Below are 576,716 nucleotides of genomic sequence, written 5' to 3'. Positions count from 1 at the left end.
TGTTATTCATCGACTTTAGCAAAGCTTTTAATACGGTCTCCCACAGTATTCTTGCCTGCAAGTTAAAGGGTATGTCTACACTGTGAAATTAAGTTGATTTTATAGAAGTCGATTGCTAGAAATCTATTTTATAGTCGATTGCGTATATCCACACGAAGCTCATTATGTCGGTGGAGTGCGTCCTCACTACCATGGCTAGCATCGACTTATGGAGCAGTGCACTGTGGGTAGCTATCCCACAGTTCCCACAGTCTCCATTGGAATGCTGGGTTAAGCTCTCAGTGCCTGATGGGGCAAAAACATTGTCACAGGTGGTTTTGGCTACATGTCGTCAGTTGCCCCTCCCTCTGTGAAAGCAACATCAGACAATCGTTTCATGCTTTTTTCCCGTGCAGACACCATACCATGGCAAGCATGGAGTCCGCTCAGCTCAGCCCACCGTTGCTGTTGAGTCCTGGGTGCTGCTGTCAGCAGAAGGACTGCTAACCATCATCATACACCGCTTCCACTGCAATTCTGCTCTCCTGCTCCCCAGCGACGAGCTCAGGGGATCCGTTCTGGTCCTCCTGGGTGCTGTACAACTGCTAACCGTCATCGTCCACCACTTCCGCTGCAACCCTGCTCTCCTGCAGATGCCATACCACAGCAAGAATGGAACCTGCTCAGCTCACCGTCACCACTGCTGTTGTGAGCATTGTAAACACCTCACACATTATCCTGGAGTATATGCAGAACTGGGCTAAGAGACACCAGCACGAGGAGGATTTTGATGAGGACATGGACACAAGACGTTCCTGAAAGCACGGGCTGTGGCAATTGGGACATTCTGGCAGCAGTGGGGCTGGTTGATACAGTGGAACGCCGATTCTGGGCCCGGAAAACAAGCATAGATTGGTGGGACCACATAGTTTTGCGGGTATAGGATGATTCACAGTGGCTGCAAAACTTTCACACGTGTAAGGCCACTTTCCCCTGAGAGTTGCTTTCCCCTGCCCTGAAGCACAGGAACACCAAGATGAGAGCTGCCCTGACAGTTGAGAAGCAAGTGGCGATAACCCTGTGGAAGCTTGCAACGCCTGACTGATACTGGTCAGCTGGGAATCAATTTGGAGTGGGCAAGTCTACTGTGAGGGCTGCTGTGATCCAAGTAGCCAATGCAATCATTGACGTTCTGTTATCAAGGGTAGTGAAATGTGCAGGTCATACTGGATGGCTTTGCTGCAATGGGGTTCCCTAACTGTGGTGGGGTGATAAGATGGGGACATGCGTTCCGTCTGCCACCTTGCCAACCAGTACATAAACCGCAAGGGGTATTTCTCAAGGGTGCTGCAAGCACTGGTGGACCACAAGGGATGTTTCACCGACATCAACATGCGATGCCCGGGAAAGGTGCTTGACAGTCGCATATTTAGGAACTCCAGGCTGTTTGAGCAGCTGCAAGAAGGGACTTACTTCGCAGACCAAAAAATTACCATTGGGGATGTTGAAATGCCTATAGTTATCCTTGGGGACCCAGCCTACCCCTTGCTCCTATGGCTCATGAAGCCTTACACAGGCAGCCTGGACAGTAGTAAGGAGCAGTTCAACTATAGGCTGAACAAGTGCAGAATGGTGGCAGAATGTGCCTTTTCATGTTTAAAAGCTCGCTGGCGCTGTTTGCCGACTAGGTCAGACCTCAGCACAACCAACATTCCCATTGTTATTGCTGCTTGCTGTGTGCTCCATAATATCTGAGAGAGTAAGGGGGAAGACATTTATCACGGGGTGGGCAGTTGAAGCAAATCACCTGGCATCTGATTTTGAGCAGCCAGACACCAGCGCGATTAGAAAAGCACAGCAAGGTGCGCTGCGCATCAGAGAGGCTTTGAAAACCAGTTTCATGACTGACCAGGCTTCAGGATGACAGTTGTGTGTGTTTCTTCTTGATGAAAAACCACCCCCTTTGTTGATTTTAATTCCCTGTAAGCCAACCACCCTCCCCCCTTTGAAATAAAGTAACTATCGTTTTGAAACCATGCATTCTTTATTAATTAAAAAAATGAGATAGCGGAAAAGGTAGCCCGGGTGGGGTGGGGGAGGACACTACAGTGCTAATAAGCGATGGTCACATAAACACCACCCTATATCGGAAACCTACTGACCGCTATTCCTACCTACATGCCTCTAGCTTTCATCCAGATCATACCACTCGATCCATTGTCTACAGCCAAGCGCTACGATATAACCGCATTTGCTCCAACCCCTCAGACAGAGACAAACACCTACAAGATCTCTATCATGCATTCCTACAACTACAATACCCACCTGCTGAAGTGAAGAAACAGATTGACAGAGCCAGAAGAGTACCCAGAAGTCACCTACTACAGGACAGGCCCAACAAAGAAAACAACAGAACGCCACTAGCCATCACCTTCAGCCCCCAACTAAAACCTCTCCAACGCATCATCAAGGATCTACAACCTATCCTGAAGGACGAGCCATCGCTCTCTCAGATCTTGGGAGACAGACCAGTCCTTGCTTACAGACAGCCCCCCAATCTGAAGCAAATACTCACCAGCAACCACACACCACACAACAGAACCACTAACCCAGGAACCTATCCTTGCAACAAAGCCCGTTGCCAACTCTGTCCACATATCTATTCAGGGGATACCATCATAGGGCCTAATCACATCAGCCACACTATCAGAGGCTCGTTCACCTGCACATCTACCAATGTGATATATGCCATCATGTGCCAGCAATGCCCCACTGCCATGTACATTGGCCAAACTGGACAGTCTCTACGTAAAAGAATGAATGGACACAAATCAGACGTCAAGAATTATAACATTCAAAAACCAGTTGGAGAACACTTCAATCTCTCTGGTCACTCGATCACAGACCTAAGAGTGGCTATACTTCAACAAAAAAGCTTCAAGAACAGACTCCAACGAGAGACTGCTGAATTGGAATTAATTTGCAAACTGGATACAATTAACTTAGGCTTGAATAGAGACTGGGAATGGATGAGTCATTACACAAAGTAAAACTATTTCCCCATGGTATTTCTCCCTCCCACCCCACCCCCCGCTGTTTCTCTGATATTCTTGTTAACTGCTGGAATTAGCCTACCTGCTTGTCACCATGAAAGGTTTTCCTCCTTCCCCCCCCCCCGCTGTTGGTGATGGCTTATCTTAAGTGATCACTCTCCTTACAGTGTGTATGATAAACCCATTGTTTCATGTTCTCTGTGTGTGGGTATATAAATCTCTCCTCTGTTTTTTCCACCAAGTGCATCCGATGAAGTGAGCTGTAGCTCACGAAAGCTTATGCTCTAATAAATTTGTTAGTCTCTAAGGTGCCACAAGTACTCCTTTTCTTTTTGCTCTCACTCCAGTAAGTGAGGTGTGCACAAGGAGCTGAAGTGAGAGGGTGTGCTGCTGGAGGACTGAGGAGTACAAACGCTATCTGGCATCAGGAGGAAGGTTCTGGAGTAAGGATACAGAAGGTGTTGGGAGAAGGCCATGGGGAAGTAGCCCAGGGAGTTGTAGCTGTCACACAAGTGTTACACAAAACACTATAGACAGCTGTGATCCACAGGGCCCTGAGCTGGAACCCAGACTAGAGGGTGAGCGTGGGTTCCCCCCTCATCCCCCCAACTCCCTATTGGATACAGGAGGAGTTGACTTGGACTGTGGGTCCCATCAGAGGGGAAGGTCCCTGGCCTGTCTCCCAACCCACTAGGTGGACCAGCAGAGACTGTGGGGATTGTTCTCCTTCCTTTTCCCCATACTGGCCAGTGATGAGGTTAGCTGAGTGAATGGTAGATTTGAGCCACAAAAGTGGCCAAACTGAGGGCTGCTGTGAATCTCTGAGGCAAGCAAAATCCACTAAGCGCAGGATTCACCAAGGTAGAGGAGGAACTTTGTCACACCCCGCCTGCTTGGGCATCTGGGTGAGGTGGCTATGGAACATGGGGAAGAGGGTAAGCAGTTATACAGTGGATGCAGTGGGGGTCTGTGCTCTTGTTGGCTTTCTTGCAGCTCCAACAGATGCTTCATCATGTTCATTTGCTCCCCCATTAGCCTCAGCATTGCCTCTTGCCTCTGCTCTTCACACTCACTTAATTCTTTCCTGACCTCTGTCACTGAATGCCTCCATGCATTAAGCTATGCCCTATCAGTGCGGGAGGACTGCATGAGCTCAGAAAACATGTCATCGCAAAGTGTTTTTTTCACCTTCTAATCTGCGATAACCTCAGGGACGGAGATGATAGGGGGAGTGTAGAAACATTTGCACCTGGGGGGAGATAAAAAGGGAGAATAAAATTGGGTTGGCTTCTTACGCCTTCATAACATGTTTTTAAATGTTTTCAAACTGCAGCACCAGCACCACTCTTTCCCAGAGCAAGCAACAGGTTGGGTTTCGCATTTAAAAGGAGGGGCTGCAGTATTCAGGTAGATGTGCAGCACACACCTCCCCCCACCCCATCGCATGGCTATTCTCCGGGATGATACCTTCACCCGTCACTTGTCTATTCTCTGGGATGATCCCTTTTAGCCAAGTGCAAACAGCCCAGCATGAACGGGCTCCTTTTACTGTTCCCTTACAAAAATTCCCCTATTTCAACCAGGTGACCATGAACACTATTGCTTTTAAACCCTGTATTGTAGTCACAAATGTGCACTCAACAGAGGTGCTTTCTCCGGCTTCAGGGTCAGGGATCCTGCCTTGGGAGGGTATTGGCTCCAGAGTGATGAAAAGGTCTTAGCTGCCGGGGAGAATGGATTCACCGCTTGCCTGCTGTGCATTCTCCTCCTCTTCCTCATCCACAAAATCCACCTCCATGCGGTGTGAGACTCCCCCCTTGCAGATGTCCACATACAGTGATGGGATAGTGGTAGGGTCCCCCCCTAGACTGGCATGCAGCTGTTCATAGAAGTGGCATGTATGGGGCTCTGTATTGCCTCCTTTGTCTTTTAGTAGGCTTGTCTGAGCTCCTTAACTTTCATGCGGCACTGCTGTGTGCCCTGGTGTAGCCTCTGTCCAACATGCCCTGTGAGATTTTGGCAAATATATTTGAAATTCTTCTTTTAGATCGGAGTTCTGCCTGCACAGATGCTTCTCCCCATATAGCAATCAGATCCAGTGCCTCCCTTTCGGTCCATGCTAGAGCTCGTTTGCGATTCTGGGACTGCATGGTCACCTGTGCTGCTGAGGTCGCCACGCTGACCAAACAGGAAATGAAATTCAAAAGTTCTCAGGGCTTTTCCTGTGTACCTGGCTAGTGCATCGGAGTTGAAAATGCTGTCTAGACCGGTCACAATGGAGTACTCTGGGATAGCTCCCGGAGGCCAATACCATCGATTTGCGTCCCCACTACCCCAAATTCAACCCAACAAGATCGATTTTAGCACTACTCCTTTCATTGGGGAGGAGTATAGAAGTCAATTTTAAGAGCCCTTTAGGTCGACGGAACGGGATTGGTTGTGTGGACGCATTCATTTTTAAATTGACCTAATGCGGCTAAATTCGACCTAAACCTGTAGTGTAGGCCAGGCCAAAGAAGTATGGGCTGGATGAACAGACTATATGGTGAATAGAAAGCTGGCTAGATTGTCAGGCTCAACGGGTAGTGATCAATGGCTCCATGTCTAGTTATCAAGTGGAGTGCCCCAAGGGTCAGCCTGGGGCCGGTTTTGTTCAATATCTTTATTAATGATCTGGAGAATGGCATGGATTGCACCCTCAGAAAGTTTGAAGAGGACACTAAACTGGGAGGAGTGGTAGATACTCTGGAGGACAGAGATAGGATACAGAGGGACCTAGACAAATTAGAGGCCAAATGGGGCCAAAAGAAATACGATGAGGTTCAACAAGGACCAGTGCAGAATCCTGCACTTAGGACGGAAGAATTCCATGCACTGCTACAGACTAGGGACTGAGTGGCTAGGCAGCAGTTCTGCAGAAAAGGACGTAGGGGTTACAGTGGATGAGAAGCTGGATATGAGTCAACAGTGGCCTTCTTGGCAACAAGGGCACAACGGGCATTTTGGGCTGTATAAGTAGAAGCATTGCCAGCAGATCGAGGGATGTGATCACTCCCCTCTATTCAGCATTGGTGATGCCTCATCTGGAGTACTTTGTCCAGTTTTGGGCCCCATGCTACAAGAAGGATGTGGAAAAATTGGAAAGAGTCCAGCGGAGGGTAAAAAAAATGATTAGGGGGCTGGAGCACATAACTTATGAGGAGAGGCTGAGGGAACTGGGATTATTTAGTCTGCAGAAGAGAAGAATGAGGGGGGATTTGATAGCTGCTTTCAACAACCTGAAAGGGGGTTCCAAAGAGAATGGATCTAGACTGTCCTCAGTGGTGGTAGATGACAGAACAAGGAGTTATGGTCTCAAGTTGCAGTGGGGGAGGTTTATGTTGGATATTAGGAAAAACTTTTTCATTAGGAGGGTGGTGAAGCACTGGAATGGGTTACCTAGGGAGGTGGTGGAATCTCCTTCCTTAGGAGGTTTTTAAGGTCAGACTTGACAAAGCCCTGGCTGGGATGATTTAGTTGGGGATTGGTCCTGCTTTGAGTATGGGGTTGGACTAGATGACCTCCTGAGGTCCCTTCCAATCCTGATATTCTAGGATTCTCTGACCCCAAGTCACCCTGCAGGAAAATTCAAAAGCTCTTCTCTTCTCTTTTCCAGAAGAAGAACCTGAGCTTTTGATATGCCCTGTGCAGGTTCCAGGGCGGCTGAGGCAATGCGTGTTACTCAGCTTCCTGGGTTCACCAGTAATTGCCCTGGAGTCTAAGGAGATTAATGATGAACCCAGGAAACCGAGTAGCAAATACCATCCCCTCAGCTGCCCCAAAACCTGCATGGGGCATAATAAAAAGCAAAAATGCCCACGCCAAAGCTGCAACTGGGGTCTGGTAGCAGCGGCTGTGCTAGGGGAGGCTGAGGACCTATTATACCCACCGCCCATGCCCCAACTTCTCCACGCTCAGAGGCAAGCTCCCCACAGAGCACAACACATGAACACAAAGCAGCACCAGACCCTGCCAGAACAGATGCAAAACCTGCAGACATATCTCCACTACTACAGAGATCAACAGTCCCCACAACACACCTTTCAAGATCCATGGGTCATGTCTACCATACATTTGGTGTACCTTATCCAGTGCACTAAATGCCCCAACAACAATTATGTAGGTGAAACCAAACAATCACTATGCTCTCGAATGAACTCACACAGGAAAATGATAAGACAAAACTGCCTATCATCTGAGGGTGAACGCTTTTCACAAAGCGATCACTCTGTATCTGACCCATCAGTCCTCATCCTCAAAGGAAACCAGCACAACACTTCCAAAAGACGAGCCTGGGAGTTTAAATTGGACACTCTGTTGGACACTAAAAATCATGGACTGAACAGACACACTGAATTTATAGCTTATTACAACAATCTGTAACCAACTATCCCCCTCTTTTTGTCTTATGATTGCAAAGGTGTTAACGGGCTGCTCTGCCTTGAATAATCCCTTACAACATGTGCTAACTACTTATGCTAAACAAACTGTTTCACCTTGTATTTTCTCTCACACCGGGAGAACCCTTCCCAGACCTGAAGAGGATTCCTGTGTGGCTTGAAAGCTTGTCTCTCTCACCAGCAGAAATTGGTCTAATAAATTACAATATCTCACACATATCCTTATGTTCACAGTGGCAACCTCCACACTTTAGCTTCTTTCCTTATTAAAAAGCATATTGCAGTAATGGTCCTAAATGCTGCAGGAATATCCTTGCAAACTATACTGTTTGGAATTATTAATGGAAATGCTCTACTCTGGGGTTATTTTAATTAGGGTTATCTCTGGAATCACCAAGAAAGTAAATGTTTGATACAGACATGCCATTTACCTGTACATTTTAAATGTTATACAGCTTCCCAAGGCTAGACAGAGAGAGAAGAGGGAAGTAAGCTGGTGCACTCTGGGAGCAGAATGCCAATCACAGACGAGGCTGCCAGAAAGCCTGTTGCGTTTTTTTTCACAGGCAGCCCAATTCCTGGCATGACTACAGATGCCACTCCCTGCTCAGTGCTCTCTGGACCTTGTATTACACCATATGGCCATGTTTTCCTGTGAACTAGAACTCATTAGAATGAGTTGTGTCTGGGTCACATATACTACATTGTATGACACTGATGAATTTCATATTGCCTGATCCAAATGCTCTAGATCGCGGGTTCTCAACCTTTTTCTTTCTGAGGCCCCCACACCATGCTATAAAAACTCCACAGCCCACCTGTGTCACAATAATGGGTTTTCTGCATATAAAAGTCAGGGTCGGCATTAGGGGGTAGCAAGCAGGGCAATTGCCTGGGGTCCCATGCCACAGGAGTCTCCGCAAAGCTACATTGCTCAGGCTCCAACCCCACGTGGCAGGGCTTCGGGCATTCTGCCCTGGGCCCCAGTGAGTTTAATGCTGGCCCTGCTTAGCGGCCCTCCTGAAACCTGCTCGTGGCCCACCACCTGGACCACTGGTTGAGAATCACTGCTCTAGATTAGCGGTTCTCAAACTTCATTGCCCTTCATTGGGCCGCGAGCGGGTTTCAGGGGGGCCGCCAAGCAGGGCCCTTAGGAAAGAGTAGTTTTGGCTTCTGCTACATATGGTGGTGGTAGACTATGCCACCCAATACCCAGAAGCTGTCCCCTTGCATTCAACAATGGCAGCCGCCATAGCAAAGGAACTCTTAGAAATGTTTGCTTGAGTCAGGATACCAAAAGAGATTCTGACAGACAAGGGTGCCAACTATTCATCCCAACTAACAGGACCTTGAAATCGATGCTCCATAAATTTGTAGAGGATGATCCACGGCATTGGGATAAATTGTTACCTGCCTTGCTGTTTGCGATACAGAAGATCCCCGTGGATGCTTGGGGTTTCTCCCTATTTGAACTGTTGTATGGAAGGCAATCCAGGGGGATCCTGCACCTCCTTCACGAGTCCTGGGAGGAACAAGAGTCCCGGGTTACCAGGTCCATTCCACATATATTACAACTGCGAGCATGCCTTAAGAGGTTTGGAGGGTTTACCAGCGAGAACTTAATGAAAACATAACAGACCCAGGAGCAGAAGTACAACCAGGGCGCCTATCTGCGGACCTTCGAACATGGTGATCGCGTCTCCTGTTGCTACTCCCGTCAGCAGAATCCAAATAGCAGGAACCGTTTGAAGTAGTCTGAAGAGAGGTACAGTTGCCCGGATGGCGGCATGAGACCTGGGTGTACCATGTCAACTTCTTAAAGGCCTGGAAAGCCCTGGAGGGCATGCTAATTGCCCCTTACCCTTACCTGAAAGAGGGCCAGATGCCTTGAGCCCCCTCGACACATCAACAATTGACATTGGGCAGGAGCTCAATGAGGAACAACGACAACTGACCCAGGCTATCGCCCCACCCCAGGCACACAAAGATGGCGTACCATCACATAGCCACCAGTCCTGGACGGATGTGTGATCATCACCGATCATTGCCCCGTAAGATGTGAGGGATCATAAAGGAAGAACTTAAAGTGATGCTAGCCTTGGGGAGAAATTCCATAGTGAGTGGAGGAGTCCTATCATTCTTGTTCCCAAGCCAGACAGGTCCACGAGGTTCTGCACAAATTTTCTGAAAGCAAATGCAATCTCCAGGTTTGATGCATACCCTATGCCATGGGTAGATGAGTTACTGGAACAGTTGGGGAATGCCAAGTTCATATTTACTCCTGATCTCACAAAAGGATATTGTCAAATCCCCCTGACTCCGACATCCCGGGAGAAGACAGCCTTTGCCACCTCATTCGGCCTCTTCCAATTTATGACCATGCCATTCGGGCTATATGGGACTGCTGCAACCTTTCAGAGGCTTATGAACAGTTACTGCGGCCACATGAGCAATATGTGGCTGTCTACATCGATGATATAGTGATATACAGTACCAGCTGGAAGGACCATCTTAGACACCTCACTGCTGTGCTGCAAGCCCTTGGAGAAGTTGGGTTGAAGGCCAAGCGCTACAAGTGTCACCGAGGGCAAAAGGAGGTAACAGATCTGGGGTACACGGTGGGCCGTGGGCAGCTGTGCCCACTCATGGATAAGGTCCAAGCCCTGAAGGACTGTAAAACCCCCATTACCAAGAGGTAGGTGAGAGAGTTTCTAGGCCTGGTCGGCTATTACAGATGCTTTGTTCCGGAATTTGCCACATTAGCAGCGCCAACAGACCTGACGAAAAATTCCCAATTCAAGAGGGTACAGTGGCCCCAGGACTGTATGTTTTCCAGGCCTTGAAGGCGCGGTTAAGTCAGGGGCCAGTCATTTTTCACCCAAATTTTGCAAAAAGGTTTATACTCCAGACCAACGCTTCAGAGGTAGTCCTGGAAGCTGTCTTATCGCAAGAGTATGACAAAGAGGAACACCTGGTGTTTTACCTGAGTAGAAAGTCATTCCCTCGTGAGACCAAGTACTCAACAATCGAGAAAGGCACTAACTGTGAAATGGGCTGTTGAAGCACTACGATACTACCTGCTTGGGAACCACTTCCAGCTCATTACAGATCACAAAGTCCTCCAATGGCTCCATCCCATGAAAGACACTAATGCCAGGATTACAAGATGGTACCTTGCCCTCCAACCCTACAATTTTGGGGTACTTCACCGCCTAGGCCAAGCCCATGCAAATGACGACTTCTTTTCCTGAGTAGGAGGGGAAGGGGATGAGGCAGGACTGCCATCTGGTCCAGACTTGAGGAGGAGGGTGTGAGACAGGGTGTACCAGCCCCACACTGGGCCAGCGGGGCGGACCAATCATTGTGGGCCCAGGAGGCCATGCCTGCTATTCCCTGCTGCATATGCTCCAAGTGGAGAACTCAGATAAAAGGAGGCAGCCCAGGCTGGAGGGAGGGGGGGGGAAGGAGAGGTGCAGGAGGAACAAAGGAGGAAGGGAGTACACTCCTGGCTCCTGCAGAGGTACCTGCAGCACCCCTGGGGGTAAAGCCCAGGGACAAGGACTACCCGCTGGCTGCAGAAACCACCATGGAAGACAGGCCCCCGCCCGTTGAGGAAGCTGCCTAAATTATGCCCCAGTCCTGAGAGACGGGAGGCCTATAGACTGAACCTCAGAAAAACCCCTTCGCCTAGCAACCTGGATGGTGCTTGAGGACAGGCACAAGCGTAAAGCCCCACAAATAGTTTGTTTACAAAAGCAGCACCAGGTTGGGGTGGAACAGAGACAAACAGGAAGGGCCCCCCCCCTTTTTTTTTTTAAATGCTGGTTGCAACACGCAGTGATTCCTTCCAACCACAACCAGGGCATGCTCAGAAAAGCATGGTTGTGTGACCTAGAATTCATCAAAACAGGCAATTAGTTGAATTGCTTACGGTTTAAGGGCTAGCATTTAAAACATTGCCCATTTCCCATAGGAGACCGTATGCAATATCACTCTCCTGAGGGTAACAGAGGCGGAAAGGGAGCAGATGCTGCAAGCATCTGGGTACAGACCTGGTCCTTATGCTGCAATGCTCTGTGGTGCAATGGTGCCAGAAGAGTTAATACTGGAGTGAAACGGGAAAGTGTCCTACCGTGGAGGATTCCAGGGCCATCCCCATGCACATAAACAGTCTTTTTTGGAGAGCATCCTCTCTGCGTAACTGGAGTGGCCACTGATACCCACAACACCCACTTTTTGTTCAGATTAAACATAAAAAATAATAGCATGAAACCTCTGCCGTTTGATTTGAAATGTGTACACAGCAGAAGTGCCTTCCCTGGCATCACGCTCTGCCGACAATTGGTCCTGTGAGGGGATGGGCTCCAGAATTTTAAAAAAAGTTCTTAGCTGTCGGGGAGAATGAATCCTCCACTTGCCTGCCTCACATTCTCCTTCTCTTCCTCTTCTTCAACAATGCCCTCCTTGTTGTTGCTTGAGGTCATTGGGGGTTCCTAGGAGGTATCCACAAAGTATTTTGGGGTAAGGGTAGGGTCGCTGCCAAAAATCACATGCAGCTCCTCATAGAAGCGGCATGTCTGTGGCTCAGAACCAGAGCGACTGTTCACCTCCCTTTTTTTCTGGTATGCTTGCCAAAGCTCCTTTATTTTCATGCGGCACTGCTATGTGTCCCTGGTGTATCCTTCTCCCCCATGCCCTGTGTGATTTTGGCATAGATGTCAGCATTTCTTCTGCTGGATCAGAGCTCTGCCGGAACAGACTCTTCTCCCCACCCAGCAATAAGATCCACTAGCTCCGGTGTGCTCCATGCTGGAGTGCGTTTGTGGCCTTAAGCTCTCCATGCTGATCAAACAGGAAATGAAAATTCAAAAGTTCCCAGGGCTTTAACAGGGGGTGGCTGTTTCCTGTGTACCTGGTTGACCTGCAGTGGAGTTGAAAGTGCTCTCCAGAGCGGTCACAGCAGAGCACTGTGGAACACCTCCTGGAGGCCAATTCACTCAAATTACACAAAATAGCATCTACACTATCCGCATGTCGATCTGTGGATGTCAAATCAAGCACTATGCCTCTCACGGAGGAGGAGTACAGAAGTCAACTTTACTAAGGCCACTTAGGTCGGTGGAAGGGATGCAGTAGTGTAGACACGTACATTATTAACTCGACCTAACGCAGCTTATGTCGCCCTAACTTTGTAGTGTAGACCAGGCCTAAATCTTGAGGAAAATGAAACTTATCTTTAGTGGCCTCCACCTAACAAGCAATCCTTACCACTGCAGCAACATTCCCTAGTAACACAAACAAACAATCTGCATTGGTCATAAATAAATAGAGTAGATGAAAAAATATTCAAACCAATTTGTTAATGAAAAAATGTATGACATACATGCAAACTTGTCTATTCTCTCTTGCTTTCATAGACTCCTCCAAAGACACTTAACGTTGGGGAAAACGCACCATCAGATTGTAATTTTATATTATACCGATTTATAAAGTAAAATTAAATTAAAGAAATCTATGCAACTAAAGAAAACTATGAAACATTTCAATTGACCCGAAACAAGTTTTTCAGAATTTTGTTTTGCAGAAAACCGATTTTTTATTCCAAAAATCAGAAACACAATTTCAAGCTGTCAGACTACTACACACTATTCATCAGCCTGCAGCACCGATCAAAACTCAGAAATTGAGTCAGCCATATTTGCCTGTTATGATAAATATCACCACATTGATTCTAACATTTCTGATTAAGTAGTTTTACCTGAAACTACTGGATATCAAAATGTGGCTGCCTCTCCAAATTATGTGAAACAGTAAAACTTCCCATCAGAGGCAGTCATTGTACAGTCTCTCTCCTCCTGCCCTCCCTCCAGCTCCTTGCTTTGTTTGTATTACCTGCCATCCAACTTGCCTTACTGGGGGAGAAAGTGAGCCATTTGATTCCCTTTCCACACTCCCCAATTTGCCCAATCAATTCAGGTCTCCTCCGCTGGAAGAGGATCACATCTTACCTCTTCTCCTCCCCCAAGATTGAAGAGAGGTTAGGCATAGATCTTTTGCTCCTTTTTCATTAGGAGGTGGGACCCTGCCACACATCTTCACATGTTGGCAGATATGTAGGGTGTACTGTCTTAAGCTCTCATGCCCTTTCCTCCAAACATGAGGAGTTGTTGGGGCACATAGTAAAGATAGTCAGCCACTCAAGCAGGAGTACTGGATGAGGTTGGATTTTCCTCTCATTAGTGGGGCCTGAATGGTTCATATGATCATGTACCTACCCCATGCCCCAAATACTTCTTGGAGAAACATGACCAAGTGTCTTCTTTTTTTTGACCCCTACTTTGATCAGGCAGCAGAGTAGAAAATGTTCCAGAATAAAAGTTTGGGGATGGTTGAACCCCTGCTCTCCCAGTCCTACATGTACCTTTCTTTACACAGAACAGCTTGCTATTTTGACTGATGGGACTTAAAACTCTTCACTCAGTACCTTGAACTTAACTCCCACTACATACAAGACTGATCTTTCATCTACTAAACTACATTCAAATATCTTGCTAGTACACTTCTGAAAGAGGAATTTTTAATCACTAACTCCAGGGAAAATAGCACCTGCTCCCCAAACAGTGCTTAAGGGAAAGTCTATATAGTATCTCCCCACATAAAAGTAATAAACCTATTTATAATCTGACATTTAGCAAACGCTTCTGCTCCAGCTTTTTTCACAGCTTCCTCAGCATCTCATTTCAGCTGCCTTTTCCTGAGCAGTTCCAGGGATTTCCATAACATGAAAACTAGTTTCACCAAAGATTTAATGATCTGTCTTAATCTGTATTTAAGTAATGCTCTTTGTACAAGTTCCTCTTATATAAAAGCACACTGGTCTGGCTGGTACTATTAGAAAATTAATATATCCTGTATGAAGACATTTTTGTACTGCTTGTAGGAAGTCAACAGCAGGCTTCTATCAACATAGATACACCAGAGTCAGAATGGGAGGGTAAAACATTTCAGACAATGCCACAATTAGTATGGTAGATGCCAGATATTTTGGGTGGTCTTCATAAAACATCTGACCATTTTACTTAAAATCTACAGTGCACAAAATTCACCCTTTTAAGTCATTGACTTCCCAGAAGTACTACTTGCCAATAATAAATTAGCAGCATACTTAATTAGGAGTTCTTTAGTCAGTGATAGATGCTTTATGGGATGTAACACAGCTGAGATGTTTTCATTTGATTAATTTTTTTTAAGTTCCTAGAGTACAAAGCTTGCATAGCTCTTACAAAAGCCATTTGCCTTTAAGATGCACTTTGACAGCTGCAAAACTCAGCACATTGTGCAGATTTCATGAGAAAACAACCTATGCATTCTAGTATAAGCTTCTTTTACTTCCACATAAGGAGCTTCTAATATGTAATCATGTTTATATGTTTCATATTCCTCTGTACTACATTTATAGATTTACAGATGGGCCTGCACAAACTCCATCTGAAGTTTTTTTTTTGAAGTCAAGGGTTTTTTATTCATCTTTACATTTAAAGTTACAACGCCTTCTTACCCTCTTCTTCACTGCAATATTGACCTCTGTCAGCCTCCCAGACAGACTCACATAGGCTCTGTAACCTAGGAAACTGCATATAAAACTACCAATTCCATGTTTAGCATGGAGCAGAGAGGAAATATTTCTCTTTAGAATTTAGAATCTCTGCAAAATAAACAAAAGGATCACAACTCAATACACCAAACTGAAGTGTACCATGCAGTCCTAGTACCTTGTTAAATGAACCAAATACCATGTTCCTACGTGTTCCACGTACTTTACGTGCAAATAGCACCAGCGGCTGCGATGGAATAGTAATTAGTATTCATCCAAAAAAATCTAAAGTTCACAATTTTTTACAATAGTAAATTACAACACAGGATTATAAAGTTGCAAGTCTGACAATACTGAAGTGACTTAAAGAATTGTCTGACATTCTCAGTACATATTATTTAATAAAAACAAACAAACAAACCCACCACTGAGATGGCTCTCATCTGTTTTTCAAAGGTGTGGTCAAATATTTGTATGCAGCTCTCCTCTTACAGCTTTGTCACTTACACGTCTCCACTGCAGTTTTCAGATATTCCTGATTCAAGACTTCCACATTCTTTTAATGGTAAAGGACCTTTATACTCCACCTGAAGTCAATCTACTTGTGAATCAAGATTACCAACTAAAAACATGTAATAAGTCACCTGGGTTTGCTAATATTTTAATAGTTACATAACTATCTTTTGACAAAATGCTGACATATTACTCCCCTCATAGATTTGAACTATGTTTAAATATTTATAATTGCCATGAATAACTGAAATTAAGCTCTGGTTGTCTGGTAGCCAGATTCATGCAGTGTTATAGCCATGTTGGTCCCAGGATATTAAAGAGACAAGATGGGTGAGGTCATATCTTTTATTGGACCAACTCTGTCAGTCAGAAAGAGAAACTTTCAAGGTGAAGAGCTCCGGGTAAGCTCAAAAGCTTGTCTCTCTTACCAACAGAAGTCGGTTCAATAAAAAACCCAAAAACAAAACATACCTCATCCACCTTGAGACTAAGATCTATGACAGTTGTATGCCAAAGCATTTGCATGGTTTCCCAATTTTAGTATATCACATTTGACCACATCAAAGTATTTCTGCCCTCCACTTTCACCTATTCATTTTAAAATGCAGTTTTACTTAAAAAAAAAAAAAACTTACCAAAAAAATGACACCTTAAACATATGGAACAATTTTATCCCCAGGTATTTAGTTGTATCTGCTTTTAGTGGCAGACATTTTTGTTGCTTTTTAGTTCTGTTAGCTCTACTAACTAATAGTGAGCTGGATTCTGTCACTTCTTGTGCATGAACAGAAATGTAATAAAGTCAAACCAGTTAGCTATGTAAATGCTTTGATGGCAGTAAGGCTGCACAGGTTTTAGCAAGGATCTAATTTGCCCTGAAGAACCTTTGTTGTTGCAATTTTGAGAAAAAGCACACAAACTAAACCTGAGTGTGCAAGGCTGACCAGAAACACTTATAAATTGAATATAGAAGTCTATTGAGAGCTCCCTAACATAATTTTAATCACTTTTCAAGTTATAAGTACACTAATTCAAGTTTAGAGTAGGGCTGTTGGTTAATCGCAGTTAACACAAGCAATTAGCTCAATAAAATTAATTGTGATTAAAAAAATTAATTGTGATGAATTGCAGCTTTAATTGCACTGTTAAACAATAGAATTCAAATTGAAATTTTTGGATGTTTCTCTACATTTTCAAATATATTGATTTCAATTACAACAGAATACAAAGTGTACAGTGCTCACTTTATTTTTTATTACAAGTATTTGTACTATAAAAATAAGAAATAGTATTTTTCAATTCACCTCAGGCAAGTACTGTAATGCATTCACTACCATAAAAGTGCAACTTACAAATGTAGATTTTTTTTTTTTGGTTACATAACTGCACTCAAACAAAACAATATAAAACTTTAGATCCTACAAGTCCACTCAGTCCTACTTTTTGTTCAGCCAATCACCAAGACGAACAAGTTTGTTTACATTTATGGGATATAATACTGCCCACTTACTTACAATGTCACCTGAAAATGAGAACAGGTGTTTGCATGACACTTTTGTAGCCGGCATTGCAAGAGATTTACGTGTGACATATGCTAAACATTTGTATGCCCCTTCATGATTCAGCCACCATTCCAGAGGACATGCTTCCATGATGAGGACACTCGTTAAAAAAAAAAATGTATTAATTAAATTTGTGACTGAACTCTTTTGGGGGAGAATTGTATGTCTCCTGCTCTTTTACCCATATTCTGCCATATATTTAATGTTATAGCAGTCTTGCCTGATGACCCAGCACATGTTGTTCGTTTTAAGAACACTTTCACGGCAGATTTGACAAAATGCAAAGAAGATGCAAATGTGAGATTTCTAAAAAGATAGCTACAGCATTCAACCCAAGGTTTAAGAATCTGAAAAGTCTTCCAAAATCTGAGAGGGACGAGGTGTGGAGCATGCTTTCAGAAGTCTTAAAAGAGCAACACTCTGATATGGAAACTATAGAACCCGAACCACCAAAAAAGAAAATCAAATCATCTGCTGGTGGCATCTGACTCAGATAATGAAAATGAACATGCGTTGGTCTACACTACTCTGGATCGTTATTGATCAGATCCAGTCATCAGCATGGACACGTCCTCTGGAATAGCGGTTGAAACACGAAGGGACATATGAATCTTTAGAGCATCTCGCACGTAAATATCTTGCGACGCCCGATATAACAGTGCCATGCGAATGCCAGTTCTGACTTTCAGGTGACATTGTAAACAAGAAGCGGGCATCATTATCTCCTGCAAATGTGAACACACTTGTTTGTCTGAGTGACCGGCTGAACAAAAAGTAGGACTGAGTGGACTTGTAGGCTCTACAGTTTTACATTATTTTGTTTTTGAATGCGGTTATTTTTGTACATAATTCTACATTTATAAGTTCAACTTTCATAATAAAGAGATTGCACTACAGTACTTGCAATGCAGGAATCGAAAAATACTATAGTTTTTTACAGTGCAAATATTTGTAATAAAAATAAATATAAACTGAGCATTGTATACTTTGTATTCTGTAGTGGAATTTAAATCAATATATTTGAAAATGTAGAAAGCATCCAGAAATATTTAAATAAAAAAGGTATTCTCTTATTGCATAACAGCACAATCACAAATTAATTTTTTTAAACTCGGGCTGTCAAGCAATTAAAATCAAAACTTTCACATTTTAATTCACAAACCTATTTAAAAAACAACCTATTTTAACTTTACTTTTTCCAGTGGATTTCACAGCAGAGTTTTTAACCCTCAGCTGTTCATTTGACACGTCAAATCCCATCCCTGCCCCAAAGATACAATTTTCTGTAAAATTTTTCTACACCTCATTTACTCCCTTCCCCTTCTGACCTCTCACCCTCCCCCACCAATTTCTTAGCTTTGAGGTTATGGAAGTTCCTTTTGTGAAATCCACTACCACCACCCCCAAGCGCCCACACATATCAGGAGCAAAGTTAATGATGTAACATCCAACCCACACCACACAAATGTAATTCATTTTAAGGGCTTTTTTTTAGTGTTTATATGCACCATAAAGTGGAGTGTATTTAAAATGCAGTGACATATCTAACAGTAGCACAAGTGAATTTGTGCATCACCTAGCACAAAGGGGACACAATCCCCATGGGGGCTTCTGGACTCTATTGTAATAAAAACTAATAAAAAGCTTCCACACAAGACAGTGAACCCAACACCACTGTCAATGTACTAAAGAACCAGCAAGTGAGGGTACCTAGATACTAACTTAACTTGTCATTATACCAGATATGACAAGTTAAAACAAACAAAATGATTAAGAGTAAATTAGATTTTTTTAAAATGTCAATTTAATATGTGTTAGCACCAGAGGCAAGAGAATTATTATATTTGACTGAATTCCTTTAGCTTTTTTTGTCACTTAAAACCAAAAAATGCTGCAAGGTAAGCAAAATGTCAAACAAGATATCCCATTGGTTGGTTTGTGTTGCAATTCTCATAACACAGATGCCTTTCCAGTACCTTCCCTTACAGAGAAGCCAGACTGGAAAGATCTATATCCTCACTTTTGGTATAATACAGTACACGGGGAAAATATGAAAGCATCGTTGTATCACATATCAAGTTCCCCTAAGATTATATGCTGCAATGCAATTCATGAAGTGCCAGAACAGACATGCTGTTTTACAGATTTACTTACAAAACCCTACCAATTCCTTCATGGGCTCACTTAACTATTCAATTTATTAATCAAAATGGACAAAGGAAAAACGTAATACTGATCTCTTGGGAGAGATTTTATTAACTTACAATAGACATTCTAGTTCTCTGTACGTCAAGTCTGCCACACTTTCGGAAATATGCTTTATTGTTCATATACAAAACTACATGATGCTTTTTAATAAGCACCAGAAACCATGAAGACTTAAGTGTTACAGTATATTTTGTAGTGATTGTTATATTGTCCTGATATTTAACAGGTCAAATCGGCAAAGCACTTCTAGAAAGTTGCTGGGTTTGTTCAAACGCACTATTTATGCAGTATGATTGGTATGCTCAAATCCATTCATTATACTGCAGATTAAAGGTCTCCAATAAAAAAAAAAGACCATTTCAATACATTCCTCCACATTATCAGTGCTAGAAAGTCTAGTCATCATATTTATCTTTACTGAAGCTAATATGAATATATAATTAAAATAACTGCAGATTTTATTCAGAAGAATCTATTTTCCAACAAAAAAAACCTTTGTTTTTGACAATAATGAATGAGTATATTGTAAGTGACATTCTGCACCAAAAGCTGGAGGGCTGGGACTGCAACTAAAAGTCTACATGTCAGCAATACAGACACTTTTACATGAACTCTGATCATTTTTAATATTAACATTAAAGACCAGGTGCTTTAAAGTTTGTGCGCCTGTCAAGCAATTAAAACCTCCACACACAAAAAAGAGGAAAAAACCCACAGAACACAGTATTTCAGAGAATATAACACATTAGACACTTCCATGACGTCTCAGATCAGATTGGCAACTGAAACTTAACGTCCACCTGAGCTTGCTTTGCTAAGGTCACTATTTCTGAAAGTTTCACAACCTGAGGAGGGAAAAAAGGAAATAAAGTTAAAGATAATTACAGAAATATTAACAGTTTAACAAATGACATTACTAAATTTTAGGAGTTCGACTAGACAGTCTATGTTACGAAGTGATGTCAGAAAGAGCTTGCCATAAGAAAAAAAAAGATTCATAGATTTAAAGGCCAGAAGAGACCATTGTGATCATGTAGTATGCATGACACAGGCTATAGGACTTACCTGAATTTAAGTTCTGCTTCAAGTCCAATACCTTTGGTTGAACTAGAGCATCTTTTTTAGAAAAAGAGTTAAGATTCTGGATTTAAGAAGTTTCCTGTGATGGAGAATTCACCACAACTCTTAAGTTGTTCCAATTGTTAATTACCCTCACTGTTAAAATATGCACCTTATTTCTAGTTCACATTTGTCTAGCTTATATGCCAGGTGGCCAGCATGGATTACTAACAGATGTTAATGATGTTGTTTGTTCATAACTTTATAAAACCAGAAAATTGTGGATAAGTAATCTACATAATCATGTGATCCTATTACTGTCACCCTCATTTTCCCTCTTCCATTTGTTTTTACACCTACTTGCTGCATCATGTCTTAAAACAAAGTTCTACAGGGAGTTAGGACTTGTCTATGAAGAGTTGTACCTGAAAGTTGCATGTGTGGACATTCTTATTCAGGAACAAGCCACTTCCTGTTTAGTTTAAGTCACGTTGAAAGTGGGTTAAACTAAACAGGAACAAGCCACTCCCATTCCAAAACAAGAGAATGCCCACACATTGCACTTTAAAATTAATGCCCTACCTGAATCCATGTTAACTTTCAAGTGTAGCCAAACTCTTATTTTTTATATACATTTATACAGTGCTCAGAACAATAGGCCTCAATCAAACTGGGGCCTCAGGGTATTTTTTTTTTTTTTAAAACACAAGTAAATATTCTCTGGAGAAATGTATGTTATTTTTAAACTACTAGTACTTTTTAAAGTGATTTACCTGTTGGTATATAGAATATAATTTTAGATTAACAAAAATTAATTTGGGTCATGTTAACGTTGACAGACTTATTTCTTCATTTATAAAACGGTACCAGTAATTTTAGATGCTGGGCACCTTATACAAATGCAATATAGGTCTAAAATCCAAATTCTCTGCTGCAAAAGCATTCTAATGATCAACCAAGGGCTCGATCAGCTTAACAGGATCTTCACTGTGCCCTTAAACTCAGAGTTTTGCGGATCAGGGCGAGCAGCTTTTCACTGAACGCAGCTAGTTCTGGAGAGTTCAACCCCAGGAGCAAACACTACAAATGATTCAGATTATACACTGATAGCATCCTTGCTTATTAGGGAGTTCAGATACTTATCTTGGCCTTGAACTACTATAAGTGTTGACCTAAAAGTACACTATCAAGGAGGGGTGCACCATTAGAAGTGCAGCCTTTCAGATGAGATTTTAACTTGAGATCCCTTCTGCCCATCTACAAAGTTAAAGATCTCTTGGCTCTTTTATAAAAAAAAAGTAATAATCTAGTCAATATTTCTCTCTAGCAATATAGAGCAGGTTCCTAGTTTGGGGTAAAATAGATTCTGCCTACAAAGTAGATTCTCCCTACCAGTTACTTACAGCTTTGTGAAATACTTTGGATACATAGTGTCAGGCATCTTCAAGGCTTCAAATATTTTATCCTAGACTACGGTTTTAAGTTGACTTGGGGAAGAGACAACTTTACTAAGACTTCATGTTAAAGCATAGCATCTGTTATGAAGAGTTATGCAAAAAGCTCTTTCTTGCTCACCATTTTAGCAGCTTCATCCAAGTCATCACAGGCAAGGATTTTGAGGCCACTAGCTGTTATTAAAGCTTTGGCATCATCAACTCGTGTACCTGAAGAAAGAGAAGTAGTTTTAAACAGAATTCAGTACTCAATGAAATAATGACCTGCTAACTACCAGCTTCAATCAGAGACAGTGTGAGCTGGTGATGATTAATTTTCCAGGACAGATCTACCAAGACATCTCAAAATTGAGATAAGTACAGTATACACTAGAAGGCTTTTATAGTAGCAGCAAGTTAGATTTGCTGTTCTAAAGTATCAACTAAAGAGTTACCAAAAAAACCAATATAGTAAGAAGTAAATACTGAATAGTCATCAAGAAAAACACTGGATTTTAGATGTCAATATATATTTCTCTTTACAAAATATTCTTGTTTACAAGCAATTTTGCTATACATTAAGTGAACTGCTAAACACGGTGATCACTATTATTAGTATACATAAATCCAAATACTTAGATTTACACAGTTGTGAAGAGTGCTCACCTTGTAACCGTACAACAATAGGTATTTTTAGGTCCAAATCCTTTACTGCCATAATGATTCCTTGTGCAATAACATCACACCGCATAATGCCTCCAAAAATATTCACCAGAATAGCCAGTACCTACATACAGAAAGCAGCATGTAAGGTTATATATTTAATGATAGAATACACATCAAGTCCACCATCCTACTAGATTATTATGAATTTTAACATGCAGCAAAACAGACCATCACATCAGATAAAAAAAGGGATTCATCCAAATCAAATGGGCAACAAATCAGTTCTAAAAATTCAAGCTCCAGAAATTCAATGCTAAGCAGATAGTTTAAAGAAAAGGAGTACTTGGGGCACCTTAGAGACTAACAAATTTATTAGAGCAGAAGCTTTCGTGAGCTACAGCTCACTTCATCGGATGCATCCGATGAAGTGAGCTGTAGCTCACGAAAGCTTATGCTCTAATAAATGTGTTAGTCTCTAAGGTGCCACAAGTACTCCTTTTCTTTTTGCGAATACAGACTAACACCCTGCTACTCTGAAACCTGTCAGATAGTTTAAGAAAGCCTTCATTCATATTCTATATGAATTCAGCAGACAAGTTACTAATCTCTAAAATAAAATACATCAGAATCCTGTTCATCGGATTTCATTGGGACTGGGTCCAGAACAGATAATCAAAAATTCAGCTAATCTGGAGTACGGGACAGTGTGAGGCTGCAGCACCATCTAGTGGCCAACATGAGAGATTGCCCACTTCTTGACAATGTGCACGGTTAAGTTTATACGGTGAGTCGGATAAACACAGTTCTACTGTACAGCAAGACAATTATTGCAGGGTATAGAATCATAGGACTGGAAAGGACCTTGAGAGGTCATATACTTCAGTCCTCTGCACTCATCGCAGGACTAAGTATTATCTAGACCATCCCTGACAGGCATCTAACCTGTTCTTAGACATCTCCATTAATGGAGATTCCACAACCTCACTGGGCAATTTATTCCAATGCTTAACCACCTTGACAGGCAGATTTTCCTAAAGTCCAGCCTGTTTGCACTTGCTGCAATTTAAACCCATTGCTTCTTGTCCTATACTCAGAGGTTAAGGACAGCAATTTTTCTCCCTCCTCCTCGTAACCTCTTATATACTTGAAAACTGTTATGATATCCCCTCTCAGGATAGGTCTACACTATCTGCCGAATCGGCAGGTAGCGATCGATCCCTGAGTGCTCTCCCATTGACTCCGGAACTCCAGCGCCATGGGAGGCACAAGCTGAGTCGACAGGGGAGCGGCGGCAGTCGACTCACCACCATGAAGATGCCATGGTAAGTCAATCTAGCGACTTCTAACGGAAGAGGAGAAGGACCTTGGAGTATTGGTTGATCATAGGATGACTATGAGCTGCCAATGTAATATGGCTGTGAAAAAAGCTAATGCGGTTTTGGGATGCATCAGGAGAGGCATTTCCAGTAGGGATAAGGAGGTTTTAGTACCATTATACAAGGCACTGGTGAGACCTCACCTAGAATACTGTGTGCAGTTCTGGTCTCCCATGTTTAAAAAAGGATGAATTCAAACTGGAGCAGGTACAGAGAAGGGCTACTAGGATGATCCGAGGAATGGAAAACTTGTCTTATGAAAGGAGACTTAAGGAGTTTGGCTTGTTTAGCCTTACTAAGAGAAGGTTGAGGAGAGATATGATTGCTCTCTATAAATATATCAGAGGGATAAATATAGGAGAGGGAGAGGAATTATTTAAGCTCAGCACCAATGTGGACACAAGAACAAATGGGTATAAGCTGGCCACCAGGAAGTTTAGACTTGAAATCAGACGAAGGTTTTTAACCATCAGAAGAGTGAAGTTTTGGAATAGCCTTCCAAGGGAAGCAGTGGGGGCAAAAGTTCTATCTGGTTTTAAGATTCTACTTGATAAGTTTATGGAGGAGATGGGATGATGGGATAATGGGATTTTGGTAAGTAATTGATCTTTAAATATTCAGGGTAAATAGGCCAAATCCCCTGAGATGGGATATTAGATGGATGGGATCTGAGTTACCCAGGAAAGAATTTTCTGTAGTATCTGGCTGGTGAATCTTGCCCATATGCTCAGGGTTTAGCTGATGGCCATATTTGGGGTCGGGAAGGAATTTTCCTCCAGGGCAGATTGGAGAGGCCCTGGAGGTTTTTCGCCTTCCTCTGTAGCATGGGGCATGGGTGACTGGAGGGAGGCTTCTCTGCTCCTTGAAGTCTTTAAACCATGATTTAAGGACTTCAATAGCTCAGACATAGGTGAGGTTTTTCATAGGAGTGGGTGGGTGAGATTCTGTGGCCTGCGCTGTGCAGGAGGTCGGACTAGATGATCAGAATGGTCCCTTCTGACCTTAGTATCTATGAATCTAGGTACGTCGACTTCAGCTACACTATTCCCGTAGCTGAAATTGCGTACCTTACATCGACTCCGCTGCCTAGTGTAGACCAGGGCCAAGTCTTCACTTTTCCAGACTAAATAAACCCAATTTTTCCAATCTTCCCTCATAAGTCATGGTTTTCCTGACCTTTAATCATTTTTGTTACTGTCCTCTGGACTTTCTGCAGTTTGTCCACATCTTTCCTTAAATATGCCACCCAGAACTGGACACAATACTCCAGCTGGGACCTAATCAGCAAGGAGTAGAGTGGAAGAATTACTTTGTGTCTTGCTTACAACACTCCTGCTAATACATCCCAGAATGATGTTTGCCACTTAAGCTTCAAAGATGTTCCGTGATTTATTTTTGGTTTTGGAAAGGTTCTATATTTGCCATTTAAGACATCAAGAGTAGCAGGCACGAATAACCATTCCCTTTATAAAGAAAAAAACATCCTGATTTGTAAGAAGTTAACTGAAATAAGATGCAAACCAAAAAGAACCCTTTTGATCTCTAACAAGAATGTAAAAATAACTGCACCATAACTTTTCCTGATAGTCTTGCTCAACCAATTTTCTGGGGAAAGCACGTACTTTTATTCAAAGAGATTAAATCTCAGCTACTAAAATCAATGTCATAACTGTTCCATTTGCCAACAGTTTGGCCTTCCAGTTTAAGACAATCCTGCTAGAAGTATTCCCCAAACTAATACTTCGGTGTGTCACCTGTAAGATGAACTCTGTTGAAGGACCTACATTAAAAGAGAGCATGAGCATGCTTTTTTAGACTGAAGGTCATTAGCTTTACCACCATGTCTTTGCAGACTACATTTAATGTTAGAAGTTAAATTATGAGTAAAAGGGCTAGGGCACAGGAAAATGACACATTCTTCTTGAGCTCTATTATACAGTCTGTATGAAGCTACTGCAAATGACCAGTACACCAGGACAAAATGCCCACTCAATAGAGAGAGTGTTAAAATAAGTTCTCTAACATAAGCAATAGTCATTTTCAAATACTTCAGCATATTGCAATGTTCATTCTTTTAACTTTCCTAGATAAGGGATACAGCAGCTACCATACTGATGTCTTCAGCACCGGAAAGTATGCTTTACCACAATATACAGGTGGTAGGGAAAGCAACCAAACAGGCCAACAAACTGACTTTAGAACAAAGAGAAAAACTACATTTTAAAAAGTAGTTCTTCAGCATTTTAGCTTCCTTTAAACAAAGTCAAGTTTATGGAAACCGTTTTAAATTATTTTAGTCAAAAGGAAAAAAAGTTATGATCTTCTCCCCTTAAACAAGCCTAGATGGCAAAGAGCCCAAGGCTAAAGGACTGTGAGGTTAAAAGTACTTTCAGAACTTGACTGCATGTCTCAGAGGAAGACAAGGGGGGTGAGTTAACATCTATTATTGGACCAACTTCTGTTAGGGAGAGAGAACGAGAGAAACTTTTGAGCCACACAGAGCTCTTCAGACAAGATCTTGAAGAAGAGCCTTCTGTGGCTTGAAAGCTTCTCTTTCCAACAGAAGTTTGTCCAACAACAGATATTACCTCACCCACCTTGTCTCTCTAATATCCTGGGACCAACTCAACTATAACATGTCTGCGGGAGTGATTTGATCATTTCTGTAGCTACCAGGTAGGCCATGCCTGTGTGTTGGTACACTGTGGAATAAAAAAAAAAAAGATTATGGAGGGGGGTGGTGAAAAATCAGAAGGCTGAGGTTCTACAGAAGGGTGTAGGAAGCCTGGCTGGAAAGCAAGCAGATAGGAAGCATGGTTGTTTGGTTAGAGCATGCGGGCTGGGATTCAGGACTCCTGGGTTCTATTCCTGACTCAGTCTGAATTTCAAAATTTCAGTGTGAATAAAAAAAGATTTTTAAAACCAGATTTTTAATAAAAGATTTACTTAAAACTTAAGTTTCCAACCCTCTGTCTCAAGGTTTAAACTTACAATAAAACCTACTAATTTAAGTATGTTTTAGAAGTCAGGTTATTATATTGGAATAGACTGAAGTGTTTGCCAAAGCAGCTGAGCTCAGCTGAGATGCTCATGCCAACTGGGCCTAGATATAAACATACGAACTGGTGACAAGTTGATAGGAGCCCTCACCTAGCCTAATAGAGCCAGAATTCAATGGTCTTCAGGCCACGGTTCAAGGCCCACATGCAGAAATTTGATAAGGGTGGACAGGGAAGGGATTAACTGGATCATGTCCTGCTCTCACCACAGGCAACCAATACTAAGAAATGGGAAAGACCAGAGCCTCAACAGCGCTTCAGAAAATTTCGACAATTGCTGTGCTAAGACCTTCAGTGCATAAGGCAGCAGGGAAATCAGTGTGAATGCCGATACCTCATGAACCAAATAAGTCATGTCAGAACACAAGAGCATGATGCACAAGGAGTGCTTTGATTGCAATAAGAGCTCTGACATTTCTCAAAGCAAGGTCTGCAGCAAGCATCAAAGGAAATACTATGGTCTTCAAGATGAAAAGGATCAATCTGCATATGTCCTCAAACACGACATCAGTTCAGTCTCCCAGTCTTGAATCTATAGGGAGAGGACACTAGAGGCTTTGAGGTGGAGCTACATGGAGTTCAGGCTTCAGAACAGCAGAATGCCTGGCAAGCAAATGGCTCTCTGCACTTCCTGCTGATACTTCTTCTGGAGAGGTAAAATGTCATCCAGTGAGCTGGAGCTCAGTACCACTGATATCAGGCACACTGCCTGCAGTGAAGCCCAAGGCTTTGTAGAATGACAATGTCTCAACACTGGGCCCAGAGCGAAGCAGAGTCTTGCTATTCAGTAGCTGAAGCCAACTCAGGCTACTTCCAGAAGCTCTTCTTTACAGCATTTTGGGCTAGCCTGGTGCTGATCTTAAGGGAGTTTTCTACCTACAGAAAAGACTGGAGGCATTCCCCAAACGCTTGAATGAGACAAATACAACAATCCCTTCATAGATGCTGGATCCCGGGCAAATGACACGGCAAGCATGTTCATCTGTGTACATGATTCATCAGGTCACGTTTTCTGTACTTTTTTAAATGCATTCAATCATTTTAAGATTATAAATGCTGCTTCACACTGGGTAGTGGTGTTCACTGAGCTATCAAAATGACCCAAGGGATCTTTATTCCGAGGATGCTACAAGTTCAGAGCCATTGGTGTTCACCCATCACCTTAAAATGTATCCCAGTCAAGCCATCTATTGTTGTGTGATCTAACCTCCTTTATGGTGACCAACACAACCCAGTTGAAAATCCATCTGTTGTCAGAACTACCTTGATGGGATATTTGAGGACATTCCCATGTATGATTTTTAAAAAATTTATTTACAGCCTGCTGTGAAGAGATTCCACACAACACCATCATTTTAAATTTTAAACATTTAACTTAAATTTTAAAGCCCTTGAAATGCTACGATCATAGAAATCAAAATTAACAAGGAAAAATGGTAAGAACTGTGACCTTATTGGAAGTTAAATGGCAATCAATCATTTAACAATTTTTTTAAGACATGAAAGTCTTTCTTCACAAAATTAAATTTACATTAAAGCCGCTTTAAGTTATACATGCAAGCATGATTTCTCAGTCAACCAGCCAAAGGACTATAATTCGAATATTCTTTTGTTCTTTAAATTAATACCTGAAAAAGATTTTGGTCTTTACCATTAAATTAAATACCTGAAATTGGATTCCCAATAAATACACTTCACAGGGACTATTATGCCATGACTTCTTGGTCTTTGACCAGATATTATGTCAACATGGGTAGAACGTGCTCCATGGGGAGGTTATGCCAGGGGTTTACTGAATACTGTTGATGAAATCATTCCATTGCTACTGCTCAGCTTGTATCAAGACTGTTGTCTCAATAGTTTTCATCAGGCAAAGTGTTTGTAGGGTTTAAGAGGAGACAAGCTTCAGCCAAGTCTACTATAGTTTAGTATGGTTCCTATCAGTTCCTGCTGTGGGGAGCTTGAACAAACATGAAATCTTGGGATTCCAGTATCAGTGGTGACAAGCAATTCAGCTTCTATCAAAGAGCTGTTTTGTCAGCAAGCCACCCAAGCACTCATTCTGTGTATTTACACTGCAGCAGCAGATAAGCCAGCCTGAAATAAAGTAGATGGTCCCAGCCCAGCACACATTGAACATGCATTCCTACTACTACCTTTAGGGGAGGGAGTTTAAGGCGATAAGTAGACTCTCAATGCACTTTCATACCTAGTATGTTGACAGAAAACACTTGAAGAATCTTTCATCTGAAGAGCTATGCAGTTACCTACTTACATATGTAAAGTTACCTACTTTATCTTGATTTATAACCTCAGAAAGGAACAGAAGTCTTTTACTTTAATCCTTCATCTTAACATGACAGTGCACCAAGATCAGTGTGTGAACTAAGAGTCAGTACTCCTATCATGCTGCAACCCCTTGGTTATACAAAGCTGGTCAGCTCTCATCTCTCCACAGCCAGCTCAGTATCTCCTCCCCTCACAGCCAACTCAAGCATATAGCACTGTATTAGTCATCTCTCTGTTTCCTATCATCAGCCTCTGCCCCTCTGCTTCCTATCCATCTCATCTATTGCCCAAGGACACACCTCCTACCTTTTTCCCAGCTCCCACAACCCTCCATCCCTCTGGAATCACTCACTTATCATCCAGAGGCACAACTGTCACTACCTATCCGATTTCTTCTTCACTCAGCATTCCACAAAAGATAATGGGTTAAATATGGTATTGTTCGTAACTGTACTAATCTCTCCCTTCATCTGCTAAGTACCCCACTGTTCTATAGAACCACAACTTACATCCATTGTATCTGCCAGCCTGCCCTTTTCAATGCAGCCTTAACCATCAATGGAGGTGGAATACAAGCAAGCAGCGATACCATGGATACCAAGTTATATTTGTCAGCGTTTATGGAGGAGATGGTATGATGGGATAATGGGATTTTGGTAAGTAATTGATCTTTAAATATTCAGGGTAAACAGGCCAAATCCCCTGAGATGGGATATTAGATGGATGGGATCTGATTTACTATAGAAAACTCTTTCCTGGGTATCTGGCTGGTGAATCTTGCCCATGTGCTCAGGGTTTGGCTGATTGCCAATGTTTGGGGTCGGGAGGGAGTTTTCCTCCAGGGCAGATTGGAGAGGCCCTGGAGGTTTTTTTGCCTTCCTCTGTAGCATGGGGCATGGTTGACTGGAGGGAGGTTTCTCTGCTCCTTGAAGTTTTGAACCATGATTTGAGGACTTCAATAGCTCAGACGTGGGTGAGGTTTTTCATAGGAGTGGGTGGGTGACATTCTGTGGCCTGCGCTGTGCAGGAGGTCGGACTAGATGATCAGAGTGGTCCCTTCTGACCTTAGTATCTATGAATCTATGACTGATAAATACAAAGTCAAAGGGGTACTTCATAGGCAAAACCAGAATTGCACTAGTGACTCACTTCAAGCTCTTCTCCATTCTGCAGGAAGAGATGAAATACTCCAAAAAGATACTGATGAGTACTCATGGGCAATATTGCTTTGTGATGTGCTTTGAAATTGACTACACTGAGGGAATGATTTAATTCAGGAGGGAAAAAAAAAAGGATTGGGAGTTCAGGGAAAGAAGTTTGAGAGGAGAGGGATGGGAAGAGGAAAAAAGAGTGACCTTTTTAAAATCTTCGCTGGATGATTGGGGAGAAAATGTGAGCAGGAAGCGGGTGGGTGAAGGCCTCAAACTTAAAGTGAAGAGTTGTTAGTGCAGAGTGTCAAATAAACTCAGCTTTCCTTCGTCGTATTACTCCTATCCATCAGTAAATGTATGTCATTAGGGCAACCCTAGAGTTCTTCCTCCTGTTGCCCAAAATTATACTCAATTTTTAAATTAAATGTTCAAATAAAATTTATATATTATTCCAACATAGGTACAAAGATCCTGGAGCTCTTCAAAATAGTACTGGGACATTCGTATACTTCCAGGCAAGTTATCAAAATAATTTTATCTTACAATGTTACCAAATAGCACCTTAGAATCTTAAAGTTTATGTACAAGTCAGACAATACCCGTTACAATCCAAGTCTGGAATCTGCATAAATACATACATGCACCAGCATGAATCTAGTTGCAGGTTTGGTACCTAAGTCAGGGATGGACAAGAGTCTAACCTGATACCAACATTTCAGTTTCAAATTCCTTTTCAAACAAGGAAAGCACATGCTTCGGATATTCTAGGAAACCTCTTATCAGCCAGGCTGGCCACTGATCTAAGTACAAATAAAACAGAATTTCTTTAGCAATACCAAAATTATCTAGTGTAAAATAAGATAGCCTGGTTTGAAATCACTTAGTTTATTCAGCAAGGACAGTTAAACAGCTTTAAGGATTTTTAAAAGGGTAATAACGGCACCTCTGTATTTGCTTACAGTACTACAGATGTGATTTTTAAAACTGTGGATCAAGTTACTGTGTTGTTCATTTGAGTCTGCTAAGTATATTAGCACTTAAAAAAAGTACACCAGAACTGAAGCTGCAAAGATAATTAAAGGTAAGTTGTTTACTATTTAGTCTGAATACATGTAACAACGCATCTTCTCTATGTTATATTGCATCTAAATGACTTTGGTCAGTTCCTATAGAATAACTGTTTCCATTTAATTTGCTATTATCTTTAACCTACCTTCAAATTACACAGGAAAGTGTTACTTTATTTATTCCCTTTTTTCATACTAATTCTATTAGAAAATTCTAGTTTTATTTTTAAAAGGAGTATTTTTAATTCCCACTAAAAAAAGTGACCTGCAAAGAAGGGCGTTTGGTAGCCTCCTCCTTTTAATAAATATAAAAAAAATTGAATAATTTCTTCAGAACAGGGTTTGCTTCTTCTGGTTCCTCCCCTCCTCTCAGATAGATTACTAGTGTAGGTATCCTCTACTAATTTTGCCAGTTAACTTCTTAGGAAAAAGTAGAGAACTACTGGGAATTACATCACAACTGTCTGAAATCTGTGCAATTGACAGACATTTTGAGAAAAGGCTCTATGGGAGATTCAAATACTCATGCTTGTCCCTTCAACTGAGGGCTGAGAGACTTCCTACTTCAGTTCTCCTTTCCTGATCTTTCATGAAGGACTGAAGACTGATATCCTGACAAGTAAGAAACATGTCAAAAAAACTTTACAATGTGCCTGAAAAACATGTTAAAGTAGCAAAGACAGCACAGTTCTCCCCTCTTCGTAGCTCACCTTTAAAAACCATGTCTTTTTAAAAACTAGTGAAAACATGCAATACATACTATGCCTTGTCATATGATGTTTTAAAATAATTATTCAACAGTGCAGAACTTTGAAATACTAATCCTTGTTTTACCTTTTTATCTGAAGTAATAAGTTTAAAGGCTTCCGTTACTTGATGTACTGTAGCGCCACCTCCAACATCAAGGAAATTCGCTGGAGTGCCTCCGTGAAGTTTAATTATATCCATTGTGGCCATAGCCAAACCAGCACCATTCACTGTAAGAAAAATAGTTACATTTAAGAACTCCATTAGCAGTAAGTACATCAGAGGCATCTAAACATATATTATGTAGAACATACATACCTAGACAGCCTATGTTTCCATCTAGTCCTATGTAGTTGAGGTCTGCTTTAGCTGCATCCTTGTCTCTCTCGTCCTCCTGTGTCCAGTCCTGCATATCAAAGATTTTCTGCTGACGATAGTATGCATTGCTATCAAAGTTTATCTTTGCGTCCATACACATCACTTGGGAAACAAACAAAAAAATTGTTTAATGCCATCTTTAAAAAGGTAAAATACTTCTCTGAAATACTTATTCTATTGTATATTAGGGCACCAAATAATTCATTTTTGGGCTTACATGCTAACTCATGAAGCCTTCATTCCATAAATTCCAAGGCCAGAAGGGACCATTGCGATCACCCTAGTCTGGCCTTCTGTATAATACACGCCATAGAACTTCCCCAAAATAATTTCTAGAGCATATATTATAGAAAATATCCTGTCTGGATTTTAAAATTGCCAGTAGTAGAGAATCCAACATGACCCTTGGTAAATTGTTCCAATTATGCCTTACCACAAATAATGTGTGCTTCATTTCCAGTCTGAATTTGTCTAGTTTCAAATTCCAGCCATTGGATCTTATTATACCTTTGTCTGCTAGACTACAGAGCAGTTTATCATCAAATTTCTGTTCCCCACTTATTTATAGACTAATCAAGTCACTCCTTAACCTTCTTTTTGTTAAGCTAAACTGACTGAGCACCTTCAGTCTACTCACTATTAAGGCACATTTCCTAATCCTTTAATCATTCTCATGGTGCATCTCTGAACCCTCTCCAATTTATCAACATCCTTCTTGAACTGTAGGCACCAGAACTGGACACAGTATTCCAGGAGTGGTCGCACCAGTGCCAAATAGAAATAAAATTTCTCTCTAGTCCTTCGATATTCCCTTATTTATGCAACCAAGGATCACAGTAGCCAATTAGGCCACAGCATCGCACTGGAAGCTCATGTTCAATTCAGTACTCATCACAAACCCCAAATCTTTTCCAGAGGCCATGCTTCCCAGCACAGAGTCCCCCATCTTGTAAGAATGGCCTATACTCTTTTCTCCTAGATGTATACGTTTATCCATATTAAAATGCATGCTGTTTGCTTTTGCCCAATTTACCAAGTGATCCAGATCACTAGCAGTGACCTGTCCTCTTCTTTATTTACCACTCCAATTTGTGTGTCATCTGCGAACTTTATCAGAGATGATTTTATGTTTTCATCCAGATCACTGATCAAAGTGTTAAAAAGCATCAGGCCAAGAATCAATCTCTGCGGGACCTTACTAGAAATACACTTGCTTGATGATGACTCCCCATATACAATTCTATTTTGAGACCGATCAGTTAGTCAGTTTTTAAACTATTAGATGTGCAATATTAATTTTGAAACATTCTAGTTTTTCAGTCAAAATGTCTTGTGGTATCAAATCAAATGCCTTACAGAAGAGTTAAGTATATTACATCAATACTACTACCTTTATCAAATTTATCTCATTAAAAAAATCGTTAAGTTAATTTGACAGGATCTATTTTCCATAAACCTATATTGATTGCTAATCAACCAGTTACTTTCCTTCAATGCTTGATTAATCAAGTCCTCTATCAGTTGCTCAATTATCTTGCCAGGATCAATGTTATAGGCTTGTCAGTCTAACTACCCAGGTCATCCTGTTTACCCTTTTAAATATTGGCAGAATACTAGTTTTCTTCCAGTCTTCTGGAATTTCCCAAGTCTTACTGTAAATCAACATTAATGGTTCAGCAAACTCTTCAGCAAGCTCTTGAAGAGTGATTTTCACAATATTTTTTGCATTTCTAGTAGCAACATGTCTAGAACAGTTAACACAAACTCACCTAAATAAGAAACTGTGCACCAGAATAAATCCTTCCACCATAACCTTTGTATATCTTTAAAAAAGCCACGCAGTTAGGTTCTGCTTTTAAATTAAACCTATGTGCTTCATAAAGAGAGCATATAACTAAGTCAAAAGAAATGCAGAAAAAGTCTTGGCAGAATACCAGAAAAGTTTCTCCCACAGATAGTGGAGGGACATTGGGGAGGGTGATATTAAAAGCCTCAGCAGACTCCTTGCATCGATGAAATACCATGTAAAAGGTTAAGATTTTGTCAGTTATTTTTAGTAAAAGTCACAGACAGCTTGAGGACAAGAAACAAAAATTCTTGGAAGCCCACAGAATTATTGGGTGGAGTGCTGGCTGAGGGGGGACGACTAAAGCCCAGGCCCTGTGGGGGGAGAAGAGATCCAAAACCCCAGTCTGTGGGGGGGTGAGGAGTCCAGCTGGAAGCTCTGTCCTCCTTTTGTAGGGCCCCCCCACCTCGCGAAGCAGCTGGGAGCTCCAGGCCCCCTTTCTTCCCTCCTGCAGCAGCTGGGACCTCCAGGCACCCTTTCCTCTCCCTCCCACAGCAGGGGAGGAAGCAGAAAATGTCATGGAGGTCTCTGAAAGTCACAGAATCCATTACTTCTGTGACCTCTGACAATCTTATCCTTAACCACGTACTAAGGAAACTGACACAAAGGAGACCCAACTAAGCTAGGTCTAAGTTCAGAATATCAAGTACAGTTTAACCAAAAAAAGTGACATACAATATAGTCTTTATTCTAACACTCTTGTATAAAAAGTGCACTGAACTGCCTGCACAAAACTAGATGTGCAAATCTGAACAGCAGGACTCAAGCTAAGACTTAGGCCTGGTCTACAGTATGCGGTCATTTCGGAATTAGCAGAGTTACTTTGAAATAAAACTGATTTCGTCCACACAACCAACCAGTTTTTTCGATTTAAAGGGCTCTTAAATTCGATTTCTGTACTCCACCTCGACAAGTGAAGTAGCAATAAAACAGAGATCGCAGTTCCGGTTACAGGTACTGTGGATGCAATTTGACATTATTGGCCTCTGGGAGCTATCCCAGAATGCTCCCTTGTGACCGCTCTGGACAACACTCTCAACTCCAATGCCCTAGCCAGGTAGGCAGTAAAAGCTCCTGGAACTTTTGAATTTCCTGTTTGGTCACCATCAGCACAGGCGACCATCAGCACAGTCCACCATCACAGGTGACCACGCAGTCCCGGATTCGCAGACAAGCTCCAGCATGGTCCAAACGGGAAGTACTGGATCTCACCACACGTTGGGGAGACGAATCTGTTATGGCAGAACTATGTTCCAAAAAAAGAAACGCAAATACGTATGCTAAAGTCTCCAGGGCCATGACGGAAAGAGGCTACTCCAGGGACACAGGACAGTGTCGTACAAAAATCAAGGTGCTCAGGCAAGCGTACCAAAAAGCCAGGGAGGCGAACGGGCGCTTTGAGTCACAGCCCCATATATGCCATTTCTACCATGAGCTGCATGCAATTATGTGGGGTGACGCCACCACTATCCCACCACTGTCCGTGGACACCTGCAAGGGGGCGTAGCAAGGAGGAGGAGGACGACGACGACGACAATGCACAGGTGGCAAGTGGAGAATTCGTTTTCCTCCATAACCAGGAACGATTCTTAACACTGGAGTCAATAGTCTCCCCCCACTCCCAAGGCATGCTCTCGGACCATGACCCTGGAGAAGGCACTTTTGGTGAGTGAGAGCTTGATAGGAGCCACGCGGTGGGGGGAAACCCAGCCGTGCCTGGCTGTTCGCATTTAGTTTAAAGGGCTTATCCCTGCTCAGAGCCTTATCGGAGCCACGCAGTGGGTGTGGGGAGAGGGTGCTGCGTGAAGCGATCATCCCAGAGAGCCCGCAGGTCATCCTTTTGTATGGCAAACCGACCAGGTATTGCTTGCTATGGGAAAGGGGGCCCAGCAGTTTGAAAGCATTGAAATGAATATGGAAGAAGCAGAACCCCACATGCCCCTAGGGCTTACCATGGCTGCCTGCAAGCTGATTCTGTTGCCTGGCCACATGTGATGGTTTACTCACACCAAAGTGGCAGGCACTTCAGTATAAGAGGCAAAATGTGACCTTGTACAGAAATAACGTGCTGTGTACTATGAATTGTCTGTTTCATTGAGAAAGAATGTCCCCTTTGTTCTCTAAAATGTATCTTTTAAAATACTACCCTCCCTTTTTCTCCTCCCACAGGTGCAAATGTTTCAACACGGCCCCTATCTACTCATTTCCAGAGGCTGGTCCAGATTAGAAGGCAGGAAAAACGAACTCTGGACAACATGTTCGTTGAGCTCATGCAGTCCTCCCGCACTGATAGGGTCCAGCTGAATGCGTGGAGGTAAACAATTGTGGAGTCACAAAGCGTTACATGAATATGAAGAGAGGAGGGACGCATGCGATGAGAGCAGGCAGGATGCTATGGTCAAACTCATGTGGGGAGCAAACTGACATGCTCCGCTGTATGGTGGATCTAATGCGGGAAAGGCAGCAAGACCACAGACTGCCACTGCAGCCCCTGTATAACCGCCCTCCCTCCTCCCCAAGTTCCATAGCCTCCTCACTCAGACGCCCAAGAACACGGGGAGGGGAGGCTATGGGGACCCATATGCAGTCAACCCCAGAGGACTACACAAGCAGTAGAAAGCTGGCATATCTGAAATTTTGATTTGGTTTCTGGACTTGTCCTTTCCTCCTCCTCAACCCCCACCCCCGTCTAGCTTCTGATTTCTCTCAATGTTTTGTGCAAGAAATAATGAAGAACGGTTTTTAAATAATTGTGACTTTATTTCCTTTATATATATATATATATATATATATATATATATATATATATATATATATATATATATATATATATATATATATATAGGGGAAGAGTAACATTAAGAGAAACAAACAACTGTCACACCGTACCCTGGCCAGTCATGAAACTGGCTTTCAAAGCTTGACTGATGTGCAGCGCACCCTGCTGTTGTCTGGCTGTGCAAAACTGGCTGTCAGGCGAGTTGCCTCAACCTCCCACCCCACCATAAACGTCTCCCCCTTATTCTCACAGATATTGTGGCGCACACAACAAGCAGGAATTACAATTGGAATATTGCTTGTGCTGAGATCTAACCAAGTCAGTAAACTGCGCCATTGCGCTTTCAAACGTCCAAAAGCATATTCTACCACCATGCTGCACTTGCTCAGCCTATAGTTGAACTGCTCCTTACTGCTGTCCAGGGTGCCTGTGTACGGCTTCACGAGCCACGGCATTAAGGGGTAAGCTGGGTCCCCAAGGACAACTATAGGCATTTCAACATCCCCAACAGTAATTTTCTGGTCTGAGAAGTAAGTCCCTTCCTGCAGCTGTTTAAACAGACCAGAGTTCCTGAAGATGCAAGCATCATGCACCTTTCCCGGCCATCCCACATTGATGTTGGTGAAACGTCCCTTGTGATCCACCAGTGCTTGGAGCACCATGGAAAAGTACCGCTTGCGGTTTATGTACTGGCCGCACCCGGTGTTCCAAGGCCAAGATAGGGATACGTATTCCGTCTATCGCCCCACCGCAGTTAAGAAACCCCAGTGCATTAAAGTCATCCACAATGGTCTGCACATTTCCCAAAGTCACTACCCTTGATAGCAGCTGGTCAATGATTGTGCTGGCTACTTGCAGCATGTCAAGGTTTCTTCCCCACTCTGAACTCTAGGGTACAAATGCGAAGACCTGCATGAAAATCCCCTAAGCTTTTTCTTACCAGTTTAGGTTAAAAACTTCCAAGGTATAAACTTTGCCTTGTTCTTGGACCCTATGCTGCCACCACCAAGTGTGTTAAACAAAGAACAAAGAAGAGCCCACTTGGAGACATCTTCCCCCCCCAAAATATCCCCCCAAGCCCTACACCCTCTTTCCTGGAGAAGGCTTGATAAAAATCCTCACCAATCTGTACAGGTGAACACAGACTCAAACCCTTGGATCTTAAGAACAATGGAAAAGCAAGAATAATTTTAATTAAAGAAAAGGTAAAAGAATCACCTCTAAAATCAGGAGGGTAAATACCTTACAGGGTAATCAGAAACACAAAGAATCCCTCTAGGCAAAACCTTAAGTTACAAAAAGACACAAAAACAAGAATATACATTCCATTCAGCACAGCTATTTTACCAGCCATTAAACAAAAGAAAATCTAACGCATTTCTAGCTAGATTGCTTACTAACTTTTTACAGGAGTTCTGAAGAGCATTCCTGATCTGGTCCCCGCAAAAGCATCACACAGACAGACCCTTTGTTTCTCCCCCTCCCCTCCCCCCAGCTTTGAAAGTATCTTGTCTCCTCATTGGTCATTTTGGTCAGGTGCCAGCGAGGTTATCTTAGCTTCTTAACCCTTTACAGGTGAAAGGGTTTTGCCTCTGGCCAGGAGGGATTTTATAGTTCTGTATACAGAAAGGTGGTTACCCTTCCCTTTATATTCATGACACAGCACAGCAGCCCCCACAGTAGATTTGCCCACTCCAAACTGATTCCCGACTGACCGGTAGCTGTCGGGTGTTGCAAGCTTCCACAGGGCTATGGCCTCTCGCTTCTCAACTGTGAGGGCTGCTCTCATTTTGGTGTCTTTGCGCTTCAGGGCAGGGGACAGCAAGTCACAAAGTTCCATGAAAGTCACCCTATGCGTATGAAAGTTTTGCAGCCACTGGGAATCATCCCATACCTGCAACACCATCCGGTCCCACCAGGCTGTGCTTGTTTCCCAGGCCCAGAATCGGCATTCTACGGCATGAACCTTGCCACCACCACTATGATCTCCCAATCACCACATGCTGTGCTTCTAGGAACGTCTGTGTCCATGTCCTCATCAGTATAGTAATCACGCTGTTGTCGCTTCCTCGCCCGGTTTTGTAGGTACTACACATGCTGCTGGATAATGCACGAGGTATTTACAATGGTCAAAACTGCAGTGGAGATCTGAGCGGGCTCCATGGCTATAGCACCTGCACAGGTAATCCTGGAAAAAGGGCGCAAAACATAGGAGAGCAGAGTGGCAGTGGAAGAGGTGCTGTTCGGTTCACGATAGCTGAAAAAAGGCAGGATGGTGGGTCTTCTGTAGCTTTCACGGACACGGGACAACATGGAGAAGCTCAATAGTGCAGCAAGAGCGGGAGAACAGAGTTGGTAGCGGAAGTGTTCAATGAGAAAGAGAGTAGATACTAGAGATTACACAGGAAGATGAGAGGAAATGCGAGGTGGATTCATAGTAGCAGGAGAGCAGCGATGCGCCGTCTGCTGAAAGCAGTATGGCGTCTGCACGCCAAAAAGGTGCGAAACGATTGTCTGCTTCCACGAAGGGAGGAGCGACTGAGAACACACACCCAGAAACACCCGCGAGAAGGTTTTTGCCCCATCATGCACTGGGAGCTTAACTCAGAATTCCAATGGGCACCAGGAACTGTGGGATAGCTACCCACAGTGCACCGCTCTGACATTCGATGCTAGCCTTGGTGCTATGGACGCACTCCACCAAATTCACGCGCTTTAGTGGGGACACAAAAGACCGAATGTATAAAATCGCTTCCGAAAACTCAAATAGAATAAATTTGAAATAATTTCATACTGTAGACGTACCCTAATGCTGAAAATGTTTAAAGGAGGAACAGTAGACATGTGCCGATACCTACAACATTCCAGCAGATTTCAAAAGACCTTACTAACAACAAAACAAACCTGTAGTGTCTGAAAGACACTTCTAGTGTGTAGCTGTACTTTCACCCCACCATCACAGATACTGGGAAAAGTTAAGACAAATGAGAAATAGAAGAGAAGGGGCAAGTACCCAATCTAACTGTAGAACTCTACTGAAAGGACTATAATTGGTTGTTATTTAAACTACATTTCCAAATTAAGACTGTTTTCATTATAACTGAAGGAAGTATAGCTATAATTTAACCTTTGTTGTATCTGAATTCAGGCTGTCTGAACAAGTCCAAAATGCTAAGACCATCAGTTGCCTTTAAGGCAGCTATTCTTAATCGCTACAAACTCAAAACTGAAGAAAAGAAATATCCTCTAAAGAAGCAATACTTTTATGTACTGACTTTTGAGATACAGTTTTATTTCAGAGAGGAGAGTTTAAATTAATCCACATCTGATTAAAAACTGCATTTCTTGGGTATCCTGTAGTCATAGGCATAGTTTGACTTCTATATTTGGGGGGGGAGGGCAGCTCCTGTCAGGTCAATGGAGCTGCTCATTGGGCGGGGGACAAATTATGCACCTACCCGAGGGTTGCAGTTTGGGAGGGGAACCCTGTTCCTCCAAACTACACCCATATCTGTAGTCTCTTCAGAGTAGGATTTCTAAATTAAGGAACAAGCCGAACTCAGAAAAGAAAAGGAGTACTTGTGGTACCTTAGAGACTAACAAATAGGTGCCACAAGTACTCCTTTTCTTTTTGTGAATACAGACTAACATGGCTGCTACTCTGAAACCTGTCAGAAAAACAATCTTTTGGATTTAGTTATCTGTGTTTGGACATCGAGAGATTATCTACTGCTGGCAACATAAGAAGTTGGCAGCTAACTCTAAAGAGCATAATGTCCGTCAAGCACTTACGGTACGTTTGGCAAGGAAGTGGAGTTAAGACATTACACTTCCTTCAGTGTCTAGGATGAAGAGTCAGAAATCATTAGTATTTTGGGTTGCTCAGTTTTTTGAAAAAAAATCTTAGATGGTCCAATTTTCAAAAAGGGCCTAATGTCCAAAAATTGCACTTTCAAAGTACTTCAAGTTGGGCACACATAAGTGCAGTCACTTCTTAAAATCTTGGTCTAAAGAGTTAAACATCAAAGCCAAAGGGAATAAGATAAATTTGTAGTTAAGGAATTACCGAAGCTTGGATTCTTTCCAAGAGGAAAAGCTATTATTGTACACAATTGAATGCAACTTCATTCTTGTTCCTCTGATTCTTATAGGACTATACTACCAAAGCTTGTTATATCACCAGTGTCAATCTCATCTGAATTTTAAGACTTAGCGGCCTTTATGGATTACCATGCATGCAGCATTAGGATGCATTCAGTAGTAGCAGAATGGTCCACTAGTTTTGTATGCTCTGAGAATATATGTTTATAGCACAAATATTTCACATAAAGTAGTTTAAGTCCCACCTTAACTACTATTCAAAAACTGATTTGAACATTTAAATATATAGGGCATTAGCATGAATATTACAGTCCTTTTTGGAATTTTCTTTCATCATAAACATGCATTCGAGAAATTTGAAGCCAGCCCCCAGTAATTTGCATAAAATTCACTCCAGGTAGTGGGCTCCCAGATCCAGTGTTGAATATTAGGGCTGTTGATTAATCACAGTTTTAATCACATTGTTAAAAAATAGAATACCAATTGAAATTTATTAAATATTTTGGATGTTTCTCTACATTTCACATATATTATATTCTGTATTGTAATTGAAATCAAAACATATATTATTATAAATATTTGCACTGTAAAAATGATAACAGTATTTTTCAATTCACCTCATAAAAGTACTGTAGTGCAATCTTTGTCATGAAAGTGCAACTTACAAATATAATTTTTTTTTGTTACATAACTGCACTCAAAAACAAAACAATGGAAGACTTTAGCACCTCTAAGTCCATTCAGTGCTACTTCTTTGTTCAGCCAATTGCTCAGACAAAATTTTTTTTTACATTTACAGGAGATAATGTTGCCTCCTTCTTTACAATGTCACCAGAAAGTAAGAACAGGCATTTGCATGGCACATTTGTAGTCGGCATTGCAAGGTTATTTACGTGGCAGATATGCTAAACATTCATGTACCCATTTCATGTTTCGGCCACCATTCCAGAGGACATGCTTCCATGCTGATGACACTCGTTAAAAAAAATAATGCATAATTAAATTTGTAACTCAACTCCTTGGGGGAGAATTGTATGTCCCCTGCTCTGTTTTTCCTGAATTCTGCCATATATTTCATGTCATAGCAGTTTCAGATGATGACCCAGCACGTTGTTCATTTTAAGAACACTTTCACTGCAGATTTGACAAAACACAAAGAAGGTACCAATGTGAGATTTCTTAAGATAGCTACAGCACTCAACCCAAGGTTTAAGAATCCGATGTGCCTTTCAAAATCTGGAGAGGGATGGGGTGTGATGCACTTTCAGAAGTCTTAAAAGAGCAACACTCCAATGCGGAAACTACAGAACCCGAACCACAGAAAAGAAAATCAACCTTCTGCTGGTGGCATCTGACTCAGATAATGAAAATGAACACGTGGTGATCTGCACTGCTTTGGATTATCATCGAGCAGAACCTATCATCAGCATGGACCATGTCCCCTGGAATGGTGGCTGAAACATGAAGGGACATATGACTCTTTATCGCATCTGGCACGTAAATATCTTGCAACACCAGCTACAACAGTGCAATGCGAATGCCTGTTCTCACTTTCAGGTGACACTGTAAACAAGAAGCAGGCAGCATTATGTCCTGCAAACATGAACACATTTGTTTGTCTGAGCAACTGGCTGAACAAGAAGTAGGACTGTGTGGACTTGCAGTCTCTAAAATTTTACATTGTTTTGGTTTTGAATGCAGTTATGTAGAATTTTGTAAAAAAACCTTTGTAAGTTCAACTTTCATGATTAAGAGAATGCACTACAATACTTTTATCAGGTGATTTGAAAAATACTATTTCTTTTGTTTTTTTACAGTGCAAATACTTGTTATCAAAATAATAATATAAAGTGAGCACTGTACACTTTGTATTCTGTTGTAACTTAAATCAATATATTTTCTACATTTTCAAACATCCCAAAACATTTAAATAAATAGTATTCTATTATCGTTTAATCGCACGATTAATCTTTTTAATCCCTCCACAGCTCTGCTGAATATGCTTGCAGATATTTAGGTGCCACCATCAGTTTTTACTACATTTTTCAAAGTACCATGTTAGTCCTAAATCCTCTTACTGTATATAGTTGGAGAAACTTTAGCAGAACCCCTATATCAGACAACATGCTCTGTACAGATTCAAACTGCCCATCTAAAAAAATTCTATAAAGAAGGTACTTTACCAACTCCTGATGCATCTTCTACCATAGGGTTTATTTCTACCATGGTGGCATCGTATTTCATAAAGAGATTATATATTTTGATCATATTATCTGCTGCTTCATCCAGCAGGTTAGGGGGAAATCCCATTTTCTGGGCCAACTGAAAGTAAAAAAAGTATTCTGATAATCAGTTTATAACATTAGGCATTAAAATCTTGAATTATGGTAAAACTTAGGAACCTCACAACTTTAAATTATGTATATGATATTAAAAAAAACCCTGTATATATATTATTATAATACAACTATACAAGTCTAGCCTGTAGCTACAGAACTTCACTTACCCTGCAGAGAATGGCTCCTGGCTTTTGTTTTTTAAAAACAGTCAATTGCATTAATCCTACAAGGGACAGTGAAATTAAGGCTCCCAGCCTATACACCAGCCTAATTTAAGTACCCACATCTGGAGCTAGATTTACATTCTTTATTATAAACTAAACAGTACATTAAAAAAATCTAGTAATAATTGTTTGGAAGGGTCAGTTTTCTTTAATCAGCCAAAAGACTGTATAAAATGTATTAAGTATATTTACAAAAGCAAAACTCCCTCTAACTATGATTGTGTGGAAATGTACTCTCTAGTACCCTGACAGCTTGTTCCTTTTTGATGCCTTCCACAATATCAATGGGTTCCTTAATTATTGCATCAGGACTCTCTGCAGCAACATCTTCAATGTTAACACCACCATGAGAACTGCCTATAAGTACAGGACCCTAAAGAAAGAGAAAATGTAAATGTAAGACTTTTGTATCAATCACTATCTTAATTCTTTCCACAAATATTTCAAAGAGCCTCTTGTGCTCAGTATTAGATTCTTGGCTTTTAGCAATCCACTAAATTTGTCTTTTATTCTCTTACCATTGCTATCTTTTCATTCAAGATACTTATACAAGACTTTTATGATATACGATGACCAAAGAAATTTTCCAACTCTAAACCCTAATATCAAAAGGAAGCTTTTCATATGTTAATACCACTATTTATACTTTGGGACGAACATGCCATACCGGCTTAAAGTTAGGACAGAAAAAGGCAGTTATGCAATGGTACATCACACCCTGTGTATCCCTTCTTTGGGTTACGCTGTCAATGAACAGAGAACAACCTTCATTTTCTTCATAGTTTACCAGAGGCTGTAGTGTGAAGATAAATCTAGGTCTGCACAGCCATTTGCAATAGTTGTTGCACTTTATTCCTATTCACAGTGGTTCCTAAGCCTTGATAACTATAACCACATCTGAAAACTTGTCACACAGTGTTTCACTGTTCAGTGACATGAGTTTAGTGGTGTCAATACCATTTCACAGTGCATAAAATGTGTCCAAAAAGTCACTTTCACAATTAATCCCAACAGAGACACCAAAAACTCAATGGACATGGAGACTGAACAATCCTAGGACCCTGGAAATGGTCCATCAAGTTCAGAGTTGAGGCATGTTTGGTCATATAAATCAACCATCATTCACTGTCACTACACATGTAGTACTTGTTGCATGCATAATGAGAGACTTCCACTTGCTAGACTATTAAGTCAGTACTTCCAATGAGCACATATGTAGGGTTTAAAAAACCCTACTTCAGAATTGCAATTACCGTTGCAGAAAGCATGGTTGTTGCTGTAGTGGACAGACTTTTTTTTTTTTTAAATAAAAAAATTCATATTGGATGCCCTTCTTCCAAAAGAAAGGTTTAGAACCATTTCTTAATATTTTGACAACTAATACTGAATGCAGCTGCAAGGAGAGCATGATTTTGAAAACTTTCAGGCATAATTACAACTCAGTATCGTTAGAGCCTAAAAGTTAGTATTAGTTCTACTTAAGACATGACAAGTACATTTCACTCCTTCAGCTGCTTCTGCCCGGAAGGGTTTTATTTTTTGAAGCAAAGTTTGACACTATCAGAATGCATGATATACACCACAGAATCCTCATATTTGGGGGGGGGGGGGGGGGGCGCGTTTACATTCTTACAAGTCTAGGAAAACATGTATGGTGTTAATTAGGTGCTGAGATCAGGAGAATTCTTGTACAAAAAACAAGAGTCCCCAAATTTATAAGCAATAAACTAATTAGCAATGCAACCCTGTCAACATAAAAAGAACAGGAGTACCTGTGGCACATTAGAGACTAACAAATTTATTAGAGCATAAGCTTTTGTGGGCTACAGCCCACTTCACTGGATGCATAGAATGGAACATATAGTCAGTCAGACACAGAAGGTGGAAGTTGCCATATAAACTGTGAGAGGCTAATTACTCACTCAATTAATTAAGATTGAAATATTGGACAGTTTCCTATGAAAAGGAAGAGGCCCCTGAACCAAAGAGGAAGAGCAGGGGGAAAAGGAGTAGATGGAATACAAGTTAGACATTTACCAGTTCACCCACTGTGCCTGATTTGCATACAAATTCTAAATCAGAGAGCAGAATTGTTTTCAAAAAAGTTCTTATAACATTGTAAGTGAGAGTGATCTACGGAATTTACTGAACCATCCTCTCTGCAGGCTTTCTAGCATTATTACACAAACCAAGGAAACTGGCAGAGGCCATCTGCTCCAGCTCTGAGCTTTAATGATGTAGTTGTACTTTGTTCTCCCAACAGAAATAAGCCTAGCAGAAAGGCGTAACCTGGGGAGAAGATAGTTCTGGTGCACACTCACCAATTGGACAGTTCCACAGTTTGTGCAGGACTCAGCTGAAACTCCACACACACACACACACACACACACACACACACCCACCCCCCGATGTCTCCAGGAGCATCAGTATCCTTAAGATAAAAAAATAAGGAGCTTTGCTAGACACTAGAGTAAACGCTGCAATGGATCACCACCGTAGAATTACATGTCACCCTCATTGGGCTACTGTAATTTTAAGTTTAATGCTCATCTCATATCTCTACTGCTTCTAAATTTGATTCAGTCCTCTAGAGACCAGAAGCTATCTTCTTTCCTGGAGTGAAGCCATGATGATTCATTAATTTCATTCATATATCAGATAACTTGCAAGATTTATTTCACAAAATGTGAGCTACTTAATAGACAAATCAACTAACTCAAAATCTGCTGCACACATTTCCTCTATAAAATTAAGAATTGGGCATCTACAGAACCAGAGTCACACAGATTACTTCAAGGAATGCTTCCAAGTGTTCAGAAATTAAATAGGAAGAGCCTAAACAGTGACTGTATAGTAAAGAATAGGGAGGAAGGTGTGACAAACATGCAATAACCTGGACAAACAAAAAACTTACTGAACTAAGCTTGTGGGATTGCGGGTGTCTGTTGTATTAAAAATGCAAACGTTTACATCAGTGGTCACCAACGGGTAGATCATGATCGACTGATCAATCCTGAAGCCTCTGCCAGTTGATCACGATCATGTCTCTGCAGCCACTGCCCCGTCCCCACAGCTCCCGCTGGCCAGGAACTGCAGCCAATGGGAGCTGTAGGTGCGGCGCTTGCGGGCCCGGGGATGGGGGGCTGCAGTTCCCAGCCAATAGGAGCTTTAGAGTTGGCAGTGGGGGGCGGGGGCAGTGGCAGCTTGCGGAGCCACCTGCCCGCTGCAGGGACATGCCAGCCACTTCAGGGAGCAGCATGGGGCCAGGGCAGGCAGCGAGCCTGCCTAGCCCCTGTCATAAATATAGAGAGACGGGTAGCATAAAATCCATCCTTGGCAGCTGTACTAAATCACCTTACCTGTAAGAGGATAAGTAGGTCAAATAACCTAGTTGGCACCTGACCAGAAGGACCAATGAGGAAAGAAGATACTTTTAAATCTGGGGGCGGGGAAGGTTTTGTTTGTGCTTTCTCTCTTTGTTGTTCACTCTCCAGACGGAGAGAGAAGCCAAGCAGGTACATCTCCTCCCGAAAACATACTTGGAATAATAGATCTAAAACCACAGAAATTATAAGTAGGCAAGGAAATGCTTTAGGTTACTTTGTTTTAGCTTGTAAACTTTCCTATGCTACAGAGGTAGTTTTATGCCTGTTTTTGTAACCGTGAAGCTGAGCCAGAGGGGAATCCTCTGTGTTTTAAATCTTTTTATTTACCCTGTAAAGTTACTTTCCATCCTGATTCTGCAGGTGTGATTCTTTTACTTTTTCTTTATAAATAAAGTTCTTCTTTTAAGAACCTGATTGATTTTCAGTGTCCTGAAGGCAAAGGGATCTGGTCTGTGCTCAGAGTGCTAACCAATTGGTTGGTATATTATTCTCAAGCCTCCCCAGGAAAGGGGATGAAGGGGCTTGGGGGGATAGGGATTCCAAGTGATCCTTCCCTGAAAATTGTGTAAATCACTTGGTGGTGGCAGCAATACCATCTAAGGACAAGGAAAGGAATTTGTGCCTTGGGGAAGTTTTTAACCTACGCTGGTAGAATATAAACTTAGGGCAGGGGTGGCCAACCTGTGCCTACAAAGGAACCAGAATTTGCCAATGTACACTGCCAAAGAGCCACAATATTATGTCAGCAGCCCCCATCAGCTCCCCCACCTCGCCTGCCCATCAGTGCCTCTCCTCCCTCCCTGTGCCTCACGCAGGAGGCTCTAGAGGTGAGGAGAAGAGAGAGGGCACAGCAGGCTCAGGGAATGGGGCAGGAAGGGGTGAAGTGGGGGAGTGCCTGTGGCAGAAGCAGAAGGGGTTGAACAGTGAGCTTTGGAAAGTTGGCATCTGTAGCTCCAGTCCTGGAGTCTGTGTCTATGCAAGGAGATGCATATTAACCTCTGAAGATCTGCATGCGGCTCCAGAGCCACAAGTTGGTCAGGTCACCCCTGGCTTAGGGGGTCTTTCATGCAGGTCCCCAGATCTGTACCCCAGAATTTAGAGTGCGGGGGGGGACCCTTACATGGATGGAGGGAGGGAGGGAGGAATGGAGTGAGCGGGTCAGAGGCTCAGGGAAGGGGCAGGGTAGATCCTGGGTTGATCTTAAATTCAAAAGGTGATCTTGTGCGTAAGAAGGTTGGAGACCACTGGTTTATATACTATTTTTGGATTGTATATATGTAACTTCTCTAGGAGGAGGAGGATATGCTAATATAATTCCTCCAGTTATCAGCGGTTTACAAGTCAGGTCACTTGCATGTCTAAACAGACACAGAAACTTGATTTTGGACACCCATTTTTTAAAATCTTGGTCATCTTCTTGCTCTGCAGCTCTTTAGATAGCTGTGGCTGCATGTTTAAAATTAATCCCCAACCACTTAAAATTAAGTGTGGTCAAGGAGACAGAAATTAAACATTTCTCTATCCACTGCAATTATCAACTCTGCAGTTCAGAAATGTCAGTACTACAGATATCCACTTATGTAGCATTCATTTAATTGCATTGTGCCACAGCAAATTGCTTTGGTATTTGAAGTGTTTAAAAAGCATGCAATCCAAGGTCATGCTACCAAACAGAAAGTTATGTTAACGTACAACTCAATAAATCAGTTTCAAATTCAAATGTGACCCAAGTGAAGAACAGCAGTAATATTTTTTCAATTCCCAATATACCAAATTCATTTTAAGAGCACTATTTCTATACTCACTTGAAATGACCTTTCCATAGTTATTGCAAAATAGTATTCTCTCCTGGGATATCTGCGCTCACAGATAAATACTTGATTGCATATCCTGCCCTTTTCTCCTGTCTGCTTGGTAAACAACTTCTTTCCAATCATTTTGGAGGAAATCTCTTTTGCTTCTTCTGGACTAGAACAAGAGAAGCTCAGAATGTGACAAGAGAAATGCTTGAGTAAAGAGAGTAGAAGGAATTAATTTAAGTTCTGTATATTAGTCTACAGTAAAAATATGTTCTTACCTAGTTACGTCTTCATAGTTTACAAGGCATTTTAAATCAAATCAAAATTCCAAGCCATATAAATGGATTGAAGATATTTTCAATTTACCTGATAATTTAAAAAATACCACTTACGAAAAAACTATTTTCACTCCGCCTTTGAGGCCACCTTCAAAGGTTCCTTTTCCTCTACCACCAGCTAAAACCTGAGCTTTTACCACAAGGTCCTTTGAACCTAGAAATGAAAAAAAAAAAAAAAAAAAAAAAGCCAGAATGTGTCAATTATGACTCCTAAATTAGTTAGTAGCATACCCAAGGCTATTTTCAGTTTATTTCCCTCCCACAAGATAGAGCACAGATTATTAAGACTAAGATGGCAGAACTCTCACTTACATTATTCAATGTTCTCTTGACAAAAAAAAAATAAATCAGGCTGACGTACAAACAAATCTATGAGCGCTCCAGCTCAAAAAAGATTCCAAAATCCAGCATTCTAAGTCTCAGAGTAGCAGCCATGTTAGTCTGTATTCGCAAAAAGAAAAGGAGTACTTGTGGCACCTTAGAGAAATTTATTAGAGCATAAGCTTTCATGAGCTACAGCTCACTTCATCGGATGCATTTGGTGGAAAAAGCAGAGGAGAGATTTACGCGCGCGCGCACACACACACACACACACACACACACACACAGAACATGAAACAACATGAACATGAACATTGTTTCATGTTCTGTGTGTGTGTGTGTGTGTGTGTGTGTGCGCGCGCGTAAATCTCTCCTCTGCTTTTTCCACCAAATGCATCCGATGAAGTGAGCTGTAGCTCACGAAAGCTTATGCTCTAATAAATTTGTTAGTCTCTAAGGTGCCATTCTAAGTCTGTATTTATAAAATGTATGACCTGACTTTTGGTTTAATTAGTCATTATTCAATCATTCGTAGACATAATCTAACTGATTAACATTCTCTCAGATCTCAGTACTATTTACATCATTAAACGTCAACACAACTTTTCAAGCCATCATTAGCCAGTATTTTCTTCTGTGTGAAAGAATGAATAGCAGCATGCATCCACCCTATGCACTATCTTGCCCATTAGTATACAACTGATATACTTTCTCAAGTTAGCTTCCAAATGAGTAGCGCTCATGCAATCAACTAAGGCCCCAATCCAGCAGACCACTTAAGCATGTGCTGGAATCCTTGGCAGAAGTCAGGGCCTAAATTAATCTATCAGTTTTTGTGGGAAGAACATGAGAATGAGTAGTATAACTTTTAGGCTGTCAAGCTTCTTAATTCAGCCTAAATCAATTTTATGTCTACATTAGACTTCTGTAGGCCATGATACAGCAGTCAGGGGTGCAAAGAGAGGTGACCCCTGACTGACATGCTTCTGCCAGAAGAAACCATTGGTATAGATGCAATTACACTGGCAAAACTGTACTGGCAGAACCGTACTTTTACGATTCTAGCTTGTTTTGTTCAGAGGGTGGACACTAAAAAAGCTATACAAGTACAGGTTTGCCAGTATAAGTTGCATTCATACTTGGAGCATTTTTCTGGTATAGTATACAAAGTATAGCATTCCTAGTGTAGACTGAGCCATAACCTTTGGGCAAATTCTTTAAGCAGTTTCCACCCTCCCCCCAGAGATGACATAAAAGACTTTATCTACACTATAAATGCTTTGCTGGTATAGTTACACTGGCAGACATCCCCAGTATAGATGCAACGTATAAAGACAGAACAAGTTTTTCTGCTGGCATAGTAACACCATCTCCCAAATGACATAAGCTATGCTAATAGAAGAGTGTCTCCACTGGGGCTTTTGCTGGCTTAGCTATGTCAGCTAGGGTTGTGGTCCGTCCCATCCCGTCTCGTCCCCCCCAACACACACACACCCCTCACCAACACAGCTAAGCCAACAGAACTTTGCAATATAAATCTGGCCTTCTGGGGACATGTCCCAGGGTTCTTTGTGCTGCCATAAACTAAGCTCATCTATGAATTCTTTCCCCAGTGAATTGTGGGAGAACTTGTCTATGCTTTCTGGGCACACCAGGTGGTGATGGGGGAAATTTTGGAAAGGCAGTGGAAGACTAGTAGCACTCAAATTGAACTATCCTGCTATCATACAACAAATTGGCCATGGCAGCTGTTGAGTTGTGCTAATCTGAGCTTTAGCCTATATCCAACAGGCCAGCCAACTCAAGTTAAAAGTCATAATCAAGTTGAGTTTGTGCACGGTATGTGGACAGGACTCAAGTTAGGGGCAATACTCTAGTTATAATCTGAGGTAACTATGGAGTGAAAAGTATTAGTAGCCAATCCAGCACTTTAAAAAAACAAAAAAAAAAAAACACTAAGCAGCTCTTTAAATTTTCTGTCACTATCAATCTCTTTGGTATAAAATATTTGAAGAGTTTGCGAGTTAAGATGCGAGCACATGTAGACTTACTATGACCTTTACATCCAAGATAATTATCTTCACAATCCTATTCCATTTTATATATCTACTGAATACTGGATGTCATGCAAATTAGACCAGGGGTTCTCAAACTTATTGCACCGTGACCCCCTTCTGACAACAAAAATTACTACAAGACCTCAGGAGGGGGACCAAAGACTGAGCTTGTCTGAGCCCTACCACCCCAGGCGGGGGAGCCAAAGCCCAAGGGCTTCAGCCTCAGGTGGGGGGCCTGTAACCCGAGCCTCGCCACCCAGGGCTGAAGCCTGAGCCCCACCGTGGGGCTCAGGCTTCAGCCCCAGGCCCCGGGTAGTAGGGCTCAGGCTTCAGCCCCAGGCCCCAACAAGTCTAATGCCAGCCCTGGCGATCCCATTAAAACGGGGTCACAACCCACTTTGGGTCCTGACCCACAGTTTAAGAACCAAGCAACAAGAAGAAAGCCAAGGAAAGTGCCAAGTATATCTTGGCAACAAGAAGAAAGCCAAGGAAAGTGTGGGCCCCTTACTGAATGAGGGAGGCAAGCTAGTGACAGAGGATGTGGAAAAAGCTAATGTACTCAATGCTTTTTTTGCCTCTGTTTTCACTAACAAGGTCAGCTCCCAGACTGCTGTGCTGGGCAACACAAAATGGGGAAGAGATGGCCAGCCCTCTGTAGAGATAGAGGTGGTTAGGGACTATTTAGAAAAGCTGGACGTGCACAAGTCCATGGGGCCGGACGAATTGCATCCGAGAGTGCTGAGGGAATTGGCGGCTGTGATTGCAGAGCCCTTGGCCATTATCTTTGAAAACTCGTGGCGAACGGGGGAAGTCCCGGATGACTGGAAAAAGGCTAATGTAGTGCCCATCTTTAAAAAAGGGAAGAAGGAGGATCCTGGGAACTACAGGCCGGTCAGCCTCACCTCAGTCCCTGGAAAAATCATGGAGCAGGTCCTCAAAGAATCAATCCTGAAGCACTTAGAGGAGAGGAAAGTGATCAGGAACAGTCAGCATGGATTCACCAAGGGAAGGTCATGCCTGACTAATCTAATCGCCTTTTATGATGAGATTACTGGTTCTGTGGATGAAGGGAAAGCAGTGGATGTATTGTTTCTTGACTTTAGCAAAGCTTTTGACACGGTCTCCCACAGCATTCTTGTCAGCAAGTTAAGGAAGTATGGGCTGGATGAATGCACTATAAGGTGGGTAGAAAGCTGGCTAGATTGTCGGGCTCAACGGGTAGTGATCAATGGCTCCATGTCTAGTTGGCAGCCGGTGTCAAGTGGAGTGCCCCAGGGGTCGGTCCTGGGGCCCGTTTTGTTCAATATCTTCATAAATGATCTGGAGGATGGTGTGGATTGCACTCTCAGCAAATTTGCGGATGATACTAAACTGGGAGGAGTGGTAGATACGCTGGAGGGGAGGGATAGGATACAGAAGGACCTAGACAAATTGGAAGATTGGGCCAAAAGAAATCTAATGAGGTTCAATAAGGATAAGTGCAGGGTCCTGCACTTAGGATGGAAGAATCCAATGCACCGCTACAGACTAGGGACCGAATGGCTCGGCAGCAGTTCTGCGGAAAAGGACCTAGGGGTGACAGTGGACGAGAAGCTGGATATGAGTCAGCAGTGTGCCCTTGTTGCCAAGAAGGCCAATGGCATTTTGGGATGTATAAGTAGGGGCATAGCGAGCAGATCGAGGGACGTGATCGTTCCCCTCTATTCGACACTGGTGAGGCCTCATCTGGAGTACTGTGTCCAGTTTTGGGCCCCACACTACAGGAAGGATGTGGATAAATTGGAAAGAGTACAACGAAGGGCAACGAAAATGATTAGGGGTCTAGAGCACATGACTTATGAGGAGAGGCTGAGGGAGCTGGGATTGTTTAGTCTGCAGAAGAGAAGAATGAGGGGGGATTTGATAGCTGCTTTCAATTACCTGAAAGGGGGTTTCAAAGAGGATGGCTCTAGACTGTTCTCAATGGTAGCAGATGACAGAACGAGGAGTAATGGTCTCAAGTTGCAATGGGGGAGGTTTAGATTGGATATTAGGAAAAACTTTTTCACTAAGAGGGTGGTGAAACACTGGAATGCGTTACCTAGGGAGGTGGTAGAATCTCCTTCCTTAGAGGTTAAGGTCAGGCTTGACAAAGCCCTGGCTGGGATGATTTAACTGGGACTTGGTCCTGCTTTGAGCAGGGGGTTGGACTAGATGACCTTCTGGGGTCCCTTCCAACCCTGATATTCTATGATTCTATGATTCTAACCAGTGGATTAGACTAATATTTTCATAGAAGTCATGCAAGAAATACTTGGGACTCTTATTATTCATGTTACCCTTCCATGAGACTATTCTGTCTTCATGCAGTTGTACAAGCCTTATGTTTAGCATCAAGCATAAGGTAACCAACCACCAGATATAAACAATATTAGTGTTCATTGGCCAATGATATTGCTACACACACACTGATCTGCAAACAAAACAGACCTAACCAGTAACCGATTAGCTACTGGGCCAATGAGGTCCATGTCCAGGGGGCCCCACAGAAAAATGGGCACCCCGCCTGGCGCTTGTGCCAGGGAGCAGGGTCAGGAGCTTGCCCCACCCTGCCCACCTGGCACTCCTGCCGGGGGGACTGCAGGCAGAAGGGGGAGGAGGAGCCCCCTCACTTGCTCTGGCCCACGTCCCCACAAACTCTTAATCTGCCTCTGGACCTACTACTCAAATGCTACAATATGCAAACAATCTATTACAAAGAATACATTAATGGAGAACTGACCCAAAAAGTTCATATGTAACATGGATAAAAGAAAAGTAGAAACAGGTACAAAGGCAGGACCAAAAAAAAAAAAAAAAAACCTGAAAGACATCCTTCCATGACAGATAAAATCCACTTGGATGGCTTTTTGAAGATCAGAAGTTATACTCATTTCATTATGAAGATTTTCAGAAAGATGTATATTTGCTATTTTGATAACAGTAGAGAAATACTGCTATACATCAAAGCTCTTCAGCTACTCAATAACCAGAAGAGGGGATAATTTGACAAACAGAGGGCAACGCAGTGGCAATGTTGGGAAGAGAATCAGTTTTCTGGACTCCCGGTCCTGGGCTAAATCTACAAAGCAATAGGTGCCTCTATAAATCAGAGATGACCAAGCTTACTGACCCCACAAGCCACATACGACAATCTTCAGAAGTTCAAGAGCCAAGTAGCACCTGCCGGGGCTCGGGGCTTCAGCCTGGATCCTGCTGAAGCCCCAAGCCCCAGCAGGTGCGCCAGGTGGGGCTGAAGCCCCGAGATACCTCCCTCTCCGCGGGGCAGAAACCCCTGTCCCACCACCCTGCTGCAAGGCAGAGGTCCTGAGCTCCCCCCAGCAGTCTGGTAGGTGAAGAATGGAGGGGAAAGTGGGGGGGGCTCTGCGAGCTGCACTTTAATGGTAAAGCCACATGAGCCAGTTTTGCCACCCCTGCTATAGATGGTTTCAGGCATTGTTTTTGATTGACACCAATATTTGTTAGCCTAATTTTCTCTAAGCCACTAAGTTTACTCAAAGATTTTCTGCATACAACCAGACAAATCCTGGATACCTACAATTCTACTTTAACCCCTCTTTTTCCAACCTACTAGAACAAAAGTCAATATCCTACCTCAGCAGAGCCTGGTGCCAGCCAGAGAAAGTACAGGGAGCAGCTCCAACTAGAAACACTCAAACTTTTTGTCCTCTCTTAAGAAGTTGGAAGGGACATGTTTGCAGAACAAGAAACGGACAGAGAAGTTTGTATGTTCCACTTTACAGGTATAACCAGAAAGTGAACTGTTCAAACATAAGCAACAATGTTGGGGCAGCGGTGGAGAGCGCCAGCAGTATTTGCCCTTCTGAAATGTTGGCTAAAGAGAAAGAGGAATTCTTTACTAAAGCAGGTTTTGGATTTTTGTTACAGTTGTTGGGTTTTATTCCCTTGAGTAGGATTAGACTCTAAAAGCTGTCAGCCTTGGACTCAATAAATTTCCAACAAATGAGCAGTGAATAAGTAGTGAGGAATATGAGTATTTTTCATTAGTTAAAAGAAAACTGTAGACAGTGCAGTTATAATACATATATAAATTGAGACATTTGTTATTGGTACATATAACCTCTGTCCACTCCTTAAGAACAACAAGCCATTTCAAAATTTGACACACCACAGAGGAGATTTTCAAAGCATTTCAAGGGATTCAGTAGTGATATTTCAGAGTAGCAGCCGTGTTGGTCTGTATTTGTAAAAAGAAAAGGAGTACTTGTGGCACTTTAGAGACTAACAAATTTATTTGAGCGTAAGCTTTCGTGAGCTACAGCTTACTGCATCCAATGATGATCCTTTTCTTTTTAGTAGTGATGTGAAACTCTCAACTATTACACAGAATGAAAAAATATACAGCAGAGAGTTCAGCTCTACCTTCTCTTGCCATGAAATATAAAATATCCTAATTCACTTAAACAACCAACCTGTTGGACTATTTCCAAGAAGCAGCAAGAAATCCAAAGTATGAGAATATAATTATAAAGCTTCAGCATTTTCTGTTCATTTAAGAACAGGCAAGAAACATTAAAGGAGATCTTATCTGAATATACGATCTAGTAAATGTGTTTCCTTTTATTTGCTTCATTAAACTATGTACTAATCAAGCCCCATTGTCTAAAAGTATTTCAGGGAAGGAAATGGAATTCATCATAGCCAAACTTATTTCCTCTATTTCTATATCTCTATTCAAATTTCACATGAGTCTCCTGAAGGACCCAAAAAGGAAATAGATTAAAAAAAAAAAATAGAAGATATTCTAGCCTACTTTCTTCAGCTTGGCTTCCTCAACTTTGTATCATCTGCAGGCCTTCACCACCCATTCCCTGCTGGAAGCCAGAACGGTGGAAAAATTGTACGTATCCTAGGAAAATAGAACGAGCACACTCCAGTTCTCTATTTAGAAACACTGTTGAAAAGAACCTGTTGATCTGACCTATGTATTTGCGACACCCTGTACCCCATGTTCACCACTTTTATATGGTTATGATATATTTTGTACAAAGTATGTCTTGTGATCTTTTGAAAATTCAATCTGCTGAATATTATCTTGTTGAAACGTGTACAAACATCACTGCATGTAAAATTACAAGATTTTGCTCTATGATTGCTACTGAAATATGTTGCAGATCTGGGTAACACCCACAAATCATCTTCTCAGAAACAAAGGCACACTAGCACATCAGCCAGGTGCTAAAGGGCCACTACCTACTTAACTGGCCATCCATCAGCAATGGAGAAGGTATAAACAAGAAATGTACATTTCACCCCAGAGACTGTTTGAATCTCATGCACACAGATAACTGTTTGTCTACAACCTGGTGGGGGCGGGGGGGATAATCCTCAAAGAGAGGAGAAGGCTATAAAAAGAAGAAACAGTGACCTCCACATCACCCCTTTTCTCCTCCCATCTCTGCTCATGGCATCAACAAATACTTAAAGCACATTGAACTGAGGGACAGGTCCCTGGCTGAAAGAAAATCCAACCTGTGAACTGTTACAGCTCATGGTGAGAGAGATACTTGGCTTTTTAGTTATTTAGGTAGTAGCTTGTGTTTCTCTTTTCATTTCTTTGGTAACCAATTCTGACTTTTATACTTTATCACTTGTAATCCTTAAAATCTATTTTTCTCTACATAAAAAAACTTTATTTAAATTAATGTGTTTGGAACCTCTACTTAGGGATGACAAGGCTGGTGCAGAATGTGTTGTAATGACAGACTTACTATGAGCTTACACTGTCCAGAAGAATACAGAGCAGCGCAAGACGCACATTTCTGGGGAATAAGGCTGGGACTGGGTATATGTGGCTGTTGCCGTGTAAGTAATGTATGTTTGGCTAGGCTAGTAGCACTCAATGCTGTGTAGCTGAGAGCAAGTTACATGCTGGAGGCTGTCTATTAGCAGGCCAGGTGTCCTGTACTGGCAGCAAGTCAGTGTAAGAGGCATCCCAGGCTAGAGACTTAAGGGGGCACCGCTGTTCAATAGTCCAGATTGTACCCTGGGGAATGTCAGTGTTTTAATACTTTACAGCCCCAGTAACTTGACTTTTTGGCTCCATTTCTTTTCATTTCTATTTCTGTACTTAATGTACTTGCAAATTCTCTTCAGGGGAAGAGACTGTCTTTTTAAGAGAAGACATTACATTTGATTCCATAATGAACTTAGACTAGGCAGACCTTCTGAACAGCATGAAAGCTTTGGTATAACCTCCAAATATCCAAATTATTCAGGAATTGAGCCTGTATTTTAATTGCAAGGCAATAAGTTAGTGTGGAAGATTGCATCTTGGTAGTCCAGTCAATGAGTTAATACACCACAGTTTCTTCAAGACTTTAAAATTTTTTGTCTAATATAAAAAAAAGTCCTCAAATTATCTCTGAGCTAGATTTATAAAATGTTTTATGGATAGGACCTTATACACTGATTTATCAGATAAAAAAACCCTAATGCATAGTGCTTTTTTAATAGTAATTCTTTAAGTACTGTGAATGAGTTTACATGCTTGATTAAAGGTGTTGCACAAGTTATTGTGTAAAAATGTCTTGATTTGTTTGATAATTTTATGTGTGTACCTGCTATTAAATGGAACATACTTAGCGATATCACAAATTTTAAGAAATTCTGCAAAACTGCATATCATCAATTCAGTTAGATAACCAGTGCTATTAGAACAGGTTTTTGGTCATCTCCTCCTCACACTTCCACCCAAATGGGCAAAAAACAGTAGTAAAGAATTGAATAAAATAAAAACAAAGACAGGTTCACTGAACCTTTGGCTCAGTTTAAGAAAGTAAGAGCATTACTGCTGCCTTTTTAATTCGGGTGGAATAAGATGTCGTAACAAAAGTCTTGCTGGAGAGTACTACAAAGCAAATGGCAAGGGAACATGATTTACATGTTCTGTAGCTATCTAGCTCAACACACAAGATTAGGAAACAGGGAGCTGGAAGCCTCAATGCTGGCTGTCCATATCATAGTTCCATAACATTTTTGGGCTCTAAAGCAAGTAAATTCCATAACACCAAACTTTTGAAGAAACAATGTCAGAACACCACTCAAGCCTACTAGTTTCAGTGTTCTAAGTGATTTTCAAGTTTGTGGTAAACTGTATTTCAGCCAGAAGGGCCACAAGTGAGCCAGACTCTGGCTGTTAGTTCAGGCACAGGAATGGTGTGAGGTGTTTCAGGGAGCATAGTCCCAGGGATAAGTGCTCTGCAAGACTTGGATATATGATAATGTGACCAATAAAGAGCAACAATAGTTAGCATCTACACAATAAGGAGTGCAACTGTACATCTGCTAAAGGAGAGCACTTCTACCCATGGAAATTATTGTGAACTTGTAGTTCTGGGCCTGTTTATTATGGGTGTATAAACACCTAGAACAACAAGGCCTTGATGGGGCCTCCAAGCACTAAAATATAAAATAAAGAGATACTTTCCCCTTTAAATATAAAAGCTTGTACTTAAATATAAAGTAAGCATCTACTTTTACTACTCAAATTTGATGCCTCTAGTAGTAGTTCTCTTAGTGCTTGTCTACATGGGAAATTTTTTCTAGTTATACAGCTATAGTTAAACCATTGTAGTTATAGCAGTGAAACTGCCCATGTGGACACACTTACAAAACACACACACACTTACTCTGGAGTCCCACCCACTCAACTTATGCCATTTCCAAAGTGACATAAGTTAATATGGAAAAAAGATATTCATACTGGAATAATATCTGTAAAACTACAGTGATTTAAATTTACACCCTACCTCATACTAGTATACCTTTCCATTTAAGCAAGTACTCAAGCACAGGAAAGCTATATATGCAACCTAAAAATTTCAAAGCAAAAAGAAAGACACTTTCATTAGTAGTTATAACATTTCTGTCCAAGAATCTCTCTAGGATTTTAATCAACATTAAAAAGGTACTTAAATACAATGGACTTAAGATCTGAAATTGTTCAGACAGTTGGTACAATGAATACTGACTAAAAGAGTGGCTGCCAGAAAGTTAATTATACTTAGATGCAGCATCTGTTCAGGACATCAAAATCTATGGGGTGCAAGTACTGTTATATATGAATATCCAGAGTTTATTAATTGGGGGGGGAACTTCAGACAGGGGCAAGCCGTGCCTTTATATCTTGGCATATTAATTTATTTGCTTATTTAGGAGGAATGAGGGAATTTCTAGAAAGTCAAAACGTAATAAAAATCACTGGAGAACATTTTTTTAGTGGAGATATTTCACATATTGCCTCAATGATTCTGTATCAGGTTAGGTTAGTTTGAAAGCAAAGATTTTTTTTTTCTGTTTGAAATAATGCTAGTAACAGACCCTGCAGGCCAAGTTCTGCCCTAAAATAAGCCTGGCAATCCCATTGTCTTTATTGGGATTGCACTGGTTTAAGGGGCTGAGGGGAGGATGGGAGGGGTTTGGTCCTGCAAATCAAACTTAACAATTTTGTACATATATGAAACAAAACAGAATTCAGCTTGTACTTTGTACATCAGTTGGTTCTGCATTGTTAACAGAAGTCTTATTGCTATCTCTAGTAAACAGAAAGAAAATCTGACTCCCAATACACAAGGAAATCTTAAAAGTTACTTTAAATGAGAACTAATTTTTTAAATTAAATTTTCTCTAATACATCACATGATTTGGGAAGTGTGTTTATACATCTTTCCTAGCCTTCAGTTCAGAAATTTGCTCTGATTGCAACATACCATATGCATAGGCCTGAGCACTAGGATATCCTGGTTCATGACTAAGGCTTTTAGGTGCTACAATAATATAAATAATGATTCTTCATCCTTCCTTTGAAAAATTACACTGGACACAAAACGAGGGTCTACAGCATCATGCTCAAGGTACATGAAGCTGGAAAACAGTTTATATTACATAGCTGTTGCTAATTACATTATTGGATCAGGTTACCTGTCAACTGACAAGACACCACGTTTGTTTGGGCAGTAGTTGCAAGTGGGAAAGTGAAATACTGTACAACATTTAAAAAGTCGGAACATAGTAAAACTGCTGGTAACAGAATAAATAAAATATTTTCCCACTCTTAACTAAACTATTTCCTCTTCCATAACGCTCCTTTTTAATTTTATTACACGAGCAAAAGACTCATTGAATTCTGTGAAGTGGCAAAAGATCTTATTGTAATGATCACATTTATCAGATTTACTAAACAGTTTCTCAAGTAATGTCAATTTAAAAAAGGGCTAAACTCCCACAAAATACTATTAGTGTACTACCACCACCACTCTTGCGGTAAGCTGATGTTTGTCTGCTTGATTCCCATACAGGCTACCTTTGAGTTTAAAGATTATGTCCTATCTGCAGCTCCTTCACAGAATTCAATGAGCCTTTCTGTCAGTTTAAGGCAGGGGTGGCCAACCTGAGCCTGAGAAAGAGCCAGAATTTACCAATATACATTGCCAAAGAGCCACAGTAATACGTCAGCAGCTCCCACCCCCCCATTCAGCTCCATCCCCCCCCAGCTCCCAGCAGCTCTGGGGGGATAGAGGGAGGAGCGAGGTCATGGCAGGCTCAGGGGCGGGAAGGGATGGAGTGGGGGCAGAGCCTGTGGCAGAGGCAGGGGTTGAGCAGTGAGCACCCTCCAGCACATTGGAAAGTTGGCGCCTGTAGCTCCGTCCCCAAAGTCGATGCCACATATTAACTTCTGAAGAGATGAATGCGGCTCCGGAGCAACAGGTTGGCCACCCCTGGTTTAAGGGAAGCAAACAAGTTAATACTATGTCAGTGGATTGTTTGGAGTCAGATCTTGTGGGGGGATCTATTTGCAGCAGCAGACACGTGAACACAGAGGAAACAAACAGCGTTGTGATAAGGGAATGATCAGGTTGATGGAAGAAGGAAAAATAACCTAGTGGGTGCAGAGGGATCCGTGTTAGGCCCAGTCTTTCTTAAAAGATTTTCAGTAGTGTTCTAAAAGAGGTATAGGCAGCATATATAACTTTCTTATTTCATTAATAACTGAAAGGCAGTGTGAACACCAGTCAAGAGGGAAACACAAAAGGCTTACCTACAAATAAACCTCAAGCCATGGGAATGACTCCAATTATATAAATACTTATCCCTTAACCCAGGTAGAAACAGGGCTGTAAACAGGTTCTCTGACTTTGAAATTTAAGATGTGGGCAGAAAACACGCGACTCTACTTGGCCGGGGGAGGAAGAGAGCTAATACATCTGAGGAAAGCTTATGCCCAAATAAATTTGTTAGTCTCTAAGGCACCACAAAGACTTCTCGTTATTTTTGCTGATACAGACTACCACTCTGAAACGTGACATCTGAGGAAGTAATTCAGAGCAGAGAACTCTGAGAGAAGTGGTACTGATGAAATTCCTGAGTGATATTAGACATAAGTTTGCAATTTAATATAGCAGTAAGAGAAGCCCAATCCTAAACTGCGTAAAAAGCGACACATTCAGGATTAGTTTAACTATACCTCAAGCATCCTAGATTTTGCAGCACATTCTGCATTTTGGGCAATTATGCCTTCCTGTTCCACTGCACCAAGCTGAGCAATAGTCAACAGATGAGAAAAGAGACTCCACCCCTCACCCCCAGTCTGCTTTTTGGCTAAAAGGAAGGTTTATGAATTCTAAGCTCCCTTCTTCTACAATGACTTCTGGTTATATTTCTATGTATTTCACAATCCTAGCTATTGAGCATAGCCTCACATCCTTACTTGTGAAGGGATGCAAACATCATTCTCCTCATCTCCAAGAGGCTGCACAAAGTCACTTCTGGAAAACTAAACCCAGGTCTCTACTATGAAAGACAAGTCTCATTCACACTGCTTTAGACAGAAGGTTTCAGAACTATGTACTTGTAATCACTGATCTAACTACTAGATCACACACCTCTCCCAGAGCCAGAAATATAACCAAGAAATCCTGATCAGCAATATTCTACTTCTATACAGCAAGTAGCTGTATAACCACCGGCTAAGTTTCACATCACCAGTCGTGACTGGTCCACACAATTATTAGCCCTTTAGTGTAAAAGTGAGAGATCTATACTGGGAATCTGATCATACAGAAAAAAGAACAAGAGCACTTGTGGCACCTTAGAGACTAAAATTTATTTGGGCATAAGCTTTCGTGGGCTAAAACCCACTTCATCGGATGCAGTATTTTCCACTGCCTGCATCCGATGAAGTGGGTTTTAGCCCACAAAAGTTTATGCCCAAATAAATGTGTTAGTCTCTAAGGTGCCACAAGTACTCCTCATTCTTTTTGCTGATACAGACTAACACGGCTACCACTCTGAAACCTGATCATACAGGTGAGCTCTCTCAGCCCTTAATTGGGGGCACTGCATTTTCAAACAAAATTTTTCCTTTTAACTATTTTGTAGGGCTTTGAGTTATAATAGGTATATACAAAGAGGGTTTCTTTTCATAGACTTTAAAGTCAGAAGAGACCACCATGATCATCTAGTCTGACCTCCTGCACATTACAGGTAACAGAACCTTACCTACCCACTCCTATAATAGACCCCTAACCTCTTGACATTTGTCATCTTCTGAATAATTCTCCAGTCAGTCTCAGGAAAAAACAGGATAGACAAGACCTGAATTTCTAGTATATCAGACCTACGGCATGGGGGGTGGGGGAGGAGAACCTTTCAAAACCTTCATACATCTTAATACAGCACCACTTGCTCTGAAAAAAAAAGTTATAGATCTTATTACCTGCAATAAACCTAAGCACCACAGCAGAGATCAGTGTCCAGACACAAGCAGTTATATTTGTCTAAGAAATAAAGATTGAGGAACCATCTCTGCTGCAGCAAGTTGAAGATATATCTAGACCTCCTACACATGGTAGTGGAATCAGCAAATCCTTTTCTGCATTAAACCCTGACTGATGCAAGTCTACAACATGATCTTTCAAATTAGAGAGCTTATTTCATGCAAATTAATAAAGAGTCATTGCTGAAACAATGCAGAAGGGAGATCAAAATCAAATCAGAAATAAATTATATATATATATATATATATATATATATATATATATATATATATATATATACACACACACACACACACACACACACACCACAAGAGACATGGGTAGATTAAAGTAGCAAGTCAATGTGACACGAAAGTCAAGTCAACTCAGAAAGAGCAAGCCTACAGAAAGTTACCTTTAGAACAACGTATTGGCATAGTTTTTTGACTAGTAGCCTAGAAAGAGCTTAACAATTGACTATTCTCACATAAAGAATGACCATAATGTACTATGAGAAAGGTTGCAAACAAAAAAGTAACTAAGATGCGGAGTTCATACAAATTGGTAACTAAGATGCGGAGTTCAAACAAACCCTGGGAATTCAGCACACCCTCCACTACAACACTACATACAGTGGCCCCCTCTGCAACAAAAGCAGTTGAAGGGGACTTTTGCAAGGAAAACTGAGAAGAACTCAAGGAACACATTATCCTGTTGGAAGGATAGGTTTTTGCCCTTATTCCCACTGCAAAAATGTTGCATGCAAACCTAGTAATGCCCTCATGATCAATGAGGCCTGGACCATCCATGCAAAGGCCATTTTCACCTGCAGTGGCTTCCCCCCTAGCCTCCCCCACAACCCCTCCAGCTATGTCTTTCCCTGGATCTATCTGAGGGGATGGGGGACATGTAAAAGTTATGACGCATTAGCTCTCTCAGAGAAATTATGAAGGGCCCAGGGGAAAATGACAGACAAACATATTCCCTTGTTACCCACCCCACCCTAACCCATTCCAGCCACAGATGTTAAATTGTGTGAAGACACTTCCCACAGAGTCGGGGGCAAGAAACAGGAGTGCCACTGAGCCCCGCTTTCCATACATAAGGACCAAGATCCTCCCCGTGTGAGTCTCAGTCACATGATTTGATCCAGCAACGCATCTCTCTATCACTAGGCCACCTGGCTGATGTCACTGTTTCCATTGTTGCATTGTAGACCCTCAGGCTTTAGAAAGCTTCAATGAATAAAACAAGATTTCAGCTACAAAATAATATTCAAGCAAGTTTTTTCTGGGGAGAGGAAGCTCTCCTTAAGAGAGGATATGTAGAACTAAGACGTGTGTTACTAGGAAAGTAAGAAACAAAAGTAATTACACCTTGTATCAGAATTCCATGTCTAAACTACATATGTTCTCTTTAATAGTATACCTATTTCTTTTGCAATTTTGTAAGCTTCTTCTGGTGTCTTTGCAACCAGTCCATGTGGAACAGAAATTCCAGCCTCTTGCAACAGTTCCATGCTCAGGTATTCATGCAGTGACAGGCTCCTTTGTTGTTGCTGTTGCACTTGAAACCCATGGCTATTGAATAGTCCTGGACTTCCAGCAAGTACCTGGGAAAATTAAAGTAAGTAATTGTCTTTCAAACAGGGTGTCCTCTATTTAACCACAATTTTTGTGTTAAATGCATAAGAACTATGGAATTTGAAGAATGGATTTATGTGAGATAGTACATTCTGGTACAATATGAAGATTGCACAATGCTAAATGCCATAGCACTAATAAATTTAACATGAAAGTAAAAGTCACTTACAGTTTTCTTAAAACCAAATCCTATGTGCTCAGTTTAACACTTAGCATTTTACATAAAAAGTGTAAAGATTGACAGAATAAGATAGAGACAGCAAAATGTATGGTAAAAGCTAAACTATTTATCTTTAAAAAACTTCTGCACAACAGATATATAAATTAAGAGGCATAAGCAGTGGCTAAAAAGGAACATTGTACACCAGTTTCAGTAATTAAATGAATGGGTTGTACGGAGTTTGACCAATCTAGCAAAATGACTGTTGACAGGACTTAGCATTGCTATCTTGGTCTCCAGACTGTCGTAAGAGCAGAAAAATCCAGATTTAACTTTCTCTATTAGACATTATCAATACTTGATGTCAAGTGCCAACAATTAATCAGAGGGTTGCATAGAAGGCAAGCCAATATAAAAAATATTTAAGTCAAAGAGAGAGAAAATATGCTCAAGACTGAAACCAGGACATTCCATTCAACGCAGTCACTTCTTCATGAAAACTGACACAGAATGAGTGCGCCAAGAGTTTCTGGATAGACACTAGCCAGAAACAAGAAAGTGAATGGAGCAAATGAGGGTGGAATTCTGACCTTACTACACAACCCTGACAACAGTGCAATGTGAATAAGACTACAAAAAGCTATTATTGGATACAATGCAGAGTAGTTTTTCCAAAATTTAAAGATGGCATAAACTAAGAATTTGTATTTATAACATAAAAGAGAACAGGAGTACTTGTGGCATCTTAGAGATTAACAAATTTATTTGAGCATAAGCTTTCGTGAAAAGAGACAAAAGAACGATTTCCAACAATACCAGAAAAAGGCATTTTTGTTTTCTAAATTAAAGTGTAGAAGAGCACATTGCTTAACTTTCTGCACATTATTTGTCCTATTGAAGTCAATGGGTTTAATTTATATACACATTTGCAAGACTGGAGCCAAAGGTATTTCACTGTTCAAGCTGACTGAAGTACAAGAAATGTTTAATTTTTAAGATTCTCTTAGTTTAGGCTAAGCTGTTATTAGCAACAGTGACATTTAAATACATTGATTTTTAACTGGACACTTATCTTTAAATATCCTGGAATTTGAGGGAATTTCTATCTATGCATCACAGAAATATAAAAAGAAAGGGTTAAACACCCTGCAAAATAAATAACCTACAGAAGACATGCGGGGAGATAATATTTGTGTTTTTGTGTATTTACATATGTATGAAGTAGGGTAGACAATGTAATCAACAGTCCCTGTCTATGCTGAATTCTCATAATTCAGAGGTCCAAAGAACATCCTATCATGTAAATTAATTGTAAACATGGGATATCTCTGTATTCATCCTTCAAATTCATCCTAATTACCTAATTACTTGTTCCCCGAGGAACTCCAACTTGTCAAAAGAGATGAAATTGTATAAAAGACCCTTGGGTCCAGATTCTGTCATCTCAGATCTGCTTATGCTTCAACAGGGGAAGTTTGAGTCGCAAGACTGAGGTCCCAGTTATGTTGGTACTCCCTGAATATAGTATTTGGACATTGGATTATGACCCATGAACTAAATTCTAAAGGAACTCTTTGCAACTACAAAGCTCACCATCTCTGCTACGAATCTGAACCTCAATGGATTGAGCTCATGTCTGTATGTATACTGATCTTTTAACCATACTCTCTCTCGTTTTTTAATAAATTTTAGTTTAGTTAATAAGAATTGGCTGTAGCATATATTTGGGTAAGATCTGAAACATTCATTAACCTGTAAGGTAATGTGTCTGATCCTTTGGGATTGGAAGAACCTTTTAATATGATGAAATAAGATTTACAAAAATATTCATCATATTTGACATGGGTACCTGGATGGAGGCCTGAGGCTGGATCACTTTAAGAGAACTGTGTTGTTTGGACTTCTGAGTAACCAGTAAGGTAATAAAGAAGCTGTTTTATGCTGGCTTGGTTAATCTAAGTATTGGAATATCCACCAGTTTTGGGGGCTTTGCAGTTCACCCTAACTGAGTGACCACAGTCACAATTTCAAACACCCTAAAATAAGCAAACAAGAGTTTGCCTGGAAAATCCAAGCTTGACAAAGGAGATCAAAGCCTATTTAAATCTCAGGAGGATCACTACTGCAAACCATACATGGATCAAACTGTACGCTCTTTATTTTGCTTCCTGTTCAAATGAAATGAAAGGTTTCAGAATAGCAGCCGTGTTGGCCTGTATTCGGGAAAAAAAAAAAAAGGATTTGTTAGTCTCTAAGGTGCCACAAGTACTCCTTTTCTTTTTATTCAAATGAAAGGTACTTATTGCAGCAGCTGCAGTTTCTCAAACCAACCAGCAGTGCCCCTCAAAGACTCTGCAGTGTAATGTGAGATAAAGAGTAGCACCAGCCTTCTTCCTCCATTTGTGGCAGGGGGAAGCGCAGATACATCAAATCCGTTTGCCTCATAGAATATCCGAGTTAGCAGGGGCCTCAGGAGCTCATTAGTCCAACTCCCTGCTCAAGGCAGGACCAATCCCCAATTTTTGCCCCAGATCCCTAAACAGTCCCCTCAAGGTATGAACGCACAACCCTGGGTTTAGCAGGCCAATGCTCAAACCACTGAGCTATCCTTCCCCGCACGACCCCATGTTTTGGTTTGCATTAAATTCCCTGTAGTTACGCGAACGGAAGCAAGGAGGATAGGCTGAAAACAAACGTTCATGTGAGCCATCGCCCGGGCAGGAGCACAGCCCTCCCCTCGGGGCGGGTGGCAGGGGGGTTCGCACCTACTGAAACAACCAGCCCGCAGGACCTCAAGTGGCCAGTGTTACTATAGAGCTGGGGGCGAGGGGGGCGGGGGGCTCTGCCACAGCGATGGGGGCAGACAGAAGCCAACCGTCACGGCGCGCTGGGGACGGCCAAGGGCCGGATATCAACATCCCCCGCCCCCACCGCCGCCCAGCCCGACACACGCCCTCGGGTGCTCCCCGGACAACCGAAGGGCCATTCTCGGCCGCCTGCCCCAGGCCGCCCCGGGACACCCCGCGGCCCAGCTGCTGAACCGAGCCGGACACTGAGAAGCCCTGTCACGTTAACGGCCCCCCCGGCCCGCCCAACCGCTGCCCCCGGCCTCCCCCGACCGGGCGGCCCGGACGCAGGCGGGGGCAGAATGTCACAGCGAGTGACCCCTCCCCCTCACTTCACCCCCGCCCCGCCCAGCGCGCCCAGGCCGCGGGGGTCACCTTGGCGGCGGCACCGAACGACGCCCGGCAGCCGTTGTTCCTCAGCCCGGCCGACACCCGGCTACAAATCATGGACGCCGCCATGACCGAACCTCGGCGGCTTCCCACTCACCACGCACGCGCGCCACCGCTGCTGCTGCTGCTGCTGCTGCAGCGGCTACCATAGAGCGTGGGAGGCTTAGAAAAGGCCGCGGCTCCGCCTCTCCTGAAAACGGCTGTCCCCGAGGGCGGCGCCCAGCTGGGGAACTCTATGGTCTCTGGACCCTCGGGGGGAGGGGGGGCCCTCCGAGCGCTGCCCTGCCCTGCCCTGCCCTCTAGCGAGGAGAACCAGCAACTTCAGGAGCCCGCCCTCTGGTGAAGGGCCTCCTCGCCCCAGGCACGGTGGCTTCACCGGGGCCTGACCTGTGGCTCATTGAAGCTAACGAAAAACGCCTCCGCGACTGCGGGGAGCAGCGGCTGTTGACACCCTGGAGGGCTGTGGGGGTGGGTGCAGAGCCGCAAGCGACTCGGCGCTGCCTCCAGCCCCAGGGGCTGTGAAACAGCTCAGGCTCCAGGCGCAGTCCCTGCCCCCGTCAGGCTGCCCTCCCACTGCTAACCTGCCAGCCAGGGTCCCCAGGGCTGAAACTGCTCAGGCCCCCCATGCTGAGTGTGCCCCAAACCCCTCTTCTCCCCAGCTGATCGCAGGGCAAACAAGATCAGCCGAGGCGCTTGTGTTAGCCAACCCCAGGGTTACAAGGGTTATAGCGAGAAACCTGTGGCTTTGTGTAGGGGGCCTGTAGTTCTGGAACTGGACACCCCCCTCCCCTTGGCCTGTTACACTACAGATTTCTGCAGCCATCACTACATCAGTCAAGGGCTAGACGAAGTGTCCTCTCTGCCCAACATAGCTCTGCTGGCTAAAGTCCCTTGTGTACATGTAGCTATACCTGAAAAACTGCTTTGACCAGTACAGCTTGTTTCACTCCGGTGGGGTGGAATAACCTACAGCAGTAAAAGCATAGCTTTGCTAGTATAAAGTGCATCCACACTAGGAGTGCTTCGCCAGTGTAGTATACCAGTATCGCTATACCGATAAAGCACTCCTAGTGTAGACATGACCTATTATCATTATTTTATTATGATTCATTATAAGATAACCTAAAGTGTGTGAGGATCTTTACTGAGGACTGCCTAACACAAAAATTACACTGCTTTAACTACAGTGGAATAGTTAAATCAGTGCAACACACACACACACAGGGCTTGTCTACACTTACAGTGCTGCAGCCCACGCCAACAGGAGAGCTTCACCTATCAGGTATTCCACTTTCTCAAGAGGCAGTAGCTATGTCAACAGGAGAAGCCTTTCTGTAGCTATCACGCAGTCTACACCAGGGGTTAGGTCAGCATAACTACGTCACTCAGGAACGCGGAAAATAAGTTGGTAGTGTATGCCAAGCCGCAGTGTGGATGCAGTTATACCAGTAAAGAGTTACTTTATAACCCTATAGCTATTCTTGTAAGAGAAGGAGAAAAAGCAGTAACAATATTCTTTTATACCAGTATAATTGCATTCATACTAGGCGTTGTACCAGTATAACTAATTTGATAAAACATCACACCTCTTAATCTAAATATTATTATTATTTATTATTTGTATTACCCTAGTGCCTAGGAGTTCTGGTCATGGACTAGGCGGCCATAACGCTACATACTGTACAAACACAGAACAAAAAAATAGATGGTGCATCATTATACCGGCACAGAAACAACAGGTAGACCAGGCCTAAATGACACCATGTGTTCAGTGTTCCAAGAAAATTACAGTCCCAATTTTATTTTTTTTTTTTGTCCTCTGTGCAAGCTGTAAGGCCCATCTGTTTAAGCAGGCGTTAGCCTGCAATGTTATTACAAAAAACAACAGAGATCCCTTTGTTTATACATTTTTCTTGTAGGGGAGTTGAAATGCTTTATGAACACTGAGCGAAAATGTAAAATTGGTGGAGTTTGTTTTTTAAATATGCATATGCTAAAAGACTGCTCTGATTAATGCATGTTACAAATATTTTCATTAATTCTGACTGATATCAAATGAAATAGCGGCAGCCGCTATTATGTTTAATTACAGAGACAACAGCCTGATGTGGCACTAGGTCTCCACTGGCACTCAGATCAAGTTGTAACATCAATTATTTTTAGTCCCAGCATAATTTTTCCATTATTTCTATATAGTCTGAATTCAATATATCACATGTTAATAGCTAAATCGATACTGAAAGTCCCTTATTTCTATTTTTTTAAAATGATTTGTTTAACAACACCAGATTGCTTGACCCTGAACTTTGTACAATACACAAAAATAAAGAAAATCTCAGACTCGAGTTTACAATCCAGGCACTTGATCTTGCAAACACTTGTGTGTTTAACTTTATGCCTATGAGTAGTTCCATTGACATAGCTACGTAAAAGACAGAATGCACTGGGAAATTCAGAACTGAAAATAGCGTGCGAGTCAGTTGGAAGAAGCATTTTTCTTTTAAAAATGCAAAGGGATCAGCTTGTTTCCATAAATTATGCTAGATCTAAACTGAAGGAAAGCAGTATTGGAGCTGTAACTAACTGATGTGGTTAACAATTGAAAATGCACAATAGTAAAACAACAGGATGAATTGTATTTTTTGCCAAAAACAAGTCTAATGTGGATTAAAGCAGCTTTTGCTACAGCAACTACTTTAGGGGACACTGTGACTGTTGCTTAATTGTTTTACTGCTGGCCCTCTACTGTACCTGATGTGCTGTCATTATCCATTAACATTTTGTTGAACTCAGTGAAATGCTAGGATGCACCTGGTACTTTCAGAAGCTCAAAGAATGGTTCTGTATGGATGTTCTTGTGACACTAATGTGTTACCAAAATTTCAGCAAGGGACCGTCAAAAATTTTCCACCTCAGTAATACATACTTTGGTAACATACTCTTCTTCCCTGCAAAAAAACCCATTAGTTCCGGACTTTTTCCCCACCAAAATCCATCAATCCTTCCAAAGCTGCTCCTCCCATAATTATCAACACTTCCACCATCACCCCTCTCTATGCACCATGCTTCCCCATCACCAATCTCTTGTAAGTCACTCCCGATCTGGCATCTGTTCCTTACAGCTTCAAGAAGTCTTATCTCAGAAGAGAAAGAGCAACTTATATAGGGAGGCTGTTGGATATGGCACCCCCTTATGGAGAGAGGTAAGGAATAAAATAGGGCTGTCAAGCGATTAATCACGTGATTAATCACTGTTAATCAATAATAGAATAACATTTATTTAAATATTTGTAGATGTTTTCCCACATTTTTAAATATATTGATTTCAATTATAACACAGAATACAAAGTGTACAGTGCTTACTTTATTTTTTTATTACAAATATTTGCACTGTAAAAAACAAAAGATATAATATTTTTCAATTCACCTAATACAAGTACTGTAATGCAATCTCTTTATCATGAAAGTTGAACTTACAAATGTAGAATTATGTACAAAAAATAACTGCATTCAAAAATAAAACAATGTAAAACTTTAGAGCCTACAAATCCACACAGTCCTATTTCTTGTTCAGCCAATCACTCAGACCAACAGGTTTGTTTACATTTGCAGGAGATAATGCTGTCTGCTTCTTGTTCACAATGTCACCTGAAAGTGAGAACAGATGTTCACGTGGCACTATCGTAGCAGACGTCACAAGATATTTACATGCCAACTGCGCTAAAGATTTGTATGTCCCTTCATGCTTCAACCACCATTATATAAAAGTCATATAAAAGTATGAACATGGGGTACAGGATGTTAGATGGGGTACCGTGTGTCACATGGGGGCAGTACATGGAGAAAAGCAAAGGAGGAGTGAAAGGGTAGCCCTAAAACTAAGGAGGAGGAGGAAAAAGCCAAGCCACAAGACAAACAGAAGGAAAAAAAGAAAACAAAATGGAGATACAGAGAAGACAGAAGTACTGCACATTAATAGAGAGCCAGCTGAATATGAGATGGAATAAACTTCTTAACAGGCTCAGAGGTTCACATTTGCAAGAGAGAATAGCAGTACCTGAAGTGTGCAGCATTATATGACAGTGAAGTTCTGAAAATCCCAGTGGCCAGGCACCCAGCTGAACTCAGATATTCAGGTATCTTGGGAAAGCAGTACTAAAAACATATTTTCAAATACCAAGCACTGCCCATATTCTGCTTCAATAATTCCCCTTTACTGAGCACACAAAAGTGGCTGGCCAAATCCTCTGTCAAGCACCCAGGGAAGGTCTTTGAAAATTTGATTACACGTGACTTGCCCAAGTTCATGTAGTAAGATAGCAGCAGAGCAGAAAATAAAACCTAGCAGTTCTGTTTCCCAGCCCAAGCTCATTTTGACAATACAATGACAGCAAAGCATTCCTCAGTGGTGGTATCAGTCAACCTCTGCAAGCTCTCCACTGTGTGTGCACATCATTATACTCTAGGAACAATCATCAAGTTTGACCACTTTGGGGGGGTCAGAGGACATCTTGATGCAAGGCAGTCCTGACAGTGTAACCAGAGGCAGAAATTCAAACTCCATCAGTGATACAAATGGATTATTCTGGTCCTTAGAAGAGGATAGGAGTTTGTGAGAGTCAATGAAGGTTATAGAAGCCAGACTTTTTGCTTAACTGGGCCCTTTGTAAATTACGATATTAAAAGAAAGGATTTTCTATAATAAGAAAGTATATGATGTAGGAATTCTCACATCTTTCTGATATGAAAAGGATATCAGGAACTTTTGCCTGAACTCTTAATATAAAACTAGGATTGTAGAGAATTACATAGAACATAAAATTGTAATAAAACTAAAGTCAGGGCATAAACAAAGGTAAAATAACTAGGCTAACTTTTGTAAAGTTTCTTTTGCACTATTTGGAGACTCTTCAGCATAAGTGATTCATACATTATTGGGATTCCCTCCAAGACCTTTTCCATTCACCTTATCCAGAACACCTTGTCCAGTTCTGGGAGAACACTTCATCAAGTTCTCTGGGATCCAAAACTCTCAGTTTGACTCTGGATTTCATCATTCAGGTTTCTTTATTTGGCATACAGCAAAGCTACACTGAGTTGATCAGACTCAAGCATAGGGGGTGGTTATCAGGCATACCACACATCCAAAGTTAAACAAATCTCTTACTTTATATATATTTACAAATTACATTGCATTTGTTATACATTACACCACACATTTTTGGATTGGATTGGTTATTTTACAAGAACCAATCCCTATACAGCATGCTCTGTCCATGTGCTGTTCACATGGAGCCTGATCTTTACATTCCAGGATTTTCCTTGTCCATAGTCTGTAGCATCAAGGTGTTGCTGCTTATCTTAGCTAGCACAGACATCCTGACTCCAGCATAGTTTATCAAGCCCCTGTTTACAATTTAACCTTCCATCCCCCTTCCCAATTATGTCCCAATTAAGAAATGAGGCAAGTTGCTTATGTCAAGCCAGGCCTATATAACTGCCACTATTTCAGTTGAAGACGGACAGTCTTTTTCCTTATATTTTCTTGGTGCCCCCTATAATCTGAGCATTGGTTTCTCTATCAACACACCAAACTTCCAAAACATGGACAATTTTCAGACTGAAAGCTGCTTTATTATATACAGTACCCAGATGTACAGAAACTCTTGTTTCAACCTATGTATTACATCATTTTTTTAACATTAGCTTTAATAATTTTTTTAAATCCATTTACCCTAGGGACCAGCATTTTTACCACGACCTGTCTCCTTGCTTTTCATCCATGAATCTCAAAAGCACTTTACAAAGGACAGCACTCTGATTATCCCCATTTTACAGATGGGGAAACTAAGGCATGGAACAGGGAAATGACTAAAACCTCTATCCACTACTACTAAGCGACAGACACAGCAATATAATAAATACTTTATATAAATAAATAAATAAATAAAAATTATTTAATTTTACTTTTGTGGTTTTTGAAAGAGTTAGGGCAAAATGTGTTTTCCCATTGTTTTTTCCTTTATTATTGCAAATATTTATAAATTTCATAAACTAAAGAATTATGGCAGGTAGCACAAATAGCTAATATTTCCTTCTTGCCTTTTGTCATCCCACTCTGTCCCAGCCCCCACCAGGTTGTGATAATTGATGTGTTCACTGTTTAAATTAGGGCCCACTCCTTTAAGGCCTGGCATAAGCACAAGGGGACCAAACTAATGGGGCATAAGCAACCTTAATACTGGCATTTTGTAAATACTGAGTTATGACTTTGTAAACTTAATGTTCTTTTTGCCTATATTTTTAATGTAATTCTGTAGTTTTTAAAAAAAAGGAAACTGAAAAAACAGAGATTCTATAATGTGGAATCATATTGACCTTCTTTAACAGAAGGGTAAACTTTACCTTCCCAACTTCCCCTTACTTTAAACCTTGTCTTACCCTAAACCAAAGGAGTAGCAGAGGCTACTTTGCTACTACTTTGTCTCCTCCATCTGGAATTCTAGCTCTGTGCCTGGGCTGGTGTATTTCGGAGCTCCATGCTATTGGAGCAGTCTTTGCTGGGGATGGAATGCTCAGACATTTTAGCAAACAGCTTCTCAAAACCTCTAATGAACATGTGCATATGGTGAGTTTCAGAGATTTATACAACAAATCTGGGTGGATTTTCATTCTTTGACTCCAGGACCACCTCCTTGCTCAATTTAAAGTTCCTACTCCAAACCCTGGAGTCCTTAAAGCAAAATTATCTACATTTCCTGAATTTTATTTTTGAAAACAGCTGTATTGTTTCAGCTGAAACTTTCCAAAACAATTCAGCCTGAGGCAGAGAGCAAACATGGAAACAAAATTGTGCAAATGGTTATAGTGTGGTAAAGTTATAAGCAACTGAAAACAGGGACTTGTAATATAAAGTAGTAGGCAACCTTAATTATATGGAAGACAGGATACTGATGGAACCACTGGTCTGACCCAGTATGGCCAGTCTTATGTTTTTATGTTCTTACTTGTCACAAAGCTCTGTGCAAAACCCATAAAATAACTACACAAAAAAACTGAAGAGAGCAGATTCAACCAATAAAATAATTTGTATTTTCATGTGATATCCTTCACACACACAATCACAAGACATTTTACAGTCACTCATAAATTAAAGAGAAAAGGAAAGTTTTATAGATAGATTTAATGTCTTGGAGGAGAAAAAGAGTTCTATATACCTGTGTACAATAGGAAATGGAGGTTTTCCTCTTGGTTGACATGTATGACACTCATATGGACATCTCTTTTAAATATAAATAAATATTCCTACTCTGCAGAAGAGAAGGTCTGAAGCACTGTCTTTGTTGTGGTTTGCCTGGACTCTATATTTACCATCTACTAGTTTATCCAATGTCACTTTCACAGTTGTACTGCTTGCAACCATGGAACCAATAACATTCAGAGCTTCTATACCATCAAAAGTATAGCTGTTTTAGAGTCAGTCCATAGGGCTTCAAAAATCTCCCACAATCTTGAGGTTAGGGAAGAAGGAGTTTTAAACAGAGAGAGCTACAGAAGTGAACAGGTAAAAAAAAAAAAAAAAAGAGAGAGGGCCAAGAGCAGGTCTAAATTAGTAGTGAAGAGAAGGAGTAGATGGATATATCACATGGATGAAATGAGCCTACAGAAAGTTTTGCAAAATAAAGAAAGAAAATGTTAACTGAATTCTGAGTAGCTCAGAAGCCAGTAAAAAAAAGAACAGAGGATGGAGATTATATGATCCAACTTCCCAGAGCAAGAGATCAGTGCTGAGACAGCATTCAGGATCCTTGTTGGTGAGAAAATAGAGATTTATGAAGTTTATAAAAGGTACTGCAACAGCAAAGACAGGAAATGATTAATGCACGGATAAAAATTTTAGCAGAGACTGGGTCAAGGTAAGGACAAATTTTGGGAATATTCTCAAGAGGGTTACAGACAGACTTAAAAAACAGAAAGAATATGAAAGATAAAAATAAATGAGGCATATTTCTAAGAACTTCAACATAATCTACTTTAAAGAGAACAATTGGATACATTGTTAAACAAAATCTGTGTAAAAGTACATTTCAGAATCATCCTATCAAGATATTTTCTTGGTATATCTCCTCCAAAAGAGTAACATATCCTGTCCTCATTATGCTCTACAGATTGGTGTGGGGAAAAATCTGAATCCATTTGCAATCAGAGGTTTCCTGAAGAATAAGAAACAGTACCCAGTTACCATCCCAACTAACAGCCATTCTTTAACTCTAAAGAACAGTGGATTGGGAGTTGGGAATCTTCCTGCCAGGAACTCACGGTATTACCTTGAACATGTCATCGTATGCCTGATTGTTTTCTCTAGTGGCCTCTAACACTGGGTGCATTCACAGCTCCTGTTGACATCAGTTGGTCCTAGTTATAAAAAAATGACCACCCAAAAATCTAAGTATCCAGAGCTAGCACCACAAAGAAATTTAGACTCCGAACAACTGCCACTTAAAAAGCCTGAGTTCAAAATTTACTGTCTCAAAACCCTTGCTCAGCTGCTGCCTCAACCTGTAGGTGCCTAAATTTATGCCTGTGGGCATGTGCAAAGCTACTTAAGTCCTGATGCTGCCAAGCAGCTCGGAATGTAAAGCTCTGTTGGAATTCTCCAAATAGGCATTTCCCTGCCTATCTTGTCTGTGGGGCCTGATCTCACAGGCATTCTCAGAAGCCACCTAAGTGCATCCTTACCAAATTAGCCCCCCTACAAAACACAGCTGAGGAGCAGGTGGTGATGGGTATTTTATACAAAGTGGAACAACCTCAACAGGAGAAACTTTGAAAGACTTCCCCTAAAATACTGAATGGGATTGGAATAAGCGACGCCAGCAGTAGGAGGGGAGCTCCTGCTGTCTCCTCTTCCAATAATACACACATATTCAGGGGCATTGGAACAATTTTTACAGTGGGGCTGCTGAAACCCTGTATATGACAGAAGCCAGCTACTATTATTACTTCAAGCCACAGGGTGCTACTGCACGCCCAGCACTTCTAGTTCCAGTGACCTTACAAGTTCTGCAGTTTACTGAGCTTGTGTCTGTGTCATCATTGCAAGAACTGTGCCTGCTTGTGTGCTAACCAACAAGGAGACCAGGAGGTCACACAACATTGGTAGCAGTTAGTGGAATCAGCAAGTAGCAGGCAAAAGAAAGAAAATGGCAGATGACAGCAGGGAAGTGAGTGACATGCAGCAGAGCCTCAGGAATGGAAAGACAGAGGCCAAAATGCTTGTTTTTATGCCTGAACCATTTACAGCAGCTGAGGATAATTAGAGCTCCTGGATAGGACACTCTGGTTGCCAGGGTGAATCAGTGATCTGAGGCTGAGAAGGCAGATATTTTGGTGTTGCTGTTGAAAGACAAGGCAGGTTTGCATGTACATTCTTTAGAAAATGTTTTTTTTTATTCATATAGCACATTTTATCAGACTCTACTGTAGCTACTACTTTATCATTCCCTGAACAAAATGTTACCTAGAAGATGCAATTTTTCAAACTAAATAAAGTTGTTAAATAAGGACTTGTTAAACTGAGATTAGTTTTTATAATTTTCAGCAAAATAGCCTTTTTCTGCTTTAAATTAGATGCTCACATCTTTTCAAAGTCCAGTGCAAAACAAAAAACAATTAAAGAATGTTTTGGGTCCATGCTGTATCTCAAGTACTGTGCAATGTAACATAATTATTATGGGTTCTTCTCTCATACTGCTTATCAGAATATTAGCACAGGAAGAAAAACAAAAACAAAAATGCATCAATAAGACTAAACCAATGGATTTTTTTTCAGAGTAGCAGCCGTGTTAGTCTGTATTTGCAAAAAGAAAAGGAGTACTTGTGGCATCTTAGAGACTAACATTTATTAGAGCATAAGCTTTCGTGAGCTACAGCTCACTTCATTAAATGCATCCGATGAAGTGAGCTGTAGCTCACGAAAGCTTATGCTCTAATAAATTTGCTAGTCTCTAAGGTGCCACAAGTACTCCTTTTCTTTTTGCAAATGGATTTTTTGTTAACATAAAGTCTTTTTAAATTCCTAGATTGAAATAGAGGAACACCAGCTTTTTCAGTTTGTGTTCTGCAAGAGAACACTTCCAACTATAGAAGACAAGATTATACAGCAAGTTGCTGCACTCAGCATCAGCTGTGTTTGTTACAGCATTTATGTTAATGTTTTCGAATTTGAAAGATGGTCAGCTGTTGATAACCAAAACATGGCAGTGTCAATTTCCACTGATTGTAGAGTGCTCTGGATCACGTTGGATGCCACCTTCCTGGTATGCAAACCTAAAATGTCACTGGAGCCGAGAATTGAAGCATAATCCTCCTTGTGACTGGTGCCTAGAATGGACCACACTGAGAATGTCACACTCAGGCCAGACTGCAAGAAACATGGCAGGCATACCCCAAAAACTGTTGGTTTATTCTATAAATAAATACACCAAACCAGTAACAAAAGAGCTTCTGTAGCACTACACTGGTTAACAAGAAGCCAAACACATCCCCTTTAGGCATTCCAGCCTTTGGTTCGCATCTAGACAAACTGATCTTATATGATGAGAGGTTACTGAAAACCCAATTCACCATACATGAGGTTCTACCAATCCCAAAGGATCAAACACTTAATCCTATAGGAAATCAATATATATTTTAGATCTTGCCCAAATATCACGCTGTCAGCCAATCTTTAGTAACTAACTAAAGATTTGTTAATAAAAGAAAATAAGATAGTTATTGAGTGGTTAAGAGATCATATACTTTATAAATAATTGCAAAGTCCTTAGATCAGATTTGTAGCAGTGATGGTGACTTTCCTGGTTTGCACAAAAGTCTCTCTGGAATCATTCCAAAGGGTATAATCCAAATTGCATGTTAGATGTAGAGTCTTTCCAATTCCATGCATTTTCCAAGGTATTCCAAGTAACAGTCCCATTGCTTAAACTTTCCCTTTTTAAAGTTCAGCAGACTAGAGATGGCAGGACCAGGCATGAGGTTTCTCTTATAGTTGAAATAGGCTGTCAAATGTTTTGAGCGTAGCATATGACTGCATATGTTTCTTTGTTGAGTACACACTGACCCATCATTTGAAGTTAACATTCCATTTCCTATGCATGCACAGGTAATCCAGTTATTCTGATTTACATAAGGGAACTGCTGATCATCCATTATAACAGGGATAGATAAACTGAAAACAATATAGGTAATAGTACCAGTTTTCTGGAATGTCTCACACCTTTGATCTTCAGGTTAACTGAAGACAGTCACATACATAATGTAAAGGCAATTAAGACATGAACGGGACTTAGATTGTTAAACGTCTAACAGGATATAGGTACACAGACAAACACATTTAGCATCTCTCTTGATTCCTGTTACTACTAATGAACGGGTTAGTGATTGCTGGTCTACATCTCTCTGATAATCACACACACACATGAATTGTCCTGATTACAAATGCAATGCCTTTTGTTAAGTTATGGGTCATACATAGGTTAGCTGGTTTGCCAGTGTAACACTCATTGACATGACAACATTAAGGAACTCTTGTAGGATTGAAAATCCTTATGCATTTCAGGAAATTCATTGCCGGCTGTGCACCCTCAGTATTACTGATAGGTTTCAGAGTAGCAGCCGTGTTAGTCTGTATTCGCAAAAGGAAAAGGAGTACTTGTGGCACCTTAGAGACTAACAAATTTATTTGAGCATAAGCTTTCATGAGCTACAGCTCACTTCATCGGATGAATTTGGTGGAAAATACAGAGGGGAGATTTATATACACACACAGAGAACATGAAACAATGGGTTTTATCACACACTGTAAGGAGAGTGATCACTTAAGATGAGCCATCACCAGCAGCAGGGGGGGGAAAGGAAGAAAACGTTTCATGGTGACAAGCAAGGTAGGCTATTTCCAGCAGTTAACAAGAACATCTGAGGAACAGTGGGGGGTGGGGTGGGGGGGGGGGAGAAATAACATGGGGAAATAGTTTTACTTTGTGTAATGACTCATCCATTCCCAGTCTCTATTCAAGCCTAAGTTTATTGTATCCAGTTTGCAAATTAATTCCAATTCAGCAGTCTCTCGTTGGAGTCTGTTTTTGAAGTTTTTCTGTTGAAGGATAGCCACCCTCAGGTCTATAATCGAGTGACCGGAGAAACTGAAGTGTTCTCCAACTGGTTTTTGAATGTTATAATTCTTGACGTCTGATTTGTGTCCATTTATTCTTTGACATAGAGACTGTCCAGTTTGGCCAATGTACATGGCAGAGGGGCATTGCTGGCACATGATGGCATATATCACATTGGTAGATGCGCAGGTGAACGAGCCTCTGATAGTGTGGCTGATGTGATTAGGCCCTATGATGGTGTCCCCTGAATAGATATGTCGACAGAGTTGGCAACGGGCTTTGTTGCAAGGATAGGTTCCTGGGTTAGTGGTTCTGTTGTGTGGTGTGTGGTTGCTGGTGAGTATTTGCTTCAGATTGGGGGCTGTCTGTAAGCAAGGACTGGCCTGTCTCCCAAGATCTGTGAGAGTGATGGGTCGTCCTTCAGGATAGGTTGTAGATCCTTGATGATGCGTTGGAGAGGTTTTAGTTGGGGGCTGAAGGTGATGGCTATTTTCTGTTATTTTCTTTGTTGGGCCTGTCCTGTAGTAGGTGACTTCTGGATACTCTTCTGGCTCTGTCAATCTGTTTCTTCACTTCAGCAGGTGGGTATTATGGTTGTAAGAATACATGATAGAGATCTTGTAGGTGTTTGTCTCTGTCTGAGGGGTTGGAGCAAATGTGGTTATATTGTAGAGCTTGGCTGTAGACAATGGATCGTGTGGTGTGATCTGGATGAAAGCTAGAGGCATGTAGGTAGGAATAGCGGTCAGTAGGTTTCCGATATAGGGTGGTGTTTATGTGACCATCGCTTATTAGCACCGTAGTGTCCAGGAAGTGGATCTCTTGTGTGGACTGGTCTAGGCTGAGGTTGATGGTGGGATGGAAATTGTTGAAATCATGGTGGAATTCCTCAAGGGCTTCTTTTCCATGGGTCCAGATGATGAAGATGTCATCAATGTAGCGCAAGTAGAGTAGGGGCATTAGGGGACGAGAGCTGAGGAAGCGTTGTTCTAAGTCAGCCATAAAAATGTTGGCATACTGTAGGGCCATGCGGGTACCCATCGCAGTGCCGCTGATTTGAAGGTATACATTGTCCCCAAATGTGAAATAGTTACGGGTGAGGACAAAGTCACAAAGTTCAGCCACCAGGTTAGCCGTGACATTATTGGGGATACTGTTCCCGATGGCTTGTAGTCCATCTTCGTGAGGAATGTTGGTGTAGAGGGCTTCTACATCCATAGTGGCTAGGACGATGTTTTTAGGAAGATCACCAATGGATTGTAGTTTCCTCAGGAAGTCAGTGGTGTCTCGAAGATAGCTGGGAGTGCTGGTAACGTAGGGCCTGAGGAGGGAGTCTACATAGCCAGACAATCCTGCTGTCAGGGTGCCAATGCCTGAGATGATGGGGCGTCCAGAATTTCCAGGTTTATGGATCTTGGGTAGCAGATAGAATACCCCAGGTCAGGGTTCTAGGGGTGTGTCTGTGCGGATTTGTTCTTGTGCTTTTTCAGGGAGTTTCTTGAACAAATGCTGTAGTTTCTTTTGGTAACTCTCAGTGGGATCAGAGGGTAACGGCTTGTAAAAAGTGGTGTTGGAGAGCTGCCTAGTAGCCTCTTGTTCATACTTCGACCTATTCATGATGATGACAGCACCTCCTTTATCAGCCTTTTTGATTATGATGTCAGAGTTGTTTCTGAGGCTGTGGATGGCATTGTGTTCTGCACGGCTGAGGTTATGGGGCAAGTGATGCTGCTTTTCCACAATTTCAGCTCGTGCACGTCGGCGGAAGCACTCTATGTAGAAGTCCAGTCTGCTGTTTCGACCTTCAGGAGGAGTCCACCCAGAATCCTTCTTTTTGTAGTGTTGGTAGGAAGGTCTCTGTGGGTTAATATGTTGGTCAGAGGTGTGTTGGAAATATTCCTTGAGTCGGAGACGTCGAAAATAGGATTCTAGGTCACCACAGAACTGTATCATGCTCGTGGGGGTGGAGGGGCAAAAGGAGAGGCCCCGAGATAGGACAGATTCTTCTGCTGGGTTAAGAGTATAGTTGGATAGATTAACAATATTGCTGGGTGAGTTACTGATGTGCTTCTTCAGCTTTTCCGCTGAATTGACAACAGCCAAACAAAACAGGTGCACCAACTTGTTACTTTGATCAGTTGTTACATTGTTGACATCTTCAGCCCTGAGAAACCTTTGAGTGGTTTCCTTTGAAAACTGAGTATGCATCTCAAGGAAAAACAGCAGTTCTTCCATTTTCTTAAAATCAAAGAGACTGCATGGTTTCTGGCTTTCAAATGTAGCCATTAGATCAATGATTGGCTAGCATATTTCATTGACAAAACGCAACACAATCTTCAGCAATAAACATTGCATTTCATCTGACAGCTCTCTTTCAAGTTCCCACAATGAATCTGGTGGCAAGTTGTCACACACACACATTTCTTCTTCAGCAAAGCTGTGATAATATTAAAGTGCTTTTCATGGTACTGAACAGCAGCAAACCAGCTGTTCCCTCTAAATGCTACTGGGTCTGGTGCCACTGTTGAACTGGGAACTTCTTGCCTGATGTAATTTAAGTGCCTCATCTTCCTGCCCCTTGCCATACAGAACATTTGTGAGAAAACTTTTACCAGTGCATTGACATCCTTGAATGGCTTATGAAAATTTCCACCCACCAGATTGACTATATGAGCAAGGCATGTTACGTGGATGCTATCAGGAAACAGTCCAGTCAGTACATTTTTGTAAGCTTTTTTCATGTACACGGCATTACCCACATCAAAAACAACCACATTGTTCTAAGCAATTTCATAACTTTACATAGTCTGAATGACTGCTTCAGACACAGATTTTTTTTCTGCATGAAGTGTATATCAGCAAGATAGGAGGACATCTTCCCATTCTCTCTTTTACCAGTGGTGCGAGTGAAATGTTAAGTACATAGTGCAGCCCTTGTCATCAGTCATTTAATCAAATATAACTGACACATAGTTATCATTCACTTTGTACTTAAGTTTATTTCTCTCAGTGTTGTAGACATCTTTAAGATTTGGAATTGCACCACCATTCTTGACTCAACTGTTTAGAAACTGACATATGAAATGACAGTCTGTTTTAGATAACAGTATTTTTACAGCAGCACAAATTAACACCAAATCACAGACATCATCCAAGCGTTCATGATATGCTATTGTAGTTGTGTTGAAACACGTTGAAAGTGTACGCTGCATTTTTTGTGAATCTCCCTGCAATGCAGCTTTTCTCTTTAAATACTTCCATGCTTTGATGAGGTGGTTTGCAATTGTCAATTTCCTCTGATGGTCCAGAACAACATTGCACATTTTGGAAAAGTTTTCCATCATCTTCAAACACCTGTTCAGGAAAATCTTTTACTCTCTCTTTTGCTGGTGTATTTGCAATGTGGGACCTTTTGTCTTGGCATTTTCTGGCAAGATTGATCAATGCTTCCTTGAGCGTTGATCCGACATTTTTCACGGTCTCTCTCTGTTAAGAGATATTATGCAATATTATGTGACAATGCGTGTTATGTGTAAAATTACAGGTTGTACCAGATGTTGACAATGCTGCATATGACCAGATGGGAGACATCTTGGAATTGAGCAGCTCACACCTAGGATGGACAGCAACTGTGGAGGCAATGGTGCCCAACCTGAACTGACTACAGTGCCTGAAAACTGATTGATCCCACCCTTGATTATGCCAAGCCTAGCAATGGGGACACCAGTTTGGTGTAAGGATTGCATATTTTCATAGTTTGTTCTTTTGATTATTTTGCTTGATCTTTAGACCAAACAATGTGTCTTTTTCAAAAGGGGGAGAAGTGTAACTAAGTTATTGTGCTGACTGGGTCTATATGACTGATTGTGGCAAACATCCACAGACAGACAGCAACCCCTTAAATGACGCGGTTCTTCCCAGAGGGGAAGAAGGACCCCTGACCCAGGAAGAAACGAGAAGAGGAAAGTCAGGGATCAGCAGAGAGACACTTGGTTCCTGCCCAGGGTGAGCAAAAGCACTTGGGGTCAGCAGTACCAGGAGTAGAGCTGCCTCTACCCCCTTTGCCAGTCATAAACACATGTTCTGTTATTACTAAACTCATGTCTGTGTCATCAGTCCATGGACTCTCTCTGCTTGGGCCAACCTACCAAAAGGAGACTGTGAGGTCATGAAACAAGGACCCTCAGCTGAGAGGTGGGAGATCTGAGTTCAAGGGTCAGCTGAGAGGTAGGAGACATCGGGGCCTTCTGGATTGGAGGAGCTTCGCGGTAGGTCACTTCCGGGCTGCTCGCCACAGGCTCCGCGCGGGGGGGGACCGGCAAAGGGGGCGTGTCCTTCCGGTCACGTGGTTGCGACTCGCCCGCGGCGGCATGGAGGCTGGCCCGGTGCCGGTGCGTCCCGGGATCGGGGTGGGGGTGGTGATTACCAGCCCCGCCCACCCCGACTGCGTCCTCCTGGGCAAAAGGAAAGGCGCGGCCGGGGCCGGCACCTATCAGCTCCCCGGAGGACACCTGGAATTCGGGTAGGAGCCGCCCCCACCCCGGCTTCCCGCAGCACCTGGTCCCCTTCCCCCCCCACCCCGGGCGTGCGGCACGGAGCTCTCACCGCCCCCCCTCCCCCCCCCCCGCGGCAGGGAGAGCCTGGCGCAGTGCGCCCAGCGGGAGAGCCTGGAGGAGGCCGCGCTGCACCTGAGGAACGTGCGTTTCGCCTCGGCGGTGAACGCGGTCAGCGCCCCGGACCGCTACCACTACGTCACCGTCCTCATGAAGGGGGAGGTGGACACGGAGCGCGAGCCCGAGCCCCGGAACCGCGAACCGGAGAAAAACGAGAGTAAGAGAGGCCCGGCCGGGGCAGGACCGCGCCAGCCCGCCATAGCGGTGGTGGGGGGGGGGAAGGCCAGGCCCCCGCGAGCTCCGCGCACCCCCCGCCGAAACCAAGCCCTTCGCCCTTGGCGTCCCCGCGGAGACCCTTCCCGCACAGCCGGCAGAGGGGGAAGCCCTTCTGCTCCATGAAAGGGGTAGCGCCTCTGCTCCATTTCCACTGCAAACGCCAGATTCCCAAGTGCAGGCACGTACACAAATAGATCCAGGAACGGATACTCCCAGGGCATCTGAGATCCTGAGCACGAGGGAGCTCATCGGCTGAAAGGAAAATACAGTCACCTGGCACGAGCCATCTCAACAGCCTGGGTGCCCCTGGAGAATGGAATGCCGGTCAGCTGAAGTCGGAGCACTGTAGTCTAGGTGGGCGGCCTGCCCGCTGCCATAGTCCCCATCATCATCATCATCATCATCCCAAGATTTGTGTACAAATCGCAGCTCTAGTTTTAGGGGCTCTGCATTTAAGATCATATCCAAAGCAAGGCTAGCCTCCCCCCATCTCACTTTGTGCCAAACTGTAAGCCCTAACAGAGAACTGTGCTAACATGGGCCCCACAGCCGGGAAGGGGTGGGGGTAAATTATGTCCCTCCTGAATCGCTTCCTTTGACTAAAGGACAAGACACACATATCTCAGAAAATTCTGTGGATTTCTTGTGCCATTTTTTTTCGGGTATTACATTTATGTTGCAGTTGTAATTTCTGCACTAGCACGGTCCTTCTAAATGTATTGGGATGGTATTGCTCCTCTCTAGTTGTTTTACAGGCTGTGACACTTTTTTTCCTCTTTCTTTTGTACAGGTTGGGAATGGGTTAAATGGGAAGAATTTCCTCCACTAGATCAACTATTCTGGCCTTTACGCTGTTTAAAGGAACAAGGTTACAGTCCTTTTACAGAAGACTTTAATCATCTCAGGGGATACACGGGAAATCACCACTAGATGGCATAGAAAATTCATTGTTTTGTGTGTAAAAGACAAGGATATCTTGTGCCCTCCACCAGCATTCTGTCCCTGCCAAAGTCAGAAAGATGTTACAGTGCTTTACCATCTTTAATATCTAGAGTCTCTGTCACAATCACCATCCTTGTATCCCACAAATAGATGGGACTCCTTTTGGAGCCATTCAATGTTAGACATGTTCTCGAAATAAAAGATTAAATGTGCTATCTTATTTTACAGGATCCTATGTATTTGTTAGAACTGTAGTGTCTTATCCCATAAACTTTTATATATGTCTCGTTGATGTCTGTGGAACTACTCGTGTAAAACTATTCATGAGGGAAGGGTTTGCAGGAGAAACTGAGTTTCCCCTTCTTTCATACAGCTGCTTGTTTTTCATTTTATAGTAAAGAAGGCTTGTTTGCTGCCACCCTGCAGTCATAGTTGTGAGCACAAATTCTAGACCTTAACTGTAGCCTCACATTAGCTTGTATTATTTTAGTTGATGCCACCAGCCTCCACGTGGAAAGATTTTGTTTTTTTGGTCATACTGAGTGTGTTTTGTACTGGCTGCAGAAGCATGCTAAGTGCTGAAGAGAAAAGCGGGAATATAATGAGTGGGGAAAAGATATCCTAGTTTACCGGAATGTGTAAAAGTTCAAGGACCTCACATGGTGGGAAGTCTTTTCGGTATGAAACCTGATTTGTTGGTAAGAGTTCACTTTGCTATAAAATGTTAACAAACAAATCTTATATCCTGCTAATCTCCCTTTGGTGCTCATGCATAAAATCTTTCTCACAAAGGAAAGTTGTGTGTATAAAAAGGCAAATAGCATACTGTTAACAGTAAAGTATTATTCTTAATGTTGATAAATATTTTGAGGTCAACATGTTTATCACATTTAGCATGAATATAAAATAAGCAAGACATAGTGGCAGCAGACATGACTCTCTTTTGAGCCTTAAGTATGGTTCTAACATAGGATTTTTTTAAAGAAACTTTTCAGCACAGTGCACTAAGTGTTTATTGTGAATTATGCTGCTGTATATTTTAAATCTTTGAAGTGCTAGAATGCTATAGCCAACTGACACCATAAAACTTCTACATCTTGTTCATGACCACTCCTACTGTTACTAATGACAGGTTTCAGAGTAGCAGCCGTGTTAGTCTGTATTCGCAAAAAGAAAAGGAGTACTTGTGGCACCTTAGAGACTAACAAATTTATTTGAGCATAAGCTTTTGTGAGCTACAGCATCCGATGAAGTGAGCTTTTCTTTTTACTGTTACTAATTCACTCTTCAGATATGGAGTGCATCCACCAATAAACTGGACAGAAAGCTATGGCCCCTTATGATTACACAGTGTTCACATAACTCCTATAACAGTTTGACACTGAAAATTTAAATGAATTGGCAGTGTGTAACGCCGCAGAAGGCAAAGATTTCATATGCACTGAGTTAAAGATTTCCATTATATTTTACCCGTAAATCAGAATTCAGATTGGGCCAAATCCTGGTCCCACTGAAGTCAGTGGGGGTTTTAATATTGACTGTATTTTTCAGAATTAATTTAAGATTGAATAAAACTTCATAGAACTAGTTCAGTTTTTCCTCTTCAAGTCTTTAAAAGTATATTTTGTATCCACAAAATACATTCAGAAAGAGGGGTGGAGTCAGGGCGATAATATTAGTTGTACTACTTGCATAGAATGTATATAGAGGAAGAATGACAAATGCATTGATAATTATGTTCAGGTAAAACTCAATTTTAAAATGAACAATATTAAAGTGTGAGAGTCGCTTGCATATTTTATGTTCAAAGGAAAGTCGGCTCCATTTACTTAGAAGATTCTTACTGTTTTTACTACTAAATTGATGGCATGTGATTGGAAGGTGTTAGGGCACAATGGATTATAACTAGTCTCCCACTGGGAAATATTTTTTTAATGTGCTGCTTAACTATATGTAGCCTCTGGTAGAAAAAATGCTCATTCCATAAAGCGGTAAGGTTATTTATTGCTAAAAATAGTTTCATAATTTAAGATGTACTGAAACTTATCTTACTGTAGTGTATTTGTGTACGAGTTGTTTTCCTTTGCAAAAAGTTACTTAAGGTTATCTTCCTGAAGGCAACGCTTGTACACCGTGTAGGCAGTTTGAAATTATCTCATCCGGACGATAAAAAACAAGGCTGTCAGAAGAGGTGACAGATTTCCTGTCCATCAGTCTAAAGGGTAATAAAGGAAGAGATTAATTTAAATTATTCAGCACTAACTTCGTTTCTGGGAGACACCCAACACTAATGTGAAGGGACAGGCCCAATTAAAAAATTGTTTTATGTTGCAATAAATGTTTTATACCTAGGGATTAATTCATCAGTATTTTTTGTCTGCATTTGCTAATGAGCAGAGAGCTACACGGTAAAATGTTGGACACAAAATATCATGTCCAGTTGAAATGTGTCAGAACTGTCTTATTGCATTCATACTCGCACAATGTACAGAGTATGTAGACTGCATCTAGTTCAGGAGTTCTCAGGACAAATTTTTTGGTGGCCTCAGAGTGTAGCCACCAACTCTTGACGGTGGCCGCTCTCTCACTTTTTCCTAAAATACTTGATTAGCTTTAGGAAAAACAAATAAATATGCACAAATACATGTCCAAATAATTGTAATTTATTTATTACTAGCTAGTAAGTTGTGAAAAGTGATATAAACAAATGTACAACTATCACTTTTCACAGGATACTTACTCAGCCCCAGGAAACCTGGGGACAAGTTAAGCCCTGGATGGGAGGGTCGGAGGGAGGACAGAAGCCAGGGACGTTTGGGGTAGGGGGCCAGGGGAGACTGATGTCCCAAGCCCAAAGCCCTGTGGCCAGGGGATGGAGCCCAAAGCTGCATGTCCAAAGCCTGAGCCCCATCACCACTGGGGAAGTGGGGAACTTACCAGCTGCCTGCTCTTCTAGTGTTGTACCCCAGCTGTCTCCAGAGGGGTCAGGGCCTGACCCCTGCTTGCCGCCTTGGAAGCCAACACCTCCAGGAGCAACAGGGAGGGGCCGTTGCTTTGCCCTTGCCCCCGCTATCATAGCCCAGGAGGCTGTGGCTGTAAGAAAAGCTCCTGGTGTATTTGAGGAATGCGATAGAGTTCCTTTGCCTAGTTTTACTCTACCTTTTGCTGGCTAAACAGGTGTCTGCCTCCCACCTTAGTCTTGGAGCATGTGTAATTCTGTGAGTAAGTTAACAATTGAAAGGTAAGGGAGCTGTTGTTAGTGTAGTAAAAATCTACCGAATCATAACTTCAGTGTTATCACCCTCTGCAGCATGGCAGGAGGACTCATTGCACCCTCCTAGCTCCCAGCTCCATGTTGTCTGGTTGGTGGAAATTTTGATAATACAGTGTCATTAGAAGTGGGTCAGGCTGGATATAATTCAAAAGCCCTTTTTCCACAAACACAATGGTACAAACATGACAAACCTATAACAATTATGTAAATATATATTTGAGAATGTTTTAAAATTGTTTTTAATTATACTCAACACAGGCATGTCAAACATGCTGCCCTTACAAAGTTAAATTTGGCCCTCGACTGACAGTACTTTATCAGTTAGTGATCAGAACATGATACTGAATTAATTTTTTTAATATTATACATTACTATAAAGGGAAGAGGGGCTTCAAGTTGATTTGCCATCATTTGACAAAAAAAAAAAAAGTAGCAGTTGAGTGGTATTATCAGCTTTGTTTATTAAGTCAAAAGAGTTGTAATGAAGTGCTGGTTAAGACATCATTTTTCAGTCAGAAATTACTGGAATCCACCCCCAAATGGTAATCCTATAGTTACATAATATATCTTACATAACAATTAATTACAATCCCCAAGAAACTTATTAAACAACCTTATTTTACTCCTGGGGGAATTCTGCGCCACTACGCAATGCAGAATTTACACAGAATTCCATGTTTCCCCTGCAGAATTGGGGCTGCTGGCTATCAGGAGGGGCCGCTGGATTCTGCAGAGCCCAACTTGCAGTGAGTGGAGTGCTCAACCCAGCAAGGATAGGGGCTCTGCACACTATGGCTGCCAGGCTTAATCATTTTCCCAGGGATGAGAGAGGGTTGGGGAGATCCTGCTCTGGCAAAGGTTGAGAAAGGGCAGGTCAGGCCACGCCACACCACACCACATTCCCCAACAGGACAATAAAGAAGCTGTGGGGAGTAAAGGCTCTGGGGGTGCAGGTGTCTGGGCTGGGGTGAGGGAGGTGTCCTTCAGCTGGGCTTTGGGGGGTGCCTTGTGGCTGGGCTCTGGGAGGACAGGTTGGGGTGTCCTGAGGCTGGGCTGTGGCTGGGCCAGGGGATGCCTCACAGCTGGGCTCTGCGGGGAGGGGAGTGCAGGTGTCTGGGGGCCCCATGCAGCACCCCCCAACTGGAACTGGTTTGTCATAGGAGTTTCCCTAACTGGGGGAATCTGTTGTTGTGTGTATTGTTTACATACTTGACGGGTATTTTGAACTAAATTACCCAAAATGAAACTGGAGTGATTATACTGTGTTATTTTTACAAAATTATGAAGGATTTTAAAATACTGTGTGCAGAATTTTTAATATTTTGGTGCAGAATTCCTCCAGGAATATTATTTTTACTTTGATCTTCATCATTTTTAAGCATCAAGGGAGAGATGAAGACTACTGACTAGTAACTGAATCTTTGGAGAATACCACAGAGGACCGAGTTAACCAATGCTTAGTGGCACCTTACATGTTCTAAGAAATGTACCATAAACTGAATTTGGCAAGATTGGAGAGGTAAGTATCAGTAAAAAATTGAAGATGCCAGGACAAGAGCCAACTGTGAGCAAGATTCATCTTGTAGGAGGCCTCTTGGCATGCGTTTTGAAAAAAACACCTGCTTCTTTTGGGGTAAGCTGGAAGTCCAAAGGCATCCATTAACTACAGTTTCAATACTTGAGACAGGTGAGAAACTGTATAAAGCGGTCACTGTTAGCGAGAACATTGCATGGAAAGTAAAGTGAAGTGCATTGTCCCAAAAGACCCCACACACCTACCACACTCTGTATCACATTGAATGCTACACCAAGAATGTAAGTAATGAGTCAAAATGTAAAAGCAATGGAAACAAATATTGATTTTACTCCTACAAGCTATGCAACTCAGCTCGAGTTTGTTCATAAATCGCCTTGCAGAGGCTCTAATGGATGGGAAAATAGTAGCAATGTCTGATGCAGAGGCTAAGTACAGAGAAATATGTGCTTTGAAGGGGACTGAAGAACAACATATGCTTAGCAGAAAGTCTCTTAAAGCACATGTTGAAGATTAACAGTGGGGTATGGATGTAGTTTTTAGCAATCCTAGGTGCAGAAAAACTGCAAAAGATGTGGTGCTATCAGATGCTGAAGAAAGCGCTGACCTCAACAGCAATATGAAGACTTTGCAGCTGCTAAACTTTTAGGGTAAAGCATTTTGTCCTGCAGTACATGGGTGTTTCAGGGATCCACAGCTGATGCCTAACCTGAAAAAACAATACCTCATGACTACTACTACTTTAAGTGGTGCATTGGTGATTGCAGTGATTTTAGCACCAGAAAGTAAGCAAGTGATGCGTAAGGCTGCCATTTTACCAGAAAGCCTTATGTACAAATATGTGAGTGAAAGGCAGGTTTCCAACACATACATGACAACTGTAGGGCATATACTTAATGTACCATTACCAGTGGCTGTTCAACAGTTCATTCCAAAACCTGCAGTAAATTCCTCATACAGGTTATGCACAGCATTGCATCCTGCACTGATTACAACAAAGTACTGCCCCTGGAGACTGCAGTTGCCACTGTGGTTCTCCACCACATAGAACTGACTGAAGGGTTGTACGTTTCCCCCAAGCCTCATCAAGGGTAGGTTTATAGTTTGTGCTGCCAATATCTTAAGAGTTCCCTGAAGAAACAGCAGACAGCAAAAGTACCTTACAGACTATAACTATAGCATGATATTATGACAAGGATTAGTATGATATGTCTAGTAGTGGTGCTCAAGACAGACTACACTACTGGTGACACTGATGAATAAATATTTTCAGTTCCACATGTCAAGGCTAGCTTCCCTAGCATTACTAAAGCTCATGGTCTTTTATGTAAGCAATGCATGTGTTAAATTATAAGTTAATTTAAACATTTTATCAAATTTATATGTACATAACTGTTCTAGGTTTGTCGAGTTTGGTACCATTGCAGTCATGGCAGAAAGTGGCTTTCAAATGATACATAGCTTGACCCATTCCTGATGCCATTGCATTATCAAAAGACTGAGCTGGGAGCCAGAAAGCCCTCCCCCCTTCCCCCCACTGCAGAGGCAAAACCATTGAAATTACAATTCTCTAGATTTTTATCAAATGACACCACCTTTACCTTTCTATCACTAATTTGCTCAGATGATATTTTCCTGCATCATGCTCCCAGCCTACCATGCTCCTTTGTTCTAGACTGATTATTTCTTAGATGTACAGTTTTCAGTCATGTAATCTAATCCCTTGACAGAGTAGCCAACAAATCAGAAAAGGAAATGCTCAATTTATGGTGGGGGTCTTACTTTCTCAGTGTTCAGAGCCTTGTTTGTCAGCAGCAAACACCCAGCTTACAAGATAGTTCAGCTGGTCTTAGTCATGCTAGTAGCCCACATAGAAACCAGCCCCTCAAACAGTCAGCTCTTCTATATTTTCCCTACCTATTGTTACCCAAGATAGTCAGATTTTGGTAGACACAGTATATGTGGTAATTGTCCCTGGATGAATAAGGGAACCTTTTGGTAACTGAATAAGTGATTGCCTACTTAGGTTCTTTACCCCATATCCCATGGCCACATTTTTTATTCCAACCTTCAAATTCTGGCCCAGGCAGCCTACCACAGGTGAAGTTAGCTCTCTGGGAAGAAGTCTGAAAACGTCATCAATATTATTTCCAGAGACCTGGTATAGCCATTGTTTACGAAATGATTTGTAAGTAGGGGGTAGTATAATTTCTGGGCATGTTCCCATCAATAAATTCTTAGGATTTTCTGCTCAAGGCTTTAATGTGATACACTATCTAGGTTACATGCAACACTATATGACAAGTTTATGCTCCTGTCCTCACGTATAAGGCCTTTATTTAATAGTCCCCTGCTTATCTCTCTACTCTCATTTCCCAGTCCTATGTGCCATCCAAGGGTATGTTTTCACTGCCAAGTTAGCTCAGATGATCAGCACCCAAGTTAGCCTACCTCTGCTGTGAGCATTCCCCACTGCAAAACCGTACCTGAATAATGCTCTCACTGTTTCTGCATTCATTCATATGTATCCGGGGTCTCATTTCCTGGCTCTTTCTGCTGAGGTGCTCTAGGATTCTTTCCCAAAGAGTGGGAGAATTTGTTTGAGAGACAAGGTGGGTAAGGTAATCTCTTTTATTGGATTAACTTCTGTTGGTGCATGAGACAAGCTTTCAAGCTACATCGAGCTCTTCTTCAGATCTGGGAAAAGTACTTTGTCTCACAGCTAAATACAAGATCAAACATAGTTTAGCATAAGGAGTTAGAATATGTGCTAAGGGACCATTCACCTTGAATGTGCTAACTATGCTAAACTATCTGTTTGATCTTGTATTTAGCTGTGAGACTCTAAGGCTATGTCTACACTAGTACTTTTGTCAGTATAATTTATGTCACTCAGGGGTGTGAAAAAAACCAGACCCCCAAGCAATGTGTTACACTGACAGAAGAACCAGTGTGGACCGCACTGTCGGTGGGAGATGCTCTCTCACTGACATAGCTACTGTCACTTGTTGGAGATGGTTTAATTATGTCAACGGGAGAGCTCTCTCCCATCAGCATAGAGCAGCTACACAAGAGATCTTACAGCAGTGCAGCTGAATCTGTACAGTGGTGCCACTGTAAACTCTCTAGTGTAGACACGGCCTGAGACCTTTCCCAGACCTGAAGAAGAGCTCTGTGTAGCCCAAAAGCTTCTCTCTCTCACCAACAGAAGTTGGTTCAATGAAAGATACTACCTCACCCAACTTGTCTAATATCCTGGGACTGACACAGCTACAATAACATTGCAAACGGAGAACTTGTTTGTCCTTCAGGGAGAATTACAGGAAGGGCATTGGAGGACTGTCAGCACTCGAGTGATTTAGCCTGCATCTTCACTGAGAAGTGGGCAGATTCAGCCTGAGTTAAAGCAGAGCTCAGGCTCTAATCTACACCCCCAGCCGAGTCAGCTATCATTGGCTGAAATCACCTTTAAACCTAGATAGCCTATGTGGATGGGGGGGTGGACGCTGGACTAAAACTCATGTAAGAGCTCAGCCTAACTGTACAGTGAAGATATATTCTAAGTACATTTGTCCTCATTGCTCCCTGTCTTTTTCCCATTCTCAGCTTCACACCTCTTCAAGCAATCCCTTTAAAGTCTTGTCTGTGCTGTTTCCCCTGGAGAATATTATGGAAAACTAGTAGGGACTGACATAAGTATCAAGAACATTAAACCTGGGCAGCTGAGGGCAGGGACATTTTAGTCAGCATGCTGAAATAGAGAAATAGGTACCTCCTTCTGGGAAGAGAGTTGTTTGGGCTTCAAAGTCATTTCTACTTCCCTCCCACAATCCATCAGCTGCTGAGAGCATTCTAAAAACAAGAGGTTCAGTCTCTGGAATTGAAGCAGCAAACAACTTAGTAACCAAGATGTTAGAGCACCCTGCAGGCTCAGGTGGGAGAAATAAGTGAAAACCTCTATCGAGGCTGGCTTTCCTCATGAAATTAGTGGTTTGAGTCAGAATCAGATGATGAAGTTATATTCATGACAGAGAATGAATGAGGAAACTTTTTAAAAATTGTACCTAAATCCTTTCATTAAGAATGACTTTCACTTAATACACTCATACCAGTGAAAGTAAATTTTGTACTTCTTTGCTTATTTTTTGCACCTCTGCCATTGCTTTACTTTATCTTCCTATTTCCCTAGTGCCTGTTGTAAAACTGAATTAGGGAAGAGAAGAGTGGATTACCAATATGCTTAGAATGATCACTGTCAAAATTACATCATATTTCATAGTGAGTAGTCTAAGTTACTCAAACTAGGGTCTGGGAATATCAGTTTTCAGCCTTGAAATGTTTTGAGATACCTAAATGTTGGGAAGGAGTGACTGAGCAAAGGGGAATTCTAACAGGAATACGCAGAATGATAAAGCTTGGGCAGATTTAGTCAAAACTTTAGAAAACCATGAGTGAGGGTGAATGGAAACTGCAGAAACTACTTTTCTCTCGTAACAACTGCATGGGGGTTTCCTACTGTGGAGACACGGTAGGCAGAGAAGTTAGTCAGTCCAAGATTAAATTCTGCAAGTTGAAATGCAAAAGTACATCAAAGTTGAGTTTTTTTTATTTATAACAACAAATTCACTGTATATTACAATAATTACAAAAATATTTTTGTATAACAGCTTATGGTCACATCACATTTTTGTTCTCAAAACACACAAGATGATCCAACATTTGAGTTCTGGCAGTAGCTAACGAAGCAGCCAACTTTTAAAATCTACACAGCTGTACACATTTTTTGTGCCTTAATAGAAAGGCTATTATCAAAAGAGTGAAGTTATTAACAAACATCCAAGGGGATTTCCCTTACAGCTTCTTTTCCAGAAACTTACTTTGTCTAATGCATAGTAAAAAAATATAGTTTACAAAAAACATAATCACTGGAAAGCAGGCAAAGCTCTCTCCGACAAAAAGTTACCACCAATTTTTGCTTGTTTTAATTGAGCACCTAGTGAATAATATCTAGATCAACAAAGAGTTCACCATTTTAAAATCACAACCCTAGATCTAAACAGGCTGTGTCTTCTCACTGCACAGTGAAGCCAACGTATCAGGCTGGTATTGCAGCTTTTGATGAACAGTGTCCAACATGCCTTCACCAGAGGAAATAAAAGTCTATTTGGTTGGGATGTTGTCCCTTTTCGATACTTAATCTGAGTCACTACTGCTGCTTGAGGAGTCTGTTGACATAACTTCTACATCATCTTCATTTTCTTTATTGTGCCCTGGAGGCTCCAACATAAAGTCATTGCTATGATTAGGAGGTAGCATGTTCATTGAGATATCACTCGACTGCCAGGGATATTGAGGGGCAAGCACATCTGAAAAATAAATACAATGCTTTGGTAGCATCATCGGAATATCAGCCTTTTAAATGGAGATGTCCATGCATCTGAAAACAGGCACAGCTGCATGTACTGTTAAAAACATTTTCAAAAGTTTTGTTTTCAATGCCAAACTATTCTCCCAATCCTCATTCTTGAATTTTTAAACAAGTTAGTTGAAACAGTTCACTTGGCAACTGAAGTCTCTTGTAAATGAGCCATTCTAACACTATAAGGCCTGATCCATCAGAGGTACTACTTTGATAGAGAAAACAGAATCCACCTTTCTCTACTGTGATCACACTAATTTAAAAATATCAAAATAATGTTTGTACAGTGCTTTATATCTTCACAGCCTGTTCAAACATTAACTAACCTTCACAAGACCGTGGAGAAAGGAGTGAATGTTATCACCTGCATTTCACCTTTCAGGACACTGGCTAAGTGACTTGCCCAAGACTTCACAGCAAGGAGTAGAACTGAATTTCTGGTTTCCAGTCCAGTATTTATACAAACACAGTTTCTCTAGAACAGCTACAATAACACTTTTGGTTTTAGATGTACCCCACCATAACAATCTTAACTTTTGAAAGCAAACTTTTCATACAAGAACCAAAAAATCTTTTAAAATCCAATATAGATGTTTTGTTCTTTAGTCAACTCCTGAAAAGGTAAAAACCACCCATCACCTAACATAACTACTCCACTGTATTCTTAGTTCAGTAGTAGTATTTTTAAACCAGAATATAGTTTAGCAATCATGGCTAAATCCAAGTAAGATCACTGTTACTGACTATTTCAATAATCAAGTATTAAGGAATGAATCCTTAATTTATACACTTAAAATACCACAGTATTTAAATTGATTTTGTCAATAAGAATTTATCTTAAGTGGTAAATATTAGTTCACCAGTTCTAGATCTGGAACTTCTAAACACATTTGTTATTTTATTGATATAGATTACAAATTAAAGAAGGGAAAAAAGTCTTCTGACCTCATACATATCTGAACTTCCCTTTCATAATTCAAGACAATATATTTGTTTTCATTGCTAAGAAAGTAGTAATTTGGTCTGAAAGTTTTCCATATTTTAGTGTGTGATTTTAAAATAATCAGTTTACTGAAATTACACAGAAATGGATTGGAAGCTGAAAGCCTACATATTTTTCCTTTCATGAGTGAAATTTTTTCCACTGGTTTGCCAATATGATCCAGTTATCTCAATTTGATTTAGCAGTGGGACAAATAAAACGGAATACATTTTCTCTTGCTTTTCTATAGCACCGAGCCAGCCTTTCAAACTGCTTACTTTGTTTAATAATCCCTTAATGCCAGGGAACGAATCCACTGCAGCATCAGCCAGAATTTTTAGTTCTGTCTTGCTATCACTGAGGGACACTTTGGAGGTGAATGAAATTCATAATTGCTATGGTTATGGCATTTTTTTATTCATTGCATAAACATCTGAATACTTCCATTACCTGGCAATCTACCTGCTGCAAGTGCATCCCCTGGCAAGTGTCCATTAACTCCATTAGTGGATGGGTTGTTCATCTGACCCAAAAGGCCACTCCTCATCTCTAAATCTGTAGGATATGGCCTGCGTGGGTCCCCTTAAAAACAAATAGTTTTTTATATGATTAAAACAAAGCGAACATCTGCAAGGTAACTATCAGCTGTTTCGTGCTAGTCTTTTTCTTAGTGCTTTCAAACAGAAAACTGTGTTGATTGTTCATATCAGCAATGGGAAGCATACCTGTTCTGTGAGAAATTAAACCCAAATATATTCTCCATTTAAATTCTTGTTTACTCAAGCTTGGCAAAAAGAAGTACATAAGAAAACTCACTGTAGTAGAAGATACATCTCTGTCTCATTGCTACTATTGGCAAGACTTCATTTCAGTTCTTGGCCTTGCTCTTTAGTTAAGTACCACATTCTGATCTGCTGCAGGAGAGCTAGGACCTATCATTGAACATTCCTTGCCTCTGGCTCCCAATAATGTCTATATAGGTTTCCACATCCCTGATGAATGTAGTGGTCTCAGAGGAATGTGAATGAAGAGACAGTCCTTAATATAACCTGGTTCTGACCATTAATGACTTTAATTAGGACCCAAGACCTTGAATTGGACCCCATAGAAAAACAGGGATTCCAATGGAGGACATACAGTACCAATTTATTAATGGAGTCCAGGAGCTGTGAGTTTTGTAGCTATTTAAAGCCACGTATAAAATTTCCCCAAAGTTTTACTCCAAGGTATTCAACAAGGAAAAAAATAAGATAGGTATTTAAGTATCTCAAGGGGAAAAAACATTTTTAATATCGGAAAGCTTTATAAAATACAAGCAAAATACCATTTGTCATGACACAAATACTAATGTGGTGTTTAACTATTGCTCCTATATATAATGAAAGGACATTTCCATGTCATGCCATCAATGGAAGAAACAACAAACTCATACAGCTTATTTGTCAAACATGAAATTTACCTGGTACCCATGTCAGAGGAGCACAAACAGCGTTGCTAGCACTAATCCTGTGGGCATATTAATTATCTCATTCAGATGAATAGCACCTGTGAAAGGGAAAAGAAGTTTACAAGGGAAATGCACCCTGATTACCATACTCTCAAGAGATTGCCTGATTGAGTAGTTTTTGATTATTTAACACTGATATTCCAAACAGAGATCAATGATGTAACATTTTAACAGAACCTCAAGAGTATCCCCAATATGCAGGCATTCCAGAGGATAGTGTCACAGTTGAGGGGAACTGCACCTGTATTTCCTCTTCATGGCCCAGAAAGGACAACCCACTCAAGGCTTCATGCTCCTCTGGCCATCACTTCTTGAGTGGAGATACCCCGGTCAGAAGGGAAAGAGATGAGTATCTCCAGGCTGAACAGTTCCCTGCCTTTACTGTATTATTCCCAGCAGAGACAGGTTGCCTAAACTGGCCTGCTGGCTTTCTTTTCAGATACTAACAACAGAGTAATTGCCCACAGTTTTAAGGTATCACGGAGTTCTTCCTATGCAATCCTATTATATTCTTGTTAAAAGTACTACAGAGAAAACAAACAACAACAAAAGAACCTACGCACATGCTAATAAGCTTACCAGAGATCACCCTAACCCAAACAAGGGCTCTGGCAGGAGCAGTCTTTTAGTACCCAACCCAAGTGGTTTCAATTCATCAGGGCTTCAGCTCAGAACAAGCACACAGCCTTATGGGGCCTCAGTAGGCCAAGTCTTTCAAATCCTTCCGTAAGGATTGAGGCCCTCCATAGACCAGAGGTCCTGTCCATCTGCTGGATCAGGAAGAAGGCTATAGCCTGTTTTAAACCAGGCTATTTATCCAAAATCCTTTCTCTGTCTGTTGGTCCCTAGAGAATCAGTTTGAATTAGTATATGTGCACCTCTCCAAGGGGTGACTCATAGGCTGATAACCAGAAGAATTGCATAGCATCCCCATCCTTCTCCGGAAAAGCTACATACCATCCACAAACAACACATACACAGTTGCCTTTTTATACAATGGATCCCAAAGGTATTAAACCTAATTCAATAAGGTTTAACCTAATTCAATAAAGTTTATCTTAATTGCAGGAAGTTTGTCCAGGACATGCAGAATACTGTCAGTCTGTCACAAATAGCTTAACAGAAGGACCTGGTTTGCATATATTGACTTTAAAAATATAGATTCAAATATCACAAAAATTAACTAAGTTTTTTCAACCTTGTGAGGTTGACTAATTTCCATGCAGTCTACTTTGTAAGTACACTGATATCTACTGATAAAAAAAGGCTATATAAGAGCTGGTAGATCTTTCATAGGAGACTTTAGTACCCATACAGAAGCTGCTTGTAGATGCTATGGCATTTTTTGTAATAGTCGAGACTTGCCCTGGTGTACTTAATAAACTTATCTCCTTTTTCTCCTACTATCATGCAGTGTACACATGCCAGATGGCAGTCACTCTCCACTCCATATATGACTACATTTCAAGCAATGTATTATAAATGATATTATAAAAAGCTATAAAATACCTTCCTACCTATTTGGTAAAAATGACTAGCTTAGCTATGCAAGTACTACAGCTGATTTTACGAGATACATAGTATATTGCCAGCAAGTCTGAGGGCAAGACACAGATTTTAGTAAGTAATATTGTTGACATTCATTTAAAAAAAAAAAAAAAAAAACCAACCAACCACCATGCTCTCCTCACCCCATCCAAAAAAAAAAAAAAAGATTAGATACAAAACTGTAGACCAGTAGATTAGGGTAAGTGCCTTGTGTGACAAACTAAGCATATAATCATATGCTTTACTACTAAAGCAAAACCAGCACAGAAATTAATACTACGGGGAATATATTTGGAGTTAGACCTTAAAACTATGATATAATGTTTCCACAACACTCACACAATACCCTTCCAAAATAAAACCCCACCACAACTCCAGCCTTTCAAAGTCCTTCATAAGATTTAGAGTTTCCAAACTGAATGGAAAACTCTTACACGCATGCAACATTTTACACTGATTTTAAGTCTTAAACTGTTACGTGATACAATTAAAAGAATCAGCCTACATGCTTACATAGAACTCTAGATAAATTACTTGAAGCTAGATTTTCAAAGCCTCAGATAGTGTAATTAAACTATTGATACTCACCCTTTCTTGCTTTTTCTATTGATTTTAGTTTTTCCTTTGCTTGATAAACAGCTGTTGCCTAGTATCTTAAAGAAAAATTATTCTTCAATTGCTTCATTAATTGTAACCTTGAGCTCAGTTAAAGAGGCCCTGTGAATTTGTCCACTTATCTATTAAAAATTGCCTCTAAAATAAAGATCAGATCAACATCTTATTATTACGTGATGTTTTCAAAGTATAACCAGTGTTTAAATAACTTATATGCAAGCACATAGCACAGTAATGCCTCTAGAATGTCAGATAAATTAAATAGCTACCATCCTCTCTCAGTTGTGATGCACTAGATATCCGGGAAGGGCTCCTATTGCTTTCACTAGTCCAAATTGCTCAAGGGTTGCCTATTTTTCTCAAGGTATTAGGCCAAAATGCGAAGTCCAATATTCATCTGTTCTTTCTTATTCTTTCCTCATTTAATCAGCACCCGTCTTCAGTGGTTTGATTTTCCACACTTAACCTATTATTTACAATAGGTGTTATTTTCACTACAAATCTTTCAAATAGTAAAAACAGACTGGGTGGGGTATAAAATTATTATGAAGGAAGAGTAATACAGGTTGGATGAAAATTACCATTACAGCCTTTCCAAAAAGTAACTTTAACTCTGGCTACTGAAAGTGTAATTTCCAAGCTTTCAAGAAGAATTTATTTCATTTAATCGTCTTAAACTAAAAATTGCGTTTTTTCCAGAACTGAGTGTTAGGAACAACCACCCTTATTTCCCTCTCAACCAGCAACTCCCAAAAGCCAACACTTCACCTATAGACTTACCAGTATATGTTCTGCTTCTTTCAGTTGTTTCTGTAGCTGCTGAATATCACTGTCCCTCTTTTCAACTACTTTTTCTAATAGCTGCATTTCATGATGAATTTTCCCCTGATCAAGTGCCAGTTTCATTAATTCCTGAAACTCTCCATCTCTCTGAATCAGCAACTCCAGAATCTGTCAGATAAAGTATTTATGTAACTTATTTAGCTTGATTAATTACAAAATCCACAGCTGCACCCTGAAGAGGAATCCAACTGTAGGAGGGACAGCAGAAGTCAGATTTGGGGTATTCACATTGATTTTGTTGTATTCTCCAAAATAAAACATATTTAAATAAAATGAAGTTTCCAATTCTTCTACTTGGGAAGATAACCTACAATTCAGATAGTCCAAATTGCAACTTGAGGGTAGGTCAAGTATGACATGTGCTAACAAGTACATAATAAGGTATTTATTTGTACCAAAGCTGGTGTGCTGGAGGATTTTATTGATGAATGCAAACAAGAACTTTCCACTCATCTGTCAAGGAAAATACAAGTTTCAATATTAAATTTGAACATGCAGATATGAAAAGTATGTGTGTTTCTTGGATTCCAGAGAAGCTTGGCTCTCAATTTAGCAAAATTAGGGCACCCCAACCCATGCAAATGATGGACTTATCTTGTTGGGACTGCTACCAAACACATGGAAACAAGAGTACCAAGAAAGATGCCAATTCTCCTCATTCATCTAATAAATCATTAATTCTTAATACTAGTTATGATCATTTCAGCCCCAGCTTTGTTAATTATGCCACTGCTGAATATATGAGACACAGCCCTGTACATACAAGCCCATAGCCCCATAGTATTAACTAGAACATCCTAAATGTACAATATTCCTTAGAAAAAATATTTTACCTCTAGCAAACTGACATAGCAGTCAAAGTGAAGCTGCCAATTCTAGACATTTACATTTTAAAAAAGGTGTATTAAGTAGAAGAGCAGACTGAAACAGTTTGCGCCAAGCAAATCACTTTTAAAAGTGGCAGAATCTGTTTTATGCAGTAAAATCTCTGCTGATCTGGAATGTTCTTATTTCATCACTACTAGCACAACTCTGAGTAGGTTTCACACATATGTAGATTAATGCTTCCTAAACCAAAACTAGCAAAGGTAATACATTTATTTTTGTCCAAAACCATAAGGTTTATTTTAGAAGTACAAGGAAGTGCCACATGAAAATAATGGTTCTTTTGGGTGGACTAGGGAAGTCCTTGACTTATGCTACATCAAGCCCACATTTCTTCCAGAGCCTCTCAACAGTGTTCTTACAGTTAGCATGAGCACTGTGCCTATTCCCAAGGACAGATTCCTGTACTACCTCCCTGGCACTCCAAATGTTGCTGATTCAGAAGCTGAGATTTAGACCTCTGATTCCTTGTGCCACTCTAGACTGACTAAGTACTTCTGTTGCCAACAAAGAAAGTAGGAAGTTTCTGGTGAACGGTAAGAATGACCCACTGTGTTGTGTGATTATGAAAGGGAACCAAGCTTCCTTTACTATGGGCACTGACTGGCTAAAGCTAGATGCCCATTAGTAGGCTGTTTTAACACAAGCAGCTCAAGCTTGCACTAACTCCCAGCAGTGCACAGCCATAGACTCATTACTAAAAAAGGTTTACAACCAAACTATAAGTTACTACACCCTCAAATGTAACATGGTACGACTAGCCCTCTCGCTAAATATGCTGTAACTCAGAGCCATCTTCCTCGGTTTTCAGAAGGGTTACTTCGCAAGACATGGTAGTGAGGGCATTTCACAGCGGGGACATTGGTCTCATCTAAAGCATAGCTGTAATCCACAAACTACACAGAAGTATCCCCTTAGTCAATGTATGTTCTTTGCAAATCCTCTTGCTGTGTCTGTTTACTCTTTTGATAAAATCTTTACTTCTGTTCAGCACCACAGAGCCAATGCAATGGAGTCTATTCTCCTTCATGCATCTACACAATTTTCAGTTAAACTCTGCTTACAAAATCTTTATTACAGGCAAGGATGTACAATGCTTAGAGAACACAGCTTAATTTTTCAGAGCACAAATTGGATTAACAGCATCTCCCATTACAAATTCATCTTTGGATTTGTAAGAGTAAAAGTTTGATGTGGAGGCTATTGTGAAAGAATAAGTTACAGTAGATAATAAGGGAAAGATTAATTGTACGCAAATTACTGAAACTAGTACTACATGTATTCATGTATTTAATCTTTGCCGTTTTCAATCTCGATGCCCCCTTGGAGAAAAATCTTCTGATACTATCAGCTATCTTAGGTGGCCTGTTTTAAGTGGCCAGGAAAGGAAAGGTATAATTAATTAAGTCTCCTTCCTCTATGTACCAGGGGTTTATTTCCATAAAGATATCAAATAATTGGAAGTCCATCACACACAAAATTCAACCCTCAAACCGCAGAGGGAGAGAACTGGCTGAGATTTTGACAAAATGCCAGACCAAGAGTGAATTAAGATCATCGGGACTAAGGATCACAAAAGGAAATAGTCTGGCTACAATTTTCTTCAGAACTCTACAGATCAGCACTTGACAAGCCATCTAGTAAACTCCTTAGTCAGAATATTTATGCTGCTTGCCACCAGTGCTCAAGGCACATGCAGGGTTTAAGGAGTGTACATGGACTGGGACAGGGGTTGGCAAGAAGCTGGCTTCAGCCCTTGAAGTATTTACATGCACAGTAGAAGACTGAATCAAACCTTGGAAAAGCAAAATACTGAAGAGTTTGTTAAACCACTGCTCTCACATTTCATAGGATTTCAATCCTATTGAGCACAACTAGCATTTACAAACTCAGGGCAAAGTACTTGGCTCTCTGGGTGTGGGAGAGAAGGGGCAATTGTCACTAACTTCCCTGGAAGCAGGATTGGGCCCTCACCGCTAAACTTTTCAAATATTAGTGTTGCTAAAAATTTCATACCAGTTATCCTGAATGCTAGGCTAGGTAAGGAGAAAAAGGCTGAATATGAAAGTTAACTACCTAGACAAATATTTAAGAAAATGTGTTTACCTGGCTCTCCTCTCCTGGTTGTGGGAGTTTCTGGTTTCTTGAAATTGCCAAAATTTCAATCAGTTCCCTGAAATGAAATTTGCATTTTTAAACAATATTCTAAACTACTGTTTAGAAATTAGGTGAGCTTGTCCCCAATGAGTTTCAAAAGTATACTAGTGACACTGTATTTTTATTAGGATTGTTGATTAATCGCAGTTAACTCAGGCTATTAACTGAAAAAAATGAATCACGATTTAAAAAATGAAGCACGATTAATCGCACTTTTAATCTCACTGTTAATACCAATTGAATACCAACTGAAACGTATTAAATATTTGTGGATGAAACATTTTCAAATATATTGATCTGAATTACAACACAGAATACAAAGTGTACAGTGCTCACTTTATATTATTATTATTTTAAAACAAATATTTGCACTATAAAAATGATAAATAGTATTTTTCAATTCACCTCATACAAGTACTGAAGTACAATCTCTTTATTGTGAAAGTGGAGCGGTTTAACAACAGGCTGAGCAAGTGCAGAATGACTGTTGAGTGTGCTTTTCGGCATTTAAAGGCCCGCTGGTGCTGCCTATATGGGAGGCTGGAGCTGGCCGATGAAAATATTCCTATGCTTATAGCCGCATGCTATATGCTGGACTTCTGAGGCTCAGTGCCTGGAGGCTGAATTTGAACAGCCAGAGACCAGGGCTATTAGAAGGGCACAGTGCAGGGCCATAAGGATCAGGGATGCCTTGAGGTAGCAGTTTGAAGCTGAAAGACACTAATATTTGTTGCTATGCTCGGGATTGCAGTGCTTGTGCTACGCGGTGATTGTGATTGGTGCAGATGATGCACATGAAGGTTTAAGAAAATTGCCTGTTGCTTTGCAGGGCTCCGTTTGCTTTCAATTAATGGAATAAACCAAAACAATTCTTTTATTAAAAAACAACAACAGGAGGAGAGACACAAACAAAAAAAACCACATCAGCACGGGGGTGTGTGTGAGAGGAGGTGCGGTCCCGGGACAGTTAAAGATTTGTATATGTACAGGTATCATATGCAACCTTGTCCTCTGGAATACAGTGCAGCGGCTACTGTACTTCAGCAGGGCTAAACTGCAGCGGGACGGGTGTTGAGTGCAGTGGGTACTGGGAGTCCGCAGGGCTGGACTGTGACGGGGCAGTAGTGGAATGCAGCGGGTACAGACTGAAGCCAGGAGGTTGATAAGAGTGTGTTGGCGGTGTCTGGGGGCTGCATGGGAGAGTTTTGCCCCAGTGGCTGCAGGGGAGGGCGGGCACAGAGCTGCTCAGTTCAAAGAGCTAATATTGCCTGGAGTATGTCTGCTTGGCGCTCCATAACCTTTAAGAGCCGCTTTGTGGCTTCGTTCTGGCGCACCGCATTCTCCTTTCGGTCCCTCTTCTCACTGTCCCGCCACTCCTTCAATTCTTGTTTTTCGGCCGTGGAGTGCATCATGACATCACGCAGAAAGTCCTCTTTAGTTCTTTGTGGCCGCTTTCTAATTCTGCGCAGCCATTCAGCTATCCCCACATTTTCACCGGCTTTGTTCACTATGGAATATGTCTTGCTGCTGAGGGTGAGCAGGGAATCAAGGGAGAGTCTTCTCCAAGACTGTGGCTTCTGCCCTGGCCCTTATGCAGCTTGCCTGTGTGCAGCAATGGTCCCCCCACACCACCTCCTCCCCAAGAACGCGGGAAAGTTACCTTTAATGGGTCAAGAAACAAAGCAGCTCTGCCAAAGAACCTGCGGCAGCAGATTGCCTAGTATCTCCATAAGACTGTCGTGGAGATCTCCGAGGCAGATTCCCGTGAAGTGAGGGAGTCAATCAACACCCTGTTCCGCCGCTCACACTAGGCATGTGGTGGTATGTGCATCATACAGACACAAGCCTGCTTTCTGCAGCCCTCCTGCCCCCACAACTCACTTCAGCAATTCCAAAAATCAAAGCCACTTATCAGGGGCCTTCTCTCCTGTTTGTGCTTTGCCAAACTCCAACAGCTGTGACTAGCCTCCTCCAGGATAGAGAAGAGCTCCTGGCTGCATCATCTCTGACCTCCAAGACATCCTCTGCCTCTGGGTCCCCATCCCGCTCCACATCCTCAGCCAAGATTTCCTCCTCCTGGCTCCATCCACTCTTGACTGGCACGCAAGCCACCGAAATATCCACAGTGGCCTTCGCAGAGGAGGTGGGTCGCCACTGAGTATCGCGTCCAGCGATTTGTAGAACCGGCAGCTCGTGGGCACAGCCCTGGAGTGGTTTGCCTCCCGTGCCTTGTGGTAGGTGTTCCACAGCTCCTTCACTTTGATCCTGCACTGCTGTGTCCCCCAGTCATGGCCCCTTTCTGTCATGCATCGTGAAATCTGTCTGTAGGTATCATAATTCCTATGGCTGGAGCATAGCTGGGACTCTGGACAGCTTCCTCTCCACAAATGCTGATGAGGTTCCAGCAGCTCAGCATTGCTTCAAATGGGGGATCGCCTGGTCCATGGAGCAGGCATGGTCACCTGGAAAGATGCGCTGAGACCACTGCATGCGTCACTGAGCAAACAGGAAGGGGACTTTCAACATTCCCAAGGAATTTAAGGGGTGGGGCTCACAGTTGGTCACCTGACGGCAGGACAGTAGAGTTCAAACAGATGACCAGAGAAGCGAGAACAGGCATTGTGAGACACCTCCTGGAGGCCAACTGCAGCGGTGTAATTGACCAGGATGTATACAATGGCACTGCAGCGCTGTAGCCCCAGTGCAGAAAGCTCTACGCCTCTCATCGGGGTGTTTTTTTTTCTTTATAGTGCTACAACTCTGCGCATTTTCTGCCACTAAGTGGCTTGGTAGCGTGTACATCTCGGGAATTACAGTGCAGAAAGCTGCTTTACTGCGCAGAAACTTGCCAGCGTAAACAAGGCCTAAGTCTCCCAATCCAGACAGACCCCTTTCCAATCAAATCAGCTCTTCCATTACTGAGTATTAAATATTGACAGTGGAATTCTATAGGAAAATGTTACAAGATCTGTGGCGTTGTCATGTGGAGGGATTTTTTTTTTTGTATTTTGTTTATTTTGGCTCTCATGTTATATTTCAATACGAGACTTCAACGCAAGACAAAGATGACCATTTAACTTCTCTTCCTTCACTGCTGCTGTTCCAAGTTTCATAGAAACCCAACACAAATCATGCAAGTCACAGGAGTTCAGCTCTTTTAACCAGGCAGCCACATGAATAATTTTATAAAGAATAGCAGTGTGTGTATATCTACATCTATCTATAAACAAAATACTATCTCAAATTCAAAATTTGCACTCATTCCTATAGTACATCTTTTCAAAGAGAAAAATCAGAAAAGACCAACATATTGAGCAACTTTGAAGTTAGATGGTAGCTGGATGTTTCCGGTAAAATAATCAGCAGCATGTTTAACAACGTTTGTATTTAAGGTGAAGTCCAGGTTTACTGGCTCTCTATTTTTCATATCAAGGTGCTCAGTCTGCGACTACCCCTTCTACACACTCAACCTAAATTCAGGGTCAAACTGATGTGCGAGAAGAAAGGTTCTGTCAGTCAAATCTGTGCAATTCCATTTTCTTAATGAATTTACCAAGTGTGTTGATGGAAACTTTTAAGAGCTTTCCTGGGTAACCTGAAAGGAGGCTAACTTCTATATTATTATATATCCTACCTCCAAAGGATTTGCATAGGGTAAGTCAACACAGAACTTGGCAATAAAGTTTTTCTTATACAAACTGTACCAAAACCAAAAAGTTCAATAAACTGAACAAAAAATTGACCCTCATCTTCTCTCAGATCCATGTAGAAAGTTTGTCAGTCTATTCTGTGAATAAATCCCTTGAATGAATGTTGTCACCTTTACTTAACAAAAAGAAATGTGTAAGATGAAGAACTGGTAACATTACATTTCCAGTAAAAAAAAAAAAAAAAAAGAAGACTCTAGTGACTGACTCTCCTGATTATTTGAACTGAATTCAAAAAATCAGAAATCAGCTTATTTATAAAAATAAAGGATATACTCAAAGAACTAGTAGCTCTGAATGGCTGAAAGAACAAACATATTTTATGCTTCAGCCCCTCACACTGCAGCAGATCAATGGTCGTATATAAAAGGCAGGTAGAACGGACACTGAAAGGCTGAGTAACTAATTGGATGGCATACTAGCAGGAGATGTTATAGGTCCATGTCTCACTAAATGGAAGATGAATCCTATTTGCAAGTGTTTTTAACTCCAAGCCACGTTACAAGGACTCCATCTGTTCCTAGGTGGCAGAGAAGGTGTCCTAATCTGATTTACTATGCTACTTCGAGAGATGGAAGCCTTTCAAAAATACATTAAGAGGCACATATGAATTCATTAAAATAAAATTAAATTAAATTAAAAAAAAAAGGTTAATAGAAGGAAAATAACCACCACCAGGGTACCCAAAATCATGGCACAGGAGCATCTCAAGAGAGAAGAATCCTATTACCAATTTGTTAAAAAGCTCAGTGATGACGACAACATGTTAAGGAGAAACAAACATTCTTGTGGTTCCTGGAAAAGGACAGAGGAGCAGTTTCTAAATGTCACTAACAAAACCTGCTGAACAGAGAAAATGGGAGAGCTATTTTAAAGATTCTGAGCTTCTAGAGAAAAGCTTAAGTAAATTCTCTATTTGCATGGATAAATACTTGTCATCACATGTGAAATGTTACCTTCATTGGGCCAAGCAAGAACCTGTATATAAAATGATGAGAGTCAGATAAATCCAGATGCTAAAAAATTTACATTTAGATTGAAATTAACACAATACACAACACCTGAAGCTCCTTATGAAGCGTGTGCAGACATATCAAATTTGGGTACTAACAGAAATCCTGCAGGACACAGACAAAGGCCAGAGACAGTCCAATGTCCAGACAAACCAGAAGCAGGACCTCAAGAGATGTGAGCAAGAAGCTATATTGACAAGTGGTGATAGGCTCAGAACAGAGAAGCAAGGGAAGTAATAAGACCAGAAAAAGTACCATATGCAATGATTCTCGCACTAGCGCTACCCTTAATTTTACACCAAATAGGGAACTGCAAGACAGAATTACAGCTGTACAATCCCCATAGGAACAGAACTATAAATACCAACTGAGAGTAAGCAAGAGATACTTTAAGATTAAGATCCATTCAAAACTATTCACCATTACAGAGGCAGGACAGTACCATTTCTGAGGGCCATAGCCAAAAGATTATTACAACAGACCTATGGAGGATCAGGGGAAAAACAAGGCATGGGCTCTATATCTCAGCTTTCTTCAGAGAAGAGAGAACAAACAGCAACCAGGCTCCAAAAATTTTCAAATTCGTCATCTTAAAGAACAACTGAGGAAGAGAAGGAATCAATAGACTCTGTACTATTGTTAGTATGAACAAGCTTAAACTGAGAAGAAATAATAGACTGGGGCAGTATTTCTAGTACAACTATTCTAAACTAATAGTGACAGACAATATCGTCCTTCCGAAAGTAATGGGAGCTCTTCAGTTAAACAATTTCATGTTCAGATACACATTATTTCAGAACCAGTTGGTAACACTTCTTGGGCTTTCAGCAGGTTTAGCGAACCCTAGTCCAGTCACTCTAAGGGTATATCTCATTGCCCACATTACTGCGCAGCAGCGCTGTGATGTGGGCAGCGTAGACATGCTTTATCGCCGGGGAGAGCTCTCCCAGCGATAAAAAAAAACACCCCGAACGAGCAGGGTAGCTTTATACTGGTGTGTTTAAGTGCGAAAACTTTTGTCGCCTCAGGGGGTTTTTTTTCACACTCCTGCATGACTAAAGTTTTAGCACTGAAAGTGGCAACCATAGACACAGCCTAAGGTCTACTCTTCAGCAGATGACCGAGTAAGATTTTCACGAGGACCACACACTCTACGGTGCCACAAGTACTCCTTTTCTTTTTACAATTCTATTTGGAAATGATCCGGGCTGCAGCTCACACTTATGAGATGTCAATTCAGATGTAAATAACTTACAACACAGTTAAGTTAACAGTGAACTAAATGAACCCTCAATTAGCAATAGATAGGATGAAAATGTCAGCAATGACACAAATGAAGAAGAACCCAACCTTTCATCAACAGTAAAAGAAATCACGAGAGTCAGTTTGACACTCAGTACCTCAAAGAGCACCCTGGAATTCCATATTCACCACTGTTATATGATATAATACGTTTTGTACAATGCATGGCTTTTTGAGGTATGTAAAAAGTCTTGATCTGTTGAACATTAATATCCTGTTGAATTTTATGTTCTATCATTGTATGTGAAGTTATGAAGTATTGCTATATGCTTGTTACTGAAGTATGTGGTAACTGAAAACTCTCACAGCTAATCTTTCAGTGGCAACAAAGGAGCAATTAACACTGACAAGACAGATTTGCATGAGGCCAGCCAGATGTGTTGATGGCCCATCAGAGACACCTCAGAGAGTGTATGTACACAATGCGGGCTACCTAACCCCCACAGCACAGAAAGGATCCTTCTAGCACAGGGGTAGGCAACTTGTGGTCTGAGGGCCACATCTGGGTATATATTGTAAAGGCTAGGTGGCCAGAATGCTCACAAAATGGGGGGTTGGGGCGTGGGAGGGGGTGAGGGCTCTGGGGTGGGGCCAGAAATGAGGAGTTCAGGGGGTGGGAGGGGGCTCTAGACTGGGGTAGGGGTTGGGGTGTGGGGGGGAAGGGGGAGGCTCAAGATGGGGGTGCAGGCTCTGGGGTGGAGCTGGGGATGAGGGATTTGGGGTGCAGGAGGGTGCTCTGGACTGAGACAGAGGGTTCGGAGCCAGAAGTGGATCAAGGCTGGGGCAGGGTTGGGGTGCCAGACTCCATGCAACACTTACTGGAAGCAGCACATGTCCGCGCTCCGCTCCCCACGCAGCGGCGCAGCCAGCAGCTCTGTCCGCTGCCTCATCGGCAGGCACCACCCCTGCAGCTCCCATTGGCCACAGTTCCCGGCCAATGGGAGCTGCGGGGGCAACACTTGGGGGGGGCTGCATGTGGAGCCCCTTGGCCCTGGCTGCCCTATGTGTAGGAGCTGGAGGGGGACATGCCACTACTTCCGGGGAGCCACGCAGAACGCCCCCGACCCCGCTCCCCAGCAGGAGCTCAAGAGCTGGATTAAATGATCTGGCAGGCCGGACGTGGCCTGTGGGCCGTAGTTTGCCCACCCCTGTTCTAGCACCTGGTGAGAAAGTAATAAATGAGGCATCAATGACATCACCATTTGGGCCTTTCTCCACCCCCATCTCAACACCTGGAAGATTCTTTAGAAGACAAAGACTTTGAACTGAGGAGACTGGTCTCAGGCTGAGAAGCAAATTCAGGCTATGTATTAAGAACTGTAAACTGCCTGGAACATCCAGTGGGATGATAAAGCTGTTTAATTCAAATCTCGCTTAGTCTGTTAAAGTTAGAATTTAGATTTGTGATTCTATTTTATTTCTTATGTAACCAACATTGACCTCTGTGCCTAACACTTAAAATCTATCTTTCTATAAGTAATAAACAGTTTTATCCTTATCAGTGACTTGTCTAAAGTGCTTGGGGAATCTGCTCAGATTACAAAGGCTGGTGCATGTCCACTATTTGCTGGGGGTTGGGGAGGATTTGCTGGTGTCTCTCTCTCTGTATAATTCATGAGTGGCTTATAGACCATTCATGCAATTTAGCTGGGTGTTTCTGCATGTTGTTGGCTCAGTGATCACAGCTTGTCACTTTGCACACTATTGTAAGAGACAGTCCAGAGAGGAGAATTAGAGGCACAGCAGTCCCGACTGTATCCCGGGGGTATGTCACAGTCAGTTTTAAGATATACAAATTTTGACTGGAAATGTAATGATGTCAGTTTTGTTTAACAAAAAGAAACATGCAAGAACTGGCAACATTCATTCAAAGAATTTAACCACAGAACTGAATCTTTCTACATGGATCTACAGGAAAACAGAAGTCAAGAAGGCAGTAATGTGTAGCATTTGCATCAATTCATATGAACCAGGGCTCAGACTAAAGCAGTTACCTTGCACATGAGCATTTCACATTCATTGTATCAATCACTGGCAGATTTAAAACTCCACTTTGCCTATTTGTCATCAACCTGAATTTGAATTTCCACACAGTTTCCAACAGATAAATATTAGCTCTATTCAGATTCTGACTTTATATTGTTTTCGAGAACCATTGTGCCCTAGTGATAAACAACAAGATGAATCATAATTTGGATAATATTTTTTTAAAAAGCAACTTAAATTTAGTTTACATTTTTAAAAGAGTGTGACTAATTACTCTGTAATTACATCTTTACAGAACCTAATCATTATCTGATCTTGGTAGGAATAATTTTTAAATGTTTAATATAACTTTTTCATAAAAGTTATGAGGGAATAATTAAAGTTAAGCAGACTGGCAATTTCTGTATAATAGTTCCCTGTAGACTGATCCTACAATCTGATCCATGTTGGCAGACCCTTATTTCCATAAAGTGTGCAGCTGTCGGCATGGGTTTCACATGGCTGCTAGGATGTGCCCAGAGTGATCACAGATTGCAGCATGGAGGCCTTGTTACTTCAAATAAATGTATGCAGGAAGTGAACAAGTTCAGAACAGTTTGTCTTGATTAAAAAAAAAAAAAGTATCTCCCACTTGCAAAGTCTGCTAAATTATTTTGAAACAATTATCTCAGGTCAAATTTTGCCCCAAATTTAGGTTTTGTAAAAGCAAGCATTTATAGAACCGGAGGCCAAAATAAATAATTAAATACAAAATGGAAAGCATCATTTTATAAAAGGACATTCCCTGTAACATTTGCAACCCAAATATTGTGGCAGAACATGATAATCTGAAAAAGAAACTGAAACTGACTAAAAACAAAAGTGAAACTGACTAAAAACAGTGTATTTTCATACCCCCTAGCAACTGAGAAAAATACAAAGGTTAAACCATCCACCTAAATAGGAAAATACATTAGGTTACCAACTTACTTTGAGGCAGCAATCTATAGAAAGCCCCTGCTTCTCTGGAAGGAAAGAGACTAAATCAAAGGACACTACTTGCAACCCTTTGGCATCAGCAAACTTTCAATTAATAATTAATGTCTCAAGAAGTGGGGAAAATTTCTGTGGCATGGAAGAGGGATGTGGATAGAAGAAAAATAAAGAACGCCAAGAGTATGACTGAATGAATCCGATGAAGTGAGCTGTAGCTCATGAAAGCTTATGCTCAAATAAATTTGTTAGTCTCTTAGGTGCCACAAGTACTCCTTTTCTTTTTATGGGTATGTGGGTGTGTTAATGGAGGAAAGAGCTGCTGAGAGTTAGTTTCAAATTGTACTTCATTAAGTACGCTAGGGAAACTTTAATGCACACCAGAAGGATCTACACAGACCAATTAATGTGCACACTACCCCAACGAATAGACAAGCCATAGAAAAGCAATACAGAAAATAAGGTGCAGTTGTATAGTGAACACTAAAACAAAACAAAAAAAGAGGCTTTGGACAAGGATCAACAAAACAGACAAGATTTTTTTTTTTTAAATGTTTGTTCTATCCCTTCCTCTCAGTCTTTAGTGGTCTACATGTTGTCTGAAAGAATGAGGAGTACCTGTGGCACCTTAGAGACTAACAAATTTATTAGAGCATAAGCTTTCGTGGGCTAAAACCCACTTCATCAGATGCATGCAGACTGATAAAGTGGGCTTTAGCCCACAAAAGCTTATGCTCTAATAAATGTGTTAGTCTCTAAGGTGCCACAAGTCCTCCTCGTTCTTTCTGCTGATACGGACCAACAGGGCTACCACTCTGAAACCTGTCTACACGTTGTCTATATATCTTAAGAGCTACAGACCAAAGAAATGTCTTATACGCCTGTAAAGTGTCTAACGTACTTTGGAGTATTCTGTGAGCAACACACGTTTAAAAATTTCATTTTGAATTATCCATCTTCGTAGTCATTCGGGTAATAACATGTCCTTATTACATCCCCCCCCCCCCCACGAGTCCTGCTTTAACGTTTGTTTTCATACAGACGGTCACGGGACACTGACCTGATTCGATGTAGACCTGACAGAGAATTCTGCACGTTAGTTTTACACGCAGGAAGGAGATTGTTTTAAAAACCCAACATTTCAAGACCATGCCGGGGAAAGGGATTTCAGCTGCTCGCAGCCCGCCCTCGGGGCAGAGCCCCCCCCCCCCATCCCTGGGGCACGTCTGGCCCGGCGGGCAGGGGCTCCCCCCATCCCATCCCCGGGGCAACCCCCCCACCACCTCCATCTGCACGGGGGCCTCTCGGCGTTGCCCCGCCATACAGGAACCGCCGGCTCCTCCGCGCGGCGGCGGCGGCGGCGGCACGACTCGGGCCGGGGCTCGCGGAGGGCGGCGCGCGGCTACCTGGCCAGCAGCTCCAGATCCTCCAGCGCCGCCAGCAGCCTGTCCCGCGTGCTGCTCCGCTCCCCGCCCGCCGCCATCGCCGCGCCCCAGCAGCCACCCGCCGCGGCCGGCAGCAGCGAGAGGGCAGCGGGCCCCGCACCGAACGGCAGAGGCCGCCCACAGCGCCATCCGGCGGCGGAGGTCTGAACCGCAGCGCCTGCCCTGGGGCTTCCGCGCCTCCTGCGGTGCCCCCTCTGTCCGGGCCACTCGCTCCCCTCCCAGCCTGGTGGCGGGAGCCGCCCAGTGGGCGAGGGCGTGGGTCCGTCTGGCAGGAGCGGGAGACAGCAGAGCAGGCGGGAAGAAGCCCTGAGCGGCTCAGTGTGAGGCGAGGTGGCAGGGCCCCCCCCCCCGGCTTGTGGGGCTGGTCCCCGGGGCTTTGCCGCTTTCACCCAGCGGCTGGCGAGATAAAGGCAATTTAAAAAAAAAATAATAATACAAAAATGTGGCATTGCAGATTCCTTGCCGTTGGCTTCGTGTCAGCCCTGGGTTCGCAGGGCCCAGCGCTTGGAGCCTGCTGAGGAGACGCTCGGCTTCCATCTTTTCAAAAAGTGCATTTCTCGCCCTGGCAGGCGCACAGAAAAGCCTGAGAACGTGGCTCGGCTGGCCCGTGAAGACTCGTGCCAGGCCTGGGCTATGCCACAGAGTTGGGGTGATGGAAGCTGCCTTGCATCAACCTGGGCGTGCACGTGTCTGTGCTCAAATTTGTCTCTGGCGGTGTAAGCACCCCGCTAGGGCAATGCAGTAAAAAAACCTCCTTGGACCGCATAGAACCATGATCAACCTATTGAGGTCACTGCAGAACGAGTATAGACGGCATGATCTGGGTCAGCTTAACCGGCATCCAGTAGCTGGTTCACTATGTCCCATTCCCTGCAATAGTGTCTGCTCATGTCCAGGAAAACCCGAATGTATGGTAACCCTATTTATAGACTGTCTAGAAACTTTGAATTTTCTCTTTCCATATAGTAATTTAGAGGAAACTTGTATCTTGGAAAGCTTTTTTCTTAACAAAGGTATTTTAAAGTCTCTCAGTGCAAAGTCCATCCCACTCCCTGCAGTCCTGACACATTCCCAGCATCTGATTTCTTCTTCTCCTAAAAAGAAAAGGAGGACTTGTGGCACCATAGAAACTAACAAATTTATTTGAGCATAAGCTTTCGTGAGCTACAGCTCATTTCATCGGATGCATTCAGTGGAAGTGAGCTGTAGCTCACGAAAGCTTATGTTCAAATAAATTTGTTAGTCTCTAAGGTGCCACAAGTACTCCTTTTCTTTTTGCGAATACAGATTAACACGGCTGCTACTCTGAAACCTTCTTCTCCTAAGACATCAGATGCCTGTTGAGGAAGTCCCATATAGACATCCTTCCATACAAGTTTGTTCTCTCCAACTTTGGTTCTGTCATATTCCTAGTCAACGGCACCCCTCCTTCTCCCTCACTGACACCCAGAAGCCCAATTGCCTTGCACCTGTAAACTCTCTCCATGCAGGATGTTGCCAACTGCTGTAAAGACAAAATTGACAAGATCTGCTTTGACTTCTCTTCTCCTCCTTCCCCACAGTCTTCTGGCTCAACACTAGTGTAAGTGAAGGCATGAAGTGGCCCAGAGTTATGGTGCAAAAGTGCCAAATTAAATGGTAGTGTAATGCTTTAAAATAAATAAGTTTTCTAAAAATATGAGGGTTAAGAAGGAAACCAGGAAAGGAGTTAAGCCTACTACAAAATAGGCAGAGTAGATAAGTAGTCTAATTGACATATTTAACCATCATTTTGCCTCAATGACAACAAATTGAAGTTCACATACCAAGCTGACAATAGGGTTGCACTTATCAGCTTTGCCTGTGCATCTCTAAAATATAAACAACTCTTCTACATTTTGGGCTGTAACACTGAACTGATTATTCTTCCATATTCCCAAACATGAGACGGGAGGCATGGGGGTAACTGAAAGCAGACTTTGGGTCTTATTAGCCCTAAATCTTGCTGATTCCATTTTTTCTAAATATCACTCCCTATTAGTCTTTAGTACTTAGTGTACCTTTTTATATGGCTATGCTTGCTTCTTATTCCTCTTTGGCCATAGAAGAGCTTTCCTTTGTGCATCATTTATGTCCCACAGTATTCTCCTGTGATGAATTAGGCCTAGATCTGTACAACGTATGAATTCTGATTGATACTGTGAAGCTGATTATGCAAACCTGCTGTATTATGAATGCCTCTCTGTAAGTGGAGCCAGTACTACTGATAGACCCTAGAGCACATATGCACTCAACAGATGCATTAAAAAGGTGCTTAGGACTTAACAATCCTATTCAGGTGTAAACATTTAGGATAATGAGTGACCTGCATCCTTAGAAAACCAGTTTAGCTGACCCTAGGAGGGAAAAGGAGGGGCAGGGAAGGTAGGAGTATTGGAAAACTGTTCCAGGAGGAGAACAAATAGGAGTCATACGGGAAGAGAAAGCACTGGGCAGGAGAGAGCAAGGTTATAAAAGCTAGGTAAGGGGACTTCAGCAAGACAGGTCACTCAGCACCAGGGCTTGAATTGAGCCTGAACGCTCCAGAACGCCATTCTAGCACATTTTTGAGGAGCTGGAATAGCATTGGGTACTGCCAGCAGTACTATCACTTAGTGAGGAATTGGAAGCATGTTCCAGTACACTTTTTTTTTTTTTTTTTTTTAAAGGATGGAAGTGCATTCTATTTTTTTTCTTTCCTTAAGACTGGAGCGGTCCTCAGGATGTAACAGCATGAGGCAGAGATCCCTACCCACTTTCCTGAGCCCATATGGCCCGAGGACTGTGGACAACCAAAGGGACTTGGACCCCAGCCCAGAGAATGCCCTGGAGCAGTGAGGGACATGGGTTTAGTATTTATTGTTTTGTATGATCTGCGCTGTCCTGTGCTCTATATGATTAAATATAAATGTGCATTAATGTGTTAGACTCTGAGGAAAGTGTCTAGCTCTTCACAACTGCTGCATGCCCCTGAGGGGTTAAATGATAAAACTGAAGCATCACACCTTTTGGGACAGTTCTGGGAGAGAGGTATGTTTAAATCCCAGGAAATCAGAGGGATCAGGGATACAACCAGAGGGACTAGCTGGATAACAGCTTCCAACATGCACCAAGGTCTATGCCCTAAAAGTGGGCCTAGTGACCCTGAGATTGGGACAGTGGCTGGATTCTGTTCAGGTACCAGAAGTTTAACACTTCCCAGGGATAAAGAGCTCATAGGCTTGAATGCCCCTCACAGCAATCTTAGTGGGTGGCTTCAGGGGGCACTCATAAGGCTATGACACAGGTCCTTCATCATAGTACTTTGTACTTGCGCTTCTCTCTGAGCATCTTGAAGCATTTCAGAAATATTACTGAAGTAAGCTTCACAATACCGCTGTGAGGTGGGTATTAATTCTCCCTGCCTGCTAATTCACTTGGTGTGTTTCAAAACAGAATATATTTGCACAGCTGCTGATAATAATGTGGTATAACTGAACAGTACTATTGAGCAGGAGATGGGATGAAACCCCTGTAATTCTTAGAAAATACATGTGTAATCATAATAAAGAAGGCTTCAAGCATTTCTGTCTAAGTGTCAGTTACGTCAATTTCACCAGCACAAGTATTCATATTGGTGCAAATGCATACTGAAACCACTACTCTGTTCAAAACTGGCTTATTCAGACGACTTTAAAGTTAAAGTTGCATTCACAAACTTTGTTTGACTAGAACCTGGGAAATCACTTTGATGAAAGTGATAATTCATGCAAATATGTGAAATTTCAGACTGGAAGGGACTTGTCCAAACCCTCCTCCAGTTAATAATGTTTGTCATCCATCCGGGTAAAAGAAGCAATAGGACGTGACTAAGGTAACCAGGCATACAGGATGAATAGCAAATATTTGAATGAATAGTTTCAGCAAAAATCCATCAACCAAGCCAGTCTTAGAAGATCTCTTACTTGTGGGGAAAATAAACTAAAAATGGAAAAAAGAACCTTGGCTTTCGCTTTGGAAAACGGAGGACAGAATTTAGCTTTGACTTACACCTTGTATTACCCACATAAGTCAGATAAGAATTTCTAGGCCTTTTCCTTTCAAAAATAGCATTGAGAACATAAACCTACACAAACCAATTACTAGGGCTGAACAAAACATGCTGCTGTGCTTTCCCTTTGTTGCCAGCTTTTGCAGTTTTCTCATGAGTCTAGTGATTGGGTGAGAATCTTGGCTTTAATCTCTAGGAAAATATTTAGGCACAGCAACAGGTACACAGGAAACAGCTCCTCCCCTCTTAAAGCCCCAGGAAGTTTTGAATTCCTATTTCTTGTAGGATCATCGTGGAGAGCTTGCCAGCCAGCTAATCATGGCAATTCAATGCCCCAAACACACTCCAGCCTGGAGTACATGGAGGTGGTGGACCTTATTGGTCTGTGGGGAGAAGAGTCTGTCCAGGCCAGGGCTGGCCTTACCATGAGGTGAACTGAGGTGGCCGCCTCAGGTGCCAGACTGGGCGCAGGGGGCGCCACTAGGACCCAGAATGTAGAAAATTGTGTCTGCTGCTGATGCATATGTATTCTCTCTGCTCTAGATGCACAGAGATGGTGGAGTGCTGTGCTGGGGGAAGGAGGGCACAAAAGACATAACAGGCAGGCAGGAGAAAAGGTGAGAGGGAATAACAGAAAGTAGCAGGAGCTGCAGGGAGAGAGAGAGGAGGAGGAGCCTCTTATGTACCTCTCTAGCACCCCCAAGAGCCTGGTCCGATTAACACCAGCTTCTCAGGGAGCTTCCTGTTTCCTGCTGCTTCCCTGAACCCACTTGAGAAAATGCAGTCAACTGAAGTAGCAGGAGCCAGTTAGTCTCTTAAGACACTGATATGTTCCCTCACTCAGGCCCTGCTACCAGCCTGCTTATTTGTCCCCTTCAATTGAGTGTTGAGAGCCACTATAGCTGGCACAAAACAGCAGTCATGAGTGAAAGAAGATAACGCCCCTCTGGGGCAGCATTCAGAAAAAGAAAGGAAGCTTTTCTGTCTAAGCAGGAAGGAGCTCTCCTGAGATACATAGACACAAATGTTCACGGTGAGCCTTCTGGCCCCAGTGAGGATGTGAGTGCTGAGGAGATGCCTGATCTTCCAGTCAGAGTGCAGGTGACCTGACAGCTACTGCAGCATCCATATCTCCATCTCAAATAGATGTAACCATGCACATTCCTGAAGAAAAGTGTAGATGAGAGAAGAGTGTGGTGGAGGCGCAAGAAACAGCTTCTGCTGAGTTTAGTTCCTTAAGTCTAGATGATCCAGGACTGGGGACCCACTTGAGCAGTAGCCTGAGGGACTTCCTTGTACTGCATGGGCCAGAGCAAGTGAAAAACTTTATGTTCCCCAAAGACAATGAAAATAGAAGTTTCCATCCAACACATTACTGGCGTGAAATCCCCAATGGTGACAAAGTAGAGAGGCCGTGGCTTATGTACTCAAAAACCCAGAATGCTGCATACTGTTTTTGTTGCAAACTCTTCCAGTCTAATGTTCCAGCCACATTGGGTTCTACAGGAACAAAGGACTGGGAAAATCTGGCTAGAAATCTGGCATGCCATGAGAAGGTAGCAAATCACCAGAGAGCATTCCATAGGTGGAAAGAGCTTGAGATGAGACGAAGGTTGAAGGCTAACATAGATGATCAGCATCAAGAGAAGATTGCATCAGAGCCTCTTTACTGGCAAAATGTTCTGAAAAGGCTCATTGCCATTGTGAGAATGCTTGCTACCCAAAACCTACCACTGCGTGGCACTTCAGATCAGCTGTATGTGCCAAACAATGGAAACTTTCTTAAAATTGTGGAGCTGATGGCTGAGTTTGATGCTATACTCCAGGAGCATCTAAGAAGAGTCACCACCCAAGAAATGAACACACACCACTACCTTGGAAAAACAATTCAAAATGAGATCATATAGTTACTGGTAACAAAAGTCAAACAGAAGATTGTTGCAGATCTGAAGTCAGCAAGATATTACTCTGTTATTCTGGACTGCACACCTGACATCAGCCATACAGAACAAATGACTTTCATGGTGTGTTTTGTAACAACAACAGAACCTAGTGGAAATGTCCCTGCAATGGTGACTGTCAGAGAGCATTTTCTAGAATTTATTGACATTGATGATACTACAGGAGCTGGTATGACAAATGTGCTTCTTAAAAAGCTGGAAGATACAGGAATTGCGATAGCTGACATGAGAGGTCAGGGCTATGATAATGGTGCCAACATGAGAGGAAAGAACAGAGGAGTGCAGACAGATCCAAGAGTTAAACCCTCAAGCTTTTTTTGTCCCAGGCAGTTCTCATTCATTGAACTTGGAGGTCAATGATGCAGCATCAGCTTCTAGTGAGGCTGCTGAATTTTTTAATTTAATTCAAAGCATCTATGTATTTTTCTCTGCATCATGATGGCAAATTTTGAAGCAACATCTGGGAACATCCTCTCTGATACTGAAACCACTGAGTGCCACACGATGGGAAAGTCGAGTGAAGGCGATAAAGCCTATCAAACACCAAATTGGGAGGATAGATGATACCATAGTTGCCATTATGGAGGATAATGCTATGACAGGAACTGTTCATGGGAGAACAGTGGCAGAGGGAAATGGAATCACCAGAAACATACATAACTTCAAATTTCTGTGTGGCTTAGTGTTGTGGCATGACATACTCTTTGAAATAAATGTTGTAAGCAAGGGACTCCAAGGTGTTGACCTTGATATATCTGGAGCAATGGAACAACTGGACAAAGCAAAGTCATACCTACAGTCTTACCGGTCAGATGAGGGATTTCAAAACGTTCTGAAGAATGCACATTTTTTCCCATGGGTGCTCCAGCCCCGGAGCACTCTGAGTCGGCGCCTATGGGATTCAGGTCCTGAGTGTGTGCTGATCCATGTCAGACTGATAGGTGTGTGGATGGTAGGGGAGCATGGGCTCAAACCTGAATCAGACTTAGGGTGCAGTGTAGACATAATCTTAGGTACTATGGTAATACAAATAATAATAACAACATACAGCAACGTGGCAGGGTTTAAGTGGTGTTGAGGGCCTAGCGTAGCCCCTGAACTCCAGTGTGAATTACACACTACGTTCTAAGGTTCAGTGGCAAGCATAGACACCTCTGTCAGACAGATAGATGGATAAGGCAGTAGAGATGTAACCACCATGGAAAAAAAGGATCAACACATTGCTACATATTTGAAAAATTACTCAATAGTCCAGTTAGAGCTGTCTGAAATCCCGTGGTTCAGGACATGTTTCAGTAACAAAGCAAATACAGACAAAGGTTGTGTGTGTTACAGTAGAAAAATCCAGGAAGAGATGCATATAGATAATATGGTAAAAGGAAAAGATGCAGTTGTTAATGTCTTCAAATAGGCACAGATGCAAAAAAAAAATAGTGTATTGAGTCTATCGTGCTGGAGTTTGGAGGGATAATGCATATGTGAAGGAGTGATGATTTATAAGGATACTAATAAACAGCAGCTTTTAAACTGTATTTAAATATCTGTTCTGGCAGTGTTGGTGAAAAGTGCTAGATCGAGTCACTGGAAACTATGTTGACCCCTCACATTGCCTTTCCATGACCTAGAGAGAGCACCTCCAGAAGATGAGTACTTCTTTCTCTTTCCTTGGCCTCTCTGCTAAGATTGCCATCAAGGATGCAAATTAATGTCACTTGTGGCAGTGGTAGTAGAGTTTGGGGATGCGGGCATTCGTCTACTAGGGCCGAGACTGGAACTAACTCATTTCACACAGGTCACTGAAGAGCCATCAAACGGTAACAGCTTTCTGTTGTATCCCTTCATCAATCAAATAATGGAAGCAGGGACTAATTTATTGTAAATCATATTGGAATACGTTGTAATGGGCTGAGCTGGTGCTAAAATGAAAGCGTAAAACACTATTACAAAGGGCATCACAGGTCAAGGTTCAGATTCAGTATCTCAGCTTGCAGGAGCTGGAATGAAGCACCTTGCATGCTCTCTACCCTTCCAGTTACTCAAGAGCAGTACTGAGAGATTCCAAAGGGCATCACAGCCAGTCTTCCTCAGCTAGAAAGGAGGACAGTATGGCATGGTGTTGAGGGCAGCACTTAAGTGGGGAGAATCCTGGGGGCTCAGATGAACCTCTTCATTAAGTTTCATATTTTTCTTTCTCCATAATACAAAATTTTGAATTTTATTTTGTAAAACTCTTCACCCTCAAGGAACAAGTGAATCCCAATGCAGACATAATTGAGTCACTTTGTTTCTCAGACTTTGAGCTTCCATTGCCAAGTATGAAAAACTAGAGGGAAAAACAAACCAATAGCCTAGCAAGTAAGAATGTGATTTAGTCAGAAATGTTTTCACTTCACAGAGTGACTCTTTTTAGGCCACATTAGAGCAAAACCAGGCAATGTCATCCTGTGGGTGTTGAGGAAAGTGCAAAATGACAAAACATATCTGCCCATTTTACTTCTTATAAAACGGTTATTCATTTTATGCCTAATTTATCTTTCAAAATAGCAAGGAAATTGACAATCTCTATTCTCACCATCTCATTAAGCTGTCTGCCTCCCTTGCTTGTTTTCTTTTAAACTATTTTTGGTGATGGCTCTTTTATTTCTGGTTCCCAATATTTATTTTCATGGTTTTGTTTTTTTAAATATGGGACCTACTTCTAGAATTGAGTCAAAACTTCCACTGAAAGTAAATGGAGGTTTTGCTTGAGAAAGGACTGCAGGATTGGGACCATCATTGTCATTTTTAAGGCCTCAGTCCTGCAACTGGCTCCCGGCTGGTGCAGCAAACTGCCAAAGCACAACGTGGTGCAAGATTAGGGCCTAAAGGACTGATTAAATAACTGTTTCCAGACATTTACAATCTTTATATTGTATTTGCTGTTTATATATACTAGGTTTGTCTTTTTAGCCAATTTTTTAAAAACAGCCTCCTATTTCATACTAGTCACCACATTATTTAGATGTTTAAATACTGCGTACTCAATTATTAGTGAATGTAATGTAATGTAAGACAGAATGGGTGGTTTGCAGGCCAGGCATGTACATCAACACATTGATTGGTGTCTCCACAACTTTGCCCAGCAATGGCCTCTTGTGAATCAATTTAGCGAGGCACACCCATTCCCTTGGGATTAGTCATTTTGTCTGACAAATTTGCATCATCCTGTACTTCCTCTAAGTAAAGCTGGGTGTTTCTTGGCATGTAACTTTTCCTGTTTTTTTTTAGTGCAGATTGGGAACTGCTTTTTCAGCACAGTGGCGGTGGATGGTACAGAGATCAGTTTCTGGTACAAAACAAGAGCTTATTGGCTTTGGGCCAGGCATAGGGTGAGATATGTTTCCAGAGCATTTAAGGGCCATCCTGCACCACTGAAATCAATGGGAGTTGCATCACTGACTAGAACAAATGCAGAACCAAGCCCACAGGCAGCAGATAAGACTGAATCCTTCACCTTGCAGTCACCACTAGAGGTATCTGGGGTGTTCCTGAGATTGGCACTGATCCAGCTGTTTTCTCTCCAAATCTTTGAGCTTCCTGACAGACTCTCTTTGTTTTTTCGTTCATGAAATTTCTTTTTCCTTGGTGCAGTGTCCGAGTCTGTCTTGAAGGTGTTTGGCAGTCACTTTTCTACAGCATTGTTATTTTATCATTTGCTGGTGCTGCTGATGCAATGAGGTGTTTTCTGTTGGGTAAATTTTCCAGACACATTACCTTATTTGGTCACAACAACAAGCCATAGGGGTTTCCTGAGGAGAAATGCCATATGCAGTGTGTGACATTTACCATGTTTCTTTCAGCTGCAGCAGCAGCAGCATTTCTTAACCCTACTAATTGCATTATCACGTCACTACAAATTTCCTTTACAAAAAATCTGAAGAAAAGAAAGAAAGAAACTGTATGTATAGCTCTATGGCTGGGATTTCGAAGAAATTGTTGTAATCTAATCTGATGGGAAATTGCCTGACCTTCTGGAAAGTAACTCCCTCCTACTGACTCATCAAAGAAAGGGGTAAACAGTGAGGTGACAAAATTTGCAGATGATACTGTGACGTTCCTCTCTAGTGTTATCTGGACTGGTGATCTGCTAGGCCTCTCCAATCCTTGACTTTGGGAGCCAGCCTTACCCTGCTCTGCTGTGAGAACCCCCACTCCTGAGCTGTTCACGCACAGCCTCTGGCATGTAAGCTGCTCCCAGCTACTTGCAAACGAATGATACTAGCCAATATCTCCGGTCTCAGACACAACCCTAGGAACCTCCATCTTGCAGTGTCCAGTAATGCCTGCTGTACGCTGCAAGCTTATATAAGTTCATCAGTTTAACAAAGAAATTGACATGTACCAGGCTTGTTCTCCCAAAGCGAGTCTCTAACACACTTCAAACCAAATGCACTGCTTCAGACAGAATAAACAAACAGATTTATTAACTATAAAGATAGATTTTAAGTGATTATAAGTTAAAGCATAACAAGTCAGATTTGGTCAAATGAAATAAAACCAAAACACATTCTAAGCTGATCTTAACACGTTCAATGTCCTTAAAAACTTAGATGCTTCTCACCACTGGCTGGCTGGTTACTTTTCAGTCAGGCTCTCCCCTTTGATCAGCGTTTCAGTCACTTGGTGGTGGTGGTGGTGGTGATGTCCGTAGATGTAGGTGGAAAAAAGAGAGCATGGCAAAATATCTCTCCCTTGTATCATGTCCTTTCTTTCATCTTGGTTTTGTCCCCTGCTCTTCAGAGTCAGGTGAGCATTACTCATCACAGTCCCAAACTGCCCAAAGGAAAGGGATGACTCCCTTGAAGGTCTAACAGATTCTTTTGTTGCTGCCTAAGCCAGTGTCCATTGTTCCTGTTAAGGCTGGGCTGGGTTTGTCCCATCCATGCCCTGACGAGGTGTGAACTGCTTCTCTGTTCTTGGAGAGTTTTTGCATGGGCTTGCTTTAAGCCATGAGGATACATTTTCAGCCTCATAACTATATACATGAAATTATAACCTATAACCTTACTATAACATTACTGTAACAATTACTATAACATCACTATAACAACCATGCTCAGTGCATTATGAGTCTTCTGAAGACACACAACATGACAAACTTCGCATTGGATACAACAGAATCATTTTATAAAGATGAACATGGCAGTGTAGAGGGTTCCCTTGAGGTACAGAGCATCACAAATACAAAACTACTCAAGATAGTTAAGTCCCAAGCAGACTGTGAAGACCTACAAAAGAATCTCAGAAAACTTGGTGACTGGGCAACAAAATGGAAGATGAAATTCAAATGTTGATAAATGTGAAGTAATGCACATTGGAAAACATAATCCCAACTATATATATATAAAATTATGGGGTCTAAATTAGCTGTTACCACTCAAGAAAGAGAAATTGGAGCCATTGTAGATAGTTCTCTGAAAACATCCACTCAATGTGCAGTGGCAGTCAAAAAAGCTAACAGAATGTTGGGAATCATTAAGAAAGTGATAGATAATAAGACAGAAAATATCATATTGCCTCTGTATAAATCCATGGTATGCCCATATCTTGAATACTGTATGCAGATGTGGTCACCCCATCTCAAAAAAAATATATTGGAATTAGAAAAGGTACAGAAAAGGGCAACAAAAATGATTAGGGGTATGGAAGAGCTGCCATATGAGGAGAGACTAAGACTGGGACTTTTCAGCTTGGAAAAGCGACGACTAAGGAGGGGATATGATAGAGGTCTATAAAATCATGACTGGTGTGGAGAAAGTAAATAAGGACGTGTTATTTACTCCTTCACATAACACAAGAACTAGGGGTCACCAAATGAAATTAATAGGCAGCAGGTTTAAAACAAACAAAAGGAAGTATTTCTTCACACAACACACAGTAAAAATGTGGAACTCTTCACCAGAGGATGTTGTGGAGGCCAAGACTATAACAGGGTTCAAAATAGAACTAGATAAGTTCATGGAGGATGCGTCCATCAATGGCTATTAGCCAGGACGGGCAGGGATGGTGTCCGTAGCCTCTGTTTGCCAGAAGCTGAGAATGCGTGACATGGGATGGATCACTTGATTATTGCAGGTTCTGTTCATTCCATCTGGGGCACCTGGCATTGGCCACTGTTGGAAGACAGGATACTGGGCTAGATGGACCTTTGGTCTGAGCCAGTATGGCCAGTCTAATGTTCTACTCCCCACATAATCTGTGTAAATCTATTAAGCACAGTGAGATGACGATAGCGCCAACCCTACTAACCCCAGGGGACCAAAAGCTCAAGAGACTGGTTGGGAAGGTAAGGAGAATAGGTAATGGAGGATAGGTCTGTCAATGGCTATTAGCCAGGATGAGCAGGGATGATGTCCCTAGCCTCTGTTTGCCAGAAGCTGGGAATGGCCAGTGTCGGAAGACAGAATACTGGGCTAGATGGACCTTTGATCTGACACACTATGGCCATTCTTATGTTTTTACACCATCCAGGATGTGTGGTTTCTGGGGAATTTACAAAACCAGGCAAAGTCTATCAAAGAAAAAAAATCAAATCTGAGATGGCACTGTTTTTTTGTTTGTTTGGGGTTTTTTTGTAATACGAGTATTGAATAAAGGGTAATCAAATATCCAAATATCTTAAAAATTTATTTTAACTTGAAAGTCTGAGGCAAGGGAGCTCCTACTCCTGATTGTTAAGGAGGGCTGGCTGGGACGGTCTCAGACCTGATCATTGGCAATAGTCTCCAATTTCTATTACTTTTACATGGTTTTTCATTTACCTTCTCTCCAGATTCCTAACCTCCCCTCTCAATTACCATTTGGCTTGGGAGGAGAAGGGGAAAACAGAGCCACCAGCCAAGGAGATCTTATGATTGGGCTACTAAGGCCCAGATCCTGAGATATATAGGCATCTACCTCTCAATGGGAGTTTGGCACCTAAATACCTTTGAGGATCTGGGCCTAAGTCCCTTTAAAATTCTTTCTTGCCTGGCTGACAATCTGTCAGTCACTCCTTGGTGATGCATAAACCAGGCATAGTGCATCTCCTAATAGCTGGGTGCAGCCAGTGAGTCCCAGTATCTGGGAAGGGGTCAGCCACATGATGCTAATTTGGGTACTAAGCAGCTGCTACCAGGAGAATTAACCCTCAAAACAGGGTTCTGTTGCTATATAAGCAGGGTTGCATGGGCCAGCAGTTATGGAGCCTATTTAAAGAGGATATAGCTCTTAATGCTTTCTACTGTGTAACTAATGCAGCTTTGCAAAGTTTATCCTAAAAAACAGTAGTTGCTAGGTAGAGTAGGATTTAAGGTTTCAAGCTAGAAAGGTCAATTCACTGTCTCTCTGCCAAATACTGTTAAGCACAGAAGAACTCCGAGGAGTGTGGAACAACGGCTTTAAAAAAGAATTTGACATTTAAAATTTAACACATTTGCTACTTAGGAATTTTATTCCTGACATCATGATGTCTTCTCAACTGGCCTAGAACTCTGAGTTCTCTCACCCTGACTAGAATGCTATGTAAATGATCTGCATGTGATAGTGCCTAGAGGCCTCTACCATTACACATACAACGAAAAAGACAATCCCTGCCCCAAAGAGCTTACAATCTAAATATAAGCTGAGAGAGAACAGATGGCTACAATGAACAGATGGGGGAGCACAAGACAACAGTGAGGATATTCTGATTAGTGAAATAAGCTGTGGTCACAGCACACCAGCTGCCTAGCCATTACTGAATGTTGTGTAGGCATTACATCACAAGCAGGGATTTGAAGGAGTCTTTGTGGATTTTCACAAGGGATATCCTCCAATGTATTAGGGTCAGCATATAAGAAAGTGGGAAGATGTTTATAAGGAAGTTGAACTAGTGGATGATAAAGGCTGGAAGCACTGGCAGAGCAGAGGTCAAGGCCAACAGCTTTATACCATATAATGCTGTGAAGTCACATAATTTGTATTTGATGTGGTGGAAAAGGGAGAGCCAGTGGAAGATTGCAAAGAAACAGACAGTTTCCAGGATTGGTGCAAGAAACCTAGAAGATGACCTTTGCAGTAGCTAAAGACAAGTCAAAAATGACATCCACATGGCAGGGATGATTATGCTGTTTTCCATAGTAACTGAGCAAGGAGAAAAGTTTGAGGGAAAAAGAGAAAAATCCCTCCAAGTTATTCCATCTTCTGAGGGGTCTTTCCCTGAGAGTTCTCTTCCATTTGCCAGTGAGAGCTGGGCAATCACAACCACCTCTTTCAAGCTACTGGGCATGACAGCCACCTTCTGTGAGTGTCAGAGAGACGCAGCAGAAACACCAGGGATGGCAGATGGAAGCTAAGACACAGCTAGAGATGCACCTGTAGAGTAACCCTGAGAAAAGTTGAGCGAGAGCTTTTGGGTAAAGCTCTGGCTAGAAAGAGGCTCAGGATGGGACAAAGAAACTATTTCCTACAGTTTGAGTCCTACTGTGTTTAGAGAAACAGGACTTTGTATGCATTCTTTGTAAATAAACAGGACTGCATCAGAGAAATACGTGACTCCATCATTAATTTCTTCTCCTAATGGAAACAACCAGCAAGACCCCAAAATTTGGCTAACCACTTGGCTCAAAAAAGGCAACTCTATAAAAGTAAGAGTGAATACGTGTCTATGATAACTCTATATAATTTATTTGTGCACGTGTTTTTTCAAGAGATTGACAAGGAATACTTGACTTTGAAGGGTAAAGATGTGTTAGATGTAAGGGAGCAAGATTTTCTTGACTTTTGATGGTAGTAAAATTGTCAATGCCCGAATGCTTTTCATGACTACTCCTTAACTGCAAGGATCATGACCCATCACAATTGAGAAACACTGATCTAGAGCATCCAGACTAAATATTGAGACTAATAAAATCACTCACTGAGTTAGGGGAAGTTTTGTCTGAAAAGAACTTTGGTCACAGAGGAGAACTGTAACCTTTGAAATGTTTGATTTTTGGACCTTGATTCTGAATTAAGAAACGCATGGGCAAACCCCTGCACCTACATAGAGCCCCAAAGGAGAAGGAACGTGGTCCACCAATGTGCAGGATTGGGGCCTTAGCTTTCCCTTATAGAAGCATACTCTAGTTATGGCCCCTCACACCATAGCTTAGAATAACCTTACTATAGTATTTCATGGCATTAATGTGGAATATTCTAATGGTTTTTATGATTATTGCTACTTGAGCTAAGCAAAATTTTCATAATGAAATTAGGTAGTACTGATCTGGTTCCATTACAGTCTCAACTCAAAAAGAAAAGGAGTACTTGTGGCACCTTAGAGACTAACAAATTTATTAGAGCATAAGCTTTCGTGAGCTACAGCTCACTAGCTCACGAAAGCTTATGCTCTAATAAATTTGTTAGTCTCTAAGGTGCCACAAGTACTCCTTTTCTTTTTGCGAATACAGACTAACACGGCTGCTACTCTGAAACCTGTAAGTCTCAACTCAGGTTTTCTGAAACATCTGCAAATCTCTCAATGAACATTTGCTGAGTTTCAAACGGGTTCAGAGCATGTTTTGAGCAAGCCTGGGCAAATAATGGTTTTAGGTGTCTTCTTCTTAGCCTATGTTCAACGTGCCTCAGGCAGCACGTGACCAAGATTCATCACCAGATTCGGTTTGAACCATGTGAACAGTTGTTTTTTCCTGAAATTATGCAAAACTTGGTAATTCTGAGCACAGTTTTGCTTTGAGGTCTGTACTTCATTGGAAGAAAGGAACGATCTTAAGAGCCAGGTTGGACTCAGTCTATTGCGCTAAAATACTCAGTGATGAAGACACTGAGCTTTAAAGTTATTTCTTCTGTCAGCCATTTTAGGAACATGATTTTAAGGGGGATCAATGACTGGACATACATTATAGAGAAAATTCAGCCAGGTTGCCATATAACGACCTAGAGACAGAAGAGATCTTATTGATGTTAGTGGCATGGCACCCATTTACAAAGGGGCTGAATTCTCCCCACAAGGGCCTAATTTTGCATCAATATATGTCCAACAGGCATCAGACTGGGGTGGGGGAAAGATGGAGGTGCTCTTCCATGCTAAGCAAACAAAGTAAACTCCAATCATCTAAGTCACCAAAATGAGATGCTGCTCACAGTAGATTATAAAGTTAAATTCAAAATATGATTGCGTATGCCACTTAGTTCCACTGGATTCCTTGAACTTGGCACTTCTTAGTAGGGTGTGAACATGCCCATGGATTCTGCTAAATTTCTTGGATTTAGCTCCTTCTTGGCTGGGGGAAAAAAAGTGATGGTATCTCCTAAATGTCACTTGCTTGTGGCACCAAAATGAGAACTTACTGTGCACATCTATAACCTTTTCTCTCATTTCTTACAGGAGCAATGACAGTTGTTAGCACTCTTGACTTTTAAATTATTATTTACTTTGCATCTGAGTTATCACCTTACCAGTGATGTAACAAGACACCAGGGTGCCTAGTGCAAGAATAGGATGGAGGACTCCTTCTCGATTCCAAAATCGAAAATTTTGCTTATCTTAAGGGTAAAGAAATTAACTCTGATCAGAGGCTGCTCAACAAAGTGCTCCTGTCCCACACATACCCCATCCCACACAGACTCCAGAATGCCCTTCTCCCCTCCACCACAGAACCATAGCAACTCTCAACCAGCCCCCCCCCACATCCCAGATATACATCGTGCTCACCTCAGCCCCACCAGCCACAGCCCCAGTATCACCCACTCACTTGCAACATCCTGGCTCCTAATCTATTCCACTGCCCCCCCCAACATCTCTTATTTCCCCACAACTCACTCCATGACTCCTCAACACTCTCCAATCATCCCCAACTCCTCATCCCACAGCTTCCAACACTCCCCACTCACCCTATAGCCCACCAGCGACTCATCCCCAGCCTCTCAACTGCTGCTCCCAGGACCTTCCTCCTGGCTATTCACTAGTGCCCCCTGGCTCAGCCCTCCACTCCCATCCTGGACTAGTGCAGCTCCTCCTGATTCCAGCCACCAAGTGACTCCATTTGCTCCAATCACCCGCCCCACACTCACACTGCACAAGCCAAATTTGAGTGATGAGTTGCATTGCAACCTGATACATGTGTTTACAGTTTTCCCATGATCCTGCATGCCATGTTGCAACACCATTCACTCAACTTTGGCCCAGCTGCCCTGATGGAGGGGTGACCAGGCCAAACTTGAGTTATGCTGCAACTCCTCCACACACGGTCACAAGACAACTGAAATTTGGCCAAATGGACAGGCAGCAGGGCCAAATTTGAATGAGTGGTGTCGGGTCCCCATTTGCCACCTGAAGTGCTAGAGCACTGCTCCATCTGGTTGGTCCCCCAGAAACTCATGGGCCCTAGTGTGACTGTACCACTTGCACCTCTGTAGCTATACCACCGCACCTCCATGAGTTCACACCCCTCAGAGCTATTGTTGCAGGCTTTCTGCAGATCCATTTCCACATGATTTACAGTTTACACTCACATTTTTGAAGTTTTCTTCCCAACCATGACACCAAGAGGCTTACCTTTACTCTTAATTCTTGAGAGCTGAGATTCTAGAAACTACATAGTAGTTTTATATTGCTATCAGTACAACACAGGGACCTGTACCGGGTATTTCTGAGCTCTGATCCCCTGGGCGTTTACTTCTTAGGCGTTGCTGGAGAGGGTGGTAAGTCAGTGCATATACTGACTCATCTGTAAAAAGAAAAGCTTTTGTGAGCTACAGCTCACTTCATCGGATGCACTCATCTGTATTACAGCACCTAAACTGACTCATTATTTATCTGTTATCACAGCTGTGCCCAGAGATTTTGACCAACCCAGGCACTACACATAGTAACTGATGCATCCGATGAAGTGAGCTGTAGCTCACGAAAGCTTATGCTCTAATAAATTTGTTAGTCTCTAAGGTGCCACAAGTACTCCTTTTCTTTTTGCAAATACAGACTAACACGGCTGCTACTCTGAAACCTGACATAGTAACTGAGTAACCGGACAGTCTCTGCCCTAGAGTCTAAAGGCTGGATCCTGCAAACACGTCTGCATCGTACCCCCCCGTCCCCCGGCGTAAACGGGGCTTTGTGCAGACTCGAGCCCCCCCGCAGATCCATGGCCTAAAAGACAAGATTTAACAAGTGGAGGGGGAGAGAGACAGCAATAATGGGGCTGCCCCAAGCGGCCGCGCGGGGTGTCCGCGGTTAGCCCGGCGGTAGCAGGAACCCCAACCAGCGCTCCTGGAGCGGGGTTTGCTCTATGTGACCCTGCAAACCCGGAGCACGGTCCAGGGCAGGGCCGGCAGATCTGCGGGCGGGGGGAGGCGCCCCGCTGCGCGAGCCCGCTCTCTGCAGCCCGAGCCTGGGCCCGGCAGCAAAGGACACGGCGGCCCCGGCGCAGGCCGCCCGCCTCGCCGCCCCGCCCCCACGGGAGGCTCCGGCCCCGCCCCGCCGCGCTCAGACGGGACTGCCGAGGGAGCTGGTCCCAGCCTGAGGCGCCGCCGCCCCGAGCCCCTTTAACCCGCCGCCCAGGCTCGCTCCCCTCCCCGCTCTTGGTCCTTCCAGCAGCTGGAGCCGCCGCCATGGTGAAAGTGTCGTTTAACTCCGCCTTGGCGCAGAAGGAGGCCGCCCGGAAGGACGAGGAGAACAGCCAGGTGCTCATCCTGGGCCCGGACGCCAAGGTGAGCCCGCGGGCCTGCTCCAGCTGCGCGGGTGGGGAGGCGAGTGATCAGTAATCGCTTGGGTCAGCCCCAGAAGGGGGCAAGTGGCTTTGGGCGGGGAGGGGTTAGCTAAAGCCCCCCGCCCCCCCGGGAGCTGGAAGCGAGGGGCTTGGGTATTGAACGGGAGCTTGGCAGCCTGGGCTCCTTGCAAACAAATCCGCCTCTGGTTTATTGATGGGAGACGAGAGGCCTCCCGGGGAAAGACACACAAGGCGCCTGTTAACAGTGCACGGCCCAAGGCAGGGCGGCCGAGCCAGGGGAGCAGCAGGCGCTGCAAAGCTGGGGCTAGCAATCCCCTTGCCAGCTCAGGCTCCTAAAATGGCTGACGTGAGAACAAGCGTTACCGCTCTGTTTCCCTGTACTTCGGGTTTTTTGTAGCCCGACAGCGCTTGGACTACGGCCAGCTGGGCTTTTTTTTTTTTTTTTTTTTTTTTTTTTTTAATGCTGCGTTCTTCTCCTTTTGTGGTGGCCAGTCCGGATCCGTCGTTGAAGTTCGCTAGGGGGTGGGAGAGCCAAGGGCTGCTGGTTTCTCGTTGTTTAGGAACGGCGTTAGTCAGCCCTAGGAAAAGACACATTAGATTGAGTCCAAAAAGAAAAGGGAGGACTTGGGGCACCTTAGAGACTAACAAATTTATTAGAGCAGAAGCTTTCGTGAGCCACAGCTCACTTCATCGGATGCATTCGAAAGCCTCTGCTCTAATAAATTTGTTAGTCTCTAAGGTGCCGCCAGTCCTCCTTTTCTTTTTGCGAATACAGACTAACAGGGCTGCTCCTCTGAAACCTAGATTGAGTCCGTCTCTCTGCAAATGCAGCAGCCGCTAGCTCACGGGTGGAGAACGAATCTGATGTTAAACTACATTTGATCGTAGCCAAATGTCTTTTCTGCAATAGGGCAAAAGTGACAAGGTTAGAGTGTCCTCTGTCAAAAGAAAAGGAGGGCTTGTGGCACCTTAGAGACTAACACATTTATTAGAGCATAAGCTTTCGTGAGCTACAGCTGTAGCTCACGAAAGCTTATGCTCTAATAAATGTGTTAGTCTCTAAGGTGCCACAAGTCCTCCTTTTCTTTTTGCGAATACAGACTAACAGGGCTGCTACTCTGAAAAGTGTCCTCTGTGTGTTTGATCAGTTACAAAACATTAACAGCTTGGGTGGAAAAAACACAAAGTTACCAGGAGTAATAAACGCACTTAGTGTCCAGCAAGACACAGGATGAGACAATAATCCGACTGATGTCAGTCAAATGAACTGTGTTGGAGGACATCGATACATGTGGAAAATTGCTTTAGGTATTTACTCCCTTTTTTATGACGGTGGAACTGTTATTGGAAATCTGATCACATTTCTGCTGTATCTTAATTTCAGAGTGAGAGTTTGTGTCTGTCTGGGCTGAAACTTTACACATTTTTACAAAAACTAAAAACAAAACTGATAGATTTCAGAGTAGACACCGTGTTAGTCTGTATTCACAAAAAGAAAAGGCGTACTTGTGGCACCTTAGAGACTAACGTTTATTTGAGCATAAGCTTTCATGAGCTACAGCTCACTTCATCGGATGCATTCAGTGGAAAACTGATAGAGATATTTAAAATTGCATATTGCACTTAATCATAAATAAATTTCAGTTTTCATATGCTTTTTTAATCTTTTATGCATCACACATCCAAATTGTGTAGTTGGGTCTGTTGGACATATATACTGTTTGTCAAATTTCTAAACCTATAGCTGTATAAGGGCCAGTCTTTCTCAGGTAAAGCTTCAGAGGTGAAACCCTACCCTATTGAAGTCAATGGGAGTTTTCATGTTGACCAAGAGTTCATTCCTGTAGAGTTTAGTAGTTTCAACTGAATAAGGTACAGGATTAGAAATTAATTTTACTCTGTTTATTACTGTTTTGCTTGTCTGGAAACAGAAAGGGCGAACATTTACTAAACAGATTAAAAGGTTGTCTAGTTTCACTGTAGCTACTTATAAGTTTCTCTGGATCCTCTGCTTCTTACCAGATGTACTGGCCAAAACCTGCCTGACCAGAGCTTAAAAAACAGCTTTAAAATAAAATGCTTGGAAAGGATGCTGTGTACAGGCAATAATTCCAGCCGCAAATGAGCATTCTTCAGGGATGGTGGGGCTTTTGAATCTGTCCTGGACACACTTCTGTTAGTTATCAGAACTGGTCCCCCATTCTCAATGGCATGCCTCAAGGAATTCTCCTGAAATGGCCTTTTCAAGCATGTTTGTTTGAAAGCAGAAGTAAAAGAAATTCTAAGTAAAGTATATTTATCAGAGGTTTTGGGAGAGAAAGTTGCCCAACACCTACCTGTGGACTTGTCAATACTGAGATAAATGCTGTTTTGTAGCTGAACTCTCACAGTATCTAAGAACCACCACAAATTTTACCACCTTCCGCTTACACTTCAACCTTGTCGTCTTTACTATAAACACAGCAACATACACATCAAAATATTACCAACCCAAACCATACCAAAACAAAAAACTACACTGCACACACAATTCTCTCTGGGGAGAGGATGAGAGAGAGAATAAACCACACATGACAGCTGTTAGTAACATTGTTTAATGCAGTGCTGAAAGGCGCTTACTTACTAAGGAGATGAGGGTGTTATGAGAACATGTATATTAAGCCAGTATTTCATAACATATTGAGCTTATATTGCAGGATAACAATAGGTCTAGAACCCAAGTACAGACCTAAAATATATGCTGCTGTACATTTTCACTTTAAAAAAAAAAAAAAAGGTCCTGGGAAACGTTCTGGTCTCAGGTTTTTTTTTGTTTTGTTTTGTTTTTTAAAGGGGGAAGGGAAAGTGGAAGAAGATTGGCAGAGATAAGCATGTGTAATTGCTTGATGAGCATTTACCCCCAGATTCCAAGGAGAGATGATAGCAAACCAGATGGTCTTCATGTACAAAGGTAGATCCTCTGGTCTGACTAAAAGGGACAGAAGCTGAAGCCAGGGGAAGTGGTAGTACACAAAGGTGGCATAAAACTCCCTTTTGCATTGCCTTGCTCTGCTGCATGCCATCTTCATCACATTGTACTGGAGCAGCTCTCTACCTCAGCTGTATTTTATTGCAAGATCACCCTGGCGGTAATCCTCCCTGGGCTGATAAGACAGGGTTTGCAGCCAAAGTATGCTGACGATGTGGCACAGAACAGCCAAGGCACACTTGAGGATCTGGCCAATAACCTCTGAAGAAGGGAATGATGAGCAATATAGTTGCAGGGGGTGGCAGAAGGGAGACATAGAGAGCATAAATGTCTATTTAAAACTTTTTATTGAACTTCTCTTACAGAAGAGATCCCATAGTGTTTTACAGTGTTTGAACCGGTTACATCAATAAATAAAGAAATTCTGTAATGATTAAAAGTACTAATCTTGGTGTGTGCATAGTTATCTATCAAGATATTATTTTGCAATTGCAAAAATGACTCCCTACTTACAGTTGCTGGAGGCATTGCATTCGGAACCTCTGATTTAAGGACCAAACTCTTCCTTTTGCGCTGAAATTTCTCATGCTATAGTCTTAGCCAAAAGTCAGCATATTTTTATTGCAGGTTCCTGCACTACGCTTAATTCTCCCCTTGCCCATGTACAGTACAATAGTATCTTTCATTACATGATTTTACCACAACCAAAGTGTAGAAAAAATGTTTAAATGTAATACAGTGGACCTTTGGAAAGCCAGAGTTCTATGGGGATGCCTGAAACCATCCTATATTTGACAGAGCTTGCTCAGTAGAATAAGTCCCCACTAAAGGGCTCTGGATCCTCAGCAAGCTTCAAAGTCTGTTGATCAATTCCTTCAATACCAGACATCAACCTGGCTTCTTCAAGGCTGTAGGTGTTCATCAAATATGGCTTTATGTGGTGAAGTTATGAAGTCACACCTTGGTGGGTCATAGCCGGTCTTCGGTTAGCTTGGATTTGGATAATCATGTCTTTTACCTTAGAGCACTGTACTTCTAAGATTACAGATAAAGGTGCGTTGGCATTGTATACTATGTCATGGTGCTTGTTTTGGTGTCCGAAAACTGAATTTACTCATTTTAAATATATAGGGCAGTTTATGTAGCTACTTTTTATTCTGCAGAGATTTCCCTCTTTTCCCTGGTAGCATAATTTTTGGTGACGGCCTGGCAACTCTATTCCTGTCGGCAAAAGTTTTCTTTGTGGGGACTCTTTTGAGCTCTCTCCAAAGGGAGGGAGAAGCCTTTGATAGGAGATTCTGCCACCTTTCCCCTGACAATGTAGATGGCTAAACTGGACAGTTGTGCTTGCCTCAGGAGTATGATAGATTTGCCTGCTGTGTATTTTAGGGTGCCATTACTAAAGAAGCATAAGAAAGTGAATTGTAGCAGGCTGACTTCCCTCTTCCTCTCCCACTGTTTTGGTGGGGGCGTTACTGAACTTGTCCCAAATCTTAAAAGAAAATAACTAACCTTCCAGTCCAAAGGATGTGCAAATGTCTCTTGCTTCCTTATTTGCCCATAGAGGATTGTACGTCCTCGAATGTGTGCAGGAGGGAGAGGCAAGGATGTTGACTTTTATATTAACAAAGCTTTTCTGCACGAGGAATCTTAGATTTATTTTAAATTTGAGATTCTTGGGTAAGGGAGTAAAGGGAAATGAGTGGCTAAGTTGCCACCCTTTGAAGTAAATTTTTGCATGGTCATCTGTACTACTGATTAAATAATATATCTCCTTTAAAAACATCATCATGATGGTCTTTTGGACAGTTGCCTCTAAAGCTTCTTTGAGGACAATTGAGTGAATGATACACACACAAAATAATTACAAATTAAAAGAAAAACAAAACTTGTTTCACTGGAACTCTACCAAAAACAATTGCTGTTAATGTTGTAGCTTGGAAACTTGGGATTCATTTCTTGAACTTTCTGACCTTGAGCTGGAAACATTGGTTGCAAATCTTTCTTCAAGCAGTAGAAATGAACATATGGGAGCAGAGGAGTTCTTGGAAATGGTCCATATCTCACTTCCTTTTGTATTTTTCTCATTTTTAAATCTCTTCCTGACTGGAATGGTAAATATGAAACTTTGCTATGGTGAAATACTGTTTCCCTCATTTTCAATACGTTGATATTTCATATTTTAAACAAGATATTTGTAACCTTTGGCAGTTATTTATTTTGTGGCTGGTGAGACAATGTTGATGTCCATTAATGCCATTTCAGGTTAAATCAGTTCATACCTGGAAGGGAAGATACATGGGCAGATAGAGAATTGTTTTACGTAAACTATTTCTAAATATCTTCTCTGTTGTCAGATTAACAAACTGATACTTGGGTACGTTTTTTTTCAAATGTATTTGGAGAACTTTTTTTTTTTGTGCATAAAATTGTCATATAAATAGTGTTCCCTTAAGTAGATAGGCCCTTACACTATACAGTGCTTAGAAAAATAACATTCATTGTACAATAATGTGCCCTTACAGGCGATGACATTAAAATAATTTTGAAATGCATGTTTCTACAAATATGCACATATGTTCTATCACAGCGGTTCCAACCTGTAGTCTGCAGACTGTCTTAAGATTACCACAGGGGTCTACACCTCCATTTGAAATTTTTTAGGGATCTGAAAATTAAAAAAGGTTGAAAACCACTGATCTATATCATCCCTAAGTACACTTTTTGATGTGTATATATATTTTTTCTTAATAAGCTCTAAAGAACTTTGCTTCAATGTAAGCATTATAGGACAATATAATGTATTCTGTAAATAGTAGAGCTGTTCAGAATCTGCAGTTGCTGTTCTGTGCGAAATTCTGACACTGGAAACTTTTGTTTTTGTTTTGAATCACAGTGAAAAGCTGACATTCCTGGAATTTTTGTTTTGCAGGAAAACTTCAGTTTGAAACTATCAAATTTTATCATATTTTGATAACGTCAAAGCATAAATATACATATCGGCTATAATTTATGTTAAAAATAGAATAGAAATAAATTACTAGTTTAATATCATAAGTTGAAACAAATAAAAATGAAGATGAAACACTTTTACTGTGTCAGTATGAAACATTTTTAATGTACTGAAATTAGAGAGTCAAAATTATTTACTTTGATTTTCCTGTTGAAAAAGTTCTTCAAAATTGACATGTTACTGTGAAACGCTTTGATTTCAAAGAAACTTCATTTTCCAGTGGAAAACTGCTCTGTCAAAAAATTTTTAACTAAATCTTAAAAACCGGTAAATATTTCACTATTTTCACAATTTTTTTTTCTTTCCAGTAGTACATCATTTGTTTGCTATATTCCGGCGGTGCTTAGCATTTGGCTTTTCTGAGGAATGCTGTTGATATTTATTTTGGATCCAATAATGTTTTTGATTACTCTTTGGAAATTTAATAAAGTAGCATTAATGGTCCATATCTCACTTCCTTTTGTGTTTCTCTTGCAAGCTCTGTATATAATTTGATGTATAGTAGACAAGCACTACAGACACTTAAATGTGTACAAAACCACTTTCTCTCCATATTTCTCAGCAGTTGCTAAGATTAATTTTTACATAAATATGTATTACAATACTTGCAAGAACATTATGAAGTATTGTAATTAAAAACTAAACTACATTTGACAGAATAAATGCTGAAGTAATTCAGTGATGCGTTATCTTTTTTATATACTTTTTTCCCCTTGATGACTGCAAAGTTGTATACATTGCATTGGATTATCCAGTCACAGATGCAAATTAATAATACAACATTAATTACCTGACCACTTACGTAGTGCTTTTTATCGTTAATGTGAATTAATGTGCTTTCATTTATACTCTCAAAGCACTTTTTACAAAACTGCATATCATTCCCAATTTTACAGCTAGGGAAACCAAAACAGAAGAGAGAAATACCAAGGGCTTGATCCTGCACCATTGAAGTCAATGAAAGTTTTGCAACAGATACAGTGGGTGTAGCATCTGGCCCATGATCACACAGTGTGTCAGTGACAGACTCTGAAATAAGGTCTAGATCTCCTCAATCTCAGTGGACCATGCCACATCCAGTAGCAAGCTTCCTCTGTCTAGCAGCCATACAAAATTTGCATGAAAAATTACCGGCCAAGGAACAATAATTTACTTGCCCACCCTTAACATGACAGTTACTCCTAGGGGAATTCTGCACCTACAAATTCTGCAACAAAAAATTTAAAAATTCTGTGCACAATATTTTAAAATGCTGTATATTTTATTTGTCAAAATAACACTATATAATCACACCAGTTTCAATTCTATTTGGTCATTTTATTTGAAAATACCTGTCAGCAAGTATGTCTGTATGCCACAGTGCCCTCTGGTGGGCAAAAGGTGGAACTGCAGCAACATTTCGGCAGAAGCTTTTTTTTTTTTGCACAAAAAAATTAAAAATATGCACAGCTAATTAATTAATTATGCATGCAGTAGCACAGAATTCCCCCAGGAGCAGACTGAAATACTATACTGATATTTTGTTTGCCGCTCAAAACAGAAGTTGCTCACTCCAAGTGGTTGGATAAGCCAAATTTTGCAAAGCTGCTGTGTGTGATACTGTTTGGTTAATTCACATGTTCAACATTTGTAGCTGTAGAAAATCCTCTTGTTGTTTAGCAAAAGTATTAAAATAGCCACTACAATGAGCTCTTAAGGGGCTTGATTCTGCAGGGTTCTAAGCACTCTGGCCCTGATCTGGCAGAGCACTTGAGCATATGCTCAGCTCTGAACATATGAGCAGTCCTATTGCAATGAAGCCCTTTAGAAACTATCATAATAATTTGTTAGAAGTGGAAGTTGATTAAATCTAAGCCCTTCAACCCAACTGTGTCTGATTTATATGCAGCTCAAAGGCAATATGTGGCACTTTTGAAGCAGAAACATTTATAAAATGTATTTTGAATCTTATTTTTTGTCTCCACGATAGCTACTTTTAAATATGGGATAGTATCTTTTGGGTAGTTGCTTGCTGATCACAAAACTTGATGAATTCTTCATGGCACATCATGTTTGCTTTAGACAGGCTAACACTCAGTTGAGTGTTCCTGTACAAATGGATGAAAATATATTTCTGTGGTGCATCCCCTAATTTATTTAGAGAAATAAAGGCCTAATTGTAATAATTTTTGGAATGTGAGCTGGCTGGGTGTGTGCCTTAAGCATGAAAGAAATTGAAGTGTTTACTATTTTAAGCCAGTATGTTCTACTCTTGTAGAAAAATCCACAGGAGGGGAAGATTTACTTGTAAATCCCTAAGAGATTATCCAGTCTAGGGATATCTTTGTCTGAGTGCTCCTCCTAGGAGTTGTACTCTTTAGAATTTTGAAAAGTTACCCTAAATGTTAAGTTGGTGCTGTCGAATCTTTATACTCTATATTGGAACACAATGCAGAAACAGTAGAAGCTGAACTGAAAAGAGCAAGAGAGTATTTGGTACATTTCATCAAAGGAGTAACTGCAGATGTTTGTGGGGCTACAGGTTATTACATTATTTTTCTTTTAACCTGTTCCCCAAAATAATTACTTACAAGTTACACTGTCTATTATCAGTTCTAAATATATTTTATAAGGGCTTCTCTGTCTTTTTCTGGAATTAAAGAGTGTTATGCACAATGGGCAATTTTGGTATCATTTGAACAACTCAAGAGAGCACTTTATAATTCCAGAAGGACACAGGCAGAGCGTAGCTTGACACCATCCACTGACCACAACAGGCAAAAGAATCTTTGTTCAAATGAAACAACTATAACCTTGGTATAATTTATTCAGTGAGGCCAGGTCAAGCAAACTTCAGAGAACCTGGCCAGTAACCTTGGATCTCAAATGCATAATGAAAGAAACATTGTTATCTGTGTATAAAAGACAGGTTTCAGAGTAGCAGCCGTGTTAGTCTGTATTCGCAAAAAGAAAAGGAGTACTTGTGGCACCTTAGAGACTAACAAATTTATTAGAGCATAAGCTTTCGTGAGCTACACAATGCATCCGATGAAGTGAGCTGTAGCTCACGAAAGCTTATGCTCTAATAAATTTGTTAGTCTCTAAGGTGCCACAAGTACTCCTTTTCTTTTTGTGTATAAAAGAGCTGTTCCACAGTGTTCAGATTGTGGAATTCTGGATCTTTTAACTTAAACGCTGTAAGATTAGTATACAAATTAAAAGGAAATAGCATGAGCATACCTCTGTTTGACCCCTCTCCAAGGGAAGTGGGTTAGTCAAATCTCCACTGAGTCCCTTTCTGATCTTAGAATGATGAGTTCTTACAAAGGGCAAATCCCAGGCTCATGTCAATCTCCACTTCAAGCATTTTGCACCAAAGAAGATTATCCATATGGAGTTATCATAGCATCAGGGACCCAACTGGGAGTCAGAAGGGAAAGCCACACTGGGACAGAGATGAGATGTAACAGTGGAACGGCTAGGATTGATTGCTGCTGCCCCTAAAAAACAGGTAGGAAGAAAGGAGGGAGGCATATCCTTGGAGGCCTATATGCACCGAGAGATTATATGATGAATTTTGCCGGTGGAGACTCCCCAGTAGAAAGTCTCCCAAGAAGGGAGAGTTGAGGTGACCTACTGCAACCTCTGCCTCTTGAGTGGCCCTGTGCAGGGCAACTACAGTCCCCAAAATGGGTAATACTGACTTGGAATGATGTGTAGTCAGGACAGCTGGAGTATGCACTAATTTGGCACAATCTTCATTAGTTCTTTTCAAATCAGGAACCCTAGCAGAGGGTAGGCATCAGCAACACCATTTCGCATTCAAGGTCTATTGATTCTGAGGTGCAGGGATCTATTCTGGAATAGGGAGGTGCAATTTGCTCTTGGGTCATTCTAGTTTAGAATAAACAGTATTGTGTTCCAGGAACTTGGTCATAGGCTAGCAACCAGTTAGTATTAATATAATCTAGCATTGTGGGATTAATGAAATTATACATAACCAAAACTATAAATATTAAGTGCTTCCATTTAAGACCTAACTGATGTACCTAATTATCCACTTCAGAAAGGGAAATTAGATCAATATCTATTAATTTAACAGAGAATCTTTTTCAGTGTTGCCTGATACTTGTGGTTTAGCTCTACTGAGATGTGATAATCTCATGTGCTATCCTAAAGAAGCAAACTGTACTTGAAACTGTGCACTAAAATTGGCAACAGATTGTGAGCAAATTAGTGCTACAAGTCAATTCATACATGTGAAATATCTTAGTATAGCATTGCTAGGCATGTATTCACAAATAAAAACAATACATTGAAGAATTATGGGAATGTATTGAATGTTTAGTTTACATCTATTATTCATACATCAAAGCAAAAATATTTAGGTTAGGAATATTAATAACACCTGTTTTAACTTTAACACCATCTTGGAAGCAGCAGTTTGAAAGTGATTTCAATCTATTTGGAGGTTCTTTTGGTATATGAGAAATTAGTTTGTGGTCTAAGCCCAATTCTTGGGGGATAGGTGTACATAATGTAAAATCCTCCTCCACAGTTTTTTCATTGTTATATCAATTGAATTGAATAGCTATTTTTGAATATTCTTTGTTTGCTATAGACAAGTGACTGTTCTCTCTCAATGCTGTTTGGATTTCCCCCCTACTCTCTTTAAAACAAACTTAAAACTATCAGTTTGTTTTGAGATAATTTAAAAATCAGGTTATGCTAAACTTTTTATGTAATATCCCTCTCTCTTGAGTATTGAATCCTCATTTTCTGTCTATTTTCCTTATTAATCTACAGCAAATTCCATGGCAGCATTTTTTTTAAAAAGTTGTATGTAGATGTCCTTCATAGTTTAAAAAGTCTTGGGATGTGAAATTACCTGCTAGTACAGGGACAATGTAAAAATCCTTGCTGTACCTGGCTTAGAGTTATAATTAAACACACTTGACTGAAGAATCCACAGTGAATCAGAAACTGACCTGAAACTTAATTTAATTACCATGGGTGTGATATTAAACTTCATCCTCAGCCTTTCACTTGAAGGAACAATGTCAGTTTAAAAATCATGTAGGTAATGAAAAAATCCTTAGATAATTATCAATTAAAACTGAAAAGATTTTTAAAATTTGCTCCCTACATTTCACTGTTTATGCTGTAGTGAGTCAGTTTCATTTTTAATACAGTTTTCTAGCCATTTATACTTTCAGGGTCTTCTGCATTAGCAAAGAGGTTACGCTGCTTATCTTGCAAACACTGTCGGGGAATATTTATAGTTAAAAACTTTGCTTCAGTTAGAATTTGTTTATGCTTTCCATAGAAACATTTGTATTGGTCTGGAAGGTTTGATAAAAGCTTATGTTTACAACGCCTGCATTTCAGGTCAAGAGAATGCATCTTCCAGAAGCTCATAGTGTTCTGTATTTGGAACAGAAATCAATGATATATCTAGCTGTAATAAATGGAAAACCTGCCAAAAGAAAGATGCACTTATTTTGCTTTTTGCAGCACTCTGCAAGTTAATATAAAAAACTTTTTTTAACGAAGCATAAGCTGTAATTATTTTTGAAAAGTTTTGATCCTGTTAATTCTTCCAGTCTGCTGTTGTCAGCTGTCACCTTGCAGAAAAGTGAGTATGGAAGCTTGCCATATATTGTGGGTGACTGATTTGTACACCACTATTAAAGCAATGTAGAGAATAGGTTACAATTAGAACTTTGATTTTTAAAAATTCAACATTTTATTTAGTTAAGTGCTATAACAGCTTGTTGTAATAATTGCATGGGGTCTTCCCAAAACAAACCCAAAAGCCATGAAAAGTATCTGCTGAAAGGTAAGAGTATATCCATCGTTCTAAAGCAAAACTTTTTCTTCCTCTTAGTGAAAGCGGTGTCTAGGGTTTTTCCACTTTTATTTTTCACCACTATTTTCTGTCTTCCTGATTGTCATGATTTCTTGTTGTCACCAGTAGGAATGGTATAATGAATTACTTTCCGCTGATTCAAACTCTGACATTTATCTGTCAGTGTTCTAGATTGGAAGGGTTTAGACTCTAGGAGTATACCTACACTGCAAAAAACCACAACCCCGGCCCCCCCCACCCCCCCCAGCAGAGAGTCTCAGGTCACATTATCGCACTACAAATACCCACGTAGATGTTCCTGTTCAGTTAAAACCTGGGGAGGTGGATGTTTCAGAGCCCAAGCTCCAGACTGAGTGGGAACATCTACACAGCTATTTGTAGAGCCATAGTGCGAGCCCAAGCCTGTAGACCTGGGTTCTGAGACTTGCTGCCACAGGTGTTTTTTGGCAGTGTAGATGTACCCTAAGAAACCAAGGGCAAAACCCTGCCTTCGTTTACCTGAATGATGCAGACGTATAGGGAAGTGAAGGGTGTTGATCATGTGATATAGACATAGGCGTCCTCCTGCAAGCACCAGCTCAGGATGGCTTGAGGAGGAAATGCATGATACGGTACTCCTTACTACTGCTCCAAAGAGGAGCATTGTGTATCCCTCACATGTAGCACGATATGTACAGCGTGGGGCCTAACAATGCTCTGTTGTGCCCATAGTATGCCAACTAGGGCAGTAGCCAGTTCCCTATCTATTGTTCAAAAGAGTTCTAATATGCAATCCGACTCTTACTGCTTTGCCAGAGGAGAGGAGGGAGACTCCTTATTCCCTCTTCTTCACCTATCACAGTCGTATATCACGGGGACAGATATTGCCCTAAGCTTATTCTTCAAACCTCTTAAATTGTACCATACTGAAGTGTGTCCTAATGCTGCTTCTGAATCCAGGTCCCTTACGTGCTATTGTTTCACAAAAATTGGCCTAAAAATGGATACTTTTCTGGACACAACCTGTGAAAAGCTCAGCTATGAGAGAAATGATGCTTCAGATGACTTCACCATTCCTGAACCTTTCCCATGACTTCTCAGCTTGTATGCTTTTGACATTAGTAACCAGTTGATGGGTCAGCCCAGGAATATGGCAGTAAGAGGTTGCAGCATTTATGGCTGGTTTTTATCTCCTCATAATCTCACCATAAGTGGTATTGATGTGAACCTTAACATGGAATAAGTTTTAAAGTATTTTTTCCAAATATGAAACAAAATTACCCAATATTTTCTAGAATATTGAAATGCTGGAAATGTTTGCACTAAATAGACAGGTACATCCGCAATCTTTTGTGGATTTTGGAATGTTATGTTGACAATTTCCCTTTGATATGTTTCTAGGACCCTGAAACTGTGGTGCCCGTTGGACAGAGGAGAGCTTGGTGTTGGTGTATGTGCTTTGGAGTAGCTTTTATGCTTGCTGGTGTGATACTTGGTGGTGCCTATCTGTACAAATATTTTGCATTCCAGGTAAGCCTAATACATTTTGTGTAGTAAAGGACTTCCATTTTTCTCCCTGTATGCCCTGTGTTTAGTAGAGATGAGCAAGAGAGTGCTACTGGTTCTCTCTATTCACATTTATGCTTCTGAAAAAGCTCTACATTCAGCTCTTAAACCTATAGAAGTTATTTTCAGTGCTTCTCCTTTGATAGGTCAGTTGGAAATTCATGAAGAGTGGTGCCTTTGGCAGTTTCACTCTGGGATAAATTACTCTCTTCTTCATATAACCAGATTCAGAGGGAATGTGTAAGGTGGTGTCAGACTCCGTGGGCCAGATTCTCTCTCCCACAGGAAAAACTCGGAGAGAGACTTCTGGGGCAGGAAATTTCCACAGAATTCTCCCCTATTGTTCAGTTGGGGAGAACAGTTTGCCCTCACCCCCCTGTAGAGTAGGCCATTGAGCAAGCCCCTAAACCTGGGATCTGCAGGAAGCCAGAGCTATCTACAGAGGCCCTGCAACTCTGCATTGGCTCTGACTTCCTGGCAGTGCAGTTCCATTGGAGCTCTGCTAAAAGGGACTTCCTGTGACTTCATAGGGATTCTGTGAAAATTATGATGATACAGACCCTAAATGTCAGGGGCTGGTGGGGTAGCTAACGTGTCAGTCTAGCTAGTATCCAATTTCTCCCAACTCCTGAAACAGACTCCAGCCATGTGGAACGTACTATATTGGGCCAAGGATGGGAAACAGTGCCATGGCGGCAGCTGATGTACCTCCTCTCTGTTTGTGGGAGGGGAAAGACCTGTGTAGAGGGTTCCCAGAAAAATCCCATTCCCTGATAGCCTGATTTCCAGACACATGATGCTTTAGACCTGTTTACATCCATTTGCTAATGTCTACAGGAGTCTAAACTAATCAAACAGCACAGAGAAGCTGGAGGAGTCTAATTAAACTTGCATCATCTTATACCTTTCTGGTTTGTTCTTGCTGTTCTGTTCTGGATCCTCACTTTCTCTGTGAATTGTACCAACTTACACATTATCAGACTAAGTGGATGAAATTCAGAGTGGTGTAAGCTATATTTTGGTTACCAGGTTACCAAGTCTAAGAGCTTGTCTGCACTACAGTGTTAGCCTGAGTTATCTACACCCAAGTTAACTCCTCTGGAATGAGCCTAGCTCATACTGTAAGTAAAATATGTAGTTGACAGGCTACAGCTTGTGAGTGAAGACAGTTGTAGTTTAAAACATCAGAAATGAATTCACTTTATAAACAAACTTAAAAAGTCTTAAATCTAAGAAAATTTCAAGATTATAACGGGCTTCCTGAACATGTTTTGGATTGTCAGAATAAATGAATTCAACAGGATTTAGGCTAGACCATAAAACATAATCAAATATATTTAAGGACCTGATAACTGAATACTACAATTTGTAAGTACAAGTTTAGGCATGAAAACTTTTAAGTACCTTATACTGCTCACAATCATGCAATTAGAGGTATGCATGTCTTATTTGCACCTGCAGTAATTTGTTAGTGCAAATGGAAGACCCGGTTAGAAACCAGGTATGAAATCCTGGCATCCTTGACGTCAATGGCAAAATTCTGATTGACTTCAGAGGGGCCAGGAGTTCACTCTAGGCCCTTAATCTCTTACTCAAACTATGTAGAAGACATGTGCTGTCTAAAATTGATCCAGTGTAGGCTTATGAATTAAATAAATTGGATGAAAAACATGTAATTTAGCTTGATGATGGGTAGTGTGTGCTCAGGAGAAGTTTGAGAATGGAAGAGCTGTGTGGGTGGAGAGTAGAGCTTAAGGTGCTGTGACATCGCTATCTGAGGAAGCTTGCATAGTAGTTGGTCACATTTTAAATTTTTTTATAAACTTGCTGAAATGTTGTTTGTTCTGGGATTATTTTATTTATTTTTTAGCAAGGTGGTGTGTATTTCTGTGGAATAAAGTATATTGAAGATGACTTAACTCTGACTGAGCCTGATGCACATGCTCCAGCTGCTCGCTACCAGACAATTGAGCAAAACATTCAGATCCTTGAGGAGGAGGATGTTGAATTCATCAGCGTGCCTGTCCCAGAATTTGCTGACAGTGATCCAGCGGACATTGTTCATGATTTCCACCGGGTAAGGAACGTCTGCTGAGAATCCTTGAAAGCATTTAAAAACAAAATTTCAGAATGCTTATTTTTTATCAAATTTATCTGTGTGGTTTCTAATTATTTCAGTTATTTTTCTGGTGCGAAAGTGTGAGCTCTGCAGTATTTGGTGTTCAGAAACTGGAAGAGTATACCTTTTGATGATGATTTTGCTGTTCTCCTGGTGTGTAAGCCACCATTTATAAAGTGTTCTTGTTCATGAAAAGAGAGAGGAAAAAACCCAAACCCATCCATTTCCTTGTCATAATACAAGAACGTGAAGAAAATTTTAGTCTTATTGCTGAAGATACATGAAGCCAGATTGTGATCAGCAACATTAGCGATGAATGTGGGGTGGAAGAAGCCTTCATTCCCTTGGACACCCATGTGCAGGGGCTGGTCATATTCACAGTCATTGTATTCACCTGGTGTTGTATTCATCCAGTAGTGCTTCAAAGGAAGCTAACCATTCCAAAGGGGACAGTGGAAAGCCAAGGATATGGCTGACTGGCTGTGGAGGGCAGTACATTCTGTATTCACTTTAAGGTGCATGGCAGCAGCCAGACCCCCACCCTGGGCATTTGGGAGCTCTGAGGAGGCAGTCTGCCTCCACTGCAGGCCACTCGCTGCTTTTAAAGGCATGACTGAGCACTACTGAAGTATCTTTTGTAAATAAGTATCTTTGTTACACATCTTAATAGTACAATTTTTGCAAGACATCTCTGTAATGCTACTGTTTTCTCTCAGTGATCATAGTTAAAGTTGAAAAAACCCATTTTCGTTCTCTCCGCTTTCTGAAAATTATCCCATTATGCATAAATAGTCCATGCCTGGTTTCACTGAAATGTGACTCTTGCTGCTGCAAGCTTGAGGAAAAACTGTTGAGCTATTTTTGTGTTATGCAAGGCTGAAAAAAAAGAACACTTTCCTACTGTGTAAAATCATTGCCACGCTCTTTTTTTTGTATGAACTCAAACATGTTTAAACATGAAGTTAATAGTTAGGCAAAATGAGCACTAACATTCATAAGCAAGTTTGGGAAAAACATTGTTTAAATAATATGATTAGAAAAAATTATTTTTAAATATATTCAGTAAACATTTAAGATTTACTGCAGAGCTTCTTTCACATCACACTTCACACTTTCTCTACCTAGCATGACAGAAATAAAGGCTGGCACCTCATATACCAAAGTGAGGTCTGACCTTCAAAGCCCATTTCAATTCTGTGTAATATTAATGTTGCATAGTTAAATAAAATAAAAATAGGAAAGACAAAGGTATTTCCCACAACAATGATAACTTGGTCATAATGCAGATCCTACACAGATGTGATACCATGGTGAGAGGAGCCTTTGAAATATTATAGGTGATAAATGCATACTACAAAATATATTTAAGGCCTGATCCAATGTCCACTGAAGACAATGGAAAGATTTCTATTGATTTCATTAGGCGTTGGATCAGGCTCTAAGAAATGTGAAGCTGTATGAGGAAAAAATAGCAATAGAAAATAAAATGCAATGTGACCGTAAGAACCTCACATTTTGTACTTCATTATTTTTAAGCCTTAATGCTTTGTTAACTTGAGGTCCAGTGCTGCAAACTCTTGTATAAGCAAAGTACTTACTCCTTTGGCAGTTAGGCTAGTCATAGTAGTAATCATTATGATCAATAGTGTTTGCAGGATTGGGGCCCTTAGTTTTTCGTATTTAATATGTTACTCTCAAAAAATGTTGGATGTTGCAAGACTGAACACTTGAACATAATATATTTCCCTTCCTTAGCAAAAACAGTTAAGTTAATGGTGCCTCAAGACCTTTCAGTCTAGTTCAAGGGTCTATTAGAGTTGTAGTTTAATAAACAATTGCAAATATTACCCTTTGGATAATCCAGAGATCATAAATTACTGGTTTAAAATGTATATTCTGCAAGTTTGATACTTTTGTATTTTTGAGGTTTCCCAAATATATCAGTAAACTAGCATTTCAACTGCACAGTATTTTGGAAGAATAAAATATTTTTATGTATAGCATCTGATATTTTCTATTGTGTTCTCATCCAGTCATGTTTCATTGTGAACTGTGAAAGGGAGATTTGTACTTTCAGATTTCTCCCTGAAATTTTAAAATACAAGCAACAAGACTAAATACTGCACTTAACCTCTGACAGCTCAGATGCGCTGAAAAGTCTGAACTACCTAGTACCTATTAACTTGCAGAAATCTCTGTTCTAGCTAACCTGATATTAGGATTGCCTTTTATCTCTGTATCCCACCACCAAACTCAATAAATTAGAACACACCTTCTAACTAACAGTACTGCAACTTGCAGGAAGAACAAGTATATGACAATAATTGAGCACAATATTTACACAGTTTTGCTAACCCTAGAATTATTAAAATGATTTTGATTAGAATATGCATTTCTTCACCAGAGACTCACAGCCTACCTTGACCTTAGCTTGGATAAGTGCTATGTGATTCCTCTGAACACTTCAGTTGTTATGCCACCAAAAAATTTCTTGGAGTTGCTGATCAACATAAAGGTATGGTTGAATTGCAGGTGGCTTTGTTATATATAATAAAGAGAAACATGTTCATATTATTTTCACAAGTCCGGGAGTTCATGCGTGCAAAGTGCTTTCGAAAAGTTAACTCCTCACTAAAGAACTTAAAACTGAACTCTTCAGAAGATTTAACAGAATTATTGATTTAGGAATAGACAAAGATGTCATTCTTTGGTGACATTACATGTTTGTGTGATTAAAGGTAACTGCAGAGATGTAGTGTATTTAGACTTTTATGAGGCGTTTTGACTTAATACTGCATGACAGTCTGATTAAATAATTAGCACTATACAGTATTGATAAAGCACATGTTAAATGGATTAAGAATAGGCTGACAGACGGATCTCAAAAAGTAGTTGTCAATGGAGAATCTTTGAATGGGGGTGTTTCAAGGGGGGTTTCTGCAAAGATCAGTACTAGGTCTGATGCTAGTGAACATTTTCATCAATGATCTGGAAACAAATATAAATTCATCGCTAATAAAATCTGCAGATGAGAAAGATTGGCAGACTGGTAAATAATGATGAGGGAAAGGCAGTCACATAAAGCGATCTGGCCCACTTGGTAAGCTGGGCCCATTCAAACAAAAAGAGTTTTAATACAGCTAAATGCATTTATACATTTAGAACAAGGAATGCAATCTAGAACTACAGAATGGGGGACTGCATCCTGGAAAGCAACTCAATATAAGATCCTAGTGTGAAGATGTGGGGAAAAAGGTATAATGCAATCCTTGGATGTATAAACAGAGGAGTAGGAGTAGAGAGGTGATTTTATTTCTAGGCATGGCATTGGTGAGGCTCGTACTGGGATACTCTATAGAGTTCTAGTCTTCACATTTTAAAAATGTTGAAAAATTGGAGAGAATGCAAAAGAGAGCTTCCCCCCACACCCCAAAAAAAATTATTCAAGGGCTGGAGAAAAGTGCCTTTCACTGAAAGAAGTAAGGAACGAAAGAAGACTGAGAGGCATCTTGATTACAGTTAGACTTGGAAGGATTAGATTTTTATCAGTAAACGTCGAGTTCAGCACACACACACAAACTAACAAAACTGTTTCCATCAATGATGATCAAAATTTTCAGATAGGCATAGTAAGAAAACGACTACTTGAAAACCTATTAGAATCTGATTTAAGGATATTTACTTTGTATATTTTTACATGTGATGTTGACAATTTGTATTTTAACAGTTACAAAGCTTTAAATATTTGAATCAACACCTATTGTCATTAAATAATTACTGTTGGACACTCCCATAATTTCCCACAACTGTGAAAATTTAAATAGATAAAAATAAAAAAAACTTAAAAAAAAACCTTAGATATTGTCTGTCAAAATTATAAATAAACAGAATTTTGCTTAGCCTAATTAAAATATATAAGTAAATACTTGGTACTACAGGGCTCTTTAACTTAGTGGAGAAAACCTAATGAGAACCAATGGCTGAAAGTTAAAGCCAGACAAATTCAAAATAAGACCTCATTTTTTAACAATGAGGGTGATTAAGTATTGGAACAAAATACCAAGGGAGATGATGGATTCTTCATCTTTTGATCTCTTCAAGTGAAGACTAGATGCCTTTCTGAAAGATCTACTTTCGCCAACCACAAATTGGTGGGATCAGTACAGGGATAAAACTGCGTGAAACTTAATGGCTTGTGATATACCGGAGGTCCAACTAGATGATCTAATGGTCCCTTTTGGCTTTAAACTCTATGTATCTATGTATATGGACAAATATGCTGCAAGAATAATTTATAGCTATGATTTTCCCCATCTGTAGTATGCAATTAAAGCACTTAAGTGGAAGTGTATAATTTCCTTTAACTACAGAAGAGAGCAATCTGTTTTTCTTGCGTTCTATATTCTTTTAGATTGCAGTTTGCAATCTGGTGTGCTTCTAATAAGCAATGACTTTACAGTAACAATCTTTATCTTCTTTCTGTGGAAAACAAAATTGTTTTTTCACCTGACTTGGAAGGTCTTTAACTTATAAATTATTTGTTTACATAACAAGGCTTTTCATTGTTTAATGAATTACAAGGTCATCTGAAAAAAATAATTTACTTATGTTTGCCTCTTTAGATGTGGTCAAGAATATGTCTACATTTCAGAGTAAATATTATATAATCACTACCTTGGTGCTAAAAAGAACAGCTCTTAATCAGTTTGTTTAAACATGCTGCTTGGACTGAAAAAACGTTGTTGTCCTTAATCTCTGGTTTGTAATTGAAACTTGTACGTGGCTCATTGAAAAGAAAATCTTTAGCCAGCTACACTACATTTTGTGCTAATGTAATTTTCTGGATGAAGTGCAGCAGTTACTTTGGATTCTAAGGTGCTTTTTAAAAGTAGCTTAAGTGTTTGAACTCACAAAATGAAAAATAGATGAAAAACTCCCTCTTCATTAGTGTCAGAAATAGGAATTATACTAAATGGAATCTCTCTTTCTATACAGTCGCATTTTAGAAAGACTGATTTATTTGTGGATAACAACATTTTAATAAAGCCAACTTTTAATAAAGTTGCCAATTTTTGTTTCTGTGAATATCCTACTCTGACAGAAGGACACAATAGGGCCTGATTGTACGCTCTTTTAAATCAATGGCAAAACTCATGTGGACTCCAGGTGGACGAGCAATGGGGCCCTAGATCTGTTTTCTGAACTAGCTTTCTGAACTGTTGTCGGCAGAGTTTTTGCTGGTGGTCTCTGGAGAGCTCAATATTCACATTATTTGGGCTTTCCTTATTTTCTGGTAATGGCTTTAAGATCAGCTACCATATAGGAAAAAATACTTTCTGATATATTTTCATTTAAGCAATTGGTATAGTTGGCGCAGGGATGTTATGTGATTGTCCTGAGGACCATCTCTCCTCCCATTCACAGTCCATTAAGTTGTGGCCTGTGCTATGAAAATGTTTGGGATTCCCCTATTTTAAACTTAACAGAATGTAGAAGGATAGTAGTAAACTACTGATCCCAGAGACCTGCATCAATCAGCAAGATAGTACTAACCTCTTGCACATTTCTGAGTCTTTACTTGGACAAAGCTCCTGTTGGAACCAATTGACTCCCTAGTAAATGATAGCGTTTGGTAAGTAAGGACTGCAAGATTTGGCCAAGAGTAACTAACCTTAATCGGAGAAAATTTGCTTCTCTTGTGCCAAAAAAACTGATATAGATTTAATTATTGGAATGGTAGAACACTGTGTGTCAATGTCTCCTGCTGTGAAATGTTGTGACATTTTATATGATTACTTATTATCTCTTAAATATCTGCACTAAAGTGCAGTCACATTCTTGATGTTTAAAAGAAAATTCTATATGTACTACATATTTTGAAAGTCTGCAAAGCGGCAAATGCTGATTTGTATAGAACTGCTGCTGTTGGAGATTATATAAAATTTATTTGAATGATCTTGTGTGTACTTAGTAGAAGAATGAATGATTGCACTTCTAATAATGAGCTGTTGCCTTTTTGTTAATGTAGGCTGGAACATACTTGCCTCAGTCCTATCTGATTCATGAACAGATGGTTGTTACTGATCGCATTGAAAATGTGGATCAGTTGGGGTCCTTTATTTATCGCCTATGCCGTGGCAAGGAAACCTATAAACTACAGCGCAAAGAAATCATGAAAGGTAAAGTCTCTTGAGAATGTTATCTTGTGTTGATGGAAACGTTAATGTTTCTAGTCAATAAATAGCCGGATATGTTGAAGACAATACTTCTCAGATTAAAATTTAGAGTGGTCTTGCTGTCATTGGCTCCTTGAAGCTCCTGAGTGTTTGCACAGAGACTAGCATGATGGGGTCTTGATCCTGAATGAAGACTTGGGAGCATGAATGCAATATAAAATGACCTTTTTCCCCATTTTTATTTTTACTTTAAATACTCATTGAATCTCTTTCCCCCCCCACCCCCGACAAGGATTTTTAAGAAAATGAAAATTTTCTCAGAGTTTGTTTAGTTGAAAAACCATTTTGTGTTGAAAGTATTTTGGCAGAAGATTTTTCAGTCAGCTGCAATATAAATAATACAAAGCTAATAATAGTGGCCTTTACCATCAGTAACTATAACTGTCAGAATGGTTAACCACGTACACACTCTATGGTTCAATTTTTCATATATAGAAAAGATGGTCTTATTGCCAAAGGACAAAATTGAAAGTTTCTTAATTTGTCCTAGATGTTTTGTGCAAACTTGGCCATTTAATTTAACTGCTCTGTGCCTCCTAATCTGCATCTATAAAATAGGAATAATACTTGTCTAGCTCACAGGGATCTTGTAAAACTTGTATTATTTGTCTGTGGAAAGATCTTTGACAATCTCAGATTCAAGAGCCTAGAGAAGCGAAGTATTATAGTTGTTGTTTAGCATTTGTTTAATGCCGAAGGAGAAGTTTACAAGCATACACAGAACTAAGTTAATTGAGTAACTTAGTCAGATTGCTGACTGTGTTTGGGAAGGTGGCAGTTGGGGAAAAATAAACTATTTTGTAAAAATGATTGCAAACAATCTTTTTAAAAACAAAAACACTTTAATTGATCCCGTGATAAAAAAATATGGGACGCAAGTAAATAATAGATCACTAAAATGTTGATAAATTTGGCATTCCTCTATTTGCTTCCGATTTGGAAGTGAATTGAGAGGATCCTCTGGTATCGTCTGATTACAGTAAATGGACTAATACTTTAATTCTTCTTAATATGCATCGCTCTCTCTCATTTGTCATCCCTCCCTCCCTCCCTCCCTCCCCCATTTCCCCAAACTCTCAACAGGAATTCGAAAGCGTGAAGCCAAAAATTGCCGAAAGATTCGACACTTTGAGAATAGCTTTGCTATAGAAACGCTCATTTGTGAACAGTAATGAAGAATATTACTGTAACAGAAACTGAAAGATTACAGTATGATCCCACTTCGTATTGTGTGCAGTGATTATTTTTTAAAATCTTCTTTTACGCAAGTAGTGGACAGGGCTTTATTGCTGAACATCTTAAACACTTTTCATCTCATGATAAATTTTAAATATGTTTTAGGGTTTTTTCTTCAAGTGTGGTGCCCTTTTTATATTTGAATAGCAATTGTATAAAGTCTTAGTTACTAGTGCATTTCATGTGATGAATCTTGAATACTATGAGAAAGATAAAGTCTCTGAAATATCTGCCAGTTTTAATTAAGTAAAATTGAAAAGAATTATTAATCTGGAGAAAAATATGTACAGATGGACTGAAAGAACTACTTCTAACTGTAATACTCTGTTATGTAGTTTGTTACAGCATATAGATAAACGTATATTTCAGTTTCCCCTCACTAAAATGTGCAATTCGTTTTTTTAAATATTGTCATATTTACCTTTTCAGATTGTTTTCCAACTAGATGTTTTAATATGGCAAGGGTCTGCTGTAACTATCTTTTAGAAAATGTAAGGAAATTAAGCAGTAACTTGTTACTAACTTTTATATAATCCATGTATGTGCAATGGAAAATAAATCTTACAAACCTGTTTGTCTAAAAGTCTTGTTGGGTTCTCTTTTGCTATAATTAATTTAGGGAACAATTAATGCTTATTCCTGTTAGGTTGGGTTTGCTTTCATATGTTCTAGAATCACAGGAATCCATGTTGGTTCCAAAATGGAGTTTTATGCCCATCTGAGCTATACATTTATTTTCCCGCTCTTTTTATTTCTCCTGGAGTTGTAAATAACTTCCAGTCAAAACTGGTTTTATCTAAGGAGCTTCCCTACGAGGCTTGCCGACTTTTCTAAGGGATTTCCTAGGCCAGTGTATATAAAGCTGCCCTGAATGTGGCCTCAGGGCTGTCCATCTGAATGGCAGCCAGGGACAGTCATGGATCAGGAGTCTTATCTACAGGCATCTATTCATCTTAAGGATAGAAGGGCTGGGGATTTTCCTCTAACAGCTTCCTCACCTGCAAGAAAAGAAGAAGGAGAAGATATCATACCTTTGTCATCATCCGTTGCTGTTCTCTGAACGCATCATCTGCTTTATCCCATGGTCTCAAGAAACATCTAAGGACTCCTCGGAGATCCTCTCCAAAGGCTTATCATTAGCCAGAGGATTGAGGTCCCAAGCACCCGCCTTCGCTTCGATCTGGGAAGAAGGTTTTTATACATCTGTTTATAGGGTTAAGTTGGGATAATCACTGTATTGTGTCAGTTTGCTGTTTGTTCCCCTTCTTATTTGTCCCACTCTTTGTTATAAACCCTTCAATACACTTTATTTGATTTTATCTTTTTTGCTTGACTCCTCATTATTTAGGATGGGAGGGTCCTCTTTGCAGGAGAAAGGGGCCCTACCAGATGAGGGAGGTGTGTGCGTGTGCACGCGCACAACCCCCCCCCTTTGCCTTTCAGTCCTTTTGTTCCACATGCATTACGCCATATATTCTCCAGAAAGTTGTCAGAATTAGATGATTTGTCCCACCAATAGCTTTCTTAGATGACTGGTGAAATTAAATCAAAATACAGTACATTATTGTATTATGGAAGATCAACAAGAAGCACACTATTTATTTTGGCTGTTCATTTAAAACGAGTATTGTGCTACCCATTTAAATTGTGTGTTTTATACTGCACATACCATAAGAGAAGACCTAAGGTTGGCTTACTCATCATAGTTAGTTAATTTTTAATAAACTCTTGTTATATCACCATAATTTACATCATTGTATATTTGTAAATCTGCATATTGCATTCAATAGCTGTATAATACAAAGCATTCATATAATTATGGAGATAAGATTGTGTCAGCCACTGCAAATATGCAAGTGTATTAGCAAAGTTGTTGGCCAACAGTGTTAAACTTCTTTATATAATGATCAGTTTTTAAAAAGCACATTAAGCCCTTGATATTTTTGCAGCTTTGATAAAATACAAAGATTCCCTGTGAAAGAAACTCTGACTTTTCCCTCATATAAAAACATCTTAGTATAAGATTACCTAAGATGTTAACATTTTCTAAAACTGTTTTCTAAAAACAATGGTTTTTTACTTGTTTCATTTCTGTGACAAATACACTTGAATTCCAAAAACTAAGAACAAAACTTCTAACTTTAGGAGCCCAAAGTTAGACACCTAAGCCCATGTCCTCAACTGGTGTAAATTGGCTTAGCTCCATTAAAGTCATTGGAGATAGACTGATGTATGCCAGCTGAGGACATGGTCCATAAATTCATAAATAGTCACCTAAAGTAAGTGGCCTGATTTTTTTTCTTTTTTAATTTTCTCTTCCCTTTTCCATGAATGTTGCACTCTCAACTCCCAGAGAAACTGATAAAAACTGTAGGTTCTCATAATCCTTAAAAATCAGGTCACTTTTATTTAGGTGCTCAAATATGGACTCTAGGCATTTGTTTCAAATTTCTGGCCCAAGACTTACTTGTTTTCCTTATTGCTATTTTGAGGCTGGATTCGGAGTTAAAAAAGTACGCTACCTCCCATACAAAAGGCCATTAGGAGAACCTTCAGAGATCCATTTTTGAGCTGTGGTATGAGCAAGGGAACTGGACCCTATTTACTATATTGATTTTCGGACATTGATATATTAGAAAGCAGGAATACTTAGGGAAAATATGCCAATGTTTAGCTGCTTGATGTATGCCTATTTTTAAAAATAATGTAATATTATGGGAGTCTGTATCTTACATTAATGAGAAGTTTCTTAACTGAGTTCTCTCTTACTTTCTATCTCTTAAATGATTTTTTATTAATACTGTGGGAGGATACGTTATGTGGATTCAGAACAGCTTCCTGCTATTGGAAATACTGCCAGCAAGCTTCCTGCTATTGTGACTGCTTTGGGTTTGGGAAAAATATTTGCTGCAGAGGAAGGTTCTCTTAAGTATACAAAGTAATCTATTTATTCACAGTTGGTTTAATTGACAGTTTATTCTTAGAATGGATATGTCCCTATGTGGTAGGAAATCTAAATAATCATAACTTGTGAAAAAAAAATTAGCCTGTTTTTGATGTTATAAGGCAAATATGAAAATCAGTAAAAAACCCGTTAAGGATAATTTAACTTAAAATCTTTCAGGATGTTGTATTTTGTGCGTTCACAAAAAAGATGAAATAAATGCCAGGAAATGGCTAATGGTTCATTCTTGGAACTAATGTTTTTCATGAGTCATGTTGATGTGCTTGGAAGCATGTCTCCTGCTGATTCACATGCATATTGTTTCCATTTTCCACAAAAGATAATGATTAACCTTGTAAGAATATAAGAACGGCCGTACTGCGTCAGACCTATTGTCCATCTAACCCAGTATCCTGTCTTCCATCAGTGGCAAATGCCAGTTGCTTCAGAGCAAATGAACAGAACTGGCAATCCATTGAGTGATCTGCCAGAAGCTGAATGATGGAACAGTCAGAGGTTTAGGGACACCCAGAGCATGATGTTGCATCCCTTGACCACCTTGGCAAATAGTCATTGATGAATCTATGCTCCATGAATTTATCTAATGTTTTTTTAAACCCAGTTATAGTTTTGTTGCCAGTCACAACATCTCCTGGCAACAAGTTCCACAGGTTCACTGTGTTGTGTGAAGAAATACTTTTGTTTGTTTGTTTGAAACCTGCTGCCTATTAATTTCATTGGGTGACCACTGGTTCTTGTGTTATGTGAATGAGTAAATAACTCATTTCCTTATTAACTTTCTCCACCCTATTCATGATTTTATAGACTTCTATCATATTTCCCCTTTTCCAATTCTAGTGCATCTTTTTTGAGATGGAGTGACCAGAACTGCATGCAGTTTCCTAGGTGTTGGCATATCATGGATTTATATAGTAGAATTTTACGATATTTACTGTATTATTATGTCTATTTCCTAACAGTTCCTAACATTATTGGCTTGTTTGACTGCCACTGCACATTGAGCAGATGTTTTCAGAGAACTCTCCACAATGACTCCAAGATCTCTCTGGAGCAGTAACAGCTAATTTAGATCCCATCATGTATAGTTATCCCATTATGTATAGTTAGGATTATGATTTCCAATGTGCATTACTTTGCATTTATGAACACTGGACAACAAAATGGCAGATGAAATTCAGTCACCCAGCTTTGTGAAATCCCTTTGTAATGTATCATCTGCAGATTTTGCCACTTCACTCTTTACCCCCCCTTTTCCAGATCGTTTATGACTGTGTTGAACAGCACATGTCCCAGTACAGCTCCTTGGTTGTTACTCAGTGTGTTTAGAGCTTTCTTTTGACTTCAGATTTTGGGATGATGATGTGTGATAAACTTTGATGCCTGATGTCACCTTAAATAGACCCATCAGTGCACAATGCCGCTAATCAAATACGTTTTTGTTTCGTTTTAACCAAACAAAACTATAGCAAGCACAGTAGGAACCATGGTTGCTGTTTTCTAAGGGTGAGCATGAATGCTGTGCTATACTGAACAAAACACATTTCAAAATTATTCCCAGGAAAATGAGTGACCATTTTTACTGTTACTTTTAATTATATACCTGAAGCACTCAATACTTTCACTTATGCAATGTGTATGTGTAATACTCATAAGTGAATGTCAGATCTAGGTTTACCTGCACCCTATGCCTCTAATAATTGAAGATCTGCTGAGGGGATCAAAAGGGACAGCTTTGGTTGCAGCAGCAGAGTTTGCTGCACTCTGAAAGGACTGAGAAGCAATGGGGCTTGTGCAAGCTGTGCTTGTTTGGCTGGTTGTGTTTTTTTAATACTAAGCTTATTAAAACTCTAGTTTTTAAAACTGTCCTGGGACTAGGAGTGTACTGTATAACTCACCATTCTTGTCCACCAACCACCCCTCTCTGGCTTAACTTGGGTTTGATTTTCTTATTGATTTAAAAAAAAAAATTGGAAACGTACCTAAATATTTTGAAAGCTTCCTTTTTAACCAAAAATAATCCCATTGCCATGACATACTTTGAGATTAATATATTAGGAGCACAGAAGTGTCACCATTGCTATGTGATGCAGTGTTTATTTTGTGGTGAGGCCTGTATTGCTCTCTAATATGTGCCATTCAACTTCCTGATGTCCAATAACTATTCACAGCAGGTAATTTATTGGCAAGAATCAACTACCATACTGGACTTGTAAATTTAAAGAGCTTCAAATCTTCCTCCAACCTATAATTAAAACTTCGCAGCTTTGGAGAAAGCCACGAGATATCGTAAGTCTTGTCTATATATACAATTTTACTGCTTTAACTGTTAGTATAGTAACTCCTCACTTAAAGTTGTCCCGGTTAATGTTGTTACGTTGCTGATCAATTAGGGAACATACTCATTTAAAGTTGTGCAATGCTCCCTTATAACATTGTTTGGCAGCTGCTTGCTTTGTCCACTGCTTGCAGGAAGAGCAGCCCCTTGGAGCTAGCTGGTGGGGGCTTGGAACCAGGGTGGACTGGTAGCCCCCTATCAGCTCCGCGCTCCCCTAAGTTCCCGGTGAAGCAGCCTGCCAGGCAAGCTATCAATTGTGGACAGTTTTGCTGTCCCTCCCTAACTGCCATGTGCTGCTCCTGCCCTCTGCCTTGGAGCTGCTCCCTGGAGCCTCCTGCTCGCTGTGTGGGGGAGGATGAAGGGGAGGGCTAATGTCAGGGTGTCCCCCTCCCCTGCACCCCGCTTATCCCTTCTCCATATAGAGCAGGGTGGGGACATGGACAGAGAGAGCTTAGGGCAGCAGCTGTGGTCTCAACTTCCTGATTGACTTAAAAAAACAATGTACTTAAGAGTGGGGTCAGGCTACTTAAAGGGGCAATGCGCATCTCTCTCTCTCCCACACACACAGGGTGTGTCTCTCTCTGTCTGCCATGCTGTCTCCCCTCCCTCCATTCGTGCTGCCTTGTAGAGTCTGAAGCTAAATTAACAACAATGCGTTAACCCTTGAGAGCTCAGCCAAAAGCTAGTTCATCATTTACCAGCAAGGCATTCCCTGGGAACTATCCCACCAGCTGATTTCACCACCTCAACCAAGCTTCACAATCATCACTGTATACAGTATTAAATTGTTTGTTTAAAACGTATACTCTGTTGATGAAATCACAGCTGCGTGCGCGCGCGCGCACACACACACACACACACACACAGAGTATGAATGCTTTGAATATCTGCCCATAGGAGGAGTACTTAAGTATCTGGAACCTTGTCTTGCCATCTTATCCTCATCAGGTTTCTCAGACAGTCCATGTGAAACTGATTCAGCAGGATGCAGTTATATTGGGTATAAATGTGCTTTATACTGCTATAGCTATTCCCATACAGAAAAGGGAATAAGATACACTGGTATAAGACACCTTTATACCAATATAACTGTCCGTACCAGGCACGTCTGCCAGTATAACTATTTCAGTGTTTAAAAACAGAACAACCCCCACCTCTAACCAAAATAGTAATACTGGTACAAAAACTGTATAGATGAGGTCTGAGAGAAGAGACCTGGCTGTGGCAAAGTGATGGACTGGCTTGTGCATGTGTGCCACTGCTCCAGTCAATAGAGCATACATGTATGTGAGTAGCTCACTCGCAGAGCTAGTTGTGATGTTATTTCAGCTCTCTGGGTTGAATGATGATCAGTGCATGTGAGAATGGCAAATAAATAGCTAAACTTTACTTCAGGTGAGTCAATAATAGAGTTAAAAAAACAAAACCTATCCTATATCCTTTTCAACACTTATCACCATAGTATCTCCGTACCTTCTATGTGACTAATAGCTAACATGTGCTTTTGTTCTCATACTTTCCCAAGGGGAAAACTGTGTGCAGTTTCTTGTTTTAGAATGTTTATAAATATATAATAGTTCTATTCCACACACAACTATTGCTATTTGTTTGATAGATAAGACAGGTATAAGAAATGCACCTTTCACTTGGAACAGAAAGTGGTGAGGTTTGTGATGGTCCTTAGTTCTTAAGAGAGCTCCTTCCAAAGACTTGGACCAGCCCCCAAGAAAATTCTGTCTCCTGCACACAGGAGCTTTATTCTTACCCTAGAAAATTGCATTATTAAGCCCTGTCCATATCCCACCTCTTTGGAGTAGCTATGTGGGAGACTTTAGCATACAGAGCCAAAGTTAGATCTGTTGTAAGCAAGTGTAACTCTCAAAGTCAAGGCATCAGGGCTGAATCTGAACTATCCTGCTCTGCATCTTAGAAATACTTGCTACCACTCCCTTCTTCCCCCATCCCGAGATCTAGGATATCAGTCTACTATATGCAGTGTTATCACTACCAACACAGAAATAACAATAGCTCTATAACACAAACCAGAGCCTTCTCAGTGTATTATCAGAACACTAGGCGAGCAATCATAAAATTAAGAACAGTGCACTGGAGAGGTAAAACAGCATTACTTAACTGCTCCAGCGTGAAACACATACAAGGAGCCCAGTTCTCTGATTAAAATTAATGGGAGTTTTGTCAGGAACTTCAAGGAGAGCAGGATCAGGATCTTTATTTGTCAACAGCCAAACAAAACATTCATCTTTAGTTTGTTTCTGCTTCGCCTAGGCTCACCCCTCAGTGAGATTTTATGATTGTCCGCTAATTCACAGCCTAACTACAGTGGGGGCTAGAAACTCCAAATCTGATTGGTCATTGTGCTTTGAGCTATACAAACACATGAAGTCATCATCCTGGGCCTGAAGAGCTGACAAAAGGCTAGCAATCTGGTCTATGCAGATGGATCCTTATGTCTCACTGCACTGCTATAGTGCTTCTGCTGAAATGCTCTAAGCCAGTGGTTTTGAAACTGTGGGCCACGACCCATTACTGGGTCGCAGAATGTAAGACACTAGGTTGCAGCGGCTCTGGTCAGCACCAGCAACCGGCATGTTAAAAGTCCCATCGATGATGCTGCCCGACGAAGGCAGGCTAGTCCCTACCTGGTCTGACACCACACTGCGCCCCAGAAGTGGCCAGCAGCAGGTCCAGCTCCTGCGGGGAGTGGGGGCACAGGGCTCTGAGTGCTGCCTCTGCCCTGAGCGCTGGCTGTGGGGGATGTGGTGACTGCGGTCGAGAGCCTAGGAGCTGGACATGCAGCTGGCTGTTCTGGGGTGTAGCACTGTCCGTGGTACCAGGACAGGGAGGAAGCTTATCTTAGCACCCACCCTGTGCCGCTGACCAGGAGGCATCTGAGTTAAGCTCACATTGCAATCCCCTGCCCCAGTCCTGAGTCCCACCAAATCCAGAGCCCCTTCCTGCACCCCAAATCCCTCATCCCTTGCCCCACCCCAGAGCCTGCACCCAGAAGCCTGACCCCCTCCCACACCCCAACCCCCTGCTTCAGCCCACAGCCCCCTCCTACACCCTGAACCCCTCATTCCCAGCCCTCAGTCCCGCACTCCAACCCCTCATCCCCAGCTCTGTTGGGTCGTGGGCATCAACACTGTTCTTCAATTGTGTCGCCAGAAAAAAAGTTTAAGGCATGTTTTCTAATCCTTTAATTGTTCTTGTGACTCATCTGAACCTTCTCCAGTTTATCAACACCTTTGAATTTTGGGCATCAGAACAGGATACAATATTCCAGCAGTGGTCACACCAGTGCCAAATATAGAGGTAAAATAACCTCTCTACTCCTACTCAAGATTCCCCTGTTTATACATCCTATGATCATGATTAGCTCTTTTGTCCAGAGCATCACAGTGGGAGCTCATGTTCAGCTGATTACCTACCACGATCCCCCAAATCTTTTTCAGGGTCACTTCTTCCAACAATAGAGTCCCCCATCCTGTAGGTATTTAGTACATTCATTGTTCCTAGATTTATACATTTAGCCATATTAAAATCCATATTGTTTGCTTGCACTCAGTTTACCATGTGATCCAGATTGCTCTGAATCAGAGTCCTGTCCTCTTTACTGTTTATCACTCCCCCAATTTTTAGGTAATCTACAAGCTTTATCAGTGATAATTTTATATTTTCTTTTACATCATTAATAAAAATGTTAAATAGCATAGGGCCAAAAAGCGATCCCTGTGGAACCCAGTGGAGACATACCCACTCAATGACAGGTCGCAAAACAGGGAACTATCAGCCAGGTTTTACTCCAATTAATGTGAGCCATGTTAATTTTATATTGCTCTTGTTTTTTAATCAAAATGTCATGCAATACCAAGTCAAATGCCTTAGAGAAGCCAACACTATTACCATTATCAACCACATTTGTAATGTCATTAAAAAAAATCAAGTTAGTTTGAGAGGATCTATTTTCCATAAATACATGTTGATTTGCATTAATTATATTATCCTCTGTAGTGGGTTGGCAGCAGTCCCTCCCCCTCTGGCTCAGTGGGAGGCCACTATGTCTCTTTGGCTCTGCCCTCTATCAGGGATTAGAGTTTAGGCCCTTAAGCAGGGCAGAGCACCAAGATAGTCTAGGAACTCAGGCTGCAGGCAGGGCAGAGTGAACAATAGACAGTCTAATATCCTGGCTCTGGCAGACAAACACAGGCCTCTTGGCCTAACATAGAGAGGCTGCCACCCCAGGGATGGACTTGGCAGCAGGGATTAGGGGGACACAGGCCCACCCTACTTCACTGGGTCCCAACCCAGGGCCCTAACAGTGGTGGAGGGTTCCACCACTGGGTCAGAGGGGATCCTATAGCAACACACTGATGTGGATTCAGGCAACAACCCAACCAGACTATAATCTAAAAGGAGTACTTGTGGCACCTTAGAGACTAACAAATTTGTTAGTCTCTAAGGTGCCACAAGTACTCCTTTTCTTTTTGTGAATACAGACTAACACGGCTGCTACTCTGAAACCAGACTATAATCTAGTGTCCCTCAGCTACTTCGTACTCTCCCAGTCTGAAATGTACTTGCAGCTCAGGGTCATCCCCTGTTTCTTCGGGGTATATGGCAAGTAGTAGTCCTAGCAGCTCTTCACCTAGGTCAGTCTCCTCCAGGGGTAGGGCAGGGCAGGGTGCAGCGCAGGTTCAGGTCTGGGGATCTGCAACAGCCTGGAGCCGTCTGCCCCCTTTCCTGGCTCAGACATCAAATTGCCCCAAATTTCCTGGTGCCCTACGCAGCTGTGTACTGCATACAGCTCCAGCGGCCAGCCCGTTCCCCTGGACAGCTGAGCTGGCTGCGCACAGCGGGGCCCAGGAAAGCTGCCTCCACCCCCTTCCCCATAGCTCCCATCCTGCCTCTTCCCTCCCCTGCTCTGCCCCCGCCCCCATTCCACCCCTTCCCCCCAAAACCCCATCCCCTGAGCTATTCGTCCCAGGGGACTGCAGCAGGGGTCGGGTTGGGCTTGCCTTGCACTCACTGGGCGGTGGGAAGTGGAGTGATCTGGCCCCAGCCTGCTCCACTACACTGGCTCCCTGTTGCACCGCTGGTGAGAGCTGGAGGGCGGTTCCACTCCTTCTCCCAAGCCTGGGTGCTGGGGGAGCAGAGCAGAGTAGGCTGTGGCTGGGTCGCGCCACTTCCTGCCACCCCGTGAGTATGGTGGCACCCCCTGCTGCCTTCCTCCAGTGGCTGCTCCTGCCTCCCAAAGTCCTTGGGCGCAGCCCTCCCTGCTCCACGGCAGAGGCCTGGGCTGCCTCCCCACCTTCTGCATATGCCTGGGATGCCCCCCCATCAGAGGCCCAGGGCCGGCCTGTGGGCATAGGGCACCACAGTCTCTAGGGATAGCCCTGGTTAGAGGCTCTGATTTTTATATTTCCTGTCCCACCCTTTAGCTTCCGGCAGGAGGGGCGAGCCTGGCTTGGATATGCCCACCAGGGATCAGAGTGTGGCTTCTCCCCATCTAATTCAGTGGGAGGCCACTCTGCCTCACTGCCCCCAACCTTTAATAATTTATCAATAGAGTCCTGTATCAGCCACTCCATTATCTTGTCCAGGATCAAGGTCAGTCTGACAGGCTTATAAAATTACCCGGGTCATCCTGTTTACTCTTTTTAAAAATTGGAACAACATTAGCCTTTATCCAGTCTTCTGGAGCTTCCCCACTGTTCCAAGACTTACTGAAAATCAGACTGCTTTACCTGTCTAGTGAGATCCTCAGCCAGCTCTTTTAAAACTCTTGGATGCAAGTGAATTGGACCTACTCATTTCAAGATTTCTAACTTTAGTAGCTGCTGTTTAACATCCTCCAGGGATACGAGTGCAATGGAAGAGTGTTATCATCATATGATGAGACTATATCACCTTTCCCGCCCCTCAAACACAGAATATTCATTGAACTCTTGTGCCTTTTCTGCATTATTACTGATGTCCACTGATTACTATGTCCATCTACTAATGGACCAATACCATTGTCAGGATTCCTTTTGTTCCTAATATATTTTTTAAAACCTCCTTCTTATTGTCCTTAATTGAGCTGGCCATAGATTTCTCCATGTGTCCCTTTGCTTCCCTTACCAATTTTCTACAGTCCTAACTTCTGATTTATGTTTATTACTATCAGCTTATACATATATATATATATATATATATATATATATATGCATGCACCTTCACTTCCCCTCTAAACCAGGTCAGTTTTTGAACCAGTACAGCCTTCTGCCTTGAGTGTGGGGTTGTGGCTTTTGAGGCATCTAGTAAGGTGTTCTTAAATGATTCCTAATTATCATTTGCATTTTTCTGATTAAATTCTTCCTCCCAGCTGATTTGGCTCATAATTGTTTTCAGCTTTGTGAAATTGCCCCTATTAAAGCACCAAGTATATATACACCTTACTGAGCTGGACTTTATTCTTTCCTTTAGTTTCTCATATCATGGGACTTGGACAAAGGTAGGTGGTTTGGCTATTTATAAATGGTTTTAGTTAATATCTGATCAAATAAACAGGATTCAGCTACCTTTAAATAAAGTTTCCTTTTGTCATCAATAAACTGGATTATCTATGATAAATTAGAAGCAGTCCCTTACTGACTGTGGGAATAATTATTTTGTTCCTATCAGCCTAAGGAAGCATATCCTCTACAAGAAGGCTTGATTCTTCTGAAGAATGTGTAATCTCTGTGGGGAGCAACTTGTAGGGGATATACAATAGAAGGGATTGTAACTGAATTAACACACTGTTTTATTGCCTTTATTTTAGTTATGTTGTTCTATATAAAATCCAGTAGAACCTCAGAGTTATGAACACAGAGTTACAAACTGACCAGTCAATCACATACCTTATTGGGAACCAGAAGTACGCAATCAGGCAGCAGCAGACACCAAAAAAGAAGAGGGGGGAAAAAAAAGCAAGTACAGTACTGTGTTAAACGTAAACAACTAAAAAAATAAGGAGAGCAGCATTTTTCTTCTGCGTAGTAAAGTTTCAGAGCCATATTAAGTCAATGTTGAGTTGAAAACTTTTGAAAGAACAACCATAACGTTTTGTTCAGAGTTACGAACAGCCTCCATTCCTGAGGTGTTTGTAACTGAGGTTCTACTGTTATTTATTACTTTGCATTCCTTTGCTTCTCTATGGCCTGGTCTGCGCTAAAGGGTTAGGTCAAGATAAGCTGCCTTGCGTCGACCTAGATGTGGAAATGTCTTTACTTAGGCCAGGTCTACACTACACACTTACTTTGGTATAACTACATCGCTCAGGGTTGTGAAAAGTCCACACCCCTGAAGACGTAGTTATACTGACCTTACCATCACCACTACCCTGTGCAGACAGTGCTCTGTTGGCAGGAGAACTTCTCCCACTGGCATAGCTACCGCCTCTTGTGGAGGTGGAGTTATTAAGCTGACAGGAGAGCGCTCTCCCATCTGCTTAGAGTAGTGGTTTTCAAACTTTTTTTCTGGCAACCCAGTTGAAGAAAATTGTTGATGCCTTTAACCCAACGGAGCTGGGGATGCGGGGTTTGGGGTGTGGGAGGGGCTCAGGGCTGGGGCAGAGGGTTGGGGTGCAGGGGTGAGGGCTACAGCGTGGGGCTGGGAATGAGGGGTTCAGGGTATGGGAGGGGGCTCTGGGCTGGGGCAGGGGTTTGGCTGCAGGAGCGGGTCAGGGCTCTGGGTGCAGGCTCTGGGATGGGGCTGGGAATGAGGGATTGGGGTGCAGGAGGAGGCTCCAGGTTTGGGAGGGCTCAGGACTGGGCAGGAGGTTGGGGTGTATGAGAGGGTCAGGACTCTGCACTGGGGGTGCAGGCTCTAGGGTGGGATCAGGGATGAGGCATTTTGGGTGCAGGAAGAGGCTGCTGATTTGGCAGAGAGGCTCAGGGCTGGGGCAGGAGATTGGGGCCCGGGCTTAACTCGGGCATCTCCCGCTAGGTGGCACAGTGGGGGTGCTAAGGCAGGCTTCCTGCCTGTCCTGGCACTGCAGATGGTGCTGTGCACCAGAAGTGGCCAGCAGCAGGTCTTGCTCCTAGATGGAGGCGCACAAGTGGCTCCGTGCGGCTCTTGACTGCAGGCACTGCCCTCCTGCAGCTGCCATTGGCTGGGAACCGGTGCTCAGGGAGGGGGCAGCATGCAGAGCCCTGTGACCCCCCCCGCCCCAACCTAGGAGCCGGACCTGCTGCTGGCCACTCCCAGGGCGCAGCGCGGTGTCTGCCTTAGTCAGGCAACACCGCCGATGGGACTTTTAACGGCCCGGTGCCTTACATTCCGCGACCCAGTACTGGGTTGCGACCCAGAGATTTTCTTTCTGAGACCCCCTCCAACATGCTATAAAAACTCCACGGCCCACCTCTGCCACAACAACTGGTTTTCTGCATATAAAAGCCAGGCCTGGCATTAGGGTTGAGCAAGGGCAATTGCCAGGTGGCGGGGCTCAGGGACCTGGGCTTCAGCCCCATGTGGTGGGACTTCGGTGTTCTGCCCTGGGCCCCACGGAGTCTAATGCTGGCCCTTCTTGGAGGCCCTGCTGAAACCTGCTCAAGGCCCTCTATGGGGTCCCAGACCCCCGTTTGAGAACCACTGGACTAGATGATCGCAATCATAGGAGCTGATTCCGTGTGTGCTCTGGGGCTCAAGCACCCACAGAAAAACATAGCGGGTGGCTAAGCATCCACCAGTGACCGCTGTTGGGTGCAGAGGTGGATTTACAATGAAACACAGTGCCCTGGCATGGCACCCAGCTACAGGGGGCCCCAAGGCCGGGCAGCCCAGCACGGTCCAGCGCCCCCTGTGGGGGCAGAAGCTGTGGGGAAGAGCAGGGACAGAGCCGTGCTGGAGGCGCGGTGTGTGGTGCACTCTCCCAGCCGGTGAGCCGGGGTCCTGCTGGCTCCCAGGACTCCTGCTACAGGCTGGCGCTGGCGGCCCCACGTGTCACAGCAGGCAGCCAGGTGAGGGGGCTGGCGGGGTCGTGCCATAGGGGCAGCGTGCAGGCTTCCCTGGTGGGGCACCTGTCCTGTTGCTCTGCTCCTCTGGAGGCCGGGCAGCGCAGGTGCAGTCCCTGGCATGCACTGCTGCAGGCGGCCCCTGGAAAAAAGTCAGGGAAAGGGGCTCTCAGCTCTCATGTGCTGCTGCTACCACAAGAGCTCCCTTTTGGCAGTGAACAGGAGCAGTGGTGGGGCAGGTAAGGGACTGGGATCTCTCCCCACCCCCACGCACTGCCCCCTACACACACACACCATAGCCCTGAGCTGCTCAGGGCAGGGGTGGCCCCCACATACCCGCTCACACCCTCAGGCCCCACCCTGACTCCTGCACCCCCCCATCCCCACCCTGAGCACCAAATGGGAGCTCCTGCACGTCCCCACCCCCACCTGCACCCCTCGCACCAAACAGAAGCTGCCGCAGGTAAGTGCTCCACACCCCAACCCTCTGCCACAGCCCTGAGCCCCCTCCCACACCCTAATTCCTGGCCAGACCCCGCATCCCAACCCTGAGCCCCCTCCCACACCCTAACCCCAGGCCAGACCCCGCATCCCAACCCTGAGCCCTCTCCCACACCCTAACCCCTGGCCAGACCCCGCACCGCAATGTTTATTTATGTTTTTTTTAATAAAGTACTCTTATCCAGAGCATTTTACCATAGTTGGGTAACGGTACAAACAAGATTTGGAAAGACCATTAAGTCCGCCGAGACCCTCAGCAACTTTCAAGTGGTCTTTGGGGGAAAAAAAAAAAAGTGAGACTACAAAAACATTGACAGGTTTCAGAGTAGCAGCCGTGTTAGTCTGTATTTGCAAAAAGAAAAGGAGGACTTGCGGCACCTTAGAGACTAACCCATTTATTAGAGCAGAAGCTTTCGTGAGCTACAGCTCACTTCATCGGATGCATTTGGATGCATTTTGAATGCATCCGACGAAGGGAGCTGTAGCTCACGAAAGCTTCTGCTCTAATAAATGGGTTAGTCTCGAAGGTGCCCCAAGTCCTCCCTTTTCTTTTTACAAAAACATTCTAGGTGCCTCCCTTTATTTTCATTTACTTGCTATCGCTTATAATATAGGCGGAGGATGAAGGGGGGAAAAAGAGGGATGGGGGAGATAAGAATGTTCTTTTTCTTGGCTGGGTCCCCGTGGGGGGCCCCCCAAAACGAAGCGGAGCACAGAGCCCCACTAACTCGACGTTCGCCACTGGTGCGGCGGCCTCAGCAGCGCTGCCAGCCCGCTGACGGGAGGCGCTACTGCTCGGCTGCTTGGCTCGGCGGCCACGCAGCTGCCTGGCGGCTGAGGGAGGCAGCGCTTGGGGGAGGGCGGAGAGTAGCGGGTGGGGAGGGGCGGAGTGAAGGCGGGGCCCCCGAGTCAGCGGCAGGGCTCAAGGTCAGGCAGCTACTCCACCGGCCGGGACGCCCAGAGTACCCAGAGGCGGCAGCAGCTCCTCTATTGGCTAGGAGAAACGGGTGAGCTTATTGGCTGAACGGCTCGCGCGGGAGCCTCTGTTGCCAAGACTCCGAATTCCTCTTCCGGGTTCTCAGCCTCCTTTTTGGACTCGGGCTCCGCCCCCTTTGGAATAGGCTCCAGCTCCCCCCTGCTCTGAAGCGAGCGAGGGGTGGGAAGTGACGCGTACGCTCCGCCCTGTGGGCGGGGCGGACGTGACGTTTTCCCGCGGTTTGAGCTGTGACGGGGAACCGGTTTGTCCGTTTCCCTTCTCCCCGCCTCGGTGGACATTTAAACTTCTGACCCAACAGTTGCGGCGGCTCCGCGCGCTCGTGCGCGCGCCCGACATGCCGCCCAAGCCCCCCCGGAAGGGGGGAGCAGCCGCCGCCAAGGGCCAGCGAGCCAGCCCGGACTGCGGTACCCCACCGCCTCCGCCTGCCGCCGCCAGGTGAGAGTCGCAGCTCCCCTCTCCCGGCCCGGCGCCTCCTCTGCCGCTTCCCTAGTCCGGGATCCTCGGCGCCCCGCTGCCTGCCTGGGGCTCTAGCACCCGCCGCGCCGCCCCCTCCTCCCGCTGCTCCGGGCACGTCCTTGGGTGAGGGCAGCTCTGCTCGGGCAGACGCGGAAGCTTGCGGTGTCCTGGGCGTGATGGCTGAGGCGGTGCTCAGCGCCGTAGGTGCCCGGCGCGCCCGTGGGCAGAGGTGGCGCCTGGCTGTATGAATTCCGCGCGCGCCGCCGTCCGTCCAACGGACCGTGTCCTCCTGAGCCTCGCTGGGACTGCCCGCGTCAGCTGTGGCCAGCTAAACACCCAGCTCGCCGTGCTGAACTGTAACAGCGGAAGACCTGGCTCTGACTGGAGGCACGTGTAGTGAGGAAGTGTTTAAGTAATTCATGCTGATGTAACCTTAGTGTTGACCCTGTTAACAACTAAAAGATTCTGGCAGTGCAAACCCAGTATGTAAGGCTGGGTCCTACCTGGGTTCCTGATTGCTTCCAGCTCTTCAGCCCCCGAGCGTCTGAAGAAAAACGATCTGTCTTAATTTGCTACCATTAGTAGTTACTGATATCTATCTTTTTTTTTTTTTTTTTATTGTGTAAAAAAAAAAAAAACCCAAACAAACACACCCCAACCCTGCTATCTGGTGTAATTTGCCACCCGTAGCAGTTATTGATATTAAACTATTATCTGACCAAATCTGCTACTGGAACAAGGATAGCAAATTGTAACAAGTAGTAAAAAGAAAAGGCATACTTGTGGCACCTTAGAGACTAACAAATTTATTGGAGCATAAGCTTTCGTGAGCTACAGCTCACTTCATCGGATGCATTTACTTGAAGTGAGCTGTAGCTCACGAAAGCTTATGCTCTAATAAATTTGTTAGTCTCTAAGGCGCCACAAGTATGCCTTTTCTTTTTACGGATACAGACTAACATGGCTGCTACTCTGAAACCTAACAAGTAGTAGTTACTGATGTGTATGTTTGTTCTTATTTGCTTACTTGTCCTAATTTGCTACCTCTCGCCTTTCCTGGTACAGAAGAAAAAGTTAGAATGAAAAATTCCAAATTAGAAATCACAGTAAAAATCATAGCTAGTGAAATACTAGAAATGCAGATGTCAATGCTAAAACTACTAGCAAGTACTTATACATATTTTCAATGAATATTTATTAAAATATAAATTGAATAGCACAATGACATGCATCTGCACAGTAACAAAGGTAAATGATGAGCTGCTAAGATTAATTCAGAGAATCCCAGCAGCATCAAAGACAAATTTGTTAACTGCTATGAGACTTTATGCGGTCATATACACTGATAAGGAATTCTTTGTTTCTGAGGGAGATAAAATATTTCCTTGACTCGGGTCTCCTTCAGCACCTCTGTAGGATTACATCAGACAGAGGAGCTGCAATGACTAGGCATTGGGATGCCTGTGCCTTTAAGAACCCAGCCCTGGGATGCTCAAGTTGAGACATGCTGTCCTGTGGGAGAGGAAGTAAAAAAAAGACCCTCTGACAACCCCCTCTCCCCCATTTTTGCAAACGTTTGTCTCAGTACACCAGAGTAACTGTTATCCCCTCTGCCCCTGCCTGTGCCAGGGTTTTGCCCTCTGGCAGCACCTCACTGGTGGGCTTAACAGTGGCTCCTATTCCCCGTCCCTGATTTGCTCTTCAGCCTTATCCTAACCCTGCCTCCAGCTGCATGAACCCCCCCACCCAGTCAATTTCCGCCCCCTGGTCTCCCGCCTTCTCCGATTTGCCCCCTTTGCCCTTTTTAACCCCTGTAAAAAGCATTCTGCAGAATCTGATGCCAAGGAAGGGCAGTGACTTCAGCAGATGTTACTGAGCATGCTCGGTACACTCTAAGTAGCAAATTAAGACAGTTTTTCATGCTACACCTGTTCACCTTCCAGTTGTATTGTAGGGAGAGGAGGAGTATAGACGTTTTAAAAAGACAAAAGGATTTGCTTCTCCCTCTGCTACAGGTAGCTGATGTACATGTATCAAGAATTTTAGGGTTAGATTAGAAGTTCTAATGTAAGGCCAGTTCCTGGGTCTTAACTCTGACTTTTTTGGTTAGGGCTATTCCAATCTTGGTGCACTGTTAGTTACTAGTTTCAGAGTAGCAGCTGTGTTAGTCTGTATTCGCAAAAAGAAAAGGAGTACTTGTGGCACCTTAGAGACTAACAAATGTATTTGACCATAAACTTTCGTGAGCTACAGCTCACTTCATCGGATGCATGTTAATTACTAGTTTTAGGCTATGACCTTCCTTCAACCCATTCCTGGGGTTTTGGTGTTATAAGTAGAGCCCTGAAAATCTGCGGATATCAGCTTTATATCTGTGGACTATGTTTGTGGGTCAGATGCGGATACAAATACTGGGGTATCCGTGCAATTCTCTAGTTATAAGCAACTTCCAGGTTTGAGTTATGTAGGTATTGTGGTACATTAAAACTTCTAAATCTTATCTTCTGCATGTACAAGATAACTTTTCCAGCTCTTTTGCAGGATGCTCAAGAGAATGGGCTTTGTATCTAATGATGTGTCAGATATCTAATGTTTTATACTTTGTAACCATGTCAGAGATAGATTTGCGTTTAAACTAACCTGTTGCGTATAGACCAGACTAATAGTCTTTTTCACCCTCTCTCCTAGGCTTGAGTTTGGAGAAACCGACTTTGTTGCACTTTGTGACACTCTACGAGTATCAGATATTGTAAGAGCAAATGCTTGGAAGACGTATGAAAAAGTGTCATCTGCTGATGGAACTCTAGTGAGTACTTGGTATAGTTAATACTCACAATAATATTTGATTCCAAATACTGAGCTCTGTAGCTCTGCTTAGCCTAACATGTTGCCTTAGACCACCCAAGAAAGAAATTGATAAAAATTTCAGATTATTTTAAAATGAAATGCTACAGTGCTATCATTCTGATGCAATTTTATATCAAGATCAGAAAGTACAAAGGTTGCTGTGTGTACACATCTGTATAAATTAACTTGCATAACCTCACTTTTGTTCTGTGTAGTTCAATAAATGTACTGATTTAAAAAAAAAAAGATTTCATATTTACTATAAATGGTAGTTAAACCAGGACTATGTGACCAGTCAATTCTCCAGACCACCAATTACTACTTATCATCATTATAATACTGAGTCAATTTTTTTTATAGCTTCTGTCTTGTGACTTTTTTTCTCAACCGTGGCTTAGGTAGGGATAAAAACAGGAAGAGTAGTCCTGAGAAAAATAAATAGTATTAATAAAGTACTAAATAAATGAATAGGACTAATAAAAGCAAACTACTTTTTTTATTTTTTTGTTAACACAGCTTTTCAGATTTCATTACAAGTTAATGTTGGTACTGTGTCTAGTCATGGCTGAGGAGGCACTTTCATTCAAAGCGCCTGTCTTCCAGCTTTTCTAAGTAGGAGTTAAAAATCATACAGCTCTGAGAGCCAGAATTAAATTCTGCTGGTCCAAGGTATTGACTTAATGTACTTTCTCAAATTACCATGGCTATTTGCCACTGGAGAGCTGGTAAATCCATTTTTCCAGAGAGTAGCATGTAGTTTGAATAGATTGAGTTCTTGATCTTAAAACTGATGTCACAGACTTCTGTGAATGGAGGCAGGTATTGAAACCATTTATCCAAAAAGTTCTTTGGATATAAGGATGGAGTAGCAGAGACTGTTTTTAGTCTAGGTGGGCAGGGGGAAGAAGCTCTCTAAAGTTCACATACATGTCAGTAGCTTCTCTTTTCTAGGAGCTGCTATGTAGGGTCCAGGGACAACATCCTGGTAGGAATGTTAGTACCTTTCCCTTCATAGTAGTGGGGAGTTCAGAAACTGGGTGGGCTTCATACAGGGTGATGTCCCTTGGCCTTGCTGTTCTATTTGACTGACTAGTGTTTTTTACTATTCATCTCAAATTTTACAACCCTGACGTAATTAAAAATCAGTCTCTTACTTTGTTAACGTTTAGCAGTTTAAAATAAAAATCCCTCTCTCAGCAAAGTCTGAGACTGCTTTTTTTTATTGCCGTGATTGAAGTCTTAAGCAGTTCCTCTGTCCACACTTAAGAACCACAAATATCATGTGGAAAAGACAAGTTTTTTTTGTCCTTGTTATATCTAGTTAAGTGGAGAAGATTTAGTCTTTCAATCTGACATCCAGACTTTGTAGAAGACAAACTTCTAAAAACTAAGTTTCTGGTTATAAAATATTCCAATAATGAATCAGTGCAGTATCGTTCCAGAGTCTATACTAAGTGAAACAAAAGAATTGATATAAACACCTGTGTGGCACAGGCTTGCCACCCGAGTACAATCCTCTTTCTTGACTAAGGTTAGCACATGTATATCTACATGAGGTGGAAATTACACCTCCAGCTACAGTGTAGATGTACCTTCCTGTCTCCAAGGTCTTAATAGGATTAAAAAAAACACTAGACATTAATATGAATAATTTCTATCTACAGTTAAACGGGCTAGGATAAAAGCATTTAGGGTGTACAAGCCCTCATTCTCTAGGGCATAAACCAATCACTAACTCAATGAGGTTAGGACAAAATTTCACTCCTAGACATGGTACTGCATAATTATACACTGTGGAGACTTTACCTTTTCTTCTGAAGCATGTGTTACTGACCACTGTCAGAAATATAATGCTTGGCTAGATCAACCAGTGTTCTGGTCCAGTGTGGACATTCTTATGAGCTAGATTGTGCCTTCCTATTGGAAAGCCCACTGGATTGGCCCAGAGGGAGAAACGACCTGTCAGATTTCTCCTCTCAGACTTTTCCCCTCAATTTCTCCATTAGGGGCTTGCTGTGACACAGACAAAGCTGGGGATTCAGAACCTAAACCCGTCAGACCTCATGGAATTTGGCAGAGGCACAGGGATATACTCGTAGAGGCTGTGCCCCTCTCCGCTGGCTCTAGGATCCTTTAGAGCCATCCTCTGCTCCCTGCCAGCATGGCTGTCCATGGAATCATATTGCCTGGACTACGTTTGGGAGTGGTTGCTTTGGGATCTCCAGTAATAGGGGTTCCATTGGTGCTGACGAGTACAGAAAGAAATTTCTGCAGATTCTGAAGGCATGGTGCCATGGAGGTGACCAACTGAAGTGAGCTGTAGCTCACGAAAGCTTATGCTCTAATAAATTTGTTAGTCTCTAAGGTGCCACAAGTCCTCCTTTTCTTCCTCCACACATAGATATTCACAGGGTGATTCCCCAGTGATACTCCTTCACTAATATCTCCATTGTCTATACATGAATATCATAGCTAAAATTTCATTAATTTTCAGGGGTAGACCCTAGTCTCCTATTCCAACTGGTTTACTCAAGCAAGATAAAGTCTGATTAAACAGCCAGTTGTGGACTCCCCTTCAAAAGAGGAATCTGTGTGGCAGTATCAAAGAGGCGGCAGAAGTGCCTCATCTCTCTGATCCAGCATTAAGGGTGCATCAGAGAAAAGACAGTGTTCTGAGCACAGCTTATACCAGGTCGATACCTGGCTGGTAGAGTGGCCCCTTGGAGGACGTTGCCGCCAGTTCAACTTGGAATAGGCCTCTGACTTTTCTAGTTTGCACCAGGAACCTCGTTCTCAACTGGAGATAGGATCCAGGAGCATAAAGGGGGAGTATTCCCCTCCCCCCACACTGCCCCTAACACAGCTGCAGGATTCAGCCTTCATTGTGGGTAAAACAGAAACAATCATAATAATAAATTTTATTAGATTCAAGCATTTAAGTAGCAATAGTTCCAAATAAGAATCCAAATGAAAAATGAATTTTCGTTTGCAATAGGAAATGCCAAAGAGTTTCAGTAATATATGTGAGCCTTCTTAGGACTTCCCTGTATGGCGAGTTTCTTGTAAAATAAAAACGTTTTTAAAAAAAGAGAGTAGAAAAAATATCCTGTGCCTTTGAAATTTAAATGTTGTTTGCCCCATGACAACTATAAACAGAGTGTTTGGTCTTATACTTTAATAACCTCTTCAGACTTAAAGCCAACTTCATTATATTTCACATTCCAAGAAGGAATCCAAAGGAACTGGCTAAATGGCATTTTCAAGGAAACATTTAGGAACGGTGGTGGATTTCTGATTAACTATTGGTTTGTTTCTTCCTTAACAGTAATAAACCAAAGAAAAGAGATTAGACAAAAACTTGCATTTTTTACTGCAATCTCAAATGCATGAAGTAAGCAGAGGGGGAAAAAAAATTACATTTATCTACTTATTTTGACATGAATAAACACTTTAGTCTTGAGACAGCAGCATATTAAGATGGTATGAATTGAAAGAATAATCTCTTCAATATACACTATGCAGGCACAATTCTTACTACATAGTTAAAAGTAAATAAGTATTTTACTGATTTGCTTACCAATACCTTGGCTTTTCTATTGGTGAGCATTCAATGAAGGGTAGCCATGTAGCAGGATTTTTATAAAGGTATTAAATAATTTTGAGGGTTATAAGTGATTTTGACTGTGAATGCTCAAAACTAATCTTAAATCTGAGTTTTTGAAGTAAGTGAGCTATATATCAGTAAGACCAGCTGTCTGTCCCTTAGTAATAAATTCCTTGTGCTTTGTACCGGTAACATAATGCTATCAAGAGGCACAATCACAGAGACTCCAGACAGAGGGGTATAAGAATCTAGAGAAAATGGGAATTACTCTTGGAGTAGGTTTCACAATCATTAATGGGCTAAAGTTAAGAAAATCAACTTAAAGTAAGCCCCAGCTTCTAAATAAAGAGAACCAGTCAGAGTAAAAGCTCTAGTTTAACTATGCAGGTAGAATACTAGTAGCATACTAGTCCAGGTGGGGGATAATCAGTCTATTGCATAATGAGGAAAACATACAACTACTTGGTTTAGTGTGTGACTCTCTGAGCAGAAGCACAGTATCTTGATGCCAGCGGTGCAGAAGGACAATTCTAGACATTATGTAGGATATTGTACAGCAAGTCCCCCTCCTGATTGGCTGCCCCACCCTCCATTCAAATAACTTTGTCTTTATGATCGGAGGGGACCATGGTGAAACAGATAGACAGACTTCCTTAGGTTAGTAGGACAAACCCACCTTCTGCTAGAGATGAAGTCTCATAATCCTTTACTCACTGAAATCACCCTAGGAGTAGGTTGTGGTTGTAGACACCCTGTTGTGAGGGGAGATTCAATCACTAGGAATCTCAGTAGCTAGATATGTGGCATCAGTGAGTTACTGCCTGACTTTCTACGAGTTGTGAAGGTGGTAGATTTAATAAGAAATCGAGAGAAAGATGGCCAAAAATGAAAAGCTAAAATACTTCAGGTAAAACACATCTCTCAAGTCTGTCTAATTAATGAGGTCTTTATTTCTGTCTTTCAATACTAATATTATTTCATGACCTAACCTATAAAGTTTTACCACTGCAACCAAACCTGTCTGAATGGACTAAAAATAATTGAGGTGACTGAACAGGAGTGTAGGTCTTGTAAGGATTGATGAAACTCTGAATTCAGCTGACCTGTGGACATCAAGATGGGTAGAGACTCTTCCTGAGTCAAGAAGATGTTGAACAGATAGCTGCTGGAAGGTCTGGAACAGGAACTTAAATTATCACTGTAGCTATTTATTGATGATACTGAATGTTTTATTTGCAGAATCATCAGATATGTCTGTTTATCTTTCACTCTACTACCATAATTCAGTGGCATATTTGATTTTTGAGAATACATTTTCTGCCCTTCTAGAAAGGATTCTTGCTTCAATCTAGCTACTTAAAACATAACCATAGTGAAGAATTCAGAAGAATTTACCTTCATTATTTTAGTCCATTCCATTGTTTTTCCTACTATTTCCTTTTAATGGTAGTCAACTTATGCCATGTCTACACTACCACTTATGTCAGCAAAACTTATGTCGCTCAGGGGTATGAAAAACACCCCATGCCCCCAAGTGACATAAGTTTCGTTGGCATAAGTGGTAGTATGCACAGCGCTATGTTGGCGGGAGAGCGTCTCTTGCTGACATAGCTACCACCACTCCTTGGGGATGGTTTAATTATGTCAATGGGAGAGCTCTCTCCTGTCCACATAGAGTGGCTATATGAGAGATTTTACAGTGGTGCAGCTGCATCTGTACAGCTGTGCCGCTGTAAACTCTTGTAGACGTAGCCTTAGACATAAATTCATACGCTGGTAATCACTGAGTGCTAATCATCCATTTGAAACATTGATCAGTAGCTTCCAAATTTCAACTAGTGAGAAAAAGCCCATTAATAAAGCCTAATATGAAAACTGAAAAACAGAGAATCTTAAATATTCTATTCACTTTCTAGTTTCTGCATTCCAGCAAACCAAACCCCTTAACGGTTTTCAACCCCACCCACTCCCATGTTATCATTAATATAGGATTCTACCTTCTTATTCCCCTTCCTCAAATCACCAATAATTCCATCCAATTTCCTTTCTCCTCTAGGAAGCTTAAATTCATAGCTATGCTAGACACTAAAAATCACGGTCTTAATAAAGACACTGGATATATGGCATATTACAATCTGTAACCCACTAAACCCCTTTTTTTTTTTTGTTGTCCTATGACTTCAGGAGTGCTAATGAGTCACTTCACCTTGAATGGTTTCTTAGCTTAGAATATGTACTATCTGTTCAATCTTGTATTTAGCTGAGACGCTCTTAGTACCTTTCCCAGACCTGAAGAAGAGCTCTGTGTAGCTCGAAAGCTTGTCTCTTTCACCAACAGAAGTTGGACCGATAAAAGATATTACCTCACCCACCTTGTCTCTCTAGGCTTTTAGACAGTTCTCTAACTTGCTTATTACTAGGTAAGATGTTCCAAATCTTCCTTTAAATGGTGATGAGACCACTTTAAAAGTATGGTAGCTCATACCCCAATTTTATTTCACTGCTAGTTTTAGTTTACTGTCTTCTCATCTGGGTTTGTCTTGAAAGAGCTGGAAGCATGCACATTTTGAAATAGATGTTTATTTTTAATAAAAACTTGGTTGCAGTCAGACTACAAAAGAAGTAATTGTATAAAGTTTGTGAGTGGATTTACTGGCTTGATCTCAGTTTAGACATTTTGCCATCTACCTTCTAGAACTTGTCCATGTGTACTGGATCAGATATAGTACTACCCACTTTCAAGGAGATTCCTCATCCTCTGTAGTTTCCATTTCCTCCATACTTTCATTGATGCCAAGAAATCTTAAATTACTGTTTTTGGTTTATTTTTTTTCCTGGTTTTACTCTCCTTAACTCTAAATGACTAGATAAACGTTCAGTATTATCCAAACCAGTGTTCAAATTGTCAGTTACTTTCTCACTCTTATCTGATTCACTAGTCTGGAAACTCATGAGTAAAGCTACGTTTATGTCACGGGTCATGGAAGTCACTGAATCTGTGACTTCCAGAAACCTCCCTGACATTCTCTGCTTCAGCTCCAGGGGCTGAAGGACTCTGGAGCTGACAGCCAATGTGGCCCTGGCAGGATTCCAGCAACAGGTCAGACTTCTGAGGGGGCCCTCCTCAGGGTTCTGGTGACAGACAACAGCCTCGCATTGGGAGAGGGAGATGCCTCAGGTGAGTGGCTGGGATGTCCCGTTTTCTTTTTGGGAAATATGGTCATGCTGCAGCTCCTAGCCACTGTGGGCAGAGGGGCAACCCCAGAGCTCTCATGTGGTGGGGGAAGCTATGGAGCCACAGCAGGAAAAGTCGCAGAGGTCATGGCTTCCCTGAATTTTTTTGTTTATTGCCCATGACCTGTCTGACTTTTACTAAAAATAATCATGACAAAATCTTAGCCTTACACATGAGGCAGAGTACCCAAAGCTTTTTGTCTGCTATTTAAGTGCCTTAATAGCCTGCAAAACTGTGTGGGGAGAACAGTGACAGTGATCCCACTTCATGATAGTCCATCTGTCAGTTACTAGGTGCAGTGGGAAAGAACCAACAAGGAGAAAGATATGCTATTTATTTTCATTCCAAAACCGCCTGTCTCCATATGACTTTCTTTCTGGTACTCTAGGAAGGATTTTCTCCATATAGGGAGCCATCTTCACTAAATAGCAATAAAACCTAAATAAGGGATAGCAATTAAAATTATCAAAGAGTTTCTCTCCTTAAAATGAGTTTACAGTAATGATCTCTGAAAGAGCCTACATGATGCTGATCAGAGTTTATGCATGCTGAAGCCCCACTTTGTAAACACGGACCCCATTCTGCTCCAGCTCTTGTTTAAAGTTTTAATGACATGTCTTCATAATCTTTAAGTGTGTGTGATGTGGATTTACTTCTACAACTACAATGCAGCTTTAAGCCCTGATCCGGCAAAAGCCATATGTACTCATGGACTCTTCTTTCTACTTAAAATCCCTATAAAGTTGTTGAGTGTTTTTTTGTTTTGTTTTGTTTTTGTTTTGGTGAGAGTCTGGGTTTGTTCTCTTACAGGACAGGGACTGTAGTCTATTAGCTTCACTCTCAACTCTTGCTTAGATGCGTAACTGATCTTGATTTGCAGGTACTAGAAGTGTTAACTGCATGCTGATTATTTATTTATTTATTTTTTTTAAATGCAGATCGTGGAAACAGTTGGGATGGGAGGAAATAACTCCTCTTGGGAATGAGTATTTGATATGTTCAAGGAAATAAATTTAAGGACCTCTTCTTCATTAACAGTCATCTTTGCACTTCTTTTATGCTGCCCTTTGTGCAAGGGCCGCTTGCCTCCTTCCCCCCCATCCCCAATAAAAACTCTTTCTGTACTTCAAATCTCCTCTTAATCTCTTTTGCCATGATGTCTACAGTACACTGCCAGCTAGTAATGGCTAGCTAGTCAGGGGTTGAGTGGAAGATTACTGCTATTGATCTGCTTATTTATCTCCATTAACCAACCAAGAGTCTGCGCTTACAAATTGTGCAACCAGCTAATGTATGTAAAACACGCTTATTACTTTTATCTCTTTTTCCCTTCATTCCTCCCTCTTGGTTCACCCAATTGTTTTGTTTTATGTCCTCCGCCCAGTTAGTTGCAACTTTCCTTCTGTCTGTAAAAAGAAAAGGAGTACTTGTGGCACCTTACAGACTGACAAATTTATTTAAGTGAGCTGTAGCTCACGAAAGCTTATGGTCAAATAAATTTGTTAGTCTGTAAGGTGCCACAAGTACTCCTTTTCTTTTTGTGAATACAGACTAACATGGCTGCTACTCTGAAATGTGTCTGTAAAGTACATAACACAATCGGGCTATGATTTGGTTTCAGCTTACATGATTCTGTAATACAAATTGAAGATAATTGATTTTTAAACTTTGTTAAACTTCTTCTGGAAGGGAAGAGAACTAAAACTTACCATTTTTAAATTTCAAAGTTGTGAATCTTTAAGATGTCAGTGTGAACCTCTTGTAGGTCTTTTTTCCTGACATCTAGGCCACATGATTTTAATGTTTTATTTGTTAAATTTGTATTGTAAAAGTAGGCAAAGTAGTGCAATAACAATTGTTTGGGATTAAAATACTTGTTTGTAGAACTAACATTTCTTATGGAAGTGTTGATTTTTACCTAGAATTTCTTTTTAAAAGAATTAAAGTAATTACTAACTCAAATGAGCGGACATGCATTTTGAGTAGTAACTTAAGGGTCTCTTCAGTAACATTGCTTCAATGCTACACTAATTTTTAAAATACTTGTAGAGTATCATGTGCTAAAGTACCTTGAGGTTGGCTGTTGATGTTCAGTTACTAGTTGAAGTCAATTTTTGAGTTGACTAACAACCAAGCATTGAAATGTCAAGCCCTCATCCTTCAGATTTCCCAGGTGCTATCATCAAACAACTTGGGTCAGACTGGTCAACATGTAGAAAACTTTTAAACTGAGTTTTCTGGGGGAAGTTTAACCCTAAATTTTAGGTTCTGGGAATGGTGGTATATACTGGGATTTTTCGCCTTTAACTCTACACAAATCTTTAGTTGCATGCTGGTTGCTAGAGGACTGGCTCCACTGAAGAATTGACACTTAACAAACATTGCATAATGACAGGTTTCAGAGTAGCAGCCATGTTCGTCTGTATTCGCAAAAAGAAAAGGAGTACTTGCTGCACCTTAGAGACTAACACATTTATTTGAGCATAAGCTTTCGTGAACTTCAGCTCACTTCATCGGATGCATTCAGTGGAAAATACAGTGGGGAGATTTATATACATAGAGAACATGAAACAATGGGTGCTACCATACACACTGTAATGAGACTGATCACTTAAGGTAAGCTATTACAGCAGGAGAGCAACAAAGCCCATTGCCAACTGTGTCCACATATCTATTCAGGGGACACCATCATAGGGCCCAATCATATCAGCCACACTAGCAGAGGCTCGTTCACCTGCACATCTACCAATGTGATGTGCCAGCAATGCCCCTCTGCCATGTACATTGGTCAAACTGGACAGTCTCTACGTAAAAGAATAAATGGACACAAATCAGACGTCAAGAATTAGAACATTCAAAAACCAGTCAGAGAACATGTCAATCTCTTTGGTCACTCGATTACAGACCTAAAAGTGGCAATTTTTCAACAAAAAAACTTCAGAAACAGACTCCAACGAGAGACTGCTGAATTGGAATTAATTTGCAAACTGTATACAATTAACTTAGGCTTGAATAAAGACTGGGAGTGGATGGATCATTACACAAAGTAAAACTATTTCCCCATGTTTATTCCCCCTCCCCCTCCACTGTTCCTCAGACATTCTTGTCAACTGCTGGAAACTGCCCACCTTGATTATCACTACAAAAGATTCCCTCCCACGCTCTCCTGCTGTAATAGCTCACCTTAAGTGATCACTCTCTTTACAGTGTGTATGGTAACACCCATTGTTTTCATGTTCTCTATGTATATAAATCTCCCCACTGTATTTTCCACTGAATGCATCTGATGAAGTGAGCTGTAGTTCACGAAAGCTTATGCTCAAATAAATTTGTTAGTCTCTAAGGTGCCACAAGTACTCCTTTTCTTTTAACAAACATTGAATTTAGTTGGCACTGCTTCTTCAGGTTTCTTGCTTGTCACCGAGAGTTATGTTGCATAGGGAATGACTTGAGAATTCGTCATTAGGCCTAATAAAAAGTACAATGGGAAGACTATTCAGGAACATCCAGTGGACTGTAGGCAGATCCCAAGAAACTGTATTGAGTATGAGCATTGCAAAAAAAAAATTTAAGGTTTTAAACATCCAACTATTAAGCAGAATTGGCTGCAAAATAACATTGGGCACCCTCATCCCACACAAGTCTAATTGTACATTTCCTTCATTTGTGAATTTGTACCAGCCTTTTTTAAGACTTTTTTTTTTAAAGGTGATTATGGTCTGGTCCTGAAAGCTGTAATCTGCCTTGTCTTCAAAGTTTGAGGCACTTGCAGTATTAATATGCCTTATTGAGAATGTATTGCTTATGCACAACTGAAGCACATCACTGTATTTTTTTTCAATGGAAATATCATCATTCCCATTCTAAGGCTATTTTGAAGCTTACCGGGGAAATTAAGCTTGCATTGCAGGCATGAGTATTGGAATGTCTTTGTACTTTCATCTAGAAGATGTAAATATTTGGAACTCTTGACTTGTCAAGTAATTAGAAATCATAGCTTTGGGATTTCTGTTTAACAGATTAGTGTTCTGTATATAATACGCGGGTGATAACTCAGAAAGCAAGCTAAAACTGTGTTCTCTCTTCCACTAGGTGGGTTATAGTGAAAAGAAAAAGGACATGTGGGGGATCTGTATCTTTATTGCAGCAGTTGACTTGGATGAGATGACATTCACTTTTACGGAGCTTCTGAAAAGTATAGGTATGAGGTAGGTTTTGCGTGAATTTAAATGCCTGCGATAAACGGGGTAGGCAACATTTTTTGGGTAAGATTACCAAGATTGTTTTTAATCGACCCCAACCTTTGTGTATATGAGTTACCAAACAATGGCAGCCATGCAAAGGTGTATCGTTTGGATCCAGGCATAAGCTACACTGAACCTCTAGTTCTCCCCTTTTCATCAAAAAAGTGAAATTCAAATTTTAAATCCATAAATCTGAAAAATCTCACTTAAGCTTTCAACAGCTTCCCAACACACTGCTCATCTTTAATGATCCAGCATCAGTTTAAACTCTGCACCTTTCTACCTGCTTTACAGCAGAGGATAGGTGAACTCTGGCATTGGTACTAAGACTCCTCAACAAATCTTCAGTTGTATTTGAACCCCTGCTAACTTCTTTAGGACCTGTGGCTTATGGAATTAAGATAAAAGCAAAAAATTATTTTAATCTATCCTATAGATAACTGTAGAGTTTGCAAGATTGTCATCTTTTGGTGGATGAACTAGATTGTAATCTGTCTAATCACTTTTCCATAGGCAGCGCATGTGTATGTATTACTAGACTAGTGAACTGTTCTTGCACTCTGGAGCATTTTACTTAGTTTTGCTCTCTTGAGATCCATAGTCATCTTTTACAGAAAGTCTATAATATGGCTAAAATCAAGGGGAAATATATTAGCATATTTCTTATAAATATTGTAACCATCCTGTGTCACTATCTTGAGTTGAAATATTTTGGACCACATGAAGAAATACTTTAAAAAAACAAAAAAACAAAAAACAACCAGCCAAACAAAAACCTTAAGTTTAGTTCTTCTCTGGGTAATTGTCCACACAGATTCCACTCATGATGTGCACAAAATGGGATTATTTTTGGCTAGCAGTGTTGGTTGGGTCTATGCCTGTGCTCTTATGCCCTCTACCCGAGGACATAAAGGATGGAATAGGGTCTCTCCTGCCTTTCAGTTTTTCTTACTGCCTGTGGCTGCAAGATAAGAGTCCTTGACAGTGTCTGCTTTTCTTGCTCATTATGTGATTTAGCTTAACTTGTTAGAATTAGTATAATAATTCAAAGTTTTTGTTTAGGGTTCCTTATGCTCACTGGTTTATGTGTGGTTTTTTTTTTTTAAAGTAACTTGTCTAGGCTAACAAACAAAGCTTCTACTCTCCACTCCCCACAGGGACCTAGGACCCTAGTAGAAGCTAAGTCACTAGGGTTTAATACCTGTTCCTCATGTGGCCCTGCTATACCAACAAACATATATCTTGGGGAAAGGACACATTCCAGGATGTTGTGTGTGTTTTCTCCAAGTGCATCCAGACAGGGAGGGAGGCGATGCTGAAACTCTCCTGCTGCAGAAATTGATGCAGGCCTCCTCAAATGGAGATCTTCAGCAAAACCTCAACCAGCATATCAGTCCACCTTGTTCAGCACCCCAGTACTGCAAGATATCTTGGAGTGGCTCTGGATCATAGCCTCACATAGTGCCAATATTTGACACGGACTACTTGTGGAGAAGACGCTCTCACCTTGCAGACAGGCATCTTGGCCTTTGTCTTCTCGGCCACTGAATAATCCATGCCAGGACGGGTGGGTAATGTACATATGAAAGTTGTTGATATGCAATTGAATGCTGCTATGAGAATTGTCACAGGAGTGCTGAAGTCAACCTATATGGTCAGTCTGGTTTCCTGTCCTTGTGCATATCTTGCCAACATGCTTCCGAAAAGATATAGCCAGCAATAATATGAGAATACAACTGCACAATAAATGAACTCAGACTTGCAGAGTTATGAAGATCTCCATATCCCCCTGAATTGCCACCTTAAGTCAGTGTCTGATTAGGAGCCAAAACACACACACAAACTCAGGACTGTTATCAAACGGCAGTGTGGAAGCTGTGAGGAAATAAGCAGGGTCAAGAAACAAGACATGGTCACCTGGCTAAAGCATGCATCATATGATATGAATCATAGCAAACTATATTAGAACATCACACAGGCACTGCAGTCGTTTACTACACTAATGGAAAATGAAGGATGGCCTGATATAAGAGTCTGGAGAAGACATCCAAACCATAGAATATCTAGTGAACTGCTTTAAGATCTTCTCCCAAGGGACAGTTTTCATTCATTCCATGTCACTGGAAGTCATTAACTTTTTTAATGCTGCTTTTCATGTTGCCATCTGAAAGAAGTGGCCTAGTGAGAGATGAATCTGTTCAGAGCCACTTCCAATCAGAGGCCTCACTCATCCAAGTTGGTATAGTTGTCACTGTAGCAGGAAGGAGCATGACACCAAAGACTAAGCAGGATGCAGGTTACCTTCCTCAACACCTAGCAGGAGGCAGAAGTCACCATGACTCACTCCTGGCTCAGTCAACGAAGGGTCGTAAGACTGAAAAGACCTATTCTAGTACTTCAGTACTAATGTCTAAGGTAGCTCAGGCGGCACTATCTCAATCTAAGGACCACATGGCTCCACAGTCCTATCCAGGCACCAAGTACCTCTGTATCCAGCACCTCCCCATCTACTAGGTACTTGTTGATGGTGGTACCCATCACCTCAGTACAGAATACCTCACTGAACCCAAGATGTTGGTACAGACCTCCTTGGCACAAAAGCAATACACAGTACTGAGTGATCTGTCTGTGGTTCAGGTACCAAAATCACTTTTACTGGAGAGAGGCTTAGGGAGGCCAGTACAAAACCCTTTACTTTTAGAGCAGTGGTTTTCAAACTGGGGTGTGAATATCGCTAGGTTACGTGAGCTCTCATCAGGGGGTATCTGAGAAGTCCTGTAATGGCAGACAATTCATTTTATTTAGTAAGATTTGATAATGAAATCATAAGCAAACTATAACCCCATCTCAGATGAGGGTACACAGTAGACTACATTATTTGGAAAGGGGTACACATCCTAAAAGTTTGAAAACCACTGCTTTAGAGTATCCACATCTGGCCGAAGAGGTGTACTATATCAGTCCTTGGTTTGCAGGCAGGGTACTCCTGATACAACTGTCTCTTCCTCTAGAGAGGGGACATTTCTTTTTCTTCTCTTCCTCTTAACTCAGCAGGGAATCATCTCCTACTTGTCCTTCATCTAACCATGAGGTAGCTCAATAGGAGTCCGGGAGAGATTTCAGGGAAGAGTTAATGAAGGGAGTTCTAAAGAGATCAGGACCATACAAAGATACCCCATCTGATATTCCCCAAGGCATCTTCAACAGCATTACCCATATATGCCCTGGCAATATTGGGCTCCTTGGCATATTCAGCCCTATTCCAGGAAGCCAGCATCCTCCATTGTGTCCTAGGCCTCCTTCTCTGAAGAGGTAGCAAAGTCAATCTCCACAGAATATCTTTCACCCATGGCTGCTGCAGGGGCAAAAAGAGGAGAGTCAAGAGGAACAACATCCTCCAGAGTAGGAGCACCTAGTCCTGGCTTTAATAATCTCTTCCTGGGTGGATTTGATTTAAATCACTAATCAGGAAGACTCATTTTAATCATGGTTTTCTACATAAAAGTGCATTCTTGTTGGTGGTTATAACCTTAATACCTATTCTTCACAACTCAGAGATATAGATTTCATTTTTAGAAGATACACACTATACACTTTTAAACAGTGATTTATTCTGAAAACTTTTCAGATTAGTTTTACAGCTATATCAGAAAATGAATGATTGGTTATTTCTTTTACCAAAGGTAATTGAAGCAGATATTTATGAAGTCATTGGGAGGTGAACTGTCTCCAGTTCAACAGGTTAATCATTAATATTTGGAGGATTTTCTTGTCATCCTGTATTAGGAGGAGAACATCACCAGACAGACATTTTAAATTTTGTTTAACTAAAACAACAGCATTAAGTATTCTGGATTTTTTCTTCAACAGCAAACATAATATTTTAACAAAACAAGCGTATGTCCTTCGCTTCTCACATTTATCTCCAGACTTCTTTTCCTTGTCCAGATCTATTCCACCCCCAACCATCTTCTATTCATTGAACTTTTTGAAACTTTGCACTTTTAGAGAGAGGTAAGGGATTGCTTTTGTGTACACAAATTTGCAGAGAGACAATAGTGTTGAGGTCTGTTATTTCTCACCTCTATTTATTTATAAACATTTTTGCTGTTAACAAGCATGTTACCTCTGGGGAGACAGCCACAGTTTGAGAACTGCAAAACAAACTAAGCATCTCTGATGGTATCTTCTAGACTGAACACTGAGTCCCATTAGGTAGATAGAAAGATTAAAGACTAAATCTATACAGAAGCCTGTGGAACCCCATAAGATTGGGTTCCTAATCCATGAACTATTGGAACTCATTTGGAAAACTTTTCTTAAACGTTGCATGAATATATTGTCTCGTACTACAGAATTAGAATTAATTTATAATCCCTATTCCATGATGAGACATTATAGTTCAAAGATATATCTTGATTAAAACTTTTTAAATCTTTTTTGATTAAAAAAAACTTTTTTTTAAATGTTTTTTGGGGAAAAACAGTCTTGATTTTTTTATCCACCCTGGTCTCTTCTTTGTGGGAGATGGTGCAGATGAATTTGCAGTTTTCTAAGACTTGATAAAACACATGGCAGAATCTTAGATATTCCCCTTGAGACAGTACAAGAGAAGCACAGATTCTTGGACATGGTTTAGTCTGCAACTCCAGGGAGATTAGTCGTGTTGATAAATGATGGTCTACTGGAACCTGTCAAAACCCGACACACACCTGCATTGACTCCAACTCTGAGAGTGGACAAAAGATAAGTCCTTGCAAAGGGGTTTGAATATTTGTATCAACATCTTTCCCCTGGCTCTTTCTGGTTGTGTCTAGGGGACAAAGCAGCAAGGTCCTCTGAAATCCACACCCAGAGAAGAGGATCCTCAAAAAATGGATCTTTTTGTCTGGAAGGTCTGTTTATCTGCTGTCGTCCTCCAAATGTGGGTTGCAAATTACTAAGCTCTGCTCTCAGTGATTTCTTCAACAGGGACAACTAACTGTGGATAAGCTACTCAAGCAGTATCAAGAAGAATTGAAAGCCGTCCTGGCTGAGGTCCAGTTGACTGCTAGAATATCCTTGCAGGCTGCACTGGACACATCTGACAAGGCAGTGCACACAATTGCCAAAAGAAGACTGTTGTGGCTTCAGTCTGCAGGAATCCTAGGAAAGCCCAAGCAACAACGAGGGCCTCCCATTTCAGAGCTACAACCTCTTCAGCAATGGTACTGATTAGGCACATCATACCCTGAAAGATTCCAGGGCAACTTTACATTCCTTGGGGCGCTCTCCCAACCCCAAATAAGAAAGCAGACAACACAACAGCAGTATTTCAAGTGTTATGGTCAGCCATCGAAGATCTTCCAAGCCACTGAGGAAGAGGCAGATATTTCACTGGAGGCTACCGTCTGCTGCCTCCCTAGTCTGGAGCTTTGAATGGGCAGCACATTTGACACCAACATTGGGAACTTGGTTGGCACATCACAGGATCTTTTTTGTTCTACCATGGCAACTGTCTCCCATTTTCGAGAAGCTTGGGATATGATTACCATGAACCACTGGGTCCTTGATCATAATCAAGGACTATCCATCCAGTTTCAGTCCCTTCCAGCCACCTTGCCCTCTGCCCACATTCTTCTTCAGGAACCCTTTTCACAAGAGACTGGAGTTCAGAGGCGGGGTCCTTTTTGTTCCCACTCCCACTTTTTTCACAAAGACTGGGTTGGAGACGCATTCTCTTACATCACCTCACCACCTTCAACCTCAGTTTCTACAATCAGTTTATGGGATTCTCTGGACTGGTTTGCAGCCTTTGACCTGCCAGATGCCTTTTTTCACATTTCCTTTTATCCAGCTCACAGAAAATACCTGAAATCCATGGTAGGAACATCATGCTATCAGTATGGAGTCCTTCCTTTTGACCTTTTCATAGCTCCAGCAGTTTTCATCACCATGAAGCTGAATGGCTAATTCAAGGAGAACAGGTGACTGACTTGGTGCAAACAATCCAAAAACGTCTTACTTAGTTTTGGTTTCTGACATTGAAACCCAGCAAAGTCCAACTCGGAGCTTAGAATTCAAAGCATCAGTATTAGACTTCAGATCAGTGAGGGTCTAACTTCTACAGCAACAGTGTCAGACAATGACAGACCTCATAAAGCAACTTCATGCCTGTCTAAGAACACCAGTGAGACTGTCTCATACTTGTATGCTTTGCAGTATACACTCACATCACACAGTATGCCACACTTCACCTTTGATCCATGCAAAAGGGGTTGAGATCAGTATATCTACCTACCAGATGCCACATGCAGACATGTAACACCCAGGGATTAGGTGGGTTAAAGAGTGGTCCAGATAAGTAGTCAGAGTTCATGCAAGATGTTGGAAATATTATTCATGCAGGGTATTACCACAACACTAATTTAAACATAAAAATTCCTTTATTAAATCTAAAGGCTGACTGTTTAGAGCAACTATTTATACAGTTGCTCTAAACATGCCCCAAAAGCCTAAATCTGAATGTTTCATTATTGTTAGTACATAATAAATATTTGATGAAGATATTGAAATGTTTGATAAAGATAGATTACACCCAGGAGTGCTTAGACCCATATTGGTTGGCTCCAACTTGGCCAGGCAGGTCTTTGCAATGAACCCTGTAAGAGTTTACTTTTTGAACACTTTAACAAACAAGTGATGTCATTGCCAATTACTAACTTCAGTTTAAAAACCAATTTGAGACCGTTTACTCTTATTTCCAGTTTTAATCCAGATAAGATTTGCCAAGGCCTTTCCTCCCTATCTCTTCCCCATCTCTTCGCTGACCAACGGTTCTTCATTTGCACCTGGGTTTGCATAGGCCCTAACTTTTGAGAGAACACTTGAGGTAACAAGGAAGTATGTGGGGTACCAAGGTTCATGTTCGCTCCTTCTAAGACAGATTATCTGTCTTATTTAAAACCATCTACAGTAACCTCTATCGGTCAGGGGCCTTCTTTTTAAAAACTTGTCCTGTTTTTTTTGAACCAGACATTCCTTCCACTGCATTCCTTCTGGACTTAACTCATTATTTTCAAGCCTTTTCTTTATAATGCACTTCTTTAACCAAACTCAAGCGAAGTGTAATTCTCTGATTTTTATATTTACTCTGCACGAGATATGATAGCCAAGAGAACTAATCTAAGGGGAAGGTACACTGAGGTATCTGGTGGGGTTGCATGAGGCAGCAAGGCAGGATCAGATGGGGTGGCAAGACAGGGTCAAACAGGGTCCAAGTAGCAGCTAGTGGGTAATGGCTTGTTGCTTAGACAAGGTCAGAAAGGAAGCAGGGAGTTTGTATTGGTTACCAGCCAATCAGGAAGCTGGTCGTGAAATCCTGGAAGCTGACCCACTCAAGTATGTGAATTCATTGATAATTTGAACTGCTGTGGCATGATGGCCAAGGTTGCTTCTCAGGAACCCAGTGGGCCTGGGTTTGAGACTGGGGTTTGAGACCAGGGTCCTAACAATTAGTTGGTCATAGTCCCACTAGAAATCCTCTTTGTTAAATTGGGTGGACAGAGCAATTTCAGGTGTGGAGAAGAATTTCCCTAATCCATGTCTCTACCTCCAAAAATCTTTTATAACAGATTCCTCTGTGTGGGCATGAATGGGCTTATCTGGTTTAACTGGCAATTCAGGGACGGTTTGGAAGCCTGCTTGCACATAAGCATTTTAGAAGTTAAGACAATTGGCCTGGCATGAAAAGGCATTGCTACACCTTCAGGAATCAGCAAGTCAAGTGCTGGCTGACAACACTACAACAATGCACTATATTTACAGGCAAGGGGGAGCAAGATCATCCCCATTCTGTCGGGAAGCCAAACATCTGTGTGTGGTGCATTCTGCACCAGAGCACATTACTAACTGATACCTGCTGCAATGGGGACACAAGTCCAGGCTCCCTTTCAACACCTTCCTCATCCCCTGGACACTAGGACTCATGTATACCTTTCCATAGATACCCATGACAGTGAGGGCAAACAACTTAATTAGTTTTGAGAGAGCTGGACAAATTTATGAATGCGATTGTATGATAGGGTTGCTTGTGATTCTAAGGGCCGGGGCTCAGCAGCCTTGGGCCTTGCTTCTGGTTTATGTGTTTGAAACATGCTTCTGGGGATACCCAGATCTGTGAGCCACTGTTTTCTCTCTGACTCAGCAAGAATATGTTTTGCTGGTGATTAGAGTGTCAGCTTTCTGCCACTCCAGTCTGTCTTCCTCACCAGCAAATTCCTCAAGGCTCTCCTGGACTAGACCTCACCTAGCAGGTGACATTCACTGAACTCAAGCTCCTCAGAGATGTTTCTGTGTAATGCACAGTCCCTACCACTGTGCATTCACAGAAGATATTGAGTTTGCTGATCTCTTAAATTAATAAACTGTCATGTACTTTAACTGGGGTAAATATACCCTTCCCTTCAAACACAGCACTGAATTGGTTTATGGTAAAAGTAATACTACTTTATTAACAAAAGAGCATGGATTAAATAATACCTAGTAAAGGAGATAAAGGGTAGAGATGGTTACAAGCAAAAGGGAAAACATGCATCCAACTATGTAAAATGTTATGTAGCACAATAGTCTTTATTCAAGATGGTTCCTGCGGAGGGGCCCTGCATCTCCTTTCCAGCTTTTTACTGGTCAGGACCCATCACCGAGATTAAATCATTTGGTTTCTTTGTCTCCTTAACATGAAGGATCAAGATGGAGTGTGTCTGTTCGTTATATTCCCAAGGGGCTGTCTTTGTATTGTAAGTCTGAAAGGCCTCCTGGGGATTCAGTCTCCTGTGGGATGCAGGAGCCATTTTAATTCTCCATCTGTCATATTCAGACTCGGGATAACCCCTGCTGGTTTAGCTTGATAGGTTTGTTTATAGCTAATATGTAATTGAGGTAAACCCACTGTCCTTTGGCTAGGACAGACCTGTTTATCACTTTTTACGTAGGCTAGGCTTTCTGGTCTTAAACTTCGTTCTAGTAACATCTAGAGGGAATTCACAGCTTCATATAGAACATTAACACATGCATATTAATAACAAGCGTCTTAGCTTTCATATTCCTCTTAAGGCCTATTATCTACATACTACTGCAATATTTGTATAAAAGAGTATGCATATATAGGGCTATCTAGAATGTCTTATGTTCCTAAATGCTTATGCTTTAGGGTTTCAGCCAACCCCATGCAGGGGTCAGAAAGGATTTCCATCCCTCTGTATTCTGTTTTTTGAATATCCATCCTTTGGAGCATCAGGGATGGCCCCACCTAGAGATAGGACATGGAATGGAGAGGGCCATTGCTCTGAGATGGTACCGAGCATATTCTCTCTCTCAGGTGCATGGCAGGCTGGTTCTTACTCATGTGCTGGGAGTCTAATTTATCGCCATATGTGGGGTTGGAAAGGAATTTTGCAATGACTTTAGGGGTTTTTGCCTTCCTCTGCAGCTGATGGGGGTTTTTGCCTTCCTCTGCTTGCCAGGATCATCTGGGTGTATATATAACTTAATTTCCCTGCTGTTGTGGAGGCCTCACTTAATTGTGCTCCTTGGCCCCTCCTGTTCTCTGCCTGTGGCAGGTAATATTGTATAATTTTGGTTGTTGGGTTTAGTGTGCAGGTGATGGATAGTGTTGCTGACCTGTGGTATACAGGAGATCAGACTGTATACATCAGTGGTTCTCAACCTTTCCAGACTACTATCCCCCTTTTAGGAGTCTGTCTTGCATACCCCAAGTTTCACCTCACTTAAACTACGTGCTTAGAAAATCAGGCATAAAAATATAAAGTGTCACAGCACACTATTACTGAAAAATTGCTTATTTTCTCATTTTTACCACATTATGAAATCAATTTGGAATATAAATATTCTATTTACATTTCTGTGTGATGCTTGAAATTTTTTCAGGTGTGAGCCTTGTCTGAAGCCTGAGCCCCAGGTGGTGGGGCTGAAGCATGCAACTTGGCTTTGCAGGGCTCCCTGGAGTGTGGGGGCCTGGGCAGTTGCCCTGCTTGCCACCCCTACTGCCAATCCTACACTTGCAATTGCCCTAAACTTGTCCCATGACCACCCTGAGGGCTGCAACCGACAGGCTGAGAAACACTGATCTAGATGAGCCGAGTACCCCCGGAAGACCTGTGTGTACCCTCGGGTACATATACCCTTGTTGAGAACCACTGGACTAGATGAGCTGACAGTTCCTTCTAGCCTTGCCCTTGGAGAGTCCTGAGACAAGGATACAGGGTGTATCATGATAGCTCCAGCATGAGCCAGGCAATTCTCATATTAGAATTATCCGATCAACACAGACCCCATTCCACCTGAGTCTCTTAGAACAATGACCTAGCATCTTTACACCTGATAGCCTGATTGCTGGCTGAATGAAGTATACTGAAAGAAGCTGTACAGCTGAGGTTCAGAACATTCTACTCCAGAACAGGAAACCTTTCAGCCAAATTGGCTTTCAGAACTAAACTAACAGATTTTTCCATCCAGATAGCTCAGCAACAGCTTTCATCACTGACATCTCCAGTTTCAACAATACTGGGCAACTTACTTGAAAGCAATCTGGACTCTTCATCCACTCAAAATAAGAGTTCATTTTGCAGAATTATCTGTAAGCCATACTGTCTTTACATCCTACAGTAACAAAAGTCCTGAGTTTCATGTATTTCCACCCCCGCCTCCCAGTTTAAGTGCTTCCTCCCTCCTTTAATCTGAATATAGGACTAAGTGTTGATGGGTCCCTTCTTTGAGCCATTAGTAACCTGCTCCTTTTACCACCTCTCATTGAAAACTGATTTCCTGGTGGATGTTATATCAGGTGAGAGGGTAGGAGAGATACAGGCTTGTATGTCAGGTCCTCTGTCTATGGTATTTCAGAATTATGGGGTTACCCTTAGACCTCACCCAAAGTTCCTGCTCAAGGTAGTCTCAAAATTCTATAAAAATTGGTCTGTTCACCAAGTGGCTTTCTTTTCAAAGCTTTGCATGCTAGACTGTCATTTTATTTAGATAAACTAAAATTGTTCAGGAATGCACCCCTGCTAATGTAATGACATTTGACAGTCAAAGGGCACCACCATTCACTCAAAGGTTATCCAGGTGGGTTTTTGACTGCATAAGAACTTATCAGTTAGTGAGGAAAAATTCCCTGACCATACTAGGGCTATTCTACTAGGGCTCAAGCTGCCTTGGCTGCCTGTTTGGGTAGTTTCCATACCTGAGATGAGTAGAACAGCAATGTGGAGCTTGGTCCACACATTTACTGTTCACTATTTCTATTATCAGAGTACCAAGAAGCCCTAGTGCAGACCAGAGGTTTGGATACCATTTCTATAGGGCTGTCTTGCATCACTAGTTAAAAAAAGACTGTTACAGGGTGACTGGCCCCTTTAAGTGGAAGGGGTGTCTTGTGCATCTGTGACTCATCAGCTGCTTCCTAAATATGCTTAAAAGAGGGTACCTGGGCCCTAATAAGTGCAAGAGCAGCTAGCAAGGGTCACTCAGGAAAGGGGTAGGTAAGAGCTGCCTGGTTCGGACAGGAAAAGGGCAAGTGTGAGGGTTATCTGGGAGTCAGGAGACTGGAGGAGGTCTCTGGGGAAGGTTGCAGAGAACTGAAATCTTTCTGCTTTCCCTCCCTGGAAAGTGGAAGAAATTGAAAGAAGTCACTGGAGGAGCTATCTTGCTGGCCTTCCTGAGCCAAAGAGCCATGGCCAAAGACAGCTAGAGAGGGCTTGAAGGCTGAGAGCATCAGAGGGAGAGCCTACTGGCTCTCTGAGCTGGAGAGCTGAAATGATAGGGCCAACGAAGGCTGAAGATTTGGGTGAGGCGTGGCCAATGACCCCAGAACAATACCTGGGAGTGAGGCATGGTGTGAGATGCTGGTGCTGTACTGAGATACAGATCATGGTGAGAGACATTGGGACTGTTCAATGGAATGTTGGTGAGTTGGTTTGTAGCATGGAGTTTGCTTTTGTAATAAATTAACCCTGTAGGGGAGCATATGTATACTTGGAATGCGTTTGTATATTTTTGGGAACCACTGAAAGGGAAATGGAGGCAGAATCATGGGTTGTGCTGTGACATGCCATAGGATAGCACTCCAGGCAGGGATGCCTTCTGATAGACTCCTTATACCCACCTGCAGATAAATAGACAACTCTTTGTTAATTGTAAAGAGCTGAATCTGTGTGGGCAATCACTCAGAGCAGATACTTACCCTACAGTAACACTGGTTCTTCCAGATATGATTCAACACCTGCTCTCCTTCCCCACTGATGCAGAGTCCCTACTCTGATGAGTCTGTATTTGTGAAGAAACTGAGGCAAGGTCAGGCCCACTCTGCTCTTTATATCCTGGGGAAGAGGGAGACATGAGGGCACAAAAGGTGCAGTCCTGGCCCCATTAGACACTGCTAGCTAAAAAGAACTTCTTGAGCATATGAAAAGTATGTACAACACCTCTTAAAGAATCAGTTACTCTAAGGTAAATATTCTTTTTTGTTTTAAAGAAACAGATCTCATCATCTCTCATCTGTCTTCCTTGCAGTGTGTGCACATGTTTTCGGTTGCTGAGAGAGATGGATGTTAATATGGATACCATAAGCACTAAAGTTGATAGTAATGTATCACGACTGAATAAGAAGTATGATGTATTATCTGCACTATATCACAAGTTTGAAAGGTAAAATGCACAATTTTTTTGTTTGAGCTGATGGATTCATTTTTAGCTGACATTTATTTTGATTTCTAAAATGTGTATTAGAAGTGCCCATCCTAAACTTTAAGCATATCTCCCAGTATTTTAAAATCGGTTATACAGAAACACTGTTTACACCATAACTATTATACTGCATTATAGGATCATCCTGTTGTTGCTTCTGTTGCTATTATTTGTACTATGGTAATACCAGGGGCCTCCAGCCTCCATTTTTAGGCATGGTACAGGTAAATTGTCCCTGAAAACCTCACCACCTAAGTAGTCCCATTCAGTTCACATCCCATCATCTCCACAAAATGCCTGAGAGAAATGTTGAGATTTGAGCACATCTAAAAGTCTTTTTAAGTGTCTATGTGCATCTTTTTCTCCTGAGCTGTGGGGTTGGGAGGAAGTGTATTCCAGAAGTGAAGGCTTATGGGAAATGGTCTGTCAGCAGCTCCCTTCCTTGTGTATTAAGGGTGAGCAATTTTGAGTGCCTCAGCTGATCACAAATACAGCAATATGACATGAGGAAATAGACAGTCTTGCATAACTCTAATACAAAATTAATTAACAAAATTGTAGCCTTTTCTGAGGGGGAAGGAAAGGAGACACTGAAAGTGAATGGGGCAGATTTAAGTCTTCTGTGTGTATCCTTTATTATTATTTTTTTTTTAAACCAACATAGGCTGCTTTAGAGAACTCTTAGATAGTTTTGATATTTCTCCAAAGACAGAAATACAGGCAACTTGCTATTCTTGAGTTTACTGGGACAGGGATGAACTCTCCTAGCTCTCAAAGATTTTTGGTCCATTGAAGTGCTAGTGTGTACCTCATGCCAGTATCTCAACCTCTCCTAGAATGCTCTTAAATTCCTTTCTGATTGCAGTCTTCAGTGAGAGGTACTTCACAGCACTGAGCATCAATGCAAGAGGGCCACAAGTGTTGTGGCATCAGCAGAGTTGCCACAATGCTAAAGTATTTTTCAGCTTTGTGCCATTGAACTGTTATTGTCTCTTGTATCAGTGCATCACCAAAAAAAGTCGCATGGCCCTAAAGTATCCCTTTAGGATGACTGTGAAGGTGTATTGTATGGGTATTGTCAGCCATTGAGGCACAAGCAACCAAACCAAGCATAGAGACAGGGCCACTGAATAGCCGTAAGTGATTTCAGTCTTGGTGGTCTGCATTTTCATGTATGTTTAGCTGTGAAATTCAAACATACTACTAAGCTGGCTGCCTACAAGTTGGCTTTTATCTCTTGCCCATGGTATACACTGTTCTTGCTCCTTCCCCCACTCCCCAACATATTTCTCCTCATATGTTAGGCAACTAGTCCTTTCATCTAAGCAAATTATTTTCAGTTGCTTAGCAACACTTCAACAGGTTTTACTGCTGCACGTCCTATTGATACTCCCCATTGCCTAAAGGGACATGGTAGATTTGCTTTCCTAAATGGGTAATATCAATTCTTTGTTCTTTAACTCTAATCCAGTTTATCATTGCATTGATCATCAGTATGGAAGATGGAAAGTGCTAGGAAAGTCCAAAATATTTTTTCTCAAACCTACCATAGATAGGGTTGCCAACTGTCCTGGTTTGGCCAGGAGTCACCCAGAATTGGGCTTGATCTCCTGGAGGCTACTGAAGCCAAACTGGGAGATTTTAGGCATCTAAAAGTCCAGTGGTGCGGTGGGATCAAGCAGGCTCCCTACCTGCTCTGGCTCTGTGCCACTCCCAAAAGCGGTAACGTGTCCAGCAGCGACTCCTAGGAGGAGGTGTGGCCAGAAGGTCTCTGCGTGCTGCCCCCTACCCTGAGCGCCAACTCTGCAGCTCCCATTGGCTGAGAACGGGGAACTGCAGCCAGTGGAAGCTGTGGGGACACTGCTTGCAGACAGGGTCCATGCACAGAGCCATCTGGCTGCCTGTGAGTCTAGGAGCCGCTGTCGGACAAGCCGCCGCTTCCGGGAGCCACCCAAGGTAAGTGCCCCCGGCTGGAGCCTGCACCCCAATCCCCCTCCTGCACCCAAACCGCTTGCCCCAGCCCCTCCAGTACCCAAACTCCCTCCAAACCCGAACCCCCTATGGCACCCCAACCTTCTTCTCTCCCAGCCCTGAACCCCCTCCTGTACCCAAACCCCCTTCCGGAGTCCATACCCTGAACCCTCTCCCACACCCAAACTCCCTCCTGGAGCCTGCACCCTGAGTCTTCCACCATACCCCAATGCCATACCCCAGGCTTAGCCCAGACCCCACAACCCAACCCCCTGCCCCAGTCTGGTGAAAGTGAGTGAGGGTGGGGGAGAGCTAGCCACTGAGGCTGGAGTGAGTGGAGAAGCGGGGTCTTGGAGAAAGGGCAGGGCTGTGGCCTTGGGGAAGGGGTGGGACAGGGCAGGGCAAGGGTGTTTGGGTTTGTGTAATTAAACAGTTGGCAACCCTAATAATCTCTTCTGAAGTATAAAAATGTCCCTTAATCTGCATATTCCCTTTTTCCTTTTAAATCTTGCTCCGACTATTTGTCTGGTGTCTTTCCCCACCCATTCCTCATTTTTTACCTTTTTTTTTTCCCTCTGATCTTTTTTTTTCTGTAAAATGTTTGTACAGTGACATTACAGAAGAAGGGACTTTGAGGCAAATTAAAGGATAAAATTTAAAACAGTATTGCCAACCTCAAGCATTCAAAAATTTGAGTCCAACTCAATCACGAGGCTTTACAATTTCTTTGTCTTTCTGTCGACTTCTGGTTCCTGAGCCTTTAGGTTGCACACTTGGGTCATATTTTAGTAGTTTCTATTCTCCCCCCTCAATCATGAAGCCTAGGGCAACTTATTTTTAAAATGAGAGTTGAGTCTCTTGTAATTGCTTGACTCCAAGAGCCTGAGGTTTTAAGAAGAAACTCATATGGTGAGATTCTTTCAACAGAATCGTGAGATGGTAACACTGATACAATAAAGGCTGTAAAACAGTCAAGACACATTTCATCCAGCAGTTTGAGTGTACTACAGAGTCTACAATTTATTTACAAGACATTGGAAAATAATGTGCATGTAAATCCTGGCTTTCTGGAAACTATGATGATTACTTAATAGATCACGTTTTAAAATTGCTTTATTATGTGAGGTTTGATATAAGCATTCCAAGAAGAGCTGATCCTTGTAAAACTACTAGTTATAACCAGCTCATGGTGTCTGTTTGTGACACTTGTAAAGCAGATTGGCGATGTTCTTTAATTACAATAACTGACATTTTCTGAGGTGGTATCTATTTCTGCTGTATTTAGCTGAAACAAAGAATGCTACACACTTGTTTTAGATTGAGAAAGGATGCAAAGTAAGGAACTGAATTTTTTTTTCCCTAGGACTTGTGGACTTATCTACATGGTACAACCCAGCAGTCAGTAAGTTTGACTTTTATAATTTGTGTATACATACATACATACATACATACATACATACATACATACATACATACATACAAACAAGATTTAGGAGGTGGTCCAAAGCATATGTTAGTATTTTACTTTTCTAACTACTTGTTTCTAAAGTGTATACAAAAAAAATCTATTGATGGCACCAACATGTCATGTGACTAGTTTAGATTGAGCAGGGACTTGAGGAGTTTCAGTGGGAAATGAAGTGATATACTTGGAAGTATATTCGTGGTGCCATTTGCATCATGAATATCTCTACCTGCTGGCTTATGGATCAGCAAGGAAGAAACTAACAGTGGCAGGATGAACTTCATAAACATAGTAATAGATGAGAGGAAATATTGGCTGCTCCCAAAATTAGATTGAGTTAATGGTGTGACTGGAGAATAGGACCTTTTTGTCAAAGACATGAGCAAGAGAAAACTACTCACAATAACTTGAGTAAATTATCAACATTCACTTCCTTCACCCAGACATTAATGCTTAGCATTTCTTGGATGGAATAAGAACAATTAGCCTTTGCATTTCAAAATTTGTTTGTAGTTTTAATTCCATTCAGAATGTATTGTGGTAACTAATAAACCTTAAAGGGTATAGGAAAACTTTCTGCGTTGCCCTAAATGAATGAGTCCACAGACTCAAGTGATTCTCCAGAGACTATATTCAGAATTGTTGTAGAACTGTTGCTGTGAAATTTTTACTACTTTGTCATTTGTGTATAGGACTGCTGCTGAATTGAGTTTCCCATTGGTTCTGAAAACTTCCTGGATCACGTTTTTGTTGGCAAAAGGTAAATTATGTTTCTAGTAATTTCTTTTATTGGAGTGAATTTATAGACTTTTTGTTTGATATCTCCAATACAATACGTTTAGCTGTTTTCTTAGCTGGCATTATGGACTGGGAAGTTTGAATATGGTATGAGATCTTTCCTGCCACTTAGGAGGCTGCTGCTGTTCTGGCCACTTGGATTTGAGGGTGGAATGGTGGTGGTTGTTTGTTTTTTTGTTTTTTGTTTTTGTTTTAATGGCCCTATTTCATGAAAATGGCTGCCTGACAGTGACCAGTATTTTATTTATATATTTTTAAATGGACCTGGAGAAGTTTGTAAGATTGTTTCTTCACCGTAGTAAGACTCACTTTGTGAAGGGCTTGGGCCTTAGTGAAGGATAGGAGGCCAGCACCATATTGTTATAGCAGTACAATCATCATCTAACGCCTCTTCTACACTAAAGAATTTATTTTAAAAATCCTCATTGCACCAGTGGGAGCCCTAGTGTATACAAAGTTTGTGTGTTTACAACTGTCAAGAAAACCTGCTTAGGAGCAGCTGAAATAAGTTTTTGTTTCCTCCTAAAATTCTTGAGCATATCCATAAAGTTAATGGTAGGGGAGGTTTTCTGCCTTGCCTCTTTGAGAGTCATGAGGAAGGGGTAAAATTCTATTAGGTATGGGAGGGTCAATTAAAAAAAAGTTCCATAAGAGGTTTGGAAGTAGATGAGCTCAGTCAAACTGAGGCTGGAAGCGAGCCTAGGTGGTATCCTTCTAGTCCTAGTGGTAAGGATAACTGTTAAACTGTATACACCGTATACTGTTAATTTTTGTAGTGCGGTTACTACTTCTACTTCTATAACTTGTAAGTATATCACCTATCACGAAGACTGTTTGAACAGCCTGACTAACCTGAGCTTGGAATATAACAATTGCTGTGCTTTTAACGGACTCTGTATAAATGAAGAGAAATTATGTATTTTTTTTGTAAAACCAAGTTTAAATAGTAATTGGAGAAGAGAAAAGGGGGAAAAATTACATAAATACAAAATAGCGATACATGAAGGCGAAGTAGTTGTCTACAGTGTCATTATTCTTGAGTAAAAAGTGTGGAGTGGGGGGAAGTCATGTGCTGGGAAGTAAGAACTTCATGCACAGTTTAAAAAAAAAAATGAATTACATATGTATGTTCTTTCCAGAGTGATAAATCCTTGCAAATCATGCATGATTAAATACATCAAACTTCAGACATGCTCACATCCTAGGTGGTGTTTTCCAGAATCCGTTAACAGTTGTTTTGAGGTGAAACATCCACATGTTCCTTCTGTCAGGAATAATTTTATTTTAAACTCCAAGCATTGACTCATAAAATTCTTTTTTTACATTTTCAGGAAAAGTATTGCAGATGGAAGATGACCTGGTGATCTCTTTTCAGTTACTCTTATGTGTTCTTGATTATTTTATCAAACTATCACCACCGGCAATGCTCAAGGAGCCATACAGTAAGAATTTTAATCTTGTGTTCAGAAGCTTAAAGTTCATAAAGAAGTCAACTTCAGTCTCCTTAGGGGCTTCAACAGTGCCCACACTGAATGCAATAAATCTTCTGTTCTATCTTAACCTACTTCACAATTGTGTTTAAATCTTGGGTTATTGAATGAAACAGAACATGGCATTATATTTAATATATTAAGTCTTCCATTTTTACTATCCCTCTCCTCCCTTTACTGCCTTCCCACCCCCCACAGGAATACTGTAATGGCTTGTAGTATATCAGCAATACTACTACCAAATGTACAAGGGACTTGAGAAATTGGATTGAAAAGCATTATTTCAATTTTGATTGGGATATTACATAAATGAAAGAGAGGGGGATGGTGGCATGATTTTACAGAGCTTTCTTGATGTATAGTAATGTGATGGCATCACCTCACTGCAGAATTTTCAGCTACGGTCCAGTCTAAGAGTATAGGGGACAGAATACGCCGCCATAAAGAGAAGAAGAAAAGAGGGGTGCATAGATGGAGTAAAAGGTGGTTGGAATCATAACTCGGAATGAAAAGATGTATATAGAATGTTGCTATGTAGATACTTCGAGTGATGGTCCCTATTGTAGTCCACTGAGGATTTATGCATGTGCACCATGCAGCCGTAGCTGGAGAATTTGAAAGTAGTAGTGTCCATTGGCTTTACCTCATGGTTTTGCCTGGGTGATGGTGGGATGGACCAATTGCATCTCCAATTCCTTCTCACCACATTGCATCCAGGTGCAGTCCTTCCCCAGCCTTACCCAAGAAGGCTGGGCCATCCACCTCCGGAAGTACCTCATGGAAGTTGCCATGAGACCTCATTCTGACCTAGGCTGGGAAGCTCCCTGGTACATCAGCCTGAAAGCTAAGAGTGTGCCTCCAGCTACAGAGTCTTGAGTGTGGCACTGGCAGACCACCACTGTGGACCCTGTGCTGGATCCTAGTCGGGAGATAAGGAAGCGTGCACATAAGCATGGTAGTAGATTTTCCCCCAAATCTAAGAATGGGGACACTTCTTCCAAAAGCTCCAGTCATGGGGAGGGAACATGCTCTAAAACACAAGAAGACAGAGCACAAGTTGACAGATCCACTGTATTAGGTACCGAACTGCATATCCTGTCAGTATCAGTGCCCCATAGATTGCAAGAACTGTCTGCTTTGGGGAAAACTACTGCTCTGTTTCCTGGTGCAGAAAGAGTACCCTTTATACAAGGGAGGTCAGGAAAAGCACCAGCACCCCCAGGAAGTATTTGTCCTAGGAAAGCTGAGGTCTCCATGCCTTCTGGGACCTTCTTCTAGGGAGACTATATCTGCCGTTTATGACATGCCACAGCAGAGACACCCCATGCTCTGATGGTCTGTATGCTTCCATCAGCTCCTACGATACTTCTGATGGAACAGGTGTCCCAAGCCTTCATCTTTGGAGGAGGCAGATTGGGGCAGGGACTGTCCATCTATTACCACCACTATGAATATCTGAGGAAGCCTTCTATATTGTGGCAATATCCCTCCATTCCAACTGTCACAGAGCCACTGGTTTCCCCATACCGTGGGGCCCACCGTAACATCCTCCGGCCCTGTCATGCTGGCCTGGATCTCCTGTGTAAAGTGGCAGGAGAGCTTCACCACCTCCTCTCTGGAGGAGATCCAAGGCACTCAACATAAGTTGCTGGACATCTTTCACTCATCAACACTGGGCAGAGTTACTCTGCCAATTAACAATGTCACCCTCGAGCCACCTAGAATAGTTTGGCATACACCAGCTACAATACTCCTACCCTCAAGGGGGTAGAAAAACACTACTATGTACCAGTTAAGGGATCTGAGTTTCTTTTCTTGCACCCCTCCCATCCTCAATTCGTTTGTGGTCTAGGTAGCAATGGGACAGTCCAAACAACAGCACCTATGCTCCATTTAATCCAATAAGGAGGCAAGTGGTTGGACCTTTTGGCTTGCAAGGTCTTCTCTGCCAGCATTCAGTTCAGGATTTTGAAGTATCAGGGATTACTTGCCAGATACAATTTCCTGAATTACAGTGAACTAGAAGACTTTGCTGAAAAACTGCCGCAGCAAGACAGTACCCATTTCTAGGCAATAGAGGAAAGGAAACTGTTAGCAAGGACATCTCTTCTATCAGCTGTGGATATGGCAGATACTTCATAGCACTCTGTGGCTTCAGGCATAGTCATGCGGAGGGAATTGTGGCTCCATTCCTCTGGTTTTCTCAGGGAATTGCAAAATATGACTGAAAACCTCCCTTTCAATGAGTCCCATCTTTTAACCAGAAAACAGATGATTCTCTCCACACCCTCAAAGATTAGAGGGCAACACTTTCTTCCTTGGGTATTTACACACCTGCTCCCAAGCATAAATTCTACTGTCTACTCTTCACTGCCCACACAGTGTTACAGGACCCCCAGTTTTTCTATCGGAGGCCATATGAACCACCATGGAAGTGTCAAAAGGCTCAAAGATATTGTTCTCTGGGTCCACCTTCACAATCTTTTTCCTGCCAGATGCAATTCCCACAGAAAAGATCTTTCTGAGGAACTCTAGAGCAGGGGTTCTCAACCTTTTTCTTTCTAAGTCCCACCCCCTCTCCTCCCAAATGTGCCATAAAAAAATCCATGGCCGCCTGTGCCACAATAACTCTTTTTCTGCATATAAAAGCCAGGGCCAGTGTTAGGGGATAGCAAGCAGAGCAATTGCCAGGGGCTCCAGGCCACAGGAGGCCCTGCAAAGCTAATTTTCTCAGGCTTCAGCTTCAGACCCAGGTTGTGGGGCTTGGAGCCCTGGGCTTCAGCCCCAGGTGGTGGGGGTTAGGCTTTCTGCCCTGGGCCCCAGCAAGTCTAATGCCAGCCTTGTATGGCTGACCTGCTGAAACCTGTTTGCAGCCCCCCCCCAATTGGGCCCCAGACCCCTGGTTGAGAACTGCTTTAGAGAGCCTCGCTTACTACCATAGAACCATCCCACTCCTTTCCGGGGTCATCTGGCACTCTGTCAGCTTGGAGTGCAATAACAATGGACAAGTGGGTGCAAAATGTCATCCACATGGCTATATGATGGAGTTCATCATGCTGTCTCATCCACAGCCTCTTTTCCCTATCCCTCCTCAGGGATCACTCTCATGACAACATCCTTACCCTAGAGATGAACTCCTTACTACAAAGAGGAGCTATATAATGGTTTCCTCTGGAATACCAAGGGATGGGGTTCCTGTTCAACTTCCTAATACCCAAAAAGAAAGGCCGATGAAGACCTATTCTGTACCTGTGCCTTCTCAATTGCTTCAACTTCAAGCCCAAGTTTCTTATGGTCAAGTTAGAAGCGATCATCCCATCATTAGAAAAAGGCATGTGGTTAACAGCTCTCAGTATGCAAGATGTCCACTTTCACATAAACTTTCATACAGCCCACAGACAGGATCTGAGGTTCATGGTCAGCTCGCACCATTTTCAGGTACAGCAACCTTACATGAGGACTCACCATTGCTCCCAGGATCTTCACCAAGGTTTTCTCAGTAATGGTGGCATACCTCAGACATTATGGGGTCCTTGTGTTCCCTTATCTTGACAATTGGCTCCTGGCAGCCTGATCCAGATGCGAAGCCCAAGTTTCAACCTCCATGTAGCTTAGCCTCCTTTCCTCCATTGGAGTCAGCATCAATGTTGAAAAATCAACCTTGGACCAAACAACCCCTAGACTTTATAGGGGCCTACATTAACTCAGTCACAGCATGAGTCTGCTTTCCAATGGATAGGTTCCAGACTCTGCAAGAACTCATAGCCCATGTTGTCAACAATTTTGTCCCAGCCAGGACCTACCTATCCCTCCTTAGCCACATGGCTTCGTGCACATACATCACTGCCTTCGCTTGCCTCCACCGTCACTGCTTCCAGATGTGGCTCCAGAAGATTTATCCATGCATCATGCCATCCACCTCGTTACTCTCTTCCATCCACTGGTGGACAGATCCATGACAGGTTTCCATAGGGGTTCCCTTTCTCCCCATTTCCCCGGACAAGACAATCATTACCGTCTCATCCCTCATAAGTTGGGGAGTGCATATGGGCAATCACATGACACGGGGAACATGGACTCCTTGGGAATCCAGGATGTTCATCAACATTCTGGAACTCAGGGCTATAAGGAAGGCATGCCACATATTTCTCCTGTTCATCAGTTCCCATTATATTCTTATGTCGGACAACACCTCCACTACTACGTCAACTGTGTTCAGACGCAGTCAACCTCTGGAATTGGTGCATCACCCACCAGATCCTCTTATCTGCATTCTATCTCCCAGGGACATAACGTGATTGCAGACTTGCTCAGCAGGCAGTTTGTGATTGACCACGAGTGGGAACTCCATGACACTGTGGTATGTGACATCTTTGACCAGTGAGAGTCTCCGACCACAGATCTCTTTCCCTCACCCATCAACAACAAATGGAAGCACATACTGCCATGGGGACGGAGGGTGTCTTGATCTCCCATCTCCGGGCGATGCTCTCATACTCCCCTGGTCAGACCAGATCAACTATGCCTTACCTCTTCCACTCCAACCATGAGTATGCCGCGAGATCAGATGAGACAGAGCAACAGTCATCCTGATCACCCCTTGCTGGCCTAGACAATTGATTTCCTAACCTCCTCTGCATGACTGTCCATCCCCAAATTTCCATCCCTACTTTCACCAATCTACTGACACAGCACAAGATCAGACATCCCAATTCACAAGTGTCTTCTCAGAGTATTGTATTTGTATGAACATCTTCTCTAGAACTGGCATGTTCATCAGAGGTGCAAAACATCCTCTCTAGCAGCAAGAAAGAGTCCACTGGGCATTGCTACCGGGCCAAGTGGAAACACTTTGCCTCCTGGGCCCAACAAAATCAGCTTTCCCCAGAAGTGGTGAGGGTTCCCCTTCTTGAAGGCATCGGGTCTCGCTTTCAGCTCTCTTAAGGTCCACTGAGTGGCAGATAGCACCGTCCACCCCCTGTGGAAGAAAATTCCATCTTTCCACTTCTGTTGACTGCTAGGTTTTGTGAACCTCCCAATCCATTCAACCCCTCACTCTCCAGTGGGACCTCAGCCTAGTTCTACCTGCACTAATGTAATCACCCTTTGAACTGCGGGCATCATGCTGTGTCCCTCTTTTTCATGAAAGTCACACAGAGAATCTCTAAGTGGATTTTGGGGTTCATTACATCCTGTTATCAGGCCTGCTTGGGATGCTGGCCCAATTTACAAGAGCCCAGGCTTCAACCCTAGCCTCCCTCCGTGATGTGCTGCTCGGGGACATATATAGAGCAGCCACTTGGAGTTCATTACACACCTTTTGCTACGCGTTGTGCCTTGATGCAGGACTCAGTGGTGGATGCCTCTTTTGGTGTGGCTGTCCTCTGCTCAATCATTAAGTCTTCATCCTCACAACCTCGTCTGACTTAGGTAGTGCTTGTTAATCACACTCAGTGGAATACTATAGGTACCATCACTTGAAGAAGAACAACAGGATGTTATTTACCTGTAATTGGAGGTTCTTCGAGATGTGCATTCCCTATCTGTATTCCACTTCCCACCTCGTCTTCTGCTGTGGCTCTGTTGGATATGTGGTGGAGAAGCAACTGGAGATGCAGTCGGTCCACCCCACTCTTTATTACCTCCGATGAAACCATGAGGCGAGCCAAGGGCGCATGTGCAGACCAACGGACACTACTGACAAATTCTCCGGCTCTGGATATGTGTGCATGCATAAACCCTCAGTGGAATACAAATAGGGACCGCACATCTCGAAGAACTTCCAGTTACGGGTAGGTAACCTCCTCTTTCCTTGCTTTGACTTTGAGCTGACTTAAGTCGAATTCTTACATTAGTAAATGTTCATTCCTGTTGAAAATCATAAACTTCTCTAAACAGTAACTTTTAGTGTGTCCTCCTTGTACATTTAAAACTTAGGAATGTTACTAAGAACACTATAAGTGGTGTCACAAATAATTCTTGTGTAACTTTAGATAGTACTTTCATTTTTATGTTGGGTATCTTCCACTGGGGACACAGATTTTAACGGTATATTGAAATATTAGAAAGTAGGGTATATGAACAAGGAAAAAAAGCTGGCGTTAATTGCGTTTTTCCTTTAACAGGATTGGGGAAGGATATTGTCAGTAATGTCCCTGGCTTTTTTTGTCTTGAACCATAACTCGTATGGATAACCTGAATTTGTCTGATTATTCATTGATGAATAGTTTCAAATGGATGGATTATTGGTGGTCTTGTTGTCCCTACTTCATTTGAACTTTAATGGTCAAAAAGACTCCCTTTTTATTCTGAGGACAATTTTAACATCCATGTAAATAAGTAATGGAGAAAGAATAGCCTTAGGGTTAAGATATGGCTCCCCAATTCTAATAAGAGTTTAAATTCATCCTTTGTAAAGTGTATTGATGTAGGATAGACACTATACATAGTACAGCCAAGCTTAAAGATTCAAAAATCCTGAGTCTGGCCCCAAAAGTTGAGCTTTTTTATTTAAAAAAAAAAACAAAAAAACAAAAAAAACCCCACCTGGGTTCTGTACCTTCTCTTTAAATCTTGAGTTCACATTATTTTTTTTTTCAAATGCAACTGAAAACTAGAAACTTGTTTTAATATGAAAGGTGAGATTGATATCACCTGACTCCAGAAGCTGGAGCTTTAAGAAAAATAAATATTTTAATCACAAATTCAATATTAACAGTTGACAATATGCAAAGTATTACATTAATATTCCAGATGAATGCCAGCCACAGTTTGCACAGGCACTGCTTAAACTCTCTCACAAATCTGTTAGAGCTTCTCAATATTGATCAGTAACACACTGTAGTATTCAAGTCCTGGTGACAGTGGAAAGGCTTTAAATTTTGATATGAATAAAACAAAAGGGGACTAAAATGAGACTAGTAAAGTAGAACAGCTGGGCTGAACAGTTACCAATCACCAAACTGACAATTACCAATCTAGAATACCAATTTAAAATGAAATTTTTATATTATATTTATATTATATTTTTAATTTATAGTATAGTAGTTTATACATTGATATAAAGCAACATATAATTTATAAAAGTCAATTCAATAAAGATGAAATTAAACTACTTTGACTTTTTTTTTTTTTTTTAAAAAAAAAACATGGTTTTGACCTTAATGAAACAAAAATCTAAAATTTTCTTCTGTGGAAAATTTCAAAATGTTAGGGTTTTTTTGTTTTTGTTTTTTTGTTCCCCAAAATTGTGTAAAATAAATTTAACTTTTTATTGAATGGAAATTCCAGGTTCTTCGAGTGTCCTCTGTATATTCCCACTCTTGGGGTACCAAAGGCTTCAGTATGTGATCCACAATTGGAGGTTGAACTGGGTCCTATGATTATGTCAGACAGCCTTCTCCCAAGCAAAGTTGTTATGCATGAGGTAATGCCAGAGTCCCACTGTATCCTTCAGGCGAATATGATACCAGCTTGGGGAAGTTGGCAGGACTGGCCTATGCCTCCTTGAATATCCCAGCTGTACCGGCCAACTTCTTCTCCTTCCCCTTACCAGTCTAGAATGTTGAATTCTCTGGTGCTGGAGCATCTTCCAATGTAGTCTGTGGATATGAGTTACAGAATGCCATCAGTAGCTTTGGAGAAGAACTTGCATCCATTTTTTTTCATATTCTGGGGTCTACTGCCAAGGCTAAATTCTCCTTTCCTGTATTAGAATGGCTGTGGCAACTTCAAAATCCCTTGATCCAAACCATCTTTGTGTCAACCAGTCTCTAAAAAGGCAGAAAAATTATGTCAGATCCCACAGGATAGGTTTTATTGTTTTTCATGTGCACCCTCAGTCAAACTCCTCATAGCAGCAACACAGAAAAAGTCTAGATCAGCTTTTCAACTTTCCACCCCCATGGATAAAAAGGAAAAAAAATGAATTCTCTGGGCATAAAATCATTTTCTTCTCCTTAAACATGTGCATAGCTACTAAGCAGTTATGGATAGATATCAGTGTATGGGAGACAATATCTGTCTTTATTAAACGTTTTACCAGAAGAGCAAAATAAATTAATATCAGCCCTTGATAGAGGGCCAAAATGTGGCCAAGCATGCTCTTAAGACTTCATCTGATGTTTCTGCTACTGCCTCAAGATCATTGGCATCTGAAATAGCTCTGCAAAGATGTACTTGGTTATGTTTAACTTCTCTCCGATTGAATCCTGGATTTAAAATAGAAGACGAACCCTTTGAAGGGGATAATTTACTTAATGCAAAAATGGAGAAGACACTGGGAAAACTGAAAGGCATGATCCACAGCAAGATAGTTAAGGAGGCAGAATTCCTATAGAAGGGGGATGTAAACACCTGTGTTGAGGAATCACAGGCAATATCCCATCTTCCTTTTCCTCTTATTATAATCAGAGAAGTCAGCCTTACATCACATGAAGGCAGACCACTTCAAATACCAAAAATTTTGTAAGCACTTTATGTGAAAGAAAGCCTAGTCAAGTATAAATAAAATCTTAAGTGAATCAAACAGTACCATAATGACAGGTTTCAGAGTAGCAGCCGTGTTAGTCTGTATTCGCAAAAAGAAAAGGAGTGCTTGTGGCACCTATTAAATTTGTTAGTCTCTAAGGTGCCACAAGTACTCCTTTTCTTTTTGCAAACAGTACCATAGAATCTCCATGAGTAGAAATTCCATGTTTCATTAAGAGTATAGCAGTAGGATTATACTACCGACTACCTGATCAGGACGGTGATAACGATTGTGAAATTCTCAGGAAGAAGTGAAATGTTCCCAGTAAATATGAGGATAGTTGAAATAACATCAGAACAGCCATACTGGTCAGACCAAAGGTCCATTTGGCCCAGTATCCTGTCATCCAACAGTGGCCAATGCCAGGTGCCCCAGAGAGAATGAACAGAACAGGTAATCAAGTGATCCATCCTCTGTTTCCCATTCCCAGCTTCTGGCGAACAGAAGCTAGGGCCACCATTCCTGCCCATCCTGGCTAATAGTCATGGATAGACCTATCCTCCATGAATTTATCTATTCTTTTTTGAACCCTGCTATTGTCTTGGACTTCACAATGTCCTCTGGCAAGGAGTTCCACAGGTTGATTGTGCGTTGTGTGGTGAAAGACTTCCTTTTTGTTTTTAAATCTGTTGCCTATTAATTTCATTTGGTGACCTTGTGTTATGAGGAGGAGTAAATAACACTTCCTTATTTACTTTTTCCACACCAGTCATGTTTTTATAGACCTCAGTCATATCCTCCTTAGTCATCTCTTTTTCAACCTGAAAAGTCCCAATCGTATTAATCTCTCCTCATATGGAAGCTGTTCCATAGCTCTAATTTTTGTTGCCCTTTTCTGAATCTTTTCCAATTGCAGTATATCTTTTTTTTGAGGTGGGTCAACCATATCTGCAAGCAGTATTCAAGATGTGGGCGTGGGCATACCATGGATTTATATAGAGGCAAACAGGATATTTTCTGTTGTCTTCTGTATCTTAATGATTCCCAACATTCTCTTAGCTTTTTTGACTGCCGCTGCACATTGAGTGGATGTTTTCAGAGACTATCCACAATGACTCCCAAGATCTTTCTTGAGTGGTAACAGCTATTTTAGACCTCCTCATTTTGTATGTGTAGGTGGGATTATGTTTTCCAATGTGCATTACTTCGCATTTATCAACATTGAATTTCATCTGCCATTTTGTTGCCCAGTCACGCAGTTTTGTGAGATCCTTTTGTAGCTCTTCGCAGTCTGCTTTGGACTTAACTATCTTGAGTAGTTTTGTATCATCTGCAGATTTTACCATCTCACTGTTTACCCCTGTTTCTAGATCATTTATCAATATGTTGAATAGGACTGGTCCCAGAACAGACCCCTGGGGGACACCACTATTTACCTCCCTCCATTCTGAAACCTGATCATTTATTCCTACCCTTGGTTTTGTATCTTTTTAACCATAATCCCAAATTCTTATTGTGTTTTCTGTGTTTGTAGCCAGGATGGGATATAGAGATGAAATTTTTAGACACCACTAATGACTGCTTCATGGATCAGATAGTCCTGGAACCCTCAAGGGTTGAGGCAATTCTTGACTTAGTCCTTATTGGCACACAGGATCTGGTCCAAGAGCTGAATATAGCTGAACCTATTGGCAATAGTGATTATAATCTAAATACCAAAGAAACCAAATACAGTAGTAGTTGACTTCAAAAAGGTGTGAACTACACAAAAATGAGGAGGCTATTTAAATAGAAATTAAAGGAACAGTCACAAGTGAAATCCCTACAAGCTGCATGGAAACTATTTAAAAACACCATAATAGAGGACCTGACTAACTGTATATCCTAATAATTAAAAAAACAGCAAAAGGACCAAAAAAATGCCATCATGGCTAACCAGAGTAAAAGAGGTGGTTAGAGACAGACATCTTTTAAAAACTGGATGTCGGATCCTAGTGAGGAAAATAGAAAGGAGCATAAACTATGGCAAATCAAGTGTAAAAGTATCCTTAGGCAGGCCAAAAAAGAATTTGCAGAGGAACTAGCAAAAGACACAAACAGCACATTCTTTAAAGTACATCAGAAGCAGGAAGCCTTCTAAACAATCAGTGGGGCCACTGAAGGAATGGGATGCTAAAGGAGCACTTAAGGAAGACAAGGTGATTGTGGAGAAGCTAAATGAGTTCTTTGCATCTGTTTTCACTGTAAAAGATGTGAGGGTGTTTCCCACACCTGAGCCATTCTTTTTAGGTGACAAATCTGAGGAACTGTCCTGGATTTGGAACAAATTGATAAATAGTAATAAGTCATCAGGACCAGATGGTATTCACCCAAGAGTTCTGCAGGAACTGAAATATGAAATTGCAGAACTATTAACTGTAATATATAACCTATTGCTTCAGTTCTGATGACTGGTGGATAGCTAATGTAATGCCAATTTTTAAAAAAGCTCCAGAGGCGATCCTGGCAATTGCAGACCAGTAAGTTTAACTTTGTTACCAGGCAGACTGGTTGAAACAATAGTGTAGAACAGAATTAACAGATACATAGATGAACCCAATTCATTGGAGAAGGGTCAACATGGATTTTATAAAGGAAAATTGTGCCTCACTAATAGAATTCTTTGAGAATGTCACCAAGCATGTAGACAAGGATAATCCAATGGATATAGTGTACTTCGACTTTCAGAAAGCCTTTGACAAGTTCCCTCACAAAGGAATATTAAGCGAAGTAGGCCTTCATTGGATAAGGGAGAAGGTTTTCTCATGGATCAGTAATAGGTTAAAAGATAGGAAACGCAGGGTAGGAATAAATGCTCAGTTTTCAGAATGCAGAGAGATAAATAGCAGGGTCCCCCAGAGATCTGTACTGGGACTGGTGCTGTTCAACTTATTCATAAATTATCTGGAAAAAGCGGTAAACAGTGAGGTGGTAAAATTTGTAGATGATACAAAATTACTCAAGATAGTTAAATCTGAAGTTGATTCTGAAGAGCTACAAAGGGATCTTGCAAAACTGGATTGACAGCAACAAAAGTGGCAAATGAAATTCAGTGTTGCTAAATGCGAAGTAATGCATATTGGAAAAGATAATTCCAACTATACATATGAAATAATGGGATCTAAATTAGCTGTTACCACTCAAGAAAGAGATCTTGGAGTCATTGTGGATAGATAGTTCTCTGAAAACATTCGCTCAATGTGCAGTAACAGTCAAAGTTAACTATGTTAAGTACCAATAGGAAAGGGAGAAATAAGACAGCAGAAAATATTATAATGCCTCTATATAAATCTATGGTAGACCCCCCCCTTGAATATTGTGTGCCATTCTGGTTGCTCCCTCTCAAAGATATATTAGAATTGAAAAAGGTACAGAGAAGGGCAACAAAAATGATTAAGGATATGGAACAGATTCCGTATGAGGAGAAATTAATAAAACTGGGACTTTTCAGCTTGGAAAAGAAACCTATCGTATCCCCCCTTGTTGAGGTCTATAAAATGATGAATATGGTGGAGAAAGTGAATAAGGAAATGTTATTTACTCCTTCACATAATACAAGAACTAATGAAGTGAATAGGCAGCAGGTTTAAAACAACCAAAAGGAAGTACTACTTCACACAACACGGAGTCAACCCGTGGAACTCATTGCCAGGGGATGTTGTGAAGGCTAAAACTATAAATGGGCTGAAAAAAGAATGAGGTAAGTTCATGGAAGATAGGTTCATCAATGGTTATTAGCCAAGATTGTCATGGATGCAAGGCCACTCTGTGGGTGTCCCTAAACCTCTGATTGCTAGAAGCCGGGACTGGATGACAGGGAACAGATCTCTTAATAGTTGCCCAGTTCTGTTAATTCCTTCTAAAGCATCTGGCATTGGCCACTGGTGGAAGACAGGATACTGGGCTAGATGGACCATTGCTCTGACCCCCTATGGCTGTTTTTAACAGTATCCTAAATGGCAAATAACTTTTGCAGACACAAGACAGGTCAAAGAACTCCTCAGTCACATCTTCCTAACTGAATGTCAGGCACAAGTTTGACATGTTAGTCAACAGCTTCAAACCAATCTTGGAAGATCCCATCTGTGGTTTTGGAGACTGTCCAAGTTTTACAGTGCATGGAAACTAACAGAGTATTACAGATATAGTAAAGAGAGGCTATACATCAAAGTCAAAGCCTTTCCTCCATTCAGCTCCCATATTCCCTCCCTTTTCAGGAGGTACTGTTAATAAAGGAAGTACAGGCTCATCTGAGTGCTGTAAAACAAGTACCTCTGAACTCCAGAAACAAAGGATTCTATTCCTGTTACTTTCTAATCCCCAAAAGCCTCAGACCAATTTTAAATCTCAGAGCTCTAAACAGATGAATCAGGAAACTTCAGAATGCTGTCTCTGGTTTTAATAATTTTGTCTGTCAACTTCAGTCTCTCCGGTCACTTGATTACAGACCTGAGGGTGGCTATCCTTCAACAAAAAAACTTCAAAAACAGACTCCAAGGAGAGACTGCTGAATTGGAATTAATTTGCAAACTGGATACAATTAATTTAGTTTTAAATGGAGACTGGGAGTGGATGGGTCATTACACAAAGTAAAACTATTTCCCCATGTTATTTCTCCCCCCACCCCACTGTTCCTCAGATGTTCTTGTTAACGGCTGGAAATAGCCTACCTTGCTTGTCACCATGAAAGGTTTTCCTCCTTCTCCCCCCCCCCCCCCCCGCTGCTGGTGATGGCTCATCTTAAGTGATCACTCTCCTTACAGTGTGTATGATAAAACCCATTGTTTCATGTTCTCTGTGTGTGTATATAAATTTCCCCACTGTATTTTCCACCAAATGCATCCGATGAAGTGAGCTGTAGCTCACGAAATCTTATGCTCAAATAAATTTGTTAGTCTCTAAGGTGCCACAAGTACTCCTTTTCTTTTTATTCTAGATAAATTTGCTTCTCTTGACCTCAAAGGGGCATATCTCTATAAGGCTATCCCACTGCAAATATCTACCTTTTGTCCTTGATTCAGACCACTTCAATACAGAGTCTTACCTTTTGGCCTCTCCTCTGCGTCCTGAGTTTTTATCAAATGTCGGCTCCAGTAACATCTCATCTGAGGAAGCAAGGGTTTTTATCTTCTCTTACTTAGACGATTGACTACTGAAGGGCCAGTCCAAAGAAGAATTAGAAGAAGCCATTGAGGTGGCCTGCTCTCATTTCAAAATCTTAAGTCTTTATAAACCAGGAAAAGTCCCTTTTTCAATCGGTCTTCAACTCTGTGAAAGAAAAGCTTTTCTTCTAGAGGTTTTGTAAAATAACCATTTCCATACAGAGGTTGATGCTACAGCCCTTTCAAATGTATTTTCTAATGTTTTTGGATCTCATGGCCTCTACAACATATGCAATTCCATGTACCAGGCTCAGAATGAGGCAGCACCAAAACGGCTTAAAATAGAGTACTGAACGGCATTCAGCTTTCTGTAATTTGGTGCTTGCATCCATAGCATGTCCTCGGAGAATTGAGGGTGATCCATCTGGCTCTCAAGGTATTTCTTTCGCAGCTAAGTAATACTGTTAATCAGCTGGCCTTGGCAAGCCCTGGCATAAATTTAAGTACTGGATCTTGATTGAGATCTGAAGTTCATTTTGACAGAGCAGTACTTCAATCATTAGTCAATGAAGACTCTGCTCTCTCCTTTATTGATGTACTGCTTTATTGATGTACTGCTTGTCAAACTATCCCAAGAGTGGAAATATGCAGAGGACACTCAAAGAACAAAAAAAGGTTGGTTACTTGTAACTGAAGTTCTCTGAGATGCACTCTGCATATTCACACTCCCTGCCTGCCTTTTCTGCTCCTGCTTAGTCCTAATTTTGTATTTACTTGGTATTGAACTTTAGAGGTTGGAAAGAACTGAGGGTAGTGGCACCAATGCCCATGCCATGCCCCTTGAGTCTGCATGGGGGTTGCCGGTGGGAGGAGAAACGGAGGGTGAGCCACTCCTAACAGGCACCTCTACTAGAAGGTACTGCTGTCTTGCTACACCCAGTGGGTGCATTCCAAGAGTGTGAATATGCAAAGTCCATCTCGAATAACTCAGGTTACAAGTAACCTTCTTTGTAGAGCTTTTGGGAAATGTAGTCTTTGCTTGCGGCCTAACTCTGGATGTTACAGGAGACTAATGCTTACCCACCATTTGCAAAATGATTTGGAAGCTGTGGATGAAAAGTGCTGAGTAGTGTTAAATTCCATACATAAGTAGCTTTAAACACATAATGTCCAAAGACTTATGCAGACAGTTTCTCATTAGTTTTCTGTTCATGTGGATTTTGTATGATGCACTCCCCTTTCTTGGCATATAAACTATACTACTGTATAACATTTTTAGACTCTCTTCTTAAAACCATGTCACCCTCTTTTGTGGCTTAAATGTAAGGTCAGAAGTATTTGGTTTTTAGTTAAACTTGTTTTTTGTTTTTTTTTGTTTTTTTTTAAATCCTGTGGTGATGCTGACTGTCTTTTTTACAGAATCTCATGTGAGTGCAATGTCTATTAATGGCTCAACTCGAGCTCCAAGGCGAGGTCAGAACAGGAGTACACGTACATCAAAACAAACTGACACAGATACAAAAGTTATTGAAGTCCTTTGTAAAGAATATGGTTGTAGCTTAGATGAGGTAAGATTTGTGCTTTTTTGAAAAATTCACTATTTTAGATCTTGGTGTAATGTCCATCAAGCAAGGCAATATCCAAAACTATGATTAAAACCTGATATTATTAAGGCAGTAGTAAACCATTTTTAGTTACCTGATCATCAGTCTGTTTAAATCCAGTGGTCAGTCGTGTTACCCCTTTCTCAATATTTCTTCCTCTGTTTTGTTTAAAAATCTCCCTTTTGCTTTTCGAGTGCATGCAGTTGCCTTTTGATATGGGAGACTTAACTGTGAAATAAAGCATCTAACTTTAGTTTTTCTTTGAGTACTTGATGTGTGGATTCTACTCGTGGTGTGCCCCAGTCCAGCCGCTTGCAATGTTTTCATTAGTAGTTTCTAGTCAGGGTTGTACTCTCCTTCCCTAGGGTATAATACTCTCAACAATCCCAACTGCCATTCAATTCCTTTGGACTACCCTAAGCCTAGCAAATGGAACGACATTGATGTCCTCTTTATAGTTAGTTGTTAGGCTAGCCAATACTGAGCTATTGTGGATTAAGTGTTTACTAGTGTGTGTTGCTTCTAATTTAAAAAAATATAATTTAATTTTTTTTGTTCCCAGTCAATTAGTATGCTTTTACTCACATGAAGAGTTAATGACAGAAGCCCTATTGACGTTTTAAAATATCTCCTATGGTTCTCCATATGATGAGTCTCTATTTAAGATTCAGGATCCACTCTCATCTCTAGGTATACATATGCCAGCTTGCAGGAAGGAGAACTTTCATTCTCCATCCTTCTTCCTTGAGATATAAAAATACTGTGCCTTTCTTTTTTTTTTTTTTTTTAAACAAATCTTCTGACCAATCTAAAAAGAGATGAACTCCATCTCTGTTCTTGCTAGCCGCACAGTCAGAACCGATGCACAGAAGTTAGATTTTGATGAAATGATTTGAGGATCTTGGACTAATCTACAAGGATCTGTAGTCCTTCCTTCCCCCCTTTGGTTCCCACCTGTTCTTTTCGCAAGAGGTTTTGGATGGTAATCACTACAAACCAATGGGTTCTGCAGATCATCAGGGATGTTAAGTTGCATTCCCTTTCTCCCATTCATACCCTTTCCTGGTCTCTATTCAGCGATCATTCTCACAAGAGTGCTGGGTCAAGAAATACTTGACCTAATCAGTCTAGGAGTGATAAGATTGGTAACACAAGAATTTGTGGGAAAGGGCTTCTATTCCCCTATTTTCTTATACCAAAAGAGAAAGGAGATTGCCATCCAATCTTAAACATCAGGAATCTAAACAAATACATTAGGTTGAACCAACTTTCATATGGCAACTCTTGCTCCAATTATTCCTGCTTGAGATCCCTTGCATTGGTTCATTGCCCTTGAGTTACAGGATGCTTATTTTCATGTGTTGACATGCCATGCACATAAGAAGCAACTTTGATTTGTGGCTTTAGGAATCCACTATCAATTCTGAGTACTTCCCTTTGGAATTTCTTCAGTTGCACGGATGTTCACCAAGTAGCAGCCTATCTAAGCAAACAGGGATTACACAAAAACAATGAGGAGTCCCATGGCACCTTAAAGACTAACAGATTTATTTGGGCATAAGATTTCGTGGGTAAAAAATCCACTTCTTCAGATGCATGGAGTGAAAATGTGGGTTTTTTTTACCCAAGAAGGCTTATGCCCAAATAAATGTTAGTCTTTAAGGTGCCATCGGACTCCTTGTTGTTTTTGTGGATACAGACTAGCATGGCTACACCTCAGATTACACATTTTTCTTCATCTGGGTAATGGGCTTGTACGAGGAAAATCTCGGGAACAGGTAACCTTAGAAGTGAAGAAGATCCCGTTTTCATCCCTAGCTTTGAGAATCAATTTAAAAAAAAAACCAGAATCTGATTCAGGTATAGCTGATGGAATTTGTAGGGGCTCAACTAGATTCAATAGCAACAAGTGCATTTCTTCCACAGATTTCAGACCAGAAGGCACTTTATAATTTACTTTCACAATCACACTCGGGCATCAGTGAAGATATTTCTCAAACTTCTAGACCATAAGCTTTGATGACTTTGCCCATCTGTGATTGACCTTTTCAAGCTTGGATCAAGTCAATATACAAACCTTTGAAGTGATGGGACAACAAAAGAAAATGTACATGTGGGAATACCATTTGCTGTTCCAATACCATCCACAATTCTGATGTACCCAAGAAGCACTGGGGAGCACATATAGGTCTGATGCCGACTCAATCTGTGGCCTCATGGGGAGTCCTACATACACATAAATGTTTGAGTCTAGCTAGCAAGGCAACCACTGATCAAAGATTCTTTCATTCAGATTCTCTTAAACAGCAGCCCACTACATAAATATAAATAGAGGCGCAAGATCAGATCTATGTCAAGAAGTCAGAGATCTGCAAGAATGGTATATTCAGAATCATATCAATTTGATAGCTCTCCACCTTGCAGGGGAGAACAGTGGCTTAGCAGACTCACTTAGCAGAAAAGTGACTGTCTCATGAGTGGAGTTAAATTATTCATTATTAGCCAAATCTTCTAAAGATGGGAGGGTTTCTTCAGATAGACCTGTTGCTTCAAAGCATCTGATTTGTTCTCAAGCAGGAAAGAGTCCGGATTCTGTAGTGGATGCTTTCATGATTTGCTGGTCATTCCAATTGATGTATGCTTTTCCTCTGTTTTCTCTAATTCCAGGGGTGTTAAGGAAAATAAGGCAAGGAGGCTTGAGGTTATACTGATAGCTCCCGCTTGTCCTTGCCAGGTCTGGTTTTTGTAACTCCTTGATTTTGTCCGATCATCAATTTATCATGCTTCTGTTTCAGTACAACATGATATTGCAGAACCATGGCTTAGTTTTTCACCTGAATCTAGCATTACTACATCTCATAGCTTGGGTGGTTTCTGGATGTCTTTATTAGGTAGAGAATATTCTTCAGAAGTAGAGAACAGCTTACTTCAGAGCAGGAAATATTCTGCAAGAATTACATATACTTCAAAATGGAAGCACATCTCCTTATGGGTATTATTGAAGGGTCACGTTATTTCTCAGTGTTTTAGTCCAAAAATCTTAGGTTATTTATTTATAGTTAAAACATTGCAGTTTGGTTCTTCAATTAAGGTAGATTTGGCAGTGCTATCAACTTTTCATCTGCTTATAGAAAGTTTTGGTTTTCTCTCATCAGTAAGTAGATTTCTGAGACCTGTTTTTTTGTGTTCTTCTATAAAAAGAAGATTGCTCCAACATGGAATTTAAATCTAGTGCTTCCCCCTCTAATGGAACCCCCTTTTGAATACTTATCAATCTGTCCAATTTACTTTTAATCTGTGAAGGCGGCATTATTAGCGGCAATTACCTTAGCATGTAGGATAAATGAATTACAAGCATTAATGATTAACCTTCCTTACAGTTTTTCATATGGACAGGGTAACTATGAGATGTCATCCATCTTTTATTCCAAAAATATTGTTGACTTTCATATCAATTTATTTTTACCAATTTTCTTTCCAAGACCTCGTTAGTCTCCAGCTGAAGCTAAATTACATACCTTGGATGTGAAAAGATTCATTGTTCTACAATCAGGCTAGAACTAAATCTTCCTGTAAAACTTCAAGATTTTTTTATTGATTATGGTAATAAATCCCAGGGGATGGCTGCTTCATCTCGAAGACTTCATCTCAAAATGGGTATCTATTATATTTGAAATGCATATATTAAGTCCCCTTTCAAACATTTGAACTCATTCTACCAGAGCAGAAGCGACCTTGGTATCATTTCTAAGTCAGGTACCAATACTGGAGACTTGCAGAGTAGTTACTTGAACTTTAGCTCAGATGTTTACAAAACATTATTTGTTAGTGAACGCTTCTAGTACAGGTGCCCATTTTGGAAGGGTGGTTTTGCAATCTTTTCCCCTCTCCTTCCCCAAATAAGTCTTATTTCCCACCTCCATTTGAGGTTACTTCTAGCTGATCACCAAAAGTGGGATCCATATGTGGAGTACAAAGGAGGAACATCACTTTATCTAATAGTAACTGAATCTTCGAGATGTCTTCGCATGTGGATCCCAAGTCATCCCTGTCCCTTCCCTGGAGCTTGGAATCTTAATATATTTTGGATTCTTAGCGGTGAAGAAACTGAGGGGCAGTTGGGGTCATTGCTCACTTTATGCCCTCGGGAGAGGAAGTGCAAGGACATGAGAAGTGTGAGCATGACTCTTACAGGATGCTGATAATGGAAACACCAAGCTACTGTGCTGGGGCACTCGCACACTATGAATAGGATGCACATGTGACAATCTCTTAAAGAACCACAGTCACTGTAAGGTAACTGCTCTTTTAATCAGCATATAAGCATGTAAGAGAGGGATATGATCTGCACAGTCTACTGTGAGCAGAAACTGAAGAGACTGGAGCTCAAGAGTACTATTATTTCTTTTCCCCCAGTTTGACCCTTCAGTTTTTTAACAGTGGATATAGATGTTCACAAAGTTTAGTAATTAACTTAAATCTTCAGCTGTGAGGTTACTGTTAGTACTTAATTTCAATCTGAGGTAATTTAAGAATAGCTTATAATAAGCTTAGCACAGTCAATTTGTTTTGCTGGTGTCTTGTTTGTAAAAATAACGTATGTTTAGTATCTCTCTACATTGGTAATGTTATGCCATTTTACTTTTTCCAGGTCAAAAATGTATATTTCACAAGCTTTATTCCATTTTTGAATTCTGTTGGTATTGTAACTTCACATGGACTTCCAGAGGTAATTAGACTAATTAATTAAAAATAGTTAAATATACTGTGGTTCATTCTAAAATGTTTAAGATCATGTAAGTGTCCTTTCACTGTACTGCAGTTCCAGTGTCAACTTTAGAAGAAGCCTATAAATGGATTAAGGTGTGTTTCACAAGAAAAAGTGCCTTAATAGGATTTCCAAGGTTCACAATAGGCCTTTTGTTTAAAAGTAGTTTTAATATAGGCTATACAGTTGTGTAAATTTTATTTAAATTTTAATAATGAGCTTCCTGGGGATGAACTTGCTACTCTTCTCAAAATAAAGTACAATTTTAAACAGTGCTTCATTCCTCTGATTTCAATAGGTTACTTACTTGTATTAATGCTACAGCAATATAAAGGCTGCAAAATCAAGCGAATCTCTGTAAAATTAATTCTACACCTTCTCAGTTTTAAATTTAATTCAACCTGGTTAATCTGTTCTTGGATATATAAATATCCTCAAGATTTAGGCTGTACTTTTGCAGTTGACTAAACTATTGACTGCTCTACCTCACAGAGAGCCTTCTTTACTTCATTGGAGCTCAGTGTGGGTGCAACAGTCTGCCTACATGCGTTACAATTGCTGGACTGAGGCCTTAAGCAGTAAGCATTTATGAAGCATAAAATGTATTAACTTGTTTTTTTAAAATTGGATTAAAAATGGCCTTTACACAGTTAAACCTACTATAAATCAATCTGTATTCGTGGAAAAGCTGGTAACTGGAAAACATTTTATTGAAGTTGTTGTATAAACCAGAATCTCCACAATTCCTGGCAGGCTATATTTTATTCAGGCTCTTAACAGGAATAAACAAAGCAAAAACATAAGACCCACTATAGACCTCTTCTGTCTTGAGTTCCATGCCCACTACTACTTTGATAGTCTTTACCAACAGTAAACTTACAAGAAAAACAAAAACAGTTCCTAAGCATAGGAAACTCGCACCTTCCAGCTCTGGCTGAACTTCCAGTCACGCTCAGGCAAAGTTAGCACGCTACATAGTTCCTAACTGACAGATTAATGCAGCCTACCCATCAAACAAATCCAGTTGTTTAACTATTGCTAGTTCTGCATAAACCTCTCACACAGAATTTTAATATCAAAACCACCTGAAAAACATTATCTCCCAAACTCTGTGGATGAGAATCCTATGCGATGGTACCTTCAAATTACTGCAAGATTACAAATTCTACCTTCTTTAAAAGTGCCATCGCCCCAGGATTCTCTCTCTTCCAGAGTGAGGAACTCTAAAAATACCACAAAATAAAGGACTGTACATAGTGCAATAGGCAGTGGTCAAATGTAGGCCTGAACAAAACTAGCAACAAATATCAGAATTTTCAGCCTTAGTCGTGATCAGTTATAAGACCTAGTAGCATATGTCATTCAGTTTGATTACAAGAAACTTAACTCATTTCCATAAATCACTGTTGGTATTGGATATAAATATATTTAGACTAAAATTCCTTTTTCAAAAGTAAGCAAAACTGCCTGGGCTCGATGATGATAATGTTTAAATCCCCCTATAAGTGTGCATGTGACATTCATACTGATGTGGTAAATATGGGCATTGGAGGTGAATTCACACTTACAGTTGCTGTTTTTGGTAAAGATTTGCACTAGGTGAAAGGCGGTAGCAGTAGCAGCAGCTGACTGGTTTATGTTATAAGGCTGATTTTCTGAAATGGAGAAGAAATCCTATTTTAAAAAAAACCCTTAATTTTCAGAAAATTGTGGGGTAGTAAATGCTTTCTTGCCAAAAGACACATGTTGAGCAAGTTAAGAACATACTGTATGAAAGGAGGGGGTTATAATGGAACTCAGAAGATAATCTGACTAGAGTAAAACACATAATTATATAATCATGGGGATAAATGGTGTGTTACAGCTGACATTTGCCTGGTGTGGCTGAGGGTGGAGATGAGAATTAAAAGTGGCTCTAAGCATCTCAGTCTTGACTGGCTGGGCGTATCTCAGCCTCACGTGCAGCTTACGTTTGGTCTTCACTCAAATTATATTTGCCATAGCTACATTGGTCAGGCGTGTGCAAAAAACTCACCCATGATGGACATAGCTATGCTGATAAACCCCCCAGCATGCAAGCCACTATGTTGATGGAAGAATGCTTCTATGGACATAGCTGTGTCATTCAGTCAACGGTGTCCCTGCAGCAACAGAAAAACTACTTCTATTGATGTAAGCTGTGTCTATACTAGGAGGCTATGTTGTCATTGATGTCTACACTGTGGAGCCTAAGCTTTAGAGTGATCTGTCTTCTATGCTACCTGGGGATTACCAGAGCACAGCAGCAGTCTGGGCACACATCCTGCTTCCAGTATGCCGAAGGATATGATGGGGGGGGGGGAAGGTGACATAGAGTCAGCACAACTGGCTCTATGCCACCTGTGATCATCCTCTGATAGCTGGCTAAAATGGGTTTATGGCCATACAAGAGCAGTGCAAAAACTGGAGTGAGGGCTAATATCGGGCCAGTAACTTTAAACCCTCCTCCTCCCCCAGCTCCTATGTTCATGCTCAGTTTAAAAAAAAAATACAAAAACAAAAAAACTGTGCAATTTTGAAGCTTCATAAACATACTGCATATAATTACCTAGGGATTCTTTAAAAAAAAAAAAAAAGTAAGACAAGGTCATGCAGTGGAGAGATCTAATCACTGCTAGAAAATCTGCTCTTGGGTCTTGATTTCAAACTTCCTGGCCTCTGAGGCACCAGTGCATTTTGGAGCTCCAAATCTAAGAGCTTGGGAGATTTGAATTGAATCTGTGATTTGCCTCTTTCCCAACCGGCCAGGCCCTGCTCTCGCAGCACAGAGCTCTGGATATGTAGAAAGGTTTTTCCAGGAGTCAGTGTATTTAAAAAATTCCACTTATTTGTAGGCACATCACTCCCACTCTCTAAAAGACTTGGTCCATTTCAATGAAATTTCAGCTATTTTCAGGGCTCCAGGAGAAATTTCTGAGGAAATGTGGGCTCCAAACTTGAATTTTTCCATCTTGTAATAGGCTGCTACAGGGGCTGCGGGCAGGACCAGTGGCATCAGCTGCCAGAGCCCGGGGACTGTTACTAGGAGCTGCTGGAGCAGCAGCTGCTCCTGCTGACCCAGGGGCTGCTACTCGGACAGTCCCTGGGGCCAGCTGTCAGGGGCTGCCCAAGCAATGGCTGGTGTTGCGGTCCCTGGGGCCACCTGAGCAGCTGGCCCCCGAGCTAGCTGCTTGGGTGGCCATGGGGTCAGCCACACTAGCTGATGCACACGTCACAAAGTCATGGAATCCGTGATTTCTGCGACCTCGGTGACAGACACAGAGTCCTAATTATATCTACAGTGAAATGACTTTAGGAATTATGAGAGATTTGTGTCAAAATACATTAAATATCTATATTAAAATAGAGAATGAAACATTCCTCTCCCTAGTTCATGAATACAGTATTCAATGCATTGTCAGAATTGATCCTATAAGAATAAAACTTTCACATTTTTTAGGTTGAGGATCTCTCGAGACAATATGAAGAGCTTTACCTGAAAAATAAAGATATAGATGCACGATTATTTCTGGATAATGATGAAACTTTACAGTGTAATCACATAGAATGGTAACACTCTCTTCTTACTTCTTTTTACTCCTATATGATAGCCTAAAAGGTTTTACTGTTCTGACTGGTCACTTTTTACACTGGAAATTCAGGTCCTGTCTAGCCTGAAAGTCTATTTAAAAAAAAAAAAAAAGGCTTGTTAGTCAGGTAACACATTTTTAATCACTGTCCTGGTCGGTCTAAACTAGGTGCTAACTGATATTTAAAAACATGTTAACTAATTATTTTAACATTGCTTATTTTCCCATTCTACACAAGTCCTTGGAGTCATGAGTGCAAGTTGAGCAATTGAGAGAGGAATGGATTCTCAGGGCTTGTCTACATTGATCCACAGTTTGGCCTACAGGAGTGAGTGCACACCAAAGTGCTGCACTGTAATTCCTCCACGTGGACTCTGCAGGCATGAGTTTTAGTTCATGCTCACAGTGCCCACAGCCCGAGAGTTATAGTGCAGCACTTTGGTGTGCATTGTTATTTACACCCTCCCTAAGATGAACTGCAGGGCAGTGTAGACAAAACCTTTAGTTATGTTGTCTCAGACTTGTTAGTTAACTCCAATTGAACTTCAGTGGTTAATGTTTTGGAGAAAGGACATCTTTAAAGGTTCAGCACTTCTGTTCCTTCAGTGAAGGTGTGAGAGCTTGCAATATGCATCCTGTAAAGCAGTGGTTGTGCCTGAAGAATGCCCTGGTTTAACTAAATTGACATAGTTTAAACCAGGGAAAACCCTTAATACAGCTGCACATAAACAATTTAAACCCGTTTTTATCTACCGTATTTAGCTTAAATCCGTAATTTACAGACCATAAAAATGGGAGCTGCTGGATACCGAGCTCTCCTGAAAATCTTGTGCACAGTTTTGTTTGTTTTTTTTCCAGCAGCTTTAAAGTCATTTTAGAAAACCTCTTTTTAATTGAGACTTGCTATATTCAAAGATCAGTACTCCATAAGATTTTGCTTGTCCTCCTTCTACAGCTTACAGTTGGAACGAACACCAAGGAAAAACAACCCAGATGAAGAACTTAATCTTATACTTCCACAGACTCCAGTGCGGTATGAAGTATTTAAAAAAGTTGCATCCGTTTGTTTTTACTTGAACTGGAATTTTCTAAAAATTGTTGAACTGAAGAATGTAGCAGTTCTGATTCTAAGATCACTTTAAAACACCTGTAGGGTGCTGATAGCCTCCTGAGAAGTGCTGAGTGCCTTCAACTCCCATTTCCCTTGAAATCCTTGGGAGTTGAGAGCACTTGGGCAGCTTTGAGTACATTGCAGGTTTGGTACCCTAAATATAAAGGGAGCATGAGTTATATGTGTAAAATAGATCAGTGTGCCTGAAAGTGTGAAAATGAACTTCCTTAAATGTGCTGCTCATTCTCATTCTCTGCATCACTGAAGTGCATTTTAATGAAACATTTTCTTCCATGCTTGCTGTGTAAAGATTTATGACTCTGTAGTATTCTGTGGGGAGAGAATTTAAAGAATCATACACTTATTTACTATTTTCATTTTCACATACTAGTAAAGATACTGCACTGACAAATAAATTCTTGCTACTCTTTACTGTTGCAGAACCTATATTGTTGTGGGAGAGAAACTGGAGGCTCTAGGTTTGCACATCTGGAATAAAATGTAACTAAAAGCGAATTGAAGAATCTTTATTACTTATTACGATTTTCTAAGCAGAAAGAACTCGGCTTGACTTTCAGGTCCCAGGTCTAGTTTGCAGTTTTGTGAGTTAGTCTGTCTCTTTATTTATAAACTCAGCATATTTAGTAAGGAAGCCATTGACAAACTTCATGATGCCATTTGTGTAATCACTTTTCAAATTACAACAGCATTTTAAAACAAACTACAGGGCTTGTGAAAGGCTAAGATTCACGTCCATGAAGACTGGAATCTTTGGTCCACAGAAACAGATACAAGATAGGTTTCAGAGTAGCAGCCGTGTTAGTCTGTATTCGCAAAAAGAAAAGGAGTACTTGTGGCACCTTAGAGACTAACAAATTTATTAGAGCATAAGCTTTCGTGAGCTACAGCTCACTTCATCGGATGCATTTGGTGGTCACGAAAGCTTATGCTCTAATAAATTTGTTAGTCTCTAAGGTGCCACAAGTACTCCTTTTCTTTTTTCTAGATACAAGATAGGCAGCAGTAGCAGTCCAAGCTTGCACAAAGCTTTGCTGATGTGACTCTACTCTGACTTGCCAAGAACCATTCTAGGAGCAACGGGGGAAGTTGAGACTTTATGCCTATTCAGTCCTTTGCCTCTCTTCTCAAACTACCAGATGGTGCCAGCTGATAGTTATACAGACCTGGTCACTTGTCCACTAGGAACTGGACTGAGACCAGCAACTCATTTTGCATAGGTTTCAGAGTAGCAGCCGTGTTAGTCTGTGTTTGCAAAAAGAAAAGGAGTACTTGTGGTACCTTAGAGACTAATCAATTTGAGCATAAGCTTTTGTGAGCTACATGAGATCACGAAAGCTTATGCTCAAATAAATTTTAGTCTCTAAGGTGCCACAAGTACTCATTTTGCATAGACTACCAAACTGCCAGCAGATGGCAGTAAACTTCTGGTCACTTATGACCTAGAGGTGATTGTATGCAACTAACCGATGGCTCATAAGGATTATAATGAAAACTTGGTCTTTACTTTTAAACTTACTGTAGATTCTCCCTATTTGACAGTGTGTGTCTGAGCCAAAGCCCATTAAAGTCAGGGGGAGTCTTTCCATTAACTTCAATGGCTTTTGGATCAGGTCCTTTGGGTAGTGTTTTGAAAAATAGCTTTACCTAGGGGATATTTGGGTTTAAATACTAGGTAAGGGCATAATAACACTGAGTTGTCTGGTCTCATTCTAGTCCTTGCAGTACAGGAACTGTTATCTGATTCTTCCCGTTCATGCTTTTAAAAAAAAAAAGTCTGTTAGAGAAACTCAGATCAAAATTTTTAAAGTGGCAGAAGAAAAAGCAGTTCATCTCTAGAGTGCCATGACCCAAGTAATCAGGCACTCATATAAGTCCATTCTGTCTGTGAATAAAAGCCCCCATCCCTATTTACTCGGCTACTCAGAAAATTTTCTTTCACCCCAGAGATACTAATCAGAGATCCATTTGGGACAATTCTAACCAGTGGGAATTGAAAAGGGTTTTTAATAGGGTGCATAAAAAGAAATCTATCTGAAAGAGGGAAGCATAAGGGAACAATGCCATAAGGTCTTACAGCATGCCAGGACCCCCCAAAGCTTGCTTTCTCAGCAAGTGTTGAAAGTTGTCCAGATGTGGCCATTTACCAGATCTGTCTTGACAAAAGCAGTTGAGGGGCCTCAGCCTGTGTAAGAGCCAGAAGAACTTAAGCACAAGATATGAGGGACCGTTTGTGACTAGGGAAAAGGGATATGAAGGATTTGCACGTTAAGCAAGCTAGCTAAATTCACTGTCATAAGTTGTAAATCCTCGGTGTTTTATCCAATATCTCTTATGTCCTGAATATACATGAAGGCTGATCAAGAGTGGAGGAGTAAGATAATAAATTTCATTGCTATTCGACTGAAATTTGTGGAGTTGTTACATTTGCTTCCTCTTCATTTAATTTTAATTGGTTAAAACAAATATACAAACAAAGCTATTCTTGTTCAAATTTACTTATGTCACTCAACAAACAATAATGAAAAAAAAAAAAACCGAGATGGGAACTGTACCCATGTGGGCTAGTGCTCTAACTTCTTAGCCACTCTGGTACCTATGTAAATGTAATGCCTGGGCATACCCAATCCTCTTTCTGTTCCTGTTTTATAAACGAGACTACAGACTTTAGATTTACAGAATCTTAGACATTCTGCCATACTTAAAAAGGCTTGATAAATAGGGGTAAATTATTAACCAAATATTCCACTTTATTAATAGATATTTATTTTTTATATGGCTAGTTTTATTTTGCATATTTTAAGTCATGAACAAGCTTCAGTTCTGTTTACTAATCTTACTTGAGCGCACACATGGCAAAACAGCTGTACAAATTATCTATAAATTGTTGGATTATAATTTGACCACACTAGTCTGTCATTCATCAGAAGGTTGTGCATACCCAGATGCTTATTTATACCATTTTGAGCGAGCGTGCTTATCTCAGGTCTCTAACGTGCTTTTTACAGCATAATCTTTTTTTACCCAGTGCCATAACACCTACCACAATGATGGTTAGTACTGGTAACAATTTGATGATGCTTTGTTTAATATATTTACATTTAAAAATTGGGGAGAAAACAAACTTTACAATACATTCACTTCAGAACCTAATAGTTTCTCAGGAATATAGTGATGTGGAAATATAAACTACTGACACTTGTCAAGCTGCTTAGTAGATCTTGAGGATAAATTGCTAAATCAATCATACATTTGTTCTATTAAAATTTTTTTTAAATCACCTGAAAAACCATAAATAGAAAATACAAGTTACATAAAGACATTTTTCTGAAATATAGCACGCTGTAGAAGGTTTGCATGTCAGTACTCTTAGATTTAATTCATGTTGGCTATGTTCTTCAGAGCTATATGTATGTGCATATGTTATCAGGCAGCAGGATGTATGTAACACCCCTAAAATCTGGAAATGTGAGATGGTCCGGCATTAACGCGCACAAAGAAGCACCTGCCTTGTCTGACAGGATCATTTTTAACCATTGAACACAAGTAGCAGTTCCATCACCATCCCTTCAACTACATGCTATGTGAGAGTAGTCCTTATTCCTGCATTAGGGCTGGGCTTCCCGAAGGGAAACAATTTTTAATTTAGTGTAACAAGAGCTAGCCTCTTGGGATGCTTTTAATTTCATCATTTTTCTGAAGGGAGCAGGACCCTATATATTGTCACTATCTTTTAAACATTATCAATCTTTAAAGACAAAAGGCCTCATAGTTACATGGGGTAGTTTTTTTACAGCTTTAAGTTAAGGCATTGGACTTGAACCAATGGACAGCATCTGTGTGGGTTTGAAATCCATTTTTGGCAAGAAACCTATAGGCGTGAGTGTAAGAACCTAAATAAGTGGTGGGGTTTTTGCTTTCACCTTTTGTGTCTGTAAAAACAGTTCTAACAAGACAATTTCTGGACAATTTTTTGTTATGTAAAGTCTCTGAAAAGGAGGAAAATGTGTGAACTTGTAAATAACTCAGTATTTTAAACTTTTTAATCAAAATAGTGATAAGGGATTCTTCTCACTTTGCCTAATAAGAAAACAAACAAATATTGGTAGAGTTGTGCATATAATATTTAATATTTTCACTTAATTTAATCAGCTCATCTTCATGACCCATCTTATGTAATACTACAAATCCTAACTTGTGAATTATCTTAAAATGCATCTGGTCTAGCTAGAGCGATGGAAGGTGGGAGTGGGACTTCCAGACACGTACAGCCTTCTTAATAAAACAGGGCGGGGGAGTGGTTTCAGGTTTAATGTGGCCACTTTCTGATTTTGAGTCTGTAGAATGAAAAGACGTATTTAATGCACTTTGTTGGCTATTGGCCGGCCTAGGGAAGTGATGGTGGTGGTCATGATATAGAAACAAATGTTCTCCTCCAAAATATATGCATCAAAATTCTGTAATTTCTTATGACTTTGCAAGCCTGACAGTACAGTGCAGAATTAATTTTTGTTCCTGGATCTATAGATGATGCTATAGCTATTTTTTGTAGATAAGAGTAAAGAGAAAAGTTTTAATTTACAGAAACTCAATTTTAATTATAATTTGGTGCTATTTGCACATCTTGTTTGCTGATATTAATGTTTAGCTATTTACTGTTCTGTTACTTTACTTTGTTGATGTTGATGTGATGGGGTTGTGGTGATGATGATGAATATTCATAACTTAAATCAAAGAAGTGTAGTTAATTTCCCCATCAGTTTGATTTATTACTGAGTTAGTAATGTATTGATTTGCTCTGTTTATAGAGTTGCTGTGTGCATTTCAGTAAACTGTGTCAGGGAACAATTAGAAAATTCTTTCCTGATATTGAAGGTGTACAAAATAAGTGTTTTAACATACCTTATTACATTTTTTTTCAGGGCTGCAATGAATACTATCCAGCAGTTAATGATGATTTTAAATTCAGCAAGTGATAAACCATCAGATAATCTCATCTCATATTTTAATGTAAGTGACTAGGTTTTTTTAACTAGAGTAAGCATTTCTGAGGAAGTACCTATAAAATTATATCCTTCGGATTATCAACCAAATAAATAGCATGTGTTCTTTACTAAATGTGACCTAGAAAGGACTTCCTAAAAATAGTGGGGATTGTTCCCTCGTTTTCTTCTTTATGGTTTATAAAGTTATGAAAGAAATTTCTTTTCTGCTTAATTTTTACCTTAGAAATATCAAGAATGTCAACTCTGATCCTCGTAGTTTTTGATGGAGGACCAGTTCAAAATTTGTTTCAAATATCCTAATGTTCAGTGCATTGTGAAACCAACAAGGACACAGGAATGCAACAGCTCTTGTACCTACCATAAGTTATGAATACAAGATCTTTAGTACACCTCTTATTAAGGACTCATGACAGTTTAAACATGCATTAGTATTGTTCTTTGAAAGAGAACTTGTCTGTATGTGAATTTTACAAGCACTTAACATTGTTGATATTTTGCTGGAAATCTTACGGTCCTTCAACTACACTAAGATTACTTTTAGTTTTTTCTTCCCGCCCTTTCCATTGGGGACCCATTCCCCCCACACAATGGGGTATGCCCGATTCTCTGAGCTTCAAGAAGTGCCTTTCCTGCAACAAGGCTATCCCTGTTGCATACATGCACTCATGGTACATTCGTTGACTCGGGGAAGGGAACATTGCTCAAAAGTGCACTCTCTGCCAGCAGCTTAGACTTCATTCTCGCAAGGATAGAGAGCTGGGGCAGAAGATCATATTAATGGAGGCAGCTCTCAGACCATCTCCGGACCTGCTCGAAGATTATCCAGGCAGATGCAAGTCTTCTCCACAGCCCTTGACATCCAAGGGTCATTGGCTGAAGAAATCAGCCGCCGACCCCTCTTATAAGTCGAAAAAGAGAGCAGGAAGTCCCCACCATGAGCTAGCCACAAACAATCCCCGGCATGCTCAATATCCTGGGTACCATTGGCACTGAGACAGACCAAGCCCAGTATCCGCAACCCAAGGAAGACTACAGCGGCAGGCAGAGATGCCTCTGGAGGAAGTCAAGGACATACATCATAAGTTCCTGGACATCCTGCACACATCTTCCTCTTCAAAAGTGGTCCTCCCTATCAATGAAGCCCTTCTTGATCTCGCAAGAACCATATGGCAGATCCCAGCATCAGTCACATTGACTTGCAAGTGAGCAGATAAAAAGTACTATGTCCTGGCCAGAGAAATAGAGTTCCTTTTCTTCAACCCTCCATTGTGGTGGATGCTGTCAATTCTTGTGGCTGTGAACACCACATGAAGTCCATGCTCTGTTAGGGACTGGAAGCATCTGGACATATTTGGGAGGAAGACTTACTTCTCGGTCATGGTTCAGTTTTGAATTGCCAAGTACCTGTGATGAAATAAGAGTATGGAAATTACTTGAAACTGAACAGTTTTATTGAGCAGCTGCCCAAGTCTCATGACAAACAGTTTAAGGCCATCATCCAAGAAGGGTAACTAGTAGCAAAGACATTGCTACCATGTGCCCTTGACGTGGCCAATACTGCAGCCAGATCCATTTCCACGTGGTGGTGATGAACTGTGCCTCTTGGGTTTCCTGAAGGAGGTGCAGGTAACCATGGAAGATCTTCCCTTTGAGGGCACTAAGCTCTTTGTGGAGAAAACTGAGGCCTCACTTCACTCTCTGAAGGATTCTCAAGCACCTTCCATTTGCTACAGTCTGGGACAAAAGAGAAAATTTAGTCCACAGCCCCAGCATAAGCCATGCACTTCCCAATACCCAGCTCAACGATATGAAGAGCCACAGAGGAAGAAAACTATATTCTCCAGATGAAAACATCCAGCCAGCAATCTTTCTTGTACTAGCCTTCCCCATCCAAACATCAATTTTGACATGTTGGTCGAGGTGCCAATAGACCACTCCCTACAGCTGCTACATCTGACCATTGCTAATCCACCCATTTTGCCACCGTCTGGTAACATTGGACCAATGGGTCCTAGAGATCGTTCGCCTGGGGTACTCTATCCATTTTACGCCTTTCCTTCTCAACACCCTTCCATGTCCCTCTTCATGGATCTTTCTCATGAGATTTTACTATGAAGAGAAGTAGACCATCTCCTCCAGTTAGGAGCTGTAGAACCAGTACCTCAGCATCTACGAGCAAAGGGTTCTACTCTTGGTATTTCCTAATACCCAAGAAAAAGGGGGGCTTGAGACCCATATTAGACCTCAAAGCTCCCAAAAAGTTTGTCAAAGCTCAGAAATTCGAGATGATCACTTTAGCAATGATCATACTGGCGTTGGAACAGGGAGCTGATTTTCGGCCCTTGACCTCCAGGGTACATATTTTCACGTATCAATCTTACCAACTCACAGATTTCTGAGATTCACCCTGGGACAAAATCACGACTAGTACAGGTTACTCCCCTTCACGTCGTCTTCAGCACTGAGAGTATTTTCCAAGGTTCTCTCAGTAGTGGCCACCCACTTATGCTCCCAAGGGATCATGATTTACCCGTGTCTAGGCGATTGCCCCTCAGAGCCTGATCTCTCCAGGAGGCTCACTGAGTCATCAGAGTCGCACTGCACTTGTTTACAGAGCTGGGCCTACACATCAACCCTTACTTCAATACCTTGCCTGGAGTTTATAGGTGCTGACCTTGACTCTTTACGAGTCAGGGCCCTCCTACTTCAGCACAAATTTTTCTCTGATTACACTAACAGAGACCATCCAAAACAGCCTGCAGATATCTGCCAGATACTGCCTACAAACCCTTGGGGCATGTGGCAGTGGGCACAACGGTAATACCACATGCCAGACTTCACATGCGGTGCCTTCATATGTGGTTCAGCTCAATTTACAGACCAAACGGGGACAGACTAGACAAACCCCGTCATTGCTCATTTTAGTTTTTTGGGGCATGTGCAAGAAACCTCCCTAGACTGGTAGAAGTACCTAGCCAACATTTGCAAAGGAATCCCCTTTGCGTAAAATCCTCCATTGCTTCTCACCACCGATGCATTACTTAGGGGGTGGGGTGCACATCTAAACGGCCTTTATGACGCATGGGAAATGGTCACCCACAGAGAGATCCCTCCACATCAGCCTCCTCAAGCTAAGGGCAGTCAGGAATCCCTGTGTCCATTTCTTCCCACTGATCAAAGGGTCACACATGAAAATTCTAACAGACAACGTTGCCTCTATGTTCACATAAACCGACAAGGGGGTGCCCGGTCTCCCTTCCTCTGTGGGGAAGTGATGAGACTATGGAACTGATACATCTTCCACGCCTTCAGTGGCCCTCTCAGGAACACAGAACTTGATGGCAGATGGTTTGTCGCAAATTACCTCATGATTACGAGCGAGAGCTAGACCCAGCAGTACTTCATAATTTATTCAGGTGGTGGGGGACACTGACCACAGACTGACTTGTCACTTACCTGAACAAGAAATGTCCACGCTACTGCTCTGGAGTGGGGATATGACATCACTACTTAGGTGATGCTCTCCTCCTCCCTTGGGACAGGTACCTCCTTTGTCTTCCCTCCTTTTCCCCCTACTATCAAAGGTACTACTGAAGATAAAAAGAGATTGCCCCCAATGTGGCCAAGGCACCCCTATCTGTCACCGCTCACAATGTGCCCACCAATCTCTCTCCTCCACATCTCCTCTCATAGAACAGAGGACATACCCCACATCCCAACTTGGCAATTCTTCACCTCAAGGTATGGCTCCTTCTTGGTTCCAGTACCTAGGAGGCTCCTGTTCAATGCTGATGCAAAAGGTGGTGGTATTACACAACAGAAAATTCTTGACATGATGTACTTACCTGCAAAAATGGTCCAGATTTCAGATTTGATGCATGTCTCAACAAATCTCTGTGACTCTTCTGTTACCCACACAAAAGTCTCTGTTACACAGTCTAAGGCACCCAACTTTACCCTAAATATGTTGCCAGTACACTCTCGGACATCCCATCCCTACCTAGTTTCTAGGGCTCCAGGCTTCCACCTCTATCTAGTTCCTAGGGCTCAAGGCGTAACCCTGTTGATTTAGGCACCCCCAATCTTTCCCAGTTCCTAGGGCTCCAGGCGAAAGGCACCTAACTTTACCCCTCCATGGGCTCCAGGCTCTACTCCTCTGTGGACTTGGCGCAAACACCCATTCCCTGTGGACTCAGGGCTTAATCCTTTGCAGGTGTACGGGGTCTTTCACTAGTGAAAGAGCCTGACCAATAATTACTTAACCTCTGTTTAACAATCTCCAAAACAGAATGCACACGCTAAACATACAATGCTCACCACTCCCAATAAGTCAGATGAACTTTTCCTAATGGACAGTCAGGATCAGGTCATCTGGGGATTCCAGCTTCTGCATAGTTATGACTGGCAAGGTTTTGATGTCTGGCAGCTCAGATCTTGGGGCTGTGTCCTGGAGTTGGTTCCAGAGAACTTCCTTTTGGAACCCAGTTTATATAGTGACACTTGAGTCTTGCTTAGCTGTACCTTAACCAGTCATTTTACTGAAATATTACTAAACAGTTTTCTAACCAATTGTAACATATTGTGTAAAAAATTCTTTAACCAATCAGACTCCACCACTTACTTGATTTATAGTTAGCAAAATTAGTTATGTATGAGACAGAAACAATCAAAGAACCCGACAGAGACCGTGTAGATGAATAGTAGAGAAGTGGGGACCATAAAGACAAAACAAAACAATAAGTAGGGATTTTACAACCACAACTCTTGATAAATGATATCTTGCTAGACCAGAATGCCATCAAACTAAGTTTTTTCTTTAATCATCTTAAGATCTGTTTCTTTATCTGGTTATGGTGGGTATTATTAGGATAGGATCGCCTTCTTAACAGCCTGATATTACATTGTTTTAATGTAATTTAGTTGGAATGTGAGGATGTGACTTTTTGCTTTTGGGCTCATGGCTGCTGCTCTCCTAATATGGCTTCAGAAAAAGGACTTGGCCTTATACTTCCACACATTCTCCACTATGAACTGGCACTGAAAAGGTCAGAGCTGTCCCTTTTAGGATCCACCTAGCGGCAATAACAGCCTTCCATCATCCAGTGGAGGGTTACTGAGTGCTGTGACAGCCGACCACCAAAAGGTTCCTCAAGGGTATTGTAAATCTCTTCGTACAAGCTCAGCCTCCCGTTCCCGCATGGGACTTAAAACTAGTACTGAAAGGACAGACTAGGCCTCCCTTTGAATCTAGGCCAACTGTTCACTTACTTGCCTCTTGACGAAAATGGCCTTCCTGATGATGATTACTTCAGCCAGTAGAATAGGGGAAATAGTGGCTCTGATTGTACGTTCCCAATATTCAGTATTCTTTGGGACAAAGTTACCCTCAGACAACATCCAAAATTTGTTCCCAAGGTGGTAATCCCATTTCATATGAACCAGTCGATTCACCTTCCAACCTTCTATCCCAAGCCTCACAGAGACAACAGAGAGGCTATATTACATATTCTAGATGTCAGAAGAGCACTAGTCTTCTTCCTGAACAGGATGAAGGCCTTCAGGAAGGCCTCAAAACTTTTCCCCTCCATTGCAGAATGATCCAAGGATTTGGCAATATCAACCCAAAGACTTTCCATGTGTATCAGACAATGTTACAAAGTTCGCAATATGACCCCTCTGGATACTATTTGTATACATTCCGCAAGGTCAAACTCCTCATCCATCGCCTTCTTCAAGAATGTCCCTATTTCAGAGATCCGTAGAGCAGCGACATGGGCGTCAGTCCACACTTTCACAGAACATTATGCAATCACTGGGGACTCCGCCTCTGATGCCACCTTTGGCTCCACAATGCTGTCATCTGTAACTGACCTGACTCTGAAGTCCTAGCCCTCCAGAAGGGATACTGCTTGGGAGTCACCTATAGTGGAGCGCCCATAGCGACACTACTCACTGCAGAAGGTAACTACTACTATTTTAACGATGGTTCTTTGAAATGTGTGTCCCTGTGGGTGCTCCATAACCCACCCTCCTCCCTTCTGCTTCAGAGTTTTTTGTCAATTAATCTGTGGTAGAGAAGGAACTGGGGGGCGGGGGGGGGGCTTAACCCACACCCGCTGGCTAGCCTCGTGGCAGGGCATGAGGGGAGAGAGCGCATGCATAGGCCTAACAGACACTGCTACTGAAGTTCTCCAATCAGCAGCACAGGAACACAAGCACACCTACACTGGAGCACATATAGGGATACACATCTTGAAGAACCACCGTTACTGCAGAAGGTGAGTAATTTCTTCCATAACCATACTGATGACCTAATTAATATAATGGCGTGCTACAGAACTGAAATGGAGAAATTATTCTTGGTTAACTTGTAAAAACATGTTTTTACATACCTAGTTAAACTATCCTTTTTTCTAATATGTTTCAGAACTGTACAGTGAACCCTAAAGAAGGTATCCTGGCAAGAGTGGAAAATCTTGGGAACATCTTCAAAGAGAAATTTGCTGAAGCAGTTGGACAGGGATGTGCTGAAATTGGCTCACAGGCAACTAATATTTTGATTTCACATTATTCATTTGAATGCTATCAGCATTAGCTAATGTGAGACAAAAATGTACTTACCAGCCTTTTACTGTGGAGATTGGGAGTGATGAAATATTTTCTCAACCTGGGAAACTGGGCATGTAACTCTAGCAAGGCTCGAAGATGCTATTTGACAAACAATTCAGCAAACATAGGAAGGTCTAGAAAGAAAAAATGCATACATTTAAAAATATTTTAAAATTAACATTATTTTAACGAAGCATAGGAAAATTACCACAAAGTATTTTAACATAGTTGAAACTGTATATAGTTATCCATTAATCTGCCCTCATGAATAGGATTGCTGAGCCTTTAAATGGACCTGGTGGCCTGTTTCCCATCCCGTCATCAGGCCACTTGTATTTCCCCACAGTGACTTGCATAGCAAGTTCACCCAACTTAGAAGCTCAATATCTTCCAGCTGTCAGCTCTGCTGTCTCATCTTGGCAACTGAAAATTGACCTCTGCACTTTGACTTAAACATCTTCTTACAACTTCAGTCAGTCACGATCCCCAGTAATCCTTGGAGACTACCCTAGCCAACTTCGCTGGGACAAATCAGATTTTTTTTATGGTCCTAGCATGTACATTCTTTCCAAAGGACGGAAGTGTATTTTGGCGTTGTCACTGAAGTCTGACTCAACAATCATATATTATGGCTTGCATAATGTGAAACTTTGTGTAATGTTCTTGACTTTCTTCATTTTTAGAGATATAAACTTGGTGTAAGGCTATACTACAGACAAATGGAATCCATGTTAAAGTCGGTAAGTTTAATGAGGATGCATTACTCTTAATACTTTGCTCCATTTGAGCAGTATTTCATAACCTTGCATTTGTTCTTATATTTCAGGAGGAAGAGCGCCTGTCAGTTCACAATTTTAGGTATATGTTCCTAACTCATAATAGAAAACCATTATTGGTGTGCTAAGACTAGTATTAAGGCCTGCATAATTTTTTTTTTTTTTTTTTTTTCAGCAAACTTCTGAACAATAATATCTTCCACACATCTCTTCTGGCCTGTGCTGTTGAGGTTGTTATGGCTACATATGGCAGTAAGTTGAATCTATAGAAGTGCAAGATACCACTGCTGCTGTTCTAGTAATAATAGCTATATAGAATTCATTAAATTAGTAACTACATATGCACATTAAATTTCAGTATCTGGAACTTTTAAACAGCAGTAAATCAGTAAATACAGAGGAAAAATTGACAGGAGATGGTATCACTTTAATACTGAATAACTAGTTGTGGTCTTTTTTTACTTCAGGGAATGCTTCACAAACTGATGGCACCAGTACTGAAACGGATTTGTCTTTTCCATGGATTCTCAATGTACTTGATTTAAAAGCCTTTGACTTCTACAAGGTGATTGAAAGCTTTATTAAAGCAGAACCAAGCTTGACAAGAGAGATGATAAAACATCTAGAACGCTGTGAACATCGAATTATGGAATCCCTTGCATGGCAATCAGTAAGTAATGTTTTAAAGTAAAAATGTATTTGTCCACTTTATGTGCCTATATAGAGAAAAGAAATTATACCCAATTCCATTAGATTATATATACAATTGTATTAGAGTTATTAGTAATAAAATAAATCACAAAACCAAAATTAGCTTGGTTTATACAGGTCTTAAAAGATAAAAAACAGAGGGCCAAATTCTCACTGGTATAAATCAGTTTAGCTTGACTGACTTCAATGAACATATGCTGGTTTACAATTATCTGAAGGTCTGGCTCAGACTATTTTAAATGCACTACTCCCAAACTATACGTAATATTTTGGTGCCAGTAAAAGAGACAAAAAATAAAAGCATAACATTTATTAATTCATGTTTCTTTTTCTTGACACTTGTTGTTCCTATTCAGAGCAAGAGCCTTAGTACAGTACTTGGATATTATTGTTAGTATTGCTGAATACTAAATTTCCTTGTCCCCTACACTTGGATCAGTTTAGATTTCTTGGTAGCTCTGTGCTGACCTGATCTTGAACAAACTGGTCAGTGGTAGCAAACTTGTGATATTTAGTACATGTTTCAGGCTTGTAATGAAAAGTCAGTTTAATATGTCAAGGGAAGAGGACCATCATGGAAGAGTCTGTTCACTGAAATGTTAATGTCTGGAGAACAACTTTGTGTAGCTTGTTTTAAATGAATCATAAACCTGCAGCTCTTTCCTTTACAATGTTGCAGAATTTGTCCCTTGCAAGGAATGCGATCCTTGTGTGTATATATAACTGAAGTAGTATAGAGTAGAAGTAGGGAGGTGGTGTTTCCACTCTATAAGAAATCAGTGAGACCTGTACTGAAATATTGCATTACATTCTGATAACACTTTGAAAGAATGTTGAGAAACTGGGAAGGTTTCAGAAAAGAGCGAAATGAATGCTTTGAGGTCTTGAAAAGCTGCCTTATAGTGAGAGACTAAAGAAGCTTAATTTATTTGAGAGAGTTTTAAAAGATGTTGACTTGATCAGAGTCAGTAAGCACTTAGAGGGCTCTTCAGTCTATTAGACAAAAGCATGATGATGGCTAAAAGCTGAAGTCAGTAAAATTCAAATTAGAAATAAGGAACAAATTTTTAAATGATAGTGATTTGCCATTGGAACAGAGTACTAAGGGAAATGTTGGATTCTCTGTCTTAGTCTTCAGATCAAGATTGGATACTTTTTCTAGAAGATATGCTTTAACAGACGAGGTACCTTTTAGTTTGCGCTAGCAGGGTCTGAATGGAGCAGTTAGACTGCAACACATTAGAGCGATCTACAATCAAATCCCTGTAGTCTGGGCTGTGGTGCCATGTCACAAGCCATGAATGAAATGTAATGGCCTGTGATGTACAGTGGTCAGACTAGAAGATCCAGTGGTTAATCCCTTCTGGCCTTAAACTCCTTTGTGAGTTTTTGAACATCCAAAGTCTGAAAGATGAAACTAGGTAAATTCAGAATAGGAGTATGATGCAAGTTTTTAGCAAATTAACAGTTGGAACAACTTCTCTAGACGAATGTTGTGGATTCTGTCATTTGAAGTCTTTAAATCAGGGTTGGATTTTTTTCTAGAAGATATGCTCTAGCTCAACCAGAAGTTACTGCATCCGAGGAAGTGAGCTGTAGCTCACAAAAGCTTGTGGCACCTTAGAGACTAACAAATTTATTTGAGCACAAGTACTCTTTTCTTTTTGTGAATACAGACTAACACGGCTGCTACTCTGAAACCTGATTTGATACAGGAATCACTTGGTGAAATTCTGTGAGCAGTATTATGCAGGAGGTGGTATATTAGTTTAGATGGAATAAAGCGGCTCAAAGAATGAAAGGTCTTAACATAACCCAATCACTATCCAACATTAAACTAGTTTTTAAACAAGGTTTTAATATACAAAGAGCTCAGCGTGCTTAGTATCCTGGCGCAAACACCATTAAAAATTCTTTTAACCTTTTATGAAAGATTAAAAAAAAGAAACAGTTAAAGCATTTGAAATGTTAAGTATTAAATAAGGCTTTAATTTTAACTACATTCCTTGTTCCTTTTCCCTGTAGCTGGAGAGAGTTTGTGAATGAAAAATTCTCTTGTTTTGACAGTCTTTTAGATGGTATCAAAGATGTCAATAACTGTCCTTTTGAGGAAAAGATAGTTGAGGTGTACTGAGACTACTCTTGATGTTGCTGTTAAAATCCAAGCTTATTTCCAAGAAGACAAAACAGACTCACTCACACACACCCACCCACCCACCCACACCAAAACAGACACATACACCCACACCCACACCCACACCAAAACAGACACACACACACAAGGGGAGAGGGAAGAATAGCAAGGACCAGAAAATGCAGCTTCTGTCCCTTATGTTCACTCACTTGCAAGCTTGCTGCTGAAAAACATGGGCTCGCACATGGTGTTATCAGCCACTCTGAGATCTGGCACACTTGTACCAGTATTTGGCAGTTTAGGGCATTGCTTTTAGCTGTCTCTTTCTAGTTAAAGGTTTTACAGCAGTGTTGCAAAATATGCAGTCTTGATTGGCTAAGCCAGACTCTTATTAGACAGAAGAAAAAACAGAGAAAGATAGGAAAGAATAATTAAGGTGGGGAAGGAAGAGAACATACAAAGGGGAGGTGGAGGAGAGAGAGTCTCACATCCATTTGGCATTTAGCCAAAGTGGATGGAGGTGGCAGTGTCAGCTGGCTCCTTCTCTCTGGCCCGGTCAGGTCAGTACATTTTTCGGGATTAGAATGAAGAAGGTCTAGGGTCCCTGGAGACAGTGGGGATGGCAGTCATGATGGTAAAGCTTGTTCCTTCCCCTTCTTCTAGTTGACCAGCGCAGTGGTGGCCTCCATCTGTTCATCCATATTTTCTTATCAAAGTGACACTTTTTTTTTTTTAAGGACCCCAAAAAGGAGTGATGGGCAGGTTAGTCCATCCTCTTATTATTTTGTGCACTAATAGGCCTAATTTCCAACACCAGTTTGGGTTCATTGTTTTTTTGGTTTTAAACTGTCTTGTTTGCCAGGCATAATCTTAACACAGTCCTTGAATTACATTAATGAGCCTTTTTGTTTGTACCAATTTAGTCTTTTTTTTTTTTTTTTTTTTGCACCTTTTCTCATTTGGCATTTGTTGTTATAGGTTACTGTGATATTTTATGAACTTTTTTATTTGCTTTTTACAGTTGAAGTCACAATTAGGGTAAATTGTAGACCCATTTATCACACCAGACGTTAAACTGAGTAATCACAATAGTGCCTTCTGACCTGAAAATCTATGAACCTTGTATATTTAAAACAAACAAACAAAAAAACACGTCAGTTGAGGTGAGGAACAAAGAAATCTCTGACCTTTGAAGATGCTATTTGGGCTGAGGTTACTGAACATTGAGGAAAGTAATAATTTCATGAGTGGTGCGCTAAAGATAGAAAATTCAGAAGTGCTGATCATTGGCTTAACTCTTTACATTGGAGATAATGATTACTATTAACCTCAATTGGAGCAAAGATAGGCAAGTTCTGAGTACTTTTGAAAAGGCTTACCCTGCCCCCACACAAAGACCGCACTTTCTTTTGTGACGAAAAATTTAGATCCAGTAGTTAACATTTTATACAGTACCAACCTGTGTTGTCAATTTTATAGCAAGTACAAATTGTAGTCTTCCATTTTGTGTAATTTTTCCTTTAATTTAACTCTCTCAAATTTGTGTCTTGCCTCAAACTGACTAGAGGAGTCCAGGTGCAATTGCAGTATCTGAAAAAGAGAACACTAGTCCACAATGCTGTACACACAAATCTGAACTTAGTTGCAATATACTAAAATTTAGCATGTAGCAAGTGTATATTTTAACTATATACAATACCTTGACAGTTCTGTTCTTCGTAAGGATGTAAATAAAGTTTTAAAAAGTTAACTGTTTAAACAATTAAAATTATATTGTTTCAACAGTTAACTGATTAAAGGGAGAGGGGTTGGGTGAGGCGAGGGCTCGGGTCGGCTGGCTGGCCAGCGTGGGGCCATTGTGGCTGGGGCTGGGGCTGGCCGGTGGGGGTTAACTGTTAAGGTTGGTTAACTGGTAAGCCTAATGCTTACCAGTTAACCCAGTAGTGGAGCAGGGTAGTCTGCTGACGTGCCGCCAGACAGTTTGTTCACATTTGCATGGCAGCTCGCAGGGGCAATGGTTCGCCATTCCCAGCCTAGGAGTCGGACCTGCTGGCCACTTTTGGAATGCAGACTGTTTGAAGATAATTTTGGAAACCGTTAATATGCCTTCTTAATTCCTTAAGACAAAGATATGCCCCACGATACTCCTTTTCTAAAGTTTGTTCATGCTACACTTCACTGACCATATTTTTGATGTACATATAGATTGATTTCAATTTGACAAATGTGTTCAGACTGAATGGCATGAAGATTTAATTTTTATTTTGTATTTAGATTTGAACTAAGAAATACTTATCCAAGACTCTAGAAGCCCTAACATATAATTAAATTAAATCAAATCTCAACAACATTAAAATCAGTTCCATAGGTACCTGGCTGGCCAGCTGGGGCCCTGTTCCCTTCTTCACTTAGGAAGCACACTCTTAGCATTCTTCAGAGACCCTTTCAAACACATTTTTTTGCATTGTGCCTGGAAGATCACCAAATTTGGGCTAAGTTCCAGAGTCTTAAAGCCCTGGCAAAGAGCATCCTGCCTGCTGCTCCCTTTCTGATAATGAGGGGGATCTAGCTTGAGTGTTTCTGCTTACCACAGCTGTATCAGTATGGCACTTAGAAAGGCATTCTCACTGCACTGTTAAACACTTCAAAGTTTGATATAACCCATATTTGATCTGGCATAAAAATTACATGGATTTCTTTCCTCCTCACTTCCTAATAACTGAAAATGCATTTCCTTCTGGGAACAAGGGCTACAGGGTGATTTAGAGTAAGGGTAAGAGTAAGAGTTTAGAGTAAGTACTTTGAGTCTGCAAAAAGAAACCGAAGGCACTGGGATTCTCTGCAGGTATGCACAAGCATCCACGGTAGCATTTCCTGTCTATAAACCTGCACTTTGTCAGTGCTTACGATCATACAGGTTATTGAAATCTGCATGACTTATTTGCTACACAGTAGGGTTCCTGTAAACGCTAGTTCTCTGCTTGAGTACAGTAGGAGACTGGCATGGCATGCACATGCGATCTAAAACACTTTCAGCAAATTTTTAATCCATCAGACATGACAGAACTTCTTTTGGGAGAGAAAGTGGATAACTTGTGACTAATTGTGTATAGTGTTTAATTACAAACTTCCTTTAAATATGTTGTGTTTTTATTTTGATCCTAATTTATTTAGGAAAGTGTAAAAAAAAAAAAAAAAAAAAGTTGTATTTTGGGAAGTGTCATGAGTAAGGCTACAATTTAATCATGGGTATTTTTACTAAAAGTCATGGACAGGTTTCACAGACAATAAATAAAAATTCATGGCCCTTGATCTGTCCATAACTTGTACTATAAATACCCCCTGACTAAATCTTAGCTGGGGGCTTGCTGCCTTAGGAGGGATTCGGCAGGGAACCCCTGGGACCACTGCCGGAGGCTGATGAGCTGCGGCTGCTCCTGCCACCCCTGGGACTGCTGCTTAGCAGATCCGGGGAGCCAGCCACACCGGCCACTGCTTGGGCAATTGCCGATCCCGGGAGCCAGCCACACCAGTTACTGCTTGGGCAGTCCCCGGGCAAAGCTGTGTGGGGCTGCCTGAGCAGTGGCCGGTGTGGCTGGCTCCGGGGCCACCTGAGCGGCTGGCTGCGGAACCGCTCCAGCAGCAGCCAGTGTAGCTGTCGGAACTGGCTGCTGCAGATGTCATGGAGGTTAGAATGGAAATACTTGTATACAACTTAATCGTAGTGATTGCATCCACTCCTGCTATCAATAATTCTTTGAAAGGAATGTTTTTAACAATTTTAAAAATAGTATAACTGTGTCAGTTAGTTAAAATCATCATGTTTCCAGAAATCAGTCTTTGGTACTTAGTTGTTAAATATATTGCTAATTTTCAAAATCCAGGCTATGGAAACAGGCTTCAAGTTCAAATGAAACCCTATTGTTTCCCCAGGAAGTTTGACATGCATTAAGCCAGAGGTGTCAAGCTTTGTCTAGAATTGTTCACATGGCAAAAACAAAATTGAGGAAAGCCTTCCAAATTGAAAAATTGCCTGCTCATGAAAATGAATCATTAAGGTCCTGATTCAACAAGGTACTTAAGCAAGTTCCTAACTTCAAACATGTGAGTAGGCCCACTGGCTTCAGTGGTGCCAGACAGAAGGTTAAAGTTAGGTACTTTCATGTAACCGTTCACTATTGTGAATAAGGGGTACATGATGTGGAACTAAACACTTTGATACTGGTCACATTGGGCCTGATCCAACTCCCAGAGAAATCAGCACGGTGCCCCAGGACAGGTAGGGGCTAGTCTGCCTTAGCGCTGCAGCACTGTCAACCGGACTTTTAATGGCCCTGTTGGCGGTGCTGACCAGAGCCACCAGGGTCTCTTTTTGATCGGGTGTTCCGGTCAAAAACTGGAAACCTGGTCACCCTATTCTCAGGGCACAGCAATCCTCCCACACGCTACTGATTGAAGGATCAGACTTTAGTTGCTTTGAGTCCAACTGTGCAGGCCTCCAAAAGAGGAAAAAAACTAATGTTGAACACCTCTAAAAATGATCTAATATAGCTTTTTTTTTTTTTTCCTGTGTCCCAAATTTAAAGTCTGATATGTTTGGCTTTTCAAGGGCTAGGAAATGAGTGGTGGGTTCCATTGGGAACTTGGGAGTTTCCTCTTTCTAGTACTATAAAGCTCCTATTTCTGATTCTGTAGGGCAACAGAATTTAAAGTTGACATTTTTAGATACCGAAAACTTGTCACAAGCTCAGATCTAAATCTTGCCTGTTCTGGGCTTTGAGCAAGTGTAATTTGTGAGGCAAAGGAAACATTTCTGTGACATATGGTTTTCCTATGTATGTATGCAGCTTGCAGAGTGGTAGCCGTGTTGGTCTGTATCAGCAAAAACAACAAGGGTTCCTTGTGGCTGTAATATGTATACTGCTCACTGTATTTTTCACTCCATGCATCTGATGAAGTGGGTTTTAGCCCACGAAAGCTTATGCCCAGATTCATTTGTTCGTCTCTAAGGCGCCACAAGGACTTCTTGTTGTTTTTGCTGTGTATGTGTATAAGAGAAATTATGCACGTCACTAGAAGCTCTCTTCAGAAGGGTGGATAACTTGAAAGATTATAGTTCAGACCTGTAAATATTTTTTTATTTTTAAATACTTTGCAAAAGCAGTACAAGGCATGTGACTTGTGGTTTGTCATAAAGAGCACACTTCGTTAAATGCTTGTTTGTTCTTAATTTTAACAAACCACTTGGATTGTCTTTTCAATTCAAATCAGCCACACAGGAAACAGATCAATTTCCTTACTCTCATGTTAGAGACGTGCTTAAATAAAATGTGTGACATGTTAGATTGTACTGATTATTTGAAATCACCACTTGATGTGGTGGAAAATTTAATACCTTTATTTGAGCCAAGCATCATTATTAAATCATTATGCATGTGAAACTACCATAAATGTTAATGGAAGTTTCACAGGAGTGTTACATGATGGGAAATAGATTTCATGAACTAGAGAGAGGGTCAGTGGGGAGTACTGATGTTGGTTTACATAGGTAAACATAAAGAAAAGAATGCATATTTCATTAATAACCCTTTAAGCTGTGCATTAGCTAACCTCAGTAACCACATGGTTTTATTACTGTTAGATTAGTGCTTTCCCTCCACTGAAGTCAGTGGAGTTTCACTAGTGTAAAACTGGTATATAAGGATAATTGAGTACAAGTGTGAACATGCTTTTCCGGAAGTCATTGTAATGGCTACCAAGAAAGCAATCTTCTCTTAAACAGCTTTGTAGCGGTTAATTTTTTTTAATCCAAAGAAAATGGAATCTCTGGAGACTAAAATATTTCTTTGTGTGCTGAAAGCAGAAATTTCTTTAGTAGAGGTACAATGTACTCTGCTACTATGAAAGAAACTTGAGTGAAAGTAAACTATTATAGATTAGGTAACAGTAGAAGGTTTTAAAAATAATAGAAAGTTTTACAAATACTTAAATCATCTTTTATATTCCATAATTTGGAGTGTAACTCGGCTTAGTTCCTAAGTCACTGAATAGCCAAACCTAGTCAGTAGCTGGCTTTCTTTCGCTATTTATAGCTATTTATAGTAAATTGTCCTACTCTATGCTGGCTTTTTTGGTTCTGGCTTTTTTATTCCCTCCATAATGTGCAATTTCAGACAGGAGTCTGGTAAAATTTAATTTTTGGTGACAAACTGGGTACAGAATAACTAAACAAACTAACTTCCAGAGATGCACAATTTAAAGGCATCTTGCAGAATTTTACTCTGATCTTTCTCATGTTTTTCAAGTATTGTAAAAAAAAGTTTAAATTAGAGTCTTGTTTCTATCTTATTGGGAGATGATATCCTGTTACACACCAGTCTCATGACTGGTCCTTGTAAAAGTGTTTATCACTTTCACAGTTATCTGATTTAGCCATCTGTACTTAGGAAGGAGATCACACTTTTGTAGGTCATCTCCTGTGTGAACATCAGAGGGTAGCCTGCCAGAAGAGAGGAGTGAAAAGCTTTCAGGGATGGTTTCAGAACTAACCGTTTTGAAAAGTTTCAGAGTAGCAGCCGTGTTAGTCTGTATTCGCAAAAAGAAAGGAGTACTTGTGGCACCTTAGAGACTAACAAATTTATTAGAGCATAAGCTTTCGTGAGCTACAGCTCACTTCATCGGATGCATTTGGAGTGAGCTGTAGCTCACGAAAGCTTATGCTCTAATAAATTTGTTAGTCTCTAAGTTTTGAAAAGGTGTCCTGCTCTACATTGGTTCATTCATGATGAGAATATTTTCCCTCCTCTCAGTTATTTATATCCTTATCAGAGCACCAAGTGATCCCCTTGTTTTACTTGCTTGAAACCCCTCCTATGTTGAGACCATGATCCTGCCAGATGCAGACTGTTTGGAGGTAATTTTGGAAACTGTTAATATGGCTTCTTAATTCCTTATTAAGACAAAGGGATCACTGATAGACCCCACAATACTCCTCTTCTAAAGTGTATGTTCATTCTACACTTCACTGACATATTTTTGACTTATGTATAGATTGATTTCAATTTGATAAACTGAAAATGCATTTCCTTCTAGCCAAGTCAAGTAAAATTTGCACATGATAGGGTTGGTTTACTAGAATATTGTTCTTATGGGGATGAGTACCCTTACCAGGTCTCTAACTTCTTCCATGTAGCTATGCCTAGAACCCCCTCCATGAGCCCTTGTGCCATGTCTTCTTTTTTCTCTCCTTCAAATCACACACTTCTTTCTATAACTTCTGATAAACATATAGTGATTGCAGTCTGTGTGTACACCCAATATTCCATTAAAACCATTTAATGAAGTGCAGTGCTCTTTTTACACAGCCTAGTACATATTAATGTAATAGTGAATGTTTGCTGGCACACGTAAGACAGCTAAATATACATTTAAACTAGGTTTGTAGTTAACTGCCTCATCCTTTTAAAAGAAGGCTATACTGTGAGTAAAATGTAATTGAATAGTAAATTGCTGCTGAAGACATTATTAAAATATCCCAGAGAGAAAAGAATTTCTTCACTGAGCATATACTCGACCAGTATGTCAATGAAACCAATTTAAGCACACACGCGTATATCAGTATTTTTGGATTATAGTAAGGTTGAAGGAAAAAAAAATTATTTGAAACAGTATGTAATTTTAAAGACCATGGTAATGGAAGAAGGAGCAGAGTTAAGGTTGTTTTTGCAACCTTAACATTATTGCTTTCAGACTTTCCTGTGTGCTAACTATACAACTAAAACGTTCTGAATATTATTTTTCTTAAAATAACCCAATAGCTGAAAGTTTTGAAAGTTATTAGCAACTGACAACATAGTTAGAATGGAAATACTTGTATATAAAATCTTAATGTAGTGATTGCATCCACTTCTATCAGATAATTCATTGAAAGGAATGTTTTTAACAATTAAAAATAATATAATTGTCCAAACTTAGTTAAAATCATCCTATTTCCAGAGAAATCAATCTTTGGTACTTGGTTGTAAATATATTGCTAATTTCAAAATCCAGGCTATGGAAACAGGCAGTCAAGTTCAAATGAACCCGATTTTTTTCCCCCATGAAGTCTGACATCCATTAAGCCAGAGATGGAGTTGATCATGCTTATGTTAACATAACATTCATAGATTATATATTGAAGTAATTATGATCATCTCGGCCCAACTCTATTAAAAGGTGCAGCCATCATGATATAATTTGATTCAAGTACAAACACAACCAGAAATGAGTATGAATAGCCATCAGCGACTGTGCAGTGCAGCAATTCATAATGTATGATTGTTCAGTTTTTCACCTAACTGTACAGCTTTTTGTATGCACAAGTTCAGAATTCATCATTTGCCTCTGAATAAAGGAATTTCAGCTAGTCATGAAAAGACAAATTAAGGCATGTTAGCATGATAAAATTCATCGGTAATAATAAGTGCTGTCCAATTTCCTTTATGCTACTACTTGGAAACATTTGACTGAACTCACTTCTGATTTTTAACCTAACTCTTCCTCTTAAAAAAGAGATTTATTTTTATAAAATCTGCAATACAAACATTAAACTGAGAATTTCTAAGAATTACTTTTTATTGTGTTCTGTTTATTTTACTATTTTGTTTCTCGCAGCTTGTAAAATAGACATGAAAAAGCTTAACTGTAATTTCTGGTCCGTTTTCTGGTCAGTTTCAGCTTTTATATACTACCACAAATTTTGAATATCTGGTCTGCAGATGCTTTAGGGGAATGTTTTTTTTAAAGTTGCTACTAGAATTATTTTTAGATTCTTGGAAACAAATTGTTGCTCTAAGTCTTGTAAAAGTTTGGTTTTTCAAAGCCTGAATTTTGACTAAGGACTTGTCTACACTGGCAAGTTTCTGCACAGTAAAGCAGCTTTTTGCACTCAAACTGCAGATGTGTACACTGCCAAGCCACTTTGTGTGCAGAAACTCCTCAGTTGCAGCACATGCTATTTGCGCAGAGGCTCCAGTGCTCTATTGCCAGTGTGAACACTTGATTGCTTTCTGCCTTGTAATTGGCCTCCGGAGCTGTCCCATAATGCCTCAATTGACTGCTCTGCTCATTGTTTTGAACTCCGCTGCCCTGGAGACATGCGACCCTCCCCTTTAAAAGCACCTTTTCTAACAGCCATTGTGTGCTGTGCTGATCTGCTGTGGGACACAAAGCAAACCATTAATGTAGAATGCTCTGCTGTTGAACACAGAGGTGTGTGTGTGTGTGTGTGTGTGTGTGTGATTGCTGTGCAGAGAGTCCAGGGAGAGAGGTAGGGGCTGATGTCGGGGTTTCCCCCTGCCTCCGCTGGTTGCTTCCTGCCGCTGCCTGAACTTACAAGACAGCCAGCATGCTGACACTCTCTGTCCCCCAAAACACACTTCCCCCCCATACACGCACACCCTGTCTGTCTGTCTCTCTCTCACACACACACACACACACATGCACGCACAGTGGAAAAGCAGCTGGCAATGTAGTAGGCTGCCCATGGAACAATGGGATTGGGAAACCTGCATCATGTGACACTGTGCTGGCCCAATGAGGTATTGCAACTCCTTTCCAAAGCACCCTGTGGCCAGTTGCATAGTGGGATAGCTGCCACAATGCACTGCTGTCTTTGCTGTTGCAAGAGCTGCTAATGTGAATGCACTCCAGCGTCCCAAGAAGCACAGTGTGGACATGCAACAGCAGCTTATCTAATGTAACGATTAAAATCAGTGGAGTTATGCAGCTGTTTATTAACAGTTTTACCTGATATATCTGAACACAGCCCCAAATAACTGTCAGAGGTTATATGACACTCACTGTTTGTTGGTGCATTGTGATTTTGAACCATTTTGTGCTTTACTTTCCTGTGGAAGTCAAAAAAGAAATTCCCACTAGTCAGCAAGGCAGGGGTCCCAAATTAACTTTTTTTTTAGTATACTCTTTATCAGCCATATTCCATTCTTTTCTAGCACTCAAGGTGATAGCCTGGTCGGAATTTCCAAGAGGAAATTTCACCATTTTGAAAATTTGGTCTGTTCTGATTCAGAATGGAATATTTTCAGAATTTCCTGCTTATGTAACTTTTGTAAAATTTTCATTTTGAAAACACTGAAACATGTTCTCTAAAACAGTGTGTTCCCCTAGCAGCTCCTGAGTGGAATAGCAGCAGTGAAACTGACAAGAACTATTTGCATTGTTGTTGCCATGTTGGTCGCAGGATATTCGAGAGACAAGGTCTGAAGTAGTCCAGCTCTGTGTAGCTCAAAAGCTTGGCTCTTACATCAACAGAAGCTGATCCAATAAATAATTACCTCACGCACCATGTTTCTGACAAGAATATCAGTTTTAGTCAGCAAGCTGCCAGGGTTCCAGGGTCCTTAGCTTCAGGACAGCTTGGTGACTCCACATCTTCCAGATTCCTGGGCCAGCCAGCTTACTGAACTGCTTAACTGACAGGCCAGCTGGCTCCCCAGGCTGCAGGTGTTGCCCCAGAAGTCTGATGCCCTGGGCTCCCAATTCCACATCAGTCTTTTTGGTAGGCTGCTGAGGAGTTGGGCCGGTGAGCTCGCTGGCAAGTTTCGAATGTGGCCTGTGTTCCACTGGAAGGTTAGTCAAAATTGGCATGTTTCCACAAATATTTAGCTTTCAGTAAATTCGCAGTTCCCAAGGGAGAAACATTGTGAGAGAATCTCTGAGAAGCTCTATTTAGTGGGAATGCAGTACCTGATTGTCCAACTGAAATGTTACTGCTTGTTTTTAATTTTGGGTTTCCTTCTTTGATGAATATTTTCTCTCTTTCCCTGGGTACCCAGATATGTAATGCCATAGTCATAAAGTGCATGTGTTGCAAAATTTGTAGACCACATAGTGGAATTGCTGTGTTTACTCTATTAAGTGAATAACTAATAGTATTTCATGGATAGGCATGATTGTTTCAATGTACGTTGTGTAACCTTTGGATAATGTTTTGAAATTGCTTATATTTTTTTCGTTCTGTTATATGAATTACTTATCCTTTTTGTGCCAATTAAGCTTTTCTAAATATATAGTTAAAATACCAAATGTTTACTATTTTAAATATTGTGGTAGTGCCCAGATGGCCCCCAGTTAGTGATCAGGACCCCATTATGGTAGGCTCTCTATATACATTGTTTCTAATCATGTATACACATGGAAAGTAATCATAACACAAATTTTCAGTGTTTATTTTCATCTATTCATTTTTTTCTCCTTTCCTCCATCTCCCCCACTCTGAATAACTTGAACACCACTTGGTATTTCCTGTAGTTTCTCTCTCACATGCTGTTAACAGTGCTGATATTACATGGGTGGGGTAGGAATTGTAGTCTCACTTCCTTCTATCAGATGGTGTAACTGCCTTTTTTTTTTTTAAAGCTTACAGTAGGCTTGTCTGTGGGCTGATACCAACAAAATTCAGTACGTGGTTGCTCACAATATTCTGAAAATTGTGTAGTTTCATAATATAATTCCTTTGTACAGTACCATGGAAGCTTTAAAGAAAACACTTAAATTATATTTGAGAGGAAAACAAAAATCCTGTTGTGCTGAACGAACATTAATCCGCTGCTTTAGGAGGATATTAAATTTAGAACCAGCATTTATTGATACCCATAATAGATGAAAGGTAAAGTATTATTGGGCTAAATTAAGCCTTTAGATTCCTCCCTGAATATGGGGCAGTGATAGTTAGGTTACTCTGGAAAATAATTCTGGAGTAGGACACTTTTTCCACGAGGAGAATAAAAGATGCATCATAATAAAAGATGCAGCATATTTCCCCCTTTGTGTCTAGCTACCTTCATTGATTGCTACTTAAACTTTTCAGCTAACAGAATTCTTAAATTCTCTTTGTTTTTATAACTTAAGAAACGAAAATTTAAACAATTTGCCTTAGATTTACACGCAAGTATAAATATTTCTAAACAAAAATCCCTGTGTAAGATGGTAGATCGCTCGTTGCCACCTCACTAGAGGAGAGTCAGAGTGCAATTTTTGTGAAAGTCCACTCGTCGTCGTCCCACACTGGTATAGTTATATTATTAAACTAAATCTTGCATTTCTAAATGTTACAAATGAAAAGTAGTTTAAAAAAAACAAAAAAATCCTTCTGACCACAATAAACAGAAATTCTGAATGGTTTTGAGCCATATACTCAAAGCTGTCCCTCATCTTCAGACATGGGAGTGGAGAGGCTTCCACTCTCTGTCTTTGCCAACATTACTCTTTTTATTGTGAAGCCCCGCTACACTGGAATAACAAGGTCTACAACATATTGCTGTACAGCTAGCAGATATCTGCACTGCAATCACTGTTTTCTTTGTTTTAGAAAAATCATCCACAACTGCAGCATTTGTTATAGCTAAAGAATAACAATAGTTAAAGCTATTTAATCTTTTTATTACGACCTTGGCACAAAAAGTGGGAGTGTGCTAATAAAGTTTGCAGATGATACAAAGCTGGGAGGTATTGCCAATTCGGAGAAGGATCGGGATATTATACAGGGGATCTGGATTACCTTGTAAACTGGAGTAATAGTAATAGGATGAATATAATAGTGAGAAGTGTAAGGTTATGCATTAGGTATTATAACAAGAATTTTAGCTATAAGTTGGGGACGCATCAATTAGAAGTAACGGAAAGAGGAGAAGGACCTTGGAGTATTGGTTGATCATAGGATGACTGAGCTGCCAATGTGATATGGCTGTGAAAAAAAGCTAATGCAGTTTTGGGATGCATCAGGAGAGGCATTTCCAGTATGGATAGGAGGTTTTAGTTACCGGTATACAAGGACTGTGAGGCCTCACCTAGATACTGTGTGCAGTTCTGGTCTCCCATGTTAAAAAGGATGAATCAAACTGGAGCAGGTACAGAGAAGGGCTACTAGGATGATCAGAGGAATGGAAAACTTGTCCTATGAAAGGAGACTAAAGAGCTTGGCTTGTTTAGCCTAACTAAAAGAAGGTTGAGGGGAGATATGATTGCTCTCTATAAATATATCAGAGGGATAAATACAGGAGAGGGAGAGGAATTATTTAACCTCAGCACCAATGTGGACAAGAACAAATGGGTATAAACTGGCCACCAGGAAGTTTAGACTTGAAATCAGACGAAGGTTTTTAACCATCAGAGGAGTGAAGTTTTGGAATAGCCTTCCAAGGGAAGCAGTGGGGGCAAAAGATCTATCTGGCTTTAAGATTCTACTCGATAAGTTTATGGAGGAGATGGTATGATGGGATAATGGGATTTTGGTAAGTAATTGATCTTTAAATATTCAGGGTAAATAGGCCAAATCCCCTGAGATGGGATATTAGATGGATGGGATCTGAGTTACCCAGGAAAAAATTTTCTATAGTATCTGTCTGGTGAATCTTGCCCATATGCTCAGGGTTTAGCTGATTGCCATATTTGGGGTCGGGAAGGAATTTTCCTCCAGGGCAGATTGGAGAGGCCCTGGAGGTTTTTCGCCTTCCTCTGTAGCATGGGGCCTGGTTGACGTGAGGGAGGCTTCTCTGCTCCTTGAAGTCTTTGAACCATGATTTAAGGACTTCAATAGCTCAGACATGGGTGAGGTTTTTCATAGGAGTGGGTGGGTGAGCTTCTGTGGCCTGCGCTGTGCAGGAGGTCGGACTAGATGATCAGAATGGTCCCTTCTGACCTTAGTATCTATGAATCTATAAAGATGCTTACAATTTAAGGCAAACAAAATTAATTGTTAACTACAGGATCACAGGAACTGTGGCTCTTCATATTTCAGTAGCTCTCGACACACTCACGGGCCTGGAATTGCTCACTCTTTGCTGCACTCTTTGGTGTAAATCTAGAGCAGTGGTTCACCATCTGCAGCCCAATCAGCACACAGCTGCGGCCCATGTGACCTCCTCAGGGCCAGACAGGTAGTATTGGATGCAGTCCACAGTGGTAAATAGGTTGAGAACCACTGATCTAGAATAATGGATACTTTGCGTAGGGAAAGAGTCCCTGCCAAAACCAAACAAAATACTGTAAGATATGGATCCAGTAGGCTCAATGCTGCATTTTTTCCACTGGAGGATAGCAACTGCTGCATGTGAAATGGAGTTAGCATTGTATTCCCAAGAGAAACTGAGTACTTGTGGCACCTTAGAGACTAACAAAATTTATTTGAGCATAAGCTTTCGTGAGCTACAGCTCACTTCATCGGATGCATTTGATGGAAAAAACGTTTTCTTCCACCAAATGCATCCGATGAAGTGAGCTGTAGCTCACGAAAGCTTATGCTCAAATAAATTTGTTAGTCTAAGGTGCCACAAGTACTCCTTTTCTTTTTGCGAATACAGACTAACACGGCTGCTACTCTGAAACCTGTCATTATTCCCAAGAGAGTAGATGTAATTATCAGAGATTGCTGTTACTTGAATTTACCAGGAAGGAATTTTTTTATTCAGACCTTAGCAGTTCATTGTAAAAAGAGAAATTAAAATTAAGAGTTTGTGGGAAAGGGTACCTTTAAAGAACACATTCTTCATGTAAAACTTTGGGAAGTATACGCCAGAAGTCTTTCTTCTCTGTTAGTTGTAGCAGAGTGTGATGGGGATGGGGTGGTCCACTCACTGCTAGTTATGGTGCCTCTTCCTTGCCGTTCTGGGAAATAGCCCCTTCCCTCAGTTGCACACCATCTCTCTGGATCTGAAGGCCCTCTCTTGCTCCAGGAGCTGCTGCGGCCTTTTCATGACTCGGCCTTCCAGCCAGGTCACACTATTCCTCTTCTGGGGTAACAAAATCTTTCTTCAGCTGTCCCAGCAGTGTTCCTATTCACTGCCTCATAGTGCCACTCCCTCAGTGGCTGGAAGGGGAACCCTGCCCTGCCCTCTACTCCAGCTTCTGGCTCATGGACCCTCTAGCTAGCAGTCAAGGTTTGTTCCCTTCTAGACCTTACTGCTTTTTCCTGAGCCCTGTCCTACATACTTGGCCTCCTCCCTCTCTGGATTGGCCAGCCCAAATGCACCTCCCCTTCTCCCAGGGAGTGTCTGTAGACTTTCCCTGCAGTCCCCTTTTGCGCTCAGCTCCTGGGCTTTCTGCAGGCCCCTCCACCTGAGCCTGCTTCCAGTCAATTCCCTGCTCCCTTGCTTTTTCTCCAGGTGCAGCCTATGGAGTTAATTGGTTCACCTGGCCATCTTAACCCCTTCCAGTCCTGTATGTGGTGGATATGACATGACAGATTTTCATGTTCAAAGTACTTAACAAAGCTAATCATGGCTGTGTGAGGTGTGTAGATGCACATCAGAGCTGGCCAGAAAATGTTTTTTTGTTTTTCCCCGATGTAAAATTAAACATTCAGGTTTTGGCTTTTCAGTTTTCCAACAACAAAAAATCAAATCTTTGAGTAAAGCAGATATTTTCTGCAGAATATTTTATTTGGGCAAAAACTCAATTTTCTGTCACAGTTCTGATGAAAATTTTTTGACCAGTTCTATCTGTAAATCCCCATTATAGAAGAACTGCAAAAAAAAGAGGTGAAATTACTAGTTTGAGGCCACAGAGGGTTTCAGTGTCAAAGCATGGATTAGAATTCTGAACTTCCTTATTCTGTGTTATTTGTTACTAAGGTTGTATGTCTGAAATGGAAAGGAGGCTGTCCAATCTCTCCCAAAATATCCCTTTGCGGACAGGGCTCTGTTCTCAAAGTTTCATCCATGTTTGATGTACTACACTGAACATATTACAAAAGTTTACTGATCCTCAGAGGAAGGGAAGGTGTGGTTGAAGTTATTGGCAGGCAGCCTTCATACCACTCACATATGCATTATCTTGTCTTCAGCTGAGAAGCATTTAAAATCCCCCGTACATACAATTTGAAATATCAAATGGATATTGTCAAGATAAAAATCAAACTCAAACCAAATCATTGTACTGATCCTTGCTTCTGACCAAACCTTAGACTGCTAAAGCAGAATTTAAAAAAGGTTTGATTTTCAAGCAAAATTAATTTGTTTTCAAATTTATTTCTCAGTTTTACTTCAGATTTTCAATGCTGTAATGTTTGTGGGTAGCAAACTCGGCACAGATGTGCTAATAACTTCTAAACAGTTTCCATTTCATTCTAAATTAACTACAGAAAGAGTTCTATTGGTCTTGGCTTTTTAAATGTGGGGAGAGTGTCCTCCTTGGATTTCCATCCCAACACTCAAATGCTAGTACCCTAGGGTACAAATGATTAGACCTAACAAAATTAGAACTTCTCCAAATTTGCAGATCTAGGTGTATAGACCTTAAGATATATTGACTGTTGGGAATTCAATGAACAAATTAAATTTCAGCTGCAAAATGACTATAGAAAATAATTTTGAGGTCAAGGTGATAGAGTGGGTTAATACAATATGGTGGTGGGATTTTCAAAGGCAGCACAGGCATAAATGTTTGTTTTATTGACTTTTGCTGGGGTTTTGGTCCCAAATCACTTAGGTGCTTTTGAAAAGCCCAAACTAGCCAATATGCAGGTTTAGGTCACAAGTGAAAAATATTTCTTTACTTCTAAAGGATTTGCTTACATTGCAAAACCACTATATAATCTTACCTGAATGGGAAAGAGTGAGGTCAAACAGGCCCAGAGTATAAGCCTTGCTTTAACTTCTAAAGTGCCTTTTAAGCATTGAAAAATAACTCTTAAAATGCCCTTGTGAGCTTCTCTATCTATTGCATTTTAATTAGTCCATATAAGCTTGTTTGTTTACAAATAAAAATGTTTTTCTAACTCCCTGTCCTGCAAATTCAGCTTGGAATCTGAAACTCAAGTTGGTTTATCTCTGGATCACAAATAATCACTAGAAAAGATTCTTCATTCAGTGTATGTTTGATTTATGTATGAGCCAAATAGTGTCTAGTACGGTCTCTTAGCTTTTTGGCTGTGCTCCTAGGAGTAAAGTAATTTAAAACTTACTTCTGTCACTAAAGAGCATCTGACTCTGAATTAGCAGGTATCTTAGCTAACTATTGTTTTTGTTCACAAATCTGACCATAATGACACCACTTGAACAAGTTTCAGAGTAGCAGCCGTGTTAGTCTGTATTCGCAAAAAGAAAAGGAGTACTTGTGGCACCTTAGGGACTAACAAATTTATTAGAGCATAAGCTTTCGTGAGCTACGCTAGCTCACGAAAGCTTATGCTCAAATAAATGTGTTAGTCTCTAAGGTGCCACAAGTACTCCTTTTCTTTTCACTTTAACAAGTTAAGGCTGCATATGAGCAACTTCCTCTGTTCTTCTCTGCTACATTTTGGCCGCTGTGAGGTTTGGCATTCATACACTATAAAAGTGATCCTGCAGACCCTTGAAAAGCAATGGGAATATTTTCAAAAATAGCAACTTCTGGCAATCCCCCTCATAGGTGCCTAAATATAGACTTAAGAGCCTAACTTGAGGCTCCTATTTTTGAAAACTTTGGCCAACATATGTATAAATCTGCCCTTAGTCTAACTGTGTTTGAGATGTTAATTCTACTGATGGTAGATTTCTCCTCATCTGAGATCTAAATAACGTATACTTTATATCTATACACACACAATACTTTATTACTATTCTCATTCTTACAATACCTAGAAAGCTAACGTCTCTTCTTTGCGAAATGACTGTAGAGTCTAATTATTTTCTTAGTTTAAATTATGACCAGAGCTAAAGATTTTCTTGCTATTGTGAAGCACATGTAACAAAAATGAATATTTTCTTGTTTTTAGTCCAATGCACAGATTTTTAAGACAATCAAGTAAAGGCATTGACATGAAGTTAAAGTGACTAAGCTTACTAGGGTAGATATGGTCTAAATCTGTGCTTAGGTGTCTACATCTTAACAATTGCTGAGCACTCACACATGGGAGCTGCAGGTGCTCAGCACTTCTTAAAAATCAGGTAACTTTATTTAGGTTCCTAAGCATGCTTTTAGTAAACTAAATTTTTATGACCGGTTTCAGAGTAGCAGCCGTGTTAGTCTGTATTCGCAAAAAGAAAAGGAGTACTTGTGGCACCTTAGAGACTAACACATTTATTAGAGCATAAGCTTTCGTGAGCTACAGCTCACTTCATCGGATGCATTTGGTGGAAGAAAACGTTTTTTCCACCAAATGCATCCGATGAAGTGAGCTGTAGCTCATGAAAGCTTATGCTCTAATAAATTTGTTAGTCTCTAAGGTGCCACAAGTACTCCTTTAAATTTTTATGCACACTGGTTTAAAAATGTTTGCCTAAGAATCTTGCCTCAGGGACACAGAGGGAACTTGGTGCCAGGGTCAGGACTGGAACTCAAGAGCTCCTAGCCCTGTGCTTAGACCTGGGGCTCTTGCAACAAATTTTTTGGTGGCCTCAGAGTGTGGCCAGCAGTTCTTGCTGGTGGCCATTCTGACAATTTTTTCTAAAATAATTAACTTTTTAGAAAAACAAATATGCGCATATACACGTCCAAATCGTAATTTATTTATGTAGGGTTTTTTTGCAGACTCAATAATAAAAATAATATACAGTTGTCTCCATTCTTTACTGGATGTAAACACACAACTAGAAACATTCCCCCGTTCTCCGCTGCCTCCCCCGTTCCTCACTGGGCTCCCCTACCCCATTTTGCTGCCGGGCCCTGCTTCGTTCCCCACCCCCATTGCCCTGAGCTACCGTCTATGGCCCCTCACCCCCGGCCCACCACACTCCTTGCCTCTTGACCCCAGAGCTCCAGGTGGTTGCCCACCTATAAGACTGGTCCTTCTGAAGCTCCGATGCCCTGGGGTTGAAGCCCAGAGCCTGAAGCCCAGAGCCAGAACCCCTGCAGCTGAAGCCCCAAAAGCTCACCGCCCTCAAGAAGGTGGGTTGGGAATTCACCAGCTGCCTGTGGAGTCCAAGTTTCTTCCTGCGGTGTGCACATCTGCCTCACGTGTCTGCAGAGGCACTGCCCCAAGCTCCCAGGAGGCTGTGCAATACAGGGCACCGATCCCCTCCTGGTGACACCAGCAAACACCAAGGCAGCGCATCCAGGAGCAACAGCTGGTCACAGCAGGGAGGGGCTGCTGTTCCCCTCTGGCCATTTCCATCCTGGGCCAGGAACTGTTGTGGCTTCAGAAAAATCTGCTGGGACTGCATTTGAGAAACATTGGCTTAGACCATGCTGCAGTGACAATCCTGAGAGTACAATGTGGGAGAAACTACAGTTAGGGTATATGTACACTGCAATCAGAGACGTGACTGCAGTACTCTTAGATCCAGCTAGCTTGGATAACAATAGCAGTGAAGCCTCAATTGCTAGCTGCTCCCATATATACTCAGAGTCCTGGTTGGAGTTGTACAGCTCATTGTACCTGGAGTACAGACATTGGGTCCTGGGCAGGGTTGTGCAACTAGTGCTGCCATTGCTTCACTGCTATTGTTGTTTGAGTTAGCTAGATCAAAGGTAACTTGGGTATGTCCACACATGTTGCAGTCACACTTCTGATTGCAGTGTAGATACACCCTTTAGCATTTGGCTTTGTTTTTTTAAATGATACCTTGGAAAGTCTGTTTTAAAGGGCAGTACCCTTATGTGCAATTTTATCTCCTCAGCCTGTTCTGGCCTCTGGGCCAGTGATTCTGTATTTATGTAATCTTCGAAAAAGCTACCCTACTTCATCCTACCATGTTCTGGGAGGAATTGGGGGTTAGTTCATTGTGCTTAACTGCTGTGATGTAGGGGGGTCATACCACAATTAACCCTCTGGTTAGTTGAGTAGCTTTGCCGCCATTTTCTGTTGGTAGAAGGATGGTGACTGATGACAGACTGCTGAGTAGTTTGTGTACATATGCACACACCAATAATGAGACTCTCAGAACATCATTCTAAGCATCTTGTGAGGGGAGCAAGAAAAAGACAAAATTAAAGGCCTTACATTTTTTAACTGAAACAAAGCTACTGCACTGACAAGTAATTTTAAATTTTACTCCTCTATCCTTGTTCTTTTTGTGTGTTCGTACAATGAGGAACTAACTTTGAAAATTATCCATTCATCTGCTAGTAGGCAAACAGTAATATTAAACAACTTTAGAACAACTAAAACAAACCAAATTTTACAAACTAAAATGAAATAAGTGATTTAGATTGTTCTTCATAAGTATAACTGATTATAAATTTCAGTTAAATTATACTTTAAATGCTATTTTAAAGGTGCCAATATTATATTATTATTAGGTTAAAAAGCTCTTTGTATCGTTGCAATGAAACAAGATGTATTACTAGTTTTAACTGCACAGATTTGCCAGTGACTTTATTAATCTGAATAGCATATGTAAAACTGTTAGATGAATTTCTAAAGCAAGGTGGTTGAGGTAATATCTTTGACTGGACCAGCTTCTGTTGGTGAATATAAGTTGGCCCAGTAAAAGATACTGTTTCACCCACCTTGTATGTCTCGTATCCTGGGACCATCATGGCTACAACACTGCAAACAGATATATTCCAAAACTTTCTGGGTTTTATCTTTTTCTAAAGTCTGGTATGAACCAAAGAAAGATTTCAAGGTTACCAGTTAAGATCTTTTTACAGCATTAGATGTACGCTGTGCCTGTGCTGTAAGGCACAAGTTTCAAAATTTTGTTTTTAAGTGTTTAAAATTCTGTAAGTCAAGCTCTGCTGCAAATAAGAATTTACTATCAAACTGTATGTTTTATACTGTGCTTTTTAGGAGTTAGAGTTAATGTCAATGGTAACATACTAGTTCTGGTTGTATTTGTTACAGTATTAGTATTTCTCTTTTATTTGTCCCTGAATCTCCCATTTCATTTTATAAACTCATCTTTAGCATTTATGTTTATGGCAAACTTTTTTCTTGTGAGAATACATTCAAACATTCCTGTCATCATGGAGGATTACCCAGACCATTATCAACTGAATTCTGTACCACATTTGTAATATTTACTTCGGTTTGTGGTACCTTGGGTTTTCCTTTTTATATGACTGTGGGATAGTAATATTGTTGTATGGTTAGGTTGCCAAAGTCGTTCAGAATCAAATTCTGGTAGGATAAGCTCTTTAAGTAGCACAAATGTACATTTTCAATAACAGTAACCAATATGTATTTCTAACATAAAGTGAAAAGAAAAGGAGTACTTGTGGCACCTTAGAGACTAACAAATTTATTAGAGCATAAGCTTTCGTGAGCTACAGCTCACTTCATCGGATGCATCCGATGAAGTGAGCTGTAGCTCACGAAAGCTTATGCTCTAATAAATTTGTTAGTCTCTAAGGTGCCACAAGTACTCCTTTTCTTTTTGCGAATACAGACTAACACGGCTGCTACTCTGAAACCTGTAACATAAAGTGAAATCTGAATAAAACTTGCATAGAGTGATGGACACAATTGTACTTGAACATCAAATTGCAAGTGCAGTACATGCTTTCTGTAACATGAATTCACCCTTTCTCAGATTGCCCAGATGTAAGAGTGCTTGAATTGCTAGTAACATATCTGCATATTATAACTGAACGGAGAAATCCAGAACACAAGTATACTTTAGTTCAATTTTTATTCCAGACTTAATCATCTTTGGGAGAAACTACCACTTGACACTTTAACTTTTTAAATATTTATTATTTTATAGTAAAGGTAAACAAATTCTGAGCAAGGTATGCGCAATACTCCAGCTGCTGAAAAATGTATGAAACACATGCCACTTTTAAACATGCTTCTATTGGGTATTGCTTACTTATTTGTAAAGATGAATCAAAGTTGCATCTTGCTTCATATAAGCTCTTAATTCTTAAATATTCCTGGGTTTATTGCAGTAGCTTTCAGGCACCTCAAATAAATAAATATTTTTATTTCACATAAGAAGCTCACATTAAAAAACTTAGACATCAAAATTATGGTGCTTTATGTGACTTACAGAACATCTGGGAGAGGGTACTTTACAATAAACAGCTAACTGCCATTTCTTGTCTTCTTGGAAAAGAATATTTAATGCATCACCCAGGATATCTTTGTTCATGTGAGGAATACTCAATGTTTTTTCAATAGCAAAGAAGCACTTTTGAAGTTAAATTACACAACCCAAACAGAATACTTATTTAAAGATTTTAATCTTTTTGTTTTAATTTTATTTGCTGTAGTTTCTTAGAAACAGCTTTGAGTTTGTTTTGTCAGCAGAATTTAAATAACTGACATCTTGTTTCAGTAACTTTACATACTTTTTAATCCATCTGTAAATTTATTTTTACAAAGGAGTAGCTTAACTTTTGTAAACAAATACTACGAAAGATGGTGGGTGTGGAACCTGTGGAACTGACACCAGAGTTGCAATAACTTGATCAATGCTTTGAAAAATCCAGACATTAAGAAATTAGCACGTAAACAAAATAGTTGCAGCCTAAAATGTCTTCACAATTTAATTTTTCAATTTAAATTGTTTTAACCTGTTAACACAAACAATGAGAAGACCTAGTCTTCTAACTTCATAATATGTTGAATTGTAAAACACTTTTGGGCCGTGTTAGTATCAGCTTAGGTTTCCAAATATCAGTTTGTTTTTGTGTGGTTCAAAATTGTAAGGAGACACAGCAGGGACTATATAACAGGTCATGGAATCTGTGACATAAAGGCAGAAGAGATAAAACTTTGACAACTTAAAATATTTGTAATTCTTGCAGTAATTACATTTTTCTATAAAGTATGTTTACAAGTGACACTTAACTTTTTCCTATTTTTTTAAAACATTTTAAAAGCTGAAGAAAGGTGCATTTCAGTCCCAGTATTTTCTTTCAGTTTATATTGTAGATTCATTGCCAGATATTTTAGTGCTTAAAGTGTGGAGGCTGTGTTGAATAAAATTTTCAGTAATGTGAATTTCAGAGAATCTGGAATTGTGTGTTCTAGCTGATCTGTTCTTTTTTATTGAGTTTTGAATAGTGTCTGATGTAAAATAGTATATTATAGGGTCAAAACAACAATTTGAAACTGCAATGCATAGAGTGATAGGATACATAGTCCTGACAGCAGTTACTAATGAACAATTAATCCATATTTGTGTTCTCATAAGAGAATAAAGTATTAGGGTAAAGTTATATGGCACAAAACAGAAACAGAATATCACCAAATGGACAAAAATCATTTTGAGTACCTTTTTTTTGCTTAACTTGTTCTGACTTAATGTAACTGGTTTATTCAAAGTCCTTAAAACCATCGTAGAACAGGTCACATTTAAGATCAGTGGAATAAAAAATCCCACAATTTCAATGAAGATAACAATCCTTGATATATAGGTTTTCCATGTGGCATCCGGAAAGTTTTCAAAACAGGTGTTTTGTTCACCTCTAGTGTCATTTCGGGTGGTGGTAGACTGAAAAAAGCTTGCTGGCATGCTTCCTGCTAGTACAGTTATCCATACTGCAACACAGACAATTTTTGCATTTCTTTTGGTTCTAAGAGTCTTAGACCAAAATGGGTGCACTATGGCTAAAAAGCGATCAACACTTATACAAGTCAAGAAGAAAATGCTTCCATACATGTTTGTATAAAACATTGTGACAGAAATCTTGCAAAATATATCTCCAAATGGCCAGTTTCTTACTGTAAAGTAATAAATCCTGAAGGGTAATGTAAATACAAAAAGTAGATCAGATATTGCTAAATTAAGCATGTAAGTAGTTGTTTCATTTCGCAGTTTTAATGTGAATGTAAAAATGTATATAGCAACGCAATTTGCTATTAGACCAAGGACAAACACCAGGCTAAAGGTATATCCATATAAAGTATACTTAAAGGAGTCCTCATTGGAACAATTAGAGCTTACCATTATAAGGGCAATTTTAAATTTACAGTGCTGAATTCCTTTCGTTAGCAGCCCTTCTGCTGTAACTGCTTTAAAATCTCTGGGTAGCTTGCAGATGAATTTGGTCTGAGTGATTTCACAAGTTTTCCATTTTACTTTAAAACTTCCAGGGTGGAACATGAACGTTGCAGTAGGAAGGTACTGCCCTGGGAATCACCAGGAGATCATTCTTTTCTTCTAAATGCCACAATAGTTACACATCCAGTCCTGGGCGATAATAAGGATAGTCTTATAAGCAACAGATGAGGTCATCCTTGCATTTAATTCCACGATCTTGTTTTCCCAGGTGTTAATGAAGTTGATACAGAACTTGATGCTTTATGTTCAACTGCATGTCAAAAAATAGAGAAGTACTTTAAATGCAGACTTTCCAAAGTTGTTTAACTGACAATGTGTAACTGAGGTTCCTTTTGAAAAGATTTCCTGGTCTCTGTAAGACGTAGGAGTTTCCACTTCTTTCACTGCCGCCTTCCCATAAAACAAGCTTTTCCACTTGCCTGCGTGCTAACCCCAGGGCAGAAAGCAGGCTGCTTAGAAATTCAGAAATAAAATTCCAAAGCGTGTTTGTTCTTGCCGAATTTAGATCTCAGATGCTGAGTGTATAGTATGCCTTGCTTATTCTGAAGAGAGGGGGGGAAAAAGAGCTCAGTCAATTTGTAATATGACATCACAGGAAGAAGAGGCTGGACTTAAAGAAAGAATGGGAGTACTTGTGGCACCTTAGAGACTAACACATTTATTTGAGCACCAGCTTTCGTGAGCTCACGAAAGCTTATGCTCAAATAAATGTGTTAGTCTCTAAGGTGCCACAAGTACTCCTTTTTCCGAATACAGACTAACACGGCTGCTACTCTGAAAGAAAGAATGGTTTCAATTTAGTTTGTTTGCCTTTCTTTACTCAGATAATGTGTCTGCAGGGAATATACCTCGGAGGCATGCAAATGATCAGAATGGTGGAGTAGTCTGCTATTAACTCTTTGTGTAGGAAGAAAAAGTCCCTTGTCATCAAAAATGCTTTTAATTTTTTTTAATTGTTTGACAAATTCAGTGCAAAATCTTTGTTTCTTTTTAGTTATGAAAGACTTTGGGGCTGGTGAAATAACTCCCACATCTAAACATTTCATTTTCTGTGTTAGTAAAATTATTATTTAGATTCTGAAATTCTTAATGGCTACCTCTGAAATTTTCTTAAAGATGTAATTTTGTAAAAAGTATCCTTCCTTGTGATGATACATAATGCTTATCAAGAAACAGAGACTAGCTGATTAAGCAGTTTTAGATCTTAATTCTCTAAACACTTCAGCAGATGCATAACTTTCTTCATGTGAGCAGCCCTTTTTGAAGTCAGAGAAAGTCATTGGGACATATTTTATTTATTTTTCCTGTGAGAACTGTTAATTTATGTGAAGGGAAGATTATAAAGACAATGGAATTGAATCTGGGGATTACTGGGGGCGGAGGGGGTGAAGTAGAGGGGAGAATAAAGCAATATGTTGTGGGACTAGGAAGAAGAATTTAGTGAGCTTAACAATCAAAATCTCACACAGCTAAATTTCTAAATAATAAGACATGCCTATTATCACCTTGATCACTGTGCATGTATGTTGTATTTCTTTTCACTTGTCTTTGTCTTTTTAAATTGCACATTCTATGGGGCAAGAAAATCATTTTCCTCTGATTTTGAAGCACCTAATACATTTTTGGTTCTACCACAATATAAATTATACACCTCCCTGTTCTGGTAATTTTGTAAAGCGAATCACTTATTTGTATTTCCTGTAATTATTCCTACTAGTCACTGCCTAATACAATGAAAATAAATTTCTGCTTATTAAAATAGTTTGTAAGTTTTAAAGAGAACTCCTTTACAGGATGGCACGAGGAGACCTTCAGTTTAGATACGTTAGTCTCTTTCTGGTGCCAAAAATATATATTTCACAGTCTTGGAAGAGGAAATCCTTATGCATATGTGTGACTGATTCAGTACTTTCAAGATAATTGTTAAGCAATCACATTTAAGCCATGGCTTGGTTAGGAAATAGTGTATAGTCTATTCCCATTGTAAATGATGGTAGATATTAAAGAATTTTTTCACAGGGGTGTGGCATGGTTTTGCAATGTGAGGCGTAGCAAACAGAAATCCGAAATGCATCAGATAAGGCTTACTGGCAAATTTCTCTTTCCCTCCAAACAGTTTTACCCTGATTTCTTGATAGAAGTGAAGCAGTTGAGCTCTACTTCATCACATTTATGGCCTACTAAATGTCCACACTTGGAGACTGCTGTTAAACCAAGAAGCATACTCGGTTTTCAATTTCTAAATATATTGGAGCTGGAAAGGTGAATTGAGCAGACTGTGGTTGTGTGCACTGTTAACTTCCAGTCACAGTGTAGATTTTACTTCATGTTGTTGCTAAAAGCACCCAGTTGTCTTGCTTACTGTAACAAGACAATTATATATAGTTATATTTGGTGTTTTCACTTCCTTATGCCTTAGGGAACTGATCCACAGCACACTGAAGCAAATGGAAGTCTTTGCATTGGCTTCAATGGTTCAGGCCCTAGGAGTCCTGACTTCACTTCTCTACTCAGTGGTTAGTTCCTCCTCTTAGTATGAACTATGATCAAGTCAGTTTCTTAGTAAAAGAAAACTATGGCACAAATATGTAACCCCAAACTTGGGTGCCTTAAATTAAGCCCCTAGATTGGGATGGGCAAACTTTTTTGCCCAGGGGCCACATCTGGGAGGGGAAATTGCATGCAGGGCCATGAATGTAGGGCAGGGGGTTGGGATGTGGGAGGGAGTGCAGGGTGAGGGAGGAGGTGCGGTGTGCAGGCAGGGGCTCAAGGCAAGGGGTAGGGGTGTGGGGTGTATGATGGAGCTCATGGCAGGGCGTTGGGGTGCAGGAGGAGTGTGTGGAATGTGGGAGGGGTCTCAAGGCAGGGGTCTGGGTGCAGGAGGGGTGTGGGGTGCAGTGGGGGTTGGGGTCTCAGGGCAGGGAGTTGGCATGTAGGGAGGGGTGAGCCGGGGATTCAGGGAAGGGGGGATGGGGTGTAGGGAGGGGTGTGGCAGGGGTCTCAGGGCAAGGGGTTGGGGAGGGCGGCGGGGTAGGGGAGGGGTGCAGGGGATGGGGAGGGGTGCGGCAGGGAGTTCAAGGCAGGGGGTTGGGGTGCAGGTAGCAATTCCGTGGGCCGGATCCAGCCCCCTGATGGGCCGGATCCAGCCCCCTGATGGGCCAGATCCAGCCCGTGGGCCATAGTTTGACCACCCCTGCCCTAGATCCACATTTTAGGCACCTAAATAAGTTTACTAATGGAAATCAACTCATCTATGAGATTAAGCACCAATATGTAAATGCCTAACTATGGATTTAGATGTATCACTCAGGCATGCAAATCTAACGGTTTTTGCATAAATGACTGTTCAAAGATCACTCAGGAAGTAACAGATCTCTGGTCGCCTGATTTCTAGGTCTTTGTTTTATTCAGCTAGGATGTCAGTGTATAGGCAGTAAGGCCTAGTGCATAGAGCCCTGGACTGGGGTTTGGAAGGCCTATGTTCTGTTCCTGGCTCTGCCAGTGGCCTGCTGGGTGGCTTTGGGCAAGTCATGTTAGCTGTCTGTGCCTCAATCTCTCCATCTTGTAAAGATGAAATTTAAGATCTACGGCTGAAAAGGCATGATCCAAAGCCCATGAAAACAAAGATAAACCTTCCAATTACTTAAGTGGGCTTTGAATCAGACCCCAAATCAGCATAGTCACTAACTCTCTGCACCTCACTTTACCGACAGAAAAGTGCTAAAAATTGTCCTGTTTGCAGAAAGCTCTGGCTACACTTGTACTATCTTGTACTCCCTAGTTATTCGCAAAAAGAAAAGGAGTACTTGTGGCACCTTAGAGACTAACAAATTTGTTAGAGCATAAGCTTTCGTGAGCTACAGCTCACTTCATCGGATGCATTTGTATGAAATTAGCACATTGGTAATAGCAGTGTTGAATTGGAGAGGTTCGTCTATCTGACTACAAAGAGTTTGTGTTCAAATATTCTAGTCTCTATTTTGGAATTTTTTTAATTTCTCCATTCCCAAGTGCATCCTATAATGAACAGTTGTAATCCGCTTTATAGTTGCCTCCAGAAAGGTTACATTACTTACATGGACTTTTGAACTTTCTGGTTATGAAAGCTCTTGATTAGAAAACCCAAACATCTTTCTCCTTCAACTCACATTTTATTTTGTTGCTCTGAGTTTCTTTGTAGAGTTTAATAGCCAAATTCGACTTCAATTAGCAACTGCTGGCACCAATTTGATGTTTGTTTAGATAATTTAAGTTTGCATTTTAGAAGTGTTTAAAAATGTACTGCAGAATATTCTATTTGTGGAATAATAAATGCTGAGTAAGTTAAGTAACAAGCTTCTGTTAATTCTGGATGCCTTTTGATTAACTTATTTTCCTGCTTCTCATTGGACAGTCTCATATAGACTGGAGGACCAGTGCTAGTAATAGGGCTCAGATTTTCCTAGATGCGATAGCTGATGGATTCCTTCATCAAGTAGTTGCTGAACCGACTAGAGGGGATGCCATTTTAGATTTAATTTTGGTGAGTAGCGAGGACCTCATAGAAGAAATGGTTGTAGGGGACAATCTTGGCTCAAGTGATTATGAGCTAATTCAGTTCAAACTAAATGGAAGGATTAACAAAAATAAATCTGCAACTAGGGTTTTTGATTTCAAAAGGGCTGACTTTCAAAAATTAAGGAAATTAGTTAGGGAAGTGGATTGGACTGAAGAACTTATGGATCTAAAGGTAGAGAAGGCCTGGGATTACTTTAAATCAAAACTGCAGAAGCTATCGGAAGCCTGTATCCCAAGAAAGGGGAAAAAATTCATAGGAAGGAGTTGTAGACCAAGCTGGATGAGCAAGCATCTTAGAGAGGTGATTAAGAAGAAGCAGAAAGCATACAGGGAGTGGAAGATGGGAGGGATCAGCAAGGAAAGCTACCTAATTGAGGTCAGAACATGTAGGGATCAAGTGAGACAGGCTAAAAGTCGAGTAGAGTTGGACCTTGCAAAGGGAATTAAAACCAATAGTAAAAGGTTCTATAGCCATATAAAAAGAAAACTAAAAAGGAAGAAGTGGGGCCGCTTAACACTGAGGATGGAGTGGAGGTTAAAGATAACCTAGGCATGGCCCAATATCTAAACAAATACTTTGCCTCAGTCTTTAATAAGGCTAAAGAGGATCTTGGGGATAATGGTAGCATGACAAATGGGAAGGAGGATATAGAGGTAGATATTACCATATCAGAGGTAGAAGCGAAACTGAGACAGCTTAATGGGACTAAATTGGGGGGCCCAGATAATCTTCATCCAAGAATATTAAAGGAATTGGCACCTGAAATTGCAAGCCCATTAGCAAGAATTTTTAATGAATCTGTAAACTCAGGAGTTGTACCGAATGATTGGAGAATTGCTAATATAGTTCCTATTTTTAAGAAAGGAAAAAAAAGTGATCCGGGTAACTACAGGCCAGTTAGTTTGACATCTGTAGTATGCAAGGTCCTGGAAAAAATTTTGAAGGAGAAATTAGTTAAGGACATTGAAGTCAATGGTAAATGGGACAAAATACAACATGGTTTTACAAAAGGTAGATCGTGCCAAACCAACCTAATCTCCTTTTTTGAAAAGGTAACAGATTTTTTAGATAAAGGAAATGCAGTGGATCTAATTTACCTAGATTTCAGTAAGGCGTTTGATACCGTGCCACATGGGGAATTATTAGTTAAATTGGAGAAGATGGGGATCAATATGAACATCAAAAGGTGGATAAGGAATTGGTTAAAGGGGAGACTGCAACGGGTCCTACTGAAAGGCGAACTGTCAGGTTGGAGGGAGGTTACCAGTGGAGTTCCTCAGGGATCGGTTTTGGGACCAATCTTATTTAATCTTTTTATTACTGACCTTGGCACAAAAAGTGGGAGTGTGCTAAAAAAGTTTGCAGATGATACAAAGCTGGGAGGTATTGCCAATTCGGAGAAGGATCGGGATATTATACAGGAGGATCTGGATTACCTTGTAAACTGGAGTAATAGTAATAGGATGAAATATAATAGTGAGAAGTGTAAGGTTATGCATTTAGGGATTAATAACAAGAATTTTAGCTATAAGTTGGGGACGCATCAATTAGAAGTAACGGAAGAGGAGAAGGACCTTGGAGTATTGGTTGATCATAGGATGACTATGAGCTGCCAATGTGATATGGCTGTGAAAAAAGCTAATGCAGTTTTGGGATGCATCAGGAGAGGCATTTCCAGTAGGGATAAGGAGGTTTTAGTACCGTTATACAAGGCACTGGTGAGACCTCACCTAGAATACTGTGTGCAGTTCTGGTCTCCCATGTTTAAAAAGGATGAATTCAAACTGGAGCAGGTACAGAGAAGGGCTACTAGGATGATCCGAGGAATGGAAAACTTGTCTTATGAAAGGAGACTTAAAGAGCTTGGCTTGTTTAGCCTAACTAAAAGAAGGTTGAGGGGAGATATGATTGCTCTCTATAAATATATCAGAGGGATAAATACAGGAGGGGAGAGGAATTATTTAACCTCAGCACCAATGTGGACAAGAACAAATGGGTATAAACTGGCCACCAGGAAGTTTAGACTTGAAATCAGACGAAGGTTTTTAACCATCAGAGGAGTGAAGTTTTGGAATAGCCTTCCAAGGGAAGCAATGGGGGCAAAATATCTATCTGGCTTTAAGATTATACTCGATAAGTTTATGGAGGAGATGGTATGATGGGATAATGGGATTTTGGTAAATAATTGATCTTTAAATATTCAGGGTAAATAGGCCAAATCCCCTGAGATGGGATATTAGATGGATGGGATCTGAGTTACTATAGAAAATTCCTTCCTGGGTATCTGTCTGGTGAATCTTGCCCATATGCTCAGGGTTTAGCTGATTGCCATATTTGGGGTCGGGAAGGAATTTTCCTCCAAGGCAGATTGGAGAGGCCCTGGAGGTTTTTCGCCTTCCTCTGTAGCATGGGGCATGGTTCACTTGAGGGAGGCTTCTCTGCTCCTTGAAGTCTTTGAACCATGATTTAAGGACTTCAATAGCTCAGACATGGGTGAGGTTTTTCATAGGAGTGGGTGGGTGAGATTCTGTGGCCTGCGCTGTGCAGGAGGTCGGACTAGATGATCAGAATGGTCCCTTCTGACCTTAGTATCTATGAATGTATGACACTAATTGTAGATTTTAGTGTGTTGTTTTCTCTGAGGCATTTCTTATTGATACAGAGGGCTTCCAGTACCTTTTTTTTTTTTTGGCATGTGAAGAGCCACGTGATTCCATTCCAGCACCCCAGAGAAGTTGTGGAACAGTGTTCTGGAGTGTTCCAGTAGGACTTGAGCACTGCAATGAACCTATTTTTGTGATTCCATCCTTATAAAATGTGTCCAGGAGGCACATGTGGTCCACCAAAAGTCTCTCTTGAATGTAATTTTTCAAATCTGAAAAGCCATTTAAACATTCTTCTCTTAGAAAATGTCTCTCAAAGCATAGTTGTGATACAAATGCAATTCCATTGCATAAGTACTTTTGTAAAAGACCAGTGTGAATCCATAGGTTTTAAAGCCAGAAGTGACTGACCCTTAGAGCATCTAGTCCAGTGGTGGGCAAACTATGGCCCACGAGCCGTTTTAAGCTGGCCTGCAAGCTCCTGCTGGGGAGCAGGGTCTGGAGCTTGCCCCGCTCTGGCACTCCAGCTGGGGCTCTGGGTCAGGGGCCAGGCCATGCAGCTCGGCCCTGTTCTGGCACTCCAGCCGGGGTGCTGGGTGAAGGGGGGCACACCATGCGGCTCCCAGAAGCCGTGGCATGACCCCACTCTGGCTCCTATGTGCTCCAATGGCCCCCTCCGGTGCTCCAATCGGTGCCTGTGGATGGGGCGGCATGTAGAGCCACCTGGCCACGCCTCCACGTAGGAGCTGGAGAATGGACATGCCACTGCTTTCAGGAGATGCTTGAGGTAAGCACTGCTCAGAGCCTGCACCCCGAGCCTCTCCCCATGCCCCAACCCCCTGCCCTAGTCCTGATCCCCCTCCCACTCTCCAAACATCCTTGATCCCAGCCCAGAGCACCCTCCTACACCCCAAACCCCTCACCCCCTCCCAGACCCCAACCTCAATTTTGTGAGCATTCATGGCCTGCCTTACAATTTCTATTCCCCAATGTGGTCCTCAGGCCAAAAAGTTTGCCCACCCTGATCTAGTCTGACCTCCTGATATCACTGTATACACCCGATATCCCAGGCATTTAAATTTCACGCAGTTAGTGCTGTATCAAGCTCAACAGCTCGTGTTTGGCTAAGTCATATATTCCAGAAAGGATTCAGTCTCGATTTGAAGACATCGAAAGATAGAGAATCCACTACTTCCCTTGGTAATTTATTCCAATGGTTAATCACCCTTATTGTTAAAAATGTGTGCCTAATTTCTAATTTGAATTTTTTCTGGCTTCAGCTTCCAGCTGTTTGTTCTTGTTGTGCCTTTTTCTGCTAGATTAAAGCATCATTGAGCACCTAGTGTTTTTCCCCCATGAAAATACTTATACACTATAAACAATCACCTCTCAGTCTTCTTTCTGATAAACTAAACCGATTGAGCTCCTTTAAATCTCTCGCTGTAGGGCATTTTTTCCAACCTCAGATTTTTTTTAAACTTTTTCTGCGTGCTCTCCCATTTTTAAATATTCCTTTTTAAATGTGGACACCAGGACTGGAGGTGGTATTCCAGTATCTGTCTCACCCACACTGTAGACAGAGGTAAAATCATTTCTCTATTCCTACTTAATACTCCTTTCTTCATACCCCTAAGAATAGCATTAGCTCTTTTGGCGATACCCTTGCAATAGAAACTCATATTGAGTTGTTTGTCCACTATGACCACTAAATAGTCTTTAGTCTCTGCTTTTCAGGGTACAGTCCCCCATTCTGTAAGTATGGCCTGCATTCCTTGTTCCTAGATAACTTTGCATCTGGCTATATATAAACACATTTTGTTTGAATGGACATAGTTTACCAAGTAATCCAGCTCATTCTGTATGACTGCCCTGTCCTCATCATTATTTACCATTCTGTCAGTCTTTGTGTCATCCTCAGATTTTATCAGCAGTGATTTGATATTTACTTCCAAATCACTGATGAAATGTTGAATAGTATCAAGCCTAGAACTGATCTCTGTGCATCCCCACTGGAAACACCCTCACTGGATGATGATTCCCCATTGAGAACTACTTTTTAGATTGGTCAGTTATCAGGTTCTTAATGTGTACTTAATTGGTACTGTATATGCTAATTTTTAAATCAGAATGTTGGATGGTACTGAGTCAAATGCCTTACAAAAATCTAAATATATTACATCTAGTTAACTTTATCAACCAATCTTGTATTCTTATCAAAGAATTAAATCAGATTTGTTTATTTTTTTATAAAACCATGTTGATATTAATAATCCTATTCTTTAATCCTTCATTAAATGAATCCTGTATCAGCTTTTCCATTATTTTGCTTGGAACTGATGTCAGACTAATAGGCCTATTGTTCTCCAGATCATCCCACTTGCCTTTTTGAATACTGGCACAACATTACCACTCTTTCAGTCTTCTAGAATTTCCCTGTTATTTCAAGTTTTATTAAAAATTAACATCAGCTGTCCAAAGATCTACTCAGCCCACTCTCTTAGGACTTTTGTGTACAAGTTATTTGGGCATGCTTATTTAAAAATGTTTATCCCTGGAAGATGATGATTAAAGTACTCTATCATCATGTAATACAAGCACATCTTTGTTTCTTTCCAAATACAGAACAGAAATATGTATTGGCAATTTCTGTGTTTTCTGCATCATTAACAATTTTGCCTTCTCCATTTAGTAATGGGCATATACTATTGCCAGAATTTCTTTTGTCCCTAACGGACTTTTTAAAAGAATCCTTGGTATTATCCCTAGTACTGCTGTCCATCCATTTCCCCCAATGTCTTAAGTTTCCCTTACATTTTCTATACTTCATAACTTCTAATGTATATTGTGTGCTTTTTTCCATTTTTTATATTTTGCTTTTTTTAATTTAACTTCACTACTAAACCAGGATGGGTTTCTTGCCAAAGTAGTCATCTTTCTTGATTCTGGATTTTTGGCCATCTAATACATTCCTCTTAAAGAACTCCCAATTTTCATTCACTTTTTTGGTCCAAATTTTACCTCCCAGTATTTTTTTTTCCTCATAATTTTCCTCATCTTTGGGAAATTTAGCCTTTTTGAATCATGAAGTATAAATATTATTGGTTTGGAATGATCCGCTGTTTGCTTAGATTGAATGTAATCAGGTCATGATCATTGGTCCCTGGGCAGCCACCACCAGTCCAGTGATTGATTCATCTGCATCCACAGAGAGGTTCAAAATAGTTATCTTGTGTTTAGTTCAATACCTTTTAGAAGTGTTAGAAAATAGTCATCTATAATTATTGGAAACTAACGATGTTTTACTACTGGCTGAATGAGACTTCCAGCATATGTCTCCCAAACTGAAGTACCCATAACCCTTTTCTATCCGCACAAAGATGGGTGCTTAATGAGTGTCTCATCCTGTGTCTGGCTTAATTTAGTGGTCTGAATCTCACTGATATCTCCTCCTGGACTTTGTTAGTGAGCACATTTATCCATATGCATTCAGAATCCTGTGGTTCTGAGTTATCAATAACTCTGAAATAGGTAATAAAGGCTTTAGTATAGAGTACCCTCCCCTATCTTTTTCACACACTATCCTTCCTAAACACATTATAGCCACCGATTTTACCATGGCAATCATGCCAGTTTCAGTAATACCAATTATATCAAATTTCTTCTAATCAATCAGCATTTCCAATTCCTCTTCACTGTTACCCTGACTCCTAGCATTGGTATATAAGCAGCTGAAAAAATTCTCTCTGCGTCTCTCACATTGGTTCAATTCCTTTGTGACATACTGTGTTTGAGTTTGTACTGCGTTTTCCGCTTTAGCTTAGCTGATATACTTTGGTTTTGCATTTTGCTTCTCATTTTTGAAAATTGTGTAATAGATTTGCCTCACCTGTCATGGCTAGACTAACTTCTCTAGACAGTAAATGTTGATTTAAGGTGGTCAGGACCCTAGCCATACCATACTGTGGTCCTCACATCTTCTTGAAAGGTACTGATAGCTACCCATATGAGTTGTCCTCTGGTGGGTTGGGAGGGATGCTTCTGCTGCTGTTGGGGCAAGCTGGGGGTCTCTGTCTGGCATCATCCACTGCTCCTTCTCTTTACGTGGCTTTGAGGCCCATCCAGGATTGTATATAGAGGACAAACTGGAAGATTTTCAGAAAAAGATACTCCAGTATATAAGGTATCAAGTGAGGATAGCATTTGATGCATATTAATCATGTTGCTATCTTTGATGGTGAGAGGACTCATCCAGGAACTCAGGTATCTGATCTATAGCAAGGCATCCAAGACCTCTGGTTTCTTTTTGTATGTTTCATAAGTGAGAGAGAGAGAGAGAGAGCAATGTGGCATGAATTTTCCTTTCCTTACCTCCACGAAACTTGTTAGTTCCCACTTGGATCATTGCTCTGCTGGCTGTGCCTGACCTCAGGTAGACCCTGCAGACAGATAGCTAATAAGTTTCTCCTATCCGGCCGTGCAAGAAGTCCTTACACAATTGAGCTGAGCAGAGAAACAACTTTTAGGGACCCGTGCGCTTCAGAACGGAAACAAATTTCTTAGCCACTTCCATCTACACGTTCACAGGAAAGTCCTCACTTTCAACCCAGGCAATTCACATAGTTGAAATGGGGCATTTTGTAACACACACACAGAAGTGTCCTTATCTTAAGCTGCGGAAGGTGACTTCCTGCAGAAACAATAGTTGAAAACTCCCAATCTTAAATGCGCTGTCAAGTTTTCAGTTTATATGAAACTTCACTGGCTTGCTGTGTGAATATCTCCATCCTATTCAGACAGAGTGACATGATCTTGGATCATAAGGGAGGAATAATGGACATTTTTCTTCCTTATATCCAACATAATTTCTTTTAGCCATTGTCATTTACATAGTGTTGTATGTCCTCAGCTAGGCCATCCAAACTAGACCAATGGTTTTCAAACTTGTGTTTTGGCGACCCAGCTGAAGAAAATTGATTATTGGTTTGGGGGTCTCAGGGCTGGGGCAGAGGGTTGGGATGCAGGAGGGCATCAGGGCTCTGGGCTGGGAGTGCAGGCTCTGGGGTGGGGCCAGGGATGAGGGGTTTGGAGTGCAGAAAGTGGTTCCAGGTTTGGGTGGGGGGGCTCAGGGCTGGGGCAGGGGTTGGGGCACAGGCTTACTTCAGATAGCTCCTGGCCAGGGTGCAGTGGGAGTGCTAAGGCAGGCTTCCTTCCTGTCCTGGCACTGCTGACCGTGCTGCATCCTGGAAGCGGCCAGCAGCACATCCAGCTCCTAGGCGGGGGCGCGCAAGCGGCTCCGAGCAGCTCTCGCCCACAGGCATGGCCCTCCCCAGCTTCCACTGGCAGGTTCCAGGCCACTGGGAGTGCAGAGCTGATGCTTGGGATGGGGGCAGTGTGTGAAGCCCCTTGGCCCCCGTGCCTAGAAGCCAGACCTGCTGCTGGTCGCTTCCAGGGCTTAGTGCGGTGTCAGAACAGGTAGGGACTAGCCTGCCTTAGCCGGGCAGCACCGCTGATGAGACTTCTCATCTCAGATTTTTTCCTCTCAATCTGTAACCTAGCTCCAACACTGAAGGTAGGATGGAGGATACATGTGTAACCTGGTCCTCTGCTAGAGTAAGGATTGATCAACTTGATCAACTGCCAGTACTAGCAAAGATGGAGCTTCCATCAGCAAGCCTCTTGGTGTCTCCAGATGGGGAGGAGGCAGAGGGGAGGAAGAAGGGGGAGCCCATCCCTGCTTTTGCCAACGTCCGATTAAAGGCCATAAATCATCCCAGGGTTTAGCAGAGAATGGATTTACACATCTCTTTAGCAGCACTGCTTCTGTCACCCTCACTTGTACTTAATGTACGCTGGCCTGTTGATCGCCACTTGTGGGTGGAACATGTATGCCAGCTACAGGTGTAAAGCAGGGAGACAGGTGGGAAATTTCTGTCTATAACAGGCTCCCAGCATCAGCTGCTACAGCTTCTGCTTCTTCCTACCCCAGAGCACTGGGCACCTTGCCCTCAATTAGGAAATGAATAGGGTCATTAAATCTTAATGTCCACCTAAAAGTGAACAGGTAATTAAACATTTGAAATAAAACAATTTAGGGGTTTCATTACTTGAAAGCCTTCCAAATTTTCAAAGTTGTTTTGGCCCCAAGAGCAACACCATAAAAATGTATAATAGTCTTTGTTGTGGTGAGTAGCAAGTCAGTTGCCAGAATCCTGTATGGCTTAGTGTCACATGTAAATAAATTGAATCCTGGGCATGTTTTATTAATCTAATTTATTCTGATAATGACAACACTACTGCAACTCTCTCTGTCCTTTCAGACTATTTAAGCCAATAGAATTCAACTTGCTGTTATAACAAACTTAATTTGCTGATAGGTGACTCACCACCATGGGAATCTGTGTACCTTATATGCCTTAAAGTGCGTCATTAAAATTTCATGCCCCAACCCCTATCCACACCCCTGCCCCCTGACAGGTCCCCTGGGACTCCCATGGTTATCTAACCTTCCCCTGAACCTTCACCCCATCCAACCGCTCCCTGTCCCTTGACTACCCCCTGGGACTCCCTGCCCCTTATCCAACCCCCTCGGTCCCCACCTCTTTACCATGCCGCTCAGAGCACCAAGGCTGGCAGCCATGCCGCCTGGCCAGAGCCAGCCATGCTGCCGCGCAGTCTAGAGCACTGAGCCAGGGCAGGCCGGTGGCTCTCGCAGCCGTGCTGCCCAGAAGGAGCTCGCAGCCCCACCGCCCAGAGCGCTGGTGGCACGGTGAGCTGAGGCTGTGGGGGAGGGGTGACAGCAGGGGAGAGGCCGGGGGCTCAAGGGCCGGGAAGGAGGGGTGGCCTGCGGGTCGCAGTTTGCCCACCTCTGATCTAGTTATTTTCCACAGATGAGAGATGGCAGTAGAAAGTATTGTATCTATAGTTAAACATTTACATAATTTGTTTCTTTTTAATATATAGATATGTAAAAAGAGGAAGGAATTTGTTATGGTTAAGACATGGGACTGAGAGTCACTCGAACTATTCCTGTGCCCTAAACTTTCTGTCCGAACCTTGAGTAATCTGCCTACAATTTCTGTGCCTTAGTTTCTCTATCAGTGAAATGGGGATTATACTTGTTATTGCAAAGGGATATTAGGCAATCTTAATAATTGTTGTGAAGTGCTTTCAGATGCTTGGATCGAGGCCACTATATAATTGTAATTAGTATGATCATTAAAATGCACAGGGAGTAGGAAAATGTTTTTAAGGCAAATTCAAAGTGTGCACATTTGGAAGCATAGATTATTGACAAGGGAAGAGGAATTGTTAAAGGATTTCAGTTAATTTAGCTAAATAAAATAGACAATGCTAATGGTCAAAGTATGCAGTTAAGTAAATTGCTAGGTAAAAGTGGTTTACTAGTAGATTTTTATATAAAATTAGAAAAAAAATCTTCATGGAGTTGTGCCAGTTTATATTTTTGTGTTGTATTTAGTACAGAAAAAATCTTAATTAGCTGTGCGCATTGTTCACCACTGAGTTGTGATCTCTGATTCATAGAGATGGACATAGAATCAAACTGAGTGACAGGCAATCAGCAGCAACTATCGCCAATCCCTGAAAGCCTCCAAAACATTCTATTTTCAAAAACAGGATGTTAGAATAACTTTTTAGATATCTATTTCAGATAAATTTCAGATAGCTTTGAGTGTGTTCCTTTATTTCTTAATTTCCTCTGGTTTCCCCCCACTCCTTGGGGAGAACTGCTTAATTGCAAAGATAAAAAGTGCTTTTCTCATAGCTAAACTACACCGTGGAACAACTTTCAGCAGAGCTTTAAAGATTGTGGAGAAAGGGCTTCAGCAAAAGGGCAACACTGTAAAATGTTGCTCTTTGATTTAAAAAAAAAAAAAGGCTGTGTTAAGAACTAGATAAATTCATGGAGGATAGGTCCATCAATGGCTATTAGCCAGGATGGGCAGGGATGGTGTCCCTAGCCTCTATTTGCCAGAAGCTGGAAATGGGAGATGGGATGAATCACTTGATGATTACTGGTACCTGTTCTGTTCATTCCCTCTGGGGCAACTGGCATTGGCCACTGTCGGAAGACAGAATACTGGGTTAGATGAACTTTTGGTCTGACCCAGTATGGCCATTCTTATGTTAAGTTTGGGCTATTTTTGGAGTTTAGAGATGAATAGTTTCCTTTGTTAATTTGAAAGACTTGCTAGAAGTTGCAGAGCAAGTGGAGATGACTTTGACATACTTTGACAAGGATCCTTATTCACATCAGGGATGGTGGACTCAGTCCTGGATACCAACCCTTCTACCATATGGGCCCTCACAATGGCCATGTTGGGATCTTTGGGCAGTGTATTGGAAGCAGTTTGCCAGACCTCCAGCTCCATTGTACCAGGAGACTAGGGTAACACAGTCTCCTTCACCAAACTCCCAACATGAAGAGAACTTTGAGGAACAGGCGGCTAGGGGAGACAAAGAGGTCACCCCTCAAACTTCTATTTTGTTCTCATATCCAGATGAGGCAGTCATGACTGCACCACTATCTACATATGACAGTTTCCACCAATTCTAAGACCTTGTGAAGACGATGGCTGACACCCTCCAGATACTTCTTAAGGAGGTTAAAGACTCACAATACAAGCTCCTGGAAGTTCTGCCATTGGCAACATCCATCAGGATTGTGCTCCTGGATCCAGCAAAGACCGGGTGGCAAATTCCTGCCACCAGCCTGCCAACTTGTAAAAAGTATTATGTTCCCCCATGACTCAGAATTTTTGTTTCCCCACCCCACACTTAATTCCCTGGTGATAGATGCCACAAATAAGCATCATAAACAGCATTACTGACCAGAAGAAGTTAGACCTTTTTGGCCGAAAAGCGTACTTATCCGCAACCCTCCAATTTCAGATTGCAAACTCATCAGGCAATCATGGCCAACTATGGCTTCACAAATTGCAACAAGTTTGCAACCTATATAGAATATCTTCCACAGGAGGATAGAGAGCACTTCCAGGCCATCATTAAGGAGGGTTGATGATTAGCTAGAACCCCTGTCCAAGCATCCTTGGATGTCATGGACATGGCTGCTAGATCCATTTCCATAGCAGTTAGCGTTATGGCTCCAGCTGTCTGCTGTTGTGGTTCCTAGAGAGATTCAGAATACTTTTGAAGACCTCCTGTTTGATGGTCAGAAGCTCTTCTTGGGGACTACAGACAAGTCCCTGCACATGCTGAAGGACTCCAGGGCCACATTGTGGTCTTTGGGTATATACAGTTCTATGAATAAGAGGAGATTTAGCAGGTCTCAGACTGCCCAGAGATCACTCCCAGCCCAGTTCTCTGGATTTCACAGACTCATTGAACCCATTAGAAAAACAAAAATTCCAGAGGAAAAGAGCTTCTCATCATCTGTCAGTGATACCCAGTCATCCTCAAAACAACAATTTTGATGGGTTAGTCAAGGCTTGACTCCTCTATCACCTCTAGTTTGCAAGCTGCAACGTTTCGCCCACCTTCCCTCTTTTGGAGACCACCTTTCCCATTTCCAACAGGCCTTATAGTACGTTACAGCAGACAGGTGGGTTATGGAACTTATAACATTGGGCGACACCAGCCACTTTACGTCCCTGCCTCCCTCTCTCCCACCTGCATTCTCCTCTCTTTAGGAACCCCTCTCATGAGACTATACTGAGTCAAGAGATACACTCTCTCCTTCATTTAAGGAGTGACAGAACTGGTCCCATTCCTTCACAGGTATAAAGGGTTTTATTCAAAGTATTTTCTCATGCCAAAGAAGGATGGAGGATGGAGACTGATTTTAAGTCTGAGACAACTGAACAAATTTGTAAAGTCTCAGAAGTTCAGGGTGGTGACTCTGGCAGCTATAATCCCTTCTCTAGAGGCAGGAGATCGGTTTTTGGTCCTTGATCTACAGGAGACCTATTTCCATTGTAGCAATACGTGTCCTCCCTTGTACCCTCCCCATCCCAGGAAATACTTACTTTCACTTTGGGCTAAAATCAATTTCAGTATCCCATTGTGCACCTAATAACTGAAACTGGCTTGGAGATTAATCAGGCTTGTTGTACAAAACATAATGGTGTTATACCAATAAAATAAAAACCAGCAGGATCTTATTAAAGGGGAAAAGGCTAAATACCACATTTATTGTGAATACAGAAAGAATCATAGTAAGCAGTTATAGCTATAACATTCCATTCAATCTCATATTTATTCACAATTCATTCATACACACCCACACAGGTTCTGCAATGTTATCATAGTTACCAGCCTTTAGAGTTGCTCATGCCAAGCCACCGGCCAGGTGGCCTGGACATGAGGAGGGAGCAGGGCCTTGTCAGATGCACATCTGATGCTCCTGGAAGTTGGCTTGCAGAATCAGACCCCAAAGTTCTCACTTTCTAGAGTCCATTTTTATAGGAATTTGTTCCTAGCCAGTCTATGGGAATTGCTTCATCATGCTGTTGCTGAATCAATCAGCAGATAGCACATTCCTGATGGCTCCGTGCTGCCAGATGTTATCTTGTTCTTTGGTTCTCCCATTCTTGAGGCTGTTGGGTGGATTCCAGTCTGCCCTCTGGGGGTCCTTTGGTTATTTACACTTGACGCCTTCTTCGGCCGATGGACACTGGATTCTTAGGCTGGCACTTCCCTGATCATTCAGTTATTATCCACACCAAGCATCCATCCACATACATCCTCTATCTCTATTTTAATCACAATTGTTAACAAAGCGAGATGAATACAACAAAAGGGTGGGGAGTCTCTGGGTGCTGTTTCTATTGTTACAGAGTATTGCTTTGAGCTCTCTCTGTGTGAGTAGTTGTTTGTTACAAAGAATTGCTTTGAGAACAGACTGTCTTAGAATGTACAACACAATTAGCAGCTTGCAAGTTGCACACATAGAGGGAGAGAAACAGTACCAAAGAGCAAGAAACCTCTTAATTAGTAATACCCTGGAATTTAAACTATGGGGAATCAAACTCATTTGTGATTTTAATACAGAACTTCTTTAATATGATCCAACAATGGATGGTGGCTGTGCGAATGTTATGCTACAATTAATACCAACTCCACAAAAAGAGACTGGGTCCAATTGATACAAAAAGAATTAGTCAATGAGGTGGTATGAATACAAGATGTGGTATGTGCCATAGGATATTCCAATTTTTCTGTACATGGAACTACTTGCCCTGGAAGTAATACAGGATTTTGTGTGAAAGTCACTAGCACAGTCTAAACTGGAACCCATGCTTTTGGCCAACAAGTAGTGTCAGCACTGCCACTGAAATTATTACTCCTGGAAAACTACAAGATTTACTAATTGAATTGTTCCCCCACTGGAGCAATTACAGTTGGACATACATGATTTGATGGCAAGAATCAAGGAAATATTAATATCCATAGCTCATCTTATCCAGCAACAAATGGAAGAAGTAGAACATGCACAAAGAGAGGTGGAAACACTTCAGTGGGAAATCCCAGAGGCAGTTACTTTGCACCCAATAGTCAGGTTACTTAGTGTAATATTAATGGGAATACAAGTCATAACAGTAATTGCTCTGATGGTAATGTGTTGCTACATGCAATGTATACCAAAAAAGCCACAGTACAACACCGGGTTGAGAAAGGAACGGAACTAGCTATCAATACTGCTATAGTAATGAATAATCATTGTAAGGAATAATCAAATGCTTATCAATGTTTTAAATGTAAATGTTTGTACTTGTATAGTTTGTAAGGGTGGCTGGGTATCTATATAACTGGATACTTTGTGAAGTGTGTTGGACCAAATGTGTCCTATAAGGAATGTTTAAGGTACAAGCATATATATATTCATAAATACATATATGTACATTTTCTACATATGTATATCAACTATCCACATTACTCATATATTATCATTTATCGCAAGTTATATCAGGAATATATATGGTATTTATCTATTCAAGGAAGTGATCATGTAATCCCTCATATATATCCCATCTTACTCTATAAGATATACGCATAATACACTTATAATCCTGACCAAATCCTTTCTCAACAATGACCAACTAAGTATAAAGGCTTCCTCATGCTGCCCAAAAAGTTATCAAAGACCAACTCTAGACCCCACATGTCAGCCATGGTCATGGGCCTAACATTCCCAGGCTCACCATAAGGGACTAGACATAACTGGAAAATAAAATCTGTCCATCAGTCATACGAGGGAATGTGCAGACTAAGAGACAGATGGGGCATGAATGTGTGGATGGTAAAGTAAGATGACCACATAAGTGTTTAGACCTCTAGGTCATCTTGAGTCCATGCATTGTTTTTTTGGGATGATGGGTAAACATCCTCCCCATAAAAAGACAAAAAGTGGGAGAATGTAGTAGAAAGAGATCCTGAGACATAAGGCCTTGTATCAGAGGCCTGGTATGAGGCCTGAGGCCTGAACTAAAGTAGCGGTCAAAGCTTTGCTGATATAAAGCAAAGTTAAGTTATGAGCAAGAGGCAGGCCCTACTCACAGAATCTGGCAAGAACAGGGCTGATATTGCAGAAATATACATTTCTAACTAGTGCTAGGCACTCACACAAACACATTCCAGAAGGGTGGTACCAGAACACCTTGACACCAAACACATTCCCCAAAGATAACAGTAACACACTGACCCATCCTAAAGATAAGGTCAGGATGACAACATGATGGATAGAGATATTTTGACCGAATCAACAGGTACAACGTAATGGGTATGCTACGTCAGAAGGTGGCACCTAGCTACGTCAGTGGGGCAATATGTAACTTGTTTGTATTGGGGTATAAAGAGGGAGGGAGTGACAGGGAGTGTCTCTGGTTGGCCTAGGGAGGAACGGAAAGTCCCGTCTTTCACTGAGCTGGTCGATTGTTACGGGCATACCTGTATTAGTGATCCAGTAGAGTCTGCAGGATACTAGTACCATGCTTTGTTGACACTAAATCTCGCTGAGTGCCTTTGTGTTGTAACAGATCTTGTGGTCATTAGGTGCTTCACTTGAGGTCTGCTGGGCCAGTTACCTGTGCAGAGCTGGGACGGCATACAGAGGGAACACATGCAGCCAAACCTCTATCAACACTGAGTACTTCCCTTCAGCCTCTCATTGGCCCCTCTTCAGCCCAATGGATGTTCACAAAGGTTCTAGGAGTTTCAATGAGAGACAATTTTTGTCTTTCTGTATCTCGATGACTGGCTACTCAAGGGCCAGTCTTAGGACGCAGTACTAACTTCCACCTAGACATACTCTCTCTTCCAGGAATTGGATCTCCAGCTAAACGATATTAGGAAAAACTTTCTAACTATAAGGCTAGTTATGTACTGCAATAAGGTATAGGGGGGCTGTGGAATCCCTTTCGTTCATGGCTTTAAGAACAGGTTAAACAGACACCTGTCATGGATATTCTAGGTATACTTGACCCAGCCTTAGTGTAAAGGGGTGAACTAGATAACCTCTCGTGGACCCTTCCAGCCCTTCATTTCAGCGACTCTATGGCTCTCCAGCATCATTGTTGCCTGGATCAATGAGCTATGTTACTTTACAAAGCAAAGATTGCTTCAATTGGGAGCCCTCACATACAAGATGTCATTGGCCCCATCCTTTCTTGCTGACACCTCAGTAGACTGTAGATTGACCTCTAATGTAGTGGCATGCAGATGTTTATGGAAAGTAGTGGAAGAAGGACCCTTCAGCGAACCACATGCTACTTATGGCAAAATATTCTTGAAGCAAACTGTTTGTCAGTCTAGAAAGGCTTAGCAGATAAGGAAAAGCAATCTTTGCCATCTTCGAGACAGTTACAAAGAGGAGGAGATAGGAGAAGACATTCTTTCATCCCTTTTTTCATAATAAACCGTATAGGAAATGTCAATTTTATAGGGCTTTCTGACCTACGGTAACTTGGGGAAAAAGTAATTCTTTCACATAAACAGCATCTAAAGATTTAGCAGGTTTCAGAGTAGCAGCCATGTTAGTCTGTATTCGCAAAAAGAAAAGGAGTACTTGTGGCACCTTAGAGACTAACAAATAACATCGCTAATAAGCGATGGTCACATAAACACCACCCTATATCGGAAACCTACTGACCGCTATTCCTACCTACATGCCTCTAGCTTTCATCCAGATCATACCACACGATCCGTTGTCTACAGCCAAGCTCTACGATATAACCGCATTTGCTCCAACCCCTCAGACAGAGACAAACACCTACAAGATCTCTATCATGCATTCCTACAACTACAATACCCACCTGCTGAAGTGAAGAAACAGATTGACAGAGCCAGAAGAGTATCCAGAAGTCACCTACTACAGGACAGGCCCAACAAAGAAAATAACAGAACGCCACTAGCCATCACCTTCAGCCCCCAACTAAAACCTCTCCAACGCATCATCAAGGATCTACAACCCATCCTGAAGGACGACCCATCACTCTCACAGATCTTGGGAGACAGACCAGTCGTCCTTGCTTACAGACAGCCCCCCAATCTGAAGCAAATACTCACCAGCAACCACACAACAGAACCACTAACCCAGGAACCTATCCTTGCAACAAAGCCCGTTGCCAACTCTGTCCACATATCTATTCAGGGGACACCATCATAGTGCCTAATCACATCAGCCACACTAGCAGAAGCTCGTTCATCTGCGCATCTACCAATGTGATATATGCCATCATGTGCCAGCAATGCCCCTCTGCCGTGTACATTGGTCAAAGTGGACAGTCTCTACGTAAAAGAATGAATGGACACAAATCAGACGTCAAGAATTATAACATTCAAAAACCAGTTAGAGAACACTTCAGTCTCTCTGGTCACTCGATTACAGACCTAAGAGTGGCTATCCTTCAACAGAAAAGCTTCAAAAGCAGACTCCAACGAGAGACTGCTGAATTGGAATTAATTTGCAAACTGGATACAATTAACTTAGGCTTGAATAGCGACTGGGAATGGATGAGTCATTACACAAAGTAAAACTATTTCCCCATGTTATTTCTCCCCCCCACCCTACCCCCCACTGTTGCTCAAATATTCTTGTTAACTGCTGGAAATAGCCTACCTTGCTTGTCACCATGAAAGGTTTTTCTCCTTTCTTCACCCCCCCCCCCGCTGCTGGTGATGGCTTATCTTAAGTGATCACTCTCCTTACAGTGTGTATGATAAACCCATTGTTTCATGTTCTCTGTGTGTGTATATTAATCTCCCCTCTGTATTTTCCATCAAATGCATCCGCTGAAGTGAGCTGTAGCTCACGAAAGCTTATGCTCTAATAAATTTGTTAGTCTCTAAGGTGCCACAAGTACTCCTTTTCTTTTTTTAAAGATTTATCAGAAGTGTATGATCACCTGTTTTGACTGTGTGGTAGGGTAGCCTTGCTCAGAGAAAAGATTATACCAGTAATCCTAGAGTATTGTCAAGTAACTAAATATATAGAAACATTAGGTCTATGTAGAAACTAAACATTCATTATTTCAAGAGGAAGCATCTCCAAGAGAACTTGTAAAATAGGATGGAAATTAATTTTTATGGAGTGGCAACCAAAATCAAATTAGGACAGATGAGTCTTGAAATGATCAAAGAATAAGATGTGCAGTCAAGCTGGTAAAATAATGAAAACCAACATGTATTCAGTTGCCAGTCCCAACAGATATAGAAAAGCAGGTGGCAGTGAAGCTATACTCTCCAGTACTTACTACTGTGACAGGTTCCTCCCAAGATGCCACCTGAAACTGGGGTACCACTGAGCCATCTGGCTAACGACCCTAGGCTCCGTCACACTGTGCTGCTGTGGCAAGCTGCAGACCTGCTCTCGGTCCTATACCTCCTCCAGCATTCACACAGGTAGGGACACAGCCAGCTGCAGTTACATGCAGGCTGTCTGACCAACCATTGCGTGAACCAACAATAGAGAAGCTACAGCCAAAATAACTACCAGCTCCCTAGTCTAGGACCTCAGAGCTGTACCATCCTGCCCTGGTCAAAACACTGACCAGTATGAATTTATTACCCGGTTCGCCTCTCCCTCAATGTGGAGAGAAATATGCAACAAGCCTGTGTTAAACCAAGCTGAGATTTTTCCCCAGACACTTCACTTAAAGGCACACTGGGTTTAGCTTAAAACATAAAACAAGTTTATTAACTACAAAAGATAGATTTTAAGTGATAAGGGATAGCAAACAGAGCAAAGCAGATAACCTAGCAAATAAATAAAAATGCAAACTAAGCTTAACATACTAGATAGTTTGGATATGAATTAGCAGTTTCTCACCATGAGTGATGGTATAAGCAGACTTGCAGATTCTTAAGGCACAAGCTGCACTTGCTTTGCAGCTTGGGTTTCCCAGGTTTTCATACACAGACTAGAAATCTCTTTAGCCTAGGTCCAGCACTTTCTTCTGTTCAGTCTTTGTTCCACAGGTGTTTCCTGGAGTCCTCTTGTGTTGGACGTGAAAAAACAACAGATGGTGTCACTCCCTGCCTTGTATAGTTTTAGCATAGGGCGGGAAACCTTTGTTTCAAAACTTGGTTCCCAGACCACTTTGTGGAAAAATACTGACATCTCAAGATGGAGTCCAGATTCATGTGGCTTGGTCACATTCCCTTGCATACCTTGATGAATCGTAGCAGCCATTACTTACAGGCTATCTGGAATGTTTACGTGAAGGTTAAGTTCTTCCAGGGTCCATTTTCTTTGCTGATGGGTTATTAGCACTGTCTGGCTTCTTCATTGTTGTACAAGAAAGGTTAGTTGTGGGTATCACCTAGAGTAAGCACATTTGAAATACAGATGCATTGTCAATATTCATAGCTTTAGATACAAAAAAATGATACATGCATACAAATAAGATAATCCTATTCAGCAAATCATAACTTTTCCAATGACACCTCACATGACCCATCTTGTACAAAATGCAGCATAATTATGCAATAGTCATATCATAATATCACTGTGAAGAATATAGGGTGCAGTGTCACAACTACTATATATCATTTTGGATAAAATGGGACCAGAGTTATGCAAATTTAAAGACCCTGAACAAGTATGCAGGCAAGATCATGTTCAGAATGGAGACTGATATCTGCACAAGCACAGTATATAGTCATCTCTGGGCTTGAAAGATTCACTGACATCACTAGACTTGATGGCAGCATATTTTTACTTTCTGATTTCTGATCAGTACAGGAATAATAGCCACTACCCATGCAGATTTCTCATATGATTTACAAGGGTATCCAGAGTGTTTGCAGAAGTGCTAACTGCAACTCGGAGAATAGAAATTTTTTTATCTTTTTTCTCTCTTCATAATCATCCCAGTAAGCTCAAGAAACTGCTGTTGACAGCCACAAGTCTCATTACAGACAAATTTGTATTTAAGTGAGATACAGTAACTGAGTTTACACACAAGACCATGTAAAATTCAGGCTTATCATAGACTTCAAAGTGGTCTTATTGTTTTGTATAATGGAAAATTTGACTTAATACAGTTCTGTAGTGTAATCTGTTGTTCTTCGTTTATATGTGTATAAATATATATATAGGGAAGAGGAAATTTGGATGAAAAGATCTGTTGAACCAGCCAGTACTTCATTAATTATGCCTAGAAATGCTGAGTCCCCAGATTCTCATCCATTGTACAGCATTGCCATTGCCAACCCCTAACATTTTAAATAGTCATGAGTCAAGTTCCTCCCTTAACCCCCTGCGAAAATCATCATGATTGCCTCAAAAATCATGAGACTTTAAAAATAATATATTTTGGGTTCCTTGTATTTGCCTTCTGGTTTTTGATCCCTTAAAGTTCACAATTTCAAGCTTTTTTCTGTAACCATGAGGGCTAGAAACTTGAAGGAAAAAAAAAAGAGAGAGAACTATGATTCTCTCAAGCTGGGGCTTTAAGAAAAACACCAAATCACAAACCTTGTGATAAAATTGTGAGAGTTGGCAACATTGATCATTTCTGAGTGATTGTAGCCTCTACTACTTCCGTTGACCCCCTGTTCCATAGCTCAAAGCTTTGATTAAAAGTTTTGTGTGTAAAACTTGTAAGATTCTAAATATTTCCTGTAGAATACTAACTCCCGTGTGCTATATTCACGTCTTACTAGCTGTATCCCCCAAAATATTTCAGATGTAAAACATTGATGCTGGAAGCACAAGTACTTGGGTTGGAAACCTTTTAGTGCCAGTAAGTTAAATAGAAGTTTAAGCAAAAGTTATTTAAAAACAAAAAGGAAATTTAGATTGAAATTAGAGTGTTTCAGCTCTTTGTTTGGTCCTTATGGTTGTGTGACTTTGATGCTATTTCTCTTTTGTCCTTTCTGGAATGACTTTAATCTTCATAAGAAAACTACCACTATTTCTCAACTTCGCATGGAAAGAGGAACCGATTTCTCTTTTGTCTTGCCTAACTATAGCGTGACAGCTTTTTTGCCAACAGGATCCTAATGTTTTTGATCCAGGGATATACAAATAAAGGTCTTCTAGCACTGTGGCAAAATATCTGTTATGCCAGAGGTGGGCAAACGTTTTGGCCCAAGGGCCACATCTGTGTATGGAAATTGTATGGCAGGCCATGAATGCTCACGAAATTGGGGTTGGAGTGCAGGAGGGAGTGAGGGTTCTGGCTGGGGGTGCGAGCTCTGGGGTGGGGCTCAGGATGAGGAGTTTGGGTGTAGGAGGGTGCTCCAGGTGGGGACCGAGGGGTTCGGAGTGTGGGAGGGGGCTCAGGGCTAGGACAGGGGATTGGGGCACGGGGTGGGGAGGGAGAGGTGAGGGCTCCGGCTGGGGGTGAGGACTCTGGGGTGGACTGGGGATGAGGGGTTTGGGGTGCAGGAGGGTGCTCTGGGCTGGGCGCAGGGGATTGGGCCCTGGGAAGGGGTCGAGGTGCAGGCTCCGGGTGGCGCTTACCTCAAGCAGCTCCTGGAAGCAGCGGCATGTACCCCCTTCAGCTCATATGTGGAGGTGCGGCCCGGCAGTTCTGTATGCTGCCCTGTCAACAGGCGCCGCCCCTGCAGCTCCCATTGGCCGCAGTTCCCGTCCAATGGGAGCTGCAGGGGCGGTGCTTGGGGTAGAGGCAGCATGTGAAGCCCCCTGGCTGCTCTTACGCATAGGAACCATGAGGAGCTGCGGCAGGTGCACATGGAGTGGCCCCGACCCCGCTCCCCAGCCAGATTAAATTGGCTGGCAGGCCAGATGTGGACCATGGGCCATAGTTTGCCCACCCCTGTGTTATGCCATATTTGGACTGCTCTGCCTAATTTTGGACAATTTACGCTAAACAACTAAAGCAGAGTCGTGTTTGTGGTTTTTTTTAAGGTTTTAATTCAAAATACTTTTAAAAGGGACGCAGTCAACTGGAAATCTAGTCATTTAAGAAAAAAATTAGGAACATAGAGGCTGTGTACAGGTGACATTTTAGGAATGTTAAGAAGGAAGTGGAAGAGGCTTAATTAATTGGGAGGCTATTCCAAACATAGTTGGTAAGAGGGAAAAAACCACAGTATTTATAGAAAAAAGGAGCTGTTAGAAGAGGGGCTTGGGTAGAAGAGATAGTGTTAGGAAGATATCAGATGAATAGTAAGTAGAGGTGGAATTGTGTAAATATCAGGGTGTGGGAAGTTTAGACCTGGATGAAGGGTGACTGGGATTAGGACAGGCAATGCTATTAACTAGGAAAGGAGAAAGTGTTCTTACAACTACAAATGCTCCTAGGTGCTATGGTAACACAATTAATAAAAAAACAAAAAAAATAGGAAATATGAAGCTGATTGTCACCTCCTAATGCCGTGCTCAGGCAGCATTTCATTTTAGTGATTAGGTAGCTGTGGAGAAGAGTAAATAACATCCGTTTCCCAAATGCCATCTTTCCAGAGTGCTTGAGGCATAGTGCACAACCAAGTAAGTACAAACCACAATTAAAAACATATAATTAAAAATTCCTTCAAGTACTGGAGTTTCTAATGGGAATGGGAAAATAATTTAAATAAGAAGTCAAGAATAAGTTTGCAGTATCCAAAGGTATTAATACTAGTTAGTGTGGCTTCCTTGACAATGTAAACAGTGTTTTGTGATAGTCTTGCAAGTGCGGTGGTGGCTAAAACAAGGATCCTGTTGTACCTGGGTTTGAATTGCAGTTTATTCCAATACAAGATATGGAGCAATAGAGTTTCCTGCAGCAGAAACTGAAATATGATGGGGAAAGCTTCCTGTAGCCATAGTCAAAAGGACAAGGGTGCCAAGGTGATTGCTTGCTGGTTCTCAAACCTTCATTCTGCCTAAGCTTCTTTTCAGGATTTGTTTCTACTCTTGCAAGGACTAGCTACTTGCTAAGCAGGCTGCTTGTTAGGATCATATTCTTCCATATAGTTCTAACTGAGGTATTAGGTCTTCCTGCCTGGTTACTTGCAGTCACTGAATTAAGTGCTTGCAGCCTCTTGCAATCCTGACAGCACTTGCAGGAGCCTCTGATTTAACATTAGAGGGTTTTAACTTCTGCTTACCAGTTATAGTGTAAAGTGCACAGTCATGTTCCTATACTGTGTTTTTCTTAAAATACAATATTATGAAATTGTTCGATAACTTCACCACTGCTACATTTTAGTTCTCCATTTGTTCCTGTTCTAAGATACAACCACTTTATCTTCTTGGCATTTATTAAAGTCTTGTGTGTACCCAGAAAGCTGGATCTGTGCGAAAGGATGAGGTTAAAAGATGTGCTTCAACTGCAAGTGCTGCAAAAAAGTTGGTGGAATTATAGACTGACGAAAAGATTTTGTGTTTGGTACCAAAGTGCAAACTGTATCAAACCAGTGTACTAACAGTATTTCTGTATGATCTGAAAGCAGATGCACTAAATGAAACAGACATCAGGCTAGAGGCACTAGAGATGAGAGTTGCTCTTTGGATGAGGACAGGTATAAAGTGGAATGATTTTAAGACAAAGTTAGACGAGTAGGATGCGAAATCAGGAGTGGGATTGGCTGCAATCAAAAAGATAATGGTGAGGATTCTGCAGAAGAGAAACATGATGGGATGCAAAAGAAAATATCACAAATGCAATTGGGGGCAGTCACCCTGAGAAGCCAACCACTGATTAGATGGCAGGATGTCGCAGGCAGGGACATGAGTAGTCTGGGCTTAATGGATTTACAACTAGAAAATTGTCTCATTTGAATTACTATGAATGGTATAAGTGTTAAAAAAAAAAAAAAAAAAAAAACTACAACAAAAAAACAAAACAAACCACAACCAAGGATTCCTTGTGGCACCTTAGAGACTAACAAATTTATTTGGGCATAAGCTTTCGTGGGCTAGAACCCACTTCATCAGATGCATGGTGTGGAAAATACAGTAGCAGGTATAAATACACAGCCCATGAAAAGATGGGAGTTGCCATACCAAGTGGAAGGTCAGTCTAATGAGACAATTCAATTAAAAGTAGGATATACCAAGGGAGGAAACATCACTTTTGTAGGGGTAATGAGTGGCCCATTTCAAACAGTTGACAAGAAAGTGAGAGTCAGTATGGGGAAATGAGGTTTTATAATGACCCATCCACTTCCAGTCTTTGTTCGGGCCTAATTTGATGGTGTCCAGTTTGCAAATTAATTCCAGTTCTGCTGCACATGATGGCATATATCACATTGATAGATGTGCAGGTGAATGAGCCCCAGATGTTGTGGCTAGCTCCTATGATGGTGTCTCTTGAATAGATATGCGGACAGAGTTGGCACCAGGGTTTGTTGCAGGGTTTGTTTTCTGAGTTGTTGTTTTTTGTTATGTGTAGTTGCTGATGAGTTTTTGCTTCAGGTTGGGGGGGCCATCTGTAGGCGAGGACTGGCCTGTCTCCCAAGGTCTCTGAGAGTGAGGGATTGTCCTTCAGGATAGGTTGTAGATCTTTGATGATGCGCTGGAGAGGTTTTAGTTGGGGGCTGAAGATGGTGGCTAGTGGCGTTCTGTTACTTTCTTTGTTTGCTTTCTGCCTTGTAGTAGGTGACTTCTGGGTACCCTTCTGCCTCTGTCAATCTGTTTCTTCACTTCACCAGGTGGGTATTGTAGTTTTAAGAACTCTTGATAGAGATTCTGTAGGTGTTTGTCTCCATCTGAGGGATTGGAGCAAATGCAGTTGTATCTTAGAGCTTGGCTGTAAACAATGGATGATGTGATGTACTCTGGATGAAAGCTGGAGGCATGTAAGTAAGCAGAGCGGTCAGTAGGTTTCTGGTATAGGGTGGTGTTTATGTGACCATCACTTATTAGCACGGTAGTGTCTAGGAAGTGGATCTCTTGTGTGGACTGGTTCAGGCTGAGGTTGGTGGTGGGATGGAAATTGTTGAAATCATGGTGGAATTCCTCAAGGGCTTCTTTTCCATGGGTCCAGATGATGAAGATGTCGTCCATGTAGCACAAGTAGAGTAGGGGCATTAGGGGATGAGAGCTGAGGAAGCATTGTTCTAAGTCAGCCATAAAAATGTTGGCATACTGTGGGGCCATGCGGGTACCCATAGCAGTCCCGCTGACTTGAAGGTATAAATTGTCCCCAAATCTGAAATAGTTGTGGGTGAGGACAAAGTCGCAAAGTTCAGCCACCAGGTTTGCTGTGATAGTATCGGATGCTATTTTTAGTATTTTCTAGAAAGAATATAGTGCACTGGTGACCACAGTTCCTCCTGGCTGTCCTCACTGAGCATGTACACATACACCTCCTCCTTCAGAGCCCACAAGAAGTGCTCTGGGTTCTGAAAAATACAGAAATAGGTTTTTAATAACTAACTATTCTGCCCTGATTATGATTTGCTATCAGTTTTACACTGGTATTTCCATTGACTTCAGTGGGGTTACTCATGATGTATACTGGTATAACTGAAAGCAGAACTAGACACTCTATATACACTTGGAAATAAAAAGAACACAACTCCACGTGAAACCTTAAGTAATTTCCCTGCCACTTCATTTCAAAGGAATGGTATCTTGTGGCTTTTTTGCCTATTTTGCTTTGAGATGTTGAGGTGTTAGAATATGCAGAAGTGAAGAATATTTTTATTCCATATACCTGAAATTGAGTCAATCTGGAAATTGTCTGTTTTTCCTTACCACTTGCCAGTGGCATTACATGTTGAAATTTGTAGGTCATCTTGGATTTCATTTGCTGCTTGTCCAGTTATTTTAAAATTCTTGGAGTATTTGGAGAAAAATATAAATATCTTAATACTCATACACAATATTAGGATATCTATGTATTTTAGATTTATTTAGGTTTCACTGTTAACTTTAAGGTTTTTGAGAGATTTTGTTTAAATATAGAGTTAGTAGTAACTTTGGTAATATGATCTTTAAATCCTGGAAACAAATGATAAAAGTTTAATGTATACAGGAAAGATGTGAAGTTACTTTTGCCAAACTTACTTTCTGTGAGAGAAGAGTTCTACCTGTTACTGCATGTGGATGTCATCTCTGCATGTTGATCATCAGTATTGGACACTACATTTGTGGCAGGAAAATATCAAAATATAACACAACTGAAAAATAGGATTAAGAGAAATATATACTTTACAACTTATCTAAAATTTATTGTCCCATTTCAAATAGTAAGGGATTTACTCTCTGTAATCCTTACATTCACAGTGCTCTTTACACAGTATTCCCTACTCATTTTGAGAATTTTATACTCTGGGTTTTGGGATACTACAATGAAAGGTTAAAAAGAGGCTTCTCCAGTGCTAAAGACTATTTATAAAATGTGTTGAGTCCTACACAGAAAAACTTCTACATAACTGCTATGGGGACATTCCAAGCCATTTATTAGAACATGTTCAGAAGCAGTCTTGAATGGCTTTTAAAAACGGGTTTAACACAGTTAGGTTAAACACACAATTGATGCAACTATATTAGCTTGAAATTGTTTTTTAAAAAGGTGTTTGGGACTTGGATTTTAGTCAGGGCAAACTAGTTTAGAAAGAACCACAACTGACAATGGCTTTTGTTTTAATTATTCGTGTAGAAGGTTGGCTTACATGTAGAGAGCTACAGGGCAGCGGAGTCATTATCTAAATTGTTTGCAGAATGTTATCACCTGTTTGCTTAATATTTTTGAGCTAGCCACATTAGTGTTTACCACTTAGAACTAAAATCACTATCTTTGCATTAAAGGTCTACAACATACCTTTGTGGTTAAAATTTAAATGTGTAAAACAATGGTTTGCAAGGTGGCTAGTGAAATGAGTTTGGATTCCGTATTCCGTGAATGCCAGGAAAAACGCATACTATTTTATAGATCTGGTTTTGTTAGTTGTAGCAACTCTGACTTCTCATCAATTTGCTGTCTACAAATGTTTGGCTTCACTGTGCTAATGCTGCTAGCCTTTAGTCTAGTTTATCAAATGTTTTCAGGCTAGATACATGCAAGGTGCACCTTGCACATTCCCTTGTTCAGGAGCTGCTGGTGTCCCCAATGTAGGTGAGGGCAGATTTCACCCTGTTGCGGTGGCCCCTGTTCATGAGTGCAGAACTGCCTTGAGATAACAGCCCGGCTAACCACCTCTTGTTCCCAAACTGTATTCCCCTCCTCTGGCCCACCCCCAAGTTCTACTGCTATTCCTAAGAAATGGTGAGGTGATTATTATACCTCCCTACAGCCCCTTTGCATGAGTCTAGCTGCTAAAAATCACATCGGGCAACTGTGAATTTGAGCCTCTTGCTTCTGTAGTTCCCATTGTACTTGGAATGCCATCTCCAGATCTCTTCATCGATCTTCCTTTCTTTATATCCACCCTAAAAATCACTCTGTTATCTCACCTTCAAGACATGAATGTGAAGAAAAGGAAACACGTGAAACAAGAACAATTTCTGTATTACAACATTCTCTGATAGGTGTTGTCTCCTTCCTTTGTTGTTTGACCTTTACTTCTAATGCCATATTGAATTTAGACTGTAAGCTGTTTGGGATGTTGATCATATTTTATTGTTTGTGTGAGATGTCTAGTACAGTTTTTGATGCTTGAAAATAACTGAAAAATGAATTGTATTTAGTACTTACATACTTACCAAATAGATAACATTTACCATCATGTCATTGGTTTAACATGCCTGCCAATCTTCAAGTTTAGTTTAGCGACTCTGTATTCACATTTGGGAAAAGCAAGGCATTTAATGAAAAGTTATGTGCAGCTAAATTCAGCACTGGTAAAAGTAGGTATTGCTCTGCTGGAGTTAAACTGAGGATGTAGTGCAAATTAGTCATTTTTTCACCTTGAATAACAAATATATGATACTGGTATTTGGAATAAAAAAAAAATCTCATGAAAAAGACTTCTCTCATCTAGTGTGAACTAATGAGCAATCATAATTATTATATTCTTCTGCTTCTTTGTCTCATGTTTTTTCTTAACCCATCTGCCACGGTCTTGGCTTCTAGCCCAATGGATTAAAATTCTTTATAGGACAGGCTCCCACACAGCTTTATGGTGGTATTCTGCTTTTGAAGTTAATGTTAAAGAGAGGAGATCAAGGTATAGTAGTATTCCAATACATCAATAAAGTACAAAAAACCTTGTACTGTTAAATAAACAAGCAATATGCACATTTTGAGTTAAAGAATTAAAACAAATCAGACTGTATTAACATCTGAATGAAATCCTCAACACTGTTTTTGTTACTGTTCCTTTGCCTGAAACCATACAGAAAGCAAGCCCAAATAGGGTCATATTTTGCATGCATCCAACTTCTATTCACTCCCAACTGTGTGTAGAGTCACTAAACTAGGATTGAAGATTGGCAGACATATTAAATCAATGGAACCATGATAAGCTCTATCCAGTTGGTTGGAAATTATGGTCCTTAATCTTCAGTTCTTTTATGGGATATGCAGTTTAGGTTTGGAGAATTAAGATATCATTGGGTTAGTCAGGATTTTGTTTTGGCAGGACTAAATTGTTTCACCATTCTGAATGCTAGTGGTTTTGTTAGGCTTTTAGAAGTGCCTTTGCAAATGAACTTGAAGCTTCTACCAGTGCTGGGCAACCTGCAGGCCTCATGTAGCCCATCAGGGTAATCCGCTGACAGCCACAGGACAGTTTGTTTACATCAACCGTCTGCAGGCATGGCCACCCACAGCTCCCAGTGGCCATGGTTCGCCGTTCCTGGCCAATCGGAGCTGCGGGAAGTGGCAGTTGGCCTGCGCCACTTCCTGCAGCTCCTATTGTCTGGGAACGGTGAACCATGGCCACTGAGAGCTGCGAGCGGCCATGCCTGCAGATGGTCGATGTAAACAAACTCTCTCGCGGCCCACCAATGGATTACGCTGATGGGCCGCAGGTTGCCCACCACTGCTCTAAATCCTTACAACTGCCACAGGGATTTCTGCCTTTGGCAGAGTGAGTACAAAGCGGTAGCTAGAAGAAAGTTCTTGCAGCTTCTTTTTAAAGCTGTTAATTTCAGATCTATTCTTGCTTTGGATTAAAGGAACACATCCAATTATTGAATATTTTCCAAAGATTTCATAACTTCTTAATATTAAAATATCTGATTTAATTTACCAATTTCATAATTATTTTTTGTTGCTTAAAAGTTTGGTTAGACTATATATTTCAGATAGTTTAGCAATAGCCATAGTACTAAGATGCATTATGGAGTCAAAGCTTGAAAGTGTGTTAGGAAATTATTTAAATGTTAAGAAATCTAAAACAAAGATAAAAGTAGTGCCTAAAGAATTAGAAACTCTTTTGTTAAGGTGAAAGATCTCACAGATTTAATTGTTCTTACTCTGAGCCTCACAAAGACTCAAAAATATTTGATTTCTTTGACAAAGTACCTAAAAGAAGATTAAGCATTGCTGTTGTAATTGGTGGACTCTGAAACCAAAACAAGCACCTAGTCCTCACGAATGCAATTTTGAATTGTGTATATCTGATTCAGAAAGCTACTGATGCTTAAAAGAGATTTGAATTTTGGCTGGGTGCATATGTTGAATTTTTTCTTAACTCAGTTTTTGAACTCCGTAAAGTGGTATTACCATGGCAGCATGGTCTAATGGTTAGAGTCGGGAGGACAACTGAGAATCAAACTTTGTCTCTATTCCTGACTCTGCCCTGGATTGCTGTCTCCTTGGACAAGTTAGTGGTACTAGATCATGTCTCCATTTCCACCTCAATAAAATGGGGCTGTATTACCTATCTTAGTTAGCATTTTAAGAACCTCAAAAGAAATGCAATGTTATTATTTTGTTATCTAAATTTGTACTATGATTGTATCCAGTGACATCAGTCAGATTCTTGAGTAATAAATTTACTCGGGCATTTTAAAAAATTGTTCATGTGAAGGGTATTCATGGAGGGGAGAGGCTACTGATCTGAAATACTGTTTAAAAGATTTGAGAAGCAATATAACATCTCAGATAATGTGAGTAAAGTTACTTTACAAACAAAAGACACTTAGATAAACCTTATCAATAGATAAACTGAGTTTTGGGTACAAAGTTCTTTTTTTAAGCACTGAAAACTGGAACTTGTGGATAATGATCTCAGTTTTTCCACATTCAAGAAAAGTTCCTAATTTTAGAGTATTACTGTACTCTAAGTCTCAGTGCTCGCACTATCAACCCCTGTATTCAGTGGCTCATATCTTGGCTCAAAAAATTGTTCTAGGAAGAAAGTTAGCATTCAAGAGATCAGATTCCCCAAAGAAAAAATTTGATAAATATATTTCTATTTTTTGAAAATAGAGAAAAACAAAGGCAAATACATAACTTAAGTCTGTCTATAACCAAGTCAATTCAAATCTCTCAAATACGTTTAAAGGGATGGAAAACTAGGAGAAAAGCGGCCTACTCGGAAAGAACCCAGAACTCCTGTTCATGTGCTTAACCACTAGACACTCTCATTATGCTGAAATTTGGTCTTCCTCTTTTTTGTTTTCCTTCCATCTCTCACACCTCTCCACCCCCAGACTAGCTGTTTGCCATAATAAATTTTTCTTACTCCTTTTTCCTCAAGAATATTTTCCTCATCATAGATACTTAAAATTTGAATTGAATGGATACAGGAATCTCGCATCCTCCTTGGCTAGTGGAGCTGTTATGTCAAGGGAAGAGGGGAAGCTTGAAAAATGAATGACTAATTGCTCAAGGAAGAGGACATAGCCTTCTTCAAGAGACAGGAGCAGCATTGACAGCAGGAGGGACTGTTGAGAGGAACTGGGGTATGAAGTAGGTGGGAGAGTGAGAAGCTGAGGTAACAGTTGTCTGTTTGGACATGTGTTCTGAAGGTGTAATAGACAAGCAAATCATAGTCATGTAAATACTTGTAGTTACTGAGAAAAGTCAGGCAAACCAGCCCCATCACCTGATTGGCCTGCGGGTACTTGTATAACTGAGAAGTGACTGCGATCATGAGCCAGTAACTGTACATCATTTCTCTACTGTGGCTTAGACAGTGCCGAAATTGCCAAAAATCATGGCTTGGAAATCATGAGATTGTAAGAAAAATAAATGTTGGGTTCTTTTTGTTTGTCTTCTGGTTTTTGAACCTGCAGGATTCATGTTTTCAAGCTCTTCTCTACAACCATGAGGACTAGAATTTTCTTTTCTTTTTTTTAAATGAAAATTGAGATTCTATTGGAGTCACCTGACTCCAGGTGCTAGGGCTTGAGAAAACCCCCCAAATATCTTGAGATTTACAATACAATCTCAAGAGTTTGCAACACTGCAATTCCCATTCAGAATAATAGAGCTGTAGGAAAAAAATTGAATACCAATGTTTGAAGTTTTTTGCCTTTATGCCAGACTGGTGCAACTTGGATGACCAGTTTACTTTACATTTGCTTGTGAAACTACAGATCAGTGCTGTGTTCACATTACACATTCCTTTGTCAATTTTGCTATTATAAATGCGTTTGGAGTCTTTTCATGTATATTTATAAGTAACACATTCATCCATAGAATTTGATGGATCTTGAACAGACAAGCAACACGTTCAGTATTTGTAAAATATTGGGTCCATCAGTGTTGATATCCTCTGCTTCAGACTAGGGGAAGAAAAATGCCAACTTCCTACTTTTTGCTCATCCATATCTGCCACACTTTACTGACTGACTAATAATGCCTTTTCACTACAGATACAAAGCTTAACACCACATAAATAGATACATCTCTCTTCTCCCCATTATTCCTGACTTGATATTGGTGATTGGGTTTTGGTGTCACATTATTGAGAGTATTATTGCTAAGCAGGAGCCCACTGCTGAAGTAGATGTAGACAAAAAATCCAGCACATCTGTATTTTCAAGACTAGTTTAGTGCTATGGTGTGAAGCAAGAATGTTTTTCATGCATTTCTGTATAGTTCTACCAACAACTTCACAGATAAGCTGAGAGGAACCTGAGATTCTGCTATTGATGACAACAGTGTGAGATTCTTGCTTCATCCATCTTCTCCACTCCACTTGTACCTCCTCCCACTGCCTTTCCCCATCACCTCTGTTATCTTTGATCTTAGCAGGGTTCAGGCTTCCTCCTTCCTCTTTATCCAAAAGTACCAATAATCAACCTAAAATCCAAAAGGAGATCTTAAGTGTCTTTGAACTGCAACCTGATGCTCTTGAGTCTTGGGTCTGTATTTAACACATAGCAGCTGTAGTAAACTAGGCAGCATCTGAACTGGAACAGGACCAGTCAAAAAAGGAAGAGGAGCACAGGTCCATCACACTGGCTTTTTCAGATCCTAACTGAGGGTATGGAGGAGGCAGAATGAACTGGCTAACTGAAGCCATTGCCAGAGGAAGGGTGCAGAGTGAACACTAGAAATAAACAAAAACACAGAGCACTTGAGCAGTGCCCCAATTTGTTGGTGTGACTCTTGTCAGATAGTCAGTTTCCTTTGCTAATGTTCTGTTACTATGATTTTCTTTTTAGGATTCGTCTCTATTTGATCTTATTAAACAATCCAAGGAACGAGAAGGCCAAGTTGATCAACCTGAGCCCACCTGCACTCTTAACTTGCCTCTCCAGCATAATCACACTGCGGCAGATCTGTAAGTAAAGTGCATGCTTGGAGTTTAGTGCTGTGTGGAGTTAATTTCTTCCACAATATTATATAACTATTTATTTGTATACTGCATTTTTCTTTGTTGGACTTGGTACTAAAGTTTTTTGCTGACTTGTGCATTATATTTGTTAGGACTCATACTAAAAACAAGCCATCCTCAACAAATTTTAAAATTACTTTTCTCAAACTCCATCAAACTTATACTTCTAATGTCATTTCTGTTTACCAGAATTTCCCTGAAAACTGTTGTTACATGGCATGACTTCATCTGTGTAGGAATAGATATACTCTTTTTACTTAAATACATTGGCAAAACTTCTTAATATGCCCATATTTTCAAAAAGGTTTGTGATACCATAAGTCAGAGTGTGTGAATGCAGCTGCTATTCAATGCCACAACCAACACTTCTTCCCAACTCCCTTGCTTTGCTCCTCACTGGCCCCACAGGCAAGTGGGGTAGCAGAAGTAATCTCCACTCCCAACTGTGCCAGAGGAAAGAAAATGCCTGCAGCCAACAATTTGGCAGAGCAGAGAGTAGTTTTGTTTCTTTGAATGATGGTCCCTATTGTATGTCACTGAGGGTTATGCTCATGCACCATGCTCCTGGAGCCAGAGCTTTTCAAAGTAGTGTTGCTTGGTGGTCCGTGCATGCATCTTTTTATTGCCTTGTGGCTTTGCCCAAGGTGATAAAAGGCGGGTCAGACTGACCATATCTCCAGTTCCTTCTCACCACCACCCACACCTGGGTCTGGTTACTGGATTATGCCGGTATTCAAAGTCTGTGCTTCCTGCCCTCGCTCGTTCTCCACCAGCGATGAACATCAACGCTGTTTGTACTGTTTGGTGGAAGCCCACATTGCCTCCAGGTGCAGCATCTGCCTCTTTCCCTGCCCATACATGAGAAGGCTGAGCTCTCCAGCTCAAGAAGCACCTCCTGAAGGTAGTCATGGGCCAGAAATGGATCCTGGCTGGATACCCACCTGTACATTGGCCTGAGCAATCCAGGAGTGCTCCTTCTATCGCGGAGCCTCCTTTCGGATCCATCAGTACCAGTGCTAACGATCCTCCATTGTTTCCTAGCCATGAGCCACAAAACATGTTCATTAGCATGGCAGTAAATTTTCCTCTAAATCCCAGGACACTGAACTGTCCATGAGTTCCGGCCACATAGGAGCTGCACACTCCAAGGCACATGAGCAATAAGAGGCCACGCTGCGCACCGCATCCACATACCCCTCATGCTTCGACTCTGCTGGCGTCCTATGAATTGTTGGTCCTGAGACAGATGCCTTTACCAGTTCTGGTCCCATCAATAGACTGGATATCAAACGCTTCGGGACCTCACAAACTGTTTGTCCTGGTATGGCAAATATCTCTGCATGTTTCGGGGCATTTACTAGGGGAGGACTTGTGCCCACGCACTCGGCAATGCTGTGGTTGACAATTGGTCAGACTGGACGAACTATGCCTTCCCCCTCCTACCACTCCAACCTCACGTCCTCTGCAAACTCTAGAGGGAGATAGTGATGGCCATTCTGATTGCTCCATTCTGGCCTTGCCAATTCTGGTTCCCTCTTTTCCACGTTTCAAAACTACCTCCACTCCTGCTCCATACTTTTCCAGAACTGCTGACACAAGACAATGGCAGACTAAGGTATCCAGATCCATGGACGTTACACCTGATAGCATGGTTTTTGCATGAACATGTGCATTAGCACGAGAATGCTCACTGGCAGTACAAGATGTCCTGTCCAATACCTAAAGGACTCCGCAAGGTGATCCTGTCTGGCCAAATTGGCACTTTTTACCTCCTGGACCCCACAGCAAGGTCTTGCCTCTGAAGCTGTGGGCATCTCCGTGCTCTTGAACTATTTCCTCCACCTGAAAACTTGGGGACTTGCTTTCAGCTCTATCAGAGTGCTTGCAGTTGCCATCAGTGCTTTCCATCATCCAGTGGAAGGGCATTCAATTTTTCATAGAATCGTAGGATTGGAAGGGGCCTACGTGGCAGGACTAAGTATTATCTAGACCTTCCATGACAGGTGTTTGTCTAACCTGCTCTTAAAAATCTCCAGTGATGGAAATTCCACAGCCTCCCTAGGCAACTTATTCCAGTATTTAACCACCCCGACAAAGTTTTTCCTAATGTCCAACCTAAACTGCCTTTGCTGCAATTTAAGCCCATTGTTTCTTGTCCTATCCTCAGAGGTTAAAGAGAACAACTTTTCTCCCTCCTCCTGGTGGTAACCTTTTATATACTTGAAAGCTGTTATCATGTCCCCTTTCAGTCTTCTCTTCTCCAGATTAAACAAACCCAGTTTTTTCAATCTTCCGTCAGAGGTCATGTTTTCTAGACATTTAATAATTTTTGTTGCTCTGCTCTGGACTTTCTCTAATTTGTCCACATCTTTCCTGAATGTGGTGCCCAGAACTGGACACACTACTCCAGTTGAGGCCTAATCATCACGGAGTAGAGCGGAAGAATTACTTCTTGTGTGTTGCTTACAACACACCTGCTAATACATCCCAGAATTATGTTTGATAACTACTCTGTGGAAAGAGTTTTCCAACTAGTTATGCACCCATTTTATAGTAGCTCCATCTAAGTTGGATTTCCCTACCCTGCCCTTGACCGCCCATTCAGCCTATCACTCCCCAATGGGACCTCAACCTAGTCCTTACCTCTTTAATGAACTCGCCCTTCAAACCACTGTTCTCCTGCCCTCTCTCCTCTCTGCTTTCCTTGTTGCCATTACCTCAATGAGGAGGGTTGGAGAGCTGGGAGCCATGATGGCAACCTCCCCACCCTTCACCAGATTCCATAACCACAAGGTCTCACTGTGACAGTATCTCAAGTTTCTGCCAAAGGTGGATTCCCAGTTTCACCTCAATGTATACATCTGCCTACCTTCTTTCCAAAAACAATATGTCTCAAATGAGGAACAGCAGCTTTATTCCTTCAATATGTGTAGGGCTTTGTCCTTTTACCTACAAAGGAGAAAGCCGTTTCGGAAGTCTCCTAGGGTATTTGTCGCCACAGTGGAGAGAATGAAAGGACAGGTCATTTCTACCCGGGAAATGTCCAAGTAGGTCTCAGAGTGCATTATGTGCTGCTATCAATTGTCTGGGTGCTCTCCACCAAATGGGATACAAGCCCATTGCACAAGAACGCAAGGATCAATCACAGCTGCGCTTCATAACATGCCCCTTGTGGTCATATGTAAGGCGGCCACATGGAGTTCTGTACACACCTTTTCCTCTCGCTATGTTCTAGTACACGATTCTGCGACAGATGCCTCATTCAGGCGCAATGATCCTCCGTTATATGGTTCTGCCATCTTCCTTGCACCACCCTCCTATCTAGGTATTTCTTATCAATCACCCTCAGTGAAATACAGTGGGGACCATCACTCGAAGAAGAAGAAGAAGAAGAAGAGGTTACTTATCTATAACTGGAAGTTCGTTGAGATATGTGGTCCCTATCTGTATTCCAATACCACCCTCCTTCCCCTCTGCTGCAGCTCTGTAGGTCGGCAGTGGAGAAGGTCCTGGAGATGCAGTTGGTCTGCCCCGCCCTTTATCGCCTCAGGTGAAATCACAAGACAATACAAGGGCACATGCATGGACCACCAAGCAACACTACTTTGAAAAACTCTGGCTCTGGGCACATAGTGAATGCATATAACCCTCAGTGGGGACCAGACATATTGAAGAACCTCCTGTTACAGGTAAGTAACCTCCTCTTATATACTGTGATTTCTTAGACTTTTGGGAAAGATGCTAGTTTCACCAGTCCCTGGTCTTGAGGTGGAGAAGAGGAGAAATATGGATGAGTTTCAATACTTCTGATTTTCAGTTCTCAATTTTAGAAATTACTTGTTTCAATGGAGGCTCTTCCCTTCTAGCAAGGGGAATGGAAAAGTATGCATGTGTATTGTGTATATACCTTTGTTCACTTGTTTTCAATTTAAAGTGTCATTTTTGTTTTTTTCAATATTTTTATTTATGCTGCATATGCAGGTATCTTTCTCCTGTGAGATCTCCTAAGAAGAAAGGATCCACAGTTTCTTTAAACCCCACTCCTATTATAGATGCTCAGCCTGTTTTGGCACCCCAAATTCAGAAACCACAGAAATCTACCTCCCTTTCGCTATTTTACAAAAAAGGTTTGTAGATCATGTTAACAAGAGAGAGCATTTATATGTAGAACACGTATATGTAGAAGCTGCAAAGTAACCTGTCATCATCTATCCCTTGTTTTAATAGAAGTCATAAAATATATCAGGAAACTGTAATAAACACACTGTATGAACTAGCAGCTGTCATTCTTTCATTAGGGAAAGCATTAAGGCACTCTAAACAAGTTTAGTATTAGGAAAGTCTTAGTACAATACCAGTAGATTAATACATGTGTTCTACACATATTGTAGCCTAAAGGTAAAAATTAATTTATAAGTAGGCAGACTTGTGTAGTCTCACATTGGTTTAGGCTTTGAGCTATTGTAATATGGTGCTTGCAAAATTTAGTCTAAGTGTAGTTGCCAGAATGTTAATTTGGATTGAAAATTCCTATAAACCAATCTACAGGAAATATTGGCGTATATATCCCATGTTCTATACAGACACATACTAATCTCATCAGACATAATATGCAAGCAAAGACGAGGAAAATCCCAACCCCCTTGATGAAATAACCTTGTCTACCAAGTTGGTTTTGTTGTTAATGTGTGATGGTCATGAATAATGCCAGTGTATAGAAACCTTCAGTGTAGCAGCAATACAATGACCGATCATACACTTTGCAAATGGAAATCATCTCTACCATGTGTCGTCTTCTGGCATATGGCTTCTGACGTCATGGGTCATTACTGGAGACTAAATCTGGGATCTCCTTTGCTAAAAGCATGAACCATCCCTACTTGAGCTAAAAGAGAAACTCTACCTGCTAGAGAAGTCTCTTATCCTCTGATACTGTTAAAAGCAGGCACTCTGAACAGTGGCCTATACACATTTCTCTATTAACAATGTGATTAATTATTTTTCTCTTTTATCAAGTGTATCGTCTGGCATATCTTCGATTAAATACCCTCTGCTTACGGCTTCTGTTTGACCACCCTGAACTAGAACACTTGATCTGGACCCTTTTTCAGCACACATTGCAAAATGAATATGAACTTATGAGAGACAGGCACTTAGACCAGGTAACATAAATCAGTGAGATATTCTAGACTCTTTATTATTCCCTCTCTTGCCAACAAAACGTTGCTTTTAAATTTTTCAACTGTTAAATTCTTGTATGAGGTTTTTATTTCCCACAAGAGGCAGATTATTCAAAGCAGAAATTAGTTCAATACAGTGAACTGATGTATTTAAGAAGGCCTCAAGTTATTTTTAACTAGTAAAAGTTATTTATGCTATAACGTCAAAGGCATAGCATGTGTCATTAAAAAAAAATCTTCGAAAAGTAGTGAGTAAAGGCCAAAGTTTACTGTGAATACATTAATTTTGACTAGGGAAGACAATACTAACTAATCCACATTTTGTCTTTCTACCCTAAAATTTCAGCTTCATACTGTATCTAAATGTGAACTTGAAGAATATTACCATTTTTGTTTAGTGAATTTTTTTGCAAAAAGAAGGGGAGATTGGTTTGCCTTTTTTGTTTTTGTTTTCTCCTCCAAGGATTGGGATGGGATGGAATGGCATGTAGACAATTGATTTAGCTCAGTATAGGAATCCTAGAGCTGCTGATCTTCACCTTCATTTCCTAGCAACCAATCCTGACTTCATTGAAGTCAATGGCAAAATCAATTCTGGCTTCACTGAAGTCAATGGAAAAACTCTCATTGACTTCCACGGGGCTGGACTGCACCCCATGTAAATAGAAAAACATGTAAGAATGTAGAAGAATATAGGGGAGAGGGATAGGTGCTTTCTCAATCTGAAGTATAACAACATTTGCTGCATTTCTGATGCTTGTTGTTGTTTCTTTAATAGATCATGATGTGTTCCATGTATGGCATATGCAAAGTAAAGAATGTAGATCTTAGGTTTAAAATCATTGTTACAGCATACAAGGAGCTCACCAATACAAATCAAGAGGTATGTAAAACATTTTAGTATTAGTCATCCAAGAATATTGTAACAATGTTGGCGTTCTTAAAGTCAGGTGGAATTTCTTTGCTGGTCCAGATTTTGTCAAGGAGTTGGCAAAGTTTGTGCTGGAGCATTGTTCCACCAGTTTTAAAAACTTCCACTGGGATGCTGTCTGGGCCTGGTGCCTTGTGATTTTTTTTTTGTCTGGGTAATGGCACGCTGGACTTCCTCAGAAGATGGGAGATCAGCAAGGTGTTCCATTGCTGAGGATTGTGGAATAGACTCTATGGCAGTGGTGGGCCACCTATGGCCTGGGAACAGCAAACCACAGCCACTGGGAGTTGCGGAGGGCTGTGCCTGCGGACTGTCAATGTCTGCAAAATGTCTCGCGGCCCACAATCAGCCACAGTTGCCCAAAACTGTTCTATGGTGTCTTCAGATACCGTGGATTTGTGGCTCTCAAAGTGCTCCTACCAGCATTGTTTAGGGGCCACATTGCCTTTGAGGAGGGTGGAGCCATCCTGGGAACTTAAGGGGGTTGGGCCTTTGGAGCTTCACCATTGATTGAAAGAAGCTTTTCATGTCATCCTGGTCTATGAAACCCTGGACCTCAGAGGCCTTCTCTTGACACCACTTATTTTTGATGTCACATAGCCTCCTTCGGACTTCAGCTTTGGGCAGGTGATAAACCTCATGTTTTTGTTGTTTAGAGGAATCATTTTGCCAGCTACAGAATGCAGTTCTTTTCTGTTGAATTAATGCTAGGATTTTCTCGTTGTTTTCATCAAACTAGTCTTGGTGCTGATGAGTGGAATATCCTATTGTTTCAGCACATGCATTGTGAATAGTATTTTTAAGTTGATCCCAGTGCTCTTGAATGTCAGTGATATTAGCAGGCAAGTTAGAGAGTTTCTCAGACAGGTGTTGTTGGAACATCTCACAGCTGATTTGGTCTTGAAGTGCTTTGACGTTGTACCACTTTTGCTTAGTCTTTGGGTGTTTGCGGTGTGGTGGAGTGAGCTGCAGGTACATGATTGAAGTGATCTGTACCTTTCATAGCTCATGTGATACGGACATCGGCATAATCTCGGGCTCTGACTATAACATAGTCAAGGAGGTGCCAGTGTTTGGACAGAGGATGTTTCCAGGTGGTCTTATATTTATTACTCTGCCTAAAGATGGACTTTGTGATAAGCAGGTCATGCGCCGCACATTTGCTGGGGAAGAGAATACCACTGGGGTTTACATTTGCCAGCCCTTCTTTGCCTATTGTGCTGCTCCAGAGTTAGGAGTCCCGTCTGACTCTGGCATTGAAATCTTCCAGGAGGATGAGTTTGTCTGACTTAGGTGTGGCTGTGAGGTCTGCATCAAGAGCACTATAAAACTGCTCCTTGTTGTCTTTCTCAACACCAAGTGTTGGGGCATATGCACTAATGACTGTGGCATATTGGTTATTGCTGAGCTTGAGCTGAGTCATGAGATGGGAAGCTCCAAAAGCTGACTGGTGATCTTATTTTTGATCACAAAGCCAATCCCATGAATGTGTCTCTCTTCAGGTGGCTTTCCTTTCCAAAAGAAGGGGTAGCCACCTCCATCCTCTTTTAATTGGCGCTCATCGCCCCAGCGGGTCTCGCTAAGAGCTGCAATGTCAATGTTGAGTCATGCCAGTTCTTTGGCAATTATGGCAGTTCTTTCTGTGCTGAGATATTTGTGCAGGAACTACAGAGGTATTTCCATCCTCTCCATTGCAGGGAAGATCCTTGTCTGGATCCTACTAAACCGCCTTCTCCCCCTTGTTGAGGAACTCCTCTCTGAATCACAGTGTGGCTTCAGGCCATCCCAAGGTACAACTGACATGATCTTTGTGGCATGACAGATTCAAGAGAAGTGTAGAAAACAACACCAGGAACTGTTCATGGCATTCATTGATCTAACCAAGTTTTTTGACTACCAATAGTGATGCCCTATGGAAGGTGCTGTGTAGGTTTGGCTGTCCACAGAAATTCATTTCCATCATCAAACTACTCCATGATGGGATGACTGCCACCATTCTGTGCAAAGGCTCAGAGATCGAACCATTCATCATTCTCACTGTTGTCAAGCATGGCTGTCATTGCTCCAACACTCTTCTCCATTTACCTTGCTGTGATCCTGATTCTCATCCGTGACTGCCTTCCTGATAGAATCGGGATTGAGTATCGTATGGATGGTCAACTCCTTAATTTCCGAAGTCTCCAAACAAACTCTAAGATCACGAGAATTGGCATCACTGATCTTCAGTATGCAGATGACTCTGTCATTCTCGCACACAGAGAGGCCGACCTGCAAAGTACCCTCAATCTTGTTGCAGATGTCTATCACAGCCTGGATCTCTCTCTCAACATTGGGAAAACCAAGGTACTCTACCAGCCCTCACCTGCACAAACTACTCTTCGTACAACACAAATCACCATCAGTGGAGAACACCTGGAAAATGTGGACCATTTTCCATACCTTGGCAGCCAGATCTCCCAAACAGCCAGCATTGACACAGAAATTGTATACGTGATCCGCTGTGCCAGCACATCCTTTGGAAAACTACTCAAATGAGTCTTTAATGATAGGGATCTGCAAACAGGCACCAAGATCTTGGTTTACAAGGCAGTTGTCATCCACACTCTTCTCTATGCGTGTGAGACCTGGGTAACCTATAGACGGCATCTCAAGTGGCTGAAATGGTTCCAACAGCGCTGTCTCAGGAGGAGTCTCAGGATCAGCTGGGAAGATTGATGCACTAACATTAGCATTCTCTCTGCAGCCAATATCAGCAGTATAGAAGAGGCATCTACCCAACAAACTTGGAACAGAACATAGTGGCAAGACAGCTCACTTTGAGGAGACCTGCTCATGAGACAGAGAAGCGACAAAGGAAGAAAGAAACCACACTCTTCTCTATGCGTGTGAGACCTGGGTAACCTATAGACGGCATCTCAAGTGGCTGAAATGGTTCCAACAGCACTGCCTCAGGAGGAGTCTCAGGATCAGCTGGGAAGATTGACGCACTAACATTAGCATTCTCTCTGCAGCCAATATCAGCAGTATAGAAGAGGCATCTACCCAACAAACTTGGAACAGAACATAGTGGCAAGACAGCTCACTTTGAGGAGACCTGCTCATGAGACAGAGAAGCGACAAAGGAAGAAAGAAAGGGCACAACAGTCCAGCCAACAACTGTTGCCCCCAAGATTATACCTGTCACTTCTGTGGGAAAATCTGCAGGGCACGAATTGGGCTCCTCAGCCACTTAAAAACCCATCAATGAACCCCCTTGGCAAACATCATCCTCACATTGAGGGATAGCTGAAGAAGAGTCATCCATAAAAATGTTGTTATAACAACGTTGCACACGTCCCTCCAAGGATCTCCAAGTCCAGTGTGTCATCTTCATTCTACCTATGGGGAAACTGACACTCAGAGGTTAAATGACTTACGAGGGTCACACAAGTATGTGGCAAACACATTTATTTTGAAAACTCTCCTCAAAGAAGCAAACCAGAATTTTTATTAAAGATGCTCATACTATGAAAAAAATAGATTGTGATCATGTAAATTAAAGACTGGGGTCATATTTACAAAGGTATTTAGGTGCCTGTAGAGGCAAATAGACACCTGGCAGAATTTTCAAAAGTACCCAAGCAGGTAAGGCACCAAACTTCCATTGGAAGATTAAAACCTAGCATGTTGAAGCACTTTTGAAAACCCCATTAGGTGTCTATATGCATCTTTAGGTACTAACTATATTTGTAAATCTGGTCCTGTGCTCATAATACACATGCACATGGGGGCCTAAATAAGGATGCATGGGCAAACTTAATTCTAGCATTTTCTATCTTTTGAATTCAACCTTGACAGTCTTTTAGTGTAGTTGTAGTATGTAATCATAAGTACTTATGTGGTGCTTTACATCTTCAAAGTGTTGAAAGAAACAGGTGAAGTGGCTTGTCCACCTTAAGTCAGTGGTGAAACTGTGATTGGAACTCAGGGGATCCTGCAGCCTTCTCCTGTGCTCTATATTACATTGCCTCTCAAAGAGCAAATGTTTGCCTAAATTAGCTGATGCTATCGGCTGTCATTTGACAGCACAAATCCAAGTATGGTGATTGTTACATTTTTTGTTACAAAAGAGTGAACTATTTTTGCAATATTTTCAGTTACAAATTTTTGTTTTCTGTATGTACTCTGTTCTGTTTAATGGCCACATCTTGCTCTTCTTACTTCTGGAAATAATTCCACCGAGGTCCATGGAACTACTGCTGTGAACAAACAGCAGCATTTGGCCCCAAAATAAGCAATATTGCTCAAAATGTGTCTGTGAATTCTTTAACAGAACAGCAATATGGTTAAATCTGTCTAAATGTCGACTTGAGTAACTAACAGGTTTTAGGGGAGGTGGTGGGTCTTACACTAAAATGTGATAGAGAACCGTACTTGAACAGCTAAAGGGAATCCAATACATGAAATCAGACTTATCTGATAGCAAAGATTATGTCATTGGTTCAGAGTTTAAAATATAAATATTTAAAGATTTTTTTTATTTATGAAAAGTCACTTATAGCCAAAGCAGTTGTCCACTAATTGCCTTAGATGTAGGCGTTTCAGTGGAAAATTTAAAAGAATGCACAGAACTATGCAAGGCGTACTGTTTCCTGTTCATGAACTGTGTGTATGCAGCATGTGGCCCTGATGTTAAAAGCAGATAAATTGGTCTTTTAGAATAGGGTGTTGCTGTACGTGGGAGCCAGTTGGTGAGGTTGGAAAGATTATTATTTAAGTTCTGATTATTCTGATAATTTATGCATGTGCTTAAGTCCCATTGATTTCAGTCAGAATGGTAACAAGTGGGATGTAAGCACTTACGTTTTGTTGAATTTGGGCTGTAACATGCTAAGAGTTACCTTTGGGCAGTTGCTATGGTCAAGTGGGCTATCACATTGGTTTCACTGTAAATTTATTTTAAAAACCTGATTGTCTAAAAAACACTTCTTCATATTTTAAAATACAAATGGAAAGTTCTTTCAAGATACCACACAGAGAAGATTCTCATACTTGGGTTTCATGGGTCCAGCATCAGACATAAAGGAATTCCCTTTGCCTTTATGGGCTAGTCTGCGCTGAGGGTACTTGGAGCTAGAAGTGTGATTCACAGCTCGCATACACGTTCTCACACTACCTCTCATTGAGATAGTATGCTAAAAATAGTAGTGTCACCACAGTGGCATAGGCAGTGGCAGTACGGGCTAGCCATCCTGAGTACAAACTTGAGGGTATGTACTCGGGGTGGCTATCCTGTGTCGCCACTGCTTGCCGCTGCCTGTGCTACCATGGCTACACTGCTATTTTTAGCATGCTAACTTGATGAGAGGTAGTGTGAGTATATGTTCATGAGCTGGGAATCGCACCCCTTGCTCCAAGTGAAGACACAGCCTACGTTTTTGCACTGATGTAACTAAATTGGTAGAAAAACTAATTCAGTTAAATTGGTGCAGCTCGTGACTGTGATTGCAGTTCTGATACAAACACATTAATATTGGTATAACTGTGTCTGATTGGGAGGTTACACCAAAGTAACTAAGAGTATGTCTACACTACAAAATTAGGTCGATTTTATAGAAGTCGATTTTTAGAAATCAATTTATACAGTCACTTGTATATGTCCACACTAAGTGCATTAAGTCGGCGGAGTGCGTCCTCGCTACCGTGGCTAGCATAGACTTAAGGAGTGGTGCACTGTGGGTAGCTATCCCACAGTTCCCGCAATCTCCGCTGCCCGCTGGAATTCTTGGTTAAGCTCCCAATGCCTGATGGGCCAAAAACATTGTCGCAGGTGGTTTTGGGTACATGTTGTCAGTCGCCCCCCCCCCGTGAAAGCAATGGCAGACAATAGTTTCACGCCTTTTTTCCATGCAGATGCCATACCATGGCAAGCATTGAGTATGCTCAGCTCAGCTCACTGTCACCACGGTTGTTGTGTCCTGGGTGCTGCTGTCAGCAGGCGGTGCAGTAGGTCTGCTTACCATCATCATCCAGCGCTTCCGCTGCAACTCCGCTCTCCTGCAGCTCGGGGGATCCGTTCTGGTCCTCCTGGGTGCTGCTAACCATTGTCATCCACCACTTCCAATGCAACTCTGCTCTCCTGCAAATGTCATACCATGGCAAGCATGGATCCCGCTCAGTTCACCCTCACCACTGCTGTTGTGAGCATTGTAAACACCTCATGCATTATCCTGGAGTATATGCCAAACTGGGCTGAGACTCCAGCATGATGAGGATTTTGATGAGGCCATGGACACAGCCGTTCCTGAAAGCACAGGATATCATGGTGGGATATCATGGTGGCAGTGGGGCTGGTTATAGATTCATAGATAATAAGGTCAGAAGGGACCATTCTGATCATCTAGTCCGACCTCCTGCACAGCGCAGGCCACAGAAGCTCACCCACCTACTCCTACAAAAAACCTCACCTGGTTGATACAGTGGAACGCCAATTCTGGGCCAGACTGGTGGGACCGCATAGTGTTGCAGGTATGGGATGATTCACAGTGGCTGCGAAACTTTCACATGCGTAAGGCCAGTTTCCTGGAACTCTGTGAGTTGCTTTCCCCCTGCCCTGAAGCACAGGAATACCAAGATGAGAGCTGCCCTGACAGTTGAGAAGCAAGTGGCGATAGCCTTGTGGAAACTTGCTATGCCTGACTGCTACCAGTCAGTCAGGAATCAATTTGGAGTGGGCAAGTCTACTGTGGGGGCTGATGTGATCCAGGTAGCCAATGCAATCACTGACGTTCTGTTATCAAGGGTAGTGAGTCTGGGAAATGTGCAGGTCATAGTGGATGACTTTGCTGCAATGGGGTTCACTAACTGTGGTGGGGTGATAGACAGAATGCATATCCCCATCTTGGCACCAGACCACCTTGCCAACCAGTACATAAGCCACAAGGGGTACTTCTCAATGGTGCTGCAAGCACTGGTGGATCACAAGGGACATTTCACTGACATCAACGTGGGATGGCCGGGAAAGGTACATGATGCTCGCATCTTTAGGAACTCCGGGCTGTTTGAGCAGCTGCAAGGAGGGACTTACTTCCCAGACCACAAAATTACTGTTGGGGTGTTGAAATGCCAATAGTTGTCCTTGGGGACCCAGCCTATCCCTTGCTCCCATGACTCGTGAAGCCTTACACAGGCAGCCTGGACAGTAGTAAGGAGCAGTTCAACTATAGGCTGAGCAAGTGCAGAATGGTGGTAGAATGTGCCTTTGGACGTTTAAAAGCTCGCTGGCGCTGTTTGCTGACTAGGTCAGACCTCAGCGCAACCAACATTCCCCTTGTTATTGCTGCTCGCTGTGTGTTCCATAATATCTGTGAGAGAAAGGAGGAGACGTTTATGGCAGGGTGGGAGGTTGAGGCAAATCGCCTGGCATCTGATTTTGAGCAGCCAGACACCAGGTGACTAGAAGAGCACAAGTAGGCACGCTGCGCATCAGAGATGCTTTGAAAACCAGATTAATGACTGGCCAGGCTATGATGTAACCGTTGTGTGTGTTTCTCCTTGATGCAAACCTGCTCCCCTTGGTTGATTTTAATTCCCTGTAACCAAACCACCCTCTTCCCCTCCCCCCTTTGAAATAAAGTAACTATTGTTTTGAAACCATGCATTCTTTCTTTCTTAATTTTTTTAAAAAGTGAGATAACTGACAAGGTAGCCCGGGTGGGGTGGGGTGGAGAAGGGAATGACAAGGCCACATTGCTTTTTGTAGCAACACTACAAATCTTAATCTTATTACTGACCTCGGCACAAAAAGTGGGAGTGTGCTAATAATGTTTGCAGATGATACAAAGCTGGGAGGTATTGCCAATTCAGAGAAGGATCAGGATATTATACAGGAGGATCTGGATGACCTTGTAAACTGGAGTAATAGTAATAGGATGAAATTTAATATTGATAAGTGTAAGGTTATGCATTTAGGGATTAATAACAAGAATTTTAGCTATAAGTTGGGGACGCATCAATTAGAAGTAACGGAAGAGGAGAAGGACCTTGGAGTATTGGTTGATCATAGGATGACTATGAGCTGCCAATGTGATATGGCTGTGAAAAAAGCTAATGCAGTTTTGGGATGCATCAGGAGAGGCATTTCCAGTAGGGATAAGGAGGTTTTAGTACCGTTATACAAGGCACTGGTGAGACCTCACCTAGAATACTGTGTGCAGTTCTGGTCTCCCATGTTTAAAAAGGATGAATTCAAACTGGAGCAGGTACAGAGAAGGGCTACTAGGATGATCCGAGGAATGGAAAACTTGTCTTATGAAAGGAGACTTAAAGAGCTTGGCTTGTTTAGCCTAACTAAAAGAAGGTTGAGGGGAGATATGATTGCTCTCTATAAATATATCAGAGGGATAAATACAGGAGAGGGAGAGGAATTATTTAACCTCAGCACCAATGTGGACAAGAACAAATGGGTATAAACTGGCTACCAGGAAGTTTAGACTTGAAATCAGACGAAGGTTTTTAACCATCAGAGGAGTGAAGTTTTGGAATAGCCTTCCAAGGGAAGCAGTGGGGGCAAAATATCTATCTGGCTTTAAGATTCTACTCGATAAGTTTATGGAGGAGATGGTATGATGGGATAATGGGATTTTGGTAAATAATTGATCTTTAAATATTCAGGGTAAATAGGCCAAATCCCCTGAGATGGGATATTAGATGGATGGGATCTGAAATAGACTATAGAAAATTCCTTCCTGGGTATCTGTCTGGTGAATCTTGCCCATATGCTCAGGGTTTAGCTGATTGCCATATTTGGGGTCGGGAAGGAATTTTCCTCCAGGGCAGATTGGAGAGGCCCTGGAGGTTTTTCGCCTTCCTCTGTAGCATGGGGCATGGTTGACTTTAGGGAGGCTTCTCTGCTCCTTGAAGTCTTTAAACCATGGTTTAAGGACTTCAATAGCTCAGACATGGGTGAGGTTTTTCATAGGAATGGGTGGGTGAGATTCTGTGGCCTGCGCTGTGCAGGAGGTCGGACTAGATCAGAATGGTCCCTTCTGACCTTAGTATCTATGAATCTATAAATCAAATTGTTTGAATGACAGCCTTCTGTTGCTTGGGCCATCCTCTGGAGTGCAGTGACTGGGTGCCTGGAGCCTCCCCACCGTGTTCTTGGGCGTCTGGGTGAAGAGGATATGGAATTTGGGGAGGAGGTCAGGCTGTTATACGATGGATGCAGCAGGGGTCTGTGCTCCTGTTGGCTTTCCTGCAGCCCCACCAGACGCTTCATCATGTCCGTTTGCTCCCCCATTAGCCTCAGCATTGCCTCCTGCCTCTGCTCTTCATGCTCCTACCTGCTTTTCGCGCTCACTTAATGCTTTCCATGCCTCTAACACTGAATGCCTCCATGCATTAAGCTGTGCCCTATCAGTGCGGGAGGACTGCATGAGCTTGGAAAACGTCATTGTGAGTGTGGGGGTGTTTTTTTTTGCCTTCTAATCTGCGATAATCTGAGGGACGGAGATGTGTACCTGGCTAGAGCATCGGAGTTCAAAGTGCTGCCCAGAGCGGTCACATTGGAGCACTGTGGGATAGCTCCTGGAGGCCAATACCGTCGATTTGCGCCCGCACTACCCCAAATTCGATCCAGCAAGGTCGATTTTAGCACTACTCCCCTCGCTAGGGAGGAGTACAGAAGTCAATTTTAAGAGCCCTTTAAGTTGATGAAACGGGGTTGGTTGTGTGGACACATCCATTTTAAAATCGACCTAACGCGGCTAAATTTGAATTAAGCCCTGATCTACACTACAGGGTTAGTCAGTTTTTTTTACCGATTTACTTAAATCTGCAAAAACTGAGTGTAGAAAAGCCCTAAGCAGCAGTGCTGGCAGCTAGCACACAAGACGCAAACACCCTTAAATATTAGCCAAAGCTGATTTAAATAAATGGTCCATGCTGTGGGAATTGGACTGAAATTCAAATTTAAGATTATTTTTAATATATAATTTTTAACCCTTTCAGACTTTCAAACGAGTGCTGATCAGGGAAGGACAATATGACTCCATTATAGTCTTCTACAACTTAGTGTTTATGCAGAAACTGAAAACTAACATTTTGCAGTATGCCTCCAATAGGGTGAGTTGTTGATCTCTTATATATTTGTTGTGCTGAAAGTTGTTAATTTAACTGATTTAAAAAATAATATTGTAATTATTAAATATCTTACTCTTTTTTGTCATAGCCTCCCACCTTGTCACCCATCCCCCACATTCCTCGAAGTCCTTACAAGTTTTCTAATTCACCCTTACGTGTCCCTGCTGGAAATAACATCTACATCTCACCCTTGAAGAGTCCATACAAATTCTCTGAAGGGATGTTGTCACCCACAAAGATGACTCCAAGATCCAGGTTGGTAATAAACAATTCTCTGAGCTGGTGACAGTAACAAATAAGCATTTCATTCAAGCAAGTTAGGAAATTATACACTTGTGATTTTGTTAGATATCAATGGCTATAGCTCTTTCTTTTGGTCCAAAGTTTGAGCCCTATTTTGCAACCTTTACTTAGAGGGAGGCCTTTTAGTTGGCAACTAATCCACTGGAAGATGGATTTAGTCTTCATAAGATGAAATAGAAACATCTCTTCTTCAATGTGCCTCATTTGATTTGTTATATATTATCACTGTCTATGTATATCATATTCATGTAAAATGTGAACTACTTCAGTGCAACCAGAATGTGCACTGATGGCTCAGAGGATTCGTAATGGGTCAGCAGTCTAGCTTTATGCTACTAGTTTTTGATTCAGCCAGGGATGGTAGCAATTGAACATCATCCATTGCCACACTCTGGCTGTTTGGCCTATGCAAAATGAGTTTGTTGTCTTAATCTAGTGCCCAGTGAACACCATCACAACAGGCCCTTCGTGGGAAGGCTCAGCACAGAGGCCAAGGATTGCATGGGCATGGACACTGAAAAAATTACAAATCATTGTTTGTTTTAGGTTAAACTCCTGCTATGATTGGTTAGCAAACATCTAAAGGTAATGATCAAAGGAAGGGCATGTCTGGGCTACTCACCTGTTGAGAAGGGGGTGTTCCTGTCAAAAAGCATGGAATGGACTAAGTGGGCCTCTAATTCTCTCCATTCCACAATTTCTCTTCCACGTGCAGTTCAAGGTGATTCTGATTTGGTGGTTCAGTGCTTCCTCTACAATTCTGTCTAGAATTATAAAAATTTAAGAAGAAATTAAGGTTGTGGTGAATATTTTGCCCTCATTGAATGCTTAGCATATTTTTAAGAGATAAAGGAGTGATTTCTTTAGTTTAGTATGCCAATGTCTTAGAAAGCATATATTCTCTTCACTAGTCTTCATGCCAAATTGTGCAAGTTTGTGAGTGTTTCTATCTTTTCACTGATAAATAATGCTTAATCTTTAAAGGTCATCATCTTGTTTGTCTTGACAGAATCCTGGTGTCAATTGGTGAATCATTTGGGGTGAGTGAAAGTTTTTGAATGTCAAATCTTGTGTGTGTGTGTGTGTGTGTGTATGTGTATATTAAAAATACTGGAAGGAATGTGCTGTTTCCTGTTTTGTAGAACTGGTCAGTGTCACTGCTTTAGTTGAGTGTCTTGTGGAATTTGTAAACAAAGATTGCTGGGGCACTTGCTAGCATCTCTGAAATAGCCTGAATTTATAAAAAAATATTCCATGTTATATTAGGGTAGTTAGGAAAAGTTTTAAAGAGCCCTTAAAAGACAGCAGATATATAGAACTCTGAAAAATTGATTTTTGGCTAGTAGTCTGGAAAATGTACATAGTTTACTGGGAATGTTTTTTATGGTCTTCTTGTAACCCTAGACTTCTGAGAAGTTTCAGAAAATAAACCAAATGGTTGGTAGCAGTGACCGTCAGCTGAAACGTAGTGCTGAAGTAAGCACTGCTCCTAAACCACTGAAGAGACTTCGCTTTGATATAGAAGGACAGGATGAGGCAGATGGAAGGTAGGATATAGTTCTTAACTTGTCATGAAGCTACATGTACTTTTATTTCTGGAGGCCTATAACATAAGGTTTAGCAAAATAATAACAAAGCAAACAAGCTACCATCATACAGAGGTACTATGTCTTAGCTAATGTACGTATGCAGTGTTGTAGCTGTGTTGTCAAAATTCAGTATTTTCCATTGTTTTGTTTCCCAGACCTGAAGAAGAGCTCTGCGTAAGTTCGAAAGCTTGTCTCTCTCGCTAACAGAAGTTGGTCCAATACAAGATATTACCTCTCTCACCTAGTATATGGAATAATATAAAATATTTAGTGATAGATTTTAGCCTAGTGCTTCTTGAATCTGAACCTCTCTAGTGTCAGGAGCAAGAGTTTCTCCTGCTGGACCAGAATTGGGTATTAAACTACTGTTTCAAGTGGCTTTGGTCAAACTTAGCAAAACTGAGGATAAAATTGAGGATTAGAAAGCTAACAACTCTTGAATCAGCTTTGGTATGCAGGAAAAAAATACTAGGGCTAGGTTTGCATTTTTTAGAAGAAACCAGACAAAGGTGGTGACGGAGCTGACATGAACTAACCACAGTTAGTAACTTGCTTTATTTAGACAAAAATAAAAAGAACATGCTACTTGCTTCAATTAAATGTTTTCTGTCCGCAGCAAACACCTACCTGGAGAGTCCAAATTCCAGCAAAAGCTTGCAGAAATGAGTAAGTATTGTCTACTGTAGTAAATGAGTAGAAATGACAGTCTTGGGTAAAAAAAGGTGGTTTCTCTGCCTGCCGACTTCTCCAAATAAAAACCTTGCTAAACATGTACATAATTTCACTAACAGCCAGAATTACTGAGTACATTTATTATGTTACTCAGTTTTACAGAGTTTCCATCTGATCTAGAAAATGTAGTTTAAAATGGAAATATTGAGCCACCATTTCAAGTGTGCTAACTGACCTAGATGTCATGTAAAATAGACATTTCCTGTAGATAGTGTATGAACATGACGACAAATTTTTCTTAAATGTGGGAATTCTTAGACTGAAGCTTTGTAAGTAAATACTGGCCTTAATACGGTTCTAAGTAATATGCAAAAGGTTTGTTGTAGTAAATTTATCATTTGCTTTTGAATAGAAAGGGGATCTTAAGAGATGTATAGTATGTGCTCAGTCTGTAGTTGGGATCTACCATATGGAGCTGTATGGCACATTTTTGAAGAGGATAGGGAGGAATCGTACCATATACTCTCCTGGACATACAATAGAACTCTCATGGTGGATATCTGGGGGATTTGGTGAGGCTTGAGGGAAAGACATACACTGTGTTACAGCCAAATTAGTGCTAACTTCCTTTTCAGACCTTCAGCTGTTGTTTGTGACAACTTGTGTGGGTCTGACCTATAAAACAGTATTGAACTGAAAGCTTTAATACTGAATGTGAAAACAAATGTTTAGCCTCTCTTAAATTATTCAACTGTAAGCATGGTTTACCGGTTGTAAAAATTGCACTTAACCTCAAAAGAGTTGCATTTAAATAGATTTGGTAACGGATCTAATCATTCTAAGTCAGTTACAGAAATAAAATGCTCAGTACAGTGAATGTTAAACAATGGTGTTTGTAGTGCTTAAGCAGTTTTTGTAGTCTGGTAAATAAGTGTTGCTGTGCTGGTTTGTTTTGGAGCTGGTTTTGCAGATAAATGCTATAATACACAAAAATAAAAATAAAATACATGTACAAAACCCAAAATACAATCCACCAGAGGTGCTCTGATGAACAAGTGTTTCCAGCTGCCTGATGGTCCAGTAGCAATGTTGTCTCAGAGGCAAATGCAGTTAACACACTAGGCTGGAAAAGATTTTAGTATGGAGGCAGACTTTGGAGAAATTCTTGAGTACCACTGTTCCCTACTACTGCCTCCCTTCCAGGCCCCCCACAATACACACAAAAAACCCCTAAGACCTTCCATGACATCATTTTTGTGTAAGGAAAGCTGCCACTCTTACACCCCTCCCCCCCCACTCTCCTAAAAATTGCTACAGTTTATGTATGGTCTGGCTCCCCTTTCATTGATCAGTGGAGGCAGGGAAACCCTTTCATTTGAGAGCCTACCCCCATCTATGTTCCTTCAAGTATCTGGATCCATTGTAGAGATTGGAGCTCAAAACATCTCTCCATCTGCTAAATTCTGTCTTGGAATTTCACCAGCAATAGCTCTACTTTGATATGTCTTCTGTCACCACTTGCTTCCCAATACAGACTTGCACGTCTTCTAGCTGGAGTATTGGAGCAAAAGTTTGCAGAAAGTACGGAGACAATCTGCAGTCTGGGGCCCTCTTCTTCCACAGGAACATGATGCCTCTTCTGCTCGTAGATTTCTCAGTTGGACTGAGAACTGGATGAGCTAAATGAAGAGTAGAAATTTAGGAGACCAGAAGTAGCAGGAGACCCACCAAAACACACAAATCCACTGTCCAGCAGTGCTATCACATCAGAGGGACCAGAGCCACTGTAGTTGTACTCCACTAATCACAGAAATACCTTCCAAGGGAAAGTTGTGGGGAGGAGGCTCTTGCCTAAAAGAAGCTCAGTCCTCCCTTCACTAGTTGAATTTTGCCCATATTCAGTTTCTCATAGATCCCCTTCTCTCAGACATGCCCGCTGAGGTTCTCTGCTGGATATCTGAAGATGAGTTGGAATCATCCCTTAATACCCTTCTGAAAAAATTTAAAAAAAAAAAAAAAGAAAGCAAGCAAGCAAGCTGGGGTCGTTCCAAGGAGAATAGGACCCAAAAGATTACACTGAATTATACAAATATTGTGACTGAAGCTCCTTGCAACCAAGGAAATACAAGATGGCCAAAAAACCCGAGTGGGGACCCTGGAAATTCCATCTCTCAAAGGGTCACAGTAAGAACTGTAATACTATGGTTCAAAGAGACCTACTGGCACTGAGTTTGGAAACAACCCCATTAAAAGACCAAGCCAGAACCATCTGTTTCTGATATATAAATGTTTCTTATCCATTAGCAAAAGAAATTCTAAATTCCAAATCAACATAGCCATAAGAGATTTAATCAACTTAGCAATGGGCCAACTTTCCAAGGGCAGATGTCAAAACAGGCAGATGATGAAATTTTACAACTAATAGCCAAACTACCAACAGATAGTTCAAATACCTAAAAAATCAGGCTACAGTGGTAGCTGAGACAAAGAGATCAGTCTTCCCAACAGAGGGGGATTCGCCCTCCCAGAATTGGATGGAAAGTAAAAGGCTGCTAGATGCTGAAATTATAAATTTAAATAGAAAGCAGCCTGAGAATTCACTTCAACAAAGCCACTCTTGACAAAATACTTAAACTCCATTCCACAAGGGACATTTGAGCACAAGCACTGTTGAACAAGATCTTGATATAAGCTTTCTTCATGGTACCATGGATATCCTCAGTAAAGGTCCACGGTAGTTATCAGTATAGCAGAAAGATAATGTGCATGCAAAACTAAGCACCTACCCAACCTCTTGGTAGCCTCACCTCACTTCCAAAAGGGAGATCTTCAGAGGATTTTTCAGTAATGCAGCTGCCAAGCACATAACTGTATGCTGCTCATTCACCATTTCAAGCAACTAGGCCTACACACACTTAACGAAGTTGCCCCTCTTTTTAGGCTTTTATTTACAACAGGCTTAAAGGAACATCCAAAGGTCCATTTGGAAACAGAACCTTTAGAAGATGAGGACCTGAGACACCCACCTTTGAAGTTCACAAATTGAACTGCATAAAATATGCACTTGAGCAAGAGTTATACTCTGCTTTTGGTGGGCATATATATATAGTTTTTCATATAGAAAAGTTCTCAGATCAGGTCTTTAAAAATTATTAAAATGTTAGTTGGAGGAATCCCTACATTTGCTTCATACAACTAAGGACAACAAAGAACGCTGAGAAATTGATAATGCAGGCAGTGTCAGACTGTGTCCTCTTGATAAGGCCAGCCAAACCAATACTCTTTTTAAAGAGAGATTCTCTGGAACATACTCCATCTTTATCCTGGGCCTAAAGAGATCTAGAAAAAATCAAATATTTTGAAGCTCAAGGCACTCAACAAATGCAGAAAATACGGAAAGCTAAAGAGGGAGACTGATTTTGGCATCATCCCCTGTCTATGAAGAGACTTTCTCTCATCATTAGATCATAAGAAGAAGCATATTTCCACTCTAAGGCAGTCAGTGAAGCATCTTCAGTTTGACTCAGGATCTGTGGGGCCCAGAGATCCCAGGAAATGGTGCCTGCACCCTGAGCTTTAGAACTAATAACATCCTAGATAACCTTTCACCTTTGCAGAAAACCAGCGTACCACTGTAGTGCCAGATTTTTCACCCTTTACTCAATCAAATGGTATTTACTTACACAAATAGTCCCTTTTTGGTTTAGTAAACAGTATTCAGTGTCAGCAAAAGTTGCAAAACCTCTCCACAGAGAGGACCTCCAGAAAGTGGCAACAGTGGATATCTCCTTGGATTGGTCATCCCAATTCTCTATTATAGCTTCTGTCCAATTCCACTACTGTCCAGAGCGGTACAGAAGATCAAACAGAACAGTATGATGTTGATTGCTCTCCACTGGACCATGAGTCAGAAGTTGTCAGAGCTGACATATCTGACATCCCAGGCCATATTGCACTTGTTATCAAGGAAGAATAACCTATTCTTTCAGCATTCTTTTGGAAGTTGAATACAAAGTCCATGATGCTTCTGAACAGGGAAGAGCTAAAGAAAATAGGCTGCACATGAAAAGAGAACACTCCTATTGGCTAGGAAGGAATCATCCTTGAAGGCGTATATTTTTATTTGGTACCTTTTTCAGTTTTTGGTACAGAGAGAGGTTGCAGATATAAAGCAACTAACATCCCATTAGCTCTTTCATCTAATAGTCACTGGAACTGGTGCATAGTACTTAAAGTGCAGATTTCATTAGTATTCAGTCCTTTGTTCCCAGAGGGCCTGTTTGGCAGATTATATTCACATACCTGTTGAAAGCATTAGACCTAAAATGAGATGTCTGACAGGATTTGAGTGGGATTTTCAAAAGTGCTTAGAGTTGGCCTAACTCTGCTCCCATTGAAGTGAATGGTACAATTCCTCAAGTTCAATAGGAGCAGTTAGGCCAATGTGGTACACTTTTGAAGATCCCACCCTTATTTTAGTGCTGCATGCACTCAATGGTATTACCTTCTTAACCATCAGTGACCTGTTATCTTGGCAGGATTGGGACGGTATAACATGCTTCAGCAAGCCACTATACTGCATGTTCCACAGGGACAAAATAATACAGAGGAAGAATTCATCCCAGAAAGTAGTTTTTTTCTTTTAATACTGACTTCAAGTATGAAAAGAAAAAATCATCTACCCACACTGGATCTCAGGAGAAGATTCACAATACCCTTGAAAAGGACAGAACAGTTGATAAAAAGCTTGCGTCTCATCCTGTTTCAATCCCAGACCAGCAGCATGAAAGCCTATAAAGACACCATTTCCAAATGGCTTAAACTACATTAAGAATGCATACAGAGGACTCGCACCTCAGAAGATAAAGCAGGACACCCAAGATCAGAAGGCTTCCTGGGCAGAGAAGTTCTGTGGCTACATGCTGCATTCGATGGCGGGTCTCAGATGCAGCTTTTGGTAGAGTGGTGCTCTTTAGGCTCCACCTTAATGAGCTCTATCTTTTCACAGTCTTCTAACCCTGCTTGTTTCATGTAGCCATGCAGTGAAATGTGTGTTAAAGTCCACCTTTTAAAGCAGTCACACCGAGATGTATTCCTAAACATTTTCTAATGGAAAGTCACCTGTACTAAATTACTACAAATTATCCCCAGATGCAGCAGCACCGAAGAGATCAGGTGAACTGCTTTGGATTTCAGTACCTGGAAGGCATGTGCTCCATTAACTGTATATGCACAGAAGACTGCATTTTGCATAGTTTTGTACATTGCCTTGTTCTAATACTGAAACTACCACAGATCAGCTATAATAAACATTTTATGTTTCCTTGGATGTGGTTACAGGCAGTCAGATCTATGTTTCTTTCTGCTTTTACAGGGTTTCATTCAGCTTTTCAAGTAAAATTCTCACCCACCAAATTAAAAACAAAACTGCCCTCCCTCTTGAGACCACATCTTGTCAGTGCTCTAAGCCAGTCATTCTCAACCAGGGATGCGCGTACCACTAGGGTTACACAGAGGTTTTCTAGAGGGTACATCAACTCATCTACATCAGGAGTTCTCAAACTTCATTACACCCGTGACCCCCTTCTGACAATAAAAATTACTACATGACCCCAGGAGGGGGGACTGAAACTTGAGCCTGTTTGAGCCCCACTGCCCCAGGTAGCTGAACTGTAACCTGAGCCCCACCACCCAGGCTTCGGCTTCAGCCCTGGCAGTGAGGCTCAGGCTTCGGCCTTGGGCCCCAGCAAGTCTAATGCCAGCCCTGGCACCCCCATTGAAATGGGATTGTGACCCACTTTGGGGTCCCAACCCACAGTTTGAGAACTGCTGATCTAGATCAGTATTTCTGAGCCTGGAGGTCGCAACCCCCAGGGTGAGGTCACAGAATGGGTTTCGGAGGGTCGTAAGTGCAGGGCTGGCATTAACAGATGACAAGCAGGGCAATTGCCTGGGGCCCCATGAAGCTAAGTTACATGCTTCAGCCCCAAGCAGTGGGGCTTGGGCTTCGGACTCCAGAAAGGGGTACAGTAGCCGGGAAAGATTGAGAACCACTGCTCTCAGCAGCCACAATATTGGTTTAACTGTATAGTTTTTCACTGCTTGTCACATCTTGTGTATAAGTCAATGGATATGCCCACCCTTATCCCCACCAAAAACAGTTGTTTAACCTATCAGATTTTCTTCTCTAAGACAGGCATGTCTGCTGAACCAAACACTCTACATATATCTTTGTTAAATGGGGGTAGGGAACTAAAATTTGGTTCAGTCCTGTTCGTAGTTTACTAGTTGCAAAGTTTAAGAGTTGATGTTCTAGTATTTTATCTAGTTACTTTTTATTAGTGTGTGATTATTTAGCCACTGAAGTTTTGGAAAAGTTCCTTGTAGAGGAAGTTGGTGAGTCAGGCTTCAGATGCAGAGTTCTCTTCTGATTGTGATATTAGCTACTCTGAGCAATAAAAGGACTTGACCTACATATAGGGCTCAGTGAACATGCTTTATCTCAGGAAAGAGAGAGATAGAGTTTGAATACTACACTAATGGGAGCCAGTATAAGTACACGGAGTTGTACAATGTAAGTACACAGTTCTTTAAGGCTGTAAAATAAACTGGCAAGTCAGAATTACCAAAGTAATTAAGAATTAAGTATTTGAGTACTTGTAGTTCAAATTAGGGTTTAATTTGTTTAGAAAAGTTGTCAGGCTAAAAGTTAAATTCTTTGTATCTTGAATAAATACACCCTTTAAAATTATTTTGCACAAGTTGATTTACTGTAAAAGGTGGTAAAATTACTGTCACTTTTCTCTAGCATCTACTCGAACAAGAATGCAAAAGCAAAAACTAAATGATGGAACAGATACATCAGCCACTCAAGAAAAGTGATCATCTTCTCAGGACCATGCGGTGCACTGCATGCTTCTCTGCCTTTGTCTTTCTTTTTCAGCCACCGTGTTAATTACTTTTTTTTTTATCATCAATTGCTAGTTTAAAATGTTTGGCTTTTTTTTTTTACTTCAGTGTTTTTCATTATATTATGCCTTATGATGTAGCATGTACACAATGTAAGCCACTGAGTTTATTAATTTATATATTTTTGAGGATTTGGAAGAGTTTTTCAGCTTCCTATTGCAACATTGTTCATTTAATGCCAATTCATTCTACTTATTTTGAACTCTTCTATCAAAAATAAAGTTAGATAGAATGATTTGAAATGCACTAATTCTTTTGTTCATTAGATTTCATTTTAATGTTGGAATTTTATGCACTTTTTGCATATTTTGTAAATTAGGGGCCAGATACTGCAACGACTTCTGACTCTGTAGAATTACCATTACCCATTAACTTTACTATGCATGCAGTCATAACTGTTGCAGAATTAGGCCCTACCATTCATTGTAAGTACAACATGCAAACACAGTGTAAAGTAAACTCACATAGCCATACTACTGAAACAAATAACAGATACCTCAGCTTCTTAACATCTAGTACTTTTTCCCCTTTCAGTTTGAGTGGACAGTTACACTGCTGGTCATCTGTTAGTCAGTTTGAATCTCACTGAGTATGAATTACTCAGAGAGTAGGTATGTTTCAGGGACAGATTTTTTTTTTTTCCCCAGGTACAAAATACTCAGTGAACTTTCTGATATTTCTGGATCATGAAAAATAAGAAAAATGTACATGAAATGAAATCATACTGTTACCAATCTGGAGTTTCTTGCTATGACCTCTACAAATACTGATTTGCCTGAAGTCAATGATTTAGCTTTCTCAATTTTGCCAAGAAATGGGAACAGAACCCTAGCCTCAAGTTGACCTCCTAAGGATGAATAGCCTGACTTCCAAAGTGCACCCAAATTCATATTTATGTCAAGTTTAACATGTGAAGCATCCAGATTTGAAAAATGTGGTCAAAGTCCTCCCTCTCTTCATAAAAGGACACAACTTTTAAGACTATTTGAATTATTGCTAAACAAATACATTTTTAAATTAGCTACTCAGTTGTGGGTATTTTATTTCTAGTAGTCTAAAAAGCAGCTCTAACAGAACTTTTTGATGACTGCTGCCTTTAGAATTATCCATTCATTTTAATGAAGATTTAGTTTTGTGCAACTACCTAAATTAAAGCAGATACAGTAAAAAAAAATAAAATAAAATAAAAAAAAATGGGTTTTATTACACAAACTGTTTTAAAAAAAAATCTTGTGTAGGTAACTTAGTTAGAAATCTCTTAGTTGAAAATAGAAAATACTTTCGGTAGTGTCATCTTTTTTTTTTTTTTAAAAAAAGATCAGTTTTTGTCAGTCAAAATCTAATCATAGAGCAATTTTTAAAAACTGTACAACAGTATATTGATTTGGAAATATTTTGATGAACTTTGAAATAAGTTACCTTAAGTTTTAAGTCTGAATTTGGTTTCAACTTCCAGAAGTATGTACAGAAGTGTTAGTATCTTACATTTCTTTGCTTATTTTTTTGTAGAGTTTACAGGTGAAACATACTACAAATAATGGGATACACTGACTTTAAGCTCCATAGTTGCAGTTAGAATAGTGCCCAGATCTTAACTTTGCTGGCTAGAGAACTGCAAGGAGTAGTATACTGCAGAGTTCAGTACTGTGACAATGTACTTTTTTTGTTCAGGCAGACTGAAGACTACATTTAAATGTGTATGGTTGCATATTGTACAACTAAATGGATTTCATTCCTTTCAAGATAAATAAAATAGCTTTAATAAGATTTATTGGTGATCTTTGTAACTTCCTTTTTTATTAGGTATAAAGTTAATGGGAAAGTATCATGTGGAAATAACATCCTTCTGTTTCATGCTTAGGCTGCAATCCTACAACTGGTGTGAGCAGAGCCCCCATCGATTTCAGTGAAGCTCTGTACATGTACAGGGATCTAGATCTAAATATACATTTGAGCCCTAAGCCATCTACAAACTTCCAGTAGTTCCCTCAGTTTGAGTTCATTTCAGATTTTTCTAACTCTATTTTCTACCAGCATTATCATTATTTGTATTACAGTAGCACACAAGATAAGGACCCCTGTGTGTTAGACACTGTACAAACATATAGAGATGCTGCTTTGAGGAACTTAGTCTAAATAGACAAGACAAAGGTCAGGAGGGGACCATGAGGCACAATGGTATAACAGAATTGGTCCAAGTCAGGGGTAGAGATGGGAAGAGAACTCAAGTCTCCAGCTACCCAGTCTAGGCCTACCCACTAGACTGTGCAACCTCAGATGGAACAATGCAGACTCCACCTGAAAATCAAGTTACTCTTTCTTCTTCTTCTGTCATCACCAACTAAAGAATCTGGAATTACAATTTAATTGAAGTTCTACTGATGACATGGGAAGTAGAATGGAATAGTATTCTATCTACTTAACTACTCTTGACCTTCTTAACTGATTTTCCACCTTCAAATGATTAACGCACACAAACCACAAAGAAAGCAAGTCAGATGTATGTTATAGAAAGTTATTTCACAAATTTCTTACTGTTGTAGCCCTCATTTTCTTTTCTGCTGATTGTCAGCTGTTGCTCTGCTACGTCAAACTTAGGTCCCTGTCATTTGGAGCTTAAAACTTACCTATCTTCTCAGTAAGATTTTATGCAACTGGATACAAAGTTTGTTGCTATGCTAGCTTTGCAGTGCTGACCAGAATGTTTGTAAAATCAGTACATATGACTTCAAATTGCACCTGGGTGCTATAAGCAATTTGTCACTCTTGACTGCTTTAACCTAAACCTTCACCTAAAAAAATAAATGTTTTCAGCAAAATATCTTATCTCCAGTTTACAGAAACTACCACATTAACTGTCAGAATACAATTTCCAAGCAGTACATTTGATATTTCTGGTAAGTTACAGTAAATGCTCCAATTGCCCTAAGAGGATTTTGAAAGTTTGAGATTAGTACTTTTTATTACTGCTTCACACACAACTCTTCAAAATGATCTAGTGTTTTTGAAATTTTATTTCAGAAAGGGAAATCAACCTGCCTTAAGGATCCAAAGTTGGACAAACAATAGTATTAGAGATCTTTTCTCCCTGCAGTTTTATGTCTGGGTCCCTTCCTTATGTCCTCTTATTTCCTGATGTGATGTGTTTTAAAGGTCAGAGTAACTTCTCTGATTAACTATTACTGAAACAGAATATAAAAAACTGAATTCAGTTATTTATGCTCCTCTTCAACAGTGCAACTTCAGCTCTTTCATGTAGATCTATACATGAAGAATTTTGTATTTCCAAAACAGTGGTACTCTAGACAAGTCTAAGTAAACAACATGTACGCCCACTTGAGTATGTGAGTTACTACAGTTATTCACAGGCCAAGAAAGAAACCAATTATAAAAGTGCATGAAATGGTCGGACATCTGTAGAAGGTTGTGTTGCTGTAGGAAACCAGCACATGATACAGTGTGAATATTTTAAAATGTAACAAGTTTAGTTTATACAGATATCCTGAAAAAAACAAACAAACCTTCTTTACCAAGCAGAAGTGGTATGTCAAAAACACATTTCATCCAGTTGCAATCAGTTTTTCACTACTGCATTAACTTCTTTGAAAGACTTGAAATCTCTTTCCCTGTCAAATTCCCCCCATTTTTGTGCAGACATTGGTTTTATTGCTGCTCATGAGTCTAGCAGTCATTTCCTTAAAGTCTTGTCTATACAAACACTTAGTCATTCCCCACCCTGCAAGCTGGGCTATAAATCTACTCCTCCCTAATCTGCTGCTGGGCACTAAAGTTCTGTAGCACTCAGTGATCCCACCCTGCTTTGAAAGAGGAGTAGTTCAAAGGGCACTATGGAACCTTTAGTGCATAACAGTAGGGTCTGCACAGATTCCTAGTGTACAGTAGGCTAGTGCATGGGTAGATTTTTCACCCCAGCTTGCCACATGTAAATGAGCCCTTAGAAAAAGACTGGTTTCAGAGTAGCAGCTGTGTTAGTCTGTATGTGCAAAAAGAAAAGGAGTACTTGTGGCACCTTAGGCTCCAAGGTGCCACAAGTACTCCTTGTCTTTTTAGAAAAAGACTGTGGTCTTTACACTATACTTTGGAACTGCAATTTTTATCCTGTAAGTTACCTATTTCTCTCCCCTCATCCCCACAATGTGCTAATAAGGAAGTAATAAACAGCTGTTCAAGAATGGTCAAAGCAATTCTATGTAGGCTTTAGATTATAATAAAAAGTGAATAGGTCAAAGGCTAAGATCCTAAATATAAATGTTTTATTAGTTGTCTATAAAGCCAGATGAGTTTTTACAGAAATCTGAAGTTGGCTGGATTTTATTATGGTAGGGCTACATACATCCTTAGGGGGTCAAGCAAAATTTGTCATGCTAATGGATAAAGGTTTTATTTTACAAAGTAATCCCAAGGAAACAATTATCTTCAGTTTATATAAAAAGCATTTATACACTAGAGCAATTTACACAGTAAACGTGCTTTGTAATAAAGCTCCATCATTCCAAAGGTGGGTCCTAGAAAACACCATGAGGCTGAACCTACTAACATCAATCACTGAGATAGTAGTTTACTTTTATTCCTTTTAAGTTTCATTTAATTCAAGAAATATTTATTTACCTGTTTTCCCCAGTGGTTAGTTGGAGGAGTCTCTTGTTTAGCTGTCCAAGGATATTTTAGGTCATCAGTCAAGTTTTCAAATGAATACCTCACCTGTCTAGGATTACAATCCCAAATGTCTACAAATATTTTTTCATTGCTGTCTGAACTGGAGTCTCCAGAAACACATTTAATACTGGCTAACAATGGATCCAATTCCAAGATCAAAAGGAGTGGTGGCAGCAGCAGCCTCGATCATCAAAAACAAAAAAAAAATAAAACCATTACCGCCCAGGCTGGATTTAGTGTCCTCACATTGCTGTTCGAGTATGCACCTGTATAGACACACATGCTTTTTGGTTTCCAACACCAAGTCGATGCGCTTCTAAAGGCTTGACCTTTAAGTGCAAAGGAAAGTAACTTGTGTTGCTGATTAATGAGTAATGTGAATGAAAGCTAAATAAATATATTTTTATGACATGTGCATATAGCAGTGTATAAATATACTATTAAATTGTCCAGGTCAAGAATTAAATGCATAAAATCCTCACTGAATGAACAAATGAAGACGTCTGCATTTTATCCTCACTACAGAGAAATTCACTTAAAGAGACATCACTGCAGAGAAGTTCTCTCAAAGAGTTAGTTCCATATGGTCACTACTACAAAAATAAAAAGTTGCCTGAAAGAAAACAGCCCAAGCTTTGGTGTGCACAACTGAAATGCTGCTTAGGGCGAAGCAACTAAAGGGTGATGGACACTGCTCAGAATTGGTTTTCCTGTGAGACTCATCTACAAATGCTTCCTTCTTTCCTTAGTCACTGAATGCAGACTATTTAGTAGAGGAGTGCAGATGCCCAAATTTTCATTTCACAGGCAATTGTGATTTTGAAGTTTCTTGCAAACTGAATTTTATGAAAACCTGTTTTATCTCAGCTGAAAATGTTTCATTTACTGTTTCAAAATTTCTTATAAAACAATGGTCCTAAAAACAAAAGTTGGAACATTTTGTTCCAAAAGTGCCAAAATAATAATTTGGCGTCATCAAAATGCATTTTCAACCATTTCTAAATGAAACAAATGTGTTTTGTTTTTACAAAAGGGCATTTTCCATTCCAGAAAAAGTTCCATCAGAAAAGCTTTTAACCAGCTCTACTATTTAGACAATAGTGACACAGCAGCTTAAAGAATATTTCTAGTGGTGGTTGAATCTGGTCTATCTACCATCATTTCTAAGCACCTCACAAGTTAATAGATTTACCCTCCCCAAACCCCTGTGAGGTAGGGAAGTGCTATTATCCCCTTTTGACAGAGGAAGAACTGAGACATAGACGAAGGATACCTGTACCCAGCAGCTGGGAGATTTTATTTCCAGCTTGGGTAGATGTACATGCACTGGCTCTGCTTGAGCTAGTGCCTAAAAATAACTGTGGCCATAGCAGCTCAGGCTAGCTATCCAAGTACATATCCAGGGACTTGGGCAGGATTATTCTCAGATGACTAGCCCAGGCCACTCCTCATTCCAGTGATTGATACTAGAAATTTTTGAGCTGTTCTAGTCTGTTTCCTAAGCACAGCACTAAAAATATCACTTTGCCATCATTAGCTAAACATTGTGGAAGAATTAAAATAAAAGTATCCAAATTGGCAGCGGTGTAGAACAGAACGGACCCTGAGAGAGCAGAGAGAAAGGTACCTATGGCAAGTAAGCATGCTAGGTATAGTGGAAATATAGAACAGAAATAGGATTAATGAGCATGTGTATGTATGTCTGGGTTAATGAACGTGTGTTTTATAAAACAATGTAACATTCATATGTATAAAGTTGAAGATTTAAGATTGCTGTCAGGACTGCACATTGCTCATTATCATATGAGGGTGCAACACTTAATACTGTTCTAACTGTATGATACTGCAGTTGGGATATTTTAAAATGTGTTTTAAGGAATTGTGTTAAAGGATTTATTTCCAGCGCTTTATGCTTAGATTACATTGTAGCCAGGGATCATCAGTGTGCTACTGTAATAAAAGATACTTTGTTTCGGAAAAGTAGTGCCTGTGTATCTATCAATTCTATTGGAAGGCTGTATCCGAGTTCTCCCAAGGGTAACTGGTCTAAAATATTCTGGGGAGTTTTTCTAAAAAGGAACTGCTAGTAAACCCGAGTCATTCCTCTAGGGTGGGTTCCCTTTCACCCTGCAGAAACCAAGTAAAAGTTAGGAGGCTACCTGTTAGGGAACCTCTGCTAAATCCAGGAGGGGACAATAGATAAAGCTATTCTGGTAGTACCATGAGTCTGTTTTTGGGGTCACCCCACGATGGTCATGCTGCAATTTGTAGGTGCTAACTGGAGCAGAGCAAGCAGATGTATGGAACCAAAACTAGGAATTACACCTCCCAGCTGCTGTGTAGATGTGCCCAAAAACACACAGGATGTCTATGACAGAGCAAGGCTACTGTGGTGTCCTAACCACTGGCCCATCAGTTTGTGAAGTCAGTTCACCTATTCTTTTAACAGAAATTAGATTAAATAATTTACATACAAATTAGTCTTCTGTATCATAACAGAAACTAAAACTGATAAACATTTTATAATCTCAGCATTCTGTGTCACAGTGCAAAAGTCTTTCCACGCAAGCATTAGCATACTGAAACCTTCTCCACCCATTGCTTTAGCAAGCGTTTGAATGGCACCTGGTTACCACGTGAAAAGACTTTAACTTTCATTATTTAATCATTGAATTGATTTATAATTATCCCTATCTCTCCTCCCCCACACATAATTCATGTCAAGCACCTGTCTTATCTGTAAACACTGGCAGAAAAGTCAACTGATAATTCCTTTTCATTGAGTTTCTTTTTCATGGCAGGTGAAGAAGTGTGTTTCTGAGCAGCAAAACTAACCGTGAAATAACTCATTACATGACAAAACCAATTAGAAGTTACTGTTCCACTGGAAAGGTGAGGTAAAGTCCCTGGAAAAAAGAACCAATTGTTTTTCATCCGAGAAAATGACTTTAAGAGCCAAGAACTCAAAACTAGCCCTTTAAAATAAGTCCTCCATATTTAAATTCAGCATAGCCTTCTCTTGAGCCTTGGCTGCTCCTAATTTACAAAAGTATCTATTCTGTGGCTTTTTCTTTATATTTGGGGCTCTTTTAAGAGGAATTTGTATAATATATTCCTTTATCCTATATTTAGCAAAACAGGCTTCTAGCTCAACACTTCTCTACAGGGGGTGATAAATTAACCAGAAAGGAACCTTCTTGTAGCACATTTACTTTGATTGACCTTAAAGGTGCATAATGAAGCTTTAGCAACCGCCAGCTTCATGTTATCCAGTAAACTCAGATGAAAATGTTAAAGAGCTGTTTTTCAAGGGAGAAAACAAGGAATACAAATGGAAAACAGTGAACAGTCCACTTGATTTTAAAGGAAAACTTAATTATTCCATTAGGATTTTTTTTTAAGCTTAAGTTGTTGGCAGATTGTTTATTCTATACCATACCCATCTTCACAAAGCTTGTGCATTAGGCTACATGGAAGCTTATTAAATCCGCCCATCAACATTAACCCTGACTTTAATGGATGTTGTCCTCTTTTCTTCCAGGCATTCTGAGTGCTGATAAGTTTTTCAAAGAGGAAGTGTTCCCATGACGAAAGTATCTTTCTTTGAAGCAAGCATTCTTCAGTTTTTAAATGCTCCTACTCTGCTTGCTTTGCTAATGAAGTTCTTCAAGAGGTCATGGTCCATTTCTGCAAAGCCCGTAGTTTGTGTAACTACAGTCAAGTGGTTTATACAAAACCTGAAGCAAAATTCTTCTAAGTCCTAGGAACAAAATAAGGTTATGAGTTATTCAATAAGATATTAAAAATTTAAGTGATCATTCACATCTTGGCTATCTGTTTCATCCCAACAATATCCACCTGAATGTTTACAAATGCTAAATAATACCTAGAACAAAACATTACAATAGCAAGACCAGAAACTGGTCAAAGCAGCTACTACTATTTTGACTGGTTACAACTGACATCTGGCTATCCTTCTTCCTAAAGCTCAACTCAAGGCCACACTTCCTCAAAAGCTCAGTTAACTATCAAAAGAGGATGCTGCCTATATCGACCCTAATCTACTGAAAACAGCAAGATGATTGAAGCAAGAGTAGCACAGTAATAGTATGTTGGAGAAAAGGTAGAGTGAAGGGGTGCCCGACCTTGGATACAAAACGGATGGGAAGGGAAGAGTGGGTGAAGGCACTCCTACCCTTAGATTTCAAAGTAGAAACACAAATATGAAAATATTTGCAAATGATGTCATGCATAAACTTGGGGTTCTTAGAGTAGCTGCAGCGATGTATTCCACTTAAGTGTGAGTGTGCCCAGGCTACTGAAGCTGGAGAATTTTGCCTAGGAGGAGCCGTAGAGGGGCACCACTTGCACCTTGCAGCCATAGTCCCTCACCTGGTTATGTGTGGCAGCACCATTCCACACACCCCCTCCCCCCAGTGCCTTCTTACTACCCATGGCTGGAGTTGAAACTGTGTGTTGTCTTAACCTCACACTCTCTCATGAATTTAGTGGTTTTTCTAGTTGTATGTAATTAGTCATACAACTCACACTAATCTAAGGGTATGTAGTTAAGTATTCCCCTGTGATGCCCTCACCAGGGTTTACACATTGCCTGTTGTGTGTGGGAGCAATTCCTAATAATGATCCCCACATACAGTCTTTGCTGTGCTTGGGTGAGGCCCATGTCAAGAAGCAGTGTTCAGTCTGTAGATTGTTCATGAAACGGACTCAGGTGGATAGGAAACTTCGAACATGTGCTGTTTTAGGCAAACAAGCCATGCGATCTGCTTCAGCACTAAGAGCCATGTCAGATCAGAGATCGTTACCCTTGGGTTCCTTGGCTCTGAAGCGGGGGAGGAGCCATTCTGTGTTGAGTGCACTGAGGAAAAAGTTCACATAAAACCAAATGAGACTGTTCCAGGTCTCGTGGACTCTCCTGCCTCCCCAGGAAGAGCATAGACAGGCATGGAGTTAGTGCCAGCGCATGGGATGGTGTGGGTGCCTCTAATTGATCCCCGGCACTGAGCAGGGGCATTAGAGACCTGTACTGTCAACTCCAGTTCTGGTCCCAAGGTATCTGTTGAGTTCGGTACTGACAAAGGAGATGCCACTGACTGTTTTCTTGCTAGCATCATGCCAAGTGGCTACAGTCCTCCTTTGACTTTCCATTCTGACTTCTCCTTTGGTCCAGGACTTGGCAAGGACTGCATTGTTCATAGCCCCGTTGCCTGGACAGGCCACTGAACCCTCCAGTCTGTTGGCACTGCAGCCTTATATTTCCCCTTCCACAGTCCGTGGAAACAGGGCCAGTAACGGGCTCGGTGCAGGAGTCCTGGACACCGAGAAACTTCTCAGCACCATTGCAGCTGGCACTGCAGATGTTACCAGGGTGACTTTCAGCTGTTTTGGTACTGCTGCTGACTTCGGGGTCCACACCGCTTCTGGCACTGGCATACCTGGTCCCGGGAATGTAGTATGTGAGCACGGAAAGGATAGCACACTGCAGGGTGCTCTGCCAAGAGGCGATCAGGTTGTGGCAGTTCTGCATTGACAGGAGTAGAACTCTGTTAGCCGATCACTTGCCTGGGGTCCAGAATCATCTTGCAGACCATCTCAGAAGGAATTTTTCCCTCAACAAGTGCTCTTTGAAGCCCAGTGTTCTGCGAATCATCTTTGTAGTGTATTGCTTCACAATGAACAAAATGAGTTTGCTACAGGGTCAACAGGAAATGCTGGTTGTTCTGCTCTCCACCTCAGCTGGCAGTCGGCTCTTCTATAAGCTTTTCCTCCAACTCCAACCATTCCACAGGTCATCTTCAAGCTGAAAGCAGAAGGGGCCAAGCTCATCCTCATTGCCTTGGCATGGCCAAAGCAGTGCTGGTTTTCCTACCTCCTCAAACTGTCGGTACAGCCTCCCATATCCCTTTCTGTCCATCCTGACCTGCACATGCAGAATCACAGCACACTCTGCATCCCACGCTCAGCTCTCTACATCTCAAGGCATAGCTGCTCTTTGGTTGAATAAGGAAGAGAAATACTCAGTGGTTGTTTGACACGGTCCTACTCAGTAGTAAAAACCCTCTATTAGGATAGCCTATTCAGCAAAGTGGAATTGTTTTTCAATATGGTCATTGGCCTCCAGAGTTCAGCTGATGCTGGCTAGTAACTAAGACATCTTGGAGTATTTGCTGCATCTTCAGTGGTCGGGCCTTTTGCTTAGCTCATTGAGGGAGCATCTATCAGCGCTCTCAGTCTTTCATCCATCCATTCATGTATCTAAAGTGGTTTCTCCATTTAATTGAAACCAGATGGTATATTTACTTGTATTTTTTCCTAAGCTGCATTCATCCCCAGAGGAACAGCGTCTTCACACACTGGACATCAGACGATTCTGGCCTTCTATCTGGGCAGGACTAAACCCTTTCTTGCTGCATATGACATAAACAGATGAGGTGAAGACTGTATGAAGGGACAGGCAGTCTCCTCCCAGAGGATTTCTAAGTGGATAACTTCCTGCATCAAGACTGCAAATGAATGGCTTTGGCTATGCACCTGCTACAGGAGCGAGAACATTCTGCAAGAGCACAAGCTATGTCAATAGCATTCTTAAGCGACATCTCGCTGTTGGATATTTGCAGGACTGATACATGGTTGTCAATATATATGTTTACAAACCATGACACATTTCCATGGCATTGAGAGCAGATGCAAACTTTGGGAAGGCAGTCCTTCAGTCCTTGTTTAGTTAGACTCCAAGCCCAATGCTATGGGAATACCCAATGCTTGTGAGTCACCTAAGGGGAATACATGGTTACATCTATTTGAAGAAGAAACCGTTACTTACTGAAACTGTGGTTCTTTGAGATTTGATGCAGTTGTTTATTCCACAACGCACACTCTGTCTCCTCTGCATCAGAGTCTACTCTGTCTGTACGGTGTGAAGGAACTGAGGAGGGTCAGGTGGCACTGCCTCATATAGCCAGGGGCGGGGCTCTGGCCATGAGGCACTAGCGCTGCCCTCCTATTGGTACTGCTAGGCAAAATTCTCCAGCTCTGGTGCGCTAAGTGTGCACACACCTAAGTGGAATATACATCTGCATCACATCTCAAAAAATCACAGTTAAAGTAAGTAACTGTTTCTCTTCACTCCACTGTTGTTCATGGGGTTGCTTTTAGAGTATGTGGAAGACTACAAAAATGTTTGTGAATTTGGAAAGTTTCTGAATTTTAGTACAAATGATTGACAGTGAAAATGTGTCATTCATTATTCTCTTGTTTAAAAAGTTTCAATCATCCAGTCAGCTAGCATACCCTGTGACTGACTAGTCTGCAGTGGGCTTGGTAATCTAAGTGACCACCTCAAAAACAACAGGATGAGATTTGTTCATATGAACTATATGATGAATCCTTATGCATCACCAGAAATCAGGATCATGTCACAAATGTGAACAGGAGACAGCTAATGTATTTCAACTTGAAGGTTGACACAAAATAAAAAAATGCAAAAGATGCAACCATATGCAATTACTCTAAAAATTGTTATTTGTACACTCAAAAAGAAATAAATGCATCATCACACAATAAAGCCTTCAATTTTCTTAGTGTATCCCTGGAAAAAAAGCTAATGATTCCTTCCCTCCTTTACCCAAATTAACTTCAACATCTGCAAAATTTGTCAAAGATACAATTTATTTTCTAGCCATTGTGGGACCCCAAATTAACTGCCTCCTATACACCGAATATTTAACTTAATTTAACTTAACTTAACACATTAGCCTCACAAGGATGTAGATATACATGTTGACTTCTGAATTTGCATCTTGTAACGTGCAGAGAAAAAAACAGCAGCTGGATTAGACATGATGGTAAAAATAACTGTTTTGTCCTTGACTTACTAGTACAAGTGTTAGATCAATAGTGAGATTTTCTGAAAATTCTCAGCATAGGTATACCCAACGTGGATGACTGTCATATGTTTTGTAAACCATGCAACCGTAACTGCACTCATGAGCCTTGCACATTCAACCTTCTAGCAGTGGCAGCATTCCCTCTCTTTATGCACTGATACCTGTCCCCTTTGCAGCTTGTTCCTGTGTAAATAACTTCTGCAGAAGGAAAAGGAATTAACCTATCCTTTGCAGCAAGCACATTACAGATAGAGTTAGCAAGGCAATATTTTGACTTCATGATTCACAATCTGCAACCTCTTTGAAGCTTATTGCAAAAAGAAATGTACTAATTCTAGTCACGTTTCAGAGTAGCAGCCACGTTAGTCTGTATTCGCAAAAAGAAAAGAAGTACTTGTGGCACCTTAGAGACTAACACATTTAATTTGAACATAAGCTTTCGTGAGCTATAGCTCACTTCATCGGATGCATTCAGTGGAAAATTCTAGTCAGTTTTCCTCTGTGTGAAGTATACAAGTATTGCAAACTGGGCAGGAGGGAAGAGGGGAACTTCCAAAAATGCTAGTTAATTTCCCATTGTAGTCCCTTCCATGGGTTAAATGCTTCTAGTCTGCTGCCTCTGCAGAGATGCAATTAAAGCCGAAAAAGGAGACCAACAGCTGTAAAAGTGGGATAAAGTGGGGAATAAATGCCCAGAAGGAAAAGGCATGGAACCAAAAAAAGTGTGTGTATGGTGGGGGACACAACAACAAAAAAGATGAAGAACAGGAAAGGCCAAAAATACAGAAGGAAGTGGCAAGGGTAGGGGGGAAGGGTGTGCTTGGGAAATGTAATGACATCTTAGATTTCATTCCAGATTATATTCCAGGAATCCTACTGTTAGAGCCTGGGCAATTATAGATTGTACTAAAAGAAAATTATAGCTTGTCTAAAAGACAATTAAGGGAGGTTGCTTCCCTGTTGTACTAAAAAAAAAAATCTCTTCACTGGCCAGTCAGGGAATGATGTTTAATAATTTTGCTGGTTAGTAAATGGTAACTTTTAATTTGTAGTATAAACAACAGCTAATTAATCTTCAATCCAGTCCACAGTACATTAGAAATGTGCTATAAAAATAGCAACTGCATAGAACTACTCCTACAAACAGACAGTACTTCAGCAAGCATTTCCACAATTTTCGAAGATGTCCTATTTGTGACTATTACTTCTGGATGCACTTATCTTTGGTAAAGTCAATTGAGTCAATTTATTTTTCATATTAGGGCTCTGAACTGCAGCATATTCCCATCTTTTACTTATGTTGATTACATAAAGTGAAAATAAATTAGAAACTGAACATTGGTACCTTTTCCAATGGCTACATATAGATTTATTTTATGAACTGATGATCTCTAGAGAGAAATTTCATGTTTTACATTTCTGCACCTTATAGTCTTACAAAGCTAAGGTGCTGACACACTATCCTATACTTTCACTATTTCTGCAGTTTTAACAGTGCTTACCTCCTTCAGTTTATAATCAATGGCTGTGCTAAAGGACAATACAAAATTTCTGAAAGAATATTACAGTTGCAAATTAAAACTGTGAATCATAGAAGGTAGAGCTGGAAAACATGGATGACATCATCCAGTCCATCCCCATCACCACCTGTTTCCTACAATATATTCACGGGCGCTTTGTCCAGGCTTGTTTTATGTGTTGCATGACACACATAATTGCACTTGTAATAGTTCCAAGTGAAACAGGTTGATCAAAGCCTTTTCTGATGTTGACAAGTAGAATTAAAGGTGTAGAATATTTTTAAGGGGAGGCAGTCTATTTTGAAGTTTCTATAATAAACTTCAAATGAAAACCTATCCTATTAAGAGTAAAAGTTGCTGTGCTTCCCCACACCACGGTATTTTTCACTTCAGTGTCCACAACACTACAACTCCGACCCTTCCTTTCTGTCCCTAATGTCACGATTATTAATGCCCTGGTCATCTTCTCTTTGATTACTTAATGGCACCTTCACCAACCTCACTATCTCCCCACATTGCTCTGCCTCCAGCCAAAATTATCTTCTTTTGTCAATCAGACCATGTCACCCCCTGCTTCCAACCCCTCCATATTAAATGTACACTTCTTGTCTCCTCATCTTCTAGCTCTGCACAAATGAATCCCAATTTATATCTCATTTTTTATCCTGTCATACTTATATCATCAATGATGACAGTTTCAACACTCCCATCTTCTACTTCCATTTTTGTCCCTTCTCCCCCACTGTCCTCTATGCATGGAACAGCCTACCAATCCAGCTCCGCCAGACATGTACATTCTTCTCATTTAAATCCCTCCCTACAGGCTTTTTTAGAAAGGCAAAGCTAAACAAAAGAAATAATAAAATTCTCAGTTCAGCGCCATCCTTGGGTCTTCCAATGTGACCTGACTTCTTAATAAGGATGAAGCTGTAAATTATAAAAAGCTGCCAAGCTGACAGATACAACTGGTTTTGCAAGTAATTAATAAACCAAGATATTAGCACTAGTGAATATTTTTGGTGTTCAGTCAGCACATCCATTTACTCACATACTCCCCTACCAACCAGATGGGTCAAATTCACCACTGGATTACGCAGACTGCTATTATACTGGAATCAATGGATTGGCAACTGTTTTGGCCAGTAACAAATTTAGTCTCAATGCACATACTTAACTCGTGTTAATATTTGTGGGAGTTTGATGTATTCATGAAGAGCCCTTCTTTAAACTAGCTGGTCAAGTTGAAATGATATATTAAGTCTAAAATTGATATTCAAATATCTTGTAAATACCAAACTACAGATATTTTGCAGACAGAATAGTAAGGAAAAATTAAGAAAAGGCAAACTTCTTTCACAAAATAAAATATTAGCATATTTGCAAATAAAACATTTTTTAATTAGTGCCCATTACATGATTGGTGCTTTCCAGACATTCCAGAATGACGTTTCCTGTTCACAATCCATGAATAGACAGATGAGAAGACACAGGATAGGGGAAAAGGACCAACAGGCAATTTGTTTATATGTCAACATGATTCACTGTAAACAGCATAGCAAAAGTCAATCTCTGAGAGAGGAATAAATCCATACAGAGAATGACCTTACAAAATAGCCCAAGGAGGTGATATCCTGTGTAGGGGACCTGTGGAAGGTGGTAGAGAGAGGATTGTGCAAAAAGCTGACAAATGGTCAGTGAAGGTACATTGGCAGAACATGGTCAGAAGGTGATGCAAAACTCAAAGGTGGATAAGTGGCATTGGCAGAGTTATGTACTGAGTGGTGATGAGAAGCTTAAATGTCATGCCAGAGCACATGAGGAGACAGTGAAAGAATTCAAAGAGGAGACTGACACAATTGAATCAGCGGGCAAGGAAGATGAAATTAGCAGCTGCATTTTGTAGGGACTGAAAGGGGAAATGTGCATGCTTAGGGAAGCCAGACAAGTTGATTACAATATTCATGTGTGATGGTTCATTAATTGCAATAAATAGTTACCATAAATAGTTCCATGTCTCAGAAAAAGAGTTATCTCACTAAGGAACTTCTAGTACAAATAAAAGTTTTCCATACCTCAGCTTCATATTTGACTGCAGCTGAAAGAAGAGCAATTGCATTCTCCTCACAAATGCTTTGTTTGATAGTTTGCTGGCAAAGCTTTTTCAATCTATTTTCTCTATAGAATGTTGCCAAATCTAGCAGCCCTGTTGAGAATTAGGTAGAAAATTCACAGATATTTGTTTGTCTTTATGCAAGCCATATAAACTTGTATTTCAGATTTATCAGTTTGTTTCTCTATGATTCTATGATCAACTTTTACACAAAACCTCCAAAAAGGCTTTATGCACATTGAAGAGTTCACACTTATTAAGACACAAATTCTCCATCTTTTTTGCAGTTTGCATCACATTTTAAGAGAGGTTATTTAGTGAACCATCTCTCCTCTCTTCAGTGATCATCTGGGCCAGCTCCCTTCCCAATTGTGGTCAAATAATATCTGTGGCAACTACATCAAATGGAAAGGTAATATTAGGAAGGTATCAGGGGCTTTTAAAAACTGTTTTTAATATGAGAAATAGTGGTCCTTTTTGAATACAGTCTACATTTGCTGTTCATTTCATCATCCCCTCCTGTTCATTCTGTCCCTTTCTCCCACTGCATCTTTGCCATCCTCCTCCTACATGATTCTCTGCTACCTGGATCACCTCATCCAGGTACATGTGATGGAACATAAAAGAAGGTTTAAAGAATAGTAAAATAACAATGAACATGATCAACCCCATCTTTCTAGAACCTGTTAAAACAAACTTTAAAGTTCTCTCTTAACAGTAACTTGACATTATTTGACTTTATGCCAATTACCTATTGCTTCCTCAGGAGGGAGACTGATGCTGTCTGTGTACAGATATTCCAGGAAGGCTCGGTAAACTTGATAAGAGAATTCACTCATTTCTATAATATCATCATCATTGTTATTTAATATGGAACGAAAATGCTCACACCTAAGGAACAAAAATAAGACACACATGATGAATAGTTAAATTTGGTAAATTACCGCAAGTAAGGTGTCCATATCAATCATAAATATATAGTGCTGTAATACCACCATCAGATTTTTTTTTAGCGAGGTAGGAAGGAGTCCATTAAACTCATTGTAATTCTTCTACATGATTTATATTTTAAGTATTATACTGATTCTATTCCCTGCCTCCTTTTGCAAATACATTTTAGGATTAATTAAGACAATTCTTATTCTTGAAGATCTGTTTTTCCATAACTTCTGTACCCTCTAGCTACATCATGTTATCAGTACTGTTGATTACAATTATTCTAATATCATCTAGCTCTTGCTTCTAAATTTAATTTAAACTCCTCATTTTCCATGTTTAAAATATTAAAACCAGAACAGTCTTAGACATATCCTTGACCATCTTTTTGTTACAATAACCAGCCTTAATACAGCCTCAATACTTTAAAAACCCAGGTTATGCCTGTAATATCTATATTACATATCTTAACTGAATTATAATTCCCCAATTCTACCATACAATAGAATCAACGTATTTGGAAAGCAGGTTCTTTTTCCAGTTTCTAAATGAATGTTATACAATACTGCGGTCAAATAATCAACCACTGCTATGGCTCTAACAATACTGGAAAGACAGTGCCCAAATGGATCAGTTGTTAAATCTGTCGGACAGTTTTGAAGATTCTTGAGTAACCAAGCATTTTACCCATCCCCTGTTAAAAACTTGTCCTAAAATAAACACAGTTTAGGTTAACTTTTTTTCCTCCAGCATCTTGTCTATATGCCCCACTTTAGAATTTGCTTTTCTTTTAGTCAGAAGATTTTACAAGTAAACCTGCTATACATTAGCACATTATCTGGTCATAGGTCTCCATGGTACAGAGCGAGCACTACTACCGCATAAATGAAAAACAAAAATCTACTTATTTATCAATTATTTTATCTTTCTTTTATATTGGTCTAAATTGTTATCTATATATATTTTGCTTTTTATGTTATGCATTTTTCATGTCATGAAAATATATAAACATAAAATCACAAATCAATAAAATATGCAGGAGTTATAATTTGGTTTCTCTCACGTTGTTGTGCAGGGATGTGGGGACTTGAAGGGGCAGCCAAAATCCTGTACCTTTGTTTTCTGAGCACAAGGTAGGTTTATCATAGCAGTGGTAGTGACCTCCAATGGGGCAGAACATGGGTAGAGCCCTTTGGCTCTTCTGCATTTGTGGTCAGGAATTTGGAAAGGGGGGAATGCACGCTGTGTCTTTTAAAGGGAATAGCAGTTGCTGCTCATCCACGTGATCCCCAAGTGTCCATGGATACATCTTTTTGTGTAGGCAGAATGCCTCTGGCCTCTCCCACTTGAACAGGGCCTGCCCACCATTCCACCACTACCACCACATGCTCGTAGCCACCAATCTCACAATTTAGTTTTAGGAGTACTTACAGGACAAGGCAAAAAAAACAAACAAACAAACCCCACTGAGTTATAAAAATGCAGCAATAAAAAGGATCTCTTAAAAGTAAGGCGCTCATGATAATGCTCATGAAGGGAAGCATTCAGCAATGGTGTGTTACATACATGTTATCCTCTTAGCCAGGTGTGATAATAATTATACTTTGAGGTAATATGGCTTAATGAAGCTACTAATCTGATGTTGTTTTGTAGCTAAATATATGGATCTGTGGATTACTTACCTGTAAAGAAGTTGATGTTTATTTTATGGCCAAACAATAATTAGTAGTAGGAAAATATTTAACTTAAGAAGGAAGACACCACTTTCGGAAGGAAGGCCGGATGGGGTCGCAGTTGGATTTCGTCCTTGTGGAACACCATATATGGCGGCTCTGATATCAGGGCTTTAATCTCCGACACTCATCTCACCGATGTTATCGCCACAAGGAAAGCGACATTCCATGACAGGTGGGAAAGGGAGCAGGAGCCCATTGGCTCAAAGAGTGGGCCCGTGAGCCTGGAAAGAACCAAGTTAAGGTCCCATTGTGGGATAGGAGCCCAGACCAGCGAGAAGAGCCTCGAGGCTTCTCGGGAATCTGCATGATACGTTGTGCCGGAAATTTTGCCCCCAGCAGTCCCCACTGGGTCGGCTGTGGAGCCCCCTGGAGTGGCACTTTCATGGCACTTAATATATGACCCTGCTGACATGGCCCCTCCTCAGTTCCTTCTTGCTGGCTACTCCGACAGAGGGATAGGAGGGCGGTATTGGAAAGGACGTGAACAACACATCTTGAAGAACAACAGTTACAAGAAGGTGAGTAACCGTTTTTTCTTCTTCGAGTGCTTGTTCATGTCGATTCCAATCAGGTGACTCCCAAGCTCTATCCTGGAAGTGGAGTTGGAGTTAAGAAATCACTGAAGAGAGCACCACTCTGCCGAAAGCTGCATCATCTCTAGCGTGCTGTGTGATGGCACAGTGAGAGGTGAACGTATGCACCGGGGACCAAGTAGCTTTACAGCAGATTTCCTGTATCGGGACCTGGGCCAGAAACGCAGTTGACGAGGTCTGTGCCCTTGTGGAGTGAGCCTTGAGAGGCCGAGGTGGGACCTGGGCCAGCTCACAACATGTACAGATACAGGCCATGATCAAGGAAGATCATCTTTGAGATGAGTCTGGGAGTCCTTTCATGCAGTCTGTCACTGCCACAAACAGCTGGTTAGATCTCCTGAACAGATTTGTGCGCTCAATATAGAATTCTAATGCCTGCTGAACATCCAACGAGTGCAGCCTTTGCTCTTGGGGTAGAAGACAGGTAATGAAATGTCTTGGCTAGTATGGAATTGTTAAACTACCTTAGGGAGAAAGGCCGGTGAGGTCTGAATTGCACCTTGTCCTTGTGGAAGACCGTGTAGGGTGGGTCAGAGGTAAGGGCCTTTAACTCCGACACCCTCCTGGCTGACGTGATGGCGACCAGGAAGGCTACCTTCCATGACAGGTAGAGAAGGGAGCAAGTCACCAGCAGTTCAAATGGGTGTCCCATTAATCTGGACAGGACCAGGTTAAGGTCCCATGCCGGAAGGGGCTGTCTAACCCGAGGATATAGCCATTCCAGGCCCTTAAGGAAATGTCCTACCATAGGGTTAGTGAATATGGAGCGTCCAGACATTCCCGGATGGAAGGCCGAGATAGCTGCAAGGTGTACCTTGATAGATGATGCTGACAGGCTTTGTTGGCTGAGGTGCAGAAGGTACTCTGGGATGAGTGGTATAGACGCCTGGAGCGGAGGAGTGTGAAGCTAAACACACCAGCAACTGTACCTTTTCTGCTTGGTCAGATAAGTGGCCCTGGTGGATGGTTTTTTGCTGCTGACCAGGGCCGTTCTTACTGGTTTCCAAGCACGGGAGCTCCATTGGGTTTAGCCATAAAGCTTCCAAGCCTTGAGATGGAAGGACTGGAGGTCCAGGTGGTGAAGGCAACCGTGGTCTTGCATGATCAGATTGGGGTAGAGTGGTAACACCACTGACAGCTCCAGAAGCGTGGTGTACCAATGCTGGCGGGGCCACACTGGGGCCAGCAGAATTACTACAGCTCTGTCTCTGTGGATTTTCAGCAGTACTCTGTGCACGAGTTGGAATGGTGGAAAGGCATACATGAGACGGTCTTCCAAGGGGGAGCAGAAACGCATCCGAGATCGCAGCCGGGCTGAGTTTCTGAAAGGAGCAGAACATTGCCACCCAGAGCAACAGGAGGTGCCCAAACAGATCAACCTGAGGAAACCCCCACTTTTGGAAGATAGAATATATGACATCCGGCTGGATGGCCCAATCATGATTGTGAGACGATCTGCTGAGATCCACTAATTTGTTCTCCACACCTGGGAGATAGAACGTCTCCAGGTGAATGGAGTGGGCTATGCAGAACTCTCATAGCTGAAGGGCCTCCCAACATGGGAGTGGGGGGGAAGAGTGGGCTCCACCTTGCTTGTTGATGTGTGTTGTCTGTCATTACCCACACACACTGGCCTTGGAGCTGGGATAGGAAGGTTTGGCATGCTAGCCGTACTGCTCTAAGCTCTCTGATATTGATATGCAAGGAGAGCTCATCCTACGACCATAATCCTTGTGTCTGGAGCTCTCGCAGATGCGCCCCCCAACCCAGAGCTGATGCGTCCGTTAGTAGGGACAAGGAGGGCTGGCGGCTGTTGAAGGGGACTCCCTTGCAGATTGTGAAAGGATCGAGCACTTGAGTACTTGGTCTGGCACTGTGACCACAGATTCCAGGCCCCATGCGGTATACATACATGAGCCACGCTTGAAGTAGTCTGAGCCTCAGTCTGGCATACCATACCTCACAAGTGTAGGCTGCCATATGACTGAGGATACTCAGGCATCCCTCATGGTAGTGGTTGGGTACCGCCTGAGGCTTTGGATAATGTCTGTCATGATCTGAAATTGGGTCTCTGGCAGGAGCGCCCTTGCCTGCACCTAGTCCAGCACCGCATCAATAAATTCTAATGAATTCTAATCTTTGAGTCGGTGACAAGATTGACTTGTTCACTTTGAGCAGGAGACCCAGCCTCTCGAAAGTCGCTCTGACTAGTCGGACTTGAGACTCCACCTGCTCCCTGGTGTGTCCCCTGAGTAGCCAGTCGTCAAGGTAAGGATATACCTGCACCTGCCTCCTGCGGAGGAAGGCTTCTACGAATGACATACACTTGGTGAACACTTGGGGGGCTGTCGACAGACTGAAGGGGAGGACTGTGAACTGATGGTGTTTGTGGCCGGCTACAAACCGCAGAAATCATCTGTGCGTGGGCTGAATAGCTATGTGAAAGTATGCGTCTTTCATGTCTCCCAGATCCAGGTAAGGAATAATTGTCCTCAGGGAGACCATGCAGAACTTCAACTTTACCATGAACCTGTTGAGGTCTAGAATACCCCCTTTGCCTTGGGTATTAGGAAATAGCGGGAATAGAACTCCTTGCCCCTTATCCTGAGGAACCTCTTCCACTGCTCCTATGGCGAGAAGCGATTACATGTCCTGGATAAGGAGCTGCTCATGAGAAGGGTCCCTGAAGAGGGATGGGGAAATGGGATGGGAGGGAGGGGAGGAGCAGAATTGGAGAGAATATCCCACTTCTACCACGTGGAGAACCCAGCAGTCCAATGTTATTTGGGACCATGCATGGTAGAAGTGGGATAGATGATTCTGAAAGCAGGGTTGAGGTTCCGATATACAGTCTGACACGTAGTCCCCAGGCGCACCTTCAAAACGCCTGCTTGGAGGCCGAGGAGGTGCATGCCTGGTCCTGTGATGATGAGGGCTGGGATGGCTTGCGCCTGCCATTCCTACCTCATCTTCTAGAAAAGCCTAGGGAGAGCTTGAGGTTTAAAGTGTTTTTGCTGAGTAGCTGGGGTATGCATCCCCAGTGACTTCACTGTCGCCCTTGAATCCTTTAGGCCATGTAGCCTTGAGTCTGTTTGCTCCGCGAATAATCCTGTCCCATCAATGGGAAGGTCCTGCAGGGTATGTTGGACCTCGGGGGGGAGGGGTAGGGTAGGCCCGAAACTTGAAGCCATGAGGTCCTCTGGCATAGCCATGAGGAGGACAAGACACGTGCTGCCGAGTCAGCAGCGTCCAGTGAGGCCTGTAAAGAGGTCCGTTCCACTGTCTTGCCCTACTTCACAATGGCCCCAAACTCGTCCCTTGACTCTGATGGTATTAACTTCTTAAATTTGAGCATGGAGTTCCATGCCTTAAAATTATATCTGCTCAGGACTGCCAGTTGATTAGCAATCCTGAGCTGTAGGCCCTCTCGTGGAGTAGACCTTTCTACCAAAAAAGGTGAAGTTTTTTAGAGTCCTTGGATTGCTGCCCCTGCCTTTCAAGTTCATTAACCGCAGACACCACCAAGGAGCAGGGCTGCGGGTGGGAGTACAGATACACATAACCCTTGGAAGGAACAAAGTATTTGCATTCTACTTCTTTGGCCATCGGGGGAATGGAGGCCTGGGTCTGCCACACAGTTTTGGTGTTGTTTTGAATGGTTCTAATGAGTGGCAGAGCCACTCAGGATGGACCTTCTGGGGCCAAAATGTCCACCACTGGGTCCTCCTGTTCCACCACCTCCTCGGCTTGCAAGTCCATGTTACGTGCCACCCTGCAGAGTAGGTCCTGGCGGGCACGACTATCTATGGCTGGTCATCCTGAGACCGAAGTTCCCGCTATCGCCTCATCGGGGGAAGAGGACAAGGACGCAGGTGCAGTAAACAGGTCATCCTGGGCCTATTGGTCCATGGAGACCTCCTGCTCGACTTGCTGTTCTGGGTGAATGATCCCCTGTTCTACTGTAGGGGCAGGGGTCTGTGCTGGTAAAAGTGCTGTAAGCGGAATCCCTTCAGCAATTCTGGGCATGAGGTGGCTGGCCAACACCGTCGGCAGCTTGGGCTTGGATGCCAATGACTGGGAGCCCTTGGACAAGGTACCCTGGGACTGGTGATATGCCCAGGGGATCCAAAAGGGCATTGTGCCGGTCCTTGCAATTGGGGCGACCATGGTATTGTACCCCCATCGGGTTGTCAATGAGTCGACCAGTGCCTGCTCTGGTGTGAGTACCTAGACCCTGCATTCTGAGGACAGGGACTTGGATCTAGAGGGCCATGGCAGTGCCAATCAGAGCTGGCCAGGTAAGCGATGCCACGAGGAAGGGGAGCTGTGGCGAGACCTCTATCTGTATTGGGGGGAATAGGTGACGCAATTATGATCAGGGCCGGGAGCGGGACCTCAGATGATCATAGGACTGGTGCCGCGAATTCAATTGGTGCTGGGGATCGGTGGCCTGGTGATGCGGGTGGGCGCATCATTGTTGGCTTGCTGCGGGATGGTAGCACCCTCAGCAGTGCAGGGGGCTTGTCACGGAGACTCGGAGACCATGATGTCGTCATGGCAATGAGGTCCTGTGCGGCCTTGAAGGTGTCTGGAGTGGATGGTAGCACCACCTCCTCTACTATATGGATTGGGGAGTCCAACAGTCCCAGGCACAATGGTACATCTTGCGTGTCTGAAGTTCCCGGAGCCGACTTCAAGGGTCTCAGGGCCAGGTGTTCCTCTCTGGATTGTGCCCATTGGCTGGGACAGCAGGGGAGGGTCTCACAGGAGATTCGCCTCTACCGTACTACTTTTGTGGTGCCGGAGAGTGGGACAGGTGCCAGGCAGTTCCCACAGTCTTAGGCATGGGGTCGGTGGTGCTGAGTCTCTGTGCTTGGTGTCAGGTCCTGCCGCGCCGAGGCGGGCTGCGGTTTAAGAGCCGTCTCCATGAGGAGCTGTTTCAACTTAAAATCCTGCTCCTTTCTGGTCCTGCACCTATCGGCTTGGTGAGCCTCTCCCAGACACTTTAAACAAGCGTCATGGGGGTTGCCTATTGGCATACGCTTACTGCAGGACTTGCAGGACTTGAACCCCGGGGATCAAGGCATGCCCCAAGGTCCCCAAGAGGAAAGGTCAGGGTGGAAGGGAAGCCCCTCCAATCCTAACAGAACTACTACTAACTAATAAAAACTAGAACAACTATAAACTACTAACATAAACTAGAAAGCTAGGGGAAGTGAGTAGAACTTGTAAACAAGCCACTCGTGGTTCCAACAACTGTCACAGGCAGCAAGAAGGAACCGAGGAGGGGCCAGGTTGGCAGGGTCATATATCGAGCACCATGAAGGTGCCACTCCAGGGGGCTCCACAGCCGACCCGATGGGAGCTGCTGGGGGAAAAATTTCTGGCAACTGTGCACGCGCCGTGCGCACACCTGATTGGAATTGACATGAACAAGCACTCAAAGAAGAAGCACAGTTACTGTAGGGTAACTGTTCTTTCTCATTCAAGAGATTGTCAACACAGATTCCAGTCTAGGTGACTAACAAGCAATTATCTTGAGCCTGGAGGTGAGAAAGAAAAGGCAAGTATTTACACAAATGTACAAAGAATTCAGAAAGGTTCTAACTCTTTTGTCTATGACAAAACTCTAAACTCTTAACCAACTACTTTTCATGAAAACACTTCCTAAAGCAAGGTGCATCAAATATTCAATGGGCCTGGACACTGAAAGCTTTCTGTCTCACAGTCACAGGCAGTAAGAAGGAACTGAGTGGTGGCTGAGCACATACCCTTGGCTTTGGTGGACGCAAGGGCATGCTGGGATGCAGACCCAGCAGACATGACTTTCAAAGGAATCTGATCCCACATGCATACCTAGAATAGAATCTGTGTTGACAACATACCTCAAAGAAGAACAAGCCATTTCAAGCAAAGATGGCAGAATGGAAGTGTGTATCAGAGTGCAGGAGATGAAGGGAGCACATGGAGAAAAAAGATAACAATGTAGTGAAGTAGTGGAGTACAAGGAAATGAGAGCAGAGATGTAAACTGAGGCAAGTTTACTGATTAATTAAGGTGAAGCCAAGGAGCTTGAATTTGATGCAGTAACATCCAGGAAATCAGTGAAAGGATTCAAGATGAGGAAAAGGAACATGGAGAAGAGATTATGGTAATCAAGGCAAGAAGCAAGTTTTGGCAGAGGAGGTACATTAGTCAGGAAGGGGCAGATTATTGTACAATTAAAGAGGATGAAGCAAAAAAAGAGTTAGCAAGAGAGTGGAGATGGGATGAGAAGCAGTATGGTCAAGGGAACAGGACGCTGGGGTGGGAGTCAGGAGACCTAGGTTCTATTTCTAGTTTTGTCACTGACCTACTGTGTGATCAGTTTTGGAGATATTCTGAAAAAATGCTATGCTTTTTGCTTCCACAAGCAACAATCATGTGAAATTCTGGTCTAAAAATAAGATGCAGACTCATTTAATGGAATTTACATAACTTAATAACATCTGCATATCAATCAGTTAGATTGGAAAGTGATATTAACCTGCAAATAGTTGTGAACACGAAAAGGGAGGTCCATCTGAAATTCAGGCCCACCAAGCTAGTCAAAGAAATAACTAAGACATACAGGATGTGAGATTGGATAGAAGCGGATAGGTTGGAAATAGACATGTACATTTGGGAAGCACCCAGAGAAGCAGCCGAAACAATTGGAGGTGACAATGTTGCCAGTTGGAAACAGAGGATGGACAGTACCAAGGACAGAAACCTGAAAAACATGAACACCTGGGTGAGAGGGGAGGATGCAGAGCTACCAACGAAGGTGCTAAAGAAAAGATGAAGGAAGAGAGAAACAGAGGGCCCCACGTGTGGAAGTCAAGAAAGGAAAGGAGGAGAAAGTGATAACTAAGGAGAAAGAAGCAGAGAAAGAAGACAGATAAGTGTTCCTTTTTCCTAACAAGGAAAAGGTCTTAACAAGCTTGATCAGGATAATATAGATCCAGTGAAGAGGGTGGAAGCCAGACTGGAGGAGAGCAAATAAAAGTAGGATTAGGAAGTGTGCTATGAAATTTTTGGATCCAAAGGAAGGGGAGGAGGAAATTAGGCTAATACTTAGAAAAACAGGTGGTTTTCAGCATAGGGCCTGCTCATAATCACACAGGAAAGAAACCAAATAGCAACAGTATTAAACAGTAAATACTCAGCATGAGTAAAGTGTTGATGTTATTCCTTACCTAATTTTGAGAAGGACTTTATGAACATGAATATATTTTCCATCCACCAGAAACTTCAAGTCTGCAGTGTCAGGATTATCAAATTCTTTCTTCAGTGATTGGGCTACTGTTAGGTGGTCATCAGGTTCTAGGATAACAAAGGTATTTAACAGTTTTGATGAATAAATAACAATGTTCCATATCTCATGATTCCTGACTTTAAGTCAACATATCAATGAAAGCAATGCTGTTCATAAACACAACCTTCCACTCAAGACCAGTAACAAAACAATAATGTTAGAGTATGGACTTCTAGAACAGGGAGTAAAGGTCATGTCACTACAATTCCTACATGACTACCCACTCCAAACAAATACATATCTCAACCAAAAAAGAAGTCCACCTAGTATCTCTCAGATAATTTCACTCTACCACAGGAATATTTCCTACCACTCAGAAAAATCTCAACAGTCGGAGACATTTAATGTTACAATCGATAGTAAATATTACCAGTTACTTTTACTGGTTTAAAATATTATTTTATCAGAAAATGTTTATTTTTCAAATTATTTATTCTGGCATATGTACCAGATACATAAAACCATATTGGGATCTGCTAAAAAAAGAAAAAAATCTCGGTTTTAAATGCTTCCATTATGAGATGCCATTTCACATCAAGAGTAGCAAAAAAAGTGAATATATCCATAAGTGCAGGTGAAGTGTCCTCAATATAACAGCCTTACAGATAAACATTAACAATTCTATACAGTTATTTGGAAAAATGAGCTCGCTTCAGTGATGGTGTTTAAAGAATTGCACATATTAAATTCTGTATGTCTATGCATGTATGCACATATATACATACTACAGTCCTCTGTGATACCTCTGTGACAAGTTTATCATATAGCCTTGACATCCGCATCTGCTATCTGTCCACAAATCCATCTCCCATGGACTAGTTCTAATACTTCAACCCCTTGAGCAGCTTCAAATAGCCATTTTCTTTAAAAAAAAAACAACAACAAAAAAAACCCCTCCAAACAAACTTGTCATAAAAATATTTCCTCCTCTTCCCAGGGACAGTAACAGCTTTTCTTTACATAAATGTCACAAATTTAAAGTCTGATATCTTGCAGCCTACAAGGCAAGAAATAGGACTTTTATATTTTTGGAAATGGGAGATACCCAGTTTCCCCAATGGGACCTAAAGACTTATTATTAGCTCTGGAAGGGCCTGAGACACAGGATTTGATATTATGACATTATTAGGACATTTTAATATCTAGAAGAAGTATTTTAGGTTATTTTTAAAGGATTTTATTGCTACCTTTGGGTTTATACAATTGGACTCAAGGTAACTAAGGCAGAAACATAAATAAAAAATTCCTGATGTTTTAAAAATAAAACATTTCTAAAATAGTTTTTCTGTAATGTGGCATATACACAATATGATAGTGTGGTTAAAAGTTTTACTGGCTCTCATTTAGGATGGCCTACATAGTTCACTCAGGTCTCTATGAGCAAATATAGTCACCTAAAACTCATACAAATAAAAGCTTTACACTTCCTCACCTTTTCTATAATATATGAGAAAATACAGTGTGTATTTTCTTTGCAAGATTAAAATAAATAATTGCTCAACTTTTTTATAGCTGATATCTGCATATGTTTATTTTTAAAAAGAACTGACAAGTTGAAAGTAGATGTTTATTGGTAAAGGAAAACTCAAATGGTTTTAGAAGATTGAGTTTGAAATTCATATAACTTAGCACATTAAGTAGATTTATTACAACATTTTAAAATACCATATACTTTGTCTGCTTTGCTGTTTCCTCCTCAACTTAGTGAGCAGGACAAAACATACTTTCATTGTTGTCTGATGTAACGAGTACATCCGCTTGGAAGGGCTGATGTTCAACTGACACATTGTTATAAATCAAAACAATGCTGCACCATTTTGTTGCGGAAGCCAAAAACAACAGAGTTACTTGCAAATATAAATGTGTGTCATTAAAATATTACCAGCTGACCTCTACAGAATTGGTCAGCCAGAGGACGCAAAGGTAGGGCTAAGTTATGAAGCATTTCAAAGATAAAGACAAGAATCTTGTATTTGATGCACAAATGAAGAGGGAGTCAGTGGAGGGACCAAGAGGAGGAGGACATGATCAGAGAAATGAACCAAGAAAATTATTTTGGCAGCAACATTTTGAAAAGGAGTTGAAGGGAGCAAGTTTGCAGTATTCAACACCAGAAAAGAGGAGGCTGCAATAGTCATGATGTGAAATGATGAGGACTGGGAAAAGAGTTTAGTTGTGTGAGCAGAGGAAAGGCCATGAAATGTCATGAAAGAAAAAGCAGCAAGCTTTAGAAATAATCTGAATATGTGGGTCTAGGTGAAAGCGCTAAGTCAAAGTTCACATTCAAGGTACATGCCTGAGTGAGAAGGACTGTAGTGTTATCCACAATGATGGCAAAAGTGTGGATAGAAGAGAGATTGGAAAAAGATTAATAACTCAGTTTTGGACATGTTTCATTTAAGAGGATGACTGAACATCCAAAAAGATGTCAGAAAGAAAGGCTAGGGAGATAATTCATCAGTAGAACTGTAGACTTGCACGTCATGACACAAAGATGGTAGTTAAAACCATGCTTGCAGTTAAGAGCAGACAGAGATGGGAAGAAGAGGAAGAGACTAAGGACGGAGCTTTTAGGGTCACCCAGAGATAGAGCAGGGGACGGGGGTAGGAGAATGACCCATCAAATGAGAGACTCTGAAAGAGTAATCAGAGAGGTAAGAGGAGAACTATGAGAGGACAGAACCACAAAAGACAACAGAGGACAAAATTTCAAGACACAGGGAGCAGCTGATGGTGTCAAAAGCCAAAGAGAGGTCAAGGAAGATAAAGGGCTGGTCTACACTAAAGCTGTAAGTAGATCTAAGTCACGCTACTTCAATTACGTAACTTATATAACTGAAGTTGATGTTGACTTACAGAGGCATCTACACTGCACTATGCCAATAGGAGATGCTCTCCCACCGACTTATCTTACAGATGTCGATGGGAGAGCGCTCTGCCCTTGACTTAGCTTGTCTTCACCAGACCCGCTAAATCGACACCACTGCATCACTCGCAGCAGTGCCGATTTAGCCGGAAGTGTAGACAAGCCCAAAGACAGAATACAATCCATGAGATTTGACCAGAAAGAGGTCATGAGAGACTTTAATGAGAGCAAGTATCAGAGGGGTACCCATGTTAGTCTGGATCTGTAAAAGCGGCAAAGAGTCCTGTGGCACCTTATAGACTAACAGATGTACTGGAGCATAAACTTTCGTGGATGAATACCCACTTCATCAGGTGCATGTAGTGGAAATTTCCAGAGGCAAGTATAAATATGCTAGCAAAAATCAGGCTAGGGATAATGAGGTTAGTTCACTCAAGGAGGATGAGGCCCTCTTCTAGCAGTTGAGGTATGAACACCAAGGGAGGAGAAACTGATTTTGTAGTTGGCTAGCCATTCACAGTCTTTGTTAATCCTGAGCTGATGGTGTCAAATTTGCAAATGAACTGAAGCTCAGCAGTTTCTATTTGAAGTCTGGTCCTGAAGTTTTTTTGCTGCAGGATGGCTACCTTTAAATCTGCTATTGTGTGTCCAGGGAGACTGAAGTGTTCTCCTACAGGTTTTTGTATATTGCCATTCCTAATATCTGATTTGTGTCCATTTATCCTTTTACGTAGGGACTTTGTCCAGTTTGGCCGATGTATAGATCTGCAGACTAAAAGACTATACAGTTACACTTTTTAAAAAAGGAAGAAATGCATACAAATATACTAAAATGTGTAATGTTCTCAATTCAAAAATAAGGTATTTTCACTGTCAGTAAGTGCTTTCCCTGATCCATGTCAAATATGTGCTAACTACTTATGCTAAACAACCTGTTTCATCTTGCATTTAGCTGTGATGCTCAGAGTACCTTTACCAGACCTGAAGAAGAGCCCTGTGTGGTTTGAAAGCTTCTCTCTCTCACCAACAGAAGTTGGTCTAATAAAAGATGTTACCTCACCCATCTGGCCTCTCTAAATTCATTGTTTAGGCAACCTAAAAGCTCTAATGAACACCTAAGGTTACCCCCTTATGATACAGGCTATAAGACAAAGGTTATACACCAAAGTCTGTGCTTGATCAGCTCTGCTAGTAGGAATTAGATGCATCTTTCTTCAGAGTAGCAGCCGTGTTAGTCTGTATTCACAAAAAGAAAAGGAGTACTTGTGGCACCTTAGAGAGACTAACAAATTTATTTGAGCATAAGCTTTCGTGAGCTAAAGCTCAATTCATCGGATGCATTCATTCATTTATTCATTCCACTGAATGCATCCGATGAAGTGAGCTGTAGCTCACGAAAGCTCAAATAAATGAGTTCAAATGCTCAAATAAATTTGTTAGTCTCTAAGGTGCCACAAGTACTCCTTTTCTTTATGCATCTTTCTGTAACATATCTATTCTCTCTAGGGCCACATCCCAGTCCTGAGAGGATGTACCCGTAAGTATGATGCAGTCAGAGTTTAATATTTGTTCATAATTTACAAACGCAAAAATCACAGGGCAAAGGATTCATTCTATGGTTCCTACCTTCTTGCATGCTTAAGAGCAATCAAGTGCACTGATATTCCTAGCAAATAAATTAAGACCTATTTAGAACACTTTCTCTGTGGTCAAACCCATTGTGGAGGTATTATGAAACCATTAAGTATACCTAAATCAATGACTCCTGGGCATCCTGTGGACTCCATATGACTATGTTATTGTCTACACTACAGATGCTAGGTTTCAGAGTAGCAGCCGTGTTAGTCTGTATTCGCAAAAAGAAAAGGAGTACTTGTGACACCTTAGAGACTAACAAATTTATTAGAGCATAAGCTTTCGTGAGCTACAGCTCACTTCATCGGATGCATTTTACGATGAAGTGAGCTGTAGCTCACGAAAGCTTATGCTCTAATAAATTTGTTAGTCTCTAAGGTGCCACAAGTACTCCTTTTCTTACTACAGATGCTATAGCAGCACAGGTCTGGCACTGCAGCTGTGCCACTGTATTGCTGTAGTGTAGACACTCGCTACAGTGACGGAAAGGGTTTTTCCACTGCTGTAGTTAATCAGCCCCCTCAAGAGGCGATAGCTTGGTTGACAGTGAGATTATTTACCTGTACAGTAACTTGATTTCCTCAAGATGTTTTGTTCCTATGGGTGCTCCACCATGGGATGAGTGTGCTCCCATGTACTCTCAAATGAAGACTGTAAATCGAAGTCCATGGGCCCATGCCTGGGCAAAGCAGCTCCTCATGCTCCCATACAAGGGCATATAGGGAGGTGCAGATCTGCCATCACTCAGTTCCTTCTCAATTGCGAAACCAGAGGCTCCACAGCAGAGAGGATGGGCGGTGGAGCACCCATAAGGACAAAATATCTTGAAAAACAGAAGTTACTGTATAGGTAAGTAACCGCTCCCTTTTCTTCAAGTATATGTCCTTGTGGGTGCTACACCATAGGAGACTCCCAAACAGAAACTTAACGAGAAGGTGGGTGCTGAGGAGGCAGATCCAAGACTGTTCGGAGGACTACATCATGTCAGCTCTGGAAGCAGGTAAGATAGCGTAGTTCTTGGCAAGCATCCTCCCTGGATGGAGGACCAAGTTGCAGTCCTGCAGGTTTCAGCTAAGAGAGCTATAGATGTGGAGTGTGTGGTCACTCAGTGAGGGGGATGTATTCCAGCAATCTCACAGCATATTAAGATGCAACCCTGAGACCCACGACAGACTTTGTGTAGAAATGGGTTGTCCCATCCTTTCTGCAAAAGGTAAGGCGAGAGCCCTCCTGACAACTAGTATCAGTAGGCTGGTTTCCTCTCTGGAGGCATGAGGCTTTGGCTATAACACTGGATCACAGATGGATCTCCTGATTAATATGGTATTCCAAAGAGACCTTATGGAGGATGGGGATGTAGTGAAACCTTATCTCTGTAGAAGATGATGGGTTTGCCATGAGAGCACCTAGTTTTCTTATTTGCCTAGCTGAACAATGGCTATAAGGAATGAAGTCTTGAGGAAGAGGTGGAGGAGAGAGCAGGTAGCCATTGGTTTGGAGGGGGATTTCCTCAGAATATTGAGAAACAAATTAAGGTCCCACTGGAGGGCTGGGTTCCATACAGGAAGAAATAAGTTGTATAAGCCTTCAAGGAATCTGGTCATAGGAGGGTAAGCAAAAACTGAGACTCTCTTGATGAGTGAGTAAAAGGCTGTGATGGAGGCAAAATGTATTCTGACTGAGCCCACTGAAACACCTTGTGTCTTTAAATCCAACAGATAATCTAGGATCTTGGAAAACAAAGCTTATGATGCCTGAGAAGAGTGAAAAGAACACCAGGAATGGAAGTGATTCCACTTTTGAAGGTAAGATCTGTGAGTAGTGGGTTTCCTACTAGATAGGAGAACTGACTGGACACTATCCGAACAGTTTAGCTCTACACTTGAGAACCTTGGGTTCAAGGATGAGGGACTGGGATGGATGCAGGTCCCTGAGTTCCCCACAAGAGGGATCTGCTGTTAGAGAAGGTAGAGAGGTGCTGCCACAGAGACGTGAAGGACATTTGAGTGGAACACTTGCCTTGGCCAAGAGTTATGAGGATAACCCTCACACTTTCTTGTCACAGTTGAGCAAGATCTTAAGAATTAGAAGAAGAGGCAGGTAAGCACATAGCAGAATATGGGGCTAAGGTGTTATCAGGGCATATCCCAGTGAGTTGAGGCCATATCCTTTCTTGGAGCAGAAAAGGCAACATTTCATGTTGATTGGGGTAGCAAAGAGGTCTGCTTCTGGGAGATCCCATGTCAGATGCCATGGAAGACAAAATCACTGAGCTCCCATTCATTGCCCTGATAGAAATTCCTGCTCAGGGAGTCTGCAACTGTACTCTGGAGGCCTGGTAGACAGACTACTGAGATTTCTATCTGATGGAAAATGCATCAGTTCCAGAGTTTTAGCAATTCTACACATAAGGACTGGGATCTTGGTCCACCCTGCTGGTTGATATAATACATTGCTGCCCTGTTGTCCAGCATTACCATGAAGGAGTGACCCTATATGTTCTGAAGGAAGTTTTGACAAGCATATCGTATTGCTCATAGCTCTAAGATGTTGATGCAGTAGGGTGGCCTCTTGTGTGGACAAACTGTCCTGGGCTGTGGCCCCTTGGAGGTGAGTCCCCAATCCCAAAAAGGGAGTTATCTATTGTGTGGATATTTGAGGGTGGGTAATGTGAAAATGGGGTTCCCATGCAGACTTTCAGGGGGGTCTTTCCATCACCTGAGAGAGTCCAGAAGTACTGTGATGCATTTTGAGAGATTCTCTGTTTGGGGTGTACACAGTCCTTAGCCACATCTGAAGACACTGGAGGTGCAGTTTCACGTGAGGAGTGACAAACATGGAGGCCAACATATGGCCCAGAAGTTGTAAGCAGGTCCTTGCTGTTATCTGCAAGCTTCACTGTATTGTAGAGATTAGACTGGACATAATATGGAATCTCTCCATGGGCAGGTAGGCTCTGGCGGTTAAGGAATCCACAAAATTCTGATGAAGTCTATCCTCTTTTTTACAGTGCAAATATTTGTAATAAAAATAATAATATAAAGTGAGCACTGTACACTTTGTATTCTGTGTTGTAATATATTTGAAAATGTAGAAAAACATCCAAAATATTTATAATAAAATTAAATTGGTATTGTGTTATTAACAGTGAAATTAAAACTGCGATTAACCACAGCTATTTTTTTAAATCTCGCAATTGTAATTTTTTTTAATCGTTTGACAACCCCATAAATAATAGCTTGGCATACTACTGTACTGGGGTAACAAATTGTTTATTTCCCCCATCCCCAGGGCCTTTGTATGTGTCCCTTACATGAGGAACAATCCTCACTCCTTTAAGCTCAAAAGGGCTCTGGGTGTATCTGAATGGAGGGCAACCTACACATGGACCACTTAGGCTGAAAGATCCAGGAAAAGGGAATACAGTAGATGTGTAGAGAGAGCTCCTGACTGATCCCCAATCTGCTCCTGCAAAGCTGCCCTCTTCTAGCCCAGTGAAGGGGGTGAGGGAGAGAGAAGGCAAACAGAGTCTTCTAAAGAACAAACCTTTTTCACTGGGAGCAGGCTTGCCAATGTGCAGAGTCCTATCAGCTTTTGTCCATCTAAGGGGACAGGGAGAAGCTTCTTTCTGATTTGGCTTCTGTGAAGGATAAATTCATGAGCATGAAAAGAAGTTCAGGGTAGGGCTAGCTGGGGGAAGTGTCTTCTAGTCCCTCTTACTATACCTCCAGCCAACAGGATCATATGGAGTTCAGCAGTACCCTCCATTCAACCCTGCTGCCTACCCAGGAGATTTTCAAATAATCTCTCTTTTCCCAAAAGAGAGAGGAGCCCAGGTAGTAGTAGTGGCATGCTGGATTTGCTACCACTGGGATCATTCCTGCTTCACATGGCAAGAATCTAATTCCAAAGGTCATCTTGTAGCCAATGCTTTTGAAGGCGGAAAAGACATTGGAGAGAGAGAAGACAGTTTACTAACTGGAAATCTGAGCACCAAAAATCTTTCTGAAGCTAATTGGTGGAGCTATCTATCTATTTATGCAGAAGGGGAGGACAACCTAGATTATTGGAGCTCCTCAAGCAGAAAATAGTTATGACAGGTTGTCACATTTCTAATACTTAATCACTCTAAGAGTGCTTCAGCACTATGAAAAATGTAGCCAATGCTCCAATACACTTCAAAGCCCAAGACTCTGCTTGGGCTAACTGTTTTTTTTTTCCTGAAAAAAGTATGATTGGAAAAAGGCAGCAGAGAAAACTTAGATGATTGCCTGAGCCAACGTGATTCCATACCCTGCACCAAAGACCCTTGCACAAAATGCTATGGTTGATCAACAGACTCACTTCCAAATGAAGGGAAATACTGAGACTGTAGATTTAGAAGTAGAACACCAAGAAAGAGAACCTAGGCTTCAACCAAAGGGAGGTGCTGAACTACCATACTGAAGTACATGATCCTAGAGATGTTCAAGATACGATGAGGGGCATTTTTAGCATCCAACCAGGTGGTCAAGGCACTGCCAAGTTTTGGGATGTACTAGCAATTATATTGCTTATTTCCAAGAGTAGCACCTGTAAGGCCTTTTTACCAGCCTTAGCACCACTAAGGCAAAGCCAAGAGGGAGGGGCGATCATGAGGAGTGGGCCTGACTGTGTCCTCTCTGATATGCTGGGGTATGCCTCTCTGAAAAACAGGAAGTCTATCTATATTTGGCTTCTGGTGTGTGTGTGCCAGGGCCCATGAGACTGCAGACTCTGCAAAAATACATCTGTATAACTAACTGCTTAAAAAGTACTTGCACATAATGTTTTTTCTTTGATTGACATGTTGTTGAGGTAACTGTAGCAGTTACTAACATAAAAAGGGGTAGATAGGTTTAAGGAATTTGGATTTGACTTTCTGGACATCTCTTGCAATTCCTGGCAACAGGATAGCTGGACACTGGAAACTTGTCATCTGACCACTTGACCCCTCCAGACCACAGGTAACTAATGTTTGGGGGTGCTCTATAACCTATTGTGTTTGTATGTGCTTGAGATTAAATAAAGCAGAGACTCCGAGTAAAGGTCTTGTAGCGAGAGTGCTAGAGACTAACAAAGTGCTGGCTTTAAGTGAAAGCACTTGGTTTTGATTTGTTTGTGTCAGCCATATAGCAGACAGAAGCACTGCGTCTCCCTTGGTTTATCCTGATACCACCTCGCAGAGAGTAAAGTTACCGAGAGGTTTGGGTTTGGGGAACCCCACGTAACAGATACAGTCCATCAGAAATCCTCACTGAGGCTAAAAATTAAGAGATAGTTACATGGAGGATAAATAAACTGCAACTGTTGGTAAATAAGTTAGCTATTGATGGTCAAATATGCTAATATCAGAATGAACTGGGAACAAATGGTTCAGAGCCAAGAATTTGTTTATCTCCTATTATGGAAGCCCATATGAAAATCTTCAAGGCTGATTCACTGTAGGGATAATGGGCTAAAAGCTTTCCTGGGGGTGGGTGGGTGGGCATGGAGGAATGTTTGGAGGGGCATGGCAGGCCCGGGCCAGGTCAGAAGGGAGCGGCACCTAGCTTCGTCCTGCCCCCAGCTCTGCTCCCGGCCTCACCCTCCCCCCAGCTGTGGCCCCAGCCTTGACCCCCTTACCTCTGTCCACGTCCCCCTCACCCTCTGGAGCTGTGACCTGCTCCCAGCTCTTGGGAGGTGGGGGACGCAGACAGGGTAAGGGGGGGCATGAACCTCAAAAGCTGGAGGCCACTGCACTAAGGGGATGCAGATACTGTGGACAAGAGGGGCATGCAAGTTCAGTTTACCCCTAGAGTAACAGAGACAAGGGGAATTACTGGCAGGTGCTGAGTACTGAGACACCCAGGGTGGTCTGGGTTACCAGGACTTCTGCATTCAGATTCCAGAGACTCCAATGGTAGTTAAAAAGACTGATAAAACACAGCCTGGCCAAGAAGAGTGAAGTCACAGGGGCAGGGTGTTCGAAGTGTGTGGAGCTGGGGAACATAAAGAGGCATTGCCTGGGAAGGTCACTGAACTGTAAGCAGAGTTGGGGGGTGAGAGGGGGAAAACAGTAAACCTGGAGTATAGTAGCCAGGGCAGGAGCTGGACACAGAGTTCACCCTCCCCTCCATTTACCAGGGATTTGGTGATCTCTCCTTTAGCCATGGGGCAGGAGAGCTTCAAAAGCGTGAAGTGCAGGAGGCAGCAGCCAAAAAAATCTCATGTAGAAAAAGAGCCCAACACTTGGCGGGAAAGGAAGCAAGGGCCCCGGGGTGAAGAAACTCAGGGTTCCAAGGATCCCAGGGAATACATAGGACAAGAATATTATTAAGGAGATTGTAGAGCAGATATTCAGTTTGCAGGTACAGCTGGAACCACAACAGCAACTAGCCAGGCTATAGGAGCAACAACAGGACCTGTTACAAATCCTGCAGGAAAGAAGTGGCAACGCTTACAGGTACTGAGCAGACAAGAGGGAGCTAGTGGGCTAGAGACCTGAGGCCTGGCTGAGGAGATGTTATGGTTCTGTTCTGTACAGATGGGATATTTAAGACTGTGTGCCCTTGGGTAACTGGGGGAAAAGAGAGTTGCTGGGGCTAATTGCAGGAAGAGCCACAGAAACCTCTCTAGGGAAAGGATGGAAAAGGCTTAATTGATTTTGTTGTGGAGAGGTTGGCCATGTAGCCGGGCGGTTACTCCGCTCCAGCCCTGAAAGGGTTAAAAGGCAGCCCTTGGAGAGGGCTAGGGCTGGGAGCCAATCAGAAAAGGCTGAGAGGCAGACAATCAGGGCCAGGCTGGGCCCTATAAAAGGCTGCAGGGCCAGAAAGCTGTCAGTCTTTCTCCAGCCTTGGAGAGAGATGGACCTGGCTGCCTGAAAGAGGAAAAGGGTACCTTGGACAGCACAGTGCTGGGGAAGGGCAGGGGGAGTCCAGTCTGGAAAATCCCCAGGCTGAGGCCTTGCTGTCCAGGCCGGAGGAGGTACTAGGGCTGTGGGGAGGAAGCCAGGGGAGGAAGAGGCAATAGGTCCAACCCCCTGGCTGATGATGACTGACCACTTCAGACTGCAGTTTGCCCCTGAGGGAAAGGGCTAGATGAAGACTGGCAGTGGGTCACTGAGGCGAGGTGGGATTAGAGGTGGGGTTCCCTGGAGAGGGGAGGACCCCGAGTGTGGAAGTACTGCTGCAGGCAGTACCCAAGAGAAGGGGCACCATGGGGAGGGAGGGACGTAGGCCTGAAGTATAGTGGTGGATATTGATAATGAAAAACAAACAGTGACTACAGGAGACACACCGGCCAGCAGGAGACACTCAGAGGCTGGAATGAGCTAATTCCCGGACTGACCAGCAGGAGGTGCTGTGGAGGTGAGTGCTCAACCTCTTACAGGCCATATGAAAAGATTCATCCCTTTCATTAGGTGGACACACTGCAGGAAGAAATGCAGGAGCCCCAAGAATGGGCAGGAGAAGAAGAGGGTGTCTGACAGCACAAATGCATAGGAGGTGCATGCACCAGAGCTGGCACTAGAGACAGTGAATGAAATAACTGATCACAGACACAAATCTTACTGAGGTGTCAGTGCACACGGATGTCCCCCACAAACTGACAGTAAAGAACCCACAAGGAAAACCAGGTGAAGACTGAAATCTTTCTAGGCAGAGAGGCCTGAGAGAGAGAGACCCTGATCAACCAGGGCACAGACTGGTACATGCACTCCAAGCAGACAGACCTGGGCGGGCAACACTGAGAAACCAGGGCAGAGCCCACTACAAGCTCTACATGTCAAGAGACCTTGAGAAACCAGGGCACAGTCTGCTACAAGCTCTCCAGGCAGAAAGCGAAGACTCTAAAAGACCAGGACAGAGATTGCTACAAGCTCCCCAAATATAGAGGCTGGGAGAGAGACTCTGAGGAACAAGGGCAGAGACTGATAAAGGTTCTCAAGAGAGGCCTGGGAGAAGAACCTGACTACGAAGGGCAGAGATTGTGAAAAGCTCTTTAGGCAGAGCTAAAAAGGGGGGAGAAGACCCTGAATAAGCAGGGCAAATACTGTTATAGAAGGGACATTACCCTCAATAGGACCACCACTTCAAATAGTTTCTGTGAGGGAAGGTATGTGATGGTGTATTGCAGGCTCTTCATAGCCCCTGCTGGAGGCCCTGCAATCCTACTACACCTTGCCCCAGGAAGGAGCTGCGGAGGTGGGCCCTCCAGGTCTGCCTACAAAGGCCGCTTCTGTGCCCAGTGGGCTCAGATAAAAGGAGCTGCAGGGCCTGAGCAGGTCAGTTGCTGGCTGGAACCAGAGGGGCAAAGAAGGGTACTCTGATCTTAATGCACTGTAGCACTAGAAGTTAACCTACACTGACTAGCACATCTAAAGAATAATAGTTTTGTTGCCATCTTTGGCAAGCGGACCATTATACCTACTAACTGAACTAAGCAAGAAGAAGAACTAAGCTATGGATCAGTTGCATCCTTGGAGCACTTTAGTTATTCCTAATAAACTGGAAGAGTATTTTAATTTAGTCAAAGGAAATAGGGTCTCTAATTGATGTGTTTCTTTCTAACACTATTCCAGTATAAATGTAGATCTGGTATTCAGTGGGGACCATAACACTTCAGTGAATTTTACATATAAGCTTTAAAACCTAACAAAAGCAACATGCACTTAAGCATCTGTTCAATGTTTTTCACAAAGGAACAGTTTTTCATAGCTATAAACCCTAAACATGGTAGAGATTTATTTTATATGGAATTTACAATTTAAATACTTACACTTATGAGCTGTACCCATTGCCTAAGATTTTTAGTGTATTAACATAATTAAAATAAAATTTAAATTAAAGCAAATACTAACAGTATCTAAACCAATCCAGAGAATGCATTCAGTTTCTAAAAAGGCTACCCTCTGGACCACAGCCACATTCCTCAATCCTATCAATATAACACCCTTTTACAACAGACCTTCTCAGGCAAAATTCTGAGCTAACAGAGGAGGCCTTATGCAATGTCCTAAAGTACAAATGCTGGGTTTAGTAAAGCAAATTCTAGAGTAGAGGACTCACCACTGAATTTGCCAGTCCCTCAAAGCATAAAAGTAGGTCCTTTTAACAAAACTGCTTTGTTTCAAATATTAAAAAGATACTCAGGAACTGGGTGCGTACTACTAAACAGTTTTGGACCAAAGCACATGGTACCCAGAAGCAAACAGAAAACCAGTCCAGAACTGGAATTCAAAAGTAATGTGCTCAATACAGCTCAGAACACTAAGTAAATGGGTTGCTATGTTCTTCACGTGCTGAGACCTGATTTATGCTACAAAGATAGCTTGGTGTATGTGTCTACAATCAAATTTGTCTCATGCCAACACAGGTGCCTCATTACAGCAATGCACTAAAACCACCTCCCCAAACAGTGAGCCCCATGGTCAATCTTCTGAGGCCGACGCAGTGCAAGTATAGACAATGAATGACTTGCATCAACTCTAACTGTCCTCCAGCAGCTGTCTCACAATGCCCCATTTCTTGCAACAGTGACCACTCTGGTCACAATTGTAAACTCCACTGCTCAGAGGTCACAGAGGCTGGAAGCTTCTCCTCACCACATGTATTTTTAAATGCCTTTTCCTGATTGTCCAGCTTTGTGAGCACACCTAGCAGATATTCCTTGTTGTGTGCAACTGCCCAACCAACCATGCCAGCTCCATGCACTAAACACACTTCTGCCTGGAGTAAACAAGAGGTACTAGATCTCCTGAGCCTGTGGGGAGAAGAGGCAGTGCAAATACAGCTATGAACATGCCACAGGAATGTGGACATCTATGAAAAGATTACACGGGGATGCAGGAAAAGGAGTATGACAGAGATCAGCCGCAGTACTACATGAAAGCAAAGGAACTTCAGCAGGCAAACCACAAGACCAGGTACGTCAACAATCCATCTAGTGCTGCACCCCAGACCTACCACTTTTACAATGAGCTGCATGCTATACTTGGCAGAGACTCCACCAGCAAACCCCAAACCACTGTGGATACCTCGGAGGAGCCCAAGACAGAAACCCCTGTTATGAACAGCAAGGAGGAAGAGGAAGAGGAGAAGAGGGAGATGCAGAGGTAGGATCCAGCCATGCCACAAATCAGGACCTGTTTGAGTCTCTACAACAACCTAGCCAGTCCTGCCAGTCAAGCACAGATGAACCCAGTGAAGAGGAAGGGACCTCAGGTAAGTGCAGGCATGTATTTTCCCTTACAACATTTAAATATGGCACCCATCCCATCCCCAGGTTAACATAACATGGTTATAGACTTTTTACTGTTTTACTCATATGAGAAGAGGTAGCAGTGCAACAAACAGAGGTACATCTGGTGTTTGCTCATTCTCCTATAGGTTTAGGCGGTGGAGGAGGAGGGGCATGAAGAGCAGTTTGTTCCTTGCATCTCTTTATCCTGAGAGACTTTTTGATGAAACTTTCATGGAGGTTCTCTGCAATCCTTTCCCAAAGATTTCTAGAGATGGCTGCCTTATTTCTTCCTCCACAGTAGGACACTTTCCCACATCACTCCATGATGAGTTTGACAGGTACTATTGCAGTAAACAGGTTAGGGGCATATGGACCCAGGCAGCTTTGGGATGCCAGTAACAGCTGAGCTCTCTGTGCCTTGTTACCCGCAGAAGTGAGATATCAGCTAAAATCACAACCACCTGTAGAAAATAGTGCCAATATTCAATACCACCACCCTGTACTCATACCCATGGAATACAGACTTAAATTTTTCTGTTTCAACCACAATGGACGTCATTTGTGTACTGAAATGGACAGAAATAGTGGTGTCTTTCCAGTTTTAAAAGCTCTGTTCCATTAATTTTATGTTACATTTATATTGTATTGCCTGTTTTTTGTACATGGTTTATCTGCACTGTTTTTTTTCCATTCCATACCTTTCTATTTTTTGGAAATTTTATCTTTATTAATTCACAACACATAGTGCAAAATGCACAGCAGTACTCAAAGAATCCCATATTTGTAAATGTAGAGCACCACACAACTCATAGATTCAAGAAAACACCCAGTTACAGCTATAAATGTACTACAAGCATCACACAATTCTTAACAGCACCCAAAGCTTCAGACCCAGACAACAGTCCAGCACAGAACACTATAGTGGCTGACTGTTAAAGTCTTCTTTCAAAGCCACCCTCAACTGAATCGCTCTATACTGAGCTCTTGTCATGGCCCTTGTGTCTGGTTGTTGAAAGTCAGCAGACAACTGCTCTACCTCTGCCTTCCACCCTGGCAGCAGCTCTTCCCCCTTAACCTCACAGACATTGTGCAGGACATAACAGGCAGCTATAACCATTGGGATATTTTTCACACGAGATCTAATCTAGTGAGCGAACACTGCCAGCATCCCTTCAATCTACCGAAAGCACATTCAACAGTCATTCTGCACCTGCTTAGACAGTAGTTCAATCCTTCCTTGGAGCTGTCCAGGTAGCCAGTATACAGTTTTATGAGCCAAAGGAGCAAGTCTGGGTCCTCCAGGATTACTAATGGCATTTCAATATTGCCAGTCAGGAAAGAACATCCCTGTTTGCAGCTTTCTGAACAGTCCTGTGTTCTTAAAGATGCAAGCATCATGCACCTTCCCTGGCCAGCCCACATTGAGATCAGTGAAGCTTCTTTGGTGATCCGCTAACCCTTGCATAATCATAGAGAAGTGCCCTTTCTGTTGATGTACTCTGTGCTAAAATAAGAATATGTATGTAGTCTATCAGCCCACTTCAGTGCAGGAAGCCCATTGCTGGAAATCCTTCCATTATGTCCCTCAAATTGCCAAGAGCTACAATCCTGTGTAGCAGAAACAATTAATGGACCTACACACTTGCATGACAATGGCCCCCACTGTGAATTTTCCAACTTCAGAATGATTTCCCACTAACTAGTAGCAATCCTGCAGGTCTGAAAATACAGAAGAATCATGTGTCCTGTATTTGCAATGTTTATGAGAATGGTGTCGAGCTCTGTGCTTCTGTCAGAAGTGGTGGACACCAAAAAGTGCCGGGCAGGTTTGTGGGATTTTTTTTTAAAAGCATGAAGATTATGGGATATGGATGGCATTATAGGATGGAGAAAGTTGCATTGTGGGAACTTGACCCCTAGCTCACAGAGATTCCTGCACGATTCATTTCTACCTCACAACACATTGCCAAAAATTTCCCAAAAGGCATTGCACTAGACAGCAGTTCATGGCACACTGGGATATTTACCTATAGAGCACTGCATTTCGCATTGACACAAGCATTCCTGGTGAAAACATGCATCACGAACACAAGCAGTCAAATATGCACATGCATGAGTGATATATAAGGCTATGTTTTAGTCACAGGTATTTTTAGTAAAAGTCATGGACAGATCACAGGTAGTAAACAAAAATTCACGCCCTGTGACCTGTCTGTGACTTGTACTATATGCCCCTGACTAAGCCTTTGTTACTCTGGGTGGGGGGGAGAGGGCGGCCGAGGGGCACCGCGGGTGCTCTGGGGGCAGGCAACCTAGGACCCGCGCTGGTGCTGAGGGAGGGCAGGCAGCAGCACGCGGCCTGGGACCCTGTGCTGGTGCTGAGGAGGGGCTGGCAGGCTCCCTACCTGGCTCTGTGTGGCACCGTGGAAGTGGCAACATGTCCCTCGGCTCCTAGTCGGAGGCACAGCCAGGGGGCTCCGTGCACTGCCTCTGCCCCAAGCACCGACTCCACAGCTCCCACTGGCTGGGAACCACAGCCAATGGGAGCTGCAGGCTTTGAGCCTACAGGCAGAGGCAGTGCACAGAGACGCTTGGCTGTGCCTCTGCCTAGGAGCAAACCGAGGGACATGTTGCCACTTCTGGGGAGCCCCCCCAAGGTAAGTGCCGCCTGGAGCCCTCGCCCCCCTCCCGCGCCCCAACCCCCTGCCCTGTTGCCCTGGATTTGAGGGGTGTATACCCCAGAATGTGATCAAGTTAATTGCAACCATATTATGTGCATTCAGCCATCCTGAATTAATGAAACGGAATATCACATAGTTAAGGATTAATTTGGAAACAGGCTTTTAGAAGCAGGGTTATATCTAATCAGAATGGGAGGAGGGGATAAACAAGTAAAGAATTGAGACTAAAAACCTTGGTGGTTGGAATACCTTGAGTCTAGACCTCTCGGATATTAAAAGTTTATTGAAAGTTAGAAAAGCGATGATCCAGTAGGTGTCGTTATGATCTATATGTTTTGTAGAAGTTAGTTATAAAAGGTTAGCTAATAGAGTGTACTTTGGAGCAGTCCTCTGAAGAAATCTTGAGAGACCTTTTCCCCCGGTGGGTGAACAACTGGCCATTGCGAACCGCCTCTTAGTTACTCAATAGCGATCCAGATGTTAGGTAAATATCTGGGATGTTCTAAACCTATTGCTTATGTTTGTGTGTGCTTAAATCTAATAAACTGCAGTTTTAGATAGAGCATGCTTACTCTATGTCCATCACAAAAAGGAATAAAAAAAGTTCCCCGGTTCTCCAAATCCAAATCACTCAGCAGCTCTACTTGTCTTGCCTTAGCCATCATGCACTACATAACTGAAGTCGATGTAACCTACATTGACTTACTGCAGCGTCTGCACCATGCTATGTTGACGGAAGCTCTCTCATCGACATAGCTTACACCTCTCGTTGAGGTGGTTTACAGAAGTCAACGGGAGAGCGCTCTCCCATCGACTTGGCATGTCTTAACCAGACTCGCTAAATTGACACTGCTGCATCGATCACAGCAGTGCCAATTTAGCCCATAGTGAAGACAAACCTTGACACTATGGAGAACAGAGCTATAAGAAGGGACCTCCAGAACAGGATACCTATACACAGGGCTGGCTCTAGGATTTTTGCCGCCTCAAGCAAAAAAATGTTTGCCCGTCCTGCTTTTTTTTGTGTGCCCCACCCAAATCCGACCTTTCCCAACCCCTTCCCCAAATCCCCAGCCCTGCCTCTTTCCCCGGGCATGCAACATTTCCCCCCACCCCATTGCTTCCTGCGGCTCCCCCGCCCACAACCCCCCGCCCTAGCTCACCTCTGCTCCTCCTGCTCCCCTGAACATGCCACCGCTCCGCTTCTCTCCCCTCCCTTTCAGGCGAGGGGGAGGCAGTGCATTCAGGGGAGCAGGCGGAGCGGAGGTGAGTGAGGGTGGGGGGGTAGAGGAACTGCTCCCCGCCCCAGGTCGCCTCCGCTCCCCCACCGCCGCCTCCCCCGAGCGCGCCGTTGCTCAGCTTCTCCTCCTTCCCTCCCAGGCTTGCCGCGCAGAAGCAGAGCGGTGGCGGCGCACTCAGGGGAGCAGGTGGAGGCAGAGCAGAGGCGAGCTGGGGCGGTGGGGCCACGTTTCTAGGGGCAGCATGGCCGGCGCCAGAATGCCACCCCTAGAAATGTGCTGCCCCAAGCACCTGCTTGTTTTGCTGGTACTTAGAGCCAGCTCTGCCTATACAATCACCCCCAATCAAAACAAAGGAGACCATCTTGTATATTCCCACAGAAAAATGTCACCCCATAAAATGCAACTGACTGCCTATGATTTAGCACCCACAATCTGTCACAAAGTCTCAGCATTTTTTACAATTCCATAGGTCCAGTCATTAAAATTAACACATACTGTAGGTTGTATTTTCCAGTTTAAATTTTTAAAATTAACTAAAGTGTATTTTTCAAATGCATTTATCCTTTCTTATGCACCAAATTAAAAAAAAAAGATTAGGATGCAACAACAACAAAAAACACGGTAAGCTCACCTACTGATAGGAGACGCCATGTCACAGCAGGAGTAGCAAAACAAGCAAACACATCATCTGTGCAGGCAAAGTGTGTAAGGTGTGGAAGAATCACAGACTGGCCACGACACTGACCCCACATATACACATGGCCACCCTGGGTTTTAGCAGCAGAAGTGTGAGCAGAATGGCAGGCTGCAATTTCTATAACTCTAAATTCATAAGCAAACAAAAACACTGGCATAAGGACAAAGTGCAGTGAAAAAGCTTACTACTCCATATCTACTTTTGTAGGCTTGCATGCATTTCAAGTTTTATGGGAATATATTCCTCCCCCCACCACTCCCCTCATAAATGACAAAATGTTTCCATAGCATGCAAGACAACTGAAAATAAGGTTGTTCTCTATTTGTACATATACAGCATCTAGTTACTCCTTCAATTTTCACCCTGAAAACAGCAAAATCACATTTATAATAGAATATTTTACTATTTAATTAAAATCACATCAAAGTGCAACCATTACAATATTACACCTATTCTTAGCATTACTTCTAACTAATATGCATGCACATGTACTAACTAAATTATTCTGTAGGCCATCTTTTAGAACATTTTCCAAATGAAGGACCTAGACCCAAGGAAAGCACTAATTAAAGAACATTACCTCCCTCATTTTAGCTATGTTAAGATGCTTCACTAACCCTAGAGGTTGATTTTAGGTTTTCAAAACTCCCATCACATTCAATGTTACACAACCCACTGTTTTGCAGTCTGAAGTATAACTTGTATGATTAGTGATGAAGTTGTGTGTGTATATATTTATCTATACATATATACATTTTTAAGACAAAATCTTGCAGCTCATTATGTGAGGCAGTACTCCCATTGTCATAAGGAACACAGGATTTGGCCAACAACTGATGAGGCAATATATAACATTTTTATTAAAAGGTACTAAACATATTTGGACTGCAGCAAAAATATTTTAAGCAAAAATTAAATACTGATGTTTGAAAAAAGCAACAGATTAAGCCGAAATAACACCACACAATATCATATAGCAATGACCTCTTCCTTTTAGCAGGTGGAGACAGAAACAATTGTAAGAGTAGCATTACCCATTTTTGAAGTCTTTCACAGCAGAAAAACCAAAATGGTTTATTCAACAAGACCTTAATATACTCTAGTAAGGAACACATTCACATTTCCACTGATAGAACACAAAGTATTGCATTATCCATAGAAATTATTCTATTACTGATTATCAGAAATTAAGACTAAGAAATTTGTAAAAGCTAAATTTTCAGGCAGAAATATAATTTTATTCCCTCCAGCCTTCCCCTTACTAATCTATGACTATAAAACATAGAAGCAGTATTTAATGCAATAGCTACAGGCAAATTGTAAATATCCACTCTTCTGACTTTTTCCACATTTTTTTGTCTGATCAATCTTAATGGTAAACTATTATTAACATAGCAAATAAATTGTAAAAAAATAATAAGCCTTGTTTTTGGTTGACTCAGTATAGAGAAGTGGCAGCAGAGCACCAATGACAGCATACAATTAAAACTCATAAAATACTCTGAGAAGTAGGATGCAGCTGAAGGAGAGAGAGAGGCAGGAAACAGCCAGCCCCAGAATTTATAGTCTCCCTTTCACATCTATTTATCATGGCAATGCATATATTTCCAGCTAGGTCAAATTTTAACTTACAAATGTAAATGTCAGCCAACATTAGAATCTATTCAGGTTTAGGTCTGTGAAATAACCATAGCTAGCAATTACAAGCGATTTCTACCAAAAAAGTCACTGTGATTTTGAGCAGCACTTCTGTGATTATTTTGATTAATGCCTGATTATTATAGTGTAAATATTACCTGTCCTTATCAACAATAACTGGTGCAGGGTAAGACTGGTTACTTTTATTGCCAGTGCCTAACTGACCATACGAATTGGCTCCCCATGCATACAGCTGACCTTCATCTGTTAGCACTAATGTATGTGCATAGCCACAGGCAACCTGCAATGAATAATAATAAAAAAACACCTCATCTTACTTACCAGCAAATTAATTCAGACAAATAAATATATTTTCATACTATTGATTCTATACCAAGAAGATAAACACATAGGTAGGCCCTACCAAATTCACGGTCCATTTTGGTCAATTTCACGGTCACAGGATTTAAAAAATCGTAAATTTCATGATTTCCTCTATTTAAATCTGAAATTTCATGGTGTTGTAATTGTAGGGGTCCTGACCAAAAAGGAGTTGTGTTTGTGCGTGTGGAGGTGTCTTAAGGTTATTGTAGAGGAGGTTGCTGTACTGCTACTCTTACTTGTGCACAGCTGCTGGCGGTGGTGTTGCCTTCAGAGCTGGGCAGCTGGAGAGTGGCGGCTGCTGGCTGGGAGTCCAGCTCTGAAGACAGAGCCACCACCAGCACAGAAGTAAGGATGTCATGGTATGGTATTGCCGCTCTTACTTCTGCGCTGCTGCCTGCAGAGCTAGGCCCTCAGTAAGCAGCTGGCACTCTCCAACTGCGCAGCTCTGAAGGCAGCACTGAAGTAAGGGTGGCAATACCGTGACCTCCCTAAAAGTACTTTGCAACTCCCCTGCAATTCCCTTTTGGGTCAGGACCCCCAATATGAGAAACTCTGGTCTCCCTGTGAAATCTGTATAATATAGGGTAAAAGCACAAAAAGACCAGATTTCACAGTCCGTGGCACATTTTTCATGGCTCTGAATTTGGTAGGGCTCTAAACACAGGCAATACAACTTACAAAAATAAACACAAATCACACTATAATCGGGAACAGAAACAGGATAAGAGATTTTGAGCAAAGAAATGCCTGTGAGAAAACCTGCTTATATTTTTTAAAAATTCACAAGCCAATAACCTTTTAAGAGCACAGTAAGAGTTAATGAAAAATGTACAAAAGAAGAAATAACAGAGGCACATTGAAACACAACAAGGGGATCTCAGAAGCAGGTGAAATCAGAGAGAACTAGGAAAACTTTACAAATTTTGCAGTAAAACTCGTAACATGGCATAAAGTAAAGTTTGAAACTATAGGCCTGATGCTGTAAATGCTTGCTACCAAGTGTAGTGCTAACTACTGTAAATAGTCCCATTTAACTATAGTATTAAACGCTATGGCTTCCATCCAGCTAAAAGCTTAAGACTTAAGTGTTTAAGCATGTGACATCCATCCCACTGACTTCTATGGGACTAGTTATGTGCTTACAGTTAAATATATACTTAAGTATACTTAAGCCCTTTGTTGAATCAAGGCCTATATCTAACTGTATAAATACTTGGGACCTAAATCAAAACTTGTTATTAAAACAACACTTTCTTAAAAGGAGAAAAAGATAAGGGAAAGTAGGAAATAATATTTTTCTTAATTATGCTAGGGACCTCTTTCTCCATTACCATGCCCTCCCAGCTAAGCTATCTCTTGTGGGGACCCATACCTGTGAATGAGAATTGGATAGAAAGCTATGTATTTTTATTTATTTCAATTGATAAAAAACATCCATCCAATGTTACAATTAGGAACCAATCTTCAAAAGACTGCTTTCGTAAATCCCCCATAACCATCCACTGACAGATTTCTCCAGCACCATCTCTTATAAATTATTTTCTTCTTCCTAGGAACAGCCAAGGAGAACAAGGGAGCCTTGGAGTGTGGCCGGGTGGTCAACAAACTTTGGCTTTGACAAACAAAAGTAGATGTCAATGAAAGATGAGAGTGCCAATTACCTTTTAAGAGGAACTAAACATGGATTATAAAGATTCCTAAAATTCCTCAGATGAAATCCTGGCTCCACTGAAGTCAATAGCAAAACTGCAATTGACTTCAATTGGGCTACATTTTCACCCTTCTGTCTAATGGAGGGGAAAGTTCATTTTTCAGATGTATATTTTCATTACTATGTTTAGGGCTTTAACCAAATCACTAATGCCTTGCCTCCATTGAGTGCAGAATATTCCCTTTAGAATCTGCATTTGCCACATGCTATTTCTTCTGTTCATAAAGGGCTTGACATGACATAATAAACATACCCGCTGCACACGAATGCCTTGTAAAGCAGCTATTCTACAGGGTGTTGGCTGATTACCACTGCTGCCCAATCCAAGCTGGCCATTACCATTGTAACCCCAGACATAGACCTAAAAAGAAAGATTGAGATTTTAATTTGTTTGCTATGTAGTTTCTCCACTTCTCTTGAAAAAAACATATCTATTTTATAGTGTTATAATGTGCAATTCTCTGCAATGACACCTCCAAAGAAACTCTCTTCTTCTAAAAGCGGCAAAGAGTCCTGTGGCACCTTATAGACTAACAGACGTATTGGAGCATAAGCTTTCGTGGGTGAATACCCATGCATCCGATGAAGCGGGTATTCACCCATGAAAGCTTACGCTCCAATACATCTGTTAGTCTATAAGGTGCCACAGGACTCTGTCGCTTTTACAGATCCAGACTAACACGGCTACCCCTCTGATGTCTCTTCTTCTAGTGATTTATAAAAATACTTTTGCACATTATATGGCAGGTCGCACACAGCTCCTGTTGACAATATCAACTATACAGTGCACTAAAATTCTACCCCATGTATTCTGTTTGCCCAGTCCAAGTCTTCCAGGAATATATCATCCAATACTTAGAATTTTTAGTACATAGAAGTGGACTACCAGTAACTGTTCTGTTCCCTGATATGCAAAGCAAGCTCTGCTTCTAGCTTCCTTTGTCATAGAGCTCATCTCTCATTTAAAAATCGATCCCAAAAGAAAACAAAAATATCTTAAACTGGAAGAAGTTCTTAAGAAGGTCTTAAACACAAGTGATATAGTTTGAGTAAACTTAAGGATATTATTCTGAATACTTCAAAAAAGCATTTGGGGAAGTATATTTTGCTACTCTGCTACTTCTTTAGTGAAAAGTGTTCCATTCATGTTTTATACACTGAACTGCAAGTTTTATGAGTTTTAGCACATTAATAAACATAACCTATTTTCAATAGCAACCAATTGTGGACAAAGAAAAAGAAAAAAGCACTGTCCCTATGGCATCTGTTTTGAAAAGCCTTTTTTCAGGCAAACTGGAAAAGACAAAACATGTGAATTACAAATAAGAATAAATCCTGCATAAATGGATGTGTAAGATTTTTTCAGTCTCTTTTACTGAGATCTGAACAAAAACTCCATGGGGAAAATGAGAGTTGCTCACCTGTAACTAGAGTTCTCAAAGATGGACTCTACGCATTCACAATCTTGGGTAGAATGATTCATAGCAGTGCCTGTTGCACTGCTCTTGCACCCCCTCCTCTCATTTTTGTTCCTGAACTTTCTGAAGACCAGAGGGTGTGGTTTTCCAGCCATCTCAGTTCCTGCACTGCCTCCTCAGATTCAAGAATATTATTAGGATTCTGAGGAAGAGGCAAAGGTGAGCATGCACTGGGAATATGTAGAGTCCAGTTCCATGCACTGTACAATTTCTCAAAGAACTCCACTTACAGGTAAGCAGCCTTCATTTCTTCTTCGAGTAGTCTGTACACCTTCCCACTCTTGGGATAGTTTGATAAGCAATACCGTCTACTGAGGACACAGCTGGGACACATAGTCCTAATTAAACAATGTCTTGAGTACTGCCCTAACAATCTGTGCATCAGATCTGGATGCTAAAGAGAGAGAAAACAATATTTAGTAAATGTGTGTGTATAAAACTCCCTGTTTCAACTCTGCAGATTTCAATAATGGAAATATGTCTAAGTCATGCCAAAGAACCTGCCTTAGCCCTAGTGGAATGTGTACTAAACTTTACAGGAAGAGGGACAGAGGTTTTGTGGCTCCCCTTAATATACAGTCTAACCCATTAGGCAAGCATTGAGTTAAAATAGCCTAGCCTTTACTATTCTCTCTGTAAGATATAAAGAGATCTAGGGACTACCTAAAGAGAATGCTTCTGACCTTTTAGCATCTAAGAGAGTTCTGACTCACTTAAATGCATGAGGTCTGGAAAGGATATTGGTAGACTAATTATTCACTCAAGATTGAAATCAGTTATCAGCTGGGAAGGAATTTAGGATGTGTGTGGAGGATTACTTTGTCCTTGTGGAACACTGTGAATGGTGGAGACACCATCAAGGTTTGAAGTTTGCTTATACTTCTGGCAGTGCAATGCATATTGTTTCTATGACAAATACTGTCTTGATTGACAGGTGAAACAGTGAACACTCATTTATTGGTTCAAAGTATGGTCTCATTAAATTGAGTAAGGATTAGATTAAAATCCCACGATGGTAGGGGAGTTTCTTGTCTGGTGGATAGATGTTCACTGTACCCTTCATAAATCTCTTAACTAAGTCATGGATAAATTCGGTCTGCTGTCCACGGCTAGGCTGAAATGGCAACTAAGTGACTTTCAGCAAGGATACCGATAGGTCGAACAGCTTCTGGTGTAGCAAGTATTCAAGTATGGACTGAATTAATGATGATGATGATGATGATGAAGATATGTTTTTATCCAATGCCCAAAAGACAATTCTTATCCACTGGAGTCATAGCACTTATGAATAGATTGCTTTTTGGAGTTTAGTAGCATGTGTTGCATGCCTGATGAACAAGCATTTTTCGACCATGCTGTTAAAGTATAGGGACTGTGGGTCTGAGTGCAAGCTTTGGCTGGCCTCCTGAGAACAGACCTGTGGTAACATCACAGGGAGAGAACCATATACTCACCTGTAACATCACAGGGGGAGAACCATATACTCACCTGGAGAGGTAAGGATCTGGAAGCCACTGCTGCCTTGCCCATGTTGGAGCAATAAGAATTACCATGGAACTGTAGTATTTATCTTTTGTACTTCTCTTTGGATTAGAGGAAATAGGGATAAAGTGTAGAGGAGGCCTATTCCCCAGTCGGATAGGAATGCATTTGAAATGGACAAGCTCTCGAGCAGAACCTCAGGTATTTGGTATTGTCTCATTGCTAACATCTGTTTCTGCCACTGATGGGTTTAGGGACCATTCCGTAGCTCTTCCCCTCCCTGTCAGCTGATTGACCAGGCTGTTGTCCTTTCCCACTAGATGAAGTACTATCAGGTAAATGCTGTCATGGATGAATCAGTCCTATAGTATTTTAACTTCCTTGCACTACTATTTGGAAGGAGTTTCTCCTCGTTTGTTCACATAAAGCACAGCTGTCATTTTGTCAGTGACTACTTGGACTATGCTTTAAGTGAAGCAGAAAGAATTTGAGACCTAGATGGATTGCCCTCATCTCCAATACATAGATATGCAGTCATTATTCAAAATGGTTCCAACAACGAGTTGTTAGGTCAGGGGTAGACAAACTTTTTGGCCCAAGGGCCATACTGGGGTTGCAAAACTGCATGGAGGGCAGGGTAGGGAAGGCAGTGCTTCCCCAAACAGCCTGGCCCCTGCCCCCATCCAACCCCTCCCACTTCCCACCCCCGACTGCCCCCCTTAGAACCTCTGACCCATCCAACCCCCATGCTCCTTGTCTCCTAACCACTCCCTCCCGGGACCCCCTGCCTCTAACTGCCCCCAGGACCCCACCCCCTACTCCTTGTCCCCTATCCACACCCCCACCCCCTGAAAGGCCCCCTGGGACCCTATGCCTATCCAACACCCCCTTCCCTGACCCCCTATCCCGGACAGGCCCCCCCAGGACTCCCACACTTATTCAACTCCCCCGTCCCGCGTTCCCCATCTCTTGACCGTCTCCCCCTGCCAGAACCTTCACCCCCTGCTCCCTGACTGCCGCCCCACCAAACCTCTGACCCCTGCTCGTCCCCCAGGACCCCTGGCTCCAGCCCCCTTACCATGCTGCTCAGAGCAGCATGTCTGGCCGCAGTAGCCCCTGGAGGGAGCCAGACATGCTGCTGCACTGCCCTGCAGGAATGCGCAGCCCCGCTGCCCAGAGTGCTGCTCTCATGGCAGCGTGGCTGCGGAGAAGGGGGGACAGCAGGGGAGGGGCCAGGGGCTAGCTTCCCTGGCAGGGAGCTGAAGCACCGGGCAGGACAGTCCCGCGGGCCGGATGTGGCCCATGGGTCATAGTTTGCCCACCTCTGTGTTAGGTCATTGAAGTGCACTCCCCATCCCAGGTTGGACAAATCTGATGTACGAGTTATTGATTGTGATGGAGGAAAAAATGCCACAGATATTTAGCATACTGACTACCCGGGAAGAGATGGGAGCATCTCTTTTGGGACAATTAGCATTATATAAATGCTCTTTGAATTTGGCAGGTAATTTTTGCCAGCCAATGCTGAAGAGGTTTCATTCTGAAATGAGCATAAAGCGTCATGTGTGCCTGAGGCGATAAGAAACAATATTATTATTTGTTTGGGATTCTTTCACAGTTTTACAATAGCAAACTGAATATTCAGGAGTCCTTCTAGGAAGAAGGCTCTTCCTGAGTGGGCATCCAAAATCATCTCGATTTAGGGGATTTTCTGATTATTCCCAGTCACAGATTCTCAAAAAGTACACATGTACAGTCCATGTAGGGATACCTACAAAGAAGCCTTGATACCAGACAGCTCTGTGCTCATGGGGAACCAGGGCGCAATATCTAGCCTGTCCTCATGAAAGACACCCTCCCTCCCCCGGCAGTCTCTGCTTGAACCAAAACTGTTCAGAGAAAAGACTTGCAGAGAGCAGTGAAGGGCGTTGGGAGACACACCTAGACCCCTCCTGACAAGGGTGACAAGATTAACGCATCTCCATTAGCATACAGAATGGAGAACAGAGTCAACTCCCATAGCCTCATCTGCATGAAAGATGGGACAAGGAAACATCTCCATTAGCATACAGAATGGAGAACAGAGAACTGCACTGAACTCTGGGACCAGAAGAGCAGAGAAGCACTGCATCATGGGGGATCTCTGCTCCAGATGTTAATGAACCTACACCTGCACACACCCAGCTTAGCAGTTATCAGACCAATTCTAGTAATGAATCCTTGACTGATATCCAAAATACTGAAGCAGCCTAATTGAATTGTGAGCTCCCTGGAAGAAAACACCACCCATAGCCAAGAATGATCAGCTCCTATTGTCTAGCCTAAAAAAACCCTTGAATCATCAGTTTACCCATAAACAAATCTAGTGTTTTCCCTTGAACCATTGTTGTTTCTCTACAAAAACCCCTACCTATGTTCAAGTAAGTGTTCTGATGCTTGGATCCAACTATGCATCAGTTCCACTGGGACTCCATCTTCTCCTGACTGATCGTGCAGGGGGCTCCGCCTGCCTCCAGCACTCAGGACCTTGAGCTACCACGATCACCTGGGAATCCCAACCAGTTCCATCCTCATGGAGTGGGTGAGATCCCTCTCTCTCTCTCTCTCTCTGTTTTCTTTTCTACCTGAGGTATTAACCTTTAATAATGTAACTGTTATGTTGGTTTAGGCTCCCCTTGTGTAATCATCATTATTATTCAATAAATAACTTTTATGGTTAAGCTGGTTGCCTCTCTCTCTCTGAACTTTACTCTTCTGTGTCTTTAGCTTCCCCATTTACCCTGCAGCAATGTTTCTTTTACCTAAGCTAAAGATCCCTGTAGCGCCCAAAAATACTGTGGGTTTGCTCATCAGTATAATTGTAACATGAAAGTGGGGATAGGGATATGCTGAACCTGGGGCATATAAGGGTGGCAGCTTCAAAGTGCTGCTTGACACAGCCCATTGATGGCACAGTGTGCAGGGATCTGTAACAGTGTGAACTGCATAAGTGCCAACATGAGTGAAGCAAGTACCTGAATGGGTAAAAGCAGAAAAAAGACTCAATAGTCTTTTTGGGAAAGGAACAGAGAAAAGAGAGATGACAAGATGAATTATGAACAGCTGAAGAAAAATCAGCTGTCTGGGCTATTCAGAGGAAGGCAGTTCAACACTGAGGATCAGACTAGAACACAGCTAGTTGATTTGCTCAGTTCTAATGACCAGAAGCAGAATAATGGGTTAGGTCTGCAGGGAACTTCCAGCCCACTGGCAGAGAGTCAAGAAGGCGAGGAAAATTGGGGAATCTACCCCTAGAGAGAAACAGGGAAGAGACTGACAGTGGCAGCAGCTATGTACCATGAAGGCCAAGCACATGAAGGCCAAGTACACCCCTGCAACAGGAGTTGTAGATAGCTCAATAACTAGAGCAGGAGCGGCTGCAGATGAAGAGGGACAGAATGTATCTGGAAATCCAACAGTTTGCAGACTGGGAGCAGCAGCAGCAGCAGTAAATGAAGAGAAGGAGAACCAGTGCCAGTACGAGAAGCACCAACATCAATATAAGAGAGAAGAAAAGCAGAAGTAGTGCTAGTATGAGGAGAAACAGAAGGACAAGGCACATTAATATCAGCTCGAGATGGAGAAACTGTGCCTTCAAATCCTTAATCCAGTAGGTAAAGCCAGACTTCCTGTATCCTAGTGGGTGGCATAGACTCCAAATTACTTAGAATCACAGAAGATTAGGGTTGGAAGAGACCTCAGGAGGTCATCTAGTCCAATCCCCTGCTCAAAGCAGGACCAACACTAACTAAATCATCCCAGCCAGGGCTTTGTCAAGCCCGGGCCTTAAAAACCGCTACGGATGGAGATTCCACCACCTCCCAAGGTAACCCATTCCAGTGCATCACCACCCTCCTAGTGAAATAGTGTTTCCCAATATCTAATCTAGACGTCTCCCACTGCAACTTAAGACCATTGTTCTTTGTTCTGTCATCTGCAACCACTCAGAATAGCTGAGCTCCATCCTCTTTGGAACCCCCCTTCCGGTAGTTGAAGGCTGCTATCAAATCCTCCCTCACTCTTCTCTTCTGCAGACTAAACAAGCCCAGTTCCCTCAGCCTCTCCTTGTAAGTCATGTGCCCCAGCCCCCTGATCATTTTCGTTGTCCTCTGCTGGACTCTCCAATTTGTCCACATCCTTCCATCCTTCATCACTTTAGGGAGGGGGATGACATGGATGTGTTTCTTATTGCTTTCGAAATGGGGTGTGAACTGAATAAGGTGGGGAAAGAGGACATAGTACAGTAGCTGACTCTAGTACTGTCTGGGACAAGGGTCTTGGACATTTTCACCGTTATGAGAAGGGAAGGATTACGAAGATTAAAATAATTGTAAACAAGCTTTTTTAACAAAGTTTAAACTGAGTCTTGGTATATATATAGGTGAAGGTTTCAGGAAATTCAGAGAAGAAAGGGATATGACCTATACTGAGGTTTCAGCTCTAATTAAGTATTATGTAAGGAAATGGGGAACTGGTTGGAGGGTCAAAATGGTCGATGAGTCCTACAAATTAATGAATATAAAAACAGTTCTATAAACTCTGCCACCCTGATCTCAAATCAAACAAAAATCCTAGAGATATTACTGTATCTGTGAAATTGGCAGACCATTATGTGGCTAGTCATCCTGGTTTGATAGAAAACCTAACAGGCATGGAATGGAATCAGAGTCCAAGGACTGGGCCTAAACTGAGACCTACACCCAGGGGGGAACCAATGGGGAAAAGCTATGTGCCATACATGGCCAACAGAGTCACTTTATTCGGAATTTCCCAGGTTACCCATCGAGTCCCAGGTACAATGCTAGAAATGTCAGCTGAACATCAACCTCACAGAATTATCTGTGTGACTGAGAGAGGAGGAGTGGAGAGAGATAGGGAGGCAGGGAGTCACAGAACATTAAATGCCATCAGCAGACAGGCTAATACTGAACCATTTACACCCCAATCCATTGCCTACAAATCACGCTACACCCTCCTGGGTGCAGATCCATGGCATAGCTAATGGGAATGGAAGGTGGTAATCAATGGAAAGACATTCACTGGATGGAGAGATACTAGAGCTAAAATGACAGTTAACCCCCATGTCATGAAACACATGAAATGCTGCCAGGATGTGTAATGTGGGTTAAAGTTCCTGGTATAAAAGCTTTCACTCTACATACAGATTTCTGTACAGACCCAGGAAGGGTCTGGGATGCTGGTTGCAGGTATAACAGAAGATACTCCATATTCTTTGCTTTTGGGGAAGGATATTGTGGTTTCAAAGCAGAAAAGATAAATCAGGTCTCCTCTGTTAGTCCCAGAGTAGCAAGAGATTGTGTTATGCTAATGGGATAGCTGACAGGGATGGACCTCCCCTCTCAGTATCCAAGACTAATCAAGTTTCAGAGTAGGAATCAAGTTACTTTCTAGGTGTACGCACACAAATACCTGAGCAGCAGGATTGAGAAGACCTACTGACTTGAAGGGGAATTCTCTGGGTCCTAAAGCCTAGATCAGTGAAATAAGCTCTCTGCCTACCCTTACCAGGCACTCAGGGGAAGTACAGAGCATGGTGAATGCAGTATTTCCAGACAAAAGTAGGGACACTGTGGCAGCTATGGTGTACTGCAAAAACTATGACATCCACCCTACGATGGGAAATGCCGAAGTAGGGTGTAAGACATCTGCTTGAGAGATGACAAAGGTAACTGTTGCCAGGAAGGAGGGGAGACTTTTTCCTGCAATCACTGACTGCTTGATGGTCTGTAAAAATGTAATAGGCCCTGAGCAAGGTGGGAGAAGGAATTTTGTTCACCTTGACTCAGTATGTGGGGAACATTAGACCAATAAGGTGAGGGGAACAATGCTCCTCCCCCTTCCTCCAGAGAAGCAGAGGTTAGGCTACCTAGAAACCTATGGGGAGGTGGGGCAGAGAAAAGAATCTGGCAATGGCAGAGGTTTGAAAAAAATCTCCCTTGCCGGATTCTTCTGCTGTTAAAAGCAGCACATGGTTGAGAGTTGCTTCACAAGGAGCCAATCCTGATATATTTCTCCCTATGGCCCAAAGAATTGCTTCTTGTAACATCTCCAGGTAGGGAAGCAACCAACCACTTGAATGACAAAGGGACACTATACACACTTTCTGGAAATCGAATGGGAGGTATAAGTGAGAGAACTAGGTCTCAAGTGTACAAGCACCAAGGAGTAACAGGGGAAAGAAGAGCCATATGAAAGCTCAGCCACACAGGTTCTAAAGATAGAAAATATGCTGGATGGTTATCAAATGACTCTGTATGGATTTCTGAACAGTGTATGCTGATTTACTAGCATAATGTTTATTACCTGAATAGTTGAAATGGGAAATTATGAAAGATAACTGCAGAAATGCCACCAGGAAATAAAACTGTCCAGGCAATAAGTCTATCAATTTCCTTAAACAGCTCCAAGGATTGCACCCTGGCACATGGTTCGCAGTGTCACTCACTCAAATTAGGCCCAGACACCCCTCTGACAGAATGGGTGGCCAAACCAAACCTGAGTGGTGCTGAGACCCCATGTGCCAGGATTGAGGAGCTATACCCAGCTCCGTGGGACAGGAGCCACCACTGCAGGCTTATTTTCCAAACCCCACTCCCTGCGGCTTCTCCTGCACTTCAGTTTTAGGATTGCGGTGCCAGGCGGAGGGTGCATATAATGGTGGGTTGCAAAAAAAGACAATATAGTTGGTGGGTCACTTTAGTTAAAGTCAGGGAACCACTGGATTACAGTGTCAAAAAATAATGTTGGGTTCAAATATTTATTCTTAAAAGAATGTAATGAATTAATTTTAAATGAATTATTTTCTGTTTACTGCAGAGATTTGTTCTGAAAGGGGTAATTTTAGCAAATTTGGGTAAAGTATCTCTTAAATGATATGTCTATATATGTGGTGGGGACAGTGGGAACAAGTAGGACAATTTCTGATGAAAACTTTCTTATAAAAGTACAGACTACCAGATTTTGGCAGTTACAGATTAATATTACTTTTCTCAGCAGTTTTAACTGTGATAGTGCTTGCAAAGATAGATGCTATCAACAATTTGTAGCCAATAATGCTGAATAAAATAAAATTCAGTCAGACAAATTAACTTTAAATTTAAGAACATTCTTACCTCCCCATTTTCTACAACAGCCATTGAGCACATCTGTCCACAAGCTATATTAACAGCTATCTTATTTTGTAGGCAGCTGGTAACTCTTCGAGGAATTGGCTGATTAGCTGTTGAACCAGATCCAACCTGTCCTGAATTATTATAACCCCATGCATACACCTGTTATAGAAGAGTCATTAACAGAATAAGACTGTAACATATTACTTTAACCAAATGTCCAAGAGATAAAGAAGTTATATAAACTGCACATATTAAAAAATACATTCTAAACATATGTGGATTACAGGACCGCAGCAATTATTTTCTATGCAACTAGGAAAGACACAAAAATGGTTGTTTCCTTTTTTATTTTCTTCCAGAAATCTGACAGCTCCTTTCAACTCTAATTTCTAATGCTCTACTAGTTAAAAAAACCAAGAAGAAATAATATCAAAGATTATGCATTCTGTGGGGTATACTTGTGATTCTTTGTTTACAGAGTTACTGAAAGAAAACAAAATAGGACAAGTAACTGAACACCAACAATATCTCAGAGTGTAACAGAACAATACTTTGTACCTCAATGGGTTTAGATATTTAACTATGGTGATCCTCCCACATATGCACAGAGTTTAATTTACTGCCAAATTTAATGGTGTAAACAAATTTTTCACAGCAGGGCATAGTGGGAGAGGTCATAGATTTTTTAGCCATCCTTTGCAATACTAAGTGCTGTTCCTTCATTAGGATCAGCTATCCCATAAACAACTTCCTGCAATTGTGGGTGGACAAACATTGATAAACCTCAGATCTTCCAGTTATTATTAAATATTTATATCACAGCAGCACCTAGAGGACAGCCAGGCCAGGTCCCATTGTGCTAGGCATTGTATGTTTTTCTCTTTCCAGCATCCTATATAAATTCCATACAAAGGAAAATGCAGTTTATGCAGATTTATGCTAACTCGTCTCACCTCTCCATCAGATGTTAACACCATGGAATGGTGAGAGCCACAGGCGACTTCAATTACTTTCTTGTTTACCAAGTTAGTAGAGACTTGACAGGGAACTAAACCATGATTTGTTGTACCATTGCCCAGTTGACTATAAGCATTATGGCCCCATGTGTACACTTCTCCTTCTATAATAAAAGTGTGAAAAATCAATTTTAAAACATCTACTTATCTAATGACTATGCATCACAAGATGACAGAAAATGAAAAGTCAAGTTCAACAATGGTGCACACTTCCAAAAGACCTCTAGGCTATTAGTCCAGTGTACACAAGAATGCTATTTTTTCCCCAATCTTCAATACCAAGAGAATCACATCAAAAGAAAGTGATAGGAGATAGTGTAGTCCAGAAGAGAGGAGTCAGATGAGACCTGAATTTTATTCCTAGCTCTGCCACTTCTGGCCCTGGTCAAGTAATTTGTCTCTGTGCCTTGGTTTGCTCATCAAAATCGGAATAATGATACTTTCCATTCTTTGTAAAGTACTTTGAATTCCTCAGATGAAAAGCACTATATTGTGCTAAATACTGTCATTATTTATTAATAATGAATATCAATAATATATTAATTATTAGTAGGATTATTATCATTATTGAAATATACCATCTCCACTTTGTATCCTTGAAAAGTATACTTTGAAGTGTTTTAGGAGCCATAGCATACTATCAGGAAGGTTAAACAATGTTTGACGTACCACTTCATCAGGTACCTATTGGGATATGAACTATGGTATAATTATTAATCCTTCCACAGAATCTATACCTTTGCATTTTCACTACTACTATACCAGTCTAAGAAGCAGGATTGTCCATTTCACTCTCACAACTCAGGTCTCTCACAAATAATTGGGCCAACTGAAGAAGGCACACATTTTAAAAATACAATATTCTCACCACACATTACCTGCAGTAGTAACAACAACATGAGGACCACTTCCATAGCTCAGACATGCTATCTTTTTGCCACATAAAGTATCTAATCTCTGTGGTTCAATAGTGCTCTGAATGTCGCCTGTTCCCAAACAGCCACTGCAGTTGGTGCCAAGCACAAACACCTGTTATAAAAATCTTATTGTTAATGAAGCAAGTTCTTTATTACTACTGTAACATTTACCATTTAAATTAAAATAATCAATCCTAAACTTTCTTTATTCAATAATTAATGTATGATACTTCTCCAGGGTCTATTATAATAATTCTGGCTTCACTGCTAATCTATCATGAGCTAATTCAGTTCAAACTGAACGGAAGGATTAACAAAAATAAATCTGCAACTAGGGTTTTTGATTTCAAAAGGGCTGACTTTCAAAAATTAAGGAAATTAGTTAGGAAAGTGGATTGGACTGAAGAATTTACGAATCTAAAGGTAGAGGAGGCCTGGGATTACTTTAAATCAAAGCTGCAGAAGCTATTGGAAGCCTGCATCCCAAGAAAGGGGAAAAAATTCATAGGCAGAAGTTGTAGACCAAGCTGGATGAGCAAGCATCTCAGAGAGGTGATTAAGAAAAAGCAGAAAGCATAAAGGAAGTGGAAGATGGGAGGGATCAGCAAGGAAAGCTATCTTATTGAGGTCAGAACATGTAGGGATAAAGTGAGACAGGCTAAAAGTCGAGTAGAGTTGGACCTTGCAAACGGAATTAAAACCAATAGTAAAAAGTTCTATAGCCATATAAATAAGAAGAAAACAAAGAAAGAAGAAGTGGGACCGCTAAACACTGAGGATGGAGGGGTGGTTAAGGATAATCTAGGCATGGCCCAATATCTAAACAAATATTTTGCCTCAGTCTTTAATAAGGCTAAAGAGGATCTTAGGGATAATGGTAGCTTGACAAATGGGAATGAGGATATAGAGGTAGATATTACCATATCTGAGGTAGAAGCGAAACTCAAACAGCTTAATGGGACTAAATCGGGGGGCCCAGATAAACTTCATCCAAGAATATTAAAGGAATTGGCACCTGAAATTGCAAGCCCATTAGCAAGAATTTTTAATGAATCTGTAAACTCAAGAGCTGTACCGTATGATTGGAGAATTGCTAATATAGTTCCTATTTTTAAGAAAGGAAAAAAAAGTGATCCGCGTAACTACAGGCCAGTTAGTTTGACATCTGTAGTATGCAAGGTCTTGGAAAAAATTTTGAAGAAGAAAGTAGTTAAGGACATTGAAGTCAATGGTAAATGGGACAAAACACAACATGGTTTTACAAAAGGTAGATCATGTCAAACCAACCTGATCTCCTTCTTTGAGAAAGTAACAGATTTTTTAGACAAAGGAAACGCAGTGGATCTAATTTACCTAGATTTCAGTAAGGTGTTTGATACCGTGCCACATGGGGAATTAGTCAAATTGGAAAAGATGAGGATTAATATGAACATTGAAAGGTGGATAAGGAATTGGTTAAAGGGGAGACTACAATGGGTCCTACTGAAAGGTGAACTGTCAGGCTGGAGGGAGGTTACCAGTGGAATTCCTCAGGGATCAGTTTTGGGACCAATTTTATTTAATCTTTTTATTACTGACCTCGGCACAAAAAGTGAGAGTGTGCTAATAAAGTTTGCAGATGATACAAAGCTGGGAGGTATTGCCAATTTAGAGAAAGACCGGGATATCATACAGGAGGATCTGGATGACCTTGTAAACTGGAGTAATAGTAACAGGATGAAATTTAATAGTGAGAAGTCTAAGGTTATGCATTTAGGGATTAATAGCAAGAATTTTAGTTATAAACTGGGGATGCATCAATTAGAAGTAACGGAGGAGGAGAAGGACCTTGGAGTATTGGTTGATCATAGGATTACTATGAGCTGCCAATGTGATATGGCTGTGAAAAAAGCTAATGTGGTCTTGGGATGCATCAGGAGAGGTATTTCCAGTAGGGATAAGGAGGTTTTAGTACCTTTATACAAGGCCTTGGTGAGACCTCACCTGGAATACTGTGTGCAGTTCTGGTCTCCCATGTTTAAAAAGGATGAATTCAAACTGGAACAGGTACAGAGAAGGGCTATTAGGATGATCCAAGGAATGGAAAACTTGTCTTATGAAAGGAGACTTAAGGAGCTTGGCTTGTTTAGCCTAACTAAAAGAAGATGATTGCTCTCTATAAATATATCAGAGGATAAATACTGGAGAGGGAGAGGAATTATTTAAGCTCAGTACCAATGTGGACACAAGAACAAATGGATATAAACTGGCAACCAGGAAGTTTAGACTTGAAATTAGACGAAGGTTTCTAACCAGCAGAGGAGTGAAGTTTTGGAATAGCCTTCCAAGGGAAGCAGTGGGAGCAAAAGATCTATCTGCCTTTAAGATTAAACTCAGTAAGTTTATGGAGGAGATGGTATGATGGGATAACGGGATTTTGGTAATTAATTGATCTCTAAATATTCATGGTAAATAGGCTTGATGGCCTGTGATGGGATATTAGATGGGTGGGATCTGAGTTACCCAGGAAAGAATTTTCTGTAGCATCTGGCTGGTGAATCTTGCCCATATGGTCAGGGTTTAGCTGATCGCCATATTTGAGGTCGGGAAGGAATTTTTCTCCAGGGCTGATTGGAAGAGGCCCTGGAGGTTTTTCGCCTTCCTTTGTAGCATGGGCACGGGTCACTTGATGGAGGATTCTTTGCTCCTTGAAGTCTTTAGACCACGATTTGAGGACTTCAATAGCTCAGACATAGGTGAGGTTTTTCGCAGGAGTGGGTGGGTAAGATTTTGTTGCCTGCATTGTGCAGGAGGTCAGACTAGATGATCAGAATGGTCCCTTCTGACCTTAATATCTATGAATCTTGAATTAATAATGAATCAAATATTTACCAAATAATACTGCACTAATATACACTTTCTCTGACAATTACCTCATCATTTTCAGTTGCATACAACACTTCATTACCAGCACTGCCAAATACACAGGCTTGACGAATTAACTTCAGTTCTTCTTGAGAGCAGAGAGCAAAAATTGGCCATTTTCCAACATCCAACATCTTCAGGGCTGATAAGAAAGTAGCATGTATCACCTGCTGAGATTAAAAAGTGATATGAGATATTTAGACAAAAGGAAAATGTTCAACTTTGTACAATGAAAGGGCTAAATCTAAAGAAAAATTAAACAGTAGATAAGAAAGGGTATTATTTTCTTCCCCAACCACAAAACAATGTCTTATTTCAAAAGTAAGTTCTGGACAGATAGTGATTAAAGAAAACAACTCTACACACCATGATAAAGAACAAAAGAAAAAATTAGAGAAAAGCACCAAATAATGTGTAGACATACTGAGACAATCAGTTCTGTCTCTAGTTTTCCAAAATTTATATTTCAGAAATTAAATTCCCTTGCTTCCAAGAAGGAACAAGAAGCTATTTTTATGGACTTAGCTTATGCAGCTTAAGTTCAATGTTCTATTTCTTGGACAATGACAAACATAATTAATAGTTTTCTCTTTCAATATGTTATGCATAGTTGAACTATATTACCTATGACTAATTTAGGCCCTTATTCCATAAACATTTAGATTCTGATCCAAAGCCCACTGAAGTCAATGGAAAAACATTCATTGATTTCAATGGGCTTTGGTGCCTAAGTCTTTTACTTCAGTGGGACTACACCTGGTAGTAGAAGTTTGCAGGATCTAGCTGTCTTTCCAGTGTCTGTACAGCACTAAGAACAATGTTTGTGTTAGCAGCCACTATTCATTTAGACACTTAAGAATATGTCTAACTAGAGGCATGGCACTAGCCCAACTGTAGTCAATGCAGCTACTCATGATGAAAGCTAAGCACATGCTTAAGTGCCTTGCTAAATGAAGGTCTAAATAATGATCATAAACCCTTAAAAAACTCCATTAAAGTGAGACTATATGCAGTATATGCCACTGATTTGGGGAATTCACCCATGGCTTGTAGCCCCTTTGTGCCAGCTCAACAAGTGCATAGGAGCCATAAAGGGTTTCCCCTGCCCCTCTCCATGGGAATACCCATGCACAATAGGCTCTGTGCAGGAGCCAGAGAACCAATTTTACAACTCCCACACACATAGGAGACTGTACCACCTGCTGAGGCTCTGTGGGTATTCTGCGTGGATGGGGGAGTGACTGTGGTGATCCTACACCTTGGCAATTCTATACCAGTGCAATGGCCCCTACAGGCTACTGCAACAAGGACAGAAGTTAGTCTTTTGGGCAGCCCTATCCTGTGATGGAGGATGAACCAGCCCCCAAACAGATCTCTAAATGAAAACCAGGGTGGATAAAAATCAATGATTGTTTAAAAAAAAAAAATTTTTTTTTCTTCAAAAAGCATTTTATCAAAAAAATCTAATCTAAAGATAGTTTTAATTAAGATACGTTTTAGCTCAAAGATATCTCATCATGGAATAGGGATTATAAATTCTAATTCTGTAGTATGAGACAATATATTCATGTTTAAGAAAAGTTTTGTAAATGAATTCCAATACCTCATGGATTAGGGACCCAATCTTATGGGCTTCCCGGGGCTTCTGTATAGATTATTTAGATTAATCTTTCTATCTACCCAATGGGACTCAGTGCTCAGTCTAGAAGATACGATCAGAGATGCTGAGTTTTGCAGTTCTCAAACTGTGGATTTGTGTCTACAGAAATAATACGCTTGTTAACAAAAAAAATTGTTTTTAATAAATAAATAATGTATAGACATGAGAAATAACCGACCTCAACCCTATTGTCCCTCTGCAAATTTGTGTACACAGAGTGAATCTCTTACCTCTCTCTAAAAGTGCAAAGTTTCAAAAAATTCATTGAATAGAAAGAAGACTGTTGGGGGCAGAACAGATCTGGACAAGGAGAAGAAGTCTGGAGATAAATGTGAGAAGAGAGGGACAGGCAGTGGAAACAAAAGTGAAACGGTTTGAGCAGCATATTCCAGAAGTCTTGAGGTCTTTCTGAGTGTAGCCTTCATTAATTTGAGATCTACCATACCATTCTCTCACTAGAAGGGAAAACCTATAATGGCAGCAGGCCATAAAAGAGATCAAGTTTGGGAATAAGAACCATTCAAGAAATATATATTTGCTGATGATGTTTTAAAGGAAAGTCACACCAGTGAACTGGTGGAAGTCACTTAAGCACTTGGATTCAGAGACTGTTGAAGTGATAATCTCACTTTTAACAGCAGTAGCTTCTTCTGCCAGGGTAGAAAGAATATTTTCTTCCTTTGGACTAATTCATTCCAAACTGAGAAATCGTTTGGGACCTGAAAAAGCAGGAAAGCTTTTTTTCTTTTCCAGATTATGAAGAAACAGGAAAATGAAGGTGAAGATGACTAAATTAGCTGCAGAAGCCAATATTTTAAGTTTCTCATGTTAACCTCTCTGACATAGTTGATTTAATTTTTGTTTTTTTTTAAAAATACATTTCATTCAACTATTTTAGTTAACAAAAACAAACCTGATTTTAAAAAACTTGAATGTTTAACTAAATTCAAAAATTCTTATGGTTGTTTTGTTAAAATATTTTATGTTTGATGTTGAAGAAAAAAATCCAGAATACACAACGTTGTTGCTTTAGTTCAATAAAACAATTCACATGTCTGTCTGGTGATGTTCTCCTCCTAATACAGCATGGCAAGAAAATCCTCCAAATATTAATGATTAACCTGTTGAGCTGGAGATAGTTCACCTCCCAATGACTTCATAAATATCTGCTTCAATTAACTTTGGTAAATGAAATAACCAAACAATCATTCATTTTCTGATATAGCTGTAAAACTAATCTGAAAAGTTTTCAAAATAAATCACTTTAAAAATGTATAGTGTGTACCTTCTAAAAATAAAACCTACATCTATCTCTGAGTTGTGAAGAATATGTATTAAGGTTATAACCACCAACAAGAATGCACTTTTATGTAGAAATTTATGATTAAATCGAGTCTTTCTGACTGGTGATTTAAATCAAATCCACCCTGATGAAAGCAAACTATTTATTTATTTCAAATTCTTAGCTATGACATCACTGCAATACTTGTAAAGACCTAGTTTTTCAGTGTAGTCTAATCTGGATGTTAATGTTTTATTGTTTGCCACAAATTATAACTAAGTGATAGCCTAGCCCAACTAAAGTAAATAGCAAAAAAAAAAAAAAGTGAGGATTTCACCCCTGGTTTCTTATTTTTATGTATTAGTTTTTAAAGGACAGAATTTAAATAGATTTGATTTTGAGCCAACAAATAGTCAAACAAAATGTTTTAAAGTAATATGTACTTCATACAAATTAGTCCATCAGAGAGATTAAAATAGCAGTCAGTCCTTTATTAAGGGGAAGTAGGGAAGGGAAAGTATTTAATAATAGGTATTTAAAAAAAACACAATTATTACTAAATATTAATTTTTAAACAAGCATTTCAAACCTATTCATCATATAACTCCCCCATCATATACTTGAAGATATTAAAAACTTTTTAAAAATTCATAATCCCCATTACATTACCAAATCTTCTGATGAAAAAGAAAACCTTCTTTAAAAGTCTACCCAAGAACACCCTTGCACTTGAAAATAAATGTGGATATTTTTCAGGCATCTGAAATAAACAAAGACTTCATTATCTTCCTCCTTTGTGGTTTTAGATGTATCTGTTTCAATACTGCTTCAGATCAAATATATAATCTTTGTGAATTTATTTACCATTTAGACTTCCATATGTAAGTATAAAAATGTCTTCTGAATAAGAATAAAATCCTCCCATTTAGCACAAGCCAATTACCTCATAACAAGTTTGCAAGTTTAAACAAGATAAACAAACAACTCTCCACCAAGACTTCTCTACTGAAATAGTGTCTTCTCTACTGAAATAGTGAAATAGTTATCAGTGACTATTTATCACCAAAGATTGTAGAATTCAAAAAGTTTTAATAAAATTTTGCATCAAATAGAGTACAGCTTGTTTCTCCAAAGTTACACTGATCCTAAAACAAAGACAATAAACTTTGCAATTGTGGGGCCTGATGACATGCGTAACAATCAAGATAACTCTGTTGTACGCATTTGCTCTTAACTGCCAGCTGCAGTGGAAAGCCTTGGAGAGGCAGCCCGGGCTGGGCCCATCAGCCTGGTCACAGTCTGGTCAATGTATCTGCCCCATCAAGGGCAGACTGCAGAGACATTTTAGCCACCAAGCAGTCCTCTACAAAACTACCCAAAATTCATCCCAGAAAGCCTTGGGGAACTGCTCCTGATCTTCATCTGTAGAGGTGTGTATCTTTCTACCCAAAAGATCAAAGCACTCAAAGTCTCCGTCCTTGGGGGAGAACTTGAACCTGTCCTGATGGGCTCTGTCATTCTATGTCGTGATCACCAGGGAATTCAGGGCTGGATGGGAATAGAACCCCTCGAATCTTTGTAGAGGCACAAAACAACACTTCAAGTGCTTGGCCACCGGTGGTACTGAGACCAGTGAATCTCAAAGTGCCCTCACAGGCTCAAGGAGCGCCTCATTAACTGGAAAGCCACTCTCCCCAGGACAAAGGGCTGGAGAAAGTCCACAAGTTTATGGGTATTCTTCTGCAGAAACTCCGCCTGAATTCCAAGGGACAAGGCCACAAGACATAAAAGGTCCGGTTAGGCCTTGAACTCCTCCAGGAGGGAAGGAGAGGATGAACCAGGCAACACTGCATTGTCTAGGGACGAGGCAGAGTCTCTTGATAGGAAAACTCCAACAGCTCTGCAGGAAGGGGAACTGTGGGCATCTGGACTTGCAGCTGATCTGCAACCACCCAATGCCACAGAAGCTGGTGATCTTGTTTTTGATTTGGATGACAAGCAAGTTCTGTGGGAGCAAGGAGCTTCACACTGAGTCCAAGGGGGCCACTGGTATGGGTAAGGCATGGTGGCCAGTAGGCGCCACACCAGGGGCCTCCAACCTAACTTTGGGGGTGCATGCCATCCCTGGTAGCTGTATTGGTCTACTGGTGGCCTTCACACTTCCTCCGGTGAAGTGGAATGGGAGGACGAGGATCCTGACTCTGAAGCAAAGGTGTCCCGGGATCTCGTAGACATAGGAGGAGCAACCCTAGAGGGAACCAACAGGCTGTCCGACTCGTCCGTGGCCCAGAATGAGGTTGGAATTGGCTCTCCCATGGTAGTTGGCACCAATGGTGCCGAAGGCAAGATCAGTCCCAATGCAAACAGTACCAGAGCACCCGCAAGCCTTGACGTTGAGAGCGGTGACAACCTCTGTGGAACCATACCCAGCATCGACTGCATCGGTGCCAAAGGATGGCCCAGTACTAAAGAACCTTGTACTGTCTCTGATACCATGTCCATACCAACCCCTGCAAGAGGTGCTTCCTGGTGCTGTGCAAAAGGGCTCAAGAGTTCAGCTGCATGCTCTAACTGGGGGGCCATTGCGAGCACCAACCTCACAAATTTTGGACCAGCAGTGAGGACAGGACCGAAAAGCAGAGCAAGTTCACCGCAGCCTGTTACTACAACATTACTGACACTGTCGCTACTGGCGTTGTTCCCACTGGCACCAGACTCAACAGACATTCAGAGGCTGGAATCAGAGTCCACAGTACAGGGTGTCTGCCCTCCCTACCTTCTACCTAGGTAGGGTCGAAGACACCCATGCCATCCCATGCACCAGAGATTGTACCAGAAGAATCACCCCGGGAGTTGGAGCACTCACAATCAATCATATGTGACCTCTTCTTTGGTACTGATGGCGGAGAACAACTCCTGCACTTCTTTGGAAAGGCCCGTGCCCCAAAACAGGAAGCAGCAGCACTTTCCAAGCCTGAGGACAATCTGCAGCCTAAGGAAGTCCTCAGTACTAGGTCAGGTCTCATGGCTTGTTCAAGCAGGTGCTGCTTCGGGCAAAGGTCCTGTGTCACCCGAGTCCTCTTTTTGAATGACCTAAAGATCAAACAGCAGCACTCTTTAAACTTGGCTTTGCCAAGACAGAGCAAACACCGCATGTGGGGTTCACTGTTGGGAATCGCTAATTCACACAAAGTGCAATGCTTGCATCCCAGTGAGGGCATCACTGGGGAGAATTATTGTTACCACTATGCTATAGTCTAGAACTTTTACTCTAACACTACTGACTATTACCTAGGCACAATACTAGGCTTAAAAGATAAATTGCAAGATTATGACGCAACAACCACAGAGAGCTCCAACTACAGCCAACAGGCAATGAGAAGGAACTGAGGGGACTCGGGGCAGCGCCACCTCATATAGCCCAGGGAGGGGCAACAGGCACGTGGCACAAGTACTGCCCCCTATGGGTATTGCTAGGCAAAAGTCTCCACCTCTGGCACGCGCACACACCTACTTGGAATACACGTCTGAATCTACTCAAAGAAGAACTGATTAAAAGCCTTATTTATTTTTCAATGCACCTTACCTAAAGACATTCACTGAACAGTAAGTCAAAATAATATTGAATGCATCTATAAATAAACAGTGGCTAAATGCCTTCTTCAGTGCTCTGCATTCCTTGTTTGCTACTGTTTAACATTTGATTATGAACACAAAACCAATGAAATGTTTGTCTAATTAAGTCAGAATAGTAATACTTCAATGTTGATATTTGATTGATGTGCAGTTTTTAAGTTTTCTTTCTTTTTAAAAATATCACAGACTCTTAAAGTGACTGTTTTTCACAATGTCACAGACTGCTCTCCAAGTTGCATTTGCTGATGTGATGTAGCCTGAAGTTCTAAAGGACAGCCATTGTTTATCTCCATCAGCACAAATTTCCTGGCTTTCATGAAAACAGACACTGGTTTCTTAAAGATTTAGAATCTGTGTTTCAGTTCTCTCCTATCTGCCCAGCTGATGGGTCAGAACAAATAACAGTGTGGTTTTCTCTTCAGTAACATCCCTAGTTTAGAGGCACTCAAAGATACCCTTATATAAAATGTAATGAAATATTACAGCATTTCTTTAACATTACTTACAAACTAAAATCATGCATTGTAGGAAACAATGAAAAAAAAATACCACCAAAACTGCCTAATACAAATATTGTTATATTAAAATCCTTGTAAAATATAAAAATAGAGATGCTTTAATACAACTTACTAACACCCATGAATTAAATTAGAAATCTGTCTTAGGAATTAACAGATGTGTTCGACCCAGTACGGGACTGAGATGATATCTGTGGCTCCCTTATTCTCAAAATTGATCTCCTTAACTTCCATATTCCACATCCAATTTTCTCCAAAAAGTCTGAAAGGTTTTATGAACCCCTGGCCTGTCAATCTAATAACTCCATATAAGACAATCCACTCTTTTATCATTATGTGTTTTTATGATAGTGTGTAATGGTCCTTCTCAAGTATTCAGGTAGAAGAGGTTAGTTACCTTGTACAGTAAACTGGAGTTCTTTCAGATGTGAGTCCTTATGGGTCTTCCACTCCAGGTGCACGTGTGTCCCATCCACCTTTGATGGGAGATTTTTGGTACCAGTGCCCATGTATGCATCCTACAAATCTGTGTGTCCCATAGTGGGGATATCCAGGATTGCCCAGATGAACCGGCCTTAGTTTCTTCTCTACCGCAAAGTCCCGCAAAGGAAACTCCAAAGCAGAGGAGAAGTAGGGCAGGTAGCAGAGCATCCATAGGAACACACAACTCAAAGAACTCCAATTCCTGCACAAGATGAGTATTCTCTCCTCCTTCAATTAGTGTTCCTATGGGTGCTCCATTTCAAGTGATTTCAGAGCAGTACTTTCATCAGGATGGGGGAGCTTCAGAGCTGAGTCTAATACTGAAGACAAAACTGCATTGCTCACAGCAGCATCTGATCTAGAAAAATGAACCACCACATAATGTTTGGAAAAGGTATGTATCGAAGTCCAGGTCATAGCCTTGCAAATCTCAAGCACAGGAACATGTTTAAGTAACACCACTGATGTAGACAGATCTCTCACAGAATGAGCTATCACCCTCGGATGAGGTTAAATATGAGGATACATCTTGAGATCCACCTCCAGATACTCTGGGTGGAGAATATGGACCTCTTGGATCTGTTCCCAATCAAAACAAATAGTCTGGGACACTTTCCACATATTAGGGTTTTATCGGGACAAAATCAAACTAATGTCCAAAGTGTTGAAGGCAGCACCTTCCTTAAACTGTTGTGGGTTCGGAAAAATAACTTGGGAGATGGATGACTTGGTGGATGTGACATTCAGAAGTCACTTTAGAATGGAACTTAGGATGTAGTCATAGTCAAACTTTGTCCTTGAAGAATAGTGTAAAAGGAGTACAGGCACTCCTCGGACTTATGACACATTGGTTCCTTAATATCGCGTCTTAAGTCGAAAACGTCGTAACTCGAATTTCCCATGGGAACAATGTCACATCAAGCATTGTAAAGTCAAAACCAACATCATAGAATCAAAATACGATGACCATTTATAAACATCATAAGTGCCGTTCGTCATAACTCAGACGTCATAAAGTCGAGGACTGCCTGTATCTGCCGTTAAAGCCCCCGACTCTTCTAGGGGGGAGAGATGGCCACCAAAACGGTCATTTTCATGGACAGGTGAATAAGGGAACAAGTGGCCATTGGCTCAAAGGGGGTTTCATAAGACAATTAAGTAACAAGTTTAGATCCTATACAGGAGTGGGCTACCTAATCTAAGAAAAAAGGTTTCTCAGTCCCTTGGATGAGCGTACACTGAGAATCCCTCAACTGAGGAACGGAATGCCTTTACAGCCACCAGTGAACCCTAATGGAACTTGTAGATAATGCTGACTTTTATCATTCCAATAGATAGTCAAGGTTGGCAGAGAGGGAAGAATTAATGGGTGAAAATTGTCACCAGTGTTGAAATCTCTTCCATTCTGAAGGTAAGTAATTTGTGTAGACATTTTCCTGTGGTTTAATAACACCTGTGGTACCTCTGCTGAATAGGAAGAGTCTGTTCCTGAGAACCATTGAGCAGCCAAGCCTTGAGATGAAGAACTTCCAGATTGGAATGGAGAGTCTGACCAGAGATCTGAGAGAGCAGGTGGGGAATGGACAGAAGAGTCAACAGTGGAGAGACAGCAAAGCGAATCAGGTAAGGGTACCATACCTCTCTGGGCCATGTTGGAACCACTAATGTGGTCTTGGCTTTATCTTGCTTGATCTTGTTTATCAATTTGAGGATGAAATATGTTGGAGGAAACACATGCAAAAGACCCTTATAGTTCATGACAAAGAAGGCATCTCAAGTGAATGGAGGCTCAACCTCTGCTCAGGTGGAATTGTTTGCACTTCCTGTTGTTGATGGTGACAACGAAACCCACAGAAGCCAGAGGTCAGTAATATGTGACTAAGAATCTGAGAGTCCAACCCCCATTTGTAATCTTGGGAGAAGTGCTTGCTGAGATGGTCATCCATGGTGTTTCGTACACCTGGAAAGTAAGTGGCTGAAATGAGGGTATGATTGGCTATACACCAGTTCCATAGCTTTACTGCTTTGGCACAAAAGAAAAAAGGATCTTCCCCCACTCCCTTGACAGGTGATGGAAAACATGCAGGCTATGTTGTCTGTCATGACCTTCACAGATTTGCCCCGATCAATAGGAGGAAGTGAACACGCATTTCTGACTGCCCGCAGCTCCAAAAAATTGATGTGTAAAAACACTTCTTGAACCATTTGCCCTGAATGTTGTGTCCCCCTAAGTGCAACCCCCTCTCCAGTCCAAAAGAGATACATCTAATGTTATGGTGATGATTGGGTAAGGTTAGATAATCAGAAGTATAAAACAACATTCACACCTGACATTGAGTACCCATAGGTACACTACTTGAAGATGATGATATTAATGGAGAACTCCCTCTGACTACCCACCTACTGTGCTGTAGAGGAGTCTAAAGACCAAAATTGCAAGTAAGTCCAAACACTAAGGGAGGTTTTAATCTTTGTGAATGTAGCTTTCATATTCACTGCTCCACAACCAATGCAGGCTTGGATCATTCAACTCTTCTTCAAACCATCTGATCTTAACAACCTATACAGAAACTGGCTAGCCCAGTCTTCTTTCTAGGATAGTTAATTTTAATAATTCACTATTATGCTCCCAAACTGGAATTAAGTGTTTTATTCAGTTCTACACTCCCAGGATGAAAAAATGGCTGGAGGAAAGTTATCACATCACTGTAGAATAATTAATTCTTACAGATGCTTGTTGCCAAAACACTAGGCCGAAATGAATTAGTGTGGAGCTGCATGATAAATTAAATTAAAGTGATTCTCTAGACCAGGGAACAAGTCAAACTACTTAATAAAAATATACTGCTCCTCTGTTTAAAGTTCGATTGAATCAGATAAGAACATTAACACTTGTGAGAGAAATGCTGCTTATCTAAATTCTTGGTCTTGTGATACTCTCATAACCTTTATTAAAGCACGACTATAATGCAGCCAACTAAACTTCTTTAGCTACATGTACCATGACGTGCACAATACAAACTCATATTCTGTTGTGATGCTCAACTCTGACCTTGCCAGTGACTCCATGGGAAACAGGAGATTCAGCCTCCATATGGACTCGATCCTGTATCACAGGCCTGCACAGAAATAATTTTGGTTAAAATCAAGACGCCATATTCCTCGTGACTGTATCTTATGGAATTTTCTACATTTTAAAGTGTTTTAGTTCAACTAAAATGTGTGTGTTGAGAAGGAGATCGAGGACAGGACAAACTTCTTGGCATTTGTTCTGTAAAATTATAAAGAGGGACTCTAGCCTGCTGCTCTCCCACTGAAAAGGCAGTTTTTCAAAACTGACTGAAATTGGCTTAAGATAACCTTCCAATAAGTTGAGCTGAATATTCTCAGGCTAGTTTTTAGCCCAATGGTGATTGCGGGGGGGAGGTAAAATTTTCATCTGTTTTTCAGGTATCTGACTCAGAATGGGAAGGAAAAAGTGTGTTTAATGCTTAAAGTAATTTTCTACATCCTTTATGCACTCTAATAGAAAGAATGAATTTAAAACTTGGCTAATACAAATGCTTAAAGTGATAATTATATGCTTTTCTAAAGCTGAACAAAGCTGACCAGGAAACAAAGATATGATGATGTAAAAAAGATAGTATATTGCACATATGCCCTGCTTAGCAATAACCCCCTCGAATACTGTTCCTTACAGTTCTACTCTGGAAAGTGACTTTATGGATATAAATTGGATTTTTGGGTTTCCAATTTTATTGGTTAATGATGCCCTTAAAATTTTCTGTTTACAAGGAAAACTGGCAAACGCAACCTGGTATCCAAATGTCAAGTTATGTGCTTTCCAATTCTTGCATCAACAACAGGAACAAATTGTACAGATCGAATGCTGCCTTCAGATAAACTAGTGCAACCCCACTATCCTCAAATTCTTCCCTTAACAACATGTATGCAACCCTGTTGCCCTTAGTGAGACTGTACAGATGGCCATGCTATTGAAACTGTGTTAAAAATTATTTCTTGAACAAGCCAAAAAATAATTTAATTTTCTCAAAGGTGTGTTGATTCTGCAGGGCAGACAGTAATAACAATCTTACTTTTTCCACTACAAAAAGTCAAATAGAATTCTGAATAAAGACAGGGAGTAGATCTGCTGAGCAATAAGGTGCCACTTTTATATAATCACTTTTTAGGTGAGTATTACACCTTAAAGAAGGCATCAAAAGAAGCTCTAGAGATCTAGCTACCTTTCTGCTCGACATACATACTTCTAATTTCAAATTCTGTACACTAATATACAAGCCAAAGATATACATTTGAATTATATAGAGGTAAAAAATGCTTCCTTCTATTCTCTTACCAGCACAACAAATCCCAAATAAAATTAAAATGGCACAATAACTATTGCTTAGCCATATTACATGTACATACCTTAAGGCATACATTTAACCACAATACAAAATGCTGTACATGTAAAATGAATTAATTACACCTACTTTGGAAACTACCATTTTGAATTTCTTGATTTTATGCATTTAACACCTCAAACATAATGAGATTACCCATATGTTAAGGGCGGACTCTTCATTTGCCCAATGTGACTTTCATCCCATGTTCCATAGGATACCCTATTATTTCCACTTTATCCTCGTCTCCTCTCCCCCCACTTTTTCCACTCATAATAGGGTAAAACAGAAGCAGTTAACTTCATGCTTGTCTGTTGGGTTTTCCACTGTGTTTGTATATCACATAACACAACAGGGCATCTATCTTGATTAGAAACTGTGTGTGCTGCCAATGCACAAACAAATAATACATTATGTTTGTGAAGGGTGCCACGTACGTGAACATTTAACTTAAGAATGTGCCTAACTTTAAGCATGCAAGTAGTCACATTGAATCCAATGGGAACACTCAGATGCTTAGAGTAAGTTGCTAATTCTGGACCTTATGTAGTATTTAGCCTTCCGGTCTTCCAGCTCTCCTTAGCAACCCTGGCATATGTCCCACAGGAGACATTGAGGGCTTCCCTAGAATACAGTAAATTTATACTACTGACAGGTTTCCTAAGAGTATCTCCCCTCTGTATTTTCCACCAAATGCATCCGATGAAGTGAGCTGTAGCTCACGAAAGCTTATGCTCTAATAAATTTGTTAGTCTCTAAGGTGCCACAAGTACTCCTTTTCTTTTTGCGAATACAGACTAACACGGCTGCTACTCTGAAACCAGTCATGAATTATGGATTAGATTTTCAAATTTAAATGTGAATATGGAATTCTACATTTTGAAAAGGTTAAGAACATAGGACTGGAAGAGACCTCCTGGGTCATCAAGTCCAGACCTCTGCTATCACAGGCAATCCTGTCATATAATCTTACCAAACTCAATATTAAAACGAGTTAGGTTTTTTATCCTCATTATGCCTATAGAAAGGCTGTTTCAGAACTGTACTTCTTTAATGGTTAGAAACCATCTTCTAATTTCCACGCTAAATTTATTCGTGGACATCTTATACCCATTTGTTCCTGTGCCAACATTGCCCTTACTTTAAACAGTTCTTCTCCCTCGGCTGGTATTTGCCATCCTGGTGTATTTTATACAAAGCAATAATATCACCTCAGCCTTTGTTCTGATTGATCTGAAACCTATAAATCAATGCTATTTATCACTGGATTGGAATATTGTAATTTGATTATGTTTAGAACAAAGCATGGCACTTTTGTCTTCAAATTCATTTCTATTTGTTAGTAAAGGTCCACATACTTTAGGACGGTCCATTTCAATTACCATTATTCTAATTCAGTGGAGGAAAGAGATTCTCCCACTCCCCCCTCTTCTTCACCTTTAAGAGAAGATCAGGGAGGTAGAACATCTTTCAACTCATTTCCAGGAAAAAGGAGTAACTAACTCTGGGGACAAATTCTGCAAGCTGTTCTGAATGGACAGACCCCTGCCCCTGCACAGAGCCCCCCTGGAGTGCCTTGGGTTCCCCCAACTACAAGGGGGTTGTTCCTTTATCAGAATCCCTTTAGAAAAGTTTAGTGAAAAAATACACCCTGGTCTCTAGATACTTGCATGAAAGGTGTTCTTTCTAAAATATTACATTTCAGTTTAACTGTTTCACTTGAGTCTTTTAAAAAAAAAAAGTGTAACATGGAGCCACCAAATTGGTAAAAAATTATTTTACCTGTATATTTTTAAAGTACTACTGATGATCCATCTGTAATCACATGTCTTGTGTATTCTTAGGAAGTCAGATTACCAGAGCAAGAATACTGCTGCTGAAAAATAAATACTAAATATTCAAAATAAGACAGAGAAGAAAAAATACTTTAATCACACATATATATATATATATAAAATGAATATTCAAGAACCACAGTTACAGCAGGAAAATACAATTTTGGCTGTTGCCAAGATGTTATCAGAGATCCTCAGATGTGGGGACCTGCATGAAAACCTCCTAAGCTTACTTTTACCAGCTTAGGTTAAAACTTCCCCAAGGTACAAACTATTTTACCCTTTGCCCTTGGACTTCCACTGCCACCAAACGTTTGACTGGGTTTACTGGGAAAGCGCTGTTTGGAAACGTCTTCCCCCCGCAAAATCCTCACCAAAACCTTGCACCCCCCTGCCTGGGGAAGGCTTGATAAAAATCCTCACCAATTTGCATAGGTGACCACAGATCCAAACCCTTGGATCTTAAGAACAATGAAAAAAAACCATTCAATTTCTTACAAGAAGAATTTTAATATAAGAAAAGATAAAAAGAATCACCTCTGTAAAATCAGGATGGTAAATATCTTACAGGGTAATTAGATTCAAAACACAGAGACCCCTCTAGGCAAAACCTTAAGTTACAAAAAGACACAAAGGCAGGAATATCCATTCTATTCAGCATAGTCTAATTTCTCAGCCATTTAAAGAAATCATAATCTAACGCCTATCTAGCTAGATTACTTACTAAATTCTAAGACTCCATTCCAGTTTTGTCCCTGGCAAAAGCATCACACAGACAGACAGACCCTTTGTTTCTCCCTCCCTCCTGCTTTGAAAGTATCTTGTCTCCTCATTGGTCATTGTGGTCAGGTGCCAGCGAGGTTATCCTAGCTTCTTAACCCTTTACAGGTGAAAGGGTTTTTCCTCTGGCCAGGAGGGATTTTAAAGGTGTTTACCCTTCCCTTTATATTTATGACAAGCCTAATCCTGACTGTATTCAAATGTAAGGCCCTGATCCCTGTGAACAGATCCACTGAAGTCAATGTGGGTATAGGCCCTGAACCTACAACTTATTGCAAGACTCACCTATCTGAAAACATCTTTTCCCAGGATGAACCAGTAGCTAGGGAATGAAAGAAGGGGAATGGGGGAAGGGGAGAGAGAAAGAGAGACACACAGTGAAAAGAACAAACAAAAGAAAATACACATGTACACCAGGTACAAGGAAGACTGCCAAAATATTGCCCTTTAAGGCATGCTCAGTGCTATCTTTGTTTTACCACATAGGCTACATCTACACTTGGAGCTAGGGGTGTGATTCCCAATTTGTGTAGACATGCTAGTGCACTAAAAATAGTAGCATAGCTGCAGTAGAGCAGGCAGCAGTGAGTGGTTGCACAGGGTAGCCAGCCTGAGTACAACCGCCCCGGACCCTGTGGTCACATACCCAGGGAACTAGCCTATTTTTAGCATGCTAGCTCAATGAGAGCTAGTGCACATATGTCTATGTAAGCTGGGAACCACAACCCTAGCTAGCTCCAAGCATAGACATACCCTTAGATACTGCTATGATAGGCATGTTAGAAATATCACAAACATATTACAAATTATTTGAAGATGTTCGAGGCTGCTAATATTTTGAACCCAAGAAGCAGGACAGGAAGAGAGCTAAGAATAAGATTTAAAAACTCAATGTTGTGAACAATCCTTTTTTTGTTCTTTTCCTCCTTTTATGGTTTACAAAGAAATGTCAGTTTATGATGCAATATTTAAGGCCAGAAGGAATAATGCTGCTTTAAAAAAAAAAGAGAGAGAAATCTTAAGAAAGAATAAGGGCCAGAGAGATGATTTAAATAAAACTGATTTTCATTACTTGACTTACATGTATGGGTAGCAGAAACTGAGATGAGGCAAGTTATTTGTATTCATAGTGTAGAATTTTTTTTCTATTCTTCAACCACCCCTAGTCAAATGAAATAATCCATTAAGTAATAGATTTCCACCTACCTGACTGTGGCAAAAATTAAAGATACATTTGGTAATAAATACGAAGCTTTAGAAAAAACTAGAAGAAAATGATAATCAATTAATCACTACCAAGCAGAAGATGAATAATGTAAGAAAGGCAATATAAATGTACAGAGGCTACTGAAAATAGTAACAAAGCTTGTACAGAAATTGTGGGTCTGTCTGAGCAAGCAGATCCACAGAAAATTCCAGGTGAAGATCAGGAAAATTACAATTAGACAAATCTCATATTGCTAAAAGTTACAAAATTCAAATTAAAATATCACCACCTCTTTCTACAAGAATAAACATACTTTTTGAAGGCAGTGTTTCAGATGATGAAAGTTGAATGTAAGAATATTTTTGAGTTACAATGGGGTCATTTTCAGATAATTAGTGAGTAACCCCAGCTGTGAGAAAAAGGGTTATGATTAGTCCAAGAATCTTATTTCTCCAGATCTTTCTTAAATGTCACAAAATAAAAATAAATATTTTATTAATGTAAGATCTATCTTTTGGGAAAATAATGTAACAATACTGTTCTTGCACTCAGCGCTAATACATATGATCTTAAGGGAAAGTACTGTTTATTTTTTTGTGGCTGATGCTGCAAAATTTTTAGAGGCTCAACTTGAGAAGCCAGTTGCCACTCCACTGTTCGTCAATCTTCTTCCTCAACACCATGTAATCCACTCTGGAATGAAACAGAACTATAATAATACTGATTTTTAGGGCAGTTATTCTGTTTTTGTTTTAGTACACCTTTCCTATTGCTAAGCACTGTGTAAACTTGCAGCACAGAACAAAGGATTTGACTTTTTGGAATTTAACCAGTGGTGAGCTGGAGCCGGTTCTCACCGGTTCCCTGGAACCGGTTGTTAAATTTAGAAGCCCTTTTAGAACCGGTTGTCCCTCTCGGACAACCGGTTCTAAAAGGGCTTCTAAATTTAACAGCCAGCCAAAAGTGGTGCCTTAGGCCCCACCTCCATGGGTGCTCCAGGGCTGGAGCACCCACGGGGAAAATTTGGTGGGTGCAGAGCACCCACCGGCAGCTCCTCGCCCAGCCCCAGCTCACCTCACCTCACCCACCTGTGAACGCGCCGCCACGCTCTGCTTCTCCACCCCCCCCCCCAGCTTCCCGCGAATCAGCTGTTCACGCGGGAAGCCTGGGAGGGCTGAGAAGCAGGTGGCAGCTTTGCACTCAGGCCCAGGGAGGTAGAAGGGAGGTGAGCTGGGGCGGGGGGGGAGGGCACGAGGAGGGCCGCCCATACCACAGCAGGTAACCCGGGGGGGTGCACAGGGGAACCGATCCCACCCCAGCTCACATCCGTCTCCCTGGGCCTGAGCACGAAGCTGCCACTTGCTTCTCAGCCCTCCCCGGCTTCCCGTATGAACAGCTAATTCGCAGGAAACCGGGGGGGCTGGGGGGGCGGAGGGAGAAGCAGAGTGGGGCGGCACGTTCACGGGAAGAGGCAGAGCGGAGGTGAACTGAGGCCAGGCGCAGGGAGAGGAGCTGCCGGTGGGTGCTCTGCACCAGCCAAATTCTCCTCGCAGGTGCTCCACTCTGGAGCACCCAGGGAGTCGGTGCCTAAGGCGCCACTTTTGATGTGATCAGTGGGGGAAGATGCCACTCCCCCTGCTCTCCCCCTAGGTATGCTACCCCGCCTCTAGGAGCCAGAGGGACCTACCGGATGCTTCCTGGGAGCTGCCCCAGGTAAGCACCGCCAGGATTCCCCACCTCGCCCCCCGGCAGGTCCCTCTGGTTCTTAGGGGCGAGGCACGGTGGGCACCCACTATGGTGGCCCACGAGACCCTCCTGTCCAGTTCTGGGGGCAGTCAGGGGACAGGAGAGGGGGGTGGATGGGGCAGGAGTCCTGGGGGGGTGGGAGTGGGCCACAACCCCCTCATGGGGTGAGGAGGGAACCAGTTGTTAAGATTTTGGCAGCTCATCACTGAATTTAGCTGTATATTGACTCTCCCACTCTATTTCATGGCTTTTAATTTCAGCATTTCTTCCCCCCATTTCCCAGTTGGCAGCTGTTTTATGCTGCTTCATTTTTTTCTTTTTTTAAAATAGGTTTATCTTCCCAGTTTTACAACTTGAAAATGCAAACAAGTATATTGCTACTAAGGGTAAAAACAAGCTGGGTTAATTAATAAATGTTAAACTTTTATTTTTTTAATCAATTGTAAAGTATCAATTCAATATTTATACTTGCTCCTATTTGAAAATTCAAAAGAAAAATTCAGTCCTCTTTTGCTTTAATGTTATTTTAAATTAATATAAACAGTACTCCTCCCCAGGCTTTCAGTCTTTAGAAGTATTCAGCGAGGCTCTGCACTGTCATAAGTATCTGCTAGCATGCAGCTCCCTGCACTATCAGGACCTTTGTTTTCAAGAACGTGGCTGTTTTAACTCCAGATGCCATGCTTCAAACTTCACATTTAAATTGCCGCTGGTCCAGAGGAAAATTGATTTTTAGGAATATCGGTATTTCAGTAAAAGACTATTTCAGGTTTGTGCGATGTTCTGAAGATTGCAGTTACCCCTTTGTATCAGGGCATGTCAGTTCTCATATGGTCCGTCAATACTTTAATTCCAAACTTCTGAGCCCTGCATAAACCTAGACTCAATAGATGGATCACCTCAAATCTGAATTCCTTTTTGTTTAATCATATAATTAAAGTTGTCTTACTAGATAGATATTGGACAAAATCTATATTAACACAGGTCCTGATCCTGATGTCTTTATGCATGCAAAACCCACAATGACTTCAATGGGAGTTAGGCAAGCATAAGAACCATAGGACTGGGTAGGACATTTGAGGTGCTAACAATACTATTTATTTACTACAGTTCACTGTGTGACCAATAAGTAACTGAAGTACTACCTAAATTCTGTGTGCTATACTACTGCAACCCCACTGAAGTCAGCTGTGTTTGTGCTTACTCCCTTCAATGGATGGCATCTACTTTACTCCTCTTTATCAAGATGTGCAATGTCAGAATCTAGCGGGAGCGTTTGATACCAAGAGCGTAGCTAGATATATAAAAGGCCTGGATTTTTTTTTAAGAGATAACAGAATTACAACTGTAAGGATTTATTTTGTTTGTGCAAAACAGTTGACATTTCTCCTGTTTCAGGGCACAGGCCAGACTCTAAGCAAGGGGATAAGAAGACTTTCCCATGTGTAAATTATTCTATAATTACCCATTTGAGGATTTTGTTAATATTTTCCTGAAGTATCTAGTACTGGCCAGTTTTCAGAGTAGCAGCCGTGTTAGTCTGTATTCACAAAAAGAAAAGGAGTACTTGTGGCACCTTAGAGACTAACAAATTTATTAGAGCATAAGCTTTCGTGAGCTACAGCTCACTTCATCGGATGCATAATAAATAATAAATTTAATAGTCTCCAAGGTGCCACAAGTACTCCTTTTCTTTTTATAAAAACAAACAGTGCTTTCCCTTAAGATCACATGTATTTGAGCTGAGTACAGGAACAACACTGGCACATTACGGGCTGTCTGCCAATCCAAATGCAAGGTCTTGGTTCCTATCTACAAAATCCCAAAGGGGCAGAGGCCCAGCAACCTCCTCCACACACACCCTGAAAGGCAGAAGCATTCAGTCAAGTGCTGCAAGGGTCCCAAAGCCCTTCACCGGGCTCCCCACCTTCCTCAGCAGAGGCAGAGAATTAGGCTGAGCCACTGTAACCCTAATGCATCCCAGAGCCTCCCTCGTGGCAGGGGCTTCCTGGCCTCCACTTCACACCGCACCGTCGAAGTGGGAAGCGGCTGGTCTGGAGGAGCGAAATGCTCCTGTCAGGGCGGAGCCCTGCAGGCGACCCCCCGTTTTCCCGGTGCGCCCCGCCAGGCCAGGGCCAGGCCCCCTCAGGAACGCGGGTCAGAGCAGGCCCTCACTGACCGTACGGCCCGGCCGGCGCGAGGGGGCCGGGACCTCGCCCCAGGGAAGGGGGAGCCGCCCCAAGAAGCGCTCTGCTGCTACCGCGCTGTAGCAGGCGGAGGCCAGGCCCGAGCCAGACCGGCTGCGACGACGGCTCCAGCGGCAGCGCCGCGTCCCAGCAACGGCCCGGCCCACGTCCGCGGGACGCCACCGTGGCTCCCCCCGCCCCCTCGGGTGGCGCTGGCGCAGCAGCGGGCGGCTCGCGAGGGGGCGGGGAAACGTTCCCCGTCAAACGGAGCGGTCGGCGCTACCGAACGGTAACGGCCCCGCCCCGCCCCGCCCCGCCCCGCCCCAGAGACAGGCGCGCGCAGGCTTCTCGCGCCGCCGCCCGAGTCGGGGCGTGAGGCGCTGGCGGCACCCCCTTCCCCCCCCCCGTTTACCTTCCTCCCAGGCGGCGGCTCCTCCTCCCTTCGGTGAGACCTGGGTAGCTGCCGCTCCGCTCAGGCGCCTCCTCAGCCCGCCGGGGAGGCGAAGGCGGAGGCGGAGGAAGCGTTTTGGCGCCTCCCGCCGTTCACAGGCTGGCTGTGGCAGAGCCTGTAAACCCCTCTAGCCAGGGGCATCAGCCTCCGCAGGGTGGCCCGGCTCAGCCGGGGCCTGCGTGCGGGGAGCCCGGCCCTCTGCCGGCGCACGCCCGCCCAACCGCCCCCGGAGCGCCAATGGGGAGAGAGCAAGACGGGCCAGCAAGAGAGCTAGCCCCAGCTCCCCCGGCCGGCCGCCCTGTTAGATGGCTGCCAGCTCCTGGCTGCAGGCTCGGGGGTGGATGTCGCCTCCCGGCCTGTTTGCCACTGCGCGCCCTGTGCCATGGGAGGGGGCATCCCCTGGGCTTTGGGGCACAGTCAGCGCCTCTCCCCAGCTCCCGGGGTCGAAGTGGAGGGGGGGGGGGGTGAAGCCCGAGTCAGAGACTCCAAATGTGCGTGGGGGCTACAAACAATGTATCCCCCCCAAACAATGTATCCCCCCCAGAAACAAAATGCTGTGGGGTGCCAAACAGCTTTGGTAACAAGAAATGGGAGGGGCGCCACTTAGGGATGGGATGTAGGGCCCAGATGATCCACAATGTGTTTAGGCACCTACCCCACGGATTTTAGGTGCCAGCATCCCAGCTTTAGGAACCACTGCGATCAATGCTGTTGCCCAACCCGGTGGGCCTGTAAACTCACTCAGCGGCTAAATTTTTGCTGTAAAAGTTCCCTAAGTGCCTATGTGTCAGCCTCTGGATATAGATTCATAGCACTGGAAGGGACCTCCAGAGGTCATCTAGTCCATTCCCCTGCGTTCATGGCATGATTAAATATTATCTAAACCATCTCTGACAGGTGTTTGTCTAACCTACTCTTAAAAGTCTAACATGATGGAGATTCCACAACCTCCTGAGGCAATTTATTCCAGGGCTTAACCTGACGGATAGGAAGTTTTTCCTAATATCCAACCTAAATCTATTCCACCCTTGCTGCCGTTGCTTCTTGTCCTAGCCTCAGAGGTTAAAGAGAACAATTTTTCTCCCTCCCTTTCTCCCTGTAACAACCTTTTATGTACTTAAAAACCATGTCCCCTTTCAGTCATCTCTTCTCCAGACTAAACACGCCCAGTTTTTTCAATCTCCTGGCATAGGTCATGTTTTTTAGACCTTTAATAATTTTTATTTCTCTTCTCTGGACTTTCTCCAATTTGGCCACATCTTTCCTGAAATGTGGTGCCCAGAAATAGACACAAGACTCCAGTTGAGGCCTAATCAGCCCAGAGTAGAGCAGAAGAATTTATTTCTTGTGTCTTGCTTACAACACTCCTGCTAATACATCCCAGAATGATGTTTTGCTTTTTTTGCAACAGTGTTACAACGTTCCCTCTTACTTAGTTTGTGATCCATTATGACCCCCAGATCCCTTTCTGCAGTACTCCTTTCTAGGTATAGGCACTGCTACTGCCCTATAGCCACCTGGATGTATATCTCCTGCCTAAGTCACAGAGTGATCCACAAACTGGGGAGAGGCAGGCCTTTGCCTGCCTATCTCTCCTGTGGGGCCCAAATTGCTCTGAGGCTGCACACCAGATCAGGTCCCTATTCAAAATCAGGCAACCATAGGAGGTGGTGTCGGTTCCCATGCTCACCCTATAACTTTTAGCACCCAATTCCTTCTTATCTTCCATGGGAGCGAGGAGCACACCCTCAGCACCCTCTTAGCTACTGTAGTCTTTATAGTTACATAGTTGTTAAGGTAGTCACTGAACTCAGATGTAGCTTTTTCTTTTATACTTTATTTTACCCTGTTGGGGAAAAAAAATAATAGCTAGATGTAGTCAGTCCCAATACCAGGGCTGAATCAAAATAATGTGATTTTAATACCTGCCCATTATGCAATACTGCCATGCCTTTAAATGGGGGGCATGTTAAATGTCTTTTTTTGTTTAGGGGAACCTCACACTACCTGGATATGTGGTTTGCAAATCAAAACACACCCCAAAAATTCAGAGAGGTGCATTTGACCCTATTTGTAATGGAGAAATCCAGGAGAGGAGCATCGGATGCTGAAGAGTCTCCTGTTTCCTTATCAAAACCCCACTCACTGAAAAAAGAACAGGAGTACTTGTGACACCGTAGAGACTAACACATCTATTTGAGCATAAGCTTTCGTGGGCTAAAACCCACTTCATCGGATGCATGCAGTGGAAAATACAGTAGGAAGTATTTGCTTCAGGTTGGGGGGCAAATACTCACCAGCAACCACACGCCACACAACAAAAACACTAACCCAAGAACCTATCCTTGCAACAAAGCCTGTTGCCAACTGTGTCCACATATCTATTCAGGGGACACCATCATAGGACCTAATCACATCAGCCACACTATCAGAGGCTTGTTCACCTGTGCATCTACCAAATGTGATATATGCCATCATGTGCCAGCAATGCCCCTCTGCCATGTACATTGGCCAAACTGGACAGTCTCTACGTAAAAGAATAAATGGATACAAATCAGATGTCAAGAATTATGACATTCAAAAACCAGTCAAAGAACACTTCAATTTCCCTGGTCACTCGATTGCAGACCTAAAAGTCACAATATTATAACAAAAAAACTTCAAAAACAGACTCCAACGAGAGACTGCTGAATTGGAATTAATTTGCAAACTGGACACCATTAAATTAGGCTTGAATAAAGACTGGGAGTGGATGGGTCATTACAGAAAGTAAAACTATTTCCCCATGTTTATTTTTCCCCCCTACTGTTCCTTACATGTTCTTGTCAACTAATGGAAATGGCCCATCTTGATTATCACTACAAAAGGTTTTTTTTCCCTCTCCTGCTGGTAATAGGTAACCTTAAGTGTTCACTCTCATTATAGCGTGTATGATAACACCCATTGTTTCATGTTCTCTGTGTGTGTGTGTGTATGTGTATATCTTCCTACTGTATTTTCCACTGCATGCATCCGATGAAGTGGGTTTTAGCCCACGAAAGCTTATGCTCAAATAAATTTGTTAGTCTCCAAGTACTCCTTTGCTTTTTGCGGATACAGACTAACATAGCTGCTACTCTGAAACTACTCATTGAGTGCTCCCTCAGTGAGAAATGTCACTCTGAGTTCCTGGGGAATGAAGAGATCTTATTCCTCTTCCAAATCTTCTAAGACTGACTCAGATGCCCTCAAAGCAGTCAGTTACCCTCACTGCCCATGAAAAGAAGGAGCACAGCACCAAGTCTGACACCTGCCACTGATCATAGTTTCCAATACCAAGCAAGAAGAGAACAGAGTCATAATTCTAGACACTTCCCTAAGTGAGCAAGGATGAAGCTGGTACCATACCCACCAGTCTCCATGGTGCTGACCTGACCATTCAAAATGGGTTCATGTTGACCAGCCATCAGTATCGATGCCTTCGGTACTGTCTTTTTTGTCATCCTTAGTGCTGATGCCAGAGTAGTTCTACAGCACCATTCTTCCTCACTTCACACTTAGGCATGAGATAGGCATCTGTACATATAGGGTAAGGCATCAGTGAATGTGTCGAGAGGCAGAAACTTAGATGCAGAAGGAACATTTACAGTGCAAATTTAGGTACTGAGTTTAGGTACTTACAGGGTTAGGTGGCAGCAGAGAGGGGATTTTGTGGATCGTGGTGGTGCATAAAACTGGGATTTAGCTCCCAGATTTTTAAAGATATTTAGGCATTGTTGTGCTCAGCATTGTACCACCTGTTTTAGAAGCCTGTTTCATTTTTAAAAGTCCTTTTGGCCTAAATCCTCTTTGAAATTGATACTTAAGCATTGCTACACGGAGTGCAGCAATGCCCAAATACCTTTAAAAATCTGGGCCCCTAGGTGCCTACATCTGGGGTTTATATGCCTATGTCCCTTTGTGGATCTCCCCCTGGCTCCCTCTATAGCACCACACAACTGACTTCTTTGTTTCAGTTTCTACATTTCTAAAATGGGATAAATAAAGACAAGACAAACACTACCACTAATAAAAAAGTTTATACACCTAGGAATCCTGACTCTTGTGCAAAAAGGTTAACACAGACCAACTGACCCTGACAGATCACAGGTATTCTCTCTAGATTGGATGTTTTTCCTAAAAGATATGATCTTGGAATTATTTTGGGGAAGATCTATGGCCTGTGTTACTCAGAAAGTCAGACTAGATGATCACAATGAGCCTTTCTGGCCTTGGAATCTATGAAAAAAATCTATCATTCTATTTTCTGAGTGGTATGTTATGAAAACAGAACATCTGATTATGATTTATTAAGGGTATGGCTACACTTGCAAGTTAGAGCGCATTAAAGCTCTACCTTATGACCGGTCCACACTGGCAAGGTATGCAGAGCGCTCTGACTCCGCAGCTAGAGCGCTCCTGGTACCCCACCTTGGCGAGTGGAATAATGTTTGATGCATCCCTGCTGGAGCGCCGCGGCGCCAGGGTGGACACCCTGTTCTGTTAATGCGCTCTGATTGGCCTCCAGAAGTGTCCCACAATGCCTGTTCTAGCCACTCTGGTCATCCCTTTGAACTCTACTGCCTGCCCTCAGGTGACCAACCATCAGACTCGCCCTTTAAATTCTCTGGGAATTTTGAAAATCCTCTTCCTGTTTGTTCAGCCAGGCATGGAGTGCTTTCAGCTAATCTTTCCAGGTGACCATGCCTCCACGTGCCCGGCAATCCCCAGTATGGAGCAATGGCGAGGTATTGGACCACATCAGTGTTTAGGGGAAGGAAACTGTCCAGCCCCAGCTGCACTCTAGCCACAGGAATTACGATACCTTTGGGCAGATATCATGGGACATGATGGAAAAGGGCCATGAGCGGGACGCTCTGCAGTGTGGGGTTAAAGTGAAGGAGCTGCAGAATGCCTACCACAAAGCCCATGAGGCAAACAGCTGCCCCCGCGACCTGCTGTTTCTACAAAGAGCTGGACGTGATACTTGAGGGTGACCCCACCTCCACTCTGAGGGACCTCCATGGACACTTCAGAGCCCAATTCAACAAAGCAGGAGGAAGAGGAGGAGGAGGAGCAAAGCAGGAGTGAGGGTGCTGAGGCGGAGGAAGACACCTAGAATCCCTAGATGCATGCAGCCAGGAGCTGTTTTCAAGCCAGGAGGAAGGCAGCCCATCGTGGCATCCGGTGCTTGGGGAAGGACAAACACCAGAGGAGGTTTCCGGTAAGCGGCTTTTGTTTTGGGAAGGAAGTTATTTGGCGCGGGCTCTTGGGGTGAGGAGGGTTAGGGCTGCATGCATGGCTAGATGTGGAATAGGACATTTATGTGCTCTCTCACATCACAGTAATTGGCCTCAGTGATCTCTTCAAAGGTCTCAGCCAGTACTTGGGCAATGCACTTGCGCGGGTTTATTGGGAGAGCCACTGTGGTCCTTGTCCCAGTCCGGCTAATATGTCCGCGCCACTGTGCCGTGAGGGGCGGGGGGACCATTGCTGCACACAGGCAAGCTGCATATGGGCCAGGGCGGAAGCCGCATTGTAGTAGAAGACCCTTCCCAGCTCACCCTCAGCAGAGAGATATCTTCCAGGACGAACTCCTGTGGAAAATGTGGGGACAGTTCAGTATAGGGGGCCCTTGCAGCTGTTGGTTCTCCCGAAGGCATAGAAACCCAGAGGACAGTACAGCCATGAAAGAATCAGTTCCCCTTAACCCTGTATTTACTCCCATTTTGGGGCTCCCGAGGGTTATGTGCACTCACTTTGGGACGGGCAAATTATGCTATTGTGTAGACTGTGCTTGCCATCCTTAAGTACAGGGGAATCATTGCTCTGTCTGGGGTGAACAATGCTGCCTCTGTTAAGTGTTGCATTTTGCCTTTACAAATGCAACCTTGAGATCTCAGCCTCCATGTTATCACCGGCCGAGAGGCTGTAAAGAATCAGGAAGAGGCCAAGGAGAAGCAAAGAGGACATGCTGCATGAAGTCATGCAGCACTCCCTTAATGAAAATCAAAAAGTGCAGGAGTGGCAGGAGAGTGAAAGGAGGGTCTGCCAGCAGAATGCGGATCACTGGCACCAAAGCACAGAGCGGCTGATAAGCATCATGGAGTGCCAAGCGGACTCTATCCAGATGCTCGTAGCCATGCAGGCGAAGCACTACCGTGCCCCCCGCCCCTTGCAGGCCTTGTCCCAAAATGTTCCCTTGGGACAGGACCCAGAATGCCCCGCCCCGTTCCCACAAGCCACAGCGCCAGAATGGGAAGAGGTGCTCTGCTCCCAATGCTGCTGCAAGTGCCACAAATGTGGCCACGCCCGTGCACTTGCAGCTGTTAGTGTGGACAGATTGCAGCGCTTTCCCTACTGCGCTCTCTGAAGGCTGGTTTAACTCAAAGCGCTCTACATTTGCAAGTATAGCTATGCCCTTAGTATGGTTTATAAAGCAACAAGTATGGACAAGAACTGCCTGGTTCAAAGGTGTCTCAGTTTTAGGCTTTAACAAGGTCTTTGTCTCATTAACTGTGGAACAGTCTGTAATTGTGTTATAATTGTGTAATATTACCCATTGTATTTAGAGCTAACTAAATGTTTCCTACTACTGTTTTGAAATTACAATTATAATTCAAAGAAATAAAATCCTTTAACATTTTAGTTTGAGAAAAACGTCACAATGGAAAATTTCCTGATTTCTCCCCTCCTTTGAATATACCTATTTTGATACTTGTACTAATTTTTAAGTCTTTAGTCTGATTCCATCCTTTCTGAAGTTTTGCACCAATATATGTTTCAGTAATGGGTTGATCCTGCATCATTAAAGTTAATGGGAGTTTTACTATGGACTTCAATGGAAGCAGGGCCTAATTTCATGCATGTTTGCATAGGCTGAATAAATTGGTTAATATAAAGGAAAAAACTCTGGACTTCCTTAAAAATCGGATTTTAACATTTGTAAAGCAAACTTCAAGGAATACTATGGTAAATTTTGCAAACATCTTTTGTTTATTAAAGGAACTGGACCTCAAAATGTATACAAAGAACAAAGTTCAAGAAACAGGTAACTGGAGGAGAAATTTACTAAGAAAATAACCATTCTGTAAATGTCCTGTTATTTAATTCTTTGCAAGATGCTATTCCTAGCCCTAAAGATAATAATTTTTCCACACAAAAAAGTTACAGTCAGGAAATATGTTGAATAGCTTAACAACATTTCCTGATAAAAAAATTTATCATTGTATGATAAACATTTCCTGTTGGTGAGTTTTGTTGTAACTACTGCCATTTTGTTGTCTTCATTGCTATAATTAACACATGTCTGTGCTGACTGAGTGTGCCCATCCCGTCCAACAAAGGTTCAAGTATGACTTACATCTGGTTGTGACATGATGATATTTCATAATATTCATTTTCTTTATATCTTAATTTTTGTCTGCTATGAGAAATGAAATATTAAATCCATTTGGAGTGTTGTGAGAGTTGGAGAACTCCAGAAGTATGGCGGTTCCTCAGTGTTTCTTCTGAGTCAATATCATAAGTGACCTCAGTGATTTCAGTAAAACCTCCATAGTAGCTTTAACCAAGAAGGTAGGACTTCATGTAGATCTTAATTATCCAAGGCTAACTTGTATTGAAAACTGCCTTGGAAGGTGATCAAAAGAAATGCCTTTTCCTGTCCAGCCTCAAGGATATTGTTAGTGCTTAACAAAAAAAATAAATAATAAAATTTGGCTATGACTGGAAATTTAGCTATGCAAAATGACATCTTTTTATTCAACAGAATTTGATATGCATATTTGCAGTTATATCTGATTACTTTAGTGATAAAAGTACCATCAGTTATGTGACAGGTTGGACCACAGAAACTCCCTCAAGACTGTCACTAGATGTTCTGGGATACCAATGAGAACAAACCCCCCTGCCAGAAAAGGCTTCCCTCCACTCCCATCTTGCTGAGCTAGACACACCAGTCGGCTCCAGCACAGACCAAGAGGTTGGGCCACGCCCCCCACAGTTCACAGAAACTAAGATTCACTTAGCCCAGGGCTTCTCAGTTAACAGGGACTTTCCCAGCACCCAATAGTCAGTCTTTCTGGGAGCCTAAACCCCAAATAAATCTGTAAACTCATAAATCATCCACCCTCTATAACATTGATAGAGAGATATGCACAGCTGTTTGCTCCCCCAGGTATTAATTACTTACTCTGTGTTAATTAATAAACAAGTGATTTTATTAAGTATAAAAAGTAGGATTTAAGTGGTTTCAAGTAATAACAGACAAAACAAGGTAAGTTACTAACTAAAATAAATCAAAATACACACAGCTAACTTAATACACTAAAGATCTGGTTACAAATACTAACTTCTCACCCATGATGTTATTTCAGGTACAATCCTTTTCAGACCAACGTTGTAGTTTATGGCCTGGGTCTAGCAATCACTCACACCCCTGTAATTACAGTCCTTTGTTCAGATCCTTTCAGGCATCTCTTTGGGGTGGAGAAGCCATCTCTTAAGCCAGCTGAAGACCAAATGGAGAGGCTTCCAGGGCTTTTTATATTCTCTCTCTTGTGGGCGGAAACCCCTTTGGTCTTCTGTGCAAAATCACAGCAACAAGATGGAGTTTGTAGCCACCTGGGCAAGACACATGTCCATGAATGATTCAGTTTTTTGCAGGCCAATGCCATTGTTTACATGTTAGTTTGAACATTCCCAGGAAAGCTCAGATGTGGATTGGTGTCTCCCAAAGTCCATTGTTAGTTAAGTACTCCCAATTACTTGAATAGCCCTTTCACAATATATTGGCCAAACCTACTGTCATGAATATAAAGGGAAAGGTAACCACCTTTCTGTATACAGTGCTATAAAATCCCTCCTGACCAGAGGCAAAACCCTTTCACCGGTAAAGGGTTAAGAAGCTAAGGTAACCTAGCTGGCACCTGACCCAAAATGACCAATGAGAGGACAAGATACTTTCAAATCTGGAGCGGGGGTGGAAACAAAGGGTTAGTCTGTCTGTGTAATGCTTTTGCCGGGAACAGATCGGGAATGCAGGCTTACAAGTCCTGTTAAGTTAGTAAGTAATCTAGCTAGAAGTGCGTTAGATTTCCTTTTGTTTAATGGCTGGTAAAATAAGCTGTGCTGGATGGAATGTATATTCCTGTTTTTGTGTCTTTTTGTAACTTAAGGTTTTGCCTAGAGGGATTCTCTATGTTTTGAATAGGATTACCCTGTAAGTTATTTACCATCCTGATTTTACAGAGGTGATTCTTTTATCTTTTCTTTTTCCTTTGCCTACATTTCTCTCCTGTGGGCAGCCTCCATTTCTTTTTCTTTTGCCTCCATTTCCATCTTTCTGAGTTCTACCCATCTTTCATGTTCCTTTTGTTTTTCCTCAGCCTCAAATCTGGCTAATTCCAACTTCTGTTGAACAGTGCAGTTTGTCATCCTAACCTCTCTGTTTTTAACTAACTTTACACCCAAGAGTTAGAAAGAAAACAAACAAAAAAAACCTGGCTTGTAAAATTTTGCTGTGCTGTAACCCAATAGCCCCCCTTTTTTTTCTGATAGATGATTTTTTTTTCTCACCCTACTGAAAAATCCTTTTGTTATGCCTGCTGCTCTGTCCCCCAGGCAGAGAGACAGAATCTACAGCTGCAATCACCTTTTACAAAATCTTTTAAAATTCTGCTGTGCTTCTGGTTTGAAATGATCTCAAAATGATTCCACCGCTCTGCCACCATGTCAAGGTTCCTTCCCCACTCTGAACTCTAGGGTACAGATGTGGGGATCTGCATGAAAGACCCCTTAAGTTTATTCTTACCAGCTTAGGTTAAAAACTTCCCCAAGGTACAAACTTTGCCTTGTCCTTGAACCCTATGCTGCCACCACCAAGCGTTTTAAACAAAGAACAGGGAAAGAGCCCACTTGGAGACGTCTTCACCCCAAAATATCCCCCCAAAACCCTACACCCCCTTTCCTGGGGAAGGCTTGATAAGAATCCTCACCAATTTGTACCGGCCCAAACCCCTGGATCTTAAGAACAATGAAAAATCAATCAGGTTCTTAAAAGAAGAATTTTAATGAAAGAAAAGGTAAAAGAATCACCTCTGAAAAATCAGGATGGTAAATACCTTACAGGGTAATCCTATTCAAAACATAGAGAATCCCTCTAGGCAAAACCTTAAGTTACAAAAAGACACAAAAACAGGAATATACATTCCATCCAGCACAGCTTATTTTACCAGCCATTAAACAAAAGAAAATTTAACACATTTCTAGTTAGATTACTTACTAACTTAACAAGATTTGTAAGTTTGCTTTCCTGATCTGTTCCCGGCAAAAGCATCACACAGACAGACTAAACCTTTGTTCACTTCCCCTGCCTCCAGATTTGAAAGTATCTTGTCCTCTCATTGGTCATTTTAGATCAGGTGCCAGCTAGGTTACCTTAGCTTCTTAACCCTTTACAGATGAAAGGGTTTTGCCTCTGGGCAGGAGAGATTTTATAGCACTGTATACAGAAAGGTGGTTACCCTTCCCTTTATATTTATGACACCTCCCTTATGTGTTTCCTACATGAAACACTTCAAATAAAAGCATAGAGCCAATGCTCATAACTTTAGAAATAAAAATATTACATGCATACAAATAGGATGAATATATTCAGTAGATCATAACTTTTGCAAAGATATGTTACATGGCATATCTAGCACAAATCATATTCCAGTTATGTTATATTTACACTTATAAGCATATTTCCATAAACATATAGAGTGCATATTTCCATAAACATAAAGAGTGCAACGTTACAAGTTATATCTGATGGTCATTTAACTAAGGCCAGAATGATGAATTTCAAGTGTACCTATCTGGAAAGCTCGTTATGGCCACCACCCTTAATGTAAGGGTATGTTTACACTTAAAATTCTACAGTGGCATAGCTGCAGGTACACCGCTATAGTGCTGCAGTGTAGATACTACATTGATGCAGAGGTGGGGCACAGTTCTTGTTGCTGTAGTTAATCCACTTCCCCAAGGGGCAGTAGCTAGGTTAACAGAAGAATTTTCCATCTCCCTAGCACTATCTACACCAAGATTAAGGTTGGCATAGCTATGTCTCTCGGAGACATAGCTATGCCAATGTAAGCTTTCAGTGTAGACCAGCCCTTAGTCCTCCAGAAGAGACATGGGGAGAGATGTTTGTGAAGTTAAAAATTGAGGACAAAAGGTGACATATGGTGACTCTCTTTCCAAAAAGATTCCATTGTGCATGTGAGATTCTGAGTGAACACTCAATTGCAAAAGTACTATTGGCTTCAGTGGGACCAGGATATGCACATTTTGTATAAACATCATGGTTGTATCTTAAGAAAAATAGCCAAAGAGAGTGTGTTTAAAACATAGAATTTGGCAGTATGTAAAATTTTAACATAATAAAATAAATAGGTTGCACTGAATCAATGTCATTGCAAGCATAGGGAAGATTTACTTCTCTGTTCCAGAACTAGATTGTAGCTGTCATGTTGTCCTATAATGGCTCAAGAGCATGAGAACCACCCTCAGGGCAAACAGTTAAGAACCAGGGCACAAACCCCAATTGATTGAGTTCTATACTTAGATTTCACGAACCAATTATCAAGTGTAAACTCCTCAGGCACTATAGTAGACTTAACATGGAGTCATAGACAGTCTCGTTGGGTACTCCAATCTGTCTTGCCACCCAGGTAAGCATACCTGTGTGATAGATGGTGCCTTACACCAAGTATTACAGCAATATTCAGGTTACACCCATGTCTCTTACCTCAGATGTGTTGCACTTTACATCTCACATAAAAAAAATGCTTGTAGCCAATCCTATAATAAACAATCTAAAGATTTATTATATAGGAAAAGGAAACCGGAGAGTTATTTACATATATACACACAAATGAGTTCCAATCTTAAGTTTCAAAAAGTAATCAAAGCTTCTATAATAAGCAAGCTCTATATGTCCTTTAGGGCTAATGTAGACTCAACACTATGGATCATTTGCTTATGCGAGTAATTCTTGCCCCCAGAGTCCAAGCAGCATAAAGATAAAGTTCCTCCTTGTTAAGAGATGTTTCCAGGACCTTTTATAGCTTCTGCCATGTGGAAGGAAAGCTCTCAATCAGTTTGTGAAGAATTACAGGCACAGAAGATGGAGTTCACAAACACATGATCTAGTCACATATTCTTGCATGCTTCAATGAGTCATAGCATAGGTAATTATCCATATTCAAATAAATCTGTTTTACTCTGTATAAAGCTTATACAGGGTAAACTCATAAATTGTCTGCCCTCCATAACACTGATAGAGAGATATGCACAGCTGTTTGCTCCCCATGTATTAAACACTTACTCTGGATTCAATAATAAACAAAAGTGATTTTAAAGTAGGATTTAAGTGGTTCCAATTAATAACAGACAGAACAAAGTAAGTCACCAAGCAAAATAAAACAAAACACGCAAGTCTAAGCCTAATACATTAAGAAACTGATTATAGATAAAATACCACCCTCAGAGATGTTCCAATAAGCTTCTTTCACAGACAGGACTTCTTCCTAGTCTGGGCCCAATCCTTTCCCTGGTACAGTTCTTGTTAGCTCCAGCTCAGGTGGTAACTAGGGGATTTCTCATGATTGGAACCCCCTTTGTTCTGTTCCACCCCCTTTTATATCTTGGCACAAGGTGGGAATCCTTTGTCTCTCTCTGGGTTCCCACCCTTCTTCTAAATGGAAAAGCACCAGGTATAAGATGGATTCCAGTATCATGTGAGACTTCATTATTCATAGGCTGGCTGCCACGTCCACAAGAAGACTTGCAGGTAAATAAACCATCTACAGCCAATTATCCTAGTCAATGGGTGCTATCAAGATTCTAAACCACCATTAATGTCCCACACTTTGCATAATTACAATAGGACCTCAGAGTTAACTTCATATTTCTAGTTTTAGATACAAGAATGATACATACATACAAATAGGATGGACATACTCAATAGATTATAAGCTTTTTAATGGTACCTTACAAGAGACCTTTTGCATAAAGCATATTCCAGTTACATTATATTCACATTATAAGCATATTTTCATAAAGCATGTGGAGTGCAACATCACACCCTGGTGTTACCGTGTCCCATTGCTGATTATCATTCCACCAAGTTTCTCTGATCCCTATTATATCAATATCCTCATTTAATACCAGGAATTCAAGTTCACCCATTTTAGTATTTACACTTGCATTTGTATACAAACACTTATAAAATTTGTCAATATTTAGTTGTTGCCTTCATATGATGTAACTGAATGGGACTCTTTTTCATTTAACTGTTTCTCTTCAACTCCTTCCTGTACTTTATCGACTTCTATTCTCTCCTCTTTACTAAGATACAGAGAATCCCCATTAAAAGATCCTCCCCAAAGGATGTAATTGAGCAAACCACGTACTCCTCCACACCTGTCGACTTTCCCCCAGCCCTTACTTTAAAAACTCCTGTACAACCTTTTAAATTTTATTTACCAGCATTCTGGTTCCATTTTGGTTTAGACGGAATCCATCCTTCTAATATAGGCTCCTCCTTTCCCAAAAGGTTCTCCAGTTCCTAATAAACCTAAATCACTCCTTCCTATACCATCATCTCATTCACGCATTGAAACCCTGCAGTTCTGCCTGTCTAATTGGCCCTCCACATGAAACTGGAACCATTTCAGAGAATGCTACCATAGAGGTCATGGACTTTAATCACTTACCTAGCAACCTCAATTTGGTCTCCAGGACCTCTCTCTTACTTTTTCCTGTGTCATTGTACCTACATGTACCACAACCACTGTCTCCTCCCAAGCACTTCAGATAAGTCAGTCTGGATGTCTCAAAAGATCCGCATTCTATGCACCCGGCAAACAATTCATCATGCAGTTGTCTCATTGATCATGGTGTCACAACCCAAGGGCCCCCTCCCTCAGTATTGTATGTTGCTAACACTGTTGCAAGCATTACAAGGCATGTTGGGGAAGATGTAAGTATGGAGTAAAGGATTGTTTTGCAGGTTACGAGAGGCCTAAAGCGGGGGTGGGGGGAGAAAGGAATGAGTTAACTTGATGTTCCAGGTCCGAAGATAAAACGCTGCTCCCACCCAAGGACACAGCACACAACCGGCGCTGGGCTGCCTGCCAAGAAAGACGGGGACCTAGAGTCCAACCCTAACCAGCCACGAGAAAGGAAGATTCAGCTGCACAAACCTGCAGGGGCTGCAAAACCCAGCGAGACAGTGAAAGCCAGCAAGGGGGTAAACAACCGTTGTAGTGTCCCTGAAGCCGATGTGTTTTGAAAAAGCTGAAGAAGCCACGAAAGGCCGGTTTGAACTGGTACGAAAAGCATGTGGGGGGGCAGAAGTCCCTGAACAAGATGCCTCCAGAAGTCCCTAAGGTTTAAAACCCTCCCAAGGGCTGAAGCAAGTCGGAGATCAACAGTGGACCCTAAATGACTTGTGCACAGAACAGAACTCCCATCCACCCTTCCCACTGTTCTTCTTATGTTACACCCAGGCCTGGCCAGCCTTGGGTAGTGCATGTGTGAGTATGAAAGTGGGTTAAGGCTTGGGGCACTAATGCTTTCTTCCTTCCTCTGAGTAACATGGGGAGCACCCATCACTCTCTGCTGTTATTTTATTAATAAAGCTTGAAAACTTAGACCCTTGGTGTGCTCCTTCATCCCCTTCCCAAATGATCTGCAACCTCAGCCTGATCACCTGTCGCCTCAGGCAGATTGGTAACTGAAATCTGTCACAACGGACTCAACTGTCTATATTTCTAATAAGCAAATCCCCATTACTACTATCTGTCTCTTCCTAACAGCCAGAGTCCCCTCCTCTGGAGGGGTAGCCTCAGTGTGAGAGAATACCATGACATCATCTAAAAAGAGGGTCTAACTGTGGGATCATTTCCCTCTGCTCTAGTGTGATGTTCTCCTTCCCCAAGACTTTCATGCTCCTCAGCAGCACAGAGGCTGCCAGACTGGGGGTGGGACCCCTCTACTGTGTCCCAGAAAGTCTCATCAGTGTACCTCTCTGTTTCCCATAGCTCGTCCAGTTCAGCTACTCTGGCCTCACAAACCCGTACTCTGTCTCTGAGGGCCATGAGTTGCTTGAACTGATTGCACACATATGGCCCCTGCCCTATCCACTAGGCAAATAATAATGCATGCTGCATTTAATTAAATAAACTGGATAGTCCCCATTCTACTGCTGGACTTCTGCCTGCATTATTGTTACTCTTGCAGCTTTTTGTTTTGTTTTTTAATTTTATTTTTTGTTGGGGAGGGTTATTGGCTTGAGGTTAGCAAATGTATCTGGCTTTCATGCTCCCTCTCTAAACTCCCTTGCAAAACTCCCCTGTTTGCTGCTCCAGTTTACTAGTTGCTCTGGTTGCTTAAGAGCTGGCTTTTTAAACCCTTGTTCTCCCTGAGTAGCCCTGCCCCCTTTTTAAGGGACCCTAAAGAGGTACCTAAAAGGCTTTCCTTCTCTTGGAAACCAGCATTTCACACTAATTGTCTCCCTGCTGTCTGGTGATTTATAGTTACAAAGGCTTACAATGCAAATGTTCAAATATTTCCTTATAATATGGGATACTTATGTTATAAATGAGATTAATGCATGCACCAAGTCACAAACATTCAATAAAGTCTAAACACTAAACATATTCTTATAATTGTAATACCTATTTTAATAATACTAACATACAGGTGAGCCAGACTGATTTCAGCTATGTATTTGTCTGTATTCAACCGGAGCATAGGGACCTTAGCCTGAGTTGGCACCTGGTCTGCCAGCATCACAGTAACAATAAACTGTCGGTAATCCAATACAAAACATATCTATAGTTGCAGCCATTATTATCGTTTCCAGGTGTTCTATAGACCAGATGACTCAGAGACATCTCCTTTGGCCTTAATAAATGAATCAGTGATACACTCCGTAGTACAAATATAAAAGCTATGGTACCGTGTATACATTCAACTGTAAATTGTTCACTAATTCAGCTTGGTTATATACATATATGCTATGGTAAGATTAGTCAATAGCTTAATTTACACTATGGCTAGTTTGTTTTTATTATATGTCACTGTTTAGCATTGGTTTTAAAATAGGTGTCTAATGAGAAGCTTACAGAATAGTTAGTGTGCCAGATAATAACATTAAAATCTCAGGTTTCAGAGTAGCAGCTGTGTTAGTCTGTATTCGCAAAAAGAAAAGGAGTACTGGTGGCACCTTAGAGACTAACAAATTTATTAGAGCATAAGCTTTCGTGAGCTACAGCTCACTTCATCGGATGCATTTGGTGGAAAAAACAGAGGAGAGATTTATATACACACACACAGAGAACATGAAACAATGGCTTTATCATACACACTGTAAGGAGAGTGATCACTTAAGATAAGCCATCACCAGCAGCGGGAGGGGAAAGGAGGAAAACCTTTCATGGTGACAAGCAAGGTAGGCTAATTCCAGCAGTTAACAAGAATATCAGAGGAACAGTGGGGGGTGGGGTGGGAGGGAGAAATACCATGGGGAAATAGTTTTACTTTGTGTAATGACTCATCCATTCCCAGTCTCTATTCAAGCCTAAGTTAATTGTATCCAGTTTGCAAATTAATTCCAATTCAGCAGTCTCTCGTTGGAGTCTGTTTTTGAAGCTTTTTTGTTGAAGTATAGCCACTCTAAGATCTGTGATCGAGTGACCAGAGAGATTGAAGTGTTCTCCAACTGGTTTTTGAATGTTATAATTCTTGACGTCTGATTTGTGTCCATTCATTCTTTTACGTAGAGACTGTCCAGTTTGGCCAATGTACATGGCAGAGGGGCATTGCTGGCACATGATGGCATATATCACATTGGTGGATGCGCAGGTGAACGAGCCTCTGATAGTGTGGCTGATGTGATTAGGCCCTATGATGGTATCCCCTGAATAGATATGTGGACAGAGTTGGCAACGGGCTTTATTGCAAGGATAGGTTCCTGGGTTAGTGGTTCTGTTGTGTGGTGTGTGGTTGCTGGTGAGTATTTGCTTCAGATTGGGGGGCTGTCTGTAAGCAAGGACTGGTCTGTCTCAAGGACTGTGAGAGTGATGGGTCGTCCTTCAGGATAGGTTGTAGATCCTTGATGATGCGTTGGAGAGGTTTTAGTTGGGGGCTCAGTGTTTGCAGAGTTTGTACTTATTTGGCACAATGTTTTTGTGAAACGTCTATATTTTTTTCTGTACAATAAATCTCCCTTACCTCTCAACAATTCATGAGGTACTCAATAGGTTGTAGAAAAAATTAATAAAGCCAAGCAACAAACTTTAGAATATATTTATATTAAAGAACAAGATACGTATTGGTAAGAAATAAGAAATATCCCTATATTTTATCAAAAGCTTTATTTTTTTAAATTATCACTAGAAAGCAAACTTGCATGACAGTTTGACAGAACAAAGTAATACGTATAATTCTTATTCACAGAAATTAGAGGAGGCCTGATCTTTTTTCTCATTTTTGTGACAACACTATTATATTTTACTCTTCCTCTGAGAAATTTCACTTCTTTAAAGAAAGAAAAATGGTCGTGTTGTGGCCAAGCAGCACTTTAACATAAATTGTTCTTTATTGGTTTATAGTACATCTGTCATGTGAATCAAGGTGCTATAGAATATAACACCACAAAACAGATAGCAATGAATGTCTAAAAATAAAAAGCAAAAAGGAATATTTAAGATACACTTTAAAAATACAAAATGCACTGGTTTGAAGAATTCCACCCAGCTACATATGGGGGTCTTTTTAGAAGCAGATGGCCATAATTAGTAACAGACTATGTAGAAAAATCAGTTAAATGAGGAGTCAGAATGAGGGTGAATCTATTAAGCAACAAATTAATTACACAATGTATCAGCTATGGAACATACCAGTTATGCAGAGAATCGCATCTATAAGGAATGAATCAATATGTAGATAAGCAATAGCACAAAGAATCAAATATAGAGCAGGTCCTTTAAACCCAGAATGGAAATAATAGGCCGGCAATAAGACCAGACTCCACAAAGGGACTTAGGCATTGCAATGCCAACCTTTTAGGTGCCTATAGGGTTGCCAACTCTGACTGAAGCCATTCCAGGAGATTTCCTGCCCTCCCCCAAATGTAATGTCATTTTCGTACAATATCCTATTAAAATCTCCTGGGTTGCCTTCAGTAGTCACCAGGAGATCAATGCTGATTCTAGGAGACTCCAGGCGAATCCTGGAGGGTTGGCAACCCTAGTATGCCTAGAAAATCACTGGAACAAAAATGGGATCTACAAAGCCTGAGCTAGACACTTAGACCCAGATCCTCAAAGATCCTAACCTCCATTAACTTCAGTGGAACTTCAGAACCTTGTAACAGGGTGGCTTGCTCTATAAGAGCTGGAGTGCCTGGAGCTAGCCAACCCTGATTACTGAAAGAGGCACACCTGAGCAGGATCAGGTGCTTTGCTTATAAAGAGAAGCTGGAGGGAAGGGAATGCTCATGGATCAGAGACTGCTAGGAGTGAGTAGGCTCTAGTAAAGGGTTCTGGAAGTTAGATGTGAGACTCCAGCCAGATAGGACTTGAGTTTGGGAATGCCTTGCCAACACAGGAAAGTTCCCAGGCAGGAAAGCCTGGGAGGAGGAAAAGAAATGTTCATTTGTTGGACTTTAATTGGGGACTTTGGGTTTTGTTTTTGAGCTTTTTTGGTATTCTGACCACAGAAGAAGTGTGTAGAGTCTGTGTAAGGGGTTCTGAAGAGGCAAAACCGTCTGGATGCTGTAAAGGGACCTCTGGCAATAAGGAGATGCACAGAATCAGCCAATCCTGTTACAAGCATAAATACCTTTGAGGATCTGGGCCCTAGGCTCCCTATGCAATGAATGGGAAGAGATTGAATGGGATCTGCAAAACCCAGCCCACTAGATGCATAAGCTAGCCAATGGGAGATCCTGACCAGAGGTTGGTGTCCTAAGCCCTGCCCTTCCTAGGGAGATAGGTTTCTTCCTGCAGCCTGGATTTAGGCGTCTATCTCTGCTTGTGATCCACAACGAGGAACCTCTTTCCTGGAGTCAGGTAGATTAGGTGCCTAAGCCATTTCTTGCAAGAACTAGAGGAGGTGGTTGTAGTACTGACACCCCCTGCATTATAATTTTTAGCCCAGTGGTTAGAGCACACACCTTGGAAGTGGAAGACCTAGGGGTGATTTCCCCCTTCTGCCTGATGGGGAGAAAGGATTTGAACAGGGGAGTCTCCCGCTTTTCAGGATAAATACTTAAATAGTCATTGGACCAGAGACAGATTCTATAGCCTCGTGGGCAGGGCAGGATACAGCTGCCCTGCTCCAATGCCTATTTATCCAAAGTGGAACAGCTTCAACAGGAGGGATTGAGGGAGCTCTATATTAGCATATGCCATAGCCCAGTGGTTAGGGCACTCTCCTATGGTGTGGGAGACTCTCTGTTCAAATCCTTTCTTCCCATCTCTGATGAGTACTCTAACCACTGAAATAAAAGTTGTATGTGGGGGTATGTAGCAGGGTGGTCACCCTGCTCTGGCCCTGAAGGGGTTAAAACAGCCCTGGAGAGAGCTGCCCTGGGGAGCCAATAGTAAAGCAGCCCTGGAGAGGGCGTGGCTGGGAAAAGGAATGAAAGCACCTGAGTAACTGACCACAGGTGTGGCCAGCTCAATTAGGGCTCAGCTGACCTGGATAAGAGGGCTGGGGTTAGGAGCTGAAGGAGTCTCACTCTAGCCCTAGAGTGGGAAGGGCTAGCTGCCTGGGAGCAAGGTACGCAGTGCAGTGCAGTGCAGTGCAGTGCAGTACTGGGGAATAGGGCAAGGGAGCTGGGGATCTCCAGCCTGGTAAATCTCCTGGTTGCAGGCCTTGAGGAAGGCTGTCATAAATAGAAAGGGAAGGGTAACCACCTTTCTGTATACAGTGCTATAAAATCCCTCCTGGCCAGAGGCAAAGTCCTTTTACCTGTAAAGGGTTAAGAAGCTCAGGTAACCTGGCTGGCACATGACCCAAAATGACCAATGAGGAGACAAGATACTTTCAAATCTGGAGGGGGGGGAAAAGGCTTTGGTCTGTCTGTGTGATAGCTTTGCTGGGAACAGATCAAGGATGGAAGCTCTCCAACTCCTGTAAAGTTAGTAAGTAATCTAGCTAGAAAATGCATTAGGTTTTCTTTGTTTTGGCTTGTGAAATTCGCTGGGCTGGAGGAAATGTGTATTCCTGTCTTTGTGTCTTTTTGTAATTAAGGTTTTGCCTAGAGCAGTGGTTGTCAAAGCCAGTCCACCACTTGTTCAGGGAAAGCCCCTGGCGGGCCGGACCGGTTTGTTTACTTGCCGCGTCCGCAGGTTCGGCCAATCGCGGCTCCCACTGGTCAGCACGTCCCTTGGCCTGCGCCACTTCCCGCAGCCCCATTGGCTTAAAGCGGCAAACCGCGATCAGTGAGAGCCGCGATCGGCCGAACCCGCAGATGCGGCAGGTTAAACAAACCAGTCTGGCCCACCAGGGGCTTTCCCTGAACAAGCGGCAAACCGGCTTTGAGAACCACTGGCCTAGAGGGATTCTCTATGTTTTGAATCTGACTGCCTGTAAGATTATTTTCCATTCTGATCTTACAGAGTTGTTCTCTTATCTTGTTTTGTTTTTCTAATAAAGTTCTGTTTTTTAAGAATCTGGGTCTTAAAAATCCAAGGCTGGTTTGTGCTCATCTTGTTTATTCTCAAGCCTCCCCAGGAAAGGAGGTGTAAGAACTTGGGGGGATATTTTGGGGAAATAGGAATTCCAAGTGGTCCTTTCCCTGATTGTGTTTGTTAAATCACTTGGTGGTGGCAGCGTTTAACTAATCCAAGGGCAAAAACTTTGTGCCTTGGGGAAGTTTTAACCTAAGTTGGTAAAAATAAGCTAAGGGGGTCTTTCATGCGGGTCCCCACATTTGTAACCTAGAGTTCAGAGTGAGGAGGGAACCCTGACATGGTGGCAGAGTGGTGGGATCATTTTGAACCAGAGATCATTTTGAACCAAAAGCACAGACCTGAAGAGGTGGTTTGTTGTTTTGTTTGTTAACTGAAAGCAGCTAGAGCTTTTTCTGTCCCTTTGCCTGGAGGCAGAGGTATTAGGTTTTTTTTAACAAAAGAATTTTTCTGTAGGCTGGGAACAGCTATCAGAGGCAAAGGTATCAGACAGACCAAAGCCTTCCCCCACCCCTCCAGATTTGAAAGTATCTTGTCCCGTCATTAGTCATTTTGGGTCAGGTGCCTGCCAGGTTACTTGAGCTTCTTAACCCTTTACAGGTAAAAGGACTTTGCCTCTGGCCAGGAGGGATTTTATTGCACTGTATTCAGAAAGGTAGTTACCCTTCGCTTTCTATTTATGACAAAGGCCTATGAAAAGGTACTGGGGCTGCAGAGGGACAGCCTGAAGTTAGGCAAAGGCAGCAGGTCCAACCCCCGCCCCCTTGCCAATGATGAGTGGTTTACAGACTTCAGTCTGCCCAGTGCGTAGGGGCTGGATGATGACTGGCAGTAGCCACTGAGGCAAGGTGGGTTTAGAGGGTGAGGGTTCCCCTGGGAGGGGAGACCCAGAGCAGGAGTACTGCAGGGGCAGAACCCTGAGGTAAAAGGCACCGGGGTCTGGGTGGGACATGGGGCCTGAGGTAGGAAAGCCACCGGCCAGAAGAGGGTGCTCTGGAGGCTGGAGAGCTAATTCCCAAGACGACCAGCAGGAGGCGCCGCATCAGCGAGTCATCGCTTTGCTACAGAGTACCACCACCATCACTCTGAGCACATGTGCCAGATAGGCTCTTCTCCGCCTGTCTTCTCCTGGTTTGTGGATTGCACTGGGATTTAGCTAGGCAATAGTCATCTGGGCATTTTGAGCAAGGCAGCAGCATATATATACAGAGGCAGAAACATAGGCACTTAAGGAACTTTTACAGCAAAAATGTAAGCACCAAGTGAATGTAGGTGTTTACAGAATTAGGCGGCAGCTTAGTGAGGGTTTTGTGGATTGTAGTGGCACCTAGAACTTGGGTGTCTAAATCTAGAGTTTAGGTGCCTAAGTACCTTTGTGGATCTGAGCCTAAGGCAACAGCAAGTTACTAGTTCCTCAATAACGAGATCAGGAGGTGAGTGACATCAGCCATAGATAATGAGTTCTAAAGTTATGCCTAGTTGCAATCCTACTACTGCTTGGTTGCTGTAGCCATCCCCTACAGAAAGCAGAGAGAAAAGGAAAGGATCTACAAAGATTTTGGCCAGAAGGCTGGGGATGCTTGAGGTAATGAGGTCCACAGGTTAAATATGTATTCTAGAGAAAATTTTTCTCCTATCAATTTTAAATGTGCTTCCTTTCAATTTTATTGAAGGTCCTATTGATCTTGTATTATGGTTTACCTACTCTATACCTCTCATAATTTTGTATACCTTCATGTCCCCTCTTATTCATCTTCTCTCTAAACTAAACAGTCTTAATATTGTCAATTTCTTCTTCGAGTGATGTCCCTGTAGGACCAGCTCCATTTCTGGTGTTGGTGCCCTCCCTGTGCCTTTGATCTGAGAATTTCAGCAGCAGTGCCTGTTCAGATCGTGCATGCACCCATCTCGCAGTGCCATTAGTGCCTCATCCAGAGTGCATGCCCTGACCCGTCTCAGTTCCTTCTCAACTGTCCTCTGCCTGAGATGGAGCTCCCAGCAGTGTCACAACCGTTAGCTCATTTAGAGCTTAAAATAGCTAGTTTATAGTAGTTTTAGCTTAGTAGTTAGATTACTTACCTTTTTTCTTCCCCGTTGATTCTATTGTTAAAAAATGTGTTTTTCTTCTTTTGTTCTATTCCCTCATTCATAGATTAGTTAGGGTGAACCACTGCTGTTCGAAGCCATGCCTAGGTCACCAGACTTCAAACGCTACCTTTCATGTCAGGATGTTATTCCAGTATCGGACAGGCACTCTCAATGTGTCCGCTGCCTTGGTGAGTCGCACATTCCTCAAAAATGCGCTCATTACAGCAATTTAAAAGCTTGAGTCAGGAGAGACAGACCTGCATTTTAAACTCATACTCATGATGAAGTCCCTGAGACCGGCCAGCAGACTCCCTCTGGACAAGGAAGGTGACAAGGAAAAGAGCAGCAACTTCTCCTCCCAAAGAGTAGACGAAAAAGGAATGATCCCCAGCTCGTTCTCTCCTCAGTACTGACTGCACCATGACCTCTGCTGATCCCAATGCACAGGCTCAGAATCAAGAGGCAAGAACAAACCGATCTCCTCCGCCGTGGCACCGTTGGAACTACCTAAAGAGGAAGCACCGAGACCTTCACCATAGGCTATGCCACCTCCACCTACTCTGACCTCCATATTGGTGCTGATGGCTGCAACTGTAACGGATCCATCGGCACTGACTACTTTGCCGTTGAAACCATTGACACTGGCTACTATGGCATCGAAAACATTGGCACTGACCACTTCCTTCACCATAAAGACATATTGGTATAATCACAGATGGGTCTCCAGTGTGTGTGGTACCAGACCAACCTACTTCACCACTGGCCCCTCCATTTTCCAGCAAAGAGGAAGATAATGAGGAGGAGGGTGTTTTCTCATCACACCTTTCTTTCCCCGACCGACAGCAATCTCTGGACCTCTACGGTAGAGGTCTCATTACAGACAGGACATACAGCCATGATATGGTCATCCATGGATGTCCCTACCTGTGCTTTTCCCCACACAGTAACTTTATTGGGACCCCTGGGCCACTTATAGAAGGTAATACAGCAGGCCCCTCAGGCCCTATAGGGAGGGGATTAGATCTCCACTACCACCCTTGGTGCCTGTACCAACGCAGTCCTCTGAGGAAACCTATGAAGAACAGGAGGAGACCCTGGATCAGGACACTACACCACCTACCAATAATTCCTACTCTTCCCTAGATACTTCCACCACTGACAGCCACGGATGATTTTAAACACTTTCAGGAACTTTTTAAACAAGTGGCAAAATGCCTGGAGATTCCTCTCGAGGAAGTCCCACAGTCCCAACATAAACAGTTGAACATCTTGCAGGCCTCCTCGACTTCAAAGATAGCACTTCCAATTAATGATGTGCTCATGGAACCAGCCAAAAACCATTTGGCAGACCATGACTACAATACCACCCACCTGCAAGAGGGCTGATAAAAAGTATTAGGTCCCTTCAAAAGGCATGGACTTTCTTTTTTTCTCAAGCCCATCAAACTCAGGTCATTGATATGACCAACCAGCACGGCAGTCGACATCAATATAGATCCACTCAAGATGACAAGGAGAGGAAATGACTGGACCTTTTTGGCTACAGGCTGTACTCATCAACAGTTTGGCAATTTAGGGTTGCCAACTCTGCAACACTAATGCAAAATACAGCCATGTCAGTTATCTAAACTTGCAGACTTTATTAATGACATCCCAGAAGAAAAAAGGTGCCAATTTAAATCAGTTTTGTCCAAAGGACAGCTTGTAGCCAGAACCGCTCTACAGGCATCCTTAGATGTGGTATACACGGCAGCGCCATCCACGGCCACTGCAGTTCTCATGCACTCAGCATCCTGGTTCCACTCCTTTGATTTCCCCAGAGAAATACAGTCTACTGTGGAGGATCTCCCTTTTGATGGTGGTGTAAAGAGGCTAGCTGGGACTCGACCCTCTCCGGGGCGGTGGGGAGCCACACTGGCTCACTACACACAGTTGATGTTTGGGGAAATTAGTCCGGCCGCAGGAGTCTCTCTTGGCAGCCCTTGTGGCAACTGAAATAAGCACCATAAGTCCGGGCCCTAGGGCAGGGCAGGGCAACAGTGAGTCAGGTACTCAGGCCCTCAGGCAGGGGCTGAGCGATAGTAAACTGTAGCAATAAGCCTAGGCCTCCAAAGGAACTGGAAGAGGAGGAACTGGAAGAGGAGGAGACTGCTACCCACGAGCTGGGTGGCAGGGGGGACGCAGGCCCTCCCGCTCCACTTCGTCCCAGCCCGGGGCCCTAGCAGTGGCAGAAGACCTGCTGCTGTGTCAGTGGGGATCCTGGCCCCAGGTTACTTCCTGACTCCCCCTCTTGTGGTACTTGGGTCCAGGTGGTGTCCTCCAGGGCATCCAGCACCATGGGTTCCTTGGGATAGTGGGCTCATGGCAGGCCCTGATACTCCTCCGGGTAGTGGGCGAAGGGCAGGTCCCATAGTCGTCCTTTGATAGGGCCTTGGGACACTCTCCTTCCAGCGCTGGGGTCGAGCGGAGGATCTCCTTGAATGTGGGCCAGTCCCGCCTCAAGATCACTGGGTATGCTAGGCGAGGGGCCAGGCCGACAACAATTTGTCGGGTGACCCCGGCCATTGTTAACGGGATCCAGGCACTGGGGTAGGGCTGCACATCGCCGTGGATGCATTGCAGCCGAATTGTTCCCAAGTTCCAAAGCCTGGCGAATCAGTGTCTGGCTGCAGCTGGAGTCTATCAGGGCCTGGGTGGGATGGTCTCTGACAACTACCAGAACCGTGATCTTGGGAGCCTGTGGTAGCCGGGCCCGGGTTTCCCCCGCACAGACATGGCCGAAGCTGCAGTCCATTTCCGTGCAGTCCCACAGCAAATGTCCATATTTCCCACATAGAAAGCAGGGCCTGAGTTCAGGGCAACCACCCCGGGTGTACTCTGACTGGTCCCTGAGACATTCAACATGGTGGTTGCAGACCCTTATCAAGGGGGAAGTTCGGGGAATCTGACCCGAAGCCTTGAGCGAGCCTCTTGCCCACGGGGAAGGCTCCACAGCTCAGTCGGGGTACCGCCTTTCCTTTTGGTGTGGGGGCGTTCTGGCCCAGGGGGTTGGGCTTGGATAGCGGGCCCCACCGGCACTTCGGCCGCGAGGAAGTTTTTCATCAGCATGATGGCAGCTGCTAACGTCGCTGGCCAATGGTGGAGCACCCAGGTCCATCCTCAGGCTGGGAGGATGTGCACAAACTGTTCTAGAATTACTTGTTCCGTGACCACCTCCACTGTCTTCCTCTCTGGCTGTAGCCGCCGCTTGCATGTTTCCTTCAGGGCTTGGGCCACCAGCCGGGGTTGAGTGCCTGTGCGGTATGTCTGTCTTCGGAACTGCTGCCGAAAGGTGTCTGGGCTGACATCCAAGACGTCCAGGATCGCTACCTTTACCCGGCTATAATCCCTTGCCTCTTCTGTAGCCAGCCCCCGGTATGCCGTTTGGGCAGTCCCGGTCAAGTATGGGGCCAAAAGAGTGGCCCATTGGTCAGGGGCCCACCCAGCAACCAGCATCACCAGTTCAAATGTTACCAAGAAAGCCTTGGGGTCATCGTCAGGTCCCATCTTGGTTAACCGCACCAGCGCAGTGGTGCGTGATGACCTAGCCACATCTCCTGGCTGCAGCTCCGCGGGGCGCTGTAATGCCATCACTAACTGCTGCAGCTGGGCTCCTAGCTGCTGAATGAGCTGCTGCTGCTGCTGCTGCTTCTGGAGCTGGGCGGTGGCCTGCTGCTGGATCTGGGTGGCCTGCTGTCACTCCTGGTTCTCTGTCAGGAGCTTAATCAGTCGATCCATCTCCATGGCGCTCTCGGGGTGACTCTCCCCCTCAGACCCCATCTCACAGGGGCTGAGGGATCATGCCCACATTCTCCACCACGTGCAAAGAGGCTAGCCTGGGCTCGATTCTCTCCGGGGCGGCAGGGGCCCACATCACCTCACTACCGATGGCCAGAAACTGTTCACCTCGAAGACACATGAAATCCTCCAGACCATGAAGGACTCCCATGTGACTTTCCGCACATCGGGAATATACACGCTTGCAACCAAATGAGGACTCTACCAGCACTCCAGGTACACCCCTTATGCCCAACAACAGCAACAATATGAGAGACGGAGACTGCAGAGAGGTCAGCCTTTTCCACCACAATCATCAGCATCTCAATCATCCTCTGAGAAACAACAGTTTGGAGAGTTTGGGAAAGGGTCTGAATGACTTCCCCCATCCACCAGAGCTGACAACACTGACCATCTCCCACTTTGAATAATATTTGACCCCCTTCTAGTCAGCATGGGCTTCCATCACACAGACATATGGGCCCTAGAAATAATACACACAGGCTAGTTGATCCCATTTACCTCTATCCCCCCCCACCGAATATGCCTCCACATCCCTTTTCAGGGACCCTTCTCACAAGCACCTTCTATGGCAAGAAGTAAATACCTTCTACATCTCAATGCAGTGGAACAAAGACCTTCACAACTCAGGGGAAAGGGCTTCTACTTCCATTACCTCTTAATTCAGGCTCCATCTTCCATTTTTCTTATGTCTTAGATCTCAGAAAGCTCAACAAATTCGTAAGGGTCCAATGGTTCAGGATTGTCCACTATCAATGATAATACCAGCACTGGAATGAGGGGACTGGTTTTCAGCCCTCGACCTTTAAGATGCCTATTTCCATATAACAATACATCCTACTTACAGAAGGTTTCTCAGATTTACTCTGAGAACAGATCATCACCAATACAAAGTCTTGCCTTTCGGTCTTCAACTGTACCATGTGTATTCTCCAAAATCCCACTTGGGCATACGACATTACTTACAGGATGCTTGCCCTCTTCCCAAGTCTGGGGAGAGTACATGTGTGACCTAAACAGGCACTGCTGCTGAAATTCTCTGATCAAAGGCGCAGGGATGCACCAACACCTAAAGGGACACATATCTCCGAGAACCTCAGTTACTGCACAAGGTGAGTAACTTTCTCTTCTATTTATGTGGCGATCTTTTCATGCCTTTAATCAACAATCTTGAGAATTAACTAGTTCAAATTGTCATATGTTAGGGTGTTTTTTTTAATCAATTAATCTTTTTACACAGTACTTTGAGATCTTCAGATGAAAGTTGCTATAGATGTTCAATTTATTATCTAGTACAATAAGAACACTTTACATTTTTTCAAATCACTGTGAAAACATTAATTACTTCTCACAACAGACTTGGGAGGAATATAAGTACTATTATCTCTCTTCTACAGATGTAGAAACAGACCCAGAGAAGTTAAGTGACTTCCTCAGGATCACCCAACCAGTTGGTGGAAGAGCTAGGATTAGAATTCAAGAGTTCTCTGATCCCAGCTTTGTGCTGAATCCATCAGACTGCTCTGGCTATCTGCATATGGTTATAGTTCATCTGTTCCTGAAACTCTCAATCTTTACAAATGAAAAGGGCCTCAAGTCTGTCACAAGCTTTTTGGTCAAACTTGTTACAGATTGGGAGATAGTTGCACTACATTTTCCAGCTTTTTCTGTATGTTTCTTTGACATATAATACTAACCCTGTCACACTGCTTCTTTTAATGTAAGTGTGAGTGGCCCAGATCCACAAAGGTATTTAGACTAGGGTTGTCAAGCGGTTAAAAAATTAATCGCGATTAATTGCGCTGTTAAACAAGAATAGAATACTATTTATATAAATATTTTTGGATGTTTTCCACATTTTCAAATATATTGATTTCAATTACAACACAGAATACACAGTGTACAGTGTTCAAGTTATATTTATTTTTTATTACAAATATTTGCACTGTAAAAATAAGATAGTATTTTTCAATTCACTTTATACAAGTACTGTAGTACAATCTTTTTCATGAAAGTTGAACTTACAAATGTAGAATTATGTACAAAAATAACTGCGTTCAAAAATAAAACAATGTAAAACTTCAGAATTTATAAGTCACTCAGTCCTACTTCTTGTTCAGTCAATCGCTCAAATAAACAAGTTTGTTTACATTTGCAGGAGATAATGCTGCCCGCTTCTTGTTTACAATGTCACCTGATTGTGAGAACAGGCATTCACATGGCACTGTTGTAGCTGGCGGTTGCAAGATATTTACGTGCCAGATGCGCTAAAGATTCATATGTCCCTTCATGCTTCGACCACTATTCCAGAGGACGTGTCCATGCTGATGATGGGTTCTGCTCGATAATGACCCAAAGCAATGCAGACCAAGGCATGTTCATTTTCATCATTTGAGTCAGATGTCACCAGCAGAAGTTGATTTTCTTTTTTGGTGGTTCGGGTTCTGTAGTTAATGCATCTGAGTGTTGCTCTTTTAAGACTTCTGAAAGAATGCTCCACACCCTGTCCCGATCAGATTTTGGAAGGCACTTCAGATTCTTACATCTTGGGTTCAGTGCTGTAGCTCTCTTTAGAAATCTTCTTTGTGTTTTGTCAAATCTGCAGTGAAAGTATTCTTAAAATGAACAACATGCCGGGTCACCATCTGAGACTGCTATAACAGGAAATATATGGCAGAATGCGGGTAAAACACAGAGCAGGAGACATACGATTCTCCCCAAAGGAGTTCAGTCACAAATTTAAATAATGCATTATTTTTTTTTAATGAGCGTCATCAGCTTGGAAGTATGTCCTCTGGAATGGTGGCCAAAGCATGAAGGGGCATACTAAGATTTAGCATATCTGCCATTTAAATACCTTGCAGTGTTGGCTACAAAAGAGCCATGCAAGCACCTGTTCTCACTTTCAGGTGACATTGTAAATAAGAAGTGGGCAGCATTATCTCCTGTAAATGTAAACAAACTTGTTTCTCTTAGTGACTGGCTGAACAAGAAGTAGGACTGAGTGGACTTGTAGGCGCTAACATTTTACATTGTTTTGTTTTTGAGTGCTGTTATGTAACAACAACAAAAAAAAATCTACATTTGTAAGTTGTGCTTTCACAATAAAGAGATTGCACTATGGTACTTGTATGAGGTGAATTGAAAAATACTATTTCTTTATCATTTTTACAGTGCAAATATTTGTAATAAAAATAATATAAAGTGAGTACTATACACTTTGTATTCCGTGTTGTAATTGAAATTAATATATTTGAAAATGTAGAAAAACATCCAAAATAGTTAATAAATTTCAATTCGTATTCTATTGTTAGAGTTAGAGAAGAACCAGAGAAATTTAGAGAGGAACTCCAGACAGTGATTCAGTGTTACAGTCCATCATGGGCTGACATCAACCAACTCTTGCGAGTAGTTATACCTTCTAAGGTCTGACAATGACTATTTGATAAGGCCCAATGGCCCAATACCAATCCTGGAATGAGGGACGCCCTGACGCAGGCTAGGGAGAGCCTACTGACTGCTATTCCTGACATTTGTCCCAGGAAGATGGATTGGACTAAGATTAACAACTAAACAAAACAAGAGCGAGTCCCCCGCTGACTATTTAGATAGACTTACAAAATTGTTTAAACAACATTTGGGGATCAATAAACCAGCTAGAAATGCTAAAGAAGCAATAGGGGCTGTTTTTGTTTAGGACTCTTGCCAAAGGTTCAGCAGCAGTCGAAATTAATCTGCATCGGCTGGCAAACTAAGCCTCTTTCTAAATTTGTGACAGTTGCCAACCACTGTACTGCCTGTATAGAACAGAAAAAGAAAAACAAGGAAACAAAACTTTTGGCCCTACAGCTGCAAACTTATCAGCCTAGAGGCATCGGATACCGAGAGGTAGGAGAGGTCCCTTATATCTTCCCCCATCAGGGAACACCGCATGTCACTTCTGTGGCTAGGAGGGGCATTGGAGAAATGAATGCCCGAACCAACCTCCTCAGAACCCCCAACCCCTTTTCCCAAACCCTGATGTGCCTACCTTTATTCCACAAAATAATCCTTATTAGGACAGCCCGAGGGGATGTAAATGCATCATGAATCCTTTGCTTCCTATCAATCAAGAGGGCCTGTACATAAATTGTGAAATTGCAGGACAATCTGTAGCTTACCTTGTAGATACAGGTGCTAGCAGATCTGCTTTATGGTCTGCTGAGTTTTCCTCTGTTCCCTTGTCATCTTCTTCTGTTAATGCAGTTGGTATTTCAAATCAACCTGTTCCCCATCCTGTTACCAAACCTCTTTCTATTTCTGTGGGACCTATTTTGGATCAACATGCCTTTTTGCTTAATCCATCTTCTCCTGTTAACCTGTTAGGAAGAGATCTATTATGTAAATTGGGTTGTACCATCTATTGTACACCAGATGGTGTATTAGAATTTCCTGATGAGAATACCAATCTGGTTCTGGCCACTCTCCAAACGCAGGAGCCAGCTCAAGTAATCACAGCCCTTAGCAGTGAACTTGCTAACTTGCTAGTGCAAGTGCCTGCTTTCCTTTGGTCTCAGCATGCAAACGAAGTGGGGCAGATTCAAACTGCAGAACCAGTTAAAATCCTGGTTAACCCCTCTAAGCCTCTTCCGAGGGTACCACAGTACCCACTGCGCCCTGATGCAGAAAAAGGTATAGCCTCAGTAATAGATTCTTTGTTACAGCAAGGTATTGTTTTTCCTGTTATTAGTTCTTGTAATACTCCTACTTTCCCTGTAAAGAAACCGGGGAAAAACGCTTATCCCTTTGTTCAGGATCTCCGTGCGGTTAATGCTATTGTGCTGCCGTCTTTTCCTGTGGTTCCAAGCCCGGCAACTATTTTATCTTGTATTCCCTTTCCAGCCACTTATTTTACTGTTGTGGATCTTTGTTCAGCTTTTTTTTTTATTCCCATTCACCCTGATAGCCAATATTTGTTTGCCTTTACCTATAAGGGACGCCAATATACCTGAACTCGGTTACCTCAAAAGTATACAGAATCACCCTCCCTGTTTTCTCAGATCCTAAAAAAGGATCTGAATGATGTGGTCTTTCCAGGAAAATCTGTACTTATACAATATGTGGATGATCTTTTGCTTACGTCACCTTCCTTTGATTCGTGTAAAATTGATACTATGGTTCTCTTAACTGCTCTTGCTTTAAAAGGTCACAAGGCCTCCCGGGAAAAGCTTCAGTTGTGCCAACCTAGAGTGCATTACCTAGATCAGTGTTTCCCAAACTTGGGACGCCGCTTGTTCAGGGAAAGCCCCTGGCAGGCCTGGCCAGTTTGTTTACCTGCCGTGTCCGCAGGTTCAGCTGATCGCGGCTCCCACTGGCCGCGGTTCGCTGTGCCCAGCCAATGGGGGCTGTGGAAAGTGGCACGGGCCAAGGGATGTACTGGCCGCCGCTTCCTGCAGCCCCCATTGGCCGGGCACAGTGAACCGTGGCCAGTGGAACTGCGATTGGCCGAACCTGCGGACACGGCAGATAAACAAACCGGCCAGGCCTGCCAGGGGCTTTCCCTGAACAAGCAGCATCATAAGTTTGGGAAACACTGACCTAGGTCATGCTATTTCATCTGGCTCTCGTCATTTATCAGATTCTCGTATTACAGCTATTCTAAAAATACCTAGGCCTGTTACTAATCTCAAATATGAATCTTTCTTGGCATGACTTGGTATTGCAGACAGTGGATTTCGGGTTATGCTACAATAATCAAACCACTTCAAGAGTTAACTAAAATGGACACCCCTGAGCCACTTTTGTGGTCTCAGGAGGCGGAACAAGCCTTTGTAACTATTAAACAAGCTCTTTCTAGTGCGCCTGCCCTAGGACTCCCTGATTATGCTCAACCATTTATTCTTTTCTATCATGAGCGGAATGGATTTGCTTTGGCTGTGCTAACACAGAAACATGAAGATAAACACCGTCCACTGGTTTATTACAGCATTGCATTGGATCCAGTAGCAACTGGCTTTCCTGCATGCCTTAGGGCGGTTGCCATAGCTTTCCTGGCTGTGCAATTATCTGAATCTATTGTTTTAGGCTCATCCTTAACTGTTTCAGTACCTCATGCTGTAGCAGCTCTTCTGTTAAAATCTAAGACACAGCATTTATCTATTTCTCGACTTATCAAATATGAGCTTATTCTGTTATCTTCGTCTCATATTACTTTGTCTCATTGCCCCATTCTAAATCCTGCTTCCCTGTTATCGGGGCCTCTGAATGGAGAGCCTCATGATTGCGTGTCTGTTACTTCTCTTCTTACTTGCCCAAGGGAAGATCTTACTAATATGCCTTTGCAGAATCCTGATCTTATTTATTTTGTAAATGGTTCTTGTTTGCGAAATTCTGAGGGAAAATTGGTTGCTGGTTATGCTGTTTTTTCTTTATATTCTGTTGTTGAAAGTGCCTTCCTTCCCTCTGTTTTTTTCAGCTCAGGTGGCTGAGCTTACAGCCTTGACACGAACATGTATTCTGGCACAGGATCAAACTGTTACTATTTACACTGACTCTCGCTATGCTTTTGGAGTGGCTCATAATTATGGTGTACTTTGGAAACACAGAGGTTTCCTTACATCCTCTGGTTCCCCCATTAAGAATACTCAGTATGTATCTGCTCTTTTGGATGCTCTTTTGTTGCCCAAAGCTGTTGCTATTGTAAAATGCCTTACTCATCAAACCCTTCATGATGAAGTTACACATGGAAATGCTTTGGCTGATTCAGCAGCCAAGGATGCAGCCCTTTCTGCCCCTCAGGCTGAGTGTGCTTTCATTTTTGCCTTAGTTGAGCAACCTCCACTGGTTTCCCTTGACAATCTTGCTAGGATCCAGAAGATGGCACCAGAGACAGAAAAACGTTCTTGGAGTGTTACTGGGTGCACTTTACACCCTGACAGTTTTTGGTGCTTCCAGGACGGCCGGCTGGTTGCACCATGGTTGCTTTTGCCCTATCTTGCTCGCCTGCATCATGGAATATCGCATGTAGCAAAGGGGGGATGCTTGCTGCAGTGGGATGTGATTGATATGCCCCAGGTTTTCCTTCTGGGGCCCAGCACTACTGCCAACAATGTACAATCTGCCAGCAACACAATGTTGGTAAAGCTGTTAAAACCAGACAAGCAGCCCATCCCACTCCATGGGGACCGTTTGTAAATATTCAGATTGATTTTATTCAGATGTCTAAAATGTTGTAATTATAAATATGTATTTAGTATTGGTTAATGTTTTTTCAAGCCGGGTTGAGGCCTTCCCCTGCAGGAGGGCAAATGCCAAGTCTGTTGTGAAAATTTTGCTCAAAAACTTTGTACCAAGATTTGGTATACCTGTGTGTATCAACAGTGACTGTGGCACTCATTTTACTGGACAGATTGTAAAAGAATTATGTGCAGCCTTGCAGATACAACACAACCTCCACTGCCCTGACCATTCACAATCTGCTGGGACAGTGAAATGTCACAATGGGATTCTGAAAAGCAAACTGGCTAAAATTTGTGAAGAGACAAACCTTAAATGGCCAGATGCTTTGCCGTTAGCATTGATAAGTATGACAGCCACTCCCAACCAAAAAACTGGACTTAGCCCACATAATAGTTTGACAGGACCCCCGATGCGACTTCCAGTAGCGCCACCATTGGCCCTTGCTCAGTTGGACATTCATTTAATGGATAATATGATGCTTAATTACTGCCAGGCACTAATGAAATGTGTTAAGTCTTTTTACTCACAGGTAAAAGAAGCATTAGCCAAGGACCCTGAACAGCCTTGCCACTCTTGGAATCAGGAGATTGGGTCTACGTAAAGGTCCACCAGCAAAAGAATGCTCTGGCTCCACGCTGGAAAGGCCCTTACCAAGTCCTGCTAACTACCAACACCACTGTGAAGTGCCAAGAACTGACTGCCTGGACCCATGCATCTCACTGCAAAAAGACCCCTCCACCTCGAGAGAATTCTACATCAACTGTTGATCAGCTTGTTTCTACTTCTGGTACTTCTGTTCTGTTCTTCCTCCTGAATGGCAGGAGAAAAGAACAAGGTGAAATGCTAGTAACCTCTCCTTTGTCCGCTGATAAAATCATTGTGTCGTCAGCATTTGCTGCAGAAACCACAGCACTACAGGGTGATGTGCTGGTAACCTCTCCCCTGTATAATGCTGGACCACGACTGTTCCTGGAAAGGAAAAAAAGAAACACTCGCTCCGCTGAACCTGCCAAGGCCCAGGAGTTCCTGACTACAAAGGACATTAGAAACTGGCCCTAGTGGAAGAGACAGAGTGTTATACACTGGCAAGAAGGAAGTTGTGGACTCTTTGCTTAGGAATGTGGTACTACTTGGTATTTAGAGTTTCTCCCGGGGACTGCACAGTGCGCTGTTGGACAAGTACCCTGGGAATGTGCTGCTATCCCTAATTAAATTTCAGATGAGGAATATCAAAAATGCCTTATTGCCACAACCACTGCGCCTGCCATTACCTCCATTACTACTACCACTCCTGTAATATACCCAGACACAGACAATACTATCTATTCGGATGAAACCCAATGGCCAAGGCCTTCACATGTCAGTGATTTATTTAAGTATTGTTTGGAAAATTTATTTTTTAACGTTCAGGACATGTCATATAAGTGACCAATTGGATGGAGAACAAATGGATCAGTACAAATAGAAGTATATGACATTACCACAAATGACTCTAGGGAATTTGAATTTGAAATAAATGAGTTTTATGAAGGGGTTAATATGATGGCATTCCAGGGGTTTGTAGTGTATTGGGAGAAAGGGGTCCTTGTTGTTATTTAGTTACCCAATTAGTAAATAACCCGACTCATACTCAGAGAGTATGTTCTGCCACTGAAAATTTTACCTGTACTGAAATAATCCCAGTAATTAACAATTTAACCTGTACCATTTTACAATATACCCATTCTTATGCTATTGATGATAATGCCTCTCAAAAGTATTTAAAAATAGTTAAACAACAGATGTGGTATAATGCTATCCCTAAAAGAGATGTACTAGCACATCAAATAACCATAATTAATGCCACATTTGGGACTGTGAAATTCACCCTGCCTCTATCCAGCTTTCAAATTACTTCCATGTATCCCAATTGTTCCAATGGAGCTGCTATCTGGCTAAAACAGCAAAGAGCATGGGCCTCCTCTAGGAAGGAAAGAGGCTTAGCTGGACACTTATGAAATGGTGCAAATAGTGCTGCAGCCATTTGGAATATTCTTAAGGGTCAACAACATGATAAAAAATTAGAAGAACTAAAGAAAGCCACTGGCCTTATTACTGGAGCACAACTGACCCAGGTGCAAGCTGGAGTTGGTGAATTACATGTTATTTCCGCCCTTAGTTCAATGACCCAGAAGCTGTTGACAGGGATGGTGTTAAATATCACTGAGGCAGGAAAGAAATTGCAGTGGGATCTAGCATGTTCAAAGAAGGAGGATTTCCTGAATGACCAGCTAATGGCCATTCGGAGTGATATTGAGCATCAGACTTGGCCCACTGCCCTTACTAGTGCTTCAGGAGTACCACCTGATTTGTGGCCATGAAGACATACTTGGAGATTTTCAGGATGGAGTTGCAAGTACTTGCAGTGCTCCTTCCAAGCATATGGACCGGTAGGAGGGATATGGGCTCCTACGTACAGAATCCTGCCGGGTCCATGGGAAGGATGAATGTGGGACTGGATTATTCACTGTGATGTCTGGAAATTAGACCACCTGGTATGCCTAGCCAATTTGTTGTTAGAAGGAGAATACCTTTTGGGAAACTAATACAATCTATTAAGCAGTCTGACTACAGACACACTCTATTTTGCAAAGCCCACTAAAATTATTTGGTTTTACACAAAACTAAAATTAATATCTTAGTTATACTCTATTGCCCTAATTTCAAAAGGGCATATTGGTGACAATGCATCACACTCAAGAATTTATGTATGCAAATCAGGTGTGCAATTACCACACACATTTTGCATAAATAAAAGAGGATCTTTGAAATGTGTTCCCTTCTAAACTAAGGATACAACATTTCAATAAGACTGGTGCAGGGCTTGTGTCTGCACAAAAGATGATGTGGCAGGTTAAGTCTACATATTCTGAAACCCTGGTAGTTCATGCAGATCTACCAAATGGAGATTTTTAGTGTGGTTCATTTGACGATGGGTATTGTTGTTTGTCCTTAGAGTTCGAAGATGATCATGACATCACTGATTGGTTTGGTTTCTGTGACCTCGTAAGTGGCTGATCAGGCCAATTTGAGCATTGAACTGTCTGTGGCACACTGAACGAGAGATGCCACTATGGGTTACTTGATTAACAGCGAACATGCAGTTGTTGTGAGATTTACGCTGCTGGTGCTCCAGCTCTGCCTCAGTAGTTCTCCTCTGCTCATAGACTGTAGCCAGTATGGATGAGACTTCGCCAGGTAGAACAATCATGAGCGAGATTTTCCCAAAACTCTGGGTCAGTGTTGAAACACCTCAAGGATAACTTGAGGGAGTCTTTGCAACATTTATTCTGGCCTCCCTGAGAGCACTTTCTCTACTTTATCTCACCATAAAAAATCTTCTTTGGTAGTCATTTATCTGACATACTGGTGACATGGCCTGTCTATCTCATCTGTGATTTCATCAACAGAGTATGGATGCTTGGAATACCTTCCCATCTGAGAACGTCAGTATCTGGAACTTTGTCTTGCCATCTTATCTTCATCAGTTTCCTCAGACAGCCCATGTGAAAGTGATTCAGCTTCATAACATGGTGTCTGTACACTGTCCAGGTTTCGCATGCATACATCAAAGTTAGCAACATGATGGCTTTGTAGACTTTCAATTTTGTTTGTTGACTAATGCCTCTGTGCTCCCCCACATTTACATGTAGTCTGCCAAAGACCACACTTGCTTTGATAATTCTGGCATTGGTTTCATCATCTGTGTGAACTGCACCTGACAGGTGGGAGTGGATATTGCAGGATGGGAGTGGGATTAAAAAATAGTCCAGTGCAGGGCTCAACACTGTTCCTATTATCATAAAGAAGTCCCTTGACTGGTGGAAAGATCCTCATAACTTTAGTGCAGGAGTCCTCTTTGCTCAACAGATGCATCCTTCTGGGATGGGAAGCACATCTCAATGTTCATATTTCTCAGGGCGGTGATCATCTCATGAGACTGCTCCACACATCAACTTGTTAGAACTCACGGAAGTCAGAAATGCCTGTCTCCATTTTATGCCATTGGTCCAGGGCAAATATGTGAAGATCATGACAGATAATGTCATGCATATTGTATATCAACTATCAAAGGGGAGAGAGATCACCCTCCATCTGCACCAAAGCATGGAGACTGTGGAATTGGTGCATGCAAAAAATCACATCGTCATCTTAGCAAATGATCTTCTGGGTGTTTGAAACATCACTGCAGATATGCTCAGCAGATGCTTCTCTCAGGACCCTGAGTGGGAAATAGATCCAATTGTACTCCAACACATATTTCAGTATTGGGGCATCCCACAGATACACCTATTTGTCATGACCAAACACAGGAATTGCTTCCAGTTCTGCTCAAGACGGGGATTCGGCTGCCACTCCTTGGGAGATATCTTTCTCCTTTGTTGGGTCTGTTGTATATATTTTCTCAAATTTCTCTGATATACAAGGTTCTGATGAAAATAAGGAAAGAAAAGGCCAGATTTATTCTGGTGGCTCCAGTGTGGCGAAGACAGACATGGTTTCCCTACTTCATCCATTTGGCTGCTTGTCAACTGATCATCCTCCAGACCATCCTTCATCTTCTTTCTCAGGTTGCTGGTCAAATTCTTTATCCCATCTTTGGGGTTTTTCACCTCAGTGGGGTTAGAAACAACTTATTCTGAAGAGGTGAGAAGAGTATTGTTCCCTAGTAGGCAGAAGTCTACCTGTAATACTTAACTACAAAAATGGACAAGATTCAGCCACTGTTGTGACTTAAGACACCGGTTCTCAACCAGGGGTCTGGGGCCCCCTAGGGGGCTGTGAGCTGGTTTCAGGGGGTCCGCCAAAATAAACCACAGTGCAGGGTCAGCATTAGACTCACTAAGATTCAGAGCAGAAAGCAAAAGCCCAAGCCATGTGGGACTGAAGCCAAAGCCAAAGCCTGAGCAACTTAACTTTGCGGAGTCCTGTGTGGTGTGGGGCCATAGACAATTGCCCTGCTTGCTAACTCCTAATGCCAACCTTGCTTTTTAATTTACTGGATATGCAGAAAAAGTTGTTGTGACACAGGTGGGCTGTGGAGGTTTTTATAGCATGTTGGGGGACCCTCAGAAAGAAAAAGAGGTTGAAAACCCCTGACTTAAGATAACTTTCACCTGAGTCATCTTTGCTGTGAGAAATACTAGATTAGATCTTAGAAATGAAGGCGGGTTTGTCTTTAATGTCAATTAGGGTACATTTGGCAGCCATTACAGCTTTCCATTTCCTAGTGGAGGGCTTTTCTGTGTTCACACATCCAATGACAGGGAGGTATTTTAAGGGGTGGGATATCTATTTCCATGAGTCAAACATCTTGCCCCAACTTGATGCTTAGATGCCTTATAAGACCCCTGCCCCCCGGCACATTTGAGCCAATCTCAACCTGTTCTGTACTTGACTTACCTATGAAAACAATTTTCCTGGTAACCATTATTTCTGCTTGAAGACGTGGGGATATGCCATCAGAGCCCCTTTCACAGTTAGGGTTGCCAGCTGTCTAATCATACAAACCCAAACACCATTGCCCTGCTGCTGCCCCACCTCTTTCCCAAGGCCAAGGCCATGCCCCTGCCCCGCCCCTTCTCTGAGGCCCCAACCCGCTCACTCCAGCCCCCCTTCTTCCTTCCCTCCCTCCCTCCCTCCCTCCCTCACTCTCCCCCACCTTCACTCACTTTCACTGGGCTGGTGCAGGGGGAGGTTTGTGGGAGTGGGTGCAGGCTCTGGGCTTTGGGGGTGCCGCTGAGGGGTTTGGAATGTGGGAGGGGGCTCTGGGCTGAGCCTGGGGCAGAGGATTGGGGTGCAGGAGGAGTGTGAGTTCTGGGAGGGAGTTTAGGTGTGGGCTCTGGGCTGGGACAGGGGGTTGGGTGCAGGAGGGGGTGCAGGCTCTGGAAGGGAGCTTGGGTGTGGGAGGGGGTGCAGGATGCAGGGTGTGGACTCTGGCCTGGGGCAGGGGGTTGGGGTACGAGGGGTGTGGGGTGTGGGCTCTGGGAGGGATTTGGGGTGCAGGTTCAGGGCTGGGGCAGGGGTTGGGGTGTTGGAGGAGGTGAGGGGGGCGGCGCTTACCTCAGGCAGCTTCCAAAAGCGACTGACACATCCCCCTAGCAGTGGCTCCTGGGCAGGGGTCCAGGGTCTCTGTGCACTTCCCCTGCCCGCAGCCACCACCCCCACAGCTCCCATTGCCTGAGTTCCTTGGCCAATGGGAACGGAGGAGTTGGTGCACGTCCCTGCAGCCCCTGTGGGGGGAAGGGGTCTCCGTGCGCTGCCCCTGCCTGCTGGCTCTGCCCCTGCAGCTCTCATTGGCTGCAGTTCCCAGCCAATGGGAGCTGCGGAGTCGGCGCTGGAGGCGGAGGAAGCGCATGGAGACCCCCTTGCCCTCCCAGGTGCCGCAGAGATGTGCACTGACTCCCCGCCTCAAAAAAAATAACTGTATACCGGTCCTGGTGTGGGCAACAAGAGGCTCATGCTGGCCGCACAGTGTCCTTTCTGCCCCGGCGGGGGAGAAAAGGGAAATAGGCAGCCATGGAGCTTTTATTGCAGCACTCCAGAGCCTGCCAGAGTCACCCTCCCCCTGACTTAGCAATGCACATGGGATCTGCCCGCTGCAGCTGAGTCCCCTCCATGCACAGCAGGAGGGGAGGGCAGCCGGATCTCCAGGGGTTCCCTCTCTCAGCTGAGCATTCTGGCTCCCCCATATCCCCATGTGCCACTTGGAGCGCAGCTGGGCAAACTCTTTGGGAACTGGGTAGGATTAGGAGGCATCCAAAGGCAGGTGAAACTTCCCCAGCCATGTGATGATCAAGTTAAGTACAATGACCATTGTGGCCGCATGAAGAGGACTCCCCCGACCCAATCACTGCCTGTCTGATGAGGGAAAAGAGGTATTAATAATGGGACACCCTCGCCCTGGGTGCAAGTGTCCTCACCCCTAAGGATGTTGTTTTGGTGGGTTTTGCCTCTTCTGAAATCTGAATAGAGTTTCATCTAAATTTATGTACATGTAACATACCAAAATGCGATTTTTTTTTTGCATTAGCAGTTTATTACCTCTGAACATTGTGTTTCTTCTTGAAGTATATACAGCACTGCCTGTGTTCCGAAGCTTGGGAGGAACCAACATGCAATGAAAGAAAGACCGAAGTATAAATGAAGCATGCACATAACCAGCTTAAGCATAGCTGGAGTCTGGGGAGAGAAAAAAAAGAATCACATCAAAGTGACACTCCAGCAAGAGTTGCATGTAAAAGGCACTGATCAGAAATACTTAACAGAAAATTCAATGTTTGATCTCATTTAGCACACTACACCACATGGCATGACCATATGCAGACAACAATCATGGATCAGAAAAGGAGCAATCACTTTTGAGTGAGAGTTGAACATCCTTGTTCATCTTACTCCTGCTTTTGTTGATCCTTCATGGTATATGTGTGAGAAGCTCCTCAGACTTTATTCTGTCCTCCATTATTATTTATATTTGTATTACAATAGCACTTAGAGCCTCACTGAGATTGGAGCCCCAATCTGTGGGGCATTGTACAAAGCCATATCAAGTCATAGTCCTTGCCCCAAAGGACTAACAATCTAAATAAACAACATTGAGAAAGTACATATTACACCCACCTCAGATGTGAAACTGAGGGAGACTTTCTAAAACATCCAAGGAAGGCTGTCGTAGAGCTGGGAATTGAACCCACCTTTACTGCAGCCCAACACAGAACATCAGCCACAACCCTATTCTTTGCCGCGTGAGAAAGGCCTCCTAGGTTTGTAGAAATGACAATTTTTTCACTGAGACAAGGTAGGTGAGGTAATATATTGTAATGGATCAACTTTTGCTGGTAAGATGACAAGATTTTGAGCTACACAGAGCTTGTCTTCTTCAGGTCTGGGAAGGGTACTTTTCCCACGTACTTTCCAATACCTGAAAAACAGCTCTGTGTAAGCTCAGAAGCTTGTCTCATTCACCAACAGAAGATGGTCCAATAAAAGATATTTACTTCACCTACATTTTCTCTATAATGTCCTAGGACCAGCACAGCTACAACAACATGGCAAACAGTCTTTCTACGTGAGTAATAGGAAATTTGTCCTATCGCCCAGGTATTTTAAGCTGAGATATCACTGACTACTTTGTGAAATCCTTTAGTGGCCAAGTCAGATACCAAGATGCCAGTAGTAAGTTTCATTTTTTGTCATTTTTAATAAAACTGTCATTGTCACATTCACATTGGGGATTTCAATTCTCACTTTCAGCATTCAGGATATTTTCACACTCATGTTTGAGTTTCACATTCATTGTAGATTCCTAAGAAAAACTAGAATTGAACACACTTCCACCACACATCTACTTTTATAGCACTTTTTTAGTTTTTAGGCACTGTTTGCATCAGCTGTTTCATAGGAAAGTATAATTGGATTTTTGACTTTTTCCCCCCAAAGTTTCATCGTTTACCTCACACTGTGCGTGTTGTTTATACTACAGAAATTGACCACTACTGACATCAAGTCCCTAGTCCTGCACCACTAAAAAAAAGAAAATCAATGGGAGCTTTATCATTGATTTCAATAGGCACCATGTGTCAAACATGGAACTCCCTCTCTGATGCTGACCCTAGTTAGTGTTGCAACAATGATGTTAAACATAGCAGTTTCTGCAATGTAAATAGGACCCTACACATAATATTATTGATGTCGTCAACACTACAGCACAACTGTTTTAAACTATTCAGATAATAATGAAACTGCAATTCATGAATAATACAAAGTCACACCATTCCCTTGTGCCTAGCTCCAGGCTATGGAATGAAAGGAAATTGAGTGTGCAGAAGGAAATGCACAAACACTTGCACTCCTGCAGTATTGTCAATCATGTAGTTCAGCAGTTCACAACCTCAATCAAAGGTAGTGCTAAATATCCATGAACCTTTCCTGGAGAAGTCCTGTCATAGTTTCTTTACTAAGAGCATAGAATGTGAATAGACATTTAGGGCAGGATTTTCAAAATGCTAAACACTAAACTTCAATGAGAACAGAGAGAAGTCAATACTGAACACTTTTGCTCATTGACTTGAAAAGGAGCCAAGCTAGGCCAATGCTGAGAAGGGTCGAGCTGATTGGGTTGTTGTTGTTTTTTCCTGAAGAAACAGTTGTTGGAAAATGCCTATTCATCAAAACCAAAGTTTTTTGCAGGAAAGGGTCAGTTTCAATGAGTTTTCTGTTTAGAAAAAGTTTCAAAAAACTATTGAAATATCCTGTTTTGAAAGGTTTAGATTTTTGTTGTTGTTCAAATTATTTTTTGTTTCTTAATTAAAGTTAATTTATAGTAAAAAATATAAAAAGAAGAAAAAAGATTGAAATCTAAACAAAGATTTTTGAAATGATCAAAATGAAGCATTTCGGGATTTTTCAGATATTTGGTTTACAATTTTTTTTTAAGATTTCAAATTTTTGGTCAAAGTTGGAATGGCAAAATTGTTTCCCATCCATCTCTAATGCTCAGTACTGTTGAAAACCCTGCTCTTATTATTATATATAATATCTTATCAAAATAACCATTCATTTAAAGATTTCAATAATGCCTAAACATTTGGGAGTCACAACACACCATTTGCAGTCTGGCCCAACTGCTCACACTGTTCCTACCACACTGGAAATTACTGTTTGTAATCAAAGTGATTTGTAGACAACCATCTATTTCTATATTAAGACAATGCTTACATATCTCTAAAACTAGGGAAATTTAGGTCATCACAATTTAAATTAAATTGAATTTAATGATATCAGAAGACTTTATTATGTTTAAAACCTCAAGTTGCTCATCCTGTTGAATAATAATAACCTTTGAAATTCTGGATTCCATTAAACTAAAACAGATAAAAATTAAAACATCAAATCAAAAGTGTATCGTTCAATTAAATACCTGTTCATTTTCACTGCACATGCACATTCCACCATCTGTGCTGAAGAAAAATAAACATTGCAGCTTTATGGCTGATTCTGAATAGACCACTAAATATGGATAAACGTAAATCTGTATAAATATATGCCAGATGGTGAGTCTTAAGCCACAGTCTCTGGTTGGAAGAGAACTGAGATGCGATGAATCAGCAGGAGTCACAGGAGAACTTCTGGTTGACTGGGCTCTAATTCCTTAAGGGACATCTGGGGAGAATAGTGCTTGTTCCCTTTTAAATGGATTTTGGGTGTGCTCCTCCTTAATGATGGGCTGGGCTTGTTGTCTGCTGTATGGGCAAGGAAAGACCAGAGCCCGGATCTAATGAGAGACTGGAACTGCTAGTGGCGATGTCTGGGAATAGTGTCTATGTTCCCCAGTTAGATGTGATCCAGTCACTGCACCTGTGAAAAGGCTCTGTCTACCCTTTCTGCTCTCTGGAGTATCTACAGATTTAGCTCTGACAGTGATTAGCTTTACAGAATAAACCTATTCTTGGGCAGATGGTCACCTTGGAAGGTACAGTACAATGATCTTATGAACTTAATAAGCATGTTTAATGATTTCACTGGAACTAAAAGTTATGGTTGCACATATAGAGGTGTGTATGAATACAACTGAGCAATGTGACCCTGAGATTTGTGTGTGTGTATATATATTGTGGTGGAGGGGATTTCTTCTGCTGTGTTTCAGTGGGTTTTTGATCAGCAAAGCCATTAAGTACTTGGACTTTACTCCCAGTTACTAGTTTATGGCCAATGTTAGGAAAACCTATTATGATTCCTTCAGGAAAAAGGTTAACACAACCTCTCACTATGTGATTTTTATCAGTAGTCAAACATTTTATTCAAATGTTTAGGACATTTTTTCCTCTCTGATAACTTTTTTATTTAAACAAAAGTTTCCCAAACTTTCTTTGGTATAGCATCACAAGAAAGCCATTTTAAGGAATCTCTTCTGGATAAGATCAGTTCTTAGTAATTCACAAATGTAGTCAATTGCTGAAGGTGCCATTTTTTCCCCCTGGAATTCCTAAATCTTAGGCTTAATTCTTGCTGTCTGTTGCTACAGGCTTCCTGACTTTCTCTGTTTTGGATTTTTGTGGTTCATGAATTTAATAATTTCCTCTATTGATTTTACATACCTTCTTTGAATTTACTGATAAGAGATGCCCAAGACTTGCCCTATTATTCAACAGGCTGCAAATAGAAGCCATTTGGCCTTGGCTTAGTCTCAGAATAGACTTTTCAGGGCCTTTTTCAAGAGCAGTTAATGAAATTGAGAGATTTTAGATTTTCTTAGACAGTTGTTAATTTTATCTCCCTGCTTTTTGGAAACAGGGCTGTTGCTCCTATAACATACACTTTTCACACACCATTATTATAGTTTTTATTCACCCTATAGTAGATGTAGAGGCTGCAGCCAAGACTGGGACCCCATTGTGCTAGGAACTATACAAATATGTGAGAGACAGTATGAACTGCAAAATCAGAGGACCATTGAATTAAATAAAGATTTCTATGAAGAATGCCTTGTTATGCTAATTAGACTATGGGGAACATTCAGCACATAAGATATATCCCACAGTGCAACATCATAACCCATGAAATCTATGGTATGTGCTATGTCATATTCTGTGATATTTTCAGTGGAACAGGAAATATTTAAAAGATTTAGGAGGGAGAGCAAACATTCAAAATCTATGCTTAAATCAAGTTGAATTCTTACTGTTCAGTTTCCTTCTAAATCAGACTACACTATCAATCCAAAAATAGGTTGCTATCCTCTTTGTTAGCCAGGCATTTTTATGGGCCATTAGATGTTCCAACAATACTAATTCTCTCTCATTTCACAGTTCTTGTCTGCTGAGGAAGGAATTTCCACTTACATTATCTGGATGTACTTCAAAAGGGAAAGCAGCATATTTTCTCTTTTGAGGCAATATAGAGTTGCATTCTCACAACTGAATGACTGAGATTTCTTCATGTTAGATACTTTTCTTTCTTCAGTTACTGCTGATACTCCTATGTGGAAAGCCAGATATTTTGAGAACATTCTACTAAATCGTCAAATCCACCTTGAGGCATTTAGAACAATTGTTCAGAGGGAATATTACTTAATCCTCACCAATTGTACAATCATCAGATCTAGTCATTTGTGAATTTACAACCCAGAACTGCACTGGATTGGTTTACTAACTGAACTCTGTCAACAGTGTTTGGCAGTGTCTGCTGAACATTGGCAATTGGAGCTATATTATTTCTGTAGATCTCAGGATCTATGCACTTATCTTATTTTTACAGAAAACAGTAGTTTCCCCCCTGAATGGAACTGACCTAATTTTCAAATAGCATCAGATATTGTAATTTGACTGTAGCAGTTAGTCTTTTTATTTTATTTTTTTATTTTATTTTATTTTTAAAAACAGCCCACAAACTGGCAGGCAGCTAGCTGTGTTTATACTCAGGGAAAGTCAAGCTGACAGTGAAACCAAGGAGATGCCTCACTGGCTCCCTCTTGCTGGATAATCTTCAAACCTTCAATTCAACATTTTTGTCCATTGGCTATGAGGAGTTTGAGGCAAATCTCTTGCTAACCACAGCCTAGAACTGACTGGATAGTGCTGCAATACCCATAATTTAATAAATATTAGATTTAACTAAAAGTTAGATGAAAGATGGCTCTGCCTGGTTTCACCAGCTTCAACTGCTTACAAATATGGAAAGGTAGTGGAGCATATTTTTAGCTTGATCCACTCCTTTGTGCTGGAAATTAGGTTTTAGGGAGTGGCTGGAGGGATAAACTCAAGGTATACATAGCTGGCATACAATCCAGCATATATCCTAGAGGAGCACACTCTGATAATACAAGTTAGAGAAGCCTTGTCACAGAGTCTATTCACTGCTAGGGAACCTCCTCCTGGTTGCTCTGGGGATTAGCTCTTTGCATGTCTGACACCCCTGTTTGTTCCTCGTCTTTCATGACTCAGCCCTTTAGCTAGGTCATTAAAGTCTTCCCCTTCCAGAGTATCAAAGTCCCTTTATACCAAATGGCAGTCTTCCTTCACTGCCCTGACTGTGCCATTCCTCCAGTGACTGGTAGGGGAACCTACGTCCACCTGCTACTCTGGGTTCCAATCCAGGGACCCAGTCTTTAGCAATGGAGGCCTGCTTACTCCCAGACCATGTTGCACTTCCCCTGGACTCCTTCCTCCACATTCCTACTTCTTATCTCTACCTTCTGGCTTTCCCACTCTCTGGGTTACTAGTCCAAATTCCCTTCTCCCATGGAGTGACTGCAGACTACTTCCCCTACAGCCTCCTTTCTGCTGTCAACTTCCTGTCTTTATACCAGCCTTGCCCATTCCTTCTCAGCTGCGCTCCATCTCCAGTCAGATTTTCCATCTATCGTTCTTCCTAAGGTGCAGCCTTTCAATTTAATTGGCCCCTTCTCACTCTCATTAACACTTTCAAGGCTAGTATGGGCTGAACACCCTGTCACAAGCCTCCATGCTCATCTAACCTGCACTGGGCCTGAGCCAGATAACCAGGGAATTGTAACTCTGCATGCTGCTGTAGAGCCTTTTGGATTGTTGTGTCCAGTGGAAGTTGTATGCAGCAGAGGATCTCCTATTTACTTATTAGGTAGCTCAGCTTACTTTGATTATTCAGCATGTTGAAGTGCTATGCAGCAACAGTATTTGTGGTGATATTGTCTCAAGTACCACATTTATGATACAAAACCAAATTCCTCCTGACACTTCCAAAAGGATTGTAGAGATCACGTATGATGGGATTTACTAAGTATGCCCAAGTAGAGCCACACTGGACCACAACCATAAAATGTGGCATACCAGCTGAAAATACTCAAATCTGGATTCACCAGTATACTCTGTCTGCTTTGCATTGTTCTGGTGACAAAATAGCCTTGCATTGTTGGAGCTAGGCAAAGCAACTGAAATGTATTTGTGAATCTGGCCCAGGGCAGGCGACACTCTGCTTCTACTGTACCGTTTTGTCAACATACTCTAGTTCAAAATTCCCACACAAAGCCAAAGGAGACAATGAGTTAAAGTATGCAGCTGAACAGAGCCAGCAATAATCATGTTTTCAGGGTAGATTTAGTGTAGTCAGGTCAACTCAGTGTTTGTCTGTGAGATGTAATCATTAAGCTATATGCACCAGAATGAAATAGGAATGTGTATTGTTGTGTGTACATGTATCCAGTGGATAACTACGGTAGTACCTTAGCCTCTGAAATGTAATTAGAAACAAACATTGATAAGTGACAGAGGGTGGTTACATATGAAAGATATTAGCAACTACAGGGAACTCTTGTCTCCAAGCATTCAGATTATTAATTTGTATTAAAAATAGTATCGATTGTCTTTATGAAATCTGATTGAGCTGATAGCTTGTTTGAATTTGGCAATATAGAGAACAAAAATGTGGAACACATTTTTTGTTTTAAATCCTCCAAATACACGGGGTCAGATTAGAACCTAATTTACATGGACTTGCAGGGACATAAGGGGGCATAAGACTGTAGACCTACTATCCTGCATGGCCTTCCTGGACTTTGGCTTCTGGCATATGTGGGTGAACAAGCTCTGTGTGCCTACTACTCACTCACCTTTAGCAAGTGGGCCAGAGTGGTGGAAAAGAATATTGGTTCAACCTCTGCATTGCGGTGGCCACTATATCTGAGCTAGTGCAGGGTTGTCTTAATCTGGAACTAGTCAGAGGAAGAGGAACAGAGGAATATCCCAGGGGTGATGGAAAAGAATTGTCTTTCTCTCTGTGGGCAACACAGCTATGCACCACTCCTTATGCAAGGCAGATTGTATAAATACAGTCCCACCCTCTATTTTTATTAAGATGGGTATGAGTTTTTTAATACAGTGACCATTTAAACTGGACATTTTGCCTATCATATGTAGACATGCATATACTCTGAGTGAACATTTGTTTCTATATTGCTATTCCATGTCACAAAAGAAATCCATTGAATCATAGAATCATAGATTAGGGTTGGAAGAGATCTCAGGAGGTCATCTAGTCCAACCCCTGAGGAGGTCCTCAAAGCAGGACCAACACCAACTAAATCATCCCAGCCAGGGCTTTGTTAAGCCTGAGCCTTAAAAACCTCTAAGGATGGAGATTCTACCACCTCCCTAAATAACCCATTCCAGTTCTTTACCACCCTCCTGGTGAAATAGTGTTTCCTAATATCCAACTGTAGCGGGGCGGTTACCCTGCTCCTGTTTTGAAGAGGTTAAGGCAGCCTAGGAGAGGGCTGTGAATGAGAAAAGCTGGGTTGATGGAGGAAAGTGGCCAAAGCGGTGGTTAGCTTAATCAGGGCCCAGCTGGTCCTTATAAGAAGGCAGTGGGCCAGGAGCATAAAGAGTCTCCTCTAGTTCTGGAGGGAGACAGGCCTGGCTGCTGGGGAGCTTGAGAAGGTACCTGTAGTGGAGCAGGGCTGGGGAAAGGCCAAGGGAGTGGGGGAGCTCTGGCCTGGAAACCCCCCAGGCTGCGGCCTAGTATAAGGCCAAATAGGTACTGGGGTTTCAGGGGGCAGCCCACGGGGAGGCAGCAGGTCCAAAACCCCCTTGCCTGTGATGAGTGGTAATTATATTGTAGTCAGCCCCAGCGAATGGGGGTTAGATGGTGACTGGCAGTAGCCCTATACTGTGGTGAGATGGGGATAGTGGGTGGGGGTCCCCTGGGAAGGGGAGACCCAGATCTGTGGGGTATTGCCCGGAGGGGCAGCACCCCAGGTAAAAGGGCACTGAGTTCTGGGCAGGACTTGGGGCCTAGTGGCAAGCAGGACACTGGCCTGCAGAGGGTTCTCCGGAGCTGGAAACAGAGCTAATTCCCTGAGAGACCAGCAGGAGGCATAGCAGGGGTGAGTTGCTGCACCGTTACACCAACCTAGACCTCTCCCAATCCAATTTGAGACCATTGGTCCTTGTTCTGTCATCTGCCACCACTGAGAACAGCCAAGCTCCATCCTCTTTGGAACCCCCCTTCAGGTAGTTGAAGGCTGCTATCAAATCCCCCCTCACTCTTCTCTTCTGCAGACTAAACAAACCAAGTTCCCTCAACCTCTCCACGTAAATCATGTGCCCCAGCCCCCTGATCATTTTCGTTGTCCTCCACTGGACTTTCTCCAATTTGTCTACATTCTTTCTGTAGTGGGGGGCCCAAAACTGGATGCAATACTCCAGATGTGGCCTCACCAGTGCTGAATAGAGGGGAATAATCACTGCCTGCGATCTGCTGGCAATGCACCTACTAATGCAGCCCAATATGTTGTTAGCCTCTTGACAACAAAGACACACTGCTGACTCATATCCAGCTTCTCATCCATTATAATCCCCAGGTCCTTTTCTGCAGAACTGCTGCTTAGCCAGTCGGTCCCCAGCCTGTAGCAGTGCATGGGATTCTTCTGTCCTAAGTGCAGGACTCTGCACTTGTCCTTGTTGAACCTCATCAGATTTCTTCTGACCCAGTCCTCCAATTTGTCTAGGTCACTCTGGACCTTATCCCTACCCTCCAGCATATCTACCTCTTTCCCACAGCTTAGTGTCATCTGCAAACTTACTGAGGGTGCAATCCATCCTATCATCCAGATCAGTAATAAAGATGTTGATGTTGAATCCTATATCAATAAATCATTAATTTAATTGTAAGTAAAACCACACAATACAGAAGTGACACAAAATGTTACACTAGTTGTGGCGATGGTTCAGCAGTGCTGTCACCTGCAGGACCAAATTTCAGTGCTTTAATATCTTTCAAGTTTATAGAAACCCAATACTAAATATTGTTTAGATGGTATAGACACCCCAGAGCTGCTTTACCAGTTAGACTAGACACTCAGCTTTTATATTAAACATTGTGAACTAAAAGGCACACTGGAACATATACAAAGCTGTGTAACTGGAACCTGATTACACTTTTGACTGGGTCCCTGAGGTACAACCTGGACTGTGGGACCGCTGAGCCCACCAACCTGTGCTGCCTCTCACACTGTGGTGCTGTTGTCAAGCTACGAGCCTCTGACAGGCTCTGCACTTATAGGCTGTCAGGGTTCCCTCCCCACTCTGAACTCTAGGATACAGACGTGGAGACCTGCATGAAGAACCTCCTAAGCTTATTTCTACCAGCTTAGGTTAAAAACTCCCCAAGGCACAAATTCTTCCCTTGTACCTTGAATTAAGTAACGCTGCCACCACCAAGTGGTTAGACAAAACTCAGGGAAAGGACCACTCGGAGTTCCTACTCCCCCCTAATATTCCCCCCAATCCCCTTCCTGGGGAGGCTTGAGAATAAACAAGATGAGCACAGACCAACCTTGGGTTTTCTTAGGACACTAAAAAAACCCATCAGATTCTTAAAAAAACAGAACTTTATTAGAAAGAAAAAAGGTAAAAAAAGCACCTCCGTAAAATTAGAATGGAAGATAATCTCACAAGGCAATCAGATTCAATATACAGAGGATTTCCCTCTAGGCAAAAACCTTAAAGTTACAAAAAAGAAAACCAGGAATATACCTTCCTCTCAGCACAGAGAAAATCACAAGCCAAAACAAGGATAAGATAATGCATTCCCTTGCTAGTACTTGCTAATTCTAATGGAGCTGGATTGCTTGCTTTCTTGATCTGTCCCCGGCAAGCACACAGAACAGACAGACAAAGCCTCCCCTCCCTTCCCCCATTTGAAAGTATCTTGTTCCCTTATTGGTCCTTTTGGTCAGGTGCCATAGGAAGAATTAGACTTCCAAAGGGGCCCCGCCAGAGGAAGAGCTCCACCCTCTAAATCTGGTAAGAGGAGCAAGAAAGAGTTGAGTAGAGTGCACCTGAAATCTAAGCACTCCTCCAAAATTGGTGCTTATACTAGTACAGTTGACTCCAGTGCCACAAAGAGCATGATTGAGCCCAATGCCAGAAGTCACACCATCAACTTCATCAGCACTGCAACAAGATATCATGGTGCCCACTACCCTGGAGGCATTTGCAGCTGCGGGAAACCTGCTCTGCCTCTCCATGCTGACGTCTCCGTTACTAGAAGAGTCAGATCCCTCAGCACCATTGTCCTGTCTGTTACCAACAGTTCAACCCGCATTACCACGGTTGCCTACTTCCCAGACAGGAGGCCCTTAAGTCCCATCCCAGGAGAAGCTGGCAATGATGGTGACATTCCACCCATGATCAGGTTCTTGGCACCTGTTCCTGGCACTGACTAGATCGGCTTCTTCCTAGTCAGGAGAAGAGGGATCTTTGTTGTCTGACTTGGAGATAGGGTCTTATCTCACAAGCCTGAAGCAGAACTTGCTGGTCACCTCACAGATTCTGTGTCCCAGCCTACCATCATGACCCCACAATGGAAGCGACCATGGGAATGTGGCCGGGTCACTGGGGAGGGGGGCAGACCTGTATCATTTGCTGTTTTGGAACCCTGGGAGGTTTCCCCAGCTTCCAGATCTTCACCTCACCAGGTATTCTCAGTCCCTGTAGTGCACTGGTGGGCATCCCTTCCCATCCAACTTGGAAGGAGGCCATTCCATCTCATTGGTCACTGTGGGGTCAGCTCAATTGCAGGGGGGAGTTAGTGAATCAAAGGCTGTGGTCTAGGAGGCCCTGGCCCTCAAGCAGGGGCGAACAGCAAACATCTAAGGAGCTCAGGCCCTCAGGCAGGGCAGAGCAACAAAAACTCTTTCTCCTGCCCTCCTGGCTCAGGCAGATGTCAGACAAACACAGGCCTCTTGACCTAAGGTGGGTAGGCAGCCACTCCAGGGGTGAAGTGGCCACAGGGGGTAGGAAGACCTGTGCTCACCCTATTCCACTGGGTCCCAGCCCAGAGCCCTGACAGTGGCAGAGCCCTCCGTCACTGGGGCAGTGGGGATCCCACTTAAAGATATTGACCCAAGCACCAACAGCAAAAGTGGACTAAAGTCTAGTTTCCCTAAACTACTTCTTACCACAATCTGAGGAGGGGCTCTGGCATCCAAGGGTCCTCTGCCAGCATCTGAATACCCTGATGAGACAATCTCAGCAGCTCCTCTCCGACCTAGATCTCCTCTGGGGGCAGGGTGCTACCTGGTTTGGTCACAGAGCCTGAGGCCTGCAGCAGGCAAGAGGTATCTGTCTTCTTCCCTGGTTCCCCTCCAACTGAGTCAGAGGCCCTGCCTCTTATATGTCCTGTCCCACCTCTCAAATTCTGGCATGAGGGTTAGATCTCCCTCCCCAACAAAAACTTATAGGGTTATTCAAGAGGATTATATGGCAGACGAACAGCTGAAACCAGCAACTATCTCCTTGTCTTCACTGGACAAGGCAGTAGTGCTGTTGATCTCCACTCAACCTGATGATTGCAAAATGTTTGAGTAATGTCTGTGTCAGTACAGCAGATAGTGGAGAAAAAATGTCACAAGATACTAGATATTTTAAAGTCCTCCATGCCTGGAAGATTGGCCATGCCAATTAATAAGTGCTGTTAGAGCCAGCAAGATGTCTATGGCAGATACTGGCACCAGCAGTGCCTCTCTCTAAGAAGACAGAGAGACAGTTTCAAATCCAACTGAAAGGACCTGAATATCTCTACCACACTCAGTACCTGGATCCTTGGTGGTAGCTGCAGTGCATGAGCCATCCAGGCAGCAAGGTCCTCAGAAAATGATTTCAAAAGAAAAGGATCCCAAAAAATTAGATTTGGCAGAAAGAACTATTTGTGGTCAAGTTTGCAAATGCACATTGCTAATTACCAAGCACCCCATGCCAAATATGATTATCTTATCTGGGACATAGTATTGCAATTTGTTGGAAAACTCCCTCAAGACAACAGGGAAGAATGAAAGTCCATTACTGGTGATTAAGAACTGGTGACTTTTACATCTTTGACTGGTGTTAGATGCACCATACACAGTGTCATGAACAATGACAATATCTATTGCCATGCATAGGCATTCATGGTTGCCTCTTCAGAGATACTGAAGGAGGTCCAGACAACAGTTGAGGAGCTCACATTCAAAGGTTGTGATCTTTTCAGTGCAAAAACCAATTAAGCCCTGCACTCCATGAAATGCAGCAGTGTGGGAACTGACCATTAGCCAGAGCAACTTGGTGACAGATTGCTGTAGTACCACCTTCTCATTATTGTTCTTTTAACATAATTTTTACATGTAATTTTTAAAGTTTTTTTTAAAGCAAACTGAAAAATGAGATTTCATCATGTGACCTTATAATGACACCCACATGGTTCATCAGTAGGGTTGGAATCTTTAGACTCAGACTTTAAGGCCAGAATGGACCATTATGATCTAGTCTGACCACCTGCACATCATCCCTCACTATTTTTTCTACAGGACCCCCTGCTTCCTTCAGTGCACAGAATGGTGACCTGTTCTAGGGATGAATAGGGGTTGTGTAGTGAGGGGATGCCTGTAAGACCTCTGCTTTATCTATCCACTCCTGAAATAGACTCCTAACTTCTGGCTGAGTTACTGAAGTCCTCAGATCATTATTTTAATACTTCAAGTTACAGATTTCAGAGTAGCAGCCGTGTTAGTCTGTATTCGCAAAAAGAAAAGGAGTACTTGTGGCACCTTAGAGACTAACACATTTATTTGAGCATAAACTTTTGTGAGCTACAGCTCACTTCATCGGATGCATTCAGTGGAAAATACAGTGGGGAGATTTATATACACAGAGAACATGAAACAATGGGTGTTACCATACATACTGTAAGGAGAGTGATCACTTAAAATGAGCTATTACCAGCCGGAGAGCGGGGGGGGGGGGGTGAGAGAGGGGAGGAAGGAAACCTTTTTGTAGTGATAATCAAGTTACAGAGAATCCATCATTTACTCTAGCTGAAACCAGTTAGTGATCTGTGCCCCATGCTGCAGAGAAAGGTGAACCGTCCACAGGGTCTCTGCCAATCTGACCTGTGGAAAAATTTCTTTCCAACGCCAAATACGGGGATCAGGTAGACCATGAGCATGTTGGTAACACCCACCAGCCAGACTCCTGGGAAAGAATTCACTTACTGAATATATAGTAGTTACTCAGAGCCCTTCCCATCTAGTGTCCCATCTCCAGTGATTGTGGATATTTGCTACTAGCAGTCTCAGACCTCTGTGATTTGAGCTGACTGAGTAAATCTATAGTAATAGTAGGTTGTCATCTTCTATGTAGATCAGCACTAGATGGAGATGAGATACTTTGCAAGAAGTTTCACAGATATTTGATGATAGTGGAATGGTGAGACTCAAGAATCTTTTTGGTTCCATTCCAAGCTCTGGAGGGCAGTGTACTCCAAGCTCAGAAGGATCACAGACCCTTCTGCGTGTTCCCCTAAGCTTGACCCCTTGTGTACCATCCCCCCAGTCCCTTCTCTTCCCCATCCCTGGCTCCTTGTCCCAGTCCCATTCTCCTCACCTACTTAGATCTAGTCCCCACTCCTCAGGCTTCTCATCCTAGTCCCAGTCTCCTTGCACAACCAGTCTAGTTTCCCCTCCTGGCTCCTTTCCTGATCTCTCTCATTGCCTCCTGGTCTCCAGTTGACCAAGTCCCTGTTTCCTGCCCTCCAGCTGGCTCCCAGTCCCAGTTTCAATCATTCCTGGGTTTATCATAAAATCTCAGTCATTTCCCCACCCATGCTCTGGTTCTTTGTCTCCATCCCTTCCCTGTTTCTTCTCCTTGGCTCCTTGTTCTAATCTCTTTTTTCAGACAGACCCAGTTCTCCCTATCCAAACAAGCTCCATGTCAGATATATCACCTCTGCCCCCATTCCTCCACTCAATGGCTTCCAGTACATCTTCTTGTACAGACAGTCCTAGCCTCCTCCTCTTCGCCCAGCTTTTCATCTGATTTCAGTGTTCTCCCAACTGGCTCAGTCCTCTCGCTCCCCCTCCATTTCCCTCACCTTCTCCCAGTTCCTGTCTCCCCCAGCTCTCAGCCAGTCGCCTTGCCCAGCAAGTCCCAGTCTCCCTCTACTGCTCCATCCTCCCAGACCCAGGTTTTTCTCTTTACAATCCCACTCTAACAGGCTCCTTGTCCAAATCATTCTCCTTTTCTTCCTCCATCCAGCTCATCTCTCGTCCCCTCTGTGTTTGAGTCAGATGGCTTCTTCCTCCATGCTGCCTGGGGGCTAGTAGGGTGTCACTGAGAGCAGAGGAGAGACAAGCTCCCTGTTCTCAGTTATGGTGCCTGGCCCCACCATATATTATAGTAGTCTTTAATTACATCATCACTCAATATTTTTTCCACAGCACCCCTTCTTCCTTCAGTGCACAGAATGTGGACCTGCTCTAGGGATGAACAAGAATTGTGTAATGAAGGGTTCTCTGTAAGACCCCTGTTTCATTTGTTGCAGAAGTTGGAAGCTATGTGCCTTTTTGTGAACTGGGATAACGGCAGGCCTATGCCTGCTCATAGCTCAAAGTCCCCCTCTTCAACTGAGGGGGAGAGGCCAGTGTAATTGCAGGGGACAACAAATGAAAAAACACAGATGGGAGTGAAGGTCAGAGGATGACAATCAGGTAACCAGAAGGGGACACCGAGTAGACACCCAACATTGCCCATTGCTTCTCAAAGATGTCTAAGGAGTCAGTGGACACCAACCAAGGGAACTCTGCTTAGAGGTGTGATTGAACAAGGAAACAGAAATAGGACCCACAGTTGCAGAGTACCCCGCTGTCCAACTTCCTCCTCCAGATCTGATGGATGGCCATCTTGGCCAGCACCAGGAGGAGGTTGATGAGGTGGTCTTGCAACTTTGTGGGGCCATGACTAGGCTGTACGTAAATAAGGTGATGTGATTAAAGTGCAGCCTCTGGAAGAGTCGGAAGAGGGGCTGCAACCTGACGTACTCTACGTAGATGTGCACCAGGGTCTTCCTCTCACTGCAACAAGGACAGGTGTCTGGAAAAAAATCAGACTAAGACTCGGGACAAGATGACCGAGCTATAGGCTAAAATATCCTTGCACCATGTTTCTGCCTGATTTCAAACCAGGGACTTTTTGCATGTGAAGCAACTGTGATAACCATTAGACTACAGAAACCCACCTTAGCATGTGTGCGGTGAATGAGGCAGGTGATTGCAGGGGAAAAAAGGACACTTTCATGGTTAAGTCAGTTGAATGCTAGCTTAGAGAACTGGAGTCTATCCCTGCCTCTGCCACAGAGTTCCTATGTAATGCTAGGCAAGTTGCTTGAACCAGACTTTTCCCAGGTGGTCACTAGTTGTGAATTCCTCACTTTTGGGGTGCTCAATTTGAAATCCTGATGCCTGATTTGCAGAAGAGTAGAGCACTCTCAGCTGAAACTGAAGTCAATAGGAACTGTATCTTGAGCATATAATGTGCTATATAGTGCTAAGTATTCTGAAAAATCAGGTCCTAAATGTCTCTCATTGGGCAGCCAAATTTTTTTATCTTAATCTGTTCCCCATCTGTAAAATGGTGTGGGGGGGAACAATACCCACTTATATCACAGGGATGTTGTGAATATTGATTAGTATTTAAGTACTCAGATCCTATAGAGATGAACACCATAAAAAAGCCCATGTTGAAATTAATAGTTTTTTATTCAAAGCAGGGTTTGACTAATGTGCAGTAAATCAAGCCTAGGGCCACATAATGAATATTTAAAATAATTAAAAATATTGAACGGCTGCTGTTTAAATGAGCACCATTCCTCCTGTGCACTGAATCAGGCAGGGTTTTGTGTTAAAAATAGTATGCAGTCTTGTAATGAAAGCCTGTATCATAAGGCATGCACAGCAGGGAGCCAAAGTAAGGTTTGACAGGCATATTTTAAATTACTATATCAATTGCTGGAGGGCATGTCTGTGCTACAAATATAAGCAATGTGTTGACAAATATATGCTGGTCCTATAGTCATTATTTAAATAAAGCCCAAGTATCCACTTCCTAATAAGTACATGTGTATATAAATGTTTTATCTGCACCATATATACATTAGTTTGCATTAAGCACAATTATAGCGGTTGTATAGCCTAAATTGGCCTACCCCTTTACAATAATCCTATTCTTATTCTAAATATCCCATAATAACTGGTATTTAACTGAAATAAGTTTGGGCGTAAGTTTATAGGAAAGTTGTCAAGATCCGTCATATGGCTATTTTATCATAGCAACAAGTAGAGAGTTGCTATGATAGACTAGCACAGACTAGTACTGGAGTGTCCCAAAGGAGGACAAGACATATGATTGTTCTACCCTACTACAAACCTGGGAGAGGTGCCTTAATGCCCTTTGGTACCTCCAATGTATGTGTTCACACCTAATATAAGGGGTACAGCATGGTATCAGAAAAACAAGGTAGAAAGCTGATTAGTTAAATCTAGTTTCAGATGACAATACCTTTTACTGGTAAATAAGGTATAAAAGGGTATAAATTTGGGAGCACACCTGCATAACGTGAATGTAACAATGCTGCATGAGACAGCTTCCCAGACAGGTTCTATACAATACCAGATTCTCCTATACTATAGTTAAATTGTCCTACAGCAATAAACCTGACTGACATTGGCTATTTGGTCTCAAATAGATTTAATAACAAACCAAAGTGTGGTCATGCAACTGACTAAATGTTTTACCAACAAATGAGATTTCTGTCCTGGATGGTACTACTGATTGCTAATTTTAACTTTCTTTTTCCCAGTAAACTCACACTAGAGTATTTAGGCAGAACCACAGGCTGCAGAACTTTCGATTCTTTGGAAACAGTATGCAATTTGAATTTTCATGTGTACTTGTAGCTAGCCAGGTTACTGATACACGTTCTTCCAAAGTATTTAACTTGAATTCTGATTATCTAAATTGATCATTTGGCATTGCAGTAGTTTATAAAGCATGTTTAAAATCAGAAAATATGTGTTGAGTGTCTGCAAACATTCACATAATGAAATAGCAGATTCCTCCTCTTCAAAGATGTCGAACTTCAGGGAGACAGACGTACTTAAATACTGTAGTTGGCAATACTTATTTATAGTGATGTGTGTTCTAATCTAAACAGTTTAAATGTTGAGCTGTGATGGAGTGACATGGCTCTTGAGTTGGCTAAAGAGTATGGCCTTCTGAGAGTCAAGCCAGTAAAAACCATTTCTTAACCTACTGTTTCTGTGGTTCTTTGTGTTGCCCACATGTATTGTACTTCTGGTGACCATGCCCCCCATGTGCAGGAGATCGGATTATTTTGGTCAGCAGTGTTTGATGAGGCCTAGATGTCCTCATACTTCTCCTGCCACCCAATGGTATAAAGGACAGAGTAGGACCAACTGATCCTCAATTCCTTTGCCAACACAGAATCTAACGGTTATAGGATGCCACAGTAGCATGGAAGGAGACGATCATGGAATAGATATGGACAACACTTCTCAAAGAACCAGTTATCATAGGGTAAGTGACCATTCTTTCTTCGAGTGATATATTCTACTTCTGGAAACTCACAAGAAGTAAGCTCATAAACAGGAAGTGGATACTTGGGCTTTATTTAAATAATGACTATAGGACAGCTCTACCAAAGCGGGCATCAGATCTTGATGCATTGACAAGGGAACAGTGCTGTGTGAGCGTGTCGAATGTTCCTCCTGTAAGTGTGCTGCAGATTTCTGAAATTGGTATATTTCTCAGAGAAGCTGCAGAAGCTATCTGAGCCCTGGCTTTAACCTACAGAGGCAGATCCAGTCTAGATCACTCATAGCATGATTTAATGGAACTAGACTCTCAGAGAGAAAGATTTTGGGTAAATATTGCCTGGCCTTTCATCTCATCTGCACATGCTACAAACAGTCTAGGGGAATTCCTGAATGACTTCATTCTGTCATGATAGTATGAAACAGCCCTAACATCCTGAACTGTATGGTTTGGCTTACCCATGGCTGAGGTAAGGCTTGGGAAAGAACTGGCAGATGAATCATCTGATTCAAACAGTCTGAAACAATCTTGGGTAGAAATATAGGGTGAGGCCTAAGGGTCACCTTATCCTTAGTAAGGTGGATCATCCATAACTGCTTGTTTTCCTCCTACCCTTTGGGCTGGTGGTAAAGCTACTAAAAAGGCTATTTTCAAAGATGTAGTATGGAACCCCAATAACCTGACTAAAACTATAGTAAGATCCTAGGAAGGATGGGGCTCCCAGTCTGTGGGAAACATATAAATGAGGCCCTTAAGGAATGTATCAACAAGAGGATGGGAAAATATGTTGTAATCCTGAACCTTGGTAAGGAGATATTGCTGCTACGGGTACTTTTGTGGAGCTGACAGATCGCTCTGAATTTTTTTAGGGATAGCAGATAGTCCAGAACAAGGAGACTTGAAGTGGCATGGAAGAGGTTCTCTATTTGTTCAGGTCAATTTGGCTTCATAGGTCAGCCTAGCAAAGCCCTTCCTGTGGTGAACTAATATATGCTGGGCCTGAACAGAGCAGGTTTTTCAATGGTAGTTAACTAGCAAGCATCCAGGATGTCAGATGCAATGATGTGAGGTCAGGAAATAGGAACTGACCTTCATTCTGGGAAATTATCTCTCTCGCCTGATGTGATGTTATCAGGAGTTAGACATAATGAAACTTTCAACTTGAGAATTGTGTGGGCCAAGCTAGTGCCAGCAAAATCATTACTGCTGAGTACTGCCTGAGTTTCCTCAGGACCCTTGGAATTAACAGGATTGGTGGATAGACCTACATTATTCCTGGGGTCCATGTGATGAGGAAAGCATCTGAGAGAGCCTGGGCTCAGACACCCTGTGTTCACCCCAAGCAGGACTGGAAGGTGGCCAGGTAGGCCTATTAATTTCTCAGGCTGCACATGGAGAAAGAGCCATGAGCAGGGAGTTGATTGCAAGCAGGTTCAGCTGTGCAGGAATAGGCAGGGCCTATAACACCAGGAAGCTGGCAGCAGATAAGGGCTGTTCCTGGGAAAGGGCACTCATTCCCTAGGAAGAGGTAGGAAGGTTTGGAGCTGGTACACTCAGGGCAAGGAGGGAAACCAGGGGTTGTAGGAAGCAGTCCAGGGAAGGAGCAGTGAGGGCTTAGAGAGGAAAGCTCAGAACTTCTAGGTTGAGGGTCCCTGGACTGAAATCCAGAGGAGAAGCTGGGGCCTGGTTCCCCTCCCTGCCATTGGGGAAGTGGCACCAGCAGGGCAGTGAACTGGAAGACTGCCTGGGTCACTGTGGGAGTGACAGAGTTTGGAGGACTTGGAGGGATATGCTGAGTGACCTAGCCAGAGGGTTGAGTCAGTTCCTGGGACAAGAGAGGAGGTGCAGAGAAACACGGTGTGATGGGGAGCATGAGGAGGCACCAAATCAGTGGTGAGTGGAGCACCCCATCACACATCTGCTTGAACAGAACACTTAGCACTTATTGTTCCTGCCTGTAGTGAATAGATCTACTGTGGGGTAACCCCACCGGGGTGGGGAAACATAATCTGCAGGATTGTGTCCTTAACAGGCCATTCATGATTGCTTGCTGAGTTGGTCTGTAAGGGCATTCTGTAAGCCTTGCAGGTAGGGAGCTACTGGTGTAAATGGTGACGAATGCACCAGTTCCAGAGAAGAGCTTCTTGGCAAAGGGAGAGAGTGTGAGCATGCACCTCTGTCTGACATAAAACATTACTGTTCTGTTGTCCATCATGACCTAGACCATGTAGCACATGAAGTGCTAAACAGCTCTGATTCGCAGAATGTTTATGTGAAGATGAGTATCCTTGTGAGTCCAGAGTCTTGGGGTCTGCATGTAGTCCAGGCAAACTCTCCATCTGAGCACTGAGGCATCTATCATCAATCTACTGGTAGGCAGAGCTGGAGAAAACAGTACCCCTTGGCATATCTGGAGAGGGTCCTTCCACCAATTTATTTGAAGAAGGTCTTCTCTATATGTCTGTACCTTCATGTTTTTGTGATGTCTGTTTGGTAGACAGGGCCAGATTAACCTTTTTGTGGGCCCAGCGCCAAACATAGTTGTGGGTCCCCATGAAGGCAATGGAGCATGGTGCGGGGAGGTCAGTCCCCAGAGCGAGGGGCTAGCCAAGGGCAATTGGGCATGACATGGCAGGGGTGGCCCCGCTCTGCCTAGCCCAGTGCAAGGGCACTATTTATAAACCAGCAGTTTCCAGACACACAGTGGCCCTCCCAGCCCTGTGCTGCTAACATGCTCCTTTTCCTCAGGGGTGGGTGAAATGATGGTGCCTCTGGCAGGACACCACTGAGAATATCGGTTCAGGATAAATTGCTTAGGGCAGGGCAGCCGCAGCCCAAAAGCTGGAGTTCCTTTATTACTAAGGCACACAAAACCAGGCAAACAGAGAGGACTCCAGTTTTACCCCACTGGCTAATCAGAAGTTATACAAGCAATTCCCTCAGATACTCCGGTTCCCTTGTATCACCACCAGTGCCACTCCTTGTGGGGATGAATGGTTATGAAAACCAATACCCTAGTAAAAGAAAAAGTTCTCCTGATCCCAAAGGACCAAGCCCCAGACCCAGGTCACTATAACAGTTAGATCTTACCCACAAATCACACTGTTGCTAATCCTTTAGAATCTAAAGGTTTATTTATAAAAAAGAAAGAAATATAGATGAGAGCTAAAATTGGTTAAATGGAATCAGTACAGCAATAGCAAAGTTCTTGGTTCAGGCTGGTAGCAGTGATAGAATAAACTGCAGATTCAAATCAAATCTCTGGAGTATATCCACAGCTTGGATGGGTCATTCAGTCCTTTGTTCAGAGCTTCAGTTTGTAGCAAAGTTCCTCCAGAGGTAAGAAGCAGGATTGAAGACAAAACGGAGAGTTTCCAGGAGCTTTTATATCCTCTGCTATGTGGAAGGACACCCCTTTATTCTTACTGTGGAAAAATCACAGCAGCAAGATGGAGTTTGGAGTCACATGGACAAGTCACCTGTCCATACATGACTCAGTTCTTTACAGGGAGAGCAGCCATTGCTCACATGCTACCTGAATGTTCCCAGGAAGACTCCTTAACTGGATTGGTGTCTCCCATTGTCAGTTAAGTGTTGCTTGATTGGGCACTTAATCTGAAGAGTCCCTTCTCAATAAGCTGGCCAAATGCTTCACTGGTGCTACTTAGAATCAAGCACATTGAGATACAAGTACATAGCGAATATTCATAACTTCAACAAAAATGATACACATACAGACAGCATAATCATAACCAGCATATTATAACCTTTTCAAAGACACCTCACATGACCTCTTTTGTACAGGATTTGGTGCAACTATAGGACCTTGGTTGCAACAATGATCTATACAGTCACAATTCATGTCAATAAGTTACATCCCCAAAATTAATGCAGGAAGGGATGACACAAACATCGCTGACTGCATCCCAAGAGCGCCCCATCCTTGGTTTTGTCTTACTATAACTAGTATTGGGGTATAATAGAAATGGTTTATTCAAGTCATGTTCAACATGATTGAATCCCTTTACAAACTCAAGGTAAAACTTGGTTAGAACAATAGTGGATTGGATCTGCTCTTGCAGCAGGGTTCCTATATGTCTTGTGACCTTGCCAAGAGCTAAAGAACATAGCTACTTTATCCGTATAAACTCTGGCAAATGTTTGGAACCCAATTAATATCAAGACAATGTAGATATTAATGTTGTCCATATTATAGGAATCTTGGCATTTAGCCGTGAAAGCAATATAGTAGTGTGCCTCAGTTTTCCTCTTATATATACCAACCTAATCTCCTTTTTTGAAAAAGTAACAGATTTTTTAGATAAAGGAAATGCAGTGGATCTAATTTACCTAGATTTCAGTAAGGCATTTGATACCGTGCCACATGGGGAATTATTAGTTAAATTGGAGAAGATGGGGATCAATATGAACATCAAAAGGTGGATAAGGAATTGGTTAAAGGGGAGACTGCAACGGGTCCTACTGAAAGGCGAACTGTCAGGTTGGAGGGAGGTTACCAGTGGAGTTCCTCAGGGATCGGTTTTGGGACCAATCTTATTTAATCTTTTTATTACTGACCTTGGCACAAAAAGTGGGAGTGTGCTAATAAAGTTTGCAGATGATACAAAGCAGGGAGGTATTGCCAATTCGGAGAAGGATCGGGATATTATACAGGAGGATCTGGATGACCTTGTAAACTGGAGTAATAGTAATAGGATGAAATTCAATAGTGAGAAATGTAAGGTTATGCATTTAGGGATTAATAACAAGAATTTTAGTTATAAGTTGGGGACGCATCAATTAGAAGTAACGGAGGAGGAGAAGGACCTTGGAGTATTGGTTGATCATAGGATGACTATGAGCTGCCAATGTGATATGGCTGTGAAAAAAGCTAATGCGGTTTTGGGATGCATCAGGAGAGGCATTTCCCGTAGGGATAAGGAGGTTTTAGTACCGTTATACAAGGCACTGGTGAGACCTCACGTAGAATACTGTGTGCAGTTCTGGTCTCCCATGTTTAAAAAGGATGAATTCAAACTGGAGCAGGTACAGAGAAGAGCTACTAGGATGATCCGAGGAATGGAAAACTTGTCTTATGAAAGGAGACTTAAGGAGCTTGGCTTGTTTAGCCTAACTAAAAGAAGGTTGAGGGGAGATATGATTGCTCTCTATAAATATATCAGAGGGATAAATACAGGAGAGGGAGAGGAATTATTTAAGCACCAATGTGGACACAAGAACAAATGGGTATAAACTGGCCACCAGGAAGTTTAGACTTGAAATCAGACGAAGGTTTTTAACCATCAGAGGAGTGAAGTTTTGGAATAACCTTCCAAGGGAAGCAGTGGGGGCAAAAGATCTATCTGGTTTTAAGATTCTACTTGATAAGTTTATGGAGGAGATGGTATGATGGGATAATGGGATTTTGGTAAGTAATTGATCTTTAAATATTCAGTGTAAATAGGCCAAATCCCCTGAGATGGGATATTAGATGGATGGGATCTGAGTTACCCAGGAAAGAATTTTCTGTAGTATCTGTCTGGTGAATCTTGCCCATATGCTCAGGGTTTAGCTGATTGCCATATTTGGGGTTGGGAAGGAATTTTCGTCCAGGGCAGATTGGAGAGGCCCTGGAGGTTTTTCGCCTTCCTCTGTAGCATGGGGCATGGTTGACTTGAGGGAGGCTTCTCTGCTCCTTGAAGTCTTTGAACCATGATTTAAGGACTTCAATAGCTCAGACGTGGGTGAGGTTTTTCATAGGAGTGGGTGGGTGAGATTCTGTGGCCTGCGCTGTGTAGGAGGTCAGACTAGATGATCGGAATGGTCCCTTCTGACCTTAGTATCTATGAATCTATATAGCACATCAGGTCTGGAATGCCTTTTCTTCTGTGAAAAGTTCCGAGATTGTTTACAGGCATTAACTGTGCAACATTAGCATTACAAGGCCTTTTAACATAAAGTGTGTTCTTATGTATCACTCTCAATGTGTTCAAGGGATTTTCCAAAAGATTAGGCACGTTGTACATTTTTACAGGTCTTGGTGATAGCAAGACATTAATTAAAAAATTACTATTGGCAATAACAAATTCATTGCAAGTGTCCATTTACAATCATTTTTGTCATGCCACACCTCTGGCTCAATACCTTTGGGGTTTTGGCATTTTAGGGTTACCAGTGGCTTCCCTTAGCAGAATTAAGTTCTCGATTCTTTTTCCCTTGTCCTGTAGGATCAAACCCTGATTTCTCTTGCTTAACAGAATTTACTGGCTGATTGGGCATGCTTTCTGTGCTAACAGCTATTTGCAAGTCTTTCTCCCTGTAAGCCAGGAAATTTGTATCAACACAGACAGGAGCCTGTTCACCAATTTTCAGATCCGTAACTGCTACCAATTTCAAGGCTGGACACTCATTCTTCCCTTCAGCAGGACTGGGTTCTTTCCCCCGCCCCCCTTTTGCATAGAAGGTTGAAAACTGAAACTTCCTGCTCACAGGAATCCCTTTGCTGGCGAGGTGCATTTACTAACTGCAAACCCTCTGTGCTATGAACATCTACACAGATGCTCTCCTTCCTGCTTGCTTGTGAATCTACCATCACCAGGAATATAGAGACTGGTTTCTGTTTTAAAAAGATAGCAAACCAATTCAAAAGTACCTAAAGGGTAAGAGGTTGTGTCATAAATATAAAGGGAAGGGTAAACACCTTTAAAATCCCTCCTGGCCAGAGGAAAAACCCTTTGACCTGTAAAGGGTTAAGAAGCTAGGATAACCTCGCTGGCACCTGACCACAATGACCAATGAGGAGACAAGATACTTTCAAAGCTGGAGGGGCGGGGGAGGACAAAGGGTTCTCTCTGTCTGTGTGATACTTTTGCTGGGACCAGAGCAGGAATGCAGGTCAGAACTCCTGTAAAAAGTCAGTAAGCAATCTAGTTAGATATGCGTTAGATTTTGTTTTGTTTAAATGGCTGATAAAATAAGTTGTGCTGAATGGAATGTATATTCCTGTTTTTGTGTCTTTTTGTAACTTAAGGTTTTGCCTGCAGGGATTCTCTATGTTTTGAATCTGATTACCCTGTAAGATATTTACCATCCTGATTACAGAGGTGATTCTTTTACTTTTTCTTTAATGAAAATTCTTCTTTTAAGAACCTGATTGCTTTTTTCATTGTTCTTAAGATCCAAGGGTTTGGGTCTGTGTTCACCTATGCAAATTGGTGAGGATTTTTATTAAGCCTTCCCCAGGAAAGGAGGTGTAGGGCTTGGGGGGGATTTTGGGGGGAAAGACGATTCCAAGTGGGCGCTCTCCTTGTTATATTTGTTAGATGCTTGGTGGTGGTAGCAATAAAGTCCAGGGAAAAAAGGTAAAATAGTTTGTACCTTTTTCACTTGGAGGGTGGTGAAGCACTGGAATGGGTTACCTAGGGAGGTAGTGAAATCTCCTTCCATAGAGGTTTTTAAGGTCAGGCTTGACGAAGCCCTGGCTGGGATGATTTAGTTGGGGATTAGGTCCTGCTTTGAGCAGGGGGTTGGCCTGCTCCTGAGGTTCCTTCCAACCCTGATATTCTATGAAATAGCAGGGGGCCCCAGGATGCGTACTGGGACATGTGCTATTCAGCATATTAATAAATGATATGGAAAAAGAGAAAAACAGTGAGATGGCAAAGTTTGCAGCCAATACAAAATTAGTCCAGATAGTTAAGTCCAAAGCAGACTGCGAAAAGTTACAAAGGGATTTCACAAAACTGGGTGACTGGGTGACAAAATGGCAGATGAAATGTAACATTGATAAATACAAAGAAATGAACATTGGAAAATTATAATCCCAACTATACAAACAAAATGATGGGCTCTAAATCAGCAGTTTCCAAGATCTCTTTCTTGAGTGGTGTCATTGTGGATAGTTTTCTGAAACCATCTGCCCAATATGCAGTAGCAGTCACAAAAGTTTACATAATGTTAGGATCCATTAGGAAATGGATGGATAATAAAACAGTAAGTATAATGTCAGAATATAAATCTATGGTATGGTTATACCTTGAATACTGTGTGCATTTCTGTTGCATCATCTATAAAAAGAGAGAGGCAACAAAAATTAAGGGTATGGAACAGCTTCCATATGAGGAGAGATTTAAAAGATTGGGACTGTTCAGCTTGGAAAAGAGATGACTAAAGGGGGATATGATAGAGGTCTATAAAATCATGAATGGTGTGGAGAAAGTGAATAAGGAAGTGTTAGTTTTCCCCTTCACATAACACAAGAACAAGTGGTCACTCAATGAAGTTAATAGGCAGCAGGTTTAAAACATAAATAAGAAAGTACTTCTTCACACAACACACAGTCAACCTGTGGAACTCATTGCTAGGGGATGTTGTGAGGGCCAAGAGTATAATTGGGTTAAAAAAAGAACTAGATAAGTTCATGGAGGATAGGTCCATTAATGGCTTTTAGCCAAGATAGTCAGGGATGCAGACCATGCTCTGGGGGTCCCTAAGCCTCTGGCTACCCAATACTGGTGACTCGATAATTGCCCTATTCTGTTCACATCTTCTGAAGCATCAGGCATTGGCCACTGTTAGAAGTTAGGATACTAGGTTATATGGACCATTGGTCTGACCCAGTATGGCCGTTCTTATGTCCCTAATTCAGCAGAGTGCCCTCCCCACAATCCTAGGCTGGGTAGAGGGAGACCTCTGCATAGGTAGCTGATACGCATATGCATAAGAAGGAGGTTCCCCTCCACTAGTGAATCTGGGATGTCTGATCTGACCCTTTGTTTGTTTTTAACAATTATTTAACTCAAACACACAAAATAGAATAGAGTGAAACACTGTACCTGCAAACTAAAACTGGAAAACTTTGGATTTTCTTCCCATCTGCAAAGCAGCAAAAGGGGAGTGCAGAAAATTACTTTGTTTCCTGTTTTTTCCCCTCTTTTTCACTCTCAGCAAAAAGTGACATTTGCCAGTTGGGAGGAGTCAGTCATTGTCCAGCTACTGAGATCATGATGATATTGGGCCAATTTTTCCTCTTGTTTGTCAGGCAACCCCATTGACTACAATGAAGTCTCATTGTTTTGGCTCAGTGGAGAATCTGGTTCCTCATTTTATTGTGGCAATGATGCTGAGTATTATAATATATAACTAGGGCTAGAAAAATTACATATTCACTGTGTCATTCTTTTAAATAAGAAAAGAAGTTAAAAAAGGAGTTGATACTGGGCATCCAGAGCAGGAGGAAGCCTTTTTATGAATAAAAACCTTTTCTTCTGTCATGTGAAGAATGAGTTTTTTTTTTACAGTATTGCCTGAGAAATGGTGCAGCTGAAGGACTGAGATAAAAAAGAAGCCGATGGATAAGAGCTGGAACCTGCTAAGCAAACAGCTTATTTCATTTTATGTATTTGTTTCTAATGCACTCTATCTCTGGGCATTAGGAAAGCTACGCAAAATTATAAGGAGAGGCTTAATTAGTCTCTGCTCGAACAACCCTGACTTCCTCGGAATGACACCAAGGAATGAATTTGGCCTAATAACAAAACCAAATTGACCTAATGTCCCAGAAAAATCTGCTGCTCTGACAAACAGAACTGAACCAAAAACCCCACTGAACTGCTGAACGCTCCCCCCCACACTCCAAAACTATGCACTTGTTTAGTTTCCCCCCAGAAACAAACCAGTTAGCCACTGCACAGCTCGTCTTCACTGCACTAAAGGCTCAGTGCTTCTTTATGTAGGAATAAATGGTAACTCTCCACCTTTGTATCTGTAGAGTTTCCACCTAAATATTTTGTCAGGGGACAGGTTTTTCTCACAGTAGATTTGGCTCCCCAGACCTGAGGAGCTTGAGGTGCTGTAAGTCCACAGAATGGTTTTTGTGAAGGCACCTCCCCCCCACACCTCCTTTCCACTTCCAGCATACATCTGTCCCTTTGATCTGTGTTGCTAAGGTTACCCTCAACCACTGCTGCCTCCTTGATCCCTCTTGATTGGGTTTGATGACAGCGCAGTAGGGGAATCATAATAATTAATTTTTACTGGTTTGCCCCATTGCTTTTTGGGAGGAGGATTCTGTCCAGTATGATCAACACTACTCATCCTGTTCTCAGCCTGTCCCCTCTCCACAAATAATGTATGAATCCTGCAGAGCATTCACGAAGGGGTTTCTATAGAGGGAGAAGTGGAGCATGCTGCAGAGCTGGTACTGTCCCAGTCAGTGTCCCCAGACCAGGATTTGTGGGTGCAGATTCTCCTGTTACTTGCACACATTAGGGCACCCCACCTTTTCCCAGTCTGTAGGGCTCCAGGTGAAACCCGGTTAATTTAGGCCATGTCTATCGCATCTAGTGTAGATGCAATAAATCGATCCCCGATCGCTCTGCCGTTGACTCTGGAACTCCACCATGGTGAGAGGCGGAAGCGGAGTCGACGGGGGAGCGGCGGCTGTCGATCCTGCACCGCGAAGACGCGAAGTAAGTGATTCTAAGTTGATCTAAGATATGTTGACTCAGCTACGCTATTCTCGTAGCTGACGTTGTGTATCTTAGATCCATCCCCCCCGCAGTGTAGACCAGGCTTTAGGCACCCCCACCTTTTCCCAATTTGTAGACCTTCAGGCAAAAAGCACCTACCCGTACCCAATTTGCAGGGCTCAGGGCCATCCATATCCAATATGTAGGGCTCCGGGTGTATACTACTTCTGCAGGTGTGAAGGACCTTTTACCTGTGAAAGAGCCTTACACAGTAATATCCTTAACCTCTATTTATTAACGATCACCGAAAACAGAATACACACACTACACATATAGTGATCACCACTCCCAAAAAGACAGATGAACTTTTCTTGATGGTCAATCAGGATGAGGTCCATCTGGGGGACTCCAGTTTCTGCACGGTGTCATTGACAAAGCGTTGAGGTCTGGCAGCTCTGATCTTTGGGGCTGCATCCTGGAGTTGGTTCCCAAAGAAATTCCTTTTGGACGCCAGTTTATATAGTGAAATTTGAGTCCAGTCCTTGAGTACTGAGTAATTTAGTAAAATTACTAAAATTTTACTAACCAATTCTAACATAGTGTAATAAAATTCTCTAATCAATCCTACCCCACCACCTTAATTAATGTACACCTAGCAAAATTAATTATGTGACAGAAACAATTAAAGAATCAGACAGAGACCATACAGATAAACAATAGGGAAGTAGGAACTATAATGACAAAACAATAAAGAAATGAGGATTTCACAACCACAACTATTGATAAGTGATTTCTTGCCAGACAGAACACTATCAAACTAAGTTTTCTTCAACCATCTTAAGTTCTGTTTCTTTATCTGGTGATAGTGGGTGCCATTAGGACGGGGTCCTTCTTAACAGCCTGATCTTACATTGTTTTAATGTAATTTAGATGGAATGTGAGGATCTGACTTCCTGCTTCTCAGCTAATGGCTGCTTCTTGGCTGCTCTTTTAATCTGGCTGCAGAGGAAGGCCTTAGGCTTTAGACCTTATAATATGGCTGCAGACAATGACCTAATCCTTACATTCCCTTGCTAATGAAAAGGAAGGAAACATTAGGCCCTAAAATAGCAGTTTTCTATATGGGAGATGGCTGTAAGATGAGGGACCCTTATCTGCCCTGGGCAAGAATTTATTAGAGGAATCCTATGTTTTATTTAGTTGTATTAATTGAGGAAAGCACATGGTTGGAGACAGAAAACTGGGTTCACAGTGAAGAAAAGCCTCAGTGTGGTAATACTGAGGTCTGTTTACTATAAATCATGGGCAGTAAAACCCAAATGTTTGTTTTGATCTTAATGCTTTTCAAGCCTTTTATGTTGGGTGGCTTATTTTTTTTTTTGCATTGCTGTTGAGTGTAGTGTTAAAGTTGAAATCCCATTTTATAACAATACTCATTAATTTCTCATCCTATGTATCTTGTTATCCTAGAAAATTAATGCTTTAGAATAGTATAAGTATACAGTTTATAAGTAGAGCTGTGTGAAGAATTGGTTTGGTGGCTGTTCTGGAAAAAAATTCCATTTATAACCTAATTTGAAATTGTTCAGAATTTTTGATGAATTGAAAATGTCCATTTTGGGTCTGTTTTAGAGCAGGAATTTAAACCTGGGTTCCCCATACCTCAGCTGAGGGCCCTTACCACAGGGCTAAAGGTTATAAAGACACGGAGCCATGAGTGGCACTACCAATGCCAACAACTCCTCCTCATTCTCTCAGTTTTGTGAATGGCAAAAATTGGTGTCAAATTCCCAAATAGTCTGTCAACCAAAACTGCACTTTTCAGTGAATAAACTCTTTGTCTGAAAAATGTCACCCAGATGTAGTTGTGTGTGATAATGATGCTATGCAACCCACACTCTAACCACAGAAGCAGGGCCAAATTCAGCCTTGACTATTTAGGCACAATTCTGACTTCAGAGCTGAGTTTGGACTATAATAATTTAGTCTTAAAAATGAGGAATTCTGAAAAGATGTGAGGTTCATCTTTTAAACCAGACAAATTTTGTCAAGTGCATCTCTGCTGCTAGCTAAAATACACCAAAAGAGGGAGATAGTCAGGATTTCGTTGTTATGCACTTAGAAGTGGCTGTGACAGGTTATTTTGGGGAAATCCAGATTCAGTTATATGAATGGTGCTGTAAAACAGATTGTTCAGGGATGTCTAAGAGCAAGGAGCAGCCATTAAAATTTCACTTTTATTACTCTGGTGACATCATTAAATTTTACAGTAATTTACATGAAGAGGGCAGAGTAGGAGAAGAATTTTGTTAATATGAAGTCCACTGTGAACCATCACCATGCAGATCTAATTTACCTGTTCAGTGCTTAGATAGCACTTTGGTGGACAGGCAGTATAGAAAAATCTATGAGAAGAGAGAGATAGAAACTGCCAGCTAAAAGGAAAAACAAAACAGATTCCATTCTGAGCCTAGAAAAAAGGACGTAATACAAGAAAAATAAAAGCTTCAAAAATTCTAACTTGTATGTAAAGATTCTTCCATGCCCTTTTGATATGAGCCAGATCAGAATTTTTGCAAAGTTTATAAGTGTTCACATCTGTGATTTTGATTCATCTCATGTAAAGAGAGGGGATAACTATGATGTTCAAATACAGATACATACTTTTCATTTCTGGAGTTTTGGTTGAGATTCATTTCTAATTATAAAAAGAAAAGGAGTACTTGTGGCACCTTAGAGACTAACAAATTTATTAGAGCATAAGCTTTCGTGAGCTACAGCTCACTTCATCGGATGCTCACGAAAGCTTATGCTCTAATAAATTTGTTAGTCTCTAAGGTGCCACAAGTACTCCTTTTCTTTTTGCGAATACAGACTAACACGGCTGCTACTCTGAAACCTGTAATTTCTAATTATATTTAGTACAATGAAAACTGCAGCAAGAACAGCCCGCTGGTAAGAATTGCGGGAGGGAAGGAGCAATCAGTTGCCATCTTGAGCAATGAACTCCACTATGTTCCTTAATTAAGAAAGATACTCTTTGTATGAATAAAAGCTTTTGTGCCAACTTCTATTGTGTGCACACAGTTATGCTGTTCAATAAATGCTTGTAAAATATGACTGGGTTACTTAAAATCAGCATTTGTCTTTGAAGCATACCATTTCTATAGTAATGTTACCCCTTTTTGACCTGAGTGGCTAGTTTGGGGCCCTGAGGGTGTTCCAGTCGGGAGTGGAAATTGTCACAGTCTTATATTTTCTTTGGTACAATCTTGTTTATTAACAAGGAATGTGCAAAATCCTGGATTTCCAAATGCAGGAGGAACCAAAAAAAGAGAGTTTCTTTGCTTACAGTCCCAAAGTCTCTTTCGCTCATGTTGGGATTCCCTCTGAGACCTTTTCTACTCTGCTGATCCAGAACACCTTGTCCAGTTCTGAGAGGGTACTTCATCCAGTTCTCAGGGATCCAAAAAAGCTCAGTTCAACTCTGGATTTCATCATTCAGGTACTTTACTTGGCATACAGAAAAGCTACTCTCAGTTGAACAGACTCAAATGCAAGGGGAGGTTATAGGGCATAGCACACATCTAAAGTTACACAGCAAAACTTCGCCTTCTATACGTTTTTACTAACACTAATAACACATGCATTCTTAACCATATATTGCAACATATGCTTCATGATTGGCTTGGTTACTTTTCAGGAACCAATCCATGTACAGTATGCTCTCTGTCCATGTATTGTCCATGCTCGACCTACTCTTTACCTCATCTCCATATTCCTAACTTATCGTGTGCATTCTTATCTTCTTTGTAGTAAGTGGTTCCCAGGTTCAGAGTAGCAGCCGTGTTAGTCTGTATCCGCAAAAAGAAAAGGAGGACTTGTGGCACCTTAGAGACTGTGTTCTCCCTCTTACATATGCTGGCTCAGATTCCAGCATACTGCTTGTTAAGCCCCTATTTGCAACTTAACCTTCCATTCACTTTCCAGTCATGCCCACTAAAAATTAGGCAAGTTACTTATGTCAAGCCAGGCCTACAACTCGCACCAGATCCAGAATCCCTCTCTCTAACTTCTTGCAGGGTCACACACCCTGTCCGGAAGTATTGTGTGTGTTTGTGGGGGAAGTAGGAAAATGTACTTATAGCCCTGTGGATCCCTGTGGCTACAGGTGTGACAGTACTGGATGATCTTGCACAGGGCATATTTCACGTATTCCCACAGAATTCAGAGGTGATGTGCAGGGCCATCCTTAGGCATATGCAGAATACGCAGCTGCGTAGGGCACCAAATGTTATGGTCCCCTAGGCAGCTGCATGCTGAGTATGAGGCGCTGGCTCCAGTGGCCAGCCCCATCCCCCGGCTAGCCCCCCTGCTCTGCCCTGCCCCACCTCTTTCCACCCCTGCTCCACCCCACCCCACCCCACCCCCATTCCACCTCTTCCCCCAACCCGCTCCCCCGTGCGACATGGCCCGCGGGATTAGCGGGGGTACTGGAGCCGGCAGAAGGGGTCGGACCTACCCCCACACTCACCAGCGGTGGTGGCAGGAAGCAGAGCAACCCGGCCCCAGCCCGCTCCGCTCCGCTACCTCCCAGCCGCGTTGCTCTGCTTCCCGCCATCACCGCTGGTGAGTATGGAGGCAGGCCTGACCCCTTCCTCCAAGCCCTCTCCCCGAAGCAACAGGGCTGGGAGCTGGAGGAGTGGAGCAGGCTGGGGCCGGATCGCTCTGCTTCCTGCTACCGCTGGTTAGTGGTGGGGGGGCCCAACTCCTGCTGCCAGCACCAGGCCCCCCGCTAATCCCATGTGCTGCCCTGGGCCTCCCTGCCCTGCTGCTTCCCCCACAGCTCCTGTCCCTGCAACCCTTGAGCACAGCCCCTCCAACCTTCTGCGGAGGGGCCAGTCCCCCGGTGGAGTGGCCACTCCCCCTGTAGGGGGTGTGTGGGTTCTCGTGCTGTGCATTATAGGTAGGGATGGTGATGTGTAAGGAGGTGTATTGTAAGTTACACTTTGGCCAGTAGGTGTGAGTCCAAATGAGTCAAAGGGACTTGTCTACACGGGCAATAAGGGCTTGTCTACACGGACACTAGCTTGCTGTGCACTCAGGGCCAGCCCACAACATTTTGGCACCTGAGGTATGGAGCTCAAATGACAACCCCATTTCCCCTTGCTTGGGCCAAAACTTTGAAAGGTCTCAAATATGCCTTCTGCCTTCCTGTTCCACTCTTCTCATAGTACTGCTCTGCTACCTACCCCAATAAAGGAGAACTAACTTAAAATGCCTTGTTCAAAATTTTTAAGTAGCACTTAACTTTCAAACACCTGAACAGCAAATGTAACTTTTCTTGTCTGCATAGTAAACACTGGCATTTTTATTTGTTTGAATAATCAAAGTGGTGCTTTCTGTGCCTTCTTGGTTGCAAAGATTTGAACTGCTTCTTGAAGGTCCACAGTCTGGGCCAGCTCACGTTCTATTGAGATGGTTGCAAGGCTGACCAGCCTGTCCTGTATCATTGTGGAGCGTAGTTGTGTTTTTATTAACTTCAGCTTGGAGAAGCTGTGTTCTCCACTGGCAGCTGTTATAGGAAGTGTTAGAAGTATGTGCAGAGCAACAAAAGCATTTGGAAAGAGGGTGGTCATCTTATTTGTGCACAAATATTCCAGAACAGCCTTTGAAGTTGATCCTGCTGAAATGTATCTTGAAAGGGCTTTCAGTTCATCACCTAACTCACTCGCATCAATATCGTACATGACATCATGTGTCAACACTGTCTCTAGTCCCTGCATTGCTGGTGTAGGTCTTCTTCAGGTATAATGAGGAGTTTGGGAATATCATACAACATTCCAGATATACTGCTGTGTTCCTTGAGCTGCATGAAACATTCTTCAACTGACTGTATTGCACAATCTAGCACCTGGTTAAAGAATTCAGCTTTGAATTGTTGTTTGGGGTCTCTTATGGGATTATCCCGTGCCTCATAATCAAAATGTCGTCTTCTTTGATGACTCTTGTATTCTTGAATGGGTGGGAAAATAGCTTCAGTGTGAAGTTCCTCTGCCAACTTCTGTGCACTCTTCAGAACGTTTTGAAATCCCTCATCTGACCGGTAAGACTGTAGGTATGACTTTGCTTTTTCCAGTTGTTCCATTGCTCCAGATATATCAAGGTCAACACCTTGGAGTCTCTTGCTTACAACATTTATTTCAAACAGTATGTCATGCCACAACACTAAGTCACACAGAAATTTGAAGTTATGTATGTTTCTGGTGATTCCATTTCCCTCTGCCACTGTTCTCCCATGAACAAATCCTGTCATAGCATTATCCTCCATAATGGCAACTACGACATCATCTATCTTCCCAATTTGGTGTTTGATAGGCTTTATTGCCTCCACTCAACTTTCCCATCATGTGGCACTCAGTAGTTTCAGTATCAGAAAGGATGTTCTCAGATGTTGCTTCAAAATTTGCCATCGATGAGTTGATGCAGAGAAAAATACATAGATGCTTTGAATTACATTAAAAAATCCAGCAGCCTCACTAGAAGCTGATGCTGCATCACTGACCACCAAGTTCAATGAATGAGAACTGCCTGGGACAAAAAAAGCTCGAGGGTTTAACTCTCGGATCCATGTCTGTACTCCTCTGTTCTTTCCTCTCATGTTGGCACCATTATTGTAGACTTGACCTCTCATGTCAGCTATCGCAATTCCTGTATCTTCCAGCTTTTTAAGAAGCACATTTGTCATACCAGCTCCTGTAGTATCATCAATGTCAATAAATTCTAGAAAATGCTCTCTGACCGTCACCATTGCAGGGACATTTTCACTAGGTTCTGTTGTTGTTACAAAACGCACCATGAAAGTCATTTGTTCCATATGGCTGATGTCAGGTGTGCAGTCCAGAATAACAGAGTAATATCTTGCTGACTTCACATCTGCCACAATCTTCTGTTTGACCTTTGTTGCCAGTAACTGTATGATCTCGCTTTGAATTGTTTTTCCAAGGTGGTGGTGTGTGTACATTTATTGGGTGGTGAGTCTTCTTAGGTGTTCCTGGAGTACAGCATCAAACTCCTCCAAACAATGGAAACTTCCTCAAAATTGGCAGAGTTTGATGCTGTACTCCAGGAACACCTAAGAAGACTCACCACCCAAGAAATGTACACAAACCACTACCTTGGAAAAACAATTCAAAATGAGATCATACAGTTACTGGCAACAAAGGTCAAACAGAAGATTGTGGCAGATGTGAAGTCAGCAAGATATTACTCTGTTATTCTGGACTGTACACGTGACATCTCCTCACCACTCACGACCTCACTGGGGCCAGAAGGCTCACCGTGAACATTTGTGTCTATGTATCTCAGGAGAGCTCCTTCCTGCTTAGACAGAAAAGCTTCCTTTGCTTTCTTTCTTTTTCTGAATGCTGCCCCAGAGAAGCGTTTTCTTCTTTCACTTATGACTGCTGTTCTGTGCCAGCTATAGTGGCTCTCAACATTCAATTGAAGGGGACAAATAAGCAGGCTGGTAGCAGGGCCTGACTGAGGGAAGATATCAGCATCTTAAGGGCCTAACTGGCTCCTACTAATTCAGCTGACTGCCTATTCTCCTCAAGTGGGTTCAGGGAAGCAGCAGGAAACAGGAAGCTCCCTGAGAAGCTGGTTTTCATCAGTCCAGGCTCCTGAGGGTACTAGAGAGGTATATAAGAGGCTCCTCCTCCTCTCTCTCCCTGCAGCTCCTGCTGCTTTCTGTTATTCCCTCTCACCTTTTCTCCTGCCTGCCTGTTATGTCTCTTGTGCCCTCCTTCCTCAACCATTTCTGTGAATCTAGAGCAGAGAGAATACATATGCACCAGCAGCAGACTCAATTTTCTACACTCTGGGTCTTAGTGCCCCCCCCCCCCCAGTTTGGCACCTGAGGTGGCCGCCACAGTTCGCCTCATGGTAAGGGCAGCCCTGTGTGCACCAACTGTCTATGTGGACCCTTGTGATGGGGTCTGGAGGCACCACACATAACCAGAGCCAGGAGTAGAGCAATACTGGGCTAGGGAGGCCCTGCCCCTTCTCAGGTACAAGGTGTGGTGTTGTTCAAGTGCTTGCACATGTTCATTCTGATTTAGGTGTGTGAGTGCCCCAAGCACAGCTGTCAGAGATTTTTCCCCTAGTGGTTTCTGTCTACTCGGCTCTGTCACCCCATGGTGCTGTGTGCTCATAGCACCGGTATAAGGAGGCCCCCCGGAGCCTGCACTCTTCAGTTCCTTCTTACGGCCCGAGCAGCTGTTGGAACTTTCCCTCTTTGCCTTGAGCAAAGTGTCTTAGTGGTTTTCTGTTGTTTTTTATTGTAAATATTTCATAGTTTATAGTTATAGTAGTTTTAGTATATTTAAAGTTGTAGTTTAGGATTCCTCTCCGTACGCGATGAGGCAGTCAATCCCGCCCCTGGTTCATGCCTCAAGTGTCGGGGTTCAAGCAGTGTTTTTCATGTAGCAAGCCTACTGCCACCTAGTGACCTGCACTTCAGTTGCCTCAAGTGTTTGGGAAAGGGTCACAGAAAAGAACGCTGCCACATTTGTCGGGGATTCAAACCCCAAACGCAGAAGGACAGAGCAGCAAGACTGAAAGTCCTCTTCATGGAGGCAGCACTGAGATCTGCCTCTTAGCCAAGATCAGACTTGGCCCCGAGTACTTCGGCGTCAGTGCATAGTGAGCTGCCAGCCGCTAAGAACTCTCAGCACTGTTCCTCCTCACCAGTGCTGAGGAAGAAACACCGAGGCCACTGAAGGGAGACAAGCGGGCAGAACGGGATAGAGCGAGACCCATGCTGGGCTGCTCTCCTTCCCTCTCCCGAACTGCAGCAACTGCCACAGTGTCAGCAGCACTGGCACCACAGACTCCAGATGTTCAACTGGCTGCCCAGCACTGGACAGACCTGTACAGGGTGGCAGCGACCCTGGAAGCCTACATGGCAGTGAAGAACATAATGACTTTCCTAGCACTGAGCCCGGCCAGGAGGTAGGACACAGCACCACCCAGCGACACCAAGGCATCAACCAGCTTTAGGCTGGTCTCAAGGCCAGCCTCTAGGGGGAAGACCCCTTTCATTGCCTCGCCAGAGATGTCCCCACGGCACCAATCATTGGCACCAGGAGGATTGGCGCCACCATGGTCACCGTAGTTGTCCTCCTCATCTTTCAGTTTGGACGTTGGGTCCCACTTCTTGAGATGCTGGCACCGGCGGGAGGTTCTGCGTCAGTCCCCACACCCAACTCTGCCTGCAAGGACAGTGATGCCACACAGTACCTGGCCCATGGGTCCATGGGGTCCAGCACCACTACAATGGCCATTTTGGAACCTGGGGGATTTCCCCCAGAACAGGGCACCAGCTCATGGTGCTCCTACTCAATGTGCTTGGAGACTACAGTGGCACCAGGGGTATACCGAGAGACTCTGGGACCAATGCCAGAGCAAGTCCCAGTACTGAATCCAGCACTGACCCGGGCCTACTCCCCAGTACTGAAACCAGCACAGGGACTGGTGCTGGTCAACAAGAACAGGCTCCTCAGGAGGAGGTTGCATTGGATGCTATGGCAGCACATGCCTCCTTCTCATCTTCTCCAGAGGATGAGCTGATGCTCAAGGGTCCTCCCTGCCACAGGATGACCTTAGAACCCCCAGGACTTACTAAAGCAGATGACCTGTAATCTAGGGTTGCAGGCGAAGGTCGTTAAGGAACCATCAAATGGGTTCCTGGACATTTTGTCGGACGTAGCCCCTACACAATGCCATCATGGGACCGATCAAGCCTCCATCCTACCCATGGCCAAAAGAGTAGAAAGGAAGTAAGCTTTGTGTCTTCTAAAGGCTGCGAGTTTCTGTTCTCGCTTCTCCCATAGGGGTTTCTCATTGTAGAAGCTGCCAACAAGAAGGACTGCCAAGGCCAGATGAGTTCTACCGAGTGGTGAGTTGGAGCCGGTTGGCACCAGTTTGCTAAAACTGGTTGTTAAATTTAGAAGCCCTTTTAGAATCTGTTGATCCGTGAGGGGCACCGACTCCATGGGTGCTCCAGGGCTGGAGCGCCTAAGGGGAAAATTTCGTGGGTGCAGAGCACCCACCAGCAGCTCCCCTTCCCACCCCCGGCCCCAGCTCACCTCTGCTCCACCTCCTCCTCCCCTGAACGCGCCGCCCCACCCGCCCTGGCTTCCCGCGAATCAGCTGTTTGTGCGGGAAGCCGGGGCAGGCTGAGAAGCAGGATGGCGGCTTTGCACGCAGGCCCAGGGAGGTGGAGGTGAGCGGGGGCGGGTGGGCACGAGGAGGGCTGCCCGTGCTGCAGCAGGTAACCCGGGCGGGGGGGGCGCAGGGGAACCACTCCCTGCCCCAGCTTACCTCCACCACCCTTGGCCTGAGTGCAAAGCCACCACCTGCTTCTCAGCCTCCCAGGCTTCCCGCCAAACAGCTGATTTGTGGGAAGCTGGGGGAGGGGAGGCACGGAGAAGCAGAGCGGCGCAGTGTGTTCAGGAGTGGAGGCGGAGTGGAGGTGAGGTGAGCTGGGGCTGTGCATGGGGTGGGGAGCTGCCAGTGGGTGCTCCGCACCCACCAAATTTTCCCTAAGGGTGCTCCAGCCCCGGAGCACCCACAGAATCGGCGCCTAAGGCGCCACTTTTGATGTGATCAGTGGAGGGAGCAGCCGCTCCCCCTGCTCCCCCCCAGCTACGCTCCCCCGCCCCTAGGAGCCAGAGGGACCTGCCAGATGCTTCCTGGGAGCCGCCCCAGGTAAGCACCACTGGGACTCCCCACCTCGCCCTCTGGCAGGTCCCTCTGGCTCCTAGGGGTGGGGTAGGCACCCACTATGGTGGCCCATGAAACCCTCCTGCCCGGTTCTGGTGGCAAATGGGGAGGGGGTGGATGGGGTAGGGGTCCGGGGGCAGGGGCATCAAGGAACATGGGAGGTTGGATGGGGCAGGAGTCCCAGGGGGTGGGGGTGGGCCATGACCCCCTCCTGGGGTGAGGAGGGAACCGGTAGTTAAGATTTTGGCAGCTCATCACTGGTTCTACCCCCAAACTTAAGGAGCTCAGAAAGATGGACCTTCTGGGGAGAAAGACCTGCTCAAGTGGGAGGGGGGACTTCAGTTACGGATAGCAAACCAGCAGGAATTGCTGGATCGTATGACTTTAACATGTGGAAGGCTATGAACAAATTTAAGGACAGACTTCCACATGAGAGCCAGCAGGAGTTCTCGACCCTCATAGACAAGGGCAAGACAGTGGCTGGAGCCTCCTTGCAGGTGGCTCTTGATGCTGTAGACTCGGCAGCCAGATCTATGGCCACAGCTGTGACCATGCATAGGAGCTTGCAGTTGCAGGCATTAGGGTTCCCTTAAGAAGTACAACAATGTGTACAAGATCTACCATTTGAGGGACCCTCGCTCTTTTTGGAGCAAAGACACCAAGGCAACACTAAAGTCGCTGGGTCTGCAGTCACAGCCTAGGAGACAATATAGGCCACAACAATATGATCGTTTCTACTCTCACCAGATCTGTTACGACCACAAGAGACGTAGGAATAAGGAATGGGGATGTAGGCTTCCCCCACCTTCCTCCTCCTCTGCGGGTCCAATGCAATCGGCTCCTTGTCACTTTGGCACCTCAAAACACCTGTTTTGAGAAGTTTGTCGAGGGCAGCATAGCAATTCCTCACAATCCAGATTCAGTTATCCCTATTTTTCCGACCGTCTTTCCCACTTCCCAGAGGCCTGGAAGCTGGTCACCTCTGATCACTGAATTCTAAACACAGTGGAATTTGGTTATACCCTCCAATTTATTTCAACTCCACCTTCCCACCCACCTTCCCCATCCCTCATCAGGGACCCTTCTCACAAGCTTCTGCTAGAGCAAGAAGTTCAATCCCTCCTCAGAATGGAAGCAGTGGAGGAGGTTCCACTATATCTAAGGGAAAAAAGGTTTTACTGCTATTATTTTTTGGGAGGTCTCAGATCCATTTTGGACCTTCGTTGACTCAACCATTATCTCAAGAGGTTGAAGTTCCATATGGTTTCCTTGGGGTCAATCATTCGGTCACAGGATCCAGGGGATTGGTATGCCACCCTCAATTTAAAAGGTGCATACTTCCACATAGCAATCTTTCAAGGTCACAAAAGATCCCTGAGGTTCATGGCAAACCAAGGACATTACCAGTTTGCAGCCCTACTGCTTGGCCTCTTGGCAGCCCTGAGAGTCTTCACCAAATGTATGCCAGCGATAGCGGCCTTTCTCAGGAGAAAAAGAGTTCATGTATTCTTTTACCTCGATGACAACTGGTTCATCAAGGGCAGGTGTCAAGTGGAAGTGCAGTTGGACATCGCCTCTTCCAGTCAACCTTCTGGGTGTTTAGAAATTGACCCTGATACCCATTAAGAGAATAGAATTAATTGGGGCAGTCCTCGACTCCCAACTGGTGAAAGCTCTTCTCCCAGAGAGTCATTTCCAAGTGATTACAGAGTCAATATATCACATATATATCACATATATACATTATATCAGTATCAACCAATCACCACAGTCAGGCTCTGCTTGAGCCTTCTTGGCCACATGGCTTTGTGCAAGTATGTCATTTTGTCATACAAGGCTGAGACTCGGAGCTCTCCAAGCCTGTCTGGCTGTGGTATACTCCCCTTCAAGGCACCACCTGGACAAGGTAGTCACAGGGCATCCTCATATCCTTGGTTCCCTGTCATGGTGGTTGGATCTCCAAGTGGTCTGTGACAGGATTCCTTTCACAAAACCTCAGCCAGCAGCACACCTGGTCTCCAACGCCTCAAAACTGGACTGGAGAGTCCACCTAGTGACGCTCAAGACCCAGGGTCGTTGGTCCGCAGAGGACTTATCGCCAGTGTTCCCTCTAATTTTTCCCATGCGTGTGCAGAATGAATTTTGTTATGTACACCATTTTGTGTGTGTGCCATAAACTGATGGAGAGACAGATGAATCCTGGAGGTGAACGCCTGGCTGCGAGGATGGTGTCTCCAGGAGGGCTTCGGCTTCCTTGACCACGGGATACTGTTCCAGGAAGAAGGACTGCTAAACAGAGATGGGGTCCACCTATCGAGGAAGGGGAAGAGCATATTTGGCTACAGAATGGCTAACATAGTGAGGAGGGCTTTACTGCGTTCAATAGGGGCAGGTGACCAAAGCCCACAGGTAAGTCAAAAACATGGAGACCTGGGAGAAGGGTCAGAATCTGGGGGGAGCATGGAGCTGTTATAGCAGCAATAAGGGAGAGACAAGACAGAACTGTATGTGTGGCGGGGGGTGTTTAATCAGTATCTTAGATGTCTCTATACTAATGCAAGAAGTATGGGGAATAAGCAAGAAGAACTCGAAATGCTTGGTCTGAGGTTGAGGTACAAATAAGAGACAGGCTTACTGAAAGTCTCTGGGTAAGGATAAAAGGGATAAAAAAACAAAGGTGATGTCATGTTAGGGGGTCTACTATAGACCAACTAACCAGGAAGAAGAGGTGGATGAGGCTTTTTCTAAACAACTAACATCATCATCCAAAGCACAGGACTCAGTGGTGATGGGGGAATTCAACTACCCAGACATCTGTTGAAAAAATAACACAGCAAGGCATAGATTATCCAACAAGTTTTTTGAAATGTATTGAAAATATTTTTTTATTTCAGAAGGTGGAGAAAGCTACTAGGTGGGAGGCTGTTCTAGATTTGATTTTGACAAATAGGGAGGAACTGATTGAGAATTTGAAAATGGAAGGCAACCTGGGTGAAAGTGATCATGAAATGGTAGAGTTCATGATTCTAAGGAATGGTAGGAGGGAGAACAGCAAAATAAAGACAATGGATTTCAAGAAGACAGACTTTAGCAAACTCAGGGAGTTGGTAGGTAAAATCCCCTGGGAAGCAAGTGTAAGGGGAAAAACAACTGAAGACAGTTGGAGTTTTTCAAAGAGACATTATTAAGAGCACAAGAGCAAACTATCCCACTGCACAGGAAAGAGAGGAAGTATGGCAAGAGACCACCCTGGCTTAACCAGGAGATCTTCAATGATCTAAAAATTAAAAAAGAGTCCCACAAAAAGTGGAAACTCAGTCAAATTACAAAGTATGAATATAAACATATAATGAATATAAACAAATAACACAAGTATGAAGGGACAAAATTTGAAAAGCCAAGGCACAAAACGAGATCAAACTAGCTAGGGACATAAAAGGAAACAAGAAAACATTCTACAAATACATTAGAAGCAAGAGGAAGACCAAGGACGGCATAGTCTGTTACTCAATGAGGGGGGATACAGTCTCGCATGACCCTCTCATAAACAAACTAGGGAAATACAACCTAGATGGAGCTACTATAAGGTGGGTGCATAACTGGTTGGAAAATCATTCCCAGAGAGTAGTTACCGTGGTTCACAGTCATACTGGAAGGGCATAATGAGTGGGGTCCCGCAGGGATCGGTTCTGGGTCCAGTTCTGTTCAATATCTTCATCAATGTTTTAGATAATGATATAGAGAATACACTTAAAGTTTACAGATGATACCAAGCTGGGAGGGGTTGCAAGTGCTTTGGAGGATAGGATTAAAATTCAAAATGATCTTGACAAACTAGAGAAATGGTCTGAAGTAAATAGGATGAACTTCAATATGGATAAATGCAAGGTACTTCACATAGGAAGGAACAATCAGTTAGGGTATGTCTACACTATGAAATTAGGTCAAATTTATAGAAGTCGGTTTTGTAGAAAGCGTTTTATACAGTCGATTGTGTGTGTCCCCTCTAAGTGCATGTAGTCAGCAGAGTGTGTCCACAGTACTGAGGCAACCGTTGACTTCTGGAGCGTTGCACTGTGGGTAGCTATCCCACAGTTCTGGCAGTCTCCGCCGCCCATTTGAATTCTGGGTAGAAATCCCAGTGCCTAATGGGGCTAAAACATTGTCGTGGGTGGTTCTGGGCACATATTGTCAGGCCCGCCTTCCCTCCCTCCTTTCGTGAAAGCAAGGGCAGACAATCATTTTGCACCTTTTTTCTTGAGTTACCTGTGCAGATGCCATACCACGGCAAGCATGGAGCCTGCTCAGCTAGCCATCACCGTATGGCTCCTGGGTGCTGGCAGACGCGGTACTGCATTTCTACACAGCAGTAGTTTATTGCCTTTTGGCAGCAGATAGTGCAGTATGACTGGTAGCCATTGTCAGCGTAGTCCTGGGTGCTCTTTTAACTGACCTCGATGAGGTCGGGGCACCTGGGCAAACATGGGAGTGACTCAGCCAAGTCATTTCCCTTTTAAGTTTTGTCTCATGGCGATTGAGTCCTACCGGCAGTGCACTGTCTTTTAATCAGCAGCCAGCAGACGATGATGGCCAGCAGTCATACTGCACCGTCTTCTGCCAAGCACCCAGGAGATGACGATGGCTAGCGGTTGTACTGCACAATCTGCTGCCAGCAAGATGTATAAAGATAGATGAAAAAAAGAAAAGGAGTATTTGTGGCACCTTAGAGACTAACAAATTTATTTGAGCATAAGCTTTCGTGAGCTACAGCTCACTTCATCCGATGCTAATGGGGCAGGTTCATGCAGTGGAACGCTGATTCTGGGCTTGGGAAACACAGACTGGTGGGACCGCATAGTGTTGCAGGTCTGGGACGATTCCCAGTGGCTGCAAAACTTTCGCATGTGTAAGGGCACTTTCATGGAACTTTGACTTGATTTCCCTTGCCCTGAGGCACAAGAATACCAAGATGAGAGCAGCCCTCACAGTTGAGACGCGAGTGGCAATAATCTTGTGGAAGCTTGCAACTCCAGACAGCTACCGGTTAGTCGGGAATCAATTTGGAGTGAGCAAATCTACTGTGGGGGCTGCTGTGATGCAAGTAGCCAACACAATCAAAGATCTGCTGATATCAAGGGTAGTGACCCTGGGAAATGGCTTTGCTATGATGGGATTCCCTAACTGTGGGGCCATAGACAGAACCCATATCCCTATCTTGGCACCGGAGCATCAAGCTGGCGAGTACATAAACCGCAAGGGGTACTTTTCAATAGTGCTGCAAGCACTGGTGGATCACAAGGGATGTTTCACCAACATCATCGTTTCCTGGGATGGCCGGGAAAGGTACATGACGCTCACATCTTCAGGAACTCTGGTCTGTTTCAAAAGCTGCAGGAAGGGATTTTCTTCCCAGACCAGAAAATAACCATTGGGGATGTTGAAATGCCTATAGTAATTCTTGGGGACCCAGCCTACCCCTTTAATGCCATGGCTCATGAAGCCATACATAGGCAGCCTGGACAGTAGTCAGGAGCTGTTCAACTACAGGCTGAGCAAGTGCAGAATGGTGGCAGAATGTGCATTTGGACATTTAAAAGTGCACTGGCACAGTTTACTGACTCGGTTAGACCTCAGCAAAACCAATATTCCCATTGTTATTACTGCTTGCTGTGTTCTCCACAATATCTGTGAGAGTAAGGGGGAGACGTTTATGGTGGGTTGGGAGGTTGAGGCAAATCGTCTGGCTGCTGGTTACGCACAGCCAGACACCAGGGCGGTTAGAAGAGCACAGGAGGGCACGGTGCACATCGGAGAAGCTTTGGAAACCAGTTTCAGGAATGGCCAGGCTACGTTGTGAAATTTCTGTTTGTTTCTCCTTGATGAAACCCCCTGCTCCTTGGTTCACTCTACTTCCCTGTAAGCTAACCTCCCTTCGATCACCACTTGCAGAGGCAATAAAGTCATTGTTGCTTCACATTCATGCATTCTTTATTAATTCATCACACAAATAGGGGGATAATTACCAAGATAGACTGGGATGGGTGGTGAAGGAGAGAAGCACCAGGAGGGGTGGTGGAGGAAGGAAGGACAAGGCCACACAGCACTTTTAAAAGTTTAAAACTTATTGAATGCCAGGCTTCTGTTGCTTGGGTAATCCTCTGGGGTGGAGTGACTGGGTGACCGGAGGCCCCCCCACCGCATTCTTGAGTGTCTGTCTGGGTGAGGAGACTATGGAACTTGGGGAGGAGGGCGGTTGGTTACACAGGGACTGTAGCAGCGGCCTGTGCTCCTGCTGCCTTTCCTGCAGCTCAACCATACGCTGGAGAATATTAGTTTGATCCTCCAGCAGCCTCAACATTGAATTCTGCCTCCTCTCATCACGTTGCTGCCACCTTTCAGCTTCATCCCTCTCTTCAGCCCGCCACCTCTCCTCCCGGTCATTTTGTGCTTTCCTGCACTCTGACATTGTCTGCCTCCACGCATTCGTCTGTGCTTTGTCAGTGTGGGAGGACAGCATGAGCTCGGAGAACATTTCATCGCAAGTGCGTTATTTTTCACCTTCTAATCTTCACTAGCCTCTGGGAAGGAGAAGATCCTGTCATCCTCGAAACACATGCAGCTGGTGGAGAAAAAAAAAGGGACAGTGGTATTTAAAAAGACACATTTTATAGAACAATGGGTACACTTTTTCACGGTAAACCTTGCTGTTAACATTACATACATAGCACATGTGCTTTCGTTCCAAGGTCGCATTTTGCCTCTCCCCAGCGCGTGGCTAGCCCCTCCTCCCCTGCTCCCTTCCTGTGGCTAACAGCGGGGTCCCTTCTCTGCCTGGTGGGTCCCAGAGGCAGCCTTGGGTGGGTTCGAGGGGTACTGGCTCCAGGTCCAGGGTGAGAAACAGTTCCTGGCTGTCGGGAAAACCAGTTTCTCCGCTTGCTTGCTGTGAGCTATTTACAACCTCATCATCATCATCTTCTTTGTCCCCAAAACCTGCTTCCGTGTTGCCTCCATCTCCATTGAAGGAGTCAAACAACACGGCTGGGGTAGTGGTGGCTGAACCCCCTAAAATGGCATGTAGCTCCTCACAGAAGCAGCATGTTTTGGGCTCTGACTCGGAGCGACCGTTCGCTTCTCTGGTTTTCTGGTAGGCTTGCCTCAGCTCCTTAAGTTTCACGTGGCACTGCTTCGGGTCCCTGTTATGGCCTCTGTCCTTCATGCCCTGGGAGATTTTCACAAATGTTTTGGCATTTCGAAAACTGGAACGTAGTTCTGATAGCACGGATTCCTCTCCCCATACAGCGATCAGATCCTGTACCTCCCGTTTGGTCCATGCTGGAGCTCTTTTGCGATTCTGGGACTCCATCATGGTCACCTCTGCTGATGAGCTCTGCATGGTCACCTCTGCTGATAGCTCTGCATGGTCACCTGCAGCTTGCCACGCTGGCCAAACAGGAAATTGAAATTCAAAAGTTCGCGGGCCTTTTCCTGTCTACCTGGCCAGTGCGTCTGAGTTGAGAGTGCTGTCCAGAGCGGTCACAATGGAGCACTCTGTGATAGCTCCCAGAGGCCAATACCATCTAATTGTGTCCACAGTACCCCAAATTTGACCCAGCAAGGCCGATTTCAGCGCTAATCCCCTTGTCAGGGGTGGAGTAAGGAAATCGATTTTAAGAGCCCTTTAAGTCGGAAAAAAAGGGCTTTGTCATGTGGATGGGTGCAGGGTTAAATCGATTTAATGCTGCTAAATTCAACCTCAACTCCTAGTGTAGACCAGGGCTAACATACATACAAAATGGGAAATTACTGCCTAGGAAGGAGTACTGTGGAAAGGGATCTAGGGGTCATAGTGGATCACAAGCTAAATATGAGTCAAGAGTGTAACACTGTTGCAAAAAAAAGCAAACATCATTCTGGGATGGATTAACAGGAGTATTGTAAGCAAGACATGAGAAATAATTCTTCTGCTGTACTTTGCACTGATTAGGCCTCAATTGGAATATTGTGTCTAGTTCTGGTGCCATAATTCAGGAAAGATGTGCACAAATTGGAGAAAGTCTAGAGAAGAGCAACAAAAATGATTAAAGGTCTAGAAAACATGATCTATGAGGGAAGATTGAAAAAATTGAGTTTGTTTAGTCTGGAGAAGGGAAGACTGAGAGGGGACATGATAACAGTTTTCAAGTACATAAAAGATCATTACAAGGAGGAGGGAGAAAAATGGTTCTTCTTAACCTCTGAGGATATTACAAGAAGCAATGGGCTTAAATTGCACCAAGGGAGGATTAGGTTGGACATTAGGAAAAACTTCCTAACTGTCAGAGTGGTTAAGCACTGGAATAAATTGCCTAGGGAGGTTGTGAAATCTCCATCATTGGGGATTTTTAAGAGCAGGTTGAACAAACACCTGTCAGGGATGGTCTAGATAATACTTAATCCTGACTTGAGTGCAGGGGACTGGACTAGATGACCTCTTGAGGTCCCTCCCAGTTCTATGATTCTATATTGCTGCACATAACAAAATTCATGTGGAAGGGGTGGGGCTGAGGGATTCAGAGTGTAGGAGGGGGCTCAGGGCTGGGGTAGAGTGTTTGGGTGTGTGTGCGGGGGTGAGAGTTCTGGCTAGGCGTGGGCTCTGGGGTGTGGCCGGGATGAGCGGTTTGGGGTGCAGGCTGCCTTGGGTTACAGCAGGGAGAGAGGGGACCCCCCAGCTCTATCTCCCCGCGGCAGCTCCAGGATTGGGGCTGGGGGAGAGGCATGCCTCTTCCTCAGCAGGTCCGGGTTGGGGGCAGGGGAGGGGCACCTCTCCCCACCGCCGCAGCCACGCAGCTTAGAGGGAACATAGCTTATCGCTCCATTTCAGCGTCAGGGAGCTCAGGTCAGTCCAATTGGCATGTGAGGCGTTCTACCCTACATTGCGAAAACAACACTCTCAATCCTCATGGACAATACATCGGCCATGCACTACATCAATAGACAGGGAGGGGCTCATTCTCCACCCCCACGTCGAGAAGCAGTCCATCTATAGGAATCTGCATTGCATACTCGATCGAGATCGAGGCCTCATACCTGCCAGGGGTGCAGAAGCAGCTTACAGGTCGGCTCAGCTGGTCCTTCTCGACTCATCATGAGTGGTCCCTACGCTTGAATGTCGTGATGAACATCTTCCACAGATGGGGCTTTTCCCGCATACATCTGTTCACCACACGGTTCAACAGGAAGTGCCAGTAGTTCTGCTCCCTGAGTGGTCACAGCCCTGGCTCCATGACAGATGCCTTTCTGCTAAAGTGGTCTCATCACCTGTTCTACATCTTTCCTCCCATCCCACTAATCCACAAGGTGCTGACAAAGATCAAGATCAATACTTTAATAAAATATGTGTACTGCTTTCCCTCTCTATTTACATGTATGTAGATGTATAAAGTATGTTTCGTCATTGGACAACAACCTGTGAGATTTAGAATGTCCATCTACCCACTTCCTTGTCACTAGGCAACCTTAACAGTTGTTTAGTTTTAGAATGATATTTATCGGTGAACATAAGTGTTGAGCAACATTGACTGGGAAAATAAAGAGAATGTAATAAAAAAGAGAGGGGTATGTGAGTAATGGGTAAACCAGTTTTGTTAATGTCCAATGAGGGCTGTGAAATCAGTGTTCCAAGTGAATGCCACTTTGTGACAGTGGCACAGTGAATTTGGGTCTACAAAGGGGTCTTTGTATGGGAAGGCTCGGAGGCCATGTTTCAGTTATTGGCCATTGCATAGGGGATTGTGGCTGCAAAGGAGTTGTTGATATTTCTGATAAAAATGTTGTTAGGGATTCTTGCCTGGTCTGGTATGTTGTAAAAGGCAGCAAAGGAGGATAAGGGTGGAAAGATGGCTGTTTGGCTATTGGTTTAAAGATTTATTTGGAGAACCAGACCAGCAGGATATTATCACTGTTCAGGTTGAACCTTTGAAATATGGTAAGCACAAACCACAAAACTTTGTGGGTAGGTGAATTACTGAGAATCCACGTACAAGTGTCAATATGTATAAGCGTGTGAAGTTCCCACCCTGTTGTTCTAATATCCTGGAATTGACAGGCTATGATTCACTGCATACAATATATACAAGAAGTAGAGCTGGCCTACTAGTTAGCAGTGCCTACACATGCACTGCCTCTAGGAAATAGCTTAGATTTCCTGTTAGATCTCACAGAATCTGTGTATTAGTCATCTTCTTGATTTGCAGTTGTTACTACAGCCCTAACCAGAATTGAAGGGGTACATTCCAAACCCATTCAATGAACATAAGAAGGGGAAAACATACCATATATTAAAACTCTTATTGCCCATCTTGTGAAGACAAACTTTTATCTTTACATACAGGTGACTGCGCTATTACTTTATTTACAATGCATAATAGTAACCCATGATAATATTGTGCTAATATTAGCTTTGTAGGAGAAAATAACTTCTAAAACCAAACAGCAGGGAACAACTGCTTATCTACTTAAGTTTATCTGAGTAAAAGCAAGTTATTATACAAACAATATGTCACAGGTGATAGTGTGAGTGTGTAACAATAATAATACATTTGAATGGCAGATATTTTACCAAGTTTATCATAGAAAATAGTGGTTGCAGTATTAGATAATGCAATTATTTAAAATACATAATGCAGATATAAAGGCAAGTTGGTACTAAGATGTTAGGTGCCTCTGAAATAGATAGGTAGAAGAAAATTTTAAAAGGATAGGCAAGAAAAAAGATAGAATTTTAATAAAAATACCTGTCATATTGCCATGATTGCTGGTGTTACAGACTGATATGCTTTTAATTAGTTAAACATGTTCTTTTTTATAAGGATCAGTTTTTGAGACAATCTTATTTAAGCTGTGATATAAAGCCCACTGAAGTTAATGGGACTCTTTCCATGGACTTCAATGAGCTTTAGAAGAGGGCCGTAAAGAGTGTTTGAAATATAAAAAGACAGATAGGCAATTTGTTCAGTGTTAAGGATCTGATTATGCTACAGAAAGCTACACTCTCAGCCGCTGTTGACTGTAATGGCTTTTAGAGGTTACCAGTACCATGGAGGGTCTATGTTGCAAAACAGTTGTACTTCTAAAGTTGTATTTTCACTCACTCATAACTTCCTGTAAAATTTTCCTTTTGGTTTGAATTTATTCTACATTTGGGCTCTTCAGAAGCTGATGAATTTTTTTGAAAGTTTGAGGAAAATCATCTCCAACCCTTTCTGCATTCTGCAAAGCTGAAAAAAATGGCACACTTTCCTCTGTATATTATTATTGTAATACTTTCCAGCACCCTTTAGTTAACTCAAATTAGAGACAGCTGAACTTTGAAATTTGTCATGTAAACTGGTTATTTTGGACTGCATACACAACTAAATTTAATAAACAACTGGAAGGATAATCAGATTATGATTTATCAGTTGTTAATAATGCTTCTGAGCATGCTCAGTAGGTATCCACTAAGACTGATTTATTTCTAAGCACAGCTGAAGAAGCCACTTGCCCACATTTGTGACAGCACAATGCATATATTCTCTCTGACTGGCATAACAGGGCTGATGCTCACACGTGCTGCTCACACAATTTAATTGAGGGAGATTCTAAGGTTTAGTCTACACAAGCTTTTGTAGCAGTATGAGTTGTGGTTAGGAGTGTGATTTTTTTTTTAACTGAAATATTTATATTAATACATCCCCAGTGTGTGTGAAGTGATACTGGTATAAACATGCCGTATACAAGTATAACGATTCCCATTCAGGAAGGAGAATAAATTATACTGATAAAAGGCAACTTTATACTGGTATAACTGCATCCTTACTAGGGATTTACTAATATAACTCTTCTGGTTGAAAAGACAAGTCACAGAGGGGCGATTGTATCACCTTCAATAGCATGAAAGCTATAGAGGAGGTAAAAAGAAAGTGGACACAGATTCACAATGTAAACTATCTAGGCAGCAGAGATATGGTGTAATGAAGACATCCTCCAAAAATGCACATTAAAATAAAATTTGATCAAATAAAAAAAAATTCAGTTTGTTGAGTTTGTGGGTTTTACAGCAGTTTTGTCGGTCAATTCCAGTGTTTTAACCACTATAGACCCAATTCACAGCTGCCCTGCACCTTGTATAGTTATTTAGAAGGTAGAGTTGGTAACATTTGAACATACTTTGCACTGATAGTCTGAATAACTACACAAGAGGCCTGATTCTCACTTATTCCATTCCTGCACTTGTGGCTTTAACTCAGGTTTCCATTCTCTGTACTCTGGGGTGTGGCAGATAGCCACCTCCTCCACTGCTGCCAATTGCTGGGCTGTTGGCTACTGAGTTAAGAAGGCTGCGTGAAAAGACAACTGCCGGGTAGGCTGAGAACTCATGAGGGGAGTTTCTTAGCAGCAGATTGGTAGGAAGCTGCACAAGGAGCTTGCCTTCCCCTGAGAGAGTACTGGCAGAGGTAGTCCTGGGAAAGGACTGTGGACAGGTGGAGATAGAAAGCAGCCCAGGGAAGCAACAAGGAATTGTAAGGAGCAGGTTTTAGCTTCTTAAACACAGAATCCCTGGATTCTGCCAGAAGAGAAGGCAGGAGTGTGTTCTCCTACCTGCCTAAGAAAAAGAGATATGAAAGCCTCTCTGAGGAAAAGGGGGCAAGGACTATAAAACTCAGTTTGGGACTGATGACCTGATATAGGTTTCAGAGTAGCAGCCGCGTTAGTCTGTATTCGCAAAAAGAAAAGGAGTACTTGTGGCACCTGAGAGACTAACAAATTTATTAGAGCATAAGCTTTCGTGAGCTACAGCTCACCTGATATAGGGTCACTGATCTTTTGCCCTGTGGGATTATTCTTTATTACCTGAGGAAGGGTGAGATTATAAATGACCTGGCTGGCGTTGTGAGAAGAAGCTGACTGTCACAGGGACAGACTGCTGGCTGGTGAGGGAAACTGAGGTGGAGTCATTGCAACACCATGCCTGGCCATGAGAGGACATGTTGGCAGGTAAGTGACCTGTGACATGGGACCATGAAGGAGCCTGCCCAACCCCTGGAGTGACTAGGGTTACCAGTTTTGGTTGGACGTTAGTGTTGCCAACTGTAGCTGAAGCTATCTGGGAGATTCCCCCCCCCAACATGACATAATGTCATTTTCTTAAAATATCCTATTAAAAGCTCCCGGATTGCTTTTTATATACAGCACTGAGATTTAAAAGGAGCCTAACCTAGAGTTAGGTGCTCATCTCTCATTGAAATGCAATGGAAATAGGGCACCCCACTCCTTATGGCACCTTTGATAATGCCAGACTAGAACTGTAAGCCGAGTTAGATGACACAGTGCCAGTGGCAACAGGCCAGCTACATTAGGGCTCTCAGTATTGCTGACACTATTGGAGTTCATCCCATTCAGTCAAAAGTCAAAAGATTTGAAAACTTTCCCTAATATAGACTGGACTAAAATATTCATTTACATTACCAGAGAACTGTTTATAATTACTCCAATCTAATGACAGGTTTCAGAGTAGCAGCCGTGCTAGTCTGTATTCGCAAAAAGAAAAGGAGTACTTGTGGCACCTTAGAGACTAACACATTTATTTGAGCATAAGCTTTCGTGAGCTACAGCATCCAATGAAGTGAGCTGTAGCTCACAAAAGCTTATGCTCAAATAAATTTGTTAGTCTCTAAGATGCCACAAGTACTCCTTTTCTTTTTGCCAATCTAATATTTCAGACATGTTTGATTACTGAAAGCCCATATTTAGAAATGTGAGTGACTGTGAGTTGCTCAACCACAGAGCTTTTTTTAGCACTTTGTGTTAAAAATGAGATGGAATGCAATGTGAGAACAAATCCCAGTTCTTGAATTGACAAAATATCCTTAAGAAAATAAAAGCTGTGCTAGTATGCTTACATCCTCTTTCTTGCTATTGGTTTTGTGTAATTGTTTTTGTTCACCCTCACTAGCAAGCTGCAAGTTTTGGATAGCTAAAAGCAGAAGGAAGTGTCTTACTGAATTAACTGAAAGGAACAAGAACTGAGGTAGGACAAAGTTAGATTTTTATATACTTTAATAACTTTAGTCTTTTCCTTAAAAGTAGATCAAGACTATTCAAAATAAGAGTAGGAGGAATTTTAGTTATCACCCGTTTCTTGCATGAAGTTTTGTAGTTGCTAGAAAAATTAAGCATCTACTCAATTCATGTATGTTAAAGCTAATCTAGGGTGTTTTCCTTGAGAAGGGATATCCATGTAAGATTTTGTAACTAAAAATATTTTGGAAGATGAAAGATAATAAACTAATGGCAGAGTTGACAAAGTGAATTTCCTTTGCTTTGTACTAGTAGCCAACAGCAGATTTTGTCAACTGTAATCTTTTGAAGGGTGGAGATTTTGTTTTTGTGTGTATAGGCACATGTGTGGGAAGAGTGAATAAAATGTCATGCATGTCTTGACAAATGTCCAGTTTAATTCAGTACAATGTTAATTACAAATGAAATATAAATGAGTAATGTTTTCGTAGTTCTGATCCTGAAAACATACGTAGTATTCCAGTGAATGATGACTTGGTTGGCTGTTTAATGTTATTACATTGGGTTTTCTGACAATGCAATGACTAATGCAAGTTATAGAACATTAATTAGGCTACGTCTACACGGCACACCTTACAACTGTGCAGCTGTGCTGACATAGCCGTGCCATTGTAAGGTACACAATGTAGCCGCTTTTTGTCGGCAGGAGAGAGCTCTCCCACTGATGAAGCGCTGTTCACACGAGCACTTTTTGTTGTTAAAACTTTTGTCATTCAGGGGGGTGGGTTTTTTTTTCCACATAGCCTAAGTAGTTGGCATTGCTATTCTGATAGTTCTGAGAACTCACACGAGAGCACATCCTATTCAGACAAAATATATTTTAGCTAAACAGATCATCTGTACTTCATATTTCATGTTGAGAAATTCATTTACAATGTGTACATTGTACTTCTGAAAAATTGAGCTCATGATCCTACTTTGTAAGCAGCTCCCATTGACTTGAGTTGGAATTGTGGGTGCTCTGCACCTCTGAAAATCAGACCAGAAAACTTTATATTTACACATGTAATATGCATACCACTGTAACATACCCTATTCAGGAGTGTTCATTTCTATTAAAACATGGTGTGAAGTTATTTTCTATTTAGTTCAGAAGTCTTAATATTGAATAGGGGCTTGTGAATGGCTGAAGTCTGGGAAAGAATTGTTTTAGTTTCTTTGCCTAATTTGTGTGTGTGGTGAGTGGGATCTGTCATTGTTCTGTTTAGGCTAATTCTGGTCTCACTAACATCAGTTTAAATCAGGAATAACCACTAAAGCTAGTTGAAAGTATTTTGGTGAAACATATTTTCATGGGGGAAAAAAAAGCAATTTAGAGAACCCTGTAATTTTGCAAAATTGTGATTATTTTACCAAAATCTTTTGACAGAAAATCTTGGTTTGTTTTTATTTCAAATTTATGGTTTAATTCAGGGTTTTCCTGTAGCCTGTAACATGTTGACTGGCTGAGAGTACACTGGTACAATTTAGCCACTTACCCATCATGACTGAGGGTTTGTTCATGGCTGTGTCTCCAAGCAGAGAGAGCAGACTGGTTCCCTTTGCATCAGTGGCTTTTTGGGAGGATTCCCCAGCACAGCAGGTTACAGGTACTCTTTTTCTCTGAGCCCTATACCTGTGGTGGCTCTACTGCTGTATGATGGAGTAATTATTGATTGCACGTCACCCCCAGAAAGCCAGGCTGCCTTTCCCTGTCCCCCCTGATTTGTAAGATGAAAGAGGGACTGTATGCAGCAGTTTTCTGTCCCCATAAAGAGAGAGGATTTTTTTCTGATCCTGCTGAGCAGTCTGAGAGTTGTTAGTGGATCTGGGAGATGTCCGCTTATAGTTTGCAAAGCCGTGTCTTCCATTGAACACTTCAGGGTGTGAAAAAGAAAGCAATCTTTCAGAAGTGGTATGCAGCATGAAGAGCTGCAGATGGTGGTAGGGGAACCAGAAAACCACACTTTGCCTGTGGCAGACAACTCTGAAGAGGACTATTTCCATGGGGCACAGTCAACCACTCTGGGTGCAGGAGGAGATAGTGAGGAGGAGAATGGTGCATCTCCAGTTAGTCCAGCACCACATGAGGCTAAGCCTCAGCTGCAGGGCACTGGCCAGAGACCATCAGCATCCTCTGAAACCTTGTCCACTATGCTGCTTCTGGAATGGATGTGGTTGATGCTGGTACTCACACTCCCAGGTGGGAGGAAAGTCACTGCCTCTATCTCTGCTGAGCATGGTTTTGATGGGAACTCTAAGGGGAAGGCGGTGCTCCCACGCTGCATTTCTCTCAGCAGCAAAAGTCACCGCCATCTACAATCCTCTACCCCCGTGCCCCCTGACAGCACCGGTGTCATTTGCTAACTCCTGAAAATGGAGGATGAGTCTGGGTATGACCCCAAAAGGATGGGGATATCAGGGACGGTTAAAATCCATCAAGAACAATCACAGAGTGCACATGATGGAACCAGTTAGCCCAGAGCTTACAGAAAAGCAAACAGCAACTCCAGAGCAGAGGCTGACTGTGACACCACCAATGTTTTCCATGACTTTGTCAGCCAAGTCCAGCAGCAGATTGTATTCACAGGGGGCAAAAACATGAATGCAACCGCCCTGTGACTGTGAAACCTGACCACAGTGAGCAAGGATGCTGGCTGTGGACATTCTTCCTTTCTCCCACGTGGAGGGAGACGGCTTCAGACACTTTGTGGCTGCAGCTGCCCCCAGGTGGCAGATCCCTAGCTGCACTTCCTGGCATAAAAGGAAGTGCCAGATCTGTGTGCTGCTATGAAAAGTACAGAATGGTGTAGCCTAGGTGGGCAAGTGCAGCAGAACACTGACATATGGACCAGTAGTCAGACAACTTCCTAAATGGCTGTTATGGCCCACTGGGTGAGCAGCAGTAGCAGGAAGACAAACAGCAGCACTGGCACATGTACCCTCACTCGACAGCATGCCATGCTTTGGATGTCTGGATTTGAAAAACAGCACACCTTCTGGAACATCTTGGATGCACTGTGCTGTCATGGGCGGCGTGTGAACTGCTGGTTCGGGGAGGCGAGCCCCACCCCTTCCCCTTCTGCATCCCCCAGTGCAAACCCCCCAGCTTTTGGCTCCCTCCCCATGTTAGTATCCCCAGTCCCCAAACGCCGGGAGGGCAGGTGGCGTGGCCCCAGCCCGAGCCAGGGCCACAGCACAGGGGGGAAGAGCCACGGAGTGGGAAGCAGCTGGAAAAGACACTGGAGGTGGAGCATAGGCGGGGCCACAGTTGGTTGTTTGGGGAGGCTCAGCCTCCCCCAGACTATGATCCCGCTGCCCATGTGTGCTCTCATAGAGGGGTGGCTAAGGCCCCTCCAGCTTCTTTGCTGTGACTGTGGCAATGAACTACGGAGTAAATTATGTGGTGTAGGATGGTGACTTCCAGCATGTCCCTTGCCTCACTTGTTGCTTCAATCTGATAGAGGGAATTTCTGGAGGAGGGATGCAGAGTTGCAGGCACTCTCTCAGTGGCTAGTAAGCTATGTGGTCACTTCAGACAGTCCTCTGAAGTACGCCACAACCTTTAAAGACTAGCAGGAGTCACTAAAACTGTCATCCCCCCAGTTGGAACACTCCCTTTTACATGCTGGAACAGTTCTACGGGCAGCCTGCAAGCATTCTGCGTCCATAAAGTTGAGGCAAGGGTAACCCACACACCTCCTGGGTGTGGTGCTCTGTCCCCTCTAAAGGCACTGAGACCACTTAGAGATGAATGAACCTGCTACAGTCTTAGCTAAGGGCCATGTGGCTTTTAGCTCATGCAGTAGAGGCTCATGTATTTAGCTCAGAAGTCCCAGTTTCAATCCCAACAACCGGGGTCTGTCAGTGTTACACAAGCACAGACACACACTTATCTCCATTTGTCACCATCCTACTGGCTGCTCAGGAAGAAGCTAGCTGACATCCTATGGCACACTGACATCACAACTAGTTAGTGAGGATGACACAAGAATCAGCCAAGTAATTCCCTCGCTGTGTCTGCTGTGGGGAGAGAACTGAGATGCACACAGATCTACTTCCAGGAATGGGACGACATCACTGGTGAATCACCAGTGCAGGTCATGCTGACTACTCTTCTAGGAAATTATCATCTTTGGTTTTACAAAACTTAGATCATGCCAAACCAACCTGATCTCCTCCTTTGAGAAAGTAACAGATTTTTTAGACAAAGGAAACGCAGTGGATCTAATTTACCTAGATTTCAGTAAGGCGTTTGATACAGTGCCATATGGGGAATTATTAGTTAAATTGGAAAAGAGGGGGATCAATATGAAAATTGAAAGATGGATAAGGAATTGGTTAAAGGAGAGACTACAGCGGGTATACTGAAAAGTGAACTGTCAGGCTGGAGGGAGGTTACCAGTGGAGTTCCTCAGGGATTGGTTTTGGGACCAATCTTATTTAATCTTTTTATTATTGACCTTGGCACAAAAAATGGGAGTGTGCTATAAAGTTTGCAGATGATACAAAGCTGGGAGGTATTGCCAATTTAGAGAAGGACAGGGATATCATACAGGAGGATTTGGATGATCTTGTAAACAGGAGTAATAGGATGAAATTTAATAGTGAGAAGTGTAAGGTCATGCATTTAGGGATTAATAACAAGAATTTTAGTTATAAGCTGGGGACGCATCAATGAGAAGTAACAGAGGAGGAGAAGGACCTTGGAGTATTGGTTGACCACAGGATGACTATGAGCCGCCAATGTGATATGGCTGTGAAAAAAGCTAATGCGGTCTTGGGATGCATCAGGAGAGGTATTTCCAGTAGAGATAAGGTGTTCAGTGCCTTGTATAACGGTACTGTCAGACCTCATCTGGAATACCGTGTGCAGTTCTGGTCTCCCATGTTTAAGAAGGATAATTCAAACTGGAACAGGTACAGAGAAGGGCTACAAGGATGATCCGAGGAATGGAAAACCTGTCTTATGAAGGGAGACTCAAGGAGCTTGGCTTGTTTAGCCTAACCAAAAGAAGGCTGAGGGGAGATATGATTGCTCTCTCTAAATATATCAGAGGGATAAATACCAGGGAGGGAGAGGAATTATTTAAGCTCAATACCAATGTGGACACAAGAACAAATGGATATAAACTGGCCATCGGGAAGTTTAGACTTGAAATTAGATGAAGGTTTCTAACCTCAGAGGAGTGAAGTTCTGGAACAGCCTTCCAAGGGAAGCAGTGGGGGCAAAAGACCTATCTGGCTTCAAGATTAAACTTGATAAGTTTATGGAGGAGATGATATGATGGGATAACTTGATTTTGGCAATTAATTGATCTTTAACTATTCATGGTAAATAGGCCCAATGGTCTGTGATGGGATATTTGATGGGGTGGGATCTGAGTTACTACAGAGAATTCTTTCCTGGATATCTGGCTGGTGAATCTTGCCTACATGCTCAGGCTGATGGCCATATTTGGGGTCAGGAAGGAATTTTCCTCCAGGGCAGATTGGAAGAGGCCCTGGTTTTTCGCCTTCCTCTGTAGCATGAGGCACAGGTCACTTGCTGGTGGATTCTCTGCACCTTGAAGTCTTTAAACCATGATTTGAGGACTTCAGTAGCTCAGACATAGGTGAGAAGTTTCTTGCGGGAGTGGGTGGGTGAGATTCTGTGGCCTGCATTGTGCAGGAGGTCAGACTAGATGATCATAATGGTCCCTTCTGATCTTAATATCTATGAATCTATGAATCTTCAAGGCATCAGGGAAGAGTGCTGCTGGGTGATAAAATATCTAAACCCCCTGATTCAGGGGTTCCTTCCTGTGAGCAGAGAATGAGGAGGAAAGAATATGGCATTTGAAAAAGAGACTGATGGAGATAGCTAAAGTTTGGATCAGTTCTACTATACCTGTAAGTGAGCCCACAAATCAATACTAGAAGTTATGCTGTTTGCTGGAATGGCTACGTTGATGCGTTTCTATAACTTAACTCTAGCATGAGGATAGGTTATTGACTTACTGCCCAAGCCCCAGTGTGGAGGGCCAGTGGACTGCTTGTCTGCACTTTACCCTTTGATTTTCTGGTTTCAGTAACCCTCCCAGGAGCCGAAACTCCCACGGGCATAGCTCTGTGTTATTGGAGCACACAAACCTTCCCAACGTCCGCAGGGAAAGGAGTAAAAGTTAGGGATGATAGTTATGGAAAACACTATCCTAAACAAAACAACATTTGTTAGGAAATGAGTAAATGACTCCAGAACAGTGACTTTAGAATATCTTTGAGTGCATAGCAAAGAAGTTCTCAAGGGCACCCACACCCCAACACTCAAGGCAGAAGGCTGAGGAATTGCATAGCATGATGGTGCCTCCTATAACATGCGTGTGTGTTTGGGGGGGCCCAGCACTGGGCAGTGGTGTTATGGCCCTGCTCCCCAAGTAACAACACCGTAACAAAGCTAATAACTAATGGATAAAGGTTTGAGAGCCCCTTTATTTCCCTTCCTCATTCCGTGGGTCTGAAGGCAGGTTGGCCCTGGACTCTAAGGCTGCAGCATGGTCCAGAATCAGAGTGAGGGTCCCAGCCTGCCACGGGAAGAACTCCTTCTCCAGCTGGGCATGGAGGTGATCTTGGGCATCTTCTGCCTGCTTCTGTGCCACAGCGGCCCAGTCTGACCTCAGACTAGAACTGCTGCCAGTCCCAAGCTGCATTGGAGAGCAGCTCAGCCACGTGCTCCCTTGCTGCTTGCAGGCCCAGCCATGCCCAGTCCCACTCCTCCAAAACAGGAGCCAGGTGAGGAGTGTGGGCTACACAAGCAAAGGAGCTGGTGCTGGGGCAGTGGCCCAACTCTGGTGCAGAACAGGATGAGGTTAGCAGCAATGGGTGGGAGGGGGTTGGGTTTCACCCCCAGCACCTCCTAGGCGCTGCCACCTCAGATGGGACTTAGGGTGTCTGTGTGTTTGCGTCAGGGAAGCCTGGCTGTTTAAAAATAGCCAGAGCCTCGCGAACCAGCTGAGCGGCAGCGAACCAGCGGAGCAGCGGGGACAGCAGAGCAGCTCACAGCAGGAGTTTGCCTGGGAGTTCGCCTGGAGTGAGCCCAGTGAGGCTTACATCTTGCCAATGTCTCTGAGGAAGCTCATAGTAGGTAGGTGATATGGAAGGGGGGGGTTCAGCTGTTGTGACCTGCACTGGATGTGCCATGTTTGTCTTTCTTCCACAGGACAGAAGCGACTTTGTCTGTACAAAGTGCAAGCTGGTCTCCATATTGGAAGAGAAGATTGAAGGTCTGGAGCAACAGGTAACGACCCTGCGTTGTATACGAGAGACTGAGGATTTTCTGGACCAAACTCAGGATAGCCTTCTAGGGGCACAAAGCTCTAAAGATATAGAGCAGGTTGAACAGAGGAGCCAAGAGGCCAGTGAAGAAGCTTGGCAACATGTGACCTCCAGAAGAGGTAAGCGGAATGTCCGGGTTCCAGTAACACAGACACAGGTAACTAACCGCTTTCATGTTCTCTCCACAGGTACCAATGCGGAGAGTGGACCAGATGATAGGTCTGGGGGGAGAAAGCAGAAGGAGACTCCGCTGGTTGGGAGGCATGAGATGCGATGTCCTGAGGTTGGGGGTTCCACGACCACCACTCCCAAGAGGAGAAGGCGGGTGGTGGTGGTCGGGGACTCTCTCCTCCGGGGGACTGAGTCATCTATCTGCCGCCCTGACCGGGAAAACCGAGAAGTCTGCTGCTTGCCAGGGGCTAAGATTCGTGATGTGACGGAGAGACTGCCGAGACTCATCAAGCCCTCGGATCGCTACCCCTTCCTGCTTCTCCACGTGGGCACCAATGATACTGCCAAGAATGACCTTGAGCGGATCACTGCGGACTACGTGGCTCTGGGAAGAAGGATAAAGGAGTTGGAGGCGCAAGTGGTGTTCTCGTCCATCCTCCCCGTGGAAGGAAAAGGCCTGGGTAGGGACCGTCGAATCGTGGAGGTCAACGAATGGCTACGCAGGTGGTGTCGGAGAGAAGGCTTTGGATTCTTTGACCATGGGATGGTGTTCCATGAAGGAGGAGTGCTGGGCAGAGACGGGCTCCATCTTACGAAGAGAGGGAAGAACATCTTTGCCAGCAGGCTGGCTAACCTAGTGAGGAGGGCTTTAAACTAGGTTCACCGGGGGAAGGAGACCAAAGCCCTGAGGTAAGTGGGAAAGCGGGATACCGGGAGGAAGCACAGGCAGGAATGTCTGTGAGGGGAGGGCTCCTGCCTCATACTGGGAATGAGGGACGATCAACAGGTTATCTCAAGTGCTTATATACAAATGCACAAAGCCTTGGAAACAAGCAGGGAGAACTGGAGGTCCTGGTGATGTCAAGGAATTATGACGTGATTGGAATAACAGAGACTTGGTGGGATAACTCACATGACTGGAGTACAGTCATGGATGGTTATAAACTGTTCAGGAAGGACAGGCAGGGCAGAAAAGGTGGGGGAGTAGCACTGTATGTAAGGGAGCAGTATGACTGCTCAGAGCTCCGGTACGAAACTGTGGAAAAACCTGAGTGTCTCTGGATTAAGTTTAGAAGTGTGTGCAACAAGAGTGATGTCATGGTGGGAGTCTGCTATAGACCACCGGACCAGGGGGATGAGGTGGATGAGGCTTTCTTCCGGCAACTCACGGAAGCTACTAGATCGCATGCCCTGATTCTCATGGGTGACTTTAATTTTCCTGATATCTGCTGGGAGAGCAATACAGCGGTGCATAGACAATCCAGGAAGTTTTTGGAAAGCGTAGGGGACAATTTCCTGGTGCAAGTGCTAGGGGAGCCAACTAGGGGGAGCGCTTTTCTTGACCTGCTGCTCACAAACCGGGTAGAATTAGTGGGGGAAGCAAAAGTGGATGGGAATCTGGGAGGCAGTGACCATGAGTTGGTTGAGTTCAGGATCCTGACGCAGGGAAGAAAGGTAAGCAGCAGGATACGGACCCTGGACTTCAGGAAAGCAGACTTTGACTCCCTCAGGGAACAGATGGCCAGGATCCCCTGGGGGACTAACATGAAAGGGAAGGGAGTCCAGGAGAGCTGGCTGTATTTCAAGGAATCCCTGTTGAGGTTACAGGGACAAACCATCCCGATGAGTCGAAAGAATAGTAAATATGGCAGGCGACCAGCTTGGCTTAATGGTGAAATCCTAGCGGATCTTAAACATAAAAAAGAAGCTTACAAGAAGTGGAAGGTTGGACATATGACCAGGGAAGAGTATAAAAATATTGCTCGGGCATGTAGGAAAGATATCAGGAGGGCCAAATCGCACCTGGAGCTGCAGCTAGCAAGAGATGTCAAGAGTAACAAGAAGGGTTTCTTCAGGTATGTTGGCAACAAGAAGAAAGCCAAGGAAAGTGTGGGCCCCTTACTGAATGAGGGAGGCAAGCTAGTGACAGAGGATGTGGAAAAAGCTAATGTACTCAATGCTTTTTTTGCCTCTGTTTTCACTAACAAGGTCAGCTCCCAGACTGCTGTGCTGGGCATCACAAAATGGGGAAGAGATGGCCAGCCCTCTGTAGAGATAGAGGTGGTTAGGGACTATTTAGAAAAGCTGGACGTGCACAAGTCCATGGGGCCGGACGAATTGCATCCGAGAGTGCTGAGGGAATTGGCGGCTGTGATTGCAGAGCCCTTGGCCATTATCTTTGAAAACTCGTGGCGAACGGGGGAAGTCCCGGATGACTGGAAAAAGGCTAATGTAGTGCCCATCTTTAAAAAAGGGAAGAAGGAAGATCCTGGGAACTACAGGCCGGTCAGCCTCACCTCAGTCCCTGGAAAAATCATGGAGCAGGTCCTCAAAGAATCAATCCTGAAGCACTTAGAGGAGAGGAAAGTGATCAGGAACAGTCAGCATGGATTCACCAAGGGAAGGTCATGCCTGACTAATCTAATCGCCTTTTATGATGAGATTACTGGTTCTGTGGATGAAGGGAAAGCAGTGGATGTATTGTTTCTTGACTTTAGCAAAGCTTTTGACACGGTCTGCCACAGCATTCTTGTCAGCAAGTTAAGGAAGTATGGGCTGGATGAATGCACTATAAGGTGGGTAGAAAGCTGGCTAGATTGTCGGGCTCAACGGGTAGTGATCAATGGCTCCATGTCTAGTTGGCAGCCGGTGTCAAGTGGAGTGCCCCAGGGGTCGGTCCTGGGGCCCGTTTTGTTCAATATCTTCATAAATGATCTGGAGGATGGTGTGGATTGCACTCTCAGCAAATTTGCGGATGATACTAAACTGGGAGGAGTGGTAGATACGCTGGAGGGGAGGGATAGGATACAGAAGGACCTAGACAAATTGGAAGATTGGGCCAAAAGAAATCTAATGAGGTTCAATAAGGATAAGTGCAGGGTCCTGCACTTAGGATGGAAGAATCCAATGCACCGCTACAGACTAGGGACCGAATGGCTCGGCAGCAGTTCTGCGGAAAAGGACCTAGGGGTGACAGTGGACGAGAAGCTGGATATGAGTCAGCAGTGTGCCCTTGTTGCCAAGAAGGCCAATGGCATTTTGGGATGTATAAGTAGGGGCATAGCGAGCAGATCGAGGGACGTGATCGTTCCCCTCTATTCGACACTGGTGAGGCCTCATCTGGAGTACTGTGTCCAGTTTTGGGCCCCACACTACAAGAAGGATGTGGATAAATTGGAAAGAGTACAGCGAAGGGCAACAAAAATGATTAGGGGTCTAGAGCACATGACTTATGAGGAGAGGCTGAGGGAGCTGGGATTGTTTAGTCTGCAGAAGAGAAGAATGAGGGGGGATTTGATAGCTGCTTTCAACTACCTGAAAGGGGGTTTCAAAGAGGATGGCTCTAGACTGTTCTCAATGGTAGCAGATGACAGAACGAGGAGTAATGGTCTCAAGTTGCAATGGGGGAGGTTTAGATTGGATATTAGGAAAAACTTTTTCACTAAGAGGGTGGTGAAACACTGGAATGCGTTACCTAGGGAGGTGGTAGAATCTCCTTCCTTAGAGGTTTTTAAGGTCAGGCTTGACAAAGCCCTGGCTAGGATGATTTAACTGGGACTTGGTCCTGCTTTGAGCAGGGGGTTGGACTAGATGACCTTCTGGGGTCCCTTCCAACCCTGATATTCTATGATTCTATGACTACAAAGCTTTGGTCCCTGATTTCCTCTCCTAGTGCACCAAGGAATCACTGTCATAGTGGTGACAAACAGCCACATGCAGTTGCCCTGAACACCATGAAATGTAAGATTTTTAAAAAATGCTATGACAGTGAAATTTACCAAAATGGATCGTGAATTTGGTAGGGCCCTACCCATCATTGCTTTATGTATGTGAAAGATTTTTAAAGACAGCTCCTTCTCTCTTCCCTTTCCTGCGTGAAATGACTAATTAAATATCAAAATAACCACTAGGGCACTTCCTGTTACAGGTCAAAATGTTTTGGTATTTCCATTCTGCAAGAAACTTTGGGTTTTTGCCCCAATTCAGAACAAAACTTCAAGGTTTATTTATTTATTGTGGAAAAGAAATGCCATTTTTCAGCCAACTCTAATAACTATGATGAAACCAAGTGAGTTATATTGATGTGACCATGGCAGAATCAGGATCTATATTTTTAATGACTTTTCAAGGTTCCTAGAGCCTTGTATAGGCATTTTTATGCATTTAAGTCTAAAGAATTTAAAAAGCAAATAAGAGAGGTCCCTGTGTAGAAGGCGCACAACCACCAGCAGTGCTGCCTAGTGGTCAGGTGGTGGTTGGCAGAACATCTCCCCATTAAGTACATTCCTGTCCTTCAGAACCCTTGTCCCAAGAGTTTCCAGACTTCCCCTATAGCCCAGGGGCTTTGAGAGCTGGGTCCTTGAACAGCCAATCTTTTCCAGCTGGCCTCTCACCAGAGGTGAAGGCTCTTCTTTTTGTATTGTCCACTCAGAGTGGGTAGGGGAACCCAGGTCCACCTTCTTCACTGTGCTCCAGTCCTGGGCACAGTGGTGGGCAGCTTGTGGTGCCAAACCACTGCCCCTCCTCCCCAGACCACTTCCTACCCCAGTCTCCTTCAGCTTCTCAGAGTAAATCATTCAATCAAGGTTCTGACCCTCACACTCCATCCCCTGCTTCTTCTTCTTTGGGTGTGCACAGGGCCACTTTGTCAGGTCCTGGGCAATGAGCTCCTGGGTAGTACTTTCCTCTCAGATCAGCCATCCACTCCCTACCTCTGAACTGGTCTGCTTTCCTTTTTAAAGCCATGCCTCCAGCTTGTGTGTGGGCCCAGAGCTGATTCTTAAACCCTTGCTCTCCAGTGTTGGATTTGTATATCCCATAACACCCCCATATTTATTTCAGAAATGCTTTAGTGATATGACTGTGAATTCATCCAGAGTTTCATCCGATGAAGTGAGCTGTAGCTCACGAAAGCTTATGCTCAAATAAATTTGTTAGTCTCTAAGGTGCCACAAGTATTCCTTTTCTTTTTGCGAATACAGACTAACACGGCTGCTACTCTGAAACCTAGAGTTTACAGAGTTTACTGGGATTATTAAGGGCCCGGTTCAGCTCTCATTGAAGTCAATGGAATGACTTCAGTGAGAATTGGACTGAGACCTAAGGAAGGAGAATGTCCCATAATGTGCATAAACCCTAATCTGCACTAATATTTGTCTCTGAGGCTTTCTTTGACACTTAAAAAGATCAGATAATTAGGTGAGCCTGAGTGCAGAATCACTGCCAGCTCCTACAAGCTGGTTCCGTTATTATAGACAATTATCTAGTATCCTAAAAGCCAGCTGGCACAGGAGGGATCAGCAATGCAAACAAGTCTTTGTGGTCGGGGGGCTAAAATTGTCCAGACTTGGTACCTGCCCAAAGATGACTATTTTGGGAGATGCTGAGCAAAAATACTTCAGCCATCTCAAATACGAAAGGATGAAGTGACCCATTTCCCCATGACTGATCAACCAACCAAAATATCCTGTAGCTTTTATTTATTTAAAAACACTGCTGTAGTGCCAAATCAGCTGGGGAGAGGAAGCTGAAATGTAGTAGGGAAATAGCCCTTAGTGAGAAACTGTTCCAGTGAACGCTGATTTTTATTTGATTGGATTATGACCTATTAAAAAAATCACTCTGCACATGTACAATACAAATCCTAATGAGAAAATTCTATTGAACTGCGAAGTGTGCAGCTATGGACAGCCACTCTGTTCACATGTGAGTGGCTGGTTTATGGCAGCTGAGCACTTAATTCTTTGGAGAAATGAATGAGGCAAGGGCGTCATGTTCACATTAAGACAATGAAAAATACAGAATAAAGATATATCAGTAACAGAAGGAGGGAAGGGAAGGAGGCATAAAATCAAGAGAAACTTTTAAAATGATTTAACATGATTTGACAGCAAAATTTCAGTTATTAAAAATACACAAGTTTTGGATACATCGCATAAAAACGAGGCTGGCCATGTTTTACTGGAATTCCTATAGCTAGAACACATACCTCTGCTCACGAGAGGGAAGAAGTGGTAAAATATAAGGGACTACATAAAAGTTAGTACAGAAACTGGTTGACAAACTTCAAGTGAAATATGTTCCTGTTGGAAAATGGGATTTTGTCAATTTTCCATGGGGGAAAAATATCAACCTCAGCATAATCTTCTATCAGAAAAATCTCTATGTAAAACACTTGGGTTTGGGCTAACCCATTATCCACTTGAGCTGATGTTACACCTTCTAGGAGTTGTAGTTCCGGCTCCCTCATGTTCTGAATCTTCGATAGGGACCATGCTCCCTGGCAAGACTGCATCTTCCATTATGCACGCAGTCCTTGTCCCTGTGGTTGAATCACTGCAGGGTATCTTGTGAGTCTCCCTGCCATAGCAGGAGATTGTGGTGCATTGTGGAAGTAAGCTTCATAGCAGAGAATGGAGCCATGACAGACTTGGAATGGCAAAGCCTATTAAACACCATGGCAGTAAAAGTGAACACAGAGATTAACATCAACCCAAAAAAAGTATTTTGAGATTTAAAAATAGAATTGTTTTGGAACTTTTCATGCCACAGAAAAGTTTCAATATTGACTTTTGCTTTTGTCCTGAATTGGAGTGAAATCTCCAAATATCAGAATTTCCCGTGGGATGGAAATTCCATTTTTGATCAGCTCTAGTTATTACCAATGTTGCATTTGCCAGTCTGACTCAAGATCTCCCATCCACAAAATGACCAGTGATAACTTGCTTAGTTTGCATGATCAAAGAAGAGCACAAGATCAAGTGCTGCAGCTGTAGGCACTGCACTCACCTTTGGAAGACTGAAACCTTGAAGCTTTTACTTGAAACTTTTTAGCTTTTATATTGCCAGGCAGTATGCACTACCCATAAACTGCAATAACAACTATACTTAGCATATATAGCACTTCACATTTTGAAGTTCAATACAAACATTAACTGATCTATATTCACTGGGGCATGGTGAATAGTTATTAATTTAACTAGCTTTTATTTTTCCACTGCTATTTACAGCTTTTAACTTTCGGTCAAATGGTTACAATGCTGAACTTGAGAGATGACACGGTATACATTTCGTAACAGCTTTTTTTATTTTCAGGAAGTCCGAAGACCTCACACTTGATTGAGTTAGTTTCAGAGATGAGCCAAATTGGCAGCTTCAACAACACGTCAAACTCGGACAGCGATACTGTTGTTGACTTCAAGTATGCTGTTTATCCCACAACATATCTCACAATATTTGCCTTGAGTGTCTTTGGAAATGGCCTTTCCCTATATGTTTTCCTGAAGCTTTACAAGAAAAAGACTTTAGTAAATATTTTCATGATGAACTTGGCTATTTCAGACCTCCTGTTTGTTTGGACTTTACCCTTCCGGGCCAGCTACTACCTGATGAACTCTGATTGGATATTTGGGGATATATTTTGCAGGATTGTGTCTTATAGCTTGTATGTCAATATGTATTGCAGCATTTATTTTCTAACTGTGCTGAGCATTGTTCGTTTTGTGGCTATTGTTCATCCTTTCAAACATTTGAAACTAATCACTGTCAAGTATTCTAGAATCATATGTGCGGTGATATGGGGTTTTGTGATGACAGCTAGCAGTGCGCTGCTGTTCAGTGGAAACACCAGCCAGAAGTACCCAAAAAAGTGCCTAGATCTCCAAAGAGAAAGCATACAGAAACTGCTCATGATGAACTATGTTGTCCTGATAGTGGGCTTCATCCTCCCATTTTGCACAATAATTTTCTGCTATGTGCTTGTGATCAAAGCTTTGCTTAAGCCCAGGGCTCCAAAAGCAAAGATAAGAGCCTCTCATAAGAAGGCAGTGTCAACGACCATCATCACTTTATTCATGTTTCTGCTTTGTTTCCTGCCATATCACATACTAAGAACAGTCTACTTGCTGAAAAGCAATGACGACAACTTGAGCAAGTTGCTGACCGAAGGGGCAGTCATCACTCATTGCCTTGCTGCAGTGAATAGTTGCCTAGATCCTGTACTCTATTACTTTGCTGGAGAAAACTTCAAAGAGAGACTCAAAAGTATATATAAAAGGTAGCGGATGAAGAATCAAATGGACATGCCTTATTGGGAGTATTTTTTAGTGATCAAATCCAGGGACTGGAGGTTGAAAGATCATGGGTCTTTTAATCTATGCCACTGACTTGTCATGTGACCTGGGGTGACTCACGTAACTCTGTGCCTCTATTTCCCTATCTGTAAAGTGGGGCTATATAGAGTGGATAGTATCTCAGAACACCTTGTGAATTTTCTTCACAAACGGTTGTAAAGGGGTTCAAGATCCCACCCTGAGACCATGCCTATTTCTCTTCCACCTAGTAAAAACCAGCCAAACAGAGGCTTTTGTCCTTAAGAAGCCCTCTACTCCAGAGGACTTCATTTATTGGTAACACAAACTGACAAAATAAACCTTTAATTTTGGGAAACAGCCTGGGTCTCTAGTTTTGTCATCTCCAAACTCTTGCTTTTCTCTCCCCAAAAGCACCCACAAGCCCCTTACATTCTGGATCCACCTGTCCCTCAAAACTGGGATTACTGATCTCTCCCTCAGAGTTGCCTCTCCGTTGGCTACTCCAACCCCCAGCGCATAGTCCAAATGCTTTTCAATACCCTGCTCCCTCCCTAGGCATTACCTTTAATTTCAGGCCTCTTCTCTTAATAACACCTCTTTTATTTTTTTTTTCTTTCTCATCCAGGGAGCATCCTTAGACTGCTCAGACATCCTTTTTATTGGGATCAGGTGCTGCATCACTAACTGGCCAATAAGCCACCACCAGGAGTACCTAATTGTTCTCAGGTGGGGTTTAGGGGGCCATTGTAGGCCGCTTAAGCCTTGATTCACTTTGAAGGGCTACTTGCCTCAGGATAAAAGGGTGTGGAGAAACTTGGATGGATGATATTATAGAAATACAAAGTATTTTTCAATAACTACCACTGAGATAGCTTATCAAAAAAATACAGTGGCTTTCAAATATGTACCAATATAAACATTTCTGAATCTTCCTTTGTTCCAGACACACTTTAAGATTTTCTCTAATAAACATAGTCTTAAAGAGTACCACAACAAACCATTTCTTTGTGACATTATATAAAGTAACATGACTACTAAAAGATAAGAGCAATATTCACAGAGACACACACAGTGCTTTGTGATTCTTGTTTACACATGTCACCGTTTTAGGTGACCCCTGCAATGTTTTTATGCTTCACTTTGCTGGAAGTTAGCTGAAGAATTGGCCAGTTTGTGGAAGTTGCTTACCTAAAGATAGGCAGCTGAATCGATATTTAGGAGTCCAGGGTCAGACTTTTAAACTTATTTAAGCACAGATAAGTGCCTAATGGGATTCTCAAAAGCACCCACATGCCTAACTCTCACTTTTGAAAATCCACTAGACATCTATCTGCATCCTTAGGTACCTAAGTACCTTTAAAACATTGGTTTTTAAATTTGAAAAATTAGGCCTCTTACAGAGGTTTCAAGTAGTTATAGTGGCCAAATAGAAAGACTTGACCACATGAAAAACAATAATACATTCTGCTCCTTTTTGAGCAAATATCAGGAATTTTCTGGGTTGAAATTTGCCACATTTGTCATGAAAATAGCCTGTCATGTTTGAGACAAGATTGAAGAAAGGTTTTCCCCCTTTCCCCCCAATCCACCCAAAATACATTATTTCTGGCAGTTTGAATGTTTTCCCAATACTCTATTCTTCACAAGACTAAAGCATTAGGTAAAAAAATTGCTAAACAAAAACAGCTGCAATCAATTAATTTCAGCTCTATCTCAAACACAAGGAAAACAAATCAATACTTGCCAGATGAACAAGTGTATATCATTATAATTGGTAGAGTCATATTTTTCTTAACTACCAATGGTTTAGCTACTCAATAATCAATCTGTTTCCATCATTTTAGTCCACCTTTGGTAACAGTAGAGGGTTTTATCATAATTCTCAATATACTAATTTTTTTTTATAGAATATGTATCTCTGTGTTTTAAATAAATGTGTTACTCCTAGGGGAATTCTGCACCATTGCGCATGTGCAGAATTTATGTCCCCCACAGATTTCTTTGCTTCCCCACAGAAAAATGACTTTCTGATGGGGAAGCAAAGGGAAGCCCCAAAAGTGGTCCTGTGACCCTTTCCAGCAGTATGTTTTGGGTACCAGGGCAACCAGCAGAGAGGTAAATCACTATGGGGCAGTGGTGGAACTGGGGAAGACCTGGCTGGTGGCTCCTACCAGCTGCTAGTCCTGGATGGGCTGGGGAGGACAGGGCTTCCTCTTCCTCTTCCCCTGTGAGCAGCTTTGTTTGCCTCATGTCTTCATAAATGGGAAGCGTGCTATTGCCTCAGTAGAATTACATTACATGCACTACAGGGTAAATTCTCTTTTTCTGTATATTTAAAATGGAAATGTTTACAGTTTAAAGCAGAGGTGGACAAACTACGGCCCACGGGCCACATCTGGCCCGTGGGACTGTCCTGTCTGGCCCTTGAGCTCCCGGCTGGGGAGGCTAGCCCCCAGCTCCTCCCCCCACAGCCTCACCTCACAGTGCCTCCAGTGCTCAGGGCTGTGGGGCTGCAAGCTCCTGCCAGGCAGCGCAGCTGGCTCTGGCCGGACGGCACAGCTGCCAGTCCTGGTGGTCTGAGCGGCATGGTAAGGGGGCAGAGGGCTCTGGGGGGCAGTCAGGGATGGGGAACAGGGGGGGTTGAATAGGCGTGGGAGTCCCAGGAGGCCTGTCAGGGGACGGGGGGTGTGGATAGGGGTTGGGGCAGTCAGGAAACAGGGAGCAGGGGGTTGGATGGGGAGTGGGGTTCCAGGGGGATGGTTAGGGGCATGGGGTCCTGGGAAGGGGTGGTCAGGGGACAAGGAGTAGGGAGGGTTGGATGGGTCAGGGGTTCTGATGGGGGGCAGTCAGGGGGCGGGAAGTGGGAGGGGGCGGATGGGGGTGGAGGCCAGGCTGTTTGGGGAGGCACAACCTTCCCTACCCGGCCCTCCATACAGTTTTGGAACCCCGATGTGGCCCTCAGGCCAAAAAGTTTGCCAACCCCTGGTTTAAAGAATATATTAATTAGCCAAATGCTGACCACCAACTCCAAGAAAGATATGATAAAAAAATAGGAGTTGAAGAACTTAGGGACTTCTCTCATTATGCAAATGATTAAAAAAATCATTCTAATAGGGCACTTTATTAAAATAAGAAATAGAGGATTTTCTTATTCCATTTCTCTCTCAGCTTCCCTGTACCACCTTTGGCTACAACCTTTTACAGTCTATCTCCAGCTTAGTTTCTGAACTAGCACATTATGATTACTGATTTATCATTTTGGTAGCTGAGTGGAAAAATTAGGAGGAAACATTGTTTCAGGTTGTTAGGTGAGAAAAGTTAAACATGAAGCAGTTATGCCAACCGAACCAAAGTCAGGCCAAGAAAGGCTGCTGGGAAAGTCTCTGAAAGTAGAATGATGAAATACTTGTTTAAGGTACAGAGAGTGAGAAAGAGGGGAGGCCTCCTGCATTCCTGCATTATCGTACCAGATGTTCTGAGAATGAGATGGAGACACACTGTCTCCACTCCATGTTTTTGTTTCATGTATGTTTTTAACTCCTCATCTCCGGTTTGACAACTGGATTGATAAGAAAGTCGAGGAGGCATAACAACTTGCAAAAAGCTATATACAATAGGAGATAGGTATGCATGCATGATAAAGGACTTTTAACTAGCAAAAGGGGGGGTGGGGTTGGGGCTATTTCATGAATAATTTGTGATGCAATGGACCTGTCTATAAGAACCTATTAGTTTTGCCAAGGAGCAGGCTGGTTCTCTTTGGAGACAGGCTGCTCTTTATTGTTGTGTGCACTCTTCAATAAAGAACTTATACTTGGACCTTGCTGGTGTTGCCTGTCTCTCTGTGGTCAGACAACGAACCGCACCGTCTGGGGTTTGTGTCCCCGACAAGGTCAACCTGAAATGAACATTTTTCAACAAACTGAAAAAGTAAAAAAAATAAATAAATAATTTAGAGTTGAACAAAATATTTCATTCAACCCAAAATGAAATGTTTTGTTTCATTTTTGATTTTTTTATCTTTAAAAAAAATTGAAGTAAAAGTTGAAATGAAAAGTCATTTTGAACTGAACAATTGAAACATTTCTAAAATGTAAAAACAAAACACTGAAACTTTTGGGGGGTATTTTTATTTTTTAAGGGAACAATTTGACAAATTCAGTGCAAATTTGTGAAATGTTTCAGGTTACCCAAATCTGCATTTTTGGGGGGTGAAAAAAACAATTTCACCCAGGTCCTCTCCCAACACATATCCTCACTCCCTGAGCCCTCTGGCAAGGGTGGGATACCTGTAGTGCTGCTGTCAAGATTCCTTCCCCACTCTGAACTCTAGGATACAGATGTGGGAACCTGCATGAAAAACCCCCTACGCTCATTTTTACCAGCTTAGGTTAAAACTTCCAAGGTACAAACTATTTTACCTTTTGTCCCTGGACTTTATTGCTGCCACCACCAAGCATCTAACAAATATAACAAGGAAAGAGCCCACTTGGAATCATCTTTCCCCGCAAAATCCCCCCAAGCTCTACACCCCCTTTCCTGGGGAAGGCTTAATAAAAATCCTCACCAATTTGCATAGGTGAACACAGACCCAAACCCTTGGATCTTAAGAACAATGAAAAAAGCAATCAGGTTCTTAAAAGAAGAATTTTCATTAAAGAAAAAGTAAGAGAATCACCTCTGTACTCAGGATGGTAAATATCTTACAGGGTAATCAGATTCAAAACATAGAGAATTCCTGCAGGCAAAACCTTAAGTTACAAAAAGACACAAAAACAGGAATATACATTCCATTCGGCACAACTTATTTTATCAGCTATTTAAACAAAACAGAATCTAACACATATCTAACTAGATTGCTTATTGACTTTTTACAGAAGTTCTGACCTGCATTCCTGCTCTTGTCCCAGCAAAAGCATCACACAGTCAGAGAGAACCCTTTGTTCCCCCCCGCTCCAGCTTTGAAAATATCTTGTCTCCTCATTGGTCATTTTGGTCAGGTGCCAGTGAGGTTGTCTTAGCTTCTTAACCCTTTACAGGTCAAAGGGTTTTTCCTCTGGCCAGGAGGGATTTAAAGGTGTTTATCCTTCCCTTTATATTTATGACAGCTGCAATGCAGGACTTTTGAGCAGTTGATCCACATAATCCATGGAACAACTATCCACAGATCCCTACCCCTCTTGACCCACTCATCTCCCACTTAATGGATCTGGGATTCCCCTGAGCAGCTTGGCTATGGTTACCCAGATAACACAAAGACCCACAACCTACTATTTCCACTATCAGGTCTGCATGGACACGAAACTAAAAAGCCATGTCACTCCAATTTGAAGAGAGAGAATACCTCAAGTTCATGTACACTCCTCTCTTCTTGCCCACTTTCAATTTTTGCAGGGGAGTTGTTTCCCCTTTCTCCCTTATTACAAAAGCTGTGCCAGCTTTGCAAGTGCTCCTTCTTTCCTGCCATTCTCATGTGGGAGCAACTCTTCCTCTACCCTTCCTCAAATGGCTACAGATGCTCCCACCCAGGTCCTCTAAGCTGCATCAGATCCTTGTTCTGATGGGGAAGGGTGTACAGGGCTCTCTCTCTGCTTCTTATCTTCCCCATCATCATAAGACAACTGCAACTTCTTTTTACAGCTGCCACTGCAAGCTGCACCTGAAAGTACCTAAGAGCTACTGCCAGAAATGCTTTAAAAAGGAACAGAAAAGAGGTATGGCCCATCCAGCTGTAAGGCTTAGAAGCCGGATTAATCAAAATAGCCAGAAACATACACATAAAGTCAAAGGCAATGCAAATTTGAAATGTGCAGTATATCAGCTGTAACTTCATGATTCAACTAATGTTTTGACTCCTAATGGTCATTTTCTGAGCCAGACCTGAATGTGCATTAGCCTTTTAGTCTTTGATTTATATCATAAGTAAAATAGGAGTTTTAAAGGTCCAAATTGTGACAGAGTAGGAATTATTCATAACATTTTGTATGAATATTGTGTGTGCCTCTGTTCCCCCTGTGTTGTGCATGGTTAACTAGGTGGTGGGAAAAGATTGGTTGCTTTTTGCAGAGACCCAGAGATACAGGCACAACTGATGGCTAGCTTTCTGGGGTCCCATGCTCATTGAAAGTCCAGGAAGACAATGGCCACTCCAATGCCTGGACACTTGGCACATAGCACAAACAACCCTGGATGGCCCATCCTCCTTAGGCAGACAGCTGGGTATGACGAGCTGGAGGACAAAGGACTGGGGAGGGTCGAGGTGGGGTTGTTAAGTGTGGATTGCTGGAGGCAAGAGAGAAGCTTTTGGACTGGGACTGAAGAGGGGTCAGAAGGCTCTGGACTGACCCAGATGGAGTATACTGTAACTTTTGTTCTCTATGTTAACTAAGGACAAGGGTGGCAGGTTAAGGACCTGGGTTAAGTGGTGACACCTCAGAACACAGCATCCCAGAAGGGGCAGTGAGTGTCCAACAGAGGCAGCAAGCGACCAGCAGCAGCAGAGAAGAGCAACGGCAGCACACTGCTAGTGGCAGCAGAGAAAAGCAGAGGCAAACAGCCAGTTGCAGAGGTGCACAGCAACCACAGGGACATTGTTCAACCCATCCCCACCTTTCTGGGGTGGGAGGTGACCCGCTATGAACACACCTCTGAACTCTGGGTCTTTGCTAACCAAGGACAGCCAACTGTGAGTGGGGTGCAGTGAAGGGAGAGGGAAGTGATGTGTTAAAGAGACAATCATTCATCAGACTTTCCCATCATAGGGTGGGAAATTGAGGCAAAGGACAATTTGCTGTGGAAGTCGGGTTTTTGCCAATAGTTACATGCTTTTGAATGTGGTTGTGGTGCTCTCCCAAACTAATGCTTGCTCCCTTTCCTTTTTATTAGAAGTTATCTTTTGTTATACACAGACTCAGTGCTTGCGAGTGGGGAAGTACTGCTTCTTAAAGGTGGGTGTCAAATTTTCCCAGATTACTGGGTGTGGGCTCGAGCTGGTTCTGTTTTGTATTGTTAAGAGGAACCCCTAGATACTGAATCTGGCCCTTGTTGTTGTCACCACTGCCCAGCAGAAGGGTTACATTTATATACATTATTTATTTTTATTCCCCATTACTCCAAGGCTCAGTCATTATGAAATGACAACCCCCCAAATTTCAAGTGATAAATATTACTTAAACATCTAAGTAGCTGGCTGCAATTACACATTTTTGTGTGCCTGGAGGCCAGGTTGAGCTAGTCTCCAAGTAAGGCTCATGGAAACACAAAAGAATGCCTTAAATGAGTAACTTCTCTTTTATCTTCACATCTCTCTAAATTTACAGTACCCAAATATCTTATGTTCTTTTTAACCTTTAAAAAAATGTATGTGCAGGCTGAGACCATGTATTCTTAGCTTCAGGCCAAAGCATGTTTTATGACCAAATTTTAAATTCTGAGAAACAGAAGTTCATAAAATCACCGACAGTTTCTGATCAGTAGCTGCCTATAATACTAGGTTTGGCCTTGAAAAGTCTCTATTGTGCTGTTTCCTTTCTGTATTCTGTTTCTCCATGAAGCTGGTCTTTCATTGTTTTTGCATTGGCTAGGTGGAATTGTTTGTTAAAAGGAACATTGTTTATTGCTGGTTGGAAATCTCATCAGGGTGTGAGTAAGGGATTCTCTATAAATACTGCTGGTGTTCAGGGTGGCAACTTTTTTCCTGGGAACCACAAAGGAGAATAATCCACAAAAAATGTGAAAAAATAGTCAACCTGAGAGCCATTATGTGCACTCAGAATAGCTTTTTGATTGCCAACTGAGAAGTCTTTCTGATTGCTCCTTCGCTGCTGGAAGAGAAAATAGTAAACTCTTGTTTGAAAGGAAAATAAACTCTTAAAATTAATACTTTACTTTCACAGGTTTTAAAAAACTTTGTCTATGAACCTAGATTCTCCAGCCCACTCCAGCCACTGAGCATTACATTCTAGCTACAGATGAGAATTCACATAGCGTAGGGGAACTATCTGTTAGTGTAAAACTGACAGAAGTGGCAAAGCTCCCTCCCAGCTCCCTCCCCTCAAGAGATGGAGGGTGTCCGTTAGAGGTGTGACAGATTGGAGCTCTGCTACACATATCCTTTGCTGGTGTAAGGTCACTGTGACATTATCTAATTACAATATAACCATATAGATCATTGTTGCAACTACTGTTATATATTTGCAGCCAATATTGTACAAAGGTTGTCGAGTGAGGTGTCTATAAAAAGGTTATGTTTTGCTGGTTATGATTATTCTATCTATATGCATGTATCATTTTTGTATGTGAAGATATAAGTATTGAAATATCCACCAGCTTTATGGGGATTGTCTGCTCTATTCTTTGCAGTTCACCCTAATTGAGTTACCATAGCTATCCCCCACTGGGACACCGGTCACAGCCAGATATACCATGTAAGATATCTGCAAAAAGTTATAATTTGCCAGAGATTATAATCTTGTTTATATGTTTGTATAACCTTTGTATTGTGAGTTACAGATATGTATGTATATCTGTATTTCAAACTTGTGCTATGCTTCTGGGTGACACCCCCAGACAGTTTGGCATCAGCACTGCCTAGCCTGCTTGATGGTCCATTAAGGACCATCAGCTATACAGCTGACCCACTGAGAGAAGATACACCTTATGACTCAGCAAGGCATGCAGGGACATGCCTATGGAGAGAACTCTAAGGCTTCAAAGCCATGTGCTGGGCAGCTTGTGCTTGAAACAAAGGAAGCATAGGCCTCATGGCAAGAGACTATAAAAGACAGCTGCATCTTCTCCATTTGGTCTTCAATCCTGCTTCTTATCTCTGGAGGAACTTTGCTACAAACTGAAGCTCTGAACAATGGACTGAATGACCCACCCAATCTGTGGATGTACTCCAGAGACTTGACTTAAGCCAGCCGTTTATTCCATCACTGCTACAAGCCTGAACCAAGAAGTTTGCCATTACTGTATGTAATTGATTCCTTTAACCAATTTTAACTCACCTTTCTTTCTTCCTTTTTATAAATAAACCTTTAGATTTTAGATATTAAAGGATTGGCATCAACGTTATTTTTGGGTAAGATCTAAGTTATATATTGACCTGAGTGTGTGGCTGGCCCTTTGAGATCAGAAGAACCTATTATTTGATTAAAGTGGTTGTAAAGAACCACTCATCTCTGAATCCAGTGTTTTTGGCGGTGATATAAGAACTGGAATGCCTGAGGAAACTGCCTTTATGTTTTCTTGTTAGCAGGTGTGGTGAAACAGGAGTTGACTTTTGTGGCTGGTTTGGTATATCTTATAAAAGAATAACCACCAGTTTTGGGTTGTGTTTGCCCTATTTCTCAGCAGTTTGTCCTGAATTTGGCATTTTCAGTTGTGACCCACTAAGACATGGTTCCAGTCACTTAGGGACTTTATGCCAGTGTAATTTATGTAAATTAGAACAACCCCTTAGCTGTTCTAACAGCTTTGGATGGCAAAAGATTGGGGAAATACAATGAGCTCCGTAGTGCTCCTCATTCCACCTTATGCCAAGCAGAGTTCAGAGTAGATTTCAACTAGGCTGACCAGATAGCAAGTGTCAAAAATCAGAACAGGAGGTGGGGGGTAATAGGTGCCTATGTGACAAAAATCGGGACTGTCCCTATAAAATCGGGACATCTGGTCACCCTAATTTCAACCCCCAGACATCAGCCAACCCCTTACATGTACCATGAAGAACAGAACTAACAAGCTCCAAAAACCACATCTCTATTGCTTGAGCTAAAAGAGAATCTCTATTAGCTCTCCTTAGTATAGGGCTTATATAGCTACCTTACAGGACAGCCACTAGGGGCAGAGGTAATTCTTTCTGAAGAACAGAGGGCAGTGATACTGTAACACTGTGGTGGCTGGGTCTCTGTGTGTGGCATATCCACAGACAGTCCCTAAAGATGGGTCTTCTGCCGGAGGGGACTGCAGTGTTGTCAGCTGTAATGACTGTTTTCACCAGTGATGTGATTCTGGTTCTTTGGAGCCAGTCTTTGCAATGATGGGAGAAGCTCCAGCCCTCTTGTGAATTTGAGCACTCGGATTGGCTGCTCACCCCACTTGCCTACCTTCTGGGGCAGCATAACCAATCAGAGCTTCTGCAGGCAGGGCCTCTCTCTTTCTCTCCTCTGCATCCCCCTCATCCCCTTGTATCCTCAGGGGAGGAAGCCAAAAAGCCCAGTGGCAAAGGGTGCTTTGTCCAAGCAAACAGGATGGTATCTTTCTTCCTACTCCTCCTCTGCATCCCTGCAGCACCTGGACTGGGAAGAAGCTGGGGGAGCAGAGTAAGAGTCCCTGGAGCTGCCCACCCCAACCTGGAAGGGGCAAGGGGGACCCTGCTGCAGCTCCCCCGTGCAGGACTGGGAGAGGGGGGTGAAGAAGCCCAAGGGGAGCACAGGTGAAACTGAACTGCAGGGGGTGAAGGGGGGAGGGAGAACTAGCGGGATGAGGGTTGGGAGTGAACTGATGGGGAACTGAACTGATGGGAATGGGTAGGGGGAATTAATTGCTGAGCAGGAGACGTGCAGTAGTGGGGGTGAGAGCTCCTTCAGCAGGGGACAAAATCCAATTACCCAATTCATTTGAAACAGTTGGTAAGGCTAATTGTCTCTCTCTCACACACACAGACACACTGGATATGTGCAGGGGCGGGGTCCAAACATCAAAAGACAGACCTAACAAACCCAATATAGTACTTTTTAAAAAATCTCATGACTGAGGGGCGACGGTCATGATTTTTTTGGGGGTGGGAGGGAGTCTGACTCATGATTGTTGAGCTTTTTAGATGAGCAATAATGGGGAAGTAAGTCTCAGGAAGTAACCAGAAGTAACCAGGCTTCCTGCCTGGAGAAAAAGCAGAAGTGTTTTGGGGTGAGCAGCACCAGCAGTAGGTGGGGAGGAGCTGCAGTGCTGATTGAGCTGGGTTTAAGTGGCCCTTAGCTGAAGACTGTGGCCTCTGTATATGTATGAGACCATGGATCTTAACTTGCAGAGTCTGTGAATAGTTTTGCCCAAATACTTTACACTAATTTTCTACTAAAAAAGTACTCACTCACTTTCACTGGGCTGGGGCAGGGGGTTGAGGTGTGGGAGGGGGTGAGGGCTCCGGCTGGGGGTGCAGGCTCTGGGGTGGGGCTGGGGATGAGGGGTTTGGGGTGCAGGAGGGGGCTCCAGGTTGGGGGTGAGGCCAAGGGATTTGGAGTGTGGGACGGGGCTGCGGGTTGGGGTGTGGGAGGGAGTACGGGCTCTGGGCTGGAGGTCCAGGCTCTGGGGTGGGGCCATGGATGAGGGGTTCAGGGTGTGGAAGGGGGCTCTGGGCTGGGACAGAGGATTGGGGTGTGTGTGGGGGGGTGAGGGCTCCAGCTGGGGGTGCAGGCTCTGCGCTAGGGCTGGGGATGAGGGGTTTGGGGTGCAGGAGGGGACTCCGGGTTGGGGAGGGGCTCATGGCAGGGGGTTGGGGCTCGGAGTTGGGGCATGGGCTTACCTTGATCAGCTCCCGGACAACAATGCAGTGGGGTTAAGGCAGGCTCTCTGCCTGTCCTGGCTCCCCATGCTGCGCTGCACCCTGGAAGTTGCCAGAAGGTCCAGCTGGTAGATGGGGGGGGGAGGGCAGTAGGCTCTATGCGCGGCTCTTGCCCACAGACACCACCCCCGCAGCTTCCATTGGCCATGGCTCCTGGTTGAGGAAAGCAGTTTCAGAGATTTTAGATCCATTGTAGTCGTTAGGTCAAAGGTGAGGTTCTGTTTGGCTTTGCGGCTAAGGTCCACTATGTTGGAATGCCTCTGGTTAGGATCAGGTTTCTTTGCATTTTGTATTTAGTGTCTGATTTCGCCTTGAGTTCTCTTCTGGAGTTCAAAAAAAGCTGCTAGGAACACTCCAACACTCCTGTTCTTTTCTATAGCATGGAGATTGGCTGATGGGCTACTGCATACCAGATTAAAGGATTTAGGCAGTTGTTCATTGGTAGCTTACTCAGAAATGTCTCAGATGCTACTCTGCATCATGACATTCCTCTGCCACTTGCTTGTTGCATGACCTTGGACAACTCATTTCACTCTTTGGCACCTCAGTTTCCCCATCTGTAAAATGAGGATAATAATAACCACTTCCCTAATTTGCAGGAATGTTGTGAAGACTAACTTTTAAAAAAGTGCTTTGAGATCCTCAGCTGAGAAGCCAGCTATAAGTGTGAATTATTTTGCTCTGTTACAATCGTGTCAATTCAGAGTTGCTCCATTGAAGTCAGTGGGGTTACTCCATATTTCTACAGATGAAACTGAATGCAAAATTTAGCTTGCCTTATAGCATTTTGAATAAATATGAGAGAAACTCTGCTTCGGTACCTACCTCCGTCATTCAGACATTTTAATATACTAACAGTTAATAATTTAAAGTCTATTTAGAAACATCACATTGCTCATATTTTTAATAGAACAATAAAGTTATTTAAGATCAAGCCATCAGATAGCAGCAGACACAGCCAGCTCATAAAGCTAAATTTATGGGTAGAGGTATCATCTCCAAACTTTCTAAATTATAAACTCTTATATTTCCTTTATATTGGCTCAGAAAGCTATCTGGTTTTTCAACCTACAATACTTGGAAATTGCATGTGCTTAAAATACATAGTGAAATACAAATAATAGGGCACTCAAGAATTCTAGATCTTAGCTGACAAATATGGCCCTACAGTGGATGTGAATTATTTAAGACTACTGTAATGAAGTTCTTAGACAGTTAAAAATAACATTATCTTTAAAAAGGCTGAGAGCCCCTCCAGGAGTTTCTGGAAAATGATTGGTGCCTAGACTGGTGGTATTTGATGTGTTAGGTTCAGAAAGAGATTACGATATGCTATACATATGAGAATACAGTGATATGCTATAGGCTGACATCAAAATGTTTGGGGCCTGATTCACCATTCGATCGCACTGGTGTTACAATGGTGCAAAGCTGAAGTGGCCAAGGGGAGAGTCAGGCTCTTGCTTTTTTGACACAAGAATTTCAAGTCCCAGACACACCACAAAAGAACACCCCCAAGTAACTGCCTTTTTTATTTATCAGAGTTCCGGCACCCCAGTGAGAGATGAGGCCAGGTTGACCTGTGTTAGATAAGATTAAAAAAGCATAACATCTTCACTGTACTTGAAATGATCCATAAAAAGAAAAATGAAACTCAAAAGTGACTCAAAGATTATTATAAACTTTTAGAAAGGGATAGAAGAGTCCCTCAGGGTAGCCAGCAGGGAAGAATGTGACACTATCCAGTGGCCAGGCATCAGCCCACAAAAGCTCAGCTTTATAAGCCTTTACTTTTAGAAAACTGGTCCACATTCAAGGTCTTAAAAACAATCCATGTTGCACTGCAAGTGGCTTGCACAGGGTGGATAAGTTGGTCAGTCCAGTAGTCCTGCTTGACCCTGCTCCAGGGATACCCTAAGGGCATGGCTGTACTTGCAGATGTAGAGCACTGGGAGTTAAACAGCCTTCGGAGACCACAACAGGGAAAACTCTGCCCTGTGTTTACACTGTCAGCTTCATACGCACTAGTGTGGCCACATTAGCAGCTCTTGCAATGCCACAAAGAGCAGTGCATTGTGGTAGCTATCCCAGCATGCTAGTGGCTGCAACGTGCTTTTCAAATGGGGGCGTGGGGTGGAGTGTGACAGGGAGTATGTTGTGTGTATGTGGGGGGAGAGAGAGTGGGTTTTGGGGGGGCTGAGAGTGTGTCAGCATGCTGTCTTGTAAGTTCAGACACCACCCCCGCCTCTCTCTCTCACACTCACAGCAAGCAGCATTCCACAGTAATGGTTGCTTTGTCCCAGAGCAGATAACCATGCCAGCTGTCAGAAACGGAGCTTTGAAAGGGCATATCTGCATTCCTACAGCCGATTCCAAAACAATGAGAAGGCCACTTGACTTCAGGGATTTATGGGATGTTTCCGGAGGTCAGTCACAGTGCAGTAATGAAACACCTTGTCCACACTGACGCCCGGGCATTTCAGCCAGGGTGCAACAAGCTTTATGCTTCTCATGGAGGTGGATTACCAGGAGCGCTCCAGCTGCAGAGTCCAGGTGCTCTACGTGCCTTGCCAGTGTGGATGCATCGGGAGCTAGAGCACCTGGGGCTGCTTTAATGCGCTCTAACTTGCAAGTGTACCAAGCCCTAAGAAAAAGCTCTGCCAAAGCAGACAAGGTGTGGAGTTTTATTAGGTTAAATCCCAGCAGGGGTGTTTGGAGTCCCAGCTGGCAGTGCCTGCCAGAGCAGAGGCAGTCCAGGTGCAGCTGAGCCTAAGACTAAAATGGGGTTGGGCTAATCTCATGAGAGCAAGCACCATGGGACTGTAGAGATTTAAAAGCTTCCCTGTGGGTTCTCTCCGCGGTTGTTTAAAGTGACAGACTCAAACTGCCTGAAGGAAATGTGGCCAGAGCCTCTACTTGTTTGTTATTTTAGTTGAACAAGAACCTTGTGACTAAACCACAATATTTATTTTTAATGCTTAATCTTGACCTCCCGTGACCTTTCCAGTTTCTCAGCACTTGGCCTACCATACATGGAGATATACAGGCAGTCAGATTTAACAACACAATTGGGATCTTTAAAATCTTGTCTGAAGTCAAAACATCATCATAAATCGGAACAGATTTTCCCAAAGGAACAATATTATAAATGTGGGATTGGTTCCTGAACCAAGGCCCGATACACTATTTTCACCAAAATAACCAAGATTTTTGTACTCAATCAATTATAGATGAGTAATATAGCTACATTAATGTATTTATATTGTAAATAGCAATCATATTGACATTAAAAATTACATAATAAGCTAAACATATATAAAGAAATATAGTACAATACATTATCCCTACCTACAAATGATCTAAAAAGCATAGACAAATTTTAAAGCCTTAAACATTTTTTTACATACGTTGTCCTCATCATGCCTGGGTGTTGGGTTTAATTGGGTCGGGATTTCAGGGGGTTTTGAGGTGATTTGGAAGGACTTCTTTGAGGTGACTTTGCTGGACTTTTTGAAGGGCTCTTGTTTGGATTTTTTGAAGGGTTCTTGGCTGGAGTCTTCTCAGGAGTCTTGGCTGCAAGTTTTTCTGGAGTTTTGTCTGCTTTCTTAAAGAAAGTGTCTAAGGAAGTTTGGACAGATGTTTTCATCTTTTCCTTGTAAATCTCTCTGTAGCAGCTGTGCATGTTGGATATGCCCCTATTCACAGATGCACTGTGTTCAATGTTGAGGTCATGTTCATCAAACAGAGACATGGCAGCTTCCAAATATTGAAATGCCTCAGCCAACACTTTTGTTGTCAAGACTTTACAAGAAGGAGTCTCTTCAACAGTGTGTGCATCACCTTCTTCCTCTGCCTCTTTTTGCTGTTTCAATTCAATGAGGTCCTCATTAGTTAATTCTTCAGAATGTGATGCCAGCAACTCATCAACATCCTATGGTACGAGGTCTAAGTTGAGTTCTTTGTCCATTTCAGCAACATTTTTGGTCACCTCTTCAACAGTATCTGTGAAGCCTTGGACATCCGACACAAACTCAGGACACAATTTTCTCTAAACACCATTCAAATTTGATTGTTTGACTTCATTCCATGCCTCACCAATGTTCTTAACTGCATGGTAAATGTTGATGCCCTTCCAGAAATCCTTCAGCGTTGGTCCACCTTCCTTGTCAGTTGCCCTGATGGCCTGGGCGAATGTGCTCCTAAGAGGGTTGGCCTTGAAGGATGCAATTACCCCCTGGTCCATGGATTGCAGCAATGAGGTGGTGATGGGAGACAGAAACACCACTTTGATGTCAGGATGCAATTAATCAAGGATGGTTGGATGACCAGGAGCATTGTTGAGGATTAACAATTCTTTAAATGCAAGACTGTTTTTGCTGCAATAATCTCTGACACTTGGTACAAAGTGATGATTAAACCAAACCTCAAAAATGTTCTTATTGACCCATGCCTTAGGACTGGATCTCCATATCACTGGGAGAAATGCCTTGGAATATCTCTTGAAAGCCCTGGGGTTTTCCAAATGATACACAAGCAAAGTTTTAAGTTTAAAGTCTCCTGCAGCATTTGCAGTGAGCAAAAGAGTGAGCTATCTTTAGCAGCTTTGTACCCTGGCATGGATTTCTCCTCTTTAGCAATGTCATTTCCAAAAGAGCCCAGTTTCATCAACATTCAAAACTTTCTGAGCACAATACCCACCCTCTTCAATGATTTCATCCAATGTCTCAGGAAAAGCACAAGCTGCCTCCTCATTAGCGCTGGCAACTTCACCTGAGACCTTGCAAATTGGCCCTGGCTTTAAAACACATAAACCACCTCCTACTTGCATTAAAAGGCTCAGCATTAGAATTCTCCCCCTGTTCTTTCTTTAAATCACTATAAAGTCTCCTAGTCTTTTCCTGAATTATGCCTAAAGTCGCAGGAGCGGGGCATTGATTTTGATTCTCCAGCCAAATGATTAACAGTTTCTCAACCTGAGCTATAAGTCCAACATGCTGCTTAGTTTTGTCAGGTGGATAGGTAGGAGCCAAGCCCTTAATATGTTCCTGAATTCTTATCTTGTCATTCATAATGGTCATGATAGTTGTTCGGGGGATATCTAAAGCTCTACCGCTTTCAGTTGGTGTCTCACCTTTTTTGGACCTCTTAATTATTCCATTTTTATTTCCATAGTAATTGGTCTACGTTTCTTAGAAGAAGAAACATCACTTGCACCAGATTTATGCTTTTCTGACATTATTATGGGCAAAGAAACACTAAATTTTAAGAAAAAGTTTGGAAACACAAAGATTCACCACATAAAAATGGCGTCAGAACAGCAACTGAACATCTTGAGTCAGGGAGATGGGAGGTGCAGAACGTTGATGCGCACATATCAACTTGTTCGCTGGTGTGGCGTTATGTTTGATCGAGTATTGTAAAGGCGAAACCAATGTCGAGGACTGCCTGTATTCTGATCAACCCATGTATAACAGTGGTATTTATACATTTATATCAGTGATACTCAGACTGAGGCTCGTGAGAGGCAAGTGGCTCTTTAATGTGTCCCCTGCGGCTCTTTGCAGCACGTGATATCAAAACACTGTGTGATTTAATTATTAACCAATTAGGATGCTTTAACTATGTTATTAACTAATTGAGATGATTTAATAATGCTTGGTCAGTCATTTTGCTGTGAGAATAATAAAAACTAAATATTTCCCATCATACTGTTTAAATATGAATATAAATAGTAAATGAAATCACACTATTGGGGCTCTTGGATAATGTTGATCACTAATTTGGCTCCTGAACCACTAAGGTCTGAGTATCACTAGTATAGATCAATAGCCTTATGCAATAGCAAAGCGCAAGCGGTTCAGGTTAATTGAGCAATAACAACAATGTAGCATTGTTAGAAGTGCATGGTGTTGCTCTAATGTGCCTTTAGAGGAAGTGTGTAGAATTGCAGTTCCTTAACCATTTCCCCACCAGCAGGTTCCCAGCACTCACGTCCCCTCCACATGAGGACCCTGGCATTCCCACCACTTCTTTGTACATACAAAAGTTAATTATTTCTTTGTTGCTTCTGCTCCCAGCCATTTTGATTTAGCTACCAAGGAGCAACAGAGGCAAGGAGACCTCCAGGTAAGTCCCCATTTGCATTTCCCTAATAACAATGTAACCACTGCATTAAAATAGATTGAATTGCCAGCAAAGAACAGAATCTCTCTCTAGGGATCTCACATACTGAAGGCAAGAAGAAGTATCCTACAAGACAGTGTGAATGAATGTTAAATACCACAAGCATACACATGTGAGATCACGATAACTGGACTACTTTGCATTTAAAATCCCCAAGGAATCCCTGGACCATTCCACACTAAAGTGAGAACTCTGGGAAAGGTTGAAACCAAAACTGAACTGAAACAGCCATATAATTACAGGGCCATGGGGGAGGGGGGTTTTAAAGAAACTATAGGCAATTTCAAAAGTCAGAGCATACCAAGGAGTAATGGTGTTGTATGTCCTCAGTCTACAGACAGAAGGTGGAGTTAGCTGTATAAAAAGAGTGTTGGTGTGGTGCAGAAAAAAGTGTTATTGATGAAGCTATGAACAGGAAGGTTCTTCTTGAGTTGAAGGGCACTGTAGCAAGGTCGTATTGGAAAACCCGGGAAGTGGGCGGGCGCAAGCCCACTCACTGCTAAAGGCCCCTCCCCCAGCCTAGTGGGAGGGACCACTGGACCCAGGGACCAACTGATTTCGGGGGACAACTAATGAAAAGGGATCGGAGTGAAGGTCAGAGGTTCAAAATGAGGATACCGGATGGGGACACTGAGCAGAGAACCCTGGACAGCGCCCACAGCTTCTCAAAGCTGTCTAGGGAGCCAGCGGACGCTGCCCAGTGGAACTCTGCCCGGATGCGTGAAACTAGGGAGGAACAGAAATAGGCCCTGCAGTCGCAGAGCATCCCCTCGTCCAACATCCTCCTCCTGGTATTATAGATGGAGACTTTGGCCAGAGCCAGGAGGAGGTTGACGAGGAGGTCTCGCAACTTCGTGGGGCCACGGATAGGGTGTGCAAAGAGGAACAAGTGTGGGGAGAAGTGCAGCCAGAACCTCAACAAGAGGTTCTGGAGGAGCCGGAATAGGGGCTGCAACCTGGCGCGTTCGAGATAGTCGTGCGCCAGGTTCTTCCTCATGCCGCAAAAGGGGCAGGCCTCAGGTATAGGGGTGAACCATGCCAGGTGCATGCCCGTGCTCATGGCTCCATGAAGGAGTCGCCAACTAATGTCCCTGGCAGGCCATGGGACCAAGGTGGAATAAAGGCTGGCCCACCGGGGCTCCTCACCCTCTTTAGGTGGAAGATAGTCCCGCCATTTGGTGTCGGGGCAGGACACAAGGGTGAGGAAATGCAATGTATGGAGCATGAGCATGTACAGATGGTTTCTGGGCACGGTTCGAAACTGGACTGGCTGCAGGGTATGCAGCCAGCTCGGAGTGTGGGAGTGGGGAGGCTGGGGGTGCTCGTGGAACAGGAGCCCAAGAAAGATGTCCGGAGGGCCAAGGGTGAGGGGCGGGCTGGGAATGCCCTCTCGCAGGGCTCGCCGCAGGAAAGCGAGAGAATCAGGTGACAAGGCAGCTTTCACCTCCTGGAGTACACGCCTAGGGGTCGGAAGGGTGGAAAGCCCCATGCGTCGTCTGAGTGCGCGGGGCTCCATCCAATCCGCCCTGTCGTAGTCCAGGAGGTCTCCGACTCTGGTGGTTTCTGCCAGGACCAACCTCCAACACACCGAGGGAGACTCCACCACCTGCACACGGAGATCGAGGTTGTGTAGCTGGGGCTCCATGAGGAGATCCGCTCCCTTGGTGGCCACAAATGACCTGGTCGCCGAAAAAAGCTTCCAAGTCCGGAGGAGGTCCTGGTAGAAGACCAGCAGCTCAGAGAGGTCTCACGGAAGGCCTCTTGGATGGAGAAAATAAATATGTCGGTCATATTGGAGCCCTCAGAGGCGGTGGAGGAAGGCGTGCACCAACGTGCTCCATGCCAGACTACTTGCACTGTAAAGGAGCCTCTGCAGGGCCTGGAGGCGGAAGACATGGACCTGGCTGCGCAAACAAACCAGGCCCTGTCCTCCCTCCTCCAGGGGAAGACTCAAAACCTCTGCAGAGACCCAGTGCAGCCCTGGCCAGAAGAACTCCAGAGCCATCCTCTGGAGCCTGGCCAGGATCCTCGGGGCTGGGCTCAGGGTGTTGATTCGGTGCCACAGCATGGACAGGACTAGTTGATTCAGCATCAGTGCCCTCTCTCGCAGGGAGAGACACCGGAACAGTCTGTCCATCTCTGCAGCCACTCACCCACCCTGGCCTCCAAATCCTGCCAGTTCTCCAGCAAAGAAGGATGCATGGCGGATAGATAAACGCCAAGATAGAGCAGCAGACCTGCGCTCCACTGGATGGCTTGAAGCGTGGGTGGGAGGGAGCTTGCCTGGCACCCGTCCCCGACCACCAGGCCAGAGATCTTGACCCAGTTGACCCGGGCAGAGGAGGCCACTGAGTAAACGGCCTGGCAGGCCTCCACCCGCACCAGGTTGTCTGGGTCCTGGACCACGAGGAGCACATCGTCGGCGTACACAGACAGGACCAACCGCAGCTCCAGCTCCCGAAGCGCCAACCCCGTCAACCTCCGGCAGAGGAGACAGAGGAAGGGCTCGATCGCCAGAGTATACAGCTGGCCCGAGAGGGGGCACCACCGCCGTCTTCCCCGCCTGAAGCTGACCAGCTCAGTCAGGGTCCAGTTGAGCCTGACCAGTCATTCCGCGTCAGCGTACAGCACCTGAAGAAAGCCCACAAACTGGGGCCCAAAGCCAAATGCCCACGGGGTGCCCAGGAGATACTCGTGGTCCACCCTGTCGAACGCCTTCTCCTGGGCCAGGGACAGGAGGGCGAACAACAGACCATCCTTATGCCCCAGCTCCAAGAGGTCCCGGAACAAATACAAGTTGTCAAAGATGGTCCGGCCTGGGACGGTGTAGGTCTGGTCAGGATGGACCACGTCCACCAGCACGGACCCCAGCCTCAGCGAGATGGCCTTCGCTATGACCCTATAGTCTGTGCTGAGGAGCGAGACGGGACGCCAATTCCGTAAGTCGCGGAGGTCGCCCTTCTTGCCTGCATGAGAGAGGGAGGACCCCGCTTTGCAAGGACTTGGCCCAGACAATGACAAGGTCTGGGCCGAGGACATCCCAGAACACGCGGTAGAACTCCACGGTCAGCCCGTCCATGCCCAGAGATTTATTAGTGGGCATGTGATGGAGGGCTTCCAAGAGCTTGGCCAGAGAGAGAGGCAGCTCCAGCTGGTCTCGATCGCCCGCGCTGACCGTCGGGAGATCGATCCAGGACCCCCGAGACCCGGGAGGGCACCAGCCCTGCCACCGCCAGCGACTCTGGCAGACCGGCTGCCACTGCCCCTCCCCCCATGGAGGAGAGGGCGGCAAGATCTTTGCCGGCCGAGGGAGCGGGCTTGCCCCAGGGAGAGGTTTCCCTCTCTCCCTTTGTCCCACCTTTGCCGCCCCAAGCCCCAAAATGATCGCCCTTGTCCCCTGGCCCTGGCCCTGCCCCTGCTGACCGGCCCTCCACCTCCACTTCGGAGGGCTGGGTGCTTGTCCGGAGGAAACGCGGCACCTGTAAATTGCGGGCTCGATCCCTCCCCTCTGATGAAGAGAGAGAGGAGGCCCCCCGAAAGATGCTGAGGGGGGCTGATGCTGTTCCATCTTCCGCCGCGCCCCCTGATGGAGCCCAGCAGGAGACGCCGCCCATGGTTGCCATGGCAGCGGACGGAGATGCCACCACCTCCCTTGTTGAGTCCCCTCCTGAGGAGGCCTCTGTAGGAGTTCCCCTGGCCCCTTTGCCATCTGTGCCCCCCGCCGCTGTCAATACCGGGGCTATTACTGCCCCGGTTACTGGCAGGAAGGACTCCGGGGCTGTGGGGACTGAATTTACTTCCATATTTGAGGAGATCGAGGCCCTGGATCTGACCCCGGTCACCTCGATCTGGGCGGTGGCTTGGTTCCATCACCCCCTCCTCCTTCTCCCTGCTCTTCACTCCCAGCTGTAGCCCCCGCTCTGGTCCTGGGGGTGCCCCTGGCTCTCCCTATTTGCCTGGCCATGGATGGCACATCACCTGAGGCCGCCCAGCCCCCAGAGGCGATGGCCGATGCCGAGCAGTCGGGCCCCGGGCCTGTGGGCGCGCCCTCCGCCACCCGGACGGAGCAGTTGGCTTCCCCTTCGGAGAGGGGCCCTACTGAAGTTTCCGTAGTGCCTGATGCCATGGCTGCGGGTGATGTGTTTCTCACAGCTCCCATGCCCGGCGTCAGTGAAGGCCCCTCTCTAACCCTTGTCCTTTTGTCCCCCAATTCTGGCCGAGAGGAGCCACACCCCGATAGCCCGGCTTCCGGGGACCGTTAACCCATCAGTGTCCCTGCTCCTGTTCCTACCCCTGCTCCCGGCCCCTCTCCTGCCCCAGTCCCAAGCCTTTGTCCCAGCTCCCGCCCCTTCTTCTGTCCTAGTCCCTGGCCCTGTCCCCGCCCCAATCCTATTTCCATTCCCAATGAGTCACTCGCCCCCTTCCCCGCCACCTCCCATATTATTGCCGCCCCCGAGGTTGTCTCGTTTCCACTGTCTACGGACAATTCTCAGGGGGCGGTTTTCATGTCCCCTCTTCCCAACATCATGGGGGCTGCACTATTCCCTCCTGTGCCGGGGATGGGCTGCCTGGCGCAACTGCGCCGGGGTTCTGCTCCATGCTTACCCATCTCTGCAGGCTGCGAAGAGCTTTTAGGGGCCTCACCGGAGGATAGCAGCGGGTTGGCTGCCACGTCCCCCTCTGCGCTGAGGGAAGAGCTGTGCCATTTGCTGCTGGACACCCGTGACTCAAAGGGCAAGGTGCAGCTCGCCCTCCAGCGCTAGGGGGACTTCCACCACGTCCTCCAGGCCGTGAAGGGCCTTTTGGGGGAGGGGAGAGTGACCGGGAGTCAGGGCCTCGCAGCCTACCGGTAGGCCCATAAGTTCCACCACTCCCTGATTACCTTTGGGGTAGAACATGGGTTGTTGCGGGGCCCGCTGGAGGCCGTCAATCACCCTGCCTGTGAGGATTCACCCCAGCCCTCTCTATGAAGGACACCATCTTTGCTACGCTGAACATCAGGGGCTGTAGCGTGGGTCTCCGCAAGAGCCAGGTGTTCTCCTTCCTTCGGGAGGCGGGGTACTCTGTGATCTTCCTGCAGGAGACCCACTGCAGGAGATCCGGCTCCAGCTGTCTAGGCTAGCTGGCGGCTGGAGTGGGGGGACGAGGTTTACTTTAGCCACCTTGGTATCTGTTCAGCTGGGGTGGCCACCCTGTTCTCCCCCAAGCTACGGCCTGAGGTGCTGGGGGTAGCTGAGGTCATGCCGGGTTGCCTGTTGCACATTCGGGCCTGCGTGGAGGGGCTGATATTAAACCTGGTCAACGTTTACACTCCGACGCGCGCCCGGAATGAGTGCGTTTCTATTGGCAGCTGTCGGCCTTCTTCGGCACTCTGGATCCTCACGAGTGCCTGGTCCTGGGCAGAGACTTCAATACCACCCTCGAGGACCGGGACTGTTCAGGAGTTGAGACATCCAGGCAGCCACAGGCGTCCTCAGGGAGATCATGGACCATCACTCCCGGGTGGACGTCTGGCGCGACCACCACCCAGACGACGATGTTACCTTTACTTATGTCCGGGTGGAGGAGGATCGGTCGCGCCACTCCTGGTTGGACCGCATTTATATTCATGTTTCCATCTGGCACAAGCCCACGCCTCCGGCGTCCGGCTGGCCCCGTTCTCGGATCACCACTTGGTGACCGTGACAGCCTCTCTCAGTTCAGAGAGGCCGGGGCCAGCCTATTGGCATTTCAATAACAGCTTGTTGGAGGACGTGGACTTTGTGGCGTCCTTCCAGGAGTTCTGGCTGGCCTGGCGGGGGCAGCGGCATGCCTTCCCCTCGGTGAGGTGGTGGTGGGATGTGGGGAAGGTGCGCGCACGGCTCTTCTGCCGTGACTACACCCAGGGCGCCACCCGGAGGAGGGACACGGTGATAGGATAGTTTGAGCTGGAGGTCTTAGAGCTAGAGAGGTGTCTCGCCTCCGGCCCCGAGGATCCACCCCTCCGCACAGCGTCCCAGGAGAAGCAGGAGGAGCTCCGGGCCCTGGAGGACCATCGAGCCCGGGGCGCTTTTGTTCGATCCTGCATCCGCCTCCTTCGGGAGATGGATCATGGCTCCCGCTTCTTCTATGCCCTGGAGAAAAGGAGGGGGGCCAAAAAGCACGTCACCTGCCTCCTGGCGGATGATGGTACTCCCCTCACGGATCCGGAGGAGATACATGGAAGGGGCAGGGCCTTCTATGCTAGCCTTTTCTCCCTGGATCCGACCGACGCCGATGCACGCAGGGTGCTCTGGACCGAACTCCCGACAGTCAGCGCGGGCGATCGAGATCGGCTGGAGCTGCCTCTCTCTCTGGCCAAGCTCTGGGAAGCCCTCCGTCGCATGCCCATTAATAAATCTCCGGGCATGGATGGGCGGCTGACTGTGGAGTTCTACCATGTGTTCTGGGACGTTCTCGGCCCAGACTTTGTCATCGTCTGGGCCGAGCCCTTGCAAAACGGGGTCCTCCCTCTCTCATGCAGACTGACCTCTCCCTCCTGTAGCGGGGTGGTCACCCGCTCCTTCCCTGAAGGGCTTGAAATCAGCCTTGGAAGAGGGCTGAGGCTGCAAGAGGGCTGCTGCTAGGGAAAGCAGCAAGCCTCAGCTGAGTGGGGAAACATCCACAGCTGGGCCACGCCCCAGTCAGGGCCCAGCTGGCCTTTATAAGAGGGCAGAGGGCCAGGAGGACACAGTCTCTCTCTAGATGTTGAGGGGATGGGGCCTGATTGCTGGGAGCTGAGTAGGATACCTAAAGTAGGAGCAGGGCTGGGGAAAGGCCAGAGGAGCTGGGGAGCTCCAGGCTGCAGGCTGCAGACCTTGACGAAGGCCTAGGAAAAGGGTACTGGGGTTGCAGAGGGCAGCCCAAGGGTAGGCAGAAGCAGCAAGTCCAGACCCTCCTTGGTGATGATGAGTGGCAATTATTCTGCAGTCTGCCCCAGGGAGCAGGGGCTAGATGGTGACTGGCAGTAGCCAAAGACTGAGGGGATGTGGGGATAGAGAGTGGGGGTTCCCTGAGGGGGGGAGACCCAGATCTGTGGGGTACTGCCAGGGGGCAGCACCCCAGCGTGAAAGCGGCACCGGGGTCCGGGAGGGACTTGGGGCACAGTGGCAAGTGGGATACTGGCCTGCAGAGGGCACTCCAGAGGCTGGAAATGCTAATTCCCTGGACAACCAGCAGGAGGCGCCGCAGGGGTGAGTCCCGCCCTGCTACAGGCACCTTTTCCTATTTACTAGTAATGAATGTTTTTACATCGTTCAATCATTTGAAAGACCATCAAGGTTGAAATATATAAAGAAGCCTTGTTGAGGAAAAAAATTTACTAGTGAATAAATAGAGTGGAGACAAAGGCACTCTTTTGATGGATCCAACGAAGCACAAGTAGATGTAAATATGAAGTAGTCTTGTCCAAAATAACTTTGCAGAAGTTCAAAAGATTTAGAAAAAATAAATTTCTGGGATCAGAGTGACTGTCTCTTAGGCATTACATACATTAAAGAGTGGACTAGGTAAAACAACTTGGAGTTTACTGCAGGAAAAAAATGCTATGCTAGTGCAGGGAGATGGAACCAGGAGGTCCTTCCTGATCTATAAACGAAAAGAATTGACAGGCTTACACAGAGTTATTAGTTCTTGTGAATGCGACTGGAATAATAATACATTTTATTTTGGTTCCTGCTTGTCAAAAAGTCTAGCTGCTTTTAAAACACATACAATCAAAAGGTAGCAGCAACAGCTGAGACTACTACTTTTCACCTTTGTCTGGTATGAAGGATGTGATCTTTCTTCTCAGAAGCAGACCTTGCCACAACTGTCTGGCTTTGTCACCTCCTCCAGGGTGGATTATGGCTAATCACTTTATGTGGGATTACACTTGAAAATCACACAGAAATTTCAGTCACTGCATCATGTGGCTGCTTGGTTGCTTAATAATGTTTATGTGTAAGGTCTGTACACTGGACTGGCTTCTAGTTTATTTCTGAGTACAATTCAAAATGCAAGTTTTGATCTATAAAGCCCTCTGTCATTTCTGTACCTTAGAGATCACGTCTCTTTTTATGAACCATCCCAGCTGGGGAAAGATGAAGATAATCTGAGGCCCCACAAACTGGAAAAGCATGTTGCCCCCTTGACTGTCTCCTTTAATGGTGGTAGCTCCTCCACTTCTCTATTTGTTGGTGTCTCTCAGGGTTCTGTTCTCAGTGCCCTCCTTTCTGTTCTCTTTACTCACTCTCCTGACAACCTTACTTGCTCCCAGGTTTTCAACTACAACCTCTTTGTAGGTGATTTTCAAAGCTACTCCTGACTTCTCTTCTTCTGTCTAGTGTTGCACTTCAAGTTTGTAATCTAGTAAGTGTGTTCATCCTATTTGTTTGCATGTATTATTTCTATATTTGGAGTTAGGAGAAAAAGATATAAACTTGTATCACAGATATAAACATGTTAAATGGAGGTCATTAAGGATGCTTCAGAAACAATCAGTTGTAAATGGCCTAAGTTACTTGAAAGCCTTCCTGTGTACATGTGGGCCAGCCCATGGGGAATGGAGACTAGGGGTCTTACAGTGACCTGTGACCATGTCCCCTGATAATGAAATCCATCTTAAATCTGGTACTTTTCTATTTAGAAGGAGGGTTGGGGACCCAGAGAGACACAAGATTCCTGCCTTGTTCCAAAGCTATAAAAGGGGTTGGAGCGGGACATAAGGGGCTGCCAGTCATGAGAAAACCCCTGCTTACCACCTGAGATGTCTGCTGGATCTAACAAAGACTGTACCAGGAAAAAGGATTGGGCCCAGATTAGGAAGGAGTCTAGTCTATGAAAGAAGCTTATTGGAACATCACTGAGGGTGAGATATTACCTGTAATCAGTTTCTTAATGTATTAGGCTTAGACTTGCATGTTTTGTTTTGTTTTGTTTTGCTTTGTGACTGACTTTGTTTTGGCTGTTATTACTTGAAACCACTTAAATCCTACTTTTTATACTTAATAAAATCACTTTTGTTTATTAATAAACCCAGAGTAAGTGATTAATACCTGGGGGAGAAAACAGCTGTTAATATCTTTCTATCAGTGATATAGAGGGTGAACAATTTACGAATTTACCCCATATAAGCTTTATACGGAGTAAAACGGATTAATTTGGGGTTTGGATCCCATTGGGAGATGGGTGTCTGAGCGCTGGAGACAGGTAACCTGATGAGCTGTTTTTAGTTAGTCTTCAGCTCTGGGGGCATGGCCCAGACCCTGGGTCTGTGTTGCAGCAGACTAGTGTGTCTGGCTCAACAAGGCAGGGTTCTGGAGTCCCAAACTGGCAGGGAAAATGGGCTCAGAGGTAATTTCAGCACTTCAGGTGACAGTCCCAAGGGGACCTCTGTGATCAAACCCATCACAGTCACCATCAACAAATCAATTATCCTTCCTATTTCCCAGGCCTACACTCTTGTAATCTTGATTTTTCTCTCTCCTTCCCCATCCCACACCTGTATCCAGACTCTCTCTGAGTCCTGTCGTTTCTTCTTTAATGTAATCAAAAACTGCCTCTTCATCATAATCTCCAACCTTTGTCCACAGTTTGTTAATCTTACACCCTCACTATTGCAAACTCTGTTAATGGATGGATAGTGGGGATGTTGCTCGTGTCTGATTTGTCCGTACTTTCTGTCTGATTCAAAATACCTGTTTGGTTGTTATGAGTGGTTTGTTATTCCATTATTAAGTGACTGCTCAGTGAACATAATTTAAGATGCAGTACTGTACTATATATTAATTATATTTTAACCCCTCTTGACCTGAGCTACTATTCTTGAACAGAATTTTTGTATGGTATCTTGGATTCCTTTTTGGCACTGATAGGTGTGCTTTATGTTCTATTTGCATCTTATTTATTACAGTATATTAATACATTTCATGCCACCTCCTAAGACTGAATAGCCTCCTTCCTCCTACACCGCACACAAGATGCCTCCTCTACTTTAAATCCCTTCTCCAATCTCACGACTTCTGGCTGGCTTTCCACTGCTAATCACCACTTGGATACTGCTACAGCTGCCTGTGAATAGATCTAATTTTTTTAAATTACAAGACTATTCAATAAAAAAATTCTTGGTAGTACACTTTTCCATCTCCTTTTGAGTTCTTCTCCTTGTATTCTCATACCACTCCTTCTCCATTCCCTTCTTCTGCTTTGTAGTCATGTCTTTCTTGGGTGCTGTCTGTAAATGCATGAGCCTACACCTATCAAAAGAAATTGAAGTTTTGCTGTTGAATTAAACTGGATCAGGAGCAAACCCAGACTGGGAGATGTGCCAATCAGCCCCAAATCCCATTGTCTTCAGTGATACTGGTCACGAGTTTGGGCTTTAAGAGCAGCTTAGAATTTAAGCTCTTAGAAGCCCAAGGATCACACAGTCTTTGTCCGTAAAGCTCCATGTGCACCTATGGTGCTGTACGATAAAGGAGCTGGTAGATAATCCTGTATTTAGATGGCTTAATACTTTGCATTATAAAAATCCACCTGTTTTTGAAGATCTCTAATGGTTGTTACTGTGCTTCACACCCTGACATTTGGGATATCTTGGTGGTAAAAGGTATAGAACACAGATCCCCCTGCTCAAAAAATAAAATAAAAAAGCCCCTACTAATTAAGTAAAAAGGGACTCTCCATTATATATTTGCAGTATAGGACCTATGACACAAAGTTGAATATTTCTGGTTCCATACAGTAAAGGACAGTGGACCTATTTGTTACAACACATTTCTAGGTCTGTAATTGAGAATAAAGATCACTGAGCTCTACAAAGGGAAAAAAATAACATTGCACAGACACAGTTCAGGCAAATCTTTGTTCTGATCTGAAGGGGGCTGGGAAATCTGACAACTCGTATTTTTTCAATTTTGTGCTGTGGGCATTTTACACACGCAGTACTGTATCAGCATTTTTCTGACACATGCGGACTAGACCTTTCATTTTAGTAAACAGCATTTGTGAACCTAGAGAGCATCTTTTCTTTTTCATTGGTGTGTGATGGTTGTGTTGGTTTTTTGTTTGGTTTATCATTGTGTTGCAAATATCACCTTGGCTAGTGTTCTTTTAAAATAAAACTTGAGAACATGCAGAACAGTTTATTTTCCACGGAAGATGGCACTTTTAGTGAAAAAGACATTTAATTTCATACACTATTTTACTTTCCCTTTCAACGGAAATGAGAATTATGTAAAACAGATCTCTTTTTTTTCTTCTCTCAGGCCCTTTTGAGACTTATGCTGCTTCTATAAATTATATCTCACAAATAGCAGGTTTGATTATATTTAACCTGCAACGCAGAAGATAATTGTATATTGTATTTTTCAGCATCTTTTCACCTTTATATTTTTTCTTGAAATAAACTGCATGCATTTTTGAGGTTAGCTCTGATGTCTTCATCACCAGCTGCTGGATCCATACATTTTATAACAGAAAAATATAGGCAAATTGGGAATAAACCTCTAATTATAACTCAGGCTTGACTTTGTTAATTTATTATAAAGTTACCAGTCCTGAACCACTTGGTATATAGTAATGATAGCTTTATAATTCACAATTACTCATCATTTATTTAAACACTAATGATAGACACACGAGACATTTCATAGGGATTAATGACTAGCTGGAGTGATGATAACCTGAGGTAAAGCCAAAGTCCATTAACCCCAGCTAGTCATAAATTCCCCAGCACATGCCTTGGGCAGAGGTAATTATTGCTACTAGAAACTGAAATATATGGAAGAAAACGTAAGGCACTTCTTTTTTCCTGTCTCTCAGTTTCTCTGATATGCATATTCTAGTTGCACAGGAAGTACTGAGCATTTCCAGGGAATTAATATCTTTTATATTATAAAGATCCACTTTTCCATTCTGACTAATCCAGTTATCTTACTTTATAGATAACAAGGTGCAGCCACCTGTAAGATAATTTAGTCTCTAGTTTTAGCATATCTTGCTAGTGACAATATAAAGAATAAAAATGCAACATATGTATAATAAGATTCCAGGAGTATCAATCTATGTGTCACTCTGATGCCTAGATATCTGAGTCAGTGTGAAGTGATAGAAGCCGCTACAGGCATGGTTGAGAGCTCTTTTTGTTCAGAATATCACCAGTTTGAATCATCACTGGTTTCTGTGGTCTGTTACCATTCAATTGTATTTGGTATAGTGTTGCTACCATGAGTACTCCCACACTGAAGGCTTTAATGGAACATGCTCATGGTAGAAAGCATTGTAATGAGTCTGCTGATCAGCAAACTCACCACTGTTCTTGTTCCTTCTCCCCTCTGGGGGTGGAAAAGCAGAGCAGCAAGCTACCGTAGGAGCTGGAGAGTCATGCAGGGATCAGACAGCCCAGAGAGGGGGCAGGTTGGGACTGGCACACATTGCAGGAGGATACAGGTCTGGGGGGAAAACAGAGACTGACTTGGAGCCTGGCAGCTGAAGGCTGAGTAAAGGGGAATCTGAAAGCGGGGGGGGGGAGGAAGGGGGGAAGAAAGCCAGCGGCAAGCCCAGGCTCTTAAAGGGACTGGAGCCTGAAGAAGGTTTTTGCAGTAAAAGTGACACAAACACCAAGGGAGCAGCCTGGGAAGTGGTCACTGTGCTCTGACTGGGCATTGGGGTGCAAAGAAAAGGTGCTGCTGTTCTTGTAAAAGGCAAATGCATTTGAACACGGACTTGAGCTGGGGACTGTAGCTGAGCTGCTGCCCACAGGAGGGGTAGCTGGCTAGGAGGAGTTGGGTGGAAAGCGTGGCAGCAACAGAAGGGTCACAATACAGAGAGGCCACAACAAGACGCACCACAGACTGATTCTGGCCAGGAAACCTGCAAGTAACTTACTTGCCTATAATAGAGGAATGCTCTGGAAAGTGCACCCCAGGCACTAGGCATGAGGAGCCCTGACCCTCTACTGGACTGTCCCTATTGGAATGGTTTCAGAGTAGCAGCCGTGTTAGTCTGTATCTGCAAAAAGAAAAGGAGGACTTGTAGCACCTTAGAGACTAACAAATTTATTTGAGCACAAGGTTTTGTGAGCTACAGCTCACTTCATCGGATGCATCCAGTGGAAAATACAGTGGGGAGATTTTATATACACAGAGACCATGAAACAATGGGTGTTACCATACACACTGTAACGAGAGTGATCAGGTAAGGTGAGCTATTACCAGCAGGAGAGGAAAAAAAACCTTTTGTAGTGATAATCAAGGTGGACCATTTCCAGCAGTTGACAAGAACGTCTGAGGAACAGTAAGGGGTGGGGGGGAATAAACATGGGGAAATAGTTTTACTTTGTGTAATGACCCATCCACTCCCAGTCTTTATTCAAGCCTAATGTAATGGTGTCCAGTTTGCAAATTAATTCCAATTCAGCAGTCTCTCTTTGGAGTCTGTTTTGAAGTTTATTTGTTGTAATATTGTGACTTTTAGGTCTGTACTCGATTATATTGAATTGGAATTAATTTGCAAACTGGACACCATTACATTAGGCTTGAATAAAGACTGGGAGTAGATGTGTCATTACACAAAGTAAAACTATTTCTCCATGTTTATTCCCCCCCCCCCCCCGCCTTCCCCCCACTGTTCCTCACACGTTCTTGTCAACTGCTGGAAATGGTCCACCTTGATTATCACTACAAAAGGTTTTTTTTTTCTCTCCTGCTGGTAATAGCTGACCTTACCATACACACTGTAACAAGAGTGATCAGGTAACACCCATTGTTTCATGTTCTCTGTGTATATTAAAATCTTCCCACTATATTTTCCACTGCATGCATCTGATGAAGTGAGCTAAAGCTTACGCTCAAATAAATTTGTTAGTCTCTAAGGTGCCACAAGTACTCCTTTTCCTATTGGAATGGAAGGCTAAACTATATTATTCTGTTCACCCACTAGGTGGTTCTGTGTATAAAATATATTATTTAGAGGATCCTCAGCTATGTCTGGCAGAGCATTAAAGGATCTTATGATGAACACATCTGGTGTGTGTATAAGCAAGCTCAGTAGCCAGTCAATACTTGGTACAGACGAACAGGACAATTCCCAGGTTAGGAATTGTTGAGTTTTAACTTGAAATATAACTCCATAAGCTATGGTACCTAGCGTATTTGTAGCCTTTCCTTGCCTGCCAGCCCTACTAATATATCCTCTCATTTTAGCCTTTGGGGGATTTTTGGGACCTATTTGGCCAGAATCTATAGCAGAGCTGCTGAAGCATCTTCACTGTTTGTCCTGGAGTCATGGTACAAGCATTGCCAATCCCAGCATTCAAAAATCATGATTGATTTTTAAAAAATAATAAATTTGGGACTCTTTGTATTTGTCTTTTGGGTTTTGAGCCATCAGAGAGCACTCAGGTCATGTTTTCGAGCTCTTCTGCGTAAGCATGGGGGTTAGAAACAGACATTTTTTAATGAAAGCTGAGGTTCTTGGGTAATTTTATTACTCTTAGGAACTGGAACTTTAAGAAGAACACCATCTATCGAGAGACTCATGATACAGTAACGAGGGCTGGAAATGCTGGTGGTCCACCTTGCAGGCTACCAAGCACTTTAAGAGATCTAGGGTACAAGAGCACTAAGCAGCCACATTAATAACAGGACTGCGTCATGTTTGCAGGACCTGGCACTTCTTGGACAAAGGGAATGCAGTAGATTTAATTTACTTTGATTTTACAGAAATTATTTCACATTGTGTGTCTCTGAAAATCATACTTGGAAACTTAATTACAATTGAAATGAAAATGAGGACTGTCAGATGGACTGAAAACTTGCCGAAGGACCATAAACAAGGGCTAATAAAACATGACAATATATCAAATTAGGGGAAGGTGTCTAGCAGGATGCCGTAGGGATTGTTGTTAAGTCTAGGTTTTTTTTATCAGCAGCATTAATGATCTGGAAGAGTGAATAACCAGCATGTTAATTAAATTAAAGGATGTTACTAAATTGGGAGGCATGAACACACCGAGGACAGAGACATAATGACAGTGGACAGGAGTTTGCAAGGCGCTATCACAGTGTAAAAACAGCAATGTGATTTTGGTTTTTGGGCTGTGCATACAAAGGTATCACATCACAGAGCAAGGAGGCTATCATTGTCTATGCGGGTCTCACGAGATTGTACCTAGAATGCTGGTTCAGTTCTGGGCACTTTACTAGCAGAAAGATCTAGAGTCGAGACAACTGAGGAAGTTCAGAGAAGCAACAAAAATAATTAAGAGACCGGGGGATTGACTTGTGAGAGAAACTAAAAGAACTAAATATGTACAGCGCGGGTAAGCAATGATGAAATGGGTAGGGGGTGGGGGAGACATGAATAGCCCAAGAATGGAGAGGCTTTGTCTGGCATGTAAGTGGCTGTAAGTGGAATGATGGAATTACATATCATATCTCAAGCTCATATCCAGTTAAGAAAAGGAAAATTTAGGCTCAATGGCAGAAAATCTCTGTCAGCTCCAGTTTCTATGAGTTTATGATCATAAAAAGGGATCCAGATTAATTAGAAATAGAGGCAGAAAGTAACAAAAATGAGAGTCAAGATCAGATACTTGCAAGCTGATATGTCTGAGGTAAAATAAACCAGAACAAATATATTTAATGGGGTAATAGTGGGCAGAGATGATCGTATGGAATGGTGGGGGAAGCCGGCAATTCTGGGCTGGGTCTCCAGAGGGGAGAGATTCTGGTGAGACTGCGTTTAGAATCTTTGTTAATCTTGGTTTCCTCAGCTGCCCTGGTGATAGGCATAGTGTAAGCACCTAGACAGACCGATGAAGTTAGCCATGAAAGCTCCCATTCCAGTAACCTGCTCCTCCAAACAGACCGGGAAAATCAGTGAAGGTGAAATCCTGTCTCTATGAGGTCAATAGGAACTTTGCCATTGACTTCAGTGGAATCAGGATTTCGCCCCAAGAATAAGAGCAAGGAACCTCAGTGCTAGAAGGGAAATACAGTCTATGGGCACATTGACGACCGCATGAATATGAGTGAGAGAGGGACACAAAGGGGCAGTTGCATGTGCAGCTTGGGCAGAGTGAAGGGGACAATGGGACAGTAGTAACACACAAAGTGAATCATGCCAGATCATGTGTTCATGCTTTTAGGTCATTTATTTGTGTCTCTTGATTTTAAAAACAGGCAGATTGTAAATAAAAACCTCTTTGGGAAGAAGAAGTCTAAGAAAATTCAACCCTTTTTTGCTGGGAATGTGTGATTAGCTGCCTTTTCTGGAAGCCTTGTTTTCTTGTACCTGATTGTCATGTCACAGCTGTCACTGTATCCCTGAAGTGCCTGGCAGGCCATTGATGTCTCAGTCCATTTCATTGTTAGTAAATGTTTAATACTCCCTTACTGATTTGCAGGCTCACATAGCTAGCTTGCCAAGTCCTCTCTAGGTGTGTGTCTGACAGTTTTTGTCAGTGAGGAAAAAGTCACTCCTCCTCCCTGCTCAGTGTTTCTTCTCCCTACTCTCCACCCCCCCCCCCAACTCTTTTCTCGGTCTGAGTAGCTGTGGATGAGGAAGACGCTTATTTCTCCCCTCCCCCACATCTTGCACCCCTCAGAAATGAGGGGAGCGTGAAGGGTTCAGCAACAGCTAGAGGGAGGGGGGAGTCAAGGTGAGGAAGGCTCAGAAAGTGAGGGGTCACTAGGAAGCTGGAGGGCGCTTGGGGCAGTCTGAGGGAGGGATGGTGAAGTGAATATTGGGGCAATGGTTAAGTAATTGAAAGAGGAGGGGGAAGTGTGCAGAAATGCTTAAAGCCCTGGAGAGCAGCAGGTACTGTGCTCCCTCTCAACTCCCCTTGCTTTAACTCCTGCCTGGGGTTGTTATGAGAGTCTGGAGCCATTCTCCACCATTCTGCCCCTATCCTCCTTAGCCACCTATCATCTTTGAGCCCCAGCTGCTCTATTCTGTCCTCCACCCTTCACCCCTAACACCCATTCTCTCTCCCCATCCTGGTTCTCTCATATCCCTTGCCAGCAGGGCACTGTAGTAGCCAGCTGCACCAGCTGCCTCTACTTTTTAGCTGCACCAGTGCTGGCTTGGATCCAGCTGGAGGAACAGCGCAGCTGAAGAAAGTGAGGTCCCTTGGCTGCTTGCAAGGTGAACAGAAATTAATAGGAGATTGCTTGGTTGTCCCTACTGTGTATGTGTAATTGATGTATCTCCAATGCCCTCCACTGGTTAGGATTAGAACTGCTCAATGTCAAGGGCTCTGTACAGATAACAGCTAATGGAGATTTTTCTTTGGCCTAATTTTGGAGGGTCTTTGCTTTTGTTTTAGAAGGTTCATTATGAGTCCTATGCCACTTCTGCTGCTCCCTGAAGTTCTGAGTGGCTATGGTGCATATTGGAGATGTGTGAATCAGTCATAGGCAACAATTCATTTGACAAATTTAGCTTATTTTTTTCCATTTTTGGAATACCCACAAGGAGCTCAGTTTCCTTTAATGTATTCATTATTAACATTTAACTAATTGTCTTTGCAGGGTGTCTTCCCCTCCCCATGGATCGAGCCAACAGTTCTCTGCACATATTTGATACTCTGTTGGAAATTCGGACTGTATCAAGCAGTTGTTTGGTCACATGATATTATTTCTGTACTAGCTCTTATAATCAGGAACATGGCCAGAAGATGATGCAGGGGCTTTGATTCTCTCAGACAACAAGATCAGTGAATTTTAGAAGACTTTAAACCTTTTCCTTTCTGGGCCAAATAGGCTTTGCCCATGGCTTGATTCTACAAAAATCAGGGTCCTGTAAGACTTCTTAGTTTATTGCTGAATTAAAATTTAAACTTTTCCCTGTCCTATTCACACACAATAAGTATGTGTAGCAGCAAAGGAAATGGTTAGATGCTTTTCTGGCTCATTTAATTACTTTTTATCACAGCTCTGGCAAAGGGTTCTGGGACCCTTGTTCCCATGCTGTGTTGAGCAATGTTCCATACCATTTCAGAGTAGCAAATGTGTTAGTTTGTATTCGTAAAAAGAAAAGGAGTACTTGTGGCACCTTAGAGACTAACAAATTTGTTAGTCTCTAAGGTGCCACAAGTACTCCTTTTCTTGTTCCATACCATTAGCACTTCTGGTACTAATATTCAAGCACCCAACATTAAAATTCACTTTCCTTGGTCACTAGTGTGAGTAAAACTCAGTTACTCAAATGTTTCCAGGAAGAGAAAACACACAGCTAAAGTTTCAAATTTGAGCTAACCAATATGTGGGGAAACATTTTGCTCTTGTGTGCAGTGCGGAGAAAATTTTGACTACGAAGTGACCCTTGATTTATTACAATAAAAAAAATGTGTGCAGTTTTCCAAATTACGAATCATAGGACTGGAAGGGACCTTGAGAGGTCTTCTACTCCAGTCTCTTGCACTCAAGGCAGGACTAAGCATTATCTAGACCATCCCTGACAGGTGTTTGTCTAACCTGCTCTTAAAAATCTCCAGTGACAGAGATTCCACAATCTCCCTCGGCAATTTATTTCAGTGCGTAACCACCCTGACAGCCAGGAAACTTTTCCTAATGTCCAACCTAAACTGCCCTGGCTGCAATTTAAACCGACTGCTTCTTGTTTTGTAGTTCTGGACACAACTGATACAAATTAGCCACATTTTAAACAAATTGAACAAATATATTTTCAGTCTTGTAAAGCAGACAAAATTGCTCACTACCTGGAAATGTTCCAGAAAATAATGAACCGGATGGGGGGAAATGTTGGGACATGGATTGTCACTACAGGATTAACATTTTGCCTCTCAGTTTTATGCCCACTCTACCCACTGTTTTTATACCAGTGTCAGTTAGGGGTGACAGAGTAGCAGCCGTGTTAGTCTGTATTCGCAAAAAAGAAAAGGAGTACTTGTGGCACCTTAGAGACTAACAAATTTATTTAAATTTTATTTTATTATTTTAAATTTGTTAGTCTCTAAGGTGCCACAAGTACTCCTTTTCTTAGTTGGGGTGTGACTTTTTAACCAATATAATTACTGTTATACAGTAGCGTAGACACAGTTATACAGGCATAAGGCACATTTATATCTGTATAACTGTAACCCACATTACTGGGTTTGCACTGGTTTAACTATACTATGTAGACAAGGCCTTAAATAGAAAATGGGACCTGGGAAGGTGAGGTCTCTGAGGCCCAAGATGGCATAGAGGTTCAATTTCTTTTAACTCCGAAGAATTTCTTCTCCAGCTCATCGATGAGATCATTAAGGAAGGCACTAGAAAGTTCAAAAAGCAGCTGCCTGTGTGACATGTAGGCTGTAGACAAACCTGTTCTTTTTGATCTTGGCCCTTTTAACATGGAGTTCATTAAAATGAAATAATGTCAAGCACTGAGAATCTCTGTGCTTTAACCATCCCCTTTTAGCTTTACATCACAAGAAGAATAGCTAAGAGGAGCAATGAAGTGACAGGATCCTGTGGAAAGGGTGCTGTGACCAGATGGTAAGGGCTGTACAGTAAATTATCACTCACAACACTGCAAGACTTTGAAGATGTTTCTTTTGGTTTTGGGGAAGAAATCAAATACCCTGAGAATGTTCTGTAATCAGTGACAGGAGGAACTCACAAGAGACGAGTTCACAGGGACACTTTTTTTTTTTTTAACTCAGATGCTTTTTTTAAAAACTCTGGAGCATAATTTCTACACCCGGATCTTAAAGTTTCTCCTGCAAAAACATAACGTACACATGTATATATGTGCTCAAGCAAATCCTTTATTTGCCTGTGCAGATACTTGTGTGTGAGTACAATTAACTGATTTCTACCCACAAATACAGATTTGAGCACAATATATACATACCTCACTTTAAAAACCTATAGTGACTGGGCAAGATGACATACACATAGTATAAGGAATTTCTTTCTTAACTCTTTCACTGCCTTGGAGCCAAAATTCCCACTGATGTCAATAGGACCAAAATATTGGCTGCTAGGATATACATCACTTAATAATTGTTATGCGCTGCAATTGTACAGCCCTTCTTGTGTTATGCTGTCATAAAACTGCAAAACCCAGGCAACAGAGTAACATATTTCATGTAGGTTCCTTCCAGAATTGCTTGTAAAGGTTAAAACAGGAGACTAATGAACCAAGTTGATGCCCAAAAGGATTTAGGTTTGTTAGACAGAATTATACTCTGAGTTATAGTATAGTGCAACAATAGCTAGTAGCAATCCTATTCCAGTAAGTGGGAAATATATAAACTTGTATAGGGAGTTTGGGGGCTGAGGGTATGTGGGGGGGGTGCAGGCTCTGGGAGGGAGTTTGGGAGTGGGAAGGGGGTGGGGCTGCAGGCTCTGGGAGGGGGCTGGGGGGTGCAGTGCCACAACCCAATGGCCCCCCTCCCTCAGGGAGTCTCCAGGGAAGGCAGATCAGCATTATATGTTGCTAACACTGTTGCAAGCATTGCAAAGCATTTTGGGGAGGGTCAAAGATGTGTGAGTGGAGAGTGGAAGTTTCCTTTACAGGGTATGAGAGGCCGAGAAGGCGGAGAAGAAGAAGAGAGCAGAGAACAGGTTAACTCAGCATTACAGCTAGCTCAGTCGGAAGATAAGACACTGGCCCCAGCAGCCCAAGGACACTGCTCACAGTTGAGACTTGGCTGACAGCTGAGAAAGACAGGGGCTTGAGGCTTTCCCGAGCAGCTGAGAGAAAGAAAAAATTCAACTGTCCAGACATGCGAGACAGCAAGGTCAGCCTGATCGAAAACACAGTCCAGGGCTGCGGAAAGTAAAAATACTGACGAGATGACCTGTGTCCCTGGAACCGAGGTCTTTTGGGAATGGTGAAGAGACCACAGAAAACAGATTTGAACTGACACAAAGAGCACTAGGAGCAGAGATACACCCCCAAAGGAGTCCAGGACTTAAAACTCTCCTCGGAGCCGGAGCAACTTGCAGAGCACAGCAGATCCTTGGAAAAGCCTGGGCCCAGAACAGCACTCCCCCCAACCGCCCACACACACACACACAAACACACACACATCTTCTGGTTTATCTCTATTGACTGCATGTTTATGACTGAGATTTCAGTCTTTTTAAAATAGTGTATCATAGTGGAATTAGGATAATTCCATAATGGCTGGGAGGATCGCAACCACCACTCCCAGAAGGAAACGTAGGGTAGTGGTGGTTGGTGACTCTCTTCTGAGGGGGACGGAGGCACCCATCTGTCACCCTGACATGGCATCCCAGGACGTATGCTGCCTGCCAGGAGCACATATCTGAGATGTTATGGAGGGAGTGTTGAGGATCATCCAGCCCTCTGAGTACTACCCCTTGATAGTCATCCATGTGGGCCCTATTGATACTGCAAGGTATGACCCTCAGCAGATCAGAAGTGACTACAGGGCTCTGGGAGTAAGGGTGAGGGTGTTGGGAGTGCAGGTGGCATTTTCTTTGATCCCTCCAGTCAAGGGTAGAGGCCCAGGCAAAGACAGGTACATCCTGGAGGTGAATGGCTGGTTGCGAGGATAGTGTCACCAGGAGGGCTTTGGCTTCCTTGAACATGGGATGCTGTTGCAGAAAAAAGGACTGCTAAGGAGAGATGGGGTTCACCTATCGAGGAAGAGCATATTTGGATACAGATTGGCTAACCTAGTGAGGAGGGCTTTAAACTAGGTTTGAAGGGCGCAGGTGACCAAAGCCCACAGGTAAGTCAAAAACATGGAGACCTGGGAGAAGGGTCAGAATTTGGGGGGAGCGTGGGCTGTTATAGCAGGGATAAAGGAGAGAAGACAGAACTGGGGTGGGGGGAAATCAAATCAGTATCTTAGATGACTGTATACTAATGTGAGAAGTATGGGGAATAAGCAGGAAGAATTCAAAATGCTAGTAAATTAACACAATTATCACATAGTTGGTATCACAGAGACTTGGTGGGATAATATTCATGACTGGAATATTGGTATATAAGGGTACAGCTTGTTCAGGAAGCATAGGCATGGAAAAAAGGGAAGAGGTGTTGTCTTATATATTAAAAATGTATACACTTGGACTGAGGTTGAGATGGAAATAGGAGACAGACTTGTTGAAGGTCTCCAGGTAAGGATAAAAGGGGTAAAAACAAGGGTGTTAGGGGTCTACTACAGACCAACTAACCAGGAAGAAGAGGTGGATGAGGCTTTTTTAAACAACTAACAAAATCATCCAAAGCACAAGACTTGGTGGTGATGGGGGACTTCAACTACTCAGACATTTGTTGGGAAAATAACACAGCAGGGAACAGATTATCCAGCAAGTTCTTGGAATGCATTGGAGACCATTTTTTATTTCAGAAGATGGAGAAAGTTTCTAGGGGAGAGGTTGTTCTGGATTTCATTTTGACAAATAGGGAGGAACTGGTTGAGAATTTGAAAGTGGAAGGCAGCTTGGGTGAAAGTGATCATGAAATGGTAGAGTTCATAATTCTAAGGAACGGTAGGAGGGAGAACAGCAAAATAAAGTCAATGGATTTCAAGAAGGAGACGTTAGCAAACTCAGGGAGTTGGTAGGTAAGATCCCATGGGAAGCAAGTCTAAGGGGGAAAACAATTGAAGACAGTTGGCTGTTTTTCAGAGACATTAGTAAGGGAACAAGAGCAAACTACCCCACTGCATAGGAAAGATAGGAAGTATGGCAAGAGACCATCCTGGCTTAACCAGGAGATCTTAAATGATCTAAAAATAAAGAGTCCTACAAAAAGTGGAAACTGTCAAATTACAAAGGATGAATATAAACAAATAACACAAGTACGTAAGGACAAAATTAGAAAGGCCAAGGCACAAAACAAGATCAAACTAGCTAGAGACATATAGGGTAACAAGAAAACATTCTAAAAATACATTAGAAGCAAGAGGAAGACCAAGGACAGAGTAGGCCCATTACTCAATGAGGGGGGAAAGGCAATAACAGAAAATGTGGAAATGGAAGAGGTGCTTAATGACTTCTTTGTTTCACTTTTCACCAAGAAGTTTGGTGGTGATTGGATGTCTAACATAGTGAATGCCAGTGAAAATGAGGTAGGATCAGAGGCTAAAATAGGGAAAGAACGAGTTAAAAATTACTTAGACAAATTAGATATCTTCAGGTCACCAGGGCCTGATGAAATGCATTCTAAAATACTCAAGGAGCTGACTGAGGAGATATCTGAGCCATTAGTGATTGTCTTTGAAAAATCATGGAAGATGGGAGAGATTCCAGAAGACTGGAAAAGGGAAAATATAGTGTGAATCTATAAAAAGGGAAATAAGGACAACTCGGGGAATTACAGACCAGTCAGCTTAACTTCTGTACCTGGAAAGATAATGGAGCAAATAATCAATCAATTTGCAAACATGTAGAAGATAATAAGATGATAAGTAACAGTCAGCATGGATTTATCAAGAATACATCGTGTCAAACCAACCTGATAGTTTTCTTTGACAGGGTAACAAGCCTTGTAGATAGAGGGGAAGTGGTAAGTGTGGTATATCTTGACTTTAGTAAAGCTTCTGATCCTGTCTCGCATAACCTTCTCATAAACAAACTGGGGAAATGCAACCTACATGGAGCTACTATAAGGTGGGTGCAAAACTGGTTGGAAAACTGTTCCCAGAGAGCACTTATCAGTGGTTCTGAGTCCAGTTCTATTCAATATCTTCATCAATGCTTTTGATACTGGTATAGAAAGTACACTTACAAAGTTTGTGGACGATACCACGCTGGGAGGGGTTGCAGTGCTTTGGAGTATAGGATTAAAATTCAAAATGATCTGGACAAACTAGAAAAATGGTCTGAAGTAAATAGGATGAAATTCAATAAGGACAAATGCAAAGTAATCCACTTACGAAAGAACAATCAGTTGCATACATACAAAATGGGAAATGACTGCCTAGGAAGGAGTACTGCATCTGGGAGATCATAAAGAGAAAGAGAAAGAGATCATAACGGACCACAAGCTGAATATGAGTCAACAGTGTAATTCTGTTGCAAAAAAAGTGAACATCATTCTGGGATGTATTAGTAGGAGTGTTGTAAACAAGATACGAGAACTGATTCTTCTTCTCTATTCTTCCCTGATTATGCCTCAACTGGGAGTATTGTGTCCAGTTCTGGGCACCACATTTCAGGAAAGATGTGGACAAATTGGAGAAAGTCCAGAGAAGAGCAACAAAAATGATTAAAGGTCTAGAAAACATGACCTATGAGGGAAGATTGAAAAAACTGAGTTTGTTTAATCTGGAGAAGAGAAGGCTGAGAGGGGACATGATAACAGTTTTCAAGTACATAAAAGGTTGTTACAAGGAGGAGGGAGAAATATTGTTCTTCTTAATCTCTGAGGATAGGACAAGAAGCAATGGGCTTAAATTGCAGCAAGGACAGTTTAGGTTGGACATTAGGAAAAACTTCCTAATGTCAGACTAGTTAAGGACTGGAATAAATTGCCTAGAAAGGTTGTGGAACCTCCATCATTGGAGATTTTTAAGAGCAGGTTAGACAAACACTTGTGCGGGATGGTCTAGATAATATTTAGTCCTTAGATGGTCTAGATAATACTTAGCCCATGAGTGCAGGGGACTGGACTAGATGACCCCTCGAGGTCCCTTCCAGTCGTATGATTGTAGGCAAACTTAACTATCGTGCTACAAACTACAATGATAATTCTACTCGGTTGAAAGAAAAATATCTATCTGTGACATGCTGCATGCACCTGGGCATGGGAATCTTTCAGCCTTCCTCTAAATATAATTGTGCTGAGGCACATGAGATCAGATTAGGCCTACTTGTGCCTAATGTTTTGAGACTAATACAAAATGAAATAATTCGACAGACTGCTGGCTATATTACTGTACAGGTGGGATAGCCACCTCAGAGGCTGTAATTCACTTGAGCAGCTCTATTAGTATTATTATTATCTGCAAGAATGCAGCTCAACAATTTATGAAGAGCAGCAGAATTGTGAACTTCATGTGCCTACGGCAGGGGTGTCTACTGTTATGTATTAGATATCATGCAGAAATTGAACATGCCAAGTAACATGACTGGATTGCTGCTCAGTTGATTGATAGCTAGGAAGGGGCACAGCTCTGGAATACCAGAGTGAGTTGCTCACTGGTGGAGATGCAAAGGCAACTTTGAGCACTGATCCTACAATTTACTTTTCACAGATGGACCCCCAAGACTTCAGTGGGGCTCTGGTGAGTCTAGAGCAGATTTCATCGCAGGATCAAGGCCTTGATCAGCACCTGCTTGCACTATGCCTGTCTCTAGGCTACCTGTGTTATTAGTCTATCACTTTCACTGTAATAAACTAAAATTGTCTGGAAACTATTAGTCAAGGTTTTGCAATGGAAAAAATATGAAAAAAACCCTAATTTTGTGGATTTTTTTCACATTTTTCAACCAGTTCTATTATGAATGTTGCATCCATTTATTCTGTATGGATAGAGCTGAGCAAATAATGAAAACTAATACTTTTATTTGATTTGCATCTTTTTCTGTTGGCAGATTGTGAAAAGATGAAATAATTAAATATATTTCCTTGAAATTCTGCATTACTCACAGGAATAATTTGTCTCAGCTCATATGCAAATTTTTAATATTTGTAATTAATGCTGTATTGGTCAGTTACAGTAAAGAACTAGTGCAACATCAATTCTGACTGGATGGCTTATGTAACAAAGCAGCCCGGCAGGAACAGTAAATTGCAGTTATTACAGTTGTATTTGCAAATCGCAGATATATTATTTAGCTGTAATAGTTGAAATTCACAGTTTCTGCAATGTTGGTTATTTAAATAAGTAATCCTATCAGTGAACATAACCAATGTCATTTAATTAATTATTAGTTAACTAATACAGCACAAATTTTGAATTATGTATTGGAATATAAAATTTGCAATACACGCTGTTAAGTTATGCATCCAACCAGCTCAATGCAAACTGTGAATTTTCAATCCAACATAGAAATCATAGAATCATGAGACTGGAAGGGACCTCGAGAGGTCATCTAATCCAGTCCCCTGCACTCATGTCAGGACTAAGTATTATCTAGCCTAGTCCTGACAGGTGTTTGCTTAACCTGCTCTTAAAAAATCTCCAATGATGGAGATTAGATTCCACAACCTGCCTAGACAATTTATTCCAGTGCTTAACCACCCTGACAGTAAGTTTTTGCTAATGTCCAACCTAAACCTCCCTGGCTGTAATTTAAGCCCATTGCTTCTTGTCCTACCCTCAGAGTTCAAGAAAAACAATTTTTCTCCCTCCTCCTTGTAACATGATTCATAGATTCATAGATACTAAGGTCAGAAGGGACCATTCTGATCATCTAGTCCGACCTCCTGCACAGCGCAGGCCACAGAATCTCACCCACCCACTCCTATGAAAAACCTCACCCATGTCTGAGCTATTGAAGTCCTTAAATCATGGTTCAAAGACTTCAAGGAGCAGAGAAGCCTTCCTCAAGTCAACCATGCCCCATGCTACAGAGGAAGGCGAAAAACCTCCAGGGCCTCTCCAATCTGCCCTGGACGAAAATTCCTTCCCGACCCCAAATATGGCAATCAGCTAAACCCTGAGCATATGGGCAAGATTCACCAGCCAGATACCCAGGAAAGAATTTTCTATAGTAACTCAGATCCCATCCATCTAATATCCCATCTCAGGGGATTTGGCCTATTTACCCTGAATATTTAAAGATCAATTACTTACCAAAATCCCATTATCCCATCATACCATGTCCTCCATAAACTTATCAAGTAGAATCTTAAAACCAGATAGATCTTTTGCCCCCACTACTTCCCTTGGAAGGGTATTCCAAAACTTCACTCCTCTGATGGTTAATAACCTTCGTCTGATTTCAAGTCTAAACTTCCTGGTGGCCAGTTTATACCCATTTGTTCTTGTGTCCACATTGGTGCTTAAATAATTCCTCTCTCTCTCCTGTATTTATCCCTCTGATATATTTATAGAGAGCAATCATATCTCCCCTCAACCTTCTTTTAGTTAGGCTAAACAAGCCAAGCTCCTTAAGTCTCCTTTCATAAGACAAGTTTTCCATTCCTCGGATCATCCTAGTAGCCCTTCTCTGTACCTGCTCCAGTTTGAATTCATCCTTTTTAAACATGGGAGACCAGAACTGCACACAGTATTCTAGGTGAGTTCTCACTAGTGCCTTGTATAACGGTACTAAAACCTCCTTATCCCTACTGGAAATGCCTCTCTATTGTGCATTTGCTATTCACAAATATTAGATCTGAAAGTTAGCTTTTGGTGACTATGCAAGGTATAGGAGTATTGTATGAATTAAAATACTGGATGCTCAGATGTTTGCAGAAAGCAAACGTGAACATATTATGAATAAGGCTGCAATTCTGTCATGGAGGTCACGAAAGTCACTGATTCCATGACGTTCTGTGACTTCCGCAGCTGCAGCGGTCATTGCGGCTGACCCCATGGCTGCCTGAGCAGCTGTCCCAGAGGTGGCTCTAGGGACCGTTAGAGCAGTAGCGGCCCCAGAGAGCGCCCAAGCATTGTTCCTGGGGAGCACCCCGATCAGCGGCGGTCCTGGAGGCTGTCAGGAGAGCGGTCCTAGGGGATCTTGGAGCAGTGGGCTGCCCAGCATAGTGCATGAAGCAATGGGATTAATGTGTGGTTTGTTCTTTCATCCTCACCCCAGGGGGAAAATTGCATGTGCAGAGGAGTGTGTGGGGTTTTTTGGGGGGGGCATGTATTTTAATTATTTTTAATGTACAGATTGGTATGTGTGTGTTAGAGAGGGTAGATGGAAGGAGTAGAAGGCAGTGAGGTTTGTGATGATCCTTAGTTCCTGAGGGAGTTCATTCCACAGTCTTGGACCAGCCCCCTTAAAAGCTTTGTCTCCTGCATACCCTTATTGTAGAAAGTTCCATTGTACTAGAGAAGGGCAATTGTTAACCATAGTCCTTATTCCAGAGCTTTACAAGGTCTTTTGGATATACTGAACCCAGGTTACTGAGCACCTGGAAGATAAGGACAAAGTGGAAAGCCAGTGTAGAGTGAAGGGCACATCTGATGTGTTTGTGGTAGCCTGTGTTGATGAGGAGACTGACTGTTCTGTACTAGTTGGAGTTTCCTAAACACTGAAGGCTTCATGCCCAGGTATACTGCATACCTATAATCTAGCCGAGAGGCATGTATAACAAAGGCCAGGGCCGGCTCTAGCTTTTTTGCCGCCCCAAGACCAAGCCGCCGAAGCACGCCAAAAAAAAAAAAGGCCGCCCCTTGAAATGTGCCGCCCCAAGAACGGCCGGAATGCTGCCCCTTCAAATGGGCTGCCCCAAGCATGTGCTTCCTTGGCTGGTGCCTAGAGCCAGCCCTGACCAAGGCCAGTTTCTCCTAGACAGCCAGAGATGATAGAAAACATTAATTTTCTTAGATGTTCAAACAACTATTTGCAAATCACTTTCCCAAAATTTGTTTAGCTTTATTTCCCAGTATTTATGTGGTCTGGGTACATTTAAGCATCTAGGAAATCTAGCCCAGTAGCTCAGCATTCCTTGCAAATGCTTTCACACTGACCACGGTTGTTACATGTAAACTTCAAAATGATGAGTTCTTCTTTCCAACATGATGGGTCACTGAGGAGGCAGATAGTACTGTAAAGTCAGCATTATAGAAGATTACAGAATCATAGAAATGTAGGACTCTAAGGGACCTCAATAGGTAGTCCAGTCCCCTGCACTGAGGCAGGACTAAGTATTATCTAGACAATCCCTGACAGGTATTTATCTAATCTGTTCTTAAAAACTTCCAGTGACAGAAATTCCACAACCTCCCTAGGTAAATTGTTCCGGTGCTTAACTACATTTACAGTTAGGAAGTTTTTCCTAATGTCTAACTTAAATCTCCCTTGCTGCAATCCAAGCCCATTACTTCTTGTCCTGTCCTCATTGGATAAGGAGAACAATCTATCATCCTCCCCTTTGTAACTTTTTTTGTAACAGTCCAATCGAAGACTGTTATCCTGTCTCCTCTCAGCCTTCTCTTCTCCAGACTAAACAAACCCAGTTTTTTCAATCTTCCCTCATAGGTCATGTTTTCTAGACCTTTAATAATTTTTGTCGCTCTTCTCTGGTCCCCCGAACTGGACACAGTACTCCAACAGAGGCCTTATCAGTGCAGAGTAAAATGAAAGAATTATTTCTCATGTCTTGCTTACAACATTGCTGCTAATACATCCCAGAATGATGTTTGCTTTTTTTGCAACAGTATTACATTGTTGACTCATTCTTACTTTGTGAGCCACTATGAAGCCTTAAACATGAACACAGTCGAATCTGAATTCTATAAGGTTCCAATATTGCCCTCATCAAGGTAGTATGTGAGTGCCTTCTGTAGTGCATGAAGCCACTATAACCCCTGGATCCTTTAATATAGTACTCTTCCCTAGGCAGTCATTTCCATTCTGTATTTGTGCAATTAATTATTCCTTCCTGGACCCAGGACAGATCCCTGCAGGTTCCCATTCAATATGCCCTTCCAGCTTGACTGTGAACCATTGATAACTACTCGCTGAATATGATTTTACAACCAATTGTAAATTTAGTAATTTAGTAATTCATCTAGACTATATTTTCCTAGTTTGCTTATGAGACGGTCATGTGAGAATATATCAAAAGCCTTGCTGAAGTCGAGGTATATCACATCTACCACTTCCCCCCCCCCATCCACAGGGCTTGTTACCCTGTCAAAGGATATTAGGATGCTTTGATACTTGTTCTTGACAAATCCATGATGATTGTTACTTATGACATTATTATCTTCTAGCTGCTTACAAAATGATTGTTTGATTATTTGCTCCATTATCTTTCCAGTTACAAAAGTTAATCTGATTGGTCTGTAATTCCCTAAATTGTCCTTATTTGCCTTTTTAAAGACAGGTACTATATTTGCCCTTTTCCAGTCCTCTGAGATCACTCCTGTCCTCCACTAGTTCTCAAAGATAATTGCTAATAACACAGAGATCTCTTCAGATAGTTCCTTCTAGGATGTATTTTGTCAGGCCCTACTGAGTTGAAGATATTGAACTTGTCTAAGTAATTCTTAACTTGTTCTTTCTCTATTTTAGCTTCAGATCCTATCCCATTTACACTTATGTTAGTTGTTCGATTGCTGCCTGCTAGCCTTTTGGGTGAAAACTGAAACAAAAAAGGCATTCAACACTTCGGCCATTGCTGTGTTTACTGTTACTGTCTTTTCCTCTTCCATTGAGTAATGGGCCTACCTTATCCTTGGTCTTTTTCTTGCTTTTAATGTATTTGTAAAATATTTTCTTGTTACCCTTTATGTCCCTAGCTAGTTTAATCTCATTTTGTGCCTTGGCCTTTCCAATTTTGTCCCTACATACTTGTGTTATTTGTTTATATTCATCCTTTGTAATTTGACCTAGTTTCCACTTTTTGTAGGACTCTTTTTGAGTTTCAGATCATTGAAGACGATCTCCCGGTCTCTTGCCATACTTCCTATCTTTCCTATGTATTGGGATAGTTTGCTCTTGTGCCCTT

The 576,716-nt window shown here is 42.4% G+C and overlaps 8 protein-coding genes and 2 long non-coding RNA genes across 42 annotated transcripts; 5 read left to right on the top strand and 5 right to left on the bottom strand.

The window, feature by feature from the left end:
- Positions 1-19,378: 19,378 nt before the first annotated feature.
- On the bottom strand, positions 19,379-69,035 carry SUCLA2 (succinate-CoA ligase ADP-forming subunit beta). Its single transcript, XM_038409465.2, has 11 exons — positions 68,604-69,035; positions 65,008-65,191; positions 49,440-49,539; positions 49,054-49,216; positions 44,107-44,235; positions 43,483-43,621; positions 32,514-32,675; positions 32,283-32,425; positions 22,507-22,627; positions 21,983-22,071; positions 19,379-20,193 (listed from the first exon to the last, which is right to left on the bottom strand). Exons 1-11 carry the CDS (start codon positions 68,685-68,687, stop codon positions 20,119-20,121), a joined length of 1,389 nt encoding a protein of 462 aa, XP_038265393.1. The 5' UTR covers positions 68,688-69,035; the 3' UTR covers positions 19,379-20,118.
- Positions 69,036-81,892: 12,857 nt separating this feature from the next.
- On the top strand, positions 81,893-102,281 carry LOC122457949. Its single transcript, XR_006277739.1, has 3 exons — positions 81,893-81,903; positions 89,301-89,303; positions 100,834-102,281. It is a non-coding gene; the product is annotated as an uncharacterized LOC122457949 (long non-coding RNA).
- On the top strand, positions 85,037-86,904 carry NUDT15 (nudix hydrolase 15). Its single transcript, XM_038409207.2, has 3 exons — positions 85,037-85,310; positions 85,422-85,618; positions 86,468-86,904. Exons 1-3 carry the CDS (start codon positions 85,159-85,161, stop codon positions 86,605-86,607), a joined length of 489 nt encoding a protein of 162 aa, XP_038265135.1. The 5' UTR covers positions 85,037-85,158; the 3' UTR covers positions 86,608-86,904.
- MED4 (mediator complex subunit 4) lies at positions 96,007-115,993 on the bottom strand. The gene is given in 8 exon segments (XM_038387333.2): positions 96,007-96,793; positions 98,279-98,410; positions 99,288-99,347; positions 99,350-99,373; positions 101,472-101,529; positions 102,279-102,449; positions 105,333-105,399; positions 115,770-115,993. Coding segments are annotated over 8 exon segments (762 nt in total). The 5' UTR covers positions 115,847-115,993; the 3' UTR covers positions 96,007-96,620.
- Positions 115,994-133,837: 17,844 nt separating this feature from the next.
- On the top strand, positions 133,838-158,834 carry ITM2B (integral membrane protein 2B). 2 transcript variants are annotated; one of them, XM_038410744.2, is made up of 6 exons: positions 133,838-134,525; positions 147,755-147,883; positions 149,790-149,996; positions 152,443-152,553; positions 156,067-156,217; positions 157,358-158,834. In XM_038410744.2, exons 1-6 carry the CDS (start codon positions 134,427-134,429, stop codon positions 157,444-157,446), a joined length of 786 nt encoding a protein of 261 aa, XP_038266672.1. In that variant the 5' UTR covers positions 133,838-134,426; the 3' UTR covers positions 157,447-158,834. The 2 variants fall into 2 exon arrangements, with proteins under 2 accessions (XP_038266672.1, XP_043360471.1); XM_043504536.1 differs by lacking the exon at positions 133,838-134,525 and adding an exon at positions 141,469-141,510.
- Positions 158,835-173,421: 14,587 nt separating this feature from the next.
- On the top strand, positions 173,422-333,776 carry RB1 (RB transcriptional corepressor 1). 3 transcript variants are annotated; one of them, XM_043504518.1, is made up of 28 exons: positions 173,422-173,739; positions 176,449-176,566; positions 187,539-187,654; positions 200,261-200,395; positions 203,769-203,807; positions 204,563-204,630; positions 206,000-206,110; positions 221,189-221,337; positions 226,025-226,102; positions 229,620-229,729; positions 230,705-230,782; positions 235,801-235,888; positions 242,312-242,428; positions 243,177-243,233; positions 243,320-243,351; positions 243,445-243,521; positions 243,737-243,939; positions 278,940-278,957; positions 307,144-307,262; positions 311,298-311,443; positions 312,333-312,478; positions 313,275-313,379; positions 323,418-323,531; positions 323,638-323,804; positions 324,862-324,892; positions 325,257-325,399; positions 326,058-326,107; positions 332,922-333,776. In XM_043504518.1, the coding sequence occupies exons 1-28, from the start codon at positions 173,639-173,641 to the stop codon at positions 332,993-332,995; spliced, it is 2,790 nt and encodes a 929-aa protein (XP_043360453.1). In that variant the 5' UTR covers positions 173,422-173,638; the 3' UTR covers positions 332,996-333,776. The 3 variants fall into 3 exon arrangements, with proteins under 3 accessions (XP_043360453.1, XP_038242486.1, XP_043360455.1); XM_038386558.2 differs by lacking the exon at positions 278,940-278,957; XM_043504520.1 differs by lacking the exons at positions 173,422-173,739; positions 176,449-176,566 and having other exon boundaries at positions 187,539-187,647.
- Positions 268,185-270,616, bottom strand: LPAR6 (lysophosphatidic acid receptor 6). Its single transcript, XM_038386588.2, has one exon. It carries the CDS (start codon positions 270,084-270,086, stop codon positions 268,902-268,904), a length of 1,185 nt encoding a protein of 394 aa, XP_038242516.1. The 5' UTR covers positions 270,087-270,616; the 3' UTR covers positions 268,185-268,901.
- LOC122457948 lies at positions 323,833-333,710 on the bottom strand. Of its 2 annotated transcripts, XR_006277738.1 has the most exons (4): positions 333,579-333,706; positions 330,618-330,829; positions 329,797-330,415; positions 323,833-327,792 (listed from the first exon to the last, which is right to left on the bottom strand). It is a non-coding gene; the product is annotated as an uncharacterized LOC122457948 (long non-coding RNA). The 2 variants fall into 2 exon arrangements; XR_006277737.1 differs by lacking the exon at positions 330,618-330,829 and having other exon boundaries at positions 333,579-333,710.
- A 2,346-nt stretch (positions 333,777-336,122) lies between the features above and the next one.
- Positions 336,123-418,417, bottom strand: RCBTB2 (RCC1 and BTB domain containing protein 2). 26 transcript variants are annotated; one of them, XM_043504524.1, is made up of 16 exons: positions 418,113-418,417; positions 414,082-414,177; positions 413,643-413,723; positions 411,729-411,822; positions 408,593-408,659; positions 397,970-398,131; positions 395,019-395,169; positions 394,078-394,244; positions 393,125-393,283; positions 383,246-383,353; positions 381,056-381,198; positions 379,194-379,384; positions 359,779-359,905; positions 350,048-350,187; positions 349,259-349,389; positions 338,682-341,519 (listed from the first exon to the last, which is right to left on the bottom strand). In XM_043504524.1, exons 5-16 carry the CDS (start codon positions 408,632-408,634, stop codon positions 341,379-341,381), a joined length of 1,662 nt encoding a protein of 553 aa, XP_043360459.1. In that variant the 5' UTR covers positions 408,635-408,659; positions 411,729-411,822; positions 413,643-413,723; positions 414,082-414,177; positions 418,113-418,417; the 3' UTR covers positions 338,682-341,378. The 26 variants fall into 26 exon arrangements, 21 of the variants coding, with proteins under 21 accessions (XP_043360459.1, XP_038242491.1, XP_038242490.1 ...); XM_038386563.2 differs by lacking the exon at positions 414,082-414,177 and adding an exon at positions 412,847-412,883; XM_038386562.2 differs by lacking the exons at positions 414,082-414,177; positions 418,113-418,417 and adding exons at positions 412,847-412,883; positions 417,694-417,824.
- Positions 418,418-504,395: 85,978 nt separating this feature from the next.
- CYSLTR2 (cysteinyl leukotriene receptor 2) lies at positions 504,396-528,766 on the top strand. 4 transcript variants are annotated; one of them, XR_006277731.1, is made up of 4 exons: positions 511,325-511,462; positions 511,586-511,769; positions 512,728-512,802; positions 514,266-516,959. XR_006277731.1 is itself a non-coding variant. In XM_043504517.1 (3 exons), exon 3 carries the CDS (start codon positions 527,453-527,455, stop codon positions 528,374-528,376), a length of 924 nt encoding a protein of 307 aa, XP_043360452.1. In that variant the 5' UTR covers positions 504,396-504,408; positions 519,000-519,189; positions 527,412-527,452; the 3' UTR covers positions 528,377-528,766. The 4 variants fall into 4 exon arrangements, 3 of the variants coding, with proteins under 3 accessions (XP_043360452.1, XP_038243258.1, XP_043360451.1); XM_043504517.1 differs by lacking the exons at positions 511,325-511,462; positions 511,586-511,769; positions 512,728-512,802; positions 514,266-516,959 and adding exons at positions 504,396-504,408; positions 519,000-519,189; positions 527,412-528,766; XM_038387330.2 differs by lacking the exons at positions 511,325-511,462; positions 514,266-516,959 and adding an exon at positions 527,412-528,766 and having other exon boundaries at positions 511,630-511,769.
- Positions 528,767-576,716: the final 47,950 nt, after the last annotated feature.

This window comes from Dermochelys coriacea, chromosome 1 (assembly GCF_009764565.3).
Source record: "Dermochelys coriacea isolate rDerCor1 chromosome 1, rDerCor1.pri.v4, whole genome shotgun sequence".
Classification (NCBI taxonomy): domain Eukaryota; kingdom Metazoa; phylum Chordata; order Testudines; family Dermochelyidae; genus Dermochelys; species Dermochelys coriacea.
The sequence above is the reverse complement of the archived record's forward strand: the minus strand, read 5'-3'. Positions and strand labels throughout refer to the sequence as shown.

What these genes read in the sequence shown, in the direction of transcription:
- LPAR6 (XM_038386588.2), bottom strand. Translation starts at nt 270,086, where the DNA reads ATGTTCCACCCTGGAAGTTTTAAAGTAAAATGGAAAACTTGTGAAATC.
- NUDT15 (XM_038409207.2), top strand. Translation starts at nt 85,159, where the DNA reads ATGGAGGCTGGCCCGGTGCCGGTGCGTCCCGGGATCGGGGTGGGGGTG. An exon ending in GGAGGACACCTGGAATTCGG is followed by an intron (nt 85,311 to 85,421) that starts GTAGGAGCCGCC and finishes CCCCCGCGGCAG; the next exon opens with GGAGAGCCTGGCGCAGTGCG. An exon ending in CGAACCGGAGAAAAACGAGA is followed by an intron (nt 85,619 to 86,467) that starts GTAAGAGAGGCC and finishes TCTTTTGTACAG; the next exon opens with GTTGGGAATGGGTTAAATGG.
- SUCLA2 (XM_038409465.2), bottom strand. Translation starts at nt 68,687, where the DNA reads ATGGCGGCGTCCATGATTTGTAGCCGGGTGTCGGCCGGGCTGAGGAAC. An exon ending in CGTTCGGTGCCGCCGCCAAG is followed by an intron (nt 65,192 to 68,603) that starts GTGACCCCCGCG and finishes TAATTTTCCCAG; the next exon opens with GTACTTGCTGGAAGTCCAGG. An exon ending in TGGAAACATAGGCTGTCTAG is followed by an intron (nt 32,426 to 32,513) that starts GTATGTATGTTC and finishes TTTTTCTTACAG; the next exon opens with TGAATGGTGCTGGTTTGGCT.
- RCBTB2 (XM_043504524.1), bottom strand. Translation starts at nt 408,634, where the DNA reads ATGGAGGCTGAATCTCCTGTTTCCCATGGAGTCACTGGCAAG. An exon ending in CTGTTGTAGAAAATGGGGAG is followed by an intron (nt 383,354 to 393,124) that starts GTAAGAATGTTC and finishes CTTTCTTTTTAG; the next exon opens with GTCTATGTCTGGGGTTACAA. An exon ending in AAGGCATTCGTGTGCAGCGG is followed by an intron (nt 381,199 to 383,245) that starts GTATGTTTATTA and finishes TATTCATTGCAG; the next exon opens with GTTGCCTGTGGCTATGCACA.
- ITM2B (XM_038410744.2), top strand. Translation starts at nt 134,427, where the DNA reads ATGGTGAAAGTGTCGTTTAACTCCGCCTTGGCGCAGAAGGAGGCCGCC. An exon ending in ACAAATATTTTGCATTCCAG is followed by an intron (nt 147,884 to 149,789) that starts GTAAGCCTAATA and finishes TTTATTTTTTAG; the next exon opens with CAAGGTGGTGTGTATTTCTG. An exon ending in AGTTGCTGATCAACATAAAG is followed by an intron (nt 152,554 to 156,066) that starts GTATGGTTGAAT and finishes TTGTTAATGTAG; the next exon opens with GCTGGAACATACTTGCCTCA.
- CYSLTR2 (XM_043504517.1), top strand. Translation starts at nt 527,453, where the DNA reads ATGAGCCAAATTGGCAGCTTCAACAACACGTCAAACTCGGACAGCGAT.
- RB1 (XM_043504518.1), top strand. Translation starts at nt 173,639, where the DNA reads ATGCCGCCCAAGCCCCCCCGGAAGGGGGGAGCAGCCGCCGCCAAGGGC. An exon ending in TGTTATGGCTACATATGGCA is followed by an intron (nt 243,522 to 243,736) that starts GTAAGTTGAATC and finishes TTTTTACTTCAG; the next exon opens with GGAATGCTTCACAAACTGAT. An exon ending in CAGGATGAGGCAGATGGAAG is followed by an intron (nt 325,400 to 326,057) that starts GTAGGATATAGT and finishes TTCTGTCCGCAG; the next exon opens with CAAACACCTACCTGGAGAGT.